Consider the following 576716-nt stretch of genomic DNA (forward strand, 5'->3'; position numbering starts at 1 on the left):
AACCACACCCGTTTCTCAACAAACACCCAATGTCTTAAGCAAGGGCTGTAATTATATGGTCACAGAACAACCTACCAGGATCGCAGGCCACCTTTGAAATCCGTTCCCTTTGCTGGTCCTCCCCAGAGCTCACCTTTGGTTAGATTCAGGCAGAAGAAGATCTCCAACTGAACAGGCCTCCAAATGTTATTCCACAGCAGGGAGCAGGGACCAAGACCTCAAGTAGTGTGACTTGACCGACTCCAATGGTGGTATGTCTGTTTAAGCCAGCCAAGCCTCTGACATTAGTTTATTTTGAAATAAAAACGTTTATCTGCTGCTGAGTGATTCAGGCCTTTAGACACCTGTTTGTTAATAAACAATTCAAAAAACAAGGGGGTGATCTATTCTCTCTGTGAAGAGCCCTCCAAGTCACAAGACACAGATTTGTTTAAAAACTGACTCACGAAGGAAATTCCCATCTCTGAGACTACAGGACTGATTTTGAAAAGACATAAAGGAGTCTTTGTCTTCAGCAGATCATGTGAAATGATGCCAATGTCAAAAACAAAACACTCTGATCTTTGGTCTGAATAAAAGGCTTTTCAAAACTTTAGGCAGCCAGTGAGTTTCACTGAATATAGTTTTTTTTTAACAATTTGAACTGTGGTTAGCTGGCTGGTTTTTGGCTGCAATTATTACCATACATGTATATCAAATTGTTAAAAGGACTGACACCTACTGAAGCCAATAGAGCTTGTGAGCTGAAGCCAACTGGTGTGACTGAGCTTTGTCACCCTGGCTCCAGTGAACTGAGTGGGCATTTTGCTTGGTCTGACTTCAAAAGGACTAGGATTTCACCAAAAATGTCTAATTTTAAATTTCCCAAACTTAATCCAGGGCCCAGTCTTGCAGACCCTACTCACATAAATAGAGCTCTGCACAAATCAAACTCTGTATTAACACCTGTAAGGAAATTAGAGGCTCATGGGATGACTTTTACACTTCTAGTCTCCAGGAAATCTACCGTTTTCCTAATTTCCTTTCATCATTTATACAGGTCAATCTGTACCCTTTGAAAAACTATGTAGATTTCTTTTCTGGGTCATTAAATAGAGAATGAAAAACTAGAAAAGAGGCACTTAAGCATTGTCCTTTTCATGTCAGTGGGAATGCTTTAGAGCTGATCCAATGCCTGCCGATTGCAGTATGGATCTGGGGCCTCTAGTTAGGCAGTACTCCACACAATTCTAATTTAATACATAAATGTACCCTTTAAGATCAAAAAGCTGCACTTTCAAAGTGAATGATCATCTGAATGCTCTTCCTGGGAACAGCATGGGGCAGACTCCCATGCTAACCTGTATTTCTGATTGGACTTTTTTTTTTTTATCCATTTGCCATAAAGTTTTATGCATGTCATCTTTTGCTACAATTTAGGATTTTCTCCTTTTCATTTGACTCTGGATAGTCCATTGTTCAGTGCCCTGAAGGCATGCAAATGTAATATCTCTATAGTCCAGGCATTTTAATCAGGAAACTCTTTACTTGCTTTTGGAAGCCTTGGCAGAAAAAGGAAATGGGGAGATGCCCATCTACTCTTCTTCCAAACTTGACTCTTTAGGTGTTATACAGAAAAGGTGTTCTCAGAAGTATATTTAGAGATACTATCAATGTAGTATTAATGGGCTGAGTGACATTTGGTCAGTGCTATGGATACCAATGAGCTGATAATATGAATTAAGGTTTCCTTAGACTCATCAGCTAATTAAATCATAGATGAGCAGAAACTGCAGATGTCCAATAGCTTTATTTTACACTATACACATTCTCATTAATTTAGTTATGCTCTGTGGTTCTGATCAACAAAATATTAAAGGCAATTATACACCAGAACACAGACATCTCTTTGGAAAATACCCTTAGGTAAGCATGAGGTTTTGTCCTCAGTATCACCTTATTTCTATGATAATGGGCAGCATATCCTTGAAACTGAGAGTTTGTGCTCACTTTCCTGTGGTTATTTCTAGAGTCCTGCTTATTCATTGTTATCCATGGTTTGTAGGGCATAATGGTGACTGGAGAGAGAACTACAGGGGAGGCACTAGGCACCAGCCATGCCATGGAAGGGGGTGGGACTGCCCCTGTACTCACCAGAGTACAACACTGAATGGTGAGGGCATAGGAGGCCTGGGCACTGCACGTGACCCTTTGTGCACCCCCTTGTGCTGTCCCTGGTGTAGCAGATACCTGTGGAGGACTCCCTATCACTTCCCACAAGGCAGGGTGGGGGCAGCATCAGGGCAAGCCTGTGCACTGCTGTCAGGGAAAGGATGCAAGAAGTTCCATCTTAAATCTGCAGCGACAGCCTTGCCCAGTCCCCTCCTCCTCACCCCTCTGCCTGGTGAATGCAGCCTGCAGAGCCCCAGCTTCAGGACCTTCCTGTCCCTTAACCCCAGTCCCTGCTTTCCTGCCTCTTCCCTGCACAACATTGCCCTTTCCTCGTTGACCTGTGCTCCCTTCCCTCTCCCCCACCAGATCTGCTGTGTGGAAGTAAAATCTGGATCACAGGTTACAGACTGGATCAGGAGTTCAGCCTGGCAGATGCGAATCCATATTTTTGTCTTTGCACAGTGTTCGTAATAGAACAAAACAATGGAAATACTGGGTCTATCTAGCCCAGTATACTGTCTTCCAACAGTGGCCAATGGCAGATGCCCTACAGGGTGCAAACAGAGAAGATAATCATCAAAGTGATCAGAGGACATGTGGCACCTTACAGACTAACATATTTTGGAGTATAAGCTTTTGTGGGCAAAGACTCGCTTCATCAAAGCAATCCCTCTCCTGTCATCCATCTCCAGCCTCTGACAAACAGAGGCTAGGGGCACCATTCCTACCTATCCTTGCTAACCTCCATGAATTCATCTAGTTCTTTTTTTGAACCCTGTTAAAGTTCTGGTCTTCAATATCCTTTGGTGAGGAGTTCCACAGGCCTACTGTGTGTTATGTGAAGAAAAACTTCCTTTTTATTTCATTTGGTGACTGCTAGTTCTTATGTTATGGAACAAATAACTTTTTTCCTTATTCACTTTTTCCACACCAGTCATGTTTTTCTAGACCTCTATCATATCTCCCCTTAGTCTCCTCTTTTCTAACATGAAAAGTCTCAGGTTCTTAATTTCTCACATTCCAAATCCTTACCAATTTTTATTGTCCTTTTCTGAATTTTTTCCAACGCCAATATATCTTTTTTAAGATGAGGCAGTATTACATCTGTATGCAGTATTCAAGATGTGGGCTTACCATGCATTTATATAGAGGCAATATAACATTCTCTCTTATTCTCTATCCTTTTTTAATTATTCCAAACATTGATTTTTTAACTGCTGCACATTGAGTAGATCGGCTCAAAGAACTATCCACAATGACCCCAAGATCTCTCTCGAGTAGTTATAGCTAAATTAGTCCTCGTCATTTTGTATATATACCTGGGATTATTTTTTCTAATGTGCATTACTTTACATTTGTCAACATTAAATTTTTTGTCATTTTGTTGCCCAACGACTTAGTTTTGTGAGATGTTTCTAAAGCTTTTCGGAGTCTGCTTTGCTCTTAACTATCTTGAGTTTAATATCATCAGCAAATTTTGCCACCTCACTGTTTATGCCATTCTCCAGATTATTTATAAATAGTTTGAATAGGACTGGACCCAGTACAGACCCCTGCAGGACACCACTCTCTCCATTCTGAAAACCTACCATTTATTCCTACCCTGGGTTTCCTATCCTTTAAACAGTGATCAGCTCAGGAGAGGAGCTTCCCCCTTATCCCATGACAGCTTGCTTAAGAGCCTTTGGTGAGGGTTTTTATTTAAATCAGGTTATTTTGGTTTTAGTTTAGTTTAAAAGGGGTTTTACAGAAGGCCAAGCATATCTAGCCCCCTTCGAAACTCCCACATGAAACTCCCTGTTAGCTGCCCATTTGCAAAGATCCCTGGATGCCTCCTAGCAGGCTTAATATAGCCCTGGCCTTCTTGATAGCCCCACCCTCTGGTTAAGGCTTAACCAATGAACAGAGCATTATATATTTAAAGCCCTTGTTAAGAAGCTCACAGTGTCCAAATATTGACCTCAGCACATAGATCTCCAAGCAGATAAATACAAGCTCAGCACACAGTATCTTTCATGCAAATAGCAAGTAACCTCCAAACACAAACACACTACAGACAGCCACTTACCTCAACTGTAGTTATTAATAATTAACTGATTTCAGCCCCTTTGCTGCTTTAATTTTGATAATTTGGTCCATCTTTGACATGCAGAGCATGACTAATTCTCATCTCACATTGCTGATAATCAGAAGTAACTCTATCAATATCACCAGAATTACAACTGCATAAAACTGGCAATTAGCACCAACATACTTAAAACAAAACAAAAAGCAGTCAAGTAGCACTTTAAAGACTAGCAAAATAGTTTATTAGGTGAGCTTTCGTAGGACAGACCCACTTCTTCACCTAATAAACTATTTTGCTAGTCTTTAAAGTGCTACTTGACTGCTTTTTGTTTTGATAGTGTATAGACTAGCACGGCTTACTCTCTGTTACTAATACTTAAAACAAAGTTTTGAAGCCTTTAGTCAGGCAACTTATATTAATGAGATCTTCCTGATAAAAGGATTTCAGCTTTCAACCTATAATGTATAAAAAACACAAGGGCTCGTGATCTGCACAGAACTATTTTCACTTGAGTTAAATGTCTGTAATTGATAAAAACTGGTTCACAAATACTAAGTACTGGGCATTTAATGCTGAAGACCAGATCATTAACTGCTTAATTTGGTGCAGTGAAACTAGACACACAGAGAAGAACTCAGTGGAGCTACATCACCTGCTCTGAACCTGGCTTTTGCATCATGTTGACAAATCCTATATGTATACTAGAATCCATTAACCCCATCCTGCAGCTTTAAAACCCTAAACAGCTGCAAATTTATCCAGCAACAAAGCTGTGTTTTCTGTCAGTTTATTGAACTGCTTAAAGAAAACACTGATGAAAACTTCTCTGAGTGAAACTCAAGATGATTTAAGGAAATTTGGTTGACTACTCATGTTCTAGGGATCTTCTACTTTGTTGAAAGAGGCATTGTTTCACACAGTTACTGCTTATGAGAGAGTGGTCACTAGAGGTGGCAGGAGCTCAGAGAAAGAATAAAAGACTCAAAAATCAACTTAGATGTTCAACCAATTTCAAGTTAAATACTTCTGTATCTGCTACAGTGCTTTAACTCCCATTTCCTTTATTTCAAACCTTTGATTTACAGAGGATGGGATAAGACTGCCTCCAGAGCTCACAAATACTACACCCTAATTCAAAGGGTTGCTCCTTTGAGATGTGAGGGTATTCTTGTCCCAGGAAGCTAAGCTCTCCATCTCCACTTTATGTCTCTGCTCTCTTCCACCAGTCTTTTCTACCATCTCTTGTCTTTTCCACCAGGCGGCTTTATAGATAACAAACACACTCACGACAACTACAAAAACTGAAACTAAAAGGGACGCCGTCAAAGTTGTCCACCATTTATAGGTGGAATCCAGCGCTCCAGGAACTGGCAAAAGAAAACAGGAAAAAAGATCAAAGATGCCTAACCTAGGACCCCGGTTCTAGACTAATTCCGCACTAGCTTCCCCTATTCCATTCCAGACACACTGGCTATAATGGCATTACCCGGGATCTAAGTCAGTGCACAATTTAGCCCTCATATTTAACTTTGATTGGGTCTGAATTTATAAATTAGTGACCCAGATGGTAGGACAACGTGAGGCTGCTTTTTGTCAAATGGCTGATGCACTTTGGCCTTATCTAAAGTTGGCATAGCAGGCCATGCATTGAAAGATCACCCCAATACATGTGGAACTTCTGATGGAATAAAATCAACAAAGCTGGTCCTACACAGCTCATCTCCCTTGCACAGAGTGCAGCCAAAGATTCCCTACAGCTCACTGATCCCAGCTTCTTGGGAATATTGGCAGCCAGTGTGATTTATGTTAGGATACTGCATCAGCACACAAAGATACATCTACAGTGCACCAGGGGGTGAATGCAGCTTGAGTAGCTATAGTTTGAATCAATCCAGCATGGCTCAAAATAGCAGGGAGGACGTGATGGCATAGATTAGCAACACTAAAATATACCTACACTGGTTTTCAGTGGGTTAGTCTAATGTATGCTACTGCCTCTTTTGAGCCAGGCTAGCTAGGTTAAAAAAGTGTTGATACATGGTGTGGAGAAGCAGAGGAGCTTTGGAAAGCTGCATCTCAGGTACCCCTCTGATATTTTACTCTACACACTGCAGCATACGAAGAGGTCTAAAAACCCCAGAGAATTGAACACAGGACGCGCTCCCACCTGGGGCTCCCTTGCAGATCCACGAAGCCTGTTCAGAGCAGGCGAAGGAAAGGAAGGTTCCAGATGCAGGCTCAAGCTGCGCACACAAATCCTGAGCTCCTTTGAAACCCCTGCAAAAAAAAAAAAAAAAAAGACAACAATGGAATACACTTATACATGCGTCTGAACTGCCAACTCTGTCACTGCAAATACATATCTCATCTCGAGGAGAAGGGTCAGAGAGGAAGGAAGCAGAGATGGCTGGAGCATTGGGAAGGGGATGAATGTGATTTCACAGTCACTTTTTAACCCATAGGCTAAGCCTAAAGCACTTTTAATAGGCACATCTGAGAAATCTAAATAAATCAAACCCTTAGTCAGGGTTTTTTTCTGGCCAAATGCACTGGAATGGAGTTCCAGCACCATGAGAACACCAGAAAAATTTTCAGCACCAGTTCTGCAGCAGCGCAGGGATCAGGGCAGGAGCACCCACCAGTCCCGCAGCAACGGGGGGACTGGGGCATTAAAATTGAATACCCTAACCCCTATGAGGAATCATCAGACTTGAATTCTGGCACCTTTTTTCTCCTAGAAAAAAAGCACTGCATTTAGTTATATGCATTAGCTGTGAGGACCATTACCATTTTCAGGTTCATGTTTGTATCACCATCATACACATTTGAAAATTTTACTTTCTTCGTTTGCACTGGAAAATGCAGAACATAATTTTCCAAAATCTTCTGACAATCAGAATCCCCCAAGATTTCAGAGTACAAAGGTCATATGTGCAAAACAAGACAGCTGTAATAAATCCTTATTTTCCATTGATTGTTCTCAGAATATCCTTGTATAAAAAGGCAGACCAGCTCCTCAATTGGCGTAAGCTGATGTAGCTCCACATGCCCCTAGGAAAAACTTGAACAGGCACCATGAGATCAGTTTGACCCATTTGTTGCTGTACTGCCCTTTCCCAGCCAACCACTGTAACCACCTCAAGACAAATGCATCTAGAGTGGTGACAGTATGAAGGATTTCGTTTTCCAAAAAAAAGCAGCTGGTACTTAAAATCATAGCTGCAACTTGCACAGAACTTTCAGCCCACTCAGATCAAAATATTCCACTATACTGGCAGGGAAAGGATGAAGTAAATCAGATTCACCTGTCCTTTTGCCAGTTTACAGCATGTCTATACGCAAGAGCCAATCCAACTGGAAATCCTTCATGATGTAACCGGAAGGCCCATCATCCTATCGCTCATAGTAATAACCCATGTTGACTTGTGGAAGGGCTTATCACATTCCAGGCAAAAGCCAGGGTCCCCCAGTCATTCAGGGTGTATAGACACACGTCTTCTGCTGTCTTGTGAAGTTTGCGGCAGAACATAGACAGGAGTATGTTCTGGTTTATATGGAAGGCAGAAACCACCTTTGGCATGAAGACAGGGTGGATCTCAGCTTGATCTTGTGTTTATGGAAGGCTGTGTAAGGCAGTTCCAAGGTCAATGCTTTAAGCTCTGAGACCTGTCTTGCTGATGTCACAACTGTTTGTTAGAAATATAACCTTCCAAGACTAGTGGGAAAGGAAGCAGGAAGCCAGCAACTTGAATGGCAGGCCAGTAAGCCTGAGAGGACCACATAAGGTCCCACAGCAGGACAGGACTTCATGCCTACAGGTAGAGTTGCTCAAGACCCCTGACAAACTGGAACATCATGTCATGAGAGAATATAATCTGTCCCTGAATCAGATGGTGGAACGTGGAGATGTCCACCACATGCATTCTGATGGAAGACTACATCGGTCCCTGTTTCAGCAGCTGCCACGAGTAGCTTCAGACAGACTGCACTAGAAAATACACAGGGGAAATGCCTACTTCTGATACCCAATGGGAGAAATTTGTCCACTTGGCCAGGTAAGTCAGTCTCATAGATGGTTTCCCACTTCACAAAAGGATCTACTGGATCTCTTCTGAGCAGGTATGCTCCTCCAGGATAAACCAGGGAGCATCTGCACCAAAAGGTGCAGAGGTTCGAGGCTGGGGCATAGGAGTTCACCACAGTCCTGTCACAGGAGATCCGGATAGTAAGAAAGGGACCAGAGTAGTCTCATCACCATGTTTATAAACATGCCATAACTGTGTGGGCGAGGCCACACCAGAACAATTATGATAACCTGTGCTTTGTCTCTCTTGATCTTTACTAAGACCAGATGATGAAAGGGATCATCAGAAATGCATATATCAAGCCCTCAGCCCACAACAGTAGGAAGTCATCAGAGGAAAAGCCCTTGTCCTGTCCTTGCTGGAAGCACAACTGACAGCTTCTGTTGATCAGAAGTCCTAAGGACTGAAAAACATAGCTAGGATGACTTTGTTTCACTGGACCTACCCCCTGTACACAGGTGGACAATTTTTGATGCGGGAACACTAAGAATTTAGCAAAAGGTTGGGGGCCGCACTTGGTTGGGACAAAGTATTTCTGCTCTGCCCATTTGGAAATGGGAGGCAGAGGAGTGGGTCTGCTACCAAGCATTATAAATCTTTCATACCCCTTTATGAAGAGGTAGGGTGACCCTAGCAGGGGCTGTAGAGGAGAGAACATCAAACAGGGAATCCACCTGTTCCTCCAATTCCTCCCCTTGCAGGCTGAGATTGGAAGAAACCCTCTTCAAGAGTTCTTGATGCACCTGGCATCCTCCCCATGACGGTCTTGTCAAGTAACAACAAAGAAGAGGACAGTACTGGAGGACCCATGGTGCCCTTTAGTGGTTCAGAGGTTTGACCGTCTTTGTCCACAAGGACATGGTGTTGTTCTCCCCCCCATGCTTTCAGCCCTGGAGGGGGATGAGTGGTTGAGGCCACCAGACTATCCAAAGCTCCTAGTATGGAGGGCTAAGTGAACCCCCATGTGATCCAGGGATAACACAGGGCTGGTCACTAGGCGTGGAACAGTGTTTGGTGCTGGCAATATAGACAGCACCAATGGCCAGGGAAGCAGATACCCTAAGATCAAACCTTACCCTGTACCAGATCCGTATCTGGAATGGTTGGTACCCAGCAATCAAGATGTGCTGGAGTGGTGACTCTGCATGTGGCAATACCCTCAGTCACATCTGTAGGAGCAGAGGTCTCAAAAGAACAAGAACCTCCTCAGGGACCTCAAGAACTGGCAGTGCTCGGCAGATCCACAGCAGGAATTTAGTGATCCACGCCTCCCTCTCTGAGACTGGTAACAGAACAAGGAGGAGGGACCACACAGCCCGTAATGGCATCCATCTTGGGGACCAACGCCACGGCCCACCATTCCTGTCCTCCAAGCATTCCAGAGAACTGATGTGGTCCAGTGACCAAAAGATTGGTCTTGACCTCATGCGGTGTGGGGGAGAGATATGAACCTCTGAAGGTCTGTACCAGGCAACCAGCAAAGTTCGTCTTGACTCCCTCTGCCAGCATCAGAATCCAAAGACAGGAGAGGACTCTGACATAACTGCTCCCCAAGTCTGAGGCAAGTTGATTTCCAACAGGTGAAAGATGCTACTGGGGAAAGAAAGATGGAAAGGTCCCAGGACACACTACATCCCGCGTCGGAGACCCAGGGGAAATTAATATACTTTTACTAAAACTATTTACACTCTATGAAGTGTTACTGGATGAAGCAATGCTAGAGCAGCAAATGTTCTGTGCATCATCACCGGCAGCAAGAAGGCACTGAAGTAGGGCGAGCAGGCTGCACCCCTCATGCTGTGCCATGGGGGTGCCACTCCAAGGATCAACAGACCTGCTCCCCTATGGATACTGCTAAGGGCCAAACTTCCAGGACTGGTGCATATGGCAAGCACACACACCTTATTCAGAATGGAATGAGCAAGCACTCTAAGAATAAGATAGGCTTAGGTCAAAAGGCAATTGCAATCTCACCTCATCATGGGAGATCGTTCTGCAGCAGCCTGTTCCCAGTGTGATCCTTTATTTGCTCAATCGACAACAATAAAAACGAAAGAATGCAGGCACAGTCTGACACGTTGCTTCACAGACCCAGCAGCTGCAAAACTAAGTAATGCCCTGGACCTCAAAATATTCAGTTAGGGACGTGTGTGTTCATGGCAACAGAAATATGGAAAGAGTACAGAACCAGACATTTGGGGCAATACACAAAAGAACTCTAGCACCAAGCGTTTAAGGGCAGAGATTATTTCTCCCTATAGGGTAAATATATTTAAATAACTGAAATGTGGTCAACACAATGTCCCCCATGTTCTGCTTACCCTTAAATAAAGGAAAGGTGAACTGAATGAGAAATGGGAACTGCTTATTTACCAACGAGAAGCTACTGTATCTCCATCAGGTGTGATCCAGGAGTCTGACTGAAGGTTATAGCTCAGGCTGCCAAGCCAGCTCTTCCTAGTGATGACTTTCGCTATCCATCGCTGCAAAGAATTAGAAGTAGTAGTGTTGGAACATACACGTGGCTGAACTATATACATTAAATATTTAGTGTGTCTGTCTAGCCATGAGAGTCCATTCATGCATCTGTGAGTCTACTTGTTCAAGAATTCCTCCTAAACCATAAGAACTAGGACTACCAAATTTGGTATGCAGATTCTTCTTACCCTAACTTTAAGCAAGGCCAGGATTTGCTTGCAGCAGGAAAAGAGGAAGTGCCTGGAATGGGAATGTTTTCCCCAATGAGGAATGGGAGAAGTCTGATTAGAGGGATGATGTACGGCAGAGTGACCACAGGGGGCGGCAGCGCCAGCAGGAGAGTGGCCAGGTGAGGCTGGGGCTCCACATAGCCAGCCAGCAGACCTGGTAAATGCCTCTCACCCCAAACAGTGCTGGATGGGGGAAGAACCTCTTGGATCCCCACTGTGACCTCCCCACCCCAAGACCACTACTGGGACCGCAGAGTGCAGCAGCCCTGCCCTCACCCAGAAAACACACTCCACAAACAGAGACTGGGCCTGGAACCACAGCCCAATACTGCATCACTGTAGGTCAGGGGGCAGGGCAGCTATAAGCCAAGGCCGACCCCCAGAGCCTGATCCCACAGGCAGCTGCAGGCTGGAGGCCAGGGAACCTGCCCCTATCCCTAGGAAGAGCTACTGACCGGGGACTTCAGCCCTGGCATCTCTGGGAACAGCTAATGTGGGAGCAGCACCACCAGCCCCACCTCCCAGCCCCATGCTCTGAGTCCTGCACCTCCTACCCCCTGCCCTGACTCTTTCCACCACCTGAGCCCCCACAAACTCCTGCCCTGAGATCCTCCACATCAGTCCTTGTGCCTTGAGCCCCTATCGCGTGCCCGCACTCCAGCAACCTCCACCCCTTCCCTGAGCCCTGACCCTCCCAGTCCCCTGCCTTCACTCTTGCACCTCCAACCCATGACTCTGAGCCCTGACCCCCTGCCCTGACTCCAGCCCCCCCTCAAACCCAAACCCCTCCCGTGACTTCTGCACCCCTTCACCTTCAGCCCCCCACTGACCCCTGTACTCTGAGCCTCCCCTCCCCAACACTTCCAGCCCCCTGCTCTCACTCCTATATCCCCCTTTCCTGAGACCCCAAAACCCACCACCTGGAGAGCAGAAGTAGCAGCAATGGGTGCAGGTGCAGCAGCAGCAGCTGCACCAGCAGCCTGAGGAGGAGCAGCCAGAGCCATGATGGCACACCTCATCAGAAATGGGGTAAGAATGTAGCTCAGGGCAGGGACCTGGGAGGGGATACTGCTAGCTCTGCATTCTGTAGTGGGGAAACCAACTGAGCTGGTGGTTGAGAGGGACACACCCAACAGCAACAGGGCCTTGGACAGTAGCTTGAGGGCAGGAGGGGCTGAGCTCCCCTACCCCTGTGAGCCCAAGGAAGGAGGAGCCCTGACTAGGCCTGAGAACTCTGACTGGGCCGCGGAGGCCTGATGGAATGGATAAGGACTAGGCCACTGGGGCCTGAGAGCAGTGAGAAAGTCCTCAGAAGAGGCAAGTGGCTAGCAGCCCTGCCACAGTTCCCAACACCCAACCACCTGCCCTGAGCCCTCCATCCCCTGCCATAACCCCTCTGCACCTTCTGCCCATCCCCCACTTCCTGCCCTAAGCCCTCCACGCCTGCACCCTCCAATCCCTGCTGTGAGTCCCTCACACCCCCAGCCCCCTGGCCTGCCTCCTGTACCCCCCTTCCTGAGCCCCACTTCAGTCTGGCCAGAGAAGCCTGGCACTGTGGGCACCTACTCTTTAATTGGTTAACTGGTAAAGCCTACAGTTTAACCAGTTAACCAATTAAATAGAATTTTATATTCCTATCCCTGCCCTAGAAGGCCTACAATTTAACTACAGCTTGTGTTCTTTTACGTTGTATACATCCAGCTGGCTAATGAGTACAACTAACAAACTCTATCCCAAAAAATCCCAGAACCAAAGAACTATGGATTAGGGCACCCCCTTAAGTGAAAAAGAACCGGAAGCCAATGTTGGCACATAAATAACTTAGAGAGTGAGGGTCATATTGGCATGTGTTCCCTGAGATGCATAAGAGAAAAACTAATCAGTGTTTTTAGGAAAATAAAAGTAATCCAATATGTTGGGATAAAATTACTATTTCAATAGTTCAGATCCAGAGGAATGCAAAGTAACACACATTCAAAGACTAGTGAAAACCTCAGCAGTACCTCTTCACTAACTTAACAACCTGGTACACTTATTACTGACCTGTTCTTCCATGTTCTTTAACCTTATCAGTTGTGCCCCTTGGAACTGACTGCACATGAACTCTGCTTCACTCTTATTCAGAACACCATATGGAGGAATATAGTAACAGTTTCCATTCCAGTATTTCCAAGAGGCAAAACAGAACTTGCTTGTAAGGCCTTTAAGATATGGAGACAAATAAATTAAAGGCACAGCACACACTATGTACTATTAGCCAGGCAAAGATACTATATAGTTGTCTGCAACCAAATGACATATTGCACATCATTTCCTATATAACGTAAAACGCTATGTGCATGTAGCATACCATATTACAGAACAGGGTCTATGTTAGTAACCCATTAGCTGTGGTTTGCTTTAGTCACACTGGTGTTTTATTAGCAGGTGGCCTTTTGCATCTTGTTGGGTAGTAGATGAACCTTTAAAAACCTTTAAAATAATTGTTGATGTTGATTTATGAAGACATTTTTTCCAGTCTGAGAAATCATGCAAAGTAGAAAGGTAAGAGGGAACAGCAGAATAATTCCTTTTCTCCACCCTATTATTTTTCCTCCTTTGCCAATCCTGTGATATCACAGCAAAATCCAGACACCTTAAACAGACCAAATCAATTTAACAGTTAATTTAACAACAAATGCTAAAATTAGTTTTAGATGCTGCACTTGATTTTCCATACCCCTTATAAATGTTGTGGCTTTACAATAACATATTTCTATGTCTTCTTTTTTTCCCTTTGCTTTGTCAGGTTATGTCTACACAGCAGCCTTATTCCAAAATAAGCGAGGTATTTCGAAGTCCATTGTCTGCACACATAGCACCTACTTTGAAATCACGCGAATTTCAAATAAGTACTATTCTTCATAGAGGCTGCAGCAACACTAGCCCCTCCTTTCAGAATGAATATGCAGTGCCTCATTAGCATAACAGCAGCTGCATGTGCGTCGAAACTGCTGGTTTTGAAACGCACGCTGCCCATGTAGCTGGGGGTCTTTCAAAACGACCCTGCTGATTTCAAAAGCCCCTTCTTGCCAAAACCAAATGGGAAAGAAGGGGCTTTCAAAATCCAGGGGCCCTTTCAAAAAAACCCCAGCTACATAGGTGGGATGCATTTCAAAACCAGCAGTTTCAAAGCCCAAGCGACCACCATTATGCTAATGAAGTGCTGCATAATCCTGGCAGTGCCTCATTAGCATATTCCGAAGTGCCATATTACCAAAGCCCTTCTGAAAGCAGGGGCTAGTGTCACCACGGACAGAATGAGGGTTACAATTTCAAAATAACTCAACCGCTGTTTTGAAATTATTCCAAAAGAGCAGTTGCATTGTGCAGATGCAAGGATAGTTATTTCAAAATAACCCTGCTGCACAACCACACCCTCATTGTGTGAAACCCCCATTAATGACAGTGGAGTCTCCCAGAGCTAAGGGCAGAGGAAATGTAAATAAAGTACTTCAAATGTATAAAACCTGAAAAAACAGAAAAAAAATCATACATTTGTTTTCCTTCTCTCTAGCAAACTTAGGTATGATTTTTAGAAGTAATGCCTATGTTATTTTAGAGTGCTGTGAGTTCATACACTGGGATGATTATCAGTAAAGCAGCCCAACCAAACCAAACCAAACGTGATTTTCAAGAAAAGCAGGCACTACACCTGCGATAACTTATTTTGCACTCGGAGAACCAGTCTCCGTGCTTTAACAAGAAATAGACAGTTAATAGTTAATGAAAATAGCCAATGTTGAAGACAGCACTTAACGCACATGCTTAAGGCCATCGCTTTTCAGAAAAGCCCCTAAAAGAGAAGTTACTCACCGTAGTAACGATGGTTCTTCGAGGTGTGTCCCCGTGGGTGCTCCACAATAGGTGTCGGGCTCGCCTGGCGCCACAGATCGGAAATCTTCCAGCAGTTTCTCCTGGATCGCGCATACGCCGGAGCGTGCTGCTCCCTTGCACGTTCCCAGCCACGTGCGCGATCCGGTCCCCGCCAGTTCCTTGACCAACCGCCTCGGATGCTCCTGAAAGACACTAAACAGAGATCCGAAACGGGGAAGATGGGCGGGTGGTGGAGCACCCACGGGGACACATCTTGAAGAACCATCGTTACTATGGTGAGTAACTTCTCTTTCTTCATCGAGTGTCCCCGTGGGTGCTCCACAATAGGTGACTACCCAGCAGTAACCCAAGAAAGGAGGTGGGTAATCGGTTTATGTGCAGCTTGCCCTGGAAATGACTGCTGTCGACAGACGGGTATCCTCTTGGAATACCCGATGTAGGGCATAATGCTTGGCGAAGGTGTCGTAAGATGACCAGGTCACCGCTCTACAGATGTCTTTCAATGCGATGCCCTTGAAGAAGGCTGTTGACGCTGCCACCGCCCTGGTGGAGTGAGCCCTAGGCGGGGCCAGCAAAGGAGTCTTTCGAAGCTTGTAGCATATTTTTATACAGGACACAATGTGCTTTGAAATTCTCTGTGAAGAGAGGCCTTCCCCTTTTGACCTGGGAGCAAGAGACACTAGAAGCCTGTCCATTTTCCGGAAGGATTTAGTTCTGTCTATGTAGAAGGCCAATGCCCTCCTCACGTCCAGGAGGTGTAGGCGTGCCTCTTCCCCGGAGCTGTGAGGCTTCGGGTAAAATGAGGGTAAAACTATTGGTTCGTTAAGATGGGACTCTGAAGAAACTTTTGGAACAAAGGCTGGGTGCAGCCGTAAGGTTACCGCCTCCTTTGAGAATACCGTGCAGGGCGGCGTTGCCATAACTTCTGTGAGCTCACTCACCCTGTGAGCTGACGTAATTGCAAGGAGGAACGTTGTTTTTATTGTAAGGAGACGTAGGGGAACCGTGGCTAATGGTTCAAAAGGTGGACCCGTGAGCGTGCTGAGCACCAAGTCCAGGTTCCACGATGGTGGAAGTGGTTTCCGAGGGGGGTACAGGTTTACCAACCCCTTCAAGAACCTGGTAACGATAGGATGGGCAAATATCATGGGCCCCTCCTCTGTATGCCGAAAGGCTGATATAGCGGCGAGGTAGACTTTTAGCGAGGAAAAGGAAAGTCCGCCCCTCTTGAGGTTCAATAAGTATTCATGTATTATTGGTATAGGAACGTCAAGGGGAGCTAACTGCTTGGCAGAACACGAGGCTGTGAATCGAGTCCATTTCTGCTTATAAGTCTTCCTGGTGGAGGTCCTTCGGCTACTTTCCAGGACTTGTTGTACTCCCTCCGTGCATGTACTTTCTAGGGAGCTGAGCCATGGATTAGCCATGCTTGTAGCCACAGACTCTGAGGGTTCGGGTGCACTATGGACCCCTGGGCCTGTGTGAGTAGGTCCGCCGCCACCGGTAGAGGGAGCAGTGGGCGGTCCAACATGTGCAGAAGCAAGGGAAACCATTGCTGCTGATCCCACGTTGGGACTACTAGTATCATGCGAGCTCTCTCCCTTCTGGCCTTCTGCAAGACCTTGCGGATAAGCGCTGTTGGGGGGGAACGCGTAAAGTAGTGGGCCCTTCCATAGAATCATGAATGCGTCCCCCAGGGGCCCCCGCCCCACTCCTGCCCTGGAGCAGTACTGGCGACACTTCTTGTTGTGCAGGGTGGCAAACATATCGATCTGGGGAAACCCCCATGTATGAAAGATCAGTCGTAGCAGATCGGAGCGGATCTGCCATTCGTGCATGAGTGAGAAGCGCCTGCTCAGCTGATCTGCTTTCACGTTGTGAGCACCCGGCAAGTACGAGGCTTTCAACGTTATATTGTTGGCAATGCACCAGTTCCAGTCGGACTGCTTCCGCACATAGGGCACGGGATCGGGCTCCTCCTTGTCGATTTATGTAAAACATAGTGGAGGTACTGTCTGTATTGATCCCGACTACTTTGCCATATATGTGGTCTCGGAAATGCTTGCAGGCATTGAACACTGCTCTGAGCTCCAGTATGTTTATGTGCAGTGACTGTTCTGCAGGGGACCATAGCCCTTGCGTCACCTTGTCGCCGATGTGCGCTCCCCACCCTATGTGGGAGGCGTCGGTAGTAAGAAAAATAGAAATTTGTGGTTGGTGAAAGGGCACCCCTGCTAGCAAGTTCTTGGGGTTTACCCACCATGCCAGGGATCTGTGTACCTCTGCCGTGGGCGACACCACCCTGTGAACAGTGTGGGATGCCGGTTTGTAGACGCTCGCCAGCCAACGCTGCAGGCTTCGCATGTGAAATCTGGCGTTCTGTACCACAGATGTTGCTGCTGCCATATGGCCCAGCAGCTGTAAGCACGTTAAGACCGGCACCATGGGGCTGTACGTAATGACTTGCACCAGTGAACTGATGGTGCGAAAGCGGGCGTGGGGTAGGTACACCCTTGCTGTGATAGAGTTTAAGCATGCCCCTATGAACTCTATGTCCTGTATGGGGTTGGTTTTTGACTTCGCGAGGTTGATGACTAGGCCCAGCGAAGAAAACACGTCCGCTGTGACGCGTATCATGCACAGGACCTCTGCCTTCGAGGCCCCTTTCAATAGGCAGTCGTCCAGGTATGGAAATATGAATACCCCCTGTCTGTGCAGGTAGGCTGACACCACTGCCAAGATTTTGGTGAAGACTCTGGGGGCCGATGAGAGGCCGAACGGAAGAACCCTGTACTGGAAGTGTTCCTTGCCAACCATGAAGCGGAGGAAGCGCCTGTGTGCTGGGTGGATCGTTATATGAAAGTAAGCATCTTGTAAGTCGAGGGCTGCAAACCAATCTCCATCGTCCAGTGCCGTGAGTATGGAGGCGATTGTAATTATCCAAAAACGTTGCTTGCGCAAGTAGCGGTTGAGACCCCGAAGATCTAAGATGGGCCTCCAGCCTCCTGTTTTCTTCTCTGTGAGGAAGTAGCGTGAATAAAACCCTTTCCCCTGGAACTGTTCCAGCACTCTTTCCACCGCCCCTATGAACATAAGGTGGTCCACCTCCTGTTTGAGCCTCGCCCCGTAGGTAGCGTCCCGGAGGTGGGGCCTGGAGGGAGGCTTCGTCGGTGGGAGCGACTGGAAGGGGATCGTGTAACCCGTGGCTATGATCTCCAGCACCCATTTGTCTGTGGTGATCTTTTGCCATTGGGAGTGAAACGGTCTGAGGCGATGATGGAACATGAGATGAAAGTGGCATTGCGCGATGGTAGTGATAGTGCAGCCTTCGACATGCCCGTCAAACTTGTTGCCTTTGGGCCTGTCCCGAGGGTGTACGGCTTTGTTTGGAACGTCGCCTGGGAGTTCTGTACTGTTGCTGCTGCTGCTGTCGCCCTTGGTCGTAGCCCCGTTGATACTGCGCACGCTGTGGTTGGTACGGGTAGCGTCTTTGCTGAGGGTAGTATCTTTTCTTCCTGTATGGAGGGATATAAATACCCAGGGTTCTAAGTGTAGCTCTCGAGTCCTTACTGGAGTGGAGGACCGAGTCGGTTGAGTCTGCAAACAACTTTTGCGTGTCGAAGGGAAGATCCACAATCTTCGCCTGTAGATCCCTCGGGATGCCTGATGTCTGGAGCCAGGATTCTCTACGCATGACCACTGCTGTAGCCGTTGAGCGTGCCGCCGTATCTGCCACATCCAGGGCGATCTGGACTCCCGTCCTCGAAGCTGCGTAGCCCTCTTGCACAATTGCCTTTAACACCGGCTTCTTATCTTCCGGAAGTGAATCCATGAGAGAAGTAAGCGTGGAGTAATTATCAAAGTTATGGTTTGCAAGGTGTGCCGCATAATTTGCCACTCTCAATAGCAGGGTGGAAGAGGAATATACCTTCCTGCCGAACAGCTCTAGCTTCTTGGCATCTTTGTCCGATCCCCCCGATTTGTGCTGAGAAGTCTTTGACCTCTGCTGGGACAATTCAACCACCAATGAGTTCGGTTGTGGGTGACTGAAGAGGAACTCCATGCCCTTTGCCGGGACGAAGTACTTCTTATGCGCTCTCTTGTTTATAGTCGGAACAGAGGCCGGAGTCTGCCATATGGTAATGGCTGCCTCCATAATGGCTTCATCCAGCGGGATAGCAATTTTGGATGAAGCCGGGGGTCTCAAATTTTTCAGGAGTTTGTGATGTTTCTCCTGCACTTCTGCCATTTGAATGCCTTGCGTGAAAGCCACCCTTTTAAACAGCTCCTGAAACTGTTTAAGGTCATCCGGGGGAGCGACATCCCCGGGGGCCATGGCCTCATCTGGGGAGGATGAGAAGGAACCACTAGGGTAAACCTCCCTCAAACTCTCAGGTTCCTGTGGCCGATGGTACACCTGCTCACTGGAGGATTGCGAAGGAAAGTCTTGGGGTTCTAATATTAACTCCCCCTGAGATAACTGAGTTTCTGTCCCTGAATGGGAGCGTCCACGGGGGTATTGGACGGCTGGGGGGGACCTGCCTCTGCGCGTAGGCTTGGGGTGTCTGTGTCCAGCATGATAAGAATGACCATGGCAGCACGGGCATGGGTCCGGGGACAGAGACCTGGACCACTCTCGGGGTGTGTACCCCCAATGTCTGGGAGAGCGAGACCTCCGCGATGACACAAATAGCGGTGACACTGGTTTGTGATAGTACTCCAGTGGATCCAATCCCAGAAAAAGTGAAGATGGGCCAAGCCATGGTAACATTGGTTGGAGGAAATGGAGAAGGAGGTTCTGGATAGGCTGGTGGAGACCCAGGCCTTCTGGGTGGTGTGTATAGTACAGGGGGAGGGCTTGTTGTTAGCAGCAGCGCAGCCCTGTCCGGAGAAGGGCTGTGGTGCCGGGCTTTTGCTTTTCTCCTCCCCTGCGGGGCTGGCACCGCCCCCTCCCGCGCTGGGGATCTCGGCCCCGCTGTCGGCGCCGCGCTCAGCCCGCTCAGCTGCGGTGCCACATGGATAACGTCCTCCAGTGCCTGCAGGCTCCGTGACTGTTGGCCCTGCACCGTTGGTGCCGCGGGGGTCGGTGCCGCCTGTGGCGGTGCCGCCGGTTCCGGCGCTTGTCTGGCCGACGCTCTGGGCGCCGCGCGTGCCGGCTGTTTCGTAATCGGAGGCTCAGCCTCTGCCACGTGTGCTGCCGCGGTGCCACTTGCCTGAGTATGTGGCTGGGGGCTGTGTGCTCCGCCCATCCCGCTCGCTGAAACCGCCGGCAGGGATCGGGCTGGGGAGAGCTTCTTCTGTTTTTGCAGCGAGGGGGTCAGAGAAGCTGCCTTCCTCATGTGGAACCCCGAGGGCCCTTCTGATTGCCTCTCCGACACGTCTGGCTGGAGGGCCTTATCAAACAAGAGTATTTTAAGATACGTTTCTCTGTCTTTCCTGGCCCGGGCTGTGAGCTTAGCACAGTGGGAACACTTCTGGGTGACGTGTGATTCCCCCAGGCATCAGATGCACTCACTATGCCCATCGGAGGCCGACACAGCTTCACGGCAGGACTCTCACTTTTTAAAAGCCTGAAGAAGCCATCGCAGTGAGTCTTTTACTGTTAATAGGGTACTTAGCACCTAATCCGTGCCCGTTTCCCCGAATCGTGGACCCCGGCCTGCAAGGCAACAGGCGGCCTACTGGCCTTCACGTCCACTCTTCTTCTCCGCTCCTTCCTCTCTCTCTCTCTTTTTTTTTTTGGATATTCTCTTTGTCTTCTCTTCCTTTTTTTTTTTTTTTTTTTTTTTATAAATAAAACAACAATTTACACGTAGAAACACTGTCTAATCTGACTCTGGCCGTAGCCTGAGCGGATTCCGTCTGCAGCCGATGGCGGCTGAGAAGGAACTAGCGGGGACCGGATCGTGCACGCGGCCGGGAACGCGCAAGGGAGCAGTGCACGCCGGCGCATGCGCAATTCAGGAGAAACTGCTGGAAGATTTCCGATCTGCGGCACCGGGCGAGCCCGACACCTATTGTGGAGCACCCACGGGGACACTCTATGAAGAAAAAATGTTTAACATTAAGCATGTCTTTTAAGTCTCATTAACATACTTACATGCTTTCCCAAATAGATATGTTTCTTGAGGCAGAGCCAGTAAGAGTCTGATCCAAAAGTTCATTCGAATCAAAAGGAGGCTGAACATCATTCCTCCCCCCAACCATGCCCAGAGAGTTCATAAACATCTATAAATTGCTACATAGATTCCATTGAACACTCTCGTATCAGCAGGACCCGTTCATGTAACGTCCACATTTAAAATGTCCAAGTTAAGAAGGAAAAAAGTCATTTTTTCTCAGTGCTGCACTTACGGTATTCACAGAGTTCTAACTTTTTCCTTTCTTGACATGTCACTGCACCATCACACAGCCCTGTGATTCTGTTACATACACCATGACTGAAACAGCTGGGACATTTCTTCTGACAATAGGCACCATAATGTCCTTTGCTGCAAGCTGAAAAAAAAATGTAAAAAATCCCACACTTAAATTTAAACTCAAAGTTTGGCATAATTTGAAATTAAAACTGCTTTTTAAGAACAAGAATAGTAAGGACAAAATGACAATTTTAAGTATAGAAAATTGGCTTGACATATTAAACTTCATACTTACACTGCAAGCATGGTTTATAAGGATCATTTTATTTTTTCCATTTCAGTTTCAAATGTCCAAGGAATACAAAAAAATAAACAACAAGCAATAACTAAAAAGTAATCGGTAATTTCCTTTTCCATGTAAAAACTTACAATGGTTAAGTGTTAATATATAGCACTAACAAAAAGACAGTTACCACTTCGCAGGTACACAGCAACTTGTCTGTTTTTGCTGAAGATCAGTTCTTTTCCACTGACTGGTATGTAACGCTTTCCCCAGTAGGTGACTCCAGAGCAATCTGCTTTTAAAATACAGGCTGACAGAGCAAACTCCAAGGATGTATATGTATCTCTCCCTAAAGGTTTTGTAAGCAGCCTTCTGGAGTATTTCCAAAACATGCTGTCACCTGAAAGATTTTCCAAAAAAGGCATCCATAATTTTCACTTTGTATTTTACAGATTCAGTCTCCATACTACGCTTTCTTTCACTGGGCATGATGGGGATGTGGAGGAACAGCAGCAGGCACTAGCATGCACATTTTCTGCATATGGAAAGTGTAGCACTTCACGTCAATGCATGGCAGACAGCGTCTTTCCTTTAAAGACCTTATCTAAAAAACTGACATACAGTAAAGCTAGTGTAGTCAACAGGAGGTTCACAAACCATATAAGGACCACCAGATATTTTTGAACAGATCACAAAATATTTCTGTTTACTTTTTGTCATTGTTATTATTGTTGTTTTCACTGGAGTCTGGACCTTGACTATACCTTGACTAAAGCAAATCCATGGATCTCCATTTACTTACTTGGGAAGGATAAAGGGCTGAAGCCTGTTTGCTGAGATTCAAACCTGTGGTTCTGTAGCCAGACAAAGTGCCCCCTCCCCCACACCTTTGCTATACTCTGTCTTGCTTTCCTTAGGTGCTTCAGGCACAGAAGGGTTAATAGTCTTGGAATGCCTGAGAGCGCAGATGTGCTTATCTCCTAGCACAAGTCTTTGATGCTCTCGAGCAAGAGCCAGACTGACCCTGAATGGGCCAAAACCAGACAACAAAGCACAACAGACTAACAGACCACCAGGATCTCGGGCTGCCCTTGGCTGGTACTGGTGATTAATACGCCCACACTTGGTCCCAGATAGAGGAATCTCTGGCCCATTAAGAAAAAAAATGCCCTAAATTATCTCCATCTCACAGGTGCTAACTAAGCCTTTGAACTCCCTGTGAGAACCAGCATCACAGGACGATTTAATTCAATTGGCACCCTTTTAGATAAGGAAGAAGCGTACGTGACCCAAGAGGTATAAGAGGAGGGTTTGGCAGACCCCTTTCTGAGCTCCGATTACCTTTGCCTGCTGGACAGGAGGGTCTTTGCCTCCCGAGGTCCCAGGGGACGCCCGTTTCCTCGTGAAAAGACTTCTTCCCAAGGGATTGAGAGAAGACGCTGGCCACGCTACGTTGGTAACGCAGGGGTGAGAATAAGACCTGCTAGGTATTTTACCTTTTGCTTTTGCATGCATTTAACAAATATAGATTGATGAATTAGTGTATGCTAGCTATTTGTAATCAAAGTATACACCTTGTAACCATAAGAGCTTAACTCTTTATTAAAATAAACAAGTAATTGATTAAGTGGTAACCTGACTCCTCTTGTTACTGTGCAAACCGAACACAAAACAAAGAGCCCAGCTGCTTTGCAGCTGTAACAGCCTGGTCACTGGTGGGGCGTATTGAGAGCCTAGCGCTGAGTCGTGCTGCCTCCACGGAGCAGACTCTTGGGGCACCCATCAGCCTTCCTGGCTGCCAGCTGCGAAGGGACCTCGTCCTAGCAGTTAAAGACACAGGTGTAGGAGGCTCTCAGTACAACCTGTGGGGCACCCGTCAGCCTCCCTGGCTGCCCGCTGCGAAGGGACTCTGTCCTAGCAGGTAAAGACTCAGGTGTTAGGACCCTGGGGCATCTGTCAGCCTGCCTGGGCTGCCCACTGCGAAGGGACTCTGTCCTAGCAGTTGAAGACTTGGATGAAAACAAGGGCATAGATGGTATCCCACCCACCCTCGGCTAACAGTTTCCTCTGAATCTAGGAGTTTCAAAACTGAGGCTTACTATTTGACACCAATTCCTACGCTCATTTCTCTGCTCTTTTGTAACAAATATCTTCTATGGCAATATACACATATGGAAAAGAACGAGAGTGATACTCTGGGTAACATGATGGGTCAACTGAACATCCAGGAACCAAGAACACACACCCTCCTGGTGTGAGTTATTTCCATTTATGTATCCAGCTTTCACACCAATGCACAATCAGTTAATACAACATCTAAGCGCCTCAAAGCTTATGCCCACATAGGAAACAGGATACTATTCTGCCAATAATAGCCTGGGAAACAGTCACACTTGAGTAATGAGATACATGACTACCCCAAGAAGGCCACACAGTCTCACACAAACAGTGCTGTAGGTCGTTTGATAGTATTTAACAATTTGATCCACACAAACTCAAGCAGGTCTGCCATTCTAGATAGTAGAGGGCAATGTTCACATGCACCTTCAGGAAAAGGAAGATGGGTCCAGAGACCTGCTGAGCTACAACAGCGGACAATCATAGAACTGGAAGGAACCTTGAAATATCATCAGATCCAGTCCTCTGCATTCATGGCAGGAGCAAGCACCATTCAGACCATCCCTGATAGGTGCTTGTCTAACCTGCTCTTAAAAAATCTCCAGTGATTTATTCCAGGGTTAACCACCTTGACAGTCAGGAAGTTTTTCCTAATGTCCAACCTAAACATGCCTTGCTGCAATTTAAGCCCATTGCTGCTTGTCCTGTCACCAAAAGTTAAGGATCATACTTTTTCTCCCTTCTTTTTGTAACACCCCTTTCGGTACTTGAAAGCAGTTATGTCCCTTCTCAGTCTTATCTTTTCCAAACTAAAATATATTTATTTCAGTCTTCCCTCATAGATCATGTTTGCTATACATTTAATCATTTTTGTCACTCTTCTCTGTGCTTTTTCCAATTTGTCCAAATCTTTCCTGACATGTAGTACCCACAACTGGACACAATATTCCAGCTGAAGCCTAATCAGTCCAGAGTAGATCAGAATTACTTCTTGTCTTGCTTACAATACATTGTTTGCCTTTTAAAATCCATTGTCCTTATATTGCTGTTCTCCCTCCTACCGTTCCTTAGAATCACAAACTCAATCATTTAATGATCACTTTCACACAAGCTGCTTTCCACTTTCAAATTTTCAACCAGTTCCTCCCTATTTACAAAATCAAATCTAGAACAATCTCCCTCCTGTAGCTTTCTCCACCTTCTGGCAGAGGAATGGTCTTCTTCAGTAGTGCGAAGCACAACACTTAGAAATTATGTTTTATAGTTAGACAACTCATTTTCTGGATGCCAGGCAATCACTACAAACCATTTTTCAAAGCCAGGCATGCCTGTTGACTTGGTTCATTTCTGCCAGGTATCAGAGGGTTGGGGTGAAGGAAGGACAGGTTCCTTTGTAACGATTCCCTTTAAAAACAAAAGACAAAACAAAACCCTCAGACTGAAGTGACCTTGTCTGTCTAGTTCATGTTCCATACGTAGGATTAGATGAATTACGTTTTCCTAGTCTGTCATGTTTCTCCTTTTGGTGAGTAAATCAAACGTGAGGCCATTAAGTTTAATACAAATTGATGCCATTAGCCTCTTGTTTGCTCCAGGCTCAGCATTCTCATTTAAATGTGGCAAGATCTGTAAAATAAAGGAAGTTGGGGCACTGACTTAAACACATCTGACATTTCCTTGAATCCAACACTTCAAGCTCAGAGGCTTTTCTGTAAAAAACAGCACTAAAATCAAATTACCATAGCATGAGCTCTGCTCTTCTGTTTTCTTTTTTGTGTGTTGATGTTAAGAGCTGCAACTCAGATGCTGCTTGACCATTCTGAACAGGAAGATCTGGTTAAGAGCCTGGCCCCTGGAATTCAAGCCATCTTCAGAAGTCTAATATCACTTACACTAGCTTTGGTACCCACTTATTGTTAGTTTGTGATTAGAACAGAGTGACTTTTTTTGGCCATCAGAAATTCAGCAACGAAAATGCATTTTTCAGGGCAACGAAACAATTCACAAATTGAATTTGAATTTGGTAAATAGTTTCAGCTGAAAAACTGTCAAAAAAAAAAAAAAAAGCCAGACAGTTCAGAACTCTTCATCATTTTCAAAAGTAGCTGGACACTGCTTGGAAAAGGTTGATTCAAATGGGCATTAAATTTGTTGCGACTAACCCTCAGAAAACTTTTTTTTTCAGGTTTTTCCTTTCAGTGAGCAAAACAAGCCTAACTTAGCTGCATCTCAAAATAATCTTAATTTGATTTTTTCAATTCAGCCACCTAACCGTTATCAATTATTTACTCAACTCTAACTGTGACAAGACTCAGACAGTCCCATGTGGAAGTAAGGATATCCACCAGCATTATTTAGTGCAGTGGTCTCAAACCTTTTCAACCACAACATCAGTTTCTGAATTTCAGTGCAATCTAATATCAGTCTCAGACCCACATCTCCTTCGCTGCCCCACCTCTTCTCGCAGCCCCCGCTTATTCCGTAAGTGCCGCACTTATTCCATCCCCTTTGCCTTCTCCCTCACTTTCACCAGGTTGGGGCAGGGGTTTGGGATGCAGGGGCTACAGGCTAAGGGCATGGGCTGAGGGGTCAGCGTGGGAGGGGCTTAGAGTTGAGCCTAGGACACAGTGTTGGGATACAAGAGGGGAGTTCAGGATACAGGATCCAACTGGACACCACTTGCTTCAGTCAGCTGCTGGGTTTGGCCCAGTGGAACTAAGGTAGGCTTACTCCCACATTGGCCCTACGCCACTCCCCACAGTGGCCAACATGTCCAGCAGCAACTCCAGGATTGGGAGGGGAGGGGCAGGTGGCTCTGCGCACTGCCCCCTGTCCACAGGCACTGCCCCCACATCTCCCACTGTCTATTGTTCCCTGTTCTTGTCATTGGGAGCTTCAGGGGCAGCGCCTGCAGCCAAGGGCAGCACATGAAGACCCCTCTGCCCCTTTACCCACAGGGTCACAGGAATATGCCAGCTGCTTCCGGAGTGTGGGGGGTTAGTCTACCTCATCCCCACGGTGCTTCCAGACTGTTGGATCCGATTTGGCTGCAGGAGTCACCAGAAGATCAAGCCTGATTTCAGGAGACTCCTGGGCCAACTTAGATGGAAAACAATTAAAAGAATGAATTTTGTTGTATGAGCCACCAGTAAAAATGAAAAGCGTACATATGAATATGGTTTTGTTTTTAAATACCATAGGGATAATTACGCCAGCCATGGTAGGTTTGGCATTTTAGAACTCACCACCCAAATAATTAAATTTAAGCATAAGAGAAATTAAAAATGAAATGCACAGACCAAATAACCAAACAACACACTTTGGAAGAGGTAAAAGTAGTAATAACTACGACACCACAAGTAGGTGTTGGGTTGGGAGGTGAATGTGAAAGAGTGTATTTGTGAGAGTGACGGAGACCTACACACACTATGTGAGTAACAGATTTGCACTGTCCCTTTATGAATGCTGAACATGTTCAGACATAGGGTGCTTGCTAGTAGCTGCTCCTTCCCTCATCCCACACTCTGTGTTCCCTCTCTCTTTGGAGATGGGGTACAGGGATGGGGGAAAGGGCAACCAGATGTCAGCATCACCCTCCTTTACGTTCCTCACCCTACACTGAAAGCAGGAGGCTCCTGAGGGGCAGCTCTAAGGCAGAAGGCAGCAGCAGCACAGCAGTGGGGGGCAGGGGCACCTGAAAGTGCCAACACTTGATGGCCTCCTAGCCAAACCAGTCTGGTACACCCGTCAGAGTCTCCAGACAGCAATGGGCAACCACAAATGGTGAGTGTGATACATAAGTGGCACTTCTTCACCATAGTGGGCCACAGCAGCCCACAGCCAACTGGACTTCCACCTGAAGCCCTGTTGCCTCCCCATCCCTATGTGCCTCTCAAGCACTGGAGCCCTGCACTTCCCTGATCCTCTCCCTCCCTCCGTCCACTCCCTCCCAGCACTTTTGGAGAGTGTGTATCACCGGATTCACCCTTCCCTTCCCCCACCCTCCCAGAGCTCCAAACAGCTGATCTGAGGTGTTCCAGCTCTAGGAAGGAGTTGGGGGGAGTTGGGATGAAGAGCAAATTACATGATTCGCATGGTGCAAAACTGCTGGGAGGGAGAGGCATGGGATGTGTGGGGCTCCAGTGCCCCATTGCATGAGAGGTGTGTGGAGCAGGAGGGGCAGACATGGAGGCCACGAGGAACAGGTGGAGTCTCAGTGGTCTGCATGTGGCCTGCAGGTTGCCCACCACTGCTCCAGGATCTATTAACATATCCTGATTTACTGGTGGGTGATAACTTGTTTAGTGGGCTAGCCAAGACCTAGGTTCCCAGAGCACTCAAAGCTATCTGATTGCACTAGAGAGGAAGGAGTTAGCTGTGCCCTGAAAAGGACTAGAGTACAATTGTCCTCCTCCACTGGCACAGTCAAGGTGCCCTGGAAAGAACTGATTCTCTGAAGAATGCTGCTTCCCAGGGAGCCTCTGGCTACGTCTACACGTGAAGCCTACATCGAAGTAGCCTATTTCGATGTGGCGACATCAAAATAGGCTATTTCAATGAATAACGTCTACACGTCCTCCAGGGCTGCCAACGTCGATGTTCAACATCGACGTTGCGCAGCACCACATCGAAATAGGCGCTGCGAGGGAACGTCTACACGCCACAGTAGCACATATTGAAATAAGGGTGCCAGGCACAGCTGCAGACAGGGTCACAGGGCGGACTCAACAGCCAGCCGCTCCCTTAAAGGGGCCCTCCCAAACACACCTGCACTAAACAGCACAAGATACACAGAGCCGACAACGAGTTGCAGACCCTGTGCATGCAGCATGAATCCCCCGCTGCAGCAGCAGCAGCCAGAAGCCCTGGGCTAAGGGCTGCTGCCCACGGTGACCATAGAGCCCTGCAGGGGCTGGAGAGACAGCGTCTCTCAACCCCCCAGCTGATGGCTGCCATGGAGGACCCCACAATTTCGACGTTGCAGGACGCGGATCGTCTACACAGTCCCTACTTCGACGTTGAACGTCGAAGTAGGGCGCTATTCCGATCCCCTCATGAGGTTAGCGACTTCGACGTCTCGCCGCCTAACGTCGAAGTTAACTTTGAAATAGCGCCCGACGCGTGTAGCCGTGACGGGCGCTATTTCGAAGTTAGTGCCACTACTTCGAAGTAGCATGCACGTGTAGACACAGCTTCTGGAGGCAGTGCAAGCAATGCATCATGGCACAGCATAAAACGAGCAATCTGTCCTTTTAAGAGAAGGCTGTTGATACTGACTCACCAACTCAGTGTCCTCAATTTTTGGTTTTGCTGTTGTAAAGAGATTTCCGATCTCACAACTGACCCAGACTGACACTGCTTAGCTTGTAAGGGCTGTGAAGTTCACAGCACTAGCTGGCTATGATGTGTCTTATTCCTGATAGCTAAACCGATCAGACAATTTCATTCTTGGCCTCCTGCAGCCACCCTTACTGAAAGTACCAAGTACCTACTTTGTAAGCAGTTTGCCCTTCGTAAATCACAGATTCTAGCCCCATATATTTGTCATACACAGATGTGATTGCTGCCATACCATATATATTGTAGGTTCACAGTTTAGCTAGAGCCTTTTGTTCAGGAAGGATAAGATGAGCACGTTACCATTGGTTATCCCACTGAACACTCTCTTACCTTCCCTTCTCTCACAAACCCAGAAAGCCAGAGCAGAACAGTTAACTTGGTTCAAGCTCCCATTCACATTCAGCTGATCACAACGGTCTGGAGCCATAACCTTGGTGGGGCTTACCCTGAACAATCAAAAGCACAGGGATGAAAGAGCGTCAGGATTTCGACTCTAAAAATAAATGGTTTCAGAAATAATGTAGTTATACTAAACCTCATGAAGAGACTCATAACAAACCCATGCAATTTATATTTCAGTTTATCATTTGAGTGTTCAAAGCAGCAAGTAGGACCCCAATATTCATTTGTATGCAGGATTTAGAGTCCTATCTTAGACATGTGTGTCCTCTATACACTTTCTCAGCCCTTCACTTCTCTCTCCTGAGTGACACAATCGCTTTCTTCTTATTTCATTTTCCAGATATCTTATTTATTTCCCAATGACTCCCTGAGCACGCTTCCCCTGGGGATGTTCCCTTACCCCGGTCCTCTTAATTTTATCATTCCAGATATACTTTGCAGCTGCCTCTACCTTAGACTTTAGCTTCCAAAACACTCACTAGATACCAAATTCCACCCTCATTGTGGTGATCCAAAAAGCAGACCTTAGCCAAGACACAATATGAAAGCTGGGATAGCCTATGGACCCACGATCAAGACTAAAGGCAGTCTCCACACTACAAAGGTCATTTTCAGTGGAAGTGACTATCAGCAGTGGACAGCAATCCAAATCACAAGAATATGGCCTTACAACCAGCCATTTCTGTAGCTTCAGCAGCGAGAAACAACATTATGGGCTGTGTGGTCAAGAGTTGTGCTTCCCTAGGTGCGCCCCACATTTCAGATGACAGCTGTGCGGTATGCTGCAGGAGATGGTGCAGTGAGTGGAAAGAGGGTAAGCATGTGGTCTCAGATAAATCCATGGTCCCCAGCACAGGGACGGCAATTGTAATTGGCCACTGTGTGGGAGGAAGGCTCCTCAACCTGAATTATCAAGGACAGTACATTATCTCTCAGACTTTTAGGTGGTCCCGCTGCTGGGCCTACTCTTCAGGTGATGTTGGAACTCAGCTCATATGGGACACATGCAAAAAACCACTTCATAACAGAGCTAATAGAAATTTCACACTGGAGAGCAATATTCAAATGCGCAACCAACTGCCACCGAAAATCAGTGGTGGACAGCAACCTACATGGCATATGTGCCTTTCCAAACCACCCTGCAGATCCCAGTGGTGTAAACTTCGTTTCTTTCAAGTCAATGGAGTTATGACAATTTACATCAGCTGAGGATCTGGCCTTTGATGTGAAGTGTTTTTAAAATCCCACTGGATGTGTATTCTGCTTAACCACATCTCTACAAAATCAGCAAGGCTGTCTTACAAAATATGTTGATTCTTCCTGCTTGATATTTCCACATCATTTTGGAAGGTACCCAATGAGAAAATCCAAACAGGTTTCTGTAACACAGAGGTCACCCAGGCCTGCAAGTAAGAAGCACACTTATGTTAGAGAACTGAGGTATATGAGGAAGGATATATACCTTATATATACATATAAATATATATATATTTGTAACCTATCCTTTAAATCCACTTTGGTACCAAATGACTGGAAGACGGCCAATATAACACCAATATTTAAAAAAGGCTCTAGAGGAGATCCTGGCAATTATATATATATTATTATATATATATATAAATATATATATATATAATTATAAATATATATATATATATATATAAGGTACCCAATGAGAAAATCCAAACAGGTTTCTGTAACACAGAGGTCACCCAGGCCTGCAAGTAAGAAGCACACTTTTGTTAGAGAACTGAGGTATATGAGGAAGGATATATACCTTATATATATATATAAATATATATATATTTGTAACCTATCCTTTAAATCCACTTTGGTACCAAATGACTGGAAGACAGCCAATATAACACCAATATTTAAAAAAGGCTCTAGAGGAGATCCTGGCAATTATAGACCGATAAGTTTAACATCAGTACCAGGCAAATTAGTAGAAACACTAGTAAAGAGTAAAATTGCAAGGCACATAGAAGAGCACGAATTGTTGGGCAAAAGTCAGCATGGTTTCTGCAGAGGGAAGTCGTGTCTAACTAATCTATTAGAATTCTTTGAAGGGGTTAATAAACATGCGGACAAGGGGCACCCAGTGGACATAATATACCTAGATTTCCAGAAAGCCTTTGATACAGTCCCACACCAAAGGCTTTTATGTAAATTAGGTGGTCATGGGATAGGAGGAAAGATCCTTTCATGGATCGGGAATTGGTTAAAAGACAGAAAACAAAGGGTGGGAATAAATGGTAAATTTTCACAATGGAGGAGGGTAACTAGTGGTGTTCCCCAGGGGTCAGTCCTGGGACCGATCCTGTTCAACTTGTTCATCAATGATCTAGAAAATGAGGTAAGCAGTGAGGTGGCAAAGTTTGCAGATGACACCAAGTTGTTCAGGACAGTCAAAAGCAAAAGGGATTGTGAAGAACTACAAAAAGATCTCAGCAAACTGAGTGATTGGGCAGCAAAATGGCAAATGAAATTTAATGTGGGTAAGTGTAAGGTAATGCATGTTGGAAAAAATAACCCAAATTACACATACTACATGATGGGGTCAAATTTAGCTACGACAGATCAGGAAAGGGATCTTGGAGTTATAGTGGATAGTTCTCTGAAGACATCCACGCAGTGTGCAGCGGCAGTTAGTAAGGCAAATAGGATGTTAGGAATTATTAAAAAAAGGATCGATAATAAGACAAAAGAGATCATACTTCCCCTATATAAAACTATGGTACGCCCACATCTTGAGTACTGCGTGCAGATGTGGTCTCCTCACCTCAAAAAAGATATATTGGCATTAGAAAAGGTTCAGAAAAGGGCGACTAAGATGATTAGGGGCTTGGAAAGGGTCCCATATGGGGAGAGGCTAGAGAGACTGGGACTTTTCAGTTTGGAAAAGAGGCGATTGAGGGGCGATATGATAGAGGTATATAAAATCATGAATGGTGTGGAGAAAGTGAATATAGAAAAATTATTTACCTTTTCCCATAATACAAGAACTAGGGGACACCAAATGAAATTGATGGGTAGTACGTTCAAAACTAATAAAAGGAAATTTTTCTTCACACAGCGCACAGTCAACCTGTGGAACTCCTTGCCCGAGGAGGCTGTGAAGGCCAGGACTCTATTAGGGTTTAAAAAAGAGCTTGATAAATTTTTGCAGGTTAGGTCCATAAATGGCTATTAGCCAGGGATAAAGTATGGTGCCCTAGCCATCAGAACAAGGGCAGGAGATGGATGGCAGGAGATAAATCACTTGATCATTGTCTTCTGTTCTCCTTCTCTGGGGCACCTGGCATTGGCCACCGTCGGCAGATGGGATGCTGGGCTCGATGGACCTTTGGTCTGACCCAGTATGGCCATTCTTATGTTCTTATGTTCTTATGATATGCCCACTGACAGATAAATAGGAGAGATTTATTTGATGAATTCTTGGGCAGAATTTTCAGTTGTTAACATTTGTCCTAGTACTAGTGTTGGCATCTAATTATCCAAACCATCTAAACAACTCTTGAATTTTGAGAAGACCTCAAAATCAAATCAGGATCTGAATTTGTCACATAGCTCTTCTCTTTTAAGTACACTGAACATTCCTCTAGCATAAGATTTTTCAGAAAAGGGGTGGCTACAGCAAAGAGCTGATATGACAGCAGTGACATTAACACTCGTAAAATTTACTACTGCAGCTGGTTAAGAGATGTTTTTAGGCAAACTGAAAAGGCTGTAGACAAGCCATTCACTGTAGTAACTAATCGTTTTGTATGAAAGCCTTTTCACACTACACTTGGTTTATTATGAGCTTTTTGCATGTGCTGCACAATGTGTTTTACAGCTGAAAAGAATGACCTTGGCTGTTAGACAATGTAGGTGAAATATTGGGAACTGATGAGTCTGGGAGTTTTGTCTGAATCACAGAAAGCCTGGATAAGAGTTATAAGGCTCCAAGAACAGAAGAATGAGCAATACTTGTGAGGAGATTTTATTCTCTAACAACACACAACAGCAACATTTTCTATGTATATTACATTGCTGTGCTGCAGCAGTACTATAGAAACAGCCGCTACCAGTACAGTACAGTGCAGCATTATCTATTATACAACTACCAGCTGATGTGTTCGTGCTAAGGTGTGATGGATAGAGAAGGGGGAGTGCAGGACACTGGGATGGTAACAGGGAGATTTTTTTTTAATTAGCTTGCCCCATAAGGCTATGTAACTGGGTTGGGTATGCATACCTGATTCAATCCTGGAACAGGTAGCATCTGATTATATTGACTGGTTTTGTTCTCAGTTACGCTACTGTAAATCAGGAGTAACTGCAATGAGTATTGTGTAAAACTTTAAGTGAAACCTGGCTCAGTGTATTTCTACCAGTAGATGCAGTTATAAAAACCATTTGATGCTGTATGCCCGTACTATAAACAGACTAGTAATCATGCTCCAGCCAGGCACACAACGCATAACAGGGAGATATCACCCTTTCAGGCATGAAAAGCACTCCAGCTAGGTTTAGAGAACTGTTTTGGAGTTAAAACTGGGAAACCTCACTTTCACAGATATATTCAAAAGACCATCAATGTTTGGATTACAAGTAGGAAAACTGGAATTTTTCTTACATTGCAATTCCCAAAGCCCATTTCTGAAATTAAGCCAACTCAGTAATATTTTGCTCCTACAAACTCAAACAGCATGAAACTGTGACAATATTTACACAACTTTGCACACCCTGGATCATCAATAATTATTCATTGAAGCTTGGCTTGCAGAATACAGCTCAGTTGGTAGCTCTTGCTCTAGTGGAGCCAGAGTAAATCAGATCTGCTGTGCCAACAGGTATGAAAGTTTGGCTTTCCCTGTAAGCCAGGCACCGGCACCAGGCAGCTTTCAAGACACACAGGGAGCTGCTCTCTGAAATTGCAAGGTGACATTTGTCAATCAATAACCCCGTTTTCAAAATAGTACAAACAAACACTTTACCTTTTCTTCTATGCTATCCAGAAACAGTAGGTCAGTGCCATTGTACGCGGTGCAGAAATTCTTAGCTTGCAGCCAAGCCAAACGATTAGTCTCTTCTATGTAATAACAGCTGCTGTTCCAGTACCACCACCCAGGGTACTCCGGGCATTTCCTACTGATCACTCCTGGGGAACAAATAGCTGCATTTTAAACAACTGGAACATTCCTCAGAATCTCGCTTTTAGAAACAATAGCCAAAGACTTTTGCTAAAGAAGTGTCTTTATTCAGCACAGTGAAACCTGGCTTTAGCGGCCATTACTGACTCCCACAAAATTAACTGCTTCTTTGCATAAAGTTTAATTGTTCTCACCACATGCCTATTCCCAAAATTCTCAGAGGTTAATGCAAGTCTTTCCATTGGCTTCAAATGAACTTTGGATCAGGCCCTGAATTTGGAATGCTGTGAGATGGTCTCTCAAGATTGGAAGTAGCCTATAAAGCAAATACCCCTTGGAAAAAGATCAATTCACTGAAACCTCTATAGATTTCAGTGAACCAGTATCTTTACATTACATTGCTATGCACTGGAAATGTACAATACAAAAATAGAAGGAATCGGTACCATCTAGTGTTTAGCTCCATGGTCTGGATGCTATTCCTGGGTTTATCATATCATGCTTTTTTGTGAGACACCAAACTTGTGACTCTCTTAATCTCTGCATGCTTCTGTTTACCATTGTATAGCATGAAGATATTAATGCTTATCTTGTGCACATGGTACAGGTTAACTGATGAGCATCAAGTTTTATCAGCAAGAGCATCACTTCATGAGGGTTGGGGAAGCAGCAGCTGTGCTTGCTAGGATGCCGCTTGCTCTTCTTCCCATTCTCTTGGCTATCAGGGAGTGAGGGGAAAGTACGCAGCTTGTGTGAATGCCTCTCGGGAGAGGGCAGGGAGGTAAGTGATGCAATACGTACTTTTCCCTCACTCCCCGATAGTAAGAGGATCCAGAAGAGGAGAAAGCAGCATCCTGGTATGCATGGCAACTTCCCAACCCCCATTGTCCCAAAATGGCACCCTTCATTATCAGACCCTCTGAGAGGTTGCACAGAAGTACAAAGGATTATTCAGAACACACTGAAGCTGAGGACACGAGCTGCAATGTCACATGACATTCAAATGCTATGTTGTTAATATACAATTCACATGGGTTGGAATGCTGCCAATCAGAGCAAGTCTTGCTGCACAGTATGGCATGAAACACAGCAATGAAAGAAGGTTTTAGATACATTTTCTCCTGGGTTTGTCCCCAAGAGAAACTGCAAAATTACTCAATGCCTAGCACAATGATTAACAGACTTAGGAAATCACAAATGTTATGTTTGACAGATATACACAGCCAACATGCTTATAACCAAATCAGAAGGAAAATTAAATTTTCTGCTATGTCCTCTGCCCAGCATCGATTTTTTGGATTTTACATCAGAATGCTGGGAGGGAGAGTAAAGTCTATAAGCTCTGTTACACTCTTTGCCAGCAGCTGTCTTTTCATTAACATGAAATCAATCAAAATGCTTTTTCCACTGCGTTTTATGTCATATACCTTTCTGACATTGCTGTGTCACGTATTCCTGAGAACACTGTAAATTCTCTGCACATTCTCCAGTGAAGGGGCTGCAGTTCTCAATTCGATGGCACGTGCAACTGCCTTGGCAGTCAGGACCATAGTACCCTGGGGCACAAGCTGCAGAAACAGACAGTGAAGACAGACTTAGGATTTGTTGACATGACACAGCTCTTAGAGACATGGCTGTGTCAATATAGCCATGTCACTAAAAGTCAGGGAGTGTAGCAGCTCTGTTGTAAACATAATACTTCCACACTCAACAAGCAGTATTCGTGTTGTCCACAGGAGAGCTCCCTTGCTGACAACATTCTGTTCACATTGGCATTTGCAAACTTTTGAGAGAGGAGAGGGTTAGCACCTCTGAATGACAAAAGTTTTGTTTTTTATTTGCCAGCCTAAAAAAGTACAATGGAGGCAAGCATCCAAATCAAAACAATTAGTGACTCAAAACTAAACATGTATACACACTTCGTTTACATAGAAAGGGTACAAATTATCATTGAAACCACAGCATAGTACACAAGGGAATCCAGTATAAAACTCCTACTCATGAATTTAGTAAAGACAAGTTACTCACCGTAGTAACGGTGGTTCTTTGAGATGTGTCCCCGTGGGTGCTCCACAATAGGTGTCGGGCTTGCCCAGCGCCGCAGATCGGATCTTCCAAGCAGTTTCTGCCGGACCGCGCATGCGCCGGCGCGCGCCGCTCCCTTGCGCGCTCCTGGCCATGTGCGCGATCCGGTCCCCGCCAGTTCCTCGACCAACCGCCTCGGGTGCCCCTGCAAAACACTAACAGAGATCCGAAGCGGGGAGCATGGGCGGGTAATGGAGCACCCACGGGGACACATCTCGAAGAACCACCGTTACTACGGTGAGTAACTTGTCTTTCTTCTTCGAGTGTCCCCGTGGGTGCTCCACAATAGGTGACTACCCAGCAGTAACCCAAGATAGGAGGTGGGTAATCGGATTATGTGCAGCTTGCCCCCGAGAGGACCGCTGCAGAGAGACGGGTATCCTCTTGGAATACCCTGTGAAGGGTGTAATGTTTGGCGAAGGTGTCGTAGGATGACCAGGTCGCCGCTCTGCAAATGTCTTTTAACGCAACGCCCTTGAAAAAGGCTGTTGATGCCGCCACCGCCCTAGTGGAATGAGCCCTGGGAGTGGCCGATAAAGGAGTCTTTTTGAGCTCATAGCACATTTTTATGCAGGATACAATGTGCTTTGAGATTCTCTGCGAGGAGAGACCTTCTCCTTTCGATTTGGGAGCGAGGGAGACTAGGAGTCTATCCGTTTTCCGGAAGGACTTGGTCCTGTCTACATAGAAGGCTAGCGCCCTCCTCACGTCCAGGAGGTGTAGGCGCGCCTCTTCGTTGGAGTTATGAGGCTTTGGATAAAACGAGGGTAGAACAATAGGTTCGTTAATGTGAAACTCGGAAGAAACTTTGGGAACAAAGGCTGGATGCAGCCGTATGGTTACCGCCTCCTTGGAAAAAACAGTGCAGGGTGGCGTTGCCATGACTGCCGCGAGCTCGCTCACCCTACGAGCTGACGTAATTGCAAGAAGAAAGGTCGTCTTTATTGTAAGGAGGCGGAGGGGAACCGTGGCCAAGGGCTCAAACGGTGGTCCCATTAGCGTGGTAAGCACCAGGTCCAAGTTCCACGAAGGTGGAATCGGTTTCCGAGGGGGGTATAGGTTTACCAACCCTTTGAGGAACCTGGTAACCATAGGGTGGGCGAACACCGTGTGCCCTTCCTCCTCATGTCTGAACGCCGAGATGGCGGCAAGGTGGACCTTCAACGAGGATAGCGAGAGTCCTCCTCTCTTGAGGTCCAGTAAATACTCTAGTATTGTAGGTATAGGCACCAAAAGGGGGGCCAGCTGTTTGGTAGAACACCAAGCCGTGAAGCGAGTCCATTTTTGCTTGTAGGTCTTCCTGGTGGAAGTCCTCCTGCTACTTTCTAGGACTTACTGTACTTCCACTGTGCATGTGCTCTCTAGGGAGCTGAGCCATGGATTAACCACGCTTGCAGTCACAGGCTTTGGGGGTGCGGGTGCACTATGGACCCCCGGGCTTGCGTGAGCAGATACGGCGCCACCGGAAGAGGCATCGGTGGACGGTCCGACATGCGCAGGAGTAGGGGGAACCATTGTTGTCGATCCCACGCTGGGACTATCAGGATCATCCGGGCCCTTTCCCTCCTGGCTTTCTGCAAGACTTTGTGGATCAGCACTGCGGGAGGAAACGCATAAAGCAGGGGGCCCCTCCACGGGATCGCGAACGCGTCCCCCAGGGACCCCCATCCCAGTCCTGCCCTGGAGCAGAATCGTGGGCATTTCTTGTTGTGCTGAGTGGCAAACAGGTCTATTTGGGGAAAACCCCATGCGTGGAAAATCGGCCGTAGCAGATCGGGACGGATCTGCCACTCGTGTCTGAGTGCAAAACGCCTGCTCAGCTGGTCTGCCTTCACGTTGTGCGCACCCGGCAAGTATGAGGCTTTCAAGATTATATTGTTGGCGATGCACCAGTTCCATAAGCTGATTGCTTCCGCGCATAAGGCACGGGATCGAGCTCCTCCTTGCCTGTTTATATAAAACATGGTGGAGGTATTGTCTGTACTGATCCCGACGACTTTGCCTTGTATGCGGTCTCGAAAGTGTCTGCAGGCGTTGAACACTGCTCTGAGCTCCAGTATATTTATGTGTAGTGACTGTTCCGTGGGTGACCACAGTCCTTGAGTCACCTCTTCGCCCATGTGCGCTCCCCACCCTATGAGGGAGGCATCTGTAGTGATAAAAACCGATATTTGCGGCTGGTGGAAGGATACCCCTGTTAGCAGGTTCCTGGGGTTTACCCACCATTGTAGGGATTTGCGCACTCCGGCTGTGGGCGACACCACCCTGTGAACGGTGTGTACTGCCAGTTTGTATACACTTGCCAGCCAGTGCTGCATGCTGCGCATGTGTAACCTGGCGTTCTGTACTACGAACGTCGCCGCTGCCATGTGGCCCAGCAGCTGCAAGCACGTCAAGATCGGCACTGTAGGGCTGAAGGTGATGACCTGCACGAGGGAACCGATGGCCCGAAAGCGAGTCTCTGGTAGGTATATTCTCGCTGTAACCGAGTTTATACGAGCCCCTATGAACTCTATGTCCTGTGTGGGGTCTATTTTTGATTTTGCCAGATTGATAACCAGGCCGAATGAAGAGAACGTGTTTGCTGTGACGCGTATCATGCGCAGAACCTCCCCCTTCGAGGCCCCTTTGAGCAGGCAGTCGTCCAGATATGGGAAAATAAATACCCCGTCTGTGCAGGTAGGCTGACACCACTGCCAAGGTCTTGGTGAAGACTCTGGGGGCCGAGGAGAGGCCAAACGGTAGGACCTTGTATTGGAAGTGTTCGTTGCCTACCATGAACCGGAGGAATCGCCGGTGAGCCGGATGGATAGTTATGTGGAAGTACGCATCTTGTAAATCGAGGGCTGCGAACCAGTCTCCATCGTCTAGTGCTGTAAGGATGGAGGCGATTGTGGTCATCCGAAAACGTTGCTTGCGCAGGTACCTGTTGAGGCCGCGAAGGTCTAAGATGGGCCTCCAGCCTCCTGTCTTTTTCTGCGTGAGGAAGTACCTGGAGTAGAACCCTTTCCCTTGCAGTTGCTCCGGCACTCTTTCCACCGCCCCTATGAGCATGAGATGGTCCACCTCCTGCCTGAGCCTCGCTACATGGGAGGCCTCCTGGAGGTGGGGCTTGGGTGGAGGTCGTGACGGTGGGAGCGACTGGAAGGGGATGGCGTACCCCGTGGCTATGATCTCCAGCACCCATTTGTCTGTGGTGATCCTTTGCCACTGGTCGTAGAACGGTCGGAGGCGATGGTGGAATAGTTGCTTCGGATGACCTTGTGCGATGGTAGTGATGGCACAGCCCTGGATCTGTATGTCAAACTTGTGGCCTTTGGCCCCGCCCCGAGGACGCACGGCTCTGTTGTGAACGTCGCCTGGGAGTTCTGTACTGCTGGTGCTGTTGATGTCGCCCTTGCTCGTAACCCCTGTGGTACTGGGGGCACTGTTGCTGGTACTGGTACCGTCTTTGTTGAGGGTAGTACCTTTTCTTTGTGTATGGAGGGGTGTAAATCCCCAGCGTCCTGAGTGTGGCTCTTGAGTCTTTACTTGAATGAAGGACCGAGTCGGTTGATTCAGCGAACAGCTTCTGCGAGTCGAAGGGAAGGTCAACTATCTTCGCCTGCAGATCCCTCGGTATACCCGAGGTCTGGAGCCAAGACTCCCTTCGCATCACCACTGCCGTTGCTGTGGAACATGCTGCTGTGTCCGCAACGTCCAGGGCGATCTGAACTCCCGTCCTCGAGGCCGTGTAGCCTTCTTGCACTATGGCCTTGAGCACCGGCTTTTTGTCCTCTGGAAGCGAGTCCATGAGGGAGGTTAACCTGGAATAGTTGTCGAAATTATGGTTCGCTAAGTGCGCTGCGTAATTTGCCATGCGCAGCATTAAAGTGGAGGAGGAGTAGACCTTTCTGCCGAACAGCTCTAGCTTCTTGGCATCTTTGTCTGTTCCCCCTGTCTTGAATTGAGATGTCTTTGATCTTTGTTGCGACGACTCCACCACCAAGGAATTTGGCTGTGGGTGGCTGAACAGGAACTCCATGCCCTTCGCCGGCACGAAATATTTCTTGTCCGCTCTCTTTTGGACAGGCGGAATAGTCGCAGGGGTCTGCCATATCGTAGTGGCGGACTCTAAGATCGCTTCATCAAGCGGTATTGCTACTCTGGAGGAGGCCGGAGGTCTCAAATTTTTGAGGAGCTTATGGTGTTTCTCTTGCACCTCTGCTGTTTGGATGCCTTGCGTGAAGGCCACCCTCTTAAACAGCTCCTGAAACTGTTTGAGATCGTCCGGAGGATGGACGTCCCCCGGGGCCGTAGCCTCGTCCGGGGAGGAGAGCGAGGAACCGCTGGGATACGTCTCTCTGGACCCTTCCGGTTCCTGCTGTTGATGGTACACCCTCTCGCTAGAGGTTTGGGAGGGAAAGTCTCGGGGTTCCATAGCCAGTCCCCCCTGAGATGCTTGAGTCTCTGTCCCCGGTCGCAATTGCCCTCGGGGGTACGGGATCGTCTGTGGGGATCTTTCCCTAGTAGATTGCCGATGGTGTCTATGCCCCGCGTGGTAGGGGCGACCATGGCAGTATAGGCACTGTTCTTGGGAGGGTGACCTAGACCACTCCCTTGGTGCATACCCTCTGCGTCTGGGGGAGGGAGATCGTCGAGACACTGGAGAGAGCGATTTTGCATAATAGTCCAGCGGTTCAAACCCCAGGAAGGGTGAAGGTGGTTCCAGCCAGGGTGAGGCTGGTTGCAAAAATGGAGAAGGGGGCTCCGGGTAGGCTAGGGGGGACCCCTGCCTTCTGGTTGGAGTCTGCAGCATAAGCGGAGGGCTGTGAGAGAGCAGCTCCACAGCCCTGTCCGGAGAGGGGCTGCGATGCCTCCTCTTGTGTGCAGCCTTCCCCCTCCCTGGAGGAGGTAACTCCGCCCCCTGACGCACGGGGGATGCCGGCCCCGTCCGCACCGTGCTAGGCACACTCGAAGGCGGTGCCGCACATGCGGTGTCCCTCGGTGCCTGCAGGCTGTGTGCCTGCGCGCTCTGCACCGCCGGTTCCCCGGGGGTCGGTGCCGGTGCCTGCGGTGCCGCCGGTACCGGCGCTTGTTTAGCCGCCGCCCTGCCTGCGGTGCGGGGCGGCTGGCTGATTATCGGAGGCTGAGCCGCTTCCACGTGGCTCTCCGTGCCGCCGCCGATCAGCTGTTGCTGCGGCTGGGGGCTGCTCGCTCCTCCCGTCCCGCTCGCTGTTGCTGCCGGCAGGGATCGGGCTGGGGAGGCTTTCCTCCGTTTTTGCGCTGATGGGGTGAGGGAGGCAGCTTTCCTTTTATGGGCCCCGGAAGGTCCCTCCTGCTGCGGCCGCTCCAGCACGTCTGGCTGGAGGGCCTTGTCAAAAAGCAGCATTTCAAGCCGCATCTCCCTGTCTCTCCTTGCTCTGGCTGTTAGTTTAGCACAGAAGGAGCATTTCTGTGCAACGTGGGACTCCCCAAGGCACCTTATGCATAGACTGTGCCCATCGGACGCTGGCATCGCCTCTCGGCAGGACTCACATTTTTTAAATCCTGAAGAAGACATTGTTGGTGAGTCTTTCAGGTGTTAAACGGGTACTTAGCACCTTCTCTGTGCTGTTTTCCCCCTCCGATGGCCTGCCGCAGCAGGAGGGCTGATGGCCCTATGCTCCTGGCCTCCGGCGCTTGTTACTGGGACTGGTGAAGCTGTCCCGCTTGTAGTTTGCTTTTGTTTTTTTTGTTTTGTTTTTTTTTGTAAAAATAACAACCGGCTAACTTGCAGTAGCCTAAGTACTTGAAAGAACTTTAAAAGAAACAGTTAAGTCGTTGAATACGCTACTTGGCCTTAGCCTAGTTGGATTCCGTCTGCAGCCGACGGCGGTTGAGAGGAACTGGCGGGGACCGGATCGCGCACATGGCCAGGAGCGCGCAAGGGAGCGGCGCGCGCTGGCGCATGCGCGGTCCGGCAGAAACTGCTTGGAAGATCCGATCTGCGGCGCCGGGCAAGCCCGACACCTATTGTGGAGCACCCACAGGGACACTCGAAGAAGAAGTAGAAGATACAGGATAGGGAACCCAGGTGTACCACACTTAGGCTGTGTATATACTCTCAAGTTCTTTTAAAAGAATTTTCAAAAGAAGGGGTCTCTTTTGAAAGATCCTGTGGCACATCTACACACAAAGGCTGCTTCTACATAGGCCACTTCCTTTGGACTTCACATGCTAATACACAGAACAAAAGATGCCAATAAGGCGCCGATGCAAATTCCCCATGCCTCATTAGCATAACATCACGTGATTTGGAGTCCGGAAGACTGTTCTTCCGGACTCCAAAACGCCATACAGAAGTGCAGGAAAAAGGGGCCTCTGGAAGAAGGACTTCCTTCTGGAAGCCCCCCCAGGGCCACGCTTCTACACAGAGTTTGGAATCCAGAAGAATGGTCTTCCGGACTCCAAATCACGTGACATTATGCTAATGAGAAGCAGGGAATTTGCATCCACGCCTCATTAGCGCCTTTCGCTCTGTGTATTAGCATGCCATTCGGAAGTGGCCTGTGTAGAAACAGCCAAAGTGTTCTTTTGAAAGTAAATCAAAAGAATGCGGTGCACCTTTTGAAATCGCTCTTCCCTTCCCGTTTCAGGAAGCACTTCCCCTTTCAAACCTTCTTTTGAAAGAAAACATGTATAGACACTGTGATAGTGATTATTTACAGCCATTTGGAAAGCCTAAACAATTGAGTGAGTTTTGCAGTTCTTACAGGACAGCAGCATTGCTTGTGTTAGCAGAGAGCAGATTCCTGGACATTTCCCCACCCACCAAGATGAACAAAGCACTTGGAGCAGAGAGGACACTCTGCAGGCCCTTTTGTCAACAGACCAGTCGTCCTGGGTCCTGATTTTTTGATCCCTGGCCCATTCTTTTGAAACAGCAGGGGCAATGCAGACACTTGCTTTCGAAAGAGCAGATCGCTCCTTTGATTCGCCTTTTTGTGTGTGGACACACTATTTCAAAACAAGTCTTTTCAGAAGAGATCTTACAGAACGGCTTCTTTTGGAAGATCTCTGTAGTGTAGACGTAGCCTTAATGTGTACCTAGAATAGTTCTCTCCAGGCTTATTTCATATCTCAAGATACGCAATTCCCTATCTAATGAAATAACCCTAAACCCTGTTTCTTGCTAATAAAATACATTTACAGTCAGAGATTAAAGGGACACAGTCAAGGCTAGAAAATCTTGCCATTACAGAAGTATGTGATCATATATGTCCATGAATATGCCACCCCAACAGGTCCTCTCTGCTCCAAGTGCCTTGTTCATCTTGGTGGGTGGGGAAATGTCCAGGAATCTGCTCTCTGCTAACACAAGCAATGCTGCTATCCTATAAGAACTGCAAAACTCACTCAATTGTTTTGGCTTTCCAAATGGCTGTAAATAATCACTATCACAGAGGTGTAAAGAGAACTTTACATTTCAGAAAACAAGCAGTCCTGTAGCACTTTAAAGACTAACAACATAATTTACTAGGTGATGAGCTTTCTTGAGACAAACCCACTTCTTCAGATCTGGAGAATCCTGATAAATGATAACTGAGACAGAGAGAATTTCAAAGAAAGACAGAAAAAATGAAATAAAAACTGACAAATCAGCTAGATAGCACAGAAGGAGGGGGCGGAGAAAAATGGTTTATGCAAGTCTCTAAGTTAGGTGGGTTGTGTGGGGTCACTACAAATATCACAGGTGAGGAAAAGGTCCTTGCAATGTGTAAGGTAATTTATATCTTTGAGTCTGAGGTGGTAAGTATTAAACTTGAAAATAAATTCCAATGCAGTTGTCTGTCCCATGAAAGCTTGTTGCCTACTAAATTTTATTTTTAGTCTTTAAGGTGCTTACAGGACTGGGTTTTTTTTGTTTTGTGAAGATACAGACTAATGTGGCTACCACTCCGAAACTATTCACCATGCAAGACACTGCATTTAGCTGTTTAGAGTGGAAATCCATCAACTACATGAAAACACTCGCACAGGTCCAGACATCCATCATCTTCCTCTCGACATGCAAAAAGATGGGCATCATACCCAAGAGACTGAAAGTGAAAAAACCCATTACAATCAACATACTATACCGATTACACTGAGAGACTGTACCAAACATTCTCAAAGAAACCAAGGAACCACCTCATCAGTATCCTGTACAACAGACACAGGAGGATCAAGAATGACCTCTCAGACCTTGAAACTCTCATCAATAAACAAACTTTCACACAATATGCCAGGTTGTGGGACTTTTATAATACAAGACAAAAACATCTATAACACATACTACTTCTCCCTACAAAAGAGAGAGAATAATAAACTGCCTGAACTACTTCATACCACGAGACACTACAACTGTGACAACCTCAACTCACCAGATAATACTGCTAACCTACTCAGCTACAAATTTAACCCAGCAGAAGAGTCTGTCTTATCCCCAGGTCTTTCCTTCTGCCCCACCACTCGCACAAACTTGATACAACTTTGTGGTGACCTTAAAGCCTTTTTTCACTGTGTGTGTCTGAGGGAATACTTCCAACACACCAATGAATACCAAGATGACTCACTAGATCTGTCTACCAACACCAAAAGAAGAATTCTATGTGGACTCCCCCCAGTGGTCATAATGACAGTCTGAGTTTCCATATTTAATGTTTCTGCAACCATGCAAAGGTTGACACTGTGCACAAACACCACCAAGGCTGTGTCTACACTACAAAAATAACTTCAAAGTTCCTTACTTCAAAGTACAAATTCAAAGCTGAACATCTAAACACATCCTATGTCAAAGTTAAACTTCGAAGTAGGGCACTACTCCATTCCCAGGAATGGAGTAAGGACTTCAAAGTTGGGAAAATGTATGTAGACTCTCTGCTGGCTACTTCGAAGTAGTACCTAACTTCAAAGTTAGTTCCTAGTGTACACCCACCCCAAGTGAAACAATCTCAGCCATGTTGAATGCAATGCTGTCCAGAATCTCCAAAATAACTCTGTTATAATCAAACCATCTCACAAACAGGGTGCTGTAGTCATCATGAATAAGTCAGACTATGAACAGGAGGCAGCTAGACAACTCTCCAACACCACATTTTACAGACCTCTTTCCTTTGATCTTACTGAAGAATACTAAAAGAAACTACTCCATCTGCTTAAGAAACTCCCTATGTCTACTTGGGACCAAATTTACATGGACATGCCTTCAGAGCCCCAGACAGGATTATTCTATTTGCTAACCAAAATCCAAAAACCTGGAAACACTGGATGCCCTATCATTTCAGGTTTTGGCACCCTTACTACAGGACTATCCTGCTATGTGAACTTCCTTCTTAAACCCTATGCTGCCAGTGCTCTTAAGCTGTCTCTGAAATATGACTGACCTCGAGAGGAAACTGAAGAACATCCAAAATCTTCCTGAAAATACCATCCTTGCCACCTTGGATGTAGAAGCTCTTTACATCAATATTTCACATGAAGATGGACTACAAGCCATCAGGAACACTATCCCAGATGTTACCATGGCACATCTGGTGGCTGAGCTATGTACCTTTGTCCTTACACACAACTATTTCTTATCTGGGAACAATTTATACCTCTGTCATGTATATTGGACAAACTGGACAATCACTTTGCCAAAGAATGAATGGATATAAATAAAACATTAGGAATCTGAATACACATAAACGTAAGGGAGCATTTCAGTTCAGCAGGTCATAATATCCAACACTTAATGGTGTGCATTTTAAAACAAAGTATCAGAGAGGTAGCCAAGTTAGTCTGTATCTTCAAAAACAGCAAGAAGTCCTGTGGCACCTTATAAACTAACAGATATTTTGGAGCATAAGCTTTCATGGGTAAAGCCTTTACTGAGACTCCCTCATTAAATCCTCCTCTGAAACACCCTAACTCACGCATATGATGCAGTGGGTCTTTGCCCACGAAGGCTTATGCTCCAAAATATCTGTTGGTCTGTAAGGTGCCACAGGACTTCTTGTTGATTTTAAAACAAAGAGACTTTAACATCATATTACAGAGAAAGACATCTGAATTGGAACCTTTGATATTTGCAGTGACCCCAGGCATCCCATTTAACAGACACTTGCAGAAACATTTTAATTCCCCCTTCCTACCCTTCCTTCTGTCCTACCTAGCTGATTTGCCAGTTTTTATTCAATTGTTTTCTCTTTCTTTTAAAATCTCTTTGTCCCAGTTATCAGGATTCTCCAGATCTAAAGAAGTGGTTCTATCCCCCCACCCCCGAAAGCTCATCACTTAATAAATTATATTGTTATTCTTCCAGGTGCTACAGGACTGTTTTCTTTGTTTTGTGAAGATACAGACTAACACAACTACTGCTCTGAGGCTATTTACATTTCAGGGCATTCCTATTCATCTTTGAAATTACAGTAGTGACATGTATTGTTTTTCTAACTTTCTAGTGACATAGGTTTGGTAACTCTCCTCAGGGCAAGTTAAACATTTGCAGCCAAATTTTTCCCAATGAAGTGTGCACTTCCAACATTGTGGTTCCAAGAGGGCTCTTGCAAAAAGTACCTCTCCTGTGATCTGAGAATGAGACACAGTTAATGTACACCACCCACAAGAGACGTGTTTCAATACTCTGGCATACATGATTTCAAATATGAAGTGTTTTCATCTCCTAGGGCTCCATTAACGAGTAGAAGTTGGGTTGCAAATATAGTTCTGTACTCTCCTTTGATCATACCAACTCCATTGCAAATGCTGCGTTGGAATCTACAGAGCTGGAGGGCTTCCCATAAAGACTGCTGTGTGGAATTCGATGTGTAAGTGCCAGCCAGGTAATACTGTCGGAACACCTGGAAATCCACAATTCCTAGAACACAAACATTATGTGTTTGGAGCAGAGACTGAGGGTGTTTTTTTACACTTCTATTTAATTTTTGAGAGGACAAAGCCACGTGTCAACCGGAAGCCTAAAACCAAAATCACAAGATTGATAGACTGACATGCCACATGAAGCAAAGATAACTTAAATTCTAAACCAGAGAATGACTCCTATCTACAACAGCATTAAACAAAATCACTGCCCTTACTTACAATATAAATCCAGACTAACTCCACTAACTTGTAACTGAGAACAAAATTTGACCTTTAACATAAGTGAAGAGATTCTCTGGTGTGTTCTCTATGATCTTCTTTGAAACAGTGGCTATCAAGGACAGCGAGATCTCTGACAGACAACAGGTGAGGCCAGAGTGTTCCTGGCCCCCATTTGGATACACGAGCAGAAGAGAGATGACTTCTTTCCTACTTACGTGCCCAGCAGAAGGCCCAGGATTATTTGTAGTCTGTACTTCACATGCAATCGCTGTCCCATCCATCATCTAACTTGGCAGCTGACTATCATGTCCAAACACAATTAAATATTGTAATACAGACACACATTGAGAATCCTTGTTCATTCCTAATATAAGACAGCTGTGTGTATATTCTGATTACCTTCTTCTTTTCTCTTGCAAATCCACCCAGCTTTTCGAAAGCAGCCAACAGCTGACAAAGAACCTTTGGGTGCATTAAGCTGCACACAGCACTTAGAACCAACAACCCATTTTCTTATGGACAACCTTGAGGAAACAAAAGTATACGTTACACAGTTTTCCCACCAATCTGCACTTCACCCTTAAAAGCACTATCACCAGGTTTAGCCTTACCATTTCCTTTGAGCTGCTATTGCTGAAGTCATGACATATATGACTTTACACTATATGAAATTAATGCTATGGATGACAGAGCTGTTGGAAGCAGGAATGGCTCGACCACAAAGGTAACATACTTGAGAGGCCAAAAGTCAGGGCAGGAATAAGTCCAGTAACTATTTGTCTAGAAGGCTGTGAGCTAGTAGAAGACAGGCATTTGCCAGTTTAAGACAGCAGAACTTGTAGAGCCACGCCTCAGCAGAAAGTTTAGTCAAGTACATTATGTATTTGAAATATGTATTCTATATTTAGAGAGTCTGTCTATTTGATCAAGAACTCCTCAAACGGTAAGAGGCAGGACCATCAAATTTTGCATATAGCTTCCTCTGAACATCTCTTAACGCAATGTAAGGATTTGGTTGTGCCAGGAAAATGGAAAGAAAAGACACAAATCACCAAATCAAGCACAAACCTCAAAACTGACACCACTGAGCTAATTTTGAAAAAGGCTGAACCAAAATAAGCCAGATAAATACTACGAATCTAGAAAAGGACTGGTTCTCAATAAAAGTGACAGAAAAGAGAAAACAGAGGAATTTGGAGCAATGCTGTGTTTTGGCACAGTTAAATCAATGTTTAAGATTTGAAAAGCAGAAGAAAATATGACTGCAAATTAAATTGACTATAGACCTTTTTTGTTAAAATACAGACATAGACAAGAGTTTATAGGAATGAAGAAAAAATAGCTTTGACTGAATTCCTATTTAAAAAAATACTAAAAACAATTAAATGGAAAACTTTTAAACAACCTCTTTTTAAAGAAATCTGAAATAAAAATTTCTTCATAACTGCATTTTTCAAAAATACAATAATTTACATAATGTACGTACATTTTCCTTTTATTTAAAAAAAACTTAATTACAGACCCAAGCAAAGGTGGGTAAGGTACATCTGATACATACTCTTTTACCAAAATATAATTATTCCAACCATTTTTGTGACTTAAGGAATATTTTTTCCTAGCCTATTACATGTATTTAAGTTTCATCCAACTCAGGATTGGTGTGCTGACTTGTAGAAGTCCACCATCCACAATTACCAAACTTAGTTTAAAACGGAAGATCACAGATCTCTCTTATTCAACTCAGCAGTCTAGCCTGCTGAGACTGAAGTTCATTAATACAAACTGTTAGATTTCGGGGTCTAATTCTGGTCCTTCTTGTACTCTACGGCTCTCTGTTGGCTTCTACTTTAAATGAACAAGTAAGACCAAGAGTGCTGTTCCCAAACTTTTGACTAACACCATCCAGTTGGCCATTTTTAATTAAAATTTTCATTAGGGTTCCTAGTGTAGATTGAGACAATCATGATGAAGCACTCTATGTTCTTGTGTCTTCCCCTTCACTACAACTCCATTGTAAAAGTGGAGAATGGCTGTATTGTAGAGAGCAACAGGAGGGACTAATCTGATGAATGCATTTTGGATGCCCCTGTACCCCACAAATTCTAGTCCACACTTGCTCACTCAACTCACCATCTTGAGGCTGCAAATGGGAATTGACTGTTCGACCACCGCAAAACTGTACAGAATCTAAACCCATAAAGGCCAGTCCAGAATGATGCTCCGGGGAGCTGAGCTGCCAGCCATTCCTATAAATAGCAAAACTCTGAGTCAATGTTCCAAAAAGTTTTATTTTGGAAAACCCTGAAGAGAGAAGACAGTGTGCTGCAAGATGTCATTCCTCCCCGCCTTCCACCCACTTCTCTTTTAAATAGTTATTCTGAAGTTCAAACAAAATAGTTTAGACAGCAGTTTACTATTTTGGGGAGCTGAGAAGCAAAGACTCCTTTAATGCATGTGCAATTTAATCTAGCCCATTTTTAATACAAGAAGGTATGGACACTAACAATGCACACAGCTTTCATTTGATGACTTTCTATTTTCGTTTTCTATGCATGATTTACTTCGTAAAAAGAGGTGTTGCAGCCTTGCCTTTAAACAGGAATCTTTTGAGATGAAAGTAGCTAAGTGTTTTACCATGCATTTGCAATGCATCTGACAAAGTGGGTCTTTGCCCACAAATACTTATGCTCCAAAAAATCTGTTAGTCTATAAGGTGCCACAGGACTTCTCACTGATTTTGCAGATACAGACTAACTTGGCTATCCCTCTGATAAGTATTTTATAATCCATATGAATTTTAATTCAGTCACCTCTACTGACAGAATTGCAATATTCATTCTGTAGCAGCAAAAATAACTCAGCAGTATTTTAGAAAGAAAATATTTTTTCAACTTCCCTGTGTCAAAAGAGAGAAGAATTTACATAAATAGGTAAAAAGTTGATACTGGATAACACTTCCCTAGCAAAATGCCACGGGATTAAGAACATTCTCCTGCAAGGTTTGCAATGTACAATAATATAATATTGTCCCGGTGTAAAAGAACTGAAGTATGCTGTTGATTAGAAAACTGTTTTTAAACAAGGATGAACCTGGATGGCCTATTTTAATTGAGAAAACTGCAGAAGCAAATTTAAAGTGGATGCTTACAATTCTCTCACATCAGCAATATTAGCAGTGGCCACAGTTTAGGGTTACCATATCTGACCTTTCAAAAAAGAGGACACCCTCAACAGGGAGAGTATCTGTTTGAGTATCTATTAACTCATGTTGCATTAACGTACTATATGTAACACATTAATACAACGTGAGTTGGTAGATACTGATAGATATATACTTCCTCTCAGGCTTGTCTTTTTTTTTTAAATATGGTAACCCTACCATGGCTGTTATGCCATGTCTGAAAGATGGCTGTCAAGCAGCATGCTAATCTTATTGCAAGGGTTCAGCACACACCCTCACCTCCCGCCCTCAAATCTTCAGCTTTCAGCTTCACCAACTTGAAACACAGTAGCATCTGTACTTTGGTGGCTGTTAAGCTGTGCTGCCATGATATCACTGCATGGTCAAGGTACTAAGGAATTTATCCTCTAGCTGAATTTATTCTGGAACACAGTGGAATTTGGAGAGAAGAGGATAGATAAAGCCCAGTTGGCAGGTCCCATTCCTGGAGGGTGAGATCTAGTCAGGAAAGACTAGGCAGGCCGTACGTCATTGCCTTCTGCAGGGTTTCTAATAAAAGCTTTAAGTTACCACCAGGGCTTCACAGGAGCCCTGTTGTCTGTGGCTGTCCATGAGCTGAGCAGAGTCAGCAGATCAACTGTTAAGTACCCTTAGCCATGTCTCTCCAACCAGCCTCACTTAATCTCTGGACTGGTTATAGACCCCATAGCAAAACAGGAGTTGTGGATAGTTTATATCATTGCATACCCCCACTAGGTGCACTTTTCAACACCAGCAATCAGCAGGCCAGGTTCCAATAAAATCTAAGAGTGAGTAGTGGTGCTACACAGTTGGGTTTTAGACATGATGTTTTCAGTTGGTTTTTATTTAATTCAAAGTGCTGCTATAATGCATGTGCAGTGTGTGAACGTAGGACTGGTGGAGGCAAGCCCTCAGCCCCATCCCTTCTGTCCTCAGCTCTCCCCCTGCCATCCAGGGCCCCATGGGAGCAAGTGCACCCACATGCATCAGGGCAGACCTCCCCTGCTCCAGAGAGAAGCACACAACCCCAGCCTTCCCCATGCACACCTAGAAGCCTGATAGAGAGGGAGGGCGGGCATCGTGCAGCCCAAGCCTTCCCTGGTGGGACCAAGGGGGGCAGGGGACAGTGGGAAGCATGTAGCCCTAGTTTGCCTCAGCTGGAGCATGTGGGAAACAGGGGACAGGTGGCACAAAGCCTTCCTGGCTCTGGAGCACAGGCTGCCCCAAAAGACTGTGGAACATATACTGAAGGAGAGCAGGGGCTGAGAGCGGAGCAGGGGTGGGCTGGCACAGTTTGGGAAGGCATTGCCTTCCCCTACCTCTTACATCCACCGCTCATGCTGAAATGACAAAGAGGAAGAATGGCCTGCTGGTCAGAGAACATGCATGTGACTTAGGGAACTTGATTCAATTCCATGTTCATCGACAGACTTCCTTGTGACCCTGGGCAAGTTACCTAGTCTCTCGGATCCTCAGTTCCCAAACTATAAAATGGGGATAAACACCACTGCCTTGTCACAGTAGATAAATACATTAGCGTTGAGTGGATAAATACTATATGGTGCTCAGCTTCAGTGACATGATAACAAGGATAGTTAACATATAATAATATTTAATTAAATTTAACCTCCACTCCTCCTGAATTTTAAGTAACATTTGCTTTCTTAAAAAAGTATCCCAGTCTCTGAAACCAGAGATTCTGCAGAATATCAATCTAGAATTAAAAAAGGCTCAGCTAGACTATCCCACAAGATAATATAAAACCACTCTAACTCTGCAGCTGCAGACACACAGATCTTCCTCTCATCATAGATCTATTCCCAAAAATTTTGGGGAACTGAGATTTGTAAAGGTAAGTACATACATTCTATACGTGCCCTTCACCCACATTGTAATATACCTTTTCCTCAGGGCTTGACAGCCATAGAAGTTCTGTATCCCTGTAACGCCAGCATAGCTCTCTTGCATGTAGCCAGGTTTGTCTCTTTACTGTTTGGATATAATAACAGCTGCCTTGCCAGTACTGCCACCCATCTTCAACTGGGCACGTGCCACCAAATATGAACCCTAAAAATCACAGCATACATATGTGTGGAGCTGTTTTCATCTCTAGTATCGTGCCCTTGCCCAAATAGAATGATCACTATGGTGTAACATGTTTAAGACTGTTCTTATACAATCTGTTCAGTATCAGGATCTCCTGGAGCTTTTAATACTTGTAAGATCACATCAGACAAGGGCTCAAGTAAAAAAACCTGGATTCAAACATACCATGGGTTTTGGGTATGGCACCATTCACAAAATTTGGATTTGGACAGGAGTTCAGATATCTAAACAACTTTGAAGTTAAGGTCAGCAGGACTAATCCGGAGATCTGATCTAAACCTCCTGAAGGTTCGATAACATGCGTTATATACTGTGTCAATCTAATGACTTGACAGGAGTTCCTCCACACACTTCATCATCATCATCAACAATGGGCTCAGAGCCCATTGGTGTCTGATGCCTCTCTCGCTTATTTCCTTTCATCTTTTTCTGTCCAGTGTCAAGTGGCTTAGTTTCTGTAAACTAGCTCTGCACCACTCTTCTAAATCACCTCCCCATTCTCTGGGGGGGTCTGCCTCTCCTATTTGAACTATGCATTATGCCAAATACCAGTGTCTTAATTTTTCGTTTGTTGTTCATTCTGCAAAAATGCCCAAATAGCTGTAACTTCCATGGCATAATCACGGTAGGTTCTTTTTGGGCTGTATTTTCCTATATAATCCCCACACTTACACAGATGTAAATATAGAGCATCCCTGTTGTGTTTAGAGGTGCGGCAAATGCTGAGGATCTAATTCTTGAGTAGAGAGAGATAAGACTCTGCATGAGTAGATACTGCGAATAGCTACAATTGTCTTCTTCTCTCCTATGGATGTGAAACTGGCTCACCTTTTCCACAGGGGATAAGACTATCCTCCTTACTGCAAAACACAGTGTCACCACACAGCCCTGTGTATGGATTGCAGACCAGACCCTGTTGGCATGGTGGACACTTAAATTCACACAGAAGCCCAAATCTTCCAGAAATGCAATCTGTGAAAAGTTAACAAGCCAAAGACACTAGAGATAAAGAGCTGCCCATGTATTAGTTTACTTTAGTAATGTGTTATTTCCATTATTGTAATTAAAGGTAAAGCTTTTAGGGGTCTGCACACGTGAGCAGGTAAACATCATACTCACTAGCTATTACTAGAAATGAAAAGTCTGTCTTCAGGAACCTTTGCTGGGGATTACAATTTCCAATGCAAAACCAACACAAGCAAGATGTCAGGTAATGGAGGCAGCATTTGTGGGAGGGGAGAAAAGGTAGATATAACTGTGGATGGATGGACGGACAACTGGATGGATAGACTGAAATAAATGTTCACAGAAAAAGCATTCAAGTGCATGGCAAATGGCTAGTAGTTTCAAATGCAAGGAAGGGAAGCTGGAGGAAATGATTACTGTTTTAAAGCATCACAGCATTGGAAACCTTGCTTTCTGGATCTTCCTCTTTGGTTTTGTGCTCACTCATTTTATTTTACGCTTTTGGGAGTAGGCATCCTGATTACTCATCCAGATAAGCAGCATCCCTCTATGTCTTTCACACTGGTTAATAAAGATTTGTGAGCCTTCAATTTTTCTGCTAGGTATGACTAACATCCCACCTAAAATTCTGCAGCCATTTTACATTTGTATTCTGCTTTTAGTTCACACATTTAAAAAAGAACAATGAACATAAAACCCACCTTACCCCACTACCCCTGTAGGATGGTGAGAGAGACTTGAGCTCTAAAATACGCAATGTACCTGATTTGATAAAGGATTTCACGCTACTGTTCCTGATGTTATAGAGTTGCATCCCACTTTGTAGAATGTAATGCTCTCCAATTGCAACTACCCCAGTGCAGGTCTGGAGGACTGAACAGGTATCTCTAGCGTTCTTTAAGGTGTTATATACGTGTGATGTTGGTACATAAGGGGAATACAAAGCTCTCCCCTCGTGGATTGTAAAGAGGTTGACATCTGCAAAATCAGAAGACAAGACATAAAATGCATGCTATTAAATTAAATTTAGAACATAAGAATATGTAGGATAGGATGGGCCATGGCAGGAGAACTTGCCTATGGCCACCTCAGAGCATCAGAAGACACCAAATGAAGCATTATTATTACAAGTTGAATCTCTCTAGTCCAGCACTCTAGTACTTGATCAGTGCCAAATGAGAGAATATCCTGGACTATGGGAGATCAACATTATCTAACACATTACCAACACTGCTTCCTGGGCTCTTGGAAAACACATAGGGGTAAATTAGAGCTAAATAACAGTACAGAACAGTGAGAGCCACGACTGGTGTGACTGTAAACAAACTTTATGGGACTACAGGAAACTTGGCCACACCCACTAGAATTGGACTTTCAGCTAATCAAAATCATGCCAGATGAGAGTGTTCCAGATTACAAACAAACATTCAACCTGTATTTATTATTTGCTCTGCAGTAGCACTTAGGACCCCCACTCAGGAACTCAGACTCACTATGCTAGGTGCTGTACAAACATACACCATCAAGATGGTTCTTGCTGCAGAGGGCTCACAGTCTAAGTAGCATAAATGAGTAAGGAAGAAAATTTGGAAGGCTCCACATCCTCCTCATGGCACTGAACTCCACAGCAAGAGGGAGTGAAGGGAAAGGTGTCAGGTGGACAAGGAACATGAAACAATGTACAGACCCAAGGGACAGCAACTGAGAACATAACAGGCCAAAGCTTCTGCTGTGACCAAAGGTCTGCCGCAATCTCAAAAAAATAACTCAATCCTTTATCTGGATAGCTGTCTCCATCCCCAGAACTTTCTCTCCTACATTCCTATTTGGTTTCCCAAAGAACAAAAGAAAAATAGTTAAAAGCCCAACTTCTCAGCTGGGTGATACATCAATAGTAAACCATAGTGCTAAGTGTCTTTAGGACCATGAGCACAGATAAGTACATGAACACATATTGTTCTCTTCCACAACTGTTACTACTTTCTACCTATATGGTGAATCACTTTCCTAAAGTGAGGGCAGGTCTGCACTAGAAAAGATTTAAGGGTTTAGCTATACCTGCAAAAAAATGTGTTCTTATTGGTATGTTGCTACATATTATACTGGTATTTTGAGCAAAATAAGCCACACCAGCAAAGTGTTCACAGACCAGTGTAACTGCATTTACACTAAGGCTTTTTCCAGTATGGAAGTGTTGGGTTTTTGTTTTTTCTAAATCACATCCCTAATCAACACTACTATAAGAAGAATTTCCAGGTTAGACTTGGCCTAAGTCATATTGTTAAAGATCTCCACCAGGGGCCAGAAAGATGTAGATGAATCTTAGCAAGCAGGTCCCTTAGCTCTGGATTTTCAGAGTACTGTTTTCATTCAACTCAATAGAAGATGCAAGTCTCCCGCACTTCTGAAAAATCAGACTTGTTAAGGGCTGCAATGATAAAGACTAAGTAAAATGATCACCCTGATTTACTATTTCAATATTCCAGTTCAAAACCAGATCACTCCACTGACAATCAAAACTGGCCTCACTGGGTACATGATCTTGCCAATAATTTTAAGACTATATGAAATAAGCTTGCAGAACCCAGTACGTTGGTTCAACTGTACCCCACTGTAACTCTACTGAGGTTTACTTCTACAGTTTTACAAGTCAGGATCCAAGTGTGCATGGAGTGAGGAGGCCTGTATGAATTATTTCAATGGATTTACTCAGGCATTCAAATGTAGTACAGTGAATCAGGGTCATCATTTTACTTACAGTGAAATCAGTGCAGTTACACTGACACACAATCAGACTGACATAATGAGGATTTGGGCCCTTCAAATTAAAGGGCAGACTGTGCTGAGAGAGAATCAAACATTCCTCCCCACATCCTACCCAAGACTCAGAATATTTCCTTTGGCAGCAGAGCTCTTCTTCCAAATGAGGAAGCCACAGATGTGATAAATTTACCTCCCTCTCTTTTGCATATCCACTTTCTTAGAGAGGAACAATCTGATGGGGAAAGATAATGCTTAAAGGCAACCACACAGTCTTCTGTAGTGAGCGTATGCCTCCTGTTACGTTTCACGACCCTGCAAGATTTAGAAAAAAACAAGTAGAAAAGCTGAATGAGGCCAACTACAGGACCTACAGATTTGTGGCTGTGGTATTTTCACTTAAAGAAATGGTAGCTAATAGCCATAATACTGGTTTAGTATCCAAGACATCTTCTATTGAGGATCTATATTTGCCCTCACTAAGACTGGCTCAATGATTTTATCTAGCCGGTCCTAACTCTCATTGTCTTATGTAAAACAAGGACGTGTCAAAGCTTACTCTCACCATGCACTTTCAGCTCCAGTAGATGTGCCATCGACCCAGGTGTATCTGAAGTCTTCTTTCTTATAGGTCAAACCTATCCAGCTATTCTCCCCCTTAAACTGTATCCAAGCCTAAAAGACAAAAACCAATCCATTCACTCTTTGTTCTCAGGCTTCTTCTATTTTGCTCTTCATTCATCAACATGTAGGATCCTTTGTCCACTTAGCATATGGGTCAGAGTGACTCAAACCTTTTGTTTCCTGCTCATTTTTATAGTACTTGGCTTTATTAAGGAGCTAGCTTTTTCCTGTTGTGTGGGAGACCCCACTGAGCAGACCCACCACTGCAGGTCCCATGCCCTCCAGCCATCCTAGCAACAAATCACTGGCAATGCAACAACTTTCTGAGCATGTCAGTACCATTGCTTCTGAGATCACTGCAGCTGGCACAGCTCAGAGCCACATTTAGAGTCTCCTAAGGCCTCAGTTGCACTGTGACTCAGCCTACTGAATCAGAAAGCATAATCATTCAAGCAGGCAGCAGCCTATAATTACATAAATGGAAATATATTACAGAGTGTGTTCCCTAATGTATCTCCTATTAAAAGCAAAACAAATATCCCCTTCCAATCATAAAATCCCCCAACCTGAAAGCTCTCGAATGAAAAATTAGATGGGGTAACCTTTTCTGCACTGTTTGTAATTTTAGCGAGGTCTGTCTCCTTAAACCCCTGACATGCACTCCTGGCTTCAGTCCATGTTTTAGTTTTAGTATCTTCCACGTAGTAACACGCCTTCATATAATAATGCCATTGTGGCCTCTGGGAACACAAGCGCCTGGAAACTGAACACCGCATATTGTTATGGTACCCTCTATTGGAAATAAAAAAGTCAATGGGATCTCAATAAATGCCAGGATATGAATTTTCAAATTGTTGCTTTCTGTACCTTGACTAGAAGAGCACCGGGGATCCTGAGACTGTAAGCTGCAAGTAATCCTGGCAGTGCCTACACAATGTCCAGTAATACCACTGCAAGGAAGGCCATTGGTGCATGGACGGCAAATGGATTGACAATCTGAGCCATAGTAACCTGGCTGACAGCCTCAAAGGAAGTTCCAGAGTTAAATGATAGAGTGAAAAGACTATTCAACCCCTCGTTTCTCTCATCCATTTCAGAGTAAACTAAGTGTTACTTTAAAATTTATTCAGTTCTTAAAATACAATACTGTCTTATATCCACTGATCTGGGCACCTAATCCATAAATTAAAAATCACACACACACCAGTAAAGGACTCCCCCAAAACACTCATCTCAGTATATTCCCCCAACAGCCTCAATAAGAGAAAAAGAATTTTTACAAAGACTAATTTTAGCTTTTGCATTAAATGTGGCATCATTGTCTATTTATACCATATTTATGTTTCTTCACAGGGTTACATTTATTTTTACTGTTCAGTCCATGTTTCTACTGACTTTAAGGACCTGATTCCCATTTACACAGGGAGTAGTTAGGAGTAACTTTTATGAAGCCATGGAATATTTCCATGCTTATGTCAGTGTATCAGCAAAAAACTGATTTCTTTCTTCACCTCCTGTATTTCTGAAAGCACTCTTTCTTAGTTCTGAGATCAGATTTTCTGCTGTTGATCCATCTCCTGTGCACCATTGCAGCAGCACAACATGGATGGAACCTGCTTTGACAGCAGTGCATAGAGGAATTTTTTGTGGGCTCACAGCCAGCAACACTTTTACGCACCCATTCTTGACTTTCAGCATAAGGGGTGTCTAGATATGTGCCAGAAAATGTTGCACTTTGACCACATTTATACTAGGCAGTAAAGTCAATTGTAGATATGCAATTCTACCTACGGCAATTACATAGCTAGAATCAACTTACCTACAATCGACCTACTGGGCCATTCCCACAGAGGGAAGTCGACAAGAGAAACTCTCCTGGCAACCTCCTTTACTCCTTGCAATATTGAGGAGTACAGGGGTTGACTGCTGACCCCAGCTAGTTCAATTTCATCCCTCCCTACCAGGCAAGTGAAATCGAACACCGCAAGATCAACCCTGAGTGGGTCGATTTTCCATGTAACGTAGACACACTCATAGTATCATGTGCCAGGCTTTCTGACACAAATTAAAATGCACTGAAGTTGATCTAACTTGTACAGAACCCACAAATGCCCCCACACTTACAGTAAGAGCCACGTATGGATCCCTCTATTCATATGGCTGGCAAAGCCCAAGTGTACCTAAATCTGATTAATGAAGAAAGTGTTTTTAAAAGTAAAGCAGATCTCCCTTTCTGAAGGAAATTTTATATGCAGAAAATATTTGATGAACAGCAACAGTAATGGGAGACCAACACAAGAGATATCTTTTTAAAGAGCAGGCATAGTGTTTAAGTTATCTCTGACAACAGCTACCAGCACCTGTCCCTTCTGTGATAAGACCTACAACTCTAGAATTGACTGGTTAGCCACCACACTCTCATCTCAGCTTATTCCCACAACAGCCTCAGAAAGAGAAAAAGAATTTTTGCAAAGAATAATTTTAGCTTTTGCATTAAATGTGACACCATTGTCTATTTATACCATATTTATGTCTCTTCAATTTAAAAATTCACAAAGAGGAGAGTGAGAAGACGACATCCGACTCGTTACCACGTGCCCGACAAGATTTAATTAATTGATTGTTAGGCAGTCTGAGGGCAGGCCCACACTAATGGGGAAGCTTGAATTAAGGTAGACCATTTCAGCTACATTAGTTATATATGTAGGGTTGACCTACCTTAATCTGCACAAAGGGAAGTCAACAGGACCCTGCACTACTGTCGACTTCCCTTACTTCTAATGGGGGCAAGAGTAGTGGGGTCAGCAGAGCCACCTGTAAATTTGATTTAGCACGACCCCACTAGGCACACTACATCAAACACTGGAAGATGGACCGCAGCAGGGTCGATTTTCTCTGTAGTGCAGATCTACTCTGAGGGTGTAATAAGGGGTATTCTCAAAGTCTGGACAGGAGCTAGGAACACACATACAGTAACTACTTACCAGTTTTAAGGTATAATGCTTCAGCTTTATTAGAGCTCCTAAATACCTCTGTTCCGCTAACCACGTAGTAGTATTTCTGTGAATGGACTACTCCAGTACAGCGTGTTTTCTCATAGAGGCATGCATTTTCAGCAGATTCAAGAGAAAAGTATACTTTTGGCAACAAATTTTGTCTCTGTGTTATTACGTGACCTGCATAAAACTGAAACATGTCTTCAGCTAAAAGAAAAGGGAAAACCCTTCAGAATGAAAGGCAAAAACATTTACTCCAAACATGAAACAGGAAGCACTTTCATATATAGCTACCCTGAGCAAGTTCCTATCTCCTGTCTCCTATCTCCTGCCTGTCCAGTATTTATTGTCTCAATATACTTGAAAGACAGTAAAATATCCATATTTCCACTTTGTAGAGGGGGGAATGGGCACAGAGTAAGTGACTTGGCAAAGGGCAAATAAGAAACCCATTGCAGAGCCAAGAATTAAATTAATCTCTCTCAAACTCCAACCCCTTACTTTAGACTTTATCATATTGTTAAGAGCTTGGAAATCCACTGCAACAATTGTATAGCAATCTTTGTTATCAACTCAAGGAAAGCCAAAAAGTACATACCTAGAAATACAACTGTCCAATTGCATTCCTAAGTTACCATGGCACATACATCTGCATGCACAAATCTGATGACTGTGTATACACATGGGTGTTTACTGAGACTAACTGCACAGACAACTACAAACTACATGTGAAAAAATGAAGTGTGAAATTGTGCCAGATTTTGATCTCAGACCAGTGTAAATTGACAGTGACTTTGGTAAAGTCAGTGGAATTACACTAGAATATACATAGAATCAGGTCCATTGTTATTCATGGACTTAGCGCATCCTCTTCATACAACTTGCATATTATGCATTCAGGTGTCCCACACTGTGGACTAACAGGTCTCTAAGTGGAGCATCCCTCCTAGAATCACAGCTGTATGAGAGAAAAAAATCAGAACATTGTTCAAAAAATCTATGCAAATATATGAAAAAATTAAATTTGTATTTTCATGAGGAGTAAGTTCATTAAAAATCCTCAACCATTTATAATATAAACAATGGAGAGAAGTACAAGAAATGAAATAACAGGAAATTTATTGTTACATACCTTCATTTCTTTTACACACACAATGATATTTTAAATGGCAACTAGCTGCCTCTAAAGCTGTTTTCCTATGCTGAAGAAATACACAGTTCGAGGTTGGATCCCTATATACACTTAACCTGAAAAGCAAAATTCTAATTACACTTAATAAATATAAAAGAAAACCTCCAACACTACTGCAATAACTTGACTGCATAAACCCACAAAGGTTAAGACGTCAAGAGCAAAGGATAAGGTTTACAATATAGTAGATTAGGAAAATTTATATATCTGATGCTGTAAAGTATAATCTGTAAATTCTACACTCTTTGCCAGAAAAAGACAGATAGACAATACCACACATGCAACATGACTGAGTCAGGAAAGCGGATGAGAAGAACATAGAATCAATCATAGAATCATAGAATACTAGGACTGGAAGGGACCTCGAGAGGCCATCAAGTCCAGGTCCCTGCCCCAATGGCAGGACCAAGTACTGTTTAAACCCTCCCTGATAGATATCTATCTAACCTCTTCTTAAATATCTCCAGCGATGGAGATTCCACAACCTCCCTTGGCAATTTATTCCACTGTTTGACCACCCTGACAGTTGGGAACTTTTTCCTAATATCCAACCTAAAGCTCCCTTATCAGTCCCCTGCAGTCATCAGAAACAGACAAGGACAGTTAATAGAGGCAAAGGCCAATATTACTTTCCTGAAGAGACCCTATCTCAGAAATCCATTTGGTCTTTGTCTACACTAGAACTGAAAGATATGATGGTAAAAGGTCTTACCTACCATATTGTAAATGCCCAGTGTATTCAAGACAGCGTAGACTGTAACACACACTAAGCTGGTCAAGATAAGATGCAACATGTCCACATCAGGTTTACAGAACATGTTACTTAGAATACGTTGGTTAACACCTTCTGGCACCACACCTTTAAATCTCATTCTACGCACAGGGCCATGTTTCTAAAAAGTATCAAAACAAAAAAGCAGTAAAGTAGCACTTTAAAGACTAACAAAATAATTTATTAGGTGAGCTTTCGTGGGACAGACCCACTTCTTCAGACCATAGCCATACCAGAAAAGACTCAATATTTAAGGCACAGAGAACCAGAAATAGTAATCAAGGTTGACGAATCAGAAAAAAAATTATCAAGGTGAGCAAATCAGAGTGTAGAGGGGTGGGGGGGATGGGGACTCAAGAATTAGATTAAGCCAAGTATGCAAAAGAGCCCCTATAATGACCCAGAAAATTCGCATCCTGGTTCATACCACATGTTAATGTGTCAAATTTGAATATGAGAGAGAGTTCAGCAGCCTCTCTCAGTCCAACGTAGTGTGAAAATTCTTCTTCACTAACACGCAAACTCTTAAGTCATTAACACAATGGTCCACTCCATTAAAATGCTGGATGACAGGTTTGTGGATCAGGAGTGTTTTTATGTCTGTTTTGTGCTCATTAACTCTTTGTCTAAGAGAGTTTAAAGTCTGTCCAATATACAAAGCATCTGAGCACTGATGGCATCTATGATGTTAGTTGAGGAACATGAGAATGTGCACATGATTCTGTGAATAACCTGGTCAAGTCCAGTGATGGTATCCCCCAGAATAGATATGTGGACAAAGCTGGCAGTGGGCTTTGTTGCAAGGAAAAGTCCCAGGACTGGTGTTCCCGCGGTATAGACTATGGCTGTTGGTGAGAATCCTCATGAGGTTGGGAGGTTGTCTGTAAGAGAGAACAGAATTCTTCCACCACAACTATGAATCACGGGCACATTCTCATGTTCCTCAACTAACATCATAGATGCCATCATGTGCCACCAATGCCCAGATGCATTCTGTTCTGGAATGGCTATAGTGTGAAGAAGTGGGTCTGTCCCACAAAAGCTCACCTAACACATTATTTGGTTAGTCTTTAAAGTGATACTTTACTGCTTTTTTGTTTTAAAAGTAGCATGGTTTTCTCTCTGTTTCTCTGTATTTAGTCATCTAATGCCTACTGAAATCAATTAAAGTTAGGCACCTGAACACTTACAAATCTGGCCCAAAATGAAAATGATGTCCCAGGTGCAGGAGACAAGTACTAAGTAGAAAGGTCGGCTCTCATGGGAACCTGGGCAGACACGGAGGTACAAGGCCCCTAAACATCTGATTTTGTGCCCTGCTTGGATTCACAAGAATTATAGACATGTGTTCTAAAGCCTGGATTCTTCCACAAGCCAAATATCATGGCCCTTAATTCACTCACTGAGCTGTAACCCAGGCCCGTGATTACCTGTGCTACTAACTTCAAACAGAGAAAATCCAAGGAAGGTGAAAACACACAGATGTGGTATATAAAAGCCAATAAACTGTACTACAGACAAGGCAGTATCAGGGACTTATCTAAACTAATTTAATCTGTCCACAATAGATATGATCACTGAAGTATCTAAATTCTTAAAATAAGTTTATTAATCTAAATGTTTAAAAGGAAAACATTACAATGAGTACATTAACATTTGGAGAGAACTGGCTATTATGTTAAGGCAAAACTGTTTAGAAACTGTTTAATTAAGCAGGATATAAGCAGAAAAATAAGTCAATCATGTCAGTGACTACAATAGTACAAGAAAGCAAGTAACCTACAAACTCTTTATCCATTTTCATTCATAAAAACTATCAAGTTAGAAAATTCACCACTTCACAGCTGTGTTTACTTGTGATCCATCAGCCCACCGCCAATCAGATGTTGAAGTTTCCCATTTCATTCCTATCCATGTGGGCTGTTTTATTATCTTCTGTAGCCAGTCCTGTAAAGCAAAAATTCAAACAGAACTAGAAAACGACAAACAAAGTTTTGAGAATTTTACTAGCAGTTTTTTATGTCCTTCTCATAAAATGATATTGTTTTGGGTGCAACAATAAGAAAGATGTGGACAAATGGAGAGAGCAACAAAAATTATAAAAGGTTTAGAAATCCTAACCTAAGAGGAATCGTTAAATAAGCTAGATGTATTTAACCTTCAAGAAGGTGACTCAGGGAGTACCTGGTACTAGCCTTCAGTATATTAAGGCATGTTATAAAGAGGACACTGGTTGTTCTCCATTTTCACTGAAGGTGGGACAGGAAGTATTGGGTAAACCTCTGCATGTATACAAAATTGGTATCTGCACCTACAAAAATGATCTGCTGATAGTTGCATCCATGGGTACTGCAGATAGAAAGTGGATATCTGCAAATTTGCTAAATTCTAGGTACTAAATTTGTATCTGCAAAGATGAGCAGCAGTTATAAAGAGGATAGCCATAGATTTTCAGGGCTTGATTAACGGGTTTAATCTAAAGCACAACAGATTTAGGTTAGATATTAGGAAAAGTCTTTATCCTGTAACTATAAAGTTAGACAAATTTCGGAATAGATTTCCAAGAAAAGTCAATGGAAGTCCATGACAGGAGCTTTTTAAGAGAAAATTAAAACTAACGCCTGTCAGGGACGACGGAGGTATACTTAGCTCTGTCTCAGCCCAGCGTCTGCTGGTGTAAATGACCTTGCAAGGCCCATCCCACCCTACATTTCTCTGATTAAAGTCTAGTTAGACCCCCGGTTATATCAACCGCAAACATGTAAACAAACATCAGGGAGGAGACAAACCATTTGTAGTCTTTATAACCTCAAACCTTTTCAGCTGATGATTCCAGCTGCACTAGACTTGTTCTTTTAAAGTGGCTGCAAAACAACCTGGCTTCCATCCAACTCAGAGTCCTATTTCTTTCTATATAGTAACACCGTCCACTCCAATACCGCCAACCAAGTCCAAGTGGACACTTCAAGCTGTATTTGCCTGACATTAAAAGAGAAGAGAAAAATACTATAGAACAGCCTTCTTTTCAATTAAAAAGTTGTTTCCTGTGAAATTTAGCTTCTCCTTTCCCCACCACCACTACCCTGTTCCACCAGTTTTTTCATATTTTCCAGTGAGATCATTTTTTAGAATAAAGAAGGGGACCGATAAATGTTGTACGTCTTCAGGGAACACCTTCAGTTAGTTTGCTACACATGGCAACTATATTGATAAAAATATCCATTGCCTGTGCAAACTGAGGAGCTGCACATGCAAATGCCACTCTAGTGACTATGCAAACAGATTTGGCAAAAGCATTTTCCCTTATTGGAAGTCTATTGAAAATGGGGTGTTCTCTGCCTCCCACAGGCAAAATTCACTCCTGTGCAGAGCCAGATCAAAGGTTTTGCCTATACTATGCAGCTTGTAGTGACACAGCTATGTTCACAAGGCCATGTCACTAAAAGTGAGGTGGTGTTTGCAGACAAAATACTTCCACCCATTTTGAGGCTATGGCTAGGTTGCAGAGAATTGTGAACAAAAAATACGCAAATTGCATAACACATTTGCTTATCTTTTGCCAACAGTTCTGTTGGGAGAGACTTTTCTGACATTTGACCTGTCCACACAGGCCCAAGCGTCAGCAAACCCCCCTCTATCAAGACATCTCTTCTTCCTTGTGGAACGAGCTATACAGGGATGTCGACGGAACGCTCACAACCAGCAGATCTCTTCTGATAGATCTGCAGTCTGTATGCACTCTCTGTGGCCAAACTTCTGTTGACAGTTTTGTCAACAGAAGCCTGCAGTCTACACAACAGCCTGAGTGGCATTTGCATAGTTGACAGGAGAGCAGTCCTGATGACAACTAGCTGTTTGCACTGCCACTTGCTGCAGCAAAATTTTCACCCTGGGAGTGGTGAGGGAGGTTTTAAAGCACCTGTAAAACAATAAACATTTTGTCACTCAAGTCTCAATTGGCAGAGTAGAGAAAGCATGATTCACTGCACCAGTTAAGTCTCATTTAAGCCAAAGCTTGAAAATAGAGGTGAGAATTTCATGGTGCAACCATCTTGCGCTGGCCCTCTGCACAGGGGAATTTCGACCCAGAGAACGGTAATAATATACATACACTTCATAAAGCAAAACAAACAAGCTATGCGAATGTTAATCTCAGCACTTTAACTGTCAACCAAAAGTGTCTCAGAGACAGGAAGAGCAATGGAGGGACCCATGCCTAGGAATTCACATACTCATGTCAGATTTACCATTTGCAACAGCATCCCTTTGGTTTTGCATATTCAATTTTTAATGCTTCCCCCCCTGAAAAGTTAATGACACATTCTTGCAGTATATTTATAATATAGTGTATACATTTTATTCTGCAGAGAGCACAAGTGAGAAGTACCATCTTCTCAGTTTTGAAAATCTCTCTCTGCAGAAGAAAATGGACAAAATTGAACAGATTTGCAGCCCCACATAATTTCAGTAAAGGGAACAGACTTGTAGTAAATCATCCAAATTCCATTCTTTGTTATACTAGTGTCAGTCTGGACTACTTAAACTTTACGCTGGAGAAGGCAAGAATAAATTTTTGACTTTTGTGTAGTGATGGGAGTTTCATTTCAGAATTAGAAAGAGCTACAGAATAGGGCAACATTATTCAGCTGCATACCATAAAAATAATAAAACAAAAAATCAGTTCACCTTTGTTGGATTCCACCACAGCACTGGAGTTGGGGCAGGTGGCTGCTTTTGTTATTATTAAATACAGCAAACTCTTTCATATCCGGCATTTTATCATCCAGAATTCTCAAATAACTACCATTTTAACCATAAGTAACTTTCAGTTACATTTTCCATAAGTACAGTATAGTGAAAGTAAATACAAATACAGCAAGTACACTATAAGTTTTGTATACATGTAAGGAATGTGGCAGAAGGAATGCAGTGCTGCTGAAGGCTGGGAGAAATGAGTCTCCCAGAGGTCATCTGCATAAGAATGCAAAAGGTGTGCATGTGTGATACCTTTTCAGGCAAAGCCTAATGGGTAGCAAGTAAGCCATGAAATTTGGTCTATTGTAAACATGTAGTTGTAAAATCACAATTTAAGCTGACACTTAAGGTGGGAGTTGTGAGATCTCACCAATGCTCTGGGTTGTTGTGGGGGGACAGGGCAGTCGCCTTAGCTGTGTAAAACATTGATTACACAGGGCTCCCTGGTTTAAAGCATTGTGAGAGAGCAGGGGAGGGGTATGGGTTGAGCCAGCTTGCTGAGTGCCTTGGCCCTGCCTATGCCTTGGCCATATAGCTATAAGCCTGGCTTGACTAACCCTCCCCACCTGTTAAAAGATAGAGATGGATACTAGGGTGTTTGTGAAACCCCACACTAAAGATACCAAGAGCTGAAATCACAGAGTGGCAGCTGCGGCCACACAGAGCTGAAATCACTGGGTTCTGCCTTAGGGCAGTCCCAAGCAGTGGGGTTAGGACTGGCGGACAACAGCAGGACCAGCGGGCGGCCGGTAGGAGCAGCGGCGGCAGACGACGGCGACCGGCGGGCGGCCGGTAGGAGCGGCGGCGGCAGACGACGGCGGACGGCCGGTTGAAGGAGTGGCGGCGGCAGACGATGGCGACCGGCGGGCGGCCGGTAGGAGCGGCGGCGGCGGCGGCAGACGACGGCGACCGGCTGGTGACAGCAAGGGGAGGCTACAGACAAGTGGACAGCTAGTATTGCCCTGGTGATGTATATGTGGGCTTTGAGTTTGGGACTGTACCGCAGAGAGTACACCCTGTAACCGTGTGTGTGTGGAAAAGGGCCAAGAGCCCCAGCAAGAGACTGGGTTCTACTGCATATGGGGATGGTATCTGGGTAAAAGGGGTTTTGTCTCTTTTGTGCTAAGATATACTGCATCTGTCACTGTAACCTTGGGGTAGGTTACGGTCATTAAACAAGCCATTTCTATCTCAGACTCTGTGCTTGCGAGGGGGGGGAGAACCGCCTTACAGGCACCCAGCACGGGGGTGAAATTGTCCCAGGCCACTGGGTGGGGGCTCGAGCCGGTTGATTGTATCCTTGATAGGAAAACCCCACAAGAGTTGAACCCGGCCCTTCTGGCAGGCATCTGGCGTTAACAAAAGGGTTACATACAGTAACACTGTTGTTAGTAAATAAAGTACTCTGCATACATTTTGTTTGTTTCTTAATATCTAATCTTGTTTTTCTTTAGTGTTATGCATTGGTAGGCATACCCCTCTATTATCCAGAATATTTTGATATCTGGCCACCTCCCAGTCCCAGGGCTGCCGGACAGGAAAAAGGGTCTACTGTACGTTTTTAGCTGAAGGAATTCTCACCTTTCAATTCCCACTTCAGATAAATCTGACTTCTTTAAAAAGGGCTTTACCTAAATTACAGACACCTACATCCTCTGGCTCAGCACAAACTGCCGTATCCTCACATTTTCCGGATATGCTAATGCATGGCTTGTCCCAATAGCAGTCTGGGCATTCCCCTTCACAAGATGGTCCATAGTATCCAAAATCACAAGCTTAGAAAAAAATTAAAAAACAAATCCTGAAAAGCTTCCATAATGATTACATGGACACTAACTGCTAGAAACCATGCTGAATAACTGCTTCTCAGGTCTAACATATGCAAAATGCATATCAGTTGTAGCTAGGGGTTACTAGAATTTAAGACAAAATAGGATTTCAGAAACCTAAATCTACTTACTGCAGAGCACAATATCCATGTAAGCTTCATAGTGAAAATCTCCATCAGCAGCTGTAACATTTTATTTGGGACAAAATTTACTTATACTCCGTATCCATTCAAACGCCTCCTGAAATGTACATTTCTAATAAATGGACTTTACCTGATTTTAGATATGTTGCACTTTGTGGAAATCCACTGATAACTAATTCAGAATCATGTATTAGGAAATAACTGTCTTGCCATTGTACATATCCAATGCATCTGGACCTCTGCATTACACAGATCTGTCTGGCCAACGTGTGGTTAGTGTATTTAGCTGATGCATTTGGAGTTGGCAAGATCATCGCTGTATCCCAGATGCTTATGAATAAATCAAGATCTGTAAGCAGGGGGAAGGTTTTGCAGATTTAGCACAACTGTGCTATAGTACACTGCACTAACTTATCATTTAGTAATTAACCTACACATATTTACAAAAAAACCTCCATAATATCCAAAATCACAAGCTTTAAAAGGAATAAAACAGCCAACTGTAAAAAATCTCCATCATGCTTATTCTCTCTCTCTCTCTCTCTCTATGTGTGTGTGTGTATGTGTGTGTGTGTGTATATATATATATATATATATATATATAAATGAATTGCAGGTTGAATCTCTCTAGCCCAGCACCCTCAGGACCTGATTGGTGCTGAACCATGGAACATCAATATTGTCTAGCAGCATTACCCACACTTCCACTGCTTACTGGGCTCTTAAAAGACGTGTAGTTGTAAATTCAAACTAAACAATAGCACGAGAGCCAGGACTGGGGCTGTAACACTATATGGGACCACAGGAAATTTGGCCACACCCATGATAAGTGGTCATCCAGCTAACTAAAATCATGCTGGATTACGGATGTTGCTGAGCAACAGAAAGTGCCAGACTACAGAAGTTCAACCCATATTTTGTGTATTCTCATAGTTACTCAGTCACCTTCTTTTTAATTAAATTGCCAAGAAGGGTGATTACTAGTGGACTATCTCCACGTGCTTAATTAATTCAACCTAAGTGATGCAAAACTGATCATTTGGACAGTCAAAACAAAATCCATTATTATAAATAGTCTGCTGGCAATGAAATCAACAGTACTACTATGCATTTCTTCACAGTCGGCATATATAAGTTAATGGGAGTCATTTGTCTGAAGCACCACAAAGTATTTTAAGCTATTACAACTTTTTTTTATATAAATTTCTGTATGTATTCCCCCGTATTCTCATGTAACATGCCATTTCTCCCTCTGAGCCTACACTCTTAAAACTGTGTCCTGAAACTTTTGATGAACTTTAATGACAAAATGAAAGTTCACTACCGGGCAGTCTCGAATGACTGCCAGTGAGAATTCTTCGAAATGCTTTATTATAATGGGTGCTTTTATCTCTGCACAATGCTGCTACAAAAAAAACTTTGGGAAATAAAATGGCCTTCAATCTCACAAGGGAAATCAACCTTCATTATTCAAAATTTTATCACAACAAAGGTGAAACTGACCCCTGTGCAGAGAGCCAGCACAAGACATGTTCCCTGCCCCCACATTGATATGAATCCCACACTACATGAATATAAATCAGACTCCAAACCTTGTTCTGCTGGCTTCTTGCACACCCATTTCTTGGCTCTCCTACACCCTGCTGCAGCAACTAGTCCATCAACTGGCATTTCAACACATCTCAGCCAACGGCTTCTTTTTCTGAAAGTTAGCCTGTTGTGCAAAACCAAATCAACCCAGGGGAATTGTTATTTTTGTGAGTTATAAACATCTATGTTACAAATTATGCCAGTAAACAGAAGAACCCTGGGAAAGACAATGTCAGTGATAAAAGCTACAGAAAACTTGATCTGAGAGAGAGAGAGGGTTAGAGAGATGCATGGCCAGGAGAAAACATGACTAAAAACTAATATGCTAATTGTCTGGAAGTGCCTGACAGGGATTAACAAAAGGCAGGCAACAACACTGACCGGAATTCTTACTAGGAGCCAATGGAGACAATAAAATTTAAACAAGAACTGGATTTAAAAAAAATAAATAAATTGAGTCTACTTTACTGCGGAGCATGATATACAAACGTCAGCATAGTGAAAACCCAATAAGCTGAGACTTTTAAAAAACACCAGGAAGAAGCATTTTATAATGTAAAACAATGGAATAGCCACAAAGAAATGTTAAAAAAATTAACATTAATGGACTTTATCAAAGAAACACTAGATAAAGACCAGAGCCAATATCTGGCCTTCATCAGTGCAGAGATTTACTTCATTTACATCAGTTTGTGCTGAAGTGAGAGAGCGCGCTGAATTGGATTTCCTAAGGGAATTGTAAAATATTCCATGAATGTTATATTCTACATATAACATACATATGTATTCGCTTAATATTTATATATAAAATACTCTAAGTAGCCTATGAATATTTTCTCGCAGAATGGAATGGACTAGATGGTCTTACCTGAATCATTAACTGTATGTCTAAGCTAATAAAAATCATGGTTTTTTCTTCTCATCATTCTGATGTGGTTTCAGATCACAACCACACTATACTAAATACCTAAAGATTGCTTCATATACAAACCATTCCAAAACACTAGATGCATTATCGTCATGTGCCCAGGCCCAGATTCCATCTTGGTTTATATCTTGCAACCCTGTCCATGTGGGTTCACTCAGAAATGATTTTATCCAACTCTGTATACAAAAGTTCAGAAACAAAAAAGGAAACATGCCTGTGATTTTACTGTTTTTATCAAAATGAAACAGGATAATTATTATTAAAAGAGAAGGAAACCATACCATCTGAGTTCAAATCTGCTGGTGTTTCATGTTAGAAAAAGTCCACTGAGATCAAGCCAATCCTTGGATGCTTGATACAGCAAACACTTCTGAGCCAAAATGCTTCTGATAGTGCCTAAAGCTCCATATAAACACCAATGGACCTTTAAGCCTTTCAACACATGCCATAAGACTTTAGTACTGTTACCTGCACAGAAGTGCTTGTCAGCTTAGGCCAAAAACCCATTAAGAGTGGGGGGGCGGGGGGAAGGCAATGACATTAATAACTATACCAGTTCTTCTGGGCTCTCAAACCAAACCAGTTCAGCACCTCTGTATCGACTGCAGGTGGAATTGGCATCCTTCCAGGGTTTTGCCTTAGCATCTGAGATATAGTAACAGTACCTGTTCCAGTAACGCCACACAGCCATATCCGGACACTGTATACTGACAGTGGCTTAAAAAAAAGAAAACAGAGCCATGGCTTTGATATCTGTTATGTCAAAAACAACAGCAGTGGCATTTTTCCCTTAAAATAGTCACATTCTTTGCATTCACAAAATTGCCAGAAATTCATTGACTTGAAAGGTGCATTGGGCTTATGCCAGCCTTTTTTGCATACTCATCCTCTAGTACAGTCACTTGAGTGAGACTGAGGTGATGCAGAGCCCCTGCACTGGCATTTTGCATGGTGAGGAGGGTGGGTGGGTATGAATAATTCATCCTCCACATGACTCCCTTTGAATTTCACAGGGGCTGCACAATGAGATCTTTGGGAACCACCCTGGAAATTTAGGAGTTACAAGGGGAAAAATATCGGAGGGGTAGCCATGTTAGTCTGGATCTGTAACAGCAACGAAGGGTCCTGTGGCACCTTATAGACTAACAGAAAAGTTTTGAGCATGAGCTTTCATAAGCACAGACTCACTTCATCAAATGCTGGTCTTGGAAATCTGCAGGGCCAGGAATAAATAAGCCACAGCAAGGGTGAGGATAACAAGGTTAGCTCAGTCAGCAAGGGTGAGGCTTACTACCAGCAGTTGATCTGGAGGTGTGAACAACAAGGGAAAAATGTATGTTCCTCAGCCAAATGTCAGCCCAGCTGCTTCCCTCTGCTTCAAAAGTGGCAGCATCTACATGAAGCTATACTTACTCTGCAGCATTTAGGACATGCTAAGAATCCATGGGCCAGGCACTCTGAGGACAATTTTACACTAATGTAATCCAAATTACCAACCAGTTACATGTACCTGAGAGGAGAATCATGTCCCTTATTTCTGCCTGCAACACCAAACACCATTGTACTCAGGCACCATCAAATTTGTATTCAATTATTTGGACTGAAAAGTTGTTAGAGGGACACACATTATGATTAACTTGCTTCTTAAAGGAAAATCAGGTAGTTCCTTCCATGGTCCTGACCCACAAGGTCATGTTTTAAATAAGCCTTATTACGTACCTCTTTATTGTTGGGCCCCCTATGTTGTAACACTGCCGTAATGCAGGTGCATGAATCTTTAGCTCTTTCTGTTTTTAAATGTCCAGATAGGCAAATTTTGCTGCGAGCAGTGCACTTTTTGGAAGTGCTGAGCCAAAGTGAACGCATTCTTCCACATGGCTCTTTTACATGATTTTCTTAGGCCCAAGCAATTAAGTATACACTAGTCGGCACAACATTTGTCTTAGTCATCACTGGTCTAATATCATTCTGATCACTGTCTTTTTATACTGTAACCCTGCCTTCCATCTTTCAAGTTTCTCAAGGTTGGGCCTATCTTACTCCACATATATGCTACTGCAAGGTAAATAATAATAAATCTTATTATTCAACCTTGTGAGTTTTTGAATGAAAATACAAGCCAGTACATCATACACATATGCATTTGTATGATCATTAAAAAACAGAAATCCCAGAAAAAAGGAACAAAACATTTTTTTAAAATCATGAAGGTAGTTAAGCTCTGGAACAGCCTTCCACAGGAGGCTGTGGAATCTCTGTCATTAGATATTTTAAGAACAGGTTGGACAAACACCTGTCAGCGATGGTCTAGGTTTACTTGGTCCTGCCTTACTGCAGGGAGTGGATCTGATGCCTTCTTGAAGTCTCTGCTAGCCACACATTTCCGATTGTCTACTTAGCCACAGAGTAGAATAAGGGCTACTCAAATTTATAGTAGGTAGCAAGCGTCCCCAGGGGACTGTCTGTCAATTGGAGGGCGCTGTATTCCAGGCATTCCTCCTCCTCCTCCCTCGTACTGGGGATTGGGATTTTTAGGAAGCATGGCATAGAAGTTGATGTGCCAGCACACCCGCTCTTTAGGGGGAGACATGACCATATTTTTTCCATACAGCATCAGTATGGAAGAACAAAAGAGATGAGGCAGGGAGAGAATCTGGGCCAACAAGTAAAGCCACCCACTGGTACGCTTGGCCTCATACTGAACCCTTCCTGGCAGTGTCAGAGATGCCATAAACTGAACTAGCATAAACACTATAGTTCAGACTAACTGTTAGCACAATAGAGGGAGACTTGCACTGCTGCTCCACATTTTCTGTGGCTTATCTGAAGATTTAAATATCCAAAACACAATCAATCAATGCAGCCTATTCCACGAACCTGACAGATTTCAAACTCATAGTGGTCTGCAGGAGCTCAAAGGCAGGGACAGGACACAAGCACCAAAGAGGAAGATAGTTTGTACACTTTCAAGGCATCAGTTCACACAAGAGGAAATGAGCACCCCATCCATCTAGTTTCAATGACAGTCTCATGTAAAATGAAAGAGCTAGGGCATCATTTCAGGGTTCTTGCCAACAGCTCTCCTGAAACTAACCATCCAATTTGTATGTGTCTTAAAACCCAGATAACGTAATATAGGTTGAACCATGCTAGTGTGGCACTCTCTTGTCCAGCAACATCAGTAATTCAGGATGATTTTAGTTAGCTGGATGAGCACATATCATGTGTGGCCACGTTTTCTGTGGCCCCATAAAGTTTGTTCAAAGCCACCAGTCCTGGCTCTCTGTAGTTATCTGTAGTTTACCTTTGAATGTCTTCTAAGAGCCCAGTAAGCAGTGGACATGTTGGTAATGTGCTAAACAATATTGACCTCCCATGGTCCCACAAATTCTCTTGTTTGACACAAGACGGATCCTGAGGGCATGGGCTAGAAAAGAGAGATTCAACCTGTAGAACACTGGGTGTTCCAAGGTGTCTCCCTTCAATACTTACTTAATACACAGCTTACTAGAGTGAATGGCAATAGGCACGAGGTATTCTCATCACAGAACCCAGTCAAACTGTTACAAGGCAGGGTGCTCATGCAGCGAGGACAGGGTTTCCTGCATCCAGATCCATACCGCCCAGAAGCACAGCCTAGAGAAGGGAATCACGTGGCACATTTCCACAATTAGGAGCCAGATTACATCAGTGCACCATTACAAATGAGAACCAGATGAAAGAGAGGGATTGGGCTGAAGAAACAGCTATCAGTATTTTGGTTCAAATGAAATATATTATCTTGGAATAAACGCTTTAAAACATAACAGATACTTGTTCTAACATCACGTTTACTCAATGCAAGCTCATGTAATCTCCTGAGGCAAGAAAAAGTAGTCAGCTATATAACGTGAAAAAAAAATTACACTGTAATCAGAGCCCTCCAAAAAGGCCAAAAGTATAGTTATAACTTTCATAAACTAAAATTTCCAAATATGGTTGTAAGCAGCTTATATTTCCAACAGTGAACAGCACCACTAAGGCTATTTGTATTAGGAGTTCCAGTATGGATTTAACCCAAATTTGAAAACCACAATTCTTAAATACTGCCTAATCAAGTAACCAAAGAATCAAAAATTAGGAAGAAAATTATGATATGATAGAGGTATATAAAATCATGAATGGTGTGGAGAAAGTGAATATAGAAAAATTATTTACCTTTTCCCATAATACAAGAACTAGGGGACACCAAATGAAATTGATGGGTAGTACGTTCAAAACTAATAAAAGGAAATTTTTCTTCACACAGCGCACAGTCAACCTGTGGAACTCCTTGCCCGAGGAGGCTGTAAAGGCCAGGACTCTATTAGGGTTTAAAAAAGAGCTTGATAAATTTTTGCAGGTTAGGTCCATAAATGGCTATTAGCCAGGGATAAAGTATGGTGCCCTAGCCATCAGAACAAGGGCAGGAGATGGATGGCAGGAGATAAATCACTTGATCATTGTCTTCTGTTCTCCTTCTCTGGGGCACCTGGCATTGGCCACCGTCGGCAGATGGGATGCTGAGCTGGATGGACCTTTGGTCTGACCCAATATGGCCATTCTTATGTTCTTAAGACCATGAAGGGACAATATGAGTCATCAGCTAGGATTCCCTGCATTTTCAGAGACTGCATCCGATAGCACTTCCATTAAATTCATGAACTAATCCATTGTTGAATAAATGAAGTGATGTTGCCTAGATTCTCCCCTTTGAGAGTTTACCGTAGAGCTTATACTGCCAAGAACTTTTTCCTGACGTCTACCCTAAACTTCTCCTTCTTTATCTTCAAGCCATCTTCTAATATTGCAAATAATTCTCTTCCTTTATTTATATTACTGCCTCAAAAGTATTTATAGATTATGATTGTGTCATTCACGACTCTTCTCTTTTCCAGGCTATATACATTTAATTCTTTCAATATCTGTTCCTGTGCCCTATCAGCTAATCCTTCTCCAATTCATTTTTGGTCTTGGTATTATTTTCTAATTTATTCCTATACACCTGGTAAATTATGAAAGGTAAAAATCCATGAAGTTATAATCACATGCAGGTGTTTGCTATCCCTCCAGCTGTGTTACCGTCAGAAAAATTATATGCCAGACTTCCATCCCCAGCAGACATCTGTTTCTTCCATTCCCTACAGCCCACTCACTGCCCTCCTCATTCCCTGACCTTTTCTTGCCAATTTGTGGGCATCTTTATTACTATTGTCACTCCCTACCCTAACATGTTACATCTGTGTAATAATGTCTGAATGTGTACTCTTAAGTCTTGCGGCTTTAACAGATGTAAAGTCCGGTTACAGCACAATTTTACTGGCTTTCGATCACTTCCCGCTCTTCCAAGTGCTCCAGAATGGATTCCTTGAGGATTCCCTCCATTATTTTCCCAGGGATTGAGGTAAGGCTGACCGGTCTATAGTACCCTGAATTGTCCTTCTTTCCTTTTTTAAAGATGGGCACTACATTTGCCTTTTTCCAGTCATCCGGTATCTCCCCCGATCTCCAAGAGTCTTCAAAGATAACAGCCAAAGGTTCAGCAATGACCTCTACCAATTCCCTCAGTATCCTCGGGTGCATTAAATCCAGACCCATGGATTTGTGTACATCTAGTTTTTCTAGACAGCTCAGAATTTGTTCTTCCCCACAGACGGCTACCCTCCACCTTCCCATACTGCATTGTCTAGGACCGTCATGTGGAAGTTGACTTTGTCCATGAAGATTGAGGCAAAAAAAGCATTGAGTACTTCAGCTTTTCCTACATCATCTGTCAGGAGGTTACCTCCCTCATTCAGAAACGGCCCCACATCTTCTCTGATAACCCGTTTATTGTTAACATGCCTGTATAAACCCTTCATGTTACTCTTCACACCCCTTGCCAGCTGCAGTTCCAATTATGCTTTCGCTTTCCTGATTACTGCCTGGCATTCTCCAGCCGTATGTTTATACTCCTCCTTAGTCAACTGTCCACGTTTCCATTTCTTGTATGCATCCTTTCTGAGTTTAAGCAGACTAAGAATTTCCCCATTAACCCAAGCCTATCAAGTGATATAACATCTGCTGGCCTTTTCTGGAAAGAAGATTATCGCAGGAAACTGTAGTTAAGGGCTCTGGGCCAGACAACTGAAGAGGGATCCATTTATATGTTAGAGTTCATTTACTTAGAAAGAAGTACATCATCTAAGAAGTACCTCATTCTAGGAGTTCTCAGTCTTTTTTTTTTTCCTGAGCCCTTCCTCCTATCCCCAACGTGCTTAACACACACACACACACACACACACACACACACACACCCCTTAGTTGTGTCACAACAACTATTTTTTTCTGTATTTAAAGCCAGGGCCGATATTAGGGCATAGAAAGCAGGGTAACAGCCTGAAACCTCAAGGTTCCCCCAAAGCTACATTTCCGAGGCTTCAGAACCCAATCTTCCATCACAGGCAGTGGAGTTTTGGCTTTCTACCCTGGCCCCAGAGTCTAATCATTGTCCTAAGAAAAAGCTCTTTGTTGTATTTTGTACTTGTTCTGTTCAATGCCTAGTAAATCAGAAGATGAAAGAATTAATAGTTAAGTAGAAACCAGAGTACCTGTAGCTTTTATATGGTGAGGAAGCCTGTTTACATTACAGTGATCACATGAGAGAACACTAGCAGATTTTCATGGCTTGACACATCTTTAATGGAACTTTCCTCCTTGCCATGATTAGACACTTTCCTCCCACACTCTCACATACTGGTGCACTTTCTGTCTCCCTCCAGGCCCTTTTTTCTTATTTATAAAGAAAATACTCCACCCAAATAGAATGGTCCTTCTTCCTTAAAAACTAGTGCAGCTTAAGATTTAGCCTGAAGGAATTAGCTCTCATTCCCAGAAAGCACTTCTTTAAAAGTGTTGTGCTGCTCCTTGAGAACGTGTGTGAAAGAGGTGAGAGGGGTATATCCTCTGACATGGGCTGAGCCTGAACAGCAGCTAGAGAGGCTCAATGCTACCCAGGGGCACCCCTGGAAGCTGAGCAGTAGACTCTCAGACTTTTAGGTCAGAAGAGACCATTCTGAGCAAAGCTCCCCCTAAGCTGAGCAGCCAGGCAGTTGCCTAACAAGCCCCAGCGCAGGGCCTCAGGGCTACCGTGTATGGAGCTGCTGTGGCTGGAGATGTGCCTCTCCCCCAGCCACAGCAGCTCCCTGCTGGGCCCAGAGGAGTGCACCTCTCCCCAGCTGCAGCTTCCCCAGGTAAGCATACTGCATCCAAATACTTTATCCCAGCCCCAAGCCCCCCACCATTACCATGACTAATAGACCCCACATTACAACCCTGAGACTCCTCATCTACACTAACTCCCACTCAGACCCCACACTCCCACCCAAGAATCCTGCATTGAGCCCAACCCCTTTGGTCTCAGTCTGGAACCAACTCCTGCACCCAACACCTCAGCCCCAGAGCCTGCACCCACCGCCAGAGCTCTCTTCTCCCAACCCTGAGCTCCTTCCCACACTCTGAAGCCCTCAGTCCCACACTCACCACAGATCATCCATAGGCAGAATGAATTTTGTTACTTACACCAATGTGGAAGTTATATGGCACATGAGGACATAAAAAAATTAGACAGAACATGATTCATGAGCATCTAAATCTGACCTCTTGCACATCAGATGCCACAAAACATCATCCACCCACCGCTATAACAGACTCCTCACCTTTGGCTGAGTTACTGAAGTCCTTAAATCATGGTTTAAAATCGTCAAGTAATAGACACACACCACCATTTACTCTTGTTTAAATCTGCAACTGACTCAGACCCCTTGCTGCAAAGGCAGGCAACCTCCCACCACTCCAGGGTCTCATCTAATCTGGCCTATGGGAACATTACTTCCCAATCTCAAAAATGACTGTCATTTGGACCTTGAGAACTTTGGCAAAACCCAGACATATACCTGGGAAGGAATTTTCCATAGTAACCTAGAGCCCCCTCACTACCAGCCTTTAAGGTATTTGCTACTTAGCAGTCACAGTAAGCTACACAGGTTCTGCCTGACCCCACAGGAGTCTTGTTCTCTCTCTGACCCAGACAAAAGCAGATTGGTTCCACTGCCAAAGGAACCACTGGAATGGTGGTGTGGGATGGGCTCTGGATTTCCCACATGCATCCAGACCTTTCCACACATGGATTCAAAGATTCCCTGAATTTTTCTAGACAGGGAAATTTACTTGTCCAATGTCACACAATAACTGCAGGCTGGGAAAATAACCAACTCCCTGGCTCCCTGCTCTAGGACAATCTCCTTCTTAACAAGATTCTGAATGTTTACATTTGCCGACTCTCCACTCATACAAACAAGGGTACATAAATTTATTTTTTAAAACCTTATCTATATTTAAAAATTAGCAAAGAGAAAAAGATGAGGCCTTACTTGTTTTCAGGTAAACTATCGATTTATGGGGAGCCGATACCATTTCACTTCCCGAGACAAGGTAAAATCTGGATGACCAACTACTTATTCCCGTACAATGAGGTTTCATCATACAGTAGAGTTTTGCTTCAGTTAGGGTATTGTACTGAGCCATTGCCTCCACAGAAAGCAGTATTCTTCCAGGATACTCAAGGAAAATATCAATGTCTGCAAGCAAGAAATTGCAAGGACACTGACAAAAATACACAGGATGACTCACAGAGACTAGCATCAGACAGCTTGGCCTGCAACTCCTTTAGTCAAGGCAATTACCCTAGCAGGACTAAAGTTTCTAGAGCAACTATACTCTGGTTCACAAAAACATCCCTTTTCAGAACAGCACTTAATCACTTGCAGAACTAAAGCACACAGAGAAGTGTCATCTTGCATGGTAATGGAGTTAGGTACATGCTTAAGTGCTTTCCTGAATTGGGACCTAAATAACTACTCACCAATTCTTTTATGAGGAAGACTTCAGACTGCAACGAAAGCTCCACTCAGCCCTGTTTTTTCCCCCTTGTTAACGCACCAACTTCAGATGCACACCATGCTGTACAAAATTATTTCAAACCCTTCATCATCATCATCATCAACCATGGGCTCAGAGCCCGTTGGGGTCTGATGCTTCTCTCCCTATTTCCTTCTATCTTTCGCTGTCCAGTGTGGAGTAGCTTAGTTTCTGTAAACTACTAGAGTTTGCTACAGAGCACGAGATGGTGATCTGAAACACGAGATTCCAACATAAGGACTGCAGGAAGTGGACATGGTGATTGAATGACGGGAATTCCAAGAACATGAGAGATATGATCTTGATAAGAAAAAGATGGGTAACATCAGTACAGCAGTGCTGAACTTTCAGACCCTTACTTTTTATTAACTGTTTTGTTGTGCGAACCCAGAAAGCTTGATCTGCAGGGAGAATATATACTTGATTTAGGGGTTTTTTTTGTTTTGTTGCTGAACTTCTCCAGCAGCACAAGTTTAAGTAGTAGTATTTTATACAATCCTTCTGGAGATTTCTAGAGACAAAGTAGGAATTTGACACAACAGCTTCGTTTTACTCAATCATTAACACGTGTAAGTGTTTACATATCACCACATAATTTATCAGATATCATGCCATGTAATGCTGTACTTCAATTTCATTCCTTGAGTTTTGTCAATAAAACATAATTCATCACCATCTTTTTTATATCATGGATTAGTTTTTAAAGCATCATCTTGATACATTTTTTCCTAAATTGTTCTTGTACAGCAATTCCTTATTTAAATTACACTGTGGAGATTAAGGATAAGATTCTCAGTTACTGTAAAATCAGCGTAGCTCCAATGAAATCAATGAGGTAAAACCCATTTTAATAGCCTGAAGACTTGGAACACTGAAGTACCTAGCTCTGGAATACGCATTCCCTGTGCACGGTATATATGCAGCAACAAACAATCAAATACTATGGTGAAAAGCATTATATAAGATCCTATACAATTATGTATAGCTAAAACTATTAGTTGTTATGATCGTCACCTGCTTGTTTTTCACAGACCCAGTGCAGGTGTGTGGAGCAATTAGTAGCCATAAGTTCTCCTCTTTCCTTCATCTGAGCACATCCACTTTGACCCCTTTTGATGTCTGAAAGCCTGTTTAAAAATATAAGGCAGCATTTGCGAATATTACTAAAGCAATCCTTAGTCCTGCTGTATGATCAGGAGCATGTATTATGCCTCCCTGTAAATTGGTTTTTTTCTGTATGAAACAAGAAGCTATCAGAATACAAATACCCTCCATCCTCTTAGTTAAATTGGTTCTTTTGAAAACAACTGAAAATGTATCTACACTAAAAAAAGTCCCAATAAACCCATAAGTACCCATTTGCTACATATAACAACAGAAATAACGGCAACAATATGATCTGAAGTAGGTCAAGCATTCAACTGAATCAATCTAGCCTAAAGGAAAAACATTCATGCTGAAATCACATCTAATTACATTCATATGCAAAATTTTAAAAAATTTAAATTATCACAGAATCACAGGGCTGGAAGGGACCTCAGGAGGTCCATCTAGTCCAGCCCCCTGCTTCAAGTAGGATCAACCCCAACTAAGTCATCACAGCCAGGACCTTGTCCAGCCGGGACTTAAAAACTTTGAGGGATGGAGAATCCACCATCTCTCTAGGCAACGCAATCAATGCTTCACCACCCTCCTGGTGAAGTAGTCTTTCCTAATATGTAACCTACACTTCTCCCTCTTCAACTTCAGACCATTAGTCCTTGTTCTGGCATCTGACACCACTGAGAACAGTTTCTCACTATCCTCTTTAGAGCTCCCCTTCAGGAAGTTGAAGGATGCTATTAAATCACTCCTCAGTCTTCTCTTCTGTAAACTAAACAAGCCCAAATCCCTCAGCCTATCCTCAGAAGTTTTGTGCTCCAGCCCTTAAATCGCTTTTGTTGCCTTCCACTGAACCTGCTCCAGCAAATCCACATCCTCTGTTTACTGGGGGGCCCAAAACTGGACACAAGATTCAAGATGTGGCCTCACCAGTGCCAAATAGAGGGGAATAACTACTTCTCTAGATCTGCCCGAAATGCTCCTCCTAATGCACCCTAGTATGCCATTAGCCTTCTTGGCTACAAGGCCACACTGTTTACTCATATGCAGCCTTTCATCCACCATAACCCCTAGGTCCCTTTCTATCATACTGCTGCTGAGCCAGTCGGTCCCTAGCCTGTAACAATCCTTGGGATTCTTCCACCCCAGGTGCAGGACACTACACTTCTCCTTGTTGAACTGCATCAGATTTCTTTTGGCCCAGTCCTCCAATTTATCCAGGTCACTCTGGATTCTCTCTCTACCCTCCAGCGTATCTACCTCTCCCCCGAGTTTTGTGTCATCTGCAAACTTGCTGAGGGTAGAGATACACATTTCATAGATATGGAGATCCACATCTCAGAGCTGGAAGGGAGCTTGGGAGATCATTGAGTCCAGTCTCCTGCCCTCATGGCAAGACCAAGCACCATCCTTTTTTTTTTTAATGTATTTGCCCCAGATCTCTAAATGGCGACCTCAAGGACTGAGACCACAACAATGGGTTTAGCAGGCCAATGCACAAACTACTGAGGTATCCCTCCGCCATAGAGAAACTTACAATAGTGGCACCAACATCCTTTCAGATGAAGAGACCTGAATTTCATGGGCAGTCTGTTAGTGATCACTCAAAAACCTGATTGCTTAGCAATATAAGACCTTGTCTCCATTGTCGATTTGCTACAATAGCCAGCAACCAGTGTACCTGAACATACACCATCCCCCTGCACAGATCCACAGAGCTGCTGTTTGCACTTGTGGAGCTTATATGCGCTTCTTTGATCAAGAAAATGCAGCTCCCGCTCAGAGCCGCGTGCCGGGACTGCTTACTGCCACTCTATGCACATGCCCTACCACCTGGAGAGAGGAGCGTTTGGCAGCGGTAGTGGCTGTTGCATTGGGTTACAGTGGGGGGGGGGGCTGTGAGTGTTGAGCTCTGTGGGAGGGGTGGGTGCATTTAGCCACATATGTATTTATTTTTATCTATCTAGATATATAATATATCTCTAGAGCTAGACAGATAAAATATATATAATACGTGGCTCTTTGCACTCTATCCACAGCTATTTTGGCTCTTAGCCTCTAACTGGTTGGCCACCCATTATAGCTCTTTGAAATCAAGATAATTTGCAATATTGTAAATTATGACTTTGTAGCTCTTTACTGCGGTTACCCTAGGAATCAGCAGTGATCTACAGGCTAGGCACCAATGGCAACAGCTCAGGCAAGCCTCCAGTGGAGATAAGGACTAAGGGTGCAATTCACAAAGGGAATCAGGAGTCTAATCACCATTTTATTTGTACTGCTTAATAAATTTGTTCCAGCTAGGTGTTACCTACCCCTTTCTCTGTGAAGATTATAGTTACACTCATAATTATAAAAGCACATCTCAATGTCTTCCATTTTCCCGCTTAACAGACATTTCTATGTCCACCATATCTACTAGTCAACTGTTAGCTCTAGGATCTGCAATGGACGCTACTGCACAGAGAATACAATAGGTACTATGGTTAAAATGAAACAAGACTCAAATATTTTGCTCCGCTGGGCTAGAATAGTGGATCACAAGGGAGAGGGACTTGTCAGCTGGAGAACTCCAGCTCCTCTGTCTGTGAAAGATCAGTTGGGTACATGAAGGAACCAAGCATTTAAAAGACAATCCACTCCCCAGCTCCTTGAATAGTAACAGAGACGGAGCCATGCTAGTCTATATACTATCAAAACAAAAAAAGCAGTCAAGTAGCACTTTAAAGACTAACAAAATAATTTATTAGGTGAGCTTTTGTAGGACAGACCCACTTCTTCAGACCATAGCCATACCACAACAGACTCAATATTTAAGACACAGAGAACCAAAAACAGTAATAAAGGAGGACAAATCAGAAAAAAATGATCAACGTGAGTAAATCAGAGAGTAGAGGGTAGAAGGATGGGGGAAGGTCAAGAATTAGATTAAGCCAAGTATGAAAACGAGCCCCTATAGTGACTCAGAAAATCCCCATCCTGGTTCAAACCACGTGTTAATGTGCCAAATTTGAATATAAAAGCTCCTTGACTATTACATTTTTGTAATGAAGATGTGTAAGTCCTTACCAATTGCGTGCAAGATTAGCACTGTGTCCACTAGACCATTGCCAGGAACCAGACTGCTGTTTTGACAAACCAATCCAGGTACCGGCCTCCAGCATAGAAGCCACCCACATCTGAAACAATAACAATTTCCTGCTGTTGATAAAACTCCCACAAAGCTCTTCTCAGGCAACTGTCTCCCAAATCCTGCTGGAAAGCAGCAAATAAGACCTACTTGGCAAACAAAGAAAAAGCAGAGTTGGCTCTGGTACCTTAGAGCTATACTGACACAAATCATTCCCCAAAGACATGCAAGAGTCATCAGAGAGAAATTTAGGTTTCAATCTTGACAGGATAATATAAAATAAACTTTCGACTTTGAAATTACAGATTTTCTTGGGAACAAAAATAACTCCTTCCCTTCACAAAAAAATACCTTTTCTTCAGCACTCTCTATCTGAAGAAGACTAGCGTGCTTATAAAATGCACATTGGGCCAGAGCGTGATCCCACTGCATCCTCTCTTTCCTTTCTATATAGTAACAGTTTCCATTCCAATACCACCACATGGGGTTTTGAGGGCACTTTAAACTGGTGAGTCCTGCAAAAAGAAAAGGTTTATTGCAACAGGAATATAGAAGGATGTAAAAACCTGTGACATCAAGTGGACCATGTATTATCCAGGATGAATAGACAACATGCCAAAAATACAAATACAGATAGGCCATTAGCTGAAAAAAATATGCTGAGATTCCACAGAAAGTTAAGAAGTTTTAGAAGAAAGGCATACGCACTGTACATATTATGCGACAATGAGGCCTTAGCCCTTTGAAATCTAAGCTGTCATGGGGCTGATATACCCATCATACATTGGGGCAAAGGAGAGCTGTATCATGGCTAGAGATGTAAAATCCTGTTCAACTGGTTAACCTGTATGCTAACCTACTGTTTAACCAGTTAACAAATTAAAAAGGGGGCAGTTAGGGAGGGGCGGGAACCCAGGCTGTTCAGCCCCATTGGAGCTTCCTTTACCACAATGCTGCCATAGGTGGGGTGGCACTCCAACACAGCCAGAGCAGCCCCAGTCCCTGGAGCACCCTGGACAGGGACACTCCAGCCAAATCAGAGTAGCCCCCTTCTGCAGTGGCCCCAGGCATGCTGTGAGCAGGAGCACTCCAGCTATCCACAGCAGACCCTGTACATGGCAACGGGGGTCACTCCAGGCCTTATGCAGGGGGGTTGCAAAGAGTGCAAATGCATCCCTCCACCCCTGGCATAGGCAACGCCTCCCCTGGGTCTTAGCGCTCAGCCTCTCCCCATCTTCCTATCCTTATTCTGACCCTTTCTGAGGGCTCACACAACAGCAGGTTGCAGACACATGACTCTTCCCCTGAAACTGTCTGTTAATTTAAAAGTGCAAACCCTTCCAGCTTGTCAGACCTATTACCATAACATGGAATCTGTGAAAAAGACATTAAGCAGTAATTAAAAGCATTTAACAGGCATGTGCCAACTGTGAATTTACTGACAAAAACAGTTGTACATTATGTCCACAGGACATTAGTTTAGAATTTGCTTTAAATATTTCATTAGTTTGTGGCTGAAGTTTCTAAAAACACATCCCTAAAAAACCTTTCATATATAGTTAGGTGCACAATCTGAGTATTTAGCTTCAGCCTTAAATGCTTAGATCTTCAGACAGTTTTTTTAAATAAAGACTTCAGAAGTGTACCGTGATCTAAAAATCAGTAGCCAGATAAGACAACCCAACCTCAGCATCATCTCCTCCTCCTCCCACACACTGTACCCTCTTCCCCACTCCCAGCCTCCTGCACTCCCATCCTACGCCCATGCCCTGCCCTGAACCCCTTATGGAGTCTGATGCCTTGCTCTGAGCCCCTCACATGCCCCAACCCTTACTCCTGAACCCAACATCCCCAGCACCTTACCTAACTTCTGCACCCCACACATTGCAACCACCTGCCCTGAACCCCTCATGCACCCCAACGCTGATTCCTGTACCTCCACATCCCCAGCACCCTCACATAACTTTTGCATCCCTACACACTCCACTCCCACACTGAGTACCTCATATACCCCACCCCTGAATCTTGCACCCCCACATCCCCAGTCCACTGCCCAGAGCCTCACTTGCTCCATCCCATAATTTTAGAGTATTTCTAGTTGACCCATAGATTTGTCCAGCATCTTAAAGCTGAGCTATGTGCGGATAATATGCTTTTTGGTGTGTTCACTAGCTCGAGCCGTTAGAAAGGATGATAGTACAGGTACACTGAAGGTAGTGTTCGTTTCCTTTTTACCTGATTTCATATTAAACAAACATTGTAAGCATTTCTCCTTGTTAAATATCCCTTATTTTAATATCTGTTCTTCCACACCTATAGACTGCTTACAGTATATACTTATATTTAGGTGGCACACATCAACATACTCCCTCAGTGTTGGTGTTGCACATAAGAAATTTTATCCCACCCAAAAGAAAATTCAACCCATCCAAGTTTAGAAAATCAGAGTGAACATGCTGTTCTGCCCTGCATGCCATGAGGAGAGTCATGGTGGATGCATGGGGCTGGGGGCAACTAGAAGAGCCCTGAGTATGTGGCAACCAGGACCCTCAATGCACAGCACAGGTAGTAGGGGGAAGAGGGGTAGGACACCAAGGGCCCCTGTGCACTCAAACCTGGTCATAGTTACAATCTTACGGAAGTGCCTTTTCTGTCCACAAGCATAACTGTTATGGATTTCCCCTCAGGGTAGGTTAACTTGGGGTTTGTGCTGTCCACACAGAATAACTGATTTTGGTTCTCTCTCCAGGTCATATTATAACATTCAAGATCCACGATGTCCTTTGATATGTAAGCTCATAAAATATTTTACTATATTCACTATGTATATTAGCCTGAAAAAGTGATTTAAAGTACCCCAATAGTACTGTACCTGATTCACAAATTTCACCTTTAAATCTGTCCACACACATTAACTTTTCTGGACATTTGCCAGTTATTGAATTGCATCTGAAGTTTCCAGGACACAGCCGACAGACTCTTGCACAGTTTTCTCCATAATAGCCCAAAGAACACTCTGTATGAATAAAAGCCATTATGCCAGAGTTAAACAAAGAGAAGTGATATAAGCTAAGCAGCTATATAAAATGTTACTAATGAAAGATCAAATTCTGATTTCAACGAGAATCTTACTTCCTAAGGAATCTCAGGCCTCGGCCTAGGGCCTTGAGGGTAAGGGTTATTTACTGAGACGCTATGTCTTGTTAGACGTATTTTACTGAGTTACACAACCTTTCCTGTGATTTCAAGAATCAACTAGCAGGTCCATCTACTCAGATGAATAGATTAATATACAGCACACTCTAATTCACTGCTGTGCAGTTGTTTACACAAAAGAAAAGTCGGATGCAAAACAAATCAGAAAGGTTCATCTCTACTTTGCAGTAGTGCAAATGGCCGTACAAAGTGCAAGCCAGCAATGAACTGGGTTCTTTATGTATGTCAATGATAACAGTGCTGCTCTTCCAGCACAACTGAGATTTTATACGATTATTGAAGCAACTCCTACATCAGCCCTTTCCCTTTGACTGAGAAAAAGGGCAAGGCTACAGCTTCACAAGTACATCCTAGCAATTCCTACCTGCCACAGAAACAAATGCATATTAAAACAGACTTCATGTTACTCTAACACATGCCAAGAGACCAGTCCAGCACAGAGGAACCCTAGAATTCAGGGAGCTTACTGTTAGCTTTTTACCTCTTTCAGCACGATAAGTTGCAATCAATACTTCTAACAGAGTTGGGGTGGGCAATAATTTTTGATGAGAATGGAACCACTTCAAGTATCTGAAGAGTGGTCAAGGCCCACACTCTTCCATGATCTCAATGGAGGAGGTGCAGGGTTCTGATGGATGTTGGGTGCAAAAGGGACCTGGGGTTAAGAGACTGGGGTGCAGAAGGGTGGTGGGAGGGAATGTGGGTGAAGGAGGTGGATGTGACCTGGGGCTGAGGACTGGCATGTAGGGTCTGGGAGGGGGTATGGATGCAGAAGGAGGGCCAGAGGGTTTGGTTTGTGTGTGTTAAGGGGAAGAAGCGGGGAGGCACAGGGTTGGGGGAGGGAGGAGTTGGAGTGCTGGAGGCAGGCTCTGGCCAGGAGACTTACCTGGGTTACTCCTGGCCAGCAGCCCAGATGTTCATTCAGACAAACTCCCTGCATGCCCAGCCATGGCAGGGGCCACATGTGTCTGTGAACAGCTATAAGCCTGAGGGGTGGGGAAGGAGTGCTTGAAACAGGAAGCGCCCATTGGCCAGAAACCAGCCAGTGGGATGTTGCTGGGGACAGGGGCAGTGTGTGAAGCCTCTCCATCCTCTGGGCTAATAGCTACTTAAAAAAAAACAAAAAAACAAAACAGGGCCCAGGAGCTGCTTTTCCAAGTGGTATGCAGGGGCAGGGCAGGCGCCTGCCTGATGTTTCCTGCTGCATCCATGGATTAGATCTGGCAGCTTGATGGGCCAGGTTTGGACTGCAGGCCATACTTTGCCTAGCCCTGTACTAGAGCAAAGAATCAGGGCTAAAGACTGTGAAGGAAGTTTTCAGTTGCTTAATGTAATGAATGTATTCAACACTGCAGACCTACACAAAGTTTTCTGTACCAGTGACAGAGCACTCTGCGTACAAGAGACCATCTCCCTCAGTTACGCAAACTACCATTCTGTTAGCATAAAACATCAGTATTTCACAGCTGAGAGGGAAAAGGACATATTTTGCTTTTATCTAAATGTACATTATTAAATGATGTTTAAGCAACTGTCTAAAACGTGAGGAAATTATGCTCAATTTCCAATTTCAGTGAGAGGAGTTCCTGATTAACAACTGAAGGACCAGCTATTTACAGTATCGTTAGCTGAGATTTAGCATCTTCCACAAATACTTCTTTTTGATAGACAGTCAAAAGGTTTTTAAGACTTCATTATAATTTCTACACATTTGCAATTTTCATTTCCTCAGGTTTTCTGAACTTCCAAAAATTATTTTAGAAACTGGAATATTTTCAAAAATGATTTGTTTTGAAAAAACTATTAGATGAGTAATTGATCCCTCTAAAGTGGCAATGTACAAAAAATTAGAAGAATATGAAACAGTCCATGTTTACAAAACCTTTTGTTAAAAATGGCGAATTTTAAAAAAGCCACAATATTTTTGCCAAAATATTCAATTTTCCAAAACTGGCCAAATTTTGATAAAGCAAATTGAAATGCTTCAACCACCATAGACTGGCGACATAATTGTAGTTGAAATGTTAATGTAACTTACTACATAGAAATCATTCTCCTGTACCTGCAGCAAATTTGTATTTGGAGTGTGATACATACCACGTTTTACATACGAAATAGCATTTAAAGGTGCTGTGAAAGGAGCAAAGTGGATTTCATCACTTCCTGCCACTCTTCTGAAGTAGTGTGCAACTTTTACTACTCCTGTGCAGTTCCTGTCATATAAGCAGTCTACCTTAGCACTATGGAGGGAGTTGTACATCTTTTGTGATGAAAATGGTCTTGACAGGTACCGACCAAGAAACACATCAAAAATATGTGGAGCTATAAAATATAAAACAACAACAAATCCATGAAATTAAATTAACTATGTTTGGGAAGTCACACAGGGTAAATTTTCAGAGCACCATTTAGTTGTGTGTGTGGAATTGCCATAGAAAATGGATTTATTTTCTAGATGCATAGTCGCTTTCAAAGAGTCACTGAAATCTCTATTTTGTGTGTATATACACACATATTACTAAAATGTGCATAAGAAAGAATACACAGAACTATCTGAACAAATTATATTACAAAATTCGTTGGCTGACCAAGGTGAAAATATATGTTTTATTGTTCAAACTGATCTTCATCTTAACTTTAGTTATGAACTTGGAAATTCATTATATCAAAAACATAGGGGAGTTTGCATCTCAAGAGAACCGTTTGCAAGAGGACATGAGATTTCAAAGAATTTTTGAAAAGTTAACTCCTTTTTATGTAACCAGAATTAAATGAGAAAACTTCAGACAGACGTTTTCAAAATTTCCCACAAGTGTTTTATACAACCTTGTCAGTTTCTTCCAAATTATGTCATTTTTCTCCTTCCATCAGCTGAGATACCACTGTCATTACCAATGCACATCATCATCATGGACTATATATAACCAGCATATCATCTTCAGAATACATTTGTGGCATAAAGATACTGCACTTCATACTTCATTTGTGCATGTCAAAAATGTACAAAAATAAGGATCTTATAATACCCTCAGTATGTACAGGCAACTGCCACTGAAACTAATGGGCATTTCATCCATTGATTCAGGGCAGTGTATCACTCTAAGATAATGTGTCAGAAAAGGTAAGTGAGCTGGAGTATGAACCTTAGTGCAAAGAGGGGAAGGATAATTCTGTTCCACCTAAGAAAGGAGCTCCTTAAGGATACCTTGGATAATCACAGAAATATGCTTAAGGAGGAATACTGAGCAGAGGAAGAACTGAGTTTCAACGATGAAAATATCCTTTAAAAAAATCCAATGGAAAACTATAGCTGAGCTGCTGATACTACAGTAAAAATCCAGATTGCCAAACTGTGCATCTGGGTACAGCCTCAGTTACTTCACAGGAACTGTGCCGACTGACCAACAGGGGATCCAGCCAAGTATTGCTGCTGTCCATGGACTTAGGCCATCTTGTTTTACAAGCCTTTTGCTCTCATTTCCCTACCCCAAACCACTCGTTCATCTCTACCACTTCTCCCTGCCTGGCTAGTGTTGGTACAAGGAACTTCTCCTCTACAGCTTCTGCCATCTAGAACCTTGATGTAAACCTCCATGGTATTCAGACCACCATCCATAGGCATATGCAGCTGCGTAGGGCACCATTAAATTTGGGACACCAGTGGAGCTCCAAATTTAGTAATGTCCTGTGCTGCATATGCCTGGGGCCATTATCAGGCACAGGCAGCACCAGCTCCAGTGGGCCCAATACAATGGTACCTACTCTGCCTCCCAGCCCCATTGGACTCAGTGTCTGGGGCCTCAACCCCTCTGCTTAACCTCCCACCCACATCAAACCCAATCCCTCAGCCCTCCCACCCCCTGCTCTACCTCCCACACATATTGCACCCAAACCCCCAGCAACCCACTCAAGCTCCAGTCCCATCAGACCAAATCCCCCAGAAATTAGTCTTCCCACCCACTTCTCAACCCACCCCCTGACTTCTACCTGCCAGTCCACAATTCCAGCGGGCTCATGCCCCTCAGTCTGCCTGCTTCCCCAAAAGCATTACTGCCCTCCTCCTGCCCACCCCCCAACACAGCTCCTACCCTCAGAGCCCAGAGCACAACCCTGCTGCATGGAATGGCCTTCCCCTCCCTGCCACAGGGGCTGGTGGATGCAGGAGGTTGGCTAGGTAGGGCACCAAAAATCATCAGGGGTGTCCAACATGTAGCCCCCACGGCAGAATCCAGCCCACAGAGCCTTTGCATCCAGACAGCAGAGCCAGCAGTGGCACCATTTTTAAAAGGCGGATGGGCCACACCGAGCCACATGTGGCTCTTTACAGAGCTATTTGTGGTGTCTGCCTCCTCCTACTGCTCCCCTACAGTGCAGCAGGGCAGAACAAAGTGGCAGGGGGTACACATGCTGAAGCCACGTGGTTCTTTGAGCAATAAAATGCCCCTAGGCACTCATCCCTCCCCAGCGCTTGGAGGAAGAAGTGCATGCCAGTGGTGATGGTGGCAGCAGCTCCAGTGAATTGCCACCACTGGATTATAGCAGGGAGAGGGGGACTGGTTTAAAGCAGGGAGTTGGCGGTATCGGGTTAAAGTGGAGGGCTGGGGGCTGCCTGGCTCTGGAGGAAGGGGGGGCAGGAGTTGGGGGATTTTCTATGTCTGAAAATTGTGAGTACAGGGAATACTTACAATTTTTTTAAAGGGGTACTTTACAAAAAAAGGCTGAGAAACACTGGAGTAGAACTCAATTTAATTGATTTGATGACCAGGAGGAGGGATCCAGTCATTAAACCAATTAAACTGAGTCCTATTCTTTCAGCATGGCAGGGCACTGGGAGCTGCCCCTGCCACAATGTTTGTGGGGGGAAGTAGGAGGGCTGAGGGGAGCCACACAGCTGGGGCCCTACAAAGGAGCAGTGGGAGGGCAGCAGCACACGAACTCCTCAGTAAGTTAATGTTGGGTTGCCGGGGGCAGTTTGGGGCTGTGAGCGGCTTAAGCCTAGGGGCGGCGGTGGCTTGGAACTATTTTGTGTTCTGCCTTGGAACATGTAAAAAATTGCCTTGTGGACCCCGACGAAAAAAGGTTGGACACCCCTGCACTAGGCACTCATTTTAAACTTCATTTCAGCTCTTTCCTCCCTTGTCCGTTTCCTGATTGTTTAGTATTACTCTTGCGGCTAAATGCTTGCGAATTGGGAAAAATTAAATCTTTAAACTTCATTTTCTATAATTTATACTAGCTACTAATAATTTCTGTAGTCATTTAAACACTGAATAGCTTTGGGGCATGGTTTGCAGGAAAGAGGGTTTATATAAATAATCTGTATTCTATTCTCATACTTAGAATTTTCTGCCCAAACAGTTTAGAAATATTTCCCTCAACGCCCTCACTGCAACTTACATTCAGCTTTCTTACAAAGCCATCTGTACTTGTTTTCACAGTTCAACTTTAAAATACTTCTGGGTGCTGACTGGATTCCTGCACATCTTCCAGATGGGTTTCCATTCATGGATAACCTGAAATACAAGATACATGAGCATGGAATCTCAAACTGGAAGTATTATTCTTCAAAGTCTACCTCTAACGACGCCTTAGTTATGATAGGACAGACATTTAAACATGTAGCACACATGGCAATATTGTTCAAATTCCAAGTAGTTTTTGAGGATTAAGTAATATTCAAAACATCCTTGTGATGCATAAGGTAGTTAGGATGTCTGTTCGGGCCATATTTTGATTCATTTAAACTTGATCTGAACAGAAATCTTAACTATCATATGCATTACCAAGGGCAATTTCCCCACCTTTAACATTTGCAGGACTGGGGCACATCCTATTTAATTTGTGTCATTAATAGGTCCTACTACTGACAGGTAGCCCTTCCCCCGCCCTCCCTCCCTCCCACCCTCTTGCCCTCCCCCACTATATAAACCCTGGATCTGTTTTCCACTCCATTCATCTGAGGAAGTAAGTTTTACCCACCAAGGCTCATGACCTAATAAATTTGTTAGTCTCTAAGCTGCCATGGGACTGTTTCTTATTTGTGTTCTACTATATTCACACTACATACAAACATCAGATCCCTACTCAAACAAAAGCCAGACAAGATTGGTCTGGTCTCTCTAGCATTAACATCAATAGAATGAGCCACATATCTTTTCAAGCTTCCTCTACTTCTGCTCTCTGTACCATCCCCCATTCTTGCTCTTTGCCAGGCATCTCAAGGGATTGAATTGATACATATGGGCTGTGTCTACACTAGCCCCAAACTTCGAAATGGCGATTCAAATGGCGATTTCGAAGTTTACTAATGAAGTGCTGAAATACATATTCAGCACCTCATTAGCATGCGGGCGGCTGCGGCACTTCGAAATTGACACGGCTCGCCACCGCGCAGCTCGTCCTGATGGAGCTCCTTTTCGAAAGGACCCCACCTACTTCAAAGTCCCCTTATTTCCATCTGCTCATAGGAATAAGGGGATTTCGTAGGCAGGGTCCTTTCGAAAAGGAGCCCCGTCAGGACAAGCCGCGCAGCAGCAAGCCGCATCAATTTCGAAGTGCCGCAGCCGCCCGCATGCTAATGAAGCACTGAATATGTATTTCAGCGCTTTATTAGTAAACTTCGAAATGGCCATTTACATGGCCATTTCAAAGTTTGGGGCTAGTGTAGACATAGCCATGGACTTAAGAAATCTGTGTGCTCTGGTTATCATAGCATGCTTTGATTCCATCCATGGCACATACAGTAAACTCTTTCATATCCAGCAGCCTTGGGACCAGGAGGCTGCTGGATATACAAGTATTCTGGATAATAGAGAGGTGCACTTAGCAATGCATAACACTAAAGAAAAACAAGACTAGAAATTAAGAAGCAAAACAAAAATGTATGCAGAGTACTTCATTTATAAACAGTAGTATTGCACACTGTAAACTTATACTGTACTTGCTGTATTTATTTGTATTTACTGTCACTATACTGTACTTATGGAAAACATAGCTAAAATTTACTTCTGATTAAAATACCAGTTATTGGAGAGTTCCAGATGATTGAATCCCAGTTACAAAAAGGGTTTAGCGTATTCTGTTTCTGACCATTTACAAACCTAGCATTGTCTTATTAAAGAGTCTAGATCTGTTGCAGCTAGTCAATAAAATATGATTCCAGATTGATGTATTCTAGAGCTGGTCCAAAATGAGGAAAAATTCATGAAAATAAAATCAGACTTTTTCAGATTAATTTGAAAAATTTTGACTACCTCATACTTTTTTCTACAATATATGACAGTTGCAACTTGATGTCACTTCATATTATACTTTCCTCAATGCAATGACAGTGCACAAATGTCTCAAGATAAATCCTGTTTCCTATGTAACTGATACTACGGATCAGATTTTGAGCTTGTATAAATCAGCATAATTCTGTTACTTCAGTGGAGCTACACCAATTTATACCAGCTAAAATTCTGCCTTTCAAATGTCTCTGAGGGTAATCTACTACATTACCAATCAAGTTCTTTAGCAGCTGACTTCTCATTTGACCAAATCCATATAGACTCTTGCTGCCTACTGTTCAATCCAATCCAAAAGTTCTCATATGGAGTCACTGAAAACAACCAATTCTGTTCATGACACAAGAAAGTAAGAAAAAGTTATTTTAGTGGTGCTTTCCAACCCAATGGCTGAACTACTAGATTTTATATTTCTGAAACCACATTTGATCAACAATTCAGGATGAAAATCAGTGAGGGAAACATTTTTCTTTTTCCACTGACATTTCCACAGCAATGCTAAGAAATACCATTTCTTCAGGGCTCTCAATCCATAGCAGATCTGCGCTTCTGTATCTTCTACACTTCTCCCTTGCTTGAAGCCAGCTGACAGGGGCCTCTGTGCTGAGGTAGTAACAGTTTCCACTCCAATATGACCAACCAGAAAAACGGGGGCACCACAAACTTTTCATATCTAGTCAAATACAAAGTCGTAATGATACCCAAGGGTCCTGATAGCTGACAAAAGGAGAATTAATTAAGCACTGACAAAATGCAGGAAAAAGGGAAATAAATGCTGGGATTGAACACATGCAACATTGTTTATGCCAATAACAAGGGCAAACAATCACCTTCAAACTTCTGTACAGCATTAGTCAAACCCATTTATGTTTAGGTACCTCTCTCACAGGACGTAGGTGTGCTCTGAACACTGCACAGATGGAAATCATCACAAGTTCCAGTGTAAGGATTGCATAGATCATCATTATGACATAAACTGCACACAAAAGAACAATCCCTTCCGAAGTAACCCACAGAGCAATCTAAGAACAAGACAGAAAACACCACTGTCATTCATTCAGATATACACATGTTGCCACAACACAAATTTACAGCTAAATTATAGCTAGATCTAACAGTTAGGCAGGGATTAGAGGCATCACTCCAGGGTAAAAACTTATGTAAGGCTCTCCACACTGACTGACCCTGAGAATACAAAGGCTAACACCAGCTTGCTCCCTTAGGAACCACACTGCAGAAAAGAGGAGCACAAAGAGCTGGGGCTCTGCCTGCCGAGGGCCAGCCGGGGTGAGAATATGCTTCACTCCTTAAATTAAAAAAAACCCTTATGCTGTTCTCCACATGGCAGCAAGGCTGCGCAGAACCCAAGAGATGGGGCTTCGGACAAGTGCTTCAATTTTGCCTTATATCAACAACTACCAACAAGACATGAAACAATTCTGTTAAGAACTGGGTGAAAACTTGTTATGTGTTTATTTAAAATCTCATTCAAATGGACTTGTTGCTACTCCCTTCCCTTAAGACAACTGTACAAAACAACTCAGGGGCCATACCTAAAACAAGCCCCAATACAATCTGCCCAGACGCTCGCGCCCTGTGGTGGGGTTCCACTGTGTACTGTGACCAGGTATGTCAGATTTCAGGGGGATGAGAGGGTATAGTTAGAGGAGGCGGGGGGGGAGGGACAAAAGCAAGAGTAAGACAAGTCCTCACTGCTATCCTTTTAGCAGTCCGACTCTTGAAAAAGCTTGAGAGCAAACTTCTCAGACTGGGGCTGTAAGCTAGGAAACCACTCCTTTTATTCTTGGTTGACCCTTCATTCAGAGGAGCACAACTTTTTTCATTCTTGCTAAATAAACAAGAGTGCATGAAAGAAAATACCAGATCCCATCAGCTTTTACTTCCAAATGGAACATCCCAAGGCCCTGAAATTTGACCAGCTGATTCGTTTGAAAAGTTAAAATTCTGACTTCAAATTCCATGGCACGTAATTAATTCTGAGCAGGTCATATCTGCCTCTGACAGAAACCCATGGATTCTTTTTTCTTACACTTTGGTAGCACTTATACGGTTTGTCAGACCAACAGTCTCACTGAACTAGCCCAGAGGAAACTCAAAAAAGTTTAGAGGGCGATTCTCATGATGTCTTCAACTATATGATTATACAACACTGGAGAATGTGCCCTATTTTTTTGAAGGACTGGAGGTAATACAAGATACTAGGAAATAGTAATAACCATAGCAGAGCTAACAGTCCATACTGAGATTCTAGGGGCATCAGCTGCAGCCTCTCTCTCTGTCGTTCTGCATGATGCAGAAAGGACAGAGAGTGAAATCCGGACTCTACTGAAGTCAAATAGGAGTAGTTCCATTAACATCAATGGATCACAATTTCATCCAGAACATGCAAGGGATGATGCAATACAATGGATTTGATCTACAATGGATTTGCTCTAATAATTCAAACTCACCTGATTTTACATAGGCATAGGAATTGCTCTCCTCACTCTTCAACAACACTGTCCCCCTGGCAAGAGCATATGCATTATTCCATGTAGAAATTCCTGTGCACTTCTCCCGAAGCTCCAGGCAAGCTTCTTTAGCAGAATTCAAATCTGCATGTACTTCTGATGGACTATTTGGTGGCGAGAGAAGTACCTTTCCTTTATGTTCTTGGTACCGCTCAGTATCTTTTGAGGGGGGAAGGAAAAAGGGAAGAACAGTAAAATACAGGTGGCCCCATGAAATGGACTGCATACACCTGCCCTGGAGCCAATGCTCCAATATTGCATAGCTCAAAGAAGATATGCTCTGACATACACCTGCTCTCTGTTTTTTCCCTAGATGTAGCTGGCATGGGACAACATAACAAAAAAAAAAATCTTGCTCTTTCATCCAAACAAGGAAATATGATGAAAAAGTGTGACAGGTAGCAATAAAACCAGGTTCTGATAAGATCCATATTGCCGTGCTCTCTACAGGTTTGCCATGCATACTACCTCTGTAAAGCTTCCCATATCAAGCCTAAAAAACAGTATTATTGGAGTTCCCCCCATTTTCTTTTCAATGCTAGTGCTACGTCTACACTGCCCCTCCCTTTCAAAAGGGGTGTATAAACAATGGCTGATTGAAAATTATGAGGTGCTGATTTGCATATAGTGTCTCATTTACATAATCACAACCACTCACCTGACTGGAAATGCTGTTTTCGAAAGCCAAGACAGCCAGATAGACAGGGTTGCTTTGAAAGGAAGCCCCCATTTCACAAGCACCCTTTGAAAGTGGGGCTTCCTTTTGCAAGAACCACATCTATATGGCTGTCTTGGCTTTCAAAAACAGAATTTCCAGACTGATGAGTGGTTGCTATTATGCAAAAGAGGCATAGAATATGCAGTTCAGTGCCTCATTGGTATTTTCAATCAGCCATTGTTTGCTTGCCCTTTTTGAAAGAGAGGGTGTAGCAAGGTGCTGTGGCCTTCCCCTGACTCCGAGGTGGAGGAGGCGACTCAGAGACCCTAGTGGGCGGGCCTGGAGCCAGAACACCTGTGTCCCACCCTTCAGAGGGCGGCGCCTGAGGCCAGAAGGGCCAGGCTTAAGGCTCATTAGAGGCCTGGCCTCCAAGCAGGGCAGAGGGCTCTCACCAGGCTGCTAGGCACCAGGACTAGGGGACCTGCCACTGACCAGCCAGCCAGCCAGCAAGAACTGCCCCCCAGCTGCCCAGAGCAGCCTAGGCAGCCACAGCCAAGCCTGCCATTAGTCCAGTACCCTGACTTCCCTAATCTACTGGGGCCCTTGCACCGGTGGCAGGCCCCCTCCCCCGAGCCCCTGCCAGGACCAGAGAGACTGCCTGTGGCCAGTTAACCTGGGATGCCAGAGAAGCACGGTCCTGGAGTCCTGCCTGATGCCCACAGCACTGAGGTCTCCAACCATCTAGAGCCCACGGTCTTGCCACCAGTGGACTACCCGAATGATGTCGAGATGTCCGACTGGCCAGACCTAACAAGAGCTACCTACCCAGAAGAGGCCCACCCACCTGGACCCAGCGCCGACGGAGGGCAGGTAGGAAGCCCATGGTGGTATGTTGCAATCTGGATCCCCACTACCAAGCTCTGGGTGAGAGCGATCATTAGGGTCCTGGGCCGGGGCGCAGTGGAGTGGGAGGGCCTGTGCCCCCCTACCCCACCTCCCTGGACAGGCAGCCCCACGCCTCTCCTGAGCCACCCCGTTTGGTGGCTAGCTGCTTGTCTGCCTGCTGCCCTGCCCTGAACTGAGGGCTGGGCTTCCAAACTGCTCATTTGTCTGCTGCCCCGCCCTGGACTGAGGGCTGGGCTTCCAAACTGTTTATCTGGCTGCTGCCCTGCCCTGAACTGTGGGCTTGGCCTCTAAACTACTTATCTGCCTGCAGCCCCACCCTGAACTGAGGGCCAGGCTTCCGAACTGAGGCCTTGCCTCCAGCTGTCCCTTAAAGGGGACAAGGCCCCAGGGTCGGCCGGACACAGAGGGGGCAAGCTGTGTCGGCCCGCACCACCTAGAAGAGGCGACTGCCGCAGGCTGAGGCCATTACAGAGGGGAAGTGTAGACACAGCTCTAGTGTTGAAAAGAAAATGGGGAGAACTCCAGTAATACTGTTTTCAGGCTTGATATGGGAAGCTTCAGAGAGGCAGTATGCATGGCGAACCTGTAGAGAGCATGGCGATATGGATCTGATCAAGAAGCAGTTCCAGTGACTTCAGAGGACTACTTGTAAACTCAAGTAAGCAAGAGTTTGCAGGACTGAGGCCTAAAGGCTACATCTGCAAAAGGAAAATCCTGATTTAAATATCATAAATTCTCACCTGCACTTCGCTTGCAGATCCAATGGGCCTTTGCACTGCATTCCAGAGCAATCAAGATGCCATTGGAAATCTTCACACAATATGCAGTGTTTCGCTGTGTGAGGCGTGATATCCGAAGCCTTCCCCATTCAATTTTAACAGAATAAAATACGTCATTGTTAAAGAAAACACCTAGAGAAATAATTACATTACAATGACACAAAGTCCTTTATTTTATTTTGGTTGTTAGCTGTACTGCAGCTGATGGGAAAATGTGGGCAGAGGGTTGAGGAACTGTAAATTTGTCAGCAAAATTTCCCTTTTTTAATTTTAAAGTTTGAAAAGTTCTGATCAGCTCTATTTGATGGAGGTTCTGGTTCCATTCTTTGCACCTTGGCGTTCAAGTTTGCCTTCTGCAGTATAATACATTCCAGTTTTAAAACAGGCTTTGCTACTTTTAAACAGTAGATCTCACTGTGTCCTAGCTCATATCAGGCTTGTCTACACTACCACCTTCCTTTGAAAGAAGGATGGTAATTAGGGTGTTGGGAGTTTACTAACAAAGTGCTGCTGTGTATTGGCCGCACTTCATTAAGCAAAGCCCCACCACGGCAACTTCGAAGTTTTAAACTCAGGAGTAAGGGAATTTCAAAGTTGTCCCAGCACTTTGAAGTAGCGGCGGGTAAGCTGCAGCTAGATACATGCCAGTATTTCAAAGTTTAAAACTTCAAAGTTCCAGCCAGGGTGCGGGGGCGCAGCACTTCATTAGTAAACTCCCAACACCATAATTACCATCCTTCCTTAGAAGGAAGGATGGTAGTGTAGACAAGCAGATCTGGGAAGAAATGGGGATTAGTTTTACTAAAAAGTGTCATAGAAATTAAATTCAGGCACAAATGGAAAGAAGAGGCTTTCGAAATCAGGGAGGTCATTTCAAAAGGCCCCCGGCTACACGGGTGGCGTGCATTTTAAAACCAGAAGTTTCAAGGCCTGTGTGGCCACTATTATGCTAATGAGGCATTGCATATTTATGTTGATGCCTCATTAGCATATTCCAAAGTGCCACACTACCATAGCCCTTCCAAAAGGAGGGGCTAGTGTAGCCACACCCATACTGTTTTGGCCTGTTTACCTAGCATATAGAGGATGGAATGGGATTATCCTCTTTTCCTGTTAAATTATACTCCATGTATCCCTATTCCCAGAAACTCTGCAAAGCAACTTTAGTATATGCATTTGGAGTAATGGATGCAAGTCCATATTCTCTGTTGTGAACAAAATTCCAAGACACATACAAATGAATTTACTCTTGTACCTTCTCTCTCTAATATGTAATCTGATTATTGTTTTCTGCTCATATTTTTAAATCTTCTAAATTTGATCACGAATAGCAGTTTTTAAAAAGTGAGAAAAAAAAATCCAGCATGTGTTATTAAATCAACTAGCAGACATAGTGCTGTTTCCAATTATTTAAAGAATATGTAATACTAATGTGGTAATAAATACTAATATCACTGGCTCTAGACAGCCATTTCTACAACTTTGCATACTCAAATGAGCTCATATGATAATATGAATGCTGCTCAACTCAGCTTACCAGGGTGCTGTTATGTCTGCCATTGTCCCTTCTGACCAGGCAAAATGAGTCAGATCTTCCAAATTATTTAATCCAATCCAGAAATTATTCAGAGGCAACCCTAAAATCCATTTCTGTGGAAATGATCAATTCTTTAACAAACTTGTGTCTAGAAATAATTAGTATTTGCATAACAGCTTATTATTCATGCATTTTAGATAATAATTCTCACACCTACCCTGAGAAAAAAAGGCATTATCCCTATTTTACAGATGTGGAAACTGAGGCACAGAATTTAAACGACCTGCCTAAGGTCACACAATGAGTTGTAAAGAAAAACAAGAAATTCTGACTATCAATATCCTTAACTGCAAGATGGCATAGCCTTATACACACACATTTGGCCAAACTCCATTCCTAGTCATAAACTTGCAACCTCATTAATGTCAACAGGGTTGCTGAGTAGCACAGAGCAGACTCTGGTTCGCTGATATACAATATTCATTCGACTCATTCAGCACCAGAACCAAATACAGTGAATTTGGTAGTAAAAATCAGAAACCAGCACAGTCATCCATAACTGTGTGCAATCTATACCCATTTGTATTAGATTGTTAGAGTTCTTCAACACCAGAATAAAAAGGGATTACAGTTGTATGAAGAGGCAGCAACATGTACCTAGACAACAAAAAAAGTATAAAAGACAAAGTGCACAAACAGGCTTGCCTTTTATCAAGTGCACATGAAAATATATATTTTGTGGTTTTATGAATGTATTTTTGTAGAAGCATCAATGTTTTAAAAGAAGCATGTCCAAGAATTAGTGGAGATCTTACAAACGCTATACCATTCCCTAGAAAGATACTTGCAGTTAAGTCTATACCAGAGCATGAAGAACCTGAGTGTGTCTTTTACATCACTAATTAAAACACTGCACTGAGGAAAACAATGGCTCATTTACTGTCTCTTTTAAAAGTTATTTTAAAATCACTTTGGTTATGTCTTGATTACAGCAATTTGCTGACAGAAGACTTCGTCAGAGATATCTTACGACAAACTTCTGTCAACAGATCATGGTCAGACTGCCAAGTGGATCACAAGAGTGATCCACTCTATCGACAGAAAGTGGCTGGACCTCCAGCTACTCTATCAGCAAAAGGACCACCAGGACTCACAAAGACTCATGCATACAATAATCCCTCAAAATGTGCGATTTTGAGTTGCACTCAACTTGCATTAACTCAAGTTAAGCACAACTTAAAATCCTGCTCCCCCCGCCCCCTCCAGTCCTGGCTCAACCCCCTTGCCCCCAGCCCCCCATGGCCACAGTTCAGACTGCCCCCCCATGGCCCCGGCTCATCCCCCTCACAAGCAACTCCAGCTTAAACCCCACCACAGATCCACATGGCCCCAGCTCAACTCCATCTCCCCACCCCTGCTGCAGCCCTAGCCCACCCCAGGCTTAACCCCTCTGCACCCCTCCCAGAGCCCCAACCCACTGCCAGGCTTAATCCTCCCCCAACTGTCCCCCACAACCCCACCATAATTACCTTTCAAAAGGAGCTCCAGGTGCTCCTGCTGCTTCCCCAGCTGCAGAACATGTGTTCTGCTGGAGGGGAAAAAAGCTGCATCCTGACTTACACGAAATTCAAGTTATGCCAGGGTGCACGGGCATGCAACCTGCACATAACCCGAGGGACTAATGTATTTAATAGTGCTACTGTCACATTTGGTCAGGCCAAGATTTGATAATGCAATAAATATGAAGATCATGGGAGATACTGCAATATTATACAGAATACTTGTGGGACTCGCTTCATTGAAGCAACCACAGTGCTTGTTTTAGAGAGTCTATGATGTTACCAGTAATTTCCCATTCTGATTTTAGAGGAAATACTTCCTTAGCTCCTTAGAGCTAATGTAACTGTTTTCTCTCTTCTGAAGCAAACATGGAATTCCCTTGAATTTATTCCCCTCCTCTGTGCATTCCAGCTCTGTGACTCAAAGTCAGTCATAAATTAAGGCCTGGTCTACACAAGGAGTGTAAATCAAGCTCAGCTGACTTAGGTTGATTTTGTAAGCAATCAGCCCACATTACAGCATCTGGTCCACCAACTTGGGCTCCTAAGGTCAAATTTGGTACTCCTACTTTTCACAAGGAGTAACGCCAGATTCAACCTTGCATAGTCAACATTAGGGTACTACAGAGTAAAATTTAACATTCTTGGCCTCCTGGAGGTGTCCCACAGTGCCCTAATGCAACCACTCCAGCCACCACTTTAAGCTCTGCTACTCTGCAGGTATACAGGAAACAGCCAAGAAGGTTTTAATTTCATTTGTTTGGCCAGTGTGGTGGGTGGAGCAGGCAGCACACCTCAGCAGCACACTCAGCCATTAATTCCCAGGGTTACAAACGAGAGCCAGCACAGAGCATGCAAGAGAGCCAGGACCTTATTGTTGGTGGTGGGTGATGGGGAGAGACGAAGCAGAACTATGAACCAGCAAAAGAAATGCAGACATCTATGCCAAGATCTCACAGGGCATGGTGGAAAAAAGATATGCCAGTGCTGCATAAAAATAAAGGAGCTCAGGCACTGATGAGACACACCCTTTGTACCACAAGACAAAAGAAGCAAACAGACATCCTGGGTCATCACTGCAAACATACTGCTTCTATGAGCAGCTGCACAGGATTCTGGGGCGGGGAACCAATGACTGTTCCCAAAGAGCCTATGGATACCTCCCAAGAGAATCCTCAAGTAGCCTCTGGCAACAGCAGGGAAGACATGGCAGATGAGGAAGAAGGGAAGGATGACAACAGTCAGCAGGTAAATGACACAGATGATCTCACCAACACCCAAGAACTTTAACTTTGGATCTCAAACCCTCCTTCCAGGACATTTCTCAGCAAGATCCTGGTGGCACAGAAGGAGCCTCTGGTGAGTTCACATTTTTAATCATGCTACAAGTGGGTTAAGGGTGTGATATGTGGTGGCTGCTGTACTAGAGAGCCCGGGGCCCCCACAACAGCTTGTTAACATGTCTGGGGACAGAGTGGAAATCCTCCCTGCACATCCACAAAGCTCTCAGACAGGTATTCTTTAATGCTTCTCACAAGATTTCGAGTGAGGCCTCGTTTATTCTGACCTCCATGGCAGGACACCTTTCCACGATAGTATCAGAGAGGTAGTCGGGTTAGTCTATCTTCGAGAACAACAAGAAATCCTGTGGCACCTTATAGACTAACAGATATTTTGGAGCATAAGCTTTCATGGACAAGACATGGCATTTCAAGCTTCCACACAGCTACTAGCAGTCGCTTCTGAACTGTCAGAGCACGTCTCATTTTGGTGTTTCTGCACTTCAGGGCAGAGGAAAGCAAAGTTCATCAAAATGCCCTTATGCATGCAGATATTTTGTAGCACTGATCATCCCATACCTGCAGTCCCACCAGTCTGAGCTTGTTTTATGGCACCAGACTCAGCACTCCACTTTGCACAAAGCATCAAGTGCAGCCAGCTATCATTCTCGTGTTTCACATCTGTGTATGTCCATGACTCCTCAGATTCTTCATTGCTCCGACGGCTGCTTAGGCTCTGCACATACCACAGCACAATGTGGAAGGCGCTCACAATACTTGCCACAACAGTTTGAAGCTGCATGGGGGTCTATGCTGGCCTTGCAATAGCATCTGCATGGGTACCCAGTGAAAAAAGGGTACGAAAACACTTTTTGCTGTTGCTTTCCAAAGGGAGGGAGAAGGAGATAAATGCACTATGGGTGGTTGACAACACATGCCCAGAACCATCTGCAACACTTTTTTTGTCCTGTCAGACACTGGGAAATTAACCCACAATGCAAGGAGGCAGCAGAAACTGTGGGATAGGTACCCACAGTGCATTGCTGACAAAGTTGAAGATGCCCACCCTAATGGGAAAACACTCCATTGACTTCGTGTGCCACTGGGGACATGCACTCTCCAATTTACAAAACTGGGTGCTAAAAATTGACTTACCAAATTTAACCTGATCTCCTAGTGTAGACATACCCTTAGATGTTGGCAGCTGGCCTAACAAAAGATCTGTGGGGCAGTCCCTAAGAAAATGTGGGGCCTGGGGTGGAAATGACAAACCTGTCACTGCCAGGACTGACCTGTCACGTCCAGGACCAATCGAACCTCTCAAAGCTTGAGCCCCAATATACCATAAGACAGCTCTGCTTTTGGAAACAAAAATGCCTAGGCGAGTTCAAATCACTCTGGAGAGGGTGGGTAGAAGGAATAAGCGTCATGCTCTCACCAACTTGAGCTATCCAAGCATGACTAGGTTTCAGTGGTACTGTTTCATATACTGAACTATGATTGTGCTGAAGATAGTGCAACATGCTGAGGGAGGCTGTTAGTGGCAATGACTTTCTAGTGCTCCTTTACACAGCATTCCTATTACTAGCTGGCCCTCAGCAAAGTGCCCACCAAACTTACACATGACTATACTGCTAACTGATATGTTGTCTGAAAGTCAATAAGCACACTTTGATCCTATTTTTTTTATGAAGTCTTATGCGCTATTCCAGGGATTCCCAACGTGGGGTCTGCAAGGGTATTGCAGGGAGTCCATGAAAAGGAAAGAAAAGAAAAGAAAGTGATCACAGAAAATAAGTTTCAAATAATTTTCAAACTTATGGTTATATGTAAATTAACTATCATCCAATACTGTTAATTGCTGTCCGAAAATGTATGCTGCGGTTCCTTTTTCATTTAATGAAGTGTGCATGGTGGCTAGAATTGGCCTTGATGGGGGTCTGTGAAAAGTTTAGGAAGAGACTGTGGGTTCATGAACAGTTTGGGCAGGTGACTGGTGAAAAGGTTTGGAACCACTGTGCTATTCTAAAGACAATTCTTCTGAGTACAACTGTTGTAACTGAAAGGAAAGAGCACTGCCTAGAAGGTCGAGATTAGATATGGAAGCCAGGAGCTCTGTACTAAATTCCTGAAGGTCTCAGACTCACCATATGACATTCTGCAAATCACTTAAGCCAAAATTTCAACTACAATGCCCAAGGTTAGGTACTCAATTCTGTACTTAGGTTATGTCTACACTAGACATAGAACTCAACCGCTGATATGCAGATTTAGCTACACCAATTGTGCAGCTACAATCATTTTATCATTGGTCGACTTCCACGTCTGTCCACATGGTAGAAGGTCAATTGGTGCATTTCTCCCATTGACCTTCCTTTTTCCTCACTTCATGGGACAAGTACGGGGGTCAACATTGACCCCAGGGGGTGTCATTTTGCACAAAATTAAACTCCAGAAGACTGACCTTGAGCAGGTCGATCTTCTGCTGTAGTGTTGCTCTAGCTTCAGGAACATATATGAGTTGTTTTCCTTTGGACTGTGGGTGCTAAGTACTTTTGAAAATGAGGTTATTTATTCAGGTGCCTAAATTTAGGTTCATTCAATTACATCCTTTGGCATGGGCCTTACTGTGCTTCATTTGTGAGTTTTCATTAAAATTTGTAAAATGCTTTGAGATCTTTGGAGAGAAGGTGTTATGACACTGCTAAGTGTTATGAGTATTCTGAAAATGCAGTAAGTAATATGGCAATATGACTATTCTGAACATGCAATAAGTAACACGAAAATTTGCATCAAGTTTCTCTTGAACACTGAACACTGTTTAATGTTATAGTATTTAAAAAAAAAAGAAAAATTATTGTTGCCAATTCAAGCAAACGAAACTTAGGACATGTCAGAAGTTAACGCTGCCTGTGGCCACACTAATACTTTGCCATACTAGTTTGAACAGAGCTAGCACACATCTGCTGCTGCTGTGCAGATACATCCCAAAGGTCTGAGCTCAGAGCCCAACCATTTACATGTAAAAACTAGTAGTTCTCTCATGCTATGCAGTTCAGAACATCTCTCACAGCATAATTATAAAAAAGCACAAAACCAGAATAGCAGGGGCTATAACTGCTAGAAGCATTTATAAAAAAGCTTGAATATAACTTATAAGAGCATCGGGTAACATATGCAATACCAAGTCTGAGGTTAGGGGTGGGGATAAAAAAAAATCCATCAACAATATAGAAGAAATACTGACTAGAAATAAAAGCAGCACAAGTGATCTTTGCACTGAAACGTTAAAATGATACACAAGACAGAAGATTTACCTTTTCTGAAGCATTGGTGATTTTTAATAGTTCTGTATCTCGATATCGTTTGCAGTATCTCAATGCCTGAGTCCAAGTTCCAGTGTGACTCCTCTCCATGCAATAACAATTCCCCTGCCAATAGTGCCAGCAGGGTGCTTCAGGACAATTCAATCTCAATTTAACTTTTAGGGAATTAAAAAAACAAAACCACAATCTTGTTATATGCAAAGCTTATCCAGACAGAAATGCACGTATTTCAGACACAAAGTTCCGTGCAACAAAGTTTTTTGGTACAGTTCCTACTAGAAGCTTTTGGGGAAAAATAATCTATGCTGTTAGTTCCTGGTAAATTATTGATTTCCAAGCTGCTCATGAGTGTTTCATAATTAGTTGTAAAGTGCCTCCTCTGTACTGTGTATCTGGGATTGCTGCAAATATAAGTCCTGTTAATGAGGCTTTATAAGCCCCAGCTTACTAAAACTCTGACAGTTTAATGATTTATAAATATACGAACACTCTGTGACTTGTAAAACTAATATTAAAACCAAATGCCACCAAACCATATGCAAACTCCTTCAAATGATCTAAACTTCCTGTGTCCCACTCATTATTGTATTTATAGCTTAACTACTAATTTGGCTAGTTTTATTTTCCACTATTTTAAAAAAAGTTAATGCTTATTTCAAACCAACAGCAAGCACCATGCCTCTCTGATGTATCATCAATGGCATGAACACATGAACATTTCCATGTTCCCCTTTTAAAGAGGACAATCTGAAGGTGTTTTCTCTTGAAATTAGTAGTCTGACACTGGCATTTTTCCTGTCTGAAAACTCAGAGTGTTATTGTTGAAACTAACAATTACTGAGATGCTCAATTTAAACACAAAACTTGATGACGCAGCATTACTAAGCACTTGATAAATCAAAGACAACATGTGCATACGCACTCAAATACATGTTGTACATTCCACTTACTTACCCAATCACATAGCAAGTTAGAATGCAGAAAAATTAATGAATAAAGCACCATGGGCTGAATCCTTAGAACAAATGCTAAGAAATATTTCAATTATCAAGCTGTGTTTAAAATCTAACCCTATAAGTACTGGAAGATTTTCTTATTCTTTTGCTGAACAAGGGGCTTGTCTACACTACCTCCCTACTTTGAAGGGAGGATGGTAAGTAGAGTGTTGGTAATTCATTAATTAAGAGCTGTGCTGCATATGCAACACTTCATTAAGCAAATTCCACCCCACCCCCGTGGCAACTCCGAAGTGTTAAACTTCGAAGTGCCAGCTTGCGTGTAGCTATGGTTAACCCGCTGGTACTTCAAAGTGCCTGGGCAACTTCGAAGTCCCTTTACTCCTCAAAATTTTGAGGAGTAAAGGGACTTCAAAGTACCCTGGGCACTTCAAAGTTCCGACAGGTTAGCCACAGTTACACACGAGCCAGCAGTTTGAAGTTTAACACTTCAGAGGTGCTGCGGGGGGAAATTTGCTTCATGAAGCACTTCATTAATAAACTACCAACACCCTACTTACCATCCTCCCTTCGAAGTAGGGAGGTAGTGTAGACAAGCCCAAGGAAACAAACATTCACTGTAAGAAACCTTTGTCATGATCATTCAACATTGGCATTTGTTCACTGGTTTGATAAGGCTAGAGAATTAAGAATACAGTACTCTTTACATCCTTAAATATTATCCTACTTGCAAACATGGAATAAATTTTACATACAGAAATAAATTCTCTAATCTCAACTGATTTGGTTATTCAATTATTTACCTTTACAGTTTTCATAATTTTATACTTCACAATACAAAATTAAATTCAACAGAAGCTGATTTCGACTACCTTGTAATAAACAGAGGATGTATTTCTTCCCATCCTTGAGGAAGATGGAAAGAGAAAAGGCCTTTTTAAACTATCAGGCTGAGTCTACACTACATTCCCTTTTCAGGAGGGGAATGTAAATGTGGCCGATCAAAAATGCTAATTAAGCATTAATTTACATAGGCACCTCATTTGCATAATGTCAGCCACTCACTGTTCCAGAAGTGCTGTTTTTGAGGAAAAAACAAGCAGTCTAGAGGGGGTTTGTTCAAAAACAAACCCTGCTTTTGAAAGCTCCCTTCTTCCTGAAAAATGAAGATATATGAGATATCTGCCCACAACTCACCACACATGGAAGCTCTTTTTCTAGGCTTATCTACATATAAATGCAGTGAAGCTACTTGTTTTACTGCCAGTCTGGTTTCATTACATTGGTTGAACTGAATGGCTAACAAAGTGCCCTTTTTCTGCTACTCAGTATGTCATTGGAATAGATTAGAAGAAACAAGTCAAGTTTGGTTTTTTCCTCAACTGACACCTGGCACTTTTTTTAGTTTTAATTGTAAAACCACAGTTCAAAGGCATTCTAAGTATCACTTCTTTAGCTAGCTCAGCATGTTTAAGGAAAGAGATGGGTCAGATCTGACATATTACTCCAACATAAAAGCTATCTTCACTCAGCTTGATAGAAGTGCTGCGCTTCAGTTGATAAAGCAAGATTTTTAAAGTTTTTGAAGTTATAAACACTGCTACCCTTCTGTAATAATATTTTTAAAACACCAGCTCCCTAAACGCAAGAGGAAGGCTAGTCCTGGGGTGAAAGTACTGGCCAGTTCAGATCTGTTTCTCCATAAACTTTCTTTGCAACCTTGTGTAAAGCAAGTAATTTAGTCTCTATTTTAATTCCCCATCTGCAAAACAGATTTAATACTTCTTCCTAGACTGTCAGCTCTTCAAGGCCAAGACTCCCTCTTACAGTATGTTTGTAGTACACTGCCTAGCAAAATGGGACAGCTAAGAGATCTATAAGCTACTGGAATACCGTAAACCCATGAGTTACGCGGGGGGCTGTGTTCCTGCAACCCCCATGTAACTCAAATTTTCACATAAATCAGCACGGGGCTCTGCTTGTGGACCCAGGAAACTAAACAGCCCATCAGGGCTGGTCAGTTTCCTGGCTGCTTCCCGCTGCTGGGAGAAGGTAGGAGGAATGCTTTTAGCTTGCCTAGCTACCTCCGCAGCTGTGGGCAGAGAGACAAGCTAAAAGTCCCTTCTCCCCATCTTCTCCCAGCCGCACGACTGTCAACCTCTCAAGCAGAGGGGAGCTGGGAAACTGAGTAGAGCAGCAGTGCTGGTTAGTTTCCCTGCTCCTGTGAGTGGTAGGTATTTGAGAGCCTGTCTCTGGGCTGCCCAACACTCACAGGAGAAGGGAAACAGACTAGCTGCTGCACTGGTGAGTTTCCCAGCTCCTGTCAGGGGCAGCAGCCAGGAGTCAGGCTGCCACCCCAACAGGAGCTGGGAAACTGCTCATCAGGGGTAGCAGCCTGACCCTCAACGCCCTGACAGGAACTGGGAAACCACTCCTGTCAGGGGAGGCAGCCTGACACTTGACACCCATGACAGGAGAAACCTCTCCTGAGTCAGCTGCTGCCCCTGACAGGATCCAGGAAACTGACCAGTGCAGCAGCACTGGTCAGTCTCCCTGCTCCTGTGAGTAGCCGGGAGCTGACACCTGGCTGTGAGCTGCCCACCACTCAGGCAGAGGCAGGTGCCAGTTCCCTGCCACTCACAGTTGCATTAACCCGAGATACACGCAACTCAAGGGCACATTTCTCAGGGGTCTAAGATATGTGAATATATATTCATATATTAGACCCCTGAGAAACAGATACAAACCTATCAAAACAAAAAGCAGTCAAGTAGCACTTTAAAGACTAGCAAAATAGTTTATTAGGTGAGCTTTCGTGGGACAGACCCACTTCTTCAGACCATAGCCAGACCAGAACAGACTCAATATTTACGGCACAGAGAACCAAAAACAGTAAGCAAGGAAGACAAATCAGAAAAAGATAATCAAGGTGAGCAAATCAGAGAGTGGAGGGGTGGGGGAGAAGGTCAAGAATTAGATTGAGCCAAGTATGCAGACGAGCCCCTATAGTGACTCAAAGTTTCCATCACGATTTAAACCATGTGTTAATGTGCCGAATTTGAATATAAAAGCCAGCTTGGCTGTTTCCCTTTCCAGAACGGATACAAACCTAGAGAACATGTAATTATGATTTGATTTTTTGTTGGCTAAAATCAACATATTTCTTTCTGTGCACTTTATAGTGAGATTTTAACTCTGCCATGAAGCCTCTAGGGGTTCCATGCCAGTCCCAAGCCTGGATAAAGGAAGAGGATTGGTCAGATGAGTGACAACATGCTGACTGTGAAACAACAGCACAAATGAAATCTGATGCCAGTATGACTACATGAAAAAGATGCTGGCTTGGCAGTCGACCAAATAAACACAGTCTGTGACACAATCGAGCAATTGGGGTTGGGTCAATAAGTTGGCTACTGAAAGAAAAGCAGCAAAGTTATTTGGTCAGGGAATGAAACAAAGCATGAGGCAGGAGTCAGATTCCCTCTTAGCAAAAGAGCTAGAGGAGCATTATTAGGATACAAACCAGTGACTGCAAGAACGATTGTAGCGAGATTCAAAGCAAAACCGTTCAACATCTCAGTCATTCAGGTGTATGCACTCACATTAAACAGTATAGAAGAAGAGGCTTTATAGAAGTTATTCTATAAAGACTTGACAAAAAGGCTGGAGGAGATACTGACTAGAGATGTGGTGGTCATGGGAGGAGATTGGAAAACGAAGATTGGAACAGATAACGAAGGTCTGAGAGTCCTGAGAAGGTTTGGATACGGATAAAGAAAAGAACAAGGTAAGAAACTACTAGAGTTTGCTACAGAGCATGAGGTGGTGATCTGCAACACGAGATTCCAACAAAAGGACTGTAGGAAGTGGACATGGCAACTGAATGATGGAAAGTCCAAGATGATGATAGATATGATTTTGAAGAAGAGTGGTAACATCAGTACAGCAGTGCCAAATTTTCCAAGGAGCAGATACAGACTCAGACCACAGTCTAGCCAACACAAACATCAAGCTAAAACTCAAGAGAAGAGACATGGCGAGGCTAGGTGAGGAAGAAATAGGGAATGTGTATAAAGCAGTGCTCAAAGATTAGGAATGCAGCCACAGAGAAAGACATAGATAAGAGAGTCAAAGGGATAGCCACAGCAACAGTCTACAGAAATTAAGCCACTCTGCACTGGACAGGGAAAGATGGAAAGAAACAGTGAGAGAGGCATCAGAGACCAACAGGCACTGAGCCCATGGTGGTTGTTGATGATGATGATGATAGTGAAACTTTAAATGCCTTCTCTTCTCTCCCTTCAAATCCTTTATTACATAAAATGTCTCTCCCTCTCCCCTATACACGTCAACTCTCTTGGTATTTATAGCTTAACACTAGTCATAAACTGTTTACTATGGGGTAGGTATATTGGCTTTATTAAGTTTGCATAAGTATTTTAGTCCTATTATATTGAGTATATAAAATATACCTACTGTATGCATTTACTTTATTAAATTATCACTTAATTTTTTTCTATTATGAAGCACTGCTACTGTGAAGATTAAGTTTGCCTTTGTTATTAACTGCAGTTAATCCTGCCATGCATTAGCTTTATTGGTGACTATATTGTGATTAATCACTACTCTCACTTACTGCCAGCACGGGTCATTTTTAAGGACTTATAATAGGCTTCCTGTTTACCTGCAAACCGTCGCACGCTATGCTGCACCTGGAGCTGTGAGAGCAGCAGTAACATTCCCATCAGCCTTCCAGCCATGCCGCACGCCCCCAAGCGCGATCTCCGACTTCTAACGGCACTTTTCCAGACAAATCGCGACTGAGTCTGCGCGAACGCTCCGGCGGCTCCAAGGGCGGGAGATACACCTGCGCGCGCGCTCTTTAAGCCTTTACGTTTCCCAGTTCCGTAAGGGCGCCTGTTTTCCTCAGGCAGCCATTTTGAGTCAGGAGGGCGTTGCTCCTTGCCCTTTTTTCCCCCCTTCCCCCCGTAGTTGTGCAGATTTTAACGCCCGCAGTGCTTCAGAGTGCATAGCCACGGTAAAAATCAGACTGTGGGCCCAGGCATGCACCACATTGCAAGGGTGTATTGAAGTTTGCAGCAAAAGTGCACAGAGCCGTATAAATCAATAACCTGAGTACTAGTGTGTGTGGTACATTGCAAGCAATATAGGTAAGGGGCAGCACCTCTCCCACCATGCATAGGTGGAGAGTTGCTTTATGTAGCTCTGCCCCCACCCCTCAGTCTAAGGATTAACACAGAGCAAAGTCCTTGGCCCTGCAGGTCTTCACATTCTGAAAGAACTCAGGCTGCCTTTGTAATTAAAGACATATTGTCAGTCGGTTTACTTGTTCCATTCCTAGCAGTTCATTATAACTGAAACAGCCATGATTTGCAAAGCATTGTCCAAGTCCAGAAAAAGGCAGCTGCAAATGGGTGTTGTGACTAGAACAAGTGGGAAAATCTTCCATTTAAAGTGGTTTGTGACAGAATTTGGGTTTTTGACAAAAAAGAGTGTGCAAAAACTGCCTGTTTTCCACAGGAAATGTTTCCTGGAAAAAAAAAAAATCCTCAGATGCATTAAAATAGAAAAAAAAATACATTTGTTCGTGTCACCATAGTGCTTCTTTAGAGCTGTAGTTTAGCCACCTCAAGTCACCATTCTCCTCAATGGGCCAGGCTTCAAGGCCACCCTGCACCTGTAAGTGTACTTCAGCCCCTTGAGAAGAATGAGGACATGTGACACCCAAATTACAACTCCCTTGAAGCAACATGGTATCTTTTATAGATCAGAAATTTTCAGTGGAAGGTTTCTAGTTGAAAATTTTTGGGTTTTTAATTTTTCATCCAAAAGGTGAAACTTACCATAAAAAAATTTCTGATCAGCCCTAGTTACAAGAGTTAAAAATAAAAGATTTGTAAAGTTATTTAGGGCTACAGAAAATTCAGGGTCACCATATCTGACCTTTCAAAAATAGGACACTTTTGAGAGGGATTGTATCTGTAACACTATCTACCAACTCATATTGTACTAATGTGCTGTATATACTATAACACATTAATACAATGTAAGTTGGTAAATACAATATAGCACACACTCTCTCTTATGGCTGTCCTTTTTAATATGGTAGCCCTAGATAATCAGTCACTCATTTTCATACCAATAAATACTTCAATACTGATTATCAGAATTACACTACCACTTGCAACACCCTATGTAGGCCAGAGCTATTTAGAAATAGGATATTTTGAAACAGCTATTTTTAAATAGCTTATTTTGAAATAATACAGCTACATGCAAAATGTATTTTGAAAGTGCATCCCACTATCTCAAAATAGCATTTCCAGACACATAGCATTATTTCTAAATAGTGCCATTGGACACCATTGAGGCTTATTTCGAAATAAAACTATTCTGTGGCTTAACAGTACCTATTTCAAAATAGCTATTTCAAAACAGGCATTATTCCTCCTGCAATGAGGATTACCAATTTCAAAATAACACATCTGCTATTTCGAATTTATTTCAAACTAACATGTGCCTAGCGTAGACACTAGCAAAGTTATTTCAAAATAACGTCTGTTATTTTGACATAACTCTGCAGTGTGGACATAGCCTTATAGTCCTTCCTCTCCATCATTAACCTAATTAATAACCCTGGTTTATTTTATATTTTATACCTGCAATTTGCACCTAACTGTATAACTTATTTAATTACTATTAAATGTATACTGTGTGTTTAACCAGGAAATACACCGACTATGTAATATAGCATGGAAAGAAGGGAAGGCACCTAAGGAATGGACAAGATCTGTGCTAGGGACAATACCCAAGAAAGGAAGTACATTGGAGTGCAAGAACTACAAAACAATTGCCCTAACGAGTCATCTAGGTAAGGTGCTGATGATGATACTGACTGAGAGATTAAGATTGCAGATAGAAGAACATATAGCAGACGAGCAAGCAGGGTTCAGAAAAGATAGAAGTACCATACAGCAGATATTGGCACTCAGACTGATAGCGGAGAAAGCTCAACAAAAGAACAAAAACATATACACTTGCTTCATCGATTTCCAAAAGGCATTTGACAGTACAGATCAGAAAGTGACTTGGACTGTGTTGGAGTCATACGGAGTGGATAGCAGACTGATACGGTTGTTGAAAGATATCATTGATAATGCGGAGGCAGCAGTGAGAACATGTGGGGACTTGGGAAGTTGGTTTAAAACAAGTAGAGGTACAAGACAAGGAGATTCAATATCCCCAAGTATCTTCATCGCACATCTGGAGAGAGCGATGGACAAGATCAAGGAAGAGGTAGAAGGGATATCTGTGCGCAAGAAAAGAATTAACAACTTGAGGTTCGCGGATGATATAGTTATCATTGAGGAAAATGAGGAGAAGCTAGCAAAAATGGTGTGGGTGTTAAACGAAGAAGGGAAGTGGTACGGACTGATTATGAACATCGATAAAACAAAAACAATGGTATTTGGAGATAAGGAAATAGGAAGGAAGATCAGTGTGGATGGTATTGAACTAGGAAATGTAGAGAAGTTCACATATCTGGGGAGCAACATAATGTATGATCTAGACTGTAAGAAGGAAATAGCGACTAGAATAGCGAAAGCAAGAGCGAGTTTGAAGGCGATGGATAGGATCTGGAAAAGCAAAGCAATTAGCTTAAGAATGAAGCTGGGCATCCTGAAAATGTGTGTATTCAGCAGCATGTTGTATGGATGTGAGACATGGGTGATAACAAAAGATTCAAAAAGAAGAATATTGGCGTTCGAAAGGAGTTGTTATAGAAAGATTCTGAGAATAGGATGGATGCAGAAGGTCACCAATGAGGAATTATATAGAAAGATATAGCCGAAAGAGAACCTGCTGCAGAAGGTTATAAAACGGAAACTACAACTATTCGGACATATTTGCAGAATGAACGATGAACAAAAAATCAAGACCCTAGTATTTGGCATAATGGATGGTTCAAATAGGAGAGGCAGACCCTACAGAGAATGGATAGATGATGTAGTAGATTGGTGTGGAGCTAGTGTACAGAAACTAAACCAGTTTTCACTGGATAGGGAAAGATGGAAGGACATAGTGAGAGAGGCATCAGACACCAACGGGTGCTGAGCCCACGGTTATTGATGACGATGATGTGTTTAACTGATTAGACAGTTACTGTACATTTAATACACTTCAGATTTTCAGTGTACACACGGTTATGATGAATTTGGTCTAAGGAAACAACAAGCCTTCTTAATTACTTAATTTCCCTTTCCAGTTTGAACATTTTATACTCCTGCAAGATTTATCTAAAAACATTAAAAAAGACCATGATGGGTCACATCAATTGTTTACCTAGATAGTAACTTATCTCTGTCATTGGCCATTGCCAGATGCTTCTGAAGGAATTAACAGAACTATGCAATTTTGACTAATCCATGCCCCATGGTCCCATCCCAGCTTCTGTGAGTGAGGCTTAGGGATACACACAGAGCATGGGATTATGTACCTGGACATCTGAAGTAATAGTCACTGTTGGACCTAGTCTTCATTAACTCAACTAATTATTTTTTTTTAAACCCAGTTACACTTTTGGTCTTTACAACATCAGATGTCAACAAGTTCAGCGGGACGACTGTGCATTATGTGAAGTTCTGCCTTATATTTATTTTAAAACTGCTGCCTATGAATTTAATTGGGTGACTCCTATTTTTTTTATTCTGTGAAGGAGTAAACACTTCTATATTCACTTCCTCCACTCCATGCATAGACCCTTAGTCATCTCTTTTCTAAGGTGAACAGTCCCTTTACTTTAATACCTCCTTGTATAGCATCTATCCTGTGCCCTAATAATTTTAGTTTCCCTTCTCTGCACATTTTCAAATTTTGTTGTGATTTTGATTACAACCTTATAATTGTCATTTGAGTAGTCAGAGCAGATTGCAAATACATATGTTTAGGCATCTGCAAAAATAAGTTTTAAAAAATACATTCTGATCTTCAAATGCATTTTTATTTCATAAGCAATATAACCTTTGCTTGCTAACATTCTAATTTTTCTAAGCCAACTTTGCAAATCTTCATGGAAGTTTTATTTAACAGTTTATGCTAAAAGTTCTACACCTATTTGTTAATAGAATAAATACAAATCACAGTGTAATACCTGAACCTCTTTGATTTTCTCTGTGGATGTATCTGAAATACAAGCACCAAATTGAACTCTATGGTTTGATTCTTTCTATATTGGATACTATAACAGAAAAAAGTTATTTCCTGGCTTCAAGTCAGATACAGCAGAAATCTCACAAAAGCAGCTCGATTCATAGGATCTTAGCCAAAGAGCCGGATAGTCTATATCAGAGGGGTACCCTTGTTAGTCTGTATCCGCAAAAACATGAGAACTCCTGTGGTACCTTATAAACTAACAGATTTTTTGGAGCATACGCTATCATGGGCAAAGAGTGAAGTGGCCACAAAAGCCTGTGCTCCAGTAAATTTTTAATCTACAAGGTGCCATGGGACTTCTCCTAGTCTATATCATTAACCTAGATTTACATCTTAATATACTCATATCTCTACCCTTGTCTATAAAGCTAAGGAAAGGAGCGTGATTCTGGTGATTAAAGAAGGAGCTCTGGGAGTCAGAACTTCTGGGTTTTGAGCTGTTTCTCTGAGGGCTAAACATTTCTGTGGCACAGTGTACCCAGTTGCAAAACTGATAAGACAATGTTTCCCCTCCTCACAGACTTGTAATGAAGCTTCTTTATTTTCGTATTTTAAAATGCTTTGACAGACTCAGATAAACATGGTATATTACTATAAAAAAAGCAAGTTGTCTTTGGAGCTAAAGATTTTGTGTGCCAGAGTGAATGATATATTACAAAGTGGAACTTTTTACTGATCCCTCAAGGAGACAAGGAATAACAGCAGATGAAACATATTACTGTGCTGGGATCAGTGTAGATTGATACTGTTTACATGGAGAAGCTTACAATATGAATGGTTGCGGTAACCTTTTACAACAACTATACTGTACTTCAGGCTTGCAGGCAGACATTAATCTAACAATCTTGTAATGATCTTAAACTAAAATTATTTAATTCTTTAGAGACAATTGTAAAACAATTCACAACTAGGCCACATCTAGAAAAAATGTTTTGTTGTTCTTCTCTCTCTCTCTCTCTTTTTCAGTCTCTCTTTCACAAAGATGGAAATGATTGGGAGCATTAGTATTCTGACGAAGAGAGGCTGGGACAAAGAGCGTGACTGCAGGGCCTCTTGACTTGTCTCTGATGCTGCCAGTGATGTAGTGGGGACTGGCTCCAATTGCACCGTTTTCGAAATAGCCCTAAGATGGTACAGAGAGAACAGAGAGAGAGGCAATTCACAAACATAGGCATGATGTTTTGAGTTTCCCAGCCTTAGGTTTTTATTTTGCACGGAAGAATGATACCAGGTGAATATATGTTTATCCTCATGCAGTGATTATAGATATTAGTGAATGTTTGTTTTTAAAAAAGACCACATATGGACATACATGGTTACAGCTTATCTTCTTTCTGCATATGTTTCCCTGGCAGGATTTGGAACCCTCATGCAGGATGTGCTGTGGTGCTTTAGTCAAGTAAAAGGAACTATTGACATAGGAGTCGCAGAAGGTAAGTTTATTTTTCCTTTTGTTGCTTTGATCAAAGAGAACTTTTTCACACACAGCTTGCTTGATTAATGTTGGGTTGACTTGATCACGTTAAGTGAAATTGCAAGAGGAACTGAACAATGCTTCCTTTCTCTTCTCTTTTCTTCAAATATTTATTTGTTTTAAAAGGTAACTTCCCAAAATAAGTTAGCAATCAAACATGTTCATATTATGGAAGTATTGCTTAAATGAACTAATAATATAACAGCTGATTGTAAAAAAACATTTATAGTAGCTCTTAGTTCTTATTCACAATAGTATCTCAGGGAATTATGATGCCACCTCCCCCCTCACACGCACACGCACACACAAATGATTTCTGGATACCACACTAACGTTCTATTTGCCCCTCATTACTGGGGATATCACAAAGTAGACTGCATACACTTTTACAGATATGAATCAGCGAAGGATGGATTTTCAAAAGCTCCTAAGAGAGTTAGTAGCACAAGTCACACTTTCTTTTACATTCAGTAATGTTCAGTGAGAATTGTGCTGTTTAGGCATATTTGAAATTCTCCCTCTACAAGCACACACAGTGTCTCATTTCATATTTGGTCAAATGATGGATATATGGAAATTATATTTTACCATAGCTGAATAGAACACAGGAACAAAAAAATATAATTTTACTTATCTTAAAGTTTGCGTTAAATTTATCTTATTCTCTCCTTGGTTTATTACACTTTATTCTTTCAACTCACATGTTCTCACCACCATTTCTCTCTTTTGTTTTCTGTTTTATCTCCCTTTTTTTAATTGCTGCTTTTCTCGCCATTATTTGTTTTTTTTTCTTGACTTCACACATTTTCTCTCAAATTCAGTTTGTCCTTTGTGGAGAACTGAGATTGTCATCCCAGCCCATTTTCTCATATTGCTCCCAAGTCACCAACTCCCTTCCCCACATTTTTATTGCCTGATTCTCAAAAACAAGTTATTAATTATTTGCCCAGAGTTTCTAGTGCATTATTGTGGCATAAGAAGGCCAGATATCAGATGATGAAAATGCCCAGCACTCTATCTTCAGAGAGCTTTTATGGGAGGGCACTCAAGTGTTTGATCTGAGTTACTGCACTGATCTTTAATGTTTAGAGACCTGGGTTTTCCTCCTACTTCCTATACTGGTCCCCATGAAAAGTGTCCTTACTTATGGTACCATTACATATTCTCCCTTGAGTGATTACTCCCATTGTTGAGTGGGTTTAGGAATACTGAGGTATAATCTGCAGCCTCCTGAGAGCAGAGTGATGCATGAAACACACAAAAAATATGTAAAAATCTATTACAGGGTGGCAAAATAAGTATAACATCTATAATCAAGGTCACTGAACTCACCTGATGCAATGTGGTTACAAAAGTGTTTGCATAAGGTTTGATCCTTTCTCATACAGCCTAGATATGGAAAAATCATTTTACTTTGTCATATCTATCTGCCTTCCAGTTCAAGGTAAATAAGAAGGCTCTATTTTTTTTTAACCTGTGAGCCAATAAGTGGTTTTAGACATTGGTGGTTTTTAACTTTTGGGTATCAACACGTTTCACACATTGCCCCTCCCATTCCCTGCCCCAGCTCAGTAGGTCTGGGGTACTAGGAGAGGACTCCTGAAACTTTTCTTCTGTAGTAACAGGAGGCTACACTATGGAAAATGTTGAGATCCATTACTAGTCTAGCACCCTTTGGACCTGACCGGTGCCAAACCAGACAATTTGCCAAACCATGGGAGGTCAATATTGTAGTGAGTAGGTCTCTTTTTTTTAACTGAGGCAAAAATACATGGAACAAGGCTCGCAATGATGCTTAATAATTTATGATTACTGCTACATCCTATGCAAGCCTACACCTGTACAAAAGGGCACACTCTTCATAACAAAATTTTAGAATTATCACAAATTTTATTGTATGACACAAGGAAATAAGTACATAATGCATAAAAAATTATTACACTTGTCAGCATTACCGGCACTTCTATTGCCTGCAGGTCTCTTAGAAAACATTTAGGGGCAATTTATAGTGAAATAAAAGCACAGAACATGGAGAACCAGGACTGGTGGATGTAAACAAACTTTACAGGACCCTGGGAAACTTGGCCACATCCATGATAAGCAGACATTCAGCAAACTAAAATCATGCTGGACTACAAATCTTGTAGGACTAGAGAGCACTGGACTGTAGCTTGGAGCATATACACAATTCAACCAACAATGAAATCAGTGATCATAGAGATCACCAAAAATCCATCCACTGAACAGAGCTATATGTGGTAGATATTGTTTGTATTTAAAAGGCATCATAATTAGATTTGGGGGCTGCAGTGCAACTTCTGCAATCTGTATATGAGAGAATAGCAGCTCTTAGCAAGTAACTCATGTCATGACTCATTTGAACAGTACACGTAATAAGGACTTTGAAATGGAAAATAATATAGAAATTGCAACATTTAAATTAAAATGACTGTAATACATTCAGTTGACCTTCCTAGTGTCTGTTGGGAATAGTATCAGAGGGGTAGCCATGTTAGTCTGGATCTGTAACAGCAACGAAGGGTCCTGTGGCACCTTATAGACTAACAGAAAAGTTTTGAGCATGAGCTTTCGTGAGCACAGACTCTGTGCTCATGAAAGCTCATGCTCAAAACTTTTCTGTTAGTCTATAAGGTCCCACAGGACCCTTCGTTGCTGTTGGGAATAATTTGTCATTGGGATGCTACCTGACTGTGGTGAAAGGTGAGTGGTGAAACACTGGAATGTGCTACCAAGAGAAATGGAGGAATCTCCATCCCTAGAGATTTTTATGTCCTGGCTTGAAAATGTCTTGGCTGGGATGATTTAGTTAGGGTTGATCCTGCTTTAAGCAGGGGGCTGGACTTGATGGGCTCCTGAGGTCCCTCCCAGCGCTAGGATTATATGATTCAAGCACTCTGCCACAACCAACTGCCATTTTCATTGTGTCTGGAATTTTTATTACATGCACTTGCACAATCTGTATTTGTCAGTTCATCCAAATGTGTAACAGATAGCTCAGAATCAAGCATTTAAAATGGTGACTAACTTTCTGCAGGCTCATTGATTTGGCTCTGAGCCTGGCCTCTTATCATGTTGGTTTCCTCCTTGTGTTGCATGCTAATTAAGCAAAATGCACCTCCTGATTTCTGCATGTGAACTGACATGCTATTTGTTAATAGAACATAAAAACTGAGCTTAAATAATTAAATTGATTCAAACCATCATACAGTTACCAACATTTTTATGTCCAAGATCTGTAAGGTAAGGTTCTCTTTTCTTGGGAAACTTTTGAATCTATTTTATATTTTCAGTGTTTCAGTAGAAAGAACTTATTTTTTAGTCATGTACAGTGGAAACTATTTTAATCCATAAATTTGTTGTAAGAGAAAGATTTTTATAAATATCAGTGACGTAGACACAACCCTGCCTCCCTTCTGCTCCAGCTCTGACTCTAATTTCTAATTTAGGCAAGTCACTTCCCATGCTATGTGGGAAATATTTCAAAGCAACAGTGAGGCTATATAGTACCCTCCTTTGAAGCTGTAATGGGAATCTTGTGAGCAGAACTGATCCCTTTCAAGAGCACAAAAGTGGGGAAACTAGGTGTTGGATGTGAAAGCTTATTTCTTTGCAAGCTCCCGTGTACAAAGACAAGTGGAAGCAAATTTGGCATTGGCAACATGAACATACAGCCGTGGTGGGGAATGGGAGCTGTGATTAAACAACCTGGCTATGTCTACACTAGCACCCCCCTTTTGAAAGGGGGCTGCCAATGAGACACTTTGGGATATGCTAATGAGGCACTGCTATGCATATGCAGTGAGTGCCTCATTAGCATAATGACAGCTGTGGCACTTCCAAAGTGCTGCTTTCGATCACCTGAATCTCGTCTACACAGGGTCCTTTTCAAAAGGACCCCTCACACTTGAAAATCCCCTTATAGGGGGAAGCGCCTCATTAGCATATCCCAAAGTGTCTTATTAGCATCTCCCTTTCAAAAGGGGGATGCTAGTGTAGACACAGCCCCTGTCTGGCATCCTGACAGCAGCCTACCCTGAAGAGCTGTGTGCAGCCCATGGGCTTCAGGTTGCCCACCAGTGGTTTTGTTTGGGTTATCTTACCTGGAGGAGGAGCCCTAATCTTCATAATTTTGCAGCCCCTTCACCAGAGTTGCAAAGAGTTTTTGACACTGCAAAAAAATTAAAAATAAAACCTGATCATTGTTCTAACTAGTTAAGTATTGAGCACTTGTGACATAATCAGCCTCCCTTTCAATTTATGGCTTGAGTCAGTGTGAGTTAATATTATTAATTTTAAAAACAAATGTCCACACAATTTATTTTTATTCCATTACCTCTCTCCTTCATGCAAATCTTTTTCAAGATACAGTTTAAAGTATTTTTTCCCAGATAAAAACTTAAACAACTTTTTAGAAAGAACTTCCTTAGCCCATTGCATTGATCAAGTACAATAGGTAATTTCAGAGCTTGCAAAGCTAAATGAACTATTGATATGATACTTGAATTCCGTCAGGAAAACTAAAAGTAATTTTCTGAGTTTAACTGTGAGGGGAGTGAATTTGAGAATAAATACCATCATCATTGCCATTGTTCTTTTCTGGATTTCAGACACACTGTGAAATAGCATGCAGAACCCATTCCTTTGCATAGTTATGATCTGCTTACTGCAAACTTGTTCTTTTTATCAAAATTTACTTTGAGTGTGCACAGGAGGTTTAATATGTGGATATAACCCTAGGACTCTTACTGCTTGGCTGACTCCAGAGATAATAGGAAAATTCAGGACTCTAATATTTATCCTTTCCTACTGGTCCACATATCCCATATGAGGGGGAGTTCTGCATATAGAGATAAGAAAATATTACAAAATATAGCTTGGAATTAAGACAATTTTGACTTAAACATCTGACCAGATAGTGAAAAACATGCACCTTGTTAGTCACATTTATATTGCCTGGAAGCTTTTATATAACCATTAGTTCTTGTATTGACTTATAATCACTTCAGAGGAGGAGGTCTAGTTTCCCACCTCCAGAGTACCACTTGCATAGTTCCTAGAATTTGTATCTGGATGTAGTTAAACAGGAATGTGAAACATAAATTAAGCATGGGTGGACGCCTACTCCAGCCAGTTAACCAAGCTTTAACATGTGCTTCTGGAAATGAATAGCAGCCTCCCACCCCCTTTGATATAAGCTATTGATAACTTAATAGTGAGAAGAAAGACAATGTATGGGAAAAAATGCCATTTATTATTGTATGTGATTCCCCTTACAATTTCACTAGTGTAACTCCATTGACTGCAGTCGGTATACACCAGTGTAAGTGAAAGCAGAATCAACCCTCCTGCATGTAAGTTTATGGCTTCTTGAGGAATTGGATCTAAGAGTTCTGACGATGGCCATTTATTGTGGCATTGATTCTGCAATATTTCTTAGACTAAGAATCAGTGTGTGTGTCAAAGAGAGAGACAGACAGACAGAATCTACTTACTGTACTTACAGCAGTAAGCACTATGTTCAGTACTATTTTTAGGCTTAGGCCCTAAAGCTGTGCACAGATTGAAAAGTCAAAGACACTTCTTAGCTGAGGGAGATGGAGAGAAACAATTCTAAAGCATCATAATTTCACAGAAGGCCCTAATAGGTGTAGGTGCACAGCTGCTCACAACCTCTTGCACAAGATAAAATTCACATTGGTATTAATGCCAATTAGCAGGAAGTTAGATGCAGAATTGCTTGTTTTACATTGAGAAATGTGTTTTGCAGCCTCAATGAGGTCCAGACTCAGCAGACATTTTGTTGTGGGAAATATCCTGTCAAGGGTCCTGTTTGCCAAAGGGCTGCATATTTGTAATTCAAGTTCAGGAGTTTTATCCTTACTTACCAGGCCCTTCATAGCTTTACTTCTCTGACTTAGCCAACCTTGTCTCCTGTTGTGCTGCACCAACAGCTCTTTCACTCTCCCAATTATGCCAGCCTTGCTGGCCTGTTTATCTGCTTCTACTGAGAGTATTTTTGCCCTACCTTTCAGACTGCTCCCATGCAGAGATGCCCTTTCTGGGCTCAGCTGCTAGGCCATCACACTTAGTCAAATCTCTTCTAAATTTTCACTTCTTCCATGAAATAAATTAGCCAACTAAAACATAAATTTACCACAGATATAATTAATAAAAAATAAAAAGCCTTCCTTACTCCACCATGCCATGTACCAGCACTCCCCAAGTAACCTGTAACACTAATTATGTAATCTCTAACTTTTTAACCCCATCACAACATTACTTTATTGCTTTTCCTTCATTATGTCATATCTAATATTCACCTGTAAATTCCTCAGAGCAGGGATCATGGTTTTATTTGTTTTGGGAGGCGTCCAAGTCACACAATTGGACGTAGGCAATAAGTATATTTGCTAGCACATCTATTGGCCTCTTTGTTAAAAAAATGAGAATTGATAAAGCAGGATATGTTAAAATGAGACCCCCTGTGTTTTAAGTTTGGAAGGTTATATGAATGTTTCACTTTATCTATAGCTTTTAAAGCTTTTGTTAACATGTTGTTCAAAAAATAACATATCTTATAGGTCTGCTTCCTATCCTAATTGGATATAAAATCTTCCATCTTTAGGTTGCTCAAATCTTACCCTCCTGCACTTATTGAAATTAGTAGAAAAACTCCCATTGACTTGACTGGGCACTGAGTCTGGTCAACCGTATGTAGAGAGCAAAACTGGTGGTCTGTTGAACTAATGTGCAGGTACAAGTGAACAGAGTACAGCGCCATGGGCATAATCACCAACCTGGAAATCAGTGGGTAAACCTGCTCTGCAATTAAAAAAATCTCACATAGAACTCAGTCTCAGAGTCCATATCAATTACTCCAGGCATGTGGGGCTTAGGCTATGGGACTAAAAATTGAAGTGCTCATGTTTTGACTCACGCTCAACCCTGGACTATGAGACTCATTCTCCTTCTTGTCGGGTTTCAGGACGTGGGCTTCATCCATACCTGAAAGTCTGCAATTTTTAGCCCCTGCAAATTGAACCCCACAAGCCCATCTGTTGATCAAAGCTAGCTATGGTTTTGCTGCTAGTCTTACATTGCAGGATAAATGTACCCTGGCAAGTTTGTGAGTTAATATGAAGAAGACTGCATTGACCCTGTCCATACAACGCACCATGTGCAAAATCTCGTTTGTGAGTTGAAGTCTTCAATTTCCAGTATTGCTTATCTGGAATTTGACATGATAATGTAGATTTATTTACAAAAATGATAGATGATTTATTATAAGTGCATGAAGTTCATTACACAAATTTTCTTAGTCACGTTTGCATATTAGTGCCTCAGAAATGTATACAGTAAACCCTTGACTTCACGGACCCTGATATAACGGACTTTGGAAATAACTGGCACTCTCTGCCAGCCTCTCCCTCCCTACCCCACCGCTCCTCTAAATAAATGCTGGAGACTCATGAGAGCTGCCAGAATGGCTGGGGCTGCTGGGGCTAGAGAGGCCACTGTACCAGCTGGGCCCACCGGGGCCACAGGAAAGGGGGCAAGGGGGGCACAGGAGCTCTCCTCTGCCAGCCCCATGTGCGTGGAGCATGTTGGCACCCGGCCACCACTGCCTGCAATGGCACTGAGCATCAGCCATGGTGTCGGAGGCTGCTGCCCACTGGCAGGCTAGGGGCAGCCATGTTCTACCTTCATGCCAGTGGCTGAGAGCCAGGGTCTGGAGGATCCATAAAACTGAGAGCCGCAGGGGGTGAAAGGAGCCCAGCCAGCATTCAGCTTGTCTCCTGGTAATTGGGAGAGGGAGACAGAGGTGTGAGGGGAAGAATGGGGCAGGAGGGGGGAAGGGAAGAGGTGCGGCAGAGGACAGGAGTGAGTGATGGGCTGGGAAGGTCAGTGTATCATCATACGGTAAAAACATTCAGACCTTCAGATTTAACAGACACCCCTTAATCTGTTAAATCAAGGGTTTACTGTACCACCATTATAGTATCATACAGTATCAGCCAAAGAGGTATGAATTATATGTAGCATGCAGCAACTCAACTGTACTGTGATTTTGATCTTTCGAACTAAGTAAGATGCTATTATTTTGGGAAGCAGTGCTGGTGAATCAATAAAAGACACTCTTCTGAGTTAGTACTGAAACCAATGTCTATTGATGGTTAGATGGTGTTCTGTGGCTAGAATTGCAATCTTTCAGGTGACGCAAGCCCTCTGGGTAGCATGAGCATCCATCCCATATTAGGTGGGATGATTCCATATTTGGAACGCCAAAAACGTGTCCCAACTTATTTTTTAAAAGGGACTAATTTTCCAATATTTGGGCCCCCCCCCACACTGACCTTTTCTGCCAGCAGCTGCGTGGGCGCAGCTGCTGGCGGGAGTCACTTCCCCAAGCCTTGGGGAAGCAGGGGGGAGTGTGGGTGGCTGCCACGTCCCTGCTTCTTCTCTGGGGCTGCCAGGGAGTGCCAGCAGCTGCTGCTTCCCCAGGCTCCTCCCCAGCTGATGGCTGCTGCTTCCCTGGGGCTGCTGGGGAGCTGGCAGCTGCTGCACACCCAGGGCAGGCTGGTGGCTGCTGCTTCCCCAGGCTCCCGGGGTGAACCAGTGGCTGCCCCCTCCTTCCCAGCTACCTGGGCTTGTGGAGCCAGGAGGAGCCACCCCTCCCCCCATATCTCCCTGTCCCGTATTTTGGACGGGGAGATGTGGTCACCTTACCATTGAGACACTTGGGTGAGATTCTCTTGCCTTCATCAGCCCTTTGGCAATGTCATTCACACACACATATGCAGAGCAGGAGTATGTCATGAGTGGGCAGAGTCACAATTAGAATAACACTCAATAGTTCTCTGACTCTTCTCAGCTGGTGTACAGCTTCTTAAGGACCATTGCCAAATGACATAGTTTACTTGAGTCCATAGGCTGCTATAATTTACCCAGAGGACTGAGCTGACATAAAAGTAGCCCAAAATCCAGGAAGCACAAATGACTTATTGGCAATTCACCACTACTTCCACATGTCAGTATGCTCCATTTGGGATGCTGGGCTCAAAGGAGAGCATAGGCTTTAGCAGTCATTAATATGATGCTGTCGAACTATATATAGGAATGCACCTAAATTTGCGTGTCATTGCAGTTGGATATGGTATTTATCACTTCCTGAAATAAACTGTAATAATAAATAACCCACTGCATTACCTGTAGCCCAATCCAAGGGTTTTTGTTTTTGTTTTTGCATTTTCAGGCGGTTTTTTTCTTAAGCAAATTGCAATAAAAAGAAAAACATGTTTTCGCATGTATCTGAAAGACTGTTTCTTGTCTTTTCCCTGTTTTTGTATAAATGGAACTGCAGTTACATTTGCTAATGACAAGAAAACTGGAGATTCCTCCACACTGGTGCACAGGACCAAACTGCCAATTGGGCTGCAGGCAAAAGGGGCAGATATGGTCCTAATAAATGCACAGGCCTCTACTCAGGGAGAGGAAATAAAGAGCAGGTCGGGGTACAAAACAGATAGGTTGGCAACTCATAAAAAAATCTGTGCTTTTTTGTGTCCATACTGAGTGCCAGCACCTCAGCAGCCCAGCTTTAGGATTGACTGGGGAGAAGGGGCAAGGAGCCCCTGTAAAAGCACTGTAAAAAGTAAATAGCAGATGAAAACATATGTGTCCTCTCAACATAGTTCTAAACATTACTTTTTCATGTAACCAAGCAAACTTCTGCAGTGAAGGTGTGGAACAGGGAATGCACATAACTGTCAATATCTGTTTCTTAAAAAGTGGAATGCAACGTGGCAAGTGTAAGAAGCACTGATCTAGATACATTTTCTTGAATGCTAGAGGCCACCAGAATTATCTGGATGCTAAAACACCAGCTGAAGAGACTCAAGGGCACAATAAAATATGGTTTTATACAGTGGTTTAATTTTCATAATGTGGTTTCTAATAGCCCATGTCATATTCCTTGGTTACTCTCAAGTCCTAAATTGCTGTAATAATATTAACCAAATGCCTGACTGCAATGAAAACACCTAGCAGTACTCTCATGTGTGGGGAAGGCAATGTGTTCCGTTTGAGATTGCTCTCGCTCTTACTGAAGTATTTGTCACTTTATATTCTCACTGGAAATTGCTTTGTGCTGAAATTACTGTTTTATGTTTGTGTTTTGCAGAAGGATAAAACTATAGAAGCTAAAATTAATGTGACCCTCACAAGTCACCAGCTACTATAAAAATCTAGTTACATTCCCCTTCCCATCTCCCTCTCACTGCATATATGGTAGTTTAACAATCACTTTGGGATCCTTTGTCATGAAAGTCTCCATATAAATGTAGGATATTTTTATGCATCAGCTACCATTAAAAAACAACATGCTCTTTTTCTTTTTCTATACTCCCTCAGTTCTTTAATAAAGAACCATTTACTAGATACCATTTCAGTGCATCCTCTTTCATTATTCTTGAAAGCCTGGATTTGTTTTTTTAACACCAGCCTTCCCCTTAGGTGGCAAAGTTGTAAAGCCTTGGTTACATTAAGATCACAGTCTGCCTGTTCCCAGACTGCTGTTTTCCTTTCTTTCTAAACAGACTTAAAGGAGAGCAGGATGTTGCAGGCAGTGTTATTCAGGGTGTATGTTTACAAGCAGGACTGACTTAGTCAGCAAATCCTGCTCTGATGAGCTTCAGCCAATGAAGAACCTATCCCAGCTTGCTTGGGGGCTTCGGAGTTGGAGCAGCATGCATACAGAAATGTGAGGCGGCTCTCTTTTTGATGCTGCTGCGGGTGGCAAAATGGGGTCCGGTGATAGCGATTACTTGGGTTTCCCAGCTTTGCAGACCCAGGAGGGGTTCTCTAATGCATCTACCATGCGCTCTGCCTTAAAAGCAGACTGAGGAGACTTGTTTTATTTTAAATTTTTAATTTATTTTTGGAAGATGAAATGCTTTTCTCGTTACCTGCCTTACATCTTCAGACCTCCGAACACTATCCTCTCCTGCAGCTGCCACACAGAAGGTACAGCCCAGTGGACGACTGATGGGAGGAGGAGGAGGGGAAATGTGGGTAGGTGAAAAGAAAGTGGGAAAGGAACGACTGCCCCAAACGCTCTGCTGACATTGACTTTTGCTTCTAATACATGACGATGGGGAAGGCTTACGTGTGCCAGACTTAGAAGTCAGTTCCGCCTTGTGGAAAGCAAGGGAAAACTGTTGTCATTAGCAAGCCATTTGTTGAGATGAAAACCGAAAAGCAATAAAATGCTTGGGAGGTGTTTTGAATGCTTAGCAGATTATTTCTGTAAATATTCATGATTTTTCTACTAAGTTTACACTGATTATGCAAACTAATAATCAGAACTGATTTAAGAAAGACTCTCACTAGGTACTAACCAGAAAATTTTACAGGATTATACATTTTCTCATTGCCTTTTGAACTCAGCTGTGCATTTGCAAGACGGCAATTAAGAACATATATTTTAGCATTTTACTGGTTTGCGTTTTTCGTATTCCAGTCCTTCATTTGAGTGTGTTTTCAGGTCTTAGCAGAAAATTTCTGCAGCATTTGCTATTAAATCTAATGTTTGAACAATCTTTGACTTTAATGCCCTGGATAATAGTGGGACTGCTGCAAACTTCCCGCTTCCATAAAGAGTTTATGCTGATTTATAATCTTACATGTGTGAATGTAAGTATGTGTACTACATGTGAACTGCCAGGCAATTTTGTGAATTACCTACAATAATTCCTGATAGGCATGAAGAATTAAAAATTCACGTGGATATTAATTTACTATTTGGAATTTAAACATGTTTTCACACATCTTATAAAAATTAAGAATTGTAGAAAAAATATAATCATGTTTATCAGTGAATGTCTAATTAGAGTAATACCCTGCAACTAGTGGAAAGTCGGTGAGAGCAAGAATATACTCAGGCTTTTAATTACACTAGTGTAAGAAGCTGCTAATGCAAAAACTACCATTGCATTAGTAAAGGTAGAAGCTTAACACTGAGTATCATTTAAAAAAAAAACAAGCAGTCCCATAGCACCTTAAAGACTGACAATTTAATTTATTAGGTAATGAGCTTTCTTTGGTAAGACCCACTTCTTAGATTTTGGAGTAAAAATGAGAATACAGGATGTGTGTGTCTATATTATATAGTATCAGAGAGGTGGGGGAGGAAATACACTGTTTGCAGGGTGAGGCGTTAACACTAGAAAAAGATTGTTAATTTCAGTGGAGCTATTCTTTCTTTACAGTCACACAAGGGAAGCAGAGAACAATTTGGCCCAATGCAAGTTTCAGATAAGTGCTTAAATAATACTCTTATTGATGCTATGGAAAATCTTGAGTTTGACAAACACTAAGAGGACGCTCAATACTCAATTGACTTACACAAGTTGTTTTAGAAATCAAATCACCTATTTTCATTCTATAATTTCTAATTCTTTCCATATGGAGAGCCAAGAATATAAGAGATAGAAGGAGCATGTCTATGTACTTAGATTTTGATCCTAATAAAAGATTATTTAGAGATGCTTTTTTAAATAAGAATTTTCAAGTGAAGTGATAAATTGGAAGGTTTCAGTGTTGGATGATTCATGCTTAGTTTGTTTTTTCTGCTTTGTTGTTTTTACATTGAGTGATTTTATTTTTCCTTTATAGTGCTAATTGAATGGTGAGCAACAAAAGTTTAATATTTTTAAAAAGTTTTGGTTCTTTTGTGTAAGCTGAGATGCATCTAGAACTGTGGTGGGCAATCATTTTTAATGCTGGGGTAGGGGTGCTCTCAGAATTTGATAAGATGTCAATGGCCAAACTTGTCTATGTTAATGGAGAAGCTACAGCATTTGGGATGCAGATTGGGTACAGAAGAAAGCTCAGGGTAGAGTACTGGGGTGCAGAAGAGGATGTAGGTTCTGCATGGGTGTTTGGGTGAAAGAGGGGATTGTGACTTGGGACAGGGGATTTGGGGTGCAGGGGATTCAGTATCTGGAAGGTGGTTTGGGTGCAGCAGAAGATTCTGATCTGGAAGAGGAGTGTAGGAAGGGGTTCAGAGTCTGGGAGAGAATTGTGACTTGGTGGAGAAGAGGGTTTGGATACAGGATGGAGTGTGGTACCAGGTACAGACCTCACTCTGGAGGCACTTACCTTAGATGGCTCCCACCCAGAAGCCCAGCGGGACCCTTGTGCCAGCTCACCTCCTGCCGTGCCCTGCACACCATCCAAAGGGGTCTCCTGCTGGGGCCAAGTGCAATTCTGCACCATGTGCACCTTGAGAGGGAGCCCTCTCCATGCTGCCTGCACTACAAGCATGACCAAGGCAGCTCCCATTGGCTAGCTTCCGGCAAATGGAGGCTGTGAGATTGTGCTGGGGGCTGGGGCAGCATGCCTGGACACCCCTCTGCAGCCAGTTGCTTTGAGTGGTGTGTGCAGCATGGCAGGCAGGGAGCATGCCTGAGCATCCTGCTGGACCACACGATGTTGGTGTAACTGTCCACAGACAGACTTGAATCTGTGACCTCTGGAGCTTAGTGCATGAGCCACTACGGTTTGAGCCAAAAGGCAGCTGTCTCTCAGCTAAGGCTCTAGTGGAGACTCAGGCTGGGTCTACACTTACCTTGAATACTGATGGCTGCTGCGCAATGTTAGGCATGCCAATTGCACACCAAAAATTGATTTAGCAGCTGTCAATATTCGTCCCTGTCCTCGCTGGAGAATGCCAGTAGGAATGCTCTTCCCCCGGACATTCCTTAATCCTTGCCGGCTCACAAGGAGTTCTGGGGTCGACATTGACCCTGGAACATGCTGTTTCACGCATACACAAAATAGTACCCCAGAAAATCGAACCTAAATGCTTGACCTTCCATGGTGAGTATAGACTGAGCCTCATTCTTTCTCTCTGCAAGTGGTCTAGGTGCCACTACATGGGACAGTGAACCATACCTAGGTATGTGGACTACATTAGCAGCCAAGAAGATCATGGTGTGCCAGATAGGAAGCATTGGTGGCCTAGATCTGTCTCACAGGGTGTATTTTGCCTACCCCAATAAAGGACATCTGTATATGGAATCACCTTGATATTGAGATCAGTTCATAATTGTGCCATTATATATGGTCTTGAGTCTGCCTGCTACCATACTATGTAAAAATAATAGCAATAAGGAATGTGAGTTTTGTTTAATATGGATCTTGAGCCTGCGCAAGTAGCCCCATTGAAGCCAGTGGGATTATTTGCATAAGGACTATTGCATGTGTAAGGTTTGCAGGACTGAGCAGGATTTTTATCTTCCTTGACATACATGTGATGACTAAATTTTGTACATTAGGTAATTGACATTAAGGATTATTATTACAGTAAACTTTCTTTTAAACAGTATTCAATCAATCGGAACTCTCAAACAACTGGCACCAGGTGCCATTCCGGTGCCTAGACCTCCTCCTCCAGGGGGCTGTGCTGCTCACAGCTGCGTCTCCATCTAGCTTCTCTCCTGCCCATTGGTCACACAGGGAACAGAATCCAGCTGCTGCCTAGGGAGCAGCGCATGCCAGCTGGTCCCCCATGATGGGGCGCCTGTGATCTGGCAGCCTGGGACAAGGAAACCCCACTGAGGGGAGGCACGGCATTATCTGGGGGAGGTGCTCTGGCTGGTGTGGGGCCCCAGAGCCTACTGTGAGCACTCCTGAGCATGAGGTCATGCTGAAACAGGAGGCGTCTGAAGAGCAGCTTGCTCACCTTTGGGGGAGGAGAAGCCCCACCATTCCTGAAAGGTGCAACGGAAGCAGGAGTGGCCCAGCAAAGCTCTGATGTAGGCTGCCCAGGAGAAGGAGGTGCCAGGGAAGGAGAAGGGCAGCCCATCAGTACAGCTGGCAGCAGGAGGAGCTGTCACACCAGCCAACCTGCAAACCCTCTATGAGGCAGAGAAGAAGGAGCTGAGCGAGACCATTGTGCTGCAGCAGGTGTGGGATGAGAGTCCCCTGCAGGCAGGTACAGAGCTGTGTCGGAGACTGGGGGAAGACACTGCTCCACCATCCAGCACATTTGAATATCCGGCAACCTCCTGGCCCTGGGAGCGCTGAATATGAAAGAGTTTACTGTACATCAGTTAAAGCAAGAGCAGGCTTCTAAAACCAAATTCTACAAACTTGTCCACAATTGTGATGAATAGTCTTGCACTTCATTCAAGATTTCCAAATATGAAATTGAGTGTATGTCTTCACTGAATAGTTAAATCAGATGATTTGTGCTGGATTAATACAGTCCTGTGAGGAGCCACAGTAGAAAGCCATACTCATGTTACCGTGTCCTTACTTCTGACGCATTTGCCCATGTGTCACTAGGAAGTTTGGAGTCATGTCCCAAAGTTCTTTGTGCTGCAGTCAGATGAACTAATCTATGATCTTTACAGGGAATTTTGGGAGAACTGGTTTGTTTTTCTGGACACGTGGGCTACGTCTACACTAGCCCCAAACTTCGAAATGGCCATTTTGAAGTTTACTAATGAAGCGCTGAAATGCATATTCAGTGCTTCATTAGCATGCGGGCAGCCGCGGCACTTCGAAATTGACGCGCCTTGCCGCCGTGCAGCTCGTCCCGATGGGGCTCCTTTTCGAAAGGACCCCACCTACTTCGAAGTCCCCTTATTCCCATCAGCTCAAGGGAATAAGGAGACTTCGAAGTAGGTGGGGTCCTTTTGAAAAGGAGCCCCGTCGGGATGAGCCGCGCGGTGGCGAGGCGCGTCAATTTCGAAGTGCCGCAGCCGCCCGCATGCTAATGAAGCGCTGAATATGCATTTCAGCGCTTCATTAGTACACTTCAAAATGGCCATTTGCTTGGCCATTTTGAAGTTTGGGGCTAGTGTAGACACGGCCTTGAAGTGGTAGTGTGAAATTGTTTGATTTCTCCCCTACCTTCATTGACTAGTGGATGGGTTACCAGACTAAACTCAAAATGGCATGTGGATGGAGGAGGATTATGAGTGGAATACAAGTAAGCACCTGAGTTAACTCTTCAGTGAAGTCAGATAAGAGGGTCAATAAATTATTAATATGCATGTCATGGGCTATGTCTACACTAGCCCCAAACTTCGAAATGGCCATTCAAATGGCCATTTCGAAGTTTACTAATGAAGCTCTGAAATGCATATTCAGTGCTTCATTAGCATGCGGGCGGCCGCGACGCTTCAAAATTGACGCGCCTCGCCCCCGCGCGGCTCATCTCGATGGTGCTCCTTTTTGAAAGGACCCTGCCTACTTTGAAGTCCCCTTATTCCTATGAGCAGATGGAGCATCTGAAGAAGTGAGTTAACTCACGAAAGCTCATGCTCTAAACTTTTCTGTTAGTCTATAAGGTGCCACAGGACCCTTCGTTGCTGCTAAAACATCTGTGTGAGTCTCTTCTTATTATTCTTTCACTAAGAAAACCATTGGGGGCAAATTATACCAAAAAGGATGTGACAGTTCAGGAGCTTTGATCACTTTTGCTTTGGAAGGGTTCACCTTGAGCACCAAAATCAAATTACTGCTGGAAAGTTTAATACATATCTATATCACATCTTATTTAATTATTGCAGGTGAAGGAGAAACCAGAGTGTGTACACCTCAGGTAAAAGAAAAAAAGAAACTTGATATTTTAAGCAATGTGGACAAGAACTCATGGGAAATCATATAATGAAAGCAAAGCCATTAGAAGATTTCTTAATAAGATAAAACAAACTTCTTGGTGCCCATTCATACCATTCTGTGAATTTAAGCTGGTGTCTAAGGACTAAAATTATCAACCTCTTCCTTTAGCAGCATGAAAATTCAAGCAATGAAATAAGCAATATTTGTTGATGGCTTTAATGGAGACAATACAATTCACTCTTCCTTCTCTGTGGACCTAATTAAAGGAACATCACAGTGACACCTCCTCCCCTTCACTCCATGCTGTAGTATGATTCATCCAGTGAAAGTAGGACTAGTGATGAAAATATCAGCCTGTCAGCCCATGGAATGGAAGGGTCAGAATTGAAGATGACATGCATATTAATACGAGCATAAGGAATATAATAATCCACTGCTACTTATTTAATTAGACTTTAGTGTAGGAAGAAGGTCATGGAGAATTCTTCTTTACTTCAAACAACATCAGGAATATTTTCCTCGTATTATTTTGCCTGTTTAAAGCAACTCAAAACAACTCTGAAGCTCTTCCTGTGGAAGAAGTGGCATGCAAAGATTTCTTCTATTTCCATACTTGGCATTCCCCAAAGGAAACATTTAGGCTACGGTTACACTGCAGCCCTATATCAACAGAAGTCACTGTCAGGAGAGATTTCCTGCCAAAACTTCTGTTGACAGAGTGTGACCACACACAAAAGCAAATTGGAAGAGTGCTCCACTCTGTTGAAAGAGCAGTCGGAATGCTTGGCTGCTCTCTCAACAAAACAGACACCCAGAAGCACAGCAGATAGGGCATCCACAACAGTGGGCAGCCCTGTCTGTCGAGAGAGGCCCCTTAGGGTGTTAACACAGCTTTTTTATTGACAGAATTAGTCAACAGCAGCATTATGCCTGAAAACTGTGAGGCAGAATACGGCCAGCAAAAGTGCTGTGTTTTGTCCAGATTCTGTCAACAAAATGCATTTTGTATGTGCACACTCCACGAGTTTTGTAGACATAACCGGGGTTTAGCTGGCAAAACTTGCTAGCGTAACTGCAGCATTAGTCTCTGGGTTTTTGAAGACCAACCTGCACCTGCGTTGTTTTACTACGGTAAGATTTTCAATAGAGAACCAGGTCTAGCTCTTTCAAAATATAGCGTGTGAGGTTACTGGGAATGACTAAATTCAACAAAGGGTGACCATACTTGTGCATTCTCTTTTATTATTCAATTAAAAAAAAAAGCACCAATACAGTGCTGTGCTGTTTTTTAAAATGCTTATAAAGGTGTGGCTCATTAACTTAATTTTTACGCAAGAGGAAACTGAGTAACAGAGTATAAATGATTTGCTCTGGGCCACAAAACAAGTCAATAGCAGATCTGGGGTTTGAACACTGAGGTGAGCTCCTCACCCCCATTCTGGTTCCCTTACAGTAAATAAAAGAGCTGTATTGGTTTATAAGAGCTCTGTAAGGTCTGGTTCCTGCTGGGGGAAGGATCACCCTGGTGCAGACAGGGTGGGAGACAGCCCTAATACTGCTTATCTAAGACTCCAGAGGTCAGGCTGGGGGTTGAAGTGCTGAAGAATTTCCAGGCAGCACTGCCACGCATAGGGTCTCCCCCAGGATACTGCTGTAATTTTAATAGATCTCAGGGCAGTCTAAGATAAGGCCTCTCTAGATGTCACAGCAGTTTGGGGAGAGAAACATAGAAGTTGCTTAAAGCCTGAAGTCCTCCTCCCCGGAGCTACAAGTTCTGTGCTGCATCATTTAGGAAAATGGGAGAGATTCCAGAAGACTGGAAAAGGACAAATATAGTGCCCATCTAACAAAAAGGAAATAAGGACAACCCAGGAAACGGACAAGACCAGTCATCTTAACTTCTGTGCCAGGAAAGATAATGGAGCAAATAATTAAGGAACCCATCTGCAAACTTCTGGAAGATAAAAAGGTGGTAAGTAACAGTCAGCATCGATTTGCCAAGAACAAATCACATCAAACCAACTTGACAGCTTTCTTCAATAAGATAACAAGCTTTTGGATAAGGGAAAAGCAGTAGATGTAGTATAACTAAACTTTAGTAAGGCATTTGCTACACTCTTGTATGACCTTATCAATAGTCTATGGGAAAACAGTGTGGATGGGATTACTATAAGATGGGTGTATAACTGGTTGGATAACCATTCTCCCAGAGTAGTTGTCAATGGTTCACAGTCATGCTGGAAAGGCATAACAAGTGGAGATCCACAGGGATCAATTTTGAGACAGGTTCTGTTCAATATCTTCATAATGATTAGGATAACCGCATGGAGGATAAGCTTATAAAGTTTGCAGAAGGTACCGAGCTGGGAAGGGTTGCAAGCGCTTTGGAGGATAGGATTATCATTCAAAATGACCTGGACAAACTGGAGAAATGATCTTAGGTAAATAGGATGAAGTTTAATAAGGACAAATGCAAAGTACTCCACTTAGGGAAGAGCAACCAGTTTCACATATACAAAATGAGAAGTAGCTATCTAGGAAAGAGTACCGTAGAAAGGGATATAGGAGCCATAGTGGTCCAAAAGCGAAATATGAGCCAACAGGAGTGGGATTTTTTTGTGTCTCTACTTGCTAATATTGAGTACAGGCCTCTTGGCAGCCCCAGCTACAGGACTGGATGGGGTGGGCAGGAAGCTGGATGAGTACCGGCATCTCTTTTTACAAAAAAGGCATTGGCCAACAGTATCACATAGTTACAAAAAAAAAAAAAAAAAAAAAGCAAACATCCTTCCAGGTTGCATTAACAGGAGTGTTGTAAGCAAGACATGATAAATAATTCTTGTCTACTCTGAGCTGATTAGGCCTTAGCTGAAGAATTGTGTCCTGTTCAGGGCACCACATTTCAGGAAGGATTTGGAGAAAGTCTTCAAAAGAGCAACAAAAATGAGTAAAGGTCTAGTCGTCCCTCATAACCTATGAGGGATGACTGAAAAAACTGAGTTTGTTTAGCTTGGAAAAGAGAAGACCGAGAGAGGACATGATAACAGTTTTCAAGTACTTAAAAGGATGTTACAAAGAAGAAAGAGAAAAATTATCCTCCTTAACCTCTGATGATAGGACTAGAAGCAATGGGCTTAAATTGCAGCCGAGGGGATTTAGTTTAGACATTAAGAATAACTTCCTAACTGTCAGGGTGGCTAAGCAATGGAATAAATTGCCTAAAAAGGTTGTAGAATCTCCATCACTGGAAGTATTTAGTTTAGCTAACCATTTGTTGGGGATATCTAAATGGTGCTGGGTATGGTCATCGTATGGTGTCCTAAACCCTGCATCCTTCAGAGTATAGGGAAGGGACAGATCCACAGACAACAGTTTGTGTAATTCCTTTGTATTTCAGTTTGCATGGCTGAGAGCAAATGGGGAAGTATGAGGAGTCCTTCAACACACCAGCCAGCAACAGATGGAAATGTGTTTGAAAGCTCCTCTTTAAAATGTTTCTTCTAGGAGATTGTTTGGATATGTCTATGCTTATGGGGTGGCGTCCACTGTGATCAATCTTCCAGGGATCAATTTTACCGTGTGTGTGATGATGTGGTAAAATCAATCTCTCTGGGCTTGGCTGTTGACCCTAATACTCCACACTGACATATAGAGTAACATTGGTGTGAGCCTGAAGAGCCCTGATCTACATCATGGAAGAAAGTTGATCCTGATACATTGATTCTAGCTATGCAAATGGCATAGCTAGAATTGCATATCTGGGATCAACTTTGATCCCTTATGTAGACCAGGGTAGTGCATACCCCTTTCACAATACTCTTGTATTAGTAGTTCTTGTATTAGTAGTTCTGCGTGTCAGGCCAACAGTGAGTATACAGTAGAGTCACAACATTTGCAAGGGTTCCATGTTGAGAACCCTCGTGACTGTTGAATTTCAGGAATATTGTATGGCAGCTGCTTCTGCTTGGAGCCCAGCTGCTGGGGCTCCTACCCAGAACCTGGGGAAAGTGGTGGCTGCTAGCGCTCCTGCCCAGAGCCCTGGGAGAAGTGGCGGGTGCTGGTGCTCCTGCCCGGAGCCTCAGGGGAGGTGGTGGCTGGCTACACTTCTGCCTGGGAGAAGCACCAGCTGCCGACGCTCCTGACTGGAGCCCCAGGACAAGCCGCAGCTGCCAGCGCTCCCTTCCTGCGGCCCCTGGAAAGCATCAGCCGCTTGTGGTCTCTGCCCTGGAGCACAAGGAAGCAGTGGCTGCCAGTGCTCCATGACCTGGAGCCCTGGGGAAGCAGATGCTCGCAGCTGCTCACGAATAATTGAATTCGCAAACCTTAGGTTTGTGAATGTTGAGACCTGTATTGTATTCAGTGTAGTGACTGCTTTATAAACTAGTACCGTTGTTCAGAGTTTTGCTCAGCAGATTTAAAGTCAGGACTCTTGGTTTCTGTTCCTGAACTGCCAGCAAAGTGTGGTGCATATCTACCAATCCATGAAAATCAGTTATGATTAGGAGTGTGGCCTAATTAGCGTGATATGAGAACTAAATCAAGTGAGGTTTGTAAAACTTTTTGAAAACTTTCCAAAGTCTTACAGAATGGAAAGATACTGTTATTTCTGTGAACAAATCTCCATTTCCAGAGCAGTTTTATATCCAAAATATTTCTTTTAGTTTTTGTCACAAGAATACAGATTTGTACATACTCTAAAATTTTATTGTATTCTAACAAGAGCAAGAGAGCTCACCACCTTAAACATGTTATAAATACTAAAAACACATTTAAAATGTGTATGTGGTACTGCCTTAAAATGTAAGATGAGATGTTTGTTGCTGTCCAGAAATACCAGTGACTCTTCACATTCATGCATGCTGGCCAAATCTTTGTACTTTTCAGTGGCTGGTTCACTGGCAAGCACCCCCATAATGGCCCCTTTTGAACAGCTGGGCCTGCAACAAGAACCAGGGGCAGTTCCACCAGCCTCATTGCAGGCCTCCCTGGGTTGCTTTGGCCTCAGTTGTCCCTCTGTCACCAGTGAGAACAACTTTGATGTGGGTAGCCCCAGTATCAGTACTGACTTCTACCCTGACATTGATACCTCCAGCACTGCTAATAAATATGTTGGCACCATTACCTGCACTCCCATAAATGGTGACCTCTTCAGCACTGATATCAGTGGCACTGACACTGAACACTTTCCAGATGACAGCACTGTTGTGAGTTTCTGCTGTGACCCTGCCAGTTCCCAGCCCACAGGCATTTGGTCATCAGCATCCATCAGGAGTTGAGGACATCAAGCAGCCTTTCCTGGCTACTATCTTTTTGTCCTATTCACCAGGTGAGGTGCTGGCAGGCACAACTGCACACTTGTACTAGAGGACAATAGTGATCTTCAGCAACTCCTACATAGGATTCCTCAAGGGTTGGGTGTGTAAGCAGAAGAGGTCTCCGAACAGAGTGATCCCACAGTGGATATTCTTAATACATCCACTTCCACATGTGTGGCACTACCTCTCATTAAAACTGTTTCAGACAATTCCAAGATGGTATGGCAAACCCCAGCCTCAGTGCTCCCCACAGCCAGGAAAGATGAGAGGAGGTACTTTATGCCATCTGGGGGTCTGAATACCTACATACTCACTCTCCTCCAGACTCTGATTGTTGATGCCGCCAACCACAGGGAGCAGCAGGAGTACCCATGTCCCTCTCTGAAAAATAGGGAGAAAAAGACTGGACTTGTCTGGTAGGAAAACTTATTCAACATGAGGTTTACAACTCTGTATTACTAACCAACAAGCTCTAGTAAGCAGACACTCTTGTACCACTTTGACCTCATTGGCATAATTCACAGAATTGCTTCTGTGGGATTCAAGGGCAGAGTTCGCAGCTTTGGTTGAGGGGGGCAGACTTATATTTCATGCAGCCCTTCAAGCAGCCCTAGATGCTGCAGAGGTGGTGATGTGGGTCATGGCATTGGATATCACCACGAGGAGAGGTGTGGGCTTCATGTCTCAGGCCTTCCATCCATTTTCCAACTGACAGTTCAGGAGCCCTGATCTGAAAGTCCCTCCCTGGTTTCAGAGAATATGAATAGACAGTTACACAATCTCAAAGACTCAAGGGCAATTTTCAGATCCCTGGGAATTCACATGCCAGTCACCCAGTGTAGACATTTCACTCCCTGCCCTCTATTTCACCTGTATCAACAAAAGCACAGGGATAATAATAGACATTGGGAATGTAATGGGCATAGGTGCTCTCAGAACTCTGCTCAGGGATCTGGCCAACAGAAACCTTCCCCAGCCCCTAAACAGGCCTTTTGAAGGTATGTTTGAGTGGCATACCAGTCACTCAGCTGGATCCTTCCTGGCCCACCTTTTTGGACCATCGGTCTCCCTTCCACCATGCTTGGTTCTGTATAACATTGGATCCTTAGGTCCTGCACATAGTGGAAAGGGGATATGCTATGCAATTAACTTCCTGTCCTGGGCCTGCAAGAGCTCAACAAGTTTGTAAAAAGAATCAAGTTCCACATGGTCTTTCTAGTCATGATAATCCCTTCTCTGGATCCAACGGACTGGTTTGCTGCCCTTGACCTTCAGGATGCCTGTTTCTATATAGCAGTTTACTCTATTGACAAGAAATATCTCAGGTAAATGGTGGCTACTACCAGTTTACAGTCCTTCCCTTTGGGCTTTTGGCCACCCCAAGGGTATTCTTCAAGTGCATAGCGGTGTTAACTGCCTTCCTCTGCAGGGACCACATTCAACTCTTCCCATACCTGAACAATGGTTGGCTAAGGGCTGATCATAGCCCCAGGTTCAGGAACACATTTTATTTATAAGACAGATTCTTAAATATCTCAGGCTTCTCAGAAATTCAGGGAAGTCTACTTTGGTGCCAATACAGACAATAGAATCTGTAGGAGCTCTGCTGGACTTGATATGGACCAGAATGTACCTCACCCTGACAAGGTTTCAAGCCAGGTCCAACATCATAAACCTCCTGCTCTGCTTCCCCACCACCACAGTGAAGAGCTTCATGAAGCTTCTTGGACACATGGCAGCATGCACCTTCACAAATCAGTATACCAGACTCATGTGCAGGCCTCTCCCAGCCTGGCTGGCATCAGTGTACTGCCCAGGCAATGACAGTACAAATAATGATTGTAATGTTACCTCAGCCAGTCTTAGACATGCTTGTTTGGTGGCTGTTGCCAGATCTCCTGTCACAACAGGAAGGTTGGCTTTGGCACGCCAGCCTCTGCTCCCCTGATCTAAAAGCATGGAAACTGCATGACTAAGTACAGTGGAGCTTTTCTGCTCTAAGATGGTTGGTTAGGTCCTCATGAACAGTAGGAAATTAAAATTATTGTATTATATTGAAACAAGACCTAAAAATATACCTAAAACATAACGTATAATAATAAATAATTGTGACTTTCTTTGGTGGCTCTGAAAGCTATCAGTTTTTGTTTGTACCGCCCTCAGTAGGCTTTGAGTTTGACATGCCATGTAGAATTTACATATTTATTTTCTTACACATGCCAAAAGGTTGTTTTTTTTTAAATAAAAACATAACTGAAATTTCCATTGGTTTGGATTACATTAGAAAAGTTGGGGAGCCCTGCTAATTGCAAGTATGAAAAGTGGGGCCCAACATAAAAAGTTCTCTCACCCCTGAATTAGTGAACTGATTTTTATTTACTGATACAGGTATGCTATTAAAAGCCATAGTGAAGATGCAAGAATACCACACGTTTTTATCAATATAGCTTATTTGGCTTTGCTGAACTGGACTACGAAAAACTGAGATAAGCACTTTTATTTCAATATAACTGGATCTGTACTCTGGCACAGGATCTGTACGCAGGGTGGGATAATTTAATTATGCTGATACAGTTTAAGCATAGACAAGGCTTGAGTGACCTGTTTCAAGTAACACAAAGAATTGTGTCAGAATTAAGATTAAAATGTCAGATTTACTGGTTCTCAGTCCAGCATTCAGATCAGTAGACTACATCTCTTTTTCAGGATGGATTTTCCTCTCTGCCCATTCAAGTAAATAGTTTTACCATACCCCATACCAGGAGAAGGCATCATCATTCTCAATCACTGTGGGGTCAACACCCGAGAAGGCATGTATGGTTAAATAACTTCCTTTAGGATTTTTCATCTCATTCATGATCTAACTTGTGCTGAGGGGCAAGTCATGTCAAGATAGCTTAACCATATACATGCTGAGCATGTTTCCTGGCTTCTTGCAGTGGCTTTTTAATATCAAATTAAGTAGGTCAATGAGATAGAACTTATATAATATAGAACAATTTGGTGCAGTATGCTTGTCATAAACTGCATCTAAACTGCTTTTCAAAGTTAAATATTCAGTCAGAGTAGGGGAGAGGGAGGGTAAGAGAAATAGACAAGGGAGGAAAGACATGTTGGTAGATGGGAGAATGATACTATCCAGGAAGGCTGTTCGAGCCAACTGGAGATGCACAGGGAAAAGCTTTCAGGCCCACACTTAAGAGACTGTAAAAAAGGAGGGCTTAATCAGGGAGGAGGAGAAGAGAATAAGTTCCATGAAGAATGCACAAGTAAATAAAGTTCAGAGTGAGCTGTGACTCACCAAGAGGGCAATTCCAGGCTGAATCTGGAAATTAACTAGGAGTTCTTTCAGCTATGAAGGTGATGTCTTTGTGCTTCTGTACACGTGAGAGACACCTAGAACGTGATGCAGGGTTGTGTGGGCTTAGGCCATAGAAACAGCATGGACATTTAGCAATGGCAGGTATTGGAAACAGGTCAAACCCAAAACTACTGAGCTTTAGGAATGGTTCTATCCAGCTGTGAACTTGGCAGGAGATACCTTTTTCTAATGGCTCAAATGAAAATCATGGCTCTAAATACCTCTGAATGTTGGGAACATTTAGATGAAATACTAAACTATGCACATCAGGCTCTCTCTAGTGGATATGTTTTAGTTCAGATAAAACATGCAATGCCAACAGAGATGGGATAACTTCCATTAAAATATTTTTAATTTTTAGGGGCCAACCCCTAAACTCCTGACCAGGACTTTAGAAAAACAAAGAAAAGATTGCCCACTTTGGCGAATCCATCTAGATTTCATGTGTAGCTTGGTTCATACTATGATACAACCCTGGAATTTTAGTCAGTGGTGTGAATATGCTCATCAAAAACACTCATTGTTTTTGTGCCTCATTTATAAATCTGAATCTCTTGCTTTAAAGAACACCTCAGTAACCTGGTTTGATCTTGAAAACCCTTACTTATCTGAACAGATTAGTTTAATTTATACAAAGAGTTTAAACAGAATGATTGCATAGCGTTGCCTTGTAGAAGGCTACAGAGGTAGTACGTAAATAAGCATTTGCAGGATCAGAATTTGTGTAGCCATTTGAACAAAATTATGATTGTGTGGAACAACACCCCAGTGTATTTTGGGTAAATCACCACATCCCTAGAAAAAGTGGCTGATAGCTTATCTGGCAGGAGCAGACATGTCCACTCACAGAAAAGCTTCCGCATCTCGTGTACCCAAAATAAAGACAATCGCCTAAATTAATAATCTTTTTTCCCCCATGGCAGAAACAGCAAGAAAAAGTTGCCAGTGATAATGAAGACTTTGGAACGCTGACCTCTTAGCTGCTCTTACATGCAGATGTTAAGGGAGAAACAATGTTCAAATGTGACTCATGTATAATAGAACAATAAGTGCTGGGGGGATGCAAAGAAAAGTCCTGAATCCAGCTGCAGAAAACAAAGGATTTACTATATGATTACCATAGTGTATTATCTGAGGCTAAACCTCATTAGATAATATTTCAGGTTTTTTCATATTATGCCATTATTGTGGCTGAATCTGCTAGCCTCAGTCTTGTATTTTTGTCAACAAATTTATCAGAAATACGTTCTTTTCTGAAAGCAGGAGGTTGCAAATATTGTAACAGGAGAGAAAGTTGATTTGCAGCTGTCTGGAGTAATCCAAGTTGCTCAGATACCATGCTAATGGGCACTGCCTTAAAACACAAATAGAGCAGAAGGAAATGTAAATATATATTTTTCTATTCTGTAACAGTGAAATGAAAGGCAGCTTTGGTCTAATTCTTTTCCATACTGGAAAGTAAGAATGACCATACTGGATTAAACAAAAGGTCTGTTTAGCCCAGCATCCTGTCTTCCAACAGTGGCCAGTATCAGGTGCCCTATAGTAAGGGTGAACAAACATGAGCTGGTCAGTTTCCTGGGTCCTGCAAGCATCAGGGAGTTGGGAACCAGGTAGCAGCCTGGCTCCCAGCTCCCTTCCCCTTGCAGAAATGGGAAACTGACCAGGTCAGCAAACTTGATCAGTTTCCTGGCTACAGCCAGTGGAGGGGAGCCTGAAACCAGGGGCAGCCTGGCTCCCCTCCACTCCTTGGAGCCAGAAAACTGACCAGCTCACTTTTGTTCACACCTGCTGCTGCCCTGGTCAGTTTCCTGGCTCTGCAAGCAGAGGGGAGCTGGAAACCAGGCTCCCAACTGGTTTCTAGCTCCCCGCCACTCCAGGGACCAGGAAACTGCTTCTGCCGGTTTTCCTGCTTCTGTCAGGGATGGCAGCCTGATTCCTGGCTGCTGCCCCTGGCAGGAGCAGCTGCCACCTCTGGCAGGAGTATTCCCCACGCCTGTCAGGGACGGCAGCCTGACTTGTGGCTCCTGCTCCTGTCAGAGGTGGCAGTCATGTTAACCTGAGACAATCTCAAGGATTTACTATATACATAGAATGCCTCATTAACACCATTGGGAGATACGCATGCATATAAAAAATGTAATAGCTGCACTCCCCTTTCCTTATCCTAACTCTATTTATTTTACATATTATGATGAATCTGGCATTTTTGTTGAACATGGAAAAATAACATGTTATTAAAAACATAGTAGTTGGCGCACTCCTGTAGACTCCTTTTGAGATGCTTTACTGAGAAGCTAAAGCATTGCTACTTTGTTTATTTTTCCCCTGCTGCTGGTATCAGTCTTTAGTTGTAGAAATACTTACAGCTTGAACATCTTCCATCTTATCTTGCCAGCCTGCTTGCCAGCCTGACCTCAGCTGATGACTATTTGTCTTTCTAAACAATTACTCTGGTGACTTGCTTTGATTGTGGACTGGCTGTTATTTAAATATTTATGGCCATATCTTTGCAAAACTGAACAGAAAAAAACCCAAAAGACAGCTTAATAAATGGATAAAAAGCAGTTAAATGAATGTATCTGTTGGAAAACAAACATTTCTTTTAAGCCCCCTAATAATCTCAGGCACTGAGATCCAAGGATTTCTCCATGTGAATGATAGCCTTGAGTACAAATGGGGAATATATTGATTTGTGTACCCCATTTGAGAACCAGAGTGTACAAAACAGGTGCCAGGCCTTTCACTCTCATGATGCCTCTTCAGTCTGGACAGTAATAAGGAAATAGAACACTTGTACCCACATCATCATCATCTCTAAGTGTAAGCAGGCTTGTAGTTATGTCATGGCTGCATGTGACAGAGTTCAGGAAAGAACAATGGTATTGCTCACACAGGGAGGTCTAAAGAAATGGCAGCTGAGTCCATCAGTGTGTCTGCCTGCTCCTTTTAGGTACCAATAGTGGATCCATTAAGAGCTATGTATTAAATGTAGCAACCTTTGTTTCAACCTGCAGTTTAAAATTAGGCTGCAATGAATTAAAACAGAATTGTGTCTATGCTCACACTTGAGAATTAAATTTGTGTGTCCAAATTATACACAGCATAATTAGATAGCAAGGAAAGACAGAGGGAATCTCTGCTGCACTGGGGCAAGTCAGAAGCAGCTCCACTTCCTTCAATGGAGTAGCCTTTGAGTTACCCAAAAAGATAATAGAGATCAGAATAAGGCCCATTAACGCTACTTGCAGTGGGAGTCAACCAAAAACGTAATTGCTCACTGAGCAGTACTGTGAATGCACTATCTGCCTTATGTACCTTTTTTGGTTCAGCATTCTGAAATACTTAAGCTTTTGTATTTGTATGCATGTGCTGGGGCCTGTGTTTTTAATTCAAGCTTGTACAAAAGTGTGTACAAAACTTGGGTCTTATGCAGGTCTGTTCCCATCTACTTGAGGTATACCTCATTATCAGTGTTTTGGCAATAGTTGATCTGAAGGAGGTCATGGAAATCATATCTTTCATTACATAGAGAGCATGGAGCAGCTTATGGATTCACTTCACACTTTCACTTTCTTTAGTAAAGTTAATTACTTTAGCATTTAGTGCAATTATGTTTTATTGATGCTGAATATTCCTTTTGTCTTCTGCTCAGTTTATAAAATTCCCTATGGTAAATTAAGCAAAGGTACTGTGAAGTAACTAGTGTGCCTAATTGGCTGGACTTTTAGTACAGACCTTAACATAATTTAAATACACAGATATAATTACTATTAAACCCCTCTCTAAGGTAGGATAATTATGTCTTTATAACCCAGATGGTAAATACACTCAAACTAATTCACTCAAGGACCAAAATTTAAGTTACCTTACAAATTAAGGACCAGATTGTGGACTTGTTATTTCCATAGATGAACAGTTATTTGCACTACGAAACAAGCAGTCCTGTAGCACCTTTAAGACTAACAGTTTTATTAATTAGGTGATGATGAGCTTTTTGTGGGTAAAACCTACATCTTCAGATTATGGACCAGGATTAAAAAGCAGTTGGCTTTTAGCTCAAAATGTAGAGACTCCTGCACTAAGTTCCAGAGGTTCTAGGTTCAAGTCTGCCTGTGGGGGCTGGCCCACAGTTCCACCTGGGTCATGAGCAAGTTTGGGACGTGCTTCCTCAGCTAGGGGAAAGATGTAACCCATGCTCCTTGGTGTGGTTGGCCGTCCCAGATAGTAGCACCTAGGTCACTTACAGAGTGATTTGCACTGAGAGCCCATTGGCTCAGTAGGACTTCTTTTGTGACTTTTCTTCCTTCTTGGTAGTCACTCAATATCCAGTAGGACATCTTCATGTCACCCTCTTATTTGCGAGTCAATTAACAGCCAATCAGCCCAATTCTGCAGCTGCAGATCTTATCACAGAAGAGGCAGGTGTTAGTAGCTCTTAGAGGAGCATGGGACAGTTTTTTACACTCTTTTCTTCTCTGCCTGTCCTTCTCTGCACTGCGGAGGGAACTCTCAAATTGCACCACCCCTTCACAGATTACTGTTCTCCACTGGGGGCGATCTTGGGCAAGGTTCTCCCAAGTGTTAGACATCCAAAGCACATGACCAGTCCAACAAAATTGTCGATGAATGATAATGACTTCAATGCTGGTCACGTTGACTCTTCCAGGATGCTAGTGTTATGCACCTATCCATCCAAGAGATATTTAGGATTCTCCTGAGGCAGCATTGATGATATTGTTCAAGTGCCTTCAAATTACACTTATATGTTGTTCCAACGCTACTGTAAGCTTGTAAAATCTGGACAACCAATGCACAGTATACAAGGTGCTTTGTCCTGGGATAGATGTCCCAGTTCTTGAAGACCCTATGTCTCAGATGGGTGAAAGCAGAGCTTGCACAGCTCAGACAATGCTGGATTTCTGCATCAATGTTGACTTTTGTGGAGAGATGACTTCCAAGGTATGGGAAGTGCTCCACATTTACCAGTAGTTTTCCATTGACTTCAATAAAAGGTATATGAGATTGTCCCATTGGTGAAGGTTGGTGGAGCACCTTGCTCCTTTTGACGTTCAGTCTGAGGCTGGTATTCTTGGATACTTCAGCAAAGGCACTCAAGATGGTCGGCAGTGCTGTGGGAAAAAGAGCAACAACCATATTGTCATCCACATATGGGAGCTCCATGATCGAGGTTGTGGAGGTCTTATTTTTAGCCTTCGGTCTCCTGAGATTGAAAACCTTCCCATTCACTCTATAGACAAGCTTCATATCAGCTGGAAGCTTGCCATCAATGAGGTGAAGGGTCATGGTGATGAAAATGCAGAACAGTGATGGGGCAGTGATGCAGCTCTTGTGTGATTTTTGTTTTGACCTCACAGGGGTTGCTTTGGGATCCACTACTGCTTAGTACTGTGGTAGTCATGTTGTCGTGAAGTAGCCTAAAAATGCTAATGAATTTTTTGGGGCAGCTATATCTTTGAGAGGTGCTACAGGGCGCTACGATTGACTGAGACAAATGCTTTGGTCAGGTCGATGAAACTCATCTGTAAGGCTTGCCCATTAACCACAGTTAAGAGAAAAATTAATGCCAAAAATATCACAATTAATCACAGTTTTAATTGCACTATTATACAATAGAACACCAACAGAAATTTAAATATTTTTGGATGGAGTTTTTCTACATTTTCAAATACATTGCTTTCAATAACAACAAAGAATACAAAGTGTACAGTGCTCAATTTTGTTATTTTCTGTTACAAATATTTGCCCTGTAAAAATAAAAACACATAAAATGGTATTTTTAATTCACCTCCTACAAGTACTGTAGTGCAATCCTCTTTATCATGGAAGTGCAATTTACAAATACATGAGTTTTTTAGTTGAATAAGTGAACTTCAAAACAAAAGAACCGAATTTGCAAGACAAACAAGTTTGTTTATATTTACAGGAGATAATGCTGCTACTAGTACCACTTAAACTCTTGTAGTTGGAGTGGAGCATAGGTCATCTGCAAGTCTCCTCCACTTCACTCCATTGATCAGATTTAGCACCAAATACAGGTGCCTAACTTGAGGAGGGGGGTCCCATCTTTCTAGAATATTAGTGGCAGTTAATTGTATGAAGAAACAGCCCCTTATACAGTCACTAGCTAAAAAGAAGTGAATTTCTCATTTGGAGTATTATGAATTAAGATAGATTGAAATGAAGTATGTAAAACCCCTGCCCTCTGACACTGAACTTAGAGCATTTCTACTCAATATTATTTTTATTATTATCCAAAGTTTGAATAATGTAGCAAGTTTCACCTCATCCTATGTTATTACCAGATAGCCCTTGTGAAAGAGAGAAAAACAGTAGACTCCAATGTAAAGCTACAGGCGCATGTCTGGACTGTTTTAATATAAAGAAGTATAAAGAACATCCAAATTGCTGGTGATGTGGAGAAGATATGATGAGCAGTCACATTCACGATATGGCAATATGCCCTGTTCTCTGGCTGCCAGATTCAATTATTGGTATTTAGGCATATCAGTAGTGCAGATGGTTCAGCTGGGCCCCATTAAGGATGATTGGTACACCTGCATTTTTGCTGTGGTCGTTCAGATTAAATAGAAATGTATTTATTTAAAATCTACTTATTCAAAATGCTATTTGTTTGTTTATTTATTTATATAAAATCTCTCTCCTTGTTACTCTTTCCCACTTTTGCATTGTACTTATTTTTATTCCATTTGTCTGTTTAAACCAGTATTTTTGCATCTTTGTTGTCTTCTTTGAGGTATTACTTTTATTCTCTGTGTTTCCCACATATGACAGATGCAGAATGTTCTCAATGTAATTAAATGTTATTCACTATGGTGAAGTTTTAAAATACCAAACAATGTAATCCAATTTAACGCCCCCTTTCCTGCCAGTAATATTGGATGTCCAGTAACAGAAAATAAATCAGCTTGAGATGTCAGTCTAGGTGAGACTTTCATTCCAGTATACAGGTTTGGCACGTGGATGGGACCCCCTAAAATTCTGCTGTGGATGTAAGATCCTGTGGGTCAAGGAGAGAAAATATTACATCATACTTTGAGACCCTTGCACAGCAAGTAATATCTAATATCTCCTCAGACAAATTATTAGTCTTTACAATATCTGTCTCTGGTAGGTAAGGAATAAATAGAATTTACTTTATCCACCAGCCTGAGCTACACTAAAAAGTAAAGTCAACCAATCTATACCACTGAGGAGTGTGAAAAATCCACACCCATGAGCAATGTAATTAAGCTTACCTGAGCCCTGAAGTAGATGGTACTTGGTTGATGAAAGAATTCTTCTTTTGACTTAGGTACCCTTTCTTGAGGACATGAATTACCTGTACCAACCAGAGAATCCCTCCCGGGACACAGTGGTATCTGCAGTGGAGGACTACAGTGGCACAGCTGTAGTGCTTTAAGTATAGACAAGCCCTAATTAAGCTGGAAGTGAAGTGGAAAATATTGTCTCTAGTGAAAGCTGCATGGCAAATTTAGATGCTTAGAAAGTAAGTGTTAAAACTGGAATTTGACCACAGGTGGTTATAAAGCCAGTTTTACATCTGATCCAGAAAACAGAACCCCCAAGAGCACAATTGCAGGGACTTTTTCAATGCAGTGTCTAATGGATGAGTAAGCTCCTGCTGAGTCATCAGTATCATTTTTTGCAGCCTTTGGATATAAATCATGTAATTTTCTTATGACCCAGAGAAAACAGTTGGTAAATAGGGTGACCACATTTCCGTAGACAAATACGGGAAGCCCTGGGGCTGGGCAGCTCCCTGGCTGCCCCATGCCTCGGGACACCGGGAATGGCGATGCTGCCCCGCAGGAGACCTACCTAGCTGCCCCCCACCTCAGTGCACCGCGAACAGGGCTGCTGCCCCTGCAGGGGACCTCCCCAGCTGTCCCCCATCTTAGGGTGCTGGGAAAGGGGTGGTAGCTGCACCACTGCTCCTCCCGGCTTCCCGGAGCCATGGGGAGCAGGGAACTGGGCGGCAGACGCGCTGGTGCTCTTCCTGACTCCCCTGAGCTGTGGGGAGCTGGGACCCAGGCTGCAGCCATGCCGGTGCTCCTCCTGGCTGCCCTAAGACGCAGGGAATCAGGTCAATGGCAGGGCCCTCTGCTGGCTCCCTATCTTGAGTGGCCAGAGAACTTGTGAGTATGTGCTCTCCGGCCAGCCGCTGTGCCTGCACTATTGTGGGTGATGGCAGGGTCAGCTCAGCAGGGGGCCTGAATAAGAGGCAGTTAGCCCCTTTGTTAAAATAAATTGGGATGCCTTCCTGGCCCCCGAAATATGGGACTGTCTCAGCCAAAACTGGACAAACCTTAGATGTTTGTCTTTCATTGGGACCTAGGTGCCCAAGTTAATTAGGTGCTTTTGAAAATTTTACCCTGTATCTTTAAGAAGAGAGCATGGAGTCTTATCTCTTTAGTATGCTAGATTTTGGCCTGTAAGGACAGAGATGACAGAAAGAACACATTGTGTGGTTCCTCTGCTTTATAATTAAAACATATTACTTGTTCTGAATGTTAGTGTCTTTCTCCAGGGTAGAGAGTGGATTTTCTCCACCCAGAGTGCAAAACTTTCCCATATAGCATTGTGTAATGCAGACTGATTATTCCAGACCTGAGCTGGATAATAAATAAAGAGTACCCTCACTCAATCATACATGCCATTTTCTTCCAGTACCACAGGAAGCAGTGGAGATTCCTCATATGTTACAAGGGATACAGCCAGCAGAGACAAGTTCATGTTTACTGTCAAATGAATCAGTAGAGAATGAAACACTCACAGTAAACAGTATCTGGAAGAGGGGATCAGAGACTGGGTGGGAAGAAAGGAGAGAAATAGCAGCTAACAATGAAGAGCAGGGTGAAAATCCAAGGACCATCCTCAAACTTTTCAATATTCAAAGTCAATGCATTTGGCCAGCTGAAGTCTCATTGGTATATACAGTAAAAGCCCTGTTATCTGACACTCTGATTACCGGCACATTCAGTTAATGGGCATGCCCAGCTGCGATGCTGATGTCCCTGCTGGGGCAGGCTGACTGGCTGGCGCCAGCTGCTTTGGTGACCAAAGGGTCAGCTGCCATGGGGCTGGCTGGTCACTGAATGGCTGAGGTGGGAGGGCAGAGCAGGCTCAGGCCTGCTGTATAGGTGAGGGGGGCCACAGCGGTGATGGCTGTTGTGGTGGCCGTGGGGCCGATTGCCTGGCTAGGGCCAGCTGCCACAGGTGTCAGCTGCCCAGTTGTGAATGGCTACCATAGGGCTAGCTGGCCACAGCATGGCTGGGGTGTGGGGGTGGGAGGTAGAGCAGGCCCGGGCTACCTGCTGCATGGCTGGTGGGGCAGGGCTGCAGAGTGGGGCCAGCTGCCCACTGACTAGTGGGGGGTTAGAGCAGGGCTGCTGCTGGCCCCAGCTCAAATACATTCCACATTTTATTATCTGGCATCCCCAGTTCCACAAGGATGGGGGGTAATAAAGCTTGTATTGTACTCTCAGCTGCACCAGTGCATTCAAAGAGCTTTGTCCACAGCAATCCTAGCTGAAGACCTCTCGAGGTCCCTCACAGTTCTTGTATTCTATGAGGGTTATAAAGTGCTTTTTTTTTTTTTGTAACAAATTAGGAGCTGGTACAGCTGCCACACCTCGCTGAGTTCCTGTGGCTGGGGCTGCTGGAAGAGCGGTGGCGGCTCTAGTTCTTGGCCCCTCATGCTCCAGGGCAAGGAGGGGGGCTCCAGCTCCCAGCCCTGGTCTGCCATGGAGAACGGGGGCTCTGGCTCTCAGCCCTATGGCAGCCTCCCAAACCTGTGCTGTTGCTGGCAGCCCCCGCTGAGGGAACCCTGGTGAGGGCTTATATAAACAAAGGCAGTACTGCAGTACTACTATTTTGGGGTAACTTAATAAGTCTTAGACTGTACAGTTGATTGGAGGTGTGATTTTTTTAATCAAATTAGTTACTCTGGTATAGCTTCTAGTATGGATGAAGTTATACCAGTAGAAAGATGCCTTCTGCCATTGTAATTTATCCCTTTTCTCTTCTGAGAATGAGCTATACTAATAGGCTATGGTTACACTAGAGAGTTTTGTCAAGAAAATAGGGGTTTTGTCGACAAAACACACCATGCATTTATGTACAAAGTGCCTTTTGTCAACAGCGAATGGACAAAACCCAGCACTTTCCCCCACAGGGTTCTGCCTCTCTTCTACGAGGTATAATATTTTCACCAACAGATTTCTGTTGCCAAAACAACTGTGTAAATGCCCCCAGGGGGCCTCTGTTGACAGACAGGGAATCCACAACAGTGGGCATCCCTGTCTGCTGTGCTTCCGGGTGCCTATTTTGTCCAGAGAACACTCAGGCAGTCCAGCGGCTCTGTTGACAGAGCCCAGCACTTTTCCGATTGGCTTTTGTGTGTGACCATACTCTGTTGACAGAAGTTTTGTCAGGAAATCTCTTCCAACATTGACTTCTGCCTGCAGATCTCTGTAGTGTAACCATAGCCTTTAAGTACTTTTAAACTGATGCTCGTGGGGTTGTACTACTTTAATTACACCAGCACAGTTGCTAATTATTGCACTGACCTTCTGACATAAATTCTGCTCTTGTTTTTATCTTTGAACCCCCTTGTGAGTGAGGGCTGATTTCAGTCCTGTATTCTCATAGCTACATTTAAAAATAATTAGCATTTATCAACTGTGATATGGAAGCAACCACTGTTATTTCAATTTCAGATCCTTTAATTTCCTTTTGGGCAAATGGAGAACAACTCTAAAAACATCAGTGGAGCTACAGTTAATTTAAATCAGAATTTGACCTTAAGCGCTGGACATAAGTAATTGTGTTTCACTGGCTACCATTCTGTTGAACTATTACAAGTTTTGGTCCCAATTCCCTACTAGTTTGAACTGGCAGAATGCCGTATGGCTCATTGATGACCCAAGCATCCAGGAAACAAAGATGGCAGCTGAGCAAATGGCTAGCTATGGAGTTCACTAACCAGTTACTTCTGGGGCTGGTTTTTATGAAGTGCAGGGGTTGAGTTGTTGGTTCTTTTCTAACTCTAAATTAAAATGTAATTGAAGAGTTGCTATAGATTATAACTGCTAGGCTAAGCAGATCTTAGCATTTATATGCTGTTTACATAAACTCATTCAGTATATTACATGAATTTTCTCTAATATTTGTATTTGCAAGTCTCTTCCTTTTTTCTCTTTTTTTAAATAGATGTAATTTGTTTGCCAGAGACAAGCTCATTGTTGTCTCGGTTGAATCTCTCTGTCACCTACCCCCATTAGTTTTGAGAATGCTCATCAAAATTATAACACAATTAGAACATGACAACAAGGTTGGGAATTAGTGAGTGAAACAGTCTACACAGGATGCTGTTCTTGGGGAAAAACATGTATTTTCCTTACATAGGGGTCTGTGTGGTGTGATTAAGAATTGCAAAATAGTGCACAACTCTTCTGTCAAATCATTAAAGCACTGATGTTTTAGGAAGTCCTCTCATTCTATTATAGCAAAAGGAAAAATGCAAGAGGGGTTTTTTTTTTTGCCTGTAAATTAAGGAACAGTGGCACATCATGTGATAAAAACAAGGCTTGAAAAGAACCAGGTTTGAAATTTAGCTTACCAGTTCAACATAGTTTTTGAGCTTTTGTTCACAGAAGAATTACGAGAGATCACAGAATGGGAAAAACTCCTTTAAAAATAAAGATTTCAATTGGGAATCAGACTTGGAAAGTATCCTGTTATGACATCCTGGTATGAAGAAGTGGGTCTGTCCCGTGAAAACTCATCAGCTAATAAATTATTTCGTTAGTCTTGAAAATGCTACATGACTGCTTTTTTGTTTTGATGTATATTTGTGTGTTTCAAAGGGGTAGTTCAGGAAGGTGTACAACAGAGTAGGTGGTTATGTATTTGTATACACACAGCAAGCCTAACATTATATAGCTGAATGATGTCAATAGATAGACAGGATATACATCAACTTATATTCTTCAACATTGTTAGTTATCAAAGAGAGAGTGATGTTCAATCATTAAATACAGAGGGTGAAATCCCAGTTCCATTATACCAAATGAGACTTCAGTAGGGCTGGGATTTCACCCTTGGCATGAAGTCCTTTTTGATTTTACTTCACACTGACGTAAGAAACCTGGGTTCAGTTTGTAGACTTTGTCACCTATACCTGGGTCACATGCTTAGGCCCTGAGAACCTTGCCTTGAAATTTACGTGAGAACTGTGAAGGAACAAAAGAGTAGCAATAATGGGCTCAGGGGGAAGCACTTCTTTATTACGGAAGTTTGCAATGATGCAAAATCTTGAAGGGGAAAAGAGAAGCTAGGGGATCAGAAGGAAGTTATTTCTCCTGTATACACAAAAGATGGCTGCACTGTCTCTTCTGACTCAATAATCAGAGCTTTATTATAGACCCAAAACAAAAAAATCAGTCAAGTAGCACTTTAAAGACTAGCAAAATAATTTATTAGGTGAGCTTTCGTGGGACAGACCCACTTTTTCTGACCATAGCCATACCAGAACAGACTCAATATTTAAGGCACAGAGAACCAAAAATAGTAATCAAAGTTGACAAATCAGAAAAAAATTATCAAGGTGAGCAAATCAGAGAATAGAGGGGCGGTGGGGGGAGGGGAGTCAAGAATTAGATTAAGCCAAGTATGCAAAAGAGCCCCTATAATGACACAGCAAATTCCCATCCGGGTTCAAACCATGTGTTAATGTGTCGAATTTGAATATAAAAGAGAGTTCAGCAGCCTCTCTTTTCCAGACTGTTGTGAAAATTCCCCTTCAGTAAGATGCAAACTTTTAAGTCATTAACAGAATGGCCCACTCCATTAAAATGCTGGCTGACAGGGTTGTGGATCAGGAGTGTTTTTATATCCGTTTTGCGCCCATTAACTCTTTGTCTAAGAGAGTTTGAAGTCTGTCCAATATACGAAGCATCTGGGTATTGTTGGCACATGATGGCATATATGATGTTAGTTGAGGAACACGAGAATGCGCCCATGATTCTGTGAATACCCTGGTTAGGTCCAGTGATGGTATCTCCAGAATAGATATGTGGACAAAGCTGGCAGCAGGCTTTATTGCAAGGAAAAGTCCCAGGACTGGTGTTTCTGCAGTATAGACTGTGGTTGTGGGAGAGAATCCTCATAAGGTTGGGAGGTTGTCTGTAGGAGAGAACAGGCCTGTCACCTAGGGCCTTCTGGAGTGTGGGATCCTGGTTAAGGATAGGTTGTAGGTCTTTAATAATGCATTGCAGCGGTTTGAGTTGGGGGCTGTAGGTAATGACCAGTGGTGTTCTGTTCTTGGCTTTTTTGGGCCTATCTTGGAGTAGCTGGTCTCTGGGTATTTGTCTGGCCCTGTTGATTTTGTTTTTTATTTTTCCTGGTGGGTAATTCAGGTTTATGGATATTTGGTAAAGAACTTGTAGTTTTCAGTCTCTGTCAGTAGAATCAGAGCAAATGCGATTGTACCTAAGGGCTTGACTGTAAACAATGGATCTAGTTATGTGTGCAGGATGGAAGCTAGAAGCATGTACTTGGCTTAATCTAATTTTTGACTTGCCCCCACCCCCACTTCTGCCCCTCTACTCTCAGATTTGCTCAGCTTGATAAAGTTTTTCTGATTTGTCAACCTTGATTACTATTTTTGGTTCTCTGTGCCTTAAATATTGAGTCTGTTCTGGTATGGCTATGATCGGAAGAAGTGGGCCTGTCCCACGAAAGCTCACCTAATAAATTATTTTGTTAGTCTTTAAAGTGCTACGTGACTGCTTTTTTGTTTTGATAGTATATAGACTAGCACGGCTTTCTCTCTGTTATTATAGATCCAGTTTGACCACTAATGCTTTGGAATTTCTAAATTCGGAGAGTCTCTTTCAAAATTCTGTCTATGGTAGAATTGTGTACTGACTTTTTTAAGTTGTTCCTTTAGAAAACCAAAATGGAGCCTGGTAAACCGAAGGAAATTAACCTATTTCAAGATTTTTTGCAGTGTTGTTAGAGCTGTGTTTGTCCTGTAATTAGAGAGAGGGGGGCTGAGGTGTGAGGGGATAAGGTAATACTGTTTATTGATTGCTGAGTACCTTGCCCAGACCTGCACAAGAGTTTTGTGTACTTGAAAGCTTGTCTCTTTCAGCAAGGGTACAGTTACACTGGGGAGTTTTGTTAACAAAACCCTGGTTTTGTTGACAAAACTAGTGGAGTGTTTTGTTGGCAGTTTATCGACAAAACTCAGCACTTTTGCTGGAAGTGTTCTGCCTCTCAGCCATGACTCACAATGAAAAAGTTGTGTGGACACTCTGAGGGGGCTTCTCTCAACAGACAGGGCATCCAGAACAACGGGCAGCCCTGTCTACTGTGCTTCCTCCAGCTGCCTGTTTTGTTGAGAGAGCACCCAGGCAGTCCAGCCACTCTGTCAGTAGAGCCGAGTACTCTTCCGATTGGGGTTTTTGTGGCCACACTCTGTCAACAGAAGTTTTGTCAGGAAATCTCTTCTCTTCTGACAGTGACTTCTGTCAACAGATTGCTGTAGTGTAACCATAGCCCAACAGAAGCTGGTCCAATAAAGGACGTTTATTAATCATCTTCGTGTCTCTGTTCCAAGTAACGTTTAATATAGTGGCATTCATTTCCTTAGCTGCATTTTCTAGGTCACCCACAAGGTGGTGGTGTCCAATTATATTAGTGCCCATGTTAATTAAATAGTTTCTAAACTATACCTGCAGTACTGCAATAGGTCTAATTTTTCTTTGTTAATGGTAATAACTACAATGTTCCTTTGTCAAAATCATGATGGATTTATTAATTTTTGTGTTTTGTGCAGAGTGGGTCAATTTCCACCTTGCTGTGTTTGTACGGGTGCATCTGAAAATCTACAAGAGCAGTAGATTTCTAGAAAATCTGAAGTGTTTTAGGAATAATTTGTTGTGTTTCAAACCAGTTAACTACTCTCTGAAATTTCATGCATTCTCATCTTTAAAACACTAGATTTTGGAACTTGACGTTGGCATCAGGACTTTCTCTGGCTTAGCTGTGATGATAAATGTCTTCGCTGATGCAGGAACTTGTGCGGTGTTGAATTCTGTTTAATGGCTGCATACTGTTAAAATGCCTGGTGCCGCTGAGGGAGCAGAAAGTGTGGAGGGAGGATTATCAAGCATACAGTATGTGGCATCTCATTTAATAATTCAAACAAATTAGGTTACCTTAAGCATGTGAGCTGGCCTGGAAAGGCTGCTGTACTAAGCAACACACCCTGCTGTGAAAATGTTTTCAAAAATGCTTGGAATAGAAACACTAGGATGACTGTCAATATTGCTCTTTCAGGGAAAATAACAGCAGTCATGCATTTTGTATAAGGGAGACAGATCAAACAGACAATCAGTCATTTTATTATGTATAAGCTCTCCTCCTGTGTTGTTTTAGCATCAGAAGCTCAGACGCGGGAGAACAGGCTTGTTTGGCCACAATTCTGATTGTAGCATATACAGTTCCAAGAAGACCACTCTACAGGCTTTGTCTAGTACTTGTTAAAATAAGTGGGAAGTTTTACAATTATTTTAATTGGACTTGGACTGAGTCTATAGTAGCGGTCTCGGGTGAAATGTCTGGCCTGATAACTAAGTTCCCAGGATTTTAAACAACTTTTATTTTGATCTACATTCTTTCCCATTCCCTTCACTTATTACGATCTCTTTTTATTATCAGCCACCTGCCTGCTCACCTCTCTACACTGCACACAATGGCTGAACACACAGAGAAAGACAGAACCTGTTGTCCAAAAGCCTGTGTTTTTATTGCTTGAACAGAAAGTTAATCTACTTCAGCTGCTAGGATACACAAGGGAGAAGGTCTGATTCTAGCCAGAAGATGGCAGTGCTACATATATATACACTAGCCAGTCTATTAAAATACTTTACACTTTACATGCACAACACAAGAAGATCTCAGGGCCTGTTTTCAAACACTGCTTACCCCATTTAGCTTCACAATGTCTTGTGTGATATATTGTCATTTCCATTTTACACACTAAGAAATTGGGGCACAGGAAGGTATAACCACTTGCCAAAGAAACAATTCATTAGGGGCAGTGAGGAAGAGATGCCAGGTCTCCTAGTGCCACTAGAGGCATACCCTAACTGTAGTGGAATAACTGGAAAGTACATTTAATATTTGGATTTGCCTGGTTTGGAAATGAGCCAAAGAACTCCATCTGCAAGTGCCTCTGCCCCAAGAGGAACAGGTGAGCAAAAAGAGTTCGAGTGTGGGTTTGTTGATACTCTAGTCCCTTTGTATCACCAGCAGAAGCATAAGTGATGAGTGGTTATTAAAGCCAGTGTCCACAGTTAAAGGTTCTTCCGATCCCAAAGAACTAGACACACATCCAGGTCAATATATAATATGGATATCACCCAAAATCACACTGTTGCTAATCTTTTGGTAACTAAAATCTCAAGGTTTATTTATGAAAAGAAAGAAGAAGGGTGAGAGTTGAAATTGTTCAGAGGCATCACAAATGCATACAACAATTGCACAGTTCTTGGTTTTGGTTTGAAGCAGTGAGTTAGTAAACTACTGGCTTAAGTCAAGCCACTGATTACTTCAAAATCATTGGAAGGAGCTTAATCCCTTTTGGCATAAATCCATAGTCCTAAGGCTTGAGACATCGAGAACCTGGATCAGGAAAGTGGGGAAATGTCCCCAGGTTCTTCTATGCCTTCTTCCTATGGAGGGAATCCCATTGTTCTTAGTGGGAAAAAGTACAGTCAAAATATAGAGTTTGGAGTCATATGGGCAAGTCACATATCCACACACAGTTTTGTCTAGTCACAGCAGAAACTATTATTCACATTCCAGTTTGAACACTCACAGGAAAGTTCATTCAGTATAGATAGATGTTCTCATGATCCACTGTCAGTGGCATGTTTCTTCATGAGCCATTCAACTTGAATATCTCCTCCAAGACATGCGGACTAAATACTTTGTGGGTGTAACTCCAGAATCAAACATTTGAAATCTGGTATAGAGCCAATATTTATAAATTCAAATACAAAAATTATACATGCATACAAATAGCATAATAACCAACAAAGAACATCTTTGAAGGCTGTGTCTACATTACCTCAGATATCGACCTGCTGAGGGTTGATCTTCCAGGGTTCGATTTTGTGCACCTGGTAGGGGCATGTGAAGTCAACCTATCAGGGATTGGCAGTTGATCCCTGTACTCCTCGCAGTACATGAGGAGTAAGGGAGGTTGATGGGACAAACTCTCCAGTTGACCTTCTTCAGTGAGGATGGCCAGGTAAGTTGATTTGCACATACGTTGATTCTAGCTATGCAACTACTGGCGCTAGAATTGTGTATCTGCATTCAACTTACCTGCATAGTGTAGACATACTGTTAGATATTCTACATATCACATTTGGTACAATATTTGTTACGAATAGATAACCACGGTTGCAACAGTGATCAGGATATTTTAATCAGATAATTTCAGAGGCTGCCACCCACAAAGTGATTTATTATGTAAACAGTTGTTCACCAGGGTCAAGAAGCAGCCTCTCAAATTCCTATAAGCACAGGTGGCAAGCTATGTGGGCCTGTGATGCTTGGGCGTCAGGAATATTCCTGGCCCAGAGGCAGTATTCCCTATAAGCTGAGCACTTGGATGGGTGTCCAGGAGAGATTCAGTTGCTGCCCAGTTGATTAGCAGAGCACTCACAGCTGGAAGCATGTGTTTCTATTGGTTGTGCAAATGTGCACATGCCTTTGTGCATGTAACAAAATGTATTCTGCCCTTGAATGGAAAAAAACAGAGGGGACACTGCCCTCGGACCCTGATTCATTAAAGTTGATGGCCAGGTCTCTTCCTGGCCTCACCTGCTGCCTGTGTGTGCTACCTCAGTGCCCTGGCCCTGCTTGCTGCTTCTGGATATTTAAAATACCCCAGATGCCCTTGCTGCCACCACCCAGCCACCAGCAGCACAGCTGATCTCCACATTGCTGCTGGCACGTGCATCCCTGCGGCTCCAAGGGATTGGGGGGGTGGTGTTCCATGTGCTGCTCCCGCTCCACAGGGCTGTGGGGCCACAAGTGCCAGCGGTGTTGTGGAACACGCTGCAGGAAGCTGCTCTAGCCCTGCTGCACTGCCGGTGGGGCAGCAGGAGTCTCTAGGCATTTTAAATTACTTGGGGACAGCAAGCAAGGGAGAGGAGGTCACCTGGAGAACCCATTCCCAGGAAATTCCCAAGGAGTGTACGGAGATCCCTGCTCACAGGAGCTGCTGTCCCCACTAGGTAAGTGCAGCACCCTCCATGTCTACCTCCCATGTCCCCTCGCGTACCCCACTCTCTCCCAAGGCCTACACTCTCTTGCACCACTATAATTTCTGCAAACCTGCTGCCTCACCTGTAAGTTATGACTAGAACTGGCTAGGAGGAAGAAAAAAAAACAGAAATTTTAGTCCAGATTTTTTCCCTTTTTTTTTTTTTTTGGTCAAAATATTTTGTCTTGACCATCACTAGAACTGGCTTCCACTACCCCTTCTTTTTCTTACAAAATGTTCACAGTGAAGTTTTGTTTCACGTCCACCTTTAGTTAGTACCAATAATTCAGAGATGCTTCATGGTCTCCAGATGCTGCCCAGTGCTGAGATTTCTTGTGATTTTTATATGTGGATCTGGTGCTGGTGGCAAGAATGGGCTAAATGAACACAGTGTTTCTGTGATAGAAGAGCTATTATCTTAACTATAAATTAGTTTAGATGTGGCAGCCCACTAGTCTTGCCTTACCTACATTTAGTTGCTGCTGAAACCAGTAAAAAGCTACCCTATTTTATTGCGCTCATGACCACCCAAACATAGCTGAGTTAGATTTACAAGGCTGCACAATAAATGTGTCACTGGAACAAGACAGGCCTACAGAACAGCCTGCCTTCCTTTTTCTTTGGTTTAAATGAAATTGAGGTATTTTAAGTAGGCTTTGGGGACATCAGTTGGAGAGGATCCTGACATATCTTCCAGGACTTTGAGTCTTACCAACTTGATTTTTTTCTAAGAGGGGTTTCAAGAAAATCAGCGCCAATTGTTCAATGCTTCCCTAGAAATTTTAAAGTTGGGGAGTGTCTGTTCCCTCGGTCTTCTCTCAGAACATGATGCAGCACAGGAATAAGTACCTGAGTCCTTTTGACTTAAGTGTTTAAACTAAGTACATGCTTAGCTGCTGTGCTGAAAAGGGAGAGTTTGCTGGATGTAGGCCTATATTTTCCTGTGGTTGGTAAATATACAACTCTTCACTATCTACAGTGACCTGTGGCTTCCCCTCTGAAGCCATGTAGGATTTTCACAAATAAATCGTTGTGGCAATACAGAATGGAGTAGTAGCCATGTGTGTAGATACATTTGCTTTAGAAGATACTCACACAAAAGCTTGATAAGGTTTCATCTTCCATTTCCATGGGCTAATCTGATCTACCCTTAGACAACTTCAGTTCACCTGAGGTCGCTACAAAATAGAAGTACTAACTTTTGTTTCATTTTGAGGCCAGGTGTAATTGCCATGCTGAAAAGCATGTGCTTACTATGAAACGCTAATCTATTGCATTTACTATTTGATATCCACCTAGCAAATTTCTCTCCATGCTGCACTTTGAATGATTTTCTAAATTGAATTAAAAAAAAAAACACCAGAGGCTAATTTTGCTGTGTTTGGAAGTATTCACTTTATCAGCCTTGTCAAAGCCATATGTCAGGTTTATTCACAATGTGCAATTCCATTCAAATGCATGTTCATTGCATTTGGTAATAAATTTTCTGATATATAGTTCTACGCTCTTTTTTTTTCAATTTTACAGTGGTCAGCTGGGTGCGTTTGTACATTGCCTATTGTTTGTGTACTGCATATTCAGAAATATTATTTATCACTTACACTAGTGATTCCCTACTGACTCCTACATGCTGTTTCTTCAATCATCAATGCCATGGAAATTTACTTTACTGGCATTTGCTTTTTATTATTCAGCGTATACCATCGCAGTGTATTATTACGGATAGGCCTGAGCTGCAAAGTTTGCATCCAAATTTCGATCTAAGCTGCTTCAGATTTTGGGTAAACAGGGTCGTCCACATTTAATTTCAGTTTGATACAAGCTTTGCCTGTAAATATGTAAGTCACTAATAGATAAGATGCCATATAATTCATATTCAGTACAAAGATGGGCCTGAGCCAAACATCTGGATCTGAATCCAGACACTCTCCTAGTGTGAACAACCTAACCCAATTAACAGTCAGAGCTCACTTTTTAGTACAGGATACTCTTTATTTGTGGGCTTGATCCTGGAGAGAGCTGAGTGCTTATGGTGGATGCTGAATAGCTTCAGCTACTACTGTTTTTTAAAGGAAGTCAAGGATCCCCAGCTCTTCAGGAAAATGTTCAAGGACATGCAAGCTCAAGTCCTATAACCTTATCATATCATACTTTCACATGCATACATGAAGGCAGTAGAACTCATCCCCCTTTTTACCCTTGATTAGCAGCATTGTAGCTGAAATCAATTACAATCTGTTTCTCTTGCATACACTCCAGCTGGTCCACACACTAGTATACCAACACTTAGCAATGAATTGCATCTTAAGGCTCCATAAACATGAAATAATTAATACTAACAACAGCCTTGTGGAGTAGCTATACGTAATTTGTTTGAGAGATATGGAAACTGAGTCACAGAGAAATTAAATAACTTGCATTAAAACCATTTAATGAACTAGAGTTGGAAATCAGGACTTCTTGGCTCAGCATGGAGTATTGTGCACATCTATAAATTGAATGTACTCCCTTATTTATACAACTAAAGTTGTATTATGGGATAGTTTTAGTGATAAAAATAAGGCGGATATTATTGTTTTTATTATACAAGCTAAAACAATAAATATTAACCAATACAACAGTGTGAGAGGCAGACCACTTGCTTTCTCTTTATTCTCAGTGCTGCCTGGAGTTTGTAACAAAAGGATCCTTTTTGAATCAGAGACACCTATTAGAACTAAATTCATCCTGACCTATGTCCATTGAAACTAATAGTCTTACACCACAAAAAATAATGGGCTCACTGCAGAAAATACTGGTTGAATCTCTCTAATCCTGAACTCTCTTGTCTGGCAACATCTGTAGTCCAGCATGATTTTAATGAGCCAGGCGAACATTTATCATGGGTGGCCAAGTTTCCTGAGGTCCCATAAAGTTGTCTATAGCCACCAGTCCTGGCTCCCTGTTCTGTGCTGTTATTTAATTGTAATTTATCCCTAAGTTTCTTGTAAGAACTCAGTAAGCAATAGAAGTGTTCGTAATATGTTAGACAATATTGCTCTCCCATGGCCATGAAAGTCAGCAATCAAAGTGGCAAAGTTGTACTGGGGAAAATTTTAGCCTGGGATTCTGGAGCAAAATCCTTATCATACCAACAGTGCCATGGGAAGTTTGGTATCCATGCAGAGCAAACAAAATCTCCGTTTTCAAGGTCTAAGCCTTCCATGCCGACAGCCACCACAGGCCCCGGAGCAAGAGGGGAGGGCATGTCAGCTCCTCACCCTAGAAGGGGCAGGGCCAAGAGTGGAAGAAGTAGGGCTTAGGGTAGTCAGCCTTTAGCACCCACAGACCAGTACTGGCCCGCCCCCACTTAGAGATGTGTTGAGCAGTGCTGCCATGGCACTTCAAAGGGCCATGGAGCTCTAGTTGCCTTCTGCCGAATTCTGCAATTGTTGCATTGACGCCACAGTAAAATTGAAGAATTCCCCCAGGACTGAAGAAACCCCACAGAAATCAGTGGGATTCAAAGATGGAATCAGTATTTCAGACCTAATTCTCAGGGCACTAACAAACTTGCTTGGCAGAATTTCCTTTCATGTCCTTTTGTAGTAGGGATTTCAGTGATAATAAGCCAGTTTTCCAAATATCGCTATGCAAGGTATATATAGTTAAATGAGGCAGCCCTGTGGACAAATCTGTTGAAAGCTGGGTCCAAGAGTAACTCTGAGGTTCTCAATCCTTGCTTACCAACAGAAACAAATTCACCCATGGGGTGAGACATTCTGCTCTATTGGGAACAGTAGTATCAGTACAGACCTCTTGAAGGCAGTGGACACTTCGGACTCTTAAGGTCTATCCAGAAAGATGTGGAACATGTCCTGAGCAATACTGAATGTCTTCAGCTCCTATTGATTTTGCTTGGAAATCACAGAATCATAGAATACTACGACAGGAAGGGACCTTGAGAGGCCATCGAGTTCAGCCCCCTGCCCTAATGGCAGGACCAAGTACTGTCTAAACCATCCCTGACAGACATCTGTCTAACCTGTTCTTAAATATCTCCAGCAATGGAGATTCCACAACCTCCCTTGGCAATTTATTCCACTGTTTGACAGCCCTGACAGGAACTTTTTCCTAATGTCCATCCTAACCCTCCCTTGCTACAGTTAAGTCCATAGCCTCTTTTTCTATCCTCAGAGGCCAAAAAGAACAAGTTTTCTCCCTCCTCCTTATGACACCCTTTCAGATAACCTGAAAACCACTATCATGTCACCCCTTAATCTTCTCTTTTCCAAACTAAACAAGACCAATTCTTTCAGCCTTTCTCCATAGTTCACATTCTCTAGACCTTTAATCATTCTTGTCACTCTTTTCTAGACCCTCTCTAATTTCTCCACATCTTTCTTGAACTGCGGTGGCCAGAACTGGACACAATACTCCAGCTGAGGCCTAACCAGCGCAGAGTAGAGTGGAAGAATGACTTCTCGTGTCTTGTTCAGAACACACCCTGTTAATGCATCCCAGAATCATGTTTGCTTTTTTGCAACAGCATCACACTGTTGACTCATATTTAGCTTGTGGTCCACTATAACCCCTAGATCCCTTTCTGCTGTAGTCATTCCTAGACAGTCTTTCCCCATTCTGTATGTGCGAAACTGATTGTTCCTTCCCAAGTGGAGCACTTTGCATTTGTCCTTATTAAACTTCATCCTGTTTACCTCAGACCACTTCTCCAATTTATCCAGATCATTTTGAATTAAGACCCTATCCTCCAAAGCAGTTGCAACCTCTCCCAGCTTGGTATCATCTGCAAACATAATAAGCATACTTTCTATGCCAATATCTAAATCGTTGATGAAGATATTGAGCAGAACCGGTCCTAAAACAGACCCCTGCGGAACCCCACTTGTTATACTTTTCCAGAAGGATTCAGAACCATTAAGAACTACTCCGAGTACAGTTATCCAGCCAGTTATGCACCCACCTTATAGTAGCCTCATCTAAATTGTATTTGCTTATTTTTTTATAAGAATAACATGCGAGACCATATCAAATACTTTACTAAAGTCTAGGTATACCACATCTACCGCTTCTCCCCTATCCACAAGGCTCGTTATCCTATCAAAGAAAGCTATCAGATTGGTTTGACATGATTTGTTCTTTACAAATCCATGCTGGCTGTTCCTTATCACCTTACCACCTTCCAAGTGCTTGCAGATGATTTCTTTAATTACCTGCTCCATTATGTTTCCTGGCACAGAAGTTAAGCTGACTGGCCTGTAGTTTCCTGGGTTATTCTTATTCCCCTTTTTATAGATGGGCACTATATTTGCCCTTTTCCAGTCTTCTGGAATCTCTCCTGTCTTCCATGATTTTCCAAAGATGATACATAAAGGCTCAGATACCTCCTCTATCAGCTCCTTGAGTATTCTAGGATGCCCTTCATCAGTCCCTAGTGACTTGCAGACATCTAATTTTTCTAAGGCTACGTCTACACGTGCACCCTACATCGAAGTAGCTTATTTCGATGTTGCGACATCGAAATAGGCTATTTCGATGAATAACGTCTACACGTCCTCCAGGGCCGGCAACGTCGATGTTCAACTTCGACGTTGCGCAGCCCGACATCGAAATAGGCGCAGCGAGGGAACGTCTACACGTCAAAGTAGCACACATCGAAATAGGGATGCCAGGCACAGCTGCAGACAGGGTCAACGGGCGGACTAGCGCTTCCGGGGCAACAGCTAGCCGCTCCCTTAAAGGGCCCCTCCCACATACACTCAGCCTGCACAGCACGCGGTCTGACGAGCCATATAGGCACACAGACCCCGAGCGCCGCAGTCATGGACCAGCAGCAGCAGCAGCAGCTAGAGGTCCACCCAGCCCTCCCGGCAGGAACAGGGCTTGCCCTGGCTCTTGTCATGTTGGGGGCAGCTGAGCACCTTCTTGCCCCAGGGGAGGACATGCCCCCAGGGCAGCAGGGCTCAGCCCCTACCCTTGCAGCACCCCGCTCCACCCCCCGCCTCACACGCCGGCGGCTGTGGAGCTACCCCACCAGCACCGACTGGTGGGAGCGGCTGGTGCTTGGGGAGTGGGACGACGACCACTGGGTCCGCCACTTCAGGATGACCCGACAGACATTCCTGGAGCTGTGCCAGTGGCTCACCCCCGCACTCAGGCACCGGGACACTGCCATGCGGCGTGCCCTCCCTGTGGAGAAACGGGTCGGCATCGCTGTCTGGAAGCTGGCCACTCCGGACAGCTACCGATCCGTGGGGCAGCAGTTTGGCGTCGGAAAGGCCACCATCGGGGCTGTCTTCATGGAGGTAAGAGAACCCACAGGGGGAGGCCAGGGTGGGCCAGGGGGGCCAGGGCAGAGCAGGGGGACCAGGGCAGTTCAGGGCAGGGCAGGGGGGCCAGGGCAGAGCAGGGCAGGGGGGCCAGGGCAGGGCAGGGCAGGGGAGGGTAGGGGAGCCAGGGCAGGGCAGGGCAGGGCAGGGCAGAGCAGGCCAGGGGGGCCAGGGCAGAGCGGGCCAGGGCAGGGCAGAGCAGGGCAGGGGGGCCAGGGCAGGGTAGGGGAACCAGGGCAGGGCTGGGCAGTGCAGAGCAGGGCAGGGGGGCCAGGGCAGGGCAGGGCAAGGCAGAGCAGGGCAGGGGGGCCAGGGCAGAGCAGGGCAGGGGGGCCAGGGCAGGGGAGCCAGGGCAGGGCAGGGCAGAGCAGGGCAGGGGGGCCAGGGCAGGGCAGGGCAGGGGAGGGTAGGGGAGCCAGGGCAGGGCAGAGCAGGCCAGGGGGGCCAGGGCAGAGCAGGGCAGGGGGGCCAGGGCAGGGCAGGGCCATGCACACCCTGCTCACCCCTCATTGGGGCTGTCCCATGTGCTTTCTCTGCAGGTCGTGCGTGCCATCAACTCCATGCTCCTGCACAGGCTCGTGAGGCTGGGGGACCCACAGGCCACTGTCGCCGCCTTTGCCACCCTGGGCTTCCCCAACTGCTTCGGGGCTCTGGATGGGACTCATATCCCCATCCGCGCCCCGGACCACAGTGGAGGCCGATACCTCAACCGGAAGGGCTACCATTCAGTCGTCCTGCAGGCCTTGGTGGACAGCCGGGGACGGTTCCAGGACATTTACGTGGGCTGGCCTGGCAGCACCCACGACGCCCAGGTGTTCCGCAACTCGGGCCTGTGCTGCCGGCTGGAGGCGGGGACCTACATCCCCCAGCGGGACATCCCTCTGGGGGACACCACCATGCCCTTCTGCATCATTGCGGATGCGGCCTACCCCCTCCGGCCGTGGCTCATGCGCCCCTACACGGGCCACCTCTCCGCCAGCCAGGAGCGCTTCAACGGGCGCCTGAACCGTGCGCGCCAGGTTGTGGAACGCTCATTTGGCCGCCTCAAGGGACGATGGCGATGTCTCCTCACCCGCCTGGATGCCAGCCCCAACAACATCCCCCAGATTGTGGGTGCCTGCTGCGCCCTGCACAACCTCGTGGAGAGCAAGGGGGAGAGCTTTCTTCAGGGCTGGGCCGCCGAGGCCGGCAGGGCACACCTCCAGCCACCTGCTGCCCCCAGTCGGCAGGTGGACCCAGAGGGGACCTGGGTCCGGGAGGCCCTGCGGGCCCACTTCGACGACCAGGCCGCGGGGTGAACTGTGCCCAGGCCCCCTACTGCCCGCCCCTTCCTCCCCCACACTCCTGCCCCAACGCCCACACCATGGAGCACCCCACCGCCCCCCCCCACTTGTCCAGGAGAAATGACAGCACGAACTTGTGGGTGAACGTAAATGTATTTTTTGTCCTCACGAATTTTTTTTTTTTTTTTTTAAATAAAAAAATATATATATGTGAGACAGAAACCAAAAAGGAGGGACAAACATTCAACAAAACCAAGATGGGCACAAATAAAACTATGTACAACAATAAAAATGAAAGCACTGTGCGCCATCAAAAGAAAAACAAAAAGCAGGGAGGAGAACGGGGAGAACTATGTACAGGGGGGGACGGGGCAAACAGGGGAAACACCCACACCACCCACCCAGTCCCCAAAGTCTGTCCAACAAGGGGGGGGGGCCACGTCCCGGGCCCCTCGCCCCTACAGCCCAGCAGTGGGCGTGCCCGGCTGGGAGCTCCGCCGGGCCTGCAGTCTGGTGCGCGGCTGAGTGGGAGCGGGCTCCACCGGAAGGTAGCGGCGCCGGCGAGTCGCGGGTGGCTCCAGGGGTCCCTCGGCGCGGTGGCCCTCGCGGGGAGGTGGTGGGGCGACGGCGGACGGCCCGGCGACGACTGGAGCAGCCGGTGGTGGGGCTGCAGGAGCGGGCATGGCGGGCGGTGGCGCGGCCGGCGCGGCATGGGGGGCCAGGGAATCAATCAGCCGATTGATGGTATCCAGAAAGGCCCCCCATGCCTCTCTGCGCCAGGCCAGCGCGTGCTCCTGCAGCCGGAGGTGCTGCTCTGAGACCTCCAGCTGCCGGCGGTGGATGGCCAGCAGCTGGGGGTCTGTGGCCGCCGCTGGTAGCAGGCGCGGGGTCTGCCATCTGGCCCTCCGCGGGGCCGGTCGTTCCTTGGCCGAGGGGCTGCCCTGGAGCTAGGGTCCCGGAGGGGTCTCCGGGACGACCGATGCCTCGCCGGCGCTCTCTTCCGGTCCTTCGGATGGTGCAGGTGCAGGACACAGGAGAGGAGGGGGGAAAGAAGAATGGAGACAGGCGTTAGTGTGGGCCCCGAGCCGTGGCCTTTGTCCCCCCCGCCCTGTGCTGCAGGTTCCCCATCCCCGTCCCCGGGAGATGCTGCTGTGATGGATGGGGTTCAGGGGTCCCCCTGCCCTGCAGCCCGTCCGCTGGTGCGAGCGACTCTCACTTCACCCCGCAGGGTCTGAGAGCAGGAGAGGTTTCTTAGGCCACAGATGGCCAGTTTCTGGCAGGAGTGACAGCACCAGCTGTCGGAAGAGACAGTCCTTCCAACCCGTCGTGGGGAGAAGACCCCAAGGGGGGCCCCTCTGGGATGCAGCTTTCCCACTCCTCTGGCTGGCTGCCTTCCAGCTCTCCCTTCCCCTAGCCTCTACCTGTGGCCCCCGCCCTCGCCCCCCAATTCCAAGCCACCTCGGCTCCTTCCTCCTGTTTGTTCAGGGCAGAGGTGTCACCTGCCAGCTGTAGCGCCAGGATCCTCCTTTGGCCCTGGGAGCTCCTCGGCTCAGGTGGCTCATATGTAGCCTGAGTCTCCCTTTGGCACTCCCCCCACTCCATCGCATGCTGCTGCTGCGGGGTGTCCGACCCCCTCCGCCCAGGGGCCCCTCGAGGTTCCGCTCCCCTGTGGCCCGGGGATGGGGCATGGCACTGTCCTGCAGGGTGGCGGGGGGCAGGGGCTGATGGCTGCAGTGCTGTGAGGGCCATGGCCCTGGTGTCCTTGGGGCCATGGCCATGTGAGCGTGTGGGGGGCCCTGGACACATCTCTGTTCCCCCCGCCCCTCAAGCCCCGGGGTGTCCACCAGAGAGGGGTACCTACCTGTGGGTCCACTCCCACGGTCCGGAGATCCCCGGGGGTCGGAGGCCCTGCTGCTGCTCCGGGATGGCAGGAGGATCTGCAGGCTGGAATCGGTGGAGGAGGAGCCCCCCTCCTCCTCCTCCTCCTGCCGCGATGTCCCGGGGATGGCCTCCGGGGGGGGCCCCCGGGGTGCGGGGCTTACCTCCGGGGCAGAGCCCGGCTGCAGGGCCTGCTCGGGCTCGTCAGCCGAGGTGTCAAGGGTGGCCGGAGGGGAGGAGGTGTGCCGGGAGCCCAGGATGTCCCTGAGCTCCCTGTAAAAGGGGCAAGTGACGGGGGCGGCCCCAGATCGGCTGGCCGCATCCCGGGCCCGGGCATAACCCTGCCGCAGCTCCTTCACCTTACTCCGGACATGGTCCGGAGTGCGGGCAGGGTGACCCCGGGCAGCCAGGCCATCGGCCAGCCGAGCGAACGCATCCGCGTTCCGCCTCTTGCTCCCCATTACCTGGAGCACCTCCTCCTCGCTCCAGAGCCCCAGCAGGTCCCGCATCTCGGCCTCCGTCCAAGAGGGGCCCCGCTGCCGCTTCCCAGACTGCGTGGCCCTCTGGCTGCCCTGGCTGCTGTGGCTCCTCTTGGGGGGGGTCCGCTGGGGGGGCTGCTGGGCAGCCATGGCTGCTGTCAGGGGCTGAGGGCTGTGCAGGCTCGCCGCCGCGTGTGCAGGCAGGAGCCTGCACGTTGCCTCAGCCTCCTGCAGTCAGGGCGGGGGAGGGGACCTTTAAGGGGCTGCTCCACGCGGCCACCAGTGAGCTGCGGGGCTGGAGAGAGCGTCTCTCAACCCCCCAGCTGATGGCCGCCATGGAGGACCCGTCAATTTCGACGTTGCGGGACGCGGATCGTCTACACTGTCCCTACTTCGACGTTGAACGTCGAAGTAGGGCGCTATTCCTATCTCCTCATGAGGTTAGCGACTTCGACGTCTCGCCGCCTAACGTCGAAGTTAACTTCGAAATAGCGCCCGACGCGTGTAGATGTGACGGGCGCTATTTCGAAGTTAGTGCCGCTACTTCGAAGTAGCGTGCACGTGTAGACGCAGCTTAAGTGATTTTTAACTTGTTCTTTTTTTATTTCAGCTTCTAACCGTACCCCTCTCCCATTAGCATTCACTATGTTGGGCATTCCTTCATCGGACTTCTCAGTGAAGACCTAAACAAAGAAGCCATTAAGCATCTCTGCCATTTCCAAGTTCCCTGTTACTGTTTCTCCCTCCTCACTGAGCAATGGCTCTACCCTGTCCCTGGTCTTCCTCTTGTTTCTGATGTATTTATAAATAGCCTTCTCGTTTCCCTTTATGCCTGTAGCTAGTTTGAGCTCATTTTGTGCCTTAGCCTTTCTAATCTTGCTCCTGGATTCCTGTGTTGTTTGCCTATATTCATCCTTTGTAATTTGTCCTTGTTTCCATTTTTTATATGATTCCTTTTTTATTTTGAGATCATGCAAAATGATCTGGTTAAGCCAAGGAGGTCTTTTGCCATATTTTCTATCTTTTCTATGCAGTGGGATAGCTTGCTTTTGGGCCCTTAATAATGTCCCTTTGAAAAACTGCCAACTCTCCTCAGCTGTTTTTCCCCTCAGTTTTGCCTCCCATGGGACCTTACCTACCAGCTCTCTGAATTTTCCAAAATCTGCCCTCCTGAAATCCATTATTTCTGTTTTGCTGTTTTCCCTTCTACCCTTCCTTAGAATTGTGAACTCTATGATTTCATGATCACTTTCACCCAAGCTGCCTTCCACTTTCAAGTTCTCTGCCAATTCTTCCCTATTTGTTAAAATCAAATCTAGAACAGCTTCCCCCTGGTAGCTTTTTCAACCTTTTGGAATAAAAAAATGTCTCCAGTGCAGTCCAGAAACTTACTGGATAGTCTGTGCCCCACTGTATTAGTTTCCCAACATATGTCTGGATAGTTGAAGTCCCCCATCATCACCAAATCCTGGGCCCTGGATGATTTTGTTAGTTGTTTAAAAAAAGCCTCATTCACCTGTTTCACCTGCGTAGGCAGCCTGTAGTAGACTCCTAACAGGACATCACCCTTGTTTTTTATCCCTCTTAGTCTAACCCAGAGACTCCCAACACGTTCATCTCCTACGTTCATCTCCACCTCAGTCCAAGTGTGTACATTTTTAATATATAAGGCAACACCTCCCTCCTTTCTTTCCTGTCTATCCTTCCTAAGCAGGCTGTACCCTTCAGTACCAACATTCCAATCATATGTATTATCCCACCAAGTTTCCGTGATGCCAACAATGTCATAGTTGTATTTATTTATTAGCACTTCCAGTTCTTCCTGCTTATTACCCATACTTCTTGCATTTGTATATAGGCATCTAAGATATTGGTTTGATCTTGCCTCCGTTTTGCCCTGACCCTCTTTTTACTCTGACATTGTTGCCCATGCTCCCTACCATTTCTGACCCATCTCCCAGGTTTCCATGTCCTCCATTTACCTGTGGGCTTTGCTCCCCTGCCCCCGTCGAACCTAGTTTAAATCCCTCCTCACTGGGTTAGCCAGTCTGTGTCCAAATATGGTCTTTCCCCTCCTCAAAAGGTGAACGCCATCTCTGCATAGCAGTCCTTCCTGGAATAGCATCCCGTGGTTGAGGAAGCCAAAGCCTTCCTGGCAACACCATCTTCAAAGCCAGGCATTCACCTCTAGGATGCACCTGTCTCTGCCTGGGCCCCTACAACTGACAGGCAGGATTGAGGAGAATACCACCTGTGCTTCAAACTCCCTCACCCGTGCCCCCAGAACCCTGAAGTCACTCGTGACCTGCTCAGTGTCACACCTTGCAGTATCATTAGAGCTCACATGGATGAGAAGCATGGGATAATAGTCAGAGGGCTCAATAATCCTCAACAATGCCTCAGTAACGTCTCGGATACGGGCCCCCAGCAGGCAGCGTACCTCACGAGATGAAATGTCAGGGAAACAGATGGGCACCTCCATCCCCCTCAGAAGAGAGTCCCCGACCATCACTACTCTGTTTCCTCCCTGCAGTGGTGGCAGCAGACTTCCCAGCCTTGGGGGGTATAAGGCTTCTCCTCTGATGTACAGGGTGATTCTTTGTCTCCTGTATCAAGTACAGCATAACGGTTTCGTAGTACCACGGTGGGAGGGTTGTGAGCAGGGGCGGAACACTGCCTACTGCCAGAAGTAACAAGCTGCCAGTGTCCACCCTGATCTATCTCCTCCTCCACCAGTGGTTTATCAGCCGTCCTGTGTACTGGGACAGTTATCTCAGCTGTCTCCACATGACTACTATCCAGGAACTGCTTGTGGAGTTGGATGCTTCGCAACCTAGCTACCCCCACTCCTGAAGCTCTCCCACCTGCTGCCTGAGCGATTCCACCAGCAGGCACCTTTCACACTGGATGGTCCCCCCAGCCTGGATATCAGTAAGTGGGAATTGCAAGCCACAGTCCCTGCAAAGCCACAACAGGATCTGGATAGAGGCATCCATGGTCAGGCAGTCTGTCTGGCTACAGGCACAGGTGGAGGAGACAGTAGTAGTGCTGGCACAGGTGTTTGTGGGTCTTCCTAACCATCCTAGGCCTCCCTCTGTCAAACTCCCTTCCAAACTCCCTCTTAAACTCCCCTGTCTGCTTCGCTCCCATGGTTGCCCTTGCCTCTGGCTTTTAAAGCCTACTGGCCTGGGTCAGGGCCCCCACCCGCCCCAGTCGCACAGGGGAAGGCTGATCAAGGCAATCAAGGGAACAAAGGTCAGGCATGCAGTCCCAAATGCCACTGAAACTGAAACTCACCCACCTGAAATCAAAATGGCAGTTCAAATTCAAACAGTTAAGCATGCTCACTCACCCCAAAAGACAGTGCTCTCATGTAGTAGCTTCTGCAGCAGCAGGATCACTTGCTCTCCCTCTTAAACTCCTGTCTGCAGCTCCCTGTCCGCTTCGCTCCAAATGAGGGTGCCCAGCATTTATCTTGGATTGTTGGGGGTGAGCAGATGCCTCTGACAGACTGTAGTACTCCACTGATCACTTCCTAAGACAGCATAAGAATTCAGATGCAAGCCCTTGAAATGTGGTGACATAAGAGAAACTGGTATACAAAGAGGAGTCAAGTCTTGTAGGTGAGGTGCTCTTGTGGGCTGATTATAATTAATTGAAACCACCCTGCCTGATAAATCACAGCAATGATTAGTTTTATGACTAGAAAACTCATGGAAAGGGAGACGGGATTCTTTTTCATGTTTCTTTTTCTGTACTCTGTGTGCCTGGCTAGTTGTAATATTTTGGTATTGCAAATATACAGTCTAGTTTCTCTGGTGGCTTGTGTTCTGTGTGTCAGGGTAGTGGTCAGTATTTATTCCCAGGTGTGTTGCAGGCTGTGGAAAGGGTAGAAACAATACAAGAAGCCAGATGTTCAAAGATGTTGGAAAACCTTAGGATGGAGCTAGATACCCACTGGGACATTCACAAGTGCTGGTGCAGACTAGAGAGTTGGTGGCCAACCCACTTCGACTCTTTTGAAAATTCCACAAACTGCCTCTCTGCACAGACACCTTTGAATATCTGGCTTCTGTGCCAGCCGGGGCACTCCCTTGACTATGCCTCTACAAAACAAAAAGTTCTGCTCCCTCTGTTACAGAAAATTGCTTCCTGCTGGGAATGTGCAGGAGTGCCCTACAAATAGGAACAATCAATGTGTTTGATGTGGAGCTAAGCCAAGGAGTTCTTGTTGCTGTTTGTAACCTGAAAGATTAATGAGAATTCTTATAAGATAAAAAGCTGTTCAGTAAAAATAAATAGTAATTTTAAAGCTATTTGATGACTCAGTTACCATTGTCTGCATTTGATGAAATAAACCAACATACACACATACATACATTCCTTCTCAGAGCTTTATCTGCAGCAGATCCTTTTCTGTCATTATTTCTCAGCATGACTCCAAAAAGTTACCTTTCTGAAAATATGCCGAAAACTCTTCTAGACTGCCATTTTCTTCACATTAACTCTCTATGTGTAAAGGCCTTTTGGTGAAGTGCGCTGAGGACCTGCAACTTCCATCAAAGTCACTGAGAGTTAGGAGTGCCTGTCACCACTGAGGATTTGGCCCTAAATACCCCAACTCCTAAAAAGCATTATAGCCCAAGGGCGTGCTGCAGATATTTCATACACTAATGCATCTAATAAGATATCCATCATGAAAATGTACATAAAAGACTTAAAAGACCAGATTTTAACATAATTTAGAGGAGGAAATACGTGTGGCAATTGCTTACCTTATTTGCCTTTGCAGTTATTGAGACTTTGAATGGGAATCTGATACCAGCACATAAAAGTCACCATGATTATCAATTTACTTGTGCAATTATTGGCTTGGTGTGTGCAACTGTAGTAACTATGCAAATGATACATATTATTGGGCGCCCTCTCTGTAAGTTGGCCCACTGTTTTCAGAATGTTGAACCTTGAAAAGTGTACCTGAATTGCACACATAATTTAAGATAAGAATAATCATACTGGGTCCAACAAATGGTCTGTGTATTCCAGTATCCTGGCTTCTAACAGTGGCCAGCACCAGATACTTCTAAAGAATGAACAGAACTGGGCAATTATCAACTGATCAGTCTCCTGTAATCTGTTCCTGAATCTGGCTGTCAGAGGTTAAGGGACACCTAGAGCAGCCATGTCCAAAATAAATTTAACAATTGCCACAGCACTCCCCCTCCCAGCTAGATGCACACCCTCAGCCCCCGTGCATACTGTACGGGAGCCATGCCTGCCTGAGCTGCACTACCCCGAGCCACAGTGGCCTGACCTGCCCTGCACGAGCTGTTCCACAGCCCCACATGAGGGAGCCTCAGGAGAAGCTGCCTCTGCCACTGCTGCCACACACTTGTCCCATCAAGTGGTGGGGTGTGTGTGTGGAGGGGTGGAGGACACCCACATAGGTGGTGGTAATGGGCTGCTTCACCATATTGTGGTGTCTAGTTCACCACGGCTACGTCTACACGTGCACCCAACTTCGAAATAGCTTATTTCGATGTTGCGACATCGAAATAGGCTATTTCGATGAATAACGTCTACACGTCCTCCAGGGCTGGCAACGTCGATGTTCAACTTTGACGTTGCTCAGCCCAACATCGAAATAGGCACAGCGAGGGAACGTCTACACGCCAAAGTAGCACACATCGAAATAAGGGAGCCAGGCACAGCTGCAGACAGGGTCACGGGGCGGACTCAACAGCAAGTCGCTCCCTTAAAGGGCCCCTCCCAGACACACTTTCATTAAACAGTGCAAGATACACAGAGCCAACAACTAGTTGCAGACCCTGTATATGCAGCACGGACCCCCAGCTGCAGCAGCAGCAGCCAGAAGCCCTGGGCTAAGGGCTGCTGCCCACGGTGACCACAGAGCCCCGCAAGGGCTGGAGAGAGAGTATCTCTCAACCCCCCAGCTGATGGCCGCCATGGAGGACCCCGCTATTTCGATGTTGCGGGACGCGGATCGTCTACACGTCCCTACTTCGATGTTGAACGTCGAAGTAGGGCGCTATTCCCATCCGCTCATGGGGTTAGCGACTTCGACGTCTCGCCGCCTAACGTCGATTTCAACTTCGAAATAGCGCCCAACACGTGTAGACGTGACGGGCGCTATTTCGAAGTTACTGCCGCTACTTCGAAGTAGCGTGCACGTGTAGACGCAGCCCACATGAGGCAAACAGACAGCCTATAAGATAGTGCGAATGTAGAGCATGGGATTGTATCCTTGACTATCTTCATTAACAGCTGTTGCTGGACCTGTCCTCCATAAATTTATCTAATTCTTTTTTTCAATCCCGTTTACATTTTTCCCTGCATAGTATCCCTTGATGTGCTCTACAGGTTGACTGTGCATTGCGTGCACCAGCACTCCCTTAAAACAAAACCTCCTGACTTTTAATTTCACCAGGTGACCCCTCATTCTTACGTTATGTGAGAGGGTAAATAACACTTTCCCCATGCCATTCTTTATTTTCATAGACCTCTATCACACTTCCCCTGCTTGTAGCCTGTTTTCTAATCTCTTCCCATGATTTACACTTGCAAGCATAAGTTATATGTCTAACTCAGTGGTTTTCAAACTCTTTTAATAGCGTCTCCAGGGCTGGCATTATACTTGTTGGGGCTCAGGGCTGAAGCCAAAGCCTGCACTCCACCACCATGGACTGAAGCCCAAGCCCACCACTCCTGGCTGAAGACCAAGGCCTATAGCCCTTGGTGACAGGGCTTAGTTTGCAGCCCCCACCCCCGCCACACAAATACACGGAGTGGCAGGACTCAGGCAGGCTCAGGCTTCAGTCCCCCTCCTGGGGTTGTCTAATAGTTTTTATTGTCAGAAGGGGGTTGCAATGTAATGAAGTCTGAGAACCTCTGTTAACTGAGGGTATGTTTGCCAGTTGTACAGTTGCTTGTACAGTCATGGCAATTGTGATATTGTGTAAGCCTTAAAGCTTAACAAGCACATCTTGCCACAGCACTGACTAGTTACCTCAGGAAAGATAGGCAGAGATGGTAGAAGGTGCATCCTCTGTAATGGAAATCTTGCCAAAGAAGAATAGGATTCCAAAGAGTGGCCTGGGACAACCTGCTGAATACCGTGCTTTACTGCTCCTCTGAGCTAAAGAGATGTTCATGGCCCACCATCTGCTGTCTAACACTTGCAGCTGTGATGGCAACATGTGCTAGCAAGAGGAGGTTTGGGGGCGGGGGCTAAATATGGCCCTTGTTGTGAAGACCCTGCTCCCTTGGTGGACATAATGTGTAAGTCAGAGTTTTAGCCAGACATCTTTCCTCGCACTCTCCTGGGTACTATGAAAGATCATGTCTGGCAGCTGAAATACAGGGCAGGAATGCATGCATAGAGGCAAACAGTTGTTGCCTATGTCTAGTCTGCTAAGAGATGAAGTATTATAGTTGGCTGTTTGGGTAACCCAATTAATTTTTCTTCCTTTTTTTTTTTTTAAACAGCAAGCACATCCCCACATCCCCACCCACTCTTTTGGGACTGTATCCCATGTGGTGGAATCTGAGAGTCACAGAGGAGCCCAGTCAGTGAAACCACAGGGTTTCACTATCACTTTGGTGCATTCGTTTGGCAGCTGGAGCACAAGACCAAATTCATCTTTTCATTAATTTATAGTAATTCCACTGACTTGCAGATAATTATTCCAGATTTACACTAGTGACTTGTCAAAATTTTTCACTTTAGCGATTCAGTTCAGAACTACCATTTTCTCTTTAAACAAAAAGTATTGTGCAACTTTAGTGGATAGCTAAGTGAGGAACTCGTGTGTGTGTGTACAAATATATATACATATATATGTGTGTACATAAATATATATATAAAATATTAGCTTTGGAAAACAAAACTTATGCACAGAGCAGAAAGTTGCAGGGCAATCTGACTTCACTTTCCTCATATCTTGAACTGGAGGAACAATCTCTAGGGTATGAGTAGAAGTTCAGTACATATGGCCTATTCAGTTTGACTCACAACACTGCAAATGAGTGAAAATCATTATCGTGGAGCTTCTCTGTGTTGTGAATACCTCTCCACTGGGAACTCAACTGAGGACCACAAACCTCAATTCAATGGGTACTAAACAGCTGTTAGATGCTAATAATTTTCAATCTCTACCAAACTGGATTTTGAACAGATCACCATAGCTATGTCTACATTGAAGAGAAACACATTGTGCAATTTGCATATCTCCTGCTGACAGCTCTGTCAGGAGAGGCTTTCCTGACATTTGGCCAATCCACATGGGGCCAAATGTCAGGAACCACCCTCCCCCCAGCCGCTGATACCTCCATTCTTCATTGTGGAAAGAGGATGACTGGGATGTCGGCAGAAGGCACCCGGAGTGGCAGACTTCTGTCGGGAGATCTCTGGGCTCTTGACAGAAGCCTGCAATCTAGACATAGCCCAGAGGTGAAACGCTTTGTTGTCCATTATTAATACACTGAGCATTTCCACTGCTCATGGTCTTTATTGTTTGCTCTTCAATGCACAGATTAGTTTCTTTTCCTTTTGAAGGTAAGTATGAAATTTCAGCTATCTAAGAATGTTTTCAGTAAGCAGTTGGAATCAAACTGAAATGAAGCAGCAACAAAGCAAATTCTGAGCTTTGAGGCCTTCAAGTAAAATGCACAAAAGACAGGTCATGTTGTTTATTATTCATCGTAATCAATGTGACTTTGATTAATTCAGATAGAAAGTTTCAGGCCAGTTTCTTCTTTTTAAATAATTTCTTGTTCTATGCTTTTGACCAAATCCTTTTTCCAACCAGTTAATGAAATTGGGCGAATTTTCTTCTTCCCCTCTTCTGCCTGGGGACAACATCACCATGGTTACCTTGATACCTGTTTTCTGGACTATGCACTATACCAGTTTAGCTACTGAAATGGCTCATTTTGTTGTCTATAAGTAGAAATCAATCAATACTACAATGTCACTAAACTATTGACTGCCTAAGTACTGTTTACAACCATAAAATCAAAACAGCAATTTACTCTTATCAAGAGCTATGACAATTGAAATGTGTTTGGGCTATCACTGGCCATTGATTAAGTACTGTACGTTACAGCATTATGATCAGAAATGTAGCTTCCAGAAAGAAGATTCTAAATTTTATGGATTGTGCCAGTGGCAATATGTATTATATTAAGGATCTGCATGGGCAGGTGGGTAATTTTCCAGATTCACTATTCATCACTGTGCTTTGTGCTTCACAATATAAACTTGAGGTTCTGTGCAATGTGACTTTTATAGAAAAGCTCAATGGAAGGATTCAGCATAACATATATAGGGATCAAACATTTTCCATTTTGTTAAATCAAATCAGGGATAGGAGAAAATAAGAATACTCTGAATTCAATTAAACTTATTGTATTTCTGTTTTGTAAATCATTTTTGTTCTCTTCCTATAACAACTCAGAAACTACATAAAATAACACATTGTAATTATGTGGCACCTTTCAGCCAAAATTTCTTAAAGTTCAATGAATACTGACATTTTACACTTACATTCCAAATTGCTTCTGAAAATCTCAAAACATTTTATGAGGGTGTGTGAGTCCCCTATTTATTATTTATTATCCTTATTTTAAAAATGAGGTCTGTGAAGCACAGAGACCAGATGACTTGCCCAAGGTCAGGCAGACAAGTCGGTGGCAGAGTCGGGAATAAACTCCATGTTGCTTGACTCCCAGTTTTAATCAAGCTTTACACCTCCCCTGTGAAGCAGGTAAGATTTTTATCCCCATTTTACAGATAGGCAAAATGAATCATAGGCAATTCAAAGTAACACCACACATAAGAGGTAAACTGAGTAATAGAATCAGGAGTCTTGACTCTCAGTCCCGAGCTCTATCCACTATCTCACACTTCAGAGGCTTTCCTTTGAAAACTCTTGTGTTTATTGAAGTGTTTAGAAGTTCTTTTGTAGGGTGACCATATCTCCCTCTCCCAAATAGGGGACAGAGAGATATTGGGGTGGGGGAGGTAGGAGGAGCTCCTCCTGGCTCCACCAAGCCCCGGGGAGCTGGGAAGGAGGCAGCAGCTGCTGGTGCACCCCAGGGAAGTGGCAGCTGCTGGCCCTCCCCTGGAGCCGCAGGGAAGTGGCAGCCACCAGCAATCCCCCAAGAGCTCTGGGGAAGCCACAGCCGCTAGTGATCCCCTGGAGCCTGGGGGAAGCCGCAGCCACCAGCCCTCTCCCAGAGCTCCAGGGAAGCCACAGCTGCCAGCCCTCTCCCAGAGCTCCAGGGAAGCCACAGCTGCCAGCTCTCTCCTGGAGCCCCAGGAAAGCTGCAGCTGCTGGCCTCCCTGGGGAACTGGCAGCTGCTAGTAATCCTCCTGCTTCCCTGAGGCTCAGGGAAGTGACTCCCGCCAGCGGCTGCACCTGGGCAGCTGCTGGCAGAAAAGGTGGGGGCAGGGGACAGCCCAGATATGGGACAGTGAGTCCCTTTTAAAAAATAAGTCAGGACGGCTTTTTGGCATTCCAAATATGGGAGCATCCTGCCCAATATGGGACGGATGGTCACCTCGTTCTTTCGCCTCTAGTTCCTGTGCTGACACATACACTGAAAATGATATTACATACATTTAACCCAAATGGTATTTTTAGCAAAATAAAGTACTGCCTTTTCATCTTTCCGATCAAATACGTATCTTCTTTCCAACTTTTGAATATCTGAAAAACTACGTAAGAGTTCAGAGGTGATGCATTGTTTGAGGAGCACTTTGAAGAATTTCTAGGCTGGTTATTTTAGTCAGATTTTTTTCTTCAAGCCTCTCCTTAAATATAATTCTAACAACTGCTGAAGGGAAAATTAGGTCCCAAGTGTTCTGGCATCTTCTTAGCACAGAAGGTCAGCTACCTTTCAGTGAGCCAGAAAGCGGCATGATCAAACATATGCTTTCTCATTTCCTCATTTATTTCAGGGGAGATGTAGGGCAGGAAGGATCGTATGTTTCCTTTTCCAGTTTTTGGTGGATATGGTATTATCCACGTTTCTCTTGGTGAAGCCTACAAATTCTTACTGCAAATGTTGCTGCATCTTAATTGTTAAAGTTATAATCAAAATTATTACAACCATAGAAATATATAATTCTGCTGAGTATTTTTTAATAGAAATCCTGTGTCTTTCAGCTGTGTGAGAAATTCTGAAAGACTGAGGAGGAAACAATAAAGTGTGCACTGTGGGCCTTGGTTTACTTTATCAGTTGTGCAGTTAAAATAAATCTTTGTTTAATTTAGATACTTTCTGAGGGTTTCTGGGAAGCAGACTTTGGCATCAAAGAATTTCTCCCATTTAATATGTTTTCATCTTTGCCACATCAGACCCCAAGGAGTCAAGTTGGGATTTCTTTTTGGAATATGATAGTTTTCACTAAACTGGCCGTTGCAAAGAACTGCCTCTCTGCTGCTCTGATAGTATGTCTATACTGCATTCAGCAATGCGATTGCAGCTCAGAAAGACATACCCATCTAATTGTAATACTAGTGCAATGGAACAAGCTGCTGTAAATGCTTACACTGGATTATGAGTCTGAGCCCAACTGGGATCTGTGCTGCCACATCTTAGCCGTGTCTACATGTGCACGCTATTTCGCAGTAGCGGCGCCAACTTCGAAATAGCGCCCGTCATGGCTACACGTGTTGGGCGCTATTTCGAAGTTGAAATCGATGTTAGGCGGCGAGACGTCGAAGTCGCTAACCCCATGAGGGGATGGGAATAGCGCCCTACTTCGACGTTCAACATCGAAGTAGGGAATGTGTAGACGATCCGCGTCCCGCAACATTGAAATAGCGGGGTCCTCCATGGCGGCCATCAGCTGGGGGGTTGAGAGACGCTCTCTCTCCAGCCCTTGCAGGGCTCTATGGTCACTGTGTGCAGCAGCCGTTAGGCCAGGGCTTCTGGCTGCTGCTGCTGCAGCTAGGGATCCATGCTGCATGCATAGGGTCTGCAACTAGTTGTCAGCTCTGTGTATCTTGCACTGTTTAGTGAAAGTGTGTCTGGGAGGGGCCCTTTAAGGGAGTGACTTGCTGTTGAGTCCGCCCTGTGACCCTGTCTGCAGCTGTGCCTGGCACCCTTATTTCGATATGTGCTACTTTGGCGTGTAGACATTTCCTCGCAGGGCCTATTTCGATGTGGTGCTGCGCAACGTCGATGTTGAACATCGACGTTGCCAGCCCTGGAGGACGTGTAGACGTTATTCATCGAAATAGGCTACTTCGATGTAGGGTTCACGTGTAGATGTAGCCCTTTACTGTGATTTTTATCTATGCTAAGGCTTTCATTGGTATGACTACCCAGGTTGGAAACAAGGATTGCAGGGTAGATGTATCTTGAGTTGGAACTGCCAGGCAATAGTCTGTATGTCTTCCCGTTCATGAGGATGAAGAATATAATCATTTTTGTGATAATATTTAACTATCCTGTTATATTAACTTATCCTCATGATTAGGACTGTCCTGAGGGGTAATCTGGGATCAGGGGCAGCCCTCCCACAAGCACAGGGCCTGGGGCAACCTCTCCCACTGCAGGCCACACCCTGCTCCACTCCTCTTCCAAGCCCCGCCCCGATCTGCCCCCGCCCTGCCCCTTGTATCCCTCCCCTGAGCAACGGGGCCTGGATTACAGTGAACCTCCCCATGTGGCCAGTTGGAGCCAGACACCCTGGCAGTGTGCTGTGCTCTGCTCTGCCCCGCTGTGCCCTGTCTCACTGCCCTCCTGGCCCATATCACCCGGCTTCTCTGTGTGGCAGGAAGCAGAGTGCGCTGGAGCCAGAATGTTCTGCTTCCTCCCACCACAGAGAAGCTAGGCACAGCAGGCTGGGGGGAGTGCAGTGGGGCAGGGCAGAGTGGAGTGGATTGGAGCAGGTTTCTGGTCCCTCCAGCTCCTGCCACCTGCATGGTGAATGTGGGTATGCAGCCTCTGCTGAAATCCCCATGCCTGATCCCCTATTTCCTAGGTCCCTCCTATCCAGAGGATGGTTGAGGCAGCCATTGCAGGCCCCGAAAGCTTAGGGCTTGGGCCAGCTGCCTCAGCTCATCCTACAGACAGGACGGCTATGCTCGTGATAGCTCTGAGAGGTGAGTAAGTATTATTACCTCTCTTTTGGTTGCAGGAGCCTGACCAGCTGGGAGCTACAAACAGGGGACTGCTAACTGGGGAGTTTGCCTGGGAGAGAAGGTGAACTGCCCCACTGAACCGGATGAGAGCTATTGGGTGTGTTTCTGGGGCTGTTTGTTTGAGTCTGAATTTCAGTTTGCTAAGCTGATTGTATGAATTTGAATTTCTGAATTTGAATCTGAATTGCAGTTACTGAATTTCAGTTGATGTGGCAGTTAGCATGTGTGTGAGTGACTGAGCCCCTCCCTGTAACCAAAGGAGAGAAGGGTTCAAAAGCCAGAGGCTAGCGACCAGTGGGAGCATGACCAGCTAGGAGCTGCAAACAGGGGGCTGCTAACAGGGGAGTTTGATGGGGGACCCCCATATTATGTGGTCTTCTAAGTTTTGTTTCTCTTCTGCCCTTCAAGTCAGCATAAATATCACCTGAGGGAATTGTCTGAAGAAAGGGAAAAATGGATAGTGACAAGTCTACTGACAAGTCAGTTGTTATGACCTGCACCACATGTGCTATGTTTGTCTTTCTCCTGGAATATAGAAGGGATTTCATATGTACCAAGGGCAAGCTGGTCGCCATCTTGGAAGAAAAGATTAGATAACCTGAGGTGCAAATATCAACCCTCCAGTCCATCAGAGAAGGTGGAGACTTCCTCAGCAGAAAGCAGCATTTAGTCCTGCAGGCACAGCAGGCCGAGCAACCAGTGAGGGCAGTAGAGAACAAGGGAGAAAACTGGCAGCATGTAACCTCGGGAGAAGGCGGCCTGTTCAGATATCTCCAATTCTGGTGTAGGTAAGCATCTGCTTTCAGGCTCTCTGCACGGGTGATACAGAGGAGAATGCTGTAGCAGAGAGCTCTCATGGAAGGCATGGGATGTGTAGTCCCTGGGATGCGAGTTCTACGACCACCACCCCCAGGAGAAGAAGACGAATGGTGGTGGTTGAGGACTCCCTCCTAAGAGGGATGGAGTCATCCATCTGCCATCCAGACCTGGAATCTAGGGAAGTCTGCTGCTGACCAGGAGCTAGAATCCAGGACGTGACAGAGAGACACATAAAAATCATCAATTCTGAGGATTATTAGCCCGTCCTACCTCACATAGGAACTAATGACACAGAAAAGAACTACCTTGAGCTGATGACTGCAGATTATGTAACACTGGGAAGGAAGATCAAGGAATATGCAGCACAAGTGGTGGTCTCGTCCATCCTCCCTGTTGAAGAAAGGAGTCCAGGTAGAGATCATTTCATCATGGAAGTAAATGTGTGGTTGTGCAGGTGGTGTCAGAGAGAGACATTTGGACCATGGGATTCAGTTTTGGGAACAAGGAGTGCTTGGAAGAGATGGGATCCACCTAACAAAGAGAGGAAAGAGCATGTTTGTGGGCAGGCTTGCAAACCTACTGAATGGGGCTTTAAACTAGGTTCATTGGGGGATGGTAACACAAACCCTAAGGTAAGAGGGGAAGGAGGAAGGAACAACAAAGGAGGACCCCTGATTCGAAAGGAAACAGTAGGCCAATCAGCTAAGTATCTAAGGTGTTTGTGCACAAATGCAAGAAGCCTGGGAAACAAACAGGAAACATTAGAGGCCCTGGAACAGTCAAAGGAGTATGAGGTGATTGGAATAATGGAAACTTAGTGGGATGACTCTCATAAGTGGCGCTCTGTCATGGAAGGGTATAAACTGTTCAGGAAGGACAGCCAGTGGAAAAATGGAGGAGAAGTTGTGCTGTACAGTAAACCCTCAACATACACCGCTTCTAGTTGCGCATAATTCGCTTTAATGCGAGTTAAGCACAACTCGATGCTGCTCTACAGCTGCTTCCCCCAGTGGTGCTGCCTAGGCAAGCTAAAAGCCCCCTCTCCCTGCCTTCTCCCAGCTGCATGGCTGTCGGGGTGTCGAGGTTGGCTGCCATCCGGTCCCAGGCCCATCATTCCATCTCCCGCGACTCCCACAGCACGCTGAATCAGTCCCGCAGTGCTGCGGTGTGGGCAGCCTCCCCCGTGTCCTCCTTCTGACCCAGGTGGTGCTGACAGCAGGCCCGTGCAGAGACAGTGTGGGGTCTGGGTAGCTCCCCCTCACCCTTGGTGGTGGGGCTGGTCCGGCCGCTGGCTACGGAAGCTGTGGAGACAAAAAGGGAGAACAGGGGGACGCCATGAGTTCCAAGCACTGAAGCTTGTGCCCCTTCTCACCGGGTGCCCTGTGATGCCCATGTCCTGGGGTTCCCTGTGTGGGTGCCAAGGGCACGGGCTGCCCCATGCTGCCCCCCTAGTCCCTCCACAGCCACTGGTCTGTGGTGTTGTCCCGCCCACAGGATGCTGAGTGCCATGTTTCAGCCCCCGTGTCCAGGCCCAGGGAAGGTGGCTGTCTGGGGTCCACAGGCCCTGGGTTGGCAGGCACATGGGGGAGCCGTGGCAATCCTGGGCGAGACCAGATGCCCCCTCCTCAGTCCCCGGGTGGCTGGTGTGCAGGCCACCCACCTGTGGGTCCTTCCAGGAAGTCGGGTGAGGTACAGACAGATGGGGCCCGGCTGGACGGCCCAGATGGGATGTCGATGATGAGGGCCCCCTTGCTTGAGCCCTCATCATCGGTGGTGGTGTCCAGCCTCCATGGGCGCCTGGTGCTGGGTGTGGGTCCAGCACAGTCCTCCTCTGTCCCCATCTCCTGCTTTGATGCCAGGACCATTGTGTCCAGCGACATGGCCGGGGGTCCCGCCTCCTTGGGCCCAAGGAGGGGGTCCGGGTCTTCGTAGTAGGGGCAGCTGGTGGGCAATCCCCTTGACCGCCCGGCTGTGTCCTGGGCCCTACAGTATCCTTCACCTTAGATCTCACCTGGTCTGGTGTCCGGGTGGGGTGAGGAGGTCCCGCACCTCGGCGTCGGTCCAGGAGGGGGCCTGCCACTTGGGGGGCTGGCTCCCCTCCTGGGAGGGCTCTCCCGTTTCTTTGGGGGGTCCCTGGGGTGGGCAGGGGTCAAGGTCGCTTGCCATGGTGCCAAGGAGGGCTCAGGGCTGGCTGGAGTGTTGTGAGAGGTGGCGGCTGTGCAGCAGCGTGTGCTCCCTGCTGCCTGCATGCTCTCAGCTTCCTGCCTGAGGGCTTCTGGGAACCTGCGTCCTGAAATGTGGCTGGATGCTGGAGCCATTGAGCTCTGCTTGTGCTAGGAGTGGCACTGCCACCTGCCAGCTGATCACAGCTATGGAGCACCTGCTCTTTCAAAAGAGTGGGTCACGGAGCATCAACATGTGCGCTCTTTTGAAATAATCTTTCAAAGGAGGGTACACTTAATTTCAAAAGAGCGCCGTGTGTATAGACACTCCATGGGTTCTTTCGAAAGAACTCACTCTTTCGATCTGGATTTCGAAGGTACTTGCTAGTGTAGAGGCACCCACTGGGTATAGTATACTTAAACTTCCAGAAAGCCTTTAATAAGGTCCATCACCAAAGGCTCTTAAACAAACTAAGCTGTCATGGGATAGGAGGAAAGGTCCTCTCATGAATTGATTAAACCTGGTTAAAAGATAGGAAATCCAGGGTAGGAATAAATGGTAGGTTTTCAAAATGGACAGAGGAAACAAGTGGTGTGCCACAGGGGACCAGTCCTATTCAACGTATTCATACATGAGCTGGAAAATGGGGTAAACAGTGAGGTGACAAAATCTGCAGACTATACTGAATTGCTCAAGATAGTGAAGTCCAGTGTTTTGGGTTTTTTTTTTCTTTTTAAAAAAAGAGCCAGCCACCCTCCTCCAACCCTGCCTCCCAGCCAGTCCTATGGCTGGGGCTGCCGAGGTGCCAGTAATTCTTATGGGCAAGTACTGGCAGAAAGAAAGCGCTAGTTATGTCGAAAGCAGATTGTGAAGAGCTTCAGAGGGATCTCTCAAAACTAGGTGACTAGGCAACAAACTAGCAGATGAATTTTCATGTTGATAAATACAAAGTAATGTGTGTTCGAAAACATAAGAGACATCTTGGAGTCATTGTGGATAATTCTCTGAAAACATCCACTCGGTGTGCTGCAGCCATCAAAAAGCAAACAATGTTAAGAGTCCTTAAAAAAGGAATAGAGAACAAGACAGAGAAAATCTTATTGCCGCTATATAAATCCATGGTTTGCCCCCATCTTGAATACTGCATGCAGATATGTTTCTAAGTCACACAGGTATTTTTGAAAATGTTCCCCCAGCAAGCAGAGGAAGGTACATTCTGAAAATAGTGCTGCTTTTGCCTTTTTTTTCTGGCAGATGATCACTGAGAGCTTTCACAGACGGACAGTTATAAATAGCTCTGGTCAGAAAATATCAGCAAAAGCAACATTTCAGTGAAAAGCAAAAGCTAATTTATGCTAAAATTTCCAAAAATTCTTCTTCTCCCCATTTTTCAACCATCCTAGTTTTCAGAAAGAAACCGAATAAAAAGCAGGTGGGCGCACTGTAAGTGTGGGTCAGTCTTGCTATAGTGAAAGCTTCCTGAGGGGAATCGTGGCAGAAGGCATGAAGCTGGGCATGGGAGAAGACTTTGTCAGAGTCTTGAGCAGAGCAAAAGGCAGGAGAGGCAGAGAGTGGAAAGGAACGAAGGCAGGTGTGAAGCAGGACCCTACAAGAGGAGGGGGCAGAAGTTTGAATCTGATGTGGGGAGTGTTAACCAGCAAAGGGATTTATATATGGGGATGTGACATGGTCGGACAGCTGAGAAGAGGTGTTTTGTACTGATGAACTGGAGAGGCGTGAGACAAGATACGTAGAGGGCACAGCCACATATTTTTCTTAGTGATAGTTCTAGTAGCTTTGCAGTTTCCCTTTGTCAGAGCTTTGTTGTCCTTACTGTGACATACATATGCGCATGCCTACACATGCACACAGGCTGGCTTTATTTCCCTTTAATCTGGTTTCTTAGTAACTCACCTGAAGTGGAAATTTCAGAACAAAACAAAGTGGCCATTAACAGCTTCAAAAGCAGAATTGATAAGAAGGTTTTCCTTTTATGTTCACCCAAATTCAGCCTCTAGATTGTACGTTCTCAACTGAAAAGAAAGAATGAGAGAAATTTAGAAGCAGATGGCCATAATAATAATGCACTAACCTCTGATTAAAAAACATCAAGGTGTGCTTTTGACCTGCTGCCTCATATTAAAAAGATTTTTATTCCATTGAAGTAGACTAATTGACTTGACTATTTAACGTAATAGCAGCTTAGGCTTCCATCCAGGGTCCAACATGTTAATCAGGAGACTTAAGCAGTGGACTAATTGGAAGAGAAAACAATTAATCCAACTAGTGAAAAAAAAAGATCATTCATATGCAACATTCATTAGTGAATCTTATTTTCTGAAATACAGAAATGCTTCTAGTCAGAGAGAACTACGAGCAAGAGGCACACAAGGTTTTGTTGCTTGGCAGAATGTTACTTAGCATAAAAATAACATTTGACGGTCTCATCCCTGTGTAATGTTTCTTGTTTATAGTATGATCAGTGGCCTACAAGCAGTGAATAGTAATCAGCCTTGACCATCAACTAAACAAGAGTGATTTCTTAAACCTGCCCTTCAAGGTCATATAGTATGTCTACACACCAGCATTATTTCGAAATAAGCTGTTATGGAAGAGATACTCCAGAATAGCTTATTTTGAAATAATGCTGCTACATATAAAATGCAGTTCAAAACAGCACTTAGCTAGTCTGAAATACAGCATCTACACACCACAGAGCCTATTTTGAAATAGGGCAATTGGACACACTATGGCTGTGGCCACACTAGCCCCTCCTTTTGGAGGGGCTATGGTAACGTGGAACGTCAGAATATGCCAATGAGGTGCTACCATGAATATGCAGCACCTCATTAGCACAATGGTGGCCTCATGCACTTCAAAACCACCGGTTTCAAAATGCATGCCACCCATGTAGTCAGGGCCTTTCAAAACAACCTCTCTGATTTCAAAAGCCCATTCTTCCCAAAACCAAATGGGAAGAAGAGGCTTTTGAAATTGGGGCCATTTCTAAAGGCCCCTGGCTACATGGGCAGTGTGCATTTCGAAACCAGCAGTTTCGAAGTGTGCTCAGCTGCCATTATGCGAATGAGGCACTACATATTCCTGGCAGTGCGTCATTAGCGCATACTGAAGTGCCACATTACCATAGCCCCTCTGAAAGGAGGGGCTAGCGTGGCCACAGCCTATGTCTTTTTTCAAAGTAGGCACTATTCCTCGTGCAATGAGATTTACCTATTTTTGAATTATTTCAAAATAGCGTTTGCATTGTGTAGACACTGGGAAAGTTATTTCAGAATAATGGCATTTGCTGGGTAAAAATGCCCATAGACTCCAGTGAGATTTGCTGTATTTGGTGTGTTTTCCCAGAATGCTTGGTGCAGATCAAGCTAGTGAAAAAGGTAGTAAAGGAGTTTGTGGGGAAAAAGAATTTTTTAATGTATTTTTTTAAGAGATGTATGCAGAAACAAAGAAAAAATCTGAGGACACCTGATCTGGAGGCAGATTTAAACTTGGTGGCTATTTTATAGCCTTGTATCCCTTGAGCCAGCAACAAGTCTTTAATTGCTGTGTAGACATACCATAATGGGCTATAGTAGGCTGAACTGAACTTGCTGGCTGAACACACTTGAGCTTAGAGAAATTTGGATTCTGATCCAAATTCAACAAAGTCCTATTTGTATATATTTACAGAAAGTAAACACACATTTTTAATGATACACACATCTAACATATCACCCAGAGATGCGTTCGGTTACAGTTCTTTATGGTGCAGTCTGCAAATTAAATCTCTACTTTTCCCTTTCATTCTGACTGTAATTTTGCAAGGGTAGTTGTCCTTGAAAATGAAAGCGTTGCAGGATGTCAGTGTACAAAATCAGCCTCCATGTTGCTTGAACACTGGAGCCATAACCCTCACACAATATCAAATATTATGTGTTTGAAATTAAGAATTTTTTAACAGACTGTTGTAGGTGTAGTTGTGTATCACTAATATTTAAGGGTGGGAGAAAAACATTCCTTTTTCCCCCTTCTGATTTTGACCACTTAGCTTGGGAGGGTGGGACTAAATCACTGTGACCACCCCATCATATTCTACCAGGAATTATTACATATTATGGTGCATAGATCTAGAACAGGCCCTTATTCAGCTGAATTTATGAATTATGAATTAAGAACGCTTTTTCTTATCAGGAATGGTAAGGTTGACTAGAAAGGCCAAGAGGGAGGCTAGTGGTTGGATCAAGGTGATCAAGACTCATAAGTGCCTATATTCTGAGTCTGTGTGTTCTTGGGTAAGTTACTTAACCCCTCTCTATATATTCATCAGTAATAATATCAATGTGCCTTACAAGGGAGCTGGGTAGCTTCATTTATTAATATTTGCAAATTATTACTTTAAATCCATCAGATTAAAGGTACTGTGAAAGTTCTTTTTATATTGGTATGAACAGTTGCTCACTTGAACTGAATAAATCATGATAATTGTACGTACAAGTTAAACATGCAGTTGTACACACATTTTGCATACACAATAGTGTTCTATGGTTATTTGAAAAACAGCTTACAGACTGGTTGTCCAGAAACATACACGTGGATTAATTTATCTAAATGCAAGCATGTTTCCTCTGTTAAATATTCTGTAATCATTCAAAACATGACAAGAATAAAATCAATTTTGTTTGTCAAATTGGATTAAACTAACTGGATTCCCATATGGATAACTGAAATTGGTTTAATGTTATTTTACATAATACCTGCTATACTGGAGTCTTTTTGTAGTAGTGGTGACAGGAAAATAAAATATTATGTTTTGGCCACAAAGGATGAAAAAGAAAGATAAAATATTAATGATCACATCAGTATTTTTAAATCTAGCCTCCTGAAGCTTGAGAGGTGCACTTTCCTGCTCTATTCTTTTTGCGGTACATATAGTACAGAAAAAGGGAATGAGAATGATAGATGTAGGCATGTGTGTGGCATGTGCAGCTCGTGGTAAAATGAGTTGTTTGTTTGGTTCTTGATTTAGGTGGGCTATTAGATTTTCTTCCCTGAGGCATTTTGTAATTTGTTTAACAGAATGCAGTGATTTGTCTTGTTTGCTGACTGCTTAACAGATGGATATGTGATTTTGGTAATTACTGTATGAACATTAATAAGATGTGATATCTTTTATTAATTAATACTTTTCAAGGTTTGTTTTTCCGGATGACATGACTTAGATTATATCTAAATATTAGTTGCATACAAACAATGGTTTACAGAATTAGAATTTTGAAAAGTCATGTAAACTTTTGGGCTACTAAGAGTAGCTTTATTGTCCCCAGAGTCTCTCCAGCAATTATAGTCCAGAACTGTAATGCTTCCCTTTGGTTTTTTTTTATATATTTTGTACTATAAATAAGGATCAAAGCTTGTTCTGTTCAGTTGAGTAACATCTAAAGGTGGGTCAGTGCCATAAGAACATTATTTTGAAAATTTCTCTAAGTAATGTTCTCTAGCAATCCTAATAGCTATTTGGCATTTACTTTCTGGTTAAAATACACCCATGTGCAAAGATCCAGCACAAGGCCTTTATACCACTTACATCCCAAGTAAGCCCTTGTAAGATATTTATATGGCATCTTTCAGTTTGGAGGATTCCAAAAATACTTTACATCTTTAAATGGATAAGAAAGCTGTATATTGTGCATAGGAATTACTTCAACTGCTGCTGTAATAAGGCCATTAGTGGAGTCAGTGCAGTTGATGAGAATTTATAGTAAAGTTTCAAGTTCAGTCTTCTGGGAAAAGCTTGGATTGACAGTGCAGAGGAAATACTATGGGCCTCATTCTCCACACCACCTTAGAAATTAGACTTAATTTGGTTTAGATCTGGCCCTCTGTATGGTGGTGAATTTCACTCTTTTTGGGAACATTTAAAAAGCCAACCTCCATGGACAGGAGGCCATTTCAGGAGGGCGGGGGTTGGGGGGGGGATGGGGCATCAGCCGTGTGTACTGGGACTCCACTTGCTCTTCTGCCCATGAGTGAGGGGAAAGTACATGGCTTGCTTGCATGCCTCTCACTTCTGGCTGGTGGGGGGAGCAGAGGAATAATTCGCAATCTGTGTACTTTTTCCTCACTCCTTGATAGTCAGGGGAACAGGAAGAAGAGAAAATGGCATCTCGGGATACAAAGCTGCTGCCCACCACCCTCCTGAAATGGCATCCTTGCTCCCTGTACTAGACTTCCCAGACAATAAATTATGGAGTCATATGCAGGAGTGTGGGTGGAAACCACCTGTCTTATTTGCCCTGATGGGTATTCTAGTGAAAGTAATTGCAAGCTCATCCAATCAGGGAACAGAAACAGAAACCATACTTGTTTCACAGCTATGCAAGACTACCCAAAAATTGAATTTTGAGTTTAATGTGCTCACAAAGACTTCTTTGTGAGCAAGCCATAGAAAGAAAATAATATGACAATGAAGCCAACAAATCTGATTAAGTAGCCATCAGCTCGCTGCCCTTTCATGAAGATTACAAAAGGCTAAATTTGCTGAATATGTTATTGTGAACTATTTACTTTTTAAAATAAAAAAAAATAGCCTGCTCAGTCATTGAGACAGTTTATGCAGATTACGATCCCATTAGGGATATTAATGGTTAACTAGTTAACTGGTCATTTACTTACTTAAACCCTTGTACTCTGGGTGGAGCACAGGTCATCTACCAGTTTCCTCCACTTCACTCCAACTTAGGACAAAACTTATAGCTGCCTCATTTTAAATGGATGAGGCTTAGCAGTTATGGTTAATCGGAGGGGGTTGAAGCAGCCCTTGTCTGTAGCAGGTCAGCCTGGGAGTGCTGAGGAAGAGACACTTCAGCCTAGAGTGGCAGGGGAGTTGCACCAGTACAGCCAGGCTGGAGAGACCTCCCCTGTTCATCCTTCCCTCCATTTAGTCAGTTAACTTTTAACTGGTTAACTAATTAAACAGGATTTTACATCCCTAGATCCTATAGGTCTATTAAAGCCAAGAGAAATGGAAATACAAAGTCAGATTCTGCTCTCCATTAAGCTGTTACTAAATTTACATGATTAGAGCATCATTGTAGCTACATCAATGTTAAAGTTCTTCTTTGAGGATTGTCTCTGTGGTTGCTCCACTTAAGGCACTTATGGCACCCTGAAATTTTAGTCAAAATTTTTTATCTGGTGCCGAGGTGCAGCGCCCACACATGGTACACGTCTCATGTGTTTGTGAGCCATTACCTGCCATGCGCTGTCCACTGTCCGTCAGTTTCTTCCCTGCTGCCCTTGGCTGAGGTCTGTAGTCTTTGCTAGTTTATAGGAGTAATTGTAATCTGATTATGATAGCTTGATTAAGGTTTTGCTTTTATATATTTATATATCCACATATCAATAAGACATTATAGAATAGCTAACTTAGGCCAAGGGAAGTGTAATCACTGGGATTCCTGAAAACTCACCTCAAGCCCAGGGTGATCTCTGTCCCAGACTATAAAGTTAATCAGGGGAAAGATGCAAACCCTTTAATTTTAAATTTTTCAGTCAGATTGGTGAGCCTTCCCACATCCATAATTCCCATAAAATTACCTCAGGTTAGCTGGTCAGAACTCCAGCAGCTCTGTATTTTTTTATGAAGTTAGTTTATTGAAGTTAATTAGTTGTTTGTACCACCTTTCATCCAAGTTATCTAGCTTCTTTGTTATCTCCATTAAAAAATATCTCTTTGAAGTTCTCTTTATCAAGCCAGTCCCTGTTGGCACCCAGCCATTTCTCATTACTCTTTATTGGACCCTCATCCTCCCTCAACACCTCCCCCAAATTCTTTACAATACAAGAAGAAGTAGAAGACAGAAGAATGCCAAGCTCACCAGGCTTTAAAAGGTGCACAACCTTCAGGCTTTCCATTCCAGTGTCAAATGGACACTCCCAATGCATTTGTTGCCTGGGTGAGGAGGTGTACATCTCCCAAAAGTGCCCACATTGCAAAAAGCTCTCTGCCAGATCATCTCTCCAAACAACTTCTACTTTCCAGTTCTTCAACTATTGCTTCCTCTCATACTACCCAACATGGCACACCATTACGTCAGGGAGGAGGATACTGGAAATAATAACCAGGGGATATGCCATCCTTTTCCATTCTATACTGGCTACCAAACCTCCTTCCTCATCCCCCTTCAGGGATCCTTCCCACGAAACCGTCCTAGAAAAGTATGTTCAACAACTACACCATCCAGGAGCAATAGAAAAGGTACCAATGCAACACAGGGGAGAAGGGTTCTATTCAAGATACTTTCCAACTCACAGGAAAAGCAGAGGATGGAGATCCATACTAGCTTTGCGAGATCTAAACAAATACCTGTGGCACAAACACTTCAAGATGGTCACCTTCAGGGTGCCTATTTTCATGTCTTGATACATCCAACACACAGGAGATTCCTCCAATTCAACATCAAAGCCCAACACTTTCAATACTGACTCCTCCCATTCAGACTGACCACAGCCCCGAGGGTCTTTATAAAAGTATCTGCAGCAGTAGCTGCCCACCTGCGTAAAATGGACATGAAAATATTTCCCTAAGTCAATGACTGCCTGATAGTCAGCCCAAGAGCAGAATCATGCAGTCAGGGACACGTGCACTCTGTTCCAGGTAAACTTCCTCGAGTCTCATCTCACCCCTACTCCAAAACTGGATTTTATAGGGGCATACCTGGATAACATCCAAGCCAGAGCAATACTTCCACTGGAGAGACAGAATAGTGTCACTACCTTAATAAATGCTGTTCAGCAGAGCCCTCAGGTAACAGCAAAACAATGCCCACAACTGCTAGGCCACATGGCACCCACCACTTTCATGGTGAAATATGCAAGTCTTCATGAGAGATTCCTCCAGGCATGGCTAAATATGGTCTACAGACCCAACAGACACTGTTACAAAAAGCTGAGTGTGCCACGGAGGGTGAAGCTATTGCTAAACTGGTGGACTCAACTTCACAATGTTTGCCAGGATATTCCCTTTATGGCACAAATGCCAAGGTTAACACTTACAACAGAAGAACCACGACAGGGCCGAGGAGCCCACACGGGACAACATACAATCTAAGGACACTGGTCCCCAGAGGAGGCAACTCCACACTTCAACATCCTAGAAATGAGGGTGGTAAGAACAGCATGTGCACATTTCCTTGGCTGATAAACTACAAATCAGTCAAAATATTTGCAGACAGTACAACCACCATGCATTATATATATTGCCAGGGTGGAGCATGTTCATGCCAATTATATATGAAAGCTATCCATCTCTGGTACTGGTTCATAGCAAACAACATGCATATTTCCGCTACATAGCTCCCAGGCAAGCAGAACACGATAGCAGATGAACTCAGCAGGCATTCCAACCACAGCCATGAATGGGAATTAGACCCACAGGTGGCAAATATCATATTTCAAACTTGGGATACCTGACTATAGATCTATTTGCTATGTACAGCAACAAAAAATGCCCCAAAAGCTGTTCACAATCAGGCAAAGTCAAGAACTCCCTGGAAGACATGTTCACAATTATATGGGACACTCCACTGCTGTATGCGTTTCCCCCGATTTGTACCATCCAGAGAGTGGAATACAAAATAAGGCATGACAAAACTTGAGTCATTCTAACAGCTATGGCATGGCCCAGACAAACCTGGTATTCATATCTCAAAAAGATGTCCTTACTTCCATCCCTACACATCCCACAGACTCCTCACCCACTGGGACAGGGGCTGGAGAGTTCACCCACACATTGAGGTCCTGCACCTCCTGGATTGGCTCCTTCAGAGTTGAGTAATACTCACCCATCTACAAAGGATCCCATACCGATGTGGGACCTAAACATGGTATTACGTACATTCACATGAAAACCATATGAATCACTGGTCACATACTTAGTATTACACCTGTCCATGAAGGCTGGCCACATGCTTAGTATTACACCGGTCCAGTTATTATGGCAGCCAGAAAAATAGGGGAACTAGTGGTCCTCATGGCAGATCTGTCATTTACAATTTTTCAGAAAGACAGTGATCCTTGTGCAATGTCCTTAATCAGTGATGTCCTGTAAGAAATCAAAGATCGCCACAATTGTAGTTGTTGTCCTTCCATATTCCCCACACACACACACACCTACTCTAAATTAATTCCCTCCCTGTCTCCGAGCGCCAGACTCTCCCACGTGCATCTTCCACCAGCCAATGGGGCAGAGCAGGCAGATGGTACTCCCAATGTGCAGCTCTCAGGAGAAGCCACATTTAAAGGCGCCAAGAACAGCATGCATGCCAGAGCTTTATTCACCACAATGCAGTGTCCTGTTCGCCATGTGCGGCGAGTGGCGAATGTACTGGACACTACAGTCCTAAATTCTTACCAGACATAATCTCTTCTTTTCACCTCAACCAACAAAGCTACTTACCTGTGCCCTAACTGCAAGCACATGCCAATGCCAGGCAGGTGGCTCTTCATATCTTCGATGTCTGTAGTGCGCTCGACTTCTAGCTGCGAAAAAAAAAAAAGACTTTCAGATCACCATGACTTTTCATCTCCACTATGGAAAGATCAAAGGGGCAACCGGAGTCCAAACAAAGGTTATCAAAATGGATCTCACAATGCATAAAGCTTTGCTATGAACGGAACGAACTGCCACCTCTGAGAGTTGTTCTCATGCATTCCACAAGAGCACAAGCAGCATAATGTGCCTTCCTTAACAATGTCCCACTGAAGAACAAATGCAATGCTGCTAGCTAGACAAGCACTGTGCCATAGACAAGCATGCAATGCAGGCCAAATAGAACATAGCCATAGAGGGGTAGCCATGTTAGTCTGCATCTTTGCAAAACAAAGCAAGCAGTCCTGTAGCACCTGAAAAACTGACAATTTTATTGATTAGGTAATGAACTTTCATGGAAAAGTCCCACAAAATAAATAAAATTTAGTCTTTCCGGAGCTACAGGACTGCTTGCTTTGTTTTGAGAACATACTCTTGTACATGAACGATACTCTTTTGTATGCAATCACCTACAAATCTACAAATCACCTATGAACAGCTATTCCCAAAATATGCAAACAAACACTATGCACAAATGTTTGTGAACTGTCAAAGATAAAAGGACACAAATATGGCTGAAATAAGTAGCTATTTGGAACATAAATGGATGTCGAAGAAGATAATTTTTACAGTGCTTGACCAACTCTAATGTGTGTCTAAATACAAACTTCCTGTCTTATGTTAGGGACTAATCCAATTTACATGGGAGTCAGTGGGAGTTGGCAGAAACAGCATGGTTATTTTCTTCAACAGACAAAAATAAATCATCTGGGATATCCAAGAAACAAACATGTTGCCTCTTTTCATCCTGTGCTCCATTTATTTAGCTGTTCAGTCTCAGTCTTCCTATATTGGTTGTCTAATGGATCCTGTCCCTGTATCGTCTTTCATGCCATTTGTCCCACCTATCATGTTTCTCTTCAATAGACTGTAAGTGCTTTGGGGCAAGCTTCCAGTATTTATGTTTAAAAGTGCCATGTACATTTGCTGTGCTATATAAATAGTATTATTAATCTCCAGAAGACTTTGTGTGTTTGTGTTTCATAACTATATACTAATAGCAAGACCTGGAGTCACAAACAGCAGTAATCAATTTTTGACATTCCAACACTTTGTATTGAGGGAGTTGAGCAAAAAAATTAATAAGACAAAGTGCATCTTTAGTGGTTGTATTAACAATGACAATGTTCAAGAAAAAAAATAGCTTCCTTAGTATAAGCTATGCTCAACTAATTCAAATGCATTGACGTGATAGCATCTGGTCTTGCTGTTAGAAATGGCAAATCCTATTTACTGTATAAGTATTTAAGCTAATTACTGCATTGATGTAAGGGGACACGTGACAAAGAGTTGACCCTATACTTTTTAAAGGGCATTAAAGTATTTATCCACAAGAAACATTCTGTGCTTCATCCTGTTGATTAGTGGGCACTCTGTTTTCTGCAACATACTGAGTAAATGGAAAACTAGAACCTCATGGTTCTATTTTCTATGCAATAATTTCTGTAATGTAAAAAATAATTCATAATTTGTTTTGCTGGAAAGGTTTTATTTTACTTGCACTGACACTTCATGTTTGTGGGATCTGTTATATTTCAGTAAGTGGTTTGTTGTACAAACAACTAATTTGGACTTTAAAAATTGAATCTACAATCAAACTACTGTACCTCCTAGTTGCACAAGATCTTTATTATTTCTAGCTATAAAAGGGTCATATAAAGGATTATACTTCTGTTGAAACACCTACCAAATAAATTAAAGAGGCAAGGCTCAGATTTTTAGGGGATTTGTTCTCCAGCAGTCACAATGCTAACCATGACATCATTGTGTAGGACATATTGGTATGGATAGTGAGAACTGCAGGAAAATAGCCCAAATGAAATCCTGTCTATGGTAGTTAGTATGACATAGCAAAATGGCAACTAAACTACAAAAGAAAAATCTTGGGAAAATGTACATATAAGGTAGGGCCAAATCCTCATCTACTAAGATCAAAAGGGTTACTCAAAGTAAAACAGACAGTGTCTATCCTGAGAACTGTAAATTCCAGTAAAAGGTAGACTTTTTTGACAATTTGAGTAGTTAAAATACATATTTAAAATATTTCTGAAGCCCAGAATGAAATGATGTGAAAAGAATTTTCTCTCCTATTCTAAAAATAGCTAATAGCCAGGATGGTCAGGGGTGCAACACCATTTTCTGAGTGTTCCTAGCTTCTGATTGCTAGAAGTAATCAGTGGGGCGAAGGGATGAACCACTTGATAAGTGCCTGTTTTGTTCATTCCCTCTGAAGCACCTGACATTGGCCACTGACAGAAGACAGGATAATGGGCTAGACAGACTGTTGGCCTAACACAATATGGCCATGCTTATGTTTATTTAGATTGAGTAAATCTGTCCATCAGAGGTCAGATTTTCAATGAATATTGGCCTAGCACACACCTCTTTTTGGTACAATGACATATGCAGCCATAGATCAAAGGTATTTAGGCACCTAATGTTAATTCAAATTAATGGAAAATAGGTGGCTAAATGCCTTTGAGGACCTGGGCCCAGGAGCCTGATGCCAAAGTCAGCTGAAATCATTCTCTTCGTTGCAGTGAGCTTTAGAATTGGCCTCAGTTAGCAATATCTATGTCAGTCTAAGGTGGAAAGAAAATAAAAAGCAAAATATTACCTTTGCTGTACCAAAAGCTGAATACCTTACTCTTCCAAGTAGCCCTGGTGGAAGCAAATAGACCATGGCTACAGTTACGCTAGCGAGTTTTGCTGACAAAACTCCAGTTTTGGCAACAAAACTCCAGTTTTGGCAACAAAACTGGTAAAATGACCACACACAAAATGCGTTTTATTGATAGTGTGTTGACAAAACTCAGCACTTTTGCTGGAAGCATCCTGCTTCTCAGCCATGAAGCGTAATGCTGCTGTTGACAAATTCTGTCAACAAAAAAGCTGTGTGGACGCTCTGAGGAGCCTTCTCTCGACAGACAGGGCATCCAGAACAATGGGCAGCCCTGTCTGCTGTGCTTCTGTGTATGCGGTTTCTTGAGTGAGCAGCTGGACACTCTGGCCAATCTGTCAACAGAGCAGAGCGCTATTCCAATTGGCTTTTGTGTGTGGCTGCACTCTGTTGACAGAACTTCTGTTGGGAAATCTCTTCTGACAATGCCTTCTGTTGACAGATTGCTGGAGTGCAACCGTACCCCATGTCTTTGGCTGACCTGCAGGATTTGACGTTCTTCATGTATTTAAACCTAAGGGCCTGACTTTTAGACCCTGACCTGGACTTGTGCACATGTAAATTTGTGTGTGCAAGCACACCTACACAGTATTCTTGAATTGACATGTATACAAAGTTTGAGTCATTGATACATGCAAGCAACAGAACTTAAATAAATAAAATCCATTCACCATGGTGGTAGAAGAGTGTACTAACGTGTCACATATACAAAGTTCTGTGCATGCTAATGGAAGCTGGTTGGAGGTCCCAGTGAAGATCAAGCTGTTTTTTTTATGATTGTTAGTAGGTAATATGGAAATATTAAGAACAATAATAAATAACTAACAGTAGTAGCACTTAGCTCCTATACTAATGAGGTCCATCTACATTGCTCAAAATGATATGTAAGAAAGATAAACACTCATTTGCCATGTAAAGGTAAGAACCTTAATAATAAATGTATTACGTGAAGTTAGAATCATGAATCATAGGGCTGGAAGGGACCTCAGGAGGTCACATAGTCCAGCCCCCTGCCTCAAGCAGGATCAACCCCAACTAAGTAATCCGAGCCAAGATCTTGTCAAACCAGGACTTAAAAACCTCTAGGGATGGAGAATCCACCATCTCTCTAGGCAACGCATTCCAGGGCTTTCCCACCCTCCTGGTGAAGTAGTTTTTTCTAATATCCAATCTACTCCTCTCCTTCTGTAACTTCAGACCAGTGCTCCTTGTTATGCTATCTGACACCACTGAGAACAGTTTCTCACTATCCTCTTTAGAGCTCCCCTTCAGGAAGTTGAAGGCTGCTATTAAATCACCCCTCAGTCTTCTTTTCTGTAAACTAAACAAGTGTAAATCCCTTAGCCTCTCCTCATAGGTCTTGTGCTCCAGCCCCTTAATCATTTTTGTTGCCCTCCACTGAATCTGCTCCAGCACATCCATATCCTTTTTATACTGGGGGGCCCAAAACTGGACACAAGATTCCAGATGTGGCCTCACCAGTGCTAAATAGAGGGGAACAACCACTTTTCTAGATCTGCTCAAAATGCTCCTCCTAATGCACCCTAATATGCCATTAGCCTTCTTGGCTACAAGGGTACACTGTTTACTCATATCCAGCCTTTCATCCACCATAACCCCTATGTCCCTTTCTGCTGTACTGCTGATTAGCCAGTTGGTCCCCAGCCTATAACAATGCTTGGGATTCTTCTGTCCCAGGTGCAGGATTCTACAGTTCTCCATGTTGAACCACATCAGATTTCTTTTGGCCCAAGCCTCCAATTTATTCAGGTCACTCTGGATCCTATCTCTACCCTCCAACGTATCTACCTCCCCCACAGCTTTGTGTTGCCCACAAACTTGCTGAGGGTGCAATCCAGTCCCTCATCCAGGTCATTAATAAAGATGTTGAACAACACTGCTCCCTGAACCGAGCCTTGTCACACTCTGCTTGAAAACAACTGCCATCGATATTGAGCCACTGACCACTACCTGTTGGGCCTGACCCTCAAGCCAGCTTTCTATCCATCTTATTGTCCACAGATCCAATCCATACTTCCTTAACTTATGGGCAAGAATGTTGTGGGACACTGTATCAAAAGCTTTGCTGAAGTCAAGGCATATCATATCCACTGACTTCCCCATGTCCACTGAGCCTGTTACCTCATCATAGAAGCTAATCAGATTGGTCAGGCAGGACTTGCCCTTGGCGAATCCATGTTGGCTACTTTTGATCACTTTTCCCTCTTCTAAGTACTCCAAAATGGATTTCTTGAGGATCCCCTCCATTATTTTCCCAGGGATTGAGGTAAAGCTAACTGGTCTATAGTTCCCTAGATTGTCCTTCTTGCCTTTTCTAAAGATGGGCACTATGTTTGCCCTTTTCCAGTCATCTGGGATTTCTCCCGATCTCCAAGAGTCTTCAAAGAAAATGGCCAAAGGCTCGGCAATGATGTCTGCCAATTCTCTCACTACTCTTGGGTGCATTAAATCCAGACCCATGGATTTGTGTACATCTAGTTTTTCTAGATAGCTCAGAACTCATTCCTCCCCCACAAATGGCTGCCCTCCACCTTCCCGTACTGCATTGTCTAGCACTGTTAGGGATAAACATAATATTGAAAATAAAGATATAATAATAAAAAGAGTGTATACATGTAATTCTAGCAAACAAACAAAACAGCTTTAAAAGTGGTGGCTACTGCATCAAAGAATGCCTGTAACAAAGCAATGTTCCAGCTAAGAAGAAAAAACATGGGGAAAATTAATAAAGAGGGGACAGCTAGCCTGAATAATGAATTAAATGAAAGAAGCTATTTGTTCTCAGACTGTATTAGAGAATGTATAGTAGTGGATGAGCAGAAACTAAGAAAGGCATGCAGAAATGTCACAGAACATTGCCCAGTCTAATTGAACCTAAACTCTCCAAGAATAAGGACCCACTGAGACAGAATAGTGGTGAGTCCATAGTGATGCTTGTTATTGGTGTGCTGTTAATCATACACAGCTTGAACTGGTAACAGTGATAATATGCAGGAGGTGTGAACATGAAGTAGATCTATTTATCAAGCAACCTTTGGGAGGCAGAAGCCTGCATCTACTTTGCATTCAATGAACTGATTCTTTCCCTTTCTGTTTCAGGGTCCTGACCCTTATTCTTTTTCTTTGAAGGGGGAGTGCTGTTATTTACCCTTTTTATGTGACTTGACTTCCTAATTTCCCTCACCTTGGCTTAATCTTGTAATGTACTGAGCACATCTTGAATTCAGACTAAAATGGTTCATATGATTGTGGCGGTTATACCTGAGGGTTTTAGCTTCCCACTTTTCCTCACTTATGTTTCCAATGATCAAAATGGCTAGAGACAAATCGTAGATCCAGTCAATATTAACAAAGTCATGGCCAGGGTTTCCTGTGTGCAGTATGAGAATCTGACATACAAGGACACAGCTTCAAAGCAGCACATAGGGAAGTAAATGTAAGCTTAGAAATCCTGTTAATAAATAATAGGATTTGTGCACACACAAACCATTCCACCTGAACACATTTTATCTACTCTCCTCTATCCGTTGCTGAATCAGGAGGGAGTGCTTATTACTGGCTAAAGCAAGAGACTGAGAGTGGGTTCTTTTTCCAGCCTTTTACTTATGCCACATAGCTGTGCATAAGTCACTTATTCTCTGTATTCCTTGTTTTATCCACCTACACAGTAAGGATAATTATCTGATTCACTGGGGATCCATAATCATTCATAAAAAGCTATGGCTGCGTCTACACGACAGTGATCTTTAGAAAGATGATCTTCCTGAAGATCATTTCTGAAAAATCTTCTTTTGAAAGACCAATCTACTTTTTTGAAAGCGAGTAGACACACATCCCTGGCCCCACCTTTTGAAAGAAAGGGCCAGGAAATGCCGAGGACAGGGTAACAGGGCCGGAAAGCCCTTCTGGTAGCCCCAGCCAGTTACTCCCTGGAAAAAGCCCCCCCCCAACAGATACCCTCTCCTTGCACTTGCTGCTGAGGCCTGCTGTGCTGGAGACAGCACAGTGGAGCCCGTGCACAGTCCTGAGGCTCACAGCCAAGAGCCATGGACCGATAGCACCTCCAGACCCGCATGCTTGCCTTCGCTAGGCTGCTGTCCACCACCATTGCAGCTGCCCTTCACTTCCTCTGGTGGCAAAGACCTGTCCCCAGGGGTTCCGCCCCTCACTTTGTCCCCACCATCCCTCTCTCCCATCCACCCCTCACCCTGTTCCCCCCAACCCTCTCTTCCATTCATCCTTCATGCTGTCACCCACCAATAAAGAGGGGCATTGAACAAAAGAAAAAAAAACTATTTACTAACAGAAACTAAAACTTTGCAAACATGAAGAATAGTCTGACAACTATTTACAAGGGGGGAACTATAAACAAAGTAGGGGGGGGCTTGGGATGGGGGTCACCTGAAACTGGAGGGGTGGCTCAGGACAGGGGGTGTGGGGCCTCAGTCTTCTGATGGGATGGGGGGCCTTGAGCTGCAGTGGATGCAGGAGCCCATCCTGCCCCCGTTGCGGGGGGCCCATTGGGTTTTGGATGGGACAGAGACCAGGGGGAGGTAGGGATTTTGGGGGGGCAGTGGGCTTGTCCTCAGTGGGGGTGCAGAGGGGGCTGCCATGATGGGGTCTCTCTAGCCATGAGCCATTTGGCCAAGCCACATCGTGGCAGGGGGAAGGTCAGGTGGGAGCAGGGCAGCGAGGGCAGCTGTGGGGGCAGCCAGGGGTCAGTTGGGGGGCATTGGGGGGCAACCGGTCCCCAAGAACCTACAGGGCAAATGCTACCTTTTTACCTTCCGCCACCATGTCAGGTTGGTACAGTACAGGGCCAACTTTTTCAAAAGATCTCGCTAGTGTAGATGCAGGCTTTGAGATCCGATCTTGTAGAAAACAAAAGGTATTAATATAGCTATTTGTTTTGGATCTGGACGCCATGCCTTTGGCTTCCCAGACTAGACTACTGGGCTATGTCTAGATTACAGTGATTTGTTGACAGAAGTTTTTGTCAGATGTCTTCCAACAAAACTGGGAGGAGTCAGTGAGGGATAGCTCAGTAGTGTGAATAGTGGCCTGCTAAACCCAGGGTTGTGAGCTCAGTCCTTGAGGAGACCATTTAGGGAGTGGGGCAAAATAGACGTCAGGGATGGTGCAGGGGACGGGACTAGATGACCTCCCAAGGTCCCTTCCAGTCCTAGGAAATGTGTATCTCCCATTATTTCTAAATAACCACTAAAATGACAAGCGGATCACAAGAGTGATCTATTTTATTGACAGAGAGCAGCTGGACTGCTCAGTTGCTCTCTTGACAAAACAGCCAACCAGAAGCACAGCAGAGAGGGCTTCCCAGCTGGTTCCGCTCCTGGAGGGCAGCTGTGCAGGCCACGGCCTCATTGGTCCAGCTACAGTGACAGTCCCTCCAGGTGTGGCCCCACCCATGCACTGATCATTGGGGTGGCCCGGCCCTCTCTCCTGGCAATGGTGAGCTCCATGGCTCTGGGAGGTAGACAGGGTTGTCCTGGCCATCAGATACTGCACTTGTAGGGATGGAAGGGCAGAGAGAAGGGTCAATCCCACAGCCCAGCCCCAAGGACCGTGTCTCCCACTCCCCATGGGCAGCAACCCCAACCCCTGGACCAAGGGACAGGGAAGTCCCGGGATCAGTGGCATGTATGCCCTGCACAGCAGGCCCTGCCACACATGGACTTTGCCGTGCTTTGGGGATGGGGCTGACCGCTGTGGGCGCCCCTGCATCCCTTGGGGAACAGGCTAGCAGGCAGTGGGGGATAAGAGCCACAGAGAGGTCCCTGAATGGGTTGCAGGTGAGCTGGGCACAGCCTGGCCTTTTCTGGTCCCCCCCACCCACCCCACATGCGTGCAGCCCCTAGCACTGTCCACAGGGGCAGGTGCTGAGTGTCATCTGTGGGCATGCCTGCATGCTAGGGGTGCACTCCTCAGTGGGGCATCCAGAGTCAGGCCATCACCCATATGGTTGGCCCACTTCCAGCTGTGGCAGGGGCGGGCGTCTGTCCCCCCACCAGCCCAGGGGTGTACAATGCGCTGGGCGCTTACCTGAGGGTCCCGGGGTGATGTCCAGCTGAAGGTTGCCCAGGTGGCTGCCCCAGATGGGTGGTCCTGGCTGGTCTGGGGATGGCCCTGGCTCCTCTGTGCTGCTGGGGGCTTCTATGCGACCAGTTCAAGGATGGGGGATGGCGGGGGAGCTGCCCTCATGCCCGAGGAGACTATGGATTTTCCTGTACCAGAGGCAGGTGGCTTGCCCTGCCTCTGAGTGCCTGGCAGTGTCCTGGGCCCGCACATACCGCTGCCTCAGTTTACCTTGGAGCAAACTTGCTCCAAGGTGTGGGCAGGATGGCAGCAGAGAGGCCAGCAGTCAGCCAGCCATAAGCAGGGGTGTTCCTCCTCTTGCCCCTGGTTGTGCTCAGGACCTCCTTCTGCCAGAGCCCCAGCAGGTAATGGAACTCAGGCTATGTCCAGGAGGGCGACCTCCACTTTGTGGCTGGGGCTGGCTCCTGGGACTCCTCAGCTGGCTTGGTGGTGGACCCCTGGGGGCGTGCATGGGGGTTGGTTGCTCGCTATGGGTCGTCTCTCGGCTACAGGGGGTGGCTGTGAGGGTGTGCTGCTGGGCACCTCAGGTCTGTGCTTCAGCTACACACTCAGCTTCTTACCATGGGGTTTCTGGGTCCCTGAGGCTTTAAAAGCAGCCAGATGCAGGGAGCATGGAGCTTTGGGGTGCTTGCCAGGATGTCTCCAAGCTCCGGGTGGTCAGAACCATGGAGGACTGCTCTTTTGAAATAATGGCTCTCAGAGTGTCTACACATGCTTTTTATTAACAGACTCTTTCAAAAGTAGGCGCTGTTCCTGATCCAGGAGCGAAAGAGTGTTTCCAAAAGAAGAGAAGCATTCTTTTGATTTTCTTTCAAAAGAATGCATTTTGTGCGTAGACGCTACGCAGGAACTTTCGAAAGTGCCCCAGTTTTTTTAAAAGCTCTCACTAGTGTAGATGCAGCCTTTGAAATGTTCCGATCTTGTAGAAAATGAAATATATTAATATAAGTATTTGTTTTGGATCTGAATGCCATACGTTTGGTTTTCTAGACTAGACTATTGGGCTATGTCTAGATTACAGCAATTTGTTGACAAAAGTGTTTTTTGGAAGATGTCCAACAAAACTTCTGTCAACAAATTGCAGCCAAACTGACAAGCAGATCACAAGAGCAATCTGCTCTATTGACTTAGAGTGGCTGGACTTCTCGGCCACTTTTTCAACACAGCAGCAAACTAGAAGCATAGCAGACAGGGCTGCCCAGTATCCCAGAAGCCCTGTCTGTCAACAGAGGAGTGCCCTCTCCCACCCCAGAATGTCCAGACCACCTTTCTGTTGACAGAGATCTCTGTCGACAGAGGTGTTATGCCTTGTGGGGAGCAGGATAAGTCTTTCAACAAAAGTGCTGCATTATGTCAATTTACTGTAGACAGAATGCTTTGGGAATCTGAAAGCACCAGTTTTATTGACAAAATTCTCTATTGTAGACATAGCCTTGCAGTGTGCTCTACCTGAAGCAAAAGCAAGGTGGAGGAGGGGCAAGAAGGGCCACATGCCTCCTCCCAGATCCGGAAGGACAGAGCCCCCACCCCATCAGGGGAGAGTGCAGAGGGTCCTGGGCTATAGGTGGAGTGGGGAGGAGTCATTTGGGGAGGTCACGTGTCTCCTTTAGCTGGTGCCTTTATGCCTAAAAAGAAGCCTAGAGCTACAGTCTCTACAGAAAGCAGTTATTGGCAGTGACAGCTGGACTGATTCCTTGTATGCTTTAAGTGCCATTTTGAAGGTACTGACTTGGATATATAAAATCCTAGTGATTTGGTTCCAGTGATCCGAAAGGCTGCTTCTGAGGTCTACTGGTGTGCTCAGGTGAACAGTTACACCTGATTACTGATAGCCAAGCATTTTCCATTTGGGGCCTTCAACTCCTGATTTATCATCCCATCAGAGACTGAGTTTGTTCACTTTCATGGCAGGGCATATCTCTGTGGTCTGTTTTCAGTAATGTCTTTTGTCCTTTATTCTGGTACGAGCAGTGTGTGTTTTCTTACATAATGTACATGCATCCTGAGGTTCAACATTGGCTACATTTTAGAAATTAAAGGGTCAATAAATCTTCAATGACCACAGGTGGTCAAGATCTCATCTGAAAGACCACCTTCAGCAACACATTGTCCCTAACACCATATTTGGTACATCTGCATAATAGTGCAGAAGTGTAATTCCCACCTCAAGGAGACATGTGCTAGCTCTGCTAGGGCAAAGAACTAAATTTAGCAGTGTGGCCCTGGCAGTACTAGAAACTGCTTGGCTTGTCCACTGACCTAAATAATCAATCAGGGGATTAGGCAGAATTGTACTCAGGCAGCTAGAACAAGCTGCTGCCTGTGCCTCTGAGGCCAGACTGCTATTTTAGACACTAGTTTGAACAGATCTAGTTCTTGTCTCTCTTTCCGACCTTGGGCTCACATCTTCCAGATGCTATGTAGATGAACCCACTGGGGCATTAGCATGCCCAATCCTTCTCTGTTGGAAATCAGTAGCAAATCTATTGACTTCGACAAGTGGAAGAGTGGATTCTAGATTAACTCTGGTTCCGTGCAAAAGGTCACCTACTACCTCACTGATACCATCTTCTTTAGGGATACTCAGAAGAACACTGTCCTGGTTAAAAGATGCTTCGGTTATGAGATCTGGTGTGTCAGTATGGCTATTACTGTCAAAATAAGCATTTTATTTTTTGTTCTCTATTTACCATATGTCTTTCAGCATTTATTTAGAATTGGGTCTTTATCTCATGACAACATCCTACTACATTTGGAATCAACCCTTAACTAACGGCCAGCCATCTAGCAGCTGGATTGGCTGACAACAATTACATGTGGGATAATAGGAGTATAATTACCCTATTTTTTGCTGCTTAATTAGGTTCTCAGATTTGAAGGGCTTGGAATCTGCAAGCAGGGAGAGTCTGAGCACAGTTACAAATGAATTTTGGAAGCTGCCACAATATTAGAAATGGTATGAGAGCTTCAAGTGTTTTTTCCTCCGAGCCATGTCTACACTGCTGGGAAGATCGATGGTCAGTCTTCCAGAGTTTGATTTAGTGCAGCTGGTAGGGATACATTAAATCAAATTTCCAGGATGTCCGCATCAACCATGGTACTCCTTGCAGTCACAAAAAATAAGCGAAGTTGAAGGGAGAGTTTCTCCTCTTAACCTCCCACTGTGGGGATGGCAGAAAAAGTCCATCTAAATTATCTTGGCTCCAGCTCTGCTATTCATGTTGTTGGAGTTACGTATCTTAGGTCAGCTTTCTCCACTAGTGGAGACCTGCCCCCAGTAGAACATAGCCTTCACCCAGATTGATTCTAGTGGGACATAGATTCCAGGCCACCTTAGCACTTACATTCCCCAGCTGCATAGCAGTGGCCTCTCAATGAAGGCATGCTCTTGTGAGCCTAAGTAACTCAAACCCAGTTAAAATAAACTAGGGTAGTTACCACTGGCATTGTGCCTTTCACTGGTGAAGCCTGCAGGCGCCCTCAGGGAAAACCTTTCCTGTTATAAAAACATACATACATTCAGCTAGATCTTCAGAAAGACAGAAAAAATTGGAAAAATCAATATTGATTTAAGACACCTGAACCACTTTATGAAATAATGATTGTTGCCATGAATTTTAATTAATTTATATACGCATTTAAGTCCACTGTCACTAAAGACCTTATTTCTTTTTCAAACATGAAAGATTAAATATGTTTTGTGATGATTTCATCTATACATAACTAATATCTTTCCCACATATAGTGTGTTCACCACTGTATATTGTGTTCATTACAGATCATATGTAATTCACCATAGTGGTACCAAGTCGAGTGGTACAAAGAGATAGCTGACCTTGATGTGATCTCATATATAGTTATTTCTGTAAACCACAGCTCACAGTAGTGCCAGCAAACCATCTTCAGAGAGCTAGCTAGCTTCCTTCCTTCCAGCATGGGAAAAATACAAGTGATCAAAGGCCTGCTCCCATTGAAATTTTGCCATGACTTGAACTGAAGCAGAATGGATCCCTTGAGAATCTAAATTAATTTAACGTAAATGTTCCTACCCAATTACCATATATTTTGTACCAGCTTACCTCCCTGTAGACTTTCTCTCTTGGATGCCTAGACACTTACCCAAACAATACGTCACCTTACATGTCACCTCCAAATTTCGTCCTCGGCTTCAGACTCTGATTTCAGTGAAAGAATTTCCATATAATTTCCACGTTTGCAGATCTCCTATGGGATAACACAATCATCTAGTATTTAACAGATGTGGCTATGTTACAACTTAAACCAATATTTACAAATACAGTTCTGCAGATTTTCCATTAAGTAAAGCATTTAGAAAATCTTGCTCTCCTTCAAATGCCTCCTTAAAACTGGGATGCCTACACAAAAAAGAAGGGAGCTCTGGTGGTCGTATTGCTGTAACAATTGCTTAGCACACAGTTCATTATCATCTAACGCAGAGGTCTTCAAACTGTGGGGCATGTTCCCCCCCACCCCCCAGGAAGGTGCGGAGGAATGTTTGGGGAGGCCTGGCTGGGGGGCCTTGGCCAGCCGCTATGCGGGGCAGGGAGGAAGAGCCACCCATCTCTACTCTTGCTCTGATGCCCAGGGACACCACTACTGGCCCCGTGTCCGGGGCTCCACTCCTGGCCCTGGCTGCTGGCCTCAGCCTCCGAGCATTAGCTCCACTCTTTCCCTAATTGTGGCCCCAGTCTTGGTTCCCTTACTGCTATGTGTGTTCACCCCTCCTGGACTTGCAAACCTGCTTCAGGACCCAGCAGGCAGGTTTAAAGGAGATTCAGGATAAAAAGCTTGGCTCTGATCTAATGGCTACCTTATGCTTCCCTGGTCTGTACATTGTACTTGTATCTCTAATCTGCTACTTAGACTGTGCGCCTTTCAAGCAGGAACCAACTTTTATGTTCATAAAGTACCTCACAGAGATAAACTACAATCTTTGGCTTTGGCTCTGAGGAATTTCTACAATCTTCCTTCTACTAATGCATTACTTACTAATAATTAATAAAACCCCAAAGCTTGTTATCTATTAGACCAAATCATTATCATATCTTAAGTTGATTTTCCCACTACCAGTTAGGAGATGATATTGTGTGTATTATAGTCCCTCTCAGAATGCATAATGTAGGTTGGGAACTAAGAGATTTGCTTAAATAATATAATAATGCATATTGAACTTCCAACTGCAAATGATTTATCCAGGCTGTATAAGGAGCTATCACATTTCAGAGGTTGCTTTAGTTAAATGGAGGAAATTAACATACAGAATGGACTATTAGTATAGCGTTAAATGAAAATTGTATATGGGCAGCAAGAGGAAAATTAATCAATAAAAAACAAGTTTAGAATAATTTTTCTTCTCTAATGGTACATTTAAAACTTTAAAAAATGAACGGGGCTATCTAACCTATACCAGTAATAACGAAAATGAATGTAGTGCTCACAGATGTGAAGGTAAAAATAAATTAGTTGGAAGAAGTTGTTCATCTGAATTTTTATGGTAAGAAAATTGGAGGTTTGGTTGAATTATTAATAATATACTCTTTAAGTCCCATAGAAACCATTCCACAGGGCTCATAGAGGTATTCCAAATGAAGCAAAAAATCAGTGGATTGGTAAGTGCCTTGATTCTTCAAGATATTTCAAAGTATGTAACATGATAGACATCTAGAGGTTTGGAGAACAGTGATTACTACAAACTGACCTTTAGTGAATTTAATCTGCAAATGGGTTCCTGCTTAGGACAACTAATGCTTTTTGTTATTATAAAGTCTTGCTCCTGAATTTAGAGAACTGGTTATTAAGTGAATTTAGCAGAGCACCACTATGAACCTCGCATAACAAACAAGTGGATTGTGGAAGTATTTAAATTATATGGTCCAATGAAAAAATCTGGAGAACATATGAATGTGCAAATATAAGTAATTCACAATGGGGAGAACACTGTGCATTCAATAAAGAAAAAAGGTGTTGATACTCTCTGAAACTGGAATAATGGGGAGACAAAAAGAAGGCCACTGAAGAAAAAATGATGGTTTGTTGTTTGTTTGTGTTTATTCAGTAGTAGTCTCAACAATTCCAGGGGTTAGTTACTTGGCTAACATTTGCTTTTGATTGAAACTTGTGATTTTAGGTCTGAGTGTGAGAGAAGAAATTGTAAATCGTAATATGTGAAAGAGAAAACAGCTTGGCTGGATATTTTTAAAGAACATGGGTTGCACAAATCTAGTCTCCCCATTTTGCAGACGGGAAAGCCAAAGTACAGAAAGATGAAGTGATTTGCCCACAGTCATTGGGAGCCCAGTTCCAAGATTTAAATTAAGGTCTTGCAAGTCCTGTTTTACTACTGTATCCTCTGTTCAATTTTGTCTTATTAGACTGTGAGCTCTTTCAGGCATGTCTGTTATTCTATGACATTGTGAGGGTTGAACTAGATCCAGAGGCCTCTTGGTGGAGGCCTCAAAGTCCTGTTATTCTAGTTCCAAGAAAAAAAAAAAGAAGTGAGATCCTTTAAACAAGATAGAGTGGCTGCAAGGGAAGAAGCCAATCAGAAGCTGCAGGGAGCTGCTAATCAGGCTCCAAGAGGGTCCTGTACAAAGAAGCTGCAACACCCGAGAGAGTGTTTCATGTTGGAACAAGGGGAGTGCAGGTTGTGCTCTATTGACTGGCCAAAGAGAACTGTAGCACAATGGACAGCTCAGTGCTAGTAGTGACTGTGGGAGTGAATGAGGAAGAGTTCCTGTCTTGCTGCTGGGGCTGAACTCAGAAGGGCCCTGAGCTAAGGGTAAGGCTATGGTGAAGGCCGGGGCTGTCTGGTAGTAACTCAGGGAATTGAGGGCAATTGTCCTGGAAAAAGACAGCAGCATTTGGCTGCTATTCTTATTGTCCCTGGGCTGGAACTTAGAGCAGTGGTTGGACCTAGGTCCCCTCTTAAATATTGGGAGAAGTGGGCCTACAACTGGACAGCAATAACTCCCTAGAAGGGGATCTGATCAAGAGGCCCAGCTGGGGAAGTGGCACCAGAAGTGGCTAAGAGGAGAAAACCATTTTGGCTGCATGGATAAAGCCCTGGAGGTTTAGCCTGATATCAGGGCCAGAGCTGTTTAAACTCCACAGACATACCCTGACCAGAAGAAAGGTGGATGCCATCTTGTTACTGGATCTAGCAAAATGCTGTCCTTTATGTGAATTATCATTTCTGGAATGGCAATGATTAACTTTGAGTAGCATAGAGGGTCTTAAGTAGACCCTCTGCAATGGCTGAATTTCACCCGAATCATGTAAAGCAGATTAGAAATCTGATGTTATTTCAGTGTCGTGGGTAACAGTGAAGGAATTCTGTTTTTTAAAAAGATAGTATTAACTTGATCAACCCATTTGGGTGCGAATCATATTAAGAAGCTTGCATCTGATCCTGTACTCTTGATGTAAATGACAAAGTTCCCAATGATTTAAATACTGCAGATTCAGAAACTTCCCCCATGTCTTCAAACAGAATTGCTTGTCTTTATTATTAATGACCCCTTAGATTATTCAAGCTAATTATGTACATATATTTTTAGCATGTAGGAGTCCCAGGCATATATAAACGCTATGCTGTATTAGGTGCGGTACAAACAGAACCAAAAGACAGTCCCTGACTCAAAATCTTATAATCTAAGTAAAATTTTAAATCTCTACAGTTTCAAATGTTGAACTTACTCTTCACATCTTATGTAATGTTCTTGCATTTTGCTCATCTTGGACAAGGCCAGTAGGCCAATCATTTTTGCTCTCTGGTTCTCAAACAGTAGCTCAGGGGTTCTCAAACTTCATTGCACCATGACCCCTTTCTGACAACAAAAATTACTATATGATCTCAGGAGGGGGACTGAAGCTTGAGCTCTGCTGCTCTGTGCAGGGGGCCAAAGCCCAAAACCCATCACCCTGGGCAAGGGGGCCAAAGCTGAAGCTCAAGGGCTGCAGCCCCAGGCAAGGGGCCTGTCACCTCACCCTTGCCACTTACCTTGGTTTTCATCTTGGGCCACACATAAGTGGGACTCAGGTTCCAGCTTCAGCTGTGCTCCCCCACTAGTCTAATGGCCACCCTGGTGACCCCCTTAAAAGCAAGACACTTTTGGGGTGTCATCCACAGTTTGAGAACTACTGTCCTAGCACCATGTTGAAATAGTAAAATGCTAATCTGGTATTCCTATCACAGGCAAAACTTCAGGGGATATTATTAGCATTTTTACCTAAATACATACCGGAGGATCAGACCCTTAGGCTGCAAAACTGCAGAGGAATCTTTATGTTCAAACAAGCACATTCTTTGCTAATAAAATGCAACATTTGAGCCTAAATTGCAGCATCCTTTTAATTCTGCCTTATGCTTCACTGACTGCACTCTGGGTCTTACCTGCCCCTGGTACAGGCAAGCCTTATGCTACCATGGTGATAAGTGTTATCACACCTAACCCATTTTACATATGACTAAACCCAATCATACCAAGATGGCAGAACCCAGATCTTCACAGGTATTTATGCATCTAACCTTCACTGAAATCAGTGGGAGTTAGGCACTGAGCTACCTTGGATGATCTGGGTCCAAGAGTCTGATCCTGCAAAGCAGTTTTCTGCCATTGAAGTCAGTATAAGAGTGGGGTTGTGTTTTTGTCTACCCCAGCCCTACCTGATGTGCCCAAGGTCGTACATCTCTCAGAGGCAATGCCTGGGATAGATCTCCCAGCCTCCGTTCCATCAGCCCTGGCCTAACACGGTACATGCCCTGCAGCAAAAGCTGGCACCATTGCAATGCAATGGGCCTGCTTGGAGCCCAGGCTGCTGCAAACGTTTCTCTGACTCAGACTCGTTGCTTCAGCGGCTAAGCAACGTGAACGCAACAGGATCCATTTCGCAGCCGGGCTGAGCAAAGAGGAGCCCGGCTGCTGCAGCTAGCCCTGCCCGGGGTAGAGGGCGGAGAGCGGCGACCCCGGGAAGGCGCAGGGTCAGCCACTCCCCGGGCGCTTCTGTGCCACCGCTCCACTGCAGCAGAAAGGTGCGCGACCACTGCTGTCGCCGGGGGAGAGTCCCTGGGCTGCCGACGCAGTTGGACGGAGCCGCGCTGTATGGGAGGAGCTTGGGCTTTAATGCACCATACGCTTCCAGCAGCTAACAGCCGCCAGCGCACGAGCTTCCTGCAACGGCTCCTCTCCTAGAGCCTGCGGCTGCTGCGAACCCCGCTGGCAGCTCTGCCCCCGCCTGGGTCGCAGCTCTGCAAGGTCGCCCCCCGCCCAAGAAAAAGCTCCGCGGCAAGGGGAGAGCTGTGCAGAAGCGGACACCATTTTGTGGCTAGCGGCTTCTTGAGCGGGCGAGCGGGGACTGCCTGCGGAAGGAGCTCGCCCGGCGTCAGAGGAACCTGTTGGGCACCGCCACAGCAGCGCCCGCAGCCCAGCCCAGCTGCGGCACTTGGCACTGAAGCGGGGTCTTGCGGCAGCCTCCCGGGATTCGCCCGGCCGCAGCAGCTGCCGGCCCTGATCAGAGGAGGAGGAAATTCGGACTTGGTGCTGCAACAGCCTCAGCCTCCCTGGGCGGTGCAGGAACCCGGGTTTGCACCGTGTGAATCGCCATCCCTGGGCGGAGCAGGAGATCTGGACCTTTGCTGCAGCAGCAGGAGGAGGAGGCGGTGGAAGCTTGCCTGGGCGGGTTTTCCCCCTCATAGGGCAGGACCATGCTGTGCTCAATGCAACTCCCCTTCCCTCCTCTCCGCTGAGCCTGGTCGTGGTGGGGAGATGATGGGTACTTGCCTGCTGGTTCTCACTTCTCGCAAAAGTACGCCTGCTGTCAATGGAGGAGGACATTGATACCCGCAAGATAAACAACAGTTTCCTGCGCGATCACAGCTATGCAACTGAAGGTAATTGCCTGCTGAGCGGCCCCTGTACAGGGGAGAGCCGCATTCCCGGGGGCGGGGGGCCTTGGTGGGGCTCAACTTCGACCAAAAGCAGATTAGGCCTCAGAACAGCTTCTGCGTCTAAAAATAACCGCGGGCATGGGGGCTTGGGTGTAGCAGAGCTTGTCGCCATGGCTCGGGAAGGGCTAGACGGCGCCTGTGGAATGGCAGCGGATTGCCACTGGGGAAGTGAGGAGCGCTGGGGCATAGAGCAGCAGGTGGATCAAGGCAGCACATCCCTTAGGGAAAGGCGAGAAGAGCCTTGTGGGTGTGTCGGGGGCTGGGGGGAAGCTGTGCGCTACCCTCTGAGGCGGTGATCCCCCCACCCCGGGGTTCGGCTCTGCTCATCTCTTTCTGTGTCGGCCTCGCCTATCCGCTCCCCGATGTCACCAGTCTTCTGCAAACCTTTCTGCTTTTATGGTGCCATATGACAAAATTACATTTAACTCATGGTTGCCACCGGGCAGCGCATCAGCCCCTACCTCCTCATTCCTCTTCAGTATTATAGTACACATCCAGATGACAGTAAAAAACCCCAAGCAAGGGAAGCCCCCGAAACTGCTGATGAGCGATGAATAAATCTATCAAACGGCAGGGGCAGGCAGCAGCCAGCCAGGTTCCAACACAGGCGTTCAGCATGCAATGGGTGGCCATTTACTTATTATTAATTCTGCAGCAGTGGTTTCTGCTGAATCAACAGTGAACGGAAGTGGAGTGCGTTTTTAAAGTGTTCAAACATCTGGGATTTGTCTCGAAGGGAAGCAGGAGGGAGAGGTGCTTTCTTTATTTTGTGTCCTTCAGTTAACCCATCAAAGAGACTAGACAGCACTTCTGCCTGGTGGATTTTCACCAGTAAGGGAGGTTTGGGTGTGCAAGGAATGCAGATCAATAATGATAGAAACATCTCTGCAATATTGGATGAAGCTAGTTGAAATCACGGTATTTCTCTAGGTTGATGTTAGTATAGTTGAGATGAAAATACCGCCCATTGCTCTTGCAATGGGTCAAAATGAACTACTGTAATTTGTATTTGTAGCAAACTGTCCTGTTGGTATCATGCTGTCTTGTTAATAGTTTTTATCCCTTTTTACGTTCAGAGCATTTGGAAAACTTGAGTGCCAAATAAGTTGCAGCATCCTTGCTTTACAAATGGGGAAACTGAGGCAAAATATAACTTTATTTGCCAAAGAGTCCCTGCCACATCTAGGTTAAAACTCAGAACTTTCTGTCTTCTAATAGGTTACACAGACCCCTAGACCAACCCTATCACTGAGAAACAATATGTTTGGTTTTTCATTTAAAAATTAAAATTGTATTATTTTGCCACCTGCACTTACATCCTATCTGTCTTTTGGGAGGCAACATGGCCTAAAGGAATGCTTGTTTAATTGGAAGTCAGAGGTCTAATCCTGATTATTGGATGACATTGGCAAGTCACTGTAGCCTCAGTCTTTCCATCTGTCAAATGAGGATAGTGCATAGCTATTTTGCAGGGGTGCTGTGAAAAACTATTTAACAGTAGTATTTAAATATGAAGTAGTTTTAATTACTGCTCTGAGAAATGCAAAGATTTGTGAAATATCAAATAGATGTTAAATTACAGTTTGAGAACAGGGTACATTATATTCTGACAATATCATTGGCATCTTCAAGGAATCTGAACATGAAGTTTTTAATTTTCAATTCTGGGAAATAGAATATATAATGTGAATGAAAATATTTTATCGGGGGTATAATTATTTAAAAAAAATGTTCCTCTTGAGACTTATGGGCTTTCCACATGAAGAAGTATATTCTGACTAGCACATTGCAAAAAGGTGAATTGGCTATATGGAAATCTGCCAAAAACAATGCATACAGTACCTCATTTCCAGTTAAGCATTTCAGATTTGGCCATTGGTGCATTTCAGTGTGGCTTTCCTATTCTGATATATTTGGGGTGGTAAATCGTGTGGCCATGTAAAGTTAATAAAACAGAATGCAAGATGTATTGCACATTTCACACTGCATTCTACCACAAGGCAACCTCCATCAATGGGTAATGCCCAGGAAGGACGAATAGGAGAAGGATCTTCTGGCCATTGCTAATATTTCTGATACCTGAAAACCTTCCATCTCAGAAGTCTTGTGCTCTCATGCTTCCCCACTCCAGACAAATTGCAGCTATTCTTCAAAATATATATATATAAATTTTTAATCCGAAATCTTCTTAGGAACCCTTAGAACAAAAAATTCCCTTCAACCAGGGATTGAACCATACTAGGATCTTTACTGGTTCATTCTCCTGAAATATAAGATTGATAGGACATATAAAGAGAAAATCAAATGTATGAAAGGAGAATGGGATTTTTTATTTTCATGTGATCATGGGCCATTAGATGGGAAAATAAATTGTTCAAAAATCTGGGACACATAGGCTATATCTACATGGCATATCCCAAAATAGCTACTCCATGTCTTTGAAATGCACCCCTTATTTCCAAATATTTTTCTAAAATATTGTGTGTGTTATTTTGGCATCCCTGTACACCTCGTTGCAAGAGGAGTAAGAGATGACACAAAATAGCGCTTTATTTCAACACTTGGCACTGCCAAATGCCAAAATAGCCTATTTCAAACTGCAATCAAAATAAGCTACACCATTTGCATAGCACAAATGGTGTAGCTTATTTTGAGTTTAGGCTGTCGTGCAGACATAGCCCGTGGATTGAAACACTGATCATGTACAAATGAGTGTTACTTGTAGACAGCTAAAATGAGTTTCCACAAGTATAACATAAAATAGGGAGAAAAGATGACATTTCTGTTCATTTAATCTTTCTGTCATACTGAACTCATAACTAATCCCTCTGTTGCACCTTTTCTTGCATGCATGTTTATATGCAACACTTCTAATTATATCCGAAACATTCTACATGCTGTGGGCTACATTCATTTCTGAGTACCTGCCATCAGACCCAGGGCTATGAATCTTAGTGTTGAAAGTGTTCAGGTGAGGGTCAAAGGGTTGCAGCCTCCTTTGTAGTCTGAATGTGGATGTCACAAGCCAAAACATATGGAAAGGTAACGTGGTGAAGACTTACAGGAACCATGCTGATAATCCTTTCTTCATGTAAGGGGAGAGTGGCAATGAAAATATCTCCTGTAGGGGGCAGCTGCTGCAGCTGACATATAAAGTGCCATTTGATTTCCATTGTTACCAACTTGAAACGCAGTTTCTTTTCTGTAAAGAATGACTGAATTGAATCTGCAGTGATTTAAACTTTCTAATTCTAGGAAGTCTGGGTATTTCGAACCCCATGCTTAAACACTAACGCAGCATTTCTCAAATGGGGTCTATGAGGATACTTCAGGGACTATGTGAGTCCAGTTTGGCTCCAGAGAGGTCCAAGAATCACGTCTGGGGCTGACAATCCCAGTGATCAACTCCTCTTCCTCTCTGAACGATGATCTGCACTCTGACACTCTAAGCACAGAAGGTGGGGGCGGGCCTGCAAGAGACCTTAAAAATGCCTTACCTCTATAGGCTTTTGCTTTAAAGCTTCCTATGGTCACAGATTCCCTGACCCTGGGATGCAGTTGTCACCACCCAAGTGAGATCTCTCTCCTCCCCCCACACCTTTAAAGCCCAGAAAGACACACTTGGGATGTCTCCCTCTGGGGTAAACCCAAGATCTTAATCCTACCTTAGGAGAGAGCTTGAAAACAAAGAGGAAGAAATTATGCTGCAGTCTGATAGCTAACCTTTTAGTTTTAAGGATGCGTATACACAGATATTTCTCTATGATACAGGAATCAAATCATTGCCTTAAAGTGATTTTTTTAACAAGACAAAAATAAAGTACAAATAAAGTTGTAAAGCATACTTGGTTGCTAGGTGTTACAGAGCAACTTTTAAAAAAGTAGATAAAAGCAAAGAGAATTACTTCCCTGAGATGCAATTTAGAAGTTACAGTATACGAGGTGGAGATACATCAGCCAGTTTGAAAAATCCCACACCAAATCCAAAACTGCAAATAACCTGATCGCATCAGATTAAACATTTTCTTTCTACTTACATATGTGTATGCCCCAGTCTTGTGGCCTGAATATTTACTGGATTTATTGAGCCTGCTCAGGATTAAACAGCTCTATCTTTCTGCTCTGGCCACACGAAAGACTCCTCCCTGCAGCAGGTAACTCCTTCAGTTCAAAAGATTCCTCCTCTTCCATTGGCTCACCTGGCTGCTTGCCAACAGTGAACCCACTCTCTCTGGGTTTAACCCTTTACAGGCATACATTCACAACCCTCCCTCCCAGTGCCTTCTGCGTGGTATGGAATAGCTGTTTAGTGTTACACAGAAAGTGCTGGGAGTATGGGGGAGGAGGAGAGATGAGGTGGGGAAGGGTTGGGGCCTTGTGGGAGGAGGTATAGTTTTTATCTGTTAAATGTAATGAAAATAAAAATAAAGAATTGTTCCTTACCCACACATACTTACATATCTGCTTAATAATAAATATTAATGAAATAGAGAATAGTGCTGCAATAGGTTATAAAAATTAACAATATAGCTTTTCATAAGTATGGAATTTTTTTCTTCAAATCTAAATAAACATCATTGGACTAGGAGGTCTGCAAATTTTTTTTATCAAAATATAGGCCCTTAGGTTGCAAAAGTTTGCAGACCTCTATGCTAAAGCTATTTCAATGTTATGCCACAGAATTCCAGGAAGAACAGCTTAATGCAACATACTGGAGAACCATAGTGCCGCATCTCCTTAAAAATGGAATTGAGGAACCTTCCTTAATTATATCCTTGTTCATCCAATGAGTAACAGAGCACGTCATAATAAAACGTCTCTTCTGGGAGAAAAGCTCATGTACCATGAACTGCAATAGCTGGTTAGTGCATGATATGAGTAAAAAAAAAAAAAAAATAGGAAGTTGTGTTTTTTTCCCCCCAGACAAAAATAGCATGTCTAAAAATATTTAATTGATAATATTTCTTCTGTTAAAAATCTTTACAATACCTCTTCAGTTTATGGAGACTTGCTTTTGAAATGAGCTTGCCTGCATTGTTTTTAAGGAAAGAAGGAAATAGGGTTATGTGATTGGAGCTAGTAAAGTATTGTTGCTACTTAAATCAATTTGATATTTTTATGCAAATACAGAAGTATGGTATTTCAAGTGCCTTACTTCTGAGCAGTGCTCAGACCTACAAGTAATGGAGGGAAAATATCAGTGTTCTTAACAGCTGCTTTACCATTGCCAAGAATGATTAACCTATGAAATCATAGAATCATAAAATGGTAGGACTGGAAGGGACCTTGAGAGGTCATCGAGTCCAGCTCCTTGCCCCCATGGCAGGACCAAGTACAGTCTAGACCATCCCTGATAAACATTTATCTAATCTGTTCTTAAATATCTCCAGAGATGGAGATTCCACAATCTCCCTAGGCAATTTATTCCAGTGTTTGACCACCCTGACAGTTAGGAACTTTTTCCTAATGTCCACCCCAAACCTCCCTTGCTGCAGTTTAAGCACATGGCTTCTTGTTCTATCCTCAGAGGCCAAGAAGAACAAGTTTTCTTCCTCCTTCTTATGATACCCTTTTAGATATCTGAAAATATAAGGAAATATAAGAACAGAATCTGTATAAAATTATTGTCAAGTGTTATCATGAAATTCACCAGAGTTATAAGACAGTGATGAAAATGTGTGCTAAATTTCCTTGCAGAGGAATTGCTATTCCGCTATGACCCAAAATTTATACAGAGTTTTCAGACTAGGAAGTAAGTATTCCATAAAATGCCACAGAAATACGTTTTGTTTTTGTGCATAAATCAACCTTTATATAAACAGCAATTTTAAAAATGAAGACCCTTTGCTTGAAAGTAGGACAGATTAAGACCCTTTATTCTGAGTTTATTGACCAAAGGTTTGAGATTTAAAATGATTTTCACAGGACCACTTTCCTTAGCTTGAGCCAAAAGTTTAATTCGTTATATGTTTAAATCTTCAGATTTCAATGTTACTATTTTGCACAGCCCTGTTATTTACCCAACATTTCTTTGAAGTCCTCTACGTAGCTTGAAGGTAAGAAAAGTACTGATAAAAAAATGTGAAGAATATCAGTATGGTCCTTTTCTGCTTCTAGTGTTGAATGGGAAGTGCTGTGTTCATGAGGGGTCTCTTGTACTCTGCAATTTCTAGTGCAAAGGGAACTGGATCTGTTACCCTTTGAATTTAGTAAAACTATTATAAATAATCACTCAGCAGTGCTCCGCCCAGAATTCTAATGGTCTTGCATCTGTGTAAATAGTGCAGAATTGTGCAGAGAACTGCTGGGTAATTATCCAGGACCCGCGTCCCCCATCCCCCCAGCCCTGGGTACTGCTATTATCCAGAAGCTTATGGATGTTGTATAAGGCTAACTGAAACCTGTATTCAGAAAGAATTCACCCATTCAAATCTTATAGGTTCCACCTGAAAGATTCTTCATAATATCACTCTCAGCAGCCTTCTCAGACTCCCCCACCCGTTTCTCTTCTTCCAGAAGGCATTTTTTAGCCCCCTTCTTCCGCTGAAGCCTTACTACTTTGAGCTCCACCATTTCCTCCTCCCGCTAGTGCTACTCCCTCATTTACTGATTGAGTTTTCTTCCTCTTTTGGCCAGGGGTTAGCAAAAAGGTCTCAGGAGTAAAAGACTGCCAAACTGGGCTTTCTTGTCCACAACCTCCCATTTCCTCAGCTCAGCTGAGACTTGTGCTGCGATAGACTTGACATGAGCCAGGGAGTCACTTTATGTGTCTTATTTTGCAAGTTCTAGCAGTCCTTGCAGTAACTAGATCGTCCCGTGAGGCTGCTGGGATTGGGCATGTAATGTAGCTGTTGTGATGTGGGGGAGGGACCCAGGTTTTCTGAAAAGCCTGCAATGAGGAGAGAATCATTGGAGGAAAAACTGTTGGGATGGGTGAGGATGCCTGAAGAGCTGCAGAGGGCTTAATCATACATAATCAATGCAGTGGAATGGTTCCTCATAAGAGCAAATTCTGAGGTTTTGGATCCATGCCAGAAGGGCTAAATGACATCCTTTTAGCCATCTTGCTTGGATTACTGCTATTCATTATTTGAACAAAAGATTTAGGAGGAGTGGATAGGGGCCAGGAATATTGGATGGCAAGACTGTGTTTTACTCTTGGGACCAAATTCTTCTCCATCAGATTCAGTGAAAAATATGACATAGTGAAGATAAAATGAGGAAGGACCTACAGCTGTGACCTTTTCGGTTTTGAAACAGATGTGGACTGGGTATTAGACATGTTATGCAAGCAACAAGGAAGACAGCTGCATATCTCAGTCTATCATGATCTGAATGCCAGGAAATCCCATCTCTTATATTTTTTTAAACACCTACAAACAGTTTTCACCCACTTTGGTTGCTTCTCTGGTTTTGCATCTCAAACTAGAGCCTTGCAATTTCTGCCAACAAAATTGTACCTGCAGTAGGTCATGAAGTGGGGCAAAGGGTAACATCTGTGTGGAGTCAGGAAATAATTTAGGCTCAGATCCTCAAAGTATGTAAGCTTCCAGATTCCATTGTAATCAGTGGAAATGAGGAACTGGGCCTTAGGGATAATGCTTTTCCTAGGAAGGGACCACAGTAAGTCTATCAATGAGCAAACAAGGACTTTACTGAAACAAACACTAGAGCCGTGTCTACATGTGCACGCTACTTCAAAGTAGCGGCACTAACTTCAAAATAGCGCCCGTCACGGCTACACATGGCGAGCGCTATTTCGAAGTTGAAATCGACATTAGGCGGCGAGACATCGAAGCCGCTAACCCCATGAGGGGATGGGAATAGTGCCCTACTTTGATGTTCAACGTCGAAGTAGGGCACGTGTAGACGATCCGCGTCCCGCAACATCGAAATAGTGGGGTCCGCCATGGCGGCCATCAGCTGAGGGGCTGAGAGACGCGCTCTCTTCAGCCCCTGCGGGGCTCTATGGTCACCGTGTGCAGCAGGCCTTAGCCCAGGGCTTCTGGCTGCTGCTGCGGCAGCTGGGGATCCATGCTGCATGCACAGGGTCTGCAACCAGTTGTTGGCTCTGTGGATCTTGTGTTGTATAGTGCAACTGTGTCTGGGAGGGGCCCTTTAAGGGAGCGGCTTGCTGTTGAGTCCGCCCTGTGACCCTGTCTGCAGCTGTTCCTGGCACCCTTATTTCGATGTGTGCTACTTTGGCGTGTAGACGTTCCCTCACAGTGCCTATTTCGATGTGGTGCTGCCCAACGTCGAAGTTGAACGTCGACATTGCCAGCCCTGGAGGATGTGTAGACATTATTCAGATGTCGCTACATCGAAATAAGCTATTTCAATGTAGTGTGCACGTGTAGACGTAGCCTAGGTGTCTCCCTGATGGGAAGGTAGTCTGGATATTTTTGAAAAGGTTCAGAAAACACTATCCAAGTATAGGTTCCCAGGCATTAATTCTGTGTGCCCTTCGCATCAAGCGGAAACCCCAGTGTGGTCCATTTGTAGTCTTCACAGAGAGAAACTGATCAGAATACAAAAAAGCCACTTGGATTTCTATCCTCATTTACTTCCTGCTCATCTGACCCCCACTTTCTCCTGATACTTGGCAGATTGACTGATTGTCTGATGTATGGAACATATTTTGGTGAATGGCATTGGAATCATGTCCTGATTCCCTTTGCATTTACACTGGTGCAAATCAGGAGTAACTCCATTTGACTTCAGTGGAGGAACTTTGGTGTGAGAGGAGACTCAGGCCTCACAGTATTTAGGATTCCCGATGAAAACTTCAAGGGGAAAACGACGCTTGAACTATCTAGTACAATCGCAGCCTTAGGGCAAGGTGAGCAGGGCGGTTGCCTTGGGCCCCATGTCTTCAGGGCCGCATGCTCCAATTTGTAATAACATCCACTGCTCATCTCCAGGCCCTGCTGTCAGCGTCCTGCCTTGGGCCCCAACCACTGCTTGGTCCCTGAAAGTGGAAGTTTGTTTCTGACATCCACTTTTCATTGCTTCGGTGTATGCCCCCGTGCTGGTGCTCCCTTTACTAGATTGTTTTGTTAAGAATTCAGCCTACAATTTCCTTTTTTTCATTTAATTCAACTTCATGTAGTAGTAGCCCACTTTTCCCACTCTAAATCATCCTTGCCCTCTTTTCTGTCTGCACCAGTACCTTGGGCACATCATATCTGCACTCCATTCCAGTTTTAAGGAAGTGACTTTTAAAACATGTGATTTCCCCCTGCCCCCACCTCCTGCAAAATGAAGATTAGTTGGACCTTCACCAAAAACTTGTACTTAGAAGCCATCTCACTAGTGATTCAGCAAGGCTATAAGATATCTTGGAGCAGTCACATGCATAAATCCCCTCTCATATATTGCAAAGGGCAGGTTTAGTTTCTTCTGTTCTCAGAGGGAGGGGAAAAATTCGCAAGCTTTCATTGCAATTAAAGACAGAAAACTTCTGTTGCTAATTTCCTTGTATAACAGAATCCCACACTGTTGCCCATGTGCCCCAACCCCACCTTCCTCCAATTGCTGAGCAACCACATTGGTCTTTGATTCATTTGTGTTGTGTTGTATCTAATGCTGCTGGCAGGCATTTCAGGACATTCTGCAAAGTGCAAATTAATGCATTTTCCCTACACTGACAGAATTTTTAAAAAGATTAGTCTACTTACCAGAGCTGATTTTTGCTGTGCTGGGAACCTAAAAGCTTTTTACTTTCAGTGTCGAGTTGATGAGAGCTCTCTCTGGCTATGACAGCAACTTACAAACAAACAAACAAACAAAACCCCTATCTATAGTCATCTTTTTAGAAGCATCTTCTGCCCCTCCCCATTTTTCTCATGCCCTGCATTAAGGATAAGTGCAATCCAGTATCAGTTACCATAGAATGATCTATATCATTGTTTGCTGGGGCCTGTAATTCACCTTGGTAACTCATTAAAGTTATTATAACCTATAGTTATTTTTGAATATGAAATTTAATCCTTTCCCATTGTTCCGTCCTCTCTCTCTCTTCCTCCTCCTCTCCCGCATTCTTCTCAACTTTGACTGGGTCTCTGTCTGGACTCTTTGCCTAGTCTACAGATCATTCAAATGAGACCCCCATAGAAATCAGGTGTATTGCATCAAAGCTGTATTGTGGTGTATTGCATCAAAGCTGACCTGGGATACTTTAATCTGTGGATTAATGACAGAATGGACCAATTTGGGGACACTGTAAAATGTGGATTACTGACATGATTGGGAGCAGTTAATCATACAAATCAGAAAACATTGTGGCCTTTCCCAGAGAGCCACCTTGTTAATGGCGAGAGAGTACCTGATGCTGTCATCTTCCCCTTGTGCAAAGGAAGAGGGGAAATTAGATTCTTTTCCCACACATAACCTGTACAACAGTTGTTCCCAAACATTTGGGCATCATGGCCCCCTTCTGATTTTTGAGAAACTCTCACACCTGCCACCTCTTCTTTACCCTCATCCAATCCCCATTTTAACAAAAAATTCAATTTGTAATTTAAAATAAACACAAGAACTTGATATAAAATGTTATTTAAAATTAAAAATAAGCACAAATAGTTTTTCTTGGCCCTTTGCAGGTGCCTGGTGCAGCTCCAGTTGGCCAGCTGCCTGAGCCCTGGGCCAGCTGCAGAGCTGCCCACACTGGCCGCCCACCTGCCTCAGACCTGCACTGCCAGAGCTGTCTGCTTGAGCCCTGCACTGCTGGGACCAGCCATCCACCAGCTGCTGGGGCCAGATGCCCTCCCCAGCCATGGGTCAGCTGCTTGAGCCACCTGCCCAAGCCCCACACTGCCTGAGCCAGCCACCCACTCACCAGTCCAAGCTGCCCCAGCCCCATGCTGCTGGGGCCAGCTGCCCACCTGCTCACCCGAGCCCCACGATGCTGGGGTCAGCTGCCCATCTGCCAGCCTGAGCCACCTGAGCCCTGTGATGCCGAGGCCAGCCGCCCAAGCCCCATGAGTCCCGCAAGCCGGCTGGCCACCTGAGCCCTGCAACCCCTGCGAGCCACCCACCCAAGCCCCTCCTCCCCCACAAAGCCAGGCACCACCAGCCCCCTGCTCTTACTCCATCACCGTCCCCCTTACCTGAGCCAGGCACCCCCAGCCGCACATCTAGCTCCATCCTCCTCCTCCTCCCCCCCCCCCAACCCACACTCGCTCACCTTAGCATGTGGGTCTTTGACAGCTGCCTGCTTTTCATAGCAGCGGCGCTGGGTCACCCATGTAAAATGTCAGGGGCTGACAGTCAGAAGCAAAGGGTAGAGTGAATAATGGGGGGAGTTGCCTCATGTCCCCCCCCCCCGGAATTTCTTTACACTCCCTCAGTGGGGCATGCCCCCCAGTTTGAGAAGCCATGCTGTACGAGAATTAGGACAGCTGCAGTGCATGGGATTGAACAATGGCCTAGAGATTGTTCCCTCTGTGCCTCTAAGGAGCTTTGCTCTGTGCCTAGTATGAACCGGTAGCTATATGTCACAGTCTGTCCCTAAAGAGTCAGTCCAGCTCCCATTACAGTCCATGAAAAGATTCACTATCCCTTAGTTAGACTCCTGGACCATTTTGTCACAGAATTTTTGTGTCACAGTAGAGTAATATAGGTGAGACTTGTAGAAAATCAAGGGAAAAGCAACTTTGCCTTTCTGTCAGAGAATATCAAATGCTTTACATACGATCATGAATTACTGCTCACACCATCAGGTAGGGCATATATATATCTTATAGATGATGACCGAAGGTGCAAGTGAAACGACTGGGAAATGCTGGGCATATGATATCAGATCATGTAACTCACAGCCATGTGCTTTGGACACAAGACTGCTGAATCAATATCTTGATCCTTTTTGTTGGTGTACTCACTCCTACAATTCTAAATCCTTTGAAGAAAGTCAGATCCCAGGATAAAGTCTTTTGTTTTCTAAACTTTATACTGGAAAGAGTTTATTATGACTATATGCTTGGGATCTAATCAGGTTTATACTTGGAATACCAGATGGCATCTTCATTACAGGAGTGTCGTCTAATCATAAAGTGGCTTGATGATAGTTAAAAGACTGACATATAATGCAAGGAGTTAGACCATTTGGCACGATCACTTGGTCCTGTTTCCCTCCGTGAGTGGAGGATTTAATTACAAATGCAAAGCTAAACTCTTTCCTCGTTTTATACCATAGAAGACCCTTGTAGAGAGCACCAATAGTAGAACTTCTGAGGGTCCAGATCGAAGTGGTGGAAAGGAGCAATCACAGCTTTGCTCAAGGGAAGAAGGAGGTTTGCAAGGGGCTAGCACAATGCCAGAAATGCTTCAGAAGGGGATCATGCCAACACTACTAGTGGTTGGTGCTAGTGGATTGGATGTGTTCTACTGTAGGTCAGGTTAAATGATCATGAGCTGTCTCTCGGGCTTGACCCTGATAGAGCTCTGTAAAGTGACAGGGAAGGCATTTGGCCTGTCCCCTTTGACACTAAAGCTATGTCGACACTAGCACACTACGTCAAAGTAGCCTATTTTGATGTAAGAACATCGAACTAGGCTACTTTGGTGCGTATCGTCTACACATCCTCCAGGGCTGTGCCATCGACGTTCAACGTCAAGGTAGCAACGGAGAACATCGAAAAGGGCCACCCTGGAAGGAAATGCGGAGCGTCCACACACACAAGCGCTCCCTGTCGAAATAAGGGGCCAGCAAAGCCCCAAGCCGCTCCCTTAAAGGGCCCCTCCCAGACACACTCGGCCTGCACAGCACAAGATCCACAGAGCCGACAACTGGTTGCAGACCCCTGCACACAGCATGGACCCCCAGCTGCAGCAGCAGCAGCCAGAAGCCCTGGGCTAAGGGCTGCTGCACGCGGCGACCATAGAGCCCCGCAGGGGCTGGACAGAGCGTCTCTCAACCCCTCAGCTGATGGCTGCCATAGAGGACCCTGCTATTTCGACGTAGTGGGACACGGATCATCTACACACACCCTACTTCTACAATGAATGTCGAAGTAGGGCATTATTCCCATCTTCGGATAGGAATAGCGATTTCGACATCTCGCTGCCTAATGTCGATTTCAACATCGAAATTGCTCACAGTATGTGTAGATGTGAAGCGTATTATTTTGATGTTGTTCCACCTGCTTCGAAGTAGCCGGTTAGTGTAGACGCACCCTAATGATAAATCTAGGTTACAGAGATTTGTCAACAGAAGTTTTTGTCAGAAGATACCTTCTGACAAAACTTCTGTTGACAAATTGCGGCCAAACTGCCAAGTGAATTGCAAGAGCGATTGGCTCTGTGGACAGAGAGAGGCCAGACTGCCCAGCCACTCTATTGGCAAAACAGCCAACTGGAAGCACAGCAGACAGGACTGCCCAGTGTCCAGAAGCCCTGTCTGTCGACCAAGGGTCCCCCCACTGAAATGTCCAGACCTCTAGTGTAGACAGAGCCAAAAAATCCAGCCCCTCAGCACAGTGGCAGCACTGCCAACATGTGGTCGTCCTACTGTTCACCCTGAATGAAAGTGGTCTGTTCTGAGTGCCAGCAGACATGAGAACACCAGACACAACATGTAGAACAGAGTTGAGGGTACTGTGGATGTGATTAGGTTGTTTAAAAATAAAAACTCTTTTATTTTTTAGTCCTGATCTTGGTTTCATGATTTAAATTAAAGGGCTTATGCCAGCATGCTGGGCAGGCACAAAACTCCAAGCTGTGTTCACGGCTCAGGCACTGCATGGGCATCACCACCAGTGCAAAACGGTAGAAATAGTTTGAAGCTCACAGCAACTCACAGTGCAAGATATTGAACTGTAGAAGATAGTCAAGTAGCACTTTAAAGACTAGCAAAATAATTTATTAGGTGAGCTTTTGTGGGACAGACCCATTTCTTTAGACCATAGCCAGACCAGAACAGACTCAATATTTAAGGCACAGAGAACCAAAAACAGTAATCAAGGAGGACAAATCAGAAAAAAATGATCAAGGTGAGAAAATCAGAGAGTGGAGGGTGGGGGGGCGAAGGTCAAGAATTAGATTAAGCCAAGTATGCAGACAAGGTCCTGTAGTGACTCAGAAAATTCCCATCCCGGTTCAAACCACACGTTAAGGTGCCGAATTTGAATATAAAAGACAGCTCCGCTGTTTCCATTTGAATAGTGGTGTGAAATTTTTTTTCAGTAACACGCGTACTCTTAAGTTATTAACAGAATGGTCCATTCAATTAAAATGTTGACTAACTGGTCTGTGAATCTGGAGTGTTTTGATGTCTGTTTTGTGCCCATTAACCCTTTGTCTAAGGGAGTTAGAAGTCTGTCCAATATATAAAGCATCTGGGCATTGTTGGCACATGATGGCATATATGATGTTCGTAGAGGAGCATGAAAAAGTGCCCGTGATTCTGTGAATATATGTGATATATCTTCTCTGGAAGTACCATCACTGGACCTAACCAGGTTATTCACAGAATCACGGGCACTTTCTCATGCTCCTCTACTAACATCATATATGCCATCATGTGCCAACAATGCCCAGATGCTTTGTATATTGGACAGACTTCTAACTCCCTTAGACAAAGGGTTAATGGGGGGAAGGTCAAGAATTAGATTAAGCCAAGTATGCAGACGAGCCCCTAAAGTGACTCAGAAAATTCCCATCCCGGTTCAAACCACATGTTAACGTGCCGAATTTGAATATAAAAGACAGCTCGGCTGCTTCCCTTTGAACAGCGGTGCAAAATTTTTTTTTCGTTAACACATGTACTCTTAAGTCATTAACAGAATGGCCCATTCCATTAAAATGTTAACTACCTGGTTTGTGGATCTGGAGTGTTTTGATGTCTGTTTTGTGCCTATTAACCCTTTGTCTAAGGGAGTCAGAAGTCTGTCCAATATTTTGCATATTGGACAGACTTCTAATTCCCTTAGACAAAGGGTTACTGGGCACAAAACAGACATCAAAACACTCCAAATCCACAAACCAGTTAGTCAACATTTTAATGGAATGGGCCATTCTGTTAATGACTTAAGAGCATGTGTGTTACTGAAAAAAAAATTTCGCAGCGCTGTTCAAAGGGAAGCAGCCGAGCTGTCTTTTATATTCAAATTCGGCACGTTAACACGTGGTTTGAACCAGGATGGGAATTTTCTGAGTCACTATAGGGGCTCATTTGCATACTTGGCTTAATCTAATTCTTGACCTCCCCCCCCACCCCTCCACACTCTGATTTTCTCACCTTGATCATTTTTTTTCTGATTTGTCCTCCTTGATTACTTGTTTTGGTTCTCTGTGCCTGAAATATTGAGTCTGTTGTGGTATGGCTATGGTCTGAAGAAGTGGGTTTGTCCCATGAAAGCTCACCTAATAAATTATTTCGCTAGTCTTTAAAGTGCTACTTGACTGCTTTTTGTTTTGATGGTATATAGACTAGCATGGCTCTCTGTCTGTTACTATTCAACATGCAAAGGTATATTGGTTACTAATGATATGTATAGGCACCTAATGGATTTTTACAAAACTGTCTAAGCAGGTAAAACACCTAACTCGCATTTAAAAGTTGTGCGTTTATGGGCATATCGATTTCTTTAGTCGTGTAACTACCTTTTGTGAATCAAGTCTGTTTTTGTAATAAAGTGTGAGATTCTCATGGAATCCTGAGTCCTAAATGTGGGGCTTCATGAAGATCAGCAGGACTTCAAAGACTTACAATAAACCATGAACACTGGAAACCGACACATGATCTTCCTAACTGTTCTGTTGTATTAATCGATCTTACAAAGAAGTCATAGGCAGGTCTTTAATTTGTTTTGAACCTGATTTCTCCACTTGTGATCTGCAGTAAGTGCACTATTGGATAACAAACTACAGACACTACAATCTGTGCTAAAGCAGATGTTTTGGGTAGAACTGACCAAAATGATATCATTTCTGAGGTTTCACTTTATAGTATTTGGCTTGTTTTCCTTCCCACCATCCTGCACAATCATATAACACCACTATTAGATAAGTCTTCTAAAAAGGCAAAGAAATTATTGTGACTTTCCTGCATTTAAATCAGTCCCTCTTTATATTCTGTGAATAACAATAAAATGTTAATAGAGAGAGAGAGAGAGAGAGAATTGTTTCCCTTGTGTCTATTTTGTCTTTGAAAGAACTTTAAATGTTAAAAGCTCATAGATTTATACATGCCTGGCCTGCTTGTGAAAAAGAAAATAAATCAAGTACTATAGGACACATTATATTTCATTGTTGCTGTATTATCTCTAAGCAAGGTGAGTGTTAACCTCATGGTGATGCTCTCAAGTGGTATTTTAAATAATCTTGTGGACTTGTGTGAATGTTCCCAATGGACTGTGACCTTTAAATTCATTTTAACACAGGGATATTGAAATGAGACATGTTTGTCCAGAAGACCAACAATAACACAAAACCCGAGAAGTAAGAGGTATGATTCCTGACATTTGTGCAAACTAAAAAAAATGTAGTCAGAAAAAAGTGTGGGAATCTTAAAAAGGTATTTGTTTTATCTGTGTCATTAAAGAATCCCATTATGTATGTAGCTTATTATGGCTTTTTGTCTGCTGGTGCTGAGTTTTTGAAGGCCATTTTACAGATGGAAGAAAACATGTTAAAAATATCTTTCAAAGGTTGTCTTGATGTTTTCATAGTTAATGTAAGGAATTTCTGTACTTTGTGTATATATAAGCAATGTGTCAGTGGACCCTATCAGAGTACAGCTAGCTGCATAAATATATTACAACTAATATTTGATGAATGAGACAAGAGTGATTTTATAGTCTCATAACTTTGAATAAAATTCTGCTTTAAGATCATATTATAGTGGATTTTGATTGTGATACTCTGACCTTTCTACATAAGATTTATTATATAAAAATTGAGAAACACAAGGGCAGGATAGCTCTCAGCTTCCATTTACTACCAGAGAACCCTACAAGGCTCTGAATGCCATCAAATTGATCGGTATTATCATTTTTAGTACTAAGTGTATCATTTAATGTCAGTGGGACTTGGGACACTGTGCACCTTATGTATTTGGACTCTGGTATTGTATCATGCCTTTGATTTTTAAGGTAGAACTGTGCATTGAATCAGTGAGAAAATCTGCCTCAGAAGCAATGGCATGATGTAACTCTTGGTAACAGTGCACTAAACCTTTGCCAATCTCTGTATACCTTCCTCTCAATTTTTGGATATGTCATTCCACAGTTTGAGGTGAGTAACAGGAAATTAAATGTCAGAGCTGCGATCCTGAAGAGAATAGTGCAGTTTCATAGTTATGGGGCATGACTAAGCTTTGATTTGCCTTTTTAAAGAACTCTGTGTTAATGGAGTTTCTTTTCCCTCTCTTTCTCAAATACATCTAGGCTGGGTCTACATGTGCCCCTTCCTTTCGAAAGGGTGATTCAAAAGCCAGGGTGATTCAAAAGTGTGGTTTTTCAAATTGCGTGCCGCCCGTGGAGATGGGACCTTCCAAAAGGACCCCCCCCAGTTTTCGAAAGCCCTTCTTATCTTGTGATCGGAAGAAGGGCTTTCAAAAACTGGGGGTCCTTTTGGAAGGTCCCATCTCCATGGGCGGTGCATGATTCGAAAAGCCGCACTTTTGAATCTCCGTGGCTGCCATTATGCTAGTGAGGTGCTGCATATTCATTGCAGCACCTCATTAGCATCTTTCGAACCCACTCATTAACATGCCCCCTTCAAAAGGAAGGGGCACATGTAGACACAGGGCTATATAACTCCTCCCACACATCTTAGGAATAGGTGAGTTTGACCAAATATTAGATACCAGGTACTACCAATGTTTCTGTAGCAAACTGAAGAACAACATATCAGTAGACATAATAAATTGTTTTGACTAGAGATCTAGGTAAATACTACTGAGAAAAAGGGTGGAATGCCAGAAGTGCATAAAGGAGATGGTCGTCATACCTTGTCTTGTTTATGTAGAGCAATGATGAATCTGGCTGAACGCAGTGCTCAGACTGATAAAAGACAGATGCGGTTTCCACTGTCTTCAGAAAGTAATAACTTGTTAACACCTGGCACCCGCCCATTAAACTCATTCAAACACAGTGCTGAACACTAACTGCTTGTACTTGAGCTTTGATGACATAGCTGGTGAGCAAACCTGTCCCTAAGCTTGGCATAGAGGAGTCTAAACTCATTCAGCATACTATGAATACTCTGGAGTTTTGCTCTGGGAACCTTCTATAAATAAAAGACAGTTAGAATGGCTGGCCATTTATGTAAGGCAAAGAAGCTTTAAGATGAGTGACCCTAGAGAATTCATGTGATATGCTAAAAGGATATGAGTAATGCGGCAGGAAGGTGCTTAAGATCAATTCTGACCTCAGTGGGGTTGATAGGGAGGCTGCCTAGATCAATGCAGAATTTGGGCCTAAAAATGTTGTGCAGTCATTTTTGCTGTATAAAAGAAAACAAAGCAAAAAAATACAGTAACAGTAATTTGGTGGGGAATCTGACATGAAGTTTTGTAGCAGATTTCTGGGCCACCAAGTAATAGATTTGTTTGATTCTTAGCCTTGGCTGCTCTCAAGAGGTTGGCAGGTGTTGAGTGTCTAGAACATGGCATATTTGAGACTAGCAATGACCAGTGTATTGTAAGACTTTAGGAGAATGTTTCTCGTGTTGTTGTGGTGGATTATCAAGATCCTGTGTTTATTCAATTAAATGAAAAGAACCATCAGTGGATCTTCAAGGCTACTAATCTAAATTTGATAAGAAAAACAATGTAATATTATCCTGTGGAACTCATTGCCACATGGTATCAGTGAGGCTTAGAGGAGTTCAAAAAGGCTTGGATGTTTATAAGCCACAATTTAGGTAGGATTAAATAGAAGTTAAGAACAGATCAGATATAGCTTCTCTATGAGTCAGGGCAAACCCCTAACTTTCAGGAGGGAGGAAGAAACTTCTTTTATTCCATAACTCTCAGTTTCAGGATGCTTGCATGTTCCTGTGACAAATGGCCACAGCTGGAGACACAGGATTTTGGACTAGATGGACTGTTGAGCTGATCAGTGGGTTTCTATCCATCTTCTGAGTGGAAGATTGAAGTCAAGATGTGCCTGGTGCAGACTGTGGAAATGAAAAAGGGATAAAATAAGAGAAGACCTTCTAAAAGACCTCTCTGTAAATACTTAAATAAACTTGGCCTATCATGAAGTAGACCAGCAGACCCTTACTTATAACTGTAAGAGTGGTGTGGCTTTATGACGTGATCCCTGCTATACGTGTCTGGCTGGCAGGAATGGTGGGCCACATGTCTGCTTCTGATTGCTTGTGTTCCTGCAGAGTGATTCCAAAGTAGCTCCCACAGCTGGAGATCGCAAATAATTGCAGTTATCTGGTGTGTGTGTGTGTGGCAGGGGAAGGTTATTACTGTTTTGGCAGCAGCCAAAGGACCAGTGAATGAACCAGTCTAAATCTTTGTGACCATCTCCAAATCCCAAAAGTCTGCCCATTATCTGCCCAAAAGTCCATTATAAGACTCTTCTGGTGAGATTCCATTGAATGAGAATATTTTCTTCTCTAATGAATGAATTTGCTGTTCCTTTGGGGAAGGTAGCTTTGCTTTGAGCATTAGGTGTAATTCGCAGGTGTGGGGCTCTAAATCCATCCAGCCAAGAGAACATTATTTTAGTCTGTTGGGCAGAAATCAGGCTCAGCATCCAACTGAAATAATGCCACAATGGGGTCTCAATCTCAGGTGCAGGAAACCACAGCAGCTAATCCAAATCTCAGCAGTTTTGTTGGAACACAGGCCTACTAATGCTTTTGAGCATTCTCTGGCTTGTCAGATTGCTTGATGGACTGAGCGTTCATTGCTCTCTGATTTTTGCATGAAGTGAGCTTTTTCTGCCATTAAAGTGACCAATCCAGTGCTGAGTGACTGTGTGAGGTGGTTGGAGTCTGTGGTAGTGTAGGAAATGGTTTTTGGATTGATGAGTGTCAGTGTGTTATTGTATATCTAACATACATGTCCAGATAGGTACAGTTACGTTAAACTCACATCCTGCATCCACTATAGTGATATCAGATTTAATTGTGAAACACATACAGTAAATACATCTGCCATCCTATGTTGCAGTTTGGCAGGGACTGTTGGATGCTTTGGGTATAGGTCCTGGTCAGCATCATGGAGGAGTGGGGATTGGGGAGGAAAGCAGAATGTGTGTTTGCAGAAAGGGGTGTATGTTTGCAATGTTATACAGCATCTTTTCCAACTGCTCAGGCAGCTTTGATCACCTTCTGCCTCCATTGTCAAACTGAGCTCAAACCAGCACTTTACCCTTGCCTGCTTGCCTCGCAAGACACCTTCTGCTCCTACTGAAGTTAAAGTAGTGTAGGCACCTGAAGTGGCCTGGGGAATGCACCCTCCATGTTGATGATGAAGCAATTAAGAATGGAGGTTGCTACACAGGACAGTATACACCATGCCAACAGATATAGAGTCTTCCTCTGAGAGCATCACATGAGATGTGTGACACTTGGCAGAGCTGCATGAGCTGTGGCAGGGAGCTGGGAGAAACTATAGGCAGGGACTTTGGGACTCTGTGAATGATAGTGCCTTGTTCCCTCTTTTCCAACTTTTCCCACACACCTTCTGGCTTCAGAGGAGCATGTAGGTGTGCTTTAGCCCAAAGTTTGTGTCTTAGAATTCTGTTCCAAGTGAGGTGCAAATGTGCAGTTGTCTCCCTCCATGTAATTAACAGGATGTGTGATTGTCAGATCCTGAGAAAATTGCATTTCATAGGTTTAATGCCACACAGGTATGTGTAAAACAGTATTGCAAAACACAAAGGCTGGCAAACCTCCCTGGAATGGAAGACTTTCAGAGCTAGAGCCATAGGAAAGAATACAGGAGATACAAAATCTCAGAGGTGTACCATTCCTTATAAATACATAGGCTTTATTTTGCTCACACTTATACATTGGTGTAAATATGGAGCAAATCAATGGAAACAGTGTAAGAATTCGTATCCTTAATGCCACCAGATACCATCTCCTTGGGCATCCATTGCCTTCCGCTACCTCAAACCTGTTGCTCTCTGCAGACACATGTTTTTTGAGTTTGACAGCTCTGTCAAAGATACCACCACCCACTCAGGAACTGGGAATCTTTACAGTGCAGGAAGCCACCACCTATGCATAAAGTAGCAGTCTGCTCCCTGTGCAGAACTCCCTGGGGAAGCTCAGTGTATGGAAGAGCAGCTTATTTTCAGACCCTGCAATTTTCTTGTAGTGCCTGGATACACTGACTCTCAAAGCAATTAAGAGGCTGTACAGGGCAATCTGTCCTGGACTAGAGTCTCCAGATCACTGGGAGATATGCCTCATGACTTCACATTGGCCTTTAAGATGTCTTTATAGTGTTTATACTGACCACCAATAGAGCACTTTCCATGAGCAAGCTGGCCATAGAAGACCATCTCTGGTATCCATGTATCATCCATCCTTATAACGTGTCCAAAAAGGTCTTTTGGTGGCAGAAGAGATGGCAGGCAAGGTATCCCTCACTCTTATACCATTCACACCCTGCTGTGAAAGGGCAAAGTCTGAGACTCCCTTCCTGCTGAGCCAGATCCTAATCTGTGTGAAGATAGTTCAGCAGGCTGAAGAGAGATTCCTGAGTCAGACTGGAGACCAGTAGGGACCCACTCTTTGCCAAGCACCCTGATAGAAGGGTTTTTATATGTGAAGTCCTCACCCGTTCCAGCAGAGAGGCTTATGTAGGTATTTGGGAAAACGAATGGAGGATTTTCTGCATGTGAGGTATCTACACTGTTACTTCCATCCCAGCAAAGCCTCATGGAATGTATGCAGCAGAGTCCCCACCTCACAAGAGACTCTACTCAGGGGCTGTGACTTGTCAGGCCTCTGCCTCAGGAAGAGAATCAGCAGTAGCTGTTGGAGTTCTCTCTCTTCTTATTTAATTTTCCAGTCATGAGCCACCCAAATAGAAGTAATAACAATACCATCAATGGCTTACCAGAGCCCCTGGGAAAGATCTTTGGGGGTGTCACATAGCAGGCAATCTGCTCCCCACACTTTTCTGTGATCACTTGTGGTAATCCTAGAACTAGGGGTTTAGGCATGGGCCTTCACTTTCTAGAGATCCACCCAGTCAGCACTGTAGATGGTCTCATTATTTTTCATTCATTCAAGTGTGAAAGGGAGCATGCTGGATACATTGCAGGAAAATGCAGCAAATTGTCTTCCCCAGTGTATGCTTTAACTATGCTAGAACAGCTAGCCGCTGAAGTAGGCCATGCATTTTTAATAAAACTAATTTCCATTGTTTCCATACTCTTTATACTGCTTGAGAGTACATGTTCCTTAGAATGAAGAAAGGAGAAAACATCTTAACATATCATTTGAGCAGTAGGTGAGATGTCAAAACTTCATGACACATGCACCCTCTGAAGTTAGACACTGGGTTGTCACAGCTCATGCAAAGTAGAGCTGGAAGATGAAACCTCATTTTTATCAGCTGAGCTTGAGTTTCCTTACAGACTGGGCATTTTGGTTATGGATCCTCTTTCATAGTGGTACTTGACAACTTGATGTAGTGTTTTCATTAAAAGCACTACAAGATACAGCAATTTAATATTACTTATGAGTTGTCTCTGGCTAATAGCAGATCATAAAGCTTTTCTTAAAAGTGAAAGTAATATAGAATCATCCTTTTACTAGTCATCAGGCCTAAAAATAAAATCTAACATCAGTAATTAGAGAGGAGAACTATTTATGTTTGCTAAGACTCTGTTCATTAAGCCATGCAGAGAGAACCTGGCAGTTGCAGTTTCTTATGCCAGCAGACAACAGTGGTTTCACCTGAAGGTTTCAGACTTGGTCAAAAATTCGCATTTTCTTTTTGTGATGGAGATTTTAGCAAGCAGGAGATACTTTCCTGCTCAGATTTCACACAAGACAAAGTAATGAGGTGGAGCTGAGGGCTGAAAAACAATTTGGACACTGCTGAAGCAACCACTCAATGGAAAATAGCTGCCTGCTGTTCAGAAGGAAGAGATACCTTTGGACAAGATATTGACCAAGATGCTATTTTTTCCTTTTTGTGTGTTTGTTGGTTTTTAATCTATTTTAAGAAACTTAGGCTACATCTGCACTTAGTAAAAACTTTGATATGGCCATGCTAATGGCCAAATCAAAGAATACTAATGAGGTGCTGAAATGCATATTCAGCGCCTAATTAGCATGCCGGCGGCTGCAGCACTTTGAAAGTGCCATGGTTCGCTCCCGTGCTGCTCGTCTACCCTGTGGTCCTTTTCGAAAGGACCCCAGCAACATCAAAATCCCTTATTCCTATGAATTCATATGCGTTCATAGGAATAAGGAATTTTGATATTGCTGGTGTCATTTCAAAAAGGACCCCGCTGTAGACGAGCTGCATGGGAGCGAACCATGGCACATTCAAAGTGCTGTGGCTGCTGGCATGCTAATGAGGTGCTGAATATGCATTTCAGCATCTCATTAGTATTCTTCGATTTGGCCATTAGCATGGCCATTTCGAAGTTTTTACTAAGTGTAGACACAGCCTTATTGTTGTAATTTGGGTACGTTAAAGTTCCACAATACAAGAATAAGAAATATCTCTATATACCATGTTTTATCTGTAGATCTCAAAGCACTTAACTAAGATCAGCCTCATCATTCCTATTTTAAGGTAAAATTGGGGTGCAAAGTGGGAAGTAGTTACCCAGGGTCAACCACCTGGCCGCTGGCAGAGATGAGAATCAACCCCATGTTTCTGAAGTCAGTGCTGTAGCCATTAGGCCACTCATCCCTTCCAAATTAAAATCTTAGCTGGTAACACTCTTATGTACTGTTGCTTGGTCAATTAACATTTCTCTTCTATGTATAATATAACTGTAGGAAGCAGAGACTGGTGCAGATTTGTGACTGGTGCAAGGAATTGTTTAACATACTGAAATATCTGGGGGAAATGTTGCCAGACAGGCTTTTCTGGAAAGCTGCTGAATTTTGGCTTTCACAGTTAAGAGAAATCTGTAGGGCAAAATATTCAGCTGTATTTACTGTGGTTACAACCAGAGGTATTAGGGTAATACCTTAGTACGTTTGCAGTTACAAATATAATGACCTCAGCAAGTGGCTGGATAGACAACTGTGATTCATGCACACAAATGTGAGGTTGTATATGTTCAGTGAGGGCCATTGCATCTTGACAGATGTCCCTGTTGTGCTTATAGTTGAAAAACAGCTTTTCTTTAACTGGAAGCCAACTGTCCAGACAGGAATTATGGGCCAATTCACTTTTCATTTTTATGGGTTTTGAAAATGTAATAATTAACTTTTCATCAGTCTGCCATTTCTCTTTTGCATTTCATTTAGCTTAGCTTCCCTGCTTATGCTAGCCAGTTTCATCGCTTCATTCTTAAACATAAGCACAGTGTGGCAAGGCTACATTTTGATCTTAGTTAAACCTAGAGTAAGTGTGATGAAATCAGTACAGTTACTTGTTGTTAGGAGAGGAGAATTTAGTCCATCATATTTGGGCATCTGACTGAATGTAAGATTAGTATGTTTAGCGAGTAATTTAAATGTGATTGTTTAAATTTTGTTGTTTCCTACTCACAGACTTTTTAATGTTGAAAGGGACTGTCACAATCATAAAATAATAAAAAATTAGAACTAGAAGGGACCATGAGAATCATTGAGTCCAGCCCGCTGTACTCACAGTAGGATTAAGCACCATGTCATCCTTGGCATATGGTTATTTAACCTGCTCTTAAATATCTCCAATGATGAAAATTCCATTACCATCCTAGGCTATTTATTCCAATATTTAACCACCCTAACACTTGGGAAGTTTTTCCTAATGTCCAAAGAAAACCTCTCTTGCACAATTTAAGTCCATTGCTTCTTATCCTATCCTATCGTCAGAGGATAAGAAGAACAATTTTTCTCACTCCTCTTTGTGCCACCCTTTTAGGTACTTTGAAAGCTGTTACCCTTTCTCTGCTTAGTCTTTTCTTTTCCAGACTAAACAAACCTAGTTCTTTCACTTGTCCCTCCTAGGTCATGTTTTCTAACCTTTAATCTTTTCTGTTGCTCTTCTCCGGACCTTCTCCAAATTTTTCCTGAAATATGGTGCCCAGAACTGGACACAGTACTAGAGTTAAGGCCTTATCCGTGCAGAGTAGCGCAGAAGAAATGCTTCTCTTGTCATTCTTATGACACGCCCGTTAATGCATCCCAGAATGATGTTTGCTTTTGTTGCAACAGTGTCACGCTGTTAACTCATATTTAGCTTGTGGGTCGCTATGACCCTGAAATTCCTTTCTGCAATACTCCTTCCTAGAGAGTTACTTCCCATTTTTTATGTGTGAAACTGATTGTTCCTCAGTAAGTGGAGTACTTTGAATTTATCTTTATTGAACATCATCCTATTTATCTCAGACCATTTCTCCAGTTTGTCCAGATCATTTTGAATTATGACTCTATTCTCCAAAGTGCTTGGATCTCCTCCCAGCTAGATATCATCTGCAAACTTTGTAAGTGTACTCTCTGTGCCATTATCTAAATCATCGATGACTATATTGATTGGAACCAGAACAAAATTGATCCCTGTGGAACCCTACTTGTTATGCCTTTCCAGAATGATTGTGAACCATTGATAACTACTCTTGGAGAATGGTTATACAACTAGTTATACACCCGTCTTGTAGTAACCCCACCAAATTTGTCTTTCCTTAGATTATTGATAAGGAGGTAAGGCAAGACTGTAGCAAATGCCTTACTAAAGTTTAGTTATACCACGTCTACTGCTTTTCCCTTACCCAAAAGCTTGTTATCTTATCAAAGAAAGCTATCAGGTTGGTTTGATGTGATTTGTTCTTGGCAAATCTATGCTGAATGTTTCTTATCACCTTTTTACTTTCCAGAAGTTTGCAGATTGATTCCTTGATCAGTTGCTCCATTCTCTTTCTTGGCACAGAAGTTAAGATGACTGGTCTGTAGTTTCCTGAGTTGTCCTTATTTCCACTTTTTCAGGTGGGCACTACAATTGTCCTTTTTCAGTCTTCTGGGATCTGTCCCATCGTTCATCACTTTTCAAAGATGATCTCTAATGGCTCACATACCTTCTCAATCAGTACCTGGATTATTCTAGGATGGATTTCATCAAGCCCTGGTGACTTGAAGACATCTAGAATTTCTAATTAATTTTTAACTTCTTATTTTCGTATTTTAACTTCTGAACCTCCCTCCTTTTGTCCAGAATTCGCTATGCTAGGCATCTAATTACCACCAACTTCCTTAGTGAAAACTGAAATGAAGAACTCATTAAGGACCTCTGCCATTTCCACATTTTTTGTTATTTTTCCCCTGCTCTTTGAGCAATGCACCTGTCCTATGCTTGGTCTTTCTTTTGCTTCTGATGTATTTATAGAATGTTTTCTTGTTACCCTTAATGTCTCTCGCTAGAATGAGTTTATTTTGTGCCTTAACCTTTCTAATTTTGCCGCTACATACTTATTTGTTTATGTTCATCTTTTGTACTTTGACCTAGTTTCCACTTTTTATAGGACTCTTTTGATTTTTAGACCATTCACGAGCTCCTCATAAAAGCATTGTGGTCTCCTGTACTTTCTCTATTTTCTAAGCAATGGAATAGTGTGCTCTTAAGCCCTTAATAATGCCCCTTTGAAAAACTGCCGTCTTTATTTTTTTCCCTCTTAATCTTGCTTCCCATGGGACCTTACTTACCATCTCCCTGAGTAATCTAGTGGTTTTCAACCTTTTTAAATATGTGGAGCTCTAGAAATTTTGAATAGAGGTATAGAGCCCTTTGGAAACTTAGAAATAGTATGCAGACCTCCCAGGGGTCCACGGTGTACAGTTGAAAACCACTGACCTAGTCTGACCTCATGAATGTTTCATGCCACAGAGCCTCATTCTCCTACGCCTGTAATGGACCCCTAACTTCTGGCTGCGTGATGTAGGGTTGGGAAATGGATCTTCATTTTGGCTGTAAGTTACCCTATTATCTTCATCGTCTCTTGTTACCCTCACATGGAAGTAAGAGTGCACCGACAGCTTTTAAGAGCTGAATCCTGCAACAATCTGCTTTCACAGATGGGATTCTGAACTTCTGAATCCTAAAATTCATTAGAAATAAAGCAATATGCACTATGGTACTTAATGCAGTTTGGCATGCTATAAATAAGATTCTCAGGAATATGTACTGCCCTCAGATTGTCTATGTAAGGACTGGCTATTGCGGTTATGAAACCTTGTGACTGCAGATTCAGACCAGTCTTAATTTGTCTCCATTTACATGTTGTTGAAAGTGACAATTTCCTAGTATATCTGTATGTGTAAAAATAGTTTGTGATAAATACCACACATTGATGTTTTGTTCCAGCACTGTTTACCTTTTAAATATGGACTCTAATTCAAGGTCTCTGTCATGATATTCACAACTTTCCATTGGTTTCAGTTGAGTCACCTGAGGAAATCCTTCTTGTTTTGTGATGTTAATTTCCTGTAACAGCTGCATTCCACTGGAGCAGAAAAACTGTCAGTCTAGACTTCGTCTGCAATGGGATAAAAGGTGTATTTTTAAAACATGTGAGCTAGTCATGGTGAAGTTTGGGTTTCACCTTGACAGACTCTTTATTTGTTAAAATACAGCTTTTCTGTAGGAGAGTCTTAGAGCATTTTAGTTAAGCATGTTAGCTATAATTGTTAACTATATGCCTTTTTTATTCCAATGTGAACAAGCCCCAAATAAGACAGTCTGGAAAACAGAAAGTTCACACTTGCTGTGTGGAAATCATTCCAACAAGTGATAAGAATGACCATAGATCCTGGATCTTAAAACCAAATGAAGTCCCCATGATTTTGATGCAGTAGCTCTTGTTTTCTCTCTCTCTCTTTCTCTCACACACCCACACCCACTCAACCACACCCACTTAAAGTCACTCATTAAAATAAGCAAAGCATTATTTCACTATCTACTTAAAATTTTGCTTTTACTAGTGGGGAATGGAGAGAGGGTGTTTAGTGCTGGTGTGCAGGGGGGACACAAGGAAATAGGTCACTCTTAGTTAGTTCAGATTAAAAGTGGATTATTTAAACTGCATTGAAACCTTATGTGGATGTGCTTATTCAGAATTAAAGTGGCCTTACTTTAATTGAGCTTAAGTTATGTCCAGAGTAAGTTGGTTTATGTTTTGCATTTCGCAGCACTCTGTGTATAATCTTTTTCTTTTCCCAAGTAGTTTGTCTGGGTTTCTCATACAGTATGAGGTGGAGGAAAATATATTTTAAAATCTGATTTGTAAAACCAGGTAAATTGGCAGGCTTTGTTGCAGATGTGGGTCAGATGTAGAATTTAAAACTATTTTTATGTATTTGGGGGTGTGTGCATTTCTGTGAATAAATCGGCTGGATGTTAAGTGTACTGTCCATTTAAGTTGAATCTTACAAAGATGGGAGCTTGTGTTTCAGCACCATAGACAGCTCAGTGACTGTTTGATGTGTGATCACTGGCCTACATACAGCACATGGCAGGCATCCATTTGATTAGTGTCAGGCCAAAAAAAAAACAAAACCCACAGGAGATGACCTGACCTTGTAATGTTTGCTCAGTGAAGAATATAGTGAATTAAAATAGCAGTGGTACTTTAAATACTTTTTAGAAGTTTTATCTTTGCTGTTAATCTCACGTTCAAAACTATTAACGTCTATATTGTTCTCCATCTAATTGTAGCTATGAGTTTTCTTATTTATCTTACTCAAATCACTTTGTTGCCCTCAGCTTTCAGAATTATGTAAATCTGTAATTGGTTTTAGAAAACCATACCATTAATCTGTAGATTGTTCAGACATCGTTTGCTTGAATTTCACATCTTTGTGGGCCACCCAGCAGCCTGTCAGATATGCATATTCCTTCCCTCTCTAAAGATTCTCTGCCATTCCTCCTGCTTCCATATTCTGTTGATTCTTGCTCTGGCGAGAGAGCCTGGATGAGTTAATACTGCTGCTTATTTGGTTAGCCAAAGGGATTTGCTAAAGAGGACTACAAAGGAAACTCCTACAAAGACTAAATATGTTGTGTGAAATCCTGTCTCTACTTAAGTCAATAAAAAAAACTCCTGTTGATTTTCAACATGGCCAGGATTTTGCCCATTATCGCTACAACATTTTCAGACCTTACCTGCTTGGAAGTAAAGGATTTATCTAAGGCAATGAATCACATCACCTTACAGCGAGGCTGTGGATCCAAACGTGATGGCAGATTTGGATTCTTGAGGGCTTAATTTTAGACCCTTAGAGATAAAAATATATTCCAAACCATCGTTGTCCTAGGTTTTAGCTGATAATTTTGTGTGGTGAGCAGAGAGGGCTTTGATATAGCAAATCCAAACCCCGTTGTGCATTGTATTCATGTGGCTGCTCATGAAAGGGACTGGCAGTCCTGATGTTTGCAACATGAAAACTTTGTTTATAGTTGCATTTGAGCACAGTTGGACTTTGCACACACTAAAGTTTGCACCATTCCTGCTCCAGATAAAATTTGAAAGGGAAGTGGCTTATCTACTGTCCTTCAGATTTGTGCAACAGGATGCCCTTTCCCTTGGCATGTAAATTAATGAGATGTCCTCTTGTTTTTCATGTGAACAAATCTCAAAACATAGTTTGTCAGGTAGGCAGCCACCGAACAGAAGAGGCCTAAAGCATGAACAACAGGTGCTGTCATTCAGGGTTAAAGTGCATTAGAGATGTTATGTGGTTGTCAAGTATGTGGTCAAAATGTAGCATGGAGTAGTGGGAGAATTCTTTACCCCAGCTGAAGACTATGCTGGAGTTTGGTACTAAGTGCCCATGGGCAGTCACTTAACCTTTCTGTGCATTGATTTCTCCATTTGTACATTAGAGCTCACCCTTCACAGGAGCATTGCAAGGCTTAATTAATTGGTTAATTTTCTGAAATGTTTTAACCAGGGATAGGAGCTTTGAGATCTGTGTTCCTACGTACAATAAAAAGAGCTTTGATACATGTTTTTGAACATAACACACAAATTTGTATTTCAGTCACTGTGAGCTGGAGCAAGACAATGACCTGGACTCTGTTCTGAGCTCTGCTACTACCCAACTGAGCAACCTTGGGAAAGTTGCTTCATCTCTCTGGCTGCATCTACACTACGGCAATCCTTCAAAGGATGATTTCCCAGAATATCTCTTCTGGAAGATCTTCTTTCAAAGGATTGCATCGACACATAAAAAGTGGATTGAAGGAGCACATCCACACTGCCTTGAGTGCTATTTCAAAAGAACAGGCCAGGAGATGCTGCAGATGGGTCACATGGACAGAAAGTCCTTCCAGGAGCTCTAGCCATGCACTCCCTTAAAGGGCCCCTCCCAAACACACATCTCTGCACATGCTGCTGAGGCCTGGCATGCTGGACACAGCTTTGCAGAGACAGTGCATGGTCCTGAAGCTCAGCCCTCAGAGCCATGGACCCAGAGCAGCTCCGGACTCACCCTTGTCCTAGCTCACTTGCTGGCCACCCTGCTTGCAGCTGTCCTTCACCTTCACTGGTAGTTGAGACCTTGCCCCAGGGTCCCCAACCCATCACTGCCTCTGCCATCCCCCCTTGGGCCATCCAGCGCATGTGGAGCCACCCGGCAAGATCCAAGTGGTGGGACCAGGTGGTCTTGGCTGAGAGGGATGATGCGTGCTGGGTGCAGAATTTCTGCATGAAGAAAGATACCTTATGGAGCTCTGCAGCTGACTTGCCCCCGTCCTGCGACATCAGGATACCCAGATGCAGCGCACCCTCTTGATGGAGAAGTGTGTGACTATTGCTGTTTGGAAGCTCACCACCCAGGACAGCTACTGGTCCATGGGGCAGCAGTTTGGGGTGTATGAGTCGAATATCAGGGCCACGGTCCTTGAGGTAAGGCATGCTCTGCTCGCTGGCCTGGCACAGGGAGAGGGAAGAAGCTGCTGGGAAAGAGGGACTATTGGGACTGGGCTCGGGAGTGTGAGGGTGGTGAGAACGGGGGCGGCGAAGGCTGGCCCTGGGAGAGCGTGATGTCCCACCCATACACAGGCCCACTGCAGGACGGGTGGCTTCCTGGGAGACATGCCCAGAGGGCCTGGAATGGGGTATGGGCAGCCCTGTTCACACCCACGAGTGTGCTCACTTTCCTTCCCCTGCAGGTCATGACAGCCATCGACCAGGTGCTGCTCCGGAGGCTCGTCTGCATCGGGGACTTGGACACAACTGTTGTGGGGTTTGCCACCCGTGGCTTCCCACACTGCTTTGGAGCAATCAACAGCACTCACATTGCCATACAAGCTCCACACCACAGTGCTGGCTGCTACAGCAACTGGAAGGGCTACCATTCCATGGTGCTTCAGGTGCTGGTAGACCATCAGGGCTGGCTTATGGACATTTATGTGGACTGGCCAGGCTGGGTGTACGACGCACTGGTCTTTCAAAACTCGAGTCTACATGGCACAGCAGGAGCACACTGTCAGAATCATCACCATGCCCCTATGTATGTTGGTGGACCCGGCCTACTCACTGCAGCTCTGGCTTACACAGCTGTACACAGTCCAGCCCAGTCCCACCTTCAACGGCTGTCTCACCTGGGCATGCTATCCCATCAAGTGTGCCTTTGGCCGCTTGAACGTGAGATTAGGTGCCTCCTCACGTGCCTCAGCGTCACGGTGGAGAATGTCCCCGAGGTCATGGGGGTCTGCTGTGCCCTCCACAGTCTCATTGGGGCCAAGAAGACCTTCCCCCAGGGATGGCTGGTGGAGGCTGGCCCCAGCTATGAACAGCCTTCTGTGGCCCCCAACTGCCAGGTCGACTGTGATGGGTTCTGGATTTGGGAAGCCCTCTGGGAGGCTTTCGCCCTGGGACCCCGTGACCCTCCCCCGAGCACCCCCTGCAGACTCTTCCAGCCCTCAGCCCCACCTTGTGCACCCACAACCTCTCCCTCCCATCCACTCTTCACCTCATTTCCCCCCACCCCCTGTAACATGGGACTTAGGGGTGTTGCAAAAAAAACCAATGTATTCAAACAGGTGAAAATATTTTCAAAACAACCATGAACCGTGTGAATAAAAAAAGGACAACTTTGTCAGGAAAGGAACCAAGGTCTCAGGTGTGGGGGACTATGTACATGGGGAGGGCCTGGGACAGGGGGTTTGGGTAGCTGAACTTTGAGAGGGACTGGACTGGGGGTGAGGGGCCCCCCTGCAAGTTCAGGTGCCTGAAATGGGAGGTGACGGGGCCTTCATCCACTGACAGGGTGGAGGGGGCTGTGGCCCACGGTGGCTGCAGGATCCCCTCCCACCCTGGTGCGGAGTTCCTATCAGGTCTTGGATGGGGCGTGGATCACAGGGAGGTATTGGTGGTGGGGGTGCAGTGTGCTCAGCCTCAGCAGGAGGAGCGGGGGGGGGCTGCCTCAGTGGGATCCGCCCTGTCCATGAGCCAGGCCACAAGCCTCTGTACTTCAGCAGGTGGTAGGTCGGTCAGGAGCAAGGAAGCAAGAGCACAGGGGGTAGGATGGTGGCTGGAGAGGAGGCTGGGGACGTAGCAGGCAGTGCGGGAGGCTGGGCCAGCTGATCAGTGGGGGCCACACACACAGAGTGCAGCATGACCACCTCTTCTGCCAACGTCTCCTGCTGTGAGACCAGGTCAGCTTCATCCAGTATCAGACACCACTCCATCGGGGTGTTTTGGTGGCGGGGAGTGGCTGTGTAGGTGGTGGCCTCATCCTCCAGCCCATGGCAACATGCCCTTTGGCCAAAGGTCTGCGTGGATGCTGGTGGTGGGGGTGGCCCAGCCCTCTCTAGTGCCACTCGTGGACTTCAAGGCCCAACTTCCTGGACAGGGATGGCCAGCCTGTGGGTGTGCTGGGACTCACCTGGATCTCGGATGGCTCAGCTGTGAAGGATGGAAGGGGAGAATCAGTCCTGCAGTCCAGCCCAGATTGCCATAGCTCCTGTCCCCTGTGGGCAGCTGACCCCACCCCCTGGGCCAAGGGGCAGAGACATCTCGGGAGTGGTGGTATGTGTGCCTCTTACAGCTCTCTGCCATGCATGGCCTCTGCAATGTCTTGGGAATGGGGCTGACCATTGTGGGGTCTCTCTTCCCAGCCAGAGAATGGAATAGCAGGGAAGAGGGTTTGTCTGGGCAATGAGGGGGGTCCCTGCACAGATGGCAAGTGAGCTGGGCAAAGCCTGGCCCTTCCTGCCCCACTTCATGCATGTGTGCAGTTCACAGCCCCGTACACGGGAGCAGGTGCTGGGTCTCACCTGCAGGCATGCTCACATACCAGGGATGTACTCCTGGCTGGGATGTCTGGGGCTGGGCCATCGCGCATGTGCCCGCTGCCTCAGGTTGTAGCAGGGGTGTGCGCCCCCCAGACCAATGTATTTGATGCACCAGACACTTACCAGAGGGTCCCTTAAGGAGGTCAGTGGATGCCAGGCTCAAGGTAGTGCAGCTTGAGGAGCCTGAGGGCACCGTGATCACGAGGTCCTATCCATGGAGTTATTCTCAGATGGGACCTCTGACTCCAGGTCTGGGTCCAGCATGCTGGCCTGGCTAGTGGGTCTGGGCTGGTCCCTGTCTGGACCTGACTCCCTCTCCAGTGCGGCAGGGTGCTCCCAGGCTGCGGTGTTGAGGGTGACATGGCGGTGGGGGGGAACTGTCCTTGCTGGTGAGAAGCCCATGCAGCTCCCAATAATATGGGCAGATGGCCAGTCCCTGCCCCAACCATCTGACTTTGTCCTGGGCCCGGACGTAGCCCTGGCACAGTTCTTTCACGTTGCGTCGGACCTGGTCAGTGGTCCAGGCTGGGTGGCCTCAGGTGGCCACATCAGTGGCCAGTTGGGCATGGACAGGGGCATTCTGCTGGTGGCATATGGTGTCCCAGATGGCATCCTCATCAGAGCCCCAGTTAGTCCTGGAGCTCTGGTTTGGTCCCTGAGGGTGCCATCTATTTCATGCCCCTGGTGGGCTCCTTTGACCCCTTGCATGGCTCCCTGGGGCCCCCCTGGGGATCGCAGGGTGATGGTTCTGGTCACTGCAGTGGTGGCTGAGAGGGCAGGAGTCATAGCAGCTCATGTGCTTGTTGCCTCCATTCTCTCAGCTTTCTGCTGTTGGGTTTCTGGGTCCCTGCAGCTTTAAAAGTGTCCAGAGGCAGAGACCATAGGCCCTGATAGTGCTGGCTGGGGTGTCTCCATGCTCTGGCTGGCTGGCACCATGGAGGACTGCTCTGTTGAAGGAAGGACTCACAGAGCATCTACACATCTTTCATTAAAAAAAAAACCAAATCCTCTTTTTGGAAGAAGGCACTCTTCCTGGTCCAGGATTGGAAGAGGGCCTCCAGAAGAAATGCCACGTTCTTTCGAATTCCTTTCAAAAGAAAGCATTTTCTGTGGGATCTATTGCAAGAGCCCTAGCTAGTCCAAAAGATCTCGCTAGTGTAGATGCAGTTTCTGAGACTCCATGCTCATTTGCAAAATAGAAATAACCACGTTTCCCCACTTCATTTGGATTTTCAGTTGCTGATATTCCTGAATGGAAAGGTTTTAATATGCCTGATTGCAATGGACACTTCATTTTGAAAAGTTTTTTCTGCTTTTGAGAAGTTTGTGTTTGGATCAGACAGAAGAATCGGAATAATTTGGGAGGAGATGACATTTCAAGTAGGCGTTCACTTACTAGACCCAAGAGCCTTCATTTCAAAAATGTGTAATCCATTGCAAATTTGCTTAAAACATTACCGAAGTTTAGAAGCCAATTAAAACAATTAAGATTGAGGTACAATTTCAGGAGCTATCCATTGAAACAAAAATCTGTAAATTTGGGTTTAACTGTGCTAATCCTTCATAAGAAGTGATAGGTATGCTACCTACTTGGTAGCTGAAAGCTTGCTTGAAATGTGTATAATCAGTGATACTGATTCCTCTGTCAAATCCAAACGTATAAACTTAGATTGTAAATTGTCTGCTCCAATAATCTGAGGAAGTGGGTCTTTTCCATGAAAGCTCATTACCTAATAAATTTGTTAGTCTTTAAGTTATTCCAGGACTGTATAGCTGCGTCTACATGTGCACGCTACTTCGAAGTAGCGGCACCAACTTCGAAATAGCGCCCGTCGCGTCTACACGCGTCGGGCGCTATTTCGAAGTTAACTTCGACGTTAGGCGGCGAGACGTCGAAGTCGCTAACCTCATGAGGAGATAGGAATAGCGCCCTACTTCGACGTTCAACGTCGAAGTAGGGACCGTGTAGACGATCCGCGTCCCGCAACGTCGAAATTGCCGGGTCCTCCATGGCGGCCATCAGCTGGGGGGTTGAGAGATGCTCTCTCTCCAGCCCCTGCGGGGCTCTATGGTCACCGTGGGCAGCAGCCCTTAGCCCAGGGCTTCTGGCTGCTTCTGCGGCAGCTGGGGATCTATGCTGCAGGCACAGGGTCTGCAACCAGTTGTCAGCTCTGTGGATCTTGTGTTGTTTAGTGCAACTGTGTCTGGGAGGGGCCCTTTAAGGGAGCGGCTTGCTGTTGAGTCCGCCCTGTGACCCTGTCTGCAGCTGTGCCTGGCATCCCTATTTTGATGTGTGCTACTTTGACGTGTAGACGTTCCCTCGCAGGGCCTATTTCGATGTTGGGCTGAGCAACGTCGAAGTTGAACATTGACGTTGCCGGCCCTGGAGGACGTGTAGACGTTATTCATCGAAATAGACTATTTCGATGTTGGCTGCACGTGTAGACGTATGTTATTTGTGAAGCTACAGACTAACATGGCTACTTCTGTGTGGCTATTTAAGGTGAATTAAGATACACAGGAACAAGGTACTTTTATTTCAGAATAAAAGTGTGCACATAAAGAGTTATAGCAGAATATCTACTGAATTTTAAATTCATACCCTTTGCTAATCCAAAACCACTTCTCAAATGCCAAAAGCCCCAGCTGTCCCCTTCTTAACTGCCAGAACATCCAGCTTCTCCACCCCATGATGCCGTTATACATTGCCAGTACGAAAATCCGCTGGATGCTGGAAATATGGGCAGAATGTCAAATGAAAAGGCTCTATTACCAGAGTGTAATATGATGTAAATGTTCCTATTCATTCACCTTTAATTTAATAAAAGCCTCCATTCAAGTGGAGCTGCTGCAGAACTTTCAGTCTGCTGCAGCAGAGTGTTGCTGAATTCAGAGAGCTTGTAGATTCTTCTACCAGTTTATGATGAAGTACATATGAACTGTAACATGGTAGCTTTACACTGCATCTTATGTCTGTGTTTTTTTTCCCCCAATTCCAGACATTGTTTTTGGATTTTAGGGGCAAACAGAGTCATTCCTTCATAGCATAGAAAGTCCATAGGAGCTGATTTGGTTCCAATGGATGTCCATGGGGCTGTTGGATCTGTCAGTTGTGGAAAAATTCCTTCAATATACTGTCCCTGTCTGCCAACCCAAGTGACTAGAGCTTGGGAGGATGCCTAGGTTAAAGTCCTAAGGGTGTATAGGAAAGTTTTCCTGGATGTATTCTGGTGTCAACGGCTGTGTCTCCTTGGACTTCAGCTTGTGCTGATTGTTTTTTCACTTAGCTCCATTGTCTACTCTTTCTGGTGCAGATTCCAGTGGAGTGTGCGTGTGTTTGTGTGCAAGAGATTACAGTCCAGAAATGAAGACAGTGTGACGAGCAAGCAGGGTTTGAGTTAGGAGAAGGACATGCATATGGCTTTGGCTCATTAAGTATTGCCAGACCTAAATTACCAGCTTCAGAGTAAGCTTTAACTTGAAGTACTACACTTAGAGGGATACAAACATTGCAGCTCTGCAAATATCATCTCATTGTCATTCTGAGTGGAAGAGAGTCAGGAGTGCGGTTCATAGAAGAGAAGCAGCAGATGGGAGTTAGAATTGTGTGGGCAGATGAGCTGTGAGAAGGTGTGATCACACCTCGGTGGCAGAGCAAACCACGCAGTGAAATCATCAGAGTCTTGATTTCTGTTCTGTACTATCCTCAGGCTCCCACAATGAAGGAGAACAAAGATCTGTAGTACCAGGCATGTTTGTCCATGGGGTAAAGAAAAGAGATATGGACACACAGGGTAGGTCTACACAGCAACGTTATTTTGAAATAACAGCCATTATTTCTAAATACCTTGCGTCTACACAACACAACCGCTACTTTGAAATAATTTCAAAATAGTGGTTGGCTTATTTCAAAAATGGTAAACCTCATTGCAGCTACGTTTATGCTAGCCCAAATCTTCGAAAAGGCCAGATAGGAATAAGGGGATTTCAAAGTTGGTGGGGTCCTTTCGAAAAGGACCCCTGTCTGGATGATCCGCACGGCAGCGAAAAGTGGCAATTTCGAAGAGCTGTGGCTGGCGGCATGCTAGTGAGGCACTGAATATACATTTCAGCGCCTCATTAGTAATCTTTGAAATGGCCATTTGCATGGCCATTTGATGTGGGCTAGTGTAGACACAGTCTGCAAGAGGAATAGTGACTATTTCAAAACAGCTATTTTGAAATAAGGGCTGTTAAAACAGGGAATATAGCCTATTTTGAAATAAGTGTAGATGCTGGGTTTCGAAATAGCTAAGCGCTGTTTTGAAATGCGTTTTGGCTGCATCTACACTAGCAAGTTCTTTTGAAAGAAGGATGCTTTTTTGAAAGATCTCTGTAGTGTAGACATACCCTTTGGGAGTAGGAGCTTTATGTCGAAATACGCTATTCTGGAATAGCTCTTCTGGAATATCTTATTTTGAAATAAGGCTGCTGTGTGTACATACCCACAGGCTATGTCTATACAGTTGTTGCTCTTTTGGGATACAAATGTCTGTATCTCAAAATAGCAACCCTCATGGCTTTTCTCCACCCTTGAAATAGCATGGATATTTTGAATGTGGTATTCCATTTCCGCTACCCTGCATCATGAGGGGATAGCAGAAACTTCAAAATAAGTTAACTCAAAATAATGTATGCAATTTGCATTGTGCAAATTGCATACATTATTTTGAGTTAGGGAGACAGTGTAGCAGTAGCCACAGAATCCAGTGGTGCTGGTTGAGAAACAGAATGGTTGGCAGCCAGATCTCTGTGATGAAGATGATTTGGTTGCAACAGCACAATACTAGACCTTGGAGGACCTAGGCAAGATCCTAGAATGTTCATTCCTGATTGAATCCCTGGGAGTGGAGCTTTATCAGAAACAGCCTAGGTTAATTCCTCATTTTCCACCCACAGACCCTTTCTTCTACCCTCCCTGAAATCCTTCCCAGTGGTTTATCATATGGGCTCCCATATCAAGGACAAAACCAGCGGGGAAGGGCAGTCTGCCTCCCATACTGGGGCTGTTACAGCCTGAACCTGCATCACCTAGTCTTTTACCTTTGGAGCTCCAGGTTCTTCATACCACCTTTTCTGGGGGGGTTTATATCCCTTCTTGTTTCCTTCAAATATATTTACTTTATTAGTCCACCCATTTTCCTTTCTTCCTACCTCCATCTCCATTTCCTTTCCAATTGTTCCCCCTGTAGTCATTGTTCTGTAAACATTCTGAAGTCAGTCAGTCTTTTGCCAGCTTTTTCCTGTCCCCTTTCTCTCTTTGTTCTTTCAGTCTCTTTCTCCTCTTCTCCTTTACAGCTGACTCCTCTTCCCATCATGCTATCTTCTATACTCAGCTCCTTCTCTTCTCCATCATTTGTTGTTATTTATTATCATCATCTCTTCTTCTCCAAGTAACTGTCTTCTTCTAGATTTCCACCTCATCACTGGTTGAACACATGCAGCAGTGGAATTGCAAATAACTGGGGAAACAGTGAAACAGAACTGTGGGAAATGGCACCGTGGTGTGCTGGCTCTTTTTTTGTTTGTTTGCTGTTTTTGAAGTGGGAAAAGGTAGTTAGCCTGAGAACTGTATTAGGCTATATCTACACTAGCCTAAGAAAGTTGACTGCACATGCGCAATTCTACCTACACAACTGGCATAGGTAATGTTGAAGTATCTACATTTGGCTAACTTGTCTGTCTGTACAGGGGAAGGCCTACAGGAGAATTTCTCCCACTGACCACCCTTACTCCTCATATCTCGTGAAGAGTACGGGGGTTGACCGTGACCCATGAGAGGTCAATTTCACACATCCATACTAAACACATAAAATTGAACCCCGAAAGATAGACCATGAGCGGGTTGATCTTCCAGGGTAGTGTAGACGTAGCCTTACTGCTATTAGAGAAATGCTTGTAATTGTCTTCACATTTGGTCCATTCCTGTTTTCCAAGGATCCACACAGCCAAAAAAACCCTGTTGTTACACTTCTTGAAACATAAAAAGCCTTATTCCAAAAAGACACTGCTTGATTCTTTGGATACAGAGAGATTGATTTCATGGGGAGTGTCTGTTTTTACTGCAGTTAGATTGGTGCTTACAAACCCTTTCTGTCTTTCATACTTTTTCTGGCGGTGTACTTGGGTACCATTTGAGTCCTAGTGGTTTAAAAACTGTGAAAGAGGGATCAAATGGTTCCATTGTACATCCCAAGTTCAATTCTGTGTGCCCTAATATCATGGGAGCTCCAAGAGACATTATACCTGAGGTTTTCAGGAGAGCTTTGGGACCACAGTCTCTGAGCCATTCTTGAAGGGGATCCCCATTCTTTCTTTTCTGTATTTGACAAGCATTGTTAATTTGTGTGGTTAACATAGGCCTACCGCTTCCCATTCATTATGGAGAGGGTAATACCAGCAGCAGCATTAGCTCTGCACAATTCAGATTCTGCATACTAGGCTGAGTACAGCTCCTGCGTGGACAGACTTTCTGGAATCTCCCTACCTGCAGCATTTGCAATTTTAGTACTGACAGCTGAAAACAGGCACAAATCAGATAGAGATGCAGATATTAAGTTTGGACTAGCAAATGAGATAGCGGACCTCTGTTCTCATGAAAATTTAACCTGAAAAGTGGAAATTTTCTTGGTTCTTACATACCTCTTCACTAGTCAGTAAAGACATGCCTAATATATTCATGTTCATGGTAGTAAAGGGTGTTCACTAAGGATAGAACAGACCTATATAAGCTCCTTATGGTGTCGCTATTAAACCTGCCACCCTGTTACTTCAGACACTGAAATATGTGATGAGCCACCACCACTTGAATCCTGTACCACTCCTGGAAAATTTAGGCCAGGCAAGATATTGTACTTCAGAATTAGCTCCACCATGTGCAACATGTCTCTTATCTGCAATCCATCTCACCCAGTGATGGGAATTAATCTTCCCCGACCTTTGTATAGTTAATTTGCCATGAATCAAATTAGTCTCTGTCTGGCTTCAAGTTTTGAAGGAATTACATGAGGAATGAACTTGGTCCGGTGTTCTGTGTGTACAGTAGTAAGATGTAGTTTTGAGTTCCTTTTTTCAGGGCTTAGCACAAAAAAGAAAAAGGAACAGCATGAGGCAAATTACTGATAACTTCTAATGAAACAATGGAAAAGTACTAACAGGGAGTGGAGTTTTGACATGTATCATGTTCCTTTCGGTTTGTTTCATGTGGTACATTATTATTCTTTAGTTTTTAATGTATTTTCACTATTTGACTCTTAACGTCAGAAATTGGTCCAGGTACAAAGATTCCTGTGGTTGCATTATTATTCCTAGCACCCTCCTTTTGTTCCTGGACTACAAAAGGCATGGTTGTGGGCCAGATTATCTCTGCTCTGATATGCTGGTGCAAATCATAACCAACACCACTGAAGTAATTTACTTTGGATTTACTACACCGGTGCAACATGAGCAGAATCTAGTAAAGTCTTTCTGCATGGAGAATTATGTTGCTCCATCCCAAGCAACTTAACTCAGAGGATTAGTAATGGGCTCCAGAGGCTTTCATCTCGAGGATTTTCATTTCACATCTATTCCAGGACAACAGTAACAATGTCAGTGCCCTCAAATAGCTCTTTGGCATCTGATGTGAAAGAGCTGGTAGTGTTGGCACAATTCTGATGGATGGGTGTCCATAGGGCACATTCCATGAATCATTCTCTTTCTAAAGAAAACATATATTAGGATTTTTTAAAAAAGTTTCTAAGCTCTAAGGACACTTAATAAACACCTTGGACTCAAGATCAGTGTTTCTGCGGTGTGGTGTCCTGAATTAATTTGCTCCTCTTACCCAGACTATTTCTCCAGTTACTGAATGAACTAACATCCTAGCCAGCAGCAGGCAAAGAGTAGGTCACAACAGCTTGTCTGTATTAATCATTTACTATCTATTACACCACATCAGACTTACTTTAATGAGTATTTGTAAATATGGCTCTTTCTAAGTGTGTGGGATATAACCTCAGTCCACCAAATCTCCTCTTTCTATAAAGGCATAAACAAGAAATAGCCAGTGTTCACATGTTAATCGTAGAATTTTATGCTAAATCCATGGCTTAAACAAAAGGGAGTGTATAGAGTAAAGCTTGCCCATTTGTTTGCATGTTTCATTATACCTACATTTAAGGTAGAAGTTGTTAAAACTATTTGTTTCTGTAAGTGTAGAGCCAAACCTGAAAATTCTTAGCACTTAATGCCTGTGTATAGATATATATTTTTCTAAAAGTCACATGAACATTAACAAATAATTCTCGCAAGCCTACCATGAGGTAGGGTTACAAAATGTGAAGGAAAACTGGAAATTTTATGTAGTAGTTGGAGCAAGGAACTGGGAGTCAGGACTCATATGCTCTGTTCCCAACTCTGATGCTGACAGGCTCTGTCAAATTGGTCTAGTTACTTGTGTAAATATTTTCCAATATGGGTGCCTGAAGTAGGACGCTTTAAACCCATACATAAGCACTGGAGTAATGGCTGGACAACTTGCAGGGTTGCTGAGTGCTCTAACTCGCACCAAAGTGAGAGTTTTACACCGGAGTAAAGATTTACCACAGCAGCAGATCAGAAAGGCTACATCTACAGGGCACCCTAATTTGAAATAAGATATGTACTTTGCAACATGCAAATTGTGTATCTTATTTCAAAGTAATGTGCTATGGCTAAGCATCCCTTGCACCTCCTGCAACAAGGACCACGGGGGTGCTGAAATATGTGCCCATTGTTTTGAAAAATTTCTCAAAATAACAGGCTTGTTTCACAGACACGGAGTAGTTCTTTTGAGGTACGAGGTATCCTGAAATAGCTCTGCTATGTAGACATAGCCAAACTGACTTAGTTTCATGGAAGTCTGTCCCAAGCTATACCTCTGGCTGGTGACTTTTGGGTATATCTAGATGAGGATGAACGATGTGGAATTAAGACAACCTCCACTTTTAAAATCCTCTCTTGTATTATCATAGAATAGTTGTAGTCTTATTTTTTTATTTTATTTGTGTACAGGTTGAACCTCTGAAATCTGGGACTCTCTGGTTCAACAGCATCTGTAGTTCAGCAGGATGATAGACTGTGCTGGACTAGAAAGCCAGGGCAGCCAGGAGTGCGGGCCAGGTCAGAATCTGTCAGCTGGGAGCTTCAGCCAGGGCTGTGTTAACAGGGGGCTGGCAATTGTGGGGGAGCTGTGACTTGGGCTGGGAATTTGGGGAGTTGTGGCTGGGAGATCTTGGGTGGGGCCAGGGCTATGCAGCAGCCATGGTGGATGGGGACTGGAAACTGCATTTGGGGTCTGTAAGCTGGTGGCCCAGGGCTGAAGCTGGGAACAGGAAGTTGGGTGCCATGGCTGGTCTAGGAAGACGTTGTCTGGGGCTGGGGAATGGGGGCTGGGAAGTCAGCAGATGGGGCTGTGGAGCGGGGACCAGGGCCAGGAAGCTGACCTGGGTCTGGGGAACTGTGGATGGCATCTGGCAAGTGGCTAAAGCTGATGAGTAGGTGGGGAACCTGGGAGCAGGGACCAGAGGCCAGCAGGGGAACATTGACTTTCCCTGGTCTGGCAAAATCCCTGCTCCAGGACTGCTCAAGTCCCGAGGATGCTGCACTAGGGGGGGTGCAACCTGTAATAGCACTGGATCTGATTCTGACTCATTTCAAAACAAAAAGCAGTCAAGTAGCACTTTAAAGACTAGCAAAAAAGTTTATTAGGTGAGCTTTCGTGGGACAGACCCACATCCTCAGACCATAGTGGGTCTGTCCCACGAAAGCTCACCTAATAAACTTTTTTGCTACTCTTTAAAGTGCTACTTGACTGCTTTTTGTTTTGATAGTGTATAGACTAGCGCGGCCTCCTCTCTGTTACTATGACTCATTTCAGTGAACCTAAATCAGAAGGAAGTCCATTGGCTTCAGTAGACTTACTTGTGGTTTGCATTGGTATAGTTTTGGGCAGGACATAGTCCTTGGAAATATTCACTGTTCTCTAGGAGAGATAAAAACTAAGGAAGAACACTGAAGTGAGGATCTCTGTAGACATTCCACTAACAGATCTTTGTAAGGATTACTGCCACAAGTGCTCTACATTTTGTGATCTTGCTTTAAATCTGTAGGTTTGGAGATTGAGAGTATTCATCACTATAAATAAAGACAGCACCTGTGTTCCTCTCTTAAGAGAGACTGTATAGCAGCTGCCTTTTCTGCTTCATGGTTTTTACATTTGCTAGGTAATGATAAAATTTGTCTGAGAAACCTGCAGATGTTCACTTAAATGGATATAAATGTGCAGCTTGAAACTGTATATGAGAAGCTGGCTTGGTGTGAAGTCCTGCTTTATAATTTAAAACTGAATTGTTGTGTCCTCATGGTGCCCCGATCTTTTAATTCCAGCTGTATCTTTTTTCTTTATTGTAAACTCTGTGTAACTGAACCTTTCCATTCATTGCCACATGCTTCTGATAGTGTGACAAATTATTGACAAGGCAGCAAAATCTTTTGGAGGAGATCATGCAAAAAAAAAAAGCCGTTGTCTGCATCTGCAACCTTCAGTCCTTCAGATGAAGGTGCCCTGTGTCCCCTTACCAGCATAACAACATTTATTGTTTCAAATTTATATGTAAAAGGGCCTTTCCATAGTTGTAAGAAATGAAAAATATCAAAATACTGTTCAAGTTCTGGGAATAAGTGTGTCTTTCTAATCTGTGAGCTGGTCTCCATATCAGCTGCAAAAATACTAGGGATCATGGAGAAATGGCCTGAGCCTAGGGTGTATAATCCTTGCTAGTTCCAGTTGTTCATCAAGTATGGTCTATTGCTCACACTGTGTTTGGGCAGTTGTAACTTACTGGCTAAACACAAACGTGGAACAGTTTTACCACCTCAAAAAGGCAAAAATAAATTTGAATCTGAGTAATGTTTTAAAAGCTTGTTTTGAAATATGTCAGCATTATAGCAAGAATCATCAGTCTTATGAAATATACAAATTAGCCGAGAGAGGATGTTTGGGAGCTAAAAGATGCTATGTACCGCTATGCACACAATTGGCTACATTTACACTAACCAAGTCTTGTTGACAAAAACTGCTTTTGTTGACAAAATAGTGACAGCATACACACTGCAGTGTGACTTTTGTTGGGGAAAATGTTCAGTTTGAGCAACAAAGTCTTCCACCCCTACAAATGACCTTTTTTCTTTCCCCATCCTTTTATTGTGGACAGCCAGTGTCAACAGAACTGGCTTCTGCCAGTATGCCCCAATGGCTATGCTTAGTATTTTCGTCTCTGTTGTCTCACAGGCATGCACCCTCCCCACATTTTCAAGGTCCAGGAACTGACAGCCAACTAAGCTGCTCTGTTTGGGGAAGAAAGAAAGAGTGAATCATTGGACTACTCCTGTTCTGCCCTGCACTAGGAACACAGCAGCAGGCGGACTCTTGCTGCAGGGGGAGGAGGACAGGCTGCTAAGTTGCTTTGACATTCCTCAGCATGGAGCATTCACAGCTACTCAGGATGCCACTCCCTTCAGCTGAGGAGGCTGTGGGAGAACTCAGAGGGAATCCCAATTTGCACAGGGATCAGTTTTGGCTTCCCAAATCACTGCACTACAATACATACCCACAATTCATTGCTCACACTGTCAGTGATGGTGCCCCCAGTATGAACATGATCTGTCAACAGAGGGAAAAAGCATGAAAACCCTCTGATATTTTGTTTTGTCGAATTTTGGGTGCTGACGTAACTTTTGTGGACAAAACTTGGTAGTATAGACATGACCTATGAATGTCACCCCACTAACTTGAGTTCCTAACTCAAGTTCAGATAATAGAATATGGTAAGATCCATTAGACCGTGTAATACTTTCCGAATGGAAGTGGTAGAAGTGCTGTCACTTTACAAGATTTATAGTTAATCTTGACACAACTCTTGTGAAGTTGATGTAATGAAGAATCCTATTTTGACACAGATCTTGTAAGTCTTTTAGTTCTGTGAAGTTCATGTTATTTTATGTGGTCAAAGGCATAGTGTTCACATTAGCACTTAGTGTTCTTAAATGCCAGTCCTCCTTGGCTTTACGGCAGTTTTTGGCTCTTCTTTCAAGGGTATGTTTCTGGCTGCCGGCACTAAGACCAGGGATGGGCAACCACAAATAGTGGGTGGGCAGCCTGAAAGGTCCTCTTTGATTGCAACCCACTGGGGTTCTACCTGCAGTTCCACTCTTCTGCCCAGTTGCTGCTCATGCACTGAAACACTGGAGCCCTGAACATCCTGTTCCCCCTCTTCCAGCACTTTAGGAGCATCACTTTTTTTGCACTTGGTCCCTGCTTTTCCCCACTCCCTCCCAGAACTGGAAGGTTACAAACAGCTGATTTGTGGTGTTCCAGCTCCGGGTGGGAGTGAGCGTAGTGAGAACAGAGCATAAATCAGGCTTTTCACAGCTCCACCAAAGTTCTGGGAGGGAGGGAGGGAGAGGCATAGGAAGTTCAGGGCTTTGGTGCCCTAGTATGCAAGAGGTGTATGGGGGAGGAGGACAGCCTGGAGATTCGAAGGATGCAGGTGGAGCCATAGGTTGCACGCCACTAAGACAGTGTGGATTGCTGCCGAAACAGTCTGGCAAAGAAATTGTCATTTAATGCCGGTACATTTTTAAAAACAAGTTTGCCTTAGAAATGGTATTTGCTTATCTTCACTATAACTAGCTTAGAAATAAGAGTTTTAGCATAACTGTAGATCAGCCATATTTCTTTTTTGGAAACTGCAAAATTTACTTGATACTTGTTTGGTTTTTGCATTACTGAATTTCTACTGAATGAGGTTCTACTAAAGGACATGTTAAACTAGACTGGAAACCTGAATGTTTGGGAATGGAATGTGTTCTGGAAAGAGAATCACAATGAGAAAACAAGAAGCCTACAAATGTTTTCTTTTATTAATTCAGTATTTTAAACAGCATTTCAGGTTCCAACTGTCTTTTTAATCAGCTTCCCCCACCTGCTTCATGTCACCTGCTGAATGTTGCTTGAATCAGCATGTTGTAATTGGTCTGTGGAAAAAACAGCCTCTCTGGCTTACATCTAGATTCCTACTGGTATCACATAAAACCCAAATGGCTTCTGATACAAAAGCAATTTTTCCTCTCTTTGGCTTTCCATGCATTAGCAAACTTGGACACTTAGACAGTTTGTATTACTATCATATTGCCTGTGAACACGTGGCTAATCACATCCTGTAATTAAATTCTTCACTAGCAATAAAGTTAATCTTCTCAGTGTGCATAAAATCTGACCCATAGCTTAAACTGGCAGAATTGCAGTTGTTCATAGACATCTTTGTCCAGACCTAAAGGTTTCATTCTAAAATCAGAAGCAATTAGAATAACCACAAATTCCTTTTACTGAGAGAAGGATCCAATAATAATAATACATTGTACTGGTACAGCAGCTTTAACCTGAAAATTTCATTTTTAAGCTTAGAAGAGACCATTATGATCCTTTCATCCAACCCCCGCGTGTCTCAGTGCAAATGACATCAGCCATTAATCTCTGTAGCAAGCCCATAACTTCTGTTTGAGCTATAGATATCTTTTGGTAAGACATCCAGTCTTGATTTGATATCAAATCTTTGAGTGATGGAGAATCCACAGCTCTGTAATTGTTGTGATGGTTAATTACCTTGACTCTTAGATGTTTGTGCCTTATTTTTGGTGTGCATTTGTCTAGCTTCTGTTTCCTACCACTGGAACTTATTATTCCTTTTTCTGCTAAAGAGTAGAATGACTTTTTGTCAGGTATCTCTCCCAAACTTCATACTTGTCAACCATAATCAAGTTGTTTCCTAACCTGTTGGATTTTTCAGACCTCAGATCATTCTGGTAGCTTTTTTCTTAGCCATTTCCAATATTCTGAAGTGTGGACACAAGAGCTGGATATGGCATTCCAGTAAAGCCAGATACAGAGGTAATACCACCTCACTAATAGTGGTTGATACTTTCTTGCTAATACATCTCAGGATCGAGGTTGCCCTCTTAGCTAAATCATTGCACTAGATGCTCGTATTCAATTGGTTATCTGTCAGTCAACCCTTATATTCTTTTCAGTGTCACTGCATTCAGAGACCCAGCCTCCCATCTTATAAAGGTGATCTCCATTCTTTGTTCCTAGGTATATAACCTAGTTTTTGGTGGTATTAAAACACATGCTTTTCAGATGAACGGATTGGACTGTGCAACTGAACATTGCCCGTAGGCCTTTAAATAATTGGGTGTGTAAACACCTGAATGAGGCAAGTAAATACTCCAAACCTCAGCTTACTGGTGGTTAAGTAGAAGGTGAAATTATCTGTCTGGAATTACATAGCAGGACCATATCATAGCTAAATGGAGGGTGCATAAATCTTGCATTCCATTCTTATTATAGTACTAGACCACACTTCCTTTTCTTGAGAAGATCTGAAAATCAGGCAGTGTTCATTTCACAGATCTCCTTTCTGAAAAGAAAGGCACGTCACCTATGAACTTCTACATGCTGTCACTTCCCACCAGTTATATGAAGATTCAAATTCCTATGTGCTTCATCTCCATTTTATTTTGTTACCCAGCTCTTGTGGCAACGTTGTCTCTATCAACTTCTAATTCTGCTTAGAGAAATAGTTGTTTCAGCTAGTTAGGCTAGTGTTTATCAAGCCCTCAGAATGTGCTTCAAATGATCCCACTCCACTAGTTTTTAGATTCCAGAGTTTTACTACAATTCATTTTAAGCTGTTGGAATGTAATAAAAGAAATCCCAGCTAATTCTAAAGATCAGTTATTTCTTAAATCTGTCATCCCCCTTCATTGAAAAAGAAAACACAAACAATAGCCATTGTTGGTGGCACCCACAATGTATGTAATTTCTCTTGGTGCTTGCACTGCAATATAAGAGCATCCATCTAGGATGATGATACTCCAATCAAAAAAGTGTAAGATAGTATAATTTTATTAATGAAATGGTCAATCAGGAATCTCTCTTACTTGAGCATGATCATGCATGATGCTGCTGAAATTTGAACCTTAGCACCTCCTATTATTGTGCCGTCTAAGAACTATGCAAAATGCAGTTACTATAAAACAGAGGCTCTCAATGTATTTTTGAGGCCTCCCCTAACATGCTGTAAAAATTCCAGTGCCCACTGAGGGAGTGGGGAACAGAGCTCTGAACTCTGCCTGTGTGTGGAGATGGGAGGCCTTGAGGCTTCACCCCTGCAGGTCTGGGGTCTCAGGGCTTCTGTCTCTCAGGGCACCTGCATGGATTGAGGCTTCTGCCCTGCATGGTGGAGGGAAGGAGGGACTCTCAGATCCCTTCCTGTGGCTCATGGACCCTGACTCAGGACTGCTGCTGTTGAATACTGAGGGTGTTTAGGTTGATGACTGCTTGAAGAGGTCCATTGCGCTGCACCCATACCCTTATAACTGCCCTTTGTTAATGGATCATAGAATCATAGAATGCTAGGCCTGGAAGGGACCTTGAGAGGTCATCAAGTCCAGCCCCCTGCCCTCATGGCAGGACCAAGTACTGTCTCAACCATCCCTGATAGGCATTTATCTAACCTGTTCTTAAATATCTCCAGAGATGGAGATTCCACAACCTCCCTAGCAATTTATTCCAATGTTTGACCACTCTGACAGTTAGGAACTTTTTCGTGATGTCCAACCCAAACCTCCCTTGCTGTAGTTTAAGCGCATTGCTTCTTGTTCTATCCTCAGAGACCAAGAAGAACAAGTTTCCTCCCTCTTCCTTATGACACCCTTTTAGATACATGAAAAACGCTATCATGTCCCCACTTTGTCTCCTTTTTTCCAAACTAAACAAGCCCAATTCTTTCAGCCTTTCTTCATAGGTCACGTTCTCTAGTCCTTTGATCATTCTTGTTCCTCTTTTCTGGACGCACCCTTTCCAATTTCTCCACATCTTTCTTTAAATGCAGTACCCAGAACTGGACACACTACACAACTGGACGCTGAGGCCTAACTTGCTCACAACACTCCTGATAATACTGTTTGTTGAACCATTTGTGTTGGTTCTGAAGTAGCTCTGAGTTTTATCCCCAAATATAGTATTGATTAGCCACTTGAGTCTTTAGTCTGTGATCTTGAGTCCAGCAAGCCTGAAAAATGGATCATAACGCTAAATGATTGAATTAAATGCTTAATTAAAATTGGTCACTCTCCCTTATAGTAAATTTAAAATTAATGACCCATTAAAGTATTAACATCTCTTTATCTAAAAAACCCCTCTCGTTTGTATTGGGGTAACTCGTGCTAGAAAATATTAGCTGAAGCCATTGTAATTGCATCTGTCCGTCTGTCCATAATACTTGATTTGGAACGATCTTGTTGCAAGTCTAGATGTCTTTGTAGTGGAATGGATCTTTTAGCTGTTTCCTTTGACAAAACTATCAAGTTCCTGCTGTACAAGCAGGAGTCAGATTAAGCTAATAGTGGTATTAAACGAACTAGCATCGTTTACCTCTTCTAATTTGAAGACTGAAACTTTCACTTTAAAAAGCGGAATAGCAAAAGCTGATTGGCGAAGTGGCATATGCTTCACTCAAATCCTTGGTCAGCTGATCCTCTGGCACAGATTATAATAGATTTCTTGTTGATCAGTTTTCACCTCTGAATGAACACGGTGTGAGTACTAACTTTGAGGAAAGTGAGTTTGCTTGACTGTTTGTATTTTTCTTCTTTCAGGTTGTTTCATTTACTGTGTCAGTTGGGATTGTGTGTCTGGGGTCTGCTTGAACCTTTGATCCCTTTATCACTGTCGATCAGGCTTGTGATCAGTGTTGTTTATAAGATGAGTGCTTGGGTGGCTGTCATTTGAGATTCAAAGTCTTCCCAGCTGATTAGCAGAGTGCCCACAGTGGGTAGCATATGTTTCTATTTGTGTTGCCCATAACAAAATGTATTCTGCCCATTGATGGAAAAACCAGAAGGAAAACTGCTTGTGATCACCCTTCCCCTGGCTGGTTGGCAAGGGAGTAAGGCTGATTTAGGAGAGAAGATCTTAAAAGCCAGAGGCTAAGTGCCAAGGGGAGCTAGCAAATGGAACTGTAAACAGGGGAGTTTGAGAGAGAGTTTGTAAGAAGGAGTCCTAGTACAACCCGTATGGTTAGGAAGGGCTGCATTGCTTGTGCCAGTACTGCTCCTGTCTTACCCACCTGTGCTTGTAGCCAGGCAGACCACCAGACTGTAGATGCCTCTACTCAGGTCCTGGTGTGATTTTGCAGAGATTGTAGCCTGCATTTCCCACTTACAGAAATCAGACCATCCAATGTGAAAGGTGTCTGCCAGTGGCATGTCTCCTGAAGCAGGTGGGAGAGCTACCAGAGGAGGTGACTAGGTTGAGTAGTTTCTGTGCCCACAAGGATTTCCTTGAGAGCATTCATGGAGAGACATTCAAGGCTGAGGAAGCCATTCAGCTATAGATGCCTGCTGGCACACCAATGTGGGGAACGTGACATCTGAGGAGATATGCTGCCTGCTGGGGTCCCATATGCAAGATGTTATGATGAGATTGTTGAGGATCCTTCTGACTACTATCCCAGACAGCAGCCTGACTCTTGCAGCAGCATTTATCAGGCTCTTGGGTGCTGCCACAGGCAGGAGCATGGAAAATGGCCATTAGCAGTTCAGAGGCCTGGACTATAGACATTGTGCGTGAGACATGTGCCTCTACATCTTTCCAATCTGGCCCTAATGTAAGACATCCCTGTTTGAAAGTTGAGTGTGACAATCAACATGCACAATCTTTGCTTGACTTTTTTGTCCTTGGCCTTGTCTCGATGCTTGTACAGATGTGTTTGTGACTTTGCTTTTAGCTATACAAATAGCTTGCTAATATTATCAATGATGACTAAAGTGGAATTTATCTTCATCAAGAAGACAAGTCGGGCACATGCCTGTTCCTAGAATGCTCTTTGGCCTTAGTTATTTCACTATGGTGCTTCTGTATGAGCTTTGGAAATAGCGTCTAACATTTCGGTATAGCAGGCCTCAAGTTTAGTGGAGTCCTGTGCCAACTCAGGCAAGTGAGAATTCCTACAAAGTGCGTATTTAGTGGGGAGGACAATGAAGGGTGTAGGGCTTGGCAGATAAATGTAGTAGTGATTAGCAAGATGTAAGATAAATTTATCTTCTGGGAATCAGTTCTAGGCGCTTGTCATCCCTTCTTCTAGCATGGGAGAGCCCAACTAAACTTAAGAGCAAGACTCTGACATCGCTTAAATCATCATTGTACTGGGTTGATGCTACTTGCTTCAATAGAGTTAATCCCAATTCACTCTCTTACACAATGAATTAGAATGCAACCCTACGATTTCTAAATACTTCCTCAATAGTGCTATTCTATTCTAATACAAGAAAATTGCTGTGGATTTTCAACACAATAAAAATCCCAGATATTCTAACAGTTGCTCTGCTATGTTAGCATGTGAATGATGTCTAAAAGTAGGACGAAACTCCATGTATTTTTGATTCAACTTAGCTTTTTATTTAATTTCTCAGGACACTGTTCAAGTGCTTCAGTGGCAAAACTACCTTGCTTAGAATTCTTTTCTACAGTGTGTTTCCCAAGTGAAAATTTGGGGAGATTTCCCTCAACTCTTCCTTGACATGTTTTCATAAACATTAATAAATTAATTGACCAAATCATAGTATGCAGCTTCCTCTTGGTATCTAACTTGAACCATATGTTTAGGGTCAATAGGTTCTTTGGATTCTCAGAAATGTTTCCAAAAGTGCCTATTTGCAACACTTTGGGTTATTGAAATTCTAGGCACAAATACTTTTGCATAATTTATTACTGTAGCTGTGGCTTTGCTCATACAATAAGTTCAACTTCAAAATTATTTATGTGCTGCAAAAAATCATTGTGTATCCTCTATGGATTGCCCTGTTCCTGTTTTATCAGAAGTTGTTTCTAGTTCTTACCTGTTCATGAAATTTCTCAGACACTTGTAAAGGCCTGTTGGGATAAAGATCTGCTTTTAAATACCCCTCCATCATATTCCTCTCCTGGACATTAATTTGGTCAAACTGAAACAATGTAAAGTGCTTTTTTTTTCATCCTGGCTATGCAGGATATTTCTCTTCAGTGGTTGTGCTTGGGCAATGAATGTTAACTTGTCAGTTTCACTTGTATTTATAATGGGTTTCACCTGCCTGCTCTCTCCCACTGGCACAATGCAGCAATGCTGGGGTAGCAAACAGTGCTAGGGATGTTTGGACAGCAGGATGGTAGTATGTGGTGTTAATTATTTATACAGAATACAACATTGGAAGGACATTTTTGACTCCCATAGACTCAGGGGCAGCATGATCAGCCCTTACCTTGTTTTAAAGACAAAAGCATCTGGCACTCTGGGACCTCATTGTTATCCACAGCCATTAGCAATGGGACTATGGGGAGACAACAGCATGTTTAGTTTCTTGTGGGTGATGGTTATCTGTCATTGCTCTCGAACAATTTAGGAATGGTGGACTCAGGAATTCCCTAAACCACACGGTTGTTAGGACAAGTTACACAAAGGTGGGAATGCAAAAGGAAGGTTGGCATGCAATGAAAATAAATACCTAGGGAAGGGTGAAGGCTCCCCAGAACCTGAAAAAAGAATCTTCCTGTTCTGTTACAACCAATGTTCCCTCTAAGCTGCATGCTTGGGCAGCCACCCAGGAGAGATTCAGATGCAGCCCAATTGATTAGCAGAGCGTTGGCAGCTGGCAACATGTGTTTTTTACAGTGGTGTACATCTGCACATGCCTCAGTGTACATAACAAAAATGATCCTGTACATGGATGGGAAAAATTAGAGGGAACACTCCTTACAACATGTATATTTCATGTGCAAAATGCCTCACATCCTGATGAGAGGAACCATGGGTATGAGCAATCACAGCTCTCAATGATATTTTAACCTTCAGGAGCTTAACCCCTCTCAATCCCAAACCTGCCCCTCTGCAGCTCCCTGTCCTGCTGTCACTAAATAATGGAACTAAATTCAGTTGGTTTAACAGCTGGATCCCTCCCTCCTTCCTGCTGGCCATTAAACCAATTAAATTAGTTCTGTTGTTTCAGCGGTGGCAGGGCAGGGAGTTGGAGGGGAATTTTCTCACAGAACCCTTATTTCCACTTCCACAGAACACCATTTGGGAAACACTGCACTGGGTCAGTTGGAGCTAGTATGAGTATGTCTGCCTTAACTGGAAGTTACAAACCTTAAAGTTTATATGTTGGTGCTTCATACTAGCACATCTGCCAGAGGAGCTGCACAGGAGAAGCAGTCCACTTAGCTCTACTCTAGAAACTTTCACTACAATGTAAGAGTTAACCAGCAAATGCAATGCTTAGAACTATTGTTTATCTTTACAGACAGAAAACTGCCCGCCTTGCATAGCCCATAACTACAGTGCGACTTGTGCCCTAAAGTTGCAATCTTTTTTTACTTCTGAGATATTATTTGATTGTTTTAATAAGAGATTTTCTTTTGTTATGATCCTAGTTCTTTTTCCAGTCAATTCCACCCCAGCTAATGAACTATCATGTACAGCAATGGGGAACAGTTCTCATAATCTATATTCCTCCAATCGTTTTTTGGATACTAATGAAGAGAACCAGGGAGATATCAACCACTGCTATATACAGGGCCTGAATAAATCAGTGTGTATGGATCATTGAGCATCTTTGTTGTAAAACAAATGGTGTGTGGTCAGTTAATCATACAAAAAATATCTCTTGGGCCCACAGCATTGTTCGTACTTCCTAAATCTTTCTGCAGTTTCATAAATAGAACATCTGTTGAAATATGGAGAAATTACAGCCACAAATGGTCATTTACAAATGTTGCTGTTGCAGATTGTTAGGGACACAGAAAATTATGGTTCTGGCTTTGCAAAAGCCTCATTTCTCTCCAGTTAACACTTTTTTGTTTTACCTTCTAAATGCCCTTTTGTTCTGTTCTCATTGTTCTTGACAAGTTGCACTGATCTTGTGCTGGCTATAATTGAGCTAAGAGAAGAGCAAGACTAGTGGTGGTAAGTTGGCATCCCCAGGACCCTTACACGTGAGAACACATCTACTATTAAGTGCATTCAATCTTAAACAGCCTGAGGCGTAGGAGCCCTAATCAGTTTCATGCTTTCCTTATTGGCCTTGGACATTAATATACAGTGAATGTATTTGGCTACTTGGCCAAGATGAAATTTTATATTTGTTTATTTGATTTTGGTGTTGCCTTCAGATACAATTAACCTCCCCAGATAAAGCCTTAGCTGACAAGAAGGCCCATGTTGCTATGTGAACAAGAACTGTCAGGAATCCAGGCTGATGGACTGATGCTCTGCTTTGTGTTTTCCTTTTTCATTTAAATGCAATGATCTTTAGCGCAGCTGAACTTTTCTTTGTTTCTTGTGCATTGAAATGGGAACTGCAGGCACTTTGATAAATGTGCTGGAAGATTATCTGCTCTTCTGGTAAATTGAGGAAAGTGTGCCCTTTATCATCTGCTTAAGTGCTGCCTCTGCAACTTCCTAATGCAAATAGTCCTGAGTGAACAATAACAGACTGCCTATGTCAATGCTAGGAAAAACATGGCTGGAAGGGGAAACTATATTTTGTCCCCTCTTCACCCACTGAAGCTAAGCAGCTTGCCAAAGATCAGCTTGCTTTGTAGTTATATCAGTTTCTGTGTTATATAGAGAAGCCTAATGTAACATACTGCATTGGGGGTACTAAAGTTGATGGATACATCCTCATATTGATCCATAGCCTAGAGGGGATTGATTAATTGCAGCCTGTGCTGGGTTCCAGTAGCCCTCTCTCTGCTGAATGAAACAAGCCCTGGCTTTTGGGATGATCCCCTAACCAGATGCACAGTGCAAGTGGACAAGCAGTAAGAGGATATGGTGGGTGGTGAAGACAGGAGAGGAAGAAGTCCTGCTCAATAGGTCACAGAGCAGCAACAGCCCAGTGAGTGATGCTTGTCTGTACAGTGGAGTCAGATTATGGTTGCAGCCCAGTGAGTGATGCTTGTCTGTACAGTGGAGTCAGATTATGGTTGGTACTTGGTAGAGTCCTGTACTAAAAGATACCTTGCCCTGTCTGTGTGAGGTTACAAGGGGACCAGGGTGCTCCATAGTGTGGAGAAAGTGTAGTGAACTTCCCAAACTTTTAAAACTCTCCTCATTTAAGTTCCACTACTTTTTCCACAGGGCCTCTAAGGCCTTGAATATGCGAAGCAGGAGCTGCAATTTGTGGAAAAAATTTCTTGCCAGATGTGTGGTGCAAGGACAGAATTCTGACAGATGCCTGGAAAAAGATATAACAACCCCAATGGAAACAAAGCAAGGACAGACTAATCAGTGACACCCTGAGGCTTTTTTTCACTTGTGTGGCAAATTAGGAGGTGAGAGATGAGCTGGAGGTGAAGAGATTGAATGAGTGAGAGCCAGCAGAGTATAAAAAAGTTGGGGTGAATTGAACAGTGAAAGAGTCATTTTGCAAGTCAAGGTAGTATAATGGGGTCAAAGGATGAAAGCCAATTAACTAATCAAAGGCAGAAAAACCAAGCCCTAAAAAAAGACAGGTGATTAAGTGGGGAGGACTAAAAATAGGTGTTAAAAATAGCTAGAGGGCTGTAATGAATTTGGAAATACAGCTGGTCCTGGCTCCGTGTATGGGCAGAGAGAGTAGACAGAAGGGGCTCAGGAGAGGGATGCAGTTCAATGTTACCTCTAATCTTTTTTATCCATGTGCAGATTTTTCCCATCCATGTACAGAATAAATTTTGTTATGTGCACTGAGGCATGTGTGAATGTCCACCACCAGTAGAAAGGAAAGCGCTAGCTGTCGTCACTCTGCTAATTAGCTAGGCAGCCTTTGAATCTCTCCTGAGTGGCCACACATGCACACAGCTTAGAGGGAACACCAGTGTTTTCTTTTTCCTTGTATGGTGTATGGTCTTCCACATTCGTAGTAGAGTCCCCTGGTAGGTCCATGTGGTCAGTGCTCTTTGCTGACCTAAGGGTCACACATGAAGTTGGGCTTTTCAGCCAGTAGCTTTTAGAACTAGAATTGCTTCTGTTTTCTGATCGCCAGCTACACTGTCAGGGCTGAAACATACACATACGGTAAAATCCCCTGTTTTATCCTGGCGCAATGTAGGATAAAACAGAATCTTGGATAACTGGTGGTCAGATAATCTTCTCCAGCTGCATGGGCAGCAGCTGGCAGCTGGCAGCCTTCCCCAGAGCCGGCTGGGTCTCCATGCCCTGGCTGCCGGGACCTCATGCCTCAGGGTTGGCTGGGGCTCTGTGCCCCAGTGTCAGCCAGACTCTGCAGCAGCCAGCAAGCTGCCCTGGGAAGCCAGCTCTGCAGCAGGCACCAGCCTGCCCCAAGGACTGGGCAGCTGGCCCAGGGTGTCAGCTCTGTAACCACTGGCAGCATGCCCAGGCAGCTGGCTCAGCAGCTGGTTGGCCCTGTGGCAGCCAGCCCCGCGGCAACCAACAGCCTGCTCCTGGGAGCCAGCCACTCACCGTGCAGAAGGGACCCAGGTATCACCCACTTCCTGCCTCCTGAATTCTCCCATTATCCAGCATTTTCAGTTATCCAGCCATTGGTTAGTCTCGATTATGTTGGATAGTCAGGGTTTTACTGTATTAAAACACTGGGCTGCTTTAAAATGAAGGGCTTGATTCTGTTTTCATTGCTTTTACACTGACATCAGGGGAGTTTCTCAGTGTGAAGGGATAATCTGACCCAACGTTCTCAGTAATGCAGGTCTAATTCCCTTCTTTCTGTGCCAGCATGAGTAATGCAGCAGGTTATCTTCCTTACTAGAAAGCCCCTCTCGAAAGGGGGAGAAATGCAGATAAACATAGCCCCTTTGGTGAGGAAAGATGGAAGATCCACACCACACATCCTTATGGGACAGTGCAGTCACTGTGTCGCCTTTGACTCGGTCACTGAACAAGCTCCCTTCTCCAGATCTTCCAGTATTTTGTCTTTTCCATGCCCTCACAGCAGAGGCAGGTGGTGGCACTAGCCTTGAGTGGAAGACCTCCTAGTGACTGATTTCCTGGGGTACTGAGCACTTGCTGTTCTCATTGACTACAGCTGGAGTTCTGACTGCTCAGAGCTTCTGGAAACTAGGCCCAGTGTGCTGCTCCTTGCACCCTCTCACTACGTTGCTCACCTGTGCATGGGCCAAACCCTGGCTTTTCAACCCACCCTAATGAATCACATTGTGTCTTGACCAAAGCATTTGGGGTACACGAAGGGCCTGACTTCCAGCACTGGCTCCAGTTGGGGCTGAGCACCTCCAAAAATCAGCCCCTAAATAAAATACAAGAGCATAGCAGAAGTGTAAGGTGAGAATGAATGACTCTCTCTGTAACAGAGCCTTCCTTGTAAGGTTACCGGTCATCCCCCTTTTAAGGGGAGAGTCCTATATTTAATATCTCCTGTGGGTACCCTGACTTCTTCTTGAAACAGAGCAAACTGTCCCATTTTTTTCTCTCTCTGCTCCTCCCATCAGTACCAGCTGGTCCTGCTGCTGGCTGGATCCCGGCTCATCAGCCACCTGCCCAACAGTGATACTTAGGGGCGGAGACGGTTGTCCAGGGACTTATGATGGGGATGTTGTTCAAGGCTGGTGGGTGGCAAAGATACAGTATGTGGGTCTGGCTCCTCCTCTAGCTGGCCTGCCAGTGCAGAGAACCAGTCCCCAGTCAGAATTCTGGGTTTACCAGCAGTCTCTCTGACAGGCTTCTTCCTTCCTCCACTGCCTCTGGATGGGCAGACACCCTGGGAAATTCCAGGACCCTCCGACTGAGGGTGATGTCCAGGAGGAGCTGAGCCCTGCATGTGCCAAAGATACATGCAGTGCCAGCTTGTGGAAGTCTCGGCACCTTTCTGCTAAACTCTAGAGTGGGGTGGGACATGTTTGCCAGCCTGTTTGTCTCCAACCCTGAAGGCTCCACAGCAGCCCCTTGGGAGGGGGCTTAACACCCTCTTCACCTGCCTCATGGGTCCTGCCCACAGGGATAATGAGAGTACTCTGTCCCCTAGGCACCCTTCTCTGCTGAGCTATCTTGGTGTTTAGGCTCCATGGTGGCTGAAATCCCTGCAGTCAGGTTCCCTGGGCATTGGTGCACAAGGCATTGGTGCACTTAGGGCTATCAGTGGCCAGCAGTAGCCTGGAGGTATTAGCTGCCATTCAACGCTGTGCAACAAGGAAAGGATGAGTGCTGCAAAGAAACAGGCCATTTCTTCCCTTCCCTCCTCCTCCTCCTTCTGTGCAGCAACCCATAGGAACTTGCACCCCTTCCCTCCCACTCAGTGCTAAAAGGCTGCTTCTGGGCACATCCTGTTGTTAACTCTGCCAGAAATTGACAGGCAGGGGATGTGACCTCAAATGCCCTTCCTCACATGTTGCCTTGGGAAGTCAGGTGCCAGATACTGGGAGAAGTAAGTCTATCTGTAGGACCCTAATCAGGCATGGAGGGCAGAGAGTGACGGGGAGGGGAGGGTCAGTTGGTCACCCTTCCTCTATGAGAAAGGTGTTTGGGAATGTGAGTGTGCGTCTGTATGTGTGTCACGTCTCCCCAAGTGAGCGCTTGACTAAGAATATTTCACTAGGTATCTATCACATGTTCAGTATAGGAAACTATGGGCACTCTACTTCCTTGTAATATATGCAGTATTTTAGGACTCATCACCTATTAAATATACAGCAACCATTCGAAAACCTGTATCCCACAGGCACTGGCATCACTGAAGTCTGCTCTGAAGCTTCAGTTAAGAGCCAGTTGGCCTTTGCTCATGGCTTTAGCCCCTAAGGTCCCAGGTTGAATCCCACTGGCTGATGACTTGGGTCTATTGGCTTTACACACCATTAAATGTCTTGTGGGAAAATCACAATTTGGGGCCTGCTGAATGTTCTGTGTGTATTCAGGTGGAATACCCCCATGCTCTGGTGTTCATTGTACCAAACCTTTACATTCCCCCCACTCGCTAGTACTGGTGTGGGAGAGGCCAAGAGCAAAAGGATTAATTTGCATTTTAGCCAAGATGTTTTCCAGTTTATGCAAAGTGAGTTCCAGGTCTGGGATCTTGGGTGTCAAACAGATTTCCTCTCTGCCAGTGATTGTGGCAGAAATGCTTTCTATGACTGACAGGCCAAAGAACAACACATTAATTAAAAGTTGTAATTATGCTGTGGGTGTAATCTGGGGTGTTTGGGACATTCCGACAGGTCGGGCCTGAATGCTGCATTTTGAAACACAGCTAAACAGTGTTGTGATAGCCTGGCATATGCCATCATCTCAGCTGCTGGGACACAGGCTTTCCTTCTCTCCTTGTGTATGTGTGGTGGGACTATTCAGAGCTAAGTCTCTAGTTTGCTATCTGTAAGATTTTATCCACTGAATTTCAAAAGAAACCAGGGTTATCAAAAAGCTGAGAGAAACCATCTGACAAGAAGAGATGATGAGTCAGATAATTTGCATCCAAATCTGAAGCTCTTCGAAGTTTGAATATGTCTGATTTTCTTATTTGATTTTGGAACATTACAGACACATGCCTAGTTTGGAGAGCTCAGCTGCAGATCTGGATTCAAATTTGTGTTTTTTTCAAAACCCCAATTTATGACCAAAAACCAAACCAAACCAAAATAAATAAATAAATAAATAAATAAATAAATAAATAAGCTACCACCCAAAAACAATCCAGCAAAAAAAAATAGGGGGAAAAATTCCAGTGATCTTGGAAATAGTGGGAGGTGCTAGAAAAGCAGTATGCACTGGGTTGGAACGCACGAGCCTCAAGTTCTGTTACTAGCTCTGCCACTGGCCAAATGGTTGACCTTGGGCAAGTCCCATTTCCTTTTTCTGCTTTAGTTTCCCTGTCTTTAAATAGAGATGATAGTATTGACTTCCTTTGTAAACCACTTTGGGATCTGTGTGTGAATATATGGCTATATAGGAGCAAGATATTTTGCAGATGCAAATAATTGTGGGTATGTTTTATAGGACTTGGACATCTAAACACCTGATATTTTGTTGGCATGGTTAATAAATAACTAATTCCCTGTTAATTGACTGTCTTCCAAAATTCATTGTGTCTCCTACACTCACATTGAACTCATTACACAATAAGGATTTGAAATACCTTAACTTATGAAAGGTGCAATATAAAATTGAATCTGATAAACCAAACTAAGAACTTCTTCTGAAGAATAGTAACAGAGAGGGAGCTGTGCTAGTCTATATACTATCAAAACAAAAAGCAGTCAAGTAGCACTTTAAAGACTAGCAAAATAATTTATTAGGTGAGCTTTCATGGGACAGACCCACTTCTTCAGACCATAGCCATACCAGAATAATTTGGTATGGCTATGGTCTGAAGAAGTGGGTCTGTCTCACGAAAGCTCACCTAATAAATTATTTTGCTAGTCTTTAAAGTGCTACTTGACTGCTTTTTGTTCTTCTGAAGAGTGTGGGTTTGTCCCTTTAAAACAACTCTGGACATTGTCCTATGTTACAAAAGTAGAGTTCCTTTCTATTTGATTTGCCAAATTGATCATTATTGCTTTTCCACCATGATTAAAATGTCTAAATGGGGCCACCCCAATTTACAGTTCACATTTCAAGAAAGTGGCTCTTATGTCTTGACAGCCCTCAGCACGTTCACTTGTTAAATTATGCATATACTAATGAAGTGTGAAAATCAGCCAAATAACAACTCTCTGTAATCGCTTAATGTCCCCAGAGCATTGTGGCTTTTTTATTATTATTATTTTATGATTTGCAGCCCATTCTGAGTCACGTTTCTTCAGGGCATTCTTCCAACAACTGGGGCTAATTAGCATTTTCACTTTTACCCTTTCTGAGAGAAGCCTCGGCAAATGCTCAAAACTCATAGCACCATTTGCATTTTCTGTTTTGAACTAAGTAATCCCTAATTTTCCATTATAGTGTGGAATGGTTTCCTATCACAATAGCTAGAATCTACTTCATTACCCTTTGCTTGGGCCTGGGGGGTGTTGAGAGGAAAGGCCTCAAATATTAGGCGTTCCAAGGTCACTTCTGCTGTGCTCGAAATCTCTTTGGTATTTCAGCCTGCGAATTAGGTATTTCGCTTTCCTACCTACTGCTAGGCTTGAGCTTCTGGACAAAGGTACCATTCCCTATTCAATACTATCTGATTCCAATCTACGAATTTTTGATATTTTGGTAATTCAAAAAAATCTCCCATTACTGCCTTTCTGAGAGTTGGTATACAATAATGATGTATTTTGAGTTGCCTCGGCAGGTCAAGAGCATCACTTTAACATGCAACTATGTATTGATGCCACTAAATTAGACATTTATTTTCATCTCACTGCCAGAGACTGAGTTCACTTGTCTTCCTGTCTGATCTAAATTATTGGAAAGAGCTCCTTACCGTTAAACAGATGAATCATTCTACCCTGAGGACGCTGCATTTGAGCATTTTGTGACTGTGATGTATATATGTATACACCTAGGACCAATGTCACCTATGATCTAGGCCAGGGGTCTGCAACCTGCAGCTCCAGAGACTCATGCAGCTCTTTAAGGACTTCTTCGCTGCTCCCAACGCTATAACTGCAAAGTAAAAAAAAAAACCCTTCTGATTATTTGTGATAAATAGGGAATGTCTGAAAGCCCTAAAATCTAAAGAGCAAATTATATACGATCTCAAAATGTTGGGTGACTCCCCCTAGCATCCTCCAGAGACAGAAGGTTCAAGAGTGAAAGTCAGGAAGACATTGGTACAAACACACAAGTAAAGTGTGTGGAAATAGGCTATGTAAAAAGTTTGTGGACCTCCTACAGTAAACATGTATCACATTACAAAATCCTTGTGGCTGTGTGTACACTTAGGAAAAACTTCAAAATGACCATGCTAATGGCCAAATTGGAGAACACTAATAAGGCACTGAAATGAATATTCAGTGCCTCATTAGCGTGCTGCCGACTGTGGCACTTCGAAAGTGCCTCATTTCACTCACGCATGGCTCGTCTATGTGGGGGTCCTTTTCTAAAGGACCCTGCTAACATCGAAATCCCATTATTCCTGTCAGCTGATGAAGAAGAAGGGAAGATAGTTTTCAGCACACATGCAGCTTCCTGTGTTCCCCCACATTTTTGCCACAGAAAATCCATTATGGGCTCTGTTCATAAGAGCGTGGAGTTACTTCTGATTTATGCTAATCTGAGATCAGAATCAGGCCCATATTTTGCAAACACAGAGATTAATACACAAGATTTTGTAGAGTGCCTTACACAGGGAAAATATTTTGGGTGCAATTTTAAAGGTCAAGTTGCTGCTTCTTGGAAAACATGCTCCATTGCTCTAGACATTCCCCCTTCTCTTCTGACAATAATTTAACATTTTCCCTCACACCTTTTGAGTGTGTCTGCTTGCTTAGTTGCATTTTGTTAGATAGCAGTACATGGAGCACATATCTTTGCCCCTGGAAGTTTACCACCTGTCCTTCATCATTCCAGTTCACAGCAGCCTCTGGTCATTTTATTCTTTCACCTGGGATCAGATAGTGACAGTTGATCACGTGCTTGGTCATATGCAATCCAAATGTCTCTCATCCCTTTATTTCCTCTCTTACTCGTATGAAAGTTAAAAACAGAACAAATCACCCATTCAGTCTTTGAAAATAACGTTTCACTTTATTAGAAAATTAATACAATAAGGAAAAGAAAAAGAAGGTGGAGAGAAATAAGTGTTCAAAGAATAAGAAAGTAGAAATGGGAGTTAAAAATCACAGGGTAAAACAGGTGCTGCAGTATATTTTCAGATGGTCCATCTCCATGGTACGGGGCAATGTCAAAATTTGACTTTTTTAAAGTTGTGCCTACGATTGAATTGTGGGTCTAAACCTGACTACTTGTACCTCTTTGTGGCTGTAGACCTGAGTCAGAAGTGATCAAGCGTCCTACAGACTGATGTTGTTTATTGCTAACAATAGCACTAAGAAATGCTTTATTGAAACAGAATACAGAGAATAGAAAAATCTTTATCTACCTTCTACTGTGACATGACCTTAACCCATGGGAAATTACATTTTATTTTCTGTGCACAGTGCATGGCAAAAAACAAAATGAAACAAAAACCCCTTCTTTATGCAAAGTACATACTGTTTCCAATAGTAGCACTGGGAATGACTTCATTTAAATCCAGCTAATTATGACTTGAAACCCCTGTCATAAATTAGGTTGATATGAGCAGTGACCAGTCATGGTCTGTAATGTTTATGAGCTATGAGGTCACTTTGGAAAACAGCAAGGAACATACTTATAATAGGCTGTTGGCCTCTATGGAAATTATTAATTAAATTTTATCTTCTTTTCTGCACGCTTGAATGCTACCACTATGAATCTTTAGACCTGAGGAAACCATCTTGCAGTAATAATTGTGTGCTTATCACAGGCTGAGCAGTCATTTAATATGCTCCTTTGTGTGTCAGATATCATAATGCAATGATGGAAGATGTCAAGTTTTCTGAAAATGCCAATAGCATGCCTCACTGTGTATCAGGCCCAAGTTTCAGATCTTACAATAAGACAATAACCAAGAATCAATAAAATGTGCAGTAGTACATTTTCTGATAATTAGCTTTAGAATAAGCTCCTACTGAGAGCATCAGAGGTGCATCTTACTGTATATATATTTTCAGGAAGGAGCAGAAACCTCTCTCATAGAATGAACAGAGGAGAAGGAATGGGTGTCTTGCTCCTCTGCCCCCCAAAGACTTGGTGGATTTTCTCATTTTCTAAATTCTTCTCCAGTTTAGCTGAGTTTAAATTGAGATTACAGACATTTTTTTTAAATGCCTACAGGTTGATCCCTAAGATCATTGTTTCATTTTTACTGGGTTCTTAATCAAACAAAACTCCCCATAAGTGTCTGGAGGTATTCTGGACTGAGCAGAAACTACATGGTGTGGCTGACTGTGAGATTCAATATTTATTTCCATGTAGTGATTTCCATATCATTTGACCTCTTGATTTCCAAATCAGTCTTCCTGTCAGTGATTCAACCACCAGTTGTCAGTTCTTTCTACCTCTGCCCACTTACAAGGAATCCTTAATCATAGCTATATAATCAGATTAGTGGATGAAGCATGAGGCTGAATGTGGTTTTACCCCAGTTGATCTTGCACCCTGAAGTGGTTATGATGATATAAGGACTTGGTTTGGTCTGTCACTTCAGCAGACATAGCTCGGACACAATCCCTCTCTCATCCCACTTGTACTGGAAGTTGCATTCAGTGGCAGTAGGAGAACATTCTTGCTAGATGAAAAGGGTTAAATAATCTTTTTGCTTTGTTGACGTCAATAAACCAGGGTTTCACCCGGAAGGTTGAGCCACTCCTCAGATTAGCACACTGTAAGTCATGAGGTAAAAGTCTATACGCCTAACTGCTTTTAATAATTCATAGCCAAGATGTATCTTTCCCTAATGTGGGTGCAGTTTTTAACTGCCATAACCGAGCCTTCAATAAAAACACTTATTTTTGGTCTAGCCAAGATCTCTATAGGTTGCTGAGTTTTACCTTGGATTATGTAGACAGAAAAAAGTTAGCTGCTGTACCCTAAAATCCTTGGTGACCAGTTACATCTGATTATTAGGATTCTTTTGAGCAAAACTAAAGTGTAGACCAGAGGTGGGCAATATTTTTTGAACTGGGGCTACTTCAAGATGTTGGTGTGTGGTCAAAGTCTACACTTGGAGTAGGGTCTGGGATGGAGGTTGGGTGCAGAAGGGAGCTCAGAGCAGGGGACTGGGGCACAAAGTAGGGTGTGGTTTGTGAGAGGCAATTTGGGTGAAGGAGGAGGTTGTGACCTGGGGCAGTGTATTGGGCTGCAGGGTCTGGGAGGGGATATGTGTGCAAGAATGGATCCTGGCCTGCAGGATGGATTTAGGAGAAGGTTCAGGGTGTCAGAGAGAGTTGTCACTTGGGGTAGTGGGAGGGAGAAAGGTGCAGAGGGTTTGAGTGGTGACCTGGAGCAAGGGATTTGGATGCAGGATCTGGGAAAGGGTATGGGTGAAGGAGAGGAAACTGTGCTGCATGGCCCCTGCCCCCAGCAAAATCTCTTAGCTCCCACTGGCCAGTTTCTGGTCAGTAGGAGCTGAGAGATTTTGCTGGGGACATGGACAACACATGAAGCTCTCCCCCCTCCGCAGCACAGAGAGCCACAGGGAGCAGTCATCTGATTTGAGCAGCACCTCTTCCTGCAGCAGGGGTGGGCCACGGGTCAGATTTAAAGGCTTGGCAGGCTGAATCCAGCCTTGGACTGTATCTTGGCTGCCCCTAGCAGAGACCACTTCTCAAGCAGTCCTACTGGGGCCATGAAAGGCATCTGTCACTTCTGACACTCTGATTTTGGTTGGCAAAAAAGGGTGCCTTTCACTATGGATAGAATTAAAGACATTTGTCTTGAGTGCTGTGGTGAAAGTAACTTAAAATGTTTTACAGATATTGTCCTGTTGCAGTCCGCATCCCTGCCAGCTCTTAAAATAGCTCCCTTGTGGCTTTTACTGCTGCTCAGCCAGCTCTTGCCAGAGCTGCACACCAGGGTGCACCCGCTTCTTTCACCTCTGATGAGCACCAATCATGCAGAGCCATGACTGAAGGTGCTTTGGTGTTGTCTCGATGTAAACGTAATATGTGAGCCCAAACAGTCAAAGATGTTAATATAACCTTGTAACTGTCTAACATTAAGCAGTTTTGAACTAGGCTTGGGATTTGGCATACTGAGACCTCAGCCTGATCAATGCTATGGTAAACATACACTTCATGCATCTTTTAAACCTTTTATTAAAGATCCAGAAAAGGAGGAAAAACAGGTACAGTACTGGAAATGTGAAACATTAAGGCTTTCATTTTAAAACATTCCTTGTCTCCTTTGCCTGTGGTCGTAAAAAAATTTTAGAAGGAAATCCCTCTGTGAGAGTCTTTGGGGTAGCATTAAAGAAGCCTGTCTTTAGAGAAAACTATCATGACCTCTCTCTCCTTGCCACTGCAGGCAAAGTTGTGCATGGATCTTTTGGACTAAACCCTTTGATCCAGTGAATCACTTTGCCATCTGGGTTGTACTTTTGAAGACTGGATTTCCAAATAAATATATCAGTGTCCTAAAATTGCTTCAAGATGATATGAAAGTGACTGTTCTGAGTATCAAAACAAAAAAGCAGTAAAGTAGCACTTTAAAGAAATATTTGGTAAAAATCTTGTAGTTTTTGGTCTCTGTCAGTAGGATCAGAGCAAATGTGATTGTACCTAAGGGCTTGACTGTAAACAGTGGATCTTGTTATGTGTGCAGGATGGAAGCTAGAAGTGTGTAGGTAAGTATAGCAATCAGTAGGTTTCTGATAGAGTGTGGTACCGATCAGGCCATCCTTGATTTGTACTATAGTGTCCAGGAAATGTATCTCTCGCGTGGAGTAATTGACGCATAAATTGATGGTGGGGTGCAGATTGTTAAAGTCTCTGTGGAATTCTTCTAGAGTCTCTATACCATGGGTCCAAATCATAAAGATGTCATCAATGTATCTTAAGTAGAGGAGTGGTAACAGGGGAAGAGAGCTGAGGAATTGTTGTTCCAGGTCTGCCATAAATATATTAGCATATTGTGGGGCCATGCGGGTGCCCATAGCAGTTCCACTAACCTGGAGGTTTAAATTGTCCCCAGATTGGAAATAATTGTGGATGAGAACAAAGTTACAGAGGTCAGACACCAGATTGGCTGTGGTGACATCAGGGGTGGTATTCCTGATTGCTTGTAATCTGTCTTCATGTGGAATATTAGTGTACAGAGCCTCTACCTCCATGGTGGCAAGGATGGTGTTGTCAGGAACTTTTCTGATGTTTTGTAATTTCCTCAGGAAATCAGTGGTATCTCGGAGATAGCTGGGAGTGTTGGTGGCATAGGGTTTGAGGAGAAAGTCCACAAAACTGCATAGTCCAGTGGTAAGGGTGCCAATACCCAAAGTGATAGGTCATCCAGAGTTCCCAGGTTTGTGGATTTTGGAAAGTAAATAGAATAATCCAGGATGGGGCTCAGATGGTGTGTCTGAGTGAATAAGGTCCCGAGTAGCAGCAGGGAGTTCCTTAAGCAGTTGTTGTAATTTCTTTTGGAATTCCAAAGTCGGATCAGAGGAGAGAGGTCTGTAAAATGTGGTGTTGGAGAGTTATCTGGCTGCCTCCTGTTCATAATCTGACTTATTCATGATGACAACATCACCCCCTTTTTCAGCTGGTTTGATTATAATGTCTCGGTGATTTTTGAGACTCTGGACAGTATAGTATTCAGCATAGTTGAGATTGTGTCTCATTTGGCATTGTTTGCATACAATGTCAGTCTGAGAAGTACTGAGTAGTAGTTGCTTTCTGGGGGTGCTAGAGAGCGTCGTCTGGCCACCTCGTGCTCCTATGGCTGCCAGCACACTCTCAGCTTCCTGCATGGGGTTTCTGTGTCCCTGCAGCTTTAAGGCACCCGCAGCTGACAGCCATAGAGTTCTGGCTGCTGGTGGGAGGGGCTGGCTCTGTGGAGGACTTTTCATTTTGAAATGGCGGCCAGGGAGCGGTTACACGCATTTAATTTCAAAATTAACATCGAAATGAGGCATTATTCCCAAAACAGGAGTGGAATAACAATTTCAGAATGAATGCCTTTTAATTTCGAAATTAATTTCAAAATGAGCAATTGCTGTGTGGTCGCTCTCCTGCTCATTTCTAAATTGCCCCTCTTTTTGAAAATTATTCGAAAATTATTTCGAAATGAGCTGCAAGTGTGGCCACAGCCTATATGGTATTTTCAGTCACTCTGGGACCTGGCAAATTTGTATGAAAATTTGGCTGTTTGGGCATTACATTCAGCTGCCTTTTTGGTCAGGTTTACAACACTGTTGCAAAATACACAGGCTTGCATATCTAAACCAGACTTAATACATGGAAAACAAAAGAGGGAGATAGAAAGGAGGAAATAAGTTGGGGAAGGAAAATAACATAATGGGGGAGAGGTGATAGTAGCAAAGTCTCAGACCCCAAAGGTGTTCTGGGATTCAGCTGGAGCTGGTGGAGGTAGGGATTTCATCATGTCTCCCTAAACCAGTCTGGTCAGGAGCTCTGTCAGGATTAGATAAAGAAGATCCTCTGTCCCAGGAGATGATGGGGCTGCAAGGCATGATGGTAGAGCTTGCTCCTTCACCAGCTCTCCTCTTTCAAGTCATGTTAGCCAGCTTTTCCCCTCAAAGTCTCTGAGGACCCCAAAAGGGAGATACATGGAAGAGCCTGTTGCTTCATTATTTAGTCCATTGGTTAGATGTTTGTGAGAGACAAATTTTGGTTTGTTAATTTCCTGTCCCACACTTTTGTTTCTTACCAGGCATGATATTAAATAGTTGCACTCACAGTTAGGGTAAAAGGTTATCATAACACTGGCAACAGTGCTGATCTGGTAAACTGCACCTAGATATATTGCAACTTATCAGACAGTAACCAAGTCTTGTCAGTGGAATTATTGGACTTCTGCATGACTTAGCAATTTATAGAGCATCCTAGTGCAATGTGGAAATTTATTGATGTCACCTACTGCAGCTAGTTCAGCCAAGTGTTTGTCAGAATACTTCATTACACTAACCAGGCTGGCAGTCCAAAAATGTGCATTGTTTCATGTGCTGTAAGCATATGAGTAGAACTGTTGGAAAATATTATCTGGAACTATGCAATTGGCACTGTATTGTACAGCGTGGCCATGCTGAATATCACAGCCACAGAAAAATTAGGAATCTGATACTCCTGCTCCAAAAGCACAGTCCTGTGTGATTTAAGGTAAAGGGAGAATCTTTGTTAGCTGTTTACAGTACAGGACACGAGACACAGCTGAGCAGTTCCCATTGTATTCTGTAAAAGCATGTGGTGACATTAGCCAATTTATTCAGAAGTCTTCTATTAGAAGTCATGTTGCTTTTCCACAACAAAGACAACTGATGCAGTAAACACACACTCTGATTTACAGCATATCTGTGATAAAATTAGATGCAAGTATTATGGTTTATATGACACTGTATATTGTGCTCAACAGGAAGAGGGCTGATAACTAAAGCAGTAACAGACTATAGTTGTGTTACTAAACTGCCAATACATTGTGAAGAACCGCATCTCCCAAAATATGTAGGCAGTTTAGGCAGCAGAATCAGCTGCAAGCTTGAGCAGGTCTCTTTAATTACAGGTCTTGATGTGACATTGCAAGCTCTCCATGATTTTATTAGTCTGTGTTGGAACTGTGACAGTGGCATTGTAGTATATTCTTGGAGATTACTACTGGCACCATCAAGTCTCTGCCATGGGCTTTCAGAATTGTTTCCTAGCAGGACTGGTTCAGTGTTTTTGAAGCTGGGATTCACTAGGCTAACAGCAGGGCTATGCTCTTATATTGATGTCGCTATCTTGCACCTGTTCCCTGACCCAGTTTTGCTTACTAACTTTGATATTTTATTAGGAGAACAATATTCTCTGTATCTCACCCAAGAGTTCTTCTGTGAGCAGAATACCAAGGGGAAGATAAATAATTTTTCCAGTGTTGCAGATTCCTCTCTTGCAACTCAGTAAAAACTCTTGCTTCAAACCGATGGCCTTGATGCCTGGCTTTCCTTCTGAAAATGAATCATAAAAATTAAATATGCATTTAATTTTGTATTCAGCATCTGAGACAAAGTAAAGGGTGGATCCTTCAGGCCTTACTCATCTATCACATTCTACCATTGTGAACAAGGGCTACTTGCATGAGTAAAGGCTTGCAGGATCAGGCCCTAATCTGTTTAGAGCTGAGCACAAACAGCAGTGCACATGACAATCGTTACCCGTGATCCATTCTGTTTTTCGAAGTCACTATCATCTGCTTGATAATACTGTTTAATCCCTTACACTGATTTAAAATTCCATCAGAGGACTGTAATATGTTTCTGTTCTGGGGGTTTTACTATGGTAAAAGCATCACTGGATTAACTTTATCTTTGTTATTACAGAGGCTGTTAGGAGTTAGCACAATTTATTTAAAAATAAAAATAAAACAAACCTAGCTATATCGGCAGCTTCTTTTCAGTGGAGAGTGTTCCCTGACCAATTTCAGATGCTTGCACAAGGCCGATGGTAAAATCTTTCCCTTAAATATAAACAATAACCATGACACAGACAATAGGCTGCTGCAACTGAAACCCCTGAGTCTGGATTAACCCAGCATAATGCCTATCCTAGGTGTGGATAAGCACTTGCCAACTGTACTTGACATTTTATATTAATACTGCCCTGATTTACATTCGTCTGTCAGTATTGGGAGACAATAAGTTTGTTAGTAGACTTAGATAAAAAGTGCTGAATGCTTCAACTTCTGTTAACTTCAGTAGGAGTTGATGTGTTTGGTGCATTATAATACATAGATCTTATTTCATGCTTTTTCTCAGGAGATTGCTTTAGAAGTTATTCAGAGTGATTAGCAGAACCTACTCGGTTTCAGCAATGGAATAGTAGGGTATGCTGCATATCTCTTACCTTGACACAGATACACGTGGAGCTGCCCTGCTGTATTTTGCCTTCCGTTTCTGTAGCTATTGAAGGGTATGTCTGTACCGCCCTAATAAAAATCTGCTACTGGCCTGTGCCAGCTCACTCAGGCTTGTAGGGCTTGAGCTAAGAGGCTGTTTAATTACAATGCAGGTGCTTGGACTTGGGTTGGAGCACAGGATCTAGGACTCTGCCACATAGGGAGTGTTGCAGAGCTCTTGCTGCAGTCTGAGTGGCTATATTGTTAAATTGCTCCTTAGTCTGATGCCCAGCCCCAGTCAACTGGTGATGTTGAATTGTAATGTAGGCATAACTGAGATACTTGCCTGGGCCCTCATTCTCGTAATATCTGAGGACCTCACACAGTGGAGTGCACTTCTTAGTAATGAGTGACAGTAATTCATTTTACAAGCATGGAAGCAAGGCACACAAGAAACCTGTAACAGAGAATGAACTTGAACACTTTCATGAATGAACGCCTGTAAAGGATTAAACCCAGAGGTAGTGGGTTCTCTGTTGGCAAGCAGCCAGGTGAGCCAATGAGAAGAGAGAGGGATCGTTTGCATTGAAGCCGTTACCTGCTGAGGGGGTCTTTCTTTTGTGTAGATGGAACAGAGAGAGACAGAGATGTTTAATCTTGAGCAGGCTTAATGAATCCAGTAAACATTCGGGCCACAACACCCCGTGGACATACAGATATGTAAGTAGAAAGGAAATGTTCAGTCAGATGTGATCAGGGTTTTTGTTTTTATTTTGGGTTTGGTGTGGGACTTCTCAGGCTGGCTGCAGTATTTCCCCCTCTCCTGCCTCCCAATAAACTGGGCTTTATCACTCTCTTGGTATACTTTATCTTTTGTTAATAAATTACTTTTTTTTTTAAGGCAATGATTTGATTTCTCTGTCCTAGAGAAGTATCTGTGTATATCCCTACCTAAGATTGAAAGGTCAGCTGTCAGATTGCTGCAGCTATCAGACTGCAGATTTTTTTGTTTTCAAGCTCTTTCCCAGCATGGGGCTAAAAGCTTGAGGTTACCCCACAGGAAGACATCCCTGTGTTTTAAAGTGGGGGAGGTTCTCCCTTAGATGGTAGCAGCTACCTCTCAGGGTCAGGGGATCTGTGACCTTGGGAAGCTTTATAAGCCGAGCCTGTAGAGGCAAGGTATTTTAAGGTCTTTTGACTTTTGGAACGGAAGGAAGTCTGGCATTAGAGGGACTCCCCACCCACAGTGCAGGGGAGGGTTTTGTACACAACAGTTCTTATTAATGCCCTGCTACTATTTTACCATTTTCCCATTCTGAGAATCATAGTAGATTAGGGTTGGAAGAGACCTCAGGAGGTCATCCAGTCCAACCCACCACTCAAAGCAAGACCAGCCACAACTAAATCCCTCCAGTCAGTTCTAAGGACAGATTCTATCATGTCTCTAGATAATCCTTTCCAGCCCTTCACCACCCTCCTAGTGAAGTAGTTTTACCTAACATCCACTCCTAGCTCTCTCCCACTGCAATTTAAGAATATTGCTTCCTGTTCTGTCATCTGCCACCACTGAGAATAACTTGTCTCCAGTCTCTTTGGAGCCCTCCTCCTTGCAAGTAGTTGAAAGCTGCTATCAAATCCTCACTCATTCTTCTCTTCTGCAGACTAAATAAGTCTAGTTCCCTCAGTCTCTCCTCATAAGTCATATGTGCAAGCCCCTTAATCATATTTGTTGAGCTCCTCTGGACTTTCCAATCTTTTCACATTTTTTTTGTAGTGGGGGCTCAAAATTGGACTCAGTACTCCAGATGTGGCCTCACCAGTGCTGTATATAGGGGACAAATCACCCCTCTTGATCTGCTGGCAGTACTCCGATTAATGCAGCCCAGTATACTGTTAGCCTTCTTGGCATAAATGGCACAATGGTGACATATGTCCAGCTTCTCATCTGCTGTAATCTCCAGGTTCTTTCTTGCATAACTGCTGCTTAGAAAGTCAGTCCCCAGCTTGTAGCAGTGTATGGGATTCTTCCATATCATACAATCATAGAACACTAACATTTGAAGGAACCTTGAGAGGTAATTGAGTCCAATCCCTTGCCCTCAGGGCAGGACCAAGCACGGTCTAGACCATCCTTGGTAGATGTCTATCTAACTTGCTCTTAAATATCTCCAGTAATGGAGATTCCACAACTTCCCTAGGCAATTTATTCCAGTGTTTAACCACCCTGATAGTTAGGAAATTTTTCCCAATGTCCAACCTAAATCTCTTTTGCTGTAGTTTTAACCCATTGCTCCATGTCCCATCCTCAGAGTCCAAGGAGAACAATGCAGGACTCTGCACTTCTCCTTGTTGAACCTCATCAGATTTCTTTTGGCTCAACCCTCCAATTTTCTAACTCACTCTGAATACTATTCATACTCTCCAGAGTATCCACCTCTCTCCTAAGCTTAGTGTTATCTTCAAACTTGCTGAGGGTGCAGTCCATCCCATCATCCAAATTATTAATGAAGATGTTGAATAAAACCTGACCCAGACCGATCCCATGGGAACGCCACTCGCTACTGGCTGACAATTAGACATCAAACCATTGATCACTATCCATTGAGCATGATGATCTAGATGGCTTTCTGTCCACCATATAGTCCATTTATCCATGCCATACTTCATTTAATTTGTTGGAAGAATGCTGTGGGAAACCATATCAAAAGCTTTGCTAAAGTCAAGTACGTGATGTCCATTGCTTTCCCCGTATCCACAGAGACATTTAGTTGTCATTAAAGGGAATTAGGTTGGTAAGACATGATTTGCCTTTCATCGATTCATGTTGACTACTCCTGATCACCTTCCTCTCCTCCAACCCTCACCCATATGCTCCCCTCCCAGATGTCATCCATGGCTTCATGGCTTTCTGGCTGCAGCTCCCCAGTTGCCAGCTCACAGTTTCTGGTCCTGGCTTCCACCATCCACTCCCCAACCCCAGTGACAGCTTCCCCTAGTTGCCGCTCTCCAGCCTTGGCTGCCTTCTCACTAGGCCCAGCTGCAGCTTCCCAGCCATTCCCCTGTCCTGAGCTGCAGCTTCCCGGCCCCAGCCGTGAACTGCCACTCCCTGGCCCATGGTCCCACCCATGACCCCCCTCTCCCTGTCCAGGCTCCCAGTTTTCCAGCCCCAGCCACCACTCTTGGGACAAGGCTCCCCCACTCTTGTTCTTGGACCACAGCTCCCTGACCGCTGCTAGCCATCCTTGCTGCCAGCCTGGCTGTAGCTTTCTGGGGCAGGGGGCTGCAGTCACTGGTTTAGCTGGCCCTCCCTCCCAGCCATCTGGGACTATCTGGTCCAACAACATCCATGGTCCGGCCAGATGAGAGAATCCCAAATTTCAGAGTTTCAACCTGTAACCTAATCAAGTCAGAGTTAATTTCCAGGGACAAAAACTCTTCACTGGGAGCTGACTCCGTTTATGAAGCACAAAAAAGATGACTCAGAAGATAACTGATTACTTTTTTTTTTTGTTCTGCAAAAATCTTTGATCAGATGGATTGTTTCAGTTTCTTTATGATTGCTCTAAGTCTGGGTGGCATTTAAAAATTTAAAGGAGCTGGCACTTCAGACCTGGTATTCAGAAGATAAACTTGGAAGGAAGTCACCATCTACTTCAGAATTCACCATCTGCTTCAGAATATCTATCTCTGGGCCGAACTGAAAGAAAAGGCCTGCAGTTGTATCCTGTAGATTTTTAATTTATGGAAAAATATCTGTGAAGTGAGACCAAAGGGCTGCTGCACTGTGGGTCAAGAAACCAAAACGAAACTGGCACTAAAATGAAGGCTAAAATAAGTTGTGTTCTCTAAGAAACTTACTGTCATTTGTTCAAGAAGATGCATTGTTTTACTAGTAGATGAAAATATCTTATCATCAGCTTTCAGGTTTTCAAGTCACTTAATCATAGCCTTTGAGAAATACAGGCTGAACCTCTCTAGTCCAGCAACATCCATAATCCAGCATGATTTTAGATAGCCAGATGACCACTTACCATGGGTGTGGCCAAATTTCCTGTTGTCCCATAAAGTTTGTTTACCTCAGCCAGTTCTGTCTCTCAGTGTTCTGTGCTGTTATTTAGCTGTAATTTATCCCCAAATGACCTCTAAGAGCCCAGTAAGCAGTGGAAGTATTGGTGATGCTCCTTGACAATGTTGACCACTTGTGCTCTGGCAAATTCTCTCTTTTGGCATCAGTCAGGTCCCGGGGGTGATAGACTAGAGAGATTCAACCTGTACCCAATCTCTGTGCTGATGTACAGTGATGAATACATATCAAACAAGTATTTAACTTGCTCTTTCAGTGTTCTTATTCATTGAAGAAGCCCAGTCTATTGGATTAAGTCTGTTCCCACAAATATGAGCAGACTTTGAGATATGAAATGTGAGAATAACTGATCAGCCTCCCACTCCTCCTTTTACTTCAGTTGATGTTATCTCCAGCTAATCCAGCTTGAGTAAAACCTTAATTTGCTACTATTTTATTCATATTATTTCTATCACAACACAGTACACAGGGAAAAGATTTAGAGATATATATGTATAAGAAATAAATCAGATGTCTGGTTAATCCATTGTATCAAACAAGTAGCGAGAAAGGGGGATCGGTTTTAAGAAGAAATTAAGTCTTTCTGTGTGAATCAACTTCCTGACTGTCCAAAAAATTCTGAGGGCAGAATGCACAAACTTCCTGCAAAATTTAACTCTTGATCAATGTCATTTGTGATTTATCTTCTGTCCTTGAAACAAACTCTAATGGGCTAAGAGTGAAATTAGTCATGGCCAGGTTTTAGGGAGATGCCTGTTTTGAGAGGGAAGAAACTATTTGGCACACAGATATTGCCAAGAGAAGATATAAACCTTTGAAAATCTTTACCCAACACAAAGAAAATAATCCGCCCTGTCAGACTAAAGACAGTCAGACATTCCCTCAGGGCTTGATTTAAGTCCCACAGAAGTCAGTGGGAAATCAATTTTAATAGGGTCTAGATTGGGCTCTAAAGGCGTAATAAGTGAGAAAAAATTGTGAAGAATAAACTCCTAACCATGTCTTACAACAGAAACACCTGGGTAGCAGAAAAGCTAGAGCACTGATTCAGATCATGCCATTTGCAGTGCTCTTTCTATTCCTCCCTCCTTTCTTAGTCTGAGGGTAGAGGAAGGAGAGTAGATGCTCAATCAAATCCAATATCCTAATCAATACCTGTCACAGGCTTGTGTTTCCCATGGTCCCACTTCCCCCTCTGGGATCCTAAGGGCTCTCATCCACAGTCAGTCCCCAGCCCTTACAGTCCAGGCAGTAAGGCTGAGTGGCCAGAGTCAATAACAATTGCCGCTGCCATCAGGGCAGTGAGGCCTATGGCCAGAGTCTATAGTAATCACCCCTGCAGTCAGGACAGAAAGGCCTAGTGGCTACCATCAGTCACAGCAGTGCCAATTTCCCCCTTTAGGCCTTTCTAGGGGCTTGCTGGCAGAGAGGTGTCTCCCCACACTGGTTCAGCGGGCAGTCCAGCTACCACATGCTGAGTCAACCAAGTGGAAGGTACCAGTTTCTCCCCTTCTCTGGATCCCTTCATACCCTGGGTCCTGGGGTCAGCATTTGTGGCTGCTGGGGTCATTGGTCCTAGAATTGTCCAAGAAGCAGATCCTCCTGGCCTCTCAAGATTCTGGGTTTTGTGAGCCAGCAGGACCTTCCCACTCTGAGACCTGTGGTTCCTCGGCAGGAGCTTCTGGCTATGATCTTTCCTCACCAGCCATTCCCCATGATTGAACTGAGATACTGCCTTTTATAGTTACCCTCCAAGTGTAGAATGCCCAGCAAGGCCTTGGGTACGTGGCTTTTTCAGCCCACTGATCAGGGTTAACCCTCTCAGTCCTAGTGTGGGGCTGGTAGGTCCCATCACACTACTGTTCAGTTCCTTAAGAGGATCAGTGGTCTGTTAAATAGAATGGTTCATAATTTGACAGAAGCTCTTTGGACCAAGTGGGAAGTAGAATATTTGAGTAAAAAAATATACCTAGCATTTCTGTTTCATTACATATAGCTATTCTGAAATAACAGCAGGGAGCTGTAGTTAAAAACCTAGGTTCTTATACAAATGAGTACTGTTTTTTTCCACTTAACATAATAGCACCATTTTTTCTATATTTGCTTGATATTAAAAGTTTAGAATACACAATGCATTCTGCAATGCATTCTAATTAATTTTCATGTGGTTCATATGTTAGATAATAAGTCATCAAAGCTGATACTTTGATTTATGTATGGTGGCAAACAAACAAGAACAGGGTTAGTTCAGTCTAACAGTCTTGTCCAGGGTTGTCCATTTGTTTGTTTTGTGTGTGCTAATACTGGCTGAGGAAGCTGTGCCTTGTAAGTATACTGCAATAAAACATCACAGCTGGCCCAGGCCAGATGACTCAGTCTTAGACTGCAGGACTATAAAATTCCACTATGGATGTCTGGGCTCACATACACTGCAAGGGGGTTGGATCCCAGAGCCTGGGCTCCAGCCCAAGCCCAGACATCTACACTGAAATTTTATAGCCCTGCAGACAAAGCCCTGCAAGTCCAGATCAGCTGACATGGGCCAGCTGCCAGTGTTTTATTGCAGTGTATACATATCCTCTGTGCTTAGCTTCAAAGATGGAGTCCACAACGCCAGAAACAGAGTTTCCTTCAAAGCTTTTTATTTCTTATCAGAAACAATATAAATTGATCCACTTTGATTGAGAGTTTTATTTTGTTTTCAGTTTGGTCTAATGAATGTCTGTATGTAAATTTGGAAGATTCTTATATCCCAAGGTTTATTCCGAGGTTTTGCCCCAAAAATGTGAGGCTTCATCCAACCACTTCTGCTAAGTACTGTCTGACACTTTCAGTTTATGTGAAGGCCTGAAAAAAGAAATGGGGTAAAAAATGGTCTTCTCAAAAGAATGTAATCCATGGTATTGCTATTAGCTACACAGAAAGCAAATGAATTCTATTTGGATTTTCAGGCTTGACAGACTAAGGCTCATGGCGTCCTAAATCAGATAGTGCGTACCTTGAACAGAACATCTTAATTTGGTCACATGGTGTATAAGTCACAATGCAGCCTATTGACTGAGGCAATAAAGAGAATTCTGAAGTGACTATGAAGAAATATTTGCCTAATAGACAGTCTCCTAGCAGAGGTGGAGCAGAGTTGTAATTTTTATATTTGGGGAGACTTTGGGTTGGTCTAATGATACAGAAGAGTGCTTAATAAGTGGGCTCTGAAGACCTAATACAAAACTCACTGGGAGTATTTAAAATCTTCAGTGAAGAGGTAGTCGTGTTAGTCTGTACTCCAACAAAACAAAAGAGCAGAAATGTAGCACTTTAAAGGCTAGCAAAATGCTTTATTTGGTGATGAGGTTTTGTGGGACAGACCTGCTTCATCAGATCATTCTAATTTCCAGTGCAGAGTGGCGTTTATAAGTACAGAGGACCAAAAAATATATTGCAGTAAAAACTAACAAATCAAATAGTACTGAAGGAGGGGGATGGGGGGGATTTTAATTGTCCTGCCTGAGATAATTATGAGCATCAAAGGAAGGGAAGCAGTCCTTGTAATGCATGAGGTAATTCATGTCTCTGTTCATACCACATGTTAATGTGTCGAATTTGAATATGAATTCCAACTCACAAATTTCTCGCTCTAATCTGTTTCTAAATTCTTTTTGCTCTAGGATGCAAATTCTCAGGTCTTTATACATTTAAGCCCTCACACAGGTTCTACTGTAATGGCTCATATTGCTGAATATATCTAGCAGGATAGAGTCCATAAGTGCTAGAACTAGGGGCTACCACATCTCTTGGCTTGAAGAAGTTTCCATTTTATGCAAAGTTTACAGTTTGGTTCAGTGACTCTTAGCATCCCCCTCCCCACATAAGAATTGCTGCAGTGCCCCTGAGAGAGTCTTGATGTAAATTGTCATGGGGTATGTCTGCAGAAAAAATATGGGGATCTATTCTGAAATGTTCCCTCATGCATTTGTTTTGTTAACCCTGTAAATCTCTAATTCTTTGCTTAGTTGCTTGACAGTAGAACCAAATGGACTTTACCAGAGACAATTAAGATACCACTTACCTGTGTATTTATCTACACCTTTTCAGTTCTGTGGTCAGCAGTATATTTTGCTTTGTAATGATGCTGGTGAACAGTATAGCTGGGATACCAACTGTAGATATCTTTAAGCACAGTGTTATTGTTGTTAAAAATGGATTCCTGTTATCACACCTGAGCAGATCCTAACAGTAATGTGAACCATGGCCTCCCCGTATGAGATAGAAATTGAATGGAGTTTTATCACTCAGTGAAATAAACGTGATCATTTCCTCTCTGAGCAAATGTGGAGGAAGTACAGTATATAGATTGTGTACACTATTAGCTGTTTATATATCAGGACAATAGCAATGCAGACAGGCTTGTACTTGAAATTCCTGATCAGGTGTGGAACAAATATGTGTTAGGGAGCCCTCCAAGATTTGTAAAACAACTATTATTTTACATTCTGCTGTTTACTTATTTCTGGTAAGAGGAACACTGCTTTCTTATTCAAGTATATGAGAAGAAACTCTGGAGGTTAAAGCTGCGGTTCTAATGCCAGAAAGATGTATGTTTTTACTGAAAAGTTGACAATCTCTAGGCGTGTTCTTAGCTAATTTTAGGTGGATTTAAATTATTCTGTCACATACTTTATTATGAGACTTCCACTGTTAACTTTTAAAACAAAAGCAAAAATCCTCAATTTTGGACTCAAATGATAATGCACAGTGCCTTTTTTTTTTAACAAAAAAAGAAGAGCCAGCATTCAAATGGCTCCCCACTCCCTTTCTGCAGCCAATCCCATGGCTGAAACTGGCGAGGTCCTGTACTCAGTACCAGCAAGTACCAGCACATAAAAAGCACCTTGTATTCTTCTTGAAGTTGTAATCCTTTTGCTAAGATTCTGGGTACCATACAAAGTAAAAACAAGTCAAAATAATAGGTCAAACATCATAAGAGAATCTGTTAAAATAAGAAAAAGTAAGTATAGGTAGACTACAGGAAAGGGAGGGGGGAATTTCCTGAAAATGTAACTTCTCGGGGTCTAAACCAGCATGGTGCTTAGTGCTATCAACTTCCATTGAAATAAATGGTAGACACAGTAAAAATGCTGTAGTTCTGACTGTTAAAACAGAATGGGTAAAACCCACTTTATGGGTATGGGGGAGTAATGTTTTGGGTTCTGATTATCACTGAATTGAGTGAGAGTTTTTCAACTGACTTTAATGGGAGCTTGATTGGGCCATGAGTGCAGAAGGAAAACGTCAACAGTCTAATGCAAATCTCTCATGTAACCCCTTAAAGAAGCAGCATGCATTTTCTCTGCAGCTGATTGTTTTAAATAAGGTCTGTCTCATTCTGTTACTGTCCGTGGAATATTGGTAGTCAGGCCATTGCCATGGAAAGAAAAGATTTATTGTCATTCACTGAAATTGGTGCTATGGCAGATGCAGATTGTAAGCGCATAACTGAGGGCTTGTCTATGCTGGTTTTTTTTTTATTTGTTTGTTTTCTGTCTTTTGCGGGTTTTTTTGTGGGGAAAAAAAATCCCTTGCATTCACACTGCAAAGTTGCTTATTCTGAAATAACATGGCATTTAACTCGAAATAGTAACTTCACCAAAATGAATGACTTTCACCAAGTGTGCCCCCTTTCAATTTCAAAATTGACTCAATGTGCACTGAGCAGAGGTATGTACAACTCAGTTGGCCTCCAGAGAGATATCCCAACATTGCTTTTATTTTGAAATTGGGCTCTCTAGTATGAATGCTTAATTTTGAACACTCTTTTCAGAAATAACTTATTTTATACCTATCTCATAGAGCTGGAAAGGACCTTGAGAGGTCATCAAGCCCAGTCCCCTGCACTCACCCCAGGACCTATCACAAATCCTGACAGATTTTTTTAAACTGTATTTGCCCCAGAGCCCTAAATGGCCCCGCTCAATGGTTGAGCTCACAACCACAGGTTTACAAGGCCAATGGTCTAACCACTGAGCTATCCCACCCCATTAGAACAGCAATATAAGTTATATTTGAAAAATCCTGCAGTGTAGAGATAGCAAACTAACATGTTATTCACTGAAAAGCATTATCAATGACCCTGGCACTTTACCTAAGAAAACAAGATCCCTGCCTCAAAGCTTATGCAAAGGTGGGAACCCCCCATCCTGTGGTGGGTGGGAGGTGGAGAGCATCTAGCATCATAGGCTGGATCAGGCAAGCCAAGGCTAGATTGGGACCATAGTATCATAGAATTCTAGGGCTGGAAGGGACCTCAGGAGATCTTTTAGTCCAGTCTCCTGCCTAAAGTAGAATCTACCCCATATAAATCATCCCAGCCATGTGTATGTCAAGCTGGGATTTAAAAACCTCTAGGGATGAAGATTCCACCACCTCTCTTGGCACCACATTCCAGTCCTTCACCACCCTCCTGGTGAAATAGTTTTTTCCTAATATTCAACCTACACCTCTCCCTCTGTAACTTCAGACCATTGCTCCTTGTTCTGTTATCTGTCACCATTGAGAACAATCTCTCTCCATCCTCTTTAGAGCCCCCTTTAAGAAGGTTGAAGACAGCTGTCAAATTGCCCCTCAGTCATCTCTTCTGCAAACTAAATAAGCCCAAATATCTCAGCTTCTTCTCATAGGTCGTGTGCTCCAAACCCCTAATCATTTTCGTTGCCCTCTGCTGAACCCTCTCCAATGTGTCCACATTCTTTCTATACTGGGGGCCCCAGAATTGGATGCAGTACTACAGATGACGCCTCACCAGAGCCAAGTAGAGGGGAATAATAACTTTTCTGGATCTGCTGGAAATGCTTCTCCTAATGCACCCCAATATGTCATTAGCCTTCTTGGCTACAAAGGCACACTGTTGAGTCATATCCAACCTCTCATCCACTGTAATCCCCCGGTCCTTTTCTGCTGCACTGCTACTTAGCCGATTGGTCCCCACCCTGTAACATTGCTTGGGATTCTTCCATCCCAAGTGCAGGACTCTGCACTTGTCCTTGTTGAACCTAATCAAATTTCTTTTGCCCCAATCCTCCAATTTGTCTAGGTCACTCTGGACCCTATTCCTAGCCTCCAGTGTATTAACCTGATCTGCTAGCTCAGTGCCATCTGCAGATTTGTTGAGGGTGCAATCTATCCCCTCATCCAGGTCACTAATAAAGATATTGAACAGTATTGGCCCTAGAACTGATCCTTGGGGCACTCTACTTGAAACTGACTGCCAACCAGACACTGAGCCATTGACCACTACCTGTTGGGCCTGTCCATCAAGCCAGTTTTCTTGCCATCTTACAGTCCATGTATCCAATCCATACTTCCTTAACTTATGGGCAAGAATATTGTGGGAGACTGTATCAAAATCTTTGCGAAAGTCTCATCCATTGATTTCCCCATGTCCACAGAGCTAATTACCTCTGTTGGGAGCTGGGATCCACTGCTACTTGCTGCTGTTCTCCCAGCTGGGGGAAGGGAGGAAGAGCAGCAGCACCTTGGCAGTACAGCCTGGAAGTGTCATGCCGTTGCTCTGATTTGTCTGGAATTCTGGCCAATCAGAGCCGGAGGGGGCTCAGAGCCACGTGCTTCCAGGGATGAACAGGTAAATGAATCCCCATCACTCAGATCCCTTGACTGCTCCTGTGACCCCCTCCCAGCCCCCCACCTCTACCCTAACCCCTCTCTCTCAAACCCTGCACCCCAAACCTTCTTCCCACTTAGTTCCCATACCTCAAACCCTCCTGCATTCTTTTTCCCACCTAGACCCACATCCCACACCTTTCTTACACCTGCCACCCAGAACCTCACCCTCAGCACTACATAAAATTCTGTATCTTTAAGAGCATTACCAGGAGCCACTGTGCTACAGCTGTTTGAGCCCAAAATAAAATAAATCCCTTTTTGATGTCTTCCTACTTGATATGGCTTCAGATTTTGAATAAACCATCATTGGCTGATTAAATTCAAATCTACACAACAGAAGCCAAGGACTATCTGTACATAGCTTTAGAACAGGGTGTTTACTTACCCCTAAACATAGATTTGTGGCATCAGGCATATCCTCTCAAATATTAGCATTATTCTGAGGTTGCAGTTTCTGTGTCTTGGGTTTTTAAAAATAGGTTATTGTCATGTTGGCTCAGCTGGTGTCTGTGTAAAAAAGTGTTTATCTTTTGTCAAATTCCATACTTCCCTTTCCATTTATCTGCATGTGTGATGACACCACCCACACTTGATCACTAGTTCATTGGCTTCTGTTCTTCCGCACTTCCCTCCCCCACATCCCTTGCATATACTTGGCTCTGTGGAACGCAGATGCTATCTCTTTTTGTGTGCCTTCACAAACTGTCACCTCTGGGAAATGTCTCTTGGGCCATGATATTTAAACTGTGTGCCTCAATTAGAGTGTGTTCTATTTTTTCAACCTTTTTCATTCATTGGAGTCATCCTTCCAGAACTATATAAATAATGGCTCATCCAGTTTACTGTCAGTTGCATAGCTTTGTTTATTATGGTCCGCTAAGGTGAGTAACCAAGACGCAGCATCCTGGTGCCATTTTTCACATATGTCAGAAGGCTGGGATCTCCATCTTGTTACCCCAAGACTACATCTCCATGCACTAGGTAAACAAGCAGGATTGTAAAATATGTCATCACTGGTAGTTTAAGGATGAGACCTCACAGTACCTGTTGACTCAGGAGGTCAGAGTAAACAGAGGTGGCAGGGCCATTGTGAATTCCAGAGCTGTTGGGAAGGTGAAATATTAACTCAGGTGGAACTGATTGAGAATCTCTAAGCTGAGGCATTAAGAACTGGAATAGTTCCTGTTATAGTCATTCAATACTTGAATATTTTTAAACTCAACAGTTAACAGCTATCTTGAACCATCTTTTAATTATGGCACGTTACAGAAATAGTGTTGTAGTAGTTTTCAAACTTGGAAATGTTCAACTAGCCTGCTCTGGGGTTTTATTACAAGAGGAGTGAAACACAGATAGGCAATGTTTGCATAAAACACCATCTTCTTAGCAAGTGAGCATTCTTAAAGAAAATGTTAAGTACATTTGCTGACTCATGTTACATGTGGCTCATTAATCCTCTCAGCTAAACGGGTGTGTTGTGGGGAGCTTTCAGAGGGAAGAGACATCAGTTTTAAGCTGAACAACCTTCAGTGAGGAAACTGAGAACATCTAGAAAACGGGCCATGATTTAGGAAGCAACTAAACTGTGCCCTAGTTTAAACAGGTGTAAAATGAGTGAAGGAAAAGGGTCTGCACAACTGGCATATTCTGATGGTCAGCGCTTTCATTACTTCCATACTACAGCAATCTTTCGAAGGAAGTCCTTCTGGCGATCTCCTCCAAAAGAACTTCTTTTGAAAGAGTGCATCCACACACCAAAAAGTGGATCAAAAGAGTGACCTGTTCTTTCGAAAGAGATCACCCACACATCCCCTGCTCTTCAAAAGAACAGGCTAGAGGTCAAAAAATCAGGCACCATGAGGACTTCTGTTTCAGAAAAAAAGGGCCCGCAGAGCATCTACACATTTTCTTTTGAAAGAAGCTTTCAAAAGAAGGCGCTCTTCCTGAAATGGGAATAGAAGAGCACTTTCCAAAGGAGCGCCACATTCTTAGGATTTAATTTTGAAGGAACCCTGTTGTGTGTAGATGCTCCACTGGATATTTCGAAAGAGCCTCTTCTTTCAAAAAATATTTTGAAAGAGTTTTCTAGTGTAGATGCAGCCCATGTGTTTTGAGATCATTGATGGAGGGGTCTCTAACTGACAAGTGCTGGTATTGAATATTTGTTATCAATGCCTTATTGTAACTCACTACTCAGAGGAAGTCTCTGTAAAAGCTACTATGTACAGTAATGTCTACATTTATCTTAGAAGCTTATGCCATATGCATCGAACTGGCAGAATGACATAGCATGGAAAAGGAAAATTACTTCAATGCAAGATGATACATTTCAGTAAGATGGAAACAGCTGCTGCATATGGCAGGCAAGCTTACTGCTCCCAAATTTAACTCACTGAGCTGACATTTCGTTACTTCTAATTAAAATGTGTATAAAATCAGTAGGTTTTGCCTGATAAGCTAACAGATGGCTTAAGCAAGATGACCAGACTCTAAGTTCTGGATCAGCATAGATTCTGAAGGCTGTAGACCAAACCTTTTGCTGCAGTGCTTATTTAACAGCAATTATACACCCATTTTAGCAAGGCAGTAAGTAAAGACACCTATGTAAAATAACTGTGTGAGCCAGCTGGGTCTGATGGTCAGGACAGTTTATTGTAGGCTGTAAGGATTTTCTTTTCAGAGAGTGGCCTCTAGTTTTTGCAGACACATTTTGTTGCAGCAGCAAATACGTTCACGAGTTGTTCATCATTATAGATTCAAGTAATAGAAGCTAAATATCTAACTTCTTCTCTGAACCCACCAGTCAAATAGATATGGAACTTTCAGGATTTGCACTTGCAGTTAACTGGAGGCACAGTTTTTGGCTGGTGTAAAATGGTGTCCACTGTGATTGTAGCTGGGATTGGGTTCGGGGTGTATGGGAAAATGAGCCCTTCAAGGTGGATTGGTTTAAATCTCCAAAATAAAATAATTGATTTAAATCAAGTTACCAACAAAACCTATGACCGACTGCTTAGAGTGGACTTAATTTTGGAGTAAGCCCCACTTAACTCACTGGCACGTCTGTGTTTTTTAAGAAAACAAGTATAGAATGGGGCTTCCTTGGAAAAGCTGAGTGAAGCTGAAGTAAAATAGGGAGTAGATTTATGGAATCACCTTTATGATATGTAACCATAAGTTCAAAAATAAGTGGCATAGATATGTAATATAGGAAAATGACACTCAGTGGCAATAGCAACTCTAGATTTCTCTTACTGCAGCTTTTTGTATTGTATGCTTGAGTGATAAATTCTAATGCTAGTTAACTAGTTAAAGAAGTCATAAGGATTAGGTAAACCTTTTTTTTAGCACTGTAGTGTCCAATATGCTCCCTATTCAACACATGTGGCAAACGGGGCAGTGCAGTATGGCAAAGTGTGGCTCTAAGGAGCTGCATAGGTGGGGGTGCCTCCAGCTGCTCTGTGTATGTGCCCCACCACATGGTAGGACAAGGGTGTGGCGGAGGTGACTCCTCTGGCCCTGGCAGGCTTCAGCTGTGGAGCGGCTTCAGTCTGGAACAGCTTGCATGGCAGCATCTCCAGCTGCAGCACTGCTTCAGTCTGGGGTGGCTACAGTGACTAATCTGGGGGTGGGAGGTGCCTGGCTTGGGGAGGCGATGCCTGGCTTGGAGCGGGGTCCTGTGGCGCTTCATTAAATTTCTTTTGGACACCACTATTCTAGCAACAGCCAACACAGCAAATAGCTTGGAAATTTACTTGTCAGATCACATTTATACTAAATGGTATAGAGTCTTGAAGAGCGATGCATTGCAAACTGAATTATTTAAGTTACTAGCCAGCTGATCCATTCAGCTGTATTCACATATTTATCTACATCATTCTGTCCCAGTAAGTAGTTTTCCTTATGATGTTTCATTTGTGCAGTTACGCCCTGCATCATCATCTAGCACTGGTTAGATTTAACATGTTTTCCTTTTTTACCCAGAGAACGAATTTCTTCAAAATATTCCCAGTAGGAATCTCTCATGCCCAGAAGCCATGGTGGCAAAAATGTGGGGAAAACATAGGAAGCTGTGTGTACTGAAAAAATGTCTTCCCCTTTTGTTTCTAGTTCACTTCACTGTTCCTTTCTATGTTGCCTCCATCCTTTCCTATGTATTGTTCTTTGTCTTTAGGATGATGTCTTAACTAACTCCTCTGCTATGCTTGACCAAGGACCACCAACCACTACATAAGCACAGAACAAAAACAGTCCTATCCAGCTTGTGTCTTTCTTTGCACATGTTACTTATTAGTCTTCTGAGAAATGGAAATTTAAATCCTAGAACTTTCAGGAAACAAGAGTTAGTAGTTAGGCTGGACAGACTAGAGTTGTTAATTAATTTCATGAGACTATAAGTGTATGTGTAGCTTGTTTGTGATGAGATGTAATTGTAGCTGTTATTTTTAAATGAGAAATTTAGTATTTTATTAACAATTTTTGAAAAAAGCCATATTTAAAATAAAAAGTCTGATTATTTTAATTTTGTAAAAACCTGACTCCATTCACCTACATTTTAAAATGTAGGCCTCATGAGTTGCTCAAAGTAGCAGAGCTGGGTATAGAATCCAGATGTCCTGATTCCTGGTCCTCTGTTTTGATGGATAGACTACACTTCCTCCTGTTCTCTCTACACGTTATTTTTGAAATATATTTGTGGGGCAGTGGTTAAATGGAGTACCTGATAGGGTTGTGGCACCTTCTGTAATTTTTAATTCACTAAGAACACCTTTTTTAAAAAAGAGAAAACCCTATCTATTTTTCTCTGAACATTCAAAAAATCCACATTAAATCAATCTTCTTTCCAGTGCTCTTCAAAATTCTATGGCAAAAGGCTGCCAGTTTAAATATGCAACCCAGGTTTTAATGAAACGTGAAAAGGATTTTTGAAATGATTGCAGTATGATTGAATTTCTGGTCAGTCACCCACAAGGCATATTGCAGTTGAAACCTGGATGTATTCCATATAAAAACGTGCAAACTACTAGCTGCTCAAGCTACAGCATTTCTGTCAATCTTCAGCACCCACTTCACACTCTGCTCTTACAGGTGAAAATTTAAAACACACAGGTCCAGGAATTAAAATTAAAACATCAGCCCTTCTGAGTAGTACGATATCTTCTTGATATTCTGTAGCAGCCTTACAGTTACATTGGAGCATGGACTAGATGAGACCGCTCATTATGCCATGGGGTTCGTGACCCTCCTAAGTGGGAAGCCAAAAGGAATCAATATACTGTGTGTCTAGGTTACCGAAGGCAGAGGGGAAGACACAATGTATCAGTAAATAAGAATGGATGTGGATACAGAGCAACCATCACTCTTCATCATTCTCCAAGCACATTTCCTTTAATATCTGTAATCAATAGAAACATATGAAGTGTAATGAAGGACTGTGAGTGTGTGTGTGCATGCAAGAGAAACATATCAAGAGAAGGAGAAATGTACAGAAATAAAATGATACATAAAGTGATGGTTCTCAGTAATTGTACACTTCATGACAGGTTTCATTTGTTCAAATTGACTGTGTTATGCAGGCATATTTCATAATACACTAAGCATACTTGCCGTGAGTTTGTCTCACCACAATTAGGATTATTAAGGAAGCATCTTTTAATCCTTTCTGTTATACATACAGCTGGGCATATGTTTGTCTTTTGTAAATTGACTCTGAAGCTTCCTACATTATTTGCTTTTGTCCTAAAATTTTGTTCCGGGAATTTAAGTGATGATGCAAAAGGACATATAAATAGGCCTGGGAAATTATATCTGCTGTTTGCCTACAGAATTGGTAGGACACAAAGGCATTATTAGCAGCACTGGCTTTCCAGTCCTTCCTAGTTTGTCAGTAGGCCTCGTTAGCCGCGTCTGCACGTGCCGGCTAGTTCGAAGTAGCCGCGCCAACTTCGAAATAGCGCCCACCACGGCTACACGTGGTGAGTGCTATTTTGAAGTTGAAATCGACGTTAGGTGGCGAGACGTCAAAGTTGCTATCCTCATGAGGAGATGGGAATAGCGCCCTACTTCGACGTTGAACGTTGAAGTAGGGCATGTGTAGCCAATCCGCGTCCCGCAACATCGAAATAGCAGGGTCTGCCATGGCGGCCATCAGCTGAGGGGTTGAGAGATGCTCTCTCTCCAGCCGCTGCGGGGCTCTGTGGTCACCATGGGCAGCAGCCCTTAGCCCAGGGCTTCTGGCTGCTGCTGCGGCAGCTGGGGATCCATGCTGCAGGCACAGGGTCTGCAACCAGTTGTCGGCTCTGTGGATCTTGTGCTGTTTAGTGCAAGTGTGTCTGGGAGGGTCCCTTTAAGGGAGCGGCTTGCTGTTGAGTCCGCCCTGTGACCCTGTCTGCAGCTGTTCCTGGCACCCTTATTTCGATGTGGGCCACTTTGGTGTGTAAACGCTCCCCTGCAGCGCCTACTTCGATGTAGTGCTGCCCAACGTCAACGTTGAATGTCAACGGCACCAGCCCTGGAGGACACGTAGACGTTATTCATCGAAATAGCTTATTTCAATGTCGCTACATCGAAATAAGCTACTTCGATGTAGCATTCACGTGTAGATGTAGCTATTGTGACATAGCAAAAGACCAACTCTAAAGGTTTATTCAGTCCTTGTTGTCTGTTGTGACTACTGACAAGTGAGTCAGTCGGTCTTTCATTAAATAGATGCTTTGCCACTACAGGATCTCACTGGTCCCAAACAAGAGAATTTGCTGCACCAGGATAGGTCCTCAGTCTCCAACCCCACAGCCCCCACCACTCCTCACCATCAGCTCTGCTTCCACCTTGACCAGCCAACCTTTCTCCAGCCTCAGCCAGACTGCTTCCTGCTAGCCCAGGTGGGATGCTGGCCCTAAATGCTGGCCCTAGGTGGGCTGCTGCCAGCCCTGGCCTTGGCCCTGCCTGGGCTGATGGACGTTGGCCCTGGCTGGGCTGACAGACTTCAGCTCCAGCCTGACTGACACACATCTACCCCACCAGGATCCAGGCACAAAAGGGCCACCAGCCCCTGCGACTGGGTTCTCAGCCCAGCAGGACTCCTTGACACTGTCCATCCTGCCATGGGCTCCTGGCTCAGGTTCTCTGATCCAGGAACATCTGTGGTCCTCCCAGACCACAGATGTTGCTGGATCAGAGAGTCCCAGTTTTGGGAAGTACAATCTGTAGGAACTGGATTAAGCCTTGGCAACTTGTGTCATAGGCTACCAAGCAGTCGTCGGTTAGTACTGACCTTTTTCCAGTTCAGACCTGGGGCAGGATTAAAACAGGCCACTGTAGTCTTTCATGGTAGAGAAGAGTTTGACTCACTTGTAATGAATATAATGCAAATTCTTTAATGAGGCTGCTGGACATAGGCAGACTCTGTGATTCTCTCTTGTCTGCCATTGTGATATACGTTGAGCTTCTTAAAGTCATTACACAGGATTTCCCTTAGGAGTAAAGCGCTTGGCCAAAAAGTCCAGAATTAACTTCTCATTCCACTACAGTGGCCTAATAAGGGGGGAAAGTCCTCTGTGATCTTCCCCATTGTATCATCTCAACAGTTTGGCGCAAACTTGAGGTGCAGTCACTGCCTGCCCAGCAGTAGGAGAGGAACATTCAGAGGATGAAAATTGTGAGTGTATTCTCAACCTTGAACCCACAGGTGGTGGGGGAAATGCTGAGTACAATAGATTGGGTATAAGAGAAGTAGCTGTGTTAGTCTGTGTCTTCGAGAACAAGAAGTCCTGTGGCACCTGATAGACTAAACTGATATTTTGGAGCATAAGCTTGTGTGGGCAAACGCCCGCTTTATCAGATGCATAAGTTCAGAGGAGTATTTAAAGAGGGGGGTCCCGGTAGAAGGAAGGGCAAGAGCTGATAAGGTCTATTCAGTTAAGCTGTGTCTACATGTGCTCCAGCCGGCAGCAGCAGGGCTCTATGGTCCCTGCACTGGGCTGCCTTAAAGCCGCACGCACGCAGGAAACCCATGGCAGGAAGCTGAGAGTGTGCTAGGAGAAGCCTCCCCGTGTGCTCCAGCTGCACACTCCAGTGCTGCAGCATGGCCAGCAGCCAGCCCCCCAACGAGCCCCATGCCCCCCCCAGCCCCCGCAGGGCTCCCAGGGGGAGAAAAAAAAAGGGCCCCCTCCTGGATGAAGCGGGAGCTGTGGGACTTCCTCAGCCTGTGGAAGGATGAGGAGGTCCTGCACCACATGGGGGCCAAGCAGCGCAATGCTGCTGCCTTCGGCCACCTGGTGCAGGGCCTCCAGACCAGGGGCCACCCATAGCGTACTGCAGGTATGCTCCAAAGTTAAGGAGCTGCGTGAGGGCTATGCCCAGGCCAGGGACCAGGCCAGACACTGCGGGGTAGCTCCAGCGACGTGCCACTTCTACAGGGAGCTCCGGGGAATCCTGGGGCCCCAGGAGAGCTCCCCACCCCCGGCATTCCTGTACACCTCTGGCAAGGAGCTTCAGCCGGAGGAGGAGGAGGAGCAGCCCGGACCAGGGACCCAGGCGGGCGAGGGGACCACCGAGTGGTCGAGTGAGGAGGGGGACCTCACCATCGTGATCCCCTCCCGCTCCTCCAGCCGGGCGACTGGGAGCTGGACGTCCCCGGACATCGCCGAGGGACCCTCTGGTACGTACAGGGAGGGGCGCACACCAACGCCACAGAGTGGGGGCGATGCAATGGCTGGTCACCCACACACGGGACTGGTGGTCCCAGACTGCACACAGGCCACCCTCCACATGGGATGCGGCACCCCATGGTGGCACACCAGCGACGTCCAGCACCCAGTGGACAGTGCCACAAGCTGCACAGAGGTGGTGACTGGCCAGTGCCGGACAGCACCTGGGGCCCGTACACTGCAGGCTGGGAAGGGCCACCTGCAGAAGAGACCCCTGGATGCACCTGCAGGCTGGGAGGCTCAGCCCGTGGGGGCAGGTCGGTGCCCCCTCAGGATCAGTGTCCTTTGGGGGGGTGGGGGCCCCATGGGGTGGGCTCGGGCAGATGGGCTACAGCCTTGTCCCCTCTGTCTGGGGCACATTACTGACATGCTCTCCTCTTCTCCACACAGCTGCACCATCTGTGGACCGGGAGAGCCCTGCGCCGTCCCTTGTCCCCAAGAGCCTGCCCACAGCACTCAGAGATGTCCGGACACCACCCCAGGCAGCGTGTCATTGGGGTCATGGCTGGAGGGCCCCCCGCTGGGCCGAGGAGAACCCAGCCAGCAAGCACCAGGCCGAGCAACCCTGCGGCTTGCCCAGGCTGACATGGAGTGGAGGAGAGCAGCCTGGGATAGGCTGCTGTCTACCCTGGAGGGCATTGGTCACGCCTTCCAGGATCATATGGCCACTGTTGCCTCCCTCCTGGCCCCCCCAGCGGCTCAACCTGCTAGTTCTGCCCCCTCCGCTCCCACTGAGCCTTCCTCCTCCGTCTCCACTGAGCCTGCCCCTTCGCCTCCACAAGGCCCACTCACCAGCAATACCTGCTGGTGCTGCCCACACCCTCCCTTCCCCGCCAGGGACCCCGCACCCAGGGAGACAGGGGCTCCAGGGGCCAACGGGGCTTGCGGCCTACCAACCCTGCCCCAGAATGAGCGCCTTGCCCCCTCCAAGTTAGGGTCCCCCCTGTACATAGTTACCAACAAAAATAGTTATATAAACATTTCTTCATTGTTCACCACTCCATGCTATGCTCCTCAGGGGGATGGTGGGTGGTGGGTGTGCGGGTGCAGTGCTGGTGGGGGTGGGGGGGGTGGGGACAGTGAGTGGCTGATGTGCGTGGGATATGGGGGTGCATGCAGGTCAGAGGTGGCCGTCAGCAAAGGCCTGCCTGAGGGCCTCCTGGATGCGGCGGCCATCCTGGTGGACCTGGCGGATGAGGGCAGTGCCCAGCTGCTCATAGACGGCGCCAGCCGGAGGGTCCCCCTGGGGACATGAACACCCCCCCTTTCCCTGCACGATGTTGTGGAGGATACAACAGGCGCCCACCACCTGGGGTATGTTGAGGACCCCAACCTCCAGCCACATGAGGAGGCACCTCCACCACCCCTTTAGGTGCCCGAAAGCCCGCTCCACCACATTGCGGGTGTGGTTGAGGCACTCATTGAATGCCTCCTGGGTGGGGTCAAGGTGTCCCGTGTGTGGCCTCATGAGCCATGGCTGCAGGGGGTACGCCGCATCTGCCACCATGCAGAGTGGCATGGTGACGTCCTCCACCAGCGGCACCTCCCGCTGGGAGACGAAGGTGCCAGCTCCCATGCTCCGACAGAGGCTGGAGTTCTGGAAGACCTGGGCATCGTAGGTGCTGCTGGCTCAGCCCACATAGAGGTCGGTGAAGCAGCCCCTCGTGTCCATCAGGGCATGGAGCACCACCAAATGGTAGCCCTTCCGGTTGATGAACTGGCCGGCGCTATGTGGTGGGGCACGGATGGGGATGTGTGTGCCATCCAAAGTGCTGATGCAGTTTGGAAAGCCCAGGTCCTGCAAGCCAGCGACGGTGTTGTCCAGATCCCCCAGGCGGACAACCCTATGGAGCAGTGTTGCATTGATGGCTCTGACAACCTGCAGGGGGGAACGGGGAACACATGCTCTAGTGTGGGTGTGACGGCTGTCTCCCCCCGCCTCGGGCCCATTCTGCCCCCCTCCCATCCAGCCCCCTGTCCCCCTCCCATCCAGCCCCTGCCCCATCTGGCCCCTTGCAGTGGAGGGTTCCCTTGCCCCAGCCCCCCCCCCACCCGGTCCCACCTTACCTCCACAAGTACAGCCCCGATGGTGGCCTTGCCCACCCCGAACTGCTGTCCCACAGAGTGGTAGGAGTCTGGGGTGGCCAGCTTCCGTATGGCAATCGCAACCTGTTTCTCCAGGGTGAAGGCTGGCTGCATGCGGGTCTTGTGGTGCTGGAGTGCGGGGGTAATCAAGTGGCAGATGTCGTTGAAGGTCTGCCTTGACATGAGGAAGTTCCGCAGCCACCTTTCCTTGCCCCACTCCTCTCGCACTGTGCGCTCCCACCAGTCGGTGCTACTGGGGTGGGTCCAGAGGTGTCGGGGCACCTGGGGAGGCACCTGGCAGTGCCCTGTGGGGAGGAGCCCTGGGGGGCCCGCCACACCACCTGATGAGATTGGGTGCAGCTGTGGTGATGGTGCACAGCACTGCCAGCAGGGCGTCCATGATGAGGGCGTCCTCCTGCAGGAGCTGTCACTGGGCCTCCATGGTGGGCACAAGTGGGCTCTGCCGGGCTGGGAAAGGCTGGGCGGCACTCGGCTTGTGCGGAGGAGAAGGTGAAGGGAGGGCTCCTTTAAAGGAGGTGGCTGACTGTGGCCCTGGAAGGGCTTGTCAGCCATGGGACCCCGTCCAAGGCGTTTTCTGTTTCCCTTCTTTCGAAAGAGGGCTTGGAGCTGTGCGGACGCTCTCTTTTGAAAGACCTCAATGGCACTTCAAAAGAGCGGATTGAAGTGTGGATCCGAAAAATGGCAGTGGGTGCTCCCTTTCAATGGCCGCTATTTTGACCCTCGAACTTCGATTTTCGCCCTTTCGAAAGGACACTCATGTGCAGACACAGCTTTAGGGTGGAAATGGCCCATTATGAGTAGTATACATCAAGGCATCAAGGGCTTGTCTACACTACCTCCCTACTTTGAAAGAAGGATGGTAATGAGGATGTTGGGAGCTTATAAATGAAGTGTTGCAGTGCATGTGCAGCACTTCATTAAGCAAATTCCTCCCCCCCGCCCCCCCGCACGGCAACTTCGAAGTGTTAAACTTCAAAGTGCCAGCTTCTGTCTAGCCATGGCTCACTCATGGGTACTTCGAAGTTCCTGGGGGTTACTCCTCAGAATTTTGCCCAAGCACTTCAAAGTACTGGTGGATTACCCATGGCTAGATGCAAGCTGGCACTTCAAAGTTTAACGCTTCGAAGTTGCCACAGGGTGGAATTTGCTTAATGAAGTGCTGCATATGCACTGCAGCACCTCATTAATAAACTCCCAACACCCTACTTACCATCCTCCCTTCAAAGTAGGGAGGTAGTGTGGACACAGCCCAAGAAAGGAGAAAAAACAAGTCAGATCAGTCAGGGGGGATGTAGCCCATTGTCAGATTCTAATGTGGAGGTGTGAACAATAGATTGAGTTGTCCATGGAGCCAGTGAGAAGCCTGATAAAATTACTATAACCTAGAAGAAAAACCCTCATTGACTCTTTGTTCCTCTGGGAATACTATGTTTTCAAGATGAGTTGTTCTATTTCTCCCTCCCTACACTTCTCCTGGAAACCTCTCTTTGGAGATAACAAACGTCCAGGATTCGCGACAGCCATTTTATCCCATGAACAGCATGTGTGCTGCCTTCCACCACTTCAGCTTCAGACATACTTCAAAGGCAACGTTAATGCTAGCATCTAATGTCTCAACAGATGTTGTGCTGTTCTGGCATGAATGATATATGCCACTCACTTGATGTGGCTCTGATTGCAGATCTTATACAAAGTGAGATAATTTGAGACACTATAAAGCAGCTGTTAATTTTTGTCTCAGAGCGAGAAGGATTATTCACACTGGCAGAGGGATTCTCTGGGTCCCACACTAATTGTCTTGATTAACATGCTGTTCAGTTATTACAGGTGTAACGTATAATAGCTCTATAAGGTTTTCATAGCCTGGCCCATTAAAAATTGTCATTAATCCAAGAGCTAACAAGTTGTGCATCTTAATGGTGAAAGACAAGGTGAGTTTTGTCTTGTAAGTGCAAATCTGAGATCCATGTTGGGTGATAACACAGTCGTGAGTTCATATTGTACAGTATAGTGAAGTCCCGCCCGTCACTGCACAGCTTGCTTCTTAGTAATTATAGGATTCAGTGATTCATTTACAAGAGGAAGTGGAGGAGGGAGTCTAATTGAATATGAATTGTGTATCTTCAACCCCTGCCCTATTAACCTCTTGATCCAGTTAGAACAGAGCAGGTACATTTAATGATGGAACACATGTATGGCCTGGAGACACACACACCATGAATCCTAATGATGGCACTTGGTATAAAAGGCTCAAATGCTGGTGTACAGGGGCAAGTGGATCAGCAGGCTAATGGACAAGAGCAGCGGTGATGTACAAATATCATCCTAGCCAAAGGGCACTGGAGATGAAGGAAGCCACACTAGAGTTTTTTCCCTTACAGTTCAGTGTGGCTGTTTGGTTTTGGTTTTGGGTTCTCCCACCTCCAGGGAAAATTCCTTTTTCTCCCTCTGCCAGAAATGCCATACTTCTTCCCTTGGTCAAGAGAAGGTACTTTCCTCTTGCAGATCCTTTTCAAAAGCCCCTCTTTCCATCTCCCCAGTTTCCATTTCAGGCTGTTTTCATGTCCCTTCTTGTTCTCAGTATGTGGTTAAAAAGAACAAACATCTCTGGGCCAGATCATAAATTCCTTATTCTCGGAGGTGAGTTATGACAGGCACAAGCAATGCCTTGACTTCAATAGGAAGGCATGCAAGTTACCGCTCCTCAGTGGTTTGCAATCTCAGTATAGAGCATACTAATCTTATTTGTTCTACCTCCTTACCCCTTTCTCTGTTTCCATCCTTTGCCAAGGATTTGATTCTAGGTTTTGTCTGGTCTATGATGTAGTGCAGAACCATCTGTAACTGGAGCTACCATACTCCATCATGGGCCCAAGGAAGGAGCAGTGATTCAGAGTCACAATTCTTCCCCTACTCTCCCTTAACTCCTCACTGCAGCAGCCCTGAAAAAAATGACAGCTAACATTACCCTTCATGCTGGCTCACTTTGGCTTGCAAGGGTCAGATGCAGAGCTTGATACTCCCAGCCCTTCTTGAGCCATTTGCTGAGAGGGGAGGGGAAATACCAGGCATTCAGCTGCTCTTACTTTCTTCCACCCACCCTGCAGTGAAGAGAGATGGGGTGTGGATCCCAAATATAGTCATGGATATGGTGGTGGGCCTTATTCCTTTTCATGGCCATGTCATAAAGAGGCACAATCTGACCCTTTGAATGCAAGTTCTCCAGGGCAGGGAAGATGTGGGTTTTAAAAAGAAAATATCTGTAAAGCACCATACAGAGTAAATTGTGCAGAGCTTAAAGGTACTTGGCTGAAGTTATTCTTTTCTCATAGTAATACAAGATTCTAATACTTGGCTGAAGTTATTCTTTTCTAAATTCTCAATTCAAATATCTATAGCAAACTAAATCTTCCCAGGACAACAGGCAGAACTATATTCCTGTGGTTTGGTGAAGGTGTTTTGAAATAGACAGCAAAGTGGGGTAAAGCTGCAGAGATGTGTTACAATAAGTAGAAGATGGAAAATCTTTAGCCACAATCTGTAGCACTAAACAATTTTTTGCTGAACTATGGGCAGAGAGTTTTGTGCTTGCCAATATTTGTAGCAATTAGAGCCAGGAGGTTTGTCTCATTTTGGGATATCAGCTGTTGCATGTTCTGCTATGTGGCTACATCATAACAAAAAATGGACTCAAACCATAAAGTTTGGCTTTAAATATGAACTTTCAAAGGCCAAAGGAGTTAATAAATTCAGATTCTGGACTTCTGTTCAGCCTGTTGACACAAGAGCCAGTCCTGAAACAGGGATATGGACCCAAATTTTCTTCCGAGTTTTCAGGTGTTCACTTTTGGGGTTTTGTGGGAGATAACATAATGAGTCTGTGATTCTATGTGATACATGTAATTGCTGATGCAATTAAAACACTTCAAAACTTTCTATTTTGACTCAGGAGACCAGAAGGCATTGGCGGGGTTGCGGTTTATGCACAAGAAAATCCTCTCCAATAGAATAGCAATACAGTTCTCTGTGTGGCTGCGCAATAATGTTTCAAGGCATTTTGCTGATGAGATCAGGTTCTTACTGAGCTTAATGCAGTGGAATTGATTTCTGTTTGCTAACCTATCATTCCCCTCAGTGGGGAAAATCAATGCAGATCAATCATACAATTTTGCATGCCATTAGATCCCAGTTTAACCTCTGTAGTCTACCCTCACCCCCCCACTGTGGACCACACAGTTTGGAAGAAGATTGATTGCATCAGATCATCTGTGCATGACCCTCTGTCTGATGAAATGTAGGGAATTAGTTTCTCATCCACCCGTTTTTGGGCAGGGGAAAGGCAATTTTATCCATCCTGGTTAACATTTCATCACAGGTTTAAATGAAACAGAGGCAAGGGGGATAGTCTGGTATTAAATCTTTTAGAAAAGCTCTTATTTCGATGTGCATGGAGCTGATTCTGTTACTCATGGTGCATAGAGCCAAATTATCCTTCTGAAATCGCTATGAAATGAGTGGGTGGAGTAATGTGCTAGTCACAGTGAGTACAAGAGACACAATATAGTGCATAGATATGAAAAACAAGTTTTATGTTCAGAGGATTAGCCCTTCCAAAGTCAACATTAATTCCCCAGTAGGTCCAGGTGCTGAAATATTGCATTTTATTTCTTTGCAAGCATTTCAAAGGTGACCTTCACCCTAATGTCTGGACACCCTTTGCCTAATTTCTGAGTTCCTCCACTGTTGACATAGTAGCCATAGCTTCCTCTATTGTTGCTCTTCTTTGTCAGTACTGCTGTTTTAAATGGGATCCACTTCAACCCGCACCGGATTGGCTCCACTGCTGATTTAGAAAAGAACCCACACAGGGAAGTGAATTGTGCCTGCTTGGGGGCACCTAGGTTGGCAGAAGTGCAAGGTTCATTCATTTGCACATGTGAGTGATTGTGGAGGCAAAACTGTGCCAGCAAAGAGACAGGTTAAGACTTCTTTTAATGGTTCATTTTAACCTCTTCATTGGTATTTCCACAGCCTTCCTACAAAAGTGTGATTGTCCCTGCTTACACCTTTGACCTATGGCCTGCAATCCATATTGCTAATGCTACATGCATTTCCATTGTAATTTTAAAAGATAGAAATGAAGATAATGTCTTTTGAGCAATCAAGTTCAAAATCTGCAATTTCCTGAGTTAGCTAAGACCTTTAGGCCATTGCTGAGCTTTTGAGTCAGTAAGCCTCCAAAACCGTTTTAATACTGACATTTATACTGCATTAGTCAAAGTATGGACTTGAAAGTTTGATTGCTTTTTTTTTTAATCTTTCTCACTTTAAGGTTTGACAGCATCCCACTTTGTGGGCCTTGAGATAGTGATTAGCAAAAAAAGAGATGCTGAGGATCTGATAATTGGATAGATCTATGTCAGGTAGCCTCATTAGTAAATTCAACCAGCCCTTCAGTCATGTAATACTCCCCACACATATATAATACCTTTAATTTTTCCATTACTTCTCATGTTCAGTTAATTCACTTTAACAGCATAAAGTCTCTCTTTGATTCAGAACATGTTCTCCAGTTAATGGAATCCTGCAACGTCCCTTCTTTTTTTATTGCAGACCCACAGCAGGCTGAGGACATTAGGGATTATTGTACAATAACTTAGTCAGATTCCTGGTCAATGTGCCGCATCCTTATTCCATTCAACAAATCCATCCATGTCCCCTCTCTATTTGAGGGACTTATGCGGGGAGGCGTGTTTGCAGTGAATTATTATCCCACAGTTATCAGCATTAAACTGGATTTGACACCTCATAGCTCGGGATTTGAATGATCTAAATCCCTTATTTGGCAGCCTGGTTTGCTGTTATTTATAGCGCTTCCCAGTTTATTATCATCTGCAGACTTGGCGGCTTTGCTAGCAGTGCCGTCAGCTGGGTGATTTACACATAGAGTAAAAAGATGGGGCTCCCAGTGCTGAACTCCAGTCCTGCAGTTCTATTTTTCTTCAGAAATCCATCTCATAGGCATTAACCCCATTGCCCCCCTCCTCATGAAATACTTCCTCAAGTGCATCCCACATCAGGACTATACCTGGTAAGATCGAAGGAGGAAGAAGTATATTAAACAGCCAGATACGCATATCCACCTACAGAGTGTTGTTTGATTAAAAGGTTAGGGATGGTTAAACAAAAACCACAACAAGCCTTTGGAAATGAGGTAAAGAGCTGGCCAAATTCAATTACAAATTTATATATAAATTTATATATAAATTATAGGCCTAGGTCTGAGAATGCTGGTTTATGGGACTAGACAGAATTTGTAGATCTGGTTGTACCGCTAGAACCAGAGGGGTGAGAAACTCAGAAGAACTAAAATAGGGGTTTTAGGTCCTTGGTGGTCTAACTTTTTAGATTTCCAGTTGTCCCAGATTCCCCAGGCTTAGCACAAGTCTTGCGGACCCACAGGTTTAATGTAAAAAATCAATGTTGTCTTGGCTAATCTGCTGCATCCTGCTCGTCTCTGTGTGAATTAGGGCCAAGGGGAGGCTCTCTTCTTATTACTCTTTAGTATGACCTGCTGCATCTGGAAGAACTGATGTTCTGCGAGTGGAGTCTATAAAGCACCAGCACAGTGCTGTGAGTCTTACGGGTTCTGGGAATGCTGTGTGGCGTAGGAGTCAGGTTTTAATTTAAACAAAATATTGCATATGTGGAAGGGAGAGGGTTTATCATTCTAAAGCAGTGGTGGGCCACATGTAGTTCATCAGGATAAGCAGCTGGTGGGCTGCCAGACAGATTGTTTATCTAACATCTGTAGGTACAGCTGCTCATAGCTCCCATTGTCCACAGTTTGCTATTCCTGGCCAATGGGAACTGCAGGAAGCAGTACAGGCCACAGGGACTTGCTAGCCACTGCTTCCCTCTAGGGATGTTAACGGTTAATTGGTAATCCTCACCTTAAAAGGATGACGCTTACCAGTTACATTAGGTTTATCCAGTTAACCAATTAAATGGGTGGGGCGTCTCTCCCCCATTTAGTCAGTTAACCAGTTAAACCTAACATTTAACCAGTTAACTGATTAAACAGGATTCTATAACCCTCCTTCCCCCCAGCTCCCATTGGCTAGGAATGGTGAACTGTGGCCAATAGGAGCTGCAGGTAGCCATACATGCACATACAAAATAACAATCTGGCAGCCTACCAGCTGCTTACCCCGATTAGCTGTGTGCAGCCCGTGGGCCACAGGTTGCCCCACCGTTGCTCTAGATACTGAAAGTTATGTGATAAACTAGTACCAAAGCCACCCAGAAAAAGTTTCACAGTTCTAATCATTAGGTCAATATTGATAAATGTAAAGTAATGCACAATGGAAAACATAATCCCAACTATTCATAGAAACTGTGTGTATAAATCATGGGTATAAATTAGCTCAGCACTCAAGAAAGAGATCTTGGAGTCACTGTAAATAGTTCTCTGAAAACATACTTTCAGTGTGCAGTGGCAGGCAAAAATGCAAATAGAAGTTTTGGAATCATAAAGAAAGAGAGAGATGATAAAACAAAACTTCATATTGCCTCAATATAAATCTATGGTGTACCCACATCTTGAATACTGCATGTAGATGTGGTCGCGCTGTCTCATGAAAGATATATTGGAATTGGAAAAGGGTTTCAAAAGGGCGACAAAAATGATTAGGGGTATTGATTGACTTCCACATGAGGAGAGATTTATAAGAATGGGACCTTTTATCTTGGAAAAGAAAGGACTAAGGGGGACATGATAGAGGTCTATAAAATCATTATTGGTATGGAGAAAATAACAAAGAATTATTTACTCCTCATCACCAAATAAAATTAATAAGCAGCAGGTTCAAAATAACAAAAGGAAGAATTTTTTCACACAATGCACAGTCAACATGGAGAGCTCCTTGCCAGAGGATATTGTTAAGGCAAAGACTATATCGGTGTTCAAAAAAGAAGTAGATAAGTTCATGAAGGATAGGTCCATCAATACCTATTAGCCAGAATGGGCCAGGATGGTGTCCCTAGTCTCTGTTTGCGAGGAGCTAGCAATGGGTGACAGGGTGATTATCATTTGGTGATTATCTGTTCTGTTCATTCCCTCTGAGGCATCTGGCATTGGCCACTGTCAGGAGACAAGATAGTTAGATGGACCATTGGTCTCACCCATTATGACTGTGTTTATGTTTTTATGCTCCCTCCATTTTTAACGTGACAGTGTTTTATTGATCAGACCTACCAGGTAGTTACAATGGACCTGCCTTTGAAAGAGTAGAATGCCCAGCCATGTCTCCTACTATCAGTTGACTGTCTAGGCACTGTGAAACAGGCATTATTGGTGATTTTAGTACACATTGTGGTACTCTTAACATGCAGTAGTTCTAGATCCTGTACTTGTCGATCCTTGTTCCTTCCTGACAGTTTATCTTAATTTTGCCTCCTAATCCAGTCTGCCACCCAGCATATCTTTGTAATAGTGTGTACTTTTTAATGAGCTGATTAACAAAATCTGATGACTATATTATGTAAGTAAAGATGAAGGCTAGTGAGTGAGCCAGCTGCTGTAATACACATAAGCTCAATTGGAAAGGATGCTCTCATCTGCAGTTTTCCCTAACTTATATTGTGGATCCCTTTTTATTTTGGCTTACAACATAATGGGCTTTATTGTTACAGTTGTGCAGAATGTTTCCTTCTATTTCTTTTTATGTAGGCAAATCCATCTGTAAGTGGAATTTGCACATCTGTCTCTGGACATACTGTAGTCTGTTGTGCATCTCCCTAAGGCTCCCATCTTGCCCTAGTGAAATCTAATGGGAGTTTTGCCATTGATTTAAATGAGAGAGATAAAATGGCCAGTTCTGTTCTATTGTATTCTACATTGACTTTTTTATACCGTATTCATCACCATAGTATCTGTGCACTCTTCAGTAGTTCATAAGAGATGTGACTGTACCTCAGAGACCTGTTGTTTTGTCCTCTCATCCTCTCCCCGTAGGAGAAGTGAGTGAAGTGGAGTGGTTTGTTTTGATTTTTGGGGGGTTTTAAATAATGTATTAAATATACCAAGCCCCAAAACCATGCCCCACACCTGAGCCCTCCCAGACCATCTCCTGCACCCCAAAGCCTACACCCCTAGCCCATAGCCATATCCTCTCTTCCACCTCAATCCCCAGTCCTGGGCCCCTCCCCAAAGCTGGACCTTACTGTTGTATCCCAAGCCCCTCATCCCTTATCCCACCCAAGAGCCCCCAACTTCTGCCCAGAGCTTTTGCCCCTCCCCATACCTTGAACCCCTCATTCTTTGTCCCATTCCCTCCTGTACAACAGAACCTCTGCCTTAACCTGCCGCCCCCTCCTGCATTCTGAATCTGAGGGTGGGCGATAGTGAGTCAGTGAGGGAGGGAGAATGTAGTGAGTGGGGTGTGTGGCCTTGGGGAAGGGGTGGGGCTGGGGTGTTCAGTTTTGTGCCAATGAGGAGTTTGCAGTCCTCTGTGAGAGACACTGAGCATGCTCAGCTTCCTCTGGTGGGAGTTCATTCTCCAGTTCCTACGCTGTCAAAAGTGCAGGAATGGGCTCAACATGCGGATAGTAAAAACACAAAAGCCAACTTGCATCTCAAGAAGAGCCTAGTCTTGCTCCCATTTCAAACCAGTGTGAGTTTTGCCATTTGTTTTACAGAGAGTAGGACCTGCCCCTTAACAAGGATTCTGGGTATGCTAATACCTCACCTATGCAGATGATAATTAACTAAGTGCCATTTGTGGACCACCCCTTTCTCCAGCAAAATGGTGGTTCCTTCATAGTGTCCATTACACTGTGGAAGACATGGCCAAGCTGCTCCCTTTCCGACTGAACTGCTCTGAGAATGCAAATCTTCCCATTAACCCCCATCTTCCCAGGTGGGGGTTCTTTAATACCTTGTTAGTTTTCTCTTCTGTGTTATAACAAAACAAAACAGCAGTCATGTAGCACTCCAAAGACTAATAAATTCATTTATTAGGTGATGACCCACTTCTTCTCAGTTACTATTCTTCTGTGTTAGGTTTTTCCATTTGATGAAAGAATGGTGGAGGGGAAAACTTATTCTTCATGCTGAAATACACACAGTTTCTCTCTCCCCCAGTTTTCTGATAAATTTGTATTACTGCTGAGCAAATCAAATCCAATCTTCAGTATATTTAGTATGAAAGCAATAAGGAACATTAATGCACTTCAGAAAGGAGAGAACTGCAGGCTGGTATAGCCTGCTACTTGGAAAAGGAAGAATCACCATGGAAACTGTTTTCTTCAGATTCCATGCACTCCAGGCACTGAACATGTAGGAAGCAAGGAAAAGAAGAAGAAGAAGAAGGAAAAAAAAACATTTATGCCTTCTGTTGTTACAAAACTGCTGTAGGAGTCTTAGGAGGAACAGCTATGAATTATTGATCACATGAATATAAATACATATGAATTCAAATTGATAATTACACTGTGCTATCTTTTAAATGAAAGTTGGGGTGTAATAGCGGGAAGGCAGTTGAACTGGAGGAGGTTGCTTAAGAATGTCACAAGTTACCAAGAAACATCTTTTTAAAACCACTAATATGCTACACTGCATTCTTCTCACTTGTTGAAGGAATGGAAGATATTTTCATACCTAAAACTATAATGATTTTTCAGTTGGAAATACCTAATACAGAGCCTGGTGTAAACCCTGTTGCAGTCCTGTTGATTCCAGCAGGTTTTGTATCAGTCCATGATAGTCAACATGATCTAAGGCTGCGGTGGGGGGAACTCTTTTCTACTTGTGGCCATTGATCTACATTAAAAATTTGTTTTGTGATCCCAGTTTAATTTCCGTAATCTTTTAGGTCTGTAATTAGAATCTTTCTATAACTGCTCTGGAAATGAACCACATAAGCTAGATGTTTTGTTGAATTTGGGCTTTTGCTTGTTTCACTTCCCTGTGGCTGTCTCTGTTATAGACACTGTCCCTCTTATGTCAGAAATTTTTGTGGCATCATCCAGTCTTACATTATCAATTAAACAATGCAAGGCTAAACAGTGGATGAAGTTATTTAGTGAGCCACAGAGAGCTACATTTGGCTCAGTGATATTTATCTTATAGCGGTTTTCTTTAATTAAAGCTTTTGGTGTGTCTCTACTGGGGGAGGGGCAGCTTTTTAAGCAGCTTTGAGTTGGTGCTGGAAATACACATGAAAGAGTAAGCTTGAACACAGTGCTTCATTCGTGACTGAAGTCTGTGGATGAAGTAGAATATTCTAGATCTCAACCTCTACCTGGCATCATTAAGATTTTTAGCCCTGCATGCATAAGGGTGAGAGACTGTAAGGAGACCATGGAACAGGACATAGTGTTGGATCCTTGCCCTCATATGAATGCAAAGCCTGCACAAGGCCAACCAAAAGAGGGTAAAAAAGAGGAAATGATTTAGCCTTTTGTATCATTGTTGATTATTTTATTAATCCAGTGCCATTTATTCTTGTGCATTCCTGCCTTCTGATTGCACTCCCACACCACATTCAGATCCCCTGTCAGTGCCAAGGGGTAAGCTTGAGTGACAGGAGCTTTCAGTACAGTGTTACTCTTCCTGGTAACTACCAATATCCACAGAAGTCATTATACAAGAATGTAAACTCAAGGCCAGAAAAAAAATATTACCTCTAAATCAACTTTTTAGTGTATAATGTGTTCAAGTAACTGGGACATTCTATTTCATCATTCGCAGGCTCCCTATAAATCTTCCACAGGTCCAGGCAAGGCATATTTTTTACAGCTTGACTCTCCGGTTTTCATCAACAAACCTAAGTAATGAAGAGAGAATCATACAAAAGGAGGTTCAGGGAGGTCACACTGCTTGTGTAGCAGTAATTTTGTTCTGCATTTATTGTTTAGTTAAAGTGCTATGCTGGCTATGGGAGCTACACACAATGGGGAAGTGTTAAGGCACCATACAGAAGGCTTTTGGTCACTTCCAAAGTGGGTTGAATTTGAGCTGGTGTTCTATAGTCAAAGGCTGTTCCGCATATTATCCATTCCTTGAGCATCCAGTCCCCTTGTAGCATCAACATTAACTGTAATAGAGTATAAGCCTCTGTTTCAGGGATGGTACTGAAAAGGTAGAAGTGTTGGATGGTCGTGCCATTAGGCTACAGGACTCAGCTGGGGAGATGTAAGTTCAAATTTTGATTTTTCCATCAGCTTCCTGTATGACCACCAAGTCACTTGGAGCTTGTCTACGCACACAAGTTCTACCACTTTATTCTGGTGTAGTTTAAGTAGAACACCTATAGTGTGGACAGTTTTACTGGGATAAAGGTGCCATACGGTGTATTCTCATAGGGGATGGGAATAAGCTATACCAGTGTAAGGCATTCCATACCAATATGACTGCATCCATATTAGCTGTTATATTAGTGTAACTCCTATAGCTACCAACACCTGCCCCTTTTGTGATAAGTCCCGTGGCTCCAGAATCTGGCTGATCAGCCATCAACGGACTCACAATTAGGAGGGTGACATGAAGATGTCGTACTTGTTATGAATGACTGCCAAGAGAGGAGAGATTTGTGTAATTATTTTGGTAAAAAGATAATGGCTCTAATTATTGTAGTTAAGGACCAAATCTCTCTGGCTATGTCTACAGTGTGCCCCTAACTCAAAATAAGATACACAATTTGCATATACTATTTTGAGTCATATTCAAAATAGGCTAGTTTGGGATTTGTCACTGTATAGACCGTGTCAGATTTTGAAATACTGCGCTATTTCAGGGCATCCCTTTTCCCCTTCCACAACGAGAGGTAGAGAGATGCTGAAATAGTGCACCCAATATTTCAAAATACCGGACTTGTTTCCTAGATGCAGAGTTACTATTTCAGGATACCTCAGTATCCTGAAATAGCTCTGCAGTGTTAACATAGCTTCTGTGTCTTGGTTTCATACTTATAAAATGGGGATATTTGTAATAATATAATATATAATTATGTACATAATAATATATATGATAAAGTATGAATTATGCACATTTGAAGCAAATCAGAATCTATTTGCATGTCTCCCTTACTAAAAAAGGATGAAATGTGTGGTGTCGATTGGACCAAATAGCCCAGGTATATCCAATTAAGTTATTTTGGTTTTCTGCTGCTGTACATGAGAGTAGACTTTGGCCCCTCTGTATTGAGGTTCATCCCTTTTGTGAAAGTTGTTAGCAGATGGTTAACACTATAATGGCGGATTTTACTACTCACATATCCAGGTTGAAGCAGAAGGGCTCCATATGATAGAACAGAAATACTTCATCTTACTGCTTTCCAATTCATTGCTGGCCCGGCCACCCTCCATGCCATTTGGTAGATTCCTGTGTGTTCATGGGGGAGGAGGGAGATGGGATATTGTGTACCAGAATCCTCTTGGGGTTTTTTGTTGCAGGGCTGGCTCTGTGTGCAATGAAAAATTACCCCTAAATCTCTTTATAGCAACTAAATGTTATAAATGAATCAAGACAAACTTCAGAAAGCATTCACATGCCATTGCAATTATGCTTAATGCTGGAGAGATGGGGCAATATGTGGAAGATGTGTGAATATTAATAGAAGCAGCATGGAGTTCATTACTCACCTGCCTGCTGCCATCTGGACTGTCACAGCTCAGCAAACATGGTGGGCTCTGTGCACATTTTCAGAGAGTGATTGGCTTCTAAAGTGAACCGAGGGATCCCTATGAAGACATAAAACTGTGGACACTATGAATAAATTGCAGATGGCCTTGCGTCCCCAGCATTGAGATGGGGCAACCAACTCCCATCAGACACATTTCTGGGTGATATGTAGAAAACTATAGGAGAGCTGTGACGATCCAAAAAGCAGTCACAGCATCTCCCAGCATGGTGGGGTAGCTGGTGACGTAGGCACCACTGGCCCTGTCATGAAGACATCAAGGTGAACAAAGACAATCTTCAAATAAGACTTGCTGGAACAGGTGTGGTTTGGTTGTGTTGATAAACAGATCACCTATAAGAAGGGAAACTCCAATTTCAAGCTGATCTGTCAAACCTAGACTGCCAATCTGTAAAGCTTGTCCAATAAGACATGCCCTTGTGATCTTATGTTTATGCCATAAATGACCTCAGACAGTAGAGTCATTCCCCACAAGCCATGTGTAACAGCCTTACCTGACTGTGGTAACGGGGCAAGGAGTGCTATAGTTGAAAGATACTGGTAGGTTGGCATGTGCAATGATTGTTGACTGAAGATGGTTAAGGGGGAAGTCAAAATCTTGATATATGGATTGGATATCGGCGGACCTTAGTGAATCCAGTTTGCATGCCAGCTACCTGTATATTCATGTGTTTTGGATGAAGGCTATAAAAGTCTCTGACCCTGAATAAGGAAGCCTCAAGAAAGAGAAAGGTTGTGTGTCCCTTGCCTCCTTTCACACTGGAAGACTTTTTTTTTTGTTTGTTTATTTGTAATTCATGGATCCTAATCTGCTCTACATTAATACTGAAGAGCAGAGGACAGTTGAGCAGAAAGGTGGGCAGGACACGGTAATGTACAGTAAGTACTATAAATGGTGGTTAGTGTACTAGGATGTGTGAATGAGCATAGCCTGAACTAGATGAGTGAGATACCAAATTTGGATTTTTACAGAGGTGGGTTGTAGTGGGTTGTTGAGGTGAAGCTAGAGCCTGAGACTAACTCTGCCAGTGGCCTTTCTCCTTTACGCCAGCTCATGGAGTCCCTTCCTCATTCTAGCCAGAGTGTGGAGATTTGATTTATACTCCAGTTTTTTAGTGACAGAGGCTTGTGTCTGTTGTGTCTATATATATGGTATGAGTATACATGCTTGCTTGTGAGATGTGCTTTGTTTACATAGACACAGAGGCCATATCTACACTAGCCCAAATCTTCAAAATGGCCATGCAAGTGGCCATTTAGAAGATTACCAATGAGGCGCTGAAATGCATATTCATCGCCTCATTAGCATGCCGCTGGCCACAGCTCTTCGAAATCGCCACTTTTCGCTGCCACACGGCTCGTCCAGATGGGGATCCTTTTCAAAAGGACCCCGGGAACTTCGAAATCCCCGTATTCCTCTCAGCAGCTTCCTAACAGCAGATTTTGAAGAGCTGTGGCCGGCAGCACCTAATGAGGCACTGAATATGCATTTCAGTGCCTCATTGGTAATCTTCTAAATGGCCACTTGCATGACCATTTTGAAGATTTGGGCTAATGTAGACGTAGCCAGAGAGATTACATAAATAAGGCATGAAAAGGTAAATTAAAGTTCAGTAAAACTGATCTTCATGTGAAGGATCTGGATACCAAAAGCTAAAAGAAACTACCTTTCATTTTAAAAGATGTCCTTTAGCTAACTGCTGCATTTGAGGCCATGTTCCTTGTCCCCCAGCACTGTTTTGCCTTTGCTAAATGCTGCAGTGAAAGACCATCCATGAAAACCAGCAGTAGGAGAATAACTATGGAAGAATTAACCTCTGACATTCTTCTAAAAATAGTCCTAATAAATCCAATCCCTGGCAGTTCTGCCTGCCTGCTTTGTCTCAGGGATACACTCCACTGAGGAAAACCTTTACAACATGGCATTCCCAGATTGTTACCCTATGTTATCATTCCTGTCTGTTTCCTTGTTTCTCACAGTTTGCTTTGCTGTAATTTTGACCACATTTCTCTGTTCATATGTAACTTTTTCATTATGATTATATGGAACTGTACTACTTTGGGGAATCTGGATGGTAAAGGAGTAGAGGGTGTTTCCTCTGTTTAGTCTGAAGTTTAAAAAGGAGGATCTCCAGAGGGCAGGCAACCAGCATATATCTAAGTCTGTTTTGTCCTGTGGCTTTGAATCAGGGAGGATACAGTGGTGCCTAGAAAGATCCCCATGTGTGCACTCTGGTTCTGCAGAGATGGAAACCAGCAGTGCTCCCCAGGGATCAGAGGAAATGGAGGAAAGATAGGAACTAAAATACGGATCTTAATGAGGACACAGTCACTTAAATCTACAGTCACTTAAATCTGCACAGGTTATGTTTAGTCTTTTTATGGGATACAAAAACTGGTTTTAATTTCAAAATCCAAATATAACTCTGGACCCAAATGTATCCCATGGTTTAGGGCAGCACCACTATGGAGACATAGAACAGCTACAGCACTTACTCCCAGACATGAATCCAATTCTTAGTGTCCCAGAAAGCCATATGTTTGTATCAGGCTTCAGCTCATGTCCTTTCCTAACAAACTGTTACAGAGTTCCCTGAACATATTTAAGTATAAGAGGAAATACAAGGACTTGGGAAACTTTTCTGGGGAGACATATCACTGATAATGCGTTTTTCCTTAACTGCTCAGAGAATGTTTTCTTACAGATGCCCATGAAAAGCCAGTCTGCAGTTACTTAAATTGCCTTTGTCTTCTTTTTTTCAGCTGACATTATCTCTACAGTAGAATTCAACCACACAGGAGAATTACTAGCGACAGGGGACAAAGGGGGCCGGGTTGTAATATTTCAACGTGAGCAGGAGGTAAGTGCTAGTGAATGCAAAATGCCTATTTTATCCCTTGAAAAGAAGCTTCCTGCTGCTCCCTAATCCTTGTGTGTCACTCTTCGCCCAGTTCTCTTCTGGCAAACGAAAAACTGCAAACAGGCCATTAACCAAAATGGAGCCAGATTCCTCTCAGAAAGCACCTTGAAAATGTTGCAATTTCTACATCATTTTTCTTTCATTGAACTCGTTAGGAGTCTAATGCAAATTGTATCAAGCTGCCACACTAGAAACTCCAGTGGTCCTAATTGTGTCATTTGCTAAACCAAATAATGCTCTTTGAACTTTTCTCCTTTCATCACAATTTGGCAAGTTAAGTGAACCTTCTCATGTTCACAGACTTGCTTTCACTTGTACCATTTTGCATTAGTATGTTTGAATTCTGTCAGCATAACTACCCTCCTTCAGATCTCATTTTCACCCTTTTTTACACTGATAAAATGCCACAAACGTCAGTGGAATTGCACCTGTTTTACACTGGTGTAAGTGAAATCACAGCACATCCTAATGGTTGGTGTAAGAGGCTGTAAGATTTAACGCCAGAACTGCTATTGCCTTTGTTCTTTGCTTACTCCACCAATCAGATTGCACTCCCCTTCAATGCAAGATGTGGCTGGAGCAAAGAAGAGTTAAAGAGGGCAGAAAAGTCTTTGTGAGCCAAATGTGAACTGTGTGACATACCTTTTTCCTGAGGGTCCTTCTCTGTCAACTCCGGTTGATTGAAGATGTGTGGCTCAGAGAAGGGAGTGCTGTCAGATTTGGCAGGGAAGAGGATCAGCTGCTTTTTGTGGCATGATCCCCTGTCTGTCTGGTAATAATCTCACTGGAATAACTGCCAGAAGTGAATGTTCTTGAAATGCTAGTTGCTCCTTTTCTGTACTTCCCATAATGGGTGAATCCAGGCAGGGCAAACCAGCAGTAGTGCAGAATAACCTGAAGAATAAAGCAGTGGGGCAGCCCACAGGAGTGGTGATTTTGATTCAGTTGGCCATCATGGCTTACAAGAGTCCATTCCCTATAAAAACAAGTTTGGGGATATGTACCAAGAGCTGGGTAGGTGAGGGAAGTGCTTGCACAGTATGTGGCTGTACTGTAATGGACTCTCAGCTTTGCTGATATGAGTCTTGTCACTTGCAGAAGCACCAAAAATTCTCAGGGTATAGAATATCTCAAATTTTTAAAAAAATCTTCTGTACCTCAGATCTATTCGAATCATCAAGGTGACCCTGGACATACACCTTCACTCAGAAGAGGCTTTAAGGACTTCCTGGTAGCTGTGTAGCCTTTGTGATTAATTTCTTAATGACCCACATTTGCACAAAGCACTGAGTGCACAATTAAATAAAGATCTCTGCATAGTCTCTGGGTCCAGGAGGTAGAGAATGTGTTTGGCAAATGAAAACTGTCACAGGCCCTTACAATCTGGAATATTTTCCCCTCCTTTTCCAAAGCTGTCTGATGCTAATTGGTCTGGCACATCTTGTGCATACTTCACAGTCTGATCTGGATGGTACCAAAGCACCTTTTTGTCAGTGTATTCTGTTAAGGCTGAGTAGGATTTTAGAGGTCTGGCCACAGTAATCTTTATGTTTGAAAGGCATTTAAAGCCTATGTTAAGGTCTTATTCTCAAAATTGTTTCTATGTACAGAGTATCCACTGGGCAGGAAGGAGCTGTTTAAATTATATATACACCTTGCCAGCATTCCCAACAGTATTTAACTTCCCATTCTCTTATTATTCGTCTCCATTTCTCCAACTTTAAACTTCCTTATGTGCCGCGGGTTAAATTCCATTGAATTCCTGCTTTCTAAAGATACTCCATTGCTGGGGGGAAGTTAAAGGACCTGGGTATATCACTTGAATTCAGAAGGTTGATCCATACAATAAAATGTATGCCTTTCTAATCTATTCTATCATGTTTTTATACAGTGCTCATCACTGTAGTGTCTGAGAGTGTCTGGGAGCATTGAACTACCTTGGCTTTAGTCTAGCTCCAAGGTACTGAGCACTCAAGCATCTCATTATTGTCCATGGGACTTGAGGGTACACAGCACCTGCCAGGTTTACAAGATTGAGCCCTTTGCCATTTTATACACCATTCATTCTTTCACAGATTGTTTTCTTTCCTTGGTTATTCTGTTTCTGCTGGATATTTATAGATATGTGAGCATATTCTAGTCACCTTATGCCAGTGCAGAGCCCCACTGGTTTCTATCGGGTGCTTGTGTGTGTGAGTCAAACAGGAGCTGGCCTTGTATCTGAGCCATTATCTCTTCTCACCAATTTGCCTTGGAGAGAAATGATAGGGAGGATTTCATTCATTCTAGAAACAAAACAAAACAAAGACACCATTTCCTGTTCATATCATCAGCATGCAGAGAAACTGACACAAGAGGAGAATACATTGTGCCGGAAAGATCTCTTGTGTTGGCTTTGATATCTAAACTGTAATGTGTCACTGTAATCAGACATTCCCCATCTCTTAACAATCCTCAGAGAACAAAAGAATCAATAGAAAATTTGCTTTCTCTCTCTCTCTCTCTCACTCTCTCTCTCTCAAAATTCCCTTTGCCATTTTTTCTCATTCCTGCAGAGTAAAAATCAACCCCATCGTAGGGGAGAATACAATGTTTACAGCACATTCCAGAGCCATGAGCCTGAGTTCGATTACCTGAAAAGTTTAGAGATTGAAGAGAAGATCAATAAAATACGATGGCTTCCACAGCAAAATGCAGCCTACTTCCTTCTTTCCACCAATGGTATGTGGCAATAATAATATATTATGCTTTGACTTTCATCCATGAATTCCATGTTACTTTCCAGATTGAACAAAATAATTTTTACAATCCCTCTGCAGGGCAGATAAATATTATTTTTCCCATTTTAGAGCAGGGGAAACTGAGGCATGAGAGTTTGGCTTGCTTGAAGTCAGTATCAGAGACGGAAATAGAACCCAGTTTTCCTGGCTTCCAGACGTCTTTTGCAACCAATAGGGTTACCATGTCTGAACTTTCAAACAGAGGACACCCCTCAGAGGGAGTATATCTGTATGAATACAACATGAGTTGATAGATACTAATACAAATACACTCCCTCTCAGGGGTGTCCTCTTTTTTGAAAGTTCAGGTGTGGTAACCCTAGCAACCAATAGACCACTAAGGTTTTATGTTTATTCAGGCTTCGACCCTCGGAAGTGCAGAGCATTTTTGACATCCCTTGAAATTAATAGAGAAATTAAGTGTGCTAAGTTCCTCATAGGAGCAAACCGATGCTGCCCCTCATCCCAAAGAATCTTTCCCAAGAGAGAAATACATGTAGGGAGGTGAACAGAGAAGGCTGTGTTAAGTAAGCAAGGTTTACCTTGTAGTTCTAATCTTAGTTCTACTCTTTTTGATTTTTATAAATGATCAAGCACTGAACTAACATTTAATCGGCCATGCCCCACTGCAAGGGTGCACAAAGTGAAATGTAGGTCCCCTTGGAGGGGGGACCTGTAATTTCATAAGTGGGAGCACAGCATGATCGTGCACCAAGCAACAGTCCTATTGAAATACCCTTCCTCTGTGATCCTGGAGAGAGCAACAGAGAAAGGGAGCTATTTAAAACAATTATTGGGGTCTGCATTTGTAGCGATCACCTGATTTCAGCTGGTGTTGGTAACTCTGAACACCTCTCAAGATCAGACTGTTGGTGTCCATATAAGCCATACATGTGAAGTGAAAAGAGGCAGAGAATCGAGAATTTGGAGGACCGGGTATACTTAGGTTGGGAATTCAACACAATCAGTTGGCTTCACTCTGGCCTCACATACACTTGTATTGCCAGTGATACTACTCTAGATTTTACCTAGCATACTTGAGATCAGCATTGAAGCCCAACCTCAGTGAATAAAATTCTTCAATTTAGAAGACAGAATAGTTAAAAAGCCTTGAAGTCATTTTTGCTGCTTGTTTTCTTTTGAAAGAAGCTCTTTTGAAAGGAGAATATGCAAATGAGGCATCAGATATGTAAATCTGCCCCTTGTTTACGTTTTAGCTTTCACTCATTTTCATGCGTCTTTCAAAAGCGTGAAGCTAGGCTGTGGCCACCCTCGGCCAAAACTTCGAAATGGCCATGCTAATGGCCAAATTGAAGAATAGTAATGAGGCGCTGAATTGTATATTCAGCGCCTTATTGGCATTCTCATGCTTCCATCTGTGGCGCTTCGAAAGCACTGCTTTCAAACACACGTGGCTTGACACGGCTACAGGGGAGTCCATTTCAACAGGACCCCGCACATTTCAAAATCCCCTTATTCCCCTGATCTGAGAGGAATATGGGGATTTTGAAATGTGCGGGGTCCTTTCGAAAAGGACCCCTGTGTAGCCGCGCCAAGCCACATGCGTTCAAAAGCGGCACTTTTGAAGCACCGCAGCCAGAAGCATGCAAGTGCTAATGAGGTGATGAATATTCAATTCAGCACCTCGTTAGTATGGCCATTTGGAAGTTTTGGCCAAGTGTGGCCACAGCCCCAGTGTAGACACAGCCATCTTATTTTTCAAAAGAGACATGCAAATGAGGGAAATTGGAAATGCAAATGAGGCACAGATTTACATAACTGGTGCCTCATTTGCATATTCTCCTTTCGAAAAAGTTTCTTTCAAAAGAAGAAAAGCTGTGTAGATGCAGTTGTTTCTAAACAAAATAGGAAGAAGGGTTCTTTCGTACATGAGATTTACTTTCTAAAGAGCCCCATCTACACTGCTTTTTTTTCTTTCAAAAGAAGCACTTTTGAAAGGAAAATATGCAAATGAGGCACCAGATATATAAATCAGTGCCTCATTTGCTTTTTCGATTTCGCTCATTTGCATGCCTCTTTTGAAAGAGGAATGCAAGTGTAGACACAGCCAATGTGTGTAGAGCCTACATATTGAAATAGCTAAGTGCTATTTTGAAATGCATTTTTGTGTGTAGCTGTGTTATTTAGAAATAAGCTATTTTTAGAATAGCTCTTCCAGAATAGCTTATTTCAAAATAAGGCTATAGACAAACCCTTGGTTTGCTTGGGAGTTTGACAAAGAGGTTAGCAAGGACAAGCATAGGGAAGTAATGTCTGTGACTCACGGGAACACAGACAGTAGTCAGAAAATATCACCTTTATTATTGTTTCTTCTGTCAAAATCCTATTTAAGAAAATCAAGAATTGCTCTATTATAAAACGTGAGTTTAAAGAGGGATAACAGGACCCAGCTACAATTTGCTGTTGATGCATGTTTCATCAACACACCCGGGGTTCTGCAGTCAATTTACACTTGTTCTTTTGCCACTAAACAGGGAGTTTTCCTTCTATTTATTGCCCTGATTATATTTTTGGATCCTGGATTTTTTTAAGAAAAAGCTGTAGCTGATTTGTTTCAATTTGCAGCTGTGTTCAGCTGAACAGCTTTCTATTATGCTCAGATAAATATCAGGAGTATTCAGTGATATTACTTGGGATGAATGGGACTTTTAAGATGGATGTGACATAATTAATTCAAGAGTAAAGGAGGGGTCTAATTATCTACCATAGCCAACTTACTTTGTATTATGGAATTTACTCTATTGATCATTATAATAAAATTCAAAGAATTATTAAACTCATTTTGTGGGGGGGATCATTGAAATGCAATGAAGATTAATTACAGAGTATAATGCTCTGTTAATTGAGTTTTTAAATAGTGTTTTGATTAACAGGGATATTATCATTCCATTTGGGATGGTGTTTCAGAGGCTTGCAAGATATCAGAATGATTTTTTAAAATATTCCCATGTTATTCTCAGTCTTTTTGTTGTTGTTAAACTAACCTCTTAGAAGGAAAACCCCCTGAAGTTAAATGGGTTAATAAAAACAAAATTAATGTCAATCTAGTGGAATTGCTGTGTAAGGTAGAAAATTAAGATAAAAGGTGAGATTGAGTGTTAAAACTGGTAGAAGCAATGATAAACTGCTAATAGAGTATCTGCCAGGCAAGAGAAAAGAAAACACCATTATTGAGAATAAAGACCACATGTTCCTAGGGTTCTTTCACCTAAAAGCTTTCATGGCACAGGGTAAACAGGATGTCAGAAGTTAAAAATGCCAAGGAAATATGGCAGTATGGGAATTCAGGTTGAATGTGCAGTCTATAACAAAATGCCAGTTTCCATTAAGGTGGTGTAAGGGACAGGTGGTTTAAACTGATTTTTAAGTAAATTACTGACATGATTTTATTATGTTCTGGGGATAGCCCGTTTACTATGTTCACAGTCTAAACTTTAAAGTATTGCACTCCTTCTAGATTTCTTTGTCTGAGTGTATCCATAGACTAAAACAAAACTGATGGAATTTGATGTCTGTTGTGTGCACAGTATTTTTAAAGTTCATACACAAATGACCACTGTTTTTTAAACACTGGTGCATAGCTGCAGTGGTTAATGATTCCATTGGCTACTGAAAAATATTTGAAGACATGATGGATAGAGCACTCATGAATATTACTCTGTAAGAGGGCGGTTGGGCTTGATGCAGGAATTGAGTGAAATGTTGTGCAAGAGGTCAGAGTAGATGATCATAATGGTCCCTCTCTGACCTTAAAATCTGTGAATTGCCTTGTGTCATGATAGTTTGAAGTAATAAGATTGAATAAAAGGAGTAATAAAATAGGCAGTACGGCAAAATGTGGAAATGTGGTGTCTCATCAGCATTTAGTATATTTCCAGTTATTTATTTGCTCATTTGGGTAAAGTTTATTTGAAAATCATACTTGGAAGTAGTCACTTTCACCTGTATTACTGCCGTGCAGCCTGGTAGCTTGTGGGACCACAGGCTGATTTAACTTAGGTGGTAAGTATACAGATATGGGCAAAGGGAGAAGAAAGACTATATGGATTTGACCTGCAGGTGGGGAGGCCTAAATTAAGCTTCTCAGCAGACTTCTACCTTCTCAGAACAATGTAAAAAGCTATTTCCTTTTGTAGCCAGTGCCCATGTTAGAGTTTCTATTGATACACTGTGGCATGTACTAGATAAATCCTAAACTCTTTATCTAGAATCATGTGATCTATGGTCATAATCTCTGCAGCTGAGCCCTGCGAAATCACTTCTCAAATAATTTGTCCACTAATATGTTTGTTTTAGTCCAACAGTCTTCTTAAGTTTGTAATAAATATGTCCACAGATGCCTGCAGCAATATAAAGGCCAAATATCCCTGGAAGAAAGTGCTAATGGCAAAGAGCTTTTCTTTCCATGGATTTAGAGCTCATTCAGATAAGACAAGGAACAGGAACCAGGAACCTTTTTTATATTTAAACCAATTTTTGTGACATTAGCATTTCCATCAAGCATTCCCTTTAGGATTCCTGTCCAGTCAGGCATAATTGCATCTTCTTCACTCTTCTGTTCTTCCAGATAAAACTGTGAAGCTATGGAAAGTTAGTGAACGAGATAAAAGACCAGAGGGCTATAATCTTAAAGATGAAGATGGTCGCCTCCGAGACCCCTCCATGATTACTATGCTACGGGTGAGTTAATTGTGACGCCTCAGGGTCATGGAATCTTTCTGTGTGTGAGCTTGGGCAGAAAATTGTCACTGTGGTTTATTTATGGTGGCACATGTGATGTCCTCATGTCTTCGGATGGGTCCTTGCCTCCTGGAGCTCATGGTTTAAAGACAAGATGGGGGTTGGAGGAGAAGGAAGAGGTACAACACTATAAGAAAAAGTAGCCATGGTGTTGGTGGGAAACATCTTGGTAAATTATTATTATTACAATCACAGTGATAATGCTTTTGTTGATACTTGAGCCTGGAATGCTTGCAGTGTTGAGTAGGCTGCTTTTGCATGCATGACAAGGAGGTCCGCTACAGCTGTGGGACTGCAAGGCAGAGTAAAGGCTGTGAAGCTGGAGCAGCCTGAGAACCTTGACCAGTCCTCTGCTGTGGTTTCAAGGTGAGTGCAGTCTCCCTTTTCTTTTTGTGTGGGTTCTGGGTTCAGAGCAGCTGAGCCCTCTCTCGTCACAGAGGTTACCTAAGAGTCTGCTGCAGTAATGAGCTGAAGAGTGTAGAGCCCCACCAGATCAGAATAGAGCCCCGCACTTGCACTGACACCTCTCAGAAATCTTTGGCACGATTTGGTATTCACGGTAGCTGCTGTAAATCTAGAAACCTGCACATACTCATGAGCTTTATTTATTCTGAATGAATTTATGAAGATAAGTAAGAAATGCTGCTGCTCCCTTTAAATATGAAAGTGAACAGAGAGACGTCGCTGATATGCCTGTAGTAAATTCAGTTTAGAGTCAGATGATAGGACATGGTGTCACATGGGTCATTAGGGGGTAAATCCTGTAGCTTAATGTACAAGCTGAATTACAGGACTCTGCTCGGGAGAGCTGCAGGTCTGAGCAGCACTGTAATAAGGGCAGGTCAAGGCTCCAGTAAATTGCAAGGCCCTTCCCCTTCTATTTCCAGATTGTCCGTGCTGGCCCCTTCCCTGGCCTAGGCAGGCAGCTTCAAGGAGCTAAGGGGTTCATCACCTCTCCTATGGTGAGGGACTCTGCCCATGGCTCTGGGAGGAGGCCCAGTCCCGTGCTGCTGCTGCCTCCGTGTGCATTGGGAGGCTGGGCTGAGCCGCAGCTGCTTCCCATGGGGTGTGTGCAGACAGAGTGGATGGGGAGATCTGTTCCCCAGAACCCCACTTTCTTCTTCGAGTGGTCCCCGTGGGTGCTCCACAGTAGGTGTCGGGCTCGCCCCGGTGCCACAGCTCGGAAAATCTTCAGCAGTCTCCGTTGGGTCGCACTTGCGCCGATGCGCGTCGGCTCTTCGCGCGCTTACGGTCACGTGCGCGATCCGGTCCCCACCAGTTCTTTCTCAACCGCTAACGGCTGCAAACGGAATCCTCTCCGGCTCCAACGCCTGAGACAGATAAATCTAATTTTTTCTCATGTTAATAGTTTTTAACAGTTCATAGTTAGCCGTTCAATAGTTATTATAGTTAGTTACTCTGTTAAAAGTCGTTAAAAGCTAAAGAACATCTTAAAACCGCAGCGGCCGCCTCCAGGCGGGCCCGCTGCTTTTGTTTGTCAGCTTTCAAAGGCCAACGGTTATTAACATCACCTAATAGACTGTTAAATGTGCTATTAGCACCTAAGGACTCAGAGTTAAGTTTTAACAATGCCATCCCCCGGCTTTAAGAAGTATGAATCTTGCCGGGAGGCCATGCCTGCTTCGGATGGCCATAGCAGATGCATACGATACCTCGGGGAGACGCACGTTCCCCAGAAGTGCTCCCATTGTTCCAAGTTGACTAATAGAGCTAGAAAAGATCGAGAAATGAGGCTGAAGATGCTGCTAGTTGACAAAGCGCTTCAGCCTGCCTCATCGGAGACAACGCATGCGGAGGGCTCTTCAGGATCGCACAAGAGGAAGGCTGCCTCTTTGACCTCCTCTGCGCAGAAGAAAAGAAGAGCCTCACCTACTCGATCCCTGCCCCTTACTGTTGGGAGCGGGACGAGTGTAACAAAGGGCGCGCGCACGCTGGCTTCCTCCACTGGTAAAGCCACGGCGCATGCAACCACTCAAGGCCCTGCAGCTACCGGGGAGACGGCACCGAGAGCCATGCAGGCACTAGTCAGTCCGGCACCGGCTACTGCGGCACCGATCGAGACTTCCCCAGAGGCACCGAGGACGACGGCACCGGGACCGACGGCACCAGTGACGATGGCACCGGCGACGACGGCACCGGCAACAACGGCACCGGGAGCAGTGGAAATCAGCATGACACCTGCTCCGGTACCAAGCTCACCGATAAGACCACCCGAGAGGGTAAAGGCTAAAACGAAGACCAGGCACCGCAGCCCCTCTCCTGAGGTAATTGCGCTGCCTCTGTAACCACGATCACCACTGGAGATTCGACGGGCAGCAACACCTTCAGCCTGCCACAGACGTCCTTCTCCTTTTCTTCGGAGTCCATCCCAGGGGTCTGCACGCTTTTCTCCATCATCTAGCAGAGATCCCTACGAGTCCTCTCACAGAGGCTCTCCTCGTACGTCGGTATCATCTTGGAGGTCTCGACATTCCAGGCACCACCCTTACATCCTTGGGTCGTGGTCCAGGCCTCCATCGCCGGGCCCCTGTCCCTGTTGCTACGACCACCATCATTATGCGGGGCGTCAGCATAGGAGGTCGACGTCTCACTATGGATCCCGGTCGACCACCCCTCAATGCCACAGTGTTCTGCTTCCACCTGGGGGAACACCATGAGTTCCCCAATCAGAGGCTGGGTCTAAAGACATTGAACCCCACCTCGAAATTCCACAAAGGCAATCACATCAATACAGCCAGGATCCAGAGGAATTGGAGGAGAGATACCATAGTGATGCCTCCTCATCCTCGCCAGACGAGGCCGTGGTCCCTGGAGACATTTCTCCCCCAGATGACGTGAAACAGTTCCAGGAGCTGTTCAAACGAGTAGCTCAATCCCAAGATATTCAAGTGGCGGAGGTGCAGGAGAAACACCACAGACTCCTTAAAAACCTCAGGCCTCCATCTTCTAGAATTGCTATTCCTCTGGACGATGCAATCATGGAGGCAGCCACTAATATATGGCAGACTCCAGCATCTGCTCCTCCTACCAACAAAAGAGCGGACAAAAAGTACTTCTTCCCTGCGAAAGGTATGGAATTTCTATTTAGTCATCCACAGCCAAACTCGCTAGTGGTTGAATCGTCCCAATACAGGTCCAGATCGTCCCAGTACAAATCTGGGGGATTGGACAAAGACATAAAGAAGCTGCATCTTCTGGGTAGAAAAGCCTACTCCTCCTCTACTCTGTTGCTCCGCATGGCCAACTATGCTGCTCATTTATCGAATCACAATTTCGACAACTATTCCAAGCTCACTGCCCTCATGGACTTCCTTCTGGAGGATAAAAGGCCAATTCTTAAGGCAATTGTGCAAGAGGGCTACGCAGCTTCTCGAGCAGGCGTGCAGATTGCACTGGATGTGGCGGACACAGCGGCCCGCACCGTGGCCACTGCAGTGGTAATGCGGAGAGATTCATGGCTTCACACATCCGGCATTCCAAAGGAGTTACAGGTCAAAATTGCAGACCTCCCCTTCGACAAAATAAAATTGTTTGCTGAATCGACCGACTCAGTCCTACACTCGAGCAAAGATTCCAGAGCGACACTTCGGACTTTGGGGATATATACCCCACCCTTCAGAAGGAAGAAATTTTATCCTCAGCAACGCCGTTATGGTTACCAACAGCAGCGTACCCAATTTCAGCGGGGGTATGATCAGGGACATCATCAACAAACACATTATAAGGGCCCTAGGCGCCGGCCTCAGCAGGGCAACGCCTCCGCAGGGCAAAGTGCAAGACAGCAAGTTTGACGGATATGTCGAGGGCCGCGAAGCCAAGACTGTACCTCAGTGCCAATCTCAGTACATGTTCCATCACCGACTCAAGCCATTTTACCCACAATGGAAAAGCATCACGTCGGACAAGTGGGTATTGGAGATTGTAAACATGGGATACACGATCCCCTTCCAGTCTTTACCTCCACCAAATCGTCCCACCGCACCCCTTCTCAGAGACCCCTCTCACCTATGGGAATTAAGGCAGGAGGTCAACCACCTCCTATTCATAGGGGCGGTGGAGAGAGTACCGGAACAATTTCAAGGCAAAGGGTTCTACTCCAGGTATTTCCTGACGGAAAAGAAGACAGGAGGGTGGAGACCCATTTTGGATCTACGCGCACTGAACCAGTACCTATGCAAACAGCGCTTCAAAATGACTACGATGGCTTCAATAATCACGACACTAGACCATAGCGATTGGTTTGCAGCCCTCGACTTACAGGATGCGTATTTTCATATCGCAATTCATCCAGCCCACAGGCGTTTCCTCCGGTTCCTTGTGGGCACAGATCATTTCCAGTACAGAGTCCTCCCATTCGGACTCTCTTCAGCAGTCAGAGTCTTCACCAAGACCTTAGCGGTGGTGTCGGCATACCTACACAGACAGGGAGTTTTCATTTTCCTGTACCTGGACGATTGCCTGCTAAAGGGAACTTCCCGGGCGGAGGTATTACGGATGATACACATCACCACAAACACATTTATCTCACTGGGCCTCATCATCAATTTCTCAAAGTCAAAGACTGACCCCACGCAAAATATAGAGTTTATAGGGGCTCGGATAGACTCAGTCATGTCAAGGGTGTATTTACCCGAGGCTCGTTTTCGTGCCATCAAATCTCTCATACAACTACTAACGTACAGCCCCACTGTTCCAGTTCTCACGTGCTTACACCTGTTGGGGCATATGGCAACCACCACGTTTGTGGTGTAAAACGCTAGGCTGCATATGCGAGGATTGCAGCATTGGTTGGCAACCGTATACAAACCCTCAATCCACACCGTCCACAAGAGGGTGTCACTTACAACAGAGGCACGAAGCTCGCTAACATGGTGGGGAAACCCCAAGAATCTCCTAACAGGGGTGCCCTTCCGCCAACCGCAAATTACTGTGTTCATTACAACAGATGCCTCCCATATGGGATGGGGGGCTCACATGGACAACAAAACCACTCAAGGATTATGGTTTCCCGCGGAGAAGACACTGCATATAAACATATTAGAGCTCAGGGCAGTGTTCAATGCGTGCAGGCATTTTCACAATTATCTGCGCGGAAAAATAGTCGGCGTGAATACCGACAACACCACCACTATGTTTTATATAAACCGACAGGGGGGAGCCAGGTCTCGTATGCTTTGTGCGGAGGCGGTCCGACTCTGGAACTGGTGCATCGCCAACAGTATAATCATAAAGGCTTCATACCTACCGGGGGTCCACAACGTCAAGGCGGACCAACTCAGCAGACAATTTGTGCCCACTCACGAGTGGCAGATCCGTCCAGACCTACTTCACCAAGTGTTCCGCAGATGGGGTTTTCCCCAAATCGACTTGTTCGCCACCCGAGAAAACAAGAAATGTCCCCAATACTGCTCCAGAGCGGGCATGGGACAGGAGTCTTTGGGGGACGCCTTCATGATCCCATGGAAGGGCCCTCTACTTTATGCGTTCCCTCCCACGACACTTATACACAAGGTCTTGGAGAAGGCCAGAAGGGAGAAAGCACGCATGATACTCATAGTCCCAACCTGGGACCGGCAACAGTGGTTCCCATTGCTCTTGCGCATGGCTCAACATTGGCCATTTCCCCTACCAACAGTACCGGACATTCTCACTCAGGCTCGGGGGTCAATACTGCACTTGCACCCGAAGAGACTTCGGCTACAAGCATGGCTAATCCATGGCTAAGCGCCTTAGAGACTACATGCTCAGAGGGAGTACAACAAGTCCTTGAACATAGTCGGAGAACTTCCACCAGAAAGACTTATCAGCACAAATGGTTGCGTTTTTCCGAATGGTGTTCCTCCAGGCAACTAATACCCCAGGAGGCCACCATACCTATGATTCTGGATTATTTGCTACAACTCAAACAAAATGGACTTTCGCTATCCTCTATAAAGGTGCATCTGGTGGCTATATCAGCGTTTCGGCATGAAGAGGATGGATCAACCACATTTGCCCATCCTGTTGTCTCGCGTTTCCTAAAGGGTTGGTGAATCTGTACCCACCTCGGAAACCAATACCGCCGTCACGGAGTTTAGACCTAGTTCTACACACCCTCTCGGGACCGCCCTTTGAACCATTGGCTACGGTCCCCCTTTGACTACTTACTATTAAAACGACTTTCCTCCTGGCAATCACGTCAGCTCGCAGAGTGAGTGAGCTCGCGGCCATAATATCCACACCACCCTGCACAATCTTCTCAAAAGAAGCGGTGGTCTTACGATTACACCCAGCCTTTGTTCCAAAAGTCTCTTCAGACTTTCATATCAACGAACCAATAGTGCTGCCCTCGTTCTATCCTAAGCCTCACAACTCAAATGAAGAGGCACAGTTGCACTTACTTGACGTAAGAAGGGCACTGGCCTTCTACATCGATAGAACTAAACCTTTCCGGAAAACGGACAGACTCCTGATGTCCATTGCATCCAGGTCAAAAGGAGAAGCGCTATCTTCACAGAGGATTTCAAATCACATTGTGTCTTGCATAAGACTGTGTTACGAGATTCGCAAGACTCCTCTGCCAGTTCCGCCAAGAGCCCACTCTACTAGGGCGATGGCGGCATCAACAGCCTTCTTCAAAGGCATCGCGCTGAGAGATATCTGCAGAGCGGCGACATGGTCTTCCTATGATACCTTCGCCAAGCACTACGCCATGCACAGGATGCTTCATGAGGATACACGCCTGTCGACAGCAGTCCTTTCACGGGCAAGCTGCGCATAAATCGGGTACCCACCTCCTTTTTCAGTGGGGGTTACTGCTGGGTAGTCACCTACTGTGGAGCACCCACGGAGACCACTCAAAGAAGAAAGAGAAGTTACTCACCTGTGTAGTAACGATGGTTCTTCGAGATGTGTCCCCGTGGGTGCTCCACTACCCACCCATTCCTCCCCAGTTCGGAGCTCTGTTTGTGTGTTTTTCAGGGGCATCCGGAGCGGTTGATCAGGAACTGGCAGGGACCGGATTGCGCACGTGACCGTAAGCGCGCGAAGAGCCGACGCACATCGGCGCATGCGCAACCCAACGGAGACTGCTGAAGATTTTCCGAGCTGCGGCGCCGGGGTGAGCCCGACACCTACTGTGGAGCACCCACGAGGACACATCTTGAAGAACCATCGTTACTACACAGGTGAGTAACTTCTCTTTATGCAGCCAGGGGCCTGGAGCCAGTCCCAGGCAGCCCCGGCCTTTGCCTGCCTCAGCTCCAAAGCTGCAGCCTGAAGGTAAGGAGGGGAGAGCCCTGGACAAAGAGCTGGCAGTGGCACCATTTGCTGCAGTGCAGTGCAGAAATGTGGCAGGGGACTCAGTGAGCCAGAGGGCAGTGACGGAGAGGGGAACATGAATGTGGAGGTGGGCAGGAGGGGGAACAGGGATGCAGGTGGTGGGAGGAGCCATGATGCCATGGGGTGCTGGAGAGTGGCTGGTGGAATTCACAGGAATCAGGGAGCTGGGAAAGAATTCTGGAGTTCAGGGAACCAAAGAGGGGCTGTGGAGTAGGTGCTGTCAGAAGCTGGAGGGAGAATATGGAAGCAACTACACCTTGGCTGGTGAGGGGAGAGACAAAGGGCACGGGAAGGAAGGGTGTGGTGAGAGGGACACTGGCAATTCATCAGCCCAAGGCGTGGGGGGTGGCAGGGATGCAGAAGAGGGCAGGAAGGGGGAACAGGGATGCAGAGGGTAGGCGGGGGCCAAGGGACTGTGGGGCGCTGGAGAGAGGCTGATGGAATTGACAGGAATCAGGGAGCACATAAATAATAGTCTCTGGAGATATTTTTTAATCTGGAGGAGAGGTGGCATATGATTAATAATTTGCCCCAGGCACAAAAATAGCTAGTTTCGGCTTTGGGACTGAGGTGGAAAGAATCCTGTCTGGTCTTGCTGGAGTAGCGTATCCCACTCTGTCCCTGCCTCAGATCTCCACAGTCTGCACCTCCTGTGTTGGTGAACATATCTGGCCCATATTTGCATTCCTGCCTGGTGATGAAGAAGTTAAAGCACTTTTTCCTTAGTGTTTGACTTGTGTTGTTGGCATGTAAGTACATTCTATAATTGAGTTTTCCCTCCCAATGTAAAAAGATTAAAACTGGGCTCCCAGATCAACTGTAAACACCTAAGGCTACATTTTCCATTTACTACAAGGAAGATGCACGTACAAAATCCATTAAAACAGTTTTCTTCACAGTCACTGGAATGCCTTTAATTTGCCTTTCTGAGGGCTGTACCAAGCTGCTGTCTTATGTAGTTTTCTGGAGCTGGTACCTAAAGTCCAGGCACCTTGCATCAGAGAATGCTGTGGGGGAGTTGTCTCTATACAAGGTGGGACTGATGATGCAACAGCTGTAATGTTGATTAGCATTTGAAAGCTGTAGCCCTTACTAGCAGTTTTCACCTTACCCATACTTGTGCTAGTAAATTTGGCCATCCTCAGGGAGGATGCAGCAATGTTAGAGGATCTCAGGCTCTGATCTTTCATGTGCATGCCAAGAGCTAGATTATGTCTGCTAGGCGCAGCCCTGAAGCAGGGATGGGAGGTACTGAGGGAGCCTCTCAGGTAATTCAGTCAGGTGTCTTACCAGGACTCCTGTGGAGTGCACTCTGAAGCTGAAGCTCAGATGCTTTTTACATGCATACAGGTAGAGCCATCCCATCCATAGAACAAGGTGGGACAGCCACCCCAGGCCCTACATTTTTGGGGCCCCCACAGCTGCCCCAGACATCCTATGGATGGGAGCAGGGAAGATTACCTGAGACAGGGTGGGGGCAAGTAGCAGCAGACACAGGGGAGGGGGTCACCTCCCTCCAGCCTCCTCCATTCCCAGGCACCCACCACATGGAGGGAATGGCAGCCTTTTCCATTCTGCTCTGCCACAGCTTCCCAGCCCACTGAGCTACACTCTACACAGGCGTCTGGGAGACCTCCCCTCCCAGCCACCTGCAGCGAAGCCAGGAGGGTGCAGTGGAGTGCCACATGGTGAGTGCAGGAGTCTTGGGGGAGGTGACCCCCTATGGCTGCTGCTGCGGCCCTCCACTGCTTGCTCCAGATAATTCCCGGACAGGCTGGTCAGGGAGGGGACCAGGAGTCAGGGTGGAAGCAGAACGGGGAAGAGGTGGGCTCTGCCTCAGGGATGGGTGCGGGGGCGGTATTGTCTCCCCTTTCCCCAGGATGGTCCTGAATACAAGACATACTCTCTCCATGCCTGGCCATATCTGCTAGCTGATGCAGTGGAGGTAGAAGGCGAGGGGTCCCATCCTTCCTCCTGCCTGCCTGGTCATTTCTGTGGAGGCTGGCACTACAGGCATCATCAGCATAGAGTGGTGGTTCTGAAGCCTCACCAAACTGTGAGTGATCCTTGACCTGGAGTGTGAGAAGAAGAAGGGGATAAGCTCGTTGTATCCTCTCCACTCCCCACAGGGTCAGTTATTATTACAGAAGCAGATTTTCTGTTTAAATACAGAGCAGGATTACATTTGCCTCAGCTTGTTATTGAAGATTTAAAAGAAAAACTCCTGATCAAACCTTGTAGGCCTAAAATCTCCACTGAACAGTCCATCTGATGTTGTGTTAATCAAATGAAACCAGATTGTAATTTATTCATGCTGCCAGGAATTGCATTGCAAGACATTGTTTGGGGGATTTTTAAATTATTTGTTGCTATGATTACCACTGGTTCACTTTTATAGTTCCTGGTTTCATTAGAGATCAGGCCAACAAAAACATTTAATAACACCTGACTGCTAATTAATCCTTGCTGAGAAATGAATGACTTCTGTATTAAGTTGCTCCTACTTGCTGGTAGGCATGTTTTAGTTGGTTGGGTTTTTTTTTTGTTTGCAGAGCAAGAAAACATTTGATTTCTTGATTTTCTGTATGTATTGTTGTAGTGTTTAAAGTAGCATTTCTAAGTCGATACACTGTTACTTGGGAAAACCACCAGAATCATTTCTCCACAAGTTAAACATCAGACTTCATAGATTGCCATCTGCTTACAGAGCTGGGAGATGGCCTTTCTTTTAAAGAGATATTCTCTTCTGTCTCTCTTGGTGGTCACTTGATAATGAGTAGGAGATCTCCATGTTACCTTCCTATTTGTGAGTCCACTGAGAGCTAATCAGCCTGATTCTGGAGTCGCAGGTCTTATCAAAGAAGAGGCAGGTATTGGTAGCTGTTGGAGGGAGGTGGGACAGTTTTTGACACTCTGTTTTCTTCTTCTCTGCCTGTCCTCATCTACACTGTGGCAGGACCTCTCAAATTGCGCCACTCCCTCATGAATTACTGTTCTCCACTGGGGAGAGTCTTGGGCAAGGTTTTCCTAAGTGTCATCACCAATGCTGCACTTTTTCATGTGTGCCTTTACTATGTCCTTATATTGCTTTCTCTGGCCCTTAACACTCCTCCATCCTTTTTCCAACTTGGAAAACAGAATCTGTTTTGAGGGGTGCTGATCAGACATCCAAACCACATGACCAGTCCAACTAAGTTGTTGATGAATGATAATGGCTTCAATGCTGGTCATATTCAACTCTTCCAGGATGCTAGTGTTCGTGCATGTATCTGCCCAAGAGATTCTCCTGAGGCAGCATTGATGATATTGTTCAAGTGCTTTCAAATGATGCTTGTATGTTGTCCAGGTTTCACATACGTACAGTAGCACTGGGGCAACCGCTGCATGGTATGCAAGGATCTTTGTCCTGGGATAGACGTCCTGGTTCTCGAAGACCCTTTGTCTAAATTAGGCGAAAGCAGAACTTGCACAGCTCAGATGATGCTGGATTTCTGCATCAATGTTGACTTCAGCAGAAAGATGACCAATAAAGCAATATTAATATATAAAGATATTAAAGGTATGATGAATCTCCCCTGGGTGCCATCTGGAACCATGAAGCTGGCTGGCTCACCAGCATGGTCACCTTTCAAGCTACAGAGCCCTTCATTCTACAGCGTCACTAGCATTCACACAGGTAGGAACACTCCCAGCTGCAGTTAAATGCATGCTTTCTAACTACCAGTTTCCCAGCCTCAGACCCCAGAGCAGTACCATTATGCCCTTGTCAGATCTGTCCAGTATATCAGTTTATTGCCTGATCCACTTCTCCCTCTCTGTAAGGAGAACAATGCACACTTGTGGTAACTAAGTAGAGATTTTTCCCAGGCACTCCATTCAAAGCTCATTGGTTGAGACTAAAACAAAAATACGTTTATTAATTAAAAAAGATAGATATTAAGTATTTATAAATTATAACTAACAGATCAAAGCAGATCACCTAGCAAATAAACAAATGTGCAAATAATCTTAATATGCTAGATAGTTTGGATATGAACTAGCAGATTATCACCCTAATTGGTGGCACAGGCATGCTGCAGATTATTAAGGCACAAATTGCATCAGCTTTACATCTTGGGTTTCTCAGGTCTTCATTCACAGGCTAGAGATCCCTTTCACCTGGGTCCAGTACTTCCCTCAGTTCCGTCTTCATTCTTCAGGTGTTTTGAGGTGTCATCTTGAGTGACGAGTGAAGAATCTCCGATGGTGTCCTTCCTTGCCTTAGATAGTTTTTGCATATGGTGGGTACCTTTTGTTTGACGGAACAATTTGTGGGAAAACACTGATATCCCAAGATGGAGTCCAGCATCATGCAGCTTGGTTGTATGTCCTTGTAAAGTTACAGCAACCAGTATTGACGGGCTGTCTGTAGCATTCTTACGAAGGCCCACCAAGTTGAGGATAAACTTCTCCCAAGGTAGTGGTGGGGAATCATTTTTGGGTCAGAAAAAGGTCAGTCAGGGGCCACATACAAGTGAGCAGAAGAAAAATACCCTCACTGACATGGCCCTTAAGTGAGAAAGTTCTCACAGATGTGGCCCCTAAGAGACAGTGAAAAAGACACTCACCTCACTCCCCTCAAGCTACAGCCCCACAAGGAGTGAGGGGAGGTGCCAAGGTTTAGAGCTTTCTCCCAGGTCTGAATTAACTCTTTTGGGGGTCCAGGGCTAGTAGTTTTTATGAGGCCAAAAATTAGGGATTTGATGTATGGGAGTGTTCTGCTGGGGTGGCGTAGGAGTGTGGGAGGGGGCAGAGGATTGGGACACCGACCTGGTATAGCTCCCAGGGGAGAGAGGTGTCTTTGCACGGCTCTCACACTGCAGGGAAGTGCTCCCTGCAGACACCACCTGCCGCAGCTCTCATTAGCCATGAAGCCCCGCTAATGGGAGCAACAGGAGGTAACACCTGCTGGGAGCACTTCCCTGGAGCACTCAGAGCCCCTTCCTCTCCCTTGCCAGGCAGAGCCTGTGGGCCAAATCTGGCCCATGGCCTGCTTTGATCAGGCCCATGATGCTCAGGCTCCTCCCTCCAAGCCTCTTGGGATAGATCAAGACAGTTTTCAGCAACATTTGCCCATAATTTGTGTTTTATTGCCACTGGGATTATTATTATTTAGAAATAGGCTAACTCATTTTGCCTGATACCATGCCAGCTGGGATTCCGTGGGTCTGAAAGCTGAACTCATACCTTACTGAATTTGCCTTCCATTTGGGAGAGGCTGAGATAAGAGGAGGAACAATGAGAAGAATGGAGTAGAAGAGAAAGACAGAATGATAACAGAAGAATGGAGAGAGGAATTCTACTAGAACAAGGAACCCACTTATTCCAGCTTAGTATTTAGAGATACATAGCCTCTTAAAAAGCCTATGCACCTCTAAAAACAGAGATTTAATTTATGGAACCAAAGTTATGTGATTTATTTGAACTGGTTTTGCAAACTAGAAATGCTTTGCAAGATATCCATTCTCATAGCTCCACATGCGTTGATGTACATATGAACTCATTACCAATATGTGGCCCAGAAGTATTTGGATCCAAAGTCCCATAGGCCAGCAGGAGGGGAGCTCCAATGTATCTTAAGACTGTTCAGTTTCCACCATTCTTGATGGAAGCTTGTTTCTTGGAAACATCAATATAATGTTTGTGAAACTGCAGCTGCATTTCATTTAGAAGTTAAGTCAAGGTGAATTTATCTGGAGGCACAGCACCCTTTTTCTATTACTGGGAATGTCTGTATTCCAATGACAGGCTCAAAGGGACAAAATTCAAAGGACTCTCCCCAGAGACTGCCTGCTGCTTTCAGAGCAGTTACTTACATCCACTGAAACAATGCAATGTCCTTGTGTTGAGCCGCCATCAGCCATTGTGTTACATTCTTCAGGACTGCTGACCTTTCCTCGACTTCATCTCATTGGCAATTGAGCTGCAGAGCTTTTGTTGTTCAGAATGTGCTTAAACCCCCAGCCTCACCGTTCTCCTCCCACGAACGACAAAAGCTTTGCCACAGCAAGTACTAATGTAAACTAGTGTAAACCAGGATGAACAAAGTGGGAGTAGGCCCCCTAAGAGGAGAGGATGAAATTTTGTAAGGGGGGACACAGCACAATCAGCTGCTGAGTCTCAGGCTCATCCGTCACATTAAAAACGTTGAACTGTATGAAATGTTACTGTAATATGTATGTATATTCACACTTATGTACTGATTAATAAAGTTCTTACATTCTACAGACTTATTTTCTTACACACTGCTGAAAGGGTTTTTTTTTAATATGAACATAACCAAGATTTCCATCAGCTTGGATTACATTACACAGGTTGGGGTGGAGCTGCTAATTACAAGGATGAAAAGTGGGGCCCAGCATAAAGAGTTTCATCACTGCGGGTAAAAACAACAAAGCAAAAACCGCTCAAAATGTGTGGAAGGTTTTTGTTGGCCTAAGTGCTGCAAACACTTTAAATTGCCTGACTTTTAGTGATACAGCTGTGTCGACACAACCATGTTGCTAACAGCTGTGTAGTAGAGACATACCTACAGGAAGAACAAACACCCAGTGCTCCCTTAGCCAACTCAGAGTTCAGAGTTGATTTTCCAATTGATTAAAGCGGCTGATTGCAAGCAATTGTCTTACCCATCACCATGCTCTTTATTATACTTGGTACAAATATTGGAACAATGAAAACAGAAGTCAGCCCCATATGTAATTACAGTATCACAGTGGCAAGTGTACAGCCCACATTACTAGAGTTAACATTGTTGAAGTGTTTTCTTTGTAATTCTTCAAGCTTCTTCTTTCTTTCCCCCTCCCTGGGCTCCCTGGGGTGATATGATTGACTATGGGAATACTCGTGTGTGATCAGTATAATGGTGCCTCAGTTGGATACTTCTGTGGTTATTAAAATTAATAAGAATAATTCACTATTGATTACTGTCATTATCTGATTGTATTTGACTGGATCCTGGGGTTCTCATCAGTAGTCACGTTCCTTTGAGTAGCCTCAAAGATCAACTTAAACCCTGTTTTAAAAGTCATTTAGTTTTGTATTATGTCTGCCTCTCTGTCTCTCAGGCTATGTCTACACTACTGTGATCTGTTGACAGAAGTTACTGTCCAAGGATATTGTCTGACAAAACGTCTGTTGACAGATCATGGCCACACACAAAAAACCAGATCACTCTGTCAACAGAAAGTGGACAGACTGCCCGGCCGCGCTCTCGACAGAACAGGCAACCAGAAGCATAGCAGACAGAGTTGCCTGGGGACCTGGAAGCCCTGTCTGTCGACAGAGGGCCCCCTCAGAGCATCCACACAGCTGTTTTGTTGACAGATTCTGTCAAGAAAGGCATTCTGCCTCTTGAGGGAGAGGCGGAAGTCTGTTGACAAAAGTGCCAAGTTCTGTCGACAGTATGTTGACAACGCATTTTTAGTGTGGACGCTCCTTGAATTTGGTCAACAAGCTATGTAGACATAGCTTCTGTCTTAGCTTCTGGCTTCAGTGGGAGCTGAAGGGACAAGGTTACATGGACTCTCATTTACATCAGTGAGCTTTGGGTACAGCCTGGTGGCAGCACACTACGTGGGATTTAGCCATGAGACTTCTATTAATGTGTCACATTAAAATGTATTTGACCCTCAGTGTGAACTTAATCACATCTTATTTTGTGCAGAACAGGCAGGCTAGTCTTTTCCCTGCCTTCAGACTAGAGAGCCATTGTGCACTCTCTCCTTTCAGTAAGTGTTTGTCTTAGCCTTCATCAGCATTAGAACTGCTCATGGAAACACATTTTGAAATAAGCAGTGTCTTACCTTTACTAGCAAATAGGAAATCTATGACAAACAGCAGCCGTTGTTGAAGTTGTAGGCATTCCCTGGATACTGTGGCAAGCCCTACCTTCCTCTGTTATGACCTTTCTCTTTTTGTAACCTTTCTTTGACTGCCATTAAACTATCTGGAGATTTGAGATCTGTGAAGGTCAGAGACTGAGGCGGGAGGAAAGTAATACAGTGCTGGTCTTTTTCATGGCTTTGAAGTCAGTATTTTATCACTGTCAAAAATGAAATCCTCCTGGACCCAAGTGAATTTTCTCTGGATAATAAATTTTATGTCATATAGTTTTCTTTTCGTTATTGTGAACCATTCACATGACATGTCAGACAGTGGAAAGTAGGAACAGTCAATGATCTGTCTTAATGCTCTCTGATAGTCCTCGTAGAGCGCTTGGACTATCATTTGGCATATACTAAATTGTAACATGCTAAGGTTCTCTGTGTTTCCATTTCATACTACAGTCATACCCCGAGATACGCCCATTTGGGTTACGAGAATTCAAATTTACGAGGAGTTTCATTTAATACCCCTACTTCGGCTTACGAGGCATTTTCTCGAATTATGAGGACCAATTTGGATTTTGTGTGCCTCAGCGCATCTCTCCGCAGCACCTGGCAGTGGTTTCCCAGAGCCCCCGGCCTGGCCTTTACCTTGACGCTGCTGTGGCTGGTCTGGGTCTCCTCCTCGGCCATGCAGCAGCAGCGCGCCCTGGCCTGGCCTGCGGCCGTGGGCTCCCAGGCACTCCTGCGAGACGTGGATGCTGAGCGCACAGCCCATCCCGGCCCCGCCCCTGCCACTCGCCCCCAAGGCGACTAGGGGGCTGCTTTTGCCCACCCTGTGCAGCTGTGCCTCGGGTGCTGCTTGCCGCCTGCTTGTCTGCCACCGGCAGGGCCTCTCTGCCACGCAGCCCTTCATGAGTGAGGCATCACCCCTCGCCAACCGGGGGCCCCCTGTGCCTGCCTAGCTCTCCACGCAGTCAGCCCCTGGCACTGCCCCCTCCCACTTAACCTAAGCTGCGCTCAGGCCGGACTGCCTCCCCATGCCCTGCCCACCCCCTTGCACTGGCCCCGCTTCTGCACCTGCGGGCTGCTACTTGGCTTTGCGCCCCCTCCAAGGTGCTTTTCGATTTCCATTCCCTTCGCAGCCCTATCTCTGCACCTGGGACAGTCCCCCGGCCCTGGGCTCTGCTCCCCAGGCCGCACTATTTTATTACAATATTTTAGTGTAAATGGATGTAAATTTTGGGGCTTGAGAACGCATAAAATTTTTTCCCATTTTAATTAATGGTAATTACATTTTTGACTTACAAGAATTTGCCCTAAGAGGGGTTTTTCAGCAACGAATTACCCTCATAAGGCAGGGGAAGACTGTACGTGCCATATTTGTGTATATTTAGACACAGACCAACTACTGTAGATTCAAGTAACATCCTATCACTAAAGCCAGATACCCCACTGCAGCAGTGAAATCCAGTCCTTAGGAATGGAAGTATTGCCATGTGTGATGGGGCCAATGGTCCATTCACTCATACGCCTCTCACAGTTCCTTTGTGAGTAAGTTAAATGCAAAATCTATAATGCATCTGGACAAGAACTGTACAACTGGCAGAAAACTACTTCTGGCCCAAGATGGTAATCATTTTGTGCCATCACACAAAGTATTTGGGTCAAAATTATTCCTGCCTCAGTGAGATCCATATGTTAATTGTAGGATTTCTAAAATCATATTTCAGCTTTTTGACACATTTTGCTTTTTAGCTGCAGCGGCTCACACAGCAGAGCCTTCCATCAACATGTCTGTCCTTGGAGCATAATGGGTACAAAAATACTATCATGCACTGCTGATTTCTGAGACCCCAACTGTTAAAAATAGATATCCCCACATGTGCACATGCTCTCGATTTTCAGATGGCCTGTGTGTATGCCTAGAATTCCACTGGCCTGACACACTGAGGAGTGAAGAGTAGCAAAGTTGAGTAAATGTTGCCAGGGCAAAAGGAAATTGTTTTGTTTTTCTTGTAGCAAGTTATGTTTGAGAATCATTTTGCTTTGTCTTATCCCTGAGCTCTCCCATCTTTTTCCCAACCGTTAGTCTTAATTTGATTTTTTTTTCCCAATGAGTTTTCTACTTGGTACCTTTTTTCCCCTGTAGCAAGCTAGAAGTTTTGGCTTCTTTAGAAACAGGTTTCTTATAAGTTGCTATGACTTCCTGATCTGTAGCAGCAAACCCCATGGGAAAATATAGTTACGACTTTACAGCACTTTGAGGAAGTAAAGTGAAATGTAACTGCTAAGTATTATGGTTATTATAATGTCATCATTCCCTAAGGGAAGAAGATTGGGGAGTCATCAGCCAAACTTCACTTTCAGTCTAATATGTTAGATGATTATATAGATAGCTATTTACTCTGATTTAACTACTTCGTTGCTGTCTAATAATAATCCGTGATGAAAGTCAACACTGCGAAATGCTGGCACTTCAGAGTATACTTCTGGATCCCACTGCACCAGAGACAAATAGCGAAAAAATCTTTCTGAAACCATGTTTTACCCATTTCTCCTAAAGATTTCAGTTATCTGGGGTGCATTGTTCTCAGAGGAATTATTGTTACTTATTTTCATCCAGAAATAATGAAACTGTAAAGTGGCTTCTTTGTTTTTATAAGGAGCTCTGCTTATTTAGCTACACATCCTGATTTGCCACTGAGTGATATGCGGATCTAATTTAGCATCATCAAAGAACTCTCCAAAGTCACCCTATATACACATTTGTACCTACGCTATGGGAGGTTTGCAAGAAATAATTAACACAAATAATATCCAGGGCTTAAATCTCTTTAAATTGGGCATGTGTGTGCTTTGATCTTCTCACACGGCAAATCAGGCTTCAGCTGAAGCATCAGTATAAGAATTTCCCCGCTTTTAACTATCCTTCCTGCTGGAAAGGAGAAGGTTGCAAATATCCCCCTGGGATGTTGCACTCAGTTAGACATTTCTGTCTCCTTTGATGAACAAAACTGGGGGGGGAAATTATGTGAGGGCAAAAACAGCTTCTAGGCCTCGTTTTGTGGTACAGACTATCTGATATTGGGGGAAAAAATGAAAAGGCAGCAGGCTCTGTCTTACGCTGCCTTAATATTTCATTTTTTGGTTCAAAATGCTACAGTTAGTATCTTGCTAGTTAACCCTTAAACAGCTAACGTTTTCCAGAGTGCCAGCCAAGTAACTGTTTGGGAGGATCATGCAGGTAGTCCCCTTCGTCCTTACAAAGAGTTAGGGTTTCAGTCAGGTTCTGGGGTGGGGTGGGGAGACACAAGGTTCTGCCCATATGGATAGAGTTGTGGGATCAGGCCTTCTAGGGGAAATGTCAGGATCATGGAAAGATGTAATTAGGACTGACCAGTTACTATTCAGCAAATAGGAGGGCTCTTAGAAAAAGTTTTGAAGGGTTTTTTTTTTTTTGCTTCAATTTTCCGTTTTTAAATTGCATCCTATTACAGCCCATACCACCAACAGCACTACCCACCATCCCTCTATGGGATGAAATTATTCTGATGGTTGGAAAGGGGGTTGCAATGGCATGAAATTCAAATATGGGAAACTGAAGCAGAATACTTCATAGTGTTTTCTGAAGGCAAGGTGAATTAAGCCTCTCAATAGATTTAGTAGAAATTCTGTCACTGCACAAATGTCATGGCTGTTCAAAGCATTTGCGAGTGTATTCTAGTGTTGTGGTCCTGCATTATCCACAGGGAATGGTGCAAGTGGGATCTAACAGCTCTTTTTTAGCTTGAAGTTTTATCATTTTCTGATTATGAGGCTAGTAGCTAAGTGTCATTCTCAAGTGGTCTGCTGTGAACTGGGCTTTCTTGGGGAGAGGGTTGCAGGGAGTGGATAATTTGTCCAAATGTGTACATTAGGATTAGAATTGGAATTCAACCAGCAGCAGATTGCTTTCATTATAATTATTATCATTATAATTAATTTATAATGTGCTAACCTGTCAAAAAAATGATAAGGTCTCTGCCTCAAGGAACTTTTATTCTAATTTGTGCTGACACAGTACTTGTTTGAGAATTGGGAATGAGGGTGGGGGGAGAGAGTCAGAGGAGATGAGGGAAGCGAGTAAGCCTACCTCATGAGAAATTGGAAGGCAGGAGGTCACTTGGTACACAAAAAAAGGGAGGATGGTTTAAGTAAGTAGAAGCGCTGGTATATCTTTCTTAGCCTGCTCCAAGAAGAGTGTTTGTAATTTATGACATGTTTCATGCTGATAGTTTAAGTACAGCTGGGTGAAAATGGGAACATTTTAAATAAAAAGTCTCTTAAAAACTTCTATTTCCTTTTGTTCTCATAAAAAATTCTAATTTTGATCATTTTTCAGTGAGTTTTGTAGCTGGTGAAACATAGGATGAATTCATTGGTAATATTCTGATAAAAATCAATTACATTTCCATTGGAAAAACAAAGCTAGAAAAATTTAGACCCACTCTAAATTGGTGTGGATTTTGATGGGGCTGAAAGCAGCACAAATATGATCTGACTTTCTATCCACAACTTTAAATATGCAGGATACAGTTCAATTTTCCTTCACTTTGAGGTTGTAAGACATTCCTGTTGCTGTCCATTTATTCAGAGATAATGCTGAGTGTTCCACAGTGGCCTCGTGCAGCAAATTCTTCCATTCTCCTATTGACCAAACCATCAAAAACCTTTTCTTCTTACTATCCAACCTATTCTCATCTTCATTGAACTGTAGCCCAGAACCCCAGTCTTACTTACTTTACGAAGAGCATTGTGACCTGTCAGCTAACTTGGCAAAAATCCGATCAAATCTTGTGAGTGGATGTCAAATAAACCAAGTTAAGTGCTGGACCCCAATAAGAAGTTCAGAAGTGCAAGTGACTCTTGCTCCTCTAAAGGAGGAATCAGGCCATCATTTCAAGAGATCATTTCACAAGGTCACTTTCCCTTCAGTGGAATGGCAGTATAAAGAAAGCTACTGTACCATAACTTATTGAGCTTAGTGCAGAAATTTCTGGGTGACTTCTTAGGGCCTGTGTTTTACAGGAGGCCAGACGAGTGGAGCACAATGCTCCCTTCTGGTCTAACAATCTCACTGCAGGTGTGGATTTTAAATGAAACAAGGAGAGGCAAGTAGAACAGATGACCAATCTTCTGTTTGGCAGAATATCCTGTCATATGTCAAATGAATGGCTTTGCAACCAGTCAGATACAATCTCAGATGATATCCAAAAAGTAGTATCTTAGATAAAAGTGGAGACAGGAAACTGGTTGTGTTAGTTTGTACCACCTTGTCCAGTCATGGATGAGAATCATCTCTTAAATTATAAAGTATCCATAAAGACTTAAGGGAATTAAAAAGCATAAAATAACTCTGAAGATGTGACAGAGGTTTGTATTAGAAAATAGATTCTTCAGAAAGGAAGCAGTGGAGTTAGGCTACAATATTTGTGTTACACTGGCTACGTCTACACGTGAACCCTACATCGAAGTAGCCTATTTCAATGTGGCGACATCGAAATAGGCTATTTCGATGAATAACACCTACACGTCCTCCAGGGCTGGCAACATCGATGTTCAACATTGACGTTGCGCAGCACCACATCGAAATAGGCCCTGCGAGGGAACGTCTGCACGCCAAAGTAGCACACATCAAAATAAGGGTGCCAGGCACAGCTGCAGACAGGGTCACAGGGTGGACTCAACAGCAAGTCGCTCCCTTAAAGGGCCCCTCCCAGACACACTTTCACTAAACAGCGCAAGATACACAGAGCCGACAACTAGTTGCAGACCCTGTGCATGCAGCATGGATCCCCAGCTGCAGCAGCAGCAGCCAGAAGCCCTGGCCTATGGGCTGCTGCACACGGTGACCATAGAGCCCCGCAAGGGCTGGAGAGAGAGCATCTCTCAACCCCCCAGCTGATGGCCGCCATGGAGGACCCCGCTATTTCGATGTTGCGGGACGCGGATTGTCTACACGTTCCCTACTTCGACGTTGAATGTCGAAGTAGGGCGCTATTCCCATCCCCTCATGGGGTTAGCGACTTTGACATCTCGCCGCCTAACGTCGATTTCAACTTCGAAATAGCGCCCAACACGTGTAGCCATGACGGGCGCTATTTCGAAGTTGGCGCCACTACTTCGAAATAGCGTGCACGTGTAGACACGGCTCCTGTCTGTAGTGTTTCACCAGTGATATTAACCTCAAGGCAGACTATTAAGAAGTAGAGCATAGATTCCAAACTGGCTGTGAGTTGCTGTCCTGTCCATGTTTGTTGGCAACCCTCGCTGTTGCCCTCACAGATTCTGCCCCTGCATCCTCTCTGACCCACAGAGTGGCCACTCTCCCCCAACTGGCGCTGGGCTGTATAGGGCACCAGTAGTGCTAGGGATGAATCTGCTCACAAAGTGATGAGAAGATGGGCTGGGTCTTCTTTGTAACCCATTCAGCTTTCATTAGCTAGAAGGAAGATATTCCTGAACAGTTACATCTTACCTGCTGGGTGGGAATAAGGGCCATCCTGATGGATAGTGGGTATTTTTAATTTAATTAAATAAACGGAGTCCTATCAACTCAGCAAGTATAGTCATCAGTGTCACGTCACTATGCGATGCTTGTACAGAATGGGTGCTACTGAACACCCAGAATATCAAGACATTCTGTCTCTGAGGTGAAACCTTAATATCATCTATTAAATTGTTTGGGGGTCAAGCTGTAGCCAGAGGGCAGGGCTATCAGGAAAGCCAGAGCTTTATAAACCCTGCTAGATAGCGACCAGGGAGCTTGGAAACAGGAGGGAGTTTTGAAAGGGGGATGGTTAGAGGGTGTCATTTCCTTCTGACATATAACATATATCTCAAGCCTTTAAATAAAAACCCCATTTATATTCAGATTATTCAATAGAGAAAATGCAGGCAGAAGCCCAGCAGCAGATTGGGGGCTATCCTGTTTATTGCGTAGAGTGTAACATGTACGACTACCTGCCCTGTGGGCATGTGGCGTATGTGTGTGCTCGTTGCAAGGAGCTCCTGACCCTTGGAGACCAAGTTCGGGATTTGGAGGTCAGGGTGGCTGAACTAGAGGAGCTCAGGGAGGCAGAGGGGTATGTGGACGAGGCTTTCTGGGACACTGTAGTACTGTCCTATCTCCAGTCTGAGAGCCGCAGTGCTCTTAAGGAGGATGAAAGGCTCAGGGAAAGAGAGCAGCCATTGGAAGCTCAGGGAAACCATCCCATAGTTGGGACCCTCCTTCCAAAGGATGTTACGGTATTCTCTCACACTGAGGATACCTCTCTGGGGGAGGGAACGCCAGTTGTTAGGAAAAGGCAGGTGTTAGTAGTGGGTGATTTGATTGTTAGAAACATAGATAGCTGGGTTTGTGATGACCAGGAGAACCGTATGGTGACTTGCCTGCCTGGTGCGAAGCTTGCAGATCTGTTGAGGCATCTAGATAGACTAATGTGTAGTGCTGGGGAGGAGCTGGTGGTCATGGTACCTGTTGGTACCAACGACATAGGAAAGGGTAGGAGAGACATCCTGGAGGCCAAATTTAGGTTGCTAGGAAAGAGACTGAAATCCAGGACCTCTAAGGTGGCATTCTCAGAAATGCTTCCTGTTCCACGCGAAGGGCCAAGTAGGCAAGCAGAACTTCAGTGTCTCAATGCATGGATGAGACAATGGTATAGGGAGGAGGGGTTTAGATTTATTAGCAACTGGGGACACTTCTGGGAGAGGGGGAGCCTAAACAGGAAGGATGGGCTCCACCTAAATCTAAGGGGATCCAAACTGCTGGCACTAAACATTAAAAAGGTCATAGAGCAGTCTTTAAACTAAGAGATGGGGGAAAGCCGATTGGTGCAGAGCGCACGTGGATTGGACAGAAACACCTCTTAGAGAAGAATGCATCGATAGAGATAATCTAGGCTCTAGTAAAAAAGAGAGGCAGGGAGATATCAAACAATGGGCTAGATCAGACAAACAATCATGTATAAAAGAATCTAATACATCTGGGATGGGAAGACAAATAAGTGGAGGCAAATCTTTAAGGCTACGTCTACATGTGAACCCTACATCGAAGTAGCCTATTTCGATGTGGCGACATCGAAATAGGCTATTTCAATGAATAACATCTACACGTCCTCCAGGGCTGGCAACGTCGATGTTCAACATCGACATTGTGCAGCACCACATCGAAATAGGCCCTGCGAGGGAACGTCTACGCGCCAAAGTAGCACACATCAAAATAAGGGTGCCAGGCACAGCTGCAGACAGGGTCACAGGGCGGACTAGTGCTTCCGGGCAACACCTAGCCGCTCCCTTAAAGGGCCCCTCCCAGACACACTCAGCCTGCACAGCACGCGGTCTGAAGAGCCATAGGCACGCAGACCTCGGGCAATGCAGTCATGGACCCCCAGCAGCAGCAGCAGCCAGAGGTCCACCCAGCCACCCCTGCAGGAGCAGGGCTCGCCCTGCTCCATGCCATGCGGGAGGCAGCTGAGCACCTCCTTGCCACACCAGAGGAGGAGCGGCCCGCAGGGGAGCAGGACTCAGCCCCCAACCCTGCAGCACCCCGACCCCCCCCGCCTCACACGCCGCCACCTGTGGAGCTACCCCACCAGCACCGACTGGTGGGAGCGGCTGATGCTTGAGGAGTAGGACGACAACTGCTGGCTCAGTAACTTTAGGATGAGCCGGCAGACGTTTATGGAGCTGTGCCAGTGGCTCACCCCCGCACTCAGGCACCAGGACACCGCCATGCGGCGTGCCCTCCCTGTGGAGAAACGGGTCGGCATCGCTGTCTGGAAGCTGGCCACTCCAGACAGCTACCGATCTGTGGAACAGCAGTTTGGCGTCGGCAAGGCCACCGTTGGGGCTGTCCTCATGGAGGTAAGAGGACCCACGGGGGGAGGGGGAGAGGCAGCCCTGGCAGGGCAGGGGGGCCTGCGCAGGGCAGGGGAGCGGAGGGGAGGGCAGGGGGGCCCAGGCAGGGCAGGGCCACGCACGCCCTGCTCACCCCTCATTGGTGCTCTCCCATGTGCTTCCCCTGCATGTCGTGCGTGCCATCAACGCCATGCTCCTTCACAGGCACGTGAGGCTGGGGGACCCAGATGCCACCATCGCAGGCTTTGCCACGCTGGGCTTCCCCAATTGCTTCGGGGCTCTGGATGGGACTCACATCCCCATCCGCGCCCCGCAACACAGTGGAGGACGCTACATAAACTGCAAGGGCTACCACTTAGTGGTCCTCCAGGCCTTGGTGGACAGCCGGGGCCGTTTCCAGGACGTTTATGTGGGCTGGCCTGGCAGCACGTACGACGGCCGGGTTTTCCGGAACTCGGGCCTGTGCCGCCGGCTGGAAGTGGGGACCTACATCCCCCAGCGGGAGATCCCTGTGGGGGACACCACCATGCCCCTCTGCATCAGCGCAGATGCGGCATACCCCCTCCGGGCCCTGGCTCATGCACCTGTACACGGGCCATCTCTCTGCCAGCCAGGAGCGCTTCAACCAGCGCCTGAACCACGCGCGCCAGGTGGTGGAGCGCTCATTTGGCCACCTCAAAGGGCGCTGGAGATGTCTCCTGACCTGCCTGGATGCGGGCCCCACCAACATCCCCCAGATTGTGGGTGCCTGCAGCGCCCTACACAATCTGGTGGAGAGCAAGGGGGAGGCCTTTTTTCAGGGGTGGGCTGTGGAGGCCAGCAGGGCTGATGTGCAGCCACCCGCTGCCCCCAGTCACCAGGTGGACCCCGAAGGGACCCGGGTCCGGGAGGCCTTGCGGGCCCACTTCAATGAGGCCGCGGGATGAACGCTGGCAGGCCCCCCACTGCACCCCCCCTTCCTCCACAACACTCCCTGCCCCTACGCCCACGCCACGGAGCACCCAACAGCACACCCCCCCACACTTTTCCTGGACAAATAAAAGCACGCACTTGTTCGTAAAATCAAACTGGTTTTCTTTGAACTGTTCTTTTAACTAATACCAAACTATATACAAGAACTTCTAACTATTATAAGTGAAAAATAAAAAAGTATGCATATATTTACAAAAAAAAACCAGGGATTGCAAGGAAGGGGAGAACTATTTACATGGGGGGGGACGGGGCAAACGGGGGGCACAAATGAATAAGTACAAACTATATACAAGGGGGGGCCACGTCCTGGGCCCCACGCCCCTATAGTATGCACTGGGGGTGGGCGGCCGGGAGCCCCACCTCGGCCGCAGCCCTGTCCGGGGCTGGCTGGGGGCCGGGCGGACCAGCAGATATGTCCAGTGAGTCTCGGCTGGCCCTAGGTCTCCCTCAGCAGTCCGGTCCTCGGTGGCAGGTGGCGGGGCGACGGTGGACAGCGTGGCGACGAGCGGAGCAGCAGGTAGCCCGGCGGGTGGAGCACTCAGGGCGGGCGCAGCGGCGGCCGGCGCGGCATGGGGGGCCAGGTAGTCCACTAGCCGGTTGAAGGTGTCCACGTAGGCCCCCCATGCCTCTTGGCGCCAGGCCAGCGCCCACTCCTGGAGATGGAGGCGGCGTTGCTCCACCCACAGGCGCTGCTCTGCGACCTCCAGCTGCCGGCGGTGGAGGGCCAGCAGCTGGGGGTCCATCGTCGTCGGGTGGTGGTGTTGGGTCCGCCGTCTTGCCCACCGTGGGGCTGGTCGGTCTTCCGCTGAGGGGCTGGCCTGGAGTGATGGCCCTGGAGGGGATTCTGGGACCACTGAAGCCTCGCCAGCGCTCTCCGGTCCTTCCGATGGTGCAGCTGCGGAACACAGGAGGGGGGGAAGAAGAGTGGAGACAGGCGTTAGTGTGGGCCCCGAGCCATGGCCCTTGTCCCCTCACCCCTGTGCTGCAGGTTCCCCATCCCCGTCCCCGGGAGATGCTGCTGTGATGGGGTTCAAGGGTCCCCCTGCACTGCACCCCATCCCCCGGTGGGAGTGACTCTCACTTCACTCAGCAGGGTCTGACAGGAGAGGTTTCTTAGGTCACAGATGCCCAGTTTCTCCCAGAAGCGACAGTACAGCAGTCAGAGATAGTCCTTCCAACCCGTCCTGGGGAGAAGACCCCAAGGGGTGCCCCTCTGGGGTGTAGCTTTCCCCCTTCTCAGGCTGGCTGCCTTCCAGCTCTCCCTTCCCCTAGCCTCTACCTGCGCCCCGCCCCCCAATTCAAAGCCAGCTCAGCTCCTCCCTCCTCTTTGTTCAGGGCAGAGGTGTAACCTGCCAGTTGTAACCCCAGGATCATCCTTAGCCACTGGGAGCTATTCAGCTTGTTGCCCATATCTAGCCTGAGACTCGCATTTGCACTCCCCCCACTCCATTGCATGCTGCTGCTGCTGGGTGTCCCACCCCCTCCTCCCGGGGGACCCTAGAGGTTCTGCTCCCCCCAGCCCCGGGGATGGGGCATGGCACTGTCATGCTGGGGTGGGGGGGGCAGGGGCTGATGCACTCCTGTGAGGGACATGGCACTGCTGTCCTTGGGGCCATGGCCATCTGGGCATGTGGAGGGCCCTGGCCACATATCTATTACCCCCGCCCCTCAAGCCTGGGGGTGTACACCGGGGGGGGGGGAAATACCTGTAGGTCCACTCCCACGGTCGGGGGACACCCTGGGGGCGGAAGCCCAGCTGCTGCTCCTGGATGGCAAGAGGATCTGGAGCCCGGTGTCGGTGGAGGAGGATTCCCTCTCCTCCTTCTCCTCCTGCTCTGGTGCCCCAGGGGTGGGCTCCAGGGGGGGCCCCCAGGGTGCGGGGCTTACCTCCGGGTCGGACTCCAGCTCCGGGGCGTGCTGGGGCTCCTCAGCTGAGGTATCAAGTGTGGCCGGAGGGGAGGAGGTGTGCCGGGGGCCCAGGATGTCCCTGAGCTCCCTGTAAAAGGGGGAGGTGACGGGGGTGGCCCCAGATCGGCCGGCCGCATCCCGGGCCTGGGCGTAACCCTGCCGCAGCTCTTTGACTTTACTCCAGACGTGGTCCAGAGTGCGGGCAGGGTGACCCCAGGCGGCCAGGCCCATGAGCTCATGGGAATAAGGGGACTTCGAAGAAGGTGGCGTCCTTTTGAAAAGGAGCCCCGTCTGGACGCGCCGCGCGGTGGCGAGGTGCATCAATTTCGAAGCGCCGCTGCCGCCCGCATGCTAATGAAGCGCTGAATATGCATTTCAGCGCTTCATTAGTAAACTTCGAAATGGCCATTTGCGTGGCCATTTCGAAGTTTGGGGCACGTGTAGACACGGCCTAAGAGACTGAAAAAAGAGCCACCATGGGTTAACACCCATGTAAAATAAGCAGTGAGGGATAAAATACTGGAAAAAGTGACCTCAAATACACTTACAACATGATGGGGGCTAATTCAGCTTTAACTAATCAGGAAAGAGATCTTGGAATTATCATGGATAGTTCCTTGAAAACATCCACGCAGTGTGCAGACGCAGTCAAAAAGGCAAATAGGATGTTAGGTATTATTAAAAAATGGATAGAAAATAAGACAAGGAGCAACTTACTGCCCCTATATAAATCTATGGTACGCCCACATCTTGCATACTGTGTACAGATGTGGTCTCCTCACCTAAAAAAGATATCCTGGCACTGGAAAAGGTTCAGAAGAGGGCAACTAAAATGATTAGGGGCTTGGAACAGGTCCTGTATGAGGAGAGGCTAAAAAGATTGGGACTTTTCAGTTTAGAAAAGAGTAGACTGAGGGGGACATGATAGAGGTATATAAAATTGTGACGGGTGTGGAGAGGGTGAATAAGGAGAAGTTATTTACTTGTGCCCGTAATACAAGAACTAGAGGACACCAAATGAAAGTAATGGGTAGCAGCTTTAAAACTAATAAAAGAAAGTTCTTCTTCACTCAGCGCATAGTTAACCTGTGGAACTCCTTGCCAGAGGAGACTGTGAAGGCTAGGACTATAACAGAATTTAAGAAAGAGCTAGATAAATTCATGGTGGTTAAGTCCATAAAAGGCTATTAGCCAAGGGTAGGAATAGTGTCCCTGGCCTCTGATTGTCAGAGGCTGGAGATGGATGGCAGGAGACAAATCGCTTGATCATTGTCTTCGGTCCACCCCCTCTGGGGCACCTGGTATTGGCCACTGTCGGCAGACAGGCTACTGGGCTGGATGGACCTTTGGTCTGACCCAGTATGGGTGTTCTTTAGTTCTTTTGGGGAAAAAAGCATATTTAGATGCTCTGTAGGCCCCTTTTTTATAAGATCGGTCCTCATGGGGCTGGATTTTTTGATCCCTGGCCCACTCTTTTGAAAGAGCAGGAGCTCTGCGGATGCTCTCTATCAAAAAAAAGGGACTGATCAATCCGCTTTTTTGTGTGTGGGGACACTCTTTCATAAGAAGATATTCCAGAAGATCATGTTTTGAAAGATTGCTGTAGTGTAGATTCAGCCTATATGAATATCTGATCTAAGAGCAGTAACAGCTAAGGCATCATTGCATCAGACAAAAGGACTTGTGAGCTGGAGGATTGTTTCTGAGTGGTATTCTTTTATTACGTGTATTAAGTATCTTTAGAAATTATGGGTCATGGTTGGCTTTTATTATTTTCTTTGGGCCAGATATCTTATTTCTAGGTTCTGTCTCAAAAAGAAGTGCAACCATTTTTTGGGTAAAATCGTATGATTCTTATGGGTCATTTTATTCTGTGCTTACACTTCACAGTTATTCTCCGGAGCAGGACAGCTCTCTAACAAATCAATTGCCCACGCAGCTGTACAAAGAATGTATGAAACCTCTTGGTTTCATTCTGCTTGATGCAGCAGTTTGGTTTTCTTATTCTAGAAAGGAATATGATCTCCTTTCCTACATTTAAAATATGACAGAGTGTGTCCATTTTGTCAGTGAAATCCTCTGGGCCCCACAGAAGAAATCAAAAATTGTTTGATTAAAACAATGAAAATACAGGTCTGATTCGTAGGGTGACCATATTCCCCTAGGCTAAATACGGGACACCCTGAGGGCAGGGGGGCGTCCCAGCTAAAGTGGGACAGATGGTCACCTTACATCAGGCAATGGCTGCACCCTTCTTCCCACCCACACCTCTCACCTCCAGTCCAGTCCTGAACCCCCCCACCCACTGCTGCACTTTACCTCCCACCAAAATGCCCAAATGCCAACCCATTCCTGCACCTTCCTTCTCATCCAGACCTCAAACACCCACTCCCAGCTTGCTCCTGCACCCTCTTTCCCAGTCAGAACCCACATACCCACACCCAGCCCACTGGGCCTAGGGAGAGAAACAAGCCTACAGCAAGTTCTTCAGGGCTCATAGCTGCAGACTTCAGAAGGGCTCTGGCCCCAGCCTCATGCCATACAGGGCTCCAGGGCTGGGGAGCTCTGGCACTGCAGGATGTCTGGGTGGGCCTCAGCTCCACACAGTACAAGGTTGTGGCACTTGCCCTGGGACACAGGTGAGGGCTGGGGGGTGGGGTAGCTCTGCCCTCGCACCATGCAGGGCTCTGGCCCCAGGTCCACAGCAGGGGCCACCCTGGTAGGGCTCCAGCCCCAGCTCCACCCCAGCCCTATGTTGGGACTCCAGGAGGCGTGGAAGGGCCAGAGGGCCTCAGCACTGCAGTGTACAGGGCTCCAGCCCTGGCCTCATGATTTGGTGGGGGGGGCACTCTGCCCCCATGCTGTGCAAAGCTCCAGCTGCAGTAGGGCTCTGGCTCCGCCCCAAAGAGCGGACTTGCAGTGATATGGACTCTGGCAATGGCCCCAGACATGCACTGTGACTGCCCCAGCTTTCCCACTCCAGCCCCCACTTTCCCACCCCCCTGCTCCATCCCCAGCCCAACCATGCACTGAACAAGGCTGCGGCTGGCAGTGGCATCCCCGTGGTGCAGCAGGCAGGGAGCTACCTTTTAAAAATAGCAGTGGCCAGAAAAAAAGCCCTGCAAGTCTTTGGCCAGCACAGGAAAAGGTCAGCAGGGGACAGCCAAATATGGGACAATTAGTCTCATTTAAACAATAAGTTGGGACACCTTTTCGGCTCCCTAAATATGGGACCATCCCGCCTAATATGGAATGGATGGTCACCGTAATGATTCATCTGGAGAAATGCGTGAGATGAGTGCACAAAAATATGGGTTTTCCTTTAAATAAAATTGAACTACTGGTTTCTTCATCCTTGTCAGATGGACAGTCACCTGCCAGCAGAGGCGGAAACTTGCACATTTCTGTTTCACTTGCAGTCACATGAAGAAAAGCCCTTTTCAATTTCTGTACCTCATTAGGGTACTCCTGTACAGCCAGGGCTAGGTTTTCTCACTGTTTCCCTAGCAGAGCACATCATTCTCATCCTCTGTCTGTCTGTAGCTGTACACTGCATTCTTCACTTGAGACCAGCCCACCATGACTCTGGCTGAGGATTAAATGGGATTCCTTTAGGAGGATCTTGGGTTTTCCACTAAACTGAACCTTGAGAGTGCTGTTATTCATGATACTGTCTCCAGCACCTCTGCAAGTGTTCTCCACCTCTGGTGGTCTAGGAAGGTCCAAAGGTGTAAGTCCATTTACTGAGTGGAGTGACACTAGGAGTAAGTTTGTCCCTGAGAATCTCACCTGGGTATTCCAGATAGCATTGCAGCCTCCTTTCAATGATGACACAAATAATTGCACAGTTGTTCAAACTTTTCTCCTTATGTGCCTGTCACATGTGATTGTATCTCTTCCATGCCCTCCACAGATTCTCTACTTTTCCCTTAGTCCTGCTTTACCCTGGGCTTAAACCTGGCTCATTTTGCATGTTCTGCAGCTTGGATCCCAAGTTGAATTTACATTTTTGTAAGCAACCTACACATATTTGTACCTCTGCCATTGAAGATGGCTGAGGGCACGTCTTCACTAAGGCTATGTCTACACTATGAGATAAGTTTGATTTTTAACCTCTTTCTTATGAATTCGAATTTGTGTCCACAACCCTTCTTGAAATTCGACCCATCATTTTTCCATGTCAAGTTTCTGTGTCCCCCAAACCTGCCCAGGTTCCCTGTGCTGCGCATCCTCTGCAGACATTGGCGTAGTGGCGGGCAGCTGTCTGACCAGCCCTGTCCACCCCTGCCCAGTTCTGTCAGCCATCCGTCCAAATCTTTATATTTCCAGGCCTGGGGTGCTGCAGAATTTAATTCTAATTCAATCAAAAATGCACAGGCTTTCTGTGACCCTCTTCTTCCTGTGCACCTGGATGGAGAGCAGTGGAGAAAGAAGCAGCCATACATGGAGGGTCACCACTTAGCTTTGTGGGATACATATGAGACATTTCTGGAGGCTAATAAATTTGAATTAAAGATGTGAGACTGCCACACTAGCCTTTATTCAAATGTTTAAATTTGAAATTGATGCTATGCCCATCTGGTAATATTGATGGTTTTAGGGGTCACTAATTGGAGGTAATGGTATACACAGTGAAGACAGTAACGTTTTAATATCAAGCTAACTCCTTTAAATTTGATTTTATCTTGTAGTGTAGATACAGCCTAACAGCTGTATCAATGGGGCAGCAATCAATCCAGTGGGGGTCAATTTATCACATCTAGTGGAGACACAATAAATTGACTGCCGAGCACTTTCCCATCAACTTCAGTACCCCACCAAAACAAGAAGAGTAAGCAGAGTCAATGGGAGAGCTTCAGCTGTTGATTCACTGCAGTTGAAGGTACAGCAGTAAGCAGACCTAAGTACTTCAACTTCAGCTAACGTTATTCACATAACTGAAGTTGCGTAATTTATACAAGACCTCAGTGTGTTTTAACAGTGGCTGGGCTCTTAACAGCTGGCCGGTCAGGAAATACGAATTTTATAAGGAGCCCATTGCTAGAGGTCTCTGGTTGTAACCTACTCCAGGATAATAATGAGTGAATATCATTTCTGTCTGAGGCTGTTAGTGAACCGTAGCATGTGATCTGAGTTGCATGTTCTTGGTGCTGCCCATAATGGCCAAGTTTCAGCAGTACAGAACTCCATCACAGTCTGCATGCTTGCTAGTAATCTCAGGAGAGAGAACGAATCTGAATGTGTGGAACAAGCACTGCGTCCTTTGAGGGAATCCCTCCACTTTGGCTTGTGGTTTGGAGAACATAAAAACGGCATTAATCGGTGCTTTCCCTCTTCTGTTTTAAACAGAGGAGTTCAGTCTCAAGGGCTCTCAACACAGCATTTGTTTTCAGGAACATTAAAAATAACACTAAAGCCCCTAAGAAAAAATAATGACAGTTGTGTCCATATATCCATCCACATTCATGGGAAAATAGACTCTTTACTCTTAGTGAATCGCAAAACCAAAGTGCTGCACAGTTGTGGTCAGCTCATGCAATTACTCTCATGGGATTGGTTGTTGTTGTGAAGCCATCTCTGAATAAGACCTGTCATTTCCTTTTTTTAATCTCAATCAGAAAATCTCTTCTATATAAAAACATTCATTCTTGCAAAAGCATGGAAGTTCCTTGGCTTCTCAGGACAGTTTCATGGAGTATTTGTACGTTATTCCTCACACCATGCACAGCTCTGTGTGCAGCTTCAAGCATCTGCAGTTTAATGTGGAGAGAGAAAAAATGATGCTGTGGATAAAAATTGTTTTGCTGCTAGCAGCATGGTTTTCTCTTTGGTGTCAAAGTATTTATTCCACAGCAGAGAGGTTTGTGTTTCTTTTTACATTCTCGAAAACATTATCATTTAAATGACAAACAGAGTAATTGGAACCGTTTGGCTTTTTAAAAATAATGAAGTGCTATAAAATGCATGTGGCAGAACTAATCAATTTCAAATGATCAGATCACTGTCAAACCACTGCAAAAAAAAAATTGAAAAAAAAAAGATTTTCCCATTTGCACTGGTTACCTGCGTTGCTCTCAGACCATTCAATGTGCAGTATTTGCATGCTTAGCTGAGCTCAAAATGCAATTGTAGGTGGTCTCGTTTCTTTAGACCTATTGGGACAGTATCAGACTCACACTGTCAAACAGTCTTAAGGAAGACAGCCCATTACTCTGCTATTACTGTAATCCTCTGCCAACAAGCTGAGTTGTACTTGTGTCCTATTGAGTGTACTCTCTAGGATTTACTTACTTTTTGTTGCTCATTACATATTGTTAGCTTATAAATTAAAAAATCAGAGCCAGATCTTCTGGTTTGCCACAAACAATTTGCAAAGGGACGTGGCTGGAGGAAAGGAGACATGGTTGCATTCCCCAATGTCACACTGATTCTCAGCTGCTGGTTTGTTCAGCTTTTACCTCAGGAATAAAGAGGAGTGTTATTTACCATTGAATTCACAAGGGTGGATTCAGGCCTCAGCAGGTAGAAGATGTAATTACCTAATTTGAGAATTTGGCCAGGGCACCAAAATAGTAGTTCTGGTTGTTTGTGTGTTTTTGTGCATTAATTTTATAAAATAAAACATTGTGATATCTTCCTTCCAGTCCTAGTGCTTTATTGAACAAAGAGCAGACCATGGAAACAGCGTGTAGCTCCTAGTTAGATCTCTGGGTGTTTGATTCTTCAGGTTGTTCGAAAGAGCACAAGAGGATATTTTGACTCTCTGCTCTGCCCTTTCACTCTCCATCTCTCTCTCTCTCTTCCCCTCCCCTTCCATATATCCAGGTCATGAACTAGATTCTTTCTTCTCTGGTGCAAACTCATTATCCCTCCATTTAATATTTGTAAATTCATCTTGAATCATTGATGACCAAAATTGACCTTCCAGATTATTTTCTTATTCATCTGTTTTTCCACAGCAATTACGCCGATGGTATCTGTATCTAGGCCTACTGTAAAAACGATGTGCCAGGGAGAATTATCAAATGGAATTAGATTGCTATGAATTTGTTTTTGATAACAACTGTGCCTTTGCATAATGCTCCCTGATTATCGAAAGAGAGAAACACTATATATCTGATGGATGGGTTTAAAATTACATTGGCTCTGCTGGGATGGGAGAAAATATATGAGCAAGATCATTTGAAAGAATCATGCATTTTAGGGGAATGAAATTCTAGGCAGTCCATAAAGCTGAGATTGAGAATTCTAGATCTTTATCCTCAAATTGTAAAAATGCTCTATTTTCTAGCCCAGGTCTCTGTAAACATCTTACATTTCATAATGTGAAGAAACATAAAGTAAAAATAATCCATAACTATAATAATTAAACAAGGAAGAATTCTGGGCTAAAAACATTATGCTAGAGCGCATAGGAAATGAAAAATTCTGACTAGTTGGAAACGGTTTTTTTTGTTTCTATAATAATTGCTATGAACGTAACCTCTACTGGATAGTGAACAGTTTGCTAACTTATCCTGATCACCATGAATATTATTTTTACTCATAAGTATTTCCTGAGTGGTTGTGACAAATAATTTTTGGACTGCTAGTTGCTTGGAAATGGGTTGCTTTGACTATCCGTTATCACTATTGTGTGATTGGTCCCTTAAGAGTAACACGGTACTGCTGCTTTTCTCTGATTGGATGACTGACTTTTTTAAACCAGAAAAAAATGAATATGACACTTTTTAGTTCGAATTTTGGAATGAATGAATGAATGTTCTCACTAAGATGCATGTTTTTGTCATTCACTACCAGTTTCACAAATAGCTGCCAGTTGCCAAAAATCACATGACCCCAGAAATTATGGCAAACTAAATTTGATTCTTTTATTCACAAATCAGCGTATTTTTTACTTTATGACCAGCTGTGATAAGGCTGTGAGAACTTCAGGCATGTTGCTAGGGTCAAAACAGGACAGCTACATCTATACTAGAAAGTTATTTTGGAAAATTCAGCCCTTTTTCAAAACAGCAGTCCTCATGGTACTGGATTTTTCTATCCCTGGCCCATTATTTTGAAAGAGTGGGGGCTGTGTGGATGCTCTGTATCAAAAGAACGGATTGATTAGTTTACCTGCTTTTTTGTGTATGAATGCGCTCTTTCAAAAGAAATTTTTTGGAAGAGATCTTCTGGAAGAACTTTCAGAAGATTGCTGTAGTGTAAATGTTCCTGGAAAATAGGCACAGTGTCCATATGGAATACACTGTCGAGCAGGAGAATTCTTTAGGCATAGGGCGAAACACATTGGGCAGAAAAAGTGTATCTGGGGGTGACATTGACGAAGAGTGTTGTTTCTGGGCCAAATCCTGCTGTTACCTTGTATGTCTGATGGAAGCAGATACTGACCAGTTGAAATATTCAAGGAATGTAAATAAGACTTTGATGGTGTCTAAAGTCAAAGCAGCAGCAGCAACAAAGGGAAAGGAACCATGAGGGTGAAAGAACAATAAAACCAAATTGAAGAACCCTTTGAAAATGCATGAGGATAAAAAGCTTTTACTGAAAGTTTCTCTTCAAGGCAGGTCAGGGACTCTGCTGGGGTTTGAAAGGCACTGGAACACTGCATGGGTGGAGGGAGGGACGTGTAGGGTCCAAGTACTAATTGTTAGGCACTTGGCCTGAAGAACACAGATTGTAAGCATGACACATCTTAATGTAGAATAGCATGACCCCCCCGGTGCTGGGAAGAGGAAGGAAGGCACAAAGGAGCGTGTTCTGGAACATGCCCTAACCTGCCCATTCCTCCTCTGTTTGACTTATTGGGCACCTTTAACTGCACTCTCCTGGCTGCCCCCTTATGCTCAGAGGGGCTGATCCTTCATTCATGGAAATCAATGAAAATGTTCCCATTGATTTCCATGATAGAGGATTGCTCAAAGAGAGCACCCGTAACAGCATGATGCTGGCTGCTTCCAGCAGGTGTGTCTGCAGTATGCCAAGGGCTTCCTCTCCCAAACATTCTGCACCTGCCCAAAAGCACCAGCTGTCTAGCTCTTGGGCTGATGTGGAAGTTCAGAGCTAAAGAAAATAACCTCTGGGTATGAAGACCGCTCAGTGATAAAGGTCTTGTTGAAACCATGGTTGGCCTACTGCTAACTGTGTGAACCCTTCCTCACTAGAAGCGTCTGCTCAGCTGGAGCAATCAGGGTATTAGTGTTGGTGATCACTTACCCAAAGGAAGTGGAGACAGTAGCTTCATTATGTGGGAGACGCATTTTTCTAAGCACAGCTCCCTGCTGGGTTTTATGCTTCTGTTTAGGTGTAACACAGCAATGGTGTAAAGAGAATAATTCCTCTACTCTGTCCAGAGAGTACTCCTGTGAACACAAGACTAAAAGCAAGAGCAGAGGCACTGGGAGCAGTCATAGGGCATGTGAGCTGTGCATCAATCTGCCTACCTACCTTTTCTACACACATCCATCCTTCTCCCCTCACCCACATCATCTTATACTGTTGCTGCAGTGGAGCATTAGGTTGTGTCATAGGAGGCTGGATCTTAGCAAACAATGAAATATTGCATTAGTTTTCCTTCCCAGGCAGTTCTGATTCCCTTAGCTGTGGGTATGCTCTGAATACCTGCCTGTGTGCTGGTGCCAGAGCAATTTGGTGTGCCAGGAGTTTGCTCTATAGTGAAATGGTAATTGAAAAGCTCAACAGGACTCCTGGAGGCAGGCCTGTCAAGAAGTGCTAGGCACAGTGATTAAAGCAAACATACTTCCTCTTCTGCTCGGTGGCATTGGCTTTATCGTCTTCATTGTGTGCATTGCCACTGTGGCTGCCATCTGTTAGAGAGTAAAGGGCATATCAAAAGACTCCCGTCTATTCTTCAGGCTCAGGTGGCCAACTGGAAACGAGAAAAAAGTTCTATTAAAATTTATCGAAATCTGAAGTTCTTCTAGCTCCATCTGTAAGTGAAAAAGTAATGCACATTTGGAGAAGAAACTGAACTTAATGCACACAACATCAGATAAGACAATGAGGAATTATTATCCCTGTGTTATGGATGGGTGAACTGAGGCAGAAATTGTCACTGACTTGCCCAATGGTACAGTGACATTTTGATTTGCTGGCTTCTTTGTTTTAAACATAAGGGCTGTATCTACACATGCTCCGCCCTTTTGGAAGGGGCATTTAAATGACAGATTGGAACTGGTTAATGAGGCACTGATATGAATATTCAGCACCTCATTAGCATTATGGCGGTCAGTTGCGCTTTGAAAGTGCTGCTTTCAAAATGTACACTGGCTGAATAGATGCTGGTGCTTCAAAATGAACCCCACACTTCAAAAATCCCTTATTCCCAATTCATTTTTGGGAATAAGGGAATTTTGAAGTCAGGGGTTTGTTTTAAAGTGCTTGTGTCTACACGGCCAGTTTGTGTTTGGAAGGCAGCACTTTCAAAGCATGACTAACTGCCATTATGCTAATGAGGCACTGAATATTCATATCAACACCTCATTAACCAGTTCTGATCTGTGTCATTCAAATGCCCCTTCCAAAAAGGAGGGACATGTATAGACATGGCCAATATAAACAATTAAATACTAGGAAATTGTTACCTTATGTCTGAGCATTTGATAGCATGTTGTAAATTGAGGAGCAGGTACTGATATACTAGCTTCACTCTCTTTCTTCCATTTCCTTTTTTGTTTTTGTTTTAACCATTTTCTATGTTGGCAGAGGAATTTTCTTCCCGCTTAATGATGAGATCCATCCATGAACCACTGAGAGACAATGTGACATCAAAAATTTTGGAATCTGGCTCTGGACACTTAACTAAATGCCTTGGTCTAGTCTGCTTGCTGCTTGGTGCCTTTTAGGCCTTTGGTTTGTTAGCTCTTTGCGAAGAAATTTTTGTTCTTTTATGCATTCTCAGTTTGCTGTGTATGGTTTTGTTTTCTGTACTCAGCTCCTGATCCTGCCAGGGGTTGACAACCCTCCACTGCAGCATCCAGCTCCTCAGTCCTTACTCCTATCAATCTCTTGCTAAAGTGCCACACCTCAAAGGAATGGGCTCAGTGAGACCGCTTTCAACTGATGGAATTTGCAGTGGCCTGTATGAGTGTGTTTCACAGTAGCTGTCCCCGTAACAGAATTCCTAAACCTACTGAATATCTTGCTCCTCTCGTAATAAGACCGTATCCTCCTGGGACAGCCTAGCCTACTTTAATTCACTGCATGGTATAATCTCCCTGACAACACTAAAATATTTGGGCTGTCTCTACACTACAAAAATAACTTCGAAGTTCCTTACTTTGAAGTACAACTTTGAAGCAGAATGTCTACCCACAGCCTACTTCAAAGTAGGGCACTACTCCATTGCCGGGAATGGAGTAAGGACTTCGAAGTTGGGCTCCCGACTTTGAAGTTAACTTCTAAGGAAGGGAAAATGTGTGTAGACTCTCTGTTGGCTACTTCAGTGTAGTGCCTAACTTCGAAGGTAACTTTGAAGTTAGTTCCTAGTGTAGACACATCTCTGGTGTGGTAGGATATCTGTGTCCTTCTATTTGATTGCATGAAAAGTCCTCCATAATAAATGACTGAAGAAATAGCATTAGTGCAAATGTAATGTTGAGAGGAGATGGAAGCATCTAGGGAAAAGAGAGGAAACTTGCATAACTGTAGGCTACATGGATTGGTAATTAGATAGTAAGTTTGTCTTCAGATGGAAAGTTATCTTCTCACTTCACAAGAAAGGCCCAATAAAATAAAGTTGTAGAGAGTGTGAAATTTTAAGTCTGCTATGAAAATAGTCTTTGATGTGTATTCTGTCTGCAAAATATGAATCCATCTGTGATGGCCCGTTATTTCAGCTGCTGACAGCTCAGAATGTGCCTTTTGGAATTATAACATAAAAATCAATTATAACATAAAAATCAAATTGATGGAGTATGGCCAGCACCTCTCAGCTGGTATAGAACTGGGGTGGGGGCAAAGCCTGAGCCATAAATCAAAAGGCTTCGGCACCTCTCAGGGTTTGGCCCCAAAGACTAGTGCTGCCATCTGACTCCATCTAACTGGACTGGGGGTTTTTTGTTGGAAATAAAAAGTTAGGTCTAGCATGGATTGCCAAAAGGAGCTTCAGTGTTGCTCATTTCATCTGGCCAGATTCTGTCCTCACTTGCAATCTAGATTCCTGTTGAAGTCATGGAGTCATGAAGTGTGACTCTGGAACAGGGGGTGAGGAATCCCCAGACCCTTGTCTGGTCTGGATTCAGCTCAAGGCTGCAGTCCACAGCTTCTAGCCTACAGAGCGGAGGGGAGCCCTGAGCCTTGCAGGCTGGATCAGGCGAGCCATGGCCAGATATGGCCACAGGCTCTGCCTGGCAGGGGCAGGAAGCAGCAGTGCCACCACCACACCTGCCCCCTGCCCCCACTGCTGCTCTGATTGGCCAGAATTCCCACCTCCAGCCTGCTACTGAACCTCCTCCACCATTGCCCCCAGCTGACTTATGCACCTGAACTCCCACCCACATCCTCCAACCCCAGCCCACTCCTGCACCCTCCCTCCCACCCTGTTCCTCACACTTGCTCCTTAGCAGCCCCCTCCCACACTGAATCCTAAACTCCCCATTTTTGGTCCTACCTGGGCCCCTAGAAGAGTTAATCTGGCTTGGCAGGCGCCCCGAACCTCAGTCCTTCCTTCTCCATTCCTCAGCCCATAGTCCTGAAGCGTGAGGGGAATGAGGTGTCTCAGTCACTCAGTCAGAGACCACATCTGTGAGCTTTTGAGGGGAGGGGGCTGGGAAGTTAGGGGGATTCTTTGTTTGTTTGACTTCTCACTTTATGTGGCCCCCCACCAAAAAAAGGTTCTCCTCCCCTGCTCTGGAATAAATTAATAAAGTTGATAAGCTTACTTTTGATTTTCACATGGAGACTAGCAGCAAATACTGACTCAGTGGGAGGTGCCCCCAGAAATCTGAATTAATCCAATGCAATTATTTAAAAACTAATGGCTACAGTTATCAAAGTGTCATTTTCAGTGCCATAGGTTACTTCACAGATAAGCACAGTTATACACACAAAGTTGACTGCAGTGGGTGTTGCTAGGAGATGAACATTACAGTAATTACGCAGTGTTTTCCTAGATGCTGCATTATTTTCGTCAGTTAAGCCAGGTAATAACTGAATTACATCAGCTCAGATAAGGAGGTTTGGTCGCCATTGGCCAAATAGCTCCCGAAATTAAGTGGCCACATTGTGTATTGATTTTTTTTAAATGGCTACCTTGGTATACCAGATTCTGCTCACAGTTATTGATGTAAATCAAGAGTTATCTCATTGAATTACAAGGATTTCTGTGAAGTTACTTTAGATTGGTGCTGGGTAAGACAGCAGAACTTCAGTTTCTACCAACATAAATGAATAACCCAAATATTTAGAAGTCTGTCTCTTTCAGAATCAGAATTGCTTGGTAAAAGAGACAGGTTTTTGAGTCACATGAAGCTTGTCTTTAGGTCTGGGGAAGTTTTTAAAACACCCATCTACCAACATGCTCAGCATACCGCATAATTTCCACAGGTTCAGTAAACTTCTCCGAGGAATACTGACATTTTTTCATGAAAATTTGGGAATTTAATAAAAAGCAGAAGAATCACACATTCCAGAGGATGTGTGCTATTACTTATTTGTATTACCTCAGCACTTAGAAATCCCAAATAAGATTGTGGCCTCATAAGGTTCCCTGGAATTTTTTATATCCATGTGCAGAATGACTTTTGTTATGTGTGCTGATACAGCAGTGATTCTGCACATGGACATTGTATGGCAGGAGTGGTGCCGAGGCGTTGGGGCATGGAATGGGCTCAGGTTGGGGTAGAAGGCTGGGGTGAGGGCTCTGGGGTGGGGCCAGGCTAGACTGGGTTGGGGGCCAAGGAAGGGGTGGCTGGCCCCTAATAGTGGCAACTCTGGGGCAGCTCCAGGTTGGGCATGGTGGCCAGGGTAGAGAGATACTCCTCTGGGCCCAGCACTGAGGTGTGACAGTTAGGGGAGAGGGGCTCCCTCTCCAAGCCCCAGCATGGAGCTTCTGTGCCTTGGGGAGAGGCTCCTCTCCCTGCTAGCCCAGAACATGTGCAGTAGGAATATGTGCTTCTCCCCAGCCTCTGCAGCTCCACGATGGGACCAGTGAGCAGAGGGACTCATTAGGAGTGGTGATGTAACATTGAGTTGTGTATCATATACATGCATAGTAAGGGTATACTCAAAATAGATAATACAATCAATGGGTAAGAAGGGAAATGGAGGCACAGAAAGGTGAAGTGACTTGTGCCCGAGATCACACAGCAGGACACTAGCTCCTAGGAGCAGCAGCTCCACCTTCTGCTCCTTTCACTTTTGTATCCTATCTCTGGGCCTGGGGAGGGAAGGTGAGAGGCAGGATGCTACTCATGAAAGCAAATCCCATTGAGCTATGTCCATTATCATGAAGTGTAGGAACACCTCTGCCTGACTAAGCTTTTCTCCAAGAGGGTGGGTAGTGGAATGTGGAGGTGTTAAAATGCTTAGCTGGCTGAATAAAAGCACCTAACTGATTTAACAGCAACAAAGGGTCCTGTGGCACCTTATAGACTAACAGAAAAGTTTTGAGCATGAGCTGTCCTGAGCACAGACTCACTTCATCAGATGCCCAGATGCATCTGATGAAGTGAGTCTGTGCTCACGAAAGCTCATGCTCAAAACTTTTCTGTTAGTCTATAAGGTGCCACAGGACCCTTTGTTGCTGTTACAGATCCAGACTAACACGGCTACCTCTCCGATACTTAACTGATTTAAGTAACTTAGGTCCTTCTGCCCAGCCCCACCTTCTTGTTCTTTTGTTTTTTGATCACCTTCCACTGTCATGTAGCCCATGGCTGCGAGCGCTCACTATCTTCCCCACAGCGGCTGTGACATCCTCCTGTAGTCCTGGGTCCCGCATCGTGGCCCACTGGCCCCTCTGTGGCTGGGGCTGCTACAGCCTGGCATGCATGGGTGGCTGCTACCAGAGTTTACTGGCAAGCATACTTACCTGCATGCGTAGCCATTTCACATGCTTGCTAGAATTTTGGGCACATCATCCTGCTACCACCACAAAACATCAGAAACCTGATGAGAACGAAGGAACTAATAAAACAACAATTGTGTCGATCAGATTAACTCTCCACTGTGATCCTTTCTGACAGTAGACTTCTGAATCTGTAAGAAAGAAAATGCAGTTCTGAGGTGTGAAAAGGGGCCAAGCCAGGCTGCCTCCCTGGCTTTTTGAACCACATCCTCCACTGAACCATGGAGAAAATGAATTTTACAGCTCAAGAGAGGATTAGAGCTTCATTAACTCTGGAAAAGAGAAACCTTCTGTAGACAAGGAGAAAAAGATTGAATGGGGGGTGGTATCAAATGAGCATGATATCTCCATGTGCTGGGGGGGTCCTTTCTTTAACATCCAAAATAAAAATGAAGACGTATTTTTTAAAATAAAAAAGGACTGGCATTCTCCCTCCCCAAAACACTAAGTAATTCAATTTGTTAGTGGTTTATTTCATGTGACAGCTTTTGTATGTATTTGATTTGGTTTGTTACACTGAATTACCCTTTAGTAATAGGTATATGTAATACCAGATATTACCCTCCAGGTTTGTTCAGTAATTGAATAAAGAATGCATTAAGGAGTTTTCTATATTGTTCAAGATTGTCATGACAGTACTAGTAGGAGTTAGGCTCTGCTTCAAACACCCAACAGGAAGGCTTTATGCTTTAAAAAAAGTTTTAATTGTTACCAAGTGACTAGCCATTTTACTAGCCAGTTTCATTTAACGCTTGCTAAGTGCAGTAATGCTGAGTAAATTCATTGCCTCCTGCATTTGTTTCTGGTAAATCTGATATTCTTTTTCAGTATCTGATTCAGTGTAGTAGACCTTCGGAGAATGTAGATTAGTTTGCAGTGCTGTTAAGACCATCATTTCTTTCCATTTGTTGTATGTTAAGCAGACTTGGAATGAGAGGTCTGCTAGATTGTAGAGTAGTCTCCCGTGGGGGATGTTGGAAGCTATATTGCTGGAGACCTTTAAAATCTTGACTAGACAGCATATTAGAAAATATATAGTCCAGAACAGAACTGGGATGGACTAGACAGAAGATCTTTTCCATCTGTGCTTCTATGATTAGTTGTTTGCTATTATGTTGTCCAACACTCCTCAAATCACATGACTGATTCTGCTCCTGCTTCTTCACTAACAGAAACAGCATACTTCCACTTCTGAAAAATGAAAGGGTCCTCTTTTATTTGCATTATCTACATTGATAATGAAGGATGGACTGTCTTTATTTTCAAAGAAATATTTGGGCACCAATGGTGATGGAAAGAAAAAAAAAATCTCTTCATTGTGAAAAATGTCCTCTGCTGCAAATTCCAAGTAGATAGGGGTTGCAGCGCTAATACTCTGAGCATTCCAAATGAGAAGGAAGATAGGACAGTTTTATTTTGATACTTGCACATATTTCTTTGTCATTAATGCAAAATATATAAATGAACATAATCTATAGTGAATGCTCATGTTTCTCTCTGTCCTGAGGAAGCTTTCTTTTACTGCCTTCTAAGAAGTATCATCTAGCTCTCTGATGCCAAAACTGTAGCCCTTATGGACAATGTATTAAGAAGAAAAATGTGGATTTGATTCTAAATTGAAAGTGCACTCCCATGGCTGTGCCCTGTGAGATATTTTTAGCTGAAGTGTTTGAATTGGCTCTCCTGCTAGGAAGAAGCAGTATGGCAAACACTTCCCACTGCTGTTGCTGGCACCCCAAGAAAGCCACCTTTTTCCTTGCATGCTGCATTGCAGATAGGGAAGAGAGTGTAGATCTGATATCTCCATTCTTGAGTTGTGGGAGCCCCAGGAATAAGACTTCAGCTGTGCCTGTTCTTGGAGGAGCAATCAGCAAAGGATGGCTCCCTTCCCCAATGTAGTTTAACTGAGGGTTGCCCAGGAAAATTCAGACCTAGAGGCTGAGAAGCAACAGCCAGTTCCAATTCCCTGATTTTCTCCTGGTGGCCATTATAACTTATGCCAGCTGGCAAGAGTGCCATGTGTCCCACATACCACATGGGGATAGCAGAAGTATAGTAAGTTCCAAGCACTTCCCCAGAAGCTATTCGGAAGGAAGCTGTGCAGCCTCAATATCCACTGGGAACTCCCCTCTGCCAGCTAAAGCCCTGGTTAAAATAAGTGAGCCCAAAAACTGGGGGCAAGCTTTTCAGTGTCAAACACAACTAAGCGCCCTCAAATATGCATATGAATGATCATTGCCCCCAGAATCTAGATGTGGCCAAGGAGACAATGTTCGGATACAGCTCCAGAATAGGAATAGGAAGTTAATTGGAGATTGAATCAGGGTTAGTTCAGTTTCAGTTCATTCAGCCCATGAATTTTGCCAGTTGTTCTTCATTAACATCCTAAAAAGGGTTTAACTCTTTCTGCAAACCAAATCTTATGAGTGGGTTCAACTTCATGGAGACAAATCTGAACTGATCCTGTATCAGATTTGGGAGGAATTCAGATTCAAGATTCCAGTGCTACCTACCTCAAGCAGAAACCTACAATTGTACCTCCAAACCAAATAACTGTGTGTTCAAATGGCATGTGCAGGGGCAGTTATACCTTCAGATGTTCACATGCATTGTTTTAACAGCTAAAAAACCTACTTCTTACCTGGAAGATCTTCTATCCATCACACAAAATGTTAAGCAGACTTGTAATGTTAAGCAGATTGGTCACGAAGGATTACTCAGGCTTGACAACAGCCTGCTGAAGGACAGAGGCCTTGTCTATACCACACAGGTGGGCATATAGTAGCCAAGATTGACCTGCGTATATCAGTGTCTGCATTACAGCTTTTCGCCCACTGATGTACGCTCTGTGCTATACTGACATAACTTCACCTTCACAAGAACCAAGAACAGGGCTTGTATTGTAGTAGTTAGGATGATGCAGTGGCTGTGTAGACATTGTGTAAGTTACATTGGTTGTTAGCTCTCTTGTCAATTTCGTGGCTCCAGAAGCGCTGTGAAATGGACACGGCCAGGCAGCTATTGCCCAGCTGCCCCCTGTGCCTCTGGAGACCTATGCAACTGGATCCCACTCTCAGCTGGCAGCCATAGTGAGGAGCCAGGGTGGCTGGACCCCAACTCCTAGCTGGGAGCCAGGGTGACTGGACCTCACTCTTGGCTTGGAGCCAGAACAAGAAGCCAGGATGGCTGGAACCTGCATCCCCATGTCAAGAAGCCCCAGGTTGTTTTCCCCTACTTCCTTTAGGAAACAGGGAGGCAAAAAACTCTGGGTGGCTTCCCCCGCTCTCCCACTAAGGAACGGGGATCTGAGGAGGCTGGGGGCAGACAGTCCAGTGGAAGCATATGGGGCAGCCAAGTTCCCAGCAGGGAGCTGCCAGCAGAGCTGAGAGAACAGGCTGTCAGCTCCCCACATTGCTCCTCTTACATCAGTGGAAGTACTTCTATTCCAAATTGTGTTGGCTATACGCTGACCTAAGATAGGTTGATGTTTTTAGTGTAGATGTACACTGAGTGAAAACTGACTAGAATCCCCAGAATGTCTCTGTACTAGAAAATGAAACCATTTATTGGCTGAACATAACTGTTAACTTCATTCTCAGGGTGCAAGACCACTGAATTATTTGCAAAAAGCTGCCACACAAAACTTAAGGTAGTTATGTTGCAGCATGTGGAGCTAGCTGTAGCTTGACACTGTTACTTTTAAACAGACCTACCTGCACAAGTAACACAGTGATTACTGCAGGATTTGGGGGTAGGATCCAGTGTGAGGTTTGGGTAGTGGGGATGACAGTCAAGACAGGGCTATACTTTTGAGAGAAATCTTATTCCAAAGCCTTCTATTTATATTATTTATTTAATTACTTTTGTTTCCAGAGAAGCCTGCTATAATGGTTGAACCCTGTACTTTTGCAAACCATCATGTTTCTGACAGTCTGAACGACAGTCTGCTTCCTGTAGTCTCTGGGCAAAATGCTAGACTATGTCCCCAGATGGCTGAGCAAAGTCCTTCAACAGCAAATGATGCATCATTGAATATGTCAGGCTGAATTAGAAAGCAGGCTCATCACATTAAGCTCAGGCTCTGAGCTGGCAGTTCCTATGTTCTAGTGTCACTTGATCTTGGCTGTCATGCTCCTATCCCCACCTCAGCAGCCATGGGAAATCTCTTTGGGCAGCATACAGATAATACATACAGTAATGAAGTAGCTTGAGGGAATGGTTTACTGGCAAAAGGAAGCATAGACTGACACCTTTCTGTTGTATTAAGTTGCCTTAAGAGTGTTATGGCTAAAGATATTACTTACGTCCTTCTTTGCATACACACTTTTTGACTATATTTATTCATTCACTGATTACTTGCATTGGTTATGGATGATTAATAAACATAAAAGGAAAAGTATATCAGTCAGTTTTTTCCTCATCTGCTATAACATTCTATTTTCCTCTCTTTCCATCTACCAATTCCATTATTTTCCATGAAGTGTTGGGGGGGATCTACTCTGACATGGGCTTCCTCTAAAATATAATTTTAATAACAGAGAATATAAAGGAGTTGCTGATTTGGGGAGATGGGATGATTTAGTCACTCAATAATTACAGTATCTACCATGATTTTATTTATTTTTTGCCTTTCTGTGTATTCACATTTTGCAGTAATTGCCTGGCTACTGCATCAAACTAGCAGTAGCGAGGAAGTGTTAATAGTGGCAGCTCTGAGCCTGCAAATACATCTGTAAAGATGGGCCCATGAGCCCACACAGAACTGCAGAGCTGGAATCCACGTATGTGAATTTGATAACAGAACTGGGGTGTTAAGATGTTGTTCAGATCACTGAGGTGTAGCAATTAAAAATGTAATTTTCTGCAAAAAAAACCCCCACAATTTAGCATTTATGCTAGGCTGTGGTGTTAATAAAACAGTAATTAAGCATACAACAGCCTTGTAAATTAGTAAGTATTATCTTCCTTTTCAAAATGGGAAAACTGAGACAGAAGGGTTAAATGGCTTGACTATGAGCAGAGAGGATATCATTGCCAGAGTGGGGATTAGAAATTAGGGGTACATGACTTTCAGTGCAGTGCTCAGACCTAACCGGACCGATACCTTTCCTGTAAATATAAGGGATTTCAACATCTGTTTTTCCTATTGTTCAGTCTCTCCATTGTGTCTATTAATGTATAAAACTGGGAGAGGTGAGGGTCTTAAATGAATTTGGATACGTGAAAAAGGCAGAATTAAAATTTTGTGGACTAGAGATAACGTACAAGAATGCCACTAATGCCCATCGAAATACTAATTTATGTTAAGCACACATTTGTCCACTAAGAATGAGTCTGAGATGAGGAACCTGTTTCACGTAAGACACCCAACAGTCATCAGATGGGAACTACTATACAGCCCTAATCTAGATCAGATCCAGTTCTAGAGAAAAAAAACTAGTTTAGACACAAAAACTAGTTCATGTTACTGGACTATCCAGTCTCCCCCTGAAAGTACAGTGCTCTGAATTAACTCATCTGTAATTCAGATTGTTTAAATGTATACTTATTTGGAAGTTAGATCTGGAAGTTGTTGGGTGTGCTGATCTAGAAGTTGAATCTGGAAGAGTGCTTTTAATGCTGAAGCTTTTTTTTTTTTTTTCCTATTCCCTAACACCTTACTTTTGTTCCGTTTCTTGACAGGTCCCTGTACTAAGGCCCATGGATTTAATGGTGGAAGCCATTCCCCGAAGAGTATTTGCCAATGCACACACATATCACATCAACTCTATATCCGTAAACAGTGACTATGAAACCTACATGTCAGCTGATGACCTGAGGATAAACTTATGGAACTTTGAAATAACCAATCAAAGTTTTAGTATCCTTTGATTCATAAATGTGGCTAGAGTTATTGTCCAATCAGGACTGGTTCTTGTAAAATCCAGACTTGAGAAGAATGAGCTCATCTGAATCTTGAGTTTATATCTTTTGGGTGGTTTTTTTTCATTGTCTACAAATTCTTCTTGTGTTTGAATTAAGTTTTCTCTTATTTACCCATGAGACAAATATCATGATATTTGGTTATGAATGCATGTTCATTGTCAGTCAGAACTGTGGTCTTTATGTAGGTTTTGGTCATTCCTTATTCAGGCAAAATTCGCAATGAAGTCCATGGAAGTATTGCCTATGACAGACCTGAATAAAAATTAAGCTAGGTCTTCAGGATTTAGCCCATTCTAATTTGCTTTTCTACAGGATGTTAATAAGAATAACAATTACGTTATTATTTTAGTTTTTTGGTTTTTATTATTTTGTTTTTTATTACTGCAGACTACCCCATTCAATTATCCTATACTGGCAGGCTTTTTCATACAGAGATCATAGTGTAAAGCAGGAACACAATAACCAATGAATAATTTTGCAACACATCACGAATGTTGCTAGACTTGTATTCTGACACTTCCAAGGGTAAAGCGTTCCAAAGGCAGCCTCACTTCCTCCTGTGGGAGGGCCATCCATGTATAAACTGAGTGAGGACCTCAGGGCCTGGCTCAATACAATGTTCATATTCAAGGTTTGCTTCTATTACATACTAGTGTACGGGCAATCTGGTTCTGTGGTTAGACATGACATGAAAGCAGCTGCGGTTGTTCTTCTGAAGGGAATTTAGTACTAGTGAAAGGGGGTGAAGAACCTACTCACGATCTGTAAAGGACCCTGAAAGTACAATGACATTTCTGTAAATAGGGAGAGGGAAGGGATCATAAAGATACATAAGACAATTAAGGGGGATAAAGTGAACAAAGGGTCCAGGTCAGAAATGGATACAGAAGTGCTGAAAACTTAGCAGAAAACCCAAGAATAAAAAGGGGTGGCCTGATAACAAGGTTTGGGGAGTGGCACTCATTGAAGCAACAAAAGGCCCACCCTGTGGATGGGGTAGGAGCCACAACCCAGACATCATCAGATCACGAGGGAAAACAAATGAAAAGCAGGGATGGGGAGGTGTCCAGGTCAAAGGGCCCAAAGCAAGGGGATCCAGAGTGGGATGCCACACAGCGAACCCTGGACAAAGCCCATTGTCCAGAGAGGGCAGATTCCCATGGAGACCTTTGTCTACTGCCAGCAAGTGCCAGCTTCTTTGATTTGGTGCTCTGTGCTAGTGTGCATCAGTTCTAGAGGCAAGAGAAGGTAAAGCTGCTTCTGTATTGATACACCATTGGGTCCTGCGTGTTTATTTTGCTATAGAGTTTACTTAAGCCAAGTCTATCTCACAAACTTAATTTGGTGTAACTGCATCATTCCTGGGAGTGAAAAATGCACATCTCTGAACAAAACAGTTATGCTGACCTAATCTCTGGTGTAGTGCTGTGACGGCAGGTCTTTTCCCATCAAAGTAGCTACCTCCTTATGCTGATCGGAGGAGCTCTTCTGTTGGTGTAATACTGTCTTCTCCGAAGTGCTACAACCATGCTACTGCAGCTTTTTAAGTGTAGCCTTGCTCTAAGTGGAGGTAAGCCATTGTTGGTCTTCAGTGTCTGTAAAGTGCTACATAAATATCAGCTATAAAAGATTGTGTCATCGTTAGTTTGTGTGTGTGAGTGTGAAAAGTGTGTAAATGTAAGCGCCAAGATCTCCTTTTTATTTTTATTTCTGTTGCTCTTGCTGTGGATGCAAATTTTTACCATAGCAGCTAGAAAGCTGCCAAGGAGAAGATCTCAATCTCTCCCCCTCTTTTTTAAAATTTCTGTGCTGTTTCGTCTGATTCCAAACACCATAAGATTGAACATACATCAGCTGGGTATCATTATGAGCTGCTGCTTTCCAGTTTAGGTGACATGTTGAATTTTGCCTGTAGGGTGCAAGTAGGGGAGGGGAGTTTCTTCAGGCGATTTAGAAGACAGGTGCCTTGGGGGAACCAAGGAGAGGAAATATTAATAGTGTAGTTTTCACTATAAAATGTAGTGTGTGACAGGTTGCCATTTGCAGACATACAAATGGTACTGTGCCAGTCACCCCTGTAACAGCCACATCAGAATTAATAACAACAGGGATGGTGATAATCAGAGATATTTACATGATGCTTACCACTGAGAAATCCCCAAAGCACATAGCAGATTTTACCAGCTGGGTATTATTCTTGCAATCGCCAAAATTCAGCCACGCTGGGTGGTAAGTGCTTCTATTTTGAACTGCGTGTGGCAACTGTGTATTATGGTGTAGAACAGAAAGTGCCAAATGCCTTATTCAGTCAAAACTACACAGAATTCAGATGTATAGAATGTAGCTGTCCCAGACAAATTTGGCCAAGACATCAATGCTCATACTCTATTGTTTTTGAAGCGCTATGAGAATTTTAATTGACCACAACTCACCAGGACCTCATGCAACAAGGTGCCTTTAGCAGCAAGCTGTTCCTTAGTATCATGATAGATATTGGTACAGTCCTGACTAAGAGAAGAGAGCCCTTGATGAACCAGTACTTACAGTTCTTGTAGCCATCTGAATTCTCCTCGTCATTTTGCTTAGTTTAGTAAATCTGATCAGATCACAGTCTATAGGGTTATAGCTCTATCACAGAAGCAGCAGTTCAGACCAGCAAGGAGAAGGTTAGTCCTTTGGATGACGGAATGTTGATATATTTATAGGTTATTGCTACTGTTTACAGCTGTGAACATGCAAAGAAATTTGGCTAACCCAGGTGGGTTTTTGGGGTGGCAGTCTGGAGGCCTTACTTTCTATCGTTATCCCATCTTTCTTGTTGCAGTTGATGTGTTCATTCTTTTAACTACCTACAGGTCTCTTCTCCATCCAGAAAAAATTGTCTGGGAAATTTGCAGGCAGGACCTTAGCTGCAGACTCATTGTTCTAGCCTGCATTTCCATGCTTTCTGCCAGAATTGTATTCATTGAGCTGTGCTGGCCTGGCATTTCATAAGGGAAGCAGTCTTTCTGACATCTCAGTGAGACGTTAGTAAACATGGTAGTATGTGACACATCCTATCAAATCGCTGGAAAGCAGCTTAGAATTCTTCCTAATCACATGGCTTGGATGCCACACATCTTTATATCTGAACTCAACTCCAAGGGCAGTGCTTAGTCATGGATCCACTCATAGAAGAGAGGAGAAGAGCAGTTACAACAATTCTTTCTTTAGGAAGAAAGTAGAAATTTCTGCAGTTGGGATATTTTATCCAAACCCACTTTCAGATATCTGAATAGGCCTGGGGTTTTCTCATCCCATTCTTGAACACTAATTGAAAGTGGGTACAATGGCCTTAAGGATCACACTTTTATTCACTCCGGCTATGTCTACACTAGAAACATCTGTTGACAGGGAAATCTTGACAGAACCTCTGTCAACAGAGGGCATCGACACACACCTTGCTCTGTTGATAGAGGACTGCCAGACTGCACTGCCCTCTGTTGCCAGAAAGCAGAATGGCAGCTCTGCAAAGAGGGCTGCTCAGCAACCAGAAGTCCTTTCTGTCAACAGACGTGTCTACACTGAACTGTTGTCGATAGTATTCTGTCCAGAAGTTGTTGTGCCTCAAATTTTTGAGGGATAATAGTGTCGAGGAAAATGGAGAGTTCTGTTGAGACTTTGTTGACAGAATGCTTTAAGTGTGTAGCTGCTCCCTGAGTACAAAGTTCTCTAGTGTAGACCCAGCCTTTGAGGGATAATGCGGTTGAGACAAATGCAGAGTTCTGTCGACAATCCGTCAACAGAATGCTTTAAGTGTGTAGATGCTCCCTGAGTTCTGTTGACAAAACTCTCTAGTGTAGACCCAGCCTCCATGTTTGTTTGTTTTTTTCCTGTAAATGCTTCATCCTCTGGTTTGAGGCGGTCTTTAGCACTCAGATCTGTGATATCTTTTGAAATCTATCTCTGAAGGATGCTTGCAGTCAAGGAAGTGGTTCTGTAAAAATGACTCTGTGGACTGTGTTTATCCTGGGCATGCCTGATACTTGAGCTGTGGAAAACTAATAGTTTTTCTTGAATATCCTTCCTTCTTCTTGCACCTTTAGGGCACATGGATGGGTTCTTTCGTGGCTTCACAAGCAATTGAGCAACTCTTCATTGGACATCTAGCAAGTCATACTCTTGGCCACCTCTCCAAGCCCAAAACACATCATCCACGTGGCTTTCTTGAGAGGCACTGGCCAAAGCAAAAGACTCCTCAGAAACTCTGGTCTCCCACACTGAGGATAGCCTGCTTAGTTGTGATCATCCGCTCTGTGGAAGAAATGAAGAAAAAGGTCTGGCCTGTGGAACTAGGCTTCTACTGCCATTTGGGGAAATTATGTAGAGGTTTCATGAGAGAAGAGAATAATGCAGCAAAACATTGCATATCATTTCTCTCTGTGCAGAAGAATTAGAGTGGTGGGAATAATCTTCTTAAAAGTTAAAGCAGGGATTCATGAGATGAGATAAACCAGCATTACTTAAGGGATGGGTGAATAAAGATTTTGGGGTTTAACTCCAATTCAAAGAAAAATCATAATTCAGTCAACTGTACAGTTGGTTGAGAGGTATTTTCCTCTATGAGAAACTTCAGTAAAGTCAAAAAAGATTTAGTTTTCATCAACATTTTTCAGGTTTTCATTGGAAAACAAAGCTTCCAGATTTCAGTTTGTTGACCTGCCTCACCCCCACAAATTTAGATGAAAACAGATTTTTCACAACAATATCTCATTTAATCAAAGAGCCATTATTTTCAGAAAAGAATGTCAGTGGAAGACTAGCAGGTTACAGAATGCTACTGACATCTCCTTATTAACTCAATTTGCAGTTATGCTGTGAGTCTGCTCAGTCTTGGAACTAGCTTTAAATGCCTTTTTTGAATCTTGTATTTAACTCATGGAACTGGCGTTTTACTTGTCTAAAGTGAGTCCCCTCTAGCAACAGTTCTGCACCTTGCTGGGCTCAGGAACCATTTTTAAACTTTGTAACTCAGAGACTCCGTCAGACCCAATGCCTCCCCTGCAGCAGGCCATCAGATACTCTAGGCTGGAATGCCCTGAGCAGTGAGCTCAATCCAGCCATTGCCCTGCCCCCCCCGCCCCCTCCACTTACACACTATGATGCATTCTGGCAACTCAGTATTGGGGTTTCCATTTGATTGGGAGCCATGGGAGATCTCTGTTGGGTGTACCAGGCCCCCCCACTCCATTACACTACTCTGCAAAGTGCAGTTTGGCAGTGGATTTCCAGGGTCAAACTTCTGTCCGTTACTGACACAATACTACTGATTTCAACTGGGCCTTCAGTGTTCTAAATTATTTTTTAGTACTACTGGGCTTTCAGTAACACTTGTTTTTGGAGCTGCTCCAAGAACTGCCAGTTTCAAAGTTCAGTTGTATATTACTTAAAAGTGGAGAAATTGTTTAGTTTAAAAAAGCAATCTCCCATTCCATGAAATATAATAAGGTCTAAAAATCCCTGGAGATAACAGCATGATCAGGATTAACAGGTTAGCTTTTCACCACCGTATACCTATGCTCAGCTCCTACTTAAGTCATAAGTGCAAATGAGTTTGTGGGGGTTAAATTTCAATTCTGATTTTGTTCACATCAGAAAGACGGTGTGTAGTTTGAGGGATCTGAAGGCACTCCTTATTGGGGATTAGGACTGTATAGCAAGGGCTGCTGCAGATCAAAATTCAAGGATGTTGGTAAAGCTGCATGAGAGTTCAGAAACCAAGTATTTCATATCACTTTTCATCTTGGACTATCATGGTGCTTCACAAACATTAAGAAATCTAATCTCACTGTAGTCAGTGAGGATGCTAAGTATCCCCTTTGTGCAATCCAGGGTATAGGGCACTGGCAGGTGTTATAATTCCAGTTCTGCCACTGAACTGCAGCATGACGATGTGCAAATCATTTTGCCTTTCTGCCTCAGCTGCCCCAGCTGTACAGTGGAAATACTAATATTTACCTTCTTATAAAACACTTTGGGCACTGTACCTGAAGTTGACAGAGAGCAAAGTGTTCTGATTTCACACAGGAGACTGAGACAGACAGAGAGATATCACTATTCTACTGAAATGCAAATAACAGTAACATAGGAAATCTATCTGAGCTGAGATCTCTCTTGATGTTTACTTTATGCTCAAAACCATCCTTCTTTCAAAAAGAGTCTAACAGCAGCTGTATTGCAGATTAGCACTGAACTGCATTGCCAGAGCTGAGGATGAGTGGCAGAGTACTTAGCTGTAGCCACTCCAGTCAGTCCTTCTCATCTCTGAGCAGTTTTCACCCATTTTTTTCTTTCAAAAGGAAAAGCGTCCTCTCCTTAAACCCTCACACCTGCCCTGCTGCACTGAAGAAGGACTTTTCTTGCAATCAGGTTTTGAAGCCATCCTCACAGGCCTGTGAAGTTCTCAATTTTTTTTCCTGTTTCTGGAAATTGCTGTTAATAGCAGGCCCTTAATTTGCTCCCCATTGAGTGATGGAAGTAATGGTGCAATCCCTCCCCATCTCCCCTTGTTCAGTCAGTAAATTGTCTCATGCTGGGCATGTTGATTGGACTGTGAAATCTAAAGCCGCTTGCCACTAGTGACCACTAAGTCAGTGTCACGCCTGGATTGATAGAGACAATCATCAAAGGCTCATCTGTACCACTAGGAGGCTTTTTTGTGATTGACATGGTTCCTTTCTGACTCCCTCCATCTGGTGCGTCTGACTACAGATATTTCAAGCTCAACTTGAATGTCAGGATGATTTCAGTTTGGATATTACTGACTCTAAACTTGCAAACCCTTCTGGAGAAGGAAAATCTTCTTGTTACAGAAGTCATTTTCTCTTTGTCATGATTTGTTTTTGATGCATTGTTACATCATGTGGGGTTATTTTCTTTTTCTACCAGCTGTAATAAGAGCTGTTTATTCTGCCCTATGGCAAAATTGCTAGAGTTGACTCCCACCGCTTTTTTTTTTTTTTAAACAAAGAGGACATTACCGGCTATGTTACAAACAACTACAATCTCTAGGTAAAGAGATAACATAAAAGAAGACGGGATTGCTCTTTAGTGCTTGATTTTCTTTCAGTCTGCATGTTCACATTGACCTCATTCGAACAGTGAGAAGTGAAGAACAACTGTCAAATCTATATTCATACTAAATACAATAAACGTAGGCTGTGATTTTTAAAGGAGTCTACGGGTATGTCTACACAGCGAAGTTATTTTGCAATAACTTTCCTAGTATCTACACAACTGCTATTTTCAAATAGTGGCTGGCTTAATTTGAAATTGGTAAGCCTCATTGTACAAGGAATAGAACCTATTTCAAAATAAGCCATGGTGCATCCAATGGCTTGATTTCAAAATAGGCTGTGTGTGTGTGTAGCTACTGCATTTGGAAACAGCTAGGTGCTATTTCAACATGCATTTTTGTGTGTAGTTGTGTTATTTCAAAATAAGCTCTTCTGGAATAGTTTATTTCAAAATAAGGCTGCTGTGTAGACGTACCCTTGAAGAGTGAGACACATAAATTGCATTGAAATACAAAAGGATTTGGGCATCCAACTCCTTGAGGCTATTTTGAAAATCTAGCCATAGTTCTTGATCTGTTTTACTTCCAGTAACATGTTTCTTGAGAGCTGTGCTTTCAGAAGCAGCGTCTCACTGCAGGAGTAGGTGTGAATGTAAGCATGGTATTCGTGATCCCTTATTGTTACATAATTTATATGCACTGTGAAGAGTACATAATGTTAACATGTTCTAAGCGTATATTGTCCTTCCCCTAAACAACTTAAATTCTAAGGTTGTGAAAAGGTACAATATGCAGTGCAAGACAGAACCAACACATGCAAAAAGAGTATCTGCAAAGTGGTCAAGAAATAAGAAAGCACCTGTTGTGATCAAAGTAGCCAGGGTACTGCTTGCCTGGCTGAATCTGCTTAAAGAGAGGGAATATGTTTTACTGGTTGAATCAGTACAGGTTGAACCTCTCTAACCCAGAACTCTCTTGTCTGGCAACATCCATTATCTGGCATGATTTTAATTAGCAGGATGACCACTTCTCCTGGGTGTGGCCAAGTTTCTTGTGGTCCCATAAAATTTGCTTACAGCCACCAGTCCAGGCTCTGTGCTGTTGTTTAGCTGTAATTTACACCTAAATATCGTCTAAGAGTCCAGTAAGCAGTGGAAGTGTGGGTAATGCTGCTAGGCAATGTTGACCTCCTATGGTCCAGCAAATTCTCTCATCCAGCACTGGTCAGGTCCCCAAGGTCCCATATGAGAGAGGTTCAACCTGTACTACAGGCTGGTGGCCCTGAACCTTCCCAGGCTATTGTACTCCTTTCAGGAGTCTAATTTATCTTGTGTACCTCCATGTTTCACCTTACTTAAAAACTACTTGCTTACAAAATCATTGATGACTGCAGCACACTATGGCTACGTCTACACTAGCCAAAAGCTTTGAAATGGCCATGCAAATGGCCATTTCGAAGTTTACTAATGAAGTGCTGAAATACATATTCAGTGCCTCATTAGCATGCGGGTGGCCACGGCACTTCAAAATTGACACAGCTTGCCGCTGCGCGGCTTGTCCAGATGGGGCTCCTTTTCGAAAGGATCCCGCCTACTTCGAAGTCCCCTTATTCCCATCTGCTCCTAGGAATAAGGGGACTTCGAAGTAGCTGGGGTCCTTTCGAAAAGGAGCCCTGTCTGGACGAGCCATGTCAATTTCGAAGTGCCGCAGCCGCCCACATGCTAATGAGGTGCTGAATATGTATTTCAGCGCTTCATTAGTAAACTTCAAATTGGCCATTTGCATGACCATTTCGAAGTTTTTGGCTAGTGTAGACACGGCGTATTACTGAAAAAATTGTTTACTTTCTTATTTTTACCATATAAAATCAATTGGAATATAATTATTGCATTTACATTACAGTGTACAGTACATAGAGCAAGTCGTTTGTATGAAAGTTTAGTTCGTACTGACTTACTAGTACTTTTACGTAGCAATTTGTAAAACAATGAGTTGACATACCTCCTGGAAATTGTTTGTATATCCCTAGACATATCCCTGATTGCCTATAGACCTGTCACTCTTTGCAAGGCATTATGTAAATCACTCCACTTCTCTGAGCTTCTGTTTTGCCACCTGTAAAATGGCTAATGATACCATTCAGATCTCCAGGTGATGGGTGCTATGCTACTACACACAGGATCTAACATGGAACCACAGCTATTGGCTATGGTTACATTGATCTGAACCACTGGCAGCAGTATGCAAATGCATGGTGTCAAAAATGCAAATAACTGCTCATTTGCATATTCATTCATAGATAGATGCTGCTGCTGCTGGCACAAAAAGAGTAGTGTAAAGATGGTTCTGCTGGCAATACCCACCCCTTTGTCAGCAGCCTCTTATGCCTGATTTTTTCCAGTACAAAAGGCTGCTGACAAAGGGGGAGTTTCGCTGGCAGAACCACATTTACGTAGCATTTTTTGTTCCGGTGGCAGCATCTTCCAGTGAGCAAATATGCAAATGAGCAGCCATTTGCATTTTGCTGCCAGCAGTTTGGGTCAGTGTAACCATAGCCATTCAGAAATATAGAGAAAGAGAATGGAAAGTCTCTTGTAGTACTAGAATACAAGGCTCTGCTGGGAGTTCCTGATGCAGAACTTTATCGCTTAGGATTAAAACAGCAGAGATTTGAACCTTGTCTTCATAATTGCAGTCAAAACCAAAATGCCTCAGTTAAACAATGCATAATAAAGCCAGAGGTGTTAAATCACCACCGGGGGCACGTTGACAGCAGTTGTTCCTGGTGTTTGTTTTTCCTTGACTTGACTGTTTCAGATATTGTAGATATCAAGCCAGCCAACATGGAGGAGCTAACGGAGGTGATCACTGCAGCAGAATTCCATCCACACCACTGCAACACCTTTGTTTACAGTAGTAGCAAAGGGACAATAAGGTTGTGTGACATGCGAGCATCCGCCCTGTGTGACAGACACTCTAAATGTGAGTACTTCCAGCACTTTATGAAGGTTGTGGCATAGTGATGGATTTTGGGATGGGAGGAAGGGGGATGAAAAGAATGCAAAAAGGAAGGAAAACTCCGATCAGAGGATCCTATTTCTACCTGATCTACAATTCAGTGACACCATGTCACCAAATGCCAGCTTAAAAAAACAAAACAAAAAAAATCCAACTAAAGAAATAAAAAATTCAGCTAAATGTGAATGAGATGGTTTTACTTAAAATCAGGCTGAGCCCTCAGAATTCAGTCTCAGACCCAACTACGCAAAGTTCAGAGTGTTTGCATTCCGGGGATCTGTTTCAGACTATTATATAATTAGGAGCGATTTGAAAATTCAGATCCTGGTCTGGGGGTTCAGAAACAAGTTTCAGTTCAGGTCTCTTCCCACTATGGTATTTTCCTTCACTGCTTTCACAGGGAGAAGTGAAGAATGGTCATTTCATTGGCTCTGTGTGGCTTTTGTGGAGATGTTGTGGGCATATATACTCATTCCTTCCCTTAGTATTGATGTCTTTGTTTCTGCTAAAAAAACTAACAAGCAGTGGATGTAGATTTTGTTGCCTCTGATGTGGGCATTCATTTCTTATCAACCACAGCAGAAACAAAACAGCAAAATGTACTGCCTTGCATGTTGAATAATAACAGAGAGGTAGCCATGTTAGTCTGTATTCTAACAAAACAAACAAGCAGTAATGTAGCACCTTAAAGACTAACAAAATTGATTAGGTGATGAGCTTTCATGGGACAGATGCACTTCTTCAGCTCTGGAGATATGCCATTTCCAGTACAGCACTGACGGTTTTATAACACAGAGATCCAAAATAATTGAAACAAAAGTTTATAAAACTGTCAGTGCTGTATTGGAAATGGCATATCTTCAGATCTGAAGAAGCTGGTCTGCCCCACAAAAGCTCATCACCTAATAAATTCTTTTGTCAGTCTTTAAAGTACTACATCACTACTTTTTAATTTTGCTAGAATACAGACTAACATGGCTACCTCTGTTACTATTTAACATTCAAGGCAGTACATTTTGCCCTTTGTTTCTGCTGTGGTTGATATGAAATGAATGCCCAAACCAGAGGCAACAAAATCTACATCTTTCTTCAGTCCTGCATCATGCATATTTTTAGCAGCGGTGCAAGCAAGAAGGCCCTCTCACTGGAACCCAGCATTGCAGACTTTGGGAGCAGTGAGAAAACAGATGGTAGAACATAAAAATTATTTGTGCTGCTTTGACAGTATAGCATCAGATTTATTGCATTGAGGCCCTAGGGTGTAGTGGTTATCAGTCCCATACATCTTGGAACAAAGAAATTGCTATACTGCTTCAGATGAGAGCTGGACGAAAAGTTTTCAGGCAAGTCTTTTTCTGGCGTAAAATGCAGATTTGGCCACACTAAAACATTGTGAATTCATGTCAATTTCACTGAATTTTTCCTTTAGGAATAGGTAATAAATAAATAAATAAAAATATTTCAATATTTTCAGTTTGACATGACTATTTATTTTTCGTTTCTAAAATATTTTGTTTCTAAAAATAGAGTGACATTTAAGATTGGTCAGAATCCAAACAAACATTTTGATTTTAACAAAACAAAATGTTAGTCCAACCCAAAGTGAATATTTTTTAGACTTTTGGACAATTTGGAATAAGCAGATTACATGGGAATTTGTTCCCAACTCCTGCCCCCAACAAGTAAATGGTAGAAATGTGAGTATTTCTTCACAAAATGCACAGTCAACCTGTCAAACTCTTTGTCAGAGGATGTTTTGAAACTCAGAGTTCAAAGAGAGTTCAAAAAGGTTGCAAAAAGAACTAAGTAAAATCATGGAGGATAGGGCCACCAATTGCTATTTGCCAAGATGGGCAGGGTAGTGTCCTTAACCTCTGCTTGCCAGAAGATGGGCATGGACAAGGGGCATTGCTGACTTGGTTACTTGTCCCATTCATTCCCTCTGAAGCATCTGACATTGGCCACTGTCAGGAGACAAGATACTGGGCTAGATGGGCTTCTGATCTGACCCACTATAACCAGTTTTGTGTTCTTATATCCCATCTTTTTCTCTAATCTCGGATTTCAGAGATCATATTTCACTTCAATAGTGCTGGTGAAATTATTGTTTGCTAGTAATGTAACTAGCTAATTGATGCTGGTCTTCTGTTCACTTAGAAACAAGTTGTGAATGTGATGTGCAAAAGATAGAACTAGGTGGTCATGATGCTCTTTCTGACTTTGAAGTCTATGAGACTGTTAAGAATATATATCTGACTAATATTCACTTCTCACCAGTAATTGCACAACTAAAGTCTTGCAGACTGGGATGTAAGTGGATATGGAAATATAAGAGGTCATGAACACTAATGAAGCAAATCTGTGTTTTAGCCACCAGATTTTTTACGAATATATTTATGCTTGTTTCACGGATCTCCAAAGGTATATTACAGATCTATACGATGTATTATAGACCCATAACACTAAGATGTTGTGACATCTCTTTTATTAATAAGTTTAGAGATATTTCAGAGGACGACCATCATTTCCTAGCACCCCCCAAAAAGACTAGACTAGAAGTTGTAGGTGTACATATCTTTTCTTGATAGACTTAATAATCAAAGTTGCTCAAATCATAATCTCAGCCATATTTTCTCACCCAGTTGCTGATTATTAAAATTCATTACTTTCTTGGATAACATATTAGGCCTTTTGAATTCACATATCTAAAAGGCTATTCTAACATCTCAAGGTGCCACACTTGCAAAGGGTTGTTTGAATCTAAAAACAAATATGTTGTGCTTTATTGTTGTTGAAAGACAACAGAAAGCAAGTTAATGTTGTATTGTAATTCTTAGGGACCTGAGAAATTTATGTGTCCTTTTACTGACTAATAAAACATTACAAAAATGTTACTAGAGAAAGGCCTGAAGTTGGAATTCAAACCTCTTTGAAAATCCAAATCTGAATCAGAACCATTTCTCTAATTTTGGTTCTGAGGGGGCCTGTCTTACACTTCAAAGTTAGACGTGGCCTAAATATTGTAAGAACAGCCTGCCAGTCTCTGGGACATTGAGCCCCACGTAGAAGATCTCTTACAAGAATCTCAGTAGATTTCTAGCATCCAAAATCTGAGAATATTGTAAGAACAAATTGGACAGACTTTGTGCCATTGAATCCTTATCCTAATAAACTAGCTTTATACAGTACTTTCTCAATATATATCTCAGGATCTGATCTCTCTGAGCTGATGAGAAATGAAGTGCAAACTAATGTTTTGATCTTCCTGGAGCTCAACTGTAGGCATCATATCTACAGCATAGTGTTAGGTTAAAAAAGTAGATTGGGAGGAAAACTATACTTCTGTATGGAAGGCTCTAGTTTTGGACCAGCAGTTACCCTCAATTCCATCATTTATTTGCAGTATCTCACTATCCTGTGGCACCAGCTCCCACCTGAGATTCAAGCAAACAAAATTAAGTTTCTTGACTTTCCAGCAGCAGAAACCCTTATTTGGTGTTTCCTTTTGTTCAGCTGCTGAAATGTCCTTTTAGTCTTCAGCACATATACAAGCCAACTGTGAAAACCAGTTCAATTTGACCTCTCCCTTGACATTTCTTATTGATTTTCCTCTATCCTTCAGAAGCATCGGCCTTCAGTCATTTGCAGCTCAGCATTTGTGAGAGTCAGAATTGAGACTGTTCATCAAAGTTCAAAATGAAAAAGCAACATTGGCTTTTGGAGATGAATTTTCTAAAGGAGATATGTAATAATTGCCAGTGTGTAATCAAAATGCAGACAATATCAGTGTGCATCCAAATACTTACACAAAGATTAACAGATCTAACTGGATGTAACACCCTGCTCAGGGTCAGCTTTAACATATGTGTTTCTATTTTTACAGCATACGTTTTTGTAGTCAAGGTTATATTAAGCCACTGCCTCTTTTGGTGTAAGGTAGCATATTTGCCTTTGTTATTGAAGGAGAGAATGCTACTTTACATTTATGTAAAGTTTACTATCTGGATATGTCAGTATTAATTAAGGCTCACAGTACCACTGTGAGTTAAGTAAGTATATGGATAATTGATGTGTACAGAGGTCAAGTAACTTACCTAAGGTTATCCAGGAAGTTCGTAGAAATGGAATCCAACATCCTCGTTTTTCTGCTCTAATCACTAACTAACATTTTCTTTCCTGAGGAGGAGTGTAACTTGTGTTTCTAGTTACATTTTCTTCCCATCTGGAAGAAATCATCTGCCCCACATTGACCAATAACTGACCTTAAGATTTCACAGACCTGCACCAGGAGGATCTGGGTAGCCTTAATATTTTGACTTCTATGAGAATCCAAGTTAATGAAGTTCTGTCTCAATAAATGTCTTCACCAAGAGCTGTTGATCATTTGCTTCATTTCTCATGGATTCCAAACTAAAACCAGAACTCCAAAGATCTGCAAAGATTTAGAAGTTGGAAATGATCTTTGCAGCTGAGTCTACCTCTGTCTACTTCAGTCCCAGTTTCAAATGCTGCTGAACCTTAGGGACGTTTCAGAGGGGTAGCTGTGTTAGTCTGTATCTGCAGAAACAATGAGAAGTCCTGTGGCTCTTTATAGACCAACAGATACATTGAAGCATAAGCTTTCATGGGCAAAAAGCCACTTTGTCAGATGCATTTATTCAAACCCTTCATTATAATGGGTTTTGTACATTGTAGCAAGAGCATTAATGGAAGACCTTTCAAGGATGACACCCTGTATGCTATCTGGTTGTCACCTTTTCTATCACCTTGAGAATAATCTTGCTGTTTATAATACAGTGGAATACAGATCTGTGTTTAAACAATTAAATCCCACTGTGCTTTTTAGCTAGGGACAATATCAGTACCACACTTCAGAAAGCTCAGTGGGTAATAACTGTATTATATGATTTGCCCACTTCACTAAGATTCAGATTGTCTCCAGGTCCTTTCTGCTCTCTGATTGCTTAATGCTGTGTGGCTTTCAATTGTTGACACATTGGAGGGGAGGGCAGCAGGAGAGACTGAACCAGGTTATCAAACTGTAGGTACTTGCAGCTAAGGGTAGGGCAGAGGTCATTGAGTCATTTGAGTGAATAACTCCTTGCAGCTTGACTGGAATGCCTACTACCCTGGCAAGAAAAAAGGGGCTTATTTCAGTAAAGCGTGTGCGTGTGTGCACGTGCACATGCCTGTGTATCCCTCCCTCTTTCAGTTTTCATGGGGCAAAGGTTGGAGAAATCACCTTTCCTCCCTTCTTAACTTGTCCACATTTGTCATTAGACTCAATGGCCGTGTCTACACTAGCCTCAAACTTCGAAGCGCTGAAATACATATTCAGCGCCTCATTAGGATGCGGGCCGCAGCACTTCGAAATCGATGCTGCTCGTCCTGATAGGGCTCCTTTTCGAAAGGATCCTGCCTACTTCGAAGTCCCCTTATTCCTATGAGCAGATGGGAATAAAGGGACTTCGAAGCAGTGGGGTCCTTTCGAAAAGGAGCTCCGTCTGGATGAGCCGCGCAGCGGTGAGCCGCATCGATTTCAAAGTGCAGCCGCCGCCCGCATGCTAATGAGGTGCTGAATATGTATTTCAGTGCTTCATTAGTAAACTTCGAAATGGCCATTTGCATGGCTATTTCGAAGTTTTTGGCTGGTGTAGACATGGCCAATATGAATATTTAGCTGTCAAAATACCACTGATGGTGAAGTTAAAATATCCTTGGTATAGCAAGTGCCCCATGGAATGAATGCATTAACTTTGAAGAGACCTCTCATGCTCATCTGGGATGCATGGGGTGTTTAAAAACTTGCATTCCACTGCCAAGAATGCACAGGGATCAAAGTCTGCTTTGTATCATTTTCCTCTTGAGGGTTTGTCTGGAGGTTTCTCAGTGCGCATCAGCTCTTATGCTCTCTTAGCTATGTCTACACGGCAGAGCTATTTCGGAATATTTCTGTTTTCCAAGTTGAAGGAAGGACAGAGTAGTGTTGGGGCCAGAGAAAGTGATACAAGGAGATGCTGAAGGCACACATGAAAAAGTGCAGCATTGATGTCAACACTGGGGAGAACTTTGCCTAGGACCATTCCCAGTGAAGAGCGGTAATCCCTGAGAGGGTGGCACAATTTGAGAGGTTCTGCCACAAACCAGACAAGGAGAGGTGGAGAAGAAGAAAAGAGCAACAGAAACTGCTCCGTGCCTCTCCAACAGCTACCAACACCCGCCCCTTCTGTGATAAGACCTGCGGCTTGAGAATCAGGCCGGTCAATCACTAAAAGACTCACAAATAGGAGGGTGATATGATGATGTCCTGCTCATTCATCGAGTGACGACAGAGAGAGAGATTCAGCATACCTGATATCCTAAAATAGCTACTCCACATCCTTGAATTATGACCACTCTTTCTAAATATTTTTCTAAAAGAACAGGTGTGCTAATTTGGCATCCCTATACTCCTCATTGCAGGAAGAGTAAGGGATGCTTTGAAATAGTGCATTATTTCAACATTGGTGCTCTCTAAACAGCACCAAAATAGCCTATTTCAAAATAAACTCAAAATATGACACGTAATTTGTGTAGCACAAATTGCATCGCTTATTTAGCGTTTAGGGTGTTGTGTAGATGTAGTCTTAAAGCCTTCACTGACTGAACCCTTGCTCTCTTCAGGATTCCTTCCTTCCCAGGAAAGGTCTTCCCCATTCTTCATGCTTTATCTTCTACAAACAGCATCTCATGCACTCCTTCAAGGGTTCTTACTGAGGTAGATTAATAGACTCAAAGGAGTATCCATGTTAGTCTGTAGCTTCACAAAAAACGAGCAGTCCTGTAGCACCTTAAAGGCTAACAAATTTGTTTATTAGGTAAGGAGTTTTCATGGGTAAGACCCACTTCATCATATCAGTTGAATTTATCAGCAACCCAGACTGATAAACTGAACTGTTCCCTTTACATTAAGAACTCCGTGCCTCGGGAAGTTCTACCATTAGCAGGCTGAAAGATCCTTGGGTTTGGGAGAGAAACTGCAGAGTCTACACAGCCAAGGAGTCAGAGGGGAGCTGAAGCACAGGCCCACAAGTAAATGGATCACCAGGGAGCTACTGGGAGCACTAGGACAGTACTTCTGCGTGAATGAGTGTTAGGGCATCCATAAGCCCCTCAAGGGAAGGGTGCAAAAGGAAACTGTGAGTAACCCATGTAAGAGTTACACCAACTCTGTTGGTGTTGATCTATTTATTGATGAGTAAATCTGTCCCAGGAGTGCATTAGAAGGTACCTTGCAAAAGGCTCCTACCTGAGATGGGCTGAATTTCTGCGAGGATCAGGAGTGTTTTGGCTACGGAATTTGCATTCAGGCCCATTTTAAAATCTTTTCCTGATCTTTGCAGTCCTGGTTCTCCAGCCTATCAGAGAAGTAAAGGGGGCCTGAACATTACTATGTAGGGGACCTGCTTTATGTACATTTTGAATCAAGACATTTGGCAATTTTGGCCTCCTTAGTAGCCACAAGACTGGATACTTCATTTGCCCCTCATGTTTGTTTCCTTTATTCGTCAGTTTGCATCTGCCCCATCGTGAAAGGCAATGGAAACATCTGTGAAAATAGCATCCCCTTGGTGCTCCATTTTCTGGCACCCTCATCAGGAGAAGTAGGTGCCTGGTCACTTTGTTGCACTTTCACCTGGCCACAGCTTTTCATATGACTTTATACCTCTGGAATAAGATGCTACACACACACTACATCCCAACACACACACACTTAATTATGGTTCACATAGCATATTGTCAGCAAGTGGAGAAAGGAGGGCCAGCATTCCAGGGGTTAAAGAGGGTGTCTGGTCCCAGCTAGCCCTGCCCTTCGTTACCTGCAACTAATGCCATGCCTGAAAGGGGGAGAAATGGAAGGAGCCTGGTTCAGTTTGGGGCTGATTGGCAAGAAGGCAGGAGCTTGGTTCAACAGTTTGAGGTTTGAACGAGCGACTGCCTGACCAACAGCCATGGGAGCAAGTAAGTCCCCACCTCTACCTATCTGGGAAATAGGACAGGACCCTATTGGAAAACACCAACTAAGGGAAATCTGGACTCTTCGGCCGTGTCTACACTAGCCCCCAAACTTCGAAATGGCCACGCAAATGGCCATTTCGAAGTTTACTAATAAAGCGCTGAAATGCATATTCAGCGCTTCACTAGCATGCGGGTGGCCGCGGCACTTCGAAATTGACGCACCTCGTCGCTGTGCGTCTCGTCACAACAGGGCTCCTTTTCGAAAGGACCCCGCCTACTTTGAAGTCCCCTTATTCCCATCAGCTCATGGGAATAAGGGAACTTCGAAGTAGGTGGGGTCCTTTTGAAAAGGAGCCACACGGTGGCGAGGTGCGTCAATTTCGAAGTGCCGCGGCCGCCCGCATGCTAATGAAGCGCTGAATATGCATTTCTGCGCTTCATTAGTAAACTTCAAAATGGCCATTTGCGTGGCCATTTCGAAGTCTGGGGCTAGTGTAGACGTAGCCTTGGAGTCACATCCCAAACTTAAGGATCTGCATGGGGAGAAGGATTTGACGAGTAAACCTCAGCCCAAGGAGTGCATTCAGAGTTCCTGGGCCAGGAGCACAGGAGACCAGTGCCCCCTTTTCCATCCACTCAGTGGCCTAGCCACTAAGCTACTCAACCACCAGGGACCCAACCAAGCATTTCCTTTGCCATTGAAGACTGCAGTAAAAGATGATCATCAAAAAAAAATCAAATGTAATAATAACAATAACAACTTGTACAAAAAGAGCATAGTGAAAACCAATGGAGTAAATGGTGATGTTCATCCAAGGGGAAATCTGACTCCCAAGAAGAGTAGCTACAGGAGTATTCAGTTCCTGGTAAAAATATATCAAAAATTTGTCTTGTTATTTTTTAACGCCACAGTTGTCTTGGTCTTGCTGGCATTTCCCATTCACTCATAGTATTCTGAAACACCATGCCAGTTTTGTTGTTGCTTTTTGTTGTAGTTTTTAACATTTCTGTTCTACAGGATTGGCAAGAATTCCTCCTGTGTGTATTCTGTAGACTTAACACAGCCAGCCTTAACACAAGCTCATACAATACATACATATTCCATGGAAATGATGCAAAAAAGTCTCACAGAGTCAGCCCACCTGGTGTGAGCAAACCTGTAAACGTCACTCCAAAGACATGACATGAAATTTAGATGCTCTCTGCAAACCAGCTCAGATCTTTTATATTCTGTTGTTGTTGGGGTAGATTGGTTTTTATTTATTAATTTTTTAAAACCTGCAGGTTCAGCAAAATTCCTGGTGGTAATTAAGGGAGCCCAGCTTGGATCCTGCTGAGTGCTACGCCATTTCTGATTTGCTGAGAGATCATTTGTCCTGGCAGCCTTTCCCCACCCCACTTCAGAATTCAGGAATTTACAGCCCAGCACTCAGATAGGGGATAACAACATTGAACAAATGTTTGCATTCAGTATGGTTTTCTGAAAGTCAAGCTCTGGCAGCACTTTTTGTGAAACAGCCAGGCTGGCTGCCAGGTTAAGCCACTTCTTTTTTCTAGACAGAAGGTGGTTCTGAATATTAGCCCAGCTGTCAGTGGAACAGCAGTGGTGGGGATTTTATTAAAAGAATTTCAGTGCTAGTGAAAGGGGGTGGATTGGAGTCTTCTCTTCATCCACAGCACAAGGTTAGTCCAAAGCAGCAGCAATACAAACTTCCACTGTGTCACACTGCCTCAACCCTGATGGAAAAAATCAGACCCCATAGAAGGCCCACTCAGTCCTAAGCTTTTCTGTTGATTCCTCCAGGAAGGGTTAATATGCAATGAGAACCGCCATTCAGAAATTTAATTTTATATATGGGGCCTAAATTGCTGACTTCATTTGTCTCCTTTGTAAACTGCTCAAACTGTGATGTATTCAGCGAGTATAATTATTAATCTGTATGTTTGTAATAGCTATGACATCTTTATATTGACTTTCAGTTGCTCATCACTTTGATTTTTAGTGAGCAGGAATGGTGTGCAAGACTTTGATATATTGATCTCCTGTGGTCCTTCTTCCTCATTGCACTTATTATTGGTGAGGTAGCTTCAGCTACATAGGATAAAGTAATTCAAATGTGGTCATTTTGTGTACTTATGTCACATTCAGACCCCAGTATAAATGGGGATGCAATTCTACTGACTCCAGTTTGTATCTCCTCCTAGCAGAGCCAGTTTTGGCCCAGCAATTCTGGTGTTCTCTACCTTTGGATTCATTCCAGCTGTGCTGTAAAAGGGATGCCTCATTCTGTAACACTGCATTTTAATTTAGGAAATTAATATTTGATGGTGCATTATTTATAATAACTCTGAACTGCACTGTAGGGTGCCTTGCATATGAATGGTGAAATGCAAATAGAGATTGCACTCTGTAGTTTAAAACTGTCACACTGAATTAAACGGTAAGAGAGCATGACAATCTCACTGGTCATTGCATTTTGACTTTAGACCTTGTTGCTGAAAATGTGTCTTCCTAAGATCTCAGAATGCCAATGCTAGCTTTTATTTTTCAGGCTGTAAAGAGGAGAAACTTAAGGGAAAATCAAGTTTCACCCCTAAAAAGAGCCTAATGAGCAAGGTTTTAGTGTTGCATTTGACAGTAACATCATTGTGAGTTTAGGGTCCCCAGCACTATGAAGGATCAGACTCCAAGGCTGAACAGTTCCTAGGGAAACGTAAGAACAGAACTGAGTTTGGCTCAAATTTCCCTTCTTTCTCTCCATATTTTAATGTTGCACATTGATTAATGTACTCTGGGGCTGCTTATTTCATAAATGTTGACTATGGGGTTTGCAGCACCTTCCTATGAACCATCAGCTGCTGGCCACAATCAGAAACAGTTTACTGAGTTAGATGAACCTCAGATCTGATGTAGAATTGAAATTCCTATGTTCCTATCCTTTTCTTACAGTCCTTCCTATACAGGTAGAGTCACTGATTTGCCACTAAATACTCTCCAAGCAGACAGGTTAGAACATTCCAGCTGGCCTTGCTAGCCTAATACCTTATTCAGGAAAACACTTAGGGTAAAATACATACTTACATTCTTTCCAGAATAGGGGCCCCAGTGTGCCATTGCTGCATGATCAGTCTTCCTTTAAGATTGTATCAACTCAACTTACAGCATGTTTTACATTGTCATTTTTCTTTTGTTCTGCAGTTTTTGAAGAGCCTGAAGACCCAAGTAATAGATCATTTTTTTCTGAGATCATCTCCTCAATTTCTGATGTAAAATTCAGTCATAGTGGAAGATATATCATGACCAGGGACTATCTCACGGTGAAAGTGTGGGATCTGAACATGGAGAACAGGCCTATTGAGACGTACCAGGTACTTCATTTTCAATGCTGATGGGACAAGAGACATTTTAAAATTAAATAAGAACAGTTGTAGGGATTTGGAACATATAGGAAAGCATCTGATCTCACCTTTCAGCGATGCATGCAAAAGTTTGTGAAAGAAAAGAGCAGGGTAAAAATATAGAGTATAAGAACCTCCCCCTGTTCCTACTGAAGTTTTGTCTGTGATTTCAGTGGGAACATAGCTGTGAAATTATGAGCCTGATCAGTTTTTTCCTTTTATGTTTTTGAGTGGATTGGTGAAACCCTAGTTTGGTGAAGGTCAAGGGCTCATTCCCAGAAATGTTTTGGACAAGTGTTGTGCAAAGTGCCACAGTAGAATTCAGACAACCTTCCTTAATGTAGGCTCACCACACGCTGCGCTATCCCTTAGCACACAGTGTCACTGAACTTCAATCCATTGTAGTCTTGAGTCAAATTTGCAATTATAGCATTCATTTTTCATAGCCTAGAATTTAAAAATCCATAGTCTAGAACTGAGAGTGCATATCCACCTGAACACACTAAAATAGTCTGTCCAAGTCCCTTTAGAGAATGCAGTGAACCCTTCAGTGCATTTGTTTGAGGATGTATTAGTAAGAAACACTGCAGGAACTGTCACATTTGTAAGGCTCTGGGCTATAATGGCAAAATGCAAAACTAAAAAGCAACACGTGTATGTTGGAAGTACAGTATTGACAAACTGGCTATCCTTTTTGTTGAGTTTTGGACTTCAGGCTCTAGCAGAAGCTCCACAACGCATAGTTTTGTTTTCATTCCCCTGCCTTATGTCTTTGCTGTTAGGTGCACGATTACCTCCGAAGCAAGCTGTGCTCCCTCTATGAGAATGACTGCATCTTCGATAAATTTGAATGTGTATGGAATGGGTCTGACAGGTGAGATGCATCAGCATGAATTATAAGAGGGATTTTTCTCTGATGGTTCCCCAGACCAGCCACTGTATGTGTTCTCAGCTCAGGAGGATATGCTTTACTTTTACACAGCAGAGAAGTTGAATTCCTCTCCTAAGTTCAAAACGTAATACAATGTTAACTATGGACTCAACCAGCATGTACATAATGCTACTGGCTCTTTTCTCTCTGCTCTGTAGTTCTGTCACTGACCTCTTTGGGGATAACATAAATGTTTGATGCACAGATTGAAGCTCTTTTCATAAATATATGGATAGAAACAGACACTGACCTAAAAAACTCCTCCAACTTACAGGCGTTATTAGAGCGGGGGAGATGCTGTCAGATGCAAATTCTTGTATCTAAAGCCATACCTGAAGTCTTGGTACCACATTATCCAGAATTTCTAGTTCTTGCTTGATATGGTGAAAATCTCAGAAGACCAGTAGTTCATGTGGAGGATTTGGCTGAAAAAGATGACAATACATTTTGGCTCAAAATTACAGATATTCTTGGTGGCCGAAAGCATGTCAGATTACCACATCTTGTATGATTTCTACAATTGTGGGCGAAAATCTTGTGCAAATTCAGCATCCTCAAAACATAAACACAGCTTTCATTTGCCATGAGCCCAAATCCCATATCTAATCTGGTTCCAAACAATGCCTCCTTGCTCAGTACATAGTTTAAAAGGTTGGTTGGCTTTGCCGTTCATGATTGGTGAAACTCAAGAGTACAGGTCAGAAAAAAACAGATGTCAGACCAAATCTGAAGTGGGTCTGTCCCATGAAAGCTCATCACCTAATAATATTGTTAGTCTTTAAGGTACTACAGGAATGTTTTTTTGTTTTGTGAAGATACTATCACAGAAGATACAGACTGCCTCTCTGAGGCCATGGGTACACTAGCCCCCTCCTTTCGGAAGGGGCATGGTAATGAGCCACTTCGGCAGATGCTAATAAGGCATTCCCATGGGTATGCAGTGCCTTGTTAGCATAATGGCAGCTGGGTACATTTCAAAAGTGCTGCTTTTGAAATGCAGGCCACCCATGTCGACAGGGGCCTTTCGAAAGGACACCCTAATTTTGAAAGCCCCTTCTTCCCATTTGGTTTTGGGAAGAAGGGGCTTTTGAAGTCCAGAGGGGGTCCTTTCAAAAGGCTCCTGTCTAAGTAGGCAGTGTGCATTTCGAAAGCAACACTTTTGAAACATGCATGGCCACCATTATGCTAATGAGATGCTATATATTAACAGGACCACTTCATTAGCACCTGCAGAAGTGGCTGATCACCATCCCTCTTCTGAAAGGAGGGGGCTAGTGTAGCCACAGCCTGAGACTATGAGATCTTTAGTCAGACTTTACTCTGGAAAAGTTCACTGACATCCATGAGAATTTTCCTTGAATAAGTGCTGAGAAAAGGAGATTTGTGGGCTTATTCAAATATATTCAAAGCTCTTTGTTCTGAGAAGAAGAGTGGAGTAAATATAGACATGAAAATTTTAAAAACTCAAAGGAAAGTTACCTAAATCATTCCTAGTCCTTGGGGGAAAAAGGTGACCACCTCAAAGTCAGTCTCGCACAAACCACTACTGCCAGTTCCTGAGTGACATTGTCTGTCATCATGCCCTTATTTTCCAGGAGGATATTGAATCTGATCTGATGTCTCAAAGTGGAGGCACCATAAAAGCTTGAGAAGGCCCTAAACTTCAGCTGCTCTGCCAGCCCCATCCCATAATTAACTTTCTTTTTCTTCTTTTCACTTTATTCAGTGTCATAATGACCGGCTCCTACAACAATTTCTTTAGAATGTTTGATCGCAATACCAAACGTGATGTAACCCTGGAGGCTTCTAGGGAAAACAGCAAACCTCGGGCCATACTCAAGCCACGCAAAGTGTGTGTTGGGGGCAAACGGAGAAAAGACGAAATTAGTGTGGACAGTCTGGACTTCGGCAAAAAGATCTTGCATACAGCTTGGCATCCTTCAGAAAATATCATTGCAGTGGCTGCAACAAATAACCTGTATATATTCCAGGACAAGGTTAACTAGGAGGACATCTTATCCTTTAGGAATCTCATGTACTGAATACTAGTAAACACAAGTTTTAAAATGTTTATTTTATTTTCTCTCCTCCCTGTTCATTTGTTTAATTATTCCTCTGCAGATACAGTGTAGAGGCATGCAAACAGATTCCAATATGCCCTACCTCCCCTTCATCTTAAAGCAATGGGTTGGCAAACCCAGTAGGTACTGGAATCATGGTTTTGTTTGGTTGGGTTTTTTTTGTTTGTTTTAAGACAGCTAAGAGATGTAACAATCCCTTCAATAGCTGGCTTGGATTTCTGATGCTTTTATTACATCCAGTACTCTTTGGTGGTTCCTAGTGTTGTTTGGTTCTAGATGTCTGCTGGTTTAAACTGAGGTTAATACTGTAGTATGGTATTTAAAAATTCAACTAAGGTCAGAAAAGAAGGTATGTGTGTGTTGTTTCTAATTAAGCAATCCCAGTTTGTTCAGTATCAGTTGAGATTTTCCATTTGCAAAATGATGTTGCCCTTGCAAATGTTTTTTTTTAAATTTTGACTTTTTAACCCCCCATTCCCCACCCCCCAGTGGAGACAGTAAAATCAAACAAAATGAAAAGACCAAGTTTACAGTGGACGTGTTTAAAGTCAGGTGGGGGCAGTAGGGAGGAAAAGATCAACTTGTACACGCTAAGCAAGGCTGCTACCTTCCTTCTTCACATCCCACAGAAACTCTTAAGGATTTGGTTCTGTAGATACTGTGGTGCCTTTTTTGGTATATGACATACCTTTATAAATAATACTTCCAAAATGAATCTGTTGCAAACCAAAATGAATCTGGGCTTTTTGCCTGCATTTCCTGTGTTTTGCTTTAGCCATTTTTAATTGTTCTGTTTTAATCTCTTGCATGTAATGACTATGTCTCGCTCTTCATTTTTTTTTTCAAAAAAAATTTATTTATTTATTTATTTATTTAGAATGACAAATTTAAGTTACTAATTTATGACATTGTAAAAACAAATACAACCACTACCACATACCACTGTTATCCGTGACTGCTTTGGAAAGAGGGTGTCCGTAGTTCTGTGGTTTAACAGTAATAAAGAACAGCTCTTCTGTTGCATGGCAAGGCTGCCCTTAAGGATTACTCAGGTCCCTTCTTTATCTGAGCACATGTACAATACAAAAATGAAATTGTAATCAATCTGTCAGTGGTGACAAGTTGGTCAATGTGCTGTGTATTCTTGCGGTTTGTGGACAGTGGGCAAAAGAGACAACGGCTCTGATTGTTGCAGAGAAATTTACTAGAATTTTTAAAGGCAAAATATACTCTTCAAAGCCTCTTTGTAAGGCATGAATTGGATTTCCAGCATGTCAAGCAAGACCCACCAAGTCCTATACTTTACAGGAAAGACTGACAGCTACTTACTCATGGGACATAAATACCACAAGGAAATTACACAAACCGCAGAGCTTCTGGGGACCTTCACTTAATATCCTTGGGGCATGAGGAAGTCACCGTTGAAGTACCTGGAACCAAGCTTCTAATTATTATTTAACTACTTAATAACCTGTCAGCTGTTTGTGAAACTGCTCAGGACAGGGACAGGTAAGTTTGCCTTGTTTAAAGGAATGATTACAAGAAAAAAGTATGCTGGCTTATAAATTTATTAAAAATAATGGCTTTCGGAGTAACCTGTTTTTTAAATGAAATGGTTAAAAATAGCAAAAGTAAAAAAATCGTTTTTTAAAAAAAATTCCTGTAAAGAGAGCCTGCACTCTGGCATCAAAAGTAAAATTGTCTCAAATGTGTGTTGGTGTGGTTTCACTGACTGGTGTGATTTCTAAATGCTGCATGAGCTTGAACATTTAATGCCAGAATTTTTCTGCAGAGATTCAAAATCAGCTGTCTGCTACAGGCTCTGCTCATGCTGTTGGAAGTGCTGCTAGGCATGTCAAAAGGACCTCTTAAATCCTCCTGTCTTAGTGAATGTTTGGGCAATGTGGGTGGCAGGATGACTTGGGGAGTGGTCTTGGGAAACCATCTTTCACCTCTAGTTTCCTGGTTGGTCCCTATCCCATGTCAGTATAAGCTTCATCCTGCCATTGGCATGAAGAGTTGTGCTAATGCATTGATGGGATCCACAACAGCACTGAGCAAAGAGCTGTGCTCATGTGGCAGCCATATAGCAGAGGTGGCCTACACACTCTGAGCTCAAAGAGAGGAGAAGGCATGTAGTGCTAGGTGCAGTCAAAGAATGGCACCACAACCCCAGTGGAAGTGCAGTCATCAGAAACATGCCTCTCCCCTCACTGCCAACGAATTCCCTTATGCTTACTGGCTGCAAATAGGTTAGCCTGGTGCAGTGGTGCTAAATATAGCAGCCCTGCTTAGCTTGCTCCTACTAGAGCCAGGGAATCCTAAACCACGCTGGCATATCAGCGTAGAAAGCCATCGCTTATGCCCGAGAGCATCACGACTAGCTCAGGAATGGGGTGAAAACAAGCCATCCTCAGAAGATGTGACCAAAGAACTGAAGGAGTCCGCTTTTGCCTTGAACCTTAGTAAGAGCCTTTAGTGGTGGTGAGAGACACGACACATATTGACTGCCAGCATACGGCTCCCCTGGAGGCTTCTAAAACTTTTAGAAACGCATAGCCAAATGTTCAAGAGTCTGTAAATTACTGGGGCCTGATTCACCAGTGTGCTGCAGAACCTGCTGAAATCAATGGCAGTTGCTCACATATTGTGAGGTAAGAATTGGACCCAAGCATTTTATATTGTCTAACTTTCTCACACACACAAAAATGTTGTGATGAAGTTCCACAGCTGTGACAGTCATGCCATAGGGCTTTTATGGTTTCTGCTTATGACAGAAAAGTAACTATGTTCATGTCTCTCTGTAAAGATGAGTCCCCCCCGCCCCAGCCTACCTGGGGAATGGCAGTTTTTAGAGACACTGTAAAATACAGGTTGAGGGAGAACGGCGACTTCAGAAAAGGCACAGGTGAACGTGCCCTGCTGGGAAGCTATTTACAGTAGCATGCAACCAGGCTGTGTCTGCATGCCCACTCTCAGCAGCGCCTACTGCTACAGCTATACATGTGATGTGTGCACAGTGAAACATATAGCTGTCTGGTTTGTTTTCCTGCACTCCCCATGATGCTGTTAATAGCTGAATTCACCTCTCATGTTCACCAGTTCAGCAAATGTTTCCCTTGTTATATGGGCATTTCTCTGGGCATTGTTGCTTATGGCCATCTTCAGAAACTAGGATCAGTTCATTAATTTATTGGCCTACCCAAGATGTCCTTCATACTAACAACTCATGAGAGATACTGCTATCCAGCTTGCAGGAGGCCCTAGAACACCCAGTGAAGGATTTGCATGATGCGTTATTTAATTTGGCCCTTGATATTCCCATGTGTGGAGCCACCCAGCTTGATTCTTGAATGCTTGTGGTAACCAGTGAAGAGGTGACAGGATATTCTGGAGATATATTATTTTACAGCAAACTAGCAGTGTTTATAGCCGTGTTGGTTAACAGTGTTTGCAAGACACTCTCCTGATGCATTTCGGTCAGTTTGAGACTATTGGAATACCACAAAGCATGCAAAAGGATGACAGCTTACAATCAATATTGTGCTCGCTGATGCACGCAGTAACATCATCACATCCTAGTGATTACCCCCACAGCCCAGCCTCAGCACTAAACATCTCCAATAACAAGGCTGTATGAAGTGACAAGGGCTATTATTCTTAACCCTGCAGCCTATCCTCTCTGAATAAAAAAGCTGCCAAAATCTTCCATTGGATTTCATTAAGGAGAGATGATTCAGATCCCATCATAATCCCATCTCAGGAATTAGATGCTTGCTTCATGCAGCAAGATAGGAAGGAAAACTACTGGCATTCCCCTTTATATAGCACTCAGTAGAGGATGAGCCACAGTAGATTGGTTGACAGGAGGTGAAAAGCATTTTTATTGCATTTATAACTGTATTTTAAGAGATGAAACTTGAATTTTATTTTATTGAGGACGCTCATGCTAATAAATTAACCTAATTCTCCCAGTGGGGGGTTATTATTTTATCCTCAATTTCTGCAGTGTAATCAATGTCATATTTCACAGAAGCTGTATCTAGTATTACAGGCTCAACACAGACAAACGATTGTAAAAAAAGAATTGATTCCACAATACAAATTTGCTGCAGGATGTGTCTATAGGATCTGTGCCATCTAATGTACTGCTATTATGATGCTGTGTTTTACTTCAGTCACGGCTTTTCTAGGGATAAATGCTCAAAAACATTTAGAAGATTTTTTTGAAAAAGAGCACTATGTTTGTGTCCTAGGGAGGCAACATTCCTTAGTAATTAGAACTACTGAACTGAGCATCAGAAAGGCTGGGTTCTACTCCTGACCAAGACCATGACTTACTGTGCACTGTAAACCTACACAAGTCGTTTCACTTCTGTGTGCCTCAGTTCCCCTCTGTAAAATGGGGGGTTAAAAAAGCATTGCCTGCCTTTTTACATCACCACAGGGAAATCAGTGAATATGGGCAAAGTATGACTTTTGCTATAAATACACTTCTGTTTCATGTATAAAGGATTTTATATGCAAAACAAGGAGTACCTCATGCTGCATGTTAATCTGATGAAACACTCCAATAAATGTTAAACACAAACCAATAATACGGTAAAGAGGGTTTGAAGCTTTAGTGATGAAACATTCCCTCTAAATGATTATTTTGCTGTCATCTTTGGCAGCACTTGTGGACCTCATCACACCAATAACACCATTTAAATCTACATTCAATTGGTCACAATGGCGACAAGGGGAAGGGTTGCAGTATATTACCCTGCCCTGTGGACTGCTGATGATTGAAGGAGATACAGGTTCCCCTTCTCTCACGTGCTAATGCCCTACATGATTAATGTGATAAGACATTTTAAGTATTTAGGTACTTCACTAATGGAGACAAATACTGTTGCCAAGACCAAATCCAGAATTCATGATTCCCATCACATGGCTTTGGATCCCTAGCAGATTCTTCAAGACTCAAGAGCTGTACAATATTAAGTTCTCGGTGGATATTTCACTATATTTAGAAACCCAGCTGAAATCTGACTGAGTGATTCTAACACAAGTACAACTCAGATCTTACAAACAGACATGGTTTTACCCTAAGGGTCCCACATTATTTTATACACCTTCTTAAGGCTCATCTTAAAAATCACAGGAAAACTTTACCTACTGCAGAAAGTGCTGCTAGCCACTGAACACATTACATCTGGTCTCTGTAGTCTCTTTCTGCTGGCTTCTGTCATTCAAGGTGTAGGTGTTGATTGAAAATGGTGCACTAGGATGAGCAGTCCAGCTGGAAGAATAGAGCTCATACACCTGCTGACAGGAATTCCAGGCCCCAGGGCAGCACAATCTATGGCCTCCTGTTCTCCTCCCTCAGACAAAGCCAAAAGTCGCACCCCCCCCCGCACCTGCTTGCCTCTGGGAACCCCAAGCACCACCCTTCAATCAGAGGACACTCTCCCCCACCCCGGTAAGTCACAGCCCCTCCTGTCTGGAGGTATCCCTCCCACCCTCCTCCCTGGCTCTGCCACTCCCCAAGCCAGCTTTGCTCCGCAGTGCTGTGTGTAGCTTGGCATCTTCCCCATCTGTCCCCTCCAAAAGACCCTCTGCAAAGCTCTACCCCCGCCCCCTCCCCCCCCACTGTGCTGTGCTCAGCTCAGACCCTTCCCCTCCCTGCTCCCCCCACCCCAGCCTACTTTTGCCCCCAATGGCCCTGTGCCATCCCAGCTGAGCTGCTTGCCCCAGATGGCCCTGCCTACCTCTGCCCTCCCACTCTGCTCTTTCTCCTTCCTAGGCTAAGTCGTCTGCCTCCATGTGCCTGCCCCCCCGCACCCTTTTTCCTTGCTACTCATAGTTCCATGCCCAGTTCTACTCTAGAGCTCGGCTCCCTCCTGCTGCCCCCCCCACCCCCCAGCCTGGCTTCCTCCTCCCAGCTTACTCATATGGGTACATCCTCTGAGCCCGTCCTCCACCCTGCACCTCCAGGGATCCAAGCTCCAGTGTACCCTGCAGGCCTACCCTGCCGCTACAGCAACACTATTTAAAAGGGCTGTGGACCCAAGCAGGGCTACACCTGAGATGGTGGCAGTGGCAGCCCTGAATGCCTGTCTTGCCCCTTCTGCACACCACCCTCCCCCACCCCCCCCTGCAACCCCCGGCTGCCAATGTCAGGCTTGATACTGGTACACTAGAAATAAAAGAACGTGTTTGAAAGTAAGACAATGGTATTGCATACGCCACTGTCTTTGACAAGTGTTCTCCTAACAGAGAAATAAACTAGATGCTGCAAAATGGAAGAAGGAAAGGTGGTGTGAGATCATTAGACCGCTGCTCACAGTGAATCAGATACATGATGAATTTACTGTTCATGAGGCCAACTTTCATTACATGCTAAAGCATTAGAACTACCTGCTAAGTCCTGAACAGGCCATCTACTAATATGCTGCTGTGCTAAATGAAGGAGTTAAACAGACGTATGCAATTAGCGAATACAAGGCAGGGATTATATAGTCAATTAAACAGGGGCACATTGCCCTTCATGGTGACTGAATGGTGTTAAGATTTCCATATGTCAAAGGTGTCAGAAGTTTTTTCAGTAAATAAAGCATTTCCAAGTAGAGCACTGTGCTGATGGAACAGGTGATGTGAAGAATGGCACCCTCCAACAAGAGGCCCTTTTTGTAGCTTCAGCTTGATCGAGGCTTCTCAGAAATCCCTGAGCAAGCGCCTCAATGGTCTCATTTTTCTTTTGTAAAACTCCAAACAGTCAGCCAATGTATTCACCTCATTCTTTGGCAGAAGCATTTGGCACAGGAAGCATCCCCTCTGCAGTGCACGTCCTGCTTTACTGTCGTTTGGCTGCTGAAAGTTATTTTACGGGCCATACCGGGAAACCCTGAATTGTGTGGTTCCTGGTTTTTCTAACATTTGATGATCAGCATTTGAATTCTTTTGTTTCAAAAGGCTATTGGTGGGAGATTGGGTGGGGGGAGGGGAAGCACTAGCGTACACCCTGCCAATCTGGGATCATGGTGACACATTGTGTGACAGGGTATGCTCACAGAGGACCCCTTGGGATTGTTCACCAATGTGCTGATCATGCCACTGACACATGCCTTCTTGCGCTCTGGGGCTCCCCAATATCCTGTCCTGCTGGGCCAGCTCCTCTAGTCTCCCCAAGACAAGGCACACCATGCGGGGGGGGGGGGCCTACAGTCCTTCCCCATCCGCTGTAAAGCAGAGGCTGATCCATTTCGGCTCTGGAAAAAATGAAGCTCTAAGGCACAGCACTCAGGAAACCAGTTCCCCACCGCCCGCCCCCCCCAAAGAGATCAGAACCCCAAATACATCCCTTTCTCTCTCTGTGCAAAACTTTTTGTATGGGGGGGGGTGTCATCAGAGAAGCACCCTTTATCCATGAGTGAGAGCTGCAAAGAGGGCACCTCCCCCAAACAATTATTTACAATGGGCTTGGTCATCACCGAATGAGTTTTTAACTAACCATAAAAAGTAGCATTTAAGTGGCAATAAGTGAAAATAGCTTTCAAAATACGCTACTGAATTAAAATAAAAAGGAAGTGCGTAGCTTCTTCTACCTCCCATAAGAAACTTATCACATGCAGCTTCTCACCCTAAGTAGCTGTTCTCATAGCAAGTAAAATCTTCAGCCCAGAGACAGCCTTACATTTCATATTTCTAACTTTACACAGAAGACAAATACATGCACCAAAATAAAATAACCACATCAAGCAGACTGTAACATTAAAATTGATAGGCTACATGTGCTATTTTAGCCACAGCATCTCTGAGTTATGCAGCTGTATATTCATAAGCCAATTATCACAAAGCATGTGGTGGAGGTGCACTGTTACACACAGCAGGCTATATTGGGGCTGCGTCTACACTAGCCAAAAACTTCGAAATGGCCATGCAAATGGCCATTTCGAAGTTTACTAATGAAGTGCTGAAACACATATTCAGCGCCTCATTAGCATGCGGGCAGCCGCGGCACTTCGAAATTGATGTGGCTCGCCGCCGCGCAGCTCATCCAGATGGGGGCTCCTTTTCAAAAGGACCCCCCCCCCCGCCTACTTTGAAGTCCCCTTATTCCTATAAGCAGATATCCAAGTGCAAATGATACCAAGTGATACCCAAATGCACGATCAACTGATACCCAAGTGCAGCTGTCTCGACAACAATTTTTAGCCCACACCCTGTAATCCCAAGTCAGCTGACACAGACCAGCCACAGATCTTTTATTGCATTGTAGGTGTTAGGCTGGCTAACTGGGACATGCATGGGAGGGTGTTTGGGGCACAGCGCTGGGCAGTGCTGACCTGAGATGGCTTCTGGAAAGCTGCACCATGGTCTTATGGCTCCTAGGCATAGGCACAGTCAGGCAGCTCCATATGCTGACCTGTCCCACAGATACCGCCCCCCCCCCTCCCCCGGCCAACCACTGCTCCTCTTGGCTGCAGTTCCCAGCCAATGAAAGATGAAGAGCCAGCACCTGGGCTGTCCAAAATTGAGGGCAGCACATGGCTCCTCCTTTGCCATCCCTCTGCCTAGGAGCGGGACATTCCCCAACACTTACCAGGAGCCACACAGCTAAGCAGGAAGTCTGCCAATCCTGCTGCTCCACCAGTTGGACTTGCAATGGACTGGTCAGTGGTGCTGACCAGAACTCCCGGGATCCCTCTTCAACTGGCTGTTTGGCTACAACCCATTGACTTCATGGGTTGGGGGGGGTGTTGCACTAGGCTTTTAATAGCAACACACAGTACAATGCAGTGAAGAATGTGGCCTACAGTAGCATGTCCGCTGCAGTGCATACCTCTAGGCGTGTGCGGCCTGAACTCTCTTAAGGCCAAATTCGTAAAGAGAATTTACCCTTATGGGACTTCAGAAGCGTGAGGGTTGCCACCAGTCGAGGTTTTTTACCCTGACAAACCAGTGTTTGGTTTCTGTGTCCAGGTGCCATTCAGGATGGAAGGCTGGTTGAAATGAGGCCCTGACAACCCTAAATGGCAGCAGGACCAAAACTCCTATTTCTGCAAGATTCGTGGAGGCACTGGTCCCTGCTCATCTGGGGCCTCTGCCTACCTGCAGGATGGCACCTTGCAACAGTCCATCAAGTGATAAGGACTGGGAAGGGCGTGAGTGATTCGGATAAAACAGGGTTGGCAACCTGCAGCTCTTTTAAGGCATCATTTGTGGCTCCAGATGCTGACTCTTCTGTGGCTCTGGATACTGTAATGATCCTGTACTGCTGCAGCTAAAATAATAGCAGCTATCTCCAGCCTGGCCAGCACTCGACTCCACCTCTCATGTCTGGCCAGGTCAGGGGTCAGCAGTGGGTGGGGCTGGCCAGTGCTCGCCTGTGCAGGATGGTGGTGGGGAGGAGTTGGCCGTAGTGCTGTGCCAGCTGGGCTCAAGTGGAATGTGGTGCAGGGACTGCAGTGAGCAGGAGCCTGCTCCAAACAGGTATGGAGCTGTTCGGGTGTCTCCTTCTCCTGTTCTTTTGCTTGCCTCTGAAGCTGGGCACCCCTTGAATCCCCTGCCCCTTAACTGTGCTGCTCTGAACCCAGCAGCTGTGTGCTGACCCCTCATGCCTCCATGTGAGCCAGGCTAGCAGTATCTCTGCCACTCCGCTTTAGCTTCAAGCTCTCTGGGTGTGCAGCAGCATCCTGTCCCCATCCCACTCTGAGCACAGTGCATTCTAGTTCTGCAAAGCAGCTATCGCCCATTGGACCTGCTGCTGCCGCCTGGCGGGGGTTGTAGCACTGAAACCCTCACCCTGGGCGTGCCTCCAGGATATGCATGCAGAGCATCACTGTCAGTCCACTAGGCAATGATCGTGCTGTTGCTTTATAGGACAGTGTATCTCAATGACCAGTCGACAGACCAGTATTGATCACTGAAATCTCCTGGACACAATTTAAGAAGGCAGCAAGCCAGTCCCTGGTGTCAAAAACTGTTTAGATAGGAGAACTGGCCATATGGTTATGCACCCATAACCCTGCCATGGAATGGCTGTTACTGATTTAACCCAGCTCTTAACTGAATCTTTTACTGTTTGGGAAACACTGTTTGCTACCATTTATTGCATGAGTGGTAAGCATCGCTACAGACACAACTATGGCTAGAGCCCTAATTCTACAAATGTCTTTAAAGCATGTGGAGTAGATGGGGCATAGATCCTCTGTGCAAAAATAGCTTATTCTGGAATCATGGAAGCAGACATTGTTCTAAAATGAGTTTAAAATGTTGATGTTATCTATTAAGGACTGTTTCATATTCATGTGCAGTGCAGCTCTTGAAGTATTTATTTTATAACCAAATTTAAAAAAATGGCTCATCTTGCTATTTTGGTTGCAGACCCCCTCAGCAAGGACCTTGAGGGGAAGAGGCAGAGGAGTGAGTGGAACCAGTGCTCTCATTAGAATCATTTAGAAAGGTGGCGCCCTTAGCACGTATCTTCTGGTTTAATGTGGGAAGAATAGCTACTGCTTCATCATGCTTTAGATTTAAAAAAAAAAAAAGTATGCCTTTAAAACACCACTGGAAAAGAAGATTAAAACCTGAGCCACACCCTCAGCCAATCTAGGTCAGAGAATCACCAAAAGAACTGGCTTTTTCATTAAACAATGAACGAATCAAAAATAATCTCGCAATCCTGTGCATTCACTCTGCTGGTACAAGGACAAAATTAGCTGTGGCATACTGAGTTGGCTTTGTAGACATATGCTAAACTAAGGCACATACCTGAAAGGAGACATGTCCTGATTTGGTAAAACAGAAAATGCCAGGAGGGTGCTACTTATGTAACTATTCAGGGCCCAATCCTACATGGCACTGAGCTAGCTCACAGCACCTAAAATGGATCTGTACCCTGCAGGGATGAGGGCCTCTGCGGGTGCTGGGGCAAGGTGTGTGTGTGGGGGGGGTCCATCTCTGTGCCTCTGCAAGAAGCATGGCCGGGGCAGAGGGGGACGAGCCTGGGACAGTTAGCCATTAGCGCAGCTCAGACTGCAGTGCTCCTCCCAACCCCGCCTTCAGAGTTGCATGGAGCAGCACTGCCACAGCAGTTCAAAGTGGTCTGGAGTTCCAGCTGCCACCACTACCGAAGTAGCAGTATCAGCAGCTGGCTCTCCAGATCCCTTTGAATCACCAGGCCCCTGTGTCTCCCTCCTCAACCCATCCAACAGGCCTGTCTGTGCCTCATATTATTTTCATATGATACAGTTATTTAGCAAAAGGTGTGCTGAGCATAACTCCACCATGAAGCCTCAAGGGGTCCATGCCAGTCCCAAGCCTGGATAAAGGAGGAGGGTTGGTCAGATGAGTGCCAATGCGCTGATCGTAAAACAACAATATGAATTAAATCTGATGCCAGTACAACTAACAGATAAAAGATGCCAGCTTGGATGTCGCCTGGATAAACCAGGTCTACGATACCAATTGAGTGATCAGGGTTGGATCAATTATCTGGCTACCAAAAGAAAATTAAAACTAACACATACACAATCAGTCGGAGCACAGATCATCCAAACAATGTGGGTGACTGGAAAGTTAGACTTGCTTTGAAAGGAGATGGAGAGATACTGATGCAATATACATGGATTGGTGGGGATGCACTGGACGGCACCTGGAGAAATGTGCGGTTGCAAAGTTATTTGGTCAGGGAATGAAACAAAGCATGAGGTAGGAGTTGGATTCCTTCTTAGCAAAAGAGCTAGAGGATCAGATACAAACCAGTGAGTGCGAGAATGATGGTAGTGAGATTCGAAGTGAAACCATTCAACAGCTCAGTCATTCAGGTGTATGCACTCATATCGGTAAGCACAGAAGAAGAGATTGAGTTATTCTATAAAGACTTGACAAAGACACTGGAGAAGATACTGGACAGAGAAGTGTTGATCATCGGAGGCGACTGGAACGCCCAGGTCGGAACAGATAAAGAAGGTTGGGCAAGAGTCATGGGAAAGTTTGGATAAGGAGAAAGAAACAAATTAGGTGAGAAACTACTAGAGTTTTCTATGGAGCGCGAGATGGTGATCTGCAACACGAGATTCCAACAAAAGGACTGTAGGAAGTGGACAAGGCAATCAAATGACAGGAAGTCCAAGATCATGATAGATATGATTTTGATAAGTAAGAAGATGGGCAACTTCAGTACAGCAGTGTCGAACTTTCCACGGAGTGATGGACTCAGACCACAGTCTAGTGATTGTGAACATCAAGATTAAACTCAACAGAAAGTATAATACACAGTTCAAGAAATGAAGAGATGTGGCGAGGCTAGGCAAGGAACAAATAGGGAATGCACATAGAGCAGTGCTTGAAGAGAAGATCATGAACGCAGGCATAGAGAAAGACCTAGATAAGAAAGTCAAAGGGATAGCCACGGTGACAGATGAAGTAATTGAGCAGACAATTCCGGAAGAAGAGAAGATCAATAGGAGGTGGATTATATAGGAAATGCTGAAGTTGGTCCAAGGGAAGAGAGCATTGAAGATAAGAAAGGATGTTTCCGAGAGGGTGGAAGAGCAATATAGAGTGAAATGCACCAAGGTAAGAAAAGCAGCCAGAATGGATAAGGAAAAATGGTTAGAGGAGTAGTGTGAAGACACAGAGAGGTATTATGGCAAGTCTAAGACCAGCGAGGTGTATAAGATGATCAGGAATATTAATAGGAAGTGGCAGCTGAAACAGAGGGTGATCAAAAACGAGAACAACAAGGTGCTCATGACCAAGGAGAAAGTTCTGCAGCAATGGAAGAGATATTGCACGGTTCTGTACAAAGTACAGTTGGACCCGAGTGTCTCAGAGAGACTGATCAAAGAACTGAAAGAAATATCATCACTGAGCATTGAAAGCAAGACTGATATTTTGAAGGAAGAAGTGGAAAGAGCTGTGAAACAACAAAAGAACAAGAGCCCTGGAAATGATAAGATCATGGGAGAGATGATCAAATACGGAGGAGAAAGTCTGATTCAGGAAATATACCAACTATGTAATATGAAGGGAAAGCATCTAAGGAACGGATAAGATCTGTGCCAGTGACAGTACAGAAGAAAGGAAGCATGTTGGAGTGCAAGAACTACACAACAATTGCCCTAATGAGTCATCTTGGCAAGGTGCTGATGACTGAGATTGCAGATAAAAAAATATCTAGTGGATAAGCAAGTAGGATTCAGGAAAGACAGAAGTACCATGCAGCAGATATTGGCACTAAGACTGATAGCAGAGAAAGCTCGATGAAAGAACAAGAACATCTATAATTGCTTTGTCAATTTTCAGAAGGAATTTGACAGCATAGATCAGGAAGTGACTTGGGCAGTGTTGGAGTTGTACAAAATGGATAGCAGACTGATACAGTTGTTGAAGGATATCAACAACAATGCAGAGTCAGCAGTGACAATGTGCAGAGAGTTAGGAAGTTGGTTTAGGAACGAGTAGAGGTATGAGACAAGGAGATCTGATATTGCTGATTATCTCCATCATGCACGTAGAGAAAGCGACTGATAAGATAAAGGAATAGAAGAAAAGGTAGAGGACTTGAGGCACAAATACCAACCCTTCAGTCCATCAGAGAAGGTGAAGACCTCCTCAACAGAAGGCATCATTTAGTACGGGAAGCACAACAGGCTGAGCAACCGAGGGGGGCTGTAGAAACTGAGAAAGATAACTGGCAGCATGTAACCTCCAGGAAATGAAAGCTAATTCAGTTATCTCCAATTCTTGTAGAAGTAAGCAACTGCTTTCAAGCTCTCTGCATGAATGATATAGTGGAGAATGCTGTGGCAGAGACCTCTCAGAGAAGGGATCAGAAGAAGACCCCACTGGCTGGAAGGCCTGGGATGAGTAGTTCTAGGGATGACAGTTCTATGACCACCACCCCCAAGAGAAGACGGGTGGTGGTGGTTGGGGACTCCCTCCTAAGAGAGACTGAGTCATCTATCTGCCATCCAGACCTGAAATCTCAAGAAGTTTGCTGCTTAGCAGGATCTAGAACCCAAGATGTGACAGAAAGACTTCCAGAAATCATCAAACCTGTGGATTATTACCCCTTCCTACTTCTCCATGTAGGAACCAACAACACATCAAAGAACGACCTTGAGTGGATCACTGTGGATTACGTAACTCTGGGAAGGAAGATGAAAGAATATGGCATGCACGTGGTATTCTCATCCATCCTTCCTGTTGAAGGAAGGGGTCCAGAAAGAGATCATCAAATCATGGAAGCAAATGCATGGTTGTGCAGGTGGTGTCAGAGAGAGGGATTTTGTTTCTTCGGCCATGCAATTTGTTGACAGGCTTGCAAACCTAGTGAGGGTGGCTTTAAACTAGGCTCGTCGGGGGACGGTGACCCAAGCCCTGAGGTAAGTGAGGAAGGAAGAAGGTATAACAAAGGAGGACCACTCATTCAAAAGGAGAAAGTAGGCCTATCAGCTTATTATCTAAGGTGTTGGTACACGAATTCAAGAAGCCTGGGAAACAAACAGGAGGAATTAGAGGCCCTGGCATGGCCAAGGAAGTACAAAATGACTGGAATAACAGGTGGGATGACTCACGTAACTGGAGCATTGTCATGGAAGGGTATAAACTGTTCAGGAAGGAGAGGCAGTGGAGAAAAGGAAGAGTTGTGCTTTATGTGAGATAGCAATATGATTGTTCAGAGCTCCAGTTTATGGAGGGAGAAGAGATAGTTGAGTGTCTTTGGGGGTTAAGCTCAGCAGGAGAAGCAACAGAAGTGATGTAGTGTTTGGTGTCTGCTATAGGCCACCAGATCAGGTAGATGAGGTAGACGAGAATTTCTTCAGACAACTAAGAATAGCTTCCAAATCACAGGTGCTGATTCTCATGGGAGACTTTAATCACCCAGACATTTGTTGGGAGACCAATATAGCAGCACACAAACAACCCAGGAAGTTTTTGGAGAATGTTGGGGATAACTTCCTGGTACAAGTGCTAAAGGAACAGACCAGGGGCCATGAGCAGCTTGACCTGATGCTCACAAACAGGAAAAAATAGTAAGAGAAATAGAGGGGGGTGACAACCTGGGCTGCAGTGATCATGAAATTATAGATTTCAGGATTCTGACAAAAGGAAGAAAGGTGTGTAGTAAAATACAGACCCTTGATTTCAGAAGAGTAGACTTCCATTCCCTAAGAGAACTGATGTGCAGGACCCCTGGGAAGCTAATATGAAGGGGAAAGGAGTTCAGGAGAACTGGCAGTATTTTAAAGATGTCTTACAGAAGGCACAGGAGCAAACCATCCCGATGCACAATAAGAAAAGCAAATATGTTAGGTAACCAGCTTGACATAAGAGAAATCCTTGGTGAGATTAAACTCAAAAAAGATGCATATAAGAAGTGGAAACTTTGGACAGATAAGTAAGGAGGAGTATAAATATATAGCTGGAGAATGCCAGGGGGTAATCAGGAAATTGAAAGCACAATTGGAACTGCAGCTAGCAAGGAATGTGAAGGGCAACAAGAAGGGCTTCTACAGGTATGTTAACAATAAGATGGTGACCAGGAAGGGCATGGGCCATTACTGGATGAGAACATAAGAACATAAGAACATAAGAATGGCCATACTGGGTCAGACCAAAGGTCCATCGAGCCCAGCATCCCATCTGCCGACGGTGGCCAATGCCAGGTGCCCCAGAGAAGGAGAACAGAAGACAATGATCAAGTGATTTATCTCCTGCCATCCATCTCCTGCCCTTGTTATGAAGGCTAGGGCACCATACTTTATCCCTGGCTAATAGCCATTTATGGACCTAACCTGCAAAAATTTATCAAGCTCTTTTTTAAACCCTAATAGAGTCCTGGCCTTCACAGCCTCCTCGGGCAAGGAGTTCCACAGGTTGACTGTGCGCTGTGTGAAGAAAAATTTCCTTTTATTAGTTTTGAACCTACTACCCATCAATTTCATTTGGTGTCCCCTAGTTCTTGTATTATGGGAAAAGGTAAATAATTTTTCTATATTCACTTTCTCCACACCATTCATGATTTTATATACCTCTATCATATCGCCCCTCAATCGCCTCTTTTCCAAACTGAAAAGTCCCAGTCTCTCTAGCCTCTCCCCATATGGGACCCTTTCCAAGCCCCTAATCATCTTAGTCGCCCTTTTCTGGTAACCTGGGGATAGATGATGTGGGAAAGGCTGAATTACTCAATGCTTTTTTTGCCTCAGTCTACATGGACAAGGTTAGCTCCCAGACTACGGCACTAGGCAATGCAGCATGGAAAGGAGGTGGGCAGCCCTCACAGGGGAAAGAACTGGCTAGGAGCTATTTAGAAAAGCTAGACACACACACATCCACAGGTCCAGATTTAATGCATCCAAGGGTACTGAGGGAATTGGCAGATATCACTGCAAACCCTTTGGCTATTATCTCTGAAAACTTGTGGAGACTGGAAGAGGTCCCGGATGATTGCAAAAAAGGCAAATGTAGTGCTCATTTTCAAAAAAGAAAAGAAGGACAATCCAGGGAACTACAGACTAGTCAGCCTCACCTCAGTCCCAGGAAAAATCATGGAGGGAATCCTCATGGAAACCATTTTGGAGCACTTGGAAGAGGGAAAAGTAATCAAGTGTAGTCAACATGGATTCACCAAGGGCAAGTCCTGCCTAACCAATCTGATTTGCTTCTATGATGAGGTGACTGGCTCTGTGGACGTGGGGAAGTCAATGGATATGATATATCTTGACTTTAGCAAACTTTTGTTACAGTCTCCAACAATATTCTTGCCCAAAAGTTAAGGAAGTATGGATTGGATACATGGACTGTAAGATGGATAAAATCTGGCTTGACAGACGGGCCCAACAGGTAGTGGTCAATAGCTCAGTGTCTGGTTGGCGGTCGGTTTCAAGTGGAGTGCCCCAAGGATCAGTTGTAGGGCCAGTACTGTTCAACATCTTAATTCATGACCTGGGTGAGAGGATGGATTGCACCCTCAGCAAATTTGCAGATGACACTACGCTAGCAGATCAGGTTAATACACTAGAGGGTAGGAATAGGGTCCAGAGTGACCTAGACCAATTGGAGGATTGGCCCAAAAGAAATTTGATGAGGTTCAACAAGGACTTTGAATGGAAGAATCCCAAGAACTGTTACAGGCTGGGGAACAACTAGCTAAGTAGCAGTGCAGCAGAAAAGGACCTGGGGATTACAGTGAATGAGAAGCTGGATATGAGTCAACAGTGTGCATTGGTAGCCAAGAAGGCTAATGGCATATTGGTGTGCATTTGGAGAAGCATTTCCAGCATATCTAGAAAAAATGTTATTACCATCTGCTCAGTTCTGGTGAGGCCTCATCTGGAGTTATTGCATCCAGTTCTGGGCTTCCCAGTATAGAAAGAATGTGGACACATTGGAGAGGGTTTAGCAGACGGCAACAAAAATGATTAGGGATCTGGAGCACATGACCTATGAGGAGAGGCTGAGAGATCTGGTCTTATTTAGTTTGCAGAAGAGAAAAGTGAGGGGCAATTTGACAGCAGTCTTCAACTTTCTGAAAGTGGGGCTTCTAATGAGGATGGAAAGAGACTGTTCTCAATGGTGACAGATGACAGAACAAGGAGCAATGGTCTGCAGTTACAGAGGGAGAGGTGTAAGTTGGATATTAGGAAAAAATACTTCACCTAGAGGGTGGTGAAGCACTGGAATGCATTACCAAGAGAGGTGGCAGAATCTCCATCCCTAGAGCTTTTTAAATCCTGGCTTGACATAGTCATGACTGGGATGATTTAGATGGGGTTGATCCTGCTTTAGGCAGATCTCCTGAGGACCCTTCCAGCCCTAGAAATTTATGATTCTGTGAATGGTTAGAAGGGATACTGATGCACAGGATGAGAATTAACAACTTGAGGTTTGCAGATGACATAATTATCATCAAAGAAGATAAAGAGAAGCTAGCGAGACTGGTACAGGTGCTAAATGAGGAAGGGAAGCAGTATGGACTGACTGGCTGGGTCTACATGTGCCCCTTCCTTTCAAAAGGGGCATGTTAATGAGCAGGTTTGAAATATGCTAATGAGGCGCTGCAATGAATATGCAGTGCCTCATTAGCATAATGGCGGCCACAGTGATTCGAAAGTGCGACTTTTCGAATCGTGCGCCGCCCGTGGAGACGGAACCTTCCAAAAGGACCCCCCCTACCCAGTTTTCGAAAGCCATTCTTCCAATCACAGACTGGAACAAGGGCTTTCGAAAACTTGGGAGGGTCCTTTCCAAAGGTCCCGTCTCCATGGGCGGCGCGCAATTTGAAAAGCCGCACTTTCGAATCGCCGCGGCCGCCATTATGCTAATGAGGCACTGCATATTCATTGCAGTGCCTCATTAGCATATTTCAAACCTGCTTATTAACATGCCCCTTTCGAAAGGAAGGGGCACGTGTAGACCCAGCCATTAGGAACATCAATAAAAAGAAGACAATGGTATTGGGAGATAAGGAAATAGGAAGGAAGATCAGAGTGGACAGGATCGAACTAGAGAATATAGAGAAGTTCACATATCTGGGGAGCAACATTATGTATGATCTCGACTGTCAGAAGGAAATATTGACTCGAATAGCAAAAATAAGAGCGAGTTTGAAGGCAATGCATAAAATCTGGAAAAGCAAAGCGATTAGCTCAGGAACGAAGCTGTGGCTTAAAAACATTTGTATTCAGCAGCATGTTGTATGGCTGTGAGACATGGGTGATAACAAAAGATTCAAAGAGGACATTAGCTTTTGAGAGGAGTTGCTACAGAAAGATCCTGAGAATAAGATGGATGCAGAAGGTCACTAATGAGGAACTATATAGGAAGGTAAAGCCAAAAGAGAACCTACCACAGAAAGTTATACAACAAAAGCTACAGCTATTTGGACATATATGCAGAATGAATAACGAACGAAAAGTCAAGCCCCTGGTATTCAGCATAATGGACAGTTCAAACAGGAGAGGCAGACCGCACAGAGAAGGGGTAAATGATATACTAGATTGGTGCAGAGTTAGTCTACAGAAACTAAGACACCCCACACTGGACAGGGAAAGATGGAAGGAAATAGTGAGGGAAGCACTGGACACCAACAGGTGCTGAGCCCATGGTTGATGATGATTATGATGGTGTGCTAAGCATACACTACTCACACACATTACAGTACAGTAAAAGAATGTGTCTTTTTTTCCTCAATGGAATGCTTGTTCTTTATTACCGGAAAACAACCAGACTACAAAAATATGCTCCAGATAGTGTCTGTTAATGAAGTGCCAGCCCACACAGATGACTGTACTGAAGGAAAAAGAGAAAATTGTATCTCTGACTCATCTCTTTCACAGACTTGCTACTCGCCATTTCCCTACTCCAGCTACCAGGTGCCTGTTTTGAGCTGATTTCAACAGATGACAGTATAGGTAATGCCAGAAAACTCTTACGAGGCTTTGCTAGTGGTAGGAGAGTCACGTACTCTAAAACACCTGGGGCCACCTACAACTTCCTGCTCAACACCATGGCCATGTGAAACTTCACAACGACCACTGGAACCTGAAGAATCTGCCAGGTGACCTGGAGGGGAAGCTTTAAAGAACCATAAAAATGATTTTTTTTAAAATTTGTCAGGCATTTCATGTTATTTCATTTTACTGATTTTGCAAGCAGGGGAAAGGGTCAGGTCCTGCCCCGATGGAGTTGGAAGGCCTGTGGGGATGGGCGGGGATAGGTGGGTTACAGAGTGATCCTGACTCCCACTCACCTTCCAGCAGCAGCACCTGTTCTGCTAAGCTAGGACCAGCTCCCAACTCTGCAAATTGTGACCTGCTGCATGGGCTGTTATGACGGAGAAGTGGCTGGGACAAATTGCAGTGAGTGGTGCTGCAACCAGGGCACAAAGCTTGCAGCAGGAGGCCTGCTGTGGGATGAGATTTTTTTTAAATTTTATTTTATGTGTTTTGTTATATTTCATATGTCCAAAAATAAAATCTCTAGCTCTGCATTAGCTGCAAACAGTGTAAAGTTTCCGAACATAGCTGGGCAGATCATAGTCCATCCACAAAAGAGTGTTCACTTCATATTCATGCAATCATGCATCTCAGAAATGACTTTTCAAAGAAAGCAAATTTACAGCCACCTGCATGCATATTAGTGGGAAATTAGTTTTAAATTAGCACATGTGATTATTTGTGCTGGAAGATCTAATGTACTCCTCCAATCAAGAAAGAATAGATTGTGGCTTATGAGACAAATCACAATTAACCAACACAGTAACTGTCAGGTCACTGATGGCAATCAAGTAATAAATTAGAATAAATTTACAAATAGAATAAAATTTTTTAATAGTTTTGGGATAGTGACTGCGGTCCAGGAAATTGAGAAAAGAAGACCATGACCCAGTGTTTCATTGTCAATTATCTACTCAGAGTCAAGAACTAGACAGTTCACTACAATATATACAGATGGCCTCCCTTCTTAAATAATCATGCTGCAGCAGAGATTAGCACTCTGCCAAGAAGTATTTTGAGTTAATGCCAATACAATTCAACTACAGTAATGTTCATCACTAGAAAGCAGTCCAAAAAAGGTCACTAAGCTAATACATCAATGAAAAAAGTAATTTCTAGGCATTGTTCAGATGAACATGAGGAAAAGCAGCATGAAATTGTATTGCCAATGCCAAATTAATGTCTGTTTGCTGTTACAAAATAATAATAGAGGCTGAGTCTCTACCATGAGACTATTTGATTTGCAGACAGATGAAAGCTATTTACGCACAAGGCACAGTCACAAAACTAATGGTTCAGCTGTTATTAGGGTCATCTGACATAATTTCCCCACGGCAGTAGCGGGTAATGGTTGAGAAAGGTCTCACAAAAACCATGAAATGTACAAGTTGCATTGATTTAAACAAGTTGAACAGCAATCAAGCTTGGCAGCTAACCTCTGGTGTAAGCTGCTGGTAGTGAGGAGGCCTTAGGGCAAAGATCTGTTTTGTTCAGGTAGTAACCCATCAATCACGATTATTTATTTTAAGTAATTTGTTCCCATTCTTTTTGAAGCACCACCCCAGACAATGTGACAGGCTGTTTTCTTAATGTTTTCAAAAGACAGAAGTCATCATTCTCCTCTGAGGTTGCATTTGAGAAGATCCTACAGTTTCCACATCAGCATTACAATGGAGACTTTGGAGAGTCAGTCCATCAGAATGGAAAGCCACTAACTTTACACAGGCAACACAACATTTATTCACTGGACTGTGACTTAAATCTCTATGGTAACTCTTCTGATGCTTCAAGCATCATGTGCAAGTAAAGTACCTATCAAAAGAGGCTGCTGTCTTTATTGTATTTATGAATCTGCAAATAGGCAATTTGCTTTTCTTCAGCCTGCCTGCTTCTGTCCAAAATTTATTTATTTGTTTCTTTGCTTTTGATTCCATGAAGTGCAATCCCAGTCATTCAAGAGAGCAGTTATTATTCTGGTAGCAACAGACATCACACCTGGAAAACAATGACTCCTAGAACTGAGCAGTTGAGCTGAAAGCACAAAATGAGCAACAGCCCTAGAAGACATGCCAATGCATTTTAAGCCATTGCCATCAGAATGGCTAACTCTTAAATTACAATAAATGAAGCATCTTGATCTCTCTTACTTATGATGCTCTAGAGTGAGGGGGGCAAAGTGGTAGGCAGTACCCCTTGGGAGGGTGAATTTTCAGAAGGGGGCACAGCACGATTGGCTGCTGGGTCTCAGGCTCATCCGTCTCATTAAAAATGTTGAATTACGTTACTGTTTTATGTATGTATATTCGTATTTATAGACCAATTAATGCTGTTTTTACATTCTACATACTTACTTTCTTGAATGTGCTGAAAGTGTTTTGGGGTTTTTTTTCATATGAACGTAACTGAAATGTCTTTCATTTTGGATTACATTAGCCAGATTGGGAGAAGGAGTCCTGCTAATTGCAGGGACAAAAAGTGGGACCCAGCGTAAAAAGTTTGTTTCTGATCTAGAGGTACTTGATTGGAAGTTGCTTATCTGATTAACTGAATCAGTTGATGACTCAGCCTGTATCTGTAGCCTAACAACTCAATGGTACTAGTTTAACACAAGCCCTTGCAACTTTTTCCAAATTTACAATAAAATTATTTCATCTCAGATTTCAGAACCATAATTTTTCACCAAAAACAAACAAACAAAGAAACAAAAAAACCAAGATCTGCAACAGGCATAGAATATGTATTCTATTGTGCATTATTTGCACAGTTGAACAGCTAACTAGTCATTTCAAGGCAGTCAGCCACTCATTTGAATTTACAATTACTGCTATTTTGAGTAAAGCATTCTAAATATCTGCACTACACTGTACGCCTTCCTGAAGAAAGCCAGTATGCATCACTCCTCTAGCACTGGTGCATATACATGATAAGTTAGAAAATCAAAAACAACAGGATGTTGGATGAATTTAATAATTATAGGTTTGTGGGTGACTAAAAGACATTAAAATAGACTGTTGCTAGGGGAGGGACACGGCCTACTTTTCCAGTGATTAAGACATAAATAGGAAGCAGGAGAGCTGAGTTTTAGGCTCATTTCCAAGTGACAATGGTTGAAGCACTCAATGGCTGTGTGACTCAGTTTTCCCATCTGTAAAACAGGGCTAATGCCTATCTCAGAAGGCTGTTCTGAGGCTAATGTTATAATTTGCAAAGCACTTTGAGATCCTCAAATGAAAGGCAATAAAGAAATATTAATTATTATATCCTGGGAGAGGCCACTTCATATTCATCTGGACTGAGGCATACCTAAGAGCAGCAAAAGCTGTCCTATATTTTGTAACCCACTCAGTGCATGCAGAGACAAGACATTGGAGTCAGAGTCCCACAGATATGTGCAGAGCCATTGAGTTTATTCATATCTACCAGTTCCTTTAAATTAAAAGCAGTGCCTTTTTAAGGTCAAACAGAAGCCAAAGTTTAGCAAGTGCAAGTCTGTTTGTGTTCAATAGAGGTATAGCCACCTACCGCAGAGCTCAAATTGACTCTTAGCTCCTTACTATTTTTAGGCCATAGAAAATCATTGAGTTCCTGATTTTAAAAGAATGAGCAGTTTTCTGTCATAAGAGGAATGCCTGGGCCGCCACCAGCCATTACATTCTTTATGTGTTTCTTCCCACAAATGGAAGTTAGGGGAGGGGAGGAAGGAAAAAAATCTTTTAGTCCCTAATTTGCACTCTTGAATTTACATGTACACATTAGTGCCTGAAAATCCCATTATTCAAAAGCAAACACTACGTCAGGCGTGTCCAACCCGCGGCCCTGGACAGCTAGTAATGCGGCCCCACAAGATCGTAAACTTTTAACATTATTATGTGATTTATATACATTAACTATATTATATATTTTATATGTGGCCCAAGACAATTCCTCTTCACTCAATGCGGCCCAGGCAAGCGAAAAGGTTGGACACCCATGCACTACGTGGTCAGAGAGCTGGGCAGGCTAGTTACATTCTTTGCAGGGCTCCCAGTGTGTGCAAATCCATAGGCCAGATCCTACATTCTGTGCTACACAATAAAGTCAACTAGCAGAACACACATAAGTGCTGATGAGCTGGCAAAGATATACCACGGAGTCACTATGTCAATGCAAAGTATAAAGTCCTCAGAGTTGGTGCTGCTCATGCCAGCTCTTGGAAGAATAAAATGTGATGCTGTTACCTAGCTCACTGTAGGCTCTCTGAAAGATGAAATCTCCTCAGACTTATTAAAGGGTTTTCTGTGCTTGCTCTTAAGCCTCAATCATTGAAACCTCTATATAATACAACAGCGGGGTGAGGCAGCCTCAAAGCATGTCAAATGGCAGAAAGTACATTGCACAGTGTATGGAGGAATGTGTATTTGTTTAACAAGGGCAGAATGGCCAGGCTCAGAATTAATGATAATGAATGAACTCTGCAAAACTGAATGTGCACTAATTGTAATTAGTCCCCAGGAGCACACATTATTTCAAACAGTCAGTCAGTAGTAGCCTAAGGATGTGTCTGAATCAGAGCACTGTTCAAAGCACCTCACCCAGCCCTCTGTGGTATCTGCTGGCCCCTCAGATGTTTCCTCTCTTTGATCCATATTATACTACAAAACTTTGTTTTTGCTTATTACACTAATAAATGTTCTAATTTCAGACACTCACTCTTGGTGTGTCAGAAATATGGTGTTTTACCAAATTATGTGAGGTGGTTACCATTTTTTTACTTTGATAGACACATAAATATAAATATCAATGAGGAACATGTCTGTGTGCACAGCTTTTCTGAAGCACTAAGACCTGATTCTAAACAAAAATATTTCAGTGTGGAATTTTTCACGTAGAAAACTCAAACATTGGGACACTGACAGTTTTTAAACTTTTGGGAAACTACTTCATGTCAAGAAATTGATATCAACCCTTTCCACAAAAAGTTTTGGTTTTAGCAAACTTGACCTTTTTCAGCTAAAAGACAATACTGAAAAATTTCCAAGATGCTCTTGTTTCCTGTACTACACATAGTTATAAATAATGTTTAAAGGACACAGGCTAGTTAATTACTGATATTTTAAAACCTGTAGGCCTGTGCACCACATAAATATACATGCAAATTGCTAAACTATAAAGATATAAGGATTAAATTAGGGCATTAATTTACTCTGGGATGTTGTGCCAAGTGAAAACAACAGAAACAAGAAAATGCAAGATGGGAATAGTGCCCTACTTCGATGTTCAACGTCGAAGTAGGGCGTGTGTAGACAATCTGTGTCCTGGTACGTCGAAATAGCGGGGTCCTCCATGGCAGCCATCAGCTGAGGGGTTGAGAGACGCTCTGCCCAGCCGCTGTGGGGCTCTATTGTCGCCGCGTGCAGCAGCCCTTAGCCCAGGGCTTCTGGCTGCCGCCGCTGCTGCTGCTGCAGCTGGCAGCCCATGCTGCGTGCACGGGGTCTGCAACCGGTTGTCGGCTCTGTGGATCTCGTGCTGTGCAGGGCGTGTGTGTCTGGGAGGAGCCCTTTTAGGGAGCGGCTTAGGGCTTTGCTGGCCCCTTATTTTGACGGAGAGCGCTTGTGTGTGTGGACGCTCCGCATTTCCTTCTGGGGCGGCTCCTTTCAATGTTCCTCGTTGCTACTTTGACGTTGAACGTCGACGGCACCAGCCCTGGAGGATGTGTAGACGATACGCGTCTAAGTAGCCTATTTCAATGTCCTTACTTCGAAATAGGCTACTTCGACGTAGTGTGCTAATGTAGACATAGCCAGGATGTCACAATTGGTCAGTGGTGGAAAAAGTACCCAACAACGTTACTTGAATAAAAGTACAGCTACTCTGCAATTAATTAAAGTCAAAGTATCCTTCTGGACACCTACCTGGGTAAAAGTACAGAGGTGTCACATCTTTATTATAGTCAAGTATCCTGAAGTAAAAATAAACCATCCTATGGAAATCTATGGTTACCCACCCGAGTTATCATAGGATTCCATTATTTTTGTACCACTCTTACAGGCCCTAAGTGACAGGCCTGTTCTTTCCTACAGACAGCTACCCGACCTCATGAAAATTCTCACTAGCAAGCACACACCACACCACAGAAATATTAAGCTTGAAATGAATGGACATGAATCAGACATTAGGAATTTGAATATACATAAACCAGTAAGTGAGCACTTTAACACAGCAGGTCACATTCTTGACAACTTAATGGTCTGTGTTTTACAACAAAAAGATTTTTAACACCAGATTACAAAAGGAAACAGCTGAATTGGAATTCATTTTCATGTTTGATACCCATCACCATGGCCTCAACAAAGATCTCAAGTATCTTATCCATTACAAGGACAATTTCCCCACCTCGGATATTCACTGGGATGGCAGACACGCCACTTAACTTAAAAGACACTTGCAGAAGTTTTTTTCCCCTCCCCACTCCCTTCTTTCCTCCCATTTAGCTGATTCTTCATTTTTTTCTCTCAGTTTCTTTTTCTCTCAGGCAATGTCTGAACTACAGCTATCTGTCAACAGTAGTTACTATCAGAAGATATCTTTCAACAAAAATTCTGTCAACAGATTGCTGCCAGACAGCAAAGTGGATCAAAAAAGTGATCCACTCTGTCAACAGAGAGTGGCTGGACTGCCCAGCCGCTCTTGCAACAGAATGGCCAACCAGAAGCACAGCAGACGGGGCTGCCTGGTGACTCAGAAGCCCTGTCTGTTCGCAGAGGACCCCCAAGAGAGTCCACACAGCCATTTTGTTGACAGATTCTGTCAAGAAAGGTATTTTGCCTCCTGGGGGACAAGCAGAAGGCTGTCAACAAAAGTGCCACGTTCTATGAACCTACCGTTGAAAGAACACATTTTTAGTGTGGATGCTCCACAAGTTTTGTTGCCAAAACCAGCATTCTGTTGACAAAACTCTCTACTGTAGATGTAGCTTCAGTTTCTTTTTCTCTCACTAACTATCCAGAGCTGAAGAAGTGGGTCCTTCTCACAAAAGCTCATGACCTAATAAATAATATTATTAGTCTTTAAGGTGCTACAAGACTGCTTTCTTTGTTTTTTGGAGATACAGACTAATATGGCTACCTCTCTGATACTAAATAGCAGGATTGCTCCAAATCCCAGCCAGCCAGAACAGAGCGAACACACACACTTCTTCAATCCCCACCAAACTCAGCAGCCCACCCCAAGCATCTTCCAGCCTAGCCTACCCAACCCTCTTGCCATAAGGCTTCTACTGGGGACCCTCTGTTCTGCAGACAATGGGGAGCCCCTGCCCTGGGCACCCACCTTGCTGCTGCTCTCACCAGAGCAGAAGAATTACCTGAGACAGAATAAATGCTGCTGTCCTCCCTGTGCTTGGTTTCCCCTCCTACCTAGCTGGCTGGCCACAAGTAAACTCACATGAAACTATTCATATACACCCCTCTCAGTACATCGCCCTGGGCAGCAGCCCTGGTTGGTCAGGTCTAGGACTGGTAGTGTCTGCACAGATATTGTTTTTGAATGAAAAGGGGTTGATGCAGCTATTAAAAGGGTTCTTCTTTGGTATGGCCATTGTGCTTGTTGTTTTTTTTTTTTAAATGTCACTTCATGATGATTGGATAATTGCACATGCAGCTGTGGTTTAGCAAATTGGAATACTGACTTGCACAACTGTTAGTGGAGAGATCAAAGGCTATGTCTACACTAGCCAAAAACTTTGAAATGGCCATGCAAATGGCCATTTCGAAGTTTACTAATGAAGCGCTGAAATACATATTCAGCGCCTCATTAGCATGCAGGTGGCCGTTGCACTTCCAAATTGATGCGGCTCGCCGCCCCGCAGCTCATCCAGATGGGGCTCCTTTTCAAACGGACCCTGCCTACTTCGAAATCCCCTTATTCCCATCTGCTCATAGGAATAAGGGGACTTCGAAGTAGGCGGGGTCCTTTCGAAAAGGAGCCCCATCTGGACAGGCCGTGCAGTGGCGAGCCACGTCAATTTCAAAGTGCCACAGTTGCCCGCATGCTAATGAGGTGCTGAATATGTTTTTCAGCACTTCTTTAGTAAACTTTGAAATGGCCATTTGCATGGCCATTTCAAAGTTTTTGGCTAGTGTAGACGTAGCCAAAGTAGTGAGTAACTAAGCGCTTTTGGAGACTGTAGGTGAGAAAAAAGTACAATTATTTTCTTTTCAAAATACCTGCATAAAAGTACACTTTTCAGGAAAATAAATTACTTGAGTAAAGTATAAATCCTGAAAAAGATCACTTGAGCAATGTAACAAAGTATTTCCAGTTAGTTTCTTTCCACCTCTGCAATTGGTGCCATCTAGTTATTTTTCGTGTAGGCAATAAGTTATTGTAAATCTATTGGATGCTTTTCTGATGAGATGGAACTAAATCATTTTTCATGTAGACGCAAACAAGCAGCAAATACCAGCTAACATTCGCAGCTAAAGATGCAGACTTGGAAATTGTTTTTCCCTCTTTGTCCTGGCAAACACTCTTGGCTCTCATGGCAGAGAGGCCAGGTGACCAATGAACATAAGTGGCCCTAAAATGTTGTGCGGCACCACGTCCACACAAATATATACCTCTAGTCAAACCTTTAAAATGGAATTTTCAGAAGCACTCAATATTATCTTAACTCTGCTCTTAATTCCTTCAGCGTGAGGAGAGAAATAAAATAGAAATGTGGACTCTTAAAAGGGCATAGGGACAGGCTGAATGTGGAGCGAATAAAGATCAGAGAGCGTGCACAAAGGGACAGGCTGAATGTGGAGCGAATAAAGATCACAGAGGGTGCACAGAAGACCACAGGTATCAATGTAAAAGTATCTTGCTATTATAAGTTCAATTCTCAGGCTTCAGTTGCTTGTGGGGATGCCATTGGCTTCCGTTTCAGAGCGCCAGGCTGCCACCGATGGCAGGATTAGACTATAATCCAATATGAAAGCCTACTGCCTCTGCTGCACTTGACACCCTCCCCGAGAGCCAACGTGGTCCATCACACAGCACAGCAGCTGCAAGCTCTGTGTGCTTGTTTTTCCATTAGCAAGCTTTGGCTTTCTCATTCCTCTTTAACACCTGTCACTGCAGCAATACCCCTTGCAGAGTGGAAAGTAACACAACATATGATTGTTATTAAGCTCTGTATTGTTATAGGGCTAGCGATTGATCAATTTCAATGACCCTCCCCACATTTCATTCTCAGAAAGGATTAACAAAATGGGTTCAGGAGGATGAGAATGTTTGAGATTATAGGGGAACAAACAACACTTATCAGAATTCAATGTTATCCAACTCATTTCCCATGTAGTTTAGACTTGTTAGGACTCCTCAGAAATCACACAATAATGTATGTGTTTACCTTATACACCTTTATTTCTTGGTCTTCCTCTCACTTTACCTGAAAAATGACAGACTGGTTGGCCCTAGTTGCCAGGGTTTAGCTTGGGCAGAGATGGTTTGGCTTTACTGATGCCTCCTTAACGTTCTTTTTAAAAGGTGTGTGAAACTATTCACTATTGGAATGATGGTTTAACAAATTATTTATTTCAGAACAAAGGATTCGGGCTCCCTTATCTTTGCTTTACATTCTAGGTGCTCGGGTGGTGCCATTTTGACATTCCCAGGCACTGAATAGGAACAATATGGGAAGCTACTTTGCAAACTGCATCCATTCTGGCCAGGAGAAATGCATTGTAGGAGTGAAAAGCAGGTTGGCTTTGTACTCTCTGCAGCTGTCAATTAGTGCAGTAATTTCTGCCAGGCGTAGAAGACGCCCCCTGAAAACTGGACTGTTACCATTGGACACAGACCTGTGCAAAAGCTGGATCAGGCCTCTTCTGTGGATCAAGTTATTATTTCAAGTAGAACACTGAAAAGCCATCAGCCAGCATTAGATCCCTCTAAGTCAGTCACCCTAAATTGCATGTATCTCTTTACATGAATAAAAATGACAAATACTCTTAGTAATACTTATAATATTAGCAAGTTACAATTCAATTTCCCCTACAAGGAAAGTTGGAAGCCATCTCTTAGAGCCAATCAAGCTAAACTTTTACAACGAGAAGTCCTGTGGCAACTTACAGACTACCAGATATTTTGGAGCATAAGCTTTCGTGGGCAAAGACCCCCTTCACCAGATGCAATGTAGTCTTGTGCTCCAAAATATGTCTATAAGTCTAGTTGTTTTTGCAGATACAGACTAACAGGACTACCTGACACTAAACATTTACCTATCCCAAATTCCATGCAGGTGAGTTTGGAAGGCAAATAAATTACATCAACCAGCCTGTCTCCATACAGATGATCAGAAGTGCTGGTCAGGTTTCTGGCTCCTGTCAGGGGCAGCAGCCAACCTGGCTGCCTCTGACAGGAGAGGTTTCCCTGCTCCTGTTGGTGCAGCAGCCTGAGTCCTGGCTGCCACCCCTGACAGGGGCAGGGAAACTGACCAGCACAGTAGTGGTGGTCAGTTTCCTTCCTCCTGTGAGTGGTGGGCAATCCAGACCCAAGCTCCATGAGTTAAGCAAAATTTGAGTTACATGGGGTTGCACAAGAATGCAACCTCCGTGTAAGTCAGGGGTCTACTTCTTTTCCCTGCAACCTTCATCTAAGAGCAATTCCCCACACTTAAAACTTAGTAATCTAAGTGTGAAATGGTCTCCCTTCCTCTCACTGCACTTTGCCTTGTGTTTGCATGCTGGAGCCCCATTTGCATATGATGTTTCATTTGCTGATAAATGTTTCTAATTTGTTTTCTGGATGCTAGAATTTTACTGCAGTTCCCTGCTATGGGACGCAATGAAGTGCTATATTGTTTGTTTTTTAATTAAGGTACTATATTTGGAGAAAACAAACAACTTGTATTTAATTAAAAATCACTCATGCACCTCAATCAGCTGAAACTATAAAAATGCAGCTACCAAACAGCCCTGGGGCATGTATGATAACGGAGAAGCAGCAAAGGGACTGGAGCCTTGTGCTGAAGTTTGATGGGCTATGTTATCTACTGACTAGATGCACCAAAGAGCAAGCCTCCTCCACTGCCCATCTCTCTTCAGTGAATGACAGGGTAGGCTGGGCTCCATCCCAATAAGCCTTGGCTGCTGTCAAGTCTTGCTAGAGGAGTGACAGCTGGTAAAACCCCTTAAACCTCTATCCTATGGCTGGATACTATTTTGTGCATAGTGTGCCTAAGCCACTCAGCTTGCATTGGGTATGGGAATAGCCAAACAGGGTATTAATGCAAATTAGAGCAACCACAACACTGTTCTAAATAAATCTGGCTGTAACAATACTCTGGGACCTGTTCCTCCAAGCATAAGATTCATAATCAGCTCTTCAAGTTACTTCCTGCTATGCTTTTGACTTGCTGGATGGCCACAGGGAAGGCACTTAACCTCTCTGTGCCTCAGGCCAGGTCTACACAGCACAGTTATTTCAAAATAACAACTGTTATTTTGAAATTACCCTTATGGCTACACAAGGCAACCACTATTTCAAAATATTTTCAAAATAGCAGTCAAGATATTTCTAAATTGGTAATCATTATTCTACAAAGAATAGAGCTTATTTCAAAATAGCTATTTGTAAAAAAAGAGGCTGCAGAGCATCTACACGTGCGTTTTCTTGAAAGAAGCTTTCGAAAGTAGGTACTCTCCCTGATGCGGGAACCAATGAGGGCTTCCAGAAGAAGAGCTGCACTCTTTTGTTTTCGGATCAAAAGAGCGCATTTTGTGCATAGATGTGCCGTGTGTTCTTTTGAAAAAGGGCCAGATTTTTCCAAAAGAACTTGCTAGTGTAGACGCGGCTATTATGTGTGCAGACAATATTATTTTGAAATAGTGAAGTGATATCTGAAATGCATTTTTGTGTGTAGCAGGGTTATTTTGAAATAGCTATTCTGGAATAGTTTATTTCAGAATAAGGCTGTTGTGTAGACATACCCTCACGCTACATCTACACTATAGTGATCCTTCAAAAGAAGTTCTGCTGGCAGATCTCTTCCAAAAAAAATTTAAGAGCACATTCACACGCAAAAAAGCATCGAAAAAAACAATCCTCTCTTTTGATAGATGGCATCCATACAGCCCCCAGTCTTTCAAAAGAATGGGCCAGGGATCAAAAAATCTGGTGCCATGACAACTGCTCTTTTGAAAAAAGGACCGCCCCCAGGGCGTCAACACACAGGCTGTGTCTATACTAGCACTGTGCTTTCTAAAGAGGCATGGAAATGAGGAAATTGAAAATGCAAATGAGGTGCAAATTTACATCTGGCACCTCACTTGCATATTCTCCTTTCAAAAGAGCTTCTTTCAAAAGAAAAAATAGCAGTGTAGAAGAAGTGGTTCTTTCAAAAGTAAACCTGTTTTTGAAAGAACCTTATTCCTAAAATAATTAGGAATAAGGTTCTTTCAGAAAAGGGTTTACTTTCAAAAGAGCCGTGTCTACACTGATTTTTTTCTTTCGAAAGAAAAACATGCAAATGAGGTGCCAGATATGTAAAACTGTACCTTATTTGCATTTTCAATTTCCCCATTTGCATGCTTCTTTCGAAAGCATAGATATAGCCACATTTTTCCAAAAGAATTTTTCAGAAAAAGGTGCTCTTCCTCAACAGGGAGAGGAAGAGGGCCACCGGAAAAAATGCTGCATTATCTGTGGAGATGCTCCACGGGATTTTTTTGAAAGAGCCCCATCTTTTTGGAAAAAAATACTCATTAGTATAGACGTAGCCTCAGTGTCCCTGCCTGTAGTATGAAAATAATTATACCCACCTCCTGGGATGGTGGAGATTGTCATGAGGTATAATTTATCAATGTTTCTGAATCAAATTGAGATCCATGGAAGAGAGGAGAATGAGACTTTGCAGATATGAGCACATTCCACATGGGGTGTCAACTGAAACACTAACTCATTTCAAATAGATCAATGAATAGCAAAGAGTTTTCAATGGCTTTAGATCACAATAGAAGAGCCATATCTAAAGGCTTGCTGAGGTTAATTCAGCAGTTAAAGCCTTCTAATCACAGATAATGCACTTGTACATTATTGTACATTAAAAGTAACATTGTGGGTAAATGTTAGCATAATGTAACTGTGCATAAAATCCTGCCTGAGGTGCCAGTTGATACTATTTATATTCCGTATATTGTTTTTAAGACACCCATAAAAAGACCAGAACACAAAACACCAGTAAGCATGAGATTCTATGGAAAGGGTTAGAAAACTTAAAAAGCATTCAAAATTTGTCAATCAGACTTAATCAATACCACTTATTTTTGATTCATGGACTAAGCATGTAGCAGTGCCCACGTGGTAGGGTGGTTAGGTAATGAAAACTGGTTTCTGAGCCATGCTATGCCTGCATCCCTACCAAAGCACCCACCAGAGCAATGTGATTTAATCTAATCCCAAAAGCTAAGCATGGCGGCGCCTCATCAGTGCTCGTGTAGATATGGTAAAGGCACTTGAGGCTGAATGGGGATTTAGAATCTAGATTCATGGTGAAAGAACTGTCATTGTTCTTTCGAGTGGGACAGTGGGGGCAGAGAGGTTGGCAGCTTGAGAAAGACAGGCTGAGTATTTGAGAGTAAACAGAGAGAAACTGAAGGAGGGAAGCAGCCAGCCAGAAGTAAACTGGGACTGAGAGAAACACAGAATAAGCAGCAAGGTTGAGATTGGGCAGGACAGACAGATGTGCAGAAGACTAATTTAACGATGGCTAGTCAAGTCATGTTTGATGTTTGGCCACATTTCATGGTGTGCTCCCGAGAGTCAGTTTCAGTATGCTCCTGATTGTCTCCTATCCTTGATTCATATTGTCCTGGAGATCTGGAACAAGAAAACCAAAGATCCTTCAGATCCAATGGGTTTCACCTGATGTGCATACCCAAAAGCAAGCAGCAACAAACATCATGGGAGGCGCCAGACGTGCAAAGACTGACTTGAGCATCAACCAGCACCCAGCCAAAAATCTGGCAAAAGTGAAACTTGAATTAAAAACCACTGTCATCCCCACCCCCACCAGAAGCTACGGCTATTTCAGGATATAAATGTATCCCAAAATAGCAAGTCCATGGCTGCTTGCTGTGCTCAGAATAGCAGTGCTATAATAGCATGTTTGGACAGTACCAAGTCTGAAATAAATTAACCTGAAATAATCTAAGCAATTTCCCTTAATTGCCATGAGTTTTCAAAGCTAATTGCCAATGGTTCTGCAATCACATCAGCCAACTTTCTCCGCACCCTGGGATACACTGCAGCCCCACAGATTTGTGCATGTCCAGCTTTTATAAATAATCCTTAACCTGTTCTTTCACTGCCGAGGTCTGGGAGCTGACCTTGTCTGTGAAGACCAAGGCAAAAAAAGCTATGAATACTTCAGCTTTTTCCACATCATCTGTCACTATGTTGGTTGCCTTCCCCATTCAATGAGAGTCCCACATTTTTGTAGGTGGGAGGAATCCAGTTTTGTTCTGGTTTAAATAAAATATGTGTGTTGGGGGACAGTTGACAACCAGTTGTTTTGTCTTATCCACTATTAAACAATCTTTTATCACAGTGTAACATACATGCACGCACACATACACCCTTCACCTACTAAATATATTAGTACTGTGACAAACCTTTACTAAATCCAGGCCAGTGGGTTTTTTGCCCTAAATACTCTTCAAGTGTATTTCAAATTATAACAATAACACTACTTAGAAGTCCTTTTACACCTGTATAGAAAGCTTCCAAGAAAAATGAAAGGTGCCTAGAAAGTAGTGGTGGTAACTGAACAGAAAACACATTACCATCTGTCTCAGTGGTGTTCTGGCATGATGTGAGCAGTTGTACTTCTGCGAAAGATATAATCTTTCAGATGAGATGCAGAATCCAGATCCACAGCATCACTGATCGGTAAAGACCCTTTGAATTCCTTCCCCATAGATAGGGACTTCTGACTATTACTGTTCTACCTGGGATAATTAAATTTTACCTTCCTAAATGCCATATGACAGATTGCACCATCTATTTGAGTAAGATGAACATCTAAAAGACCCTTACACGATATGTCCAGAGTGCAAAATTCCAGAGGGAGCAGACCAGAAAACTCTATGTTCTGGAACCTCATCTATAGCAGCACAGAACCTGGGCAAACAGAAGGCGAATTGCTTATTTTCATGGACTGTATATGCCATCATGTGCCAACAATACCCAGGTGCTTTGTATATTGGACAGACTTCTAACTCCCTTAGACAAAGGGTCAATGGGCACAAAACAGACATCAAAACACTCCAGATCCACAAACCAGTTAGTCAACATTTTAATGGAATGGGGCATTTTGTCAATGACCTCAAGGTATGTGTGTTACTGAAAAGAAATTATCGCTCCTTTGTAGAAAGGGAAGCGGACGAACTGACATTTATATTCAAATTCGGAACATTAACACATGGTTTAAATCGTGATGTGAACTTTCTGAGACACAATAGCCGTGTCTACACATGCACGCTACTTCGAAGTAGCGGCACTAACTTCGAAATAGCGCCCGTCACGGCTACACGTGTCAGGCGCTATTTCGAAGTTAACTTCGACATTAGGCAGTGAGACGTCGAAGCCGCTAACCCCTGAGGGGATAGGAATAGCGCCCTACTTCGACGTTCAACGTCGAAGTAGGGATCGTGTAGTCGTTGCGCGTCCCACAACGTCGAAATTGCAGGGTCCTCCATGGCGGCCATCACCTGAGGGGTTGAGAGACGCTCTCTCCAGCCCCTCAGCTCAATGGTGGCCGCGTGGAGCGGCCCCTTAAAGTCCCCTCCCCCTCCTTTCCTGTGCAGGAAGCTGAGGGAATGTGCAGGCAGCAGCTCAGACACGCGGCCAGCCTGCACGTCCCTCAGCAGCCACAGGAGGCACAGGACCTTTAATGGCCGCCCAGCAGCCCCCCCAGCGCCCCCAGGGGACCCCCCCCCAAGGGGAGCCAGGGCAGCCAGCCCAGCCAGGCTGGCAGCCAGGCCGGCAAGCGGCAGCGGGGCCCCTCCTGGATGGAGGCCGAGCTGTGGGACCTGCTGGGGCTCTGGAGCGAGGAGGAGGTGCTCCAGGTAATGGGGAGCAAGAGGCGGAACGCGAATGTGTTTGCTCGGCTGGCCGAGGGCCTGGCCGCCCGGGGTCACCCTGCCCACACTCCTGATCACGTCAGGAGTAAGGTGAAGGAGCTGTGGCAGGGTTACACCCGGGACCGGGATGCGGCCAGCCGATCTGGGGCCGCCCCCATCACTTGCCCCTTTTACAGGGAGCTCAGGGACATCCTGGGCCCCCAGCACACCTCCTCCCCTCCGGCCACCCTTGATACTTTGGCAGACGAGCCCCAGCAGGCCCTGCAGCCGGAGTCCGCCCCGGAGGTAAGCCCCGCACCCCGGGGTCCCCACCCGGAGCCCACCCCCGGGCCATCGCGGCAGGAGGAGAAGGAGGGGGGCTCCTCCTCCGCAGAATCCGGGCTGCAGATCCTCCTCCTGCCATCCCGGAGCAGCAGCCGGGCCTCCGCCCCACAGGGATCTCCGGACCGTGGGAGTGGACCGACAGGTATGTACCCCCCTCTGGTGTACACCCCTGGGCTTGAGGGGCGGGGGTAATAGATATGTGTCCAGGGCCCTCCACATGCTCACATGGCCATGGCCCCAAAGACAGCAGGGCCATGTCCCCCACAGCAGTGCATCAGCCCCTGCCCCCCCACACCCCGCACGACAGTGCCATGCCCCATCCCCGGGGCAGGGGGGAGCGGAACCTCGAGGGGCCCCCGGGAGGAGGGGGTGGGACACCCCGCAGCAGCAGCATGTGATGGAGTGGGGGGAGTGCAAAAGGGAGACTCAGGCTAGATATGAGCAACAAGAGCCGAATAGCTCCCAGGGGTAAAGGATGATCCTGGGGCTACAGCTGGCAGGTGACACCTCTGCCCTGAACAAAGAGGAGGGAGGAGCCGAGCTGGCTTTGAATTGGGTGGGGGGGGGGCACAGGCAGAGGCTAGGGGAAGGGAGAGCTGGAAGGCAGCCAGCCTGAGGAGGGGGAAAGCTACACCCCAGAGGGGCACCCCTTGGGGTCTTCTCCCCAGGACGGGTTGGAGGGACTGTCTCTTCTGACAGCTGACATCCACCGTCGGCAGCTGGAGGTCGCGGAGCAGCACCTGTGGGTGGAGCAACGCCACCTGCACCTGCAGGAGCAGGCGCTGTCCTGGCGCCAAGAGGCATGGGGGGCCTACATGGAGACTTTCAACCGCCTGGTGGACTACCTGGCCCCCCATGCTGCGCCGTCCGCCGCAGCGCCCGCCCTGCCTGCTCCACCCGCCGCACCACCAGCTGCTCCGCAAGTCGCCATCCCGTCCGCCGTCGCCCCGCCACCCACCACCGAGGGCCGGAGCGCCGAGGGACCCCTGGAGCCAGCTGAGACTCGCCGGGTATATCTTCCGGTCCGCCCCGCCCCCAGCCAGCCCCGGAGAGGGCTGTGGCCGTCGCAGGGCTCCCGGCCGCCCACGCCCAGTGCCGGACTTTAGGGACGAGGGGCCCGGGACGTGCCCCCCCCCTGTATATAGTTGGCACTTATTAATTTGTGCCCCCCGTTTGCCCCGTCCCCCCCATGTAAATAGTTCTCCCCTTTATCATCCCTGGTTTTCTTTTTATTAGTGAACAAACTTTTTTATTACTATTGTTTTATTTGTACACATTACTTTTGTTCCACACATGTTGTATATAGTTTGTTCTTGTTTTATTTATAGTTAAAAAAAAAAGTTCTAAAAGAAAAAGCAGTTTAAGTTCAGCCACAAGTGCATGCTGTCATTTATCCAGGAAAAGTGGGAGGGGGGTGCGGTTGGGTGCTCCATGGTGTGGGTGTTGAGGCAGGGAGTGTTGTGGAGGAAGGGGTGGGCAGTGGGGGGCCTGGCAGAGTTCACCCCACGGCCTCATCATCAAAGTGGGCCCGCAGGGCCTCCCGGACCCGGGTCCCTTCGGGGTCCACCTGCCAACTGGGGGCAGCGGGTGGCTGCACGTCGGCCCTGCCGGCCTCCACAGCCCAGGCCTGGAAAAAGGCCTCCCCCTTGCTCTCCACCAAATTGTGCAGGGCGCAGCAGGCACCCACAATCAGGGGGATGTTGTTGGGGCCTGCATCCAGGCGGGTCAGGAGACATCTCCAGCGTCCTTTCAGGCGGCCAAATGAGCACTCCACCACCTGGTGTGCGTGGTTCAGGCGCTGGTTGAAGCGCTCCTGGCTAGCGGAGAGATGGCCCGTGTACAGGTGCATGAGCCAGGGCCGGAGGGGGCATGCCGCATCTGCGATGACACAGAGGGGCATGGTGGTGTCCCCCACAGGGATCTCCCGCTGGGGGATGTAGGTCCCCGCCTCCAGCCAGCGGCACAGGCCCGAGTTCCGGAAAACCCGGGCGTCGTGGGTGCTGCCAGGCCAGCCCACATAAATGTCCTGGAAACGGCCCCGGCTGTCCACCAAGGCCTGGAGGATGACAGAATGGTAGCCCTTGCGATTGATGTAGCGTCCTCCACTGTGATGCAGGGCGTGGATGGGGATGTGAGTCCCATCCAGAGCCCCGAAGCAATTGGGGAAGCCCAGGGTGGCAAAGGCCGCGATGGTGGCATCTGGGTCCCCCAGCCTCACGAGCCTGTGCAGGAGCATGGCATTGATGGCACGCACAACCTGCAGGGAAAGCACATGGGAGAGCACCAATGAGGGGTGAGCAGGGTGTGCGTGGCCCTGCCCTGCCCTGCCCTCCCCTCCCCTGCCCTCCTCTGCCCTGCCCTCCCCTCCCCTCCTCTGCCCTGCCCTCCCCCGCCCTCCCCTCCCCTGCCCTGCCCTCCCCCCGTGGGTTCTCTTACCTCCATGAGGACAGCCCCGACGGTGGCCTTGCCGACACCAAACTGCTGTCCCACGGATCGGTAGCTGTCTGGAGTGGCCAGCTTCCAGACAGCGATGCCGACCCGTTTCTCCACAGGGAGGGCACACCGCATGGCAGTGTCCTGGTGCCTGAGTGCAGGGGTGAGCCACTGGCACAGCTCCATAAATGTCTGCCGGCTCATCCTGAAGTTCCTGAGCCAGCGATCGTCGTCCCACTCCTCAAGCACCAGCCGCTCCCACCAGTCGGTGCTGGTGGGGTAGCTCCACAGCCGCCGGCGTGTGAGGCGGGGGCGGGGGGGGGCGGGGGGCTGCAGGGTTGGGGGTTGAGCCCTGCTGCCCTGGGGGCAGCTCCTCCTCCGGTGTAGCAAGCAGGTGCTCAGCTGCCTCCCGCATGGCATGGATCAGGGCAAGCCCTGCTCCTGCCGGGAGGGCTGGGTGGACCTCTGGCTGCTGCTGCTGCTGGGGGTCCATGCCTGCGTCGCCCGGGGTCTGTGTGCCTATGGCTCCTCAGACCGCGTGCTGTGCAGGCTGAGTGTGTCTGGAAGGGGCCCTTTAAGGGAGCGGCTAGCTGTTGCCCCGGAAGCGCTAGTCCGCCCTGTGACCCTGTCTGCAGCTGTGCCTGGCATCCCTATTTCGATGTGTGCTACTTTGGCGTGTAGACGTTCCCTTGCTGCGCCTATTTCGATGTGGTGCTGCACAACATCGAAGTTGAACGTCGACATTGCCAGCCCTGGAGGACGTGTAGACGTTATTCATCGAAATAAGCTGTTTCGATGTAGGTTTCACGTGTAGACATAGCCTATAGGGGCTCGTCTGCATACTTAACTCAATCTAATTCTTGATCTTCCCCCCGACCCCTCCACTCTCTGATTTGCTCACCTTGATTATCTTTTTCTGATTTGTCCTCCTTGCTTACTGTTTTTGGTTCTCTGTGTCTTAAATATTGAGTCTGTTCTGGTCTGGATATGGTCTGAAGAAGTGGGTCTGTCCCACGAAAGCTCACCTAATAAACTATTTTGCTAGTCTTTAAAGTGCTACTTAATTGCTTTTTGTTTTGATAGTGTATAGACTAGCACGGCTTACTCTCTGAAACTGTAGTGTATTTAGAAAGAGTATAGGATCTTTCACTAATGATTTAAGGTAGTGTATTTGCTCAATGTTGCAGAGTTAAGATTTTGTGAGAAGGAAGAGAAAGATGCAACTAAAGAACTCAGTAGTTTAATGCTGGCACATAGTATTACTCCACAGTTTTTAACTGCAAAAAAGAAAATTACTATTGTGCTTAAAATGGTAAAAGTTACATGTATAGACCAGCAAAATATATTTCAAGGTTTCACAGTAGAGCATTTCATTAAACTGATTCATGAACTGGAAAAAATGCCTCATAGATGAAGCTATTCTGTACAAACATCTGAAAATGAATACCATAAACCAAGTGGAGGTTTGAACAAGAGATAGGAGACATTCAGAACTTCTTACCTATGATTAAACCCTGTCTGGTAACCTTTAAAAAATGAGGTCACTTTTCCAAAGCTATATCTCTTATTTTCTAAATAGTTTTTAATTTTAATTCTAATCTACTAGGCCATTCTGACAGCTTCAACAGTGAATACTACTCATGATTCAAGGAACAAGCTGTCAGGGTTAGCTCCTTTCAGGGCAGTTCAGATTATACACCACCTATTGGGAACACAGAACATGTCCTTCAAGGAAATATTGCCTCCAAACATAAGGCAAAAGACTCTTCTTCCAAGCACAATTAGATGGAACTAGTTGAGTGACACGTAAATTATATTTTTTCCATGCACCACATTGCCATTTTACCCTCTTGCAAAGACATACACCAGATAGAAGGAAAACCACGGACAAAAAAGAAAATCACGATTTTTCTGCCTAACATTTCCTCACTCTGAAACAATGAGATAGTTAGGAAGATAATTAACACAGTATCACTACCAGGAAAGAGATGAAATCCTTAGTGTTATTATAAACCAATTATCTAAATGCACTTTGACTGAAAAGCAGAATGGGAGTCTCAGAGAGAAGAACTCCAGTCCCAAAACACCATGACTCCCCTCTGATAGGGAGCTCAGAGGGTTGGACAACATAGTGGTTAGCACACAAGGATTTCAGCTTTCAGCATTTCTGTTAGGATGGCAGATGCACCTGTTCCTGAAGTCAGGAATCTTCAACTTTCCACCCCCATGTAGGCCTCAGCTTTTACTGGGTGTGACAGCCCCAGGCCCAGCCTCTGGTCTAGGTTCCCAGCCCCATGGGCAGCAACACCAGCAAGGTCCCTCTTGCAGCAAGTATAAGTTTGCGCCTCAGAGCTTCTTCCTATCAACAACTCCCTTCAGTGTGGGGAAACAAGTCTAAAGGAGCAGGACCTGCAGGTTGTCAAAGAGGTGGTGGCTGGAGAAAGCTTACAGTGATTCCCTCTTAGGCTCAAGTTTCTGTCTAGCATTCTGGAGAAGTCTCCTCTATTCTGCAGCCTGTCTACCAGCCTTGGTCCAGCCTTCTGAGCTCCCTTGTAAGCCACTGCTCCAGTTGAAGCATGTTTGGCAGGCCCAGAGGGTGGGGCTACATGGGCCCAGGATTGCTTTTAACCCATCCGGGCCAGTTTGAAGTTTGTATACCCCATCACATCCCTTCCTTGAGTAGAGAGGGTGAACAAGACAAGAGAAGTCATTCTCCCGCTCTACTCTGCACTGGTTAGGCCTCAGCTGGAGTATTGTGTCCAGTTCTGGGCACCGAGGTTCAGGAAGGATGTGGAGAAATTGGAGAGGGTCCAGAGGAGAGCAACGAGAATGATCAAAGGTCTAGAGAACATGACCTATGAAGAAAGGCTGAAAGAATTGGGTTTGTTTAGTTTAGAAAAGAGAAGATTGAGGGGGGACATGATAGCAGTTTTCAGGTATCTAAAAGGGTGTCATAAGGCAGAGGGAGGGAACTTGTTCTTCCTTGCCTCTGAGGATAGAACAAGAGGCAATGGACTTAAATTGCAGCAGGGGAGGTTCAGGTTGGACATTAGGAAAAAGTTCCTAACTGTCAGGGTGATCAAACACTGGAACGAATTGCCAAGGGAGGTGGTAGAATCTCCATCACTGGAAATATTTAAGAAGAGGTTAAATAGATGGCTTTCAGGGATGGTCTAGAAAGCGCTTGGTCCTGCCATGAGGGCAGGGGGCTGGACTTGATGGCCTCTCGAGGTCCCTTCCAGTCCTACTCTTCTATGATTCTATCATTCTATAATGTGCACGTCATTTAATTTTATTTCTCCTGCTTGTGGACACTACAGACCAGAATTACAATGCACATGAAATATGGTGTATCATATGTCATTAGTTCATCCACAAAATAAACAGATAAATAAATGTTAATGAACAGCTGGTCTCAATAAACAATATAAATTAAAAGTAATACTAATCTTTTTTATTTAATGACCAAGTTAACCATATTTTAAAGACATACCATAAAAAATGCATGACTTCCTGCAGGGATATGCTAAACTAAGCAACAGGAATTCATTTAGTGTCAGATCAGGGCTACCTAGTGGCATCATGGAGAGCAGGCATTTTGCCAAAAGCTTTGATTACTGTACCCAGAAAAGGAGGCAAAACACTTTGTTACTTCATTTTGATCTCTCCAGACTAAGAGAAACCAAGTCTCAGGACAAGAGAAAGCTTTTGTTTTATTCTTAGTTTGTGCCCGTGAGGATGAAATATGGACAGCCCTGGAGACTTCCACTGTTCATCATAGGTAGTAAAAACATAAATGTTCCCTTAATAAACCTCAGTCCTTGTAACAAAAGAGACAGAGGTCAGAGGATACTGATGACTGCCATGAGACAGGGCATATTACCTTTTGCATCCCTGATCCAGGTAACGTAACTTGGGCACCATGGCACAAATAGCAAGCTCTTATGAGCATTCCTGTGTGTAATTCTCTCATTACAGTCCTGATTTAGCAAATCAGCCTACAGGAGTAATCAATCTGTCTCCATTCCCATTTGGTACGTGGGTTCTCTGCTGTGATTACCAGTTATAACCGCTTACAGTAGTGGAAACTGTGGTGTAGGTACTGTATTGAAGCCACCCACCAGCTACCTCAGCTACTGTTATTAGCTACTAATATAAGATAGATTCAGCAGCAGTTTGAGGATCGTATGCCCCATTACATCCCCTTTATTCCTCCTGTTTGCAGACACTATAGACCAGAATTACAATGCTCCTGAAACACGGCATACTACAGCCCTGCCTGGGGCTCAGGTTCCAGCCCCCGGCGCTGCACACTGGGCTTGGGCTTCAGCCCCCTGCCTACCACCCCTGCGGACCTTGCTCCAACCCCTGTGCACGGCTCTGGCTCAAGTCCACCCCTCCCCCGTAGCCCGAACTCACCCCAGGCTTAATCACCCCAGCCCCAACCCATCGCCCAAGCTCCCCAATTTACCTGAAATTTGGGATACATGAGGGTTGCATGGAACACAACCCTCGCATATCCTGGGGGACTACTCTAGTGGCTTTGCATGTCTGCACTGGTCCAACTACATTGATAGCTATAATTCGGAATTGTAAATAATTCCTAAATCCCTAGGTGGCACTAGAAGCTGACCCTTCCATCTTTGTGACGCAGCCAGTAGAGCAGGAAAAGGATCCACTCTCTTCTAATGTGGGTTATAATCTTATTCCTTTTGATTTACAATGAGTTAGATTCTGGGAGTGAAGCAACTTTTCAGTCAAAGGCAGCCACTCAGTAGGTACTCACACCCCCCAAATATAAGGATCTGCTGGTCAGAGCACTGAAGGTCTCCCCAGATCTTTCCATCAAATGCTACAGGATAGCTAGAGCCCATTCAATTACATATGGGAGAACAGAAGTTGGGACCACGATTTAAACAGCAGATTACCACTCTGGTTCCCAATATAAAAGCCACAAGTTTCATCTCTGTATTCTGACTATTGAAATGAACTGCTCTGTTTGTCTAACAGTACATCATTTTAGAGGTCCTTGAAGCTGCATAAGCCATACCAGCAATGTAACTTTCCTATGATTTTTAATGAATTAACTGATCTGTCCATAAAGCAGTATATTTCAAGATATAACCTTTGTGTTTGATTAGTGATAGCTTGACTGCAGTTGGATTATTAGAGAAATGTGCAAAAATGGAAAATTATTAATTAAGAGTTGATAAAGGGAAGGCAATGAAAAATGCCTATGAAACAAAAGGGGCAATGATGATGATAAATTAACTAAGGCATGGAAAATGCTAAGAGCATGTAAATCAACTAGATTATGATTGATATACTGCAAGTAAAATATCTCTGGTAGGCATATTGAGTAAAGGCAGCATCCTGAAAATCAGCCAAGGAACTATACTATGTGCACTAAATTAAGATTTCTCCTAATGCATGTCAAGACTTGATGGGGAGAACAAGAGAAAGAGAAATTTAGGAATCTGGCATATTTGGTACGAGAAAGCATGAAGACTGAAATTGGAAGAGTGATCAGACGTGAGCTTTTTGGTTTTTTTAAGCAACCTGATTGAGGTGAATTAGAAAAGTAATAACAGTAAAACTGAGGATATAAGAAACAGTTAATACAGTGGACAGTTAATCATTACAGATTAATTATGTGTAAATAGAATGACAGATTCTGACCTCACTGATGCAGGTATTAATCTGGAGTAATGTCCATGAAGAAAATAAAATTATCCTGGCATTAAAAAAACAGTGTGAATGTGATCAGAATCAGGTCTATAAATCACTTATACTATTGAGTAATTGCTGCCAAAGTTTCACACACATGATCACAATTCTTAGAGCGTTTGATCCAAAGCCTCAGCTTCTGGTCACTTTATTCATCAATTAAAGGGGGTTTCTGTAAAAGGAGAGCTTACTTATCTGTGCGGTAACTGGAGGTCTTCGAGATGTTGTCCCTGTGGGAGCTCCACCTTTAGGTGTGTCAGCACCGCTGTGCCCATGAGATGAAGACTCGTGTATAGCAGTGTCTGTCCCCCACCAGCCGCCCGCACATGCAGGGCACAGGCACAAGACGCCTGTGACACTTACTGTGCACGTGCAGGCAGCTGGTCCCTCAGTTCTTCTCTGATCCAGAAGCTAAAGCAGGAACCTGAAGTGCAGGGAAAAGGGTGGGTGGTGGAACACCCACAGGGACAACATCTTGAAGAACTCCAGTTACTGCACAGGGTGAATAACCTCTCCTTCTCCTTTCAGGGTCTCTGTGGGTGCTCCACCATTAGCTGACTACAAAGAAGTGCCATGGCTTGGAGGTGGGTCCTTTGGATGCTGTACATCAGCTGATAATGCAGATCGGCCAAATGCAGTCTGTGCATCAGCACAGGCTTGTATGGTGTAATGCTGAGTGAATGTGTGAGCAGATGCCCACGTTGCTGCTCTGCAAATGTCACCAGTGGACACACCTTGGAAGAAGGCTGTAGAGACAGCCATTTCACATGTGGAATGGGCACGAATGTCCACTGGAGGTTCTTTGTTAAACTTATTGTAGGCGAGTCCTATACAATCAAAGATCCATTTGAACAGCCTCTGCTTGGAGACAGGCATGCCATGGGATCTTTCGGCTGAGGAGACTGAGTTGGGTTGCCTTTCAAAATAGCTGTGTTCTCTGCAGATAGAAGGCCAAGGCCCAGTGGACATTGAGGGTATGCACGGCTCTGTCCCTATTGTCGATATGCCGTTAAGGGAAGAAGATGGGTAAGTACACTGGTTCGTTGCAGTGGAAAGGGGTAACTACTTTAGGGAGGAATTTTGGGTTGGTGCAGAGGACAACTGTGTCCTTGTAAAAGATTGTATATGGTGGTTCCAACCTCAATGCACTGATCTCCCCAACCCTTCATGCCAAGGTGATTGCCACAAAGAAAGCTACTTTCATGGACAAGTGCAGCAAAGAGCAGATGGCTATCAGCTCGAATGGTTTGCCGGTTAGGGCCCTGAGGATCAAATTGAGGTCCCATGCAGGCATTGGTTTTTTGATCGGTGGGAAAGTATTCTGGAGGCCTTTAAGAAACTGCTTGACAGATGGGTGCGTGAAGACCAAGTGGTCTTGGATAGGTGCGTGGAAAGCCAATATGGCTACCAGGTGAACCCTAATCATGCTGGTGGATAGATTTATTTGCTGGAGGTGAAGCAGGTAAATGAGAAAATGTGGGATCCTCACGTGCCTCGGATTGCATGGTTGGGAGAGGCACCAGGCTACAAAGCATTTCCATTTTTGTAAGTAGGTCTTTCTGGTTGAAGACTGCCTTCTGTTCTTGAAGACTGTTTGGACCTGAGTGGACAATGAAGTTCTGCATCCACCAGCCAACCAGAAACCACATCAGGAGGCAAAGGTGGCGATAACTGGGTGGCAAATGGACCCGTTCTGCTGGGTTCGGAGCAAGGAGATGGGAGGAAGACAACATGGGGGACGTCTGGACAGCTGTAGAAGTTCAGAGAACCAGGTCTGTCTGACCCAAGCCCTGTGCCACTTTATCCTGACAACAACCTTCTGAATGAGAGGGATCAGTGGAAGTGCACGTGCTAAAGGCGTATTCCATGGGACACTGAATGCATCCCCTGGACAACACAACAGCCTGGTCATGGTGGAGCAGCGTGGAGCCCACCTTAGCTCTGTGTCCACCAAATGAGGTAGTCCCAGACTGTAGCTGGGATGCTCAGTGTTTTGTTCAACAGATGGACATGGGGCCTGAACACTGCTCTGAAGGCGTGAGATGAAGTAACTCATATGTGCGCTCTCTAAGGTGAAAAAAATTATTTGCGGAATCCACCAATGCCTCCCTCCACACACACAAGGACTCATGTGTCACATTAAAAGCACCCGACATGTATGTACCTCAGCCAAAGGAAAAACAGGGGTAGTTTTATACGCAACACTTCCACCTGGTGCCTTACCCACAAATGCAACGATCATATGACCAATGCCAGATACAAAGACAAGCATGATGACACCAAACTCTAGAACAATCATTTTCGTCCCAGCCTTCCGCCTCAGGGAATCATTTTTAAGTACTAGTCAAGGGCCTGACACCTCCCCTACCACCTCAAGGCTACACAACCTACCCTTTATTCAGCCTGTTACTTTACTACCCTAACTGGTGCAACATCACTTCTGACAGATTGATCCTAGAAATAGTCCTCAAAGGCTACTCCATCCAATTTACTTCTGCCCAACCTATCCACCTGCCTTGCATGTCTTTATCAGGGACCCTTTCCATGAGACCCTGTTACAAGTAGAGGTAGCTCACCTATTACAACTAGGTGCAGTAGAGGAGATACCACTTCAACACAGAGGAACTTGATTCTATTCCTGCTATTTTCTCACATCAAAGAAAAGTAGAGGTTGGTGACCTACCTTGGACTTGTACCAACTGAACAAATTCCTGCACCATCAGCATTTCAAAATGGTAACACTGGCAATGATAATTCCAGTTCTATACCAGGGAGTTTGGCTGACATCCGTCTATTTCCACGACACCTACTTTCATATTGCTATACACACAACACACACACTGCATATTTCTCCATTTCACACTTGGCATTCATCATTACCAATACTGAGTTCTACCCTTCAGACTTGCCACAGCGCAGAAAGTCTTCTCAAAAGTCTTTGCAGTTGCTACAGCCATCTCCACAAGTTCAGAATAAAAAATTATTCCCTTACTGTGATGACTGCCTGGTAGCACACTTGATCTTAGCCTTCAAGAGGCCAAGAAGTGATATTCGCTGCCTGATAACTGTGTCGTCTCTCCAGGAGGCTATAAAAGCGACCAACCTCACAGTCCACCTATTCATCTCTATATTTTCCAGATAAATTACCAAAGTCTCTTTTTATCCTGACTCAACAATTAGAATTCACCTGGGCCCACCAGCACTGTATGCAAGCCAGGGCAGCCCCCCAACCATTTTCACACCTTAACAAATTCGCCGGGCCCCAGGACAACTGCCTGTTTTGCCCAGTCCTTCCCCAGTGGGCCTGCCCCCTTTATCTCTTCCACAAATTCTTCACTTTCTGTCCCAGGCAGACTTCTCCATCCCCAGGTCACAGCCCTCCAACTCAATGCATGGATCCTTCAGGGTTAGCAAAACTCAAGCTACATTGTTCAGGGGAAGTCAAAACAATCCTCATTAACAGCTGCAAACCGAATACCTGCAAGACATATCCAGAAATGGCTCCACTTTCATAACTGGTATATAACTCAGGGCTTCTCATCTTCTTTGGCCCCATTACCTGGTGTATTGGATTACATCTTGAACCTCAAGCAACAAAGACTTGCTAATAATTCTATGACCTTGAGGAACCACAAAGTTGAGGGATACACTACATCCGCCACATCCAAATGCTAAACATTTCCTGAAGGGACTAAACAACACTTCCCCACTGCTAAAACAACTCACCCCTATGTGGGCCCTGAATATAGTACCACACACATTGACAGGCAAGCCATTCAAGCCTCTGTAGCAATGTGCTCCCTATTAACACATTTCAGTGAAAGTATCCTTCCTTATTGCTATCACTACATCCAGAAGAGGACGGAAACTAGCCGCCCTCATGGCTGACCCTGACACCCCCCCCCCACACACATGGTATTTCAAAAAAGATAAAATGATTTTAAGGCCCCAATTCAAATTTCTCCCAAAAGTAGACTCATCTTTTCACATGAATAAACCCATTTATTTACAGGACTTCTACCCAAAACTTCACAAAGACACCAGAGACATGGCTCTTCTTCTCTCTCAGTGTCCAATCAGCTTTTTGCCTAGAGAAAGTGACTTACTCAAGGTCATGCAGTAAGTCATTGGCATAGCTAGGTATAGACCCCAAGTCTCCGCAGTGTGAGGCCAGTGCCATTTCCAGTGGGCCACATTGCATCTAATCCAGTAGCTTCCCCCTTATATCCTGAGAACTTTTTTGTGCATGGTATTAAGCCGCTCGGCCCTACAGAAGAGTCAGTCAGGAAAGATTGCTGTTTGAGACTCTTCTTTCTACTTTTTAATAATAGTGGTTCAAACCCTGCCTGTGAATATGGTGCCTCTGAAAGATGGTGAGATGACAGCCCTGGAGATGGAAGACCTGAACCCGGAAGGAGCTGAGCCCCTCCTGGAAGTCCCTTTGGTGGGACTCAGATGCTTGCAGGATCAGGTACTGTCACTGAAATGTTGACCACCCAATTGTAACCAGTGGGTGACTTCAAAGGGGTCAGAATTTCACCCCAGGCTCATTCAGTCCCTGACCTCTCTATTGAACCTCTCAGCAATGTGGCCAATTAGTGCCAAATGCACTGTTGGTATTTGCAATGTGGACAACAAAGTACTCTGTATTTAAAAAGCAAGAGAGAAGGATATTTAAAATCTGCAGAATTCAATTCCTGCCCCCCAACCTGCTTAATTAGAACTATTATTGTAGGTCAAACTGGAGGTTTAAACTACTTGACAGTTTCTTTTTAAGCACAAAAATTCGCTTACAAACATTTCACTTCTACTTCCTTCCATCTCTTCCTTCTTTGTGAAGGATAAAACATAACTTTAATGGAGTGGGATACTTTGATCATTGAGCATTGTGCTAAATTCTACACATTCAAAATAACTAGAAGCAGTCACTGCAAAAGAATGCAAAATACCAACCTAGTTATCTCCAAGTTCACAGCTGGACAAAGTGATTACAAGCCACTTGTTCCATGTAGCCACACTGTAGATTATACAGAATAGGGTATGCCTGATGAACATAAGTGCAATTAAAACACACAGTTAAGAGCCTGAAGAGGAAAATCAGGAGAAAGGTATTGATGTTTTAACCAAAATTAACTTGGAAAATCTGTTTCCATGCACTTATCGAATAACTTCTCCGCTTACTTGATAGCCCTTACAATTATTAATTTAACAGATGCCAGATCCTCAGGAAACGGTTGTAAACCATAATCAATTTCAGACAGGTTAATCTGCATAGCAATAGAACTTCATTGCTTCACTCCCACTAGGATATGGCCCTTTATGTTCAAACTGCTGAAGAATATAAGTGTACCATACTAATAGGTACTGAGAGGGTGACTTACATAATTATGCTGGACCTTCCAAACTACAGATTAACCTTTTTCATTTCACCTTTCTCTGAAGGTTGGCTAGCATGTAACAAGGCTTATGACAGCTATTGCAGACAACTGTGAATGGATATAAGAATACATAATGTAAGCTTACCTAGTAATTTAGTCATATTAGGGATGTGCCGTGCATTTTTGTACCATTACCATATTCAAGTACAATCCCATGATTTATTTTCAATATACCTGCCAAACTTTAATCAGTTGGAGACATTGGAGCCAAGGTGGCATTATACCTCAAGGCTGCTCTGAGTTACACCCACCTGCCATGGGGTTGCTATAGCAACAGTGGATCACCTCAGTGCCCAGTGCTTTTGCCCTGATCTCTTGATGTCCCCTGCAGCAGAAGCTGTGAGATGTCTTGAGGTACAAGATGGCTCCAGTGGCCCTATTTCACCCAAGGTTTCCTCTGTGTTTGGAGAATCCCAGGAAGTCAGGCCACATTCCAGCCCCTCTTGTATTTGTGAGGATCTGGTCCTCAGATTTTAATTATGCCTTGAAACCTTTGTCACACAGAAGTTTTTCAGATGAGAGAAAAAATGATTTGCAACTTCTCCTGAAAATGAAAGAACACACTAGACATACATCCTGCCCTCTGCTGACATACGTGGTCCCAAGCCTTAGAGTAGTCAGTAGCTCAGTATCAGAGGGGTAGCTGTGTTGGTCTATATCCACAAAAACAATGAGAAGTGCTGTGGTACCTTATAGACTAACAGATTTATTGGAGCATAAGTTTTCACGGGCAAAGGCCCACTTTGTCAGATACATGGGAGTGGAAATTCCAAAGGCAGGTATAAATATATAGGCACATGAAAAGAAGTGACTTACCAATCAAGAGGAAGGCCAAAGTTAACAAGGTCAATTCAGTCAGAGATGATGTAGCCCACTCCAGCAGCTGATGTGGAGGTGTGAACACCAAGAGCAGAGAAACTGCTTTTGTAGTTGGAGAGCCAATCCCAGTCTTTGTTCAATCCTAAATTGATAGTGTCAAAGTTGCAAATGAATAATAGCTCTGCAGTTTCTCTTTGACGTCTGTTTTTGAAGTTTTTTTGTTGCAGGGTGCCTATTTTTAAATCTGCTACTGAGTGTCCAGGGAGATCGAATAGTTCTCCTACAGGTTTTTATATGTTACCATTTCTAATAACTGCACTGTGACCTGATCAGCATTCTGTACAGCAAACAGGAAAACATGGGTCTTTGCCCACGAAAGCTTATGCTCCAGTAGCTCAGTGCTCTCTAGTCCAGAAAGGGTATGTCTACACTGCCTTTAAACACTTGTGACTGGCTTATGTCAGCTGGGAACTTGGGCTGGCCGGGCTCAGGCTACGGGGCTGTTTAACTGCCATACAAACATTCAAGATAGGGCTGGAAGCCAGGTTCTTGGATGCTCTCATGTGGGGTACAAGAGCTCAGGCTCCCATTCAAGCCCAAAAGTCTAGCCCAAATTAATCACCTCCACAGCTTGAGCCATGAAAGCCCAAGCCAGCTGATACCAGCTAGTCATCTGGTTAACTGCAATGTATACATGCACTACGAAGCCACCAAAAGTATTCCACAACTTTCTTTGTCTTCTGCATATTTTCATTTTCTCACATTGGATCATAAATAAAGGGCTAGAACAGACATATTTTGGCAGGGCACTAGGAAGTCTGCTATATAGATGGTTGGACTCAGGCCTTCATAACGCAGTGAAGATACTGAAACCTCAGGTTGTGACCCAGGTAGGAGAGCCAACAAACTTGTTGAGCCCCAGAGCAAGGGTGAGGGAGTTGACTCCGTGCTTCTAGAAGAGGCAGGCCTTCAGGCAGAAGGAGCAGGTCTTGGACAGCCAGCCCTTGGTGTTCCCTGGAGAGTGCCACGTGGCACTCTCGCAGCAATTTAAAGGGACCCCAGCTCCATCCAAGTCCCCTCCTGCAGTAGCGCCAACAGGGAGCCTCAGGCCCTTTTGAATCTCCAGGCCCTCTTTCCCACTCCCTCGTGTGTTTGCATACTTGGACCCAGTTCAACAGTTCCTCTTATGGGGTAAACAAATGAGTGTAGGTGCTCAAGCTGTAGCTTAAGAAGCCCAGTTTCTGTTAGCTCAAGTTTTACTAGCCCTAAACTTACCATAGGCCTACCCTCTGACTCCATTAGCATATTAATATGCTATCTACTAATTTATACTGGACTCTGTTGGTTTTTCCTGAGGGACCAAATGCCCCCCAAAACCATTAACTCTGTAACTCCTGCTCTTTTACAACTGGAGCCTCCTTGTTTGTGGGGACAATCTACATCTACATTTCTTTCTTTTGACTAGCTAATGGATGCTAGATTTGTACACCTTACCAAATGCTTAGATATACAGGCCCATATCCACAAAGGTGTTTAGGCTCCTATCTTCCATTGAATTCAACAGTTATTAGGAGCTTAAACACCTTTATGGATGTAGCTCACAGCTAAGGTTAGCATCTGAATCCAAACAATTGGTGCAAACGGAGGCTAAAACAACAGAGAAACTCACAAGGGAGCAGATAAAAGCTGAGTCCTGCTATAACTGAGTTCCAACCCTGCTCTGGTTTAGGATAAGAGTAGGTTTAAATTGGAGTTTCATTCCTCCTCTTGTCCGTTTATTATCTGGCTTCCTTCGTTAATCCATAAGGAGCAGAGCCTAGTAATACTCTTGTGTTGGCTTTTCCAAATGATCCTATTGTTTTTGCACTGCAACAAATTCTGTTAAGGTTTCAGGCATGTGATATTTGAGCAACGCTGCGTATAGGTCTCAGAGCTTCTCTTTACTGACTGGTTACATCTTTTTGTACTGCACCCTGGAAAATTAGTAATAAAGCAAGTTAAAATTCCCACACTGACCTTCTGTGTGGTCAGCCCTGGCTGACAGGGCCCACCTTTGCCAAAGAGAAGATTTTGGTCTCATTGCCCTTACATTCTCCACAGAAGCTGCCAGTGATGATGTGAGCTGGTCAGAGAGTGGAAGCTCCTCTCATTGCTACTTTACATTCTTGTTTTTTGTCCTTTGTTCCATGAAGATGCTGCACCATCTAGTGGAAAAAATTGATAGCAGAAGAGCACTTAGTTTGGACAATTTCAACTTGATGGTTCACCTGGACTGCGTGTACACTGCCCCTCCCCTTTGAAAGGGGCAGGTAAATGCAGTGGATCAGAAATGTTAATGATGCACCAATATGAATATTCAGTGTCTTATTTGCATGATGGCAGCCATGCATTGCATCGACAGTGCTGCTTTCGAAATGCAAACTTGCTGTGGAGATGGGGTTCCTTTGACAGGTAGCCCTGTTTTTGAAAGCACCCTTCTTCCTGAAAAAAATTAGGAAGAAGGAGGGGTGCTTTTGAAAGAAGGCCTACCTTTCAAAGGAACCCTGTCTCCATGGCTAGTTTGCATTATGAAAGCAGCACTTATGACACAGCAAATGGCTGCCATTATTTGTCAGTCATCCTGCACAAGGAAAAGCATCAACATTTCAAATGTTCTCTTTTCACAGAGACGACTTTATGTTCACAATACTGCTTCTTACTCTGATCCTCAGATGTTCTGAAATAGATTCATAGCTACATAGACGTTAAAATCTGACAGATACCTCATGCAAGCTTTCGAATTAATAGATATCCATGTGTGAGAGTTCTTCATAATTATCCAGTTGTTCATCTTACAGGTTCTTAAGCTGTGGGAAGTGGAGAGAGAGAGAGAGAGAGATGGTGATCCAGGTCATCTGCACAGAACATGAAAAAAATTTAGCTTTCCACTGGCAGACTCAAGGACCAGGGACCCACCTGATGAAATCTGCAGATATTTTTCTATTGATTCAACAGCTTGAGATCTGGCCTGAGACAAGTCAGATTAAATGTACAGGAAAAAACTCAAACTTAACAATTAATTTAATTTCTATTCCATTTATTATATATTTGTGAACCTCTTCTGAAAACTTTTGAACTCTTGAGCTTTTCCAGCTCTGACACATGGAAATTTTACCTTTTGTCTCACCAAACTAAGTTTCAAATTTTAGATTCAGAAGTAGAATTTGCAATTTGTATATATTATTAATAAAACCCACATGATATTTTTCTGTTTGTTGACTGGCTGATGTAACCAAAACAATTTAAATTGTGAATTAAAATTACAACGTAATTAATCCTGGTAAAAGCTTTATGTGCATGGATCTGTCCTCTCTGAGCAGAGCAGGCTAGATCAATTATTAGTCTGGGGTCAGCAACCTTTCTGAGGCGGAGTGCCAAATTTTGCCTTTTGACCTCTATGTACCGTCCAAGTGCGGGTGATATTTTTTAAAGTCACTAATGTAATATTCTTATTTACAACAGCTCCATTAATAATAAATTAAGATGTATAGCTTTACCACTTAGGTGGTGGTTGGTAGCATTAGTTGGTCTTTTATTAATCCACAGGCAGCATGGCTTTGAGCGAGCTCTCAGCTGCAGAGGGGAGGTGGAGTGGGGTGGGGCTAAGCACCTGCTTAACATACCAATGAAAATCAGCTTGGATGCCAGTCTTGGCACCCACGCTGAGGGTTGCTGACCCCTGTATAAGTCTGTAAGACTCTAGAGTTCTGCCTATGCTTATCCAGTTGCAGGATCAGGGCTGTTGTTAGTGAATTTTTAATTACATAAGTTGCATTAACTAGTAATCTCAGTAATGCCACGTATTATGAATTGTGTTCTCAGTTATTACACTGATCGTATTTAATGGAAACTAGGGGGCTGTGCCCCCTGCTTGCTATACTTGACAACACCCCTTTCTTTATGGGGGTGGGTGTCAGGGAACTATGTGGCCAACCCCAGCCTTCCTGGGGGAGCAGGGAGCCCCGTGGCTAGCCCTGCCAGGAGTACCAGCTGAAGCTCGTCTCTGAGCAGTGCCTTCCCTTCCCAGCAGAGGATAAAGGAGGGCCAATTCAGAGCCAGGCTTTGGCTGCCACAACTGATGGAAGCTGCATCCTGATGGACTGGCATGGGTACGAGGAGTCAGCAGCCACAGCCAGAACTTGGTTCTGAGAGTCATTGTCCTTTACTGCCATGGCCTGGTGGTGGCTACTCTCAGATCCTCCCCTCCCAGGTGAGTCCCAAGGCTGGTGACGGGGAGGCGGTAAGAGGGGATGGGGGTGGGGAAAAGGCCCAGGGCCAGGGAGAGGTGGGGAGAGAGGCCAGGGCTGAGGGGTGGAGGTGGTAGAGGGAATGATTGGGTGGAGCCAGCCAACCCTGGCCTTCCTGGGGGAGTCAGAGAGCCAAATGGCCAGCATCAGCCTGATCAGGGAGTTTGGGAAGCTAGCCCCAGCCTGGTTGGGGAGCCATGTGGCCAGCCACAGTCTTCCCAGGGGGCTGTGGAGTTGCGTAGCCAGACAGGGCCTTCCTGGGGCCTTTCCCCTCCCCACTCTGGCCCCTCTCCCTGCTTGCACCTCCCAGGCAGCATCAGATGTATTTGCATAATGATGTCATTCTGTTACCGGGAAGAACATTTTTTATATAGAAAGAGAGACAACACACAGAGCAAGAACTCCTTATTAAAGGAATTTGCACTATGTTCATGGACAAACTACACAGAGGAGAAAACAGTCAAAATTGTTCAACAAATGTTTGAGAATCATTTACTTGGCTCCGAAGGTGACACTTGTCATTCTATAAAATCTTTTCTGTTTCTTTCAGGTGCTGGATGGATTTGTGGATTAACTTCTTGCATCTAAAATATCATATGTCAATCAGAAGCCTTACCATCTGCTAGCTAGTTGATTCTTGGGAGTCAGGCCTGGCTGACATTTAAAAGTTTTTGGCTGGCATAATAGCCTAATCCTAACTCCAGTAATGGCTCTCTCACTCTGCTTGTTGGCTTCTGTGAATCCTTTGGTTAGTCACTTACTTCTGTCATAGGTTGGGCATCCAACTAAGGACTGTGAATTCCACTGCCTGGCAAGGTGCCTAAAAGTTAGATATTGCAATCCTAAACATTGCTGCACCCTTATCCCTTTGTGGATCTAGCACTAGGTGACTCGCCTAAGATCATGCAATAACTCAGTTGCAGAGTGCAGACCACACGCCAGGGACTTGTGCTTTATCTGTCAGACCACACTGCCATCACGAGTTCATGTTACCTTCACCACATGAGACCAATCATCAACTCTGGCAAGGACACATAGGAATAAGTAGCAGTGTTGCCTATGCTTTGTAGCAAGAACTGAATTCTTCAGATAATAAAATTGCTATAATAATCACAGTAAGAATAATTTCCATTGCCAGATAAAGAAGTGGTTCACCTTTAATTCCAGCTGGCGATTAGAAACTGAATGAAAAACAGACAATTCACTTTAGTTTTAGTCTCCTTCTCAAACAAAAAAAGAATGTTTTATCTAGGAAAGGCTGAAGGGTGAGTATGAACGCACCTCAGAAGCATTAAAGCAAAAATTTCCAAACCTTTTCATTTATAGGGGACAATTGTAAACCAAGTATTATCTTCTGTGTTTTCATTTTCCTATTTAATAATGAAGTTTAATTCAGAGCCAAATTGTAATGAGTCCAGAAATGCAACCACAAAAATTAAAAACCCAGCAAATGGGGTTTCAGCCATTTGGAATGTTTATCTTCACTGTTTATTGTCATCCCTTTCTCTATAAAGTCTCGTATTAATTGTAAAGTCGTCAGAGTAGAGACCATTTTTGAGATCTGTTGTGAAAAGTGCTACATAAGAGCTACACATGTGTATTATTTCACTTCTACCATGTATACAAAGTTGGATTCAGGTAGACTGGAGCCCCGTCACACAAACTGTCAGAGGCACTCTTCTAATTCTGGCACACACACAGGCTCGCAGATTATTTGAACATAAATGGAATATGAAAGTTAGTGGAGCTCAGAACACCAAGCAGCCACTTCCCACTGCCCCTGCTGAAGGAAAAGTTGGCGGGGGGATCCTGTTCACAGGGGTAGTACCTACTACTTCCATGCTGCATTAAGAGAATCCAGTTATTATGAATGTTAATTATTGAGTGGGAGGGATTTTTCTAAAATGGAAACCCCTTACTTTAAACCACTAAAAGAGGAAAAATGACATCAATTTACAAACCACACTAATCGATTTCTCATTTTAAAATCATAAAGAGGGAGTTTTAGTGTTCCAGCAAAAGCCATTTGATGTCAGTATCCAAATAACAACAAAACAGAGTGTAGGCTCAATAGCTATTTTCAATCTGTAGAAAGAAAATGAGCAACATTTCAAATCTCATGGCTTTGATTTTCTCTCTCAAAATATGTACATAATGTTTATCAAAATATATTAAAAATTACTGTAAAGGACTACAGTGTTTTTTTCTTAAAAGCAAAGATAATAATGAAGAGACCCCTGCTACATATTCTTAAGGACTTCAATAAAATGTCTTTACAGATTTAATGTAAAACAGGACATTATTTTGTGGTCTTACATAATATTTATGCTTATAGCTATCTGCCAGATTACTTGAACACACCTCAGAATTAAGAAGGTCGAATGCAACTTTGCCACATGTATCAAAGCTTTTGAGGAAGAGTTTGAGTAAATTTCTTATTTATGGGTTTATTCCAACTACTTTTTTAAGTGTAAAATTAAAATGCCACAGGTGTCATGCACATCTGTGGCTGTGCTCTTGATTTGATGAGAAACCTCCTAGCTGCAGCCAGTCCCTACACCATAAAAACTAAAACAGCAACAATAAACAAGGGCAGCAGCAGAATCTGAGCAGCCAGCCTGCTAATAAGAATAAAATACGCTCTTCAGGACAAGCAAACTGGAAGAGCAGCAGAACGGCAGTGGAAGTGGCCCTGCCATGTGCCTGGGGAGCCTCAGGGGCCTTTCCTGGCCCACCCTTGGCAAACTGCTCATGTTTGGAGCCACTGCAGGGAGGTGGAGGATGGATGGCTGGTCTCATCCCACCCTCAGCAGGGAAAGCGCAAAGCCTGCCTGCCCAACCAGGCTGCCCCTCTGCCACTCCTCCAGCGGAAACTTCCTGGGACTTGCCGAGCCCAGACACCGAGTCAAAGCTGACCTGAGGGCAGCTACAAGCAGAGGAAAAGGGCAGGTCCAAGGGCTACTGTCCCAGTGAGTGAGGTCAGGGCAAGGACAGGCTCTCCCAGCCCCAACTGGCCAGGCCCTTGCTGTGCTGGCACACACCTCACAGGTTCCAGAACGCACATGGTGGCAGGCAGGAAATGCCTGAGCCAAGCCCACCAGGAAATCTACAACTCCCCAGGCCTGGCAATAAATGCAGCAGTAACCAGATGAAACATGACAAGTACTTTTCATACAGTCTTAAATTTGTACCTAGCTTAGGCATTTGGGGTGAAGGTTAAAAGTTTTATGGTAATTGGGTTGAGTTGGGGGACCTCACTTCAGCCTGGGACCCTGGAGAAACTGTGCCCAGTTAATCCAGCATTGCATGCATATCTCACTGTTAGATCACGTTCCACCAAACTTCATGCCTTTGGTAAAGCATTCTCAGTAGATAGAAAAATGTACTGTAAGCAAAGCAAATGCAAACTTGCACTCACCACTGGAAGAAAATATGCCAGTTGCTTGTCTCTGCAGGAAAGTTAGCTAAGGCTTCAGACAGCTGAAAACAATTTAGAAGATAATACAATTAAGCTCTGCAATAATTTAAAAGCCAGTGAAGGTACAGTAATGATGCAATTAATAAAAATAAGATTTTTACCTTCACATATAAGCCTTTCCTTTGAGGACTCTGAAATGATTTACATGAATTAATTAAGATGTACAACCAGCTTCTGATGGAGGCCAGTATCATTACCAAGCAGGAATAGTGTTAGAGCTCAGGGTGCAATTCAATTTGCTATATACAATATAGAAAGCCTTAAATAATCTAAGACATGATTGTGTTAGAATCTGCCTCTTACTGATGCTCTGTTGGTACAGGCAGGATGCTGTCAGCATCTAGGGCTGAACTCATGGGGACTTGCTAAAACAAGTGGAAGCATTATGAACATGTAATTTATGCCTACCCAGAGCCCATCAGAGCTCAGGTAAGGCACTCTGGGGCTTAATGTGGGGGCATCCATTTTTTGGCAGAATTTTTTTTCCTCTTTACTGGTGCTGCAGCCAGGAAAACTACAATGGCAGCTGAAGAATGGAGGCAGTCGTCTCTGCCTCCTGGTGACAGTGTATGTGCATTTATTGCTTTACGTTTTCTACAGTGCCCATGTCCACAGCCCTGGAAAAGAAACTGGGCAGCAAGTCTAATGTGTTACATAAAATCAGGTGCACTGTCAAAAGTGCTAATAAAATGGATGGCTTCAACTGCTTGACTGATGCCACTGGTTAGGGAAGATGCTTCTTAGTACCTTAAATGATTACCTCTAACTAGAGCACACAATGAAGAGGCTAATATCAATTTAGAGCTAAATTACCCAGAAGCTGATTCACAAGGTAGTTATGGTTGATCCACTACATAATAGCAACCATACTATAATTAAGTTCAATAACTTGGGGTGGAAATATATCAAAAACTAATCTTTAGAAAGGGGAATTTTTAAGGAGAAACGTGGAAGAGTGAAGACGATGCCAGTCATAGGAACCCACACTGAAAAAAGCAAGGACAGTAAAATACTTATGCTCAGTCTGGAGGCTACTTAAGCAACCGGAATAGGGTTACTTGAACAGGAGATTACAGTAGACCCCTGAGAAACATGCACTCGAATTGCATGTATCTTGGGTTAATGCCACTCAGAGGAGCGGGGAAAACTGACCAGCCTTACTCAGAATTGCATATCTGTGATTGACTTACTTTGCCTACCATACACATACCTTAATTGGAATTACTACTGAAGTCAGTGGAAAGCTGCACAAACTCTGACATTAAAAGGTAAGAGGGAAATAGCTTGGTGAAGGGTGTGAGGTGAACTCTCAAGAGCAAGGAACCAAGCCCATATAAACAAATAAGATATTCTCAGTCGTGGCAGCAAGCCCATGACAGATCCTGCAGGCTTGCTGGACTGGTAAGGAGGAAAGGCAGTAGCTGAGGATAAGACCATTGTACAGAAACTAACTACGTTATCTCAGCTGTTTCTCAACATTATTTTATAATCGTACTGGGCTGTAGTCTGTGCCACTGCATTCAGTGGGAGCACACTGGGGGGTCCAAGCAGCTGCTAAGTTGCCTGTAAGCAGGACTAATCTGATAAACAGTGTAAAAGATAAACCAACTTGTAAATAATAATGTACTAATCGTCAGCTTGACATTACAAACAAGGAGACGCAGGGGAGTGGCAATAGCTGGGGGGAGGTCATAAATGTGATGTGGGCACCTAGATTGCACGACAGGTCATAATAATGCAAGGATAGTATGTATGGACTAAAGGGGTCTGCAACTTGCGGCTCTTTAAGTACTTCTTTGTGAAGCGCAACGCTATAATTGCAAGTTAAAAAAAAACCTCCTGATTATTTTCCGTATTTCCCTGAAGATCTAAAAGCCCAACTAGGAATGCAGCATACCTAAATAGTACAGGAGATAGGGTCTCGAAAAGGTAGATAACTCCCCGGGTTAACATGTTCAGTGCATTGGGGGATAAGTGTGAGAGCTGTTCTTAAAACAGGGGTTACAAAAGTAGGTCTCCCACTCCCCTGCACTGCGGCTCCTTAAGTAGTGAGGTGTTTTTTTTTTTACCGAACTAGGGCAGTGGCTCTGCTGGTTGCCGACTCCTGGCTCAGACTGACGGGTGGGAATGAAATGGGGGTTGGTTTGCCCTAGCCGTGGCTACCCTTCTCTGTGCAGGGAGAGCCCCAGGCGGGCTTGCTCTATGCCATGCTGCACGGCCTCGCTCCTCAGCCTGCGCGGGGGGTGCAGCTGTGAGGCGGGAGCTGCCCGCAAGCCACTCGGCTATCCCTGGGAGGCTGGGGCTGCCCGCCAGCGGCTCCGTGTCAACGGCTCGCTCGCTCCTCCTCGGGCCGAGCAAGCGGAGTGTCTCTCAGCGCCGCAGCGCGCAGCCGGCCCCCGCGAAGCCAACACTCACCCCGGGCCCGGTTGCCTCCTCGCCTCCACCCCACAGCACCTAAAAGAGGCGGGCGGCGCCTGACGGCGGCACTCCAGACCCCTCCCTTCCCTGACGCGCGAAGTTTGCCCCGGGTTAATTAGCTGTTCTGCTGCTGTCGCCAGGGCGGGAGCATCAGGCGCCCCCTAGGCCCGCCGAGGGGCTTCATGGCGGCCGCTTCTCGCCTGCGGAGAGGAGGGGGAGGGGAGAGGGCGGTCCCTCAGCGGTGGCGCAGGGCTGCCCGGCCGGGTCCAGGTTTGCTCGGCAGCCGCGGCCAATGCGCTCCTGCGGGGGCGTGTCAGTCCCGGCCGCTGCAGCTATATAGCGCTGTCCGGGCGGGCCACTTCGCCACAGTCCAGCGGTTGTGCGGTGCCAGTGGTGGGGGCCTGACAGGCCCAGCCGGGGGGCGGGCGGGGAGCAGCAGCGAGGCCGCGTGGTGCGCGGCGCGCGGCTCCCGCGGGAGAAGCCCGGCGGCAGCACCATGAACAGCTCCCTGGCTCCGCAGGCGCCCTTCGCGGGCGGTTCGCAGCCCCACGACTCGCGGGCGTGGAAGGCGGCGATCCCCGCGTTGCTGGGCGTCGTCTGCCTGGCGGGCGTGGCGGGCAACGCGTGTGTCCTCGGCCTCCTGCTCTCCAGCGCCCGGCGCGGGAAGCCCTCCCTCATCCACTCCCTGATCCTCAACCTCAGCCTGGCTGACCTGCTCCTCCTGCTCTTCGCCGCCCCGCTGCGGGCAGCCGCGTACTCCCGCAGCGCCTGGAGCCTGGGCTGGTTCGTCTGCAAAACCTCCGACGGCTTCAGCCGCACGTGCATGGCCGCCAAGAGCCTGACCACCGCCGTGGCGGCCAAGGCTTGCTTCGCGTACGCCAGCAACCCGGCCAAGCAAGTGAGCATCGAGCCGCGCGCCATCTGCGCCCTGCTCCTGGCCACGTGGCTGGCGGCCCTGGTGAGCTCCCTGCCGCTCTGGCTCTTCAGCAGCCTGCGGGAGCCGCCGGTGGCGGCGGGCTCGGCCGCCTGCGTCGTGGCGGTGCCGGCCCCGGCGCGGGAGTTCATGGCCGCCTTTGTCAACCTCTACCCCCTGCTCGTCTTTGGCGCGCCGCTGCTCTGCGCCTTCCTCTATTTCTGGCGCGCCTATGGCCGGTGCCAGCGCAGGGGGACAAAGACCCAGAACCTGCGGAACCAGATCCGATCCAGGCGCCTGACGGTAATGCTGCTGAGCGTCGCTGTGACCCTCGCAGTCCTGTGGCTGCCCGAATGGATAGCCTGGCTGTGGGTTTGGCACCTCAAGCCGGCCAGCCCTGCGCCTCCGGAAGGGTTCCTGGCTCTGACCCAAGTCCTCATGTTCACCAGCTCTTCAGCCGACCCTCTCATCTTCCTGGTGATGTCTGAAGAATTCAGAGAGGGCTTTAAGGGCTTGTGGAAAAGGCTGACCCTGGAAAAGCCTCTCCCTGCGGCGGACAACCAGGAAATCCCAGCCGCTAAAGCTGACGTTCTCTCCGACTCCGTCCCTTCTCCAGAGCCGGTGATTGCTGAGCAAGAGAAAGAAGCTGCCCCTCAAGCCACAGAAAGCCTGGAAAGCAAAGAGTTGCCCGTCTTTCCAGACGTAGAGCAGTTCTGGCATGACCGAGAAGCCGCCCCAGATGCTCAAGATAACGATCCTGTTCCTTGGGAACACGAAGAACAAGAGACAGTAGGCTGTAATAAGTAAGGTGGAAGGAGTTTTTTGCCAGAGGAAGGGTTTTGTCAGTATACTTTTATTACTTATAATGTGGTTAAGCTGATGCAGAAGACACAGGAAAAGTGTTATATTGGTGAAATTCTTACTATTTCCTGTGCTCATTACGTTTGATATCCTGCTGTAAAGACTTTAACACTTCCTCGTGTTAATATTTGCAGTATTTATTGTAGCCCTTTTGATCCCAGGATGTTGCAGACTTGAAGAACTCTGTAAACTCCAAAGCTTGTTTCTTTCACCAGTGGGAGTTGGTCTTGTACAAGGTATTATGTTGCCCACAGTATGGACAGGAGTGCATGTATGTGTATGTAGCATCAGGGTAATGCATTGATAGTCCAAATCCTGACATTCAAGATTTTGGCAATATGTTTTCTCTGAAATAGTTACACCTTGCACTTCAATAGCCAAAGTGGAGGGAGTTGGGTATTTTTAGGTGTTTGAGACTCAGAGAATTCAGAGAACAGAAATTAGAACTGACACAAACTTAGTTCTTAACGAGGCAGGACAACCTGGTGAGCTAAATTTCAACATATATCTAAATGTCAGAAAACTAAAACATTAGTATTTACAAAATAAACTGCAGGCTACGTTTTTGAATTTTCTTGTTTGTGTTGTAATGACTTCCATGAATTCAATATATTTGTACACCATGATAGTGCAGAATTTGAGTGCTGGAATTGAAATGGTTCCAGAAACTATTTTTATGAGAACACCTGCAATGAGGTCCTGAAAGATAAATTGGGTGTGCTAAGAAGTCAGAGGTGTCTTTCAGAACTAAGACAATCATCCCCTTTTTGAATGTGCATTAGTGAGCTGAAGGTATAATTAGGCACCTTGTTTTAAGATAGACATTTCTCCCTTCCTCAGTGAAAAGGTTTCATGCCAATTTTGTAAAGTATGTACAAAGCATAACAAATGTCACTGTCAAAGTTTGTTTTCTACTGTGAATAAATAAAAAATGAAGTTGGTTTGTCTGACTTAGACCCAAAACTAATTGTTTTAAGTCCCCTGAAATTCACGTGATACGTATTCTAGTGAAGGGACTGCTTTCTAAAGCTATGCTGATACTGTTTCAATGACCATGATTAATTCAAGAATTAACAACATTATAAAAAATTTCAGAAGGGTGCTGCAGGACTGCTAAGTTTTTGTACAGTAGGATTGTATCTTAAAGTGATTGATTCTTACATGGAACATTACAAAATGGATTTTTGAGAGAACATCTCAATAGGGCTAAATGCTGCCCCCAGACTTCTCTTGTCCAAGTGCTTGGAAATAGGAGCTACCCTAATGGTGGAGCAGCACTGGATTTTCTCAGTACCACTATCAGTCACAGATGAGAGAAACCCTGACATGACTAATGTAGTTGTGCAGCTTAACAAAGACAAGGTTAAAAAGAGTGACTATTAATCTGTAAATACCTATTAGGGAACAAATATTAAATAATGGTCTCTTCAGTGGAGCTTATCAAGATGCAAACACAAAGTGTGGAAAAGTAACAGAGGAAGCCGTGCTAGTCTATACACTATCAAAACAAAAAGCAGTCAAGTAGCACTTAAAACTATTTTGCTAGTCTTTAAAGTGCTACTTGACTGCTTTTTGTTTTGAAAGTGTGGAAAGTGAAGCTAGACAATGTGACTGAAAATAACGTATACACTTTCAACTATAATTGAACATTAGCACAATTTAGCCAATTGTCATGGTGGCTTTTCCTGTCACTTTAAAATCAAGACTATGTTTCTCAAAAAAATCTGATCTGGGAATTATTACATGGATGTTCTCTGGCCTATGTTATATAGGTCAGACTAGTTGATCTTGACTTGCTTCAGAATCTATAAATTCATGGGATGGATATGTTGGTGTCTGGCAGAGTTTGAGCACATTCCTTTATTTTTTCTGATTATTTTTCCCAAGTGTTTGAGTGTCCAGACTGCAGTAATGGCTCACTGTTTGATCTGTCATAATTGTTCCAATCCACTGGATATGTCATTTATCCTAGTCTTATCCCTTCAGTTTAGACTACCACAGACACATTGGGGCTACACTTGTAATACAGTGTGCTGAGTTTGCTTTCTTAGGCTGTGTCTATGTGTGCCACTGCTTCCAGAAGTGACACAGTAATGAGCTATCTGGAAGACGCTAATGGGATATGGATGCAAATTTTCTGCACCTCATTAGCATATCAACACATGGTTAGAAGCTTCTGGACTCCAAACCATGTTCTGATATGCTAATGAGGCACAACAAATTTGAATCTGTACCTCACTGGCATCTTCCAGATAGCTCATTACCATGCTGCTTCCAGAAGAAGCAGCACCTGTAGACACAGCCTTAGAGTTTCATACATGGAATATAAGACATCACTGTGCACAAGCATACATTGGCTTTCAGATGGATTGAGGTACTTATCTATAAAACCCATTGTGATTTGGATCCTTAACATCTGATTAGCTTACACAGCAAAGAAAATCTGCAGCTGGCCAGTGTCAGCTGACTCAGGCTTTGCCTGCAGGGCTGTTTGTTACACTGTAGAAATCTAAGCTTGTGTAAGAGCCAAGGTTCTAGAAGCCTAAAATTGGAATGGTCCAAGAGTCCAGGCTCTAGCCTGGACCCATTGCACAGCAATGAAATAACCCTCCAGCCCAAACTGGCAGGCATGGGCCAGCAATGGGTTTTTATTTGATGTGTAGACATACCCTCAGAGGCCACATCACTCCCCCTGCTTCATCTCTGGCAATTGCAGCAGTTATGTACACATACCACTAAATTTCACATTTGCCTGGGACAGGCTAGAAGCAGGGTCATTTACACTGAAACAAGTACTGTTCCAACCCAGTCCAGTAGAGAGAGATGTCAACCTTCAGGATGTGAGGCAATGCTCATTTAGTGAGATGTTGGAGGAGATGGGAAGCCCCACATGGTTGTGTCCAGACATGCTGATATACTTACCTAATACAGTACAGAGATTTTATTTTATAAATCAGATGGAGTGTGGGGTGTACCAGTAGCACTGTACTTAAGGTTATAGCTGGATGTAAAATTAGATAAGATCTTACCAGTAATGCACTTTAGTTTGTGTTTTTCAAGGAGGCATTAGGGAATGTCACTTTATGCATTTGATTTTTAGGTTTTATTGCTAATGCATTTACACAAAAACTGATAAAATATTTGCTTCTTAAAACACTTTTGGGGTGCTAAGCTGGGCTAAATTTCTGATGTAAAATCCAAGAACTCACGAGACACCAGGTCACACCCGTTTGTGTGTGTGAACAGCACTTAACCTGGTATGGGCCTATTAGTGCCACTGTAAAATATATGTTAATAATATGTAAACTAAGAATTTTTGCTATATCTAAACTTCATGGGTTGTACAGCTTTGTTAAAACTACAGCAAATAATCCATACTCTAGTGAACATGACTGTCCCAAGATAGCAAGAAGTTGACTACAAGCTTTTTTGGCACACTAGCAGGCTCTCTGTAATTGCAGTCCAACAAAAAAATCACGACAAACTCATTTCTCTCATTACAAATTTGTATGTGTGTGTGTGTGCGCAGAGAAAGAACTATCCAAATGGAAGAGAGATATGTCGTATCAGAAACACAGAACAAACTTCCACAGACTAAGCACGATCAGGAAAAAAGTCACTCGCAACATCTCAAGTACAATGAACACTTGAGATGAGTACAAGACTAAGCAAACAAAAACACCAATTTTGAGGTTTGTAGCTGTTTTACAAATAATTCCATTTTATACTTGCACTTGAATGCAATGTTTTAGCATCAAAATTATATTAGTCTACATTAGTTTTAACAAAATCTTGTTTAGTCTCGGCAAACAGTCCGTTTCAGTATGGCTGTTAGTTGGGATTTTTGTCTTTAAAGACATCTGAGATTTAACAAATTTACTAAACATGTTCAATTCATATATAAAAAGGGTTGTTTATTATAGTTTAAGTACATAAACTAAACAAGCCCAACATTTCAAAATTAAACTTTAGAAACACAAGTTTAACATTCATAACAGGAGTATAGTTTACAAGAAATTATCCAGAAGGGAAATCCACAGTCTAATCCAGAAGTCAGTAAAGATCACTTTATGGTAAATAAAAATATGTTTGTACAACCGTCCTGTTCTGGGAACCATTGCTATTTACTTTGTTTCCAATTTTGAGCCAAAGATAATCAGACGTATCTTCACTTGGGCAAAAGAAACTTGATTTTGCCTGTATTTCAGGGTGGGAGCCAGGAATAAACCAGACCTGTGAACAAATTCAGAATTGTGTTTAATTTGGTTTCTGTTGGCCTAATTCTTCACTCACACCAGTGTCACTCTACAGACTAACAGGGTTGATTCTGATTTATAGAAGGGTGAAAGCAAATACAGAATCAGGCCCTTTGTTTTCAGATTTAAGGGAGAGTATTTTTTACGGTAGCCTCCAGTACTCAATAGTTAAACTGGAGACAGCATTTTGTCTTTTAAAATAGCTGAGCTTGGGTAACCATTAGGATGAAGTTTGTGGTAACTGTAGTTTAAGTTCAAACCACAAATGTCAATCATCCTTAAGACTTGCATATATAACACTGCTGAGAAGAATGCTTCCAAATATCACTGACAACCACACCTCATATACAGATATTCCATTGTTCTGAGATCTAATATTACTAGACACAGCCTGCATGGTTGGGATTTTTGTCAGTCATGCCACACAAATAAAAGCATAAATATCTTAAGTGTTCTCTTTGCACAAAGATCATTTTATGTTCACAAACGCTGCTGCTTCCTCTGCTCCTCAGATTGTTTTCAATAGGTTCACGGTAATGTAGATGTAAAAACCTGACAGATGGCTCATGCAAGCTTTTGAATTAACAGATACCCCAGTGTGAAAGTATTTCATAATTATTTTGTTGTTCGTCTTGTAGGCTCTGATGCTGTGGGAGGTGGAGGGGGACCACGGCGGTCCAGGTCATCTACATAGGATACGATGAGCTTGCGCCTCTCCTCTGGCACACAGTCAAGTACCAGGTAACGCTTGTCATTCTGTAAAATCTTTTCTACATCTTTCAGGTGCTGGTCAGATTCTTGGATCAACTTTTTGGATCTGAAATGAAATGTAATAGTTAACATTTGGCAGCTATCTGGGAGTCTACATAAAATGCAATGGGCATCTTAGTCCACTTACTGGTGGTAGATGTCCAAATTACAAAAACTACCCACACCATTAGAACCTCTCTTGAAAGCATCAGCTGATAAGTCAAGCGCTGAAAGGGCATAGAGACTGAGCTATCCTCTCACCTATACAGATGCCCCTTCAGGTCAGGGTTGAGGCACATTGGCAGGAATGCGTGTGTAAAAAACCTTGCACTGCCACTGCCTGTGCTGTAGCTGTTCTGTGGATAAACAGAAGACTTCAGTCTTAATGGCTGCAGAACCATTTATCAGCATTAAATGAACCACAAAAATGTAAAAATGGAAAAAAATCAGAACTGACATTGACCACTCATGAAGAAACTATTAAAATGTGGACATTAAAGTCCCAGGTGCAGTCCAGTTTGACTGATGCATCATCTGGCAACCCCATCAATTTAAGATTGCAATTCAGGCCCACTGAAAGCAGTAAGTGAAACAGTTTCAATACTTTACGCAGCACTGGCTGCAAACAGAAAAAAAAACTGATTAGGGTCTAATAAACCTAGTCATCAACCTTCTACTTCAAGCTCATTTGCTTCTGAAATGGGATTCTGCCCCAGACCCTATCATTATGCAGTAGGCTCAAGACCAGACTGATTTCAACAATTAACTTGTTTATAAAGCTAATAGCCAAAGCCATCTGAAGTAAATAGGAGATTTGTTCTTTATTTCAACATGGATGGGGTTTCACACTTGGTCTTTCTTCTAAATTCCCACTATCATCACTGGATATTTTTTCATTGGGTACTGAGCACAATATTCAGCCCCAACTTTTAAGTGTGAACCAAAGATCCTAATTAAGCAGGTTATCTGGTCTCATCACAGGATGAGCTGAATCACTTGACTATATATTCAAAATACCCAAAACAATGGTTTCAAGCAAAACAAAAATCCAAGTTCTTCCTGTAGAACAGTTGCCAACACTTGACAATCAGCGCAGAATCCAACATACATTACTTGCTACCATGCAACTTCATAGCGAGCCCATAAACTAACATTTTTGCATTAAAGTGCCTCAGACACTGAACTATAAAATTTTAGATGGTAAGAGGATAAAGTGAAAATCAGTTTTCCAAATCTTTCACCTAAGATACAGTAAAGTCTTTGCACTTCTAAAACACTGACACACACCTGTATGTTATAAATTTGGTCTCTTTCAATAGTGTTCTGAAGTCAGCTTTGGCAGTAATGTATTTGTCTCTGATGTACTCTTCAAATTCCCTTTGTTTTTTCTGCATGATGAAAAAGAGTAATTTAGAAAATCTGATGGTAGATTAAAATATCTCTCACATATAAGAATAATTTTATTATAATTAATTTACATCACTACAGAAAACGGTTTTCAAAATAAGCAAATATCTAACACAGGGATATATATCTTCATGTGAAAGGGAATCCATTTCAACAAGCATTCACTCTCTTTTACTCTGGATAGCATGTGGAAGCTAGCAGCAATGAAGCAAAACTATTTCTTACCCTGTCACTGGAAGAGAATTTAATGCACCTGGGATCTTCTTTAATGATTTTTTTCACTTCTTTCCATGTTGATGTTAGAGTAATCTTTCAAAAGAGGCAAAAACAGTCCAACATTGCAAATCACATTTTGAGTCCAAGCCTACAATACATATCATCACTTTTCTGAGAGCCCTGAAATCCTCATACATAAAGGTGACAAATTAAATAATTTTTAAATGATATTTCATTTTGTGGCTTCTCTTATACCTTTAGCATTATGTTTTGTTATTTTTTCCTTTTTGAACTCTTGTTTTCTGTAAACTGGTTGACTTTAAGACAAAATTCCTCACCAAATTATAATAGTTCCTTATTATTTAAATTCTAGTTATTCCTAAAACATATTTGGAGAATTTCAACAGCATGTTTGTGTGCATATAAACAACTACCACCTACATTTAGAAGTCCCACCTCAAAGCCAGCTACTCATCATCTGAATTTATTTTAGTCTACCACATAAAAATTACTAGAATAATAGATACTCCTCTAACGAATATTTAATAAGACTTCCTCCAAAGACTTGAAGACAGTTTATGATGAAGCCAGAATGACAGATAAGGGAGGCACTTCCCTTATCTTTTAAGAAAAAAAAAAAAAAATCAGTTATTTTCTGAAAGAAGGCAATCAAATTAAGCTCGTATGATTTACCTTTGGTAAACAAATATTATATTACATCCAAGTTATCATTAACCTCAATCAATTCACTTACTCTTCCCTTCAGAGTTTGCTCTGAAACAGTGGTGGGCAACCAGTGGCGGGCAACCAGTGGCCTGCATGTGGCCCATTGGGATTCCACTAGGAGGCTATACACCCCCTCTTCTCATGCACTGGGGACTGCACTTACCTACTCCTCCCCCTCCCTCCCAGCATTTTCAGAGCACCATTAATTGGCTGATTCACACTCCCTCCATGCTTCTCCCTCTCTCAGCTTAAACTCTTCAGCCCCAATGCACAAGAGGTGTGGAGGAGAGGGGCACACAGTGGGTGTGTGGGCCGCAGATGGAACCCTAATGGGCCACATGCAGGTGGCCAACCACTGATATAAACTATGCGTAAACGTTTCTTTTTGTATTACCTGAAGCTGATGACAGTTCTACTGATTTTGAAATATTTAGCATGCCATGTATTAATGTACTTAATCTTATTCGTGGGATCACGGCTAATGTACATGACCAATTGCAATCTTGCAGTCCACTGAGATGAGTGGTCCACAAGAGTGGCCTTCCTTCACTAGCCTTAACTGCCCATCACTGCTCTAAAATCTTGTATATTATGGAGGTCAGACTAACAGGCCTATGATTGTCCAGATACCTTTCTTTCCTCCTTCTTAAAATTAAAATACATTATTTCCCCTCCCCACAGATATACAGATTTATTAAAAATCCTTGCTACTTCACCAGCAATCAAATGGTCCTCCAGATTTGAGAGCACCAAGTTCTTATCAGAGAGAAGCACCACATCAGACTGAAACATTCTGAATTTTTTCTTTCATCTCATAAGACACTAATTTTCATCAGCAGCACTGCCTCCATGAGCAAGTCTCTTACCGCTGACGTTTCATCCAGAAGTTGCCTAAAATGCTCCCTCTTCTTTTTGGTAAGTGCTTCAATGTGTTCATTAAAAAGCTTCTCTTTCTCTTCTCTTTCTAGCAGGGAGCCAGATTCCCACCGATGATCTTTTCGGAGTGTCCTCCTAGTATCGGACCATGACACATCTGAAGACCTCACCTGACACAAAAATGTACATTTTACAAAACATATTCTTGCTCTATTTCATTAACAGACAACTCTTCAAACACTTACATTATACTTTATCATCAACTTTTATCTGAATTAAAGTGGTATTTGGTAAGGGGAAGTAGGAAACAGCCACAGCTTTTATGCAGTTAACCACTGTCAAATGCCAATCTCATGCTGCAGTCTCACTACGCACCAGTTCAGATGGAGATGGATACAACCTACCTGGACTGCTCCGCCATTCCCTGCAGAAAAGTCAGGATCTTCCCTTATGCACTTTATTAATTATATATGATCTAGAAGGGTAGCATGTCAGATAAATTATAATAAATCCCTATCAGCCACTGGGCACTTGAATTAGTTCCATATTTATCTCTGGAACCAGGAACAACTTTTAAAGAGTTGCCAAATCATATTGCCTGTATCATGCCACCAGCAAAGATACTGGGTCAAAAGAGATTGGATGAATTTACTGCCCTCCTAAAAGGTTATAGAACTTGATCCTGTGCTCAACCACTACCCACCTTTCAGGTATGCCACATCTTAGATCAGCAGGTAAGAGGTGCCAATACACACCATGACTTCTCACCAAGCCCGCCCTCTTAGAAAGTGCTGTTTCAAGAGTTGGATCAGCTAGTGCCAGATCTGGCCAGATGCTATATTCTGGGCATGAGCAGGTCAGATAAAACAAGGTGAGGAAAATGCACTTGGATCAACAAATCTCGATTTCCCACATGTGCGTTTAAGTTTCTAGTACAAAGTATTTAAAATGTAATTGCGTCTTTTGGTAACATTGTAAGAATGCACTTGTTGGATGAAACTATGAAACCAAACTGTAAGGCTGAAACATTTTTCCAGAAAGACAAAAACCCTGAAAATAAAATTTATCTTGAAAGTAGAAGCATATCCAATCCAAATGCTAATGAGCTGCTACGTAAACAGGGAACTTTCATTAGCTGTAACAAATTAGATAAACTGTTCTGGCAAAAATAAAGTCCAAAGTAATCAAATCAGAGATAGAACTTTGCAAGCCTCACCATATCAGACAGAAGCGCTTTGAAATTCTGGATAGCCTCTTCTCGTTTGTGCTGTTCACGTTCTCTATCAATTTCCTTGGTCTGTTCAGAACGAGCTTTCTGAACCTCCCTTTCTCGTTCACGCAAACTTGCTTCAATGCGAGCCTGCCTTTCCAACTCCTTTTCCTTTTCGGAGTCTAAATTCTGAATCAGAAGCAAAACCATAATATTTCACCATTAAACAGTATATAATGGTTTATCAGTTAATTGAAACAAAGATGAATCTTACTAAGCAAACTGTCATTTGTGAAACAGGTAAAACAGAATACAGTAGACCCTCAATTTACAGTAGACCCTCAATTTATGTTCCCACACACCCTCACATAACCCAAATTTTACATAAATGGGGACGGCTCCCCCCTCCCACAGTGGAACACACGTTCTGCAGCTTGGGAAGCAGCAGGAGCTCCTTTTTGAATGGTAAGTCCCAGGGTTGTGGGGGGGGGCAGTTGGAGAGGGTTACCCCAGCGTTGGGCTGGGGGCGTGGGAGGGGGGATGGGGGTAAAGCCTGAGGCTAGGGCTGCAGGGTGATGGGCGGTGGGGGGGGCTGAACCAGAACTGCATGCAGAGGGTTTGAACAAGGCCAGAAGCGCCCGTGGCTACCGCTTCTCCAGGGCTGTGGAGCTGGGAGCACGTGCAGCTGCCACTTCCCTGGGGCTCGGGTGCAGCTGGGAGGAGCCGCCCCCCGTGGTGGAGGGTGAGCCAGGGCCAGGGGGATTTTGAGTTGCACTTAACTCATGTTAATGCGAGTTAGGCACAACTCGAAATCACGCATTTCGAGGGTTTACTGTACACCACTTCTGAACTATTAAAGTTTATCTGCACTTAGGACACTTTTGAAAGAATTCCCTCTGTTCCTAACACCGGTTTATTGGCAATGTTACCAATGTTGAGAGCCAAAAGGTTGGCAGTTGGGAACACTGTAACAGGACCATTAACACAGTGCAATCCTAATCTGGCTAAATATTTTATTTTGTGAATTTAAAGTGGAGGAAAACCTCAACAATAACATTATAAAAAATGCTATGCTTTAAGATGTCAAAGATCATTTGACCACTTGGATGTAGCTATCATAACATCATTAAAGAGACACTCCTGAACAATCTCACTGAGAAATCAATCCTCAAAATGATTGTCTCAGTGATAATTGTATTCAGTTCAGGTGCAACAGATCCCATCCATCCCAGCTCTCTGGGACAGATGTGCCCCTCATCTGTGCATGCACCTGAAAACAAAGAGCAAGCTAAACAGTTTGCGGCTTTTGAGCCCCAGCCCAGCAATCTCATCCTATAAAAATAAATATTTAAGACTAACACAATTGAAAGAAAGGGGAAACTACGTGGTCTGGTGGACTGTGCACTGGACAACTGTGTGACCTTGGACAAATCACTTCATCTTTTTGCTGTGTCAACTGTCATATACACTTATTCCTCGCTATATGAGTACAATTGGTTCCCAAATTTCTGTTCGTAGGTGAAAACTCATAAGAGCGACACTAAATTCCCATTAAAATACATGTAAAAGTCTCCAATTCATTCCAAGTGCTTGTAACTTGGCAACCACCAGTTGAGTTTAGGTACTTTACTGATGTATTTGAATAGTCTGGCACCAGAAATAGGATGCAATGTATGTATGTAGATCAGGGATTCCCAACCTATGGGTCCCATTAGATTTGTTAAAGTTTGCCATCTGGGCGGTTGCCAGCTGCATGTGGCTTTTAAAGAAGTCATTTGCAGTTTCTTAACACTGCTGCCTCAGGCAGATATCTATCAATAGAGATAGTAGCTATTGCTATCACTAGGAATAGCAATTACCTTATGCCTAGGTGCTGAAAGCTTAACACTTGAATTAAGTGGTTTTAACAACTGTTACCTGCTGAAGCAGGAGGGCTGGGGGAAGCCAACCAGCCTAGCAGCCCCAATAAAGAGGCTGAGGGGGAAGCAGAAAGTGTGTCCAAGTCTGGGGCTGTTTAGGAACGCGTGGGGGACGGGGAGGTCTAAGACTAGGGGAAGTTTAGGGCTGTTGGGGGGGGTGTAAGTCTAGGGCAGTTTGGGGCTGCAGGGAGAGTCTAAAGCTGAGGGCAGTTTGGAGCTGCTGAGGGGCTCTAAGGCTGGGGGTGGTCTGGGGCTGCTGGGGGGTGGGGTGGGCGGGGTGTTAAAACCTGGCCAAGGGTGAGGTCTGCGGGGACTAATACAGTAAACCCTCAAGTTACCCAGACGTTGTTCCTGCAAACCCTGCATAACTCGAACTTTCCTGCAAGTGGACGGGAGGCCAGGAACAACCAGGGTTGGTCAGTTTCCTGGCTTCCAGAGTGGCAGGAGCTGGAAACCAGGGGAGGGCTGGTTCCAGTCTCTCTAGGGCTTGCGGGATCCAGAAACTGATCAGCTCATGGCTGGTCAGTTTCATGTTCCCGCCAGTGCAGGGGACATAACAAGACTAAGAGCCTTCTCCGTGTCTCCCTGCAGCCCCAGGGTTGTCAGACAGCTGCATGTCTGAGGGAAGGGAGGGAGAAGGCTCCAGCCATGGGGCTGTGGGTTTCCCCACCCCTCTGGCCAGGGACCCCGCAGCTGGCTCATATAAGCAGAGGAAGTTCACTCGTTTAGTGAACAAAGATAGGTATGTGTGTGTCCCTCATTTTAGCGAGCACTCTTAAGTAAAGTACTTATTAAACAAGGGATGAGTGTAATTCTTCCCTCACAAAGTGCTTTGAGATCTATGGATTAAAAATCTCTACGTAATGGCTAAATGCCATTACGTGAACATTGCACATTTGGATCTTCACTGGATGAGAGTTGGGGAAACATACTACTAAACTGGAGTTCAGCTGAAAGGAAACCACATGGAGAAGGAAACCTCTGCTAGTCTGACTGAGAATACCTGCCTATGAAGTCTCACAAAATGGAGTTACTGCAGGCTCCAACTCTCTTTCTCTCCACCTGACATATTCCCTCAAGTATCTTCTGCACTTCCCAAGTTTGTGGACACTGGAAGAATTAGCATGAACAGTGTGCATGCATTGTAAACCTGCATCAAGGGAGGAACTGGGACCATGTGATTCACAGCTAAGTCATGATTAAGAATCTTTACCTGCAATTAATGGGAACTAAGAAACACCTGGATGCAGCCCATATGTATCATCACAAAAGTGATAGTATTACAAGTCTCCTCTCAAACTGCTTATTTATAATCAGTGTAAGTCAGAGAGAAAACAGTATCAAGCATTTAAATATGTGCATACCTTAGCTATTTTTTCAATGTACTGTTTAAAAAGGTCTTCCCTCTGTGAAGAGCTGTCCACTGCTTTGTAACGAGGATCAGTCTCTACTTTGTCCTTCACTTTGCTCCAACGAGACTGACTGTCCAAGTGGTGATTAGACAGGAGTTCAAAAAAGTCCATTTTAATCTATATTTTAAATAGAAGATAAGAGGAAGAAAAAAATATTCATGAGTAATAAACTTTGATTTCTGAATATTTGCTAATAGAAAGAGAGTCAGACTTACCTCAATGAAACAAACTATATGAATTTTATATATTAGAACAAAAATCACTGAAAGTATATTGAGTTTTAGGATTCACTATCTCTAAAATCCACTTCCAGTTTGGAAGGTAATTTTTGTGAACTATTACTAAAGCAGAAACACTAGGAAGACTATAAAACTCTAAGATGAGCTGTATCACTTAAGGAAATATTCATTTACACACTAATTAAATCTTTCTTGATGAACTTTTAAAATTCTAAGTCGTCCAACTGCTGTACTGAACAAACCAGTATTTCAGGGCACCCATAACATAGAAAATAGTTAGGTTTTAAGCAGAGCCCTAAATAGGTGGCATAAATATTTCTGGGTTCATGCTTCACATATACAGTGAATGTAGGTAAATACTGTATCTGCAATTAAACAGCTAACAGTATCAATGGTTCGATTTTAGTTACATTTCATTAGACCTTTTTCAACTGAGCACAGACATGCAGAACTTAACCACGTAATGATTAAGTCTGTAATCTTAAGAAGATGGATATTATTCAAAAGTGGTGCCAATTGATGTAATTCAGCAGTTAAATGTAATTATTCAAATTAAATATTCATAGCTACTTCTTTTAAAAATGGAAAAGGCATGTTACATATAATAAACCCTCTCAACATTATACATACCACAACATTATGGAGAACTACTAGATCTGGTCCTATGCTAACTCAGAACCTCAAGACAGAAGAGCCAAACTAGCAACAGAATATTGCCTCAGCAGTCACAAGAGCAGCTGAAATGAATGTTCCTCTCTGTCCCTTTTGGGACCTTAGTGGTTTTTTTGTTTGTTTTTTATTTCCACCACTTCAAACCCTTGAGGCTTAGCATTTAAGCCATCATCTTTCTGAATCAAAAGAGCAAGCCTCCCTTTGAGAAGCCAGTTCATATCACTTGGTGAAGCGCTAAAGCACACTGAATGGCTCAAAACACTCTCTACCCAGGGTTAAGCATGATGCCTTCACAGCACAACCAAGCCCTGGTGACAAAGGAACAAGACTGTAATTAATCCTTTATCGGAAGATAATACAACTATCTAGCTTGGATTGTCTTGGTATATGTTTTGCACTCCCTCAAAAGTTTCAGCTCCTGCATACAGAGGTTAAGAGTGGGAGCTGAAGACTAATTTAAGGTTATCAAACTGTGTGCCTTAGCCAACTGAAATCTTCCAGCTCTCTTAAAGTGACATGTATATTGTTATTACCATGTCTTACGGTAAAAGGAAGATCAGAGCCAATATTCTGCAGGCTTCCCCACTGATGAATTTGGCAGTTGGCTCACTGATTAGGTTTGTAAGAACCTTTATGAACTTTTCCTGTGCTATCTCAAGACAGAAGGAAGTACATTCAATATTAGGAAATAATTCTTCAGTGTTACAGTAAAGAAGTTCACAACGCTCTCATCTACGGTACAGTTAATCTACCTTAGGGTGCTGAACAAGATGCAAAATAAAACTTTTTACTTATTTTATAAAATGCTGTATGTTGTTCCAGAATTGTTCTTAAACAAAACATGCAAGCGGTATCAAGATATGAAGCTTTCTAAGCCACGAACATGAGGATCTTATATTTAGAATGTAAAACAAGGAGTGCTACGATGTTCTTACAGAAATCTAGAAAAGTAAGGGTAGCTTATTGGTCAAAGTGTAAACAGGAACACTGTTTTTAATGTATAGCTACATAGACAAATATTTCTATTTCCTTTTTACACTGGTCACTATGCTATTCATTAATCAGTTATGAGAGCCTAATGAAAGCCCACAATATGCAGTGGTTACTCTAACAAAAAGAAAGAGAATTAAAAACCTGCACAATCAAAGCACAATTGCAAAAATAGTAATACTAACTCCAGCTCAAGATCTCAACACATTTTTTCCACTGTTACTACAGAAAGACATAGCTCTCTTTCCTCCTCTCCTTTTTTAAAGCTGCAAGATCTCACCACATAGTATTGTTTCTTCAGTCAAGAAGGAACAGACATTGTCTTAGTTCATTTGTTACCTTACTACTGGCCTGTTTAGTAGTAAATGGGACCGTGTAGCCAGCGGCTTTTTTCCCCTCTGAAAACTCAATGCCATTTTCAACAGCCTTAACACAGATGGCAGTAGAATGCAGTTTCTGCACCCAAAAGCATCCTTGATCACGTGCATGTGGCAGTGCATTAAAACAGGATTGTCTCCAGTCAATAGATGGGGCAGGATATTAACAAGCCATTAATTAAAACCTAACATTTTATAATCTTGCTATATAAGAGCTTAAGATGCTGCCAACTTAAAGTGTCCTGAACTGAGAAAGAACAGAGAACACCTAAACTAGGGTAAATTAGTAGATAAGAAGCATATTAATATCAGATGTTAAAGGGATAGATAGAACAAAGATAATCCATTAACCTTAAAATCTTGACAAAGTATATGCAGTGCATTTTTGGGTTTAAGGAAAAAAGAGAGGAGCCAGTACTTAGCACCACCCCCCAAGTCAATCCCACAGCTGGGCTCCTGAGGTGCCAGTACTCAGTACTAGCAAGTACCAACACAAAAAAGCACTGAGTGAATATGTGGCTGAATCTGCAGCTTAGAGTGAGATTGGTGGCCCTTTATGCAAGTCTTTGTACAAGGTCTATTTTGGGAAGAAGCAGGGCAAGACAGAAAGTGTTCCGGATCAGTACAGTAATGATGACCACTTGGCAGTAAAACTTCAACATTACCAGCCCATATTACACGTGATTCCTCTATTACACTTGATTCCCTTTATTTCTTCACCATGAAAATCCACACAATGAGCCAAACTTAACCCACTTTACTTACTCAAATTGTACCTCTAGAGTTCCACTTACTCATAACAGGATTTGACATATTACAGTCATAAACAGACTATGGCTACGTCTACACGTGAAGCCAACATCGAAATAGCTTATTTCAATGTAGCAACATCGAAATAGGCTATTTCGATGAATAACGTCTACACGTCCTCCAGGGCTGGCAACGTCGATGTTCAACTTCGACGTTGCGCGGCACCACATCGAAATAGGCGCTGCGAGGGTACGTCTACACGCCAAAGTAGCACACATCGAAATAAGGGTGCCAGGCACAGCTGCAGACAGGGTCACAGGGCAGACTCAACAGCAAGCCGCTCCCTTAAAGGGCCCCTCCCAGACACAGTTGCACTAAACAACACAAGATCCACAGAGCCGACAACTGCTTCCAGACCCTGTGCCTGCAGCATGGATCCCCAGCTGCCGCAGCAGCAGCCAGAAGCCCTGGGCTAAGGGCTGCTGCCCATGGTGACCACAGAGCCCCGCAGCGGCTGGAGAGAGAGCATCTCTCAACCCCCCAGCTGATGGCCGCCATGGAGGACCCGGCAATTTCGACGTTGCGGGACGCGGATCGTCTACACGGTCCCTACTTCGACGTTGAACGTCGAAGCAGGGCACTATTCCGATCCCCTCATGAGGTTAGCGACTTCGACGTCTCGCCGCCTAACGTCGAAGTTAACTTCAAAATAGCGCCCGACGCGTGTAGCTGCGATGGGCGCTATTTCGAAGTTAGTGCCGCTACTTCGAAGTAGCGTGCACGTGTAGACACAGCTTATATAATCATCTGAAAGACAGGGTCCCATAGCTCCATTTAAATTTAATAAAACTCAATAGTGGGAAATCAAAGAACTATATTTCAAACCCTTACTTTAAAGATTTCTGTGAAGAGCCTACCTTCTTTATATGAAATTTGGATTTTAATATTGGCTGAGAAAGCTTCACTTTACACTTTAGCTGCCTTATATTTTTTTAAAAGCAAAAGAAATAAGGCTGAAAATACTGCAGGTGTAGATTTAGATTTTTTTTTTTTTTCAGTTAATACATTCTGGGCACAACTCTCATCACTTCACAAGGAAAAAACTAAAAAAATGTAAAGTACCGGAACTGCGGGAGGCTAAAGTCACCACACAGAGATACCAATTCTTTCCTCACTAGGGAATCCCATAATACTTTGCGTGTCAGTGATTGACAGCTGTCAGACTGAACTGATTGACAGGCCGCACAGCACATAACTGTAAAGTCTATCCACTTGTTATAAAACAGAATACATAAAATGGTTACAAAAGGCTTTTGGAAAAAACAACATTATTTTCAAGAACAAACAGATATACAGTCTCTCTTCTTTTAACTTGTCTAATTTAGAACAATCATGCAACATTAGAACTAAAAGCATTTAAATCTCTAAACTTGCAACTAATCTATTTCTATGATGCAAAACTAGCATTTAAAAATTCCATATTTATGGTTCAAATACAGTTTGAGAAAGTGTAGGTAGTAGAGCTTTCAATTAGACTTAATCAGTTTTCTTTGAAAGCATACTCATTTACTGAAAATATTACCAAACAGAATAAATGTAATTTAAAAACCAATGATGCATCAAAATTAGTGGAATCCAATCTTTTACTTTGGAAATATCTACCCAAAATTGCAATGTCAATGGTTAAGGTATCCCAATTCTTGTAAGCCACACAGCATTTTCTCTTCTACAAGTGTCATGCTACTCTCTCACCACTGCTTCCTAATAAGTGGAATTTACATTAGCTCTGTTTTACACAACAAATGTTGGAGATTTTTAATGTCAAAAATGATTAGGCTTCCGAGGTTACGTCTCTCCAGTCATATAAACACACAGGGACATTTAGGAAAGTGGCTGCATATTCTGATGGTAACACTATTAATGCCACCTCCATAGCAGCCTGCTTCCCCAGTGGTGTGCGTTTGCTCCTGTGTATTGACAATGCAGCCAAATGACATTTGGAATTCATTAATTTTTAATAGTCGACCTTTAATTCTGATAAGCAGTAATTTATACGTAAGGTATGTTTACCAAAAGATTAGAAAGTCACTAAAGTGCTACCTTTTGGGTGGAAAAAGAAGATAAAGCCGCTTTTTGAAATTTAAATGCAGTAGTCTACAAAGAATTCTGAAACCTTATTGCCACCACTGAGAGAAGAGAAGGTAATGGCCAGTTCTGGATTTTCTAGCCAGAGGACAAGCATCCTTTTCATCCTCCAGGATGTCACCTTTTTTTAAAAGACATATTCCGTTAAAACAGCATGGATGTGGCTTGTGAATTTTTTTTTTTTTTTTAAGGCAATGAATTAGCAATGTATTTACATTGTCTAGAAGCTGATATACCTGTAAAATTAATAAAAATAAAAAGCTGTAGTCAAATATTAGTATGTGAAAAGCTCTAAAGCAGGGAGACAGACATCTCAGTGAAAGAACACTGGAATCCAAGCACTGCCTTGCCCATCCTGTTCAAGCTCCCACCACTCATGCCACTGGAACTAAAACCACCTTACCTTCTCACCTCTGGTCTTCGAATCTTCTTTCTCTTTCTTTCTTGCCGCTGTGATAAACTCGTTAAACAAGGCCTCTCGATCTTTCATCTTTTCAATTGCCTTGAATCTCGAGTCTTTAGCATGCTTGGCTGCAAATTCACTAAAAGTAGCTCTGTAATAAAATGGTAAGTGAACTGATTTGTTCGAGCTATCTTTGCCGTGAAATAGGTTCAGCAGAAAACACCATCTCTTCTGCTAGATCATGTGCCAAAATACAATTTTAAAAACCTACCTGTTCTCACTATGTGGATAACTGATCAATGAACTATACAGAGGAGTTAGGGTTCAGTAGACACAAAGAAGAATTTTGTTCAAGACTTATATTTTAATTATCCGTATAAGTGTGCAAGTTTATGGGAAAAAAAGATTACAATGCAACCAAAGAAAACAAATTTACTTAATCCAGGTGTCTAAAAACACTAACTTTTTATGGGTTAACAATTCAGTCTAGTTTATCCAGGTATTTCATGGTCATACGACCTAAAATTTACAACCACTCACTTGCAGACAGACAAACTGTGCTAAAAGTGACAATGGAAAATTTAACATTTGGTGTTAGGCAATGTAAAACACTGTATAAATTAATTTTCCTGCAATGAACATGATACAGCTTAACCTTATGATGCAAGGAATTGGGATATTTTTAATACTATGAGCAGGTGCAGTAGTGCAGGGCTTTCCACCCATTAACCCTGTAGCATTTACTTTGCAGTTCTCTCACCTCCAGGGCCAGATTCCAATCTCAGATGTGCAGTAGGTATAGTACTGCCACTTACCTCGAAAAAAAAAACACTACTGTGCTTTTTCCAAGATTTGATGCAAATCTGGCCCCAAGAATATATGAGACACTTATAATCATACGAATGTGTTCATCACAGCATGGAAATAATTAGACTTGGAAAATCCCGCCTACTGTTGCTGTAGGGTAAATTAAAACAAAAAGAAAATTTGGCAGCTTGTTCAAAAAGATTAGAAAGTGAATGTATAGCTAGCTATATGGAAAAAACAGGAGCTGCATAAAAAGAGTGGAATACAAACTTGAGCATATTAGACGGAGGTAGATGTAAGTAGCTGACACCTATGGAAGTGCACAAATACCTTAGATGAGCAACTGATGCTAGAAGATGAATAGGTAAAACAGAACATGAAGTCCCACATCTTCAGATTCTATTCTTCTCTCCCATTTTTATTTTTCTGTGCTAAAACAATGTTTTGTTTTGGTATACATAAATACTTGCAGAGACAAAAGTTTTAGTTTTTCTTGGGTTGCAAAGTACTAAAGTCAATCATTCCAAAGGCTATAATGAGCATATCTATTACTGTATTTTAAATATTCAAAATCCCTTGGTTGCCAAAAAAATGTAATTTTACTGACAGCTTTCCTTATTGGATGACTACAAACAACGCAGACTGATTACTGTTTTTGTTGATGTGAAGTGAATTACACTGGTTAACCTAAACCCATGCACATTCTGGCTTCCAGCATAATTCCATGTCGCTGAATCCATGAAGTTGAAATGAATCAAATGAGCTGTTATTTTAACAGACAATAAATTCCCATCTGATCTAGGTTAGAAGAAGTGACACTCAAATATATCTAATGTAAAATATAATGCTTATAAGCTGTTAAGTGACATAAGGATAGGGGTTTTTTTGGTGCAAGAACTAAGACCATGAACAATTCAGACATCTTGGCACCATAATCTGGATTATCTATTATCCATGATGAAAACACCACAGCACTTTTTGTACCAGATATTCCTGGATGGCACAGATTCATTATAATTTTTACACTGCATGGTTCTTATTTTCTATAATATTGTGTTTATCTTTGCATCATCAAATATCTGAGACACTTTTTGCATCAAAGATTTAAAAACACACACAGACAGAGTGCTGCTCTGTTACAAAGAAACCGTCTCACAGGCCTTAGGGTGCACAAAGGCTACAAGAGCTGCAGGAGAACACTCAGTGAAAAGATTAACCCTTTCTTACCATTCAGCCATATGCTGGAAATTTCTTCACATTCTGAATCAGTGGATGAAGAACATACAAAACTCCATAAACCCCCAAATTCAACCATTGTGCTGATTAGGGGGGCTATAATCATACAGAGGAAAACAATACATTTCAATAAACACAAAGCTTTTCTAGAGTCCTTTCCCTCTTTCTTGTACAGTTTTGAAAGAGGAAGGCACAAAAACGTGTTAAATTACCTACTGAAAAATAAAATGTATTTTGATATTTTGACTCGGTAAAAGCTTTGACATGACAATGTGAAATAAGCCACCTACCTTGGATTAAACTTCGCTTCTTCCATCATTTTCTTGAAATCCTCTTTGGCCTGCATTATTTTGTTTTTCTTTTCCTTGCGTTCTTCTTCTGCTCTGGTCTTGACGTACTGGTCAAATACCTAGAGAAATAAGAACCAGCATAAGGTGTACAAATTTGGAATTATATTCTTCCTTAAGAAGCAAACACCTCCTGAGGGAAAGAAGGGCGAAAGGAAAGAAAAACTTCAGGGCTGCGTCTACACTAGCAAGTTCTTTGGGAAAAAAACAGGCCTTTTCCGAAAGACCCCGCAGAGTGTCCACACACAAAAGTGCTCTTTCGATCTGAAACCTAAAGAATGCAGCATTTTTTCCTGTTGGCCTTCTTTCTCTCCCAGATGAGGAAGAACGCCTTTTTCCAAAGAATCTTTCAGAAAAAAAAAACGTGCATAGACACTCTGGGAGTCCTTTTTTTGAAAGAGCAGTCCTTATGGCGCTGGACTTTTTGATCCCCAGCCTGTTCTTTCAAAAGAGGGGGGCTGTGTGGACACCCTCTACTGAAAGAGCAGATCAATTTTTTTATCTGCTTTTTTGTATGTGGTCAAACTCTTTCAAAAGAATTTGTTTTGGAAGAGATCTTCCAGAAGAACTTCTTTCAAAATATCGCTGTAGTGTGGAGGTATCCCACATGTTTTAACTTGTAGAGTTTCCTTATATAGTCTGTGGAAGAGTATGCTAGCTATGGACCAGCAAACCTGCAGCTCTGTCCTCAAATAATGGAGAACTCATACAATTATGGATGAGCTATATATACCTCTTTAGGCCCAACACTTAGTTCCCTAAGGAAGCCATTTTATTAAACCCTTCCATACTCTTCTAGTAGATATACTCTGCCAATACCCAATATTCAAAATAATTCGTGCCATTTCCCTTTCAAAAATATACACATCCCCCACCCCATTATTTTTGGAAGGAATTAGTTATCCAGCCTTGTGAGATACTCTTTACAAGAGAACAAATCTTCTCTTTTCCCTTAATGACTGGCATATTTTACATTGGCAGGGGCATCTCGCTTAATCATTGTAATTTAACCTAAGGACTTAATTCCCATTATGATAGAGACAATCCATTTTTACAACACTCACATATTTGCATATCAATGGTAATGCAGAGATTCAAACAGCTTCTATAGTACACTCAGAATACATTCCCAAATGCATGAATGGTAAGTACAGGTTGAACCTCATTAGCCTGGCACATTCTGTTCTGGCAACATCCATGATCTGGCATGATTTTAGTCAGCCAGATGTCCACTTATCATGGGTGTGGCCAAATTTCCCACAGTCCCATAAAGTTTGTTTACAGCCACCACTCCTGGCTTTCAGTGTTCTGAGCTATTTAGCTCTAATTTACTGCTAAATTTCTTCTAAAAGACCAGAAAGCAGTGGAAATGTTGCTAAGGATGCTAGACAATATTGACCTCCTGTAGTTTGGCAAATTCTCTGGCTGGGCACCAGCCAAGTCTCCAGGATGCTGGACTAGAGAGGTTCAACCTGTAAGAAAGTATTTGTTGTCATATTAACTTTCTCCCCCATAACTTGTTTGTTAACCTGAGATTTACTTGGAGGATTTAAATATGCTAATACAAAAATAAAGCTGAAAAATTTCTGGGTAATATGATAAGAACGGGACCTTATTCCTCTCCTACAAATGTTTTCACTTTTCTTCCTTCACTCGGGAAAAAAGATTCTAGGACTGAGTCTTTTTTATAATAAAGCATGTGCTTGAATTTTTCGTTGCTCAGATTTTTAATGTGTTTGCTATTCAGTCGATAAATATTTTGGTGTGGTAATGAAGAAGCTCTGTGCTGCACATGTGCTCTGTTCGCAACCTCCTAGCAATACACAACTTCCATTCCATAAAGAAATAAATCTTGCCACCAGAGAAACTACCAGCTCCTGTTTTCATCAATGCAAATCAACTGGGGGGGGGGGGGGGGGGGGTTTGACATCTGCAACTTAGGTCTGGTTTTAAAGAACTATACTTTCATTCAAAGATTATTTTTAATGCCTGTAACAGACGTGTCTTACGGAGACTCAACATTTTCTATTACCTGTTTCCTTTCTTTGGGATTGAGAAGCAAGTATCGAGGATCGAAAACAATTTTGTGAAGCTCCTTCTCCCAGGTTGAAAAGGCAGAAACCTTTAAAAAGCAAAAAATAGACTACATTTTGCCTGGTGATTAAGTTTCCACAAAGATACAAAGGCTGTGTACTTTGCTTGAAATCTACAGGATACCTGTTAAAAAGAAGACTTAACCGAAATCCACCCTGAAGTTTTCATCACTAATAGATGACAAACGGTGGGAGGTTAGCACGGCAAATTTTCACACTAATTGGCTCTGAAAACTTCTACATAATTACACAGAAGTAACACACATCTAATTACTCATTAAAACAACCACTACTGTGTGGCATTTAAAACCCACTACATCAGAAGAGAACCTTCAAGCTCTGCATTTTGATTTCCCACGACTGCTCTGTTCCTTTGCTTAATATTCTGAGTTTTTAATTTAAAAGTTTCTCATACACAAATAGATCTTTGTATTGGAAAAATACTCACCTGTAAGCTGATCTCAATTGAGCTTTTTTTTGAATAACCCATAAAATGTCACTGCCTTTGATCAAATGGTATACAGGCATCACTTCAAACCTACAGTCTTTTCTGTTTTGCGTAAAAGCACTGCTGCTACTGTAGGTAACCACAAACGTCTTTCAGTATAAAACAAGCCTCAACAACTTAGTTTAATTTAGAAGGAAACGGCTGGTTTTGTAATGTTAGCAGAACAGTCCAAGGAAAGATAAGGTGAAAATTTTTCTCCCTTCCATGTTGTGATTATGGAAGACTTTTAAAGAACAAAGGTGCTCAGCTCACATTGATTTTTATTGGGTATTGGGTGCCTAACAGGACATCTGTGCCTCTGAAAAATCTCTACCTCTTACCTTTGTTTTGGCCTGTCATTATATCACATACTTTGAAAATACAGTAGGGTCTCAAGATTCGCAAACTTCATATTCACGAATTCAATTAATCGTGATTGGCCGCCTCCTCCAGGACCCCAGGCAGCCACCACTTCCCCTAGGGCCCTGGGCAGGAGTGCTGGCAGCCAGGCTCCAGGCAGGAGCCATATTCGCAAAATTCAGCATTCGCGAGCGTTCTCAACACAGAACCCTCACAAATGTTGAGACCCTACTGTTGCAAAGTCTTTGGGGCAGAGGTTTAATCCCCTGCTCTTTCCTATACATCAGCAACCCACTGCTGAACCTCAACACTAACACTGGAAAATTAAATATACAAAAAAATTTGCTAAGTCATATTGACTGACTGTGGATTAACGAATTAGAATGTATGAAAGAAAGATAATACATCACAGAACATTTGTTCATTTATTTTGACAAATGAATTTTAATTATGTAAAAGAACTGTGATGATCTGAGTAACTGACAGCCTTTTCTCATTATTCAATCTTTCCTCAGAAGTGGGATGAGATTGTTTTACATGTGGGAGAATTATTAGGCTTGCAAATTAATAAAATAAGAATTAAGAAGGTTCTACTTTATTGCCAAAAGGATAGTTCCTCTGACCCCTCTCTCTAGCAGCATATCCTTGAACTGTTTCATTCGAGCCTCCAGAGGGACGATGGCCCTCTCACGTGCAGCTTTAATTTCAGCTTCCATAGCGGCCTCCTTGTCTGAATCTATGTCTTTGTTGTCATCTTTCCTGTAAAAAGTAAACACAGTAACTCTTCAAAGTGGCACATTAACACTGCAGTTAAGAAATCCAACTGCATCACAAAAAGAACAGCAATTTTAGATCATTGCAGCAATACAGGCTTGTCCAAACCACTGCAAGATGTTTGTCAAAGACTGACATATCAAGAGTGAATAAACACAAACAAGGTATTCAGATCGCTATCAAGCAAAGCACAAAAGAAAATATAAAATTACTAAAAAGAAAAGTAGTTTTATGATTACAAGTTTAACATTCCTTTTGTTTTATACCCTATTTGTTGAGTTAAAAGCACAAGACATAGCAAGTTAGGTTCAATTTGACCTATATCAAAGTCATAATGGGGAGAATGGTCAATAAGCCCCAAATAATCCATTTTGTTAAATTTTTTTTTTTTTTTTTTTTTTTTTAAAATAACAGTGGTCCCATAGGATATTTAGAGAGACATTCTTCACTCCCAGAAGCATTATTCTAAACTCTCAGGCGCAGTCAAGACTAGAGGGATTTGTTGGCAAAATGGCTGTTTTGTTGACAAAACCCACACAGAGTCCAGATTTCCAAGGGTGTTCTGTCAACAGTAACTCAACAGAACGCAGCACTTTTGTCGACAGCTGTAAGCTGCTCGCCACAAGGAAGAATGCCGCTGTCAGAGATCTGTTGACAAAATGCCAGTCTGGATATTCTTCACGGCCTTCTGTCGACAGAGAAGGCTTCTGGGACACTGCATGACCCTGTCTCCTGTGCTTCTGGGTGGCTGCTTTGCCAACAGAATGGCCAGACAGCCTGGCCGCTGTTTGTCGACCATGGATTGCTCTTTCGATCAGCTTTGCAGTCTAGCCACAATCTGTCGACAGAGGTTTTGTGGCCAGCTATCTTCTAACAAAACGTCTGCCCACAAATCCCTCTAGTCTAGACATAGCTCCAATGTCAGAACAGGGGTTTACCTCATGATTACATCACATATCACTAAACATTATGCTGGGAGTAGCCTTATATTTATAACAAAGTATATATATGGTTCTAAGAGCAATAACATTTGCACTTATTTTCTGTAAGTCAAACAGTAAAAATCTATCACTCATTATGTCATAGCACACTCAAACAACAGCCTTTTTACAGAAAAAAACTCCAGCTTAAAAATCCGTATCACTGTCTTTTTTGGGCAACAAAATCTTGTGCAAACACAGTGAACACAAGCTGGGCAAATGAGTGGCATATGCTAATGCCACAAAACTGTATCATGTAAAGACAGCTCAAAATGCTCCTGAGGGAGATCTGGCTATCTCAAACACACATTTATTATTCACGACTTCCACAGAAGATGGAATTCTCTCTCAACATGAATTCTACCCAGGTCTAAACCCCTCAAACTGAGTATCATTGGCAAGAAAGGTAGGAAATATCTAAAGTAGTCCTGTTCAGTTCCACCCACACAATCCCATTGTATTCAACATGGTTGCATGAGTGCTTCTGAGACCAGAATGGAGCCTTCCGTATCTAAAATATAGGCCCATTTAAGAATTTTCAAGATTAACTTACTTCCGCTTCTTTGTTTTAATAGGCTCATCATCATTTGTTTCCTCTGCTGATTCATGATCTTCTTTAACTATAAGATAAGTTTCATTAACAAGTTTGTAAAATGAAGTAAAGTTCACAATTTATGCCCGAAACCTCTTGCACACCATATAAAGCTGCCTGACCACAATTTTAAAAGGAAGTTATTTTGAAGGAAATTATATGTCATACGTCATCAATTTTAAAGAAATATCAAAACTTAGTGACAAAAATTACCATGTCACTATGCTTAACTTTCCCTCTTTTGTCTCTATAAATCAGATTGTTGGCACCTGCTGAAACATTCTTGTTTTATATTATTTACACAGAAAACAATCATCTTCAATGTCCTCTTTTTCATTCATTCATGCAGAGGGAATTAATTCTTATAAAATCTGCTCACCAACTACCTTTCATATTCCTTTCTCACACCAAGATTTAAGAACTCCATTTTCATTTGTGTTTTACACACTTTTTGCCCAAGCTTGGTCTACAATGCAGATAACAACACAGAGCCATAAGTATACAAAACCCAAAATGCTTAACTCATTCATTTCAGTAAAATTAAGTAATCAAACTGTCATCCCTAAACCCAATTGGAAGTCTTTGGGACACTATATAAGTGATCCCTTTTTCTCAGTCCATGGATCCGATGGCAAGACTGGAATGAAATTTATTACAAGTTGTAAAAAAGCACTACATCAGTGGTTCTCAAACAGTGGGTCACGACCTTACATCTTTGGGGTCGCCAGGGCACAAAACATGAATTTGCAGGGGGATGCTGGAGTCCCAAGTCCCTGGCCTGGCTGAAGCCTTGCACCACCTTACACTGAGTGGGGCTCAAGAGTGTCACAATTTTTTCTAGTGTGTGATGGGGGGGAAAGAGGGGTATCACAAATTTAAATTCAAATGTGGTCACCAGCACAAAGTTTGAGAAACATGGCACTATATGGTTTGTGGTCAGTTTTATATTTTAAAGGAATTAAACGTCTACCACAGATTTCCAAAAGAAAGTGAGAATAAACTATGCCGTTGTAAATTCTTCAAGGAGCTCACTCAGATCTCCTAAATGCAAACTAATATTCTGCACTACTGTCTTTAGAATTAAATCATCTCCCTTGTTTTTCCCCATCCTAGGACATCCCTTCCCCCCCACCCGCCCACCAAATGTGCATGTCTGTCATTCTTAGACATTTCTTAGAAATTATGCCCAAAATAGTCTCACATCAGTAGCTTTCTAATAAAAACAATGCAGACCATTCTCCAAAAAGAAACATAATTTCTGATTATTGCAGAATTTTATTTCAGTCAACATTAATTTAAATTCCCTTCTTTGAATGTGCCAGTATTTTTTTTATTATTAGATCTCTGCTTTTTGTTGGCCTGAAAATCTATTCTGAACTTACTTTATTCTCTTTTCATAATTACAACTCATTTTTCAAAATCTGCTAGCTGTTCTCTCATTTTTTTTTATGCTCGTATTGAAAATAAGCAAAAAAAAGGGGTTTGTGTGAACAGTTGTTCGTTGGTTCTCTTTTAACCCTACAAAGGAGGTGATGGGGAGAACAGAGTGATAACGATGATTCTGACTCTGATTATAACAACAGCTCAGGTGATGACTGATTCTTACTTTGTCTCTTTCCATCTTCCATTCCTTTTTTGTGAGGTGGTTCCTGAATAATTTTGTCCACATCAGCTCTTCCAATTAGGTCCTCTGGCCGGTCCCACATAGAGAGACGAGTGGTTGGGTTGTAGAAGAAAACACGCTCATCACCAGTCCACACAACACACCTAACAATTTTGAAACACAGAATGCACATGCACAGAATTTAGTTTATATCTGTATTCTTCATTTTATAGGTCTGCTTAAGTCACCCAGAAAAAGACTGCTATCCTTGCCCTGCAAAAAATTAAGATTTCTAATCTATTTCAGCCATTCACTATCCACTTCACAGAAACAGATGAAAACAAACAGATGCTAAATGAATGATATTGCACTTCAACAAGGTTAAAAAGCCCCACACGCTCACTCATCACCAGTAGAGAACTTTCTCTGGCAAAGTGGCTTAAAACATTCAGTTTCTGCAGAACATCAGTTTTTGTTTAAAAAAAAACAAACAGCTCTATAATGTTACAAAGCTAACCTTTCGAATGAGAAATACCACAGTACCATGCTACTCACTCAGCAATAGAGCTATGATTCTGCACTTGGCACTACAAGTTGAACCTCTCTAATCTGATACCTTTCGTGCCAAACCAGAGAATTTGACGAAGTTGTCTAGCAGCATTACCAACATTTCCACTGATTACAAGGCTCTGAGAGGACATTTAGGGATAAATTTGAGCCAGATAACAGCAGGAAACACTGAGAGCCAGGATGGCTGGCTGTGAACAAATTTTATGGGTCTTCAGGAATCCTGACCGTATTCATGGTAAGTGGACATCTGGTTAACTACAATCATGCCAGACCATGGATGTTGCTGGACCAGAGCTAGAGCAGTTCAACTTATACGGCTTTCTCAAACAACAGAAGAGTAAAAGTTAAACTATTAAAGTGCCATTGCTACTGACTAGAACCCTGTGAGGCAAGTAAAACTGATTAGAGCCTATACAATCTTCATTCTGCAGCTGCTACTTTGCAAAATGGTATTCAGCATTAAGAAAGCATGAAGAAATATCCACAGGCAAAGACATTAGAAATCCTCACACAACAGACCAGAAGAGTTGAATTCTGGGGGAAAGAATGAGGACCACTTCTGAGTGCATCTGTGATCAAAAAACTAATCTGCCTTTGTTGTTTCCATCAAATGTGTAAAAATTTAGCCTGAAGTACATTCCCATTTAGGTAATAGCATGCCTTGAATCATTTTGGTCTAACTCCCATTCACGTGATTTATTTTCTGTTCTGGTGAGCTCACCTGCTACTGTTACAGGACACCAGAATGTAGGTCATGGCTGGGTCTAGGTTATATTTAAACACAGCTGCCAGATACTTCTATTTTTCTTGAGCAAAAATGAAGGCCTGGTTTTCCCTGGTAGGCTTCAAAGCTCAAAAATCCCATTTTACCAAAACAGAGAAAATCCAATACCACACTAGAAAAGCATTAGATCTAGACATCTGAATCAGATACTAGTCCTAGGGAACTTTCTGTCTCCCCTATCCTAAATAAAGTTAACAGATGGGAAAATACAGTCCCAACAATTATCAGAGAGGTAGCCGTGTTAGTCTGTATCTTCAAGAACAAGAAGTCCTGTGGCATCTTATAGACTAACAGATATTTTGGAGCATAAGCTTTTGTGGGGATAGACCCGCTTCATCAGATGCATGAGCATTTGCTTATGCTTCAAAATATCTGTTAGTTCATAAGGTGCCACAGGACTTCTTGTTGTTTTCGAGTCCTAATAATGCTGCTTGAAGTTTACAGACCATGCTCTGAAGTGAAAACTGCTGCTTTACTATGTTAATGGTTACAACAGCAGCCTCAGAGAGATTTGGATTTAATTGTTCTAAGAACTAAGTATTAAAAAGAGACAATAAATGGTTAAACTGGACTTGCAAAGAAATGACATTACACTGCTTTATTTAGACACAAAGAATGGATACTTATAATAACTGTAGATCTTCAGGAGGCTATGTAGCTGAATTATACTCTCCGTACATGTGTAACTTCTGCTCATAAAATCAGATTCTTTTGCCAGCAGAGTCCTCTAGGGCCACAACCTGGCTCTGGATGGACTCTCATCCACATACCTCAAGACTAAAATGGAGGAGTAGGCCCAACCAACTCCAAGTTCCTTTGCCAATACAGAATACGAGAGTACCAGTCCAGAGCAGGGCTGAGCAGCCTTCTTACACTGGGCACCACTTTTCATCCCTGCAATTAACAGGGCCCCCCACAAGCTGTCCAATGTAAACCAATGGAAATTTCGGTTACGTTCACATGAAAAAACAACTGTTGGCATGAGTAAGAAAATGTAGAATGTAAAAACTTTATTAACTGATATATAAATGTGAATATACATACCTAAAAACTTTAACATATTTCAAACATTTTTAATGAGCCTGGCTCTCAGCATCAGATCATGCTGTGCTCCCCCATGAAATTTCACGTCCCCCAATCCCTCACACCCACTTTGGGAACCCCTGCTCTAGAATAATGGGGTCAGGATCATGGAATACACATGAACATCTCAAAGGATCGCAGTTCCAGTTTCGGTGCCTACCCAGCAGTTGCCTGTTCACTTGGAGGTATGTATGGGGAGTCCTACTTAAAGAATGACTGTAGGACAGCCCTACCAAGATGGACATCACTTTTGAATCTATCACAGAACAGTGTCTTGCAAATGCATGGACTGAATTCCACTTGACCGCCCAATACATTGCATAAATAGATACATTCTTCAAACAGGCAGCAAAAGTTACCTGAGATATAGTAAAATGAACTCATGTGGATCTCAGTTGGCCAACCAGCAAAGAAATTCTTAAACAACTGCTGGAGACCCATTTTGATCATTTCTGTAATTGCACTGCCTGGCCCCTAAACATATCAGTAAAGTCAAACAGTCTAGGTGTGCTCTTAAATGTTTCTATCCTATTAAAGTAATGCGACAATGCCCTTACTACTTCAAAAATATGAAGTTTTGCAGCCCCTGGGGTTGGCAAGGGTTAGAAGAGAAAACTGGGTGAAAAATACATGGTTTACATGGAACTCTAAAGCAAATCTGGTTAGGAATTTGGAATGAGGCCTGCAAATAGACCTATTCTTATGAAACACTATAGAGGGGGGACCTGCCATGAGGGTCTGAATTATCTGAGTTAATGGAGGGTCTACTAAAAAAAGCAGGCTTCACCGATAGGTGATATTGGGAGCAGGTTGCTATTGACTCAGAGGAGGGAACTGTCAACACGGTTTAATATTACTCTTAGGTCTCCCAAAGTAGTTTGGGAAAAATGAATAAAGCCATTGAGAAATCTAGCCACTTCAGGGTGCAAAAATACAGTGTATCCCAAAATAGGATGGTGACATTGCTAGATGAACATTTTATGGAACTACATTAAAAAAAAAAAAGATTGTTTCAGAGTCAGCAAATAGTCCAATTTTGCTGAAATGGATATTGCTGAAGGAGACATAACTGATACGGAGATGTCCAAATAGGAAACCTCTTCCATTTAGCTTTCAAGTCAATCTTGTTGAGCATTTCCTGCTTTGGAGCAGACTATTCTGAATTTCAGTTGAACTGCTCCTTCCAGTGAATGTCAGCAAGCCAGCACCAATTCCAGCAGGATGTCAATGGTCTCAGCCACACATTTCTTCAGATCTTAAAATGCCTTAAAGGTGCATATGACTGCCTCATGAGAGGAAGATGACAAAATGGTTTGCAGGGTCAACTGGTCCTTCACCTCTGCCTCTTCATCTTGCTCGCTCTTCAAGAAAAAGACTCTAACCCCTCAAAAGTCGGGGGGGCAGCGACAAAGGATGTTGTCTTGTGGGAATATGGGTATATTTTGTGATGCCCACATTCCAGAACAGGCATCATCTAGAATCATATGAATACTAGACTGATGGACAAAGAGGAGGATAATGATGGCCTGTTTGCAGTGGTTATACATACACTGCAATTAGATTCCTGCAACTTGCCCATGCCAACTGATTTGTGCTCACATGGCTCAGGCTAAGAGTCTGTTTATTTGCAATGTAGGCTTCCAGTCAGGCTGCAGCCCAAGCTCTTGGACACTTCCACCTCACTGCGTACATATACCCTCTAAGGTCCATGACCTTCCTACTGAAAAATTAGTCTCATAAGAAATAGCTGCTGGTAGCTCTGAGCTTGCTATCTAAAGAAAAAGTTAGTAAAAAATACAAAATACTGTTTTTGAACACCAGCCAACAAACTAAAAGTCCACTATGTAGCAACTACACGAACTCACTTTGGTCTACAATAAAGTCATACTTAAGCGTGACTTCTGCAAAGCCTTCTCTTGCTTCTCTTCTTCCCTTGTTGCCACAGGCAATAATAAGGAACTAAGACATGCTTGGGCCTACTCTTTATCTCCTTAGACATCCACTGGGAAAGGAGGGAGGGGGTATGCAACTCCAAAAGACACTGATGGCCGAATTAATCACATCTGCCACACCCTGGGTGTATGTGCATCAGAAGTGGAATCCTGTGGATAACCACTTGAAAAAAGCAAAATGTTGAAAAATAAAAAATGAAATAATAAAAAGTCCACCAAACAGAGGTCCCATGATTTTTCTTTTGTGGTAGTTCTCTGATCTACTATTTCACAGCGTAATTACTTTTCAGACTGACCTAACTGAAGGGCGTCAATCTGGTTTACAGCTATACATCTGAATATCCAACAATATTCCTATTAACACTTAGATAAATAAAGAATTGCCCTTCACAGTTCTATTTTTACTTCCAGAGATTAGGCTTAATATCCCTCAATTTGGATAAAACCATTAATATTTTCTTGAAGTCTGAAATATATTTCATTTTAGAATTTCAAACAACTTTACAAATCTGAAGCTCCTTTCCCCTTCTAAAGCAGGTACAGTGCTGGAACCATTTAATAGACAGGTACAAGGCAAAGCAAATTATTTATATGGCTCTAGGAAAAAAAAAAAAAAAAAAGAAGTCAATGAAAGAGCCAGAAAAGGATTCGGGAGTCCTGATCCCCAGTTTCTCATGGCAACAACAGAGAAACACTTCTTACCACCAACATATCTCCTGCAAAACACTACAAGAAAGGAACTGGAACACCAAAGGTGTGAGAACTGGCAGTTAACTACATACCATGGGGTTCCAGGAATAGGGGTAGTTGCAACTGGTTTTGCTTTTTGAGCTGCTTTTTCTTCTTCAGTCATTTCTTCCTCTTTTGGCTCCTGAAGGGGAGGAAAATAAAGTTTTAAGAGTGCTCATGTTCTCTGTTCAGCTATTTCATTTATATCCAATTGACGGTAATGAGGAATGACATTTAGTTATTTATTTACAATGCAGTTAATTAACATTTTCAATTATATTTATAGAGTTCAAAGCTGGAAGGCTCTATCAAATCACCTAGTCTGAACTCAAGGATCTCACAGGCCACTAATTTTCATCAACTTCCCCATACACTGAGCCTAACAACTTGTCTTTGACTAACAAATTTTGTTTGGTTAAAATATATAGAAAGGCATCCAGTCTTGATCGGAAGACTTGAAGAGATTGAGAATCCACCCCTCCTCTTGGTAGTTTGTTCCAATAGTTCAGCATCCTTAGTGTTAATAATTTTGCCTAATAACAAATGTCTATTTGTCTGGCTGCAGCTTCTAGCCACCAGTTCTCAAAGGGCATTCTAGTACCTAATAATTTCTTCCCAGGAAGGTACTTAACACTAACTAAGTCACCTCTTCTCTGTAAACTAGAAAGGATTATGTTAATGTCTACCACTTTAAGGCATTTTCTCCAGCCCCAGAATCATTTCTGTGGAGTTCTGCACCCTCTCCAGTTTTTCCATCATCCTTTTTAAGATGTGAACTCCAGAATCAAACATCACTCTCAGTAATGCCATATGTTGATATAAATATTGTCTCCCTATTCCATCTCACTTGTCCCCCCCTCTGTACAATCATGGATTGAATTAGCTCTTTCTCCCACGGAATGACACTGTCACCTATGCTGAGTTTTTGTTCATCAAGACCTCTAAATCCTTCATAGCTTTTCAGGATAGCTCACCACTCTGTACATATGGTCTGGGTTCCTTGCTCCTAGATGCATTAGATTAATTAAAACATAATTTGTTTGGATTTTTTGGTGGCTTGGGCTCATTCAGATCGGTCCATACGAAAATCATTTACTACTTTAACAATCTGTGTCATCTGCAAATTTTATCAGCAGTGATTTTATATTTGCTTTCAGATCACTGATTAAAATGCTGGGAAGTGTCAGGCAGAGTACCAACCCCTATAGAACCTAGAATTACCACAATTGATTGCTGATTCCCTTTTGGTGACTTTTTGAGACCTATTAGCTACAGGTTGAAACTCTAACCCAAAAATCTCTCATCCATCAACACCCGTAATACAGCAGGATTTTAGTTAGCCAGATGAGCACTTATTATGGGTGTGGCCAAGTTTCCTGTGGTCCCATAAAGTTTGTTTGCAACCACCAGTTCTGGCTGTCAGCGTTCTGTGTTCTAATTTACCACTAAAGGTCTTCTAAGGGCCCAGTAAGCCGTGGAAGCATTATTAATACTGCTAGGCAATGCTGATTTCCCATGGTTCAGAAAATTCTCTAATCTGGCACCAGTCCGATCCCACGGGTGCAGAATTAGAGAGGTTCAACGTGTTGGCGATGTCTACACTTACAAAAATCTTGGAAATGGCCACGCTAATGGCCAAACTGAAGAATGCTAAGGAGGCACTGAAATGAATATCAGCTCATAGGAATAAGGGGATTTTGACGTTGGCAGGGTCCTTTCAAAAAGGACCCCCATGCAGACAAGCCACAGGCAAGCAAACTGTGGCACTTTCGAAGTGCTGAATATTCATTTCAGTGCCTCATTAGTATTCTTCAATTTGGCCATTAGCATGGCCATTTTGAAGTTTTTTGTAAGTGTAGACATGACTGTACTGTGTTAATTATTTTAATTCAGAATGTAATGCAGTACCTAAGACATAATGTGGGTGAAGCATTATCTTTACTGGATAAATTGCTGTTAGTGAAAGAAAAACTTTTGAGCTAAACAGAGCTCTCCTTTGGCTCTCTCTAATATTCTGGGACTAAAACTGCTACTATGAGGAGGAAATACTAAGTCAAATATCTTGCAAAAGAAAATATACTATAGTCGTCCTTGAATAGTTCCAGATGGTTACCTGTGTTAGTCTATAGCTTCACAAGTAGCCATACCAGAACCTGGTATGTTATGATCTGAAGAAGTGGGTCTGTCCCATGAAAGCTCACCACCTAATAAATTATTTTGTTAGTCTTTAAAGCGTTACTGGACTGTTTTTTTGTTTTGATAGTATATAGACTAGCACAGCTTTCTCTCTGTTACTGTTCAAATTTCTTAGGTAATGAGCTTTCGTGTGCAAGACTCATTTCTTCAATTTATTGAAGCAGACAACTAGAATCCAGGATTCATACGGGGGGGGGGGGGGGGGATGGAAAGGAGAGGAAAAAAAGGTAACCCCTTCTTTTTACCCCCCTCCTTCCTTCCCCCACCTACTCTCCCTGCTATATAAACCCTGGATTCTAACTGTCTGCTTCCTTGAAATTTGTCAAACAAATTTGTAGCTCAGAGGATGAAAGTTTGACAAGACCTAAATTCTATAACACTAGGTTGATGGGCATTCACTATATTCCTGTCATTTAATCCTATATTGTGTTCCCTATCAGTTTTTCCATTGTTTTGCCTGGGATTGGTGTCAGGCTAACTGACCAGTTTCCCAGGTCATCTTGTCTTGCCCTTTTGGAGATATGGCAATGTTACTCTTCAGAATTTCCAGAGTATTTCAAGATTATTAAAAATTAACACAAGTGGATGAGAGATCTCCCCACACAACTACTTTAGGAGTCTTTGAAGAAAATTATCCAGGCCTGCTGATTTAAGAATCCATAAGAGAAGTCATCTAACATCCTCTTCAGTGACTAATGGACTAGAAAGTACTTCATTCTCACTTGAAATGATTGCATCTTGCCAAATAAAGACAGGCAATATTTATTGAACACATCTGCCTTTCTTGCATCATTAACAACAATTTACCACCTCTATCTAGTAATAAGCCTATATCATTACTAGAATTTCTTCCATGCCTAATACATTTAAAAAACCCTTCTTCTTAGTGGCTTATTATTAGTTTTTAAATCCTTCTCAGTCTTTTTAAAGTGTCATGTTTTGGTTATTATGCTATCTACTATATATTTTAGAGAATGAGTCTGTCTGTTTGATAAAGAACTCCTAAAAGGAAAATGGTAAGACCACCCAATTCGATATACTGTTTCCTCTCATCGTAACTCAGAACATGGTTTCCCAAATTTTGGATAATACACTTCCCAATGTGGTAGGTGATATATATTATTCTTCCATTTTTGGAAACAAAAACCACTGTGGGGGAAAAAAGCTTCTCAAGTTTACTCACGTTAAAAACAAAACAAAGAAATCGACTGGATGTTAAAAACAATTTGTGTTGTGCACTTTCATCTTTCAAACCTAGCATTTCCCAATTTATGAAGAAAATGCAGTGTCATCCTTCACATTAAATTCCTTTTGTTTCTGCTGTTAAAATTACATTTTTAGTAAATTTTTGGGATAAAAAAACTATTTGTGCTTATTGTTAATGTTAAATAACATTTTTATATCAAGTTTTTGTGCTTATTTTAAATTATGAGCTGAAGTTTTGGTTAAAAGCGGGGGTTGGATGATGGTAAAGAGGAGGTCAGGGAGAAGTGAAGGTCTTTCAAAGATCAAAAGCAGGGCATAATGCTGAAAAGTTGGGGAACCACTGACTCAGAACAATGTAAAGGTTTGGCATGCCAGGAGAAGAGGATGTGCCTGGAATGCAATTGTTTCTCAGGGTGGGGGACGAAAGAGGGAAGAGAGAGAACCACCAAATGAAAACATAGTCCTCAAAATTACAATAACCAAGCAAATGCTGAAAGAGACTGAACCAAGATGAGCCAGAAAAATAGGATAAACCTGGAGTACGATTGTTTCTCAATAAAGCTTACAGAAGAGAGAGAAAACAGAGAAATCTGGAGTAGTGCTCTGTTTTGGCACAGCTAAAATCAATGCTTAAGGTTTGAAAATTACACAAAAATGTTACTGGAAACCAAATTGACCCAAACCAGCCTGGGGCATCCCCCCACCGTGTCCCTGCTCCCCACCTCTACCTCACCAAGGCCCCTCTCTCTGCTTCCACCCACATCTACCCTGGACCCTCTCCCTGCCTCGAACCTTGGGTCTCACCTGGGAGGGGGGGAAGTGGGAGCATCCAACTCTACCAGGCCATGGTGGAAAGGGAAGGTGCTTCTCAGAGCAGATTTCCAGCTGCTGATACAGACTCCTCTCACCCCAAGCTGGACAGCAAGATGTGGTTCCCGTCAGTTGCGTCAGCTGGAGCTTGGCTCTGAATGGGCCCTCCTGTCTCCTCTGCTGGGGAGGAAAGGCACTGCTGAGAGCCAAGCTCTGGCTGCTGCTACTGACAGGAGCTTCTTCCTGCTGTCCAACCTGGGGGTGGAGGAAGTCAGTAGCAGCAGCTGGAGCTCAACTCTGAGTGGCATCTTCCCTCTCCAGCATAGTATGGCCTGGTGGCAGCAACCAGTCACAACTCATCCCTTTACCAATGGTTGGAGGTGGCCCAGTTCCACCCCGCCTCCTCACGACCCTGCCAGAGCCAACTACAGCAACCTCCCCTGAGCCTTCCTGGGCAGCAGGCAGCCCAGGGGAGGGCAGGGTAGGGGAGGATAAGTGTCTCCTGGGAACGTACACACACGTACGCATGCATACCCCCTGCATAATAACAGAGAGATAACCATGCTAGTCTATGTACTATCAACATAAAAAAAAGCAGTCTAGTAGCACTTTAAACATACACATACACACCCTGGTAAGAGAAGGTGGTTGGAGGGTGTAGCAAGAGTAATTTACAGCCTCACAGTATTTTCAAAAAAAAAAAAACACAACAATAAAACCTTAAATGAGTTAAGCACCCAAGCAACAGCATATATCTGATCGTTTCTATTTAAGTTTTAAGGCCCTGATTCAGGAAAGCCCTTAAATACATGCTTAATGCTCACTTCACTGTAATTTAAAAATACTAATATGCTTGCCTGAATGGGATGATTACGACATCTACAACAAGTTGAACCTCTCTTGTCCAGCATCTTCGGGAACTGACCAGTGCCAGAGAAGAGAATTTGCCACACCAGAAAGAAGTCAATATTGTTGAGCACATTGTCAACATTTCGATTGCTTACTGGGCTCTTTGAAGACTTTTAGGGATAAATTACAGCTAGGTAACAGCAATGCTGAAAGGCAGGACTGATTGCTGTAAACAAACTTTATGGGACAATGGGAAACTTGGCCACACCATGGTAAGTGGTTGTCTGACTGACTAAAATCATACTGGATTATGGATGTTGCCAGATGAGAGAGATTCAACTTGTACGAAGAGAAATTTCAAGGGACATTTTATATTCTGAAAGTTCAGAGACTTGAAAGATTGGATCTGGACTGTGTAACATTCTGAACATAAAATATAATTTCCTATACAATAGGAAAAAGCAACCAACCAGCAAAAAAGTGTTAATGACTATTTCAAACATATGCCTGACAAACTGAGTTGTAGCCTTTCCAGCACTCTAGATTGGTGTAGACATATTAGGACTTATTTTAAGTTTACTGCCATAAAAATAGAGTACAGATTAGTAAGTAAACAGTACAAATGGGTTTTTTTGGTCAGGCAGCTTTGTATTTTTAAACACTACTTTGCCTACATAACAAAAAAAAAAACAAAACTATGCCCAAGCGGGAAAAATATTTCGGTTACTCTAATTTAAAGGAAACAAATGTGCTTTACTTATGCTGTGATTCTCTAAGAATTCATGACAAACTAAACTTATCGGTTGTATTGTACATAGGAAGTTCTGCTATTGTCTGAAAGATATAATTAGAAAGAAATAAGAAAGAGATGTTTCCATATTTCAGGCAACCTGATATTCAGGCAAATTTAGTTGCTTAATGAGAGAACTTCATGCAACAGAATGTATTTAGAAGTAAGATTATTTTCATTTTCAAATTCTTACTGACTTACCACCCAATTTGTCTCCATATTTTTAATTTTTTTTAAATTAATAAAATCACTGGCTGTCATGAGGAAACAGGCAGTTTTCAAATCACCCTCAGTAATTTAAGATCTCAAATTATTAACTAAAATCTCTTTCCAATATGTCTGGTCTACTTATGGTCAAGATTAGTAACCATAATCTTGTATCCACATACATAAATAAAAAGAAGTTTTTATTTGTTGCAAGGTCTTTTACCTCCTTTATCAACAATTTTATGGGTTCTTCTTTGGGTTCCTCCTCTTCTGTATCCATTGGCAAAGGGTCCTCTGTAGGTTCTTTAATAGGTTCTTTAATCTTCTCTTCAACTTTTTCTGAGAAAGAGGATTTTTTTTTTTAGAAGTTTGTTTATGATGTCAAATTCTTACTGAATAATCAATGTGGTCTGGCTAGCACAAATGATTTTTCAAGTTGTACAATTTTTTTCCTTTTTGCCATTCCCTTCATCAGACATTAAAAAAGCGTACCCCCCCAGCCCCAAACGACCAGAATCTATCCTGTGCCAGGATCTGCTAACTTGTGGGAAAGGGATTCCTGATCTCAGTTATCCCAGCCCTCTATGTAATAGCTTTTCCTAAATTATACCCGTATGTGTGTGAATTGTCGTAGTGGACTCTACTCTTCCCCCATCCACCCATAAGATCTATGCTCTCTAAGCAAGAGCTCTGCTGCAAGAATTCTCAACTTGGCAGCTGAGTCCAATTTATTTGTTACGTTCTATTGTTTAGATGTTGTGAAGGAGCTAGAATTTGGCAGGGACTCTGACCTCAAAAATTCGCCTCCTCACCATTTATTGTAGAAAATAATTTAAATGGAATCCCTCTTACTAAAACCTTGCTACCCATATAATGGTCTTAACGAGATTAAAGTGAAAGACAACTTTAATATCTGAAACTGGCCGATTTTTAAAAATTGAAGTGTTTCAGAGACTACATTTTAAGAAGTATACACTGCCTCCCACTTTAAAAAAAAAAATCTGAACTTTCAGCAAACAGGAACTCTACAGGCCATACAGGGAAAACTGAACACATACACAGTAATGATCAATGTGCAAAAGTAAACAACCAGAAAGAGAATATCCCTCACCACAAATAACTAACTTCCCTTTGTAGCAACTGTAAGGGCAACATGTAACTACAGAAGAGAGTGATATGATTTTCAGGGTGAGTGTTCCTCTGACAAGAGCTCCAAATTCAGCCAAGTTTCCTGAAGTGCTCCCGTACTTTTCTGGTGTGGCAGGATAAGTTATAACTAGATTCTACACATTTCTGATACCAAGATCCAAGCAAGGATTCCACATTTGACATTAAAACTTCCCTTTAGCAGTCTACCTGTCTGTTCTTACACTTAGCCCCAACCCCAGAAGGAAACGTTAGAAGTCCTAAAAATAAGACAAGCAGGTTGCATACATAGAAACACTTGGGAAGCATAGTCAGTTAGGGATGTTAACCATAAAAAGGGACAATAAAGCCAGGGTTTCAAGTTGAACTACATTTTAATAAAAGAATAGTGTCTGTGACACAAAGACGTACTCTAACTCTTAACACAGAAACTACTTTTCCATTTAAAATCCAATCAACAGATATTGGGGAAGGGAAGAAGGAAGAAGATAGCTGAACACTTTGACTAACATTGATGGCAGCGCTAGTGTTTCTTATATGATGCAGAAAGGTTACTATCAGCAGAACACCATCCAGCACACAGCTAAGGAATCCTTATTTTCTGAATCACTTTTTGGTTGTTTTTGATATGTTGTCTGATGAAAATAGGTCTCGGAAAGGAGCCTCCTGCAAGATCAGCTGCTGTCTATATCCTTCCCATCCATGACATTAAAATTTGGTTAGGGAAGATGAGAAGTCCAAAATTTCTTTGAATGCATCATTAAAAGCTACAAAATAAACAAGGGTGAGCTAAATATTCTTGCTCAAAAAAACAAAACAACCAAACCTGCAGTTTACTGAGTAAAACTACATGCTTATCAAGCTTCAAGAGATAATAAAAATTGGGAACGAAGGTCTTAAAATGCACTTTGGAACTTTAGTATTTCAACTTTTTCGGTAATGTTACTTAAAGAGCAACTTTAGGCTGACACAAATTTGAATACTGAGCATTCTATGTAGGTTCCAGAACCACTAGAAAATTATTTATATATTAAGTTTGGATGGAATAAGTGAACAGCCTAATTTATGTAACTAATAACACTTGCCACAAAAAAGACTGTACAGTACAACTGCAGAGACACAGCCTTCTGATCATTGTTCTGCACCTATTTTTTTTCCCTTTAGAACATATTTTACACATTGTAAGGATCGAAGAAAATGCTTTTTTTAATTCAGGAATCCTAACTGAAATGTTCTCTAGCTAAAGGATCTCTCAATTCAGCAGAGAAGTAAACTGAATTAATGAAAACCAAAAGGTCTATTATATCATAGGCAGTAGTCTTAATTTGTACAGCTGAGGGTTATTTTAAGTAGGTGTACACACACACACACACACACACGCGCGCGCACTATACATATAGGCCGTGGCTACACTAGCCCCTCTTTTTGGAAGGGCTATAGTAATGTGGCACTTTGGAATATGCTAATGAGGCGCTGCAATGAATACGCAGCGCCTCATTAGCATAATGTGGCCACGCGCATTTCGAAACTGCTCGTTTCGAAACTCATGCCACCCATGTAGCTGGGGGCCTTTCAAAATGACTGCCATGATTTCAAAAGCCCCTTCTTCCCACCTGGTTTTGGGAAGAAGGGGCTTTCAAAATCAGGGGGGTTGTTCTGAAAGGCCCCCAGCTACACAGGCGGCATGCATTTTGAAACCAGCAGTTTCGAAGCATGCACGGCTGCCATTATGCTAATGAGGCACTGCATATTCATTGCAGCGCCTCATTAGCATATTCCAGAGTGCCACATTACCACAGCCCTTCCAAAAGCAGGGGCTAGTGTGGCCACAGCCATATAGCATGTGAGGGGCTCTCTTTGGCTAAGCTAAAAATTTCAACCAACCAGGAAAAGAAAGGACTATTTGTACCTCACAACACTGAAGAAAATCAAAAATCTTGTAGCGATCAGAATCAGAGTGTTTTAGGAGACTTTCATTCTCCAATCTTTTTTGGCATTTTGGTTGAGGGAGTCACTCGGGTGCATTTTGGACTAAATTAATTTGGAATTATGGAATATAATCTCTTTTTGCTCATTTAATTATTTGTCCATTTATCCTCTCCTTCTCTGCATCCCAAACTGCTTACACATATTCATTTTTTTCTCAATCGCTAACAACGTGCTTTCAAAGATCTCCACTTTTTAATGAGGTCATCACTAGGATGTAAAATTATACATAAACAATTTAAAAACAAAGAAAAATTCTTTCCACTTTTTGTCCTTCCACAGAAGAGATCTTTTCATGCATACTTGTGAATATGCGACTATAACTTCTCTCTACAGGAAAAGAAATATATCATTCATCTAAGTATTCCACATTTTGGCTGCAAAGAACACCTATTAATATAGTGAGAGGACAAACATGCTTTAACTCCAAGACCTATGCCCAACTCAAAGCTACAAGTACAAACACCTTTTGGAAATTCTAAATCAGAGAGAAGAGGATTAAAGTAATTCTAGTTCACATTTTCCAATAACATGCATAATGTTAAGTCATAAAAGTAATCATACCTAGTTGTTGCTGGACTCTAAAATCGAATGCTGTACCTTTCTCTTTTAGTTCTTGAGGTTTTTCCCATGTTGATTCCAAAGTCCTATTGTTATAATAATAAGTCTTCCCATCTGCTGTTTTGTACTCTGTCCATTCAGAGACTGCTGTTGCTCCAGCCAAAGTAGCAGGTGAAGCGGCAATAGCAACCTGAGGATGGATCATGGGTACAATAGGAGGAGCCATTCCTGGCAAGACACCTAAAGAAGCGACACAAAAACAAAACAGCAAGTGACAAAGAAGTATCATTTTGTGACACAGAAGCACCAAAATACTGTTTTACTCCAGTTAACTCAGCATATTGTTTAAATGTAAACTACTTCAAGATTCCCCTCCCCCCCGCCAAATTGGAAGCTGATATTACTAATTGTACTACCATGTTTCTAAATCACAAATGTCTATACTGAATTGGGCAAAGTAATTATTTAAAATACAGTGATCTAAAGAGTAGTCGCTCATTCTGCATAGTATAAAAGTTTTAAAATGACAAGAGTGTGCATTTCAGACATTGAGTGTCAATGTCTCAAAAGCAAAATCCCTGCTTATTTCTGTTCAAGGTCTCACAACATAGTGTTTTCAAAAGAGTAAAACTGAACTATGCCATGATGGCTTTGTCAAGTACTTGAGACAGACTACCAAACCCAATTCACTTACTCCTAAGGCAAAATAGCAAGTAACTGGAGATGAAGAGCCAATATGTTAAATTACTATACTATTTGCCTGATATACCAGGTTTTCTGGAAAGTGATTTTAAAGAAAGCAAATTTGTTTTCAAATAAGAAAAATAGGACCAACACAATGGGATCATAATGACAAGCAGTTTAACAAAATACAAGCTGCCACATCTTTTAACCTGGGGACCAAAAAGCCCAAAACAAAAAAGAGTATATTATTGAAGAAACAAGTAACTAACTTTTGTTATGAAAGCACATTTCTTCCTGAAAATAGCTTATTAAACAATTCATAACCTTAAAATGAAGATTTATACTATGACACACATACATGACCATGCAAGTAATCATGTCACTGTACAAATGGCAGTACCCAAAAAACACAAAAGTCACACACACACACACACACACACACAAAATAAAACTAAGAAGTATGGACATGAGGAGGTTCACGTTTATCACAGAAATCAACAACTAAAACAATGTGAGTTTGTGTAGCTTTTTTGTATTAAATAGGCTAACACTAACAACTCATGGGGAAAGTTATTTGCTGGCCAATATATTTTCATTTAGGTTCTTTTTGAAAATAAATATATAAAGCCACTCATTTGGGGGAAAGCAAAAAAATAAATAAAAGATAAACAACAACATTCACTACCATGCCAACTTACAGACATAATGAACTAAGATGGTTTTAAAAATTACCGGTCTTGGTGGTAGCGACTGTCTTTACATACGGGCAGCTGACTATTTGCATCATTGCTACACCTGTAAAATGGATAAGCAAGCATGTTGGAAAGCTGCCATTTGTATGTTGGCTATTACTGGGAGTCTGAATAATATAAATTTTCCTGCTACAATTTAGAATGCCATTTTCCAATAGAAAAGGGAGCTCCCAGGCAGGAATATGTAACTTTTTTGTTCCAGTATTTTGTGAAAAGTGGTGCCGGATCAACTATAAATCTAGTTCTAAGTTAACAGCAATATCTACTGTTTACAATGACCCAGCAGTTTTAAGGATAACTTGTATTAGCACTTTATAAAAAACATTTGAGAGAGGATTCAGGGGTTTAAATTCAGCGTGGGGTAGATTCTCTCACGCCTCACTGGGAGGCAATACTGCTGGAGAAAATTGTACTGAGGGTAGTTTTGCTCAGAGCATTTGCATAGAAGAGTCCAACAGAAGCAGCTACAGAAACTCATGCAATCCCTGTCAGTGCCGTTCTGCTCCTACCCCAGCTGGAAAGAAGGCATGTGCAACACCAGAGGTACAATTTTAACCAATTCAGACAAGGGTGGGAGTGGTGGAGTGAAAGCACAATTTCAACTGAAAAGTAAAAAGGAAGTGATGGCCATTACGGAAAGGCACTAAAGCTGAGAGAAAAGAGGGGGGAAAAAAGTGAAGAAAGATACATGAACAAAGAAGCTGCACTGGTGGGTCAGAGGTATGAAATATTTGCTCTGTCACAGTCCATTGAGGAGCATGGGATAGGAATGCTGCAAAGGCAGAACAGTTAGCCTTCAGGAGAGGTAGCACCATTAACTGCTTCCTAGCTCACTGAAGAAACACTGAAAGGTACAGAAGCTGGAAGCATCTAATCCCCTTCAGTGAGGTTAAAAAAAGTCACTAGAAGAGATCAGAGAATAAGAGAGAAGGGGAAAAAAAGGGATTCCAGAGGACAGTTCGCTTTAGAGGAAGGGGTCAGACCTGTTGAATGTTTCTGAGTATCAAGCCAATACTTTCCAATTGGCAACTGAGAAACTCAAATATACCCCACTCACTAAAACGCCCACTATTTGAAAAAGGTAAAGGGTGGGAATTCCCACAACACAAAATGAAATTAAACCCACATGTTTAATAACAAAATAAATGTTAATTTCCTTTATAAACATTTAATACAGACATTACACTAAATAAACTGCTGATTCATCAACAAAATCTTTTAGAAAAGAATCTCGGTGCTCTTTAGTTTTAAATTTTTTCTTAAAATTTATAATAGTTTTATGTTCTATAGATGCAGAAACATACTGAAGCATTGAATCAAATGGTACTGATGTTTGTCTGGTTTTTTTTTTGGGGGGGTGGGGGGGCAGCAGCGAGGTGGAGATTTGGATGGTTATGCTACAGCCTTTGAATGAATGTAAAAATATGGTTTGGTAAGAAAGTTAGTTTGTCCTAAAACTAAATCAGGATAAATCTACATCATCACTGAAATTGGGTCTACTGCAGCACAGACAGTTCTTAGCAACTACAGGGGGAAAAAAAAAATGCTATTTTCTCTAACAACCTTGGAATTTTAAAATGTACAGTTAGCTTCACACATATGAATTAAGAGTAAGCAGACTGACTACATAAGTATCATAAGGTATTAACATAAAAGAAAATTAATATAGTGTCATACCACTATATGCTACAGAACTTAAAATATCAAGATCAATTGCCAAATGTACCGCTCAGATCTCTTTTCTTTAATATGAAGTGATCTACTTGGATGGCTTCATGCTCATTACTGCCTAACACAAAACAAGCTACCCACTTGTCTTTCAAATTCTGCCAATAATTTTAACTGCATCATTTTAGCTTGTTTCTTAAAAACTTATCCTTTTAGGTATTTTGTCATTATGGTAGAAATACTTCAAGATTTTCCAGGAACATCACAAAAAGGTACAACCTCATCAAACCAAATTTAGCAATATTAAAAAAAAAAAAAAAAACATTTTTGTTCTACAATCAATAAGAATGTGTATTTAAAACAAATCAAAGAAACATGCTGAAAATTGCATGGGATGTTCCTGGTTCATTCCAATGGGTTACCTCCCAGTAAAATGGAGAAATACATCAGCTATAAGTCTTCTAAAACTTCAGGAGCAATATTCATGTTCTTTGAACTTTTTCCTGAAATTTTCTATCAGGTAACCAAGGTTAGTTGTTTTTTGCACTTCTGTCTTCTTTTTCAGTGAAAGGTCCAGTTTAGTGTGGGGATTCCTCCACTGGCAGCTTCCAAAAAATGTAGGTGCCCCTTGTTATTGGCAGTTTCTTGGATATTGGAAACTGTTTATTGTATTGATCATTCAGATTTTGCCTGCCAATTTACATTTAAGAATAGCTGAATGTGCATCTTACATGAAGGATATTAGATCCTTCATCTTCTACGGATCACCTGGTGACAGATGCAGGAAATGAATTTAAGAGTAGCCCAACTTTCTTCATCCTGATTTAAACTGCCTACTTTAAAACGTAATAGTTATTCTTTTTACTTAACTCCCTGCAATATGTAAGAATCAGACCTCCATATTACATAGTTAACATTCAATATCAACTAGAATAGTATCTTCAGACTGGTGTAATTTTGTCTTGTTTAAACTGATGAGTTTAGTATAATTTCATTTTTTTAAAAACAACATTGCATGTTGTATCACTTACAAAGTTGACTTTTTCTAATCATGACTCTGGAAAAGACTGGTCTGTTCTGGTGAATAACCAGCTGGACATTAACCTCACAGTATCATGCTACGGCCAAAAGTGCTAATGTGATTGTGGGATACACACCAGGAAATCTTGCATAGGAACAGAAGTTATTTTACCTCTTCATTTTGCACTGTTGCTGGAATACTGTGTGAATGCTGCCCACAATTCAAAAATGTTGATCAATTGAAAGGATTCAGAGGACAGCAATAAGAACGATTACAGGATTAGAAATATGCTCGACAGTGGTTCACTCAAGTCTAATCTATTTAAACTCAATGAAGAGAAAATTAAGGAGTGACTGAATTATAAAGTACCTAGATGGGGCACAAACATCTAATAATGGGCTTCTCAATCTGGCAGTTATAAGTAAAGTATAATGCAATCCACTGGTTAGAAGCTAAAGCTAGACAAATACAGATGAGAAAAAAAGGTGTAATTTTTTAACTGTTAACAGTAATCAATCACTGAAACAATTTGCCGACGTTTGTGGATTATTCATCATGGACAATTTTTAAGTCACAATTGGGTATTTTTATACACAATATACTCTAGGAATTATTTTTGCAAAGTTCTATGATGTGTATTATAGAGGAATCAGACTCACCAGATCACAAAAGTCTTTCTGGCCTTAGAATCTATGAATGTGGACTGAGCTTCGGCATGAAGACTATTATTTCTCATTCATTTTACATCCAGCTAGTTCATCTTAATATTAAGTGCTTAAAATAGTTTTAATATTTATGTATATATATTTTTAAAAAGTTATCAAACATCATTTTATGGACCAGGGACCTCCAAGAGCAACTATTTCAGAGGTATACATAGGACTCTTCATCTATGAATTAGTCTATGATCTAAAGGGAATGGACACACCTTCAGCTCACTTGGCTAATATGAAAAAACAAGTAATATTTTTATTCAGGTTTTTCAATCACTACAGCTGAATCTGTCAGATACCTTTATTGCAAATGGAATTACTCAGAAATTTTGTCATGCTTGATGCAAATGGTGCAACAATTTTGAAATGATGGTGTTTTGTTTTGTGTTTAAGTTCTGGGTCAGGTTTTAGTTCTTACAAAACTTTTACAACAATTCCAGTCTCAAAACCTCTCTGATTACAAGAAAGAATAATTACAATCATTGTTATTATTATATAATTCATATTAATGTACTCAAAGTACTGGTTATGTCCATGCTGCCTGAACCATAATATTCAAACAGCAAGTGCCTTTTTAAGGATCTTGGAAGTGATTATAAACCGGAAATGAGCCCAAGCTTTTTGTCAGCCTACTTTTATTTCAATTGATGTCTAGGTATTTACCATGTTGGAGACTAATATTTTGCTGAAATTTTTATTCAAGCACAGAATGGCTGTCATCTATTCAAAATTTCTTTAAGTTTCAAAGCTCAAAAAAACAAATTAACGTTCCACCCATTTAACTCACTTCAGTGCTCTCTTTAACTTTAAGCCTTACAACCTAGAAATTGTTGCTCATTTTCCAGTGCTATGCCTCGTGGCTATAAGAGATAAGACTTGGGAACACCTGACATTAGTGTTGAACTATAATTTCTGGTCTTGAATATGCATGCAATGTAGTTTCTACGAAAGTCCCAGGATAACAGAGACTACAGAATACGCGGTTCACTATTTAGTCTCCTTTCTAGTGGTATTCCCATTTGGGCATAAAATTGAAGCTCTAAATCCAGGCAAAGAAATGACAGCATTGATTACATTTCAATCGTGAGTTCTGTAATATGAAAAATATAGCTCTAGAGCACGGGTGGGGAACCCCGGCCCACAGTCTGGATACAGACCCTGAGGCTCGGGTCTCCCCTCCCTAGCATCCAGCCAGTGGTGGGGTGGACGATTTGGAGATCAGAACCTCACAGGACAAATTAGGCAAGCTGTGGTCTGGTTCTTTCAGAGGAAGCAAGCAGCTCCGGGATCTGCTACTGCTCACTGCTGTTCCCCCAGCTGAGGGAAAGGAGGAACAGCAGCATCCTTCGGGGAGGCTTCATACCCCTGCTGTGACCAGTCGGAACTCTGGCCAATCAGAGACGCAGGGGGTGGTACCTGGGAGAAGGGGGCTCAAAGCCATGTGTATGCCGGCGTGCTGCAAAAGTAAGATACACCCCCACTGCCCAGAACCTAGACAGCTGCTGCATGCCTCCCATCCAGACCCCCCCCATCTCAATATCTTCCTGCACCCTTCCTCCCACCTTGACTCCCCACACCACCCTGCTCCTGCCCCCTCCCTCAGACCCGATACTGACCCACTTCCATATATATCTCTCACCTCAAATCCTCCTGCACCTTTTCTCCCTAGACCCACAGCCTGCTCCTGCACCCCCCTCCTGCCCAGACTCCCACTCCTCTTCCAAACTCCTCTACTCCACAGATCTCCCACCCACTGCTCACTCCCGCACCACACTGTGGTCCAGATCATCCACCCCCACCCCACTCCTACACCCTCCCTCCCTCCCAGACCCCCAATTCCCAGCCTGCTCCTGCACCAACCCCCATAGCCCATAGTTGGGGACCACATCAGTAAGGGTTCCCCGCCCCCAACTGTCTAGAGGCCCTGACTTGAAAAAGGTTCCCCACCCATGTACTAGAGCATGCTGGAATTCAACTAGTTTTTACAACAATTGACAGTCTCAGAGTCAGCTGTCCATAATTTGGTATGGGACTGGAGTATAGATGAAAATCCTTAAAATGCATTTATAAAATGAAATTTTCAGGCTATACCAATTTTTTTTTTACATGTATAAATGTAACTCCCTTCTAAAAATTGTATCAAAAATAAATGTCAGAAAAGATTTTCAAGTGACAGTTACTTAAAAACATCTGTCCATTAAACCTGAATTATTTCAGGAAACATTCTAAATAGAGTGGATTCAGGCAATTTTATACACAGTAGACACATGATTGCAATCAAATTAATAACAGGCACACACAGTTGACAAGACAACGACAGTTTGCCAATTTACCTGGAAGCGGAATAGGCATGCCAGGAAGGGGAACACGAAATGGAGGTACCATTACGGGTGGAAAAGCAGGAATTGCTGCTGTTGGCTGAGGTACTGCGTGAGGAACTGCAGGAGGCAAAGTCTGTGGGACTGGCTGGGGTACAGACTGCACAGGTGTAGCAGAAGTAGCAGAGGTTGAAACGCTAACTGAAGATGTAGCCACTGAAACACCTGAACTTGGAGTCTGGTCTTGTGTTGTGGGCGCTGAGGGAAAAAAAAAAATCTTGTAGTTCTCTTAAGTGGTACAACATGTGAACTGTGAATATATAGACATTCACTTATATTTCCCTACACATACTATATAGCATTAAATGCCTATGGAAGCACAGCCAAAGGACACTTGCAAGAAAGAAAAATATCTGTGAACATGGATGATGACATCACACCGTCCAAAAAAAAAAAAAAAGTCAATTTCAAATTCTTATTTTCCTTGACCCTGTGTTTGCATATTATAACCTAACAAATCGCTAGGGCTGCATCTTACACTAGCGAGTTCTTTCAGAAAAATCAGGCACTTTTTCAAAAGAACACACTGAGCGTCCACACAAAGTCCGCATCTACATTAGCAAGTTCTTTCAAAATATTTTTTGAAAGAGGCTCTTTCGAAATATCCAGAGGAGCATCTACATACAGAAAGCGGTCTTTCGAAATTAAATTAAAAGAGTGAGCCTCTCCTTTCAAAAGTGCTCTTCCAGTCCTGTTTCAGGAAGAACACCTTCTTTTGAAAGCTTCTTTCAAAAGAAAACGTGTAGATTCTCAACGAGCCTTTTTTTTGGGGGGTGGAGGTAGGGGGGAAGCAGTCCTCATGGCACCTGATTTTTCAATCCTTGGCCTGTTCTTTTGAAAAAGTGGGGGCTGTGTGGATGCTCTCTTTCAAAAGAGCGGATAACTGCTTTGATCTGCTTTTTTGTGTGTGGATGCACTCTTTCAAAAGAAGTTTTTTCAGAAGATCTCTTCCAGAAGAACTTTTTTCAAAAGAGTACAGGGGAAACATTTCTTTACTTTGTCTACAAGAGAACAACTATTACCTACTTGGGTGATCAGCAAAAGCTGAACTCTTTTTATACTGAAACAACAGAGAGAGGAAAGTTGTCCAAAACCCTGAATGAAGAAGTTAATGAGTAACAAATACTACTGTTTAAATGGCAGCAGTTCAGCACATCCATATACATGTCAACAGTGTGGTACTCTTATACTGTGGCCATGCAACTGAAATTCAAAAGTGGAGAAACAACTAAAGAAAATGTGTATAATCCAGTGAAAGAAAAGGGAAATGCTTTCAGTCATGGGTTGGAAGAATTCTTGTGGCCTTTAGTGTCTCCTAGTGGGCAAATGAATGCATCGTACATTCAATTAAACATTTCTTGCAGGATGATTAGAGCCTTCAATAGGATGTTAATGTTGCATATCCATGTGTGGGGTTAAAAAAAAAAAAAGGAAAAGTGGCAGTCAGTGGATTTCAAGAATTACATGAAAACTAGACATCATTTTGATTTATTTTTCCTTTAAACCAGTGTTATAAGTTTACATGCAATGATGGGAAGATAAAACTTTGTGCTAAGTGATTACGTTGCAGACATTAAATTTAAGTAATAACAGAAAAACAATGCAAGAAAATTGAGCATTAATAATTATTAATTCATATTTTCAGTTGCGTAAAGATATGTAATATTGAGTTAGCACTTTACACCTGCACTGCTCTAAGTGTGAATGGGTCATTCTTGGTTTACATACAGGGAAAACAGACAGAGATTAAATGGTTTGTTCAAGACCACACACCAAATCAACTGCATGGTCAGAATTAGAACCCAGCTCTCTTGACCCCTAATACTTTACTTTCTGATTCTGACTGCTGAGAAAATGATCTTTAAAACACAAGTTTTAACTCCAGGCCACAGACACCAACATTAACAGACCTTTCTTAAGAGCAAAGGCAAAGTACATTAGTGCTTGGTATCAGAAAAATGCATTTGCGGTACCCAATGATGTTACATAAAAGAGACCTCAGTATGAACATCTGCCTCAAAAGCAGAGATAACTACAGTGAGTAAACTATGGATGTCAATGATGTGATATAAAAGGGAACCTAAACATCTGGCTCAATCTTGTTGCTGTTACATATTTAACAAATGGCTACAAAATAATACCCTACACGCTACACTTAGATATATCAAGAGAATAGGCTAGGTAGATACTTTCCAGATCCAGTGAAAAACTGACATATGGCTCAAGAAAATGAGATAACTGTAAGACTATTTCTTATGGCTTCCCTTGGACCTGGAAACAATGTAGAGTCTCAGTCCCTATGAAGAACAATAGCTTTCAAACTATAGTGCATTCAGCAGTAAATGTCAGAACCCTCTCCTGGTTTGCTCTATGACTCACACACACAGGCACTAGGATGAAAAAGAAGTTTTACTCTACCACAATTAACTCTGCTTGTTTCAGAGACAGCATGTTCACCTCCCCAATGAGGACAATCTGGATCCTGAAGAGAGACAACATGGGACGCACCAATAGAACAAACCAATCCTCCGAAACAATGTCTGCTCTTTCCTTTGCAATGCATTTCCAAGTTGTATTTGAATTATATCAATAACCACACAGACACTTAAGATATTTGAGAACTTACAGGGAGCAGCAAAAACAACAAATACTTGCCAAAGAAGAGGGGCCATATGGCACCTTACATTTTTACTACGAGATTTCCTCATATGTTTCCCCTTCTCCCAAAGCCCACAATAACTCACTGGAAACGGTCTGTGAAATTGAAGTGGCGGTGGTTGTAGTAGATGTCGTGGAGGACTGAGTACTTGACGATGTAGACGGAGACACTGCAGATGCAGGACTACTTGTTGTTGGTGTAGAAGCGCCAACACCTTGGGCCTGGGCCTGGGCCTGAGCCTGGGCCTGGGCCTGGGCCTGGGCCTGGGCCTGGGCCTGGGCTTGGGCTTGGGCCTGGGCCTGGGCAGCCAGCATTGGTGTCAGTTCCGATTGCTGTATAACCTTTACCCCATCTGGCTTGGTCCATGCAGACTCACGTGTTCGTGCATTATAGAAATAGACCTACAGAGCAGAAAAATTCCCCATCAAACAACAGTTTATTTTCACAATGAATGGCCTAGTCCCCATCCTCAACTTATGAGAACAAAAATTCAAATCAATATAAATATTAATAAAAGAAAAATTCTGTTTTGCCTATCTATTCAGCATAAGAGAAACAAATACTCTTACTATACACAGTGTATTGGCTTGATGGCAAAGATCAACACTATAACAAGTCTTAATGCTGACCAAATCATATGCGGCAAGATAATCACTGTTCCTGCTAGTTCCTTACTATATCTGCTTCAAGTCTTACCTTGCCATCTGGAGTTTTGTTTTCCACCCATATCTCTTCAGTGGGTGGCATTGCTGGAGTTCCCGGGGCAGTGACAGGTGGCATCCCTGGAGGAAACATCATACCAGGAGGCGGAGGCATGCTACCCATGGGAGGTGGCATGAATGGTGGTCTCTGTGTATTCATGAAACAGTAAAACTGTCACAGGACTACCACATACAGTATCACTTGACTGCACAACCTCTGCAAGAAAAGACTTACCAACAGTCTTCAGCTCTGTTCTAATACAGTCCATTGAAACATCATTGCCATCTCAGGCCCATTTTACACTTAAAATTTAGGTTGGTATAGCATATTTAGGGCTATGAAAAATCCTCAGCCCTGCTTCCAACAACCTAGCACCAGTACTTAGGTAAGTGGAATGCCTCCGGTGACAGAAAATCCCCTTATGTTGCTGCAATTTGCATCTACACTACAGGGTTACAGTGGCATAGCTACAGCACCACAGCTATGCCACTGTAGCGGCCATGAGTCAGCCAGGGACTCAATTAGCACTACCAAGGAAAGGGCCAAACTTCATGACAATCCAAATTGCAGCAGAGAAAACAGCTTTAACAAGTCCTTCAAACGATGATATGTTAACTAAATGCAAAGCAGCAAAATAGTGGGGCTATAAAAAGAAGAGAGAAAGGATAGAATAAATTATTCTCCCTACTTCCTCAATGAGGAAAAACATCCTTACAGGAAACGCAAGTGAGAGGATGAACATGCCCTAGATAACAGTCTTCCAGGCATCAATAGCTAGAAATCATCCGAATTTGCTGTGCAGCTACAAGCCAAATATACAATGAGCTATACAACGTAGGGTATAAACAGACATCAACAGAAGCTATTTCATTCCAATCCCCTATTCTTTTCAATTATCTGCCTATTAATGTTTTATTATTAAGACATTAGGAGAAAGTGTATAAATTCAACAAAGTGGACAGATCATCTCTGATCTTTCCTTCTGTGAAGCGCTTAAGAGATGACCCAGCTTAGGATTAATTCAACTTAAGTGGTTATGACTTAAATGTAAAAAAGATAGCAAAAGTCTTAATTTTAAAATGCATAATATTAATTTGGTACAACCCACTATCATTCTAAATTTTTATTTCACGCATGTCTCTGATAGTATGTGAAGTTTTAACATAGTGATACTCACATTTCAGTGTTCAGGAGCAAAACTTGTGATCAACATTACTCAGAAGAGACAGCAGTGTGAATTCATTGCTTCACTACCTATATAACTATGTATTTATAGTTGAACAGTAAGGCAGGGCAAATATTTAATTTATATATTGTTTTCAGAGCTAGATGACTGACCAAATATTTCACCAACTACAACTGGTCAACAAGAGTAAAAATACCCTGACTGGCTGATAATTAAATCACAGTGTTTTAATATCACATGCTGCCTGCAAAGAGCTGCAGGAGATGCATAAAAGAGCCACTCATGGCTTTCAAGACTCAATCTAAGTATCATTATAGCATAACAGCAAAGCAACAACTCTCCTATTGGCAAAATTTAAGCTTTTCTTTCTATTTAAAGGTCGATTATTTTAAGTATTCTAAAATTCATATGCATACTCTGATTGTTTTGAAATTTCTGGATAGCATTAGTAGTGTAAATTTGGGGTTACTGGAGGAAGGGGCTCCCCTAAAATACAACGTTTTACAAAGTCATCTGATTCATTCACTTTTTTATGTAAGCCTGGGCTCAAACTAAGGCTCTGATCCCCCCCCAAATTGATCTTAATCTTGGCATGTGGTTTCCCTTTCAGGAAGCACACTGAAGAAGTTATTGACAAAGTTTATAACGTTTGATTGGCATAAGCATCATGCACACATTTAAATACATACATACAGCAAGACTAGAGCTCAGTAAAAAAAAAAAAAAAAAAAAGTTTACAGACAGTCTGCAGTGAGAGTGTAGTAGGCTCAAAATGACATGTTGACAACACTGGACCTTAGTGGCAGCCAGGCACTGAGGCTATGCAGCACTTCATTAGGCAAATTCTCCCCTACCGCAACTTCAAAGTGTCAGCATGCATGTATCCGAGGGCACTTCAAAGTGCCTTTACTCCCCAAAATTTGTCTAATGAAGTGCTACATATTTATTGTAGCACTTCATTAGTAATCTCCCATCACCCTGATTACCTTTCCCCCTTCTTTGAAGGGGGCATGTGTAGACATAGCCTGAGAGTTTAAAATATGCTCTAGGCAGCTTTCAGGAAATACATTTTGTGCAAGTGCCTTGCTCTCTGCTTGCATGCTCTAGGGTTTCTTTTGGACATTTCACTTTCAGAATCAAATTCCTGATTTAAAAGTGATACTTTAAAATAGCTCAGAAATCTACATGTAAATTCTGCTTTTACTTTAAAAGAAATGGCAAGAAATTAAAAATACAGTGAAGATGAATGGTAGTAAGCAATTACGCAACATATTCGTAACTCAGTTTTCACCCTTTCCAGAAAAATAAAACTGAATTGATCAAAAAGTATGGTGGAGGGGTTCCTTATATACAGCTCCACTAGCATGAAGGTTCTTATCACTGTTTTGGTGGAGACCTAAGGAATATGTCAGGGAGGAGATCACAGCAGTGCCAAGAATGATAGGGAATTGCCCCTTCAGAACGTGTGCTGACACAGCTACCAAGGGGCAGAACGCTCCCCAGATAACAACCCAGATGAATGATTAAAACATTACCAGTTTTTGATGACCCCGCTGAATGACCAAAACACTAATTAAAAAACCAGGTATCAGAAGGGTAGCCATTTTAAGTCTGTATGCCAAAAAACAATGAGAAGTCCTGAAGTACCTTATAGACTGACAGATTTATTGGAGCATAAGCTTTTTGGACAAAGATCCAGTTATGCTCCAATAAACGTTAGTCTATAAGGTGCCACGGGACTTCTCATTTTTTCTACAATTCCTCACCAAATAACTGACCTTCCTGAGAAACTTTTGCACTTTGGCTGCTCAGAAGCACAGACAGAACATTAGCATAAAAGATGGGCAGTTGGGTGCCTTCCCCTCTAGTGATGTACTTGGAGGAAAAAGAAGTGGAGTTATCTGTGTACAACCTTCTTCATTCTCCTACAAATACACCTAACATTGCTTCCTAGGACTCCTCCACTAGACTGAGAATCCAAAACTCCCCACTTTCCTTATGCTACCTCCAGCACTGGCAAAGGGTGGCAGGCTCATCCTCATAAAAAAATCAAGAAATACAGTTAACGTATATGCCATCATCACAACACAATCTTAATTCCGTTGTTTCCAAGGAATACTGTAACGCACCAATGACACAGATTCAAGTGCTGTATCTGTGGATATGCTGCAGAACACTCAAGGAACTGCAGACATGAGCACTTCAGGATAAAATACACATTTTTGCTAAGACAAAACTGTAGTTTAAATCATGCACAGCAAACTGGAGCTGACTCTGACATATTGAGTCAACTCTAAAGCAACTAGCTCCAATGTGATGAACAATAGACTCCCTTCATTAGATGGGTGCCAAGCCACATGAAAAGATTACTGTGCACCACTATACTGACAAACCTCTATAAGTTCCTGTGTTGAAATTAGGCCCAATTGATCCTTCAAGGTACATATGCACTTCTTTTCATTAACCGTAACAATTCTTTCAGCCTGCTCCAACTAATCAATCTGCCATTCAATACAACCACATCTAACAAGGAATGCAGCTGGACTACAAGCAGTTCCTTTAATTAAAAAATGCTGCTGATCACAATACAACTGGACAGTCTCCTTTTTATTTTTTGTACCTTATTATGAAACTACAATTACTAAACTATTCCATTGTGGCTAACGCCAGCTCTGAGGAAGAGCATGCAATGTTCCCTGCACGTGGTCCCTGTGTTCTCAAACTGAGCATCTGGGTGGCCACCCAGGAGAAATTCAGGTGCTGCCCAGTAGATTAGCAGAGTGCCCAGAGCCAGCAGCATGTGTTTCTACTGGTGGCACATATGCCTCAGTGCATATAAAATTTATTATGCCCATGGATAGAAAAATTTAGTGGGAACATTGGTGGCATGTACCTTAAACTTTATTTTATGGTTTTCTGAAGGTTAAATCTATGTTAGTCTACTACTCGCTACCTGGCTTTAGAAGGTTTGAGTGTAGCTCAGCTTGATGCTTTGGAAGCACTACTGGATAATTTTAACTATGCATTTCTGGAATTTGTTGTCAATAAACTCATCTTAACTGCGCATATTATGTCTGTCTTTGGAAACCACATGAAGGATGTTATAAAAGGATCTTATATGTGACAAAATTAATTGGACTTTGACTTTATCCTTAACATTTACTCTTTTCTTTCCCAGCTGTAATCACTTCTGAACACTGCTGACTTCTCACCATACCCATCTACACCAAAAACAGAAAACTAAATCCATACCTGTAGATGAGGAGGCCCCATTGGTGGAGGAATCCCACCTGGAGGGGGCATTGGAGGCATATTAGGATCAAATGGAGGACGTCCAAAGGGGGGACGAGGTGGTGGAGGTGGACCTCTCATCATGCCAAAAGGTGGAGGAGGGCGCATGAGAGGTGGTGGACCCCTCATGACAGCATTTGGTGGAGGAGCTGGGCCACGAAATCTCAGTGCCTGCTGCTGAGCCATTCTGTGTGTAAAGCCAAAAGAAAACTATTTGTGTTTGCCAAGTAACTGCAGGATAGATTAATAAGTTTCAAAAAGTGAAACTAGTAAAAGTAGGACATGACAAATTTTGCCAAGCTTCAATAGATAAAATTAAAAAAGTGCAAGAACCTTAATAGGTCCCCACCCTCACAATTTAAATTCATTAGAAGTCTGAATGTGATTTTTTTTCCACTCATGAAAATGAGTGACCTTTAAATGGAACCATGTTAGTATAGATAGGCATTGTGCAAGCTTCCCTCACACAGATCTGCCAAAGCATTTCAGACATGACATGAAGCATCATGTGTATCTACAATCACATCCTAGCCCTCTCGAGCAATGGCTGCTGATTGTGCCAATGTTTTTAGTTATTTCATGATGTGAATGAGTGTCCAACAGGGACTTGGATGAGATCATCTGCACCTTTTCCACTTATGACCGAACACAGGATTTGAACTCTGATATGTAGTGGTGAAAGGCTAATATATGAAACCCAATGTGCCACCCAGCCCACTACACAGGCAGCTTAGTAAGTGTGTATATATAGAAAAAAGCGTTCACCTTTGCAACCAACATACGCTCTTCTGATGCTCTCAGGAAAACAATTTTGCCCACCATTTAGTGCCAGTGCAATACCAATGTTGGCATGATGACTCAAAATTGAAAAAAACAAAGGTTATAAGGTGGTGAATGGCAAAACACATGCAACTCAGCACTCAGATTATACAGTCTTCTACTTCTGTAGATTTAAGTTTCACATAGCACCTACAGTTTTAGAAAACAGGTGCTGTTTAATGTAGGTGTTTTAAAAAGGAAATTATAGGGGCAGTCCACTCTCTGGGACATAACTGACCACAGCTACCAGCCCTGAAATGACCAAAAGCAACATGAAATTAATGTTTTTAGAACAATGCCCTGACAGTTACCCAACCTCTAACAGCGTTGCAGCACCCAAGTGAGCAAATTCTAAATACAGGGGACCTCTTTACTGAGAAGCCTCCTCTGTCAGGTCTGGAAAATACCATCCCAGGAACTAACAGTGTCTCAACTAATCTTAACAGTCATATGAAACAAGGCAAATGAGAAAGAGAGAGCAAGGTCCCAAACAGCATAGGGCTCTATCTGCGACATCGTGAAATGTACTGTGAAGAACCCATCACCATAACACCAAGGTATGTGCTACCAGGAACCATGTTTCCCTTGTCTCTGTTTGCCAGGAGTTAGGACTGGGCTACAGAGGATAGATAACGATTACCTGTTCTGTTCATTCCCTCTGAAGCACCTGGCACTGGCAACTGTCAAAAGACAGGATACTGGACTAAATGGACCTTTGCTCTGACCTAATATGGCAGATACTCATGTTCTAATTAAGATCAGGAAAGCTATTTTACAGCTCACACTGGCACTAGTTCCTGCCAGGGACACCGGACACCAGAAAGTGCTACTGTTAGTTCAGATTTCTGTTGTGACACACCCCACCCAGGATGAAACTCCCACTGTGTCGGACGTTGTGCACATGCACCCAAAGGCCCCAGTCTAGTCCCAAGACCTGAATGCTTTACTTCTGGTTTTATTCAGTTACAAACATGGAAACAAAGGGGTCGAGTGGGGTACCTGGAAGGAGAACCGAAGAGAGCGGGGGGCGGGAAAAAAAAATCACACACGACGCGGCCAGCTGCATTCGCCGTGGGACAGCGGGCGCCTCGCCAGGGGACACGGAGCCGCTGTGCTCAGCCTAGAGGCAGCGCCCGCTCCCCAAGGCGGCACGCCGCAGGGCGCTCTGGAGAATGGGGAGGGGGCAGGCCCGGCTGCGCAGGGAGCACAGAGCGGTCGCCGAGCTCAGAGGTGGTGTGAGGGGAGAAGCCGCGGGGCCTCTGCAGAGGTAGGGGAAAAGTAGCTACCAAATCCGGGCTCCAGAGGGAAGGGGCTGGCGGGCCGCGGGGCAAGCGCGGCAGAGCCCGTGGAACCACAAGGCCCTGGGGGAGGAGCCAGCGCCGCAGGGGTCGGTGGGGGAAGCCCGGCAGCCAGGCCGCACCGCGAGGCACGCGAAACCCCGCTCTCCCTTGCCCCTGAGGCCCCACCAGGCTGTGCTACCTGATCTCATTATTGTACCGCTCCGCCGCCCCCGCGTCTCCCTCGCCGCCGCCGCCAGCCCCTGCCCCAGCACCGCTGCCGCCGCCTCGTTCCGCCATCGCCGCCTCACCAGCCTCGCCGAGGCCGCCACCTCCGCCGCCAGGCTGCGTCCCATCTCATTGGCTACCAGGACCGTCGCTCACTAAATGAATGGGCGGGATCAAAACAGGATTGGCTGTCGTGCCCGCCCTCTTTCAAGGAGGGAAGTAAAGCACGCTGTGATTGGCTACGAGAAGTCGCCTCCATCCCCTTGGTGGCCCAGAAGACCTATTTCACGTGATCAGTGACCCTTGGGGAGACTGGAACTGACTTCATATAAAATGCCAGCCAATCAGAAAAACGGAAGAAGAAAAATGCCATTCAATTCAAGGATAGAGTAGAATATTAGCCAATCAAAGATGAGACTGTGCTATATTCCGGACCATCAAAAAAAAGACTTAGTCTTCAACCAGTCATAGAAGGAAAATCTCACTCCAACCAATCAGATACCCTCTGACTAGAGCGAGCGTGCCAACGAGGCAGGAAATAAAATTAAGATATTCTACCCAATCAGAGAGCACAGTTAGGCAATTGCTAGCCAATCAGCGCGTGGTATCAGGATTATTGTCTGAGATATAGGCTAAATGCTGGAGTTAGTGGCAGGCTTTCTGCAGAGCGAGTGGCAAATTAAATTTAATGTGGATAAGTGTAAAGTAATGCATTTGGGAAAAAATAACACCAAAATATACATTCAGTATGATGGGGGCTAATTTAGTTACAACTAATCAAGAAAGAAATCTTGGGCTTATGGTGGGTAGGTCTCTGAAAACATCCACAAGTGTGCAGCAGTAGTCAAAGCAAATAGGATGTTAGGAATTATTTTAAAAAAGGGATAGAAAATAAGACAAAGAGTATTTTACTGCCCCTTTATAAAACTATGGTACGCACTACAGATGTAGTCTCTTCACCTCAAAAAAGATATTTTGGCATTAGAAAACGTTTAGAAAAGGGCAACTAAATGATTAGGGGTTCAGAACGGTTCCCATATGAGGAGAAGTTAAAGAGACTGGGACTTTTCAGTTTAGAAAAGAGGAGACCGAGGGGAGATACGATAGAGGTATATAAAATTATGAGCAGTGTGGAAAGTGAATAAAGAAAAGTTATTTACTTGTTCCCATAATATTAGAGCTAGAGGACACCAAATGAGATTCATGGTAGCAGGTTTAAAACTATTAAAAGAAAGTTCTTTTTCACACAGCGCTCAGTCAGCCTGTGGAACTCCTTGCTGGAGGAAGCTGTGAAGGCTAGGACTATAAGAGAGTTCAGAGAAGAGCTAGATAATTTCATGGAGGTTTGGTCCATAAAAGGCTATTAGCCAGGGGTAGGAATGGTGTCCCTGGCCTCTATTTGTCAGAGGCTGGAGATGAATGGCAGGAGACAAGTTGCTTGATCATTGTCTTCGGTCCACCCCCTCTGGGGTACCTGGTACTGGCCACTGTCAGCAGATGGCATGCTGGGCTAGATGGACCTTTGGTCTGACCCAGTAATGGCCATTCTTATATTCTTATGGCTGTATCTGTGCCTGTGGCAGGGGCCCCAGCATCAGTGGTGGCACCCTGGATTTCTAGGCCACATCTGCTCTACAGCAATCTGTTGACAGAAGTTACTGTTGGAAGAAATATTCTGGCAAAACCTCTGTTGACATATTGTGTCCACACCCAGGAGGGGATTGAAAGAGCAATTCACTCTGTTGACAGATATCGGAGGGGTAGCCATGTTAGTCTGGATCTGTAACAGCAACGAAGCGTCCTGTGGCACCTTATAGACTAACAGAAAAGTTTTGAGCATGAGCTTTCGTGAGCACAGACTCACTTCTTCAGATGCTGGTCCTGGAAATCTGCAGGGCCAGGTGTAAATAAGCCAGAGCAAGGGTGTTGCTCTGGCTTATTTACACCTGGCCCTGCAGATTTCCAAGACTGGCACCTGAAGAAGTGAGTCTGTGCTCACGAAAGCTCATGCTCAAAGCTTTTCTGTTAGTCTGTTGACAGAGAGCAGCTAGACTGCCCAGCTGCTCTCTCAACAGAACGGCCAACTGGAAGTTCAGCAAACAGGGCTGCCCAGTGAAATAGCAGCCCTGTCTGTTGACAAAGGACCCCCAGGAGCGTCTACACAACTTTTTTGTCAACAGAAACTTTCGACAAAGGCATTCTTCCTCATTGCAGAGAGGCAGAAGGCTGTCAGCAAAAATGCTAAGTTTTTTGACTTACTGTTGACAAAACACACAAAACCCCAGTTTTGTCAACAAAACTCTAGTGTAGATGTAGCACTAGAGTCAGGCTGGGACTAGCCTAGGAAAAAAAACATTGACTGGCTGGCAGGTGCCCCCTGGCCTGCCCTCGATGCCACCATGTGGTGGCTGGGGTCATCTGTCTGGGGCCATGGACCTGCTGAGCTGAGCAAAGATCCCATCACTTCGCCAGTGTCTCCTCTCGCAACCACCTCCCCTTCTGCGAATGGCAGAATGAGGGGGATTTCTGTTACTGATTTCTTATGGATAGATTTCACCTTTAGATGAGGCACAACACTTCTGCTACAATGCCCCTGAGCAGTGATGGGGAGGATAAATAACAGCCCCATCCTACTTTTAAAATCCAACATCTACTTGGGGTCATAGCTCTATTTGCTTGGGGTCATAAGCTTTCATTCTCCCCTTCCCACGTTGCCACATCCAGGAGGTGCTGGAACACCGCAGATTTCAAGTGGTTTCCCTCATATGCAGAGTTTACAGTTTTGGTTCCATAGTGTTTGGCCCTCCTCCTGTAAGAATTTTCCAGTGCCACTGGCTGGGTCATGTCTAACTTCATTGCACATTCTTTGGGGCCAGCTACCTTTTGGCAAATGCAGTTTGGAGTGCTTGAAAAATAAAATAAAAAAATAATAAATAAGTAATAAAATAACTGCACCTGCCCAGTGACAATAATACAGAAGTTGATTCTGTGTTTGTGTATGAAAAAGAAGGAATGTAGAGTCCATGTCTAGCACAGTTTGAGAGTATCTGCACAATGAGTTTAAAAATAAGGCTAAACATTGTTCCTGTAAAATTACATATCTGTAGGACAGATGGTTAACTGTACATACAAGTGTAATGACCAACATATTTGTGCCCAAATGGCACCTGACCCATGAGCTCCATGTTATAAAAATTGCCTTCATGGTGCTAAATTCTCATCTCAATTCACTAAGTATAGCAAACAAGTAAAAACTGTAAATATATTGAAGTGCAGCATTATCTATCCAACTGAATGAGAAAGTACCACTTCTTTAAACAGTCTTTTTTAATTAAACCCCTTGCTACAGATGCATATGTATCCTCTATCTCTGGTTTAAATCTTTATCTATGTCCCTTTGAGTTAACTGAGGTATCCCAAAACTCCTTTTATAGTTTTCTGTCAGTATAATAAATGTGTATGTGTAGTGGGGGGAACAGCATATGTAATGCACATAAATAATGTCCTGTGTACGGCTTTGGATATCAGAATGTACTGCTCAGAAAGGGAATGTTTGACAAGATAATGGGATTATTACCCTGCAAGTACTGTGGGATTTTTAATATACGTACCCCAAACACACAGAAAAGAATATCATACTTACCTGTGCAATGCCTTTAACAGTTAAATGCAAAGCTCTTTCTCCTAAGAGTATAGCTAACAATATGAAATTTATATGTGGACTGGATGTGTTTCCTTCAGCAACAGAGATCAGTAAAAATACTGTACTACCTAGTAGCTAGTTAATAATAGGCCTTACTAAGAACAAAATAACCCAGACAGCTGACATAAGAACTGTTGCCTAAGGAAAATTAAAAACTATATGTTATTGCAAATACCACCCACAATAACCCATACCGCATTTGCATTGGGTAGAAGGCTGAGCTCATATCTGTATACATAGCAAGTGACTGTGCAAAAAGATCCAGCTTAAGGCTTTGTAAATGACAAGAGATCCTATAGCTGGAGTATGAGATGATTGACATGGAACCAAACTCTCTTCCAATTCTCTACTATATTTTGTTTCCAAAAACCAGAGGTGGAAAAAGTACCCCAAAAATTACTTGAATAAAAGTGCATCTGGTTTCACTTGCGGATACTTGAGTACAACCAAGACATGGCAAGTGTGTGCATGTGTAGTTTTACTCAAGTAGTTTTCCAGAAGGACACCGGTGACTTATTCTTAACTACCTTTACCCTCCCGCCCCCTGCTCACCAAAGCAGCTGTACTTTTACTCAAGTACTTTCTTCACCTCTGCCAAAAACAGATTTATAAGATTCATTTTTCTCCCATTTTCTGTCAGCTCAAAATTCTACTATTCAATTGCTCCTTCTTCCAGGCAACTAGTGCTCTACAATTTTTGGAACAGACAGTCCAAAACCCCAGTACTATTTTTCTTAAAGATTTTCAGAATAAACTTCAAGGAGCTTATTAGACTAGTTTTTCACAGCTTTCAATGAATTTAACATGTAAAACAATTGTTTAATGAGGACCAACTCTGAATTGCAAAGATGGGGCTTGTTGTTTGTAACACCATGGCGAATGGGAGCTCCAGTCAAGGATCCTATCCTGCTATGTGCTGTACAAACAACAAACAATCAGATGGCCCCTGTTCCAAGGAGCTTATGGGATAGAATTAATGCAGACCCATTTCTGTTTGCCAGCTGCATTTTGGTGGGAGAAAGCTGTGTTTTCATTTCCATACTGCACAACACTTCCTGTTTGCTTTCTTTGCAATCAGTGACCACCATTAGGAGGTGCTCTAAAGAAAGAAAGGGATGCCTGAGACAGATTCTTTGGGGGAAGGGAGAGCTCTCAGACTAGGGCCCGTCCACACTACAAATGAAATTCAATTTAAGATATGCAACTCCAGCTATAAGAATTGCATAGCTGCAGTCAACAGACTACCTTAAGATGAATTTCCCCCACTATAGGAGACTGACAAGAGAAGCTCTTCTACCAACTTCCCTTGCTCTTTGCAACTACAACTGCAATTGTGAGGAGTACCAGAGTTGACGGGAGCACCTTTAATGTTTGATTTAGCAGGTCCTTACTAGACTCACTAAATTGAACCCCAGAAGATAGGCCTTCAGAGCATCAATCTCCATGTAATTATACACATGCTGTAGGCTCCTTCAATTTGCCTATTTGATTTTCCTGTACATGCAGGCTACAGACATCCCTGTAAACCTTGTTACAGAGATGTACAAGGTTTCATGCAAACTCTTCTTTGTAATTCTTCTTTCAGTCACTAGGAGATCCCCTTGAACAGCTGTAGGAAAAGACATTTCACTCCCTTCAGATGTAGCAAAACTTCACAGATTCCTGGCTATGATTAACTTTATTTATTATACACATGCTAGAAATAATAATAAATATATTCTCAAAAGTAGGTTCAATTGTGTGGCACCCTTCATCTGTAGTTCCCAAATTGCTTTTCATTTAATTAAGCCTCACAATTCCCATGTGAGGTCTGCATCATTATACCCATTAATATTAAGACATTCCAGTAGAGATATTTTCCAGCTTATCCCTACATTATTACTATACCCTCAGGTAGACAGTATATGTTCAGAAGGTTTTCTGGATAACCACAGACGATAAAAAATGATACACAAATATGAAAGTACAAGATATATGTGTATTGACTGACATATATGCCCCATGTCAAGTATTATCATGTTCTTATAAGACATACCCTCTTAAAATTTCCATAGGAAAAATCAATATCCTAAAGAGGTGCCTGATTCAAAACCCAGCTCGTCAAAACAGCTCTGAACTTTGAGTTGGTTTGTAATCTACACTCTGATCGGGATGAGATCATCATTGGCTCAGCCACATACAAAGTCTGATTCTGACTGCCATACCCTATTACTGCTTGTTTTGTTGGTGGCTCAGTGTTGATATTGCTATGGCAGACAATAATTAATAGACTTTACTCAGCTATGGATTAAATTGACAACTTCTCATTTAATAACAAAAATGCAACAATGTCGCTTTGAAAATTCCATTATGAGGCAGAGGCTCTTAGGTCACCAGACTCTCTCAGTGGAACAACCACCTTCCTGAGTGAGATCTGGAGGCAAAGCAGGGAACAGGACTCATGGGCTATGGTTACTGACCCAAATGCCAGCAGCAGTATGCAAATGGAAGGTCTGGAAAATGCAAATGGACACTTACTTGCATGTTTGCTCGCTGGCAAAGGCTGCTGCTGGCAGAAAAAAGCTGTGTAAACGTGTACTGCTGGCAAAACTCTTCCTTTATCAGCAGCCTTATATGCTTGATTTTTTCCAGGCATAAGAGGCTGCCAAAAAGGGTGGGTTTCGCCAGCAGAACCACATTTACACTACTTTTATTTCTTTCGGCAGCAGTCTCTGCCGGTAAGCAAATATGCAAATGAGAGGTCAAGTGCATTTTCCAGACCACCCATTTACATACTGCTGCTGGCAGTTTGGGTCAGTGTAACCATAGCTGTGCTGTATAAATCCTCCAAGGTAAAGCTTTATCAAACCCTGCAGATTCTCTTGACAAGACCACCATGAAAGCCTCCTTTCCCAGTGTTTTCTCTTTGAAAATTCAGCATACTTTGTCCTTGGAATTAGCCTCTCCTAGTCTGTGCCAGCCTCTTGGGATACAATAATCCTTCCTTCCACATGCTGAGTCTTGGGGGTGCTCAATGACTGCTTCTGTATGGGAATACGGGCTTGTATGGTATGAGTTACTGTTTCCCCAATCCATTTTTAGGGGGGCAATCTATGCCTTCAGTATAGTATGGCATTGCAACAAGGTAGCACCTTCACATGTGCTGTCTCCTTCCTCCTCTGCTGAAGTAGGAGCAGACACATCCTATAAGTTCTACTGCTTGTAGGATGAGGTTTACAAGAAACTTTCTTTGTGGTTGGTAGGGACTCTGGGATATCCTGAGGATTTGGAGAATTTTTCCTCTTTGGCTGTTAGGTGGGGTTAGCCCATTGTTCTTTTCATTCCCTGAAGACCCTGTATGAATTATATGAATTATGGACAGTGGCCCAAACAGCTCCAACCTGAAAACTCTGCTGGCATGGACAGCAGCTAGCTGGCACTTTTGAATGCCCAGCTGAAATCTGAGAGGATTAACTGATCGCAGGATGCTGGTGCCCAAGGTAAAATGAAACTAGGGGAGGAAAGGGACAAAGGTGGAGGTTCCTGTGAGAATGGCAGTTGCTTGCAGCCTAGGTTCTGGATTCTTTCTCAAATCAGGGCTGCTATTGGTGAAAAGACCGAGAAACTCACTTTGATTTTGAATGGATGCTGGCTTTCAGCAGTCCTGGCAAAACTTCAGGATCCTGTTCCCAGCTGTGCCATTGACTGATGTTATGACTTTGGAAAATGATTGTCAGCTCTCTCTGCTTCAGTTGCTTCATCTATGGAATATGAATTGGAGTGTGAGAATCATTTTGTATCACTCAGAATAATTTTTGCTAAGTAGCTACAAAAAATTATTCTTCTGGAAAGTAGTTCAATGAGGCCATGTCTACACTAAGAGAAATCTTTGAAATATCCATGCTAATGAGGCACTGAAATGCATATTCAGCACCTCATTAGAATGCCGGTGGCCGCAGCACTTCAAAATGGCCGCTTTTTGCTCCCGTGCAGCTCGTCCAGATGAGGGTCCTTTTCAAAAGGACCCCACCAACTTCAAAATCCCCTTATTCCTATCTCCTGAATAGCATGGCTATTTTGAAGAGTTCTCTTAGTGTAGACATGGCCTTATTGAACTACTTTCCAAAAGAACAATTTTTTGCAACTACTTAGCAAAAATTATTCTGAGTGATGCAAAATGATGCCTATCTCCTGATAAGCATAAGGGGATTTCGAAGTTGGCGGGGTTCTTTCGAAAAGGACTCCCATCTGGATGAGCTGTACAGTAGCGAAAAGCGACAATTTCGAAGTGCCATGGCTGCTGGTGTGCTAATGAGGCACTGAATATGCATTTCAGTGCCTCATTAGTATTCTTCAAATGGCCATTAGCATGGTATTTCGAAGACTTCTCTTAGTGTAGACATAGCCTGAGAGTATTTGATACTTGATGTTTGAGCTCTTCTGCTTGGACATAAGTCACATAGTAGACTTTCTCTTTTCTGATTGAAATCAGTTCAGGCACAAGTATTCATAATTACAAATTTTCTTTTTATAAATATTCCTGCAAATTTGCTCAGACTTTGCTGTTTTGTGAACATTTGCAGGAACATTTGCCCCGTCATAGTGGCACTATGGCTATATCTACACAGCTATGGCTATGCAGACATTTCGAAATATCATAGTTTGAAATAATGCATCTACACACAAAATGCATTTCAAAATAGCACCCATATGTTTCAAAATATCATTTTTGTGTCCATAGCACTATTTTGACATAGTGCCATTGAAGCCCATTATGGCTTATTTCAAAATAGCACTATTCTGTATCTTAGTAGTTCCTATTTCGAAATAGCAATTTCTGAATAGGTGTTATTCCTTGTGGAATGGGGTTTACCAGAACTGGTATAACACAGCCCCCATTTTCAAATAGCGTGCACGTCATTTGGAAACTGCCAAAGTTACTTTGAAATAAATGCTGTTGTTTCGAGATAAGTTTGATGTGTAGACACAGCCTAATTTCCCAGTGGGTTTGTGTGAGACTTAATTAGTGTTTGAAAAGCACTTTGAGATCCTCTGTTGAAATTAAGTGGTACAAGAGCAAAGTATTATTTATGCGTTAAATGGAATTCCTTGGCCATTTACTCCTGATTAACAGTGTGTTTCGTTTCATTCAGATGAGCTGTGTATGCACCTGTTAGGATAGATAGAGGTAGCTCACTGTTTCTAAAAAGCCAACTCCTATGGTTGCCTTACCACAATGGCATGAATGTAAGATGATAAGATAATATAAATTTAGAAAAGTGCTAGCTAGGAAATATATATATATATATATATCCCTGACCCTTTGATCTTGCTAATGAATGGGATCTTTTTAACTTACTCTTCTATCTGATAATTCTGCTGTAGCTCCTGGGCAAAAGTATCAGTAATGTGGGTATGTAGACTGGCCATTGGCATCAAATATTCATAGAGTCACAGATGGGAATCTACAAAGAGTTTGCACAGAAACTAAGCATATTCAACATGTTCTGTGGTGAGCCTGTCAAAGGATCCAGAAGAACTTGTGATTCGCTTCTACAGCTACGTTGTTGTTGTTTTAAAAATATAAAAAGAAAGAAAAATGTTTTGCCAGCTGGTGTTTCAAGCAGAAGTGGGTCAAACAACTCCAAAAAGTTCTGGGGCCTCAGAAAGCAGGCATGAGCTCTACTTTGCTATACATCAGAATGTGGCTAGTTTCAGAGTGGAAGCACAACATCTGAGCAAGGAAAACAGGAAGTCTACCCTGCTATCCCCAAACTTTCTGTCTCCTAGTCAGGGGTCTGTCAGAACTGCAGACTTTGCATTTCCCTGATTAATGCTCTAGCAAGTGTTATCCATCCCCAAAAAGGAGGGGAACGAGGAGGGACAGCAATGGACCTGCGGCTTACTCTGCTCTGACCAACAAAGACAGCAGACATCAATGACGCATCTCCTTTGTGTGACAGGGTGCTGTGGGAGACACCGTATTCTTATCATGGGGGATGGTTCCTATTCTCTGGGTTTCCACCTAAGGAAAAAGCAGCTGTATTTTCTGTAACCTGCCGTCCTGCAGTCAACTCTCAACCTGGGAGTTCTGCTGATTTATAACCTCACCATGTGCTGGCAGAAATACAGCATTGCAGTTTCTCATGAACTTGAGTGTGGAAAATCAGCAATGATGGTTGGTTTGTTGACATTGTTTGATTGTTCTGTCTCTTGTTTGTCATTCTATGGGCAGCTGACATAAAGCACTCCTCACTCCTTAATAGCCAGAAGATGCTATAGTGGCAGAGTATTTTAATGGCTAAAGCCAAACATACAAAATTATGGGGTAAATCAGCATGGAAATATGGAGCACCATTTCAGAGGAATTCAAAGTGAGGTGGAGCAAAAGGCCTAGAAAACAAGTCTTCATACCATAATAAGAATTTCAGGTCAGGGCTCCTTATCGAAATTGGGACCTTGGAATTATTACTTGAACAGGTCCCACATGGTCTTATGAAGATTTATTCTCCATGTGAAGGGCATTTAAATAAAAAGATACTGGTTTTGATACATGATGGACTCTGACCTCATCCTCAGTGAACCACGGGAGACCAATAGTCCCATCAAGAAAAATGGGGGGGGGGCATTTTTTATTTTATATTTTTGCCTATGCTGTGGGGTAGGCAAGCTGGAAGAAACGACCACTGCCAGACCATGTTGATGGCATCATCTGGAGAGAGGAAGAGGAGAGGGGGTGCAACAGGAAACAGTGGGGCCAACAGCTAACACGGGCACTGGGGCAAGGGGCAGTAGGGCCAGGTTCCACATCCCCGGAAAGGGCAGAGCTAAGGGCAGTCAGCCCTTAGCTCCACTCAGACCCTGGCACTGAGCCCCCCCTCAGAGCAATGGAGAGTGGCAGAGCAGTGCTGCCACAGTGTTTCAAAAGGGCCCAGAGCTCCATCTGTTGCCACAGCAACAGCAGTGGCAGCTGGAGCTCTGGGTCCCTTTGAAATGCTGGGCCTTGGGGCAGTTGTCCTCTTGCTGCCTGCCCCTGCCATCATCAGGCCTGACAGGAAATAAAAGGAGCATACAAGTGTTCCTAACTTCATCTTGAACATTTTGCATGTGTAAACTTATTGTTTGCCAGTCCTGTCTATGTAGAAAGTAAGTTCTTCAGAGCAGGACTGTCTTCCCTTGTGTTTGCACAATGCCTAGCACATTGCGGTGCAGTTTCCATACTTAACTTCCAGATCTAAGCAAATCTACAACCCTTCATTTCCATGCTATAGCATAGATGTGGGAACTTGGGCTGTGGTGGGCAGGATTGCTGCAGCACTCGGGGGCTCCTCGCCTAGCACCTGGGGTCCCAGCTGCCTCCCTGTGTGCCAGAGGGCTCTGTTGCCAGCCCTGCATGCCGGAAGCTCTGCTGCTGATCCCACATATGGGGGACTTAGCTGCCAGTCCCATGCACCAGGGCTCAGCTCCTGGTTACAAAGGAGAATGGGGGGATCAATGGGGTACTGGATTTCAGCACCAAACCTCTTAAAAGTATTCTTGTGTCACTGTGCTATGGTCACAGAGGGACAAGCTTCAGTAGCTTTAGACTCACTTCAGAGAGGGGAAGAAGGCTGCATATCAGCCAAGTGTGCCTTATCTATTGTTCTCTCATAAAGTGGCTTGGCTGAGGTCACACAGCATGTCAGTAGCAGGGCTGGGCTAAGATACCAGGAGTCCCAATGGCTTGCCCTTACCCGCTTACCTGCTGTACCACAGTAGCCTGTGGCTTTGTCAGTTCAGTTCAAATTTTAACTTTCTCGCTATCTCAATTTCTGCTGTGGAAGGAAGGTGATCTGCTGTCCTTTGCAAGGCACAGGCATTCCAAGCAAGTTACACAAAGAGCAGGTGCCTCGTGAGACATGGCCATCAGGATCGCCTGAGGATGCAAAGGGCCTACTTGGTTTTCTGGCTGCCCACCAGGTCAGTGGTTTCCACCTTGTGACTGAAGCAGCATGTTTGGGGAATTGGTACATTGCATGCTGCTTTCTGTGGTAGCTAGAGGCAGGCAGAGCCTGAGGCATACCACCCTGACTTGGCAGATTTCCTCTTAAGCCTCATGTTGGCTTGTCAGCCTCATCATCTAGAGACAGTTACACAAACAATTTATTAGCATGATGTCTGGTCCAACTGCTGTCACATTGTTAGAGGATCTCAAAGATTCTTCATACAAAGTAAATCCCATTTTTCTGGAGCGAATCTGGTTAATAAAATAAAATCTTGGACATTTGACATTCTATCGAGTTAAAATCTTCTAAGTTCAAAGGCAAATCTTCCTTTCTTTACATTTAAATCAGTTGAGCCATCTTCACAACAGACAAAAGCAAACCCCCTTAGAGTCTGGGAACTCTTGTACCAAACTTTTCACTGAAAAGTGATTTCTCTGCCCCCAGCACATGACAGACACTATGAATTCTCTAAAAAAAGTGTGTGACAAATCCAGTTAGAATGGATTTGCTGGATCTAGTACAGTTTATCAGTACTGATATACCAAATATAAATCCAGAGTTGGGAGATATCTCCCCAGTCTCCCCCACCCCCAACACACACACACACGTGCACGCACACACACACCCGTTCTCTCTAATTTTTGTAAAGAAAGGTGAGGAATCTCAAGGAATTGAAAAGGATGTTAAGTGTGGGGAGGGAGAAGAAAAGACTTCTCTACAGAAGTGAATTATGTGTAGAAATCTTCCCTCTTTCCACTGTGCTCCTGTCTATGAGAGAACTCACTTTGGACCACCTACCTTTCACCCTTCATTCCCTCTTGATTCCATTCACCCTTCAGTCACTACCCACCACCCACTGTGCACCCCTGGGATTCTCCAGTCACCACATAGAGGGGTATGTGGTTGTGGAATCCTGGCCAGGGGTTGAAAACTGCAGGAGCTACTGTAAGCCATACCTAAAAAGCTTCCACATAATGGTAGGCACCAGTGTTCCCTGTAAGCTGAGCGCTTGGGTGGCTACCCAGGAGATGATTCTGGTGAGGACCAGCTGATTAGCAGGGCACTCACAGCCACTCATACCCAGCAGCAGGTGTTTGTACCAGTGATGCAAATCCATATCTGCCTCATGAACATAACAATATTTATTCTGCACATGCATGGAAGAAATTAGAGGGACCATTGGCAGGCAGCTTTTGTAAATATCTAGCTCAGGTTTTAACTTCGTATAGTAGTCAGATTTGTACAGCTCCAAATCCAGAAATGTTCCCAGACTCGTGCACCAAGCAATGCAAATCATCACATACCTACAGATTAATGTGGGGAGATGGACAGGAGCAGAACTTCTCAACTGGCATGTCACGGCAGCAAGGGGCCCCACTGGATCATCTCTCATGGACAGGGACCTACCAAATTCATGGTCATGAAAAAAATGTCATAGGCCATGTAATCTGGCCTCCTCCACCTCCATGACATCTGGTTTTTGTGTCCTTTTACCCTATACCAGGGTCAGCAACCTTTCCGAGGTATAGTGCTGAAATTTGACCTTTTGACCTCTATCTATGGTCCATGTGCCAGTGATACTTTTTAAAGTCATTAACAGTCCTACTTACAACAGCTCCATTAATAATAAATTAACTTGTAGAGCATTACCATTTCTGTCTTTTTATCTCCGTCTAACCGGGTTTCTTAAATATCTAAGAATGTCTGGGATTTTAATATAGGCTGAACCTCTCATATTCCGGATTCTCTGGTCTGGCAACATCTGTGGTCCAACAGGACCTTGGATGTTGCTGAGCTAGGGAGCTACAGCCACAGAGGTTGCTAGGGGCTGGGTGGTCAGCTGATCTGGCAGGCAGTCCCACTGGTTGGGAGCAGAGCCACCAGTTGCCCTGAGCAGGGAGCTCCAGCAGCTAGGAGTGTGAAGCTGCTGTCACCCTGGCCGGAGAATCGCAGCAGCCAGAGTCATGGAGCTGCTGGTGGCCCTGGGCAAGGAGCCCCAGGGGCCAGGGATACAGAGTTGCCACCCACCCTGGGCAGTGAGCTGCATCTGGGGAGGAGGGGTTGGACTGAGTGCTTGCCTGTGTGCCAAAGAAAATTGGCTCACATGCCACTCTTGGCATGCGTGCTGAGGGGGGTTGCCAACCCTTGCCCTATATTGTACATATTCACAGGAGAGACCAGCATTTCTCAGACTCGGGGTCCTAGAGGGAGTTGCAGAGAGGTCACAAGGTTGTTTTATGGTGGGTTCAGATATCTCCACTCTTACTTTTGCTTTCAGAACTGGGCAGCTGAAAATCAGTAGCAGCAGAGTGGTTTCCAGTTCTGAAGACAGCACCTCACCAGCAGTAGCACAGGAGTAAGGCTGGCAACACTGTACCATGCCATCCTTACTGCTGTATGGCTCAGGCCTCGGTCACTAGCTGCCACTCCCTGGCCATCCACCTCTGAAGGCAGAGCTGGGATCTTGATCAGCAGCCACTGCTCTCCAGCTGCCCAGCTCTGATGGCAGCAGAACTGCTACCAGCAGTAGAGCAGAAGTAAGAGTGACAATACGACAACCCCCCTCCAATAACATTGCAACCACCCCCCAACTCCTTTTTGGGTCAGGATCCCTCCAATTACAACACCATGAAATTTCAGATTTAAATAGCTGAAATTGTGACATTTATGATTTTTTAAATCTATGACTGCAAAATAGACCAAAATGGACAGTGAATTTGGTAGGGCCTTACTCAGGGGCTTAAACACACACACACACAAGCTAAATTCTACAGTCACTGGGCCGCCAGTGAGAACAGGAGGTGGAATTAGCAGCTTGCTCTCTCTTGTACAGCTGCAGCCTCTCCTTCTGTGTGGTGTGCCTGCTCCTAACCCCTACCTGCAACTTGTCAGCCTTTCCCTCCTTCCTTCCCTTGTGCTGTGGAGTGGGGAAATTGCCATTCCAATATCTTGTGTAAACGAGCAGACAAGATGCTCCCCACCCCCACTGGAAAAAAACATCTTATCTCCTAGTCACAATTGAACTCCTCTTAGCTGGCCTGCTGAAATCAAACTAAAAGGGTTAAAAGAAGGTTTCAGTCCAGTGGAGCTAGCTCAGTGGTATTAATTTGATTGCAAAATGTACATTTTTCCTAGCTGAGACCAGGTCTGCCAGTGCTGCTTCCAGGACAGATCATTGCGTCTGCAAGAAGGGCAGAGAAACCCATCCCCTGAACAAAGGCCCTACTGTGCAGCCAGTGCTAGACTCGTCCCATTATTCCTCTTCCCCAGTCCTCACCCACACATCTATCAGACAGGTGCCCAGCTACTGCACCAAAAGCCCGCAAACTGAATGAAACCGGCAGTCTCTGCACAGAAGAGATCCACTTCTAAAATGCAGCTTTCCTGCCAGTCAGGCGTCTATTGCATGGGCAGAGGAGGTGTGGAGGCACAGAGGGCCCCTTCCCCCACCCTCAAATTGTTGCTTGTTTTGTAATGATTAAGCTCACAGAGACTGAGCATGCTCAGTAACATTAGCAGAAACTCCTGCCCTCATTCTGCCCCACCCCACACTATTGGCAGGTCCCAGTTGCCTCTGCCCAGAGACAACCCTGACCTACCCACACCTGTGCTACACTCATGCTCGCCAGTATTTACCTTTACAAAATTACGTTGACCTAACTTACTTTGGCACCCAGCCACTGCTGTAATTATATCACTTGTGCACGTTCACACTTTTCTCCTTTTGTTGGTGGTGCACATCCTCACCAGGAGCACTTGTGTCGATTGTACTGTCAGTGTGAGTCATTGTGGGATGGCTCCTGAAAGCCAGTTAACAGTCAATATTAGCAACGCAGTGCCTGCTCTGATACAGCACCACCCTAACCACATGAACCCTGACTCTATGTCACTCATGGGGGTGAAGTTATTAAGTCTGTGTAGCGGGGCAGTAATGTCAGCAGGAGTGAAATTTAAATATAGACACTTCCCTAGTTAGATTGCATTGCATTCACCTAAGTCAGGCCTTATAAACATCCCCAAGACACCAGATTTACCCCAGAAAATCCCAATGTAATACAGGAGGGTTTCTGGGGACACTTCTGAGAGTGTCAAATTGGGGCAAATTGTTCAGAGACAAGGCTACTTATAGCCAAAGGCTGGGAGTTCACCTCTATAAGGCACATCAAACCAGTCACAAAAAGTACTTCTGTTCATTGCACTGACTAGAAAGAAGTCATACAGGCAATTCCGTTCAGACACTCCAGTTCTCCTGTGCCAGCATCAATGCCCCTCCCTATAGAGATGAGAGGTTGTGAAAACCAGTCTCGCCAAATCAAAAAGCGTTCTTCTTATCCCAAAGGACCACCCAGATTCCAAGGTCAATTTATAATTTAGTTCTTATCCCAAAGTGCACTGCAAGCCAATAGAATCTAAAACCTATAAAAAGAAAGAAACAGTGAGAATTAGCATTGTTAAAGAATTCAAATTACATACATCAGTCTCAAAGTTTTTGGTGCAGACTTGTTCAGGTTAAACTTCTCTACTCCAGAACTCTCTCATCCGGCAACATCTGTAATCCAGCATGATTTTAGTTAGCTGGATGAACGCTTATCATGGGTATTGCCAAGTTTCTCTCGGTCCCATTAAGTTTGTTCACAGCCCTGGCTCTCAGTGTCCTGTGCTGTTGTTTATCCGTAATTTACCCCAAATGCCTTCTAAAATCTCAGTAAACAGTGGAAGTGTTGGTAATGTTCTGGACAAATTAACCTCCCATAGTACAGCAAATTCACTTGTCCAGCACCTAACAGATCCTGAGGGTGCCATATTAGAGAGGTTCAACCTGGAGCAGAGGTAGAATAATCTATAAGAAGAAGAAAGAGGAGCATGGGTGAGGCCTTGAGGGAAACAGGAGGAGCACGGGTCAGGGCCTCAGGGGAAGAGGAGGAGCAGGAGACAGGATTTCAGTGGTAGAGGAGGAGAAGGGGAAATTCTGGCACTCATCGTCCAGTTTTTACAAACGAGAAAATTGGACACCCTAACTATATCAGCGATACCATGGAAGCAAAATATGGATAATGGTGAAAGGAAGCCATTTTTTCAGCCTCTTTAAAATAAATTTTATCTGTTTAAATTAACACACATAGAATTAAAATGCCTGAGATGCTTTTGGGAGAAATACTGTTTTTGTAAAAGAATCAACCCTTACCTCTTCAGTTAAAGACTCAGAAAGCTCTGATTCTGTAGTTGAGGCATCTAGTGAAGTCTCTAGCAAAACCAGGGGAGATCAGACTTGACACCACTGATAATTCTAAGGTAAAATAGACACTAATGGGGGGAAAAAACTTTTCTTGAAAGGCCTTTTGGGACTTCCTTGTACATTGATAAAGAAGCTAAAATGGGAATGAGCCCAGATTTTTTTCTTTTGTAGATGACCTTTAATATCTGATCTATCCTTTCCCAGGACATATCATGTTCTCTCCTTGCAATGAAGGACTTGCTGATCTAATAAGACTTTCTATCTCTAACTGCTTTGATCCTATAATCTTATTTTACCAGACTCTTCCCCTGAAAAGAGCAGCCTTTCTTAAATAATAAAAATAACCAGAATTACTGAGGGAGCTTTTGACAGAACTCTGATAAAAAGACTCTAGATACTTTAACTTTGATTTTTCCTGTTCAGTTTATTTGATTTTTATTCATGTGTTTGGTTGAAAACCATTGGTGCTACAGACATTTTGACAGTTCAGAGGGTGCCTGCTGGTCTTTTGAGTGGAGTGAGTGATCCACTCTGTCCCCCATGTGTCTCTGCCGTTCAAAGGCAGTCCCTAGATCCCAGGCACTGTCTCCTTTCAAGGCAGCCATGTTTACAAAGGCTGATGGAAGGGTGGTGGTGGTTCTCCAGAGAGGACTGGATTCAGAAGTGTTTCCTTTGTTCCTCGAAGGAAAAGCAGGAAGGAGTACAAGCTACTTTTTTCTGACTGTGCCCTAGAAGCAAGATGAAATGTGACTGTCTCATGAGCTGCAAAGGAAGAGAAGATGAAAAAGGACACTTTGAGTCCCTGCCCCTAATTGTCTTCAATCACAACTGTCTGTTCCACTTCTGGAGTGCTCAGCACTTTCTCATGGCAGGAGATTGAAACAATTTTTGGACACGATAGTTTAGATCCTTCCCAAACAGCGGGGCTGTCTGTCTTCCTACAGGATCTTTCATCCCCTTATTCATCTACTTGTTTCAGGGTTGTTTCAATAATTTATTAATTACAGGCTGGCAGATAGTGGCATCTGCAAGACCTGGCTTCTTTTATTTTTTATGTTCAGGGAAGCACAGGCTGTTTTCCAGGAGGAGGCCCTTTCACCATTTCCAAACAACTCTTTCACACATCTTATCTCCCTGCAGCAGGTACTGCTCATGTAGTGGGGCTGCCTTCTTTTTTGACTCAGAATTAAAATTCTGCAGCGTAATGTTGTGTTTTATGACCACAGTCTAAGACACATAATTCATAGTGGATAATTTCTTAGTTAAAATTTGCCTTCTTTTCTGTTGTTCATATGGAGTTTTTACAATTTTCTCCAAAATATTTGCTGTGCAATTTTATTTGAAGAATAATATAGCCAGTAACTCTTGGTCTGTAGCTCATTGAAGAGCCGTTCATTATTGGCATTCTAGATTGAGACCATTTTAAGCAGTATTATTTCACTTCCCTGTTAGGAGGAATGTGGTTGACTTTTGGAAATTAGTGCAATTTAAGGCATTTAGAAGTCACTTTCCGAAGATATTGTCTCCATTCATACACAGGTATTCATATAAAACTTGCATTTTCCTTGAACATTCCACTAGTTAACGAGTTTGCTAGATTCAAGGCGTGCAAGCAAGAAAAGGGGAATAGACAGCAAACTGACACTACTGCAAACAAATAGTCACAGAGGCGGGGACATGAAGCAATACCACAACTCTGGATGTGAAGATAAGTAAGGTTGTGGCAACTGAAAATGTATTTCGAGCACTCCTTTCCTGTTTGTACATGGATAGTTAAAAATTCAGATGATCAAAAATAGTCAAAATATTTGGAGACTTGAATCCAAATGCAAGATTCTTTCTGCAGGGGAGGTACTCTAGGATTCCTCCAATATCCCGCTGCCCTCTCATAGCCTTCTAGCCTGTTCATTGCCTTTGAATGTTTTCTTAAGAAGATATTTAGTAGACAGAAACACCTCCCTCTTGAGACTGAGATTCATTGTTTTCAGGGCTTGATGTCACCTCCTTTTTGGATCTCCTGAGGGTGCTAGACTGGAGTTCTCCCATCTTGAGAACTTGGTGGGACCACCTGGGCTAGGCTACCCTCCCTAACCCCAAAGAAGATATTCTGAGGTGAGGTGGGTGGAGGGTGATGGACCCCATTGTTCTGCAGGAATGAGAATAGGAAATGGTTCTCCTTTTGTGCTGCCTCTGCTGCCAGCTGCCTTCTTTTGTGCCAGATCTCCCATTTCTTGTCAGGCCTTTTAGATAGGGCTGTTTTTAAAATGTACTCAAATATCTGTCATTCTTTTCGGAGTTACAAATCTTGGGGACAGGTTAATCTAGATGATTTCTCAAAAAGTATTCTTTGGGGTGCACATCTCTGCTGCCCTATAGGATGTGGGAATCCTATATAAATGGGACTGGCTCCTTGGGGAAATGGGATACCAGCTCTGCCACCAGGCAAGTAAAATCACTTGGGGGGGGGCATAGAAAAACAAGTCTTCTAAGCATAGGTGTAGGAAGTAGGGGTTTCACGCCCCCCCCAAGCTTTGCACCTGGCTCCCCTGTGCCTCTGGGCAGCCCACACAAAGTTCTGCTGGACCTATGTACTTTGGCAGCTCCCTGAGGTTCTGCCACCTCAGGCTTTGCCAGTCTCCGGGGCTCCCATCAGCCCTGCAGCTTCCACCAGTCCTATGGACTCCAACAACCCTTGGGGTTTCACCGCCTGCTGGCCCTCCTGCAGACTCTGCAGCCTGCTGGCTCTGCCAGTCCCAGAGTCCCAGTACTGGCTCAGGGCTCTGTAGCTGCCCCCAACTGTGGCCCCAGCTAGGCAGGTGAGGGATGCTAACTCTCCTGGACTGGACAGCCCAGATGTTGTTTTCATGGTGGAGTCCAGTGTATCTGGTCCAGGAGAGTTGGCAACCTGACTTCAACAGATCTAGCAGGGAAGTGTGTTCAGTTCAGCATCCCCACCCCAATAATAATTCCCGTGTCACTACTTCAAAGAACGCAAGTTTACATGAATCTAAATGTTTGAGTGAATAGATCCTCTTAAGAAAAAACATAAAGCAAAACCCTGAAAGTTTTCCTGATGTGAAAGGCCAGAACTGGGCATCTTTGGTTTAATCTGTTGTCTATAGAGAGGCCTCCATAACTTTACAAAAATCTTCTTCCCCTCCTCCCTGTGCATTCAAACACAGGGGAGGCAGGACACAGCTGCTTCCTTACATTTTTTTTCCCTTCCCTTAGATGAAACATTCCCAGAGCTCTGTTATTGTAGGATTGTTTCTCAGTGCTACTTTCTACACAATGGTTTGGCATTGCACAACACAGGGCTGCTGGTGGTGTTTTTGTTTTACAAGAGAAGCATTTGTTTTGGGGTAATGATACCGACTTTGCAGGCAAGCGTACTGATAAGGTAGTTTAAATATGAAATTATTAACATTGCCCCTTGAATCTAGTCAGGTTCTTAAAGCTATCCGGATGAAAATGACTTGGACTTTCCCTTCTATTCTACTCTTTTCCTTCAACTAGCATTTTAGTTATTATTTGCCCCATTGGTTTGTTTCCTGCTGAAAGAAGAAAGCCTCTTTACCCTCCTTTGCCACTGCCATTGTAACACTAGAATTTGTACACAGGCCTAGAGGGAGAAAGGCCTTCTGTGCACTTGCTAATCAAAAACCTTTCCTCAATACTGTGTGATTCACGTTAGCTGCAGTTAGATGTTCACTTAAAGAGGTTCAGAGGCATTAGCATCTTGTCTTTATTTTTTTTAAAACAAATTTCAGATTTCAAGTTGAAGTTTGATGTTGAATTAAAAATTTTGCCCTGGGCTGACTGCAGGGCCTTTAGGCTACAGCAGTGGCAGCATCTGCCATGGGAGACCCAGAAGTCCTATCTCGGACTGTGGCAACGTTCAGCTGGCACCTGAACACAAGGGCTGCAGGAGGGAACGTCTGGCTTGGGAAGGGTAAATGAACTATTTGCTTTTCTGTCACTGCACTATGGCATTTTGTTGACTTCTATGGAGTGCCTTCGCTTTGAGGGTGGGAAGTTGAAGGGAGGAGGAAAATAAAAGACCTTACCAAGATATTATGTGTGCTGCGATCAGCCAATGAGAGTGGGTTATGTTAAACCAAAATTTAATGTTAGCATTTAATTATCACAAGTTTGTTCACAAATCTGAGAGGTGTGAATGCAAATATAGGTGTTTACATATGCAAAGAGCTGCACCTCAGATGGCTCTAGCAAGAGAGGAGGAAATGCCCATGTGCATGCGTGCGTGCGCATATGGGCGCACCGACAAAATTGGACTGTAACACTTTGCAAGCAAAACTTTATTTACATTGTACTTCACTAGCTGAAATTTGGAGAGAGGGGTGGTAATTTGGGATATTTGTGCACCAAGTTTGGGTTTTGGTTGGAATTAGCACCTAATTATATGCCAATGCCAAAATTATTTGTGCATGCTCTCAGAGGCATTCCCATCAGAACATTCACTACACACTTATTGTGAATGGTGAGACAAGCAGAAGGGCCTTCTACTATACTTTTGAATTGGATCCATTTTTAAGTATCTTGGTAATAGATTTTCCCTATGTATTTTACTTACAGAGGACAATTATTAAGTTTAATGCTGAATAATTTGATTCTAGTTAATTGCCTTTTATGATAAAATGATTTTTGTTATGGTATCAGAATGGAAGGTGGCAAGTTAACAGCAGTAATAAGGATTTGTTATATTATTTTACTGTGTGTTGAAAATAAAGTTATCTGAAACTGAGCAAATTCCTGAGCAATCCTGAGGAGGGATTAGTTTGGGTAGAGCTCTTGGGGCAAGGAAGCCATGAGTAATAATTGTCTCTCTGATACTGACTTGCTGTGTGGTCTTGGGCAACCCATTTAAACAAACTTATACTTCCTTTCCCCTTCTGTAAAATGGAGTAACAACACTTCTCTACCTCAGAGGGCTGTGAGCACTGTTACTTAAAATCCTTTGAAAATAAAGCATCCTACATCTTCTTCTCCTCCCTTGCTCCAGGACCTAGACTTGTGGGCCTGAGTGCAATAATTGCATGAAAGTCATTTGTGGATCATCACATTTTTAACATTTCGCTCCCCCGATTAGCATGTTTTAATTAAAAAAAAGCCCAGATTTACATTTTGTACTTTGGAAAATATGTGGATAATATAGAAATTATAAATGAGCACCTGGCCTCATTTCTTCCCTGAGAGTAGGTCATGGTAGTGGCTCAGTCTTGGCAAGTAAGGCAGCCCTGCGGGGAGACAGCCTAATTCAGGTAAAATTGCCCTTTTGTATTAGCACCTTTAATCTAGTGGTGGTAGTAGGTGGCTCTGCTCTTCACCTACTGTTTTTCTACACACGAGATTCTGAGACCATTAGCTTGGTTTGACACTTTACAGAGCCAGGGGCCAGTCACACAATCTGGTCTGGGTTCCAGGTACTGCTGCTATCAAGATTTGAGGGTTCTTGCATCAGGCTCTGACATCATTTGTTAATCAGCATGATTGTGTGTGGCATTTTGATGCAGACCCACCTTGTCCTGAAGTGGCATGCACCCTAATGGATGTAAAGATAACATTATGAGGAAAATCTTTTGTTAACCTTTTATAATAATGTTTAGTGGGGGTTAATGAATTTGCATTTGTAGAACACTGCTCTAATATCAGAGAGGTAACTGAGTTAGTCTGTGTCTTCAAAAACAAAAAGAAGTCCTGTGCCACCTGATAGACTAACAGTTTATGCTCCAAAATATCTGTTAGTCTATAATGCACTATTAGAAATATCTGAACAAATTGCCTCCAGCACACTCAGATGAACCTTTTCATAATGATGTCATCTTTCTCCCCGTAAGAAACCTCAACTACAGAAGAGGTTCTCTGACTTTGCATTCAGTACATGAACAATCCTGTCCCAAGTGTGACTGTGAACTCCCTACCAGGTTTGGGATAGTGTCCATTTCTGAAATGCAACAAAATAAATGCAACAAAATGCAACAAATGCAACAAAATAAACTGGGAGTTGTTCCATTATTTCTGAGCAAAACATACACCTCTTCCGCTGCACATAGGGATTGTTTGCTCTGCTTTACACTTTATATTGCCTTATACTGGGAGTTTGTACTTATCTCTTTGAATGCACCTAACTTCATTGAATCCCTTCGGCAGACATACACACCCATCAAGAAGAACCTCTGCACATGTATGGAATACACGTTGACTGAGCTCTGGTTTGACAGACATCTTCACACCACTCTGCCTCGGCGGTGGATAGAAATGTCAGCCATCATGGAGTACATGTACATTTTTGTCTTTCTATTGTTCTGCAGGACTGACAATGCTTTAAATGACAGTTGTGGTGAACTGAAAATCCTGGGCGTGTGTGTGGGGAACATATGGTTCGGACTATTTTGTTAAACTTTTAAGAACATGGGTCGTCATGCTATCAATTCAGTTGCCACACAACAGGTGCACCGAAGGCACAACACACTCTTAAGGCAGGAAGCTCCAAAGTTTGATCTACTTTTTTTTTGCTATCATTATCTGGGAAAAAACTCTAGCCTGTTCCTTGTATGTGTGGAGCTTAGATCCTTCGGTCAATGTCTTTTATAAAGTGCCAGGGATCTAGCCATACAAGTTTCCCTGCGATAATAAAACAGGATTTGTTGAGTTTACCTGTCTTACCTGTCCCCCTTAAGGTGCTCTCTCTGTTTCAAGGCTGGCAAGGTCCTAGCTTCCTGGGCCTTCTTTTTCCAGCATCTCTCTTCCTCTCTACTTCCAGGATATGCTTGTGCTCTCTTTTTCTCTCCCACCTCCTCTTCCACAGAGAGTGTCTTGTGTCTCCTTTCCCTCAGGGGAGTATGTTACTCAATGTATCTCTTTTTCCTCTCTGCTTTTTTGTTCTCAATCTCCTGCCAGCTCTCTCCCATTTCTTATTCTGTCCTGCATTTCCTCTTTATCCAGGGGGCCTTTGCTCTGATTGACAGAAGGGGGAGCTCTTCACTCCACACTGACCCGGGATGAGGGGGACTTCTCCCTCTCTGCTCAGCTGAGGAAAAGGCGGTGTGCCCTTGACTTTACTGCTGGATATGACTCTTTTCCACAGAAATCACCAGGCTTTGCTCCTAGCCTGCAGAAGGGGAGAATCAGGACTCCTTTTTCTTCTTTCAGTTGTGCAGGGTCAATCTAAAAATATGAAGGACATAAACACCAAAGAGGGAGAGCAGAAAGGGGGTATAATTATGAGCCAAGTATTATCTCTAACTATGAGACTATGAAGGTGTCATCTATGCGTAACAGATTACATTGAGTGCAGGAAACTTTAGGTTGAATATCAGGAAAAACTTCCTAACAGTGTGATGTATGGTCCTCTCAAATCATCTTCCAGATGAAATGGTGGAAGCTCTAGTGCTTGAGTCATTAGTAGACAAATAAATGGGTATAGGATGATCCTTCAGGGGCAGAGAGATGGGACAGATGATCTAATAGGCTATTCCCACCTGTAAGTTCTGCAGGTCAAATTTGGACCCAGGCCAGCTCCCAATAAGTGAATGGAGTTCTGCCTACTTACATCATGATCTTCTGACAAGGGGAAGAAGAGGCATATGGAAATGATTCTGCAGAGCACAGGTGTTGAGTTTTCATGAGTTAACACAAAAAGTGGTAAGCAAGCATAGTGTGAGGAGGGGACCTGCCCCTACCCGTGTCTGAGGGGAGCTGAAAGATCACCCAGCTACTGCTGCCTGAGGGAAGAACTAGCGCCAAGGAGCGTGGCATGCAGTTAAGCAACTCATTGATTGCTGAGGATCTCACTGAAACCAATACATGCTCAAACACACTTACCCCTTATCTCGAATCTCTTACAAGGAAGCAAGTAGCTGTAGAAGGAGCTTCACATTTCCGCTCATCACAGAAGACTATGCCAAGGGTGGACCTTGCTTGTAGTCCTATGATGCCTCCACTCAAGCTTGAAGATCCTACTGTGCACTGCACCAGGGCTAGCAACTGGATCAAAGCCCCGCAGGAGCGGGATCCTTACAGATGACAGGTATGTGATAACTGGCTAATCTTTAATAGAGATGGATGTGATGTGGACTGAATACAGGCAAAGGAAACATGGACAATTAATAAACTAATAACACATGAATACAAATTACCTGAAGCCTTTCCAATATGATTCTACAGGTTGAACCTCTCTAGTCCAGCACTCTCTGAATCAGCCACATCTGTGGTCTGGCATGATTTTAGATAGCTGGATGTCCACTTATCGTGAGTGTGGCCAAATTTCTGGTGGTCCCATAAAATGTATTTATAGCCACCAGTCCTGGCTCCCAGTGTTCTGTACTCAGAGGGGTAGCTGTGTTAATGTGTAGCTTCACAAATAACAAGCTGTCCTATGGCACCTTGGAGACTGAGGCTAGGTCTACACTATGGCAAAAAAGATCGATTAAGATACACAGCTCCAGCTACGTGAATTGTGTAGCTGGCATCAATGTATCAGGAGGTCAACAGGGGAAAATCTTCTGTCGACTTGTCTTACTCCTCGGAACAGTGAGGAGTACCAGGGTCAACAGTGGAGCCCTGATGGTTTGGTTTAGGGCAGCCTCACTAGGCGCACTAAACTGAACCCTAGAAGATCAACTGTCAGTGATCTTCCCACACGTATAGATGTAGCCTAACAAATTTATTATGCCATGAGGTTTTGTGGGTAAAACCCATTTAACTCTAATTTTCCCCTAAATGTCTTCCAAGAGCCCAGTAAACAGTGGAAGTATTGGTAATGCTGCTAGACAATATTGACCTCCCGTGGTCTGGCAAATTCTCTCACCCAACAGCATTCAGGTTCCGAGGGTGCTGGACTAGAGAGGTTCAATCCATACCATATTATTATTATACAGAAGCTCCTTTACAAGAATTATGGTATACAGACCATTCTAGGCCTTCCTCCAAAACCTCCTGAAAAATTACTAATACTTTTAAATAGCACCAACCACTCAGCAACACCGATAATATTCTGCTTCTGAGACCAAACGCCAGAGCTAAAGTAAGCACTATTTAGCTATTGTCGCTGAATTCTGTGGGAGTTTTGGAAAACTTCCACCTACTTGAAAAACGGTCACAATCTGACATTAATAGAACAAGACCATTAAAAAGCTTTATGGTATTCTGTTCTCCTAGTTCTGGTCCCTTTTTCCCTTTGTTGCTGCTGGCATTTTATGCATTATTGATGTGTCTAGGTGCTTCTGCTCTCCCATTTCCTCTGTAGTGCCGTTCCTTATGCCTGCATCACATCCCTCCTCTGAGCAAAGGACCACACAGCATAGAACCCAGATCAGTGTAATTAGCACCCTTCACAGAGCTGCCATGTCAGGATTGCTTCCATTCACTGACACAGCTCTTGCAGCCTGCATCACTTTGTGACAAAGTTAGCCTTCTCTCCCCCTCTCTCTTTCTATCTCCCTCTCTCTCTCTGGGTGTGTGTGCACGCACATAGGGCTGCAAAACCAGCATAATTTATTTCCCCACAACAGGATTTCAGCCTTCTGCAAAATTCAGTTCTGTCTGCTCCCTGAAACTTACCTTAGGGATGGACATACCTGCTGAGGTCTGGGGCTTCATTAATTGAGTAAACTGGAAGATGTGCAAACCCAGGCTTTCCTTACGACGTTCATTTAAAAGCGATGTTTGTTTGTCATGGACGAATATTTCTTTCTCTACTTTCCTCTCGCTAAAGGGAAGCTTCTGCCTTGTGTTGGAAGTATATGCGGTTCCCAGAACCTTGCCTGGCACAAGTGATTGCCCTGTTTATCTAGTGAAAAGACTACGTATCGCTTTTCATTAGTATGTCTCTTTTCCCCTCTCAGCTCCTGTTTCCCACTGTGTGTATTTGGTCTTTATTCCCTCTTCCATTTAAATCCTCATATGTCACAAGCAATGTTCCCTGTAATTTTTTCCATCTGTGGATCCAATAAATTTTGTTGTGTGCACCAAGGTAAGTGCGGATGTGCACCTCCAGTAGAAACACAAGCTGCCCGCTGTGGGTGGCTGCAGATGCTCTATTAATCAGTTGGGTGGCACCCGACTCTCTCCTGAGTGGCTGCCAAAGCCTTCAAATCACACGGAACACTAGTCACAGGATTATTGCTCTCCTGTATTTTTTACAGGTCCACTGAAGTACAGTGCAAAAGCCAAGGATGTTTCAATTCAAGTTGAACTTTTGAACCCACCATGTTTGAGCAGGTCTGAAACTGAGTAAAATAAGATTGTAAATCCCTAATTTAAATAATTCCCAGTCAATAGTCACATGAGATCGGCATCCAGATGCCCCAGTCAAGCCCAGTCCCAGCTGTGCTGGATAGTGCACAAACATAGAAGTCAGCCTGGCTCCTGCCCACAAAGGGGTTACCATCCAAAGCCACAATCTTTCGAGAAGCATTGGTGGGTGGAACCCCACACCCCCGGAGACTCCCATTTAGGTCAGTGGGGCTGTGCACCTCTGCATTCCAGTGCAACATGGGGCCCCTAAAATGAGGACTGACTTAGGAAGAATGTGGAAGAGGGCAATGTTACAATATGGACCCTTCTGGTACTCACAGCCATGTTCCATTTACTTTTGTACTGACATAAATAAATACATCAATTCAGTGGTGAGGGATTGATTCTATGCTCTGTTCTACCTCAGACCTGCTGGGTGGCCAATTCACTGCATCTCTGGGTACTTCTGTTTTACCACCTATCCAGAGAGGAAAGTAAGCAGGTGCTTTGGTAAGAGCTGGCTGAGCTGTGTCAAAAGTCAGGAGCGAACTATTTAAAGATCTGGCAGGGACCTGGGGTTGTGATAGGGCTGTTCCTGGAAGAAATTTTCAGGTACTTTCACTCCTGCTCCTATCTTTGATCAGTTTAGACTGCAAACTCTTCAAGGTATGGACTGTCTTTTATTGTGCACTTGCACAGAGCATAGTGCACTGGGACCCTGGCCTCAGCAGGTGCTGTCTTACTGGGGACTGTGTCTTTAAGGGCTGAGCCTCCCAGAGGGTATGGGCAGGGCACTGTAAACTTCTTCTTTTGCACAGCAGCTGGAACCAGGCACAGAACAGGCAGATCTCTGACAAACCCCTTAAGCACTGAGTCACCTTGAATACCACTGAGGCCACAATAAAATTAATAATAATCTTTCCCCAGTTATTGTGGGTGAAGTTGGCTGGCCAGAAAGCTTTGGCTGATTTCCTGTAGGCAACCCAGCAAAGTGATCCTGAGAAGAGATGTGAAAAGAGATGGGGTGGCAGCCTTAGACATTGCTTTAGGGAGGGTTACCAGTGCCCCAAAGGGAGGCAGAGTGGTGTCACAGTTCAGGGCAACTGTGCCTGTAAATCTCCTCTGTGGCCCAGGAGGGGCACACACTTTCTGGCTTCCAGCTCCCCAGCTGTTGCCTCTCGGGTGGGGACCCATGTCTCTCTTTATTCTGATGGCGTGTTCCCAGACTGAACAGCAAAAGGCAGGCTGCCTAAGCAGGCCTGCTTTGTTTCTCTCCTCAGAAACAGTCAGGCCTGTCGATAGGGGGTGAGGGGTGGGAGCGGGGAGAGCAGATGCCTTAGGGCTGGGTGATTCAAAGGGGCCTGGGGCTCTCAGCTGCCACCGCTGCTACCACAGGAGGAACAGCGGCCAGAGCCATGTAGCCTTGAAATCACTACCAGATCACAGGACAGCTTGCTCTGGGCAGCTTTCAGTGCAGGCTGGAGAGTTGAGGGGAGCAGTGCTGTGTATTCTGGATGGCACTGAGGGCTGGCTTCCCTAGCCCTGCCCTTTTTGACTGAGACTCCACCCTTTCTGGGAGCATGGAGCCAGCCACCCACCCACACCCCACATGGCTCCTGGAGACAGCACCCTGTGTAATTAAACTAGTTGTAAGGTACCTCACAGCTCTTTCTAAGCAAGCTTATTTTATACTTAAGGCAAAAGTACTATGGTGACAACATATTAAAACCACCAGAGCGAACCTACATGGAGGGTAATAAGCTTACCAGAGATCACACCAACTACACCATGGGCTCTTGCAGGGAGCAGACCTTCAAAACGCAACATGGTGTTTCACATGGTTTCAAAATCACCAGACTCTTTGTTCAGGCCAAGGACTACTCATGACTCCATTGATCACTCATGTATCCAGTTCTGTTCCTTAAAGAGACTGTGTATCAAGAATCAGACAACACAGTGGATCTCTTCTCCAAGTGCACCTTCAAATGGTTGGATTCGAGGTGCATCATTTGCATTGCCCTGGCCTCCAAATATTGGCTAGGAAAGCCACTTTGTATGTATTTGTCCCCAGTTGTCCTTTGAAGTCCATAATAGCTTCTAGAGATTGTATTAATCAGGTCGTTCCACCTAAAGAAGTCCTATACAATCCCACCATAGTATGTTCAGTAAAATGGACTCTCTCAAAATACATAACAGTAGTTGAATAAGATTTAGCATGATTCCACAGGATTTGTACAGGACCTTGAGGACTGTCTCACACACTCCAGTGATTAGAGAGCTAGCTCTGTGCCCGAGAGACCTGCATTCAATTCCCCGTTCACTTAGAAAAGGCAGAGAATGAAAGTTCCGCACTTGGTTCTGCTCCAGCAATGCTTTTATATAAGCTTGGAAGGCTTTGATTATTATCGGTAAAGACTGATAAATGTCAATTTCACTGTACACACAGAAACCAATGGAAAAAATATTTCCATCAACAGCAGTTGAAATGTACAGATAGGCACAGTATGAAACATGCTGCCTGAGAATGTATTAGAGTTTGATTTAAGGATACTCAGTTTGACAATTTGTGTTTTTAGCCATTGCAAAGCTTTAAATGTTCAGATTTCAACATCTAATGGTCCTTACATAATTGTTGTCTGAACCCCATACACCATAGTCTCCCCCAACTGTGAACATTTAAATAGACAAATATCTAAAATAAATGCTTAAAATACCCATTGATATTATCTGTGTAAACAATAAAAAATAAATAATGAGTTCTACCAAGGCTGCCGTTATACCAGGGCAGCACTACTGAGTTCATGGGAGCTACTCATGGTTACACAAGTATAACTGAAAGCAAGAATCAGGCATGCTGCCCAAAGGGAAGATACCCCAGTGTTATGATGGTGACTTAGGACAGAAGCTCAGCACTAGTTTTGAATTCCCCTTTGCTTATCAGTGTGCATTGGAGTCATAAGGGCTTGGGAAGGGGTGAGAAAATTGTGGCCTGTAGGCTGGATCTGGCTCACCAAGCCTTTCAATCCATCCCACAGTCAGCCCCCATGCTGCAGAGTGCATGCCCCATCCCCAGCAAAATCCCAGAAGTGATATTAGTGGCACAGGCAGGCACCACAGGCCCTGTGACAGGATGGGTGGGGGGCCTGGCTCTGAGGCCCAGAAGGGGCGGGTTCAAGGAAGAAGGGGTGGGGCCTAGGGCATTTGTCCCTCAGTGCTACCTTGACCCTGGTACTTGCTCCCCACACACACAGAACCATGTGCAGCAACACTGCCACAGCAATTCAAAGGGGCCCAGAGCTCTGCTGCTGGTTTGGCAGAAATGGCAGCCAGAGCTCTCAACCTCTTTGAAGTAACGGGCCAGGGGTAATTGCTCACTTTGCCCCACACTCCGTAGGTGGACCTGGCTAAGAGATTTTGTTGGGGGTTGGGACAGTGCATGAAACCAACGAATGAGAGCTGAGAGACTTTGCAGGGGGCAGAGGCAGCGTACCCCGAACTGACCAATGGGAGCTGAGAGATTTTCCTGGGGATGGAGGGAGTGCAGCACGATTTCTCCAAACGCACAACTGCTGGATTAGTAATAACAGTGGGCTCAGTGCAGGTCCCCAATCAAATGTAAAACACTTGTTCAGGTACTTTTTAAATCTCCTGTAACACTTTGAGGAAGGGGAAATTATACTGGGAGGAGACTTCAATTGCAGGCTGATTCCCTACTGGGAAAAATGACAAGGGGGACAGGGAAGCAGGTACAGTGCTGGCCTGCAGCAGTTCAATCACTTGGACCACTGGAGAGAACTGCACCCGCAGAGAAAGAGATTACACATTTCTTCACACTTCATCAGTTACATACTCAAACAGATGTAATGTTGATCTGTAAATCCCAGGTGTGGATTAACCACTGTGTTTCCTGTGCATTTGCACAGGGGCCCGTCCCAAAAGGGGGGCCTCTGGTCAGCAGATTTGGACATGTGGCACTGTGACAGAGGTTCACTGTGCCGCTCAACCCAGCCAGCCCTCTGTCCTGACAGGTGACAAGCAAATGGGCATGAGTGGTGCTGTGACTTAGTGCACAGGGGTCACAGCACCAGTCAGGCTTGGCCTGGTCACCTCTTCGTCATGACATGAGAGAGAATGGGGAGGCAGTTGGGTTAAATCTGAGGGATGGTAAAGACGATAATGATAAAGATAAAAACTTCTTCTCTGGGAAGCTGGTAAAACAATTTTTAGCAGGCAGTTGAAAACTGGAGACTCAACTGAAAAAAAGAAAGCTCTCGAAAAAATGAAACTAGAACAGGAGATAACAAAGTCATAAGGCATTCGTAAAAACACAAGTTAAAAAGTATTTGAACAATTGACTAATATAAGGGGAAAATGTAATATGTTGATAACAGATGCTACTGCAAAAGTCCTTCGATGTACAGGGCAGGTGTTTTTCTTTTTTTTCAAAAAGGAAATAAAAATGATATGCTATTGGCTCAAACGCTTAAAGGATTCAAAGGCAAGTTATTATTCCAACAATGAAAACAATCAGCTGCTTATTGTAAAAATCTCTGTATCTCAGATGCTCCAAGTTCTGAAATTATTCAAAAATATCTGGAAGCAGAAGGCTTGTCAACAACAAACAAAACGCATAAAGCAACTTTAGGTAAAGGAATAACAGAAGAAGAAAATCGTAGCAGCAGTAGCAAGTATGAGGCTAAAACTCCAGGATCTGATGGCTTTCCAACTGCATTTCACAAGGTATTTAGGAAATGTTAGGGGATGCCAATAAGTACTTTCAATGCTATTCTGTTAAGGGAAGAACTTCCACAACCAATGAACAAATCGACTGCTGTTCTCCATAAAGTTGGAAAAGACCTTTCTTTTGCAGTTCATATAAGCCCATATCACTGCTGATTCATGACAAAGATTTTAGCAAAAATACTAGCTAGCTGCTTGCCCTCTGGGCTCTGATGTATGTAGAAATCCAAATCACAATAGATTCATTTAGAAGCCAAAAATATCAGGCAATATTCAGAGAGCATTTGGAATCATCCAAAATGCCAGATTGCGGGTGCGGGGGGGACCAGTGATTTTATAATCACTTAATGCAGGGAAACTTTTGATGAAATAGAAAGTTCTATTTAGTTTTAAGTCCTGTCCCATATACACATTCAGCCCTAGGTCCTAAAACAGACAATTGTTCTGTATACTAGCTTAAAAGTAGCTGTGCAAGTTAATGGAGTGAAATCTCCCCTACTGGATTTATGCATAAGAACTATGCAGGGGTTTCCTTTATTGCCTTTTCCTTTTTCATTGGTCATGGAATCTTTTGCACACACAGGCTAGGGACCAATGACTAGAACAGGAATAAAACTTGCAAGAGAAAATAGCTAAAGATGCAGCTAATGGGATATTATTTTTCTCTAAACCAAATATGTCCGTAAAATTAGTATCTAAAGGAGTCTGTGTCTTTGGGAAAGCATCTGGATTTAAAGTCAATAATACCAAATCTGAACCTGTAGCTATGAATTTGTCAGGCTTAGAGAAGTCATTCCTCTAGAAAACATTTGGATACAAATGAGCAACAAATCCTGTAAGACACATGGGAATTTAAATCTCAGATGTAGGAGAGTTCTGGGATTTAAATGTCGAACCACAACTTTTGTAAATCAGAAAAGATCTAGAGCAGTGGGGGAGGTGTAAAATTGGTTGTTTGGTCAGAATAACAACAGTCAAGATGAAAGTTTTGTCAAGGATACCTTTTTTTGTTTCAAAATATTTCATTTATCACCCCAGCTAAAACCCTGGCAATAATATTGAGGCTGTTCTTAGACTTTACATAGAATGAAAAAGAATTTCATGCAGGAACTTTGTACAGACCCATTAACATGGTGTATTAGCTGTTCCAAATAGTTCATGGTATTATTAACCCAGTCAGTGCATAAGACTAGTAAGATGGGGATCTCTATACCAGCCAAACAGAGAGTCTTTACATGAATAGCAAATCTGCCCTGTGAAACATGAAAACGTTGTGCTCCCCAGAAATTCATACCCATCTTTCAGCACACACTACTGGATGGGTCTGGGCCAGAACTAGAAGTATGTTCTTTCCCCATCTCTAAGACACCCATTGCAGATAATTCATATCTTGACCCAATTCACAAACCAAAGAGCTTCCAATTATTGGGAAAGTTGTGGAATAAAAATGGTTGCCCAACTATTCAGTAAAGAAACTTTGTTACCTTATTTAGAAATTAAAGCTAACTTCAGCTGGCCCACTCTCCCATGGTACCAGTTCTTTTCAGTTAGAGCAGTGGTTCTCATCTCTGGATGGAAACCCCATTTTAACAGGTTTACCAAGGCTGGCTTAGACTTGCTGGGGCTCCAGACCAAAGCTGAAGCCTGAGATGCACCAGCTGCAACTGATTCTGAAGCCCTGGGTGTTGTAGATTACAGGCCCTGTCCCACGGCTGAAGCCCTTAGGCTTCAGCTTTGGTCTGTCCTCTACTCCCGCCAGTGGACTCAGATTTCTGTGCCTCCTCGTAGGGTGGTGTAGTAATTTTCATTGTCCGAAAGGGGGTCATGGTGCAAGGAAGTCTGAGAGCCCCTGAGTTAACAATGACATTTCTGAACTTTCTAGAAAAGTTTATTTTTATACATTACGCTAACTTTACTAGACATTATGAGGTTTTGTCAGTTAAGAAACGAAAAAATATTACATCTAAGTTGAAACAATTTTTGCAGACAACTTTATAACCATAAAAAGTCCAACATGTGCCATGCTGGGAAAAGGACCTGGATAGCCAAATTACCCCTGGAGGAATTGGACTGATCTGCAAGATAGGACTAGCCATTTCAGTCTATAGTACAATAAAAGTAAAACTCTTTTAATTAATCTTTCATCTGCTAATAGCAGCAAGGCTTCTGATCACTTCTCACTGGAAAACTAAGAGAGTACAACTCTTAAGAATGGTTCCAAAAATATGGGAGGTTCTTGTGGAAAATGTCAAGCACTGATTACGAAGCTAGCAAAATAGACTGAAGACAAATAGGTAATTGGTTACTGTTAGTTAGATAATTGGTTACTGTGTATTCATTACTCAAAGTCCACTTGCCTGCAAAAATGCAAAAAACACCTGTCCAATTCTGGAGAAATATTAATGTTTGATAGCCGTGCCTGTTAATTATGTGTAAACAGAAATTTCACTTGGTTTAATAAAACCATTACAAACAATACATCATGTGCATTTTCATGATCCTCACTCTGCAGTACATCTACACATTGTTAAGAGAGAGAGCTGGTGACTGTATTACTGTATCATGTCTCTTTGAACAAAAGATCCCTGTTGCAGTGGTGATGGTTTTGTATCTGATATTTACGTGGCAAGGATTTGTAATCTTGTCAAATTCCCTAAATAAATAAATAGCAAAAGAGGAAAAAAGAACTTGTTTCCATAAGAGATCAGAAATGCTCTGTCTCTAAAATGTAATGGGTTTTAAACAGGCATATCATTTATCCATGAGCACGGCAGCCACTGCTCTCTCTTCCCAGATACAGATGCATAACAGGCAGTTTGGGGGATTATTTTCGGTGGGTTTAGTGCTGGTGAGAGGTACCAGACTGATAGCTCTTGAGCTCAAAGACACTAGTTGCCTAGAGAAACAACAACTATGCCAGCTCACTTACACACACACACATACACCCTCCACTGCCCTACTGACACAGTACATCAGCGGTAAACATCTATAATTTCCCAATAACACATGGCAGTGTCGGACAGCCACTCCCATCCTAACCCACATGCTTCAACTAAAAGTAAACCTTTGTATAGGTCAGAAGTTAAAAGTAACATGAGAACATAGGCAGAATCAGACAGGATAAATTGTCAGGGTAAGGCCCATGAAGCCAAAAATTCAAGACACAATGAGCCTAAATCCACATCTTTGCTCTGAACACGCCTGTATTGATGGGAAATTCACAGGCCAATCTGAATATTGCAGCCTGGGATTGTTATTTAGACTCTGACCATGTATCAAAGGTTTATAATGCTGCATATCTCTGCAATATCTGAATGTCTTCCTGGTAAAAGCAATAGCAATAGCCAATTCCTAGTGGACTTAGTGGTGTATGCATGTGCCTTCTTTTATGTCTTGCACAGAATTGAGTAGCTTGTCGGCACTGAACAAAGATAATTAATCATCATCTCTAGTTTTCAGAGACAGAAAGAGAAGTCAGATCGAGACAGGGAGGGGGCCAAAGATGCAGTTACGTGATAAAGCAATGAATGGAGATGGGTTCCTTTTTTTTTAGACCAGTGGTCTTGATCTTGCTAACATTTATTTGTATCCTCCAGACTGTGCAGAAAAACTGGAATAAACTCACCTTTCTGGTTCAGTTTCAGGTCTTCCTTTGAGAGACGGAGAATTCAGTTGACATGCCAATGTCAGTGACACAGGTCCCATTAATTCCTGGGCAGTGATGCTTATGGCCAATTTCATCTGGAACCAAAGTGGGTGGTAATGTGTTTTCCACGTTAATGTGTGTGCTCATGGCATCAAACCCATCTGCAATGTGAATCTGTCTGGCAGTATGGGGCTCGCCTGCATGCCTGATTTGCATGGAGAAGCACAGATGAAACCCTCGCTGCCATAAAGAGCTAGCACACCTTATTTCATTTACCAGACGGCCTTTTAATCCAGGTGCCCCTTGAGACTGATTTGCCCCTGCCTTGAACTTTTTGCTCTTTTACACACCTGTGCAAAGTGCATTTCAAATGCTGCCATCACACCTGCAATACGCCCATTTTGCATGGGTATGACTGACCAGGGATAGTGAAAGTTCACAGTCAAACAGTGCCCAAGGTAATACTGAATCTGGGACTCTGCCATCAAAGCAATAAAAATCAGGGGATATTCATATATAGTTTTGAAAGTCGCCTCCTAATTTTTTACCCTCACAGCTCACCTGACCCTATGCCAGCCCTGGGGTAGAGCTGTCCTTCCTGGTGCTGGGATTTTAGATGCTGAAAAGTGAGCTTATGGGGGAGATATTTTCCTTTTGAGTTGCTCAAAAAGGCAAGATTCTCCTCCAAGTCTCCACTATCATCACCTTTCTTATACTAGACAGAGATCCCACCTCACTTGTGACCCCTACAGACAGACCCCACCTCCTTCGTGTGAGCTCCACGTATACATCTTCCTGGTGCCTACTGTAGAAAATGCCTCTGCCTGAGTCTCCAGAGATCACTTCCCTCGTACCCCACATAGCATCAACCCCATTTTGCACTAGGGGAAGAAGAGTCTCTCTGTCTCTACTTTTCTAATGGCTGCATCACCCTAGTGCAGGGGTGGGCAATGAGCAGCCTGCCGGCCAGATGCAACTCACAAAAGTTAGCACCAGCAGGCCACCAGCTCTATAGTTACCTGCACGTCCACAGGTACATCTGCTCGCAGCTCCACTTGGCTGAGGATCACCGTTCCCAGCCAACAGCAGCTGTGAGAAGTAGTGTCCCAGCACCTAGCGCTTCCTACAGCTCTCATGGGCTGGAAACAGTGGTCTGTGGCCAAGGGGAGTGGCGAGTGGCTGTACCTGTGGAGGTACAGGAAAATAATGGTAAATAAGTGCAGCAGCCCACCAGCAACTAACCTTGGTGGAACTGTGTCCGGCTTATTGCCCACCCTGTCCTAGTCTATAGGCAGTAGATAAAATTAGGGGAACAAAACTCAACTAGAGAAGAGCAGCAAATGAAATGAAATACGATTGTTCCCCTGGGCATCCAGTAGGCCAGGGGAGGACAATCACTAAAATATGGAAACACAGCTGTGCCTTGTCCTATACCTTTTGCCTGGGTGTAATGGCCTAACTGCTCATAGCACTGGCACTGCTATATTTTCATCCTTTGACTGTGATACTTCAGTAGGTATCCAAGAAGAGATGCACACACACAGAGCAGTATGTTCCTAGCACAGTTCTTACAGTTGGGCTGGCCTCTGCATGTTGCCTGCCAGACCTCTCAGTGTGACAGAGGAGAAACAAGTCACCCAGACCACCAGGGACCACGTTTGCTGCTGCCTTGTCATTAGCCATCATTCTCAGCGTTGAAGCGTGCCAAGCAATGACAAATGCCTGACACGGGGGGAATTCAAGTGAGGACATCTCTCATGTTTGTGTTGATGCTGGTTTTTTTTCCCTCCATGAAGGAGAGGCAGGGGGAGAGGGCTGGGACATGGTAATAAATAAGAAAGTGGGTGAGGGGAAAAAGATTAAACAGGAAGAGACTGGTCAGTGGGCAGAAGAGAGTCCGACTCCTGAGGAACTGCCATTCCAGTGCCTGCCTAGAGTTTCAGAATGCACCAAGCTGTTCTGAAAGGGACTGCACTGACATCCCCAATGGACTCTTCTATTTTCAGGGCTTTCGGACTCGGGTGTAAAGACTCAGTTGAGGTGTTTCTTCCTAAATCTGGCCTCAAGCATGTGCACAACTTGTTTGCATTTTGTATGGTTCATCAACCACACAAAGCTTGAGAGCCCTGGTGACAGAGAGAATATAATTTAACAATAGACCAGGTACAGCACAGGAAAAAAAACAGTACAAACATTATCTATCAACAGCCCTCAGTCCTACACAGCCACGAGAAAAGAACAATACCCCATATACCCAGCCTTTGCTCTAGGGAGAGGACAGAGTAGGAACTGGACTGAGATCCCCCCAGTGTTCTCAAGCTAACCTTAGCAGTGCTATAGAAATGCTTAAGACAGACACTGTGGACTCATCTCATGCTGGCAACTGAACAGCCCCTCTGGACTGGACTGGACTTGAACTCCTGACCAAGGGCCAGACAGCTCTACACCCCAAAACCAGATCTGTAAAGCTAAGCCATAACCATCTAGATAGCTGGATAATGTAGAAGGTTAAAAACCAAGCAAGCAACAAACAGAAGTTATTATTTTTAAAATGATTTTATATGTTCCTATGGCATTATTTAAAAAGAGGGTTGCTGGCTTTTTATTTTATTTCTGAAAGGAGGAAAATAGCAGGCACTTATTCAATGATGTGAAAATGTTTGTGAACTAATCTGTTTTGGCATTTGGGAAAAAACAAACCTATTTTAAAACAGCTGAGATATCAAACATTAAATATGATCTTCTGCTTCAGACCCAGGGCATCTCTTTTCCACTTTTTCTCAGAGCTACTGAAAGAATATTTAACACATCAGTCTTCAGCAAAAGAACACAGCAATTGCGTTTGGAGAAGACTTGGTCAGCTGAAATCCTGACCCCTTTGAAGTCAACAGAACAACTCCACAGACTCCAGAGTAGCCAGGATTTTACCATAGTCTGTTCCACCAACCCCTAGGCCAATGCAAGACAGCTCACAACAGTTTATTTAAATTATTATACAATGACATTATCCAGGGGAACTGGAGATGGGATACAGATCTTTCATCCAAATGGTCAGGTCAAATTCAGCCACGTTTATTTGAAATGAGTTTTGTTGTCCTTATATGCCGTTCCCTTTGGATGGGAATCAATCTCACAAAATCCACCACCATAAAATGATACAAGTTGAACCTCTCTAGTCCGGCACTCTAAAGTCCAGGAAAAACGGGGGTCCAGCATGATTTTTAGTTTGCTGGATGTCCACTTAGCATGGGTGTGGCCAAGTTTCCTGTAAAGTTTGTTTACAGCCATCAGTCCTAACTCTCAGAGTTCTGTGCTGTTATTTAGCTGTAATTTACCCCTAAACATCTTTTAAGAGCCCTGCAAGCAGTGGAAGTGCTAGTGATACTGCTAAGCACAGGCATGTTTTTTATGTGTTATCTATGTATTTCCTTGTGCCAATACAGTAAAATTGTGTAACAAAGCTAACACTTGGTTATGAAGACAGCTGAAAAGCCTTGTCTAGGTGTAGGCTTATGTAGGATATTTCAGTGCAGTCATACGTTATTAATCATCATTGCACGTGTTCCATTTATTTGTCTCTGTGGACTTCATATGAAGAGACCTGCTCACTACAATACTGACCTTCCGTGGTTTGGCAAATCTCTGGCTGGCACTGGTCAGTTCCTGAGGATGCTGAACTAGAGGTTCAACCTGTAGTTATAACACCACTTGTCTCAGCAAAGAGGCCAAATTCTGAATATGACACAAACACTGAATGTGCTCTTAATCCCTAGTGCAGGGGTCAGCAACCATAATAGCAAGAAGAGCAGGCCACAATGCATGTGAATACGAGACAACCCTTAATAAACAACGTGAACCCATACTTTTTGTAACCCCTATTTTAAGAACAGCACACACAATGATTTGTAATGTGGTACATATTTACTGCAGGACATCCACAAACTTTTTACATATTCTAGTTCCTCAGACTTTACATGTATGTGCTTGTACCTCTTTCACTCTTCCTGATTTTCATTCCTGAACCCACTTTAATTATGCCAATTTTACTTCATGTTTAATTTCAGTCCTTTCTCAAAATGCATGTTGCCCTTCACAGCAGGAATGCCACTAGCTTCCTCTTCCTTTTCAAAATCAAGACTTTATTAGCAACACACTCAAAACACAGGTACAGTATCATATCCCACAATGTACTGCACATATTAAAGGGGGAGTTTTCCAATGTTTTGATATCACATGTGACCACATATCGCATTTAGATATGAGTTATTCATTGCTGGGCTTTTAGATCTTCACTGTTTAGCAAAAATAAGTAAGAGGCTTTTTTTTTTTTTAACTTTGCAATTATAGCATTGGGAGCCACAAAGTCCTTAAAGAGCCCCATGTGGCTCTAGAGCTGCAGGTTGCAGGACCCCGCCCATAATTAGTTCCCATAATTCAGGGATGAGGCACATGGGGTAGCATGTAGGGGAACCCAACATTGCTACTGCTGAGGCTGCATCTGTTCTATTGGTAGACGATTTCTGTCTCCAAATCTCTCAAACTGATGTCTTTCCCAGCCGCAGCAAACATTTCTGAAAAATGTGTATTATGAAATAGTGAAATGAGAAATGCAAGAAGCTCCTCTGGATAAGAGAATCTTACGAGCCATTCCTTGAACTTGGGTGAAACAGGAGTGTCTGCAAAAATTCATATGCATCTATTCCAGCAACAATCTACATCTACAAGGGAGACATAATTTAATGTGGGTAAGTGTAAGGTAATGCACATTGGGAAAAATAACCCCAATGATACATACAATATGATGGGGGCAAATTTAGCTACAACAGATCAGGAAAGGGATCTTGGAATTCTAGTGGATAGTTCTCTGAAAATATCCACGCAGTGTGCAGCGGCAGTCAGTAAAGCAAATACGATGTTAGGAATAATTAAAAAAAGGATAGAAAATAAGACGAAGAATATCTTACTCCCCCTGTATAAAACTATGGTACGCCCACATCTTGAGTACGGCGTGCAGATGTGGTCTCCTCACCTCAAAAAAGATATATTGGCATTAGAAAAGGTTCAGAAAAGGGCAACTAAAATGATTAAGGGTTTGGAATGGGTCCCACATGAGGAGAGGCTCAAGAGACTGGGACTTTTCAGTCTAGAAAAGAGGAGACTGACGGGTGATATTATAGCGGTATATAAAATCATGAATGGTGTGGAGAAAGCGAATACAGAAAAGTTATTTACTTTTTCCCATAATATAAGCACTAAAGGACACCAAATGAAATTAATGGGTAGCAGGTTCAAAACTGATAAAAGAAAGTTTTTCTTCACACAGCGCACAGTCAAGCTGTGGAACTCCTTGCCAGAGGACGCTGTGAAGGCCAGGACTCTAACAGAGTTTAGAGCTCGATAAATGTTTGGAGGTTAGGTCCATAGATGGCTATTAGCAAGGGGTAAGGTATGGTGCCTAGCCTTTTGTCGAAGGCGAGAGATGGATGGCAGGAGACAAATAGCTTGATCATTGTCTTCGGTTCACCTCCTCTGGGGCACCTGGCATTGGCTACTGTCAGCAGACAGGATACTGGGATAGATGGACCTTTGGTCTGACCCCGTATGGCTGCTCTTATGTTCTTATATGTAAAGAGTTGTGCAGTCCCCAGCTTGGAGCTGCAGATGTGACTGCACAACCGCATAAATGTTGGTTTTACAGGCAGAGAGAGAGCAGTGCACGTTTTTCCAGTGTATCTATTATCCTGAAAAGCAGTGGATGCATGTGCATTTTTACAGGTGTGCCTGGTTTCAACTTTTGTCCCAACAGAACCCAAATTTAGATCTACTGTAAATAAGTGCAACTCTATTGATTTCAGTGGGAGTCTTACTCCCTTGCACCACTTCTGAATATCAGGTCTGTATTTTCATAACTGCATATATGCAATTGTGTGCCTAATTTTCACAAACATTTACTTAGTTTATATGTGCAACCTGAATATTTATGGATATTTATGCAAATAGCCAGTGTAGTAAATGAGCATTTATGTTTGCAAATACCCAGTTTGTGTGTGCAATAACAGTACTGTAGAAGTGCATTGGAAAATCAAGCACTGAAACTATTTATTTTATATTTTAGAGCATTTGTGCATTTGTCTGTGTGTCCATCTGTCCACCTGTGAGTCTGTTTGTTCAAGAACTCCTCCAAAATGGTAAGAGCTAGGATCACCACATTAAGTATGCAGCTTCTTTTTATCATAGCGTAAAGCAAGGTCTGTGTTTGGTTGTGCCAGGACAATGGGATGTGCATGGAATGTGATGGTTTTGCGTCAAATGAAAAGGAAGGAGTGTGATAGCATGGACAGTTTTACTCACAAATGACCATAAGGGGGCAGCAAGTTCCCTAGCCCTAGGGAGCAGCTGCTGGCCAGCAGCACAGACCTCACCACCGCAGGCTACCCCCTGAGACAGCCGCTGACTGGGACTCACAGCCTCCGCCACCCCAGGCTGGCTCTGGGGAGAAGCCAGTGGGCCACACAGCAAATTGTTCCTGTAAACTGAGTGCTTGGGTGACTGGTCAAGAGAGATTCCAAGGCTGCCCAGCTGATTAGCAGAGTGCTCACAGCCTACCACAGTTAGCAGGATGTGTTTCATCTGGTGGTGCACATCTGTACATGCTTTGGTACGTATAACAAAATTTATTCTGCTTATGGATTGGAAAAAAAAATAGAGGGAATGTTGTGCTGTCCCCTGCTCCAGGCCAGCCTTGTGCAATGCCAGGTAAATCTAGTATCACATGCAAAGGAGGATGCTATTTATATGGAGCAAAAAGGATGGGCTTTCTATACTAGGCACAAGGGAGACATAAGTCCTTCCAAAAGTATGCCAGGAGTTCTTCATTTTGAATCTCATCACAAATGTCTAGGCACAATGGGATTTTCTCTTGGGGAATCTTTTCCTGCACGTCCAGTAGTTGCTTAGGTCTTTTACTCAAAAGCTTTTTCTGGCTTCTTCTTGTGGGTTTGATTTCTAAGCACAACATTTGTGAATGTAGTTTCAGTTGTGTCAATTAGATGGTGTATGCGGGAGAGCTCAGTGTACCATTGTCCCAGTGGTAACTCTAAAAGAAAATTTCAAATGCCAGAGATGAAAGGGATGTACTCCTGTCTCCCATAAATACTGCAGTTTCTACGTGTGGTTCTGCTGTCTGTGCGTTTGAAAGGCAGGAACAGCTATGATCCACTTTCTTATCTTTTCTTTTTAGAACATGTGGGAGAGGGAAGCCCAACTGTATTAGTGTCTTACCAGTTTTCACTTAGCTTTTGTGTTTTTTTATGGATCTTAGCTTCAGGTGACTCCCGGGGAACAGATGGTTTATTGAAAGCCTGACCCTGAGCATGTGCTGCTGTACCAGCTTTCGTCTCCCATCCTCCCTCAGCCCTAGGATTTCCTTCCCCAGCTTTTCAGAACTGACATCAAGAAGGGATGGTGGGCGTGGCTACAATTTAGCACAGTAAAATGATGCGAAGCTGCGAGGAAGTGGTTTTATGTGAGGGCCTCATACGGTATTCTCAAGCTGGGCCACGCTCAGCTTCCAGCCTCTCACCAAGACATGGGACTGCCCTGACATTCATGGGCAGAATGAATTTTGTTATGTGCACTGAGGAATGTGTGGATATGCACCATCAGTAGAAATGTATGCTGCCAGATGTGTGTGGCTTTAGATGCTCTGCTAATCAGCCGAATGGCACCTGAACCCCTCCTGGGCAGCTGCCTAAGAATTCAGCTCACAGGAAACACTGCCTGCAATCCACATTTCGGCAGCAGCACTGATGGGCAGGAGGCATGTATGGCCTTTCAAATCAAGAGCAACAGGTGCACTTACGTGTGTGGTCCTGCTGTGTTGCAAAACACCATGGTTGTTTCTGTAAAGTGGGTCACTAGGTAGGCAAACACGCATGTAAGCAAAGATCCATCGCAAAAGTGCAAATGCTTTTAGTAACCACTGAAAGCTGGGTCCCCTCCATGCCAGCCTGTTGGAGCCAGAATGCAGCATTTAAGCCGCGTCCCAGATCCAATAAATTCCTGCCCTCTCTCCCTCCTGCTTGCCAAAGCAGAGAGTGGGGGGTGGGCTCCCTTGCATCTCATTCAGGCTGGGAATCAGCATTTCAGCTGCCTCCTGGCATGAACAAGTTCCTGTGAGGTCACCATTTTCTCTCAAGGTGGCTCGGCAAAGATCCAGGATGACTGGGGAGGAATTGATAGACTTGGCACCAGCTGGGACTCAGGCAGCCTTGCTCCTTAAGCCCCAGCTAGCGCAGGTTGTCATTTCCACACACACACACACACCTGCGGTGGCTCTGCAAAGAAACACAGTGAGAGAAAATTGTCAGAATTTCATGGCACACTTGGACAATTCTCATGGCACACCAGAGTGCTGTGGTCTGCACTGTAATGAAACGGCCCTGCAGCCCAAGCCCAAGTCAGATGTCACTGGCCAGTGCAAGGTGTCTAACTGATGTGTAGATGTACGCAGAGTCCTTAGCAAAGTAAGGGACTTTGCTAACTAGTCACACCCCTCTGATATCCATCCAGCAGCTGTAGAGCTTCACTCTGGCCATAGCCATAACCACTGCTTACCAGAATGTTTTGCTCTAGTGTGAAGTTCTCACACGAATGCGGTGCCGAAATCTTCCTCCTCCCCCCACCTCAACATGCATCAGCATCACTATGACTGCAGCAGTGCTAAAGGCTGGACTCTTTCCCCTCCTGATGTAAAACGCTCAGTGGCTCATCCTTAAACACAACCTAAGTCAGTCCATTTGCTCCCAGCAGTCAAACCACAGTGAAGCTATGGACTGGAACCAGGAAGAAAAGCACTAGGGTGCTGCTGTATAAATACACTAACTCTCCTCATTGCCTGCATGCCACCTGCAGAATGCTCTTTTGACTCCCACAGGTTTTGGCAGCACTGGAGTTCAAGTTATATAGGTATTTTTATGCATCTTTTCACTGCTGAATCTGAACTAATCAGAAGAAAATATGCTATAGGTAATAAAAAATGTCTTTTAAAAGTTTTTGTTTTACAAAAAAATAGGGTTAGCCAATGCTTTTTTTTTTTCAATTAAATGGTCATCTTGGAAAATATGTTTAGTTTTTTTTTAATGTTTTGAGGGCTGTGTTTTTTCTTCTATTTTCTCACCTTTTTTAACTTTCTTCCTCTTTGAGGAAAAATCTTTTCAAAAATGAGAAAAGTAAGGATCTCGCCCTCCCCAAATTCTGCCAGATCAAATGAAAATTTTCAGCTAGAAACACAACAAAATTCATTTTCTCTTGAATTTTTGGTGAGAAAATAAAACAGTGAATTTTTGAATGACACTAAGTTAGATTAATGATAAATTCTTTGACAAGATATTTTTGGGAATTGAATTCTGTATATCAACAGGCTTTAGAAAATACCAAAATACTGCAGATGCCAAAGTCTCATAAGAACCTAACAATGTAAGAATGGTCACAGTGGGTCAGTTGAATGACCCATCTTTCCCATTATCCTGTTTTCTGACACTGGCAGATACCAGTTGCTTTTGAGGGAATGAACAGAACAGGGCAGGGATAAAATGATCCATCCCTTGTCATCCAGCCCCAGCTTCCATCAGTTTAGGGACAACCAGAACACGGGGTTGCATCTCTGGCCATCCTGGCTAATAGTCATTGGTGAACCTGTACTCCATGAACTTATCTAATTCTTTTTTGAACCCATTTATACTTTTGGCCTTTACAACATCCCCTGGCAATGAGTTCTGCAGGATGACCACAGTCCACAACCTCACTGGCCAAACTGATATCCTATGGTTTGAGATGTTCAAAATAGGACAGCTATTTTTCATGTGTGCCTCAGACTTTTCAGCAGCTATCTGAACAGAACCTCCCAACCTGCTGAGCTTCAGTACTCAACC

The 576716-nt window shown here is 43.7% G+C and overlaps 4 protein-coding genes and 1 long non-coding RNA gene across 15 annotated transcripts; 2 read left to right on the plus strand and 3 right to left on the minus strand.

Moving 5' to 3' along the window:
* Nucleotides 1–5347: 5347 nt before the first annotated feature.
* LOC142021373 (uncharacterized) lies at nucleotides 5348–48217 on the minus strand. The gene is made up of 11 exons (XM_075010083.1): nucleotides 48101–48217; nucleotides 47250–47474; nucleotides 35956–36096; nucleotides 30693–30793; nucleotides 29319–29434; nucleotides 21721–21930; nucleotides 21243–21386; nucleotides 13056–13213; nucleotides 10678–10787; nucleotides 6387–6496; nucleotides 5348–5586 (listed from the first exon to the last, which is right to left on the minus strand). The coding sequence occupies exons 5-11, from the start codon at nucleotides 29413–29415 to the stop codon at nucleotides 5348–5350; spliced, it is 1068 nt and encodes a 355-aa protein (XP_074866184.1). The 5' UTR covers nucleotides 29416–29434; nucleotides 30693–30793; nucleotides 35956–36096; nucleotides 47250–47474; nucleotides 48101–48217.
* An 8758-nt stretch (nucleotides 48218–56975) lies between these two features.
* On the minus strand, nucleotides 56976–58007 carry LOC142021229 (uncharacterized). The gene is made up of 3 exons (XR_012647624.1): nucleotides 57962–58007; nucleotides 57301–57410; nucleotides 56976–57050 (listed from the first exon to the last, which is right to left on the minus strand). It is a non-coding gene; the product is annotated as an uncharacterized LOC142021229 (long non-coding RNA).
* Nucleotides 58008–130333: 72326 nt separating this feature from the next.
* Nucleotides 130334–410737, plus strand: PPP2R2B (protein phosphatase 2 regulatory subunit Bbeta). The gene is made up of 9 exons (XM_075009495.1): nucleotides 130334–130556; nucleotides 328883–328980; nucleotides 331596–331761; nucleotides 336409–336521; nucleotides 384342–384519; nucleotides 394456–394620; nucleotides 405854–406023; nucleotides 406836–406927; nucleotides 408711–410737. Exons 1-9 carry the CDS (start codon nucleotides 130478–130480, stop codon nucleotides 408988–408990), a joined length of 1341 nt encoding a protein of 446 aa, XP_074865596.1. The 5' UTR covers nucleotides 130334–130477; the 3' UTR covers nucleotides 408991–410737.
* Nucleotides 410738–470086: 59349 nt separating this feature from the next.
* GPR151 (G protein-coupled receptor 151) lies at nucleotides 470087–471396 on the plus strand. Its single transcript, XM_075010028.1, has one exon. It carries the CDS (start codon nucleotides 470087–470089, stop codon nucleotides 471308–471310), a length of 1224 nt encoding a protein of 407 aa, XP_074866129.1. The 3' UTR covers nucleotides 471311–471396.
* Nucleotides 471397–475263: 3867 nt separating this feature from the next.
* On the minus strand, nucleotides 475264–531359 carry TCERG1 (transcription elongation regulator 1). Of its 11 annotated transcripts, none has more exons than XM_075010114.1 (23): nucleotides 531213–531358; nucleotides 528876–529101; nucleotides 524432–524584; nucleotides 523821–524136; nucleotides 521032–521274; nucleotides 515277–515339; nucleotides 513864–514100; nucleotides 510391–510506; nucleotides 508316–508498; nucleotides 504163–504251; nucleotides 498995–499155; nucleotides 497350–497416; nucleotides 495666–495801; nucleotides 494135–494224; nucleotides 492046–492164; nucleotides 489713–489863; nucleotides 484089–484253; nucleotides 480812–480994; nucleotides 479586–479765; nucleotides 478003–478086; nucleotides 477658–477758; nucleotides 476213–476437; nucleotides 475264–475597 (listed from the first exon to the last, which is right to left on the minus strand). In XM_075010114.1, exons 1-22 carry the CDS (start codon nucleotides 531308–531310, stop codon nucleotides 476236–476238), a joined length of 3363 nt encoding a protein of 1120 aa, XP_074866215.1. In that variant the 5' UTR covers nucleotides 531311–531358; the 3' UTR covers nucleotides 475264–475597; nucleotides 476213–476235. The 11 variants fall into 11 exon arrangements, with proteins under 11 accessions (XP_074866215.1, XP_074866219.1, XP_074866216.1 ...); XM_075010118.1 differs by adding an exon at nucleotides 529680–529771 and having other exon boundaries at nucleotides 475264–476437; nucleotides 531213–531341; XM_075010119.1 differs by lacking the exon at nucleotides 475264–475597 and adding an exon at nucleotides 476632–476726 and having other exon boundaries at nucleotides 476302–476437.
* Nucleotides 531360–576716: the final 45357 nt, after the last annotated feature.

Source organism: Carettochelys insculpta, chromosome 15 (genome assembly GCF_033958435.1).
Source record: "Carettochelys insculpta isolate YL-2023 chromosome 15, ASM3395843v1, whole genome shotgun sequence".
Classification (NCBI taxonomy): domain Eukaryota; kingdom Metazoa; phylum Chordata; order Testudines; family Carettochelyidae; genus Carettochelys; species Carettochelys insculpta.

Excerpts from the sequence above, each read along its gene's own strand:
- LOC142021373 (XM_075010083.1), bottom strand. The coding sequence starts at position 29,415 with ATGGCTCCAGACCGTTGTGATCAGCTGAATGTGAATGGGAGCTTGAAC. Across the intron at positions 10,788-13,055 it reads TAAAGAACATGGAAGAACAG|CGATGGATAGCGAAAGTCAT; the intron begins GTCAGTAATAAG and ends AATTCTTTGCAG. Across the intron at positions 6,497-10,677 it reads GATACAGTAGCTTCTCGTTG|GGGTTTCAAAGGAGCTCAGG; the intron begins GTAAATAAGCAG and ends TTTTTTTTGCAG.
- PPP2R2B (XM_075009495.1), top strand. The coding sequence starts at position 130,478 with ATGAAATGCTTTTCTCGTTACCTGCCTTACATCTTCAGACCTCCGAAC. Across the intron at positions 130,557-328,882 it reads CTGCAGCTGCCACACAGAAG|CTGACATTATCTCTACAGTA; the intron begins GTACAGCCCAGT and ends TCTTTTTTTCAG. Across the intron at positions 328,981-331,595 it reads TATTTCAACGTGAGCAGGAG|AGTAAAAATCAACCCCATCG; the intron begins GTAAGTGCTAGT and ends TCATTCCTGCAG.
- GPR151 (XM_075010028.1), top strand. The coding sequence starts at position 470,087 with ATGAACAGCTCCCTGGCTCCGCAGGCGCCCTTCGCGGGCGGTTCGCAG.
- TCERG1 (XM_075010114.1), bottom strand. The coding sequence starts at position 531,310 with ATGGCGGAACGAGGCGGCGGCAGCGGTGCTGGGGCAGGGGCTGGCGGC. Across the intron at positions 494,225-495,665 it reads ATATGCTGCTAGAGAGAGGG|GTTTCTGCCTTTTCAACCTG; the intron begins GTCAGAGGAACT and ends TGCTTTTTAAAG. Across the intron at positions 489,864-492,045 it reads GAAGCGAAGTTTAATCCAAG|AGCTACTTTTAGTGAATTTG; the intron begins GTAGGTGGCTTA and ends ATTTTATTACAG.